The sequence below is a fragment of the Amblyomma americanum genome, chromosome 3, assembly GCF_052857255.1.
Source record: "Amblyomma americanum isolate KBUSLIRL-KWMA chromosome 3, ASM5285725v1, whole genome shotgun sequence".
NCBI classification, from domain to species: Eukaryota; Metazoa; Arthropoda; class Arachnida; order Ixodida; family Ixodidae; genus Amblyomma; species Amblyomma americanum.
The window spans coordinates 221,307,788-221,873,104 of record NC_135499.1 but is presented as its reverse complement, the minus strand read 5'-3'; the positions used below and the strand labels follow the sequence as shown (position 1 = coordinate 221,873,104).

The 565,317-nt window shown below is 49.2% G+C and overlaps 7 protein-coding genes, 1 non-coding gene and 1 pseudogene across 12 annotated transcripts; 4 read left to right on the top strand and 5 right to left on the bottom strand.

The window, feature by feature from the left end:
* Positions 1-7,487: 7,487 nt before the first annotated feature.
* Positions 7,488-11,170, bottom strand: LOC144124387 (uncharacterized). Its single transcript, XM_077657014.1, has 2 exons — positions 10,926-11,170; positions 7,488-9,331 (listed from the first exon to the last, which is right to left on the bottom strand). Exons 1-2 carry the CDS (start codon positions 11,168-11,170, stop codon positions 7,723-7,725), a joined length of 1,854 nt encoding a protein of 617 aa, XP_077513140.1. The 3' UTR covers positions 7,488-7,722.
* Positions 11,171-28,891: 17,721 nt separating this feature from the next.
* ash1 (histone-lysine N-methyltransferase ash1) lies at positions 28,892-96,219 on the top strand. Of its 2 annotated transcripts, XM_077660110.1 has the most exons (29): positions 28,892-29,119; positions 33,274-33,466; positions 36,096-36,527; positions 38,240-42,872; positions 43,617-44,061; positions 48,246-48,404; positions 50,096-50,173; positions 55,033-55,140; positions 56,965-57,127; positions 57,646-57,694; positions 58,388-58,496; positions 60,549-60,703; positions 63,683-63,881; positions 65,587-65,695; positions 68,099-68,266; positions 70,009-70,190; positions 72,274-72,557; positions 73,664-73,718; positions 77,740-77,872; positions 79,747-79,897; positions 83,773-83,864; positions 84,700-84,786; positions 85,025-85,109; positions 87,513-87,768; positions 89,107-89,191; positions 91,500-91,681; positions 93,947-94,019; positions 94,160-94,240; positions 94,480-96,219. In XM_077660110.1, exons 2-29 carry the CDS (start codon positions 33,347-33,349, stop codon positions 94,579-94,581), a joined length of 8,775 nt encoding a protein of 2,924 aa, XP_077516236.1. In that variant the 5' UTR covers positions 28,892-29,119; positions 33,274-33,346; the 3' UTR covers positions 94,582-96,219. The 2 variants fall into 2 exon arrangements, with proteins under 2 accessions (XP_077516236.1, XP_077516237.1); XM_077660111.1 differs by lacking the exon at positions 55,033-55,140.
* LOC144126144 (uncharacterized) lies at positions 96,151-109,335 on the bottom strand. The gene is made up of 9 exons (XM_077660112.1): positions 108,117-109,335; positions 106,508-106,675; positions 103,905-104,072; positions 102,499-102,711; positions 100,286-100,427; positions 100,174-100,208; positions 98,247-98,363; positions 97,535-97,657; positions 96,151-97,106 (listed from the first exon to the last, which is right to left on the bottom strand). Exons 1-9 carry the CDS (start codon positions 109,185-109,187, stop codon positions 96,951-96,953), a joined length of 2,193 nt encoding a protein of 730 aa, XP_077516238.1. The 5' UTR covers positions 109,188-109,335; the 3' UTR covers positions 96,151-96,950.
* A 395-nt stretch (positions 109,336-109,730) lies between these two features.
* On the top strand, positions 109,731-205,089 carry alpha-Catr (alpha-catenin related). Of its 2 annotated transcripts, XM_077660109.1 has the most exons (17): positions 109,731-109,810; positions 175,462-175,645; positions 175,717-175,877; positions 176,607-176,726; positions 179,061-179,150; positions 180,780-181,022; positions 181,560-181,763; positions 181,835-181,921; positions 182,885-183,043; positions 184,580-184,672; positions 185,076-185,282; positions 188,460-188,510; positions 189,122-189,304; positions 191,061-191,138; positions 192,356-192,478; positions 192,628-192,711; positions 195,301-205,089. In XM_077660109.1, the coding sequence occupies exons 2-17, from the start codon at positions 175,612-175,614 to the stop codon at positions 195,457-195,459; spliced, it is 2,076 nt and encodes a 691-aa protein (XP_077516235.1). In that variant the 5' UTR covers positions 109,731-109,810; positions 175,462-175,611; the 3' UTR covers positions 195,460-205,089. The 2 variants fall into 2 exon arrangements, with proteins under 2 accessions (XP_077516235.1, XP_077516234.1); XM_077660108.1 differs by lacking the exon at positions 109,731-109,810 and having other exon boundaries at positions 175,473-175,645; positions 204,927-205,089.
* Positions 205,090-207,713: 2,624 nt separating this feature from the next.
* cold (coiled) lies at positions 207,714-227,721 on the bottom strand. The gene is made up of 4 exons (XM_077660107.1): positions 227,583-227,721; positions 227,157-227,276; positions 224,071-224,249; positions 207,714-213,129 (listed from the first exon to the last, which is right to left on the bottom strand). Exons 1-4 carry the CDS (start codon positions 227,623-227,625, stop codon positions 213,043-213,045), a joined length of 429 nt encoding a protein of 142 aa, XP_077516233.1. The 5' UTR covers positions 227,626-227,721; the 3' UTR covers positions 207,714-213,042.
* An 11,059-nt stretch (positions 227,722-238,780) lies between these two features.
* On the top strand, positions 238,781-495,159 carry LOC144126140 (uncharacterized). Of its 2 annotated transcripts, none has more exons than XM_077660106.1 (3): positions 238,781-239,086; positions 419,842-420,019; positions 490,127-495,159. In XM_077660106.1, the coding sequence occupies exons 1-3, from the start codon at positions 239,050-239,052 to the stop codon at positions 490,356-490,358; spliced, it is 447 nt and encodes a 148-aa protein (XP_077516232.1). In that variant the 5' UTR covers positions 238,781-239,049; the 3' UTR covers positions 490,359-495,159. The 2 variants fall into 2 exon arrangements, with proteins under 2 accessions (XP_077516232.1, XP_077516231.1); XM_077660105.1 differs by lacking the exon at positions 238,781-239,086 and adding an exon at positions 243,804-243,883.
* TRNAT-GGU (transfer RNA threonine (anticodon GGU)) lies at positions 290,137-290,210 on the top strand. Its single transcript has one exon. It is a non-coding gene; the product is annotated as a tRNA-Thr (tRNA).
* A 21,755-nt stretch (positions 495,160-516,914) lies between the features above and the next one.
* LOC144126139 (uncharacterized) lies at positions 516,915-558,423 on the bottom strand. The gene is made up of 17 exons (XM_077660104.1): positions 558,153-558,423; positions 557,973-558,069; positions 557,719-557,860; positions 557,287-557,392; positions 554,295-554,477; positions 553,503-553,656; positions 551,176-551,305; positions 549,886-550,032; positions 548,358-548,421; positions 545,370-545,479; positions 543,202-543,348; positions 542,263-542,343; positions 538,688-538,823; positions 538,329-538,428; positions 534,958-535,058; positions 530,639-530,800; positions 516,915-518,579 (listed from the first exon to the last, which is right to left on the bottom strand). Exons 1-17 carry the CDS (start codon positions 558,166-558,168, stop codon positions 517,285-517,287), a joined length of 3,171 nt encoding a protein of 1,056 aa, XP_077516230.1. The 5' UTR covers positions 558,169-558,423; the 3' UTR covers positions 516,915-517,284.
* Positions 558,424-560,325: 1,902 nt separating this feature from the next.
* Positions 560,326-562,031, bottom strand: LOC144126138 (legumain pseudogene; annotated as a pseudogene). Its single transcript, XR_013313458.1, has one exon. The product of XR_013313458.1 is annotated as a legumain pseudogene (transcript).
* Positions 562,032-565,317: the final 3,286 nt, after the last annotated feature.

Genomic DNA, 565,317 nt, shown 5'->3' with positions numbered 1-565,317 from the left:
TTCTTTTATTCTTCTCTCAATCAAGCACCGTATATCGCCGCCGCATCACGCATATCTCACCGCTCCAGTCATCCCCTTCAAGTTGCCCGCCCACTATCACGCACTACTACGTTTACAGCTTCGTTATTTCTTCGAGCAGCCACGGACTGGAACGGCCTACCCCATGACATCGTCGCCATCGCTTCAACATCTGCTTTTCAAGAAAGCGTAACAGATCACCTTCAATGTTAAATTACCATCGCTGTTTGTTTTCCTCACTACAAATGTAATCCCACCCCTTATGTAACACCCCCTGAAATGGGGGCCTTTAAGGAATAAAACTGAACTGAACTGAATAGATGTTTTAAAGTTATATTTTTGTGCTTTGTCTTCTATCTACAGGTTCGCTTCTATAAACTTTCCTATTTAAACATTTACCACGTCGTAATACATCCCGCACAAAGCTGGCCGTTTCTATTGTCAAACTTTCACACAGATTCTGTCGCCAGCTGACTGAGTTTACGTCTGCTTCCAATCGCTATGCTGAACGTAAAAGCGCAAAAAACAAGGACGTAGAATAAGAGACACAACACGAGCGTTCTTATTCTACGCCCTTGTTTTTTGCGCTTTTACTTTCAGCATGGTAAACCAAATTGCCCAAACTCGGCCAGTCACTAACTGGGATGCTAATTTAGAAGAATAAGTTCGCCCGACTTAGCAACGTGCGTTGCTGGTCATAGGCGTAACGCATGCTCTGCACCCCGCAGGCAGAATGCAGTGAGGCATATATACGTCTCGAAGAAAGCCTCCGAAAATAAGAGCGTTCACAGCACTGTGTGTCTCTTGAAGCTAACGCAATTATTACATTCCTGCAGGCGGGCCCTGCGGACTATGCACCAGGCGCGGGCAATCTTGTAAAATTATTTTTTCTTAGGCACAACTGAGCTCTGTGAAATGTATACATAAGGGCTTTCCGTTTCGCCTTTCATTTTCTATGGAAATCGAAGGTAAAAATCGGGCGATATTTTCCGAGCAGAAATTGGCCACTAAAGGGTTATTCTGCAAAAAGTTCCATAATTCAGATTTTGTTCGGAACATATTTCGCAGGAAAGGTCATTTTACAGTAAGCGCTCGTTTTCTTGCTGGACATAAATTAACAGGTTGCACTAAGACTCTTTAACGAATCAAGTATTTCCTATTTTATCTCATTTATTAAAATAATTTCGCCGACTCATTACCATCTTCTGTGCAGCACATCCGTACTGCACTTCGAGCAGATCGCCGGTTGCGCTGGAAGCACTTAATACAACGAATCCTGTGAGATGTCTGCTCAGTGTTATAATGTTTTTGCCTCTCACTTCTAAAAAGTACTTTCCGAACTGATCTTCAAATTAAGCTGCGTCTTGAATAACAAGCATTAAAAGAGGTTTTTAAATCTTCAGTTAACTAAAAGCACCCCTCTGGAATAAGCGCAAAATATCCACTAGTTCTCGTACAATGTCTTCAGCAGTGTGCACGGGAAAAATACGTTCTTTAAAGGCTACTTTTCAAGTATAAATGGGGTTTGACCCAAATTTTACGGAATTTTATCGTATGCAAGAACCGGGTAAAATCGGGTTTTACCCAGAAACCAAGGGTCCTAAGTATACATACACCAGGTACAGACCATAGTCCCGAAGTTGTGGTACATTTACAACCATATTTACGCTGATGCTTGTATCTGCGTTAAAGTAATGATGAAATGCGCTTTTTCCCAGCTTGTGAAGCTCGTATATAAAATACGCTTTTGCATATGTTAGCTAGAGCTTTTGGAGGCACTAATTTATTTTTGATAAGATATCATCCCTGATTGTGCATGCGCTGTGAGAGGCATAACAAAAATTGCACGAACTCAGGATCAGCGTCATATGAAGATTTTTTTTTTATTGCGATAGTAGGCCTTTCGACGCAAAATAATCAACAAAAGTATGAACACTTTTTGAAGCAAATTGTTTGAATCTTGGTCGCGGCTGGCACCTTTACGTTCTGTGAATTGTCTAATGAAGTGACTTCAGCACTAGCTTCTTTTAGTAGAGGTTACCGGTAGATGTTCTTTGCGAGATCTGAACAACTATCAACTGTGAGTAGCAGCGCTGATTTCTCATATCATAAACAAAAACGTAGCATATTGACGGGACGAACAAGGTCGAAGACAGGACGGTCCCGTCCATATGCTACATTTTTGTTTATAATATGTCTGACCAACTGTCCCCTCAGTATACTCTGTTAAGCTGATTTCTCAGGCACCCCATATCTTGTGCTCTCGGATACACTATTCTATAAAGCGAAACTTTCGAATTAAGATATTTTGGGCGTTTCAGCCATTACACCGGTACAGAACGCCCACATCCCCTTTACTAAATACGTATCTATATGCACAGTTAACCGGGCGAGATGCGCCTGTTAGTGAAGTTTTGCGATGCTATAGTAGGCAGCTCTGCGCTCATAAGGGCGCCGGCTGTGTAGAGCAGCACAGTTGGGGTACTCACGTTCGGCTGCTGCGGCAAGAAGGGCTACCGCGACCAAGAAGCGGAGCCTCATCGTCTGAAAGAGAGAGAGGCGCATGCAGTCAGCGATAATCACCAGCCCTGCGTGGCTCGAAAAGGATGGGTGGATGAGTAGGGGGGGGGGGGGGGGGGGGAGCTGAATACGTTTCCGAAACGCCGCAAGTATAGGAGCACCGTACTATTCATGAACATCGAAGACGTCACTACTCTGATGTGTGCAGCGCTGACAGGTTCAACAGACTGCCAGCAGCCTGTCTCTGTACCGATGTCATCGTTGAACTAATGCGAGACTAAGCATACGCCCTTGTTGACAGTCAGTGATAGTAACAGAAGTTATCTTGTCCGAGAAAGAACATAGGATCACCCTGCGAAGTTTAGAAAGTTCTCATTCTCTCTGGCGGCCGATTGCCGCAACGTGACAAGCGAGGTAACGCGGGAAGACGGCTCTGACGCGCGCTACAATTCGAGGCGCGCGGAGAGGATGCGATAACTAGGCGGCCAGACCGCGGGAAAGCAGGACAGATGAACGTGCCGATCAGTGATCAAAGCTTCGATCGAGGTGTCGATCCAAGGAAGAGATGAAGAGTCGGTTTTTGCATGTTGTAAAAGGCAAAACTTGGCGCAGTTCAGAGGCTTAGTACTGGGATATATTACAAAGCTGCACATGACATGTCACGATGAGTAGGCGTTCGTGTGCATAAATGTTAACTTTACGTGCACAATGATCGCTCTACTAAACTTTTTGGGAGGTAGGAGCAAAGCGAAAAAAATGTTGACTGAACAAAGAGAGCCGGTTTCCTAATACACTGCGCCACGTACCAAACGAACAATTTTTAACTAAGGGATGTGCGTAACTTTTAACCAAGTACGAACCAAAATACTAATGGAATGTAAAAGATGGTGTGGACAGTTACACAAAGCACGCTCATGGGCCACGACTGTGCTATCAGCGGGGTCACCTTGGCAACGGGCAGGCGACGCGAGGGTCTATGCGCATGCAAGGCCCATTGGAGCTTTGCTTGCGGCGAACCGCCATGCAGTTGCTGTGGACAGGCGGCGATCCTCTCCCGAATATGTTTCCGACCTCGCTTATAAGTGGCGTATTCGTTACGCGCCCTGACACGTGCACCGCCACCTACGGCTCCACCTCTGCAGAATGCTGCCCCGCTACACAAAGTGTAGGCGCCCGCATGTTATTCGTTCGTTAAAGCTCACTCCGACCCGGTTCACTCCGGGTTGAGCTGCTGATGTGACGGCCGAAGCAACTGCAGATCATAGCTGAAAGCAAATATTCAGCAGAAACACAATGCGTGCTGGTCGGAGCAACATGAAACGGTGATCATTATATTAGACCAGTCAGCGGCCTCTCACCAAGTATGCGTGAGAAAATGTTTTTGTTAGTCGTTTTCTTCTACTACGCACGGAGTTTTTAATATGTTTAAAATTTTGATGCAAAACTGAAAATAGGTATGGATTTTGAGTGCTGAATGTTCGCTTCCATAGTGCTCGTACATTGGTGCATTTGGAAAGAAGCATCAGGAGTTAAATAGCAATCATGAGCTGTTGAGAGCGCGGACCATAATTGTGACACTGGATGCTGTCTTGTCTCTTTGCTAAGAAATGTCAATTCGAACGACGACGTTGCTGGAATCTGTGCCGAGTGCTATAGCGAAGCGTCCTCTGATCCTGCTTGCCATGGCGGATCCTAGCGAAAGAAGCAATGTGCACTCACCGGGCCGTTGGCTGGGCAGCGCTGCTGGTGCAAGAACGGCGACTTGTCTGCCTTTTTATACGCACGAGCACTCCGTTAAGCGCCCCTCAGTCCTGAGATCCGAGGCAGCTGCTGGCTGCGGTGATAAGTCTGGATCCGGGAATCACACAGGAAACCTGGCAGAGCTATCCCACACTTTCTCACGGTGAAAGGAGGCAGCGTTTGCGTTTGTGCTTGGCGTGCTCGTCCCAAGAACAGTGAAATGAGTGAAAATCCCCCGTAGCTTTATCTCAATTAGCTTTGAACGAGCGTTCTTAGCCTTCAGGTCTTCACAACAGGTAATGAGAAGGCTGAAAATAGGTAAAAATACAGTTAAACACATTTTCCAATGCGTCAAACCTACACGAAGTGTCAGATATGCTGCGCTCTGTATTTATTTCAACGTTCAGTATGGTGGAGAGCTGAGATGATTGATGAGAATGATGTGGCAGTGGAAAAAACAAGACGACAATATAGGCAAAAAAAAAAAAACGGGAACGATGCTGCACTAAATATCGCGGTGGCGCAGTGGTTACAGTGTTCGGCTGCTGACCCGAGAGACGCGGGTCCGAATCAGGACGCGGGGGTGGTATTTCGATGGAGGCGAAATGCTAGAGACCCGTGTACTGTACGATGTCAGTGCACGTTAAACAACCACAGTGGTCTAAATTATCCGAAGCCCTCCACTACGGCGTCCCTCACAGCCTGAGTCGCTTTGGGACGTTAAACCTCATAAAAGAAAACGAAATGATGTTCTGTTTTAAAAAAAGTTGTTTAATTTTAGCACAAGATGATGATGGATTTTTATGGCGCAATGGCATCTATGACCAAAGAGCGCCATTACACAAGGTATTTTCTTTTTCTCAAATGTGGGGTTAAAAACCCATTTCCCAAGCATTTCACCCTAAATAAGCCGAGCACCAGACCAGGGGAAAGCTTGCACCCATTGTATAACCGGTGGGTACCCGGTGGCACTGGGGATCGAACCCCGCACCTCCCGCATGCGAGGCGGATGCTCAACCACTTGGCCACCGGTGCGGTAACTTTAGAACAAGAGAAACTGAAAATCTGCAGACTATCTGCCTGTTGTAGCAAGCAAAAATACCACTTATCTGTCTGATTGGGCCTCTGAAGCTGTGCTGACACGCTATTCGCCGGACTCATGTAGGGCCGTAGCTTCCTAGACCTCCGCAGTCAGCCTGTCGTCCTCGTTCTTGACTAATTCTGGATCGTGAAAATTCTATGTACTCGTACTTTTTCTTGCTATGAATCACAAAGTGGCCGATTGGCGTTCTTTTAAGTGAATCCCCGTGCTGTATATAGTTCGATAATCGGTGCACCTTTCTGTCTGACTTGTTTAAAGGGACGCTGAGAAGAAATTTAAATTGGCCTGTATCGATGTATTACCGCCTTTAAACGCCAAAGACCTAGCTTTAATAAAAACGGGGATCTTATAAGCGAGAAAAGGCCATAAATGTATTACTGGTGTCGACTTCACCGGCCGATTTGGCAAGTAACTGCAAGTGTCGAAATCACACACACACAATTTCGGTGTAGATATCACGAGTTTGAATCGGCTGACGCGATAACATACAAGTCCAATTTGCTAAACAATAAATGCGTCTTTTTCTGCCGGCAAAACATCGGCATACCCAGAAAGAGCCGCAAAATCTATCCTTGCGCAGAACAAAAATTGCATAGAGGTGTCGTCAGTGCTCCTTTATGCATGCAATCTGAAATCGCTCGAGAGGTAGGGTGCCGTTTTTTGAGAACTCGGCTGCAACGTCCGTCGCTATCCTGGGGCCGTAATACGGAACGATCCCAAATCGGATCACAAGTTTGTGACAGTGACTTTAAAATGACGAAACGATGAGATGTCGACGCTGGACGCAGCGAGGAATTTGCCAATTAGAGCAGGGTGGTGGTGAAAACATTTATTATGTAATCATATATAGAGAGAGATGTGTGACCAGAAGGGTCACGCCCTTACAGGGTGGCGCCCCAGGAGCATTTATTTGCACGGCGAAAGGCCATCTGCTTTTTTTAGACAGATTTATCGAATAAAATGAGAAATGTTTTATTTCGCGAGGATCTGTGTTTGAAGCTGAAAAATACTAAGGAAAACAAGGAGCGTCAGCAGCTTTGAAATTAAACTTGCTCGTACGTAACATTTGTTGCTGCGAGGGTTCGCTGACGGCGGTGAAAGGGGAACACGGCGGCCTGCAATTACACGTCTGGTTATTGTTTTTCACGCCCAGTCTCCTTGTCGAGTCGAAACGGGCGCCGAAATAGCCCGTACGGCACGTCAAACGCGTCCTCATGCCGCATCCTTCGCCATTGCTTTTTCTGCTTAAACCAGAAAGTCCAACCTGTAGGTAGAGATCGCGAGTGCTTCTAACTGCATGTCTTATGTTGCGCCTTGCGCCTGGTGGTGGTGGTGGTGGCGGTGGTGGTGGTAGTAATAGTAGTAGTAGTAAACTATATCCCAAAGGGAAGGGTTGGGTGGCTCATCTAGTCCAAGGCTCCACTGGCTTCCGCTGACTCGCATACCGTCCGGACTAGCCACAGCTTCGTGTCCGGATCTCCGCTGCATGGTCAGAGCTGCCCCGCCTTCCCCACCCACTGTTTTTATGTGTAATCTGCCTTAGTGATTTGATTTGGTTTGTTTGTACAGCCTCAAGAGATGAGGAAGAGGTAGGACAAGCGCTACACCATGGGCACGTCGTATTGTATTGTGCTGATTTTATAGTGCTTTTTAGGTATAGGTTTGGAAATGCGTTTATCAGATGCCAATCCACGGCACCTGATGTGCATAATGATTTCTGTGGGCGGGGAGGAAATTTAGTCTAATATGAGGTGTTCCAATCGTTCCCCATACGGGGCTGGGAGTGCATGGGGTATACGGATGAATGTTGACAGGTAGTCCGACACGCTTTTCAGCAAAAAAAAAAAAACGTCCACGATGCAAAGCGCTTCCTTAACGCAATGCGAATCGGCATCAGGCGGCGAATCAATGCATCTCGGTACGCGCTTCCACGTTATGCGAAAATTTATCACCGGTAGCCCATAGGAGTCGCCACAAACCACATAGTGCAACCACGAAGCTTTTTTTTTTTCCAGGATTCAACAGATGTTTAATGCACACAGCACAATCCGATGCCGACAATAGTCGCCATTATCTGCAGAGACGCTATCGAGCTCGTGCGGCCGGTGGGATTTTCTTTTCCGTGGGAATCAAACGTTCTGTTTATTGAAGCGGTATGGATGTCGTTACACTCGCATCGCGTGAAGCCTCCTGAAAGCTTATGTCACTATAGGTTTGATAACGATAAGATTTTGCCACACTATTTAGGAGAACGTCCGGTTCTCACAGTGCATGACTTAAGAGATAAAAAAAAGTGCAAGGAAAAACATTTCTCGACTGTCGAAAAGTACCAAATGGGCGGGCTATAATGCGTTCGTATCGAAGCAGTACCTCGACTCAACGGCAATGGGAAAGCATTTGAAAGCCCTTTGGAAGTGAGCGACGTGCCTGAGCACATCTGCGTGGGCACGGACGTTATCTTCCGCCTCGAGGCCCTGCAGCGCCTTCTTGCAAAGCCCCTGGTTTAGGTATGCGATGTAGAATATCTGGCTGTTCGAGAGCCGTTTGAGGCTGCCGACCGACAGGAAAAGCCTGTCCCAGTCCACCGTCTTGCGAATCTTCAGCACCGAACGGACAGCCAGGAAAAGGGCCGCCTGGTCCATGGACCGGTGCCTAATGGTATTCTGCAGGCAGCTGAGGAAACGCGTGGCTTTGACGCTTCTCCGCCTTGTCACGTATTCTTCGAGCACAAACTGCCACACCTGCTTGGCCAGGTCGACCCCGACCAAGGCGTCGTTTACAAACACCATGTCTCCGGCATCGTCTCGCACGTCCGCGTAGACGTCGACACCCAGGAAGATCCTTTGTGCGGGGGTCGTCCCCTGCAGATCCTCTCTGCTAGGCGGCAGCACGGTGCCGGTCAGCCACTCGCTTACCATGAGCTTGTTCGCCCAGTACGAATCGCTCGCGTTCGGAGCGCTCCAGTCTTCTGGAAAACGTTGGGTAGGAAGCATGAAGCTGAGCTCGTTCACGACCGAGAGCGTAACGTCCTTGAAGAGGCGATCGATCTCGCTCTGCACGTGGTTGAGGAGCTCGTCGACGAACGAGGCTATGATGAGGTCGGTGGCGGCGGAGGACTTCTTGTAGGCCGCGGCCGCCGCCCACAGCTCAGAGTACTGCATCAGCTCACGGCTGCATGAGTCCTGCCAGGGTCCCGGGAAGGCTAGAGTGTACCGGTCGCCGATCGAGCTCCGCACCAGGTTCCAAGTGCTCAGGTGAAACACGTAAAAGACTGACATGTCCTGCCAGGACACCAGACACAGCTTCATGAGACGCTGAAGGACCAGAGGGTCGTCGCTGAAGATCGTCATGCGCGGATGCCACAAGCCCAATAGTTCCAGCGCCGCCCTCCACATCATCTGGCCGCCCACTGCCGTGTTGTCCTGGCCAACGTATCTGTGTTCCGACGCGAACTCGCTCCGTGCAGACGGCGCCTCGCTCATGGCGTACAGGACGTCTCGGTGGATGGGTGTCAGGTTCAGCGGCGTGTCTCTCAGGTCGAAAACACTCGCCGTGTAGTCTACGTGCGCGAGGACTTGCTGGTCGATGCTGCGAGCCTCGTCCCCCGAGACTTGCACTCTGTACCGGTGGGCGCCCTGCGCGTGCTCCAACCGCACACGCACGAAGAAATCGATGCGGAGCAGTGCGGTGATCTTGACGATGAGCGCCGGCACGTACAGCGCACTGGTGCTCCTTAGGTCGAGGGCCTCGCGAAGAGCTCTGCCGGCGTCCGCGAACGCGTGCTCCGGCTCGAAGTCGTTGCGGACGCAGCTCACGTACATTCCCCGCAGCAGTGCACTGGCGCCGTCTCTGGCCTCTCCCGTCAGCGCGGGAAGCCAGAGGTGGCTGTAGAACCAGCTCTTCTCGTAGTCTCGACGGCGTATCCTCTGTCCCGCGTCTCCGCAGGCGTACCTGCAGATTCGCGCATCCCGTATGATCACACGCACGTGACAGCAGAACAATGTTGCGGTTATTGTTCACTTCACCTGTCACATATTTTAACCTTTGTTGGGGACATAGCTGCATATACACAGAAGAAGGACGGAAAGCTGGGCAAATTGGTAACAGTTCATTGTGGATGGAACATAGCGAACACAAGGCGAACGAGAAAGGAAGAAGGCATACATATACAGCGCTTGTATGACTGCGCCTTCTTCCTTTGTCGTTCGCCTTGCTTTCGCGCTGTTCCATCCAGAGCTAGATGCGTTCTGCTCCACAACAACTTGAAGCGGCAGTGCGTCGTTAAAGATGGATTCAAATGTTTCGGGACTGCGTCAGTTTTTACCTCGGCTAAAATCATGCAGAACGTGGGTGGAGGGCGAAATTTCTGCCGGTAGAGAATGCGGGTGCACAGGAAGTGGCAGCTAGCGGCACGGTTTCCTCACTCCATTCCGCCCTCCGTTCTATTACGCCCAGTGCACATCGCTCAAGCTGTCTTTAGCCGCGACGCCTGCTCGCCAACGTCGATCCTCGAAAGGGTACTGACTCCGAGCCTAACTCACATTGTGAATACCTATATGTTTGGATTTGGCGCATACACTTGTAGTTCAATGTCCAAATAAACCAAGGATGTACAAAATAGCGCGTTCACTTTTCTCTTTTCCACACTGAATGACCCTATTGAGCACACAGCCACCCACGTACGCTTGAACACTGCTTGTTAGGTCGCTGCTTGGCCACTTCCACTGACAATGTAAAACGCTGCACGGGCGTAGCAATGCGTCAAAAAAGCAGGCTTTTCTTTCCTCTCTTTCTTTCTATTGCCAAGACATGTGCATTCAGTGGGCAGTTCTCAGAGTCTGGCTCCATTGAAAGGGGTATCTAGTGATTCGAGCACAGGTGTAGAGAGAAATCAAAAAGAAGAGAGAGAAAGCGGCTGACGGCCTGTTTTGCACATCGTTTTATACAAAGGGGAGGAATAAATTATAAAGGTCGTTTGCTCAATTTATGTCACAGGCCTGGAACAAACGATCCCCATGTTCTATTAGTGTGCTCGTTGTTGTGTAGCTTTGGAGCTGAGCGGCCAGCCCTGGGCTGACTCGTGGTTTGAGGGCACGGGTTTCCCTTTTTCTTCCACTATTTGTGTAGTGCTGCCAACTTTATCTTGCTGCGTCTCGTGTTCTAGAAGACATATTAATTATTTTTACTAAAAATCACTGCGAAATTTTTGAAATGATAGAAAAGAATTTTTCCGACCACCACTGAGAAAAGTATAAGAAGATGGCTTCGGATTCATGCAGTCCCTATATTCTAGTACGGGCGGTCTCAGTTCCCTTGTCAATATTGGTGGGGAGTCTGAGACCTCCTGAGACCCCCCTGACTTTAAGCATCCACTGTCAGAGATTAGATTGGGCAGAAAAAATAAAGAAAAATAAAGTGCCCGGCTCCCACCGAGCATGCACTGTCAGTGGGCATTCCATAGAACGCCCAACCGACTGCTCGTATACGGCTCGCTGTGTGAATGTGCATCTACTCTGGAGCCATCCATCTGGCACGAAGGCCGCACCGGAAGAAGTCGGTGCAGGGGTCGATGCTCTCGTTGACCGTGGCGGCCAGCTGGTCGAGCAGCTCGGGGCAGCAGCCGACCTCCGAAGCGGCCGAGACGGAGGCGCGAGGACCGAGCAACGATGAGCGGCTCGCCAGGAAGAGCAGCAGCAGCGCCGTGCCCAGAACCACCGAAAGGCCGTACGCGAACAGCACGAAGCACTGCTGGCCACTGGACGAGGCGGAGGCCTGCCTGGCGCCCGCCATGGCTTCTTCTTCGTCCTCTCACCACATATCCACGCGGGGGGATTGGCCAACGTGTAGTGGCATAAACAAGGAAATTTTTATAGGAGATTACGACAAAATTTTGACCCCAAGCGTGAATTTTGAAAAATGTATCAATAAAAACGAAAGAAGAATATTTTAAGTAAAATAACAGACAGCATTTTCGTGAAAAAAGATGAGCTCCAAGAATTTTAAAAGAATTAGCAAATCAACCCGTTATCATCTCGGCCTCTGCAGTGTAACAACTGCTGGCGCTATGGACATAGCGCCGGCGGTTGCAAATCCAACTTGAGGTGTTGCAATTGTGGGGATGGTCATTCAACGAGCACCTGCACTGAGAAGAATGAGAAGTGTTGCCTTTGCGGGGGTGCCCACTCTGAAAACTACTCAAATTGTCCCTCTCGAGCTCAGGAAATCCAAATTATGGAGATAATTGACAGAAAACGCTGTTCGCGCCGTGACGCTATTTCAGAGGTCAAAGAACGTGCCCACGGTTATGCCGGTTGTTGCATTTGGGTTGCAAGCCCCAAGGGTAGCGTTGGCCTGGCGGCCTGGGGCAAAGCAGGAAACATCCGAAGGTCCCGGCAAAGGAAGAGTCGACTGGCAACAGAACAACTTGTTTATTCTGGCATCTCAAAAGAGCAGCCGGTCAGGGCGACCACGTTACTCGAAGGAAGGAATCGAAGGCTCTCGTTGGCGTCCGGGGCAGCCCCCTTTATACCCACGGAGTCGAGGGCAAGAGGGAACGGCTTGGGAAGAGTCATCCGATACGGCGACGCTTGAACATGTTCAGGCGTGACGGGCGCGTCCGCCAGGCCGGCGCCGGTCAGACCTCCTCGCCTCCCAGTTGGGGAACTCCTCTCCCCGGCTGCCGCGCTTTGACAAGCGTGGGCAAAACATGCACACACACACACACGCACGCACGACGACACGTGGCACTGAAACCTGCCTGGACGCGCTTGGCGGGAGGCGTTGCGGCAGCGATGAACGAAGCCGCGGCGTCCGTGGCATCCGCGCCGGCTATACCGCGCGTCGTAGGTAGGCGAGACGTAACAGACCGCCCCGCCGGGAGAAGGAGATCCCGATGGTCAGGGGACTGCATCCGCTGTCCAGAGGGATGTCGCTCGATGATGCTCGTAAACGAATCCGGTCGTCCCTCGACGTTGCTTGAGCGCAGCGCACAGAGAAGGCCTCGTTCTCGGGTTCAGGATCACATAGGACACTGCAAAGTCACTTCGGGAGAGTTGCCATATTTGTGCTCGTTCCCAGCAAGCGTTAGAACTACGCCGAAACGCAACCGCTCAGTCAGCAAGCACGAGACAACCCTCACTAAGCTCTGCCAGGCTCTTTCCCCTTTTATACTACTGCCTAGTTCCTTACAGTAGTCAAGCAGCACTCAGAACGCGTCCACAAATTGGAAAATTGCACTAGAAAGCACATAATCACTTTGAAACACTAAACAAAAGCAATATGTTAAAAATCCTGCCTCAGGAAGAAAACATCAGTAACCAACAACTTTGAGGCGGATTCCTACGTTAGGGGCTTCGACTTAAGCCATCGGCGTTACCGTTGAGACTCCCCTTTTTGTAACGCACCTCAAAGGAATATTGTTGCAAAGCGAGGCTCCATCGCAGGAGGCGGCCATTTTTGGGAGAGATGTTCTGCAGCCATTGGAGAGGGCAGTGATCCGTCTCAATGATAAACCTCGAGCCGGCTAGGTAGCATGACAATTTCTGAACGGCCCACACGAGACACGCACACTCTTTCTCGGTGGCGCTGTACGCCTGCTCACGACAGGTCAGCTTACGACTAGCATACAGGACGGGGTGTTCCACTTCTCCATTGTCCCTTTGGCACAGTACAACGCCCATGCCTCGCTCACTAGCATCGCACTGAACAACGAACCCTTTGGTATAGTCTGGCGATCGTAGCACAGGCTGGCTTGTTAGGGCGCTCTTTAGGGCGCTAAAAGCTCTCTCCTTTGTCTCGCTCCAGACGACTGTTTGGGGCTCTGTTTTTCTTAGAGCATCCGTCAGGGGAGCCGCGATATCGGAGTACCTGGGGATGTACCTCTGATAGTAGCCGGCGACACCCAAGAACGACCGAATATCGGTCTTCGTGCGCGGTTGCGGGAAGTCTCGCACAGCGGCCACCTTTATTTCAGAGGGGCGGCGACGACCCTGTCCAATCACGTGACCGAGGTAGACAACCTCGGCCTGTGCTAATTGGCACTTGGGAGCCTTGACTGTCAAGCCCGCTTCGCGCAGGCGGGTTAGCACTGCCCGCAAGTGTGCCATATGCTCAGACCAGGATGCGGAGAATATCGCTACGTCGTCTAAATACGGTAAAGCGAATTCTTCCTGTCCCCGCAACACTTTGTCCATGAGGCTTGAAAAGCAGTATGGCGCGTTCTTCAAACCAAAACTCAAAACTTTAGGACGGAATGTTCCCATTGGTGAAATGAACGCCGCATACCTACTAGCCTCTTCTGTAAGTGGAACCTGCCAATAACCCCTGACAAGATCTAGGGTGGAAATAAACTGAGCGCTACTAACTTTCTCAAGGCGCTCCTCGATGTTAGGGATCGGATAAATTTGATCCTTAGTAATGGAATTAAGCCTGCGGTAGTCGACGCAAGGACGAGGTTCCTTGCCCGGTACCTCAACTAAAATCAAAGGGGAGGTATAATCACTCTCACCCGCCTCAATAACACCGAGCTGTAGCATTTTCTTTACCTCAGCCTCCATAATATCGCGCTGGCGGGGTGACACCCGGTACGCCTTGGATCGTACTGGCTCTGGCGAGGTAAGTTCTATATCATGAGTAAGGACAGAAGTCCTACCAGGCCTCTCAGAGAACTGACCTTGAAACTCTTGTAAGAGTTGGTGTAGTTCGGTTCTCTGCTCAGCTGACAGCGGTGCTTTAATGATTAAGTCACTAATGACCTGATCAGTGTCTTCCCTGTTCGTCACTGAGCCTAGTCCCGGAAGCTCGACCGGAAGCTCTTCTAACTTTCCCGTGTCGTGCATTTCATCTCCAGTACCTGGTGCCTTCAACGCTACAGGCTCAATTTTATCCAGTTCTGACGTGCTCGGAATATCAGCTTGCTGCGCCTCCGACCCTTTCTCATTGTTCGACAACGTCGGCCCCGCAACCACCGCCTTTGCAGCGAGCTCCCGAACTCTCGGTCTGGTTAAGGCCTGAACGCTAGCCTCACCAAACAAAAGCCCCTTCTCGCGCAGGAGGTGATCGGACCTGTTCGAAAATAGGTACGGGTACTGGGGGGGCAGCCTAGATGACACTACGGCCTCCGTCTCAAGTGCTCCGAAAGGTCCTTCAAGAAGCACTTTTGCTACGGGCAGACACACGCTATGAGCTTCCACTGCTTGCTTGATCCATGCGCACTCGCCCGTGAACATATCGGGTTCTACGTAAGAGGTGTGAACTACATCCATTGTAGCTGCGGAATCACGAAGCACTCGGCACTCTTTCCCGTTCACGAGGAAGTCTCGCATGTAAGGCTCGAGAAGCTTCATGTTCTCGTCAGTGCTACATAATGACAAACACACGACTTCTCTTTTTGTTTCTGGACACTGCGCCGAAAAGTGACCCGGCTTCTGGCACGTATAACACACGCGCGCTTGCCTCGCCTCGAACCGCTTTCTGCGTTCGGCTTCGGCTGCCGCCGTCTCCTTACGTTCGGTCGGACTGCTTTCACTCGCATCCGCACTACGCGTGTCCCCCCTTGCTCTCATGGGTGTGAACTTCGGCCTCTCAGACTTGGAGCCAAATTCACCCTTTTGACCGTCCTTAGCTCCGCGAGCCCGACGCGTCACAAACTCCTCGGCTAGCTCGGCGGCTTTAGCCACTGTACTAACGTCTGGCCTATCCAAGACCCAGTACCGCACGTTCTCAGGTAACCGACTATAAAACTGTTCCAGCCCGAAACACTGCAGAATTTTCTCGTGGTCACCAAACGCTTTCTCTTCTTTGAGCCACTCCTGCATGTTTGACATAAGCCTGTAGGCAAACTCTGTATATGACTCATTTCTGCCTTTTTCATTTTCCCGAAACTTCCGACGGAACGCCTCCGCTGACAGCCTGTACTTTTTTAGCAGACTTGATTTCACTTGGTCGAAATCCTCTGCCTCCTCTCTCTTCAAGCGAGCGACTACGTCGGCCGCCTCGGCGGGTAACAAAGTGAGCAAGCGCTGTGGCCACGTTTCCCGAGAGAACCCCTGCTTCTCGCACGTTCGCTCAAAGTTAACCAGGAACAAACCAATGTCCTCTCCAAGCTTAAACGGCCGCATCAGGTCAGTCATTTTGAACGATACCCGTTCTCCTGCACCGTGTGCCTGACTTCCATTACGAGCGCGTTCCATCTCTACCTCGAGACGCTTCATTTCCAAAGCGTGTTGACGGTCGCGCTCTTCTTTCTCTTTTTGTTCTTTACGTTCTCGCTCCTCTTTCTCTTTTTGTTCTTTACGTTCGCGCTCGTCTTTCTCTTTTTGTTCTTTACGTTCGCGCTCGTCTTTCTCTTTTTGTTCTTTACGTTCGCGCTCCTCTTTCTCTTTTTGTTCCCTCTCCTCAATGGTCTCAAGGCATTCCGACAGCTCGTCATCCTCAGCCTCCAACTCAAGAATCGCCCTTAGCAGTTCTGGTTTTCTGAGTTTGTCTGAGACATCAAGACCCAACTCTCTTGCAAGCTCCAGCAATTTCGGTTTGCGCAACGACTTCAAATCCATGGCTGCTCCGAATGCTGCTTTCTCTACTGCCTACTATTGTCTTGCCGCAAACTAACCCGGCAGCAACGACAACCACAATTACCAGCTCTGTTTCTGACACTAACAAAAGCCTGGCAAAACTCAGAAGAAGAAAGTCCCGCACTCACCAAACCTCGCAGCCACGAATTCAGCGCAGTCGTTCCGCTGCAGGCAACCAGTCATCACACAGGGCTCGTTGCACTGCTCCCGGATGGTCGTTGTGCTGTTCAGCATACAGTTGAACGCATATCTTCACTGCTGGCCTCCGTTGTCGGGATCTCACCGCTGGCAACCAGTTGTTGCATTTGGGTTGCAAGCCCCAAGGGTAGCGTTGGCCTGGCGGCCTGGGGCAAAGCAGGAAACATCCGAAGGTCCCGGCAAAGGAAGAGTCGACTGGCAACAGAACAACTTGTTTATTCTGGCATCTCAAAAGAGCAGCCGGTCAGGGCGACCACGTTACTCGAAGGAAGGAATCGAAGGCTCTCGTTGGCGTCCGGGGCAGCCCCCTTTATACCCACGGAGTCGAGGGCAAGAGGGAACGGCTTGGGAAGAGTCATCCGATACGGCGACGCTTGAACATGTTCAGGCGTGACGGGCGCGTCCGCCAGGCCGGCGCCGGTCAGACCTCCTCGCCTCCCAGTTGGGGAACTCCTCTCCCCGGCTGCCGCGCTTTGACAAGCGTGGGCAAAACATGCACACACACACGCACGCACGACGACACGTGGCACTGAAACCTGCCTGGACGCGCTTGGCGGGAGGCGTTGCGGCAGCGATGAACGAAGCCGCGGCGTCCGTGGCATCCGCGCCGGCTATACCGCGCGTCGTAGGTAGGCGAGACGTAACACGGTGTGACCGCTCGGCATGGTGTCATGTTTGACTCAACGCTGTCCCAGGCAATTGCGGCTGATGTGGAGGCTTCCATGTCTAAAATGGTAGAAAAGATTGTCGCTAGTGCGTCGGAGTGCCTTACAAACGTTCTAGCGACTCAGCTTACACATGCCGTGCAAGCCGGTTTGGCACCTCTTTCGACAGCAATTCCCTCTCCTCTTATCCGGTCTACAATTCCAGTAGCATCACAGCCCCAGGAACAAACTTCTGCCCCTTCCGCTGTACCTACCTTAGCTGCTGCTCCTGGTCCTGATGGTGTTACTACAAAGATGCTCAAGATTCTCTTTGAAGAGTCTCCCAACTCCTTATTGCACCTAATAAACTACTCTCTCAAACACGCTTGGATACCTTCTGAGTGGAAGCTGTCCAAGGTGATCCCTTTACTTAAAAATCAGGGTGGAGGCTATGAATTGGATAATATTAGGCCAATTTCTTTAACATCAAATGTGGTAAAGTTGATAGAAAGGGTGTTACTAATTCGGGTGTCAGCCATTGTGGACCGCAAAACTATACTCAGCCCGTGCCAACTCGGTTTCCGGCCACGGTGTTCGAAATGGAATGTACATGCTGATCTTGAGAGCAGAATTCTCCTTGCTCGTCGTCAACGCCTGGTCGCGGCTTTGGTTACGTTAGACGTCGCCAAAGCTTACAACAGTGTAGAACACTCCATCCTGATACACAGGCTACAGTCTCTTCAATTTCCAGATTATATAGTTGCATGGATATCTGCATTTCTTTATAACAGGGAATTCTTTTGCGTCCATAATGGTTTTCATTCAGAGAGGTGCAGACAAACACGAGGTGTACCGCAAGGAGCTGTTCTTTCTCCTGTGCTCTTTAATATTCTGTTGAGCCCAATTCCTCTCCACCGCCATGTACGCACTTACGTCTATGCGGACGACATTGCGTTTTTTGCTGCTGCGCCGGATATACATTCCCTGTATGGTCTCTTGCAGTCATATTTGAATACACTTGAGCACTGGTTGAGCGCATTACACCTGAAGATAAATGTTGGCAAGTGCGCCACCCTTGTTTTCCCTCTTTACACTCCTGTAGTGGTCTCTCTCACTTTCCAGTTAAAAATAATACCGCAGGTTCAACCCCTAAAATACCTAGGGGTCATTTATGACAACAAACTCACCTGGCGACCTCACATTGACCATGTCGCGGCGAAAGGGGCTTGTGCCGTGGGCATGTTACGGAGATTATGTCATCACCGGTACGGCATGCGCAGAGATTCGTTATTAATGATCTACATAATGTATGTCAGGCCAATTTTAGAATTTGGATTAGTGTTGTTTTCAGGCTCGGCTACATATAAACTTCGTCCTCTCGTCCTTTTAGAGAGGGAAGAACTTCGCATGTGCCTCGGCGTTCCAAAATTTGTGGCTACCAATGTGCTGTACCTTGAAGCCCGCATTCCGCCTCTCTTATCACGACTTCAATTTTTAACTGTGCAAACTTACCTCAGGATCTATGAAACCCATTTCCACCATTCCCAAAGCATTTTCTGTTGTCAGCCGACCTCCTTTTTTGGTGTCACCTGGTCTCGTTTCAATACCCCTCAGGTAGTGTTTGTGCAAAGATTACTTCAGCCTTTTGTAAACATTTATGATATCCTTCCTGAGCTTCGCAATGGGCCCGCTATCCACATTGTTTTCGACGACATATTCCGAAAAAATGCAAAACTTTGGCCACCGAGTATTCTAACTGGTCTACTAGAAGATCATCTGAGGACCCTACCTACAGATATAGCAATAGCCACTGACGCATCGCAATGCAATGAAAAAGCAGGTGTGGGAACATTTTGCTCGCATTTAGACTGGTCCTTTTCACTGCGCCTTCCAGATTTCACCCCTATTTTCAAGCAGTTTCTAGCAGTTGTACTTGCTCTACGCAAGCTAGACTCTTCTATTACAGCAGTTGCAGTAATTACTGATTCTTTGTCTTTGTGTTCGTCCCTCGCTGCACATGTTGACGGTCCCATTTTAACAACCTTATTATCCCTACTTCCTCCGCATTTGAGCCTTGTTCATTTAGTATGGGTTCCCGGTCACAGCAGTGTGACAGTAAATGAGATTGCTGACAATCTCTCAAAGGCTTCTCTCAGCGGCCCCGTGTTGCCAATCATCCCGGCTACAGCCTATATTACAGCATCTAGATTTCGGCGACGTGCGTTTTTAAGCACGCAAGGCACAACGCTTTTAACATTGACGGATTATGAGCACCTTAAATATTATTGGAACAGGAAAATTTGTTGCTCTCGGCAGCTTGAAGTATCACTGACGAGGCTGCGCTGCCGCATCCCCCCTCTAAATTTCTATTTACACAAGTCGGGTTTGGCGCTCTCTCCCCTTTGTGCATTTTGCCGTGAGCCTGAATCAATAGAACATTTTTGGCTGTATTGTCGCCGATTCAACTCTCTGAGAAAAAGGTTGCTGGAGGAGCCCTTGCGGCATCTTGGCCTTAGTTTGAGCAGCCCGCTCTTGCTATCATTTGGCGCCACCACATTTGGGTTCAGCCACAGATCTGTTTGTACCGCTGTTCTAAATTTCCTGATAGAATCTCACCGACTGCCTTGCTAAGTGTTCCAACCTTTACTTTTCTATCAATTATTACATTTTGACTAAACCATTATTATTTAATCCCTCTCTTTATTCTTATTCTTATAATTTTGAAATCAAAACTCTCATCCCTTTTCTGTTCATGAGGAACAATTCACCGGTGTTGCGCTCCCACGTGTTTTTCCTTTTTATTACCTGCGTTCAGGTGAACAGCCACCCGATTCTTGGCCGATCCCTCAGTGTGGGTATGTGCCATCTTTTGATAGGCTAACAACAACAACAACAACAACAAATCAACCTACCAGTTGCAATTACGTAATCGTGGAGAATCCCACAAATTGAACCCAACGCAAATCCTTTGGCTTTCGCACCGAACGATAATAACACTGGCAGAGTTAACGGGAGCCCTAACCTGGAGAGGGAGACCTCCAGGTAAATCTCTCTCTGAAGTGCGAGCTTTGGACAGAAGAGGAGAAAATGGTCTACAGATTCAACTTCCCCGCATGCGACACATAGGTTTGTCGGTGTCAACCCACACCTGCATAGATATAAATTCAAACTGGGAATCCTGCACCGCAACCGCGTCATTGATACCTCACACAGCCTGGTTTTACACGAACGGACGTTCCAATTGTATGCTAAGTGCTGGTAATCAGTGGTATTTAGTAAGGGATCACGTAGCCTGGCTGATACGGGTTGGAACCGCTGAAACCTGAAAATCGCCACGAGGCTGAAATTCAGGACGGGATGTGTCACCGACCCGTCAAGAAACGACCTTGCTAAGTAATCATCCACCTCATTTGAATGAATACCTGCATGGCCAGGGACCCAGAAAAAACGCACCTCCTTCAAACTGCATGGGACAAAAAATCGCAGGAAATGGTTCAGAAAATCTTTTTCCTCGTGGCCGCTGGTGCACTTGGGAGTCTTCTTCTTCGTCATCGCGAGCTTTCGCAGGGGCGGTCACGCACTGCGGCTGCTGAAACGCAGCGCTGGCCAGCGGAAGTTCATGTGAGGAGGGCGCCTCCTGCTCTGTGGACGGGGCTTCCAAGCGCGCTTCGCCGCACCTGAGGCGCCCACTGCGGCGAAGCACACCGGCGCTCTGAGGTGCACTGCAGAGAAGAGCGCCTACGCGCCCTTATCTTCCGGGTGTTGTAGTTGTTGGCCCTTCTGCGGCAGTGAATTCTGCACACAGAGAAATTGCCACCGTCACCATCAGAGACTGCGGACCTGCCGAGTCTGCAGAGGTCGCTGTGGCTCAAGCGGCGGCCATCGGCAACGCGCAGGGAGAGTCTCTGACCATACTGGAAACCTGGAATGAGGGTCTACCCAACTATCCTCGATTTATTCTGTGCATTAAATGATTTTCTCTCTCACTTACTCTGACCATAATCACCGATTCGCATCAAGCCTGCAGTGAGTGAATAAACTTTATTGCTCTATTAAAGAAGTCTTGCTGCTTGCCCGAAGATTGCCGACGTCTTCCAGGCTGAGTGTGGTTGGCGCCCCTAGTCCAAGGCACCACTGCCCCTGGCCATCCGGCATGCGTGGCTCACTAGGTCTCTTTGGGCCTTGAGCTGGCTGCTGGTTAACCGGTCCTCCCACTGCTCCGCATTTGGCTCTTTGTTACCTCGGAAAGCTACATTGTGTATGCATTCCCATGTGATATGATACAGCGTGGGGGTTGCCCCGCACCACGGACATGTACCCCTATACTGCTCCGGATACATCTTATGTAGAATGTGAAGGTTGTGGAAGGCTCCTGTTTGGAGTCTTCTCCAACATGTCGCTTCATATTGTGTTAGCAGAGGATGTGGCTGGGGATATTTGCGTCTTCTGCCTTTGATGAGGTTGAGGATAGCTGCGTACGTGAGCTCTACCGTTATCTCCGGGCCGTCCGAGGCGTTTGAAGCACCAGCTCGGATAGTAAGATCGCGAGCTAACTTGTCCGCTTTCAGATTGCCTTCGACTCCGGAGTGTCCTGGTACCCAGTAGATCCTATGTTGGATCTTTTCGTTGGTTCGCTGCGTTTTCAAGAGAATCCTTAGTGCTTTCTTGTTGATTCTTCCTACCATGTAGCGTCTGCACGCTTCTTGGGAATCTGTTATGATTGTGAGAGATTTGTTGGTGCGATAACCCTCGGCTGCCGCTAGAGCTACGGCGATCTCCTCTGCCTCAGTTATCGTCCCATCTCTCGTGGATGCGCCGCTGATGAGGCCACCCTCCTTTGTTGTGACAACCGATACCGTTTTCCTGATGCTTTGGCTACGAGTCCACGGGTACAGAGTGGCGTCAGTGTAGACTACCTGATCTTGTGTGGCTATCTTCGCCTCTACATATTCAGCCCTTGCCTGTCTTCTGGCTGCGTGTAGATTTGGATCCATATTCCTGGGTATAGGGCTAACCTGGTAGGTTCGACGTATTCCTGCAGCAAGCCTGCAGGAATTACTTCAACGGAAGACTAGGCAAGGCTACCATGCGACTCACTCATCAACGTACGGGCGCAAGCCCCGGAATCAAACATCAGACGTCATGGACGCCAGGACTCGCGGTACTTTGTCACCTGCCAACCGTCACCGTTGTCAGGGTCCGTATTCTGCGAGGAGGCAGAATGCAAAACTGCGCTACCCCGGTGAATCGGTGGTGCCGGGCTCGAACCCCGGACCAGGACGAATTTTTCTTTAACGACGAAGTTTGTGTGTAAGCTGCATGGCTTTCCTTCGTAGCCGTATGGCTGCGCTTGGGCGGATGCCAATTGGTAATTTGCCCCTTATATGAAAATTGTGTGCATTAATCACACTGATCACACTGGGACGACTAAATAATCGCACTTGTATCTCAGTACGGTGCATTATAGCCTTCCTTGAAATTGTTTCTTTTTAAATTGCCTCGCTCCTTCGCATTGCAAAAAATCATTACGGTGCTGGCAGGGCTCTTTTTTTCTCTTCTTTCTAGTCTGTCCTAACTTATGTGAAACAACTTTGCGGTACGGGATAGGACTTTTACGTCTTTTTGGGAGGCCAACCTAACATGTAAAACATAATTTACTGTGGCGAACTGACTGGGTAGTTTATACCAAAAGCACGGGAAATAAGTCCTCCTCGAGAGACGGACACGTATAAGAACGAAAAGTGGCTGAATTTATTCTTTGGAGGGAGTTGCCTGTGCGTAAAAAATCTAGCACGAGATGAAAGACCACGGAGCGCTTATCGTTGCTGCCACGACTGCGTGATGCAAATTGCACATTATACAAGATCCGCTTTTAGCTACATACGAGGCTTATCGCAGCGTTACGTCGAAGTGTCTCGACTTATCGTTCAGTGCATTCGAGGCGAAAACAACTACGTCGGCCATATCTGCAGGTTCGGTTTGGACCGACGTTGCTATCAATGAGCGCAAGGCTTGAAATGGCAAGGAAAAACGCGCAAGTGGTGAGAATGCTGTCAGCTGTCGCATATGCTGGCTTTGCACTGGATGTCTAGGAAAAAATCGGCAGTGGCTTAGCTCGGCTATGCCAGGATATAACGTTAACCTTGGTTAATCTTGATTGCAAGCCCAGGTTAGTCTGGTTGTCTGGCTAGTTGTTGTCACGTGGTGCGGTGCGACCACGGTGGGAATGCGAGCATGGTGGGAATGCGAGCATGGCGTAACTGCGAGTTCGTGGCTAATGTAGCGAAAAAAAAAATCGAAATCCAGCCACGTGTCTGTGCTTCAAGCAGAATGTCCTGCATGATGCTGATTTCACCGTACGACCGTATAACCGCAATTTGGTAAGCCGCGTCCAGCAATTCCCCTAACGCCGCTGCAGTTGCTCGTCCGGGCGTGAAGTATACGAGCAACTCGGAGGTTTTATATAAATGGATGCAACCGGCAAACAGCCATGCAAGCTTGTGCTGTAGCCGAGAGACCTGAACGGCGTGGCTTTACAGCAGCGAAAGGCGACGCGGCCGGCTGGAGAGGGATGCGTTGGGCTTGATATTCAACACTGAGCAGAGGGGAGCAGCTGTGTCCAGCTGCCCAGGAGCAGTGGCCAGGAGCAGCTGCCCACACGCGGAGCGCAGTTGAGAGACATGGAGAAGAGCACTTCACGGGCCGCGTCCTGAGGCCCGGGCTCGGCCCAGGTCCATGGCCTTTAGCCCGGATCCGACTCCGGACCACTGTATTATCATTCTATGCAGACCCTGGGCCCGGCCCACCAAGCTCGATGTGACGCCCGCCCCGAGCCCGTCCCGGGCCCATTCCTAAAGCAGCTCAAGTAGTATATTTCTATGTGCATGCAGTCTCCTGGCGCACGTATCGCAATAACATATGAAACGAGTGGTTTGGTGAACGCAAAAAGAAGATAAGGCGGATCGCGCGCTCGGCTACTTTAACAGTGTTCTTTGCAGTGAATAGCGCCGAAGTTCCGAGAGCCAAATGAAAAGGTTTGCATATATGCGCAATAAAGCCTGTACTTTCTCTAGATTTTTAATCACTCATATTTTGCGGCCCGCGATGTCTGAATATAAAAATTTCCTCGAAGCCGCAGCAAATCTATTTTCGTTTTAATAATCACGGTTTCGCGGTTTAATTCACGGCCACTGCGGCCGTGAATTAAATCTACTGAATTAAATGTAGAAAGCCTTTATTTCAAAAGAGGGATGGCTCTGAGACGGAAAGCAAACGCGCCTGCTTATGACAGACTGTGTTTGAGGACGCGAAGTGTCCTAAACCAATGTATGCTGTTCTCCATTGGCGCTTCTCGTAGCGTAGAGATGTGTTTTCACGAGGCAAAGGCAGACACCAAAATACTATATATCCGTTCAACGCGGTCAGGCGTGCTGTCTTGAGCTGTCTTTCCGTCAACGTCACCCCCCCCCCCCCCCCAAAAAAAAATAGTACTAATGGTTTATAATAAAACACTAGAAAGGTTTTTGCTCCGGCATGCCTTCATTCCTACCTGAGTCGTTCCAGGCGACAGTTTAAAAAAAAGATGAAGAAAATTCAACTATAGCAGACACCAAAAAAAAAGAAGTAAATAAGCGTTGAGTAGCTTTTCCCTCAGCCAACACAATGACCCTGCTTCGTCTGTTGTAACCGCTAGAACGCCACCAGTCTACTTCACCCAGCAAAAGTGAACCGTAAGCCGTACACACCCGACCGCGGTGGCTGCGTTTTTGTGGAGGTTAAACGCTAAAGCGCCCGTGTGCTGTGCGATGTCAGTGCACGTTAAAGATCCCCAGGTGGTCGAAATTATTCCGGGGTTCTCCACTACGGCACCTTTTTCTTCTCTCGCTCCCTCCTTTATCCCTTCTCTTACGGCGCGGTTTAGCTGTCCGCCGAGATGTTTTTGTGCAAAGAGCAAGAGGTTATCCGCATCTTCAAGATCTTAAAGCCTCTCTTGTAAAAAAAGAAAACGAAAGTTTTGTTTATGGTTTATAAGGGTTTAGCGTCCCAAAGCGACCCAGGCCACGAGGTACACCGCCGCGAACGGCCCCGGAAACCCCGACCACCCGGCGCTCCTCAACGTGCACTGACATCGCACAGCACACGGGGCCCCAGCATCCCGCCTCAGTCGAAATGCGACCGCCGCGGCTGGGTAGAACCCGGAAAACGAAGACTTCCACTCTTTCTAAAGGTGGCAGTAAACTGGTGAAATCTACTAGTTTTCAAATTTGCCGCGGTTAAATCTGTCGCCAATGGCGTGATAAGATTTTTATACAGGAAGAGCGCTGACTCAAAATGGTGGAAAAATAATTAGGAATTAAGCAGTAAGTATGCAGGACACAAGGACCTTTCTTCTTTCAATCCCTCCTTTATTCCCTCTTCACAGCGTGGTTCGGGTGTCCACCTTAGATGTGTGAGATATTTACTGCACCATTTTCTTTCCGCCGCACAAATCTCTCAACAGAGGAATCTGTCACTTGGAGACAATTACAGACAGGTTCTTACCCAAACCTACACGTACTAAACAAAATGCACCCTACGATATACGCCCACAAATGTCCCTGGTGCGACGAAAAAAACCACTCTATATCACATCACATGGGCCTATAAAAACATTGCCGTGGTCCCCAAAATACAAAACCGGAGTGTGGAGCAATGGTAGGCTCTGCTGTCCAGCGACTGCTGTGAAGACCAACGTGGTCTGGTATAGTGAGCTCACCGGTGGCAGTGGTGAGCCGAGCCCTGAACTGAGGGCAACCGACCATTGATTAAGATTGGACGAGCTCGACAAAGAAGACTCATGGAGATACAACTCTCTCGACCGAACGGTAACTCTGTCATGGATCCCTGGGCATGCCTCGATCCCCGGTAATGAGCGCGTACATGCGCTGACCCGAGAACTCTCCTACCGGGCCCCGGACGATCAGGCACCTAACCCTGTGCTAAAGGCCCCATCGGTCCTTTATACATATCATCAAATCACCACATTCTGCAAACTCAGCCGCATGACATTATCACCGATTCACCACCCCACAGTACCTTGTCGTCCTTATCCAGCGCCACACGGCGACAATTACAGACGGGCTGCCTTATTTCACCCTTCCGTCTCTTATGCTTTCATCCCACCTTTCCTCCTCATTGTAACAACTGTGGTGTACCCAGATCCACACTTTTAAGCCCTCTGGGAATGTCCTTCCCCTCAAGCAGTACCCCATATCCCCAATCCCACTCATTCTTCCTGGGAGGCTGCTTTACTGACCGCTCAGCCCGCCGGCCAGAAATGGCTGGTGGATCGGGCTTTATGTGAAGCACAAGCCCGTTGACTCCTGAACCAGTTGGGAACCACCCTGGAAGATTATTTTTCGTCTAATAAATGTGGTTTCCATCCATACATTCCTCCTCCTCCTCCTCCTCCTCAAAGCCAATTTGCAATTTTTCAACAAAAGAACCAATATAACTGCCTCACTTCTCAATACCCGCCGCGGTGGCTCAATGGTTAGGGCGCTCGGCTACTGATCCGAGGTACCCGGGTTCGAACCGGACCGCGGCGGCCGCGTTTCGATGGAGGCGAAATGCAAAGGCACCCGTGTGCTGTGCGATGTCAGTGCACGTTTGGTCTGGATGGTTGTCTTCCAGTCTTCCGGAAGGCCCTTCCCCAGAACATGACGCCGGGCAAGGACGACGAGAAGCGCACCACGCGGGCCAAAGCCATAGCCCGAAAGCTGGAAGAGAACCCCAGGGTCCTCTACGCGGACACCTCGCTCCGAAAACACAGTGACCGTGCAGCGGTGGTGGTTACGACAAAAAACGGGCTGATCGTCAGCGCGTCCCTGAAGACAATAGACCCCGCAGTTGCCGAAGAAGCGGCCGTGGCCCTCGCACTCGCAGAGCCGAGCGTGAACACCGTGGTCACCGACTCAAAGACAGCCTACGGAAGCTTCCGCAGGGGGGTAATCTCCGCGGCCCGAGCCATTCTATCCAAGTGCAAGCCTCCGGGAAGAGCCATAGAGCTCGTGTGGGTCCCAGCTCACTCGCAGGCAGCAGGCAACATCATCGCCGACTACCATGCCCGAGAAATGTCAATCCGGGCCGAGCACGAGCCGGAAGAGCTACCGCATCCGGTTACCAGCTTTCGGGACATTACCCGGATGTACCGAGAGGAAAGGTGCAGATTGCCAGAACCGCACCCCAAACTCACCAGGCAACAACAGACGACCCTGCGTCGAGCGCAGGCGGGGTTGCTTGCGCATCCCGTACTGATGAACCGCATGTTCTCTGCGGAGCACGACATGCTCTGTCCACTTTTCAAAAGAGAAAAGGACGCCCTGCCGCACGTCTTGGCAGAGTGCACAGAACTCAAGACCCCCCCTCCTCCTCCCCTTCCCGCCAACACCCCCATCCATAAGCCCTTGAGCGATGGGAGACCTTGCTATCCAGCCCCGCCCTACCGATTCAGCTCGCACTGACGGACAGGGGCCAGGAGCTGCTGGGAACATGTGGGCCCCATAACTAGGGAACCACCCCGTCCGGTGCCTGCGTGCACCACCGATTTATTTCGGGCCCAATAAATGTTGATTCACCATCATCAGTGCACGTTAAAGATCCCCACGTGGTCGAAATTATTTCGGAGCCCTCCACTACGGCACCTCTTTCTTCTTTCACTCCCTCCTTTATCCCTTCCCTTGTGGCGCGGTTCAGGTGTTGGCGATATGTGAGACAGATACTGCGCCATTTCCTTTCCCCCAAAACCAACTTTCATTTTCAATTTTTTGCCTCCATAAAAATGCAGCTGCCGCGGCCGGGTTCGAACCCGACCGCGGCGGCTGCGTTTTTATGGAGGCAAAACGCTAAGGTGCCCGTGTGCTGTGCGATGTCAGTGCACGTTAAAGATCCCCAGGTGGTCGAAATTATTCCGGAGCCCGCCACTACGGCACCTCTTTTTTCCTTTATTCTTTCACTCCCTCCTTTATCCCTTCCCTTACGGCGCGGTTCAGGTGTCCAACGATATATGAGACAGATACTGCACCATTTCCTTTCCCCAAAAACCAATTATTATTATTATTTTCAATTTTTCAACAAAAGCAATAAACTGCCTCACTTCTCAGTGGACACCTCAACTGCGCCACAAGGAGAAAGATGAAAGAGAGAATAAGAGTGGAGAGAGAGAGAGAGAGAGAAAGGGCACTGTAGTGGAGGGCTTTGGAAAAATTCTGAGGGCACTTAAGTCGCTTACGTGAAGGAATGAGAAAGCATGTGTTTTGAGGAAAGGAATTGTTTTTGACAAAAGGATATGGCGCAGTAGCTCTCAGACCTCGACATCTCGGCGGGCATCTCAACCCGGCGAAAGCATGTGTTTTGAGGAAATTTTTGGCCGAAAGAAAAGGGCGCAGTCAGATCTTGCTCGTGTTGCGACCCCTTAATTTTGTGCGCTATGGATCCTCATGTTGACTACCCACTAGCCCGAATCCTCACCATTCTGTCAGATCTCGACATCTTTTACATTTTGCTTCCACTTTTTGCAGACACCTTTTCGCCGACAGCTCGCTATAAAATTTCGATCACGTTTCGGTGGAGGCGAAACGCAAAGCAGGCCCGTGTGCTGTTGGCCGGGATTTAATCCGCGCCTTGAGGGAAGGGAGATAGTTGGGAGTGAAAGATGTTGTGTAATGTCGACCACCCTAGCACACGTGCGCCTTTTGCAATACGCCTCTATCGAAACGCATGTCAGAAATCAAGCCTTCGGAAGAGCGAACTAATATGTGGAGAGAGCATGCAATGGAGTGCGGGTATTGCTTTCGCTCTACATAATTCTATGGCTTCAGAGCACGACTCATTCGGGACACAAGTTTTATATGAAACTTGCCAGGTAGAAAACATGTAGTTGTAGTTTTCCAACCATCGTTTGTGCGATCGTCAAGAGTTATAAATGAAAACCAGCTGCCGCTTTCGAATCCAGAGCGATAAATTAAGAGCAGCTGCTGATTTCAAACCTGACCAAAAGTTGTCTGTGCTCTCCAACTGTACATGTTCGGCGTGGATCCCGTTTCCGGATTTCTCCCAACGGCGCCCGCGAGAATCTCCCGCCATGTTGATTGGCGGCCATAATGTGTTTATCCTGAAGGCAACGCTTTCGTCCTCAAAACAAGAAAAACACCATTTGTGAGGCTACCTGGGCGCTTGTCGTTTTTATTCAAAAATTTTGACGATGAGACTGGAGGAGCGCTTGTGCGTGTTCGCTGGTGCTGTGCACAGATATGGGCTTACTCGGTCTGCAATGGATGCGTGAAAAGGTGAGTTTCTAGCAATTTTAGTACCTAGTGAGACAAGACCCTACCCACCTCCGCTAGGCTGAGGCTTGATCTGCAGAGGTTAAGAAACGCCTGTTGTCTAATGGCTGCCGTACGCCGTACCTGATCTTAAGCAAAATTTAGTCGTGAGACACTCGGCGAGCCTATGCCCTGTGCTTAGCGGGTGATCGCCACGCGCGCTCCAAACTTCGCGAGAAAAGACGTGAAGTGCTAGAGCGGCGTGTGTTATGTTACAACCCCCTTAGCAGTTTCCATGCGGTGAACTTAGTGTGAATATTCTTTATGCTTGATCAGATCTGAACGCTTGTGTAGTTTCTGAATCATTCGTATTGTGGACGGTTTCAGAAGCTCGTTTTGAACGCGGCGCTGTGCCATTTCCTGACGGTTAGATAAGAGGGCTGGTGCGAAAAAAAAAAAAAAGAGGGGGGGGGGGGGGGGGGTTAGGTAGTTCCCATTCGGAGAACAACATTTGTTCGCCTTTGTGCATGGTGCGGAAACCGTCATGTTAAACATCTGAATCGCCTACCGTTCGGCGGTCCTACCACTGGATAGCTCGTCTGGCCTCGACGGGTCGAGTATGACGATGACCCAACACATCGCCTCGCCGAGCGTCAACCGCACCGCATGCGTCGACGAGCTAAAATGCCCCCTTATTTCATGTTCGTTTCGTGTGTCCCGTTCTCAGGTCACCTTTAGAATGTCCAAGTTGCTTGGCATGAACTTCACTCATTTGATGTTTGTTTGCAATAAATCGACTATATATTCCGATGGGGAATTTGCACTTCTGCATGCTGCTGCTGCTATCTCATTGCTAGCTGGTCCAATAAGCGCCTGAACCGCTCATGCTAGTGCATTGTTGAAGTCCAGGGTGTTGTATTTTGTAACGGAGGCTCGCAACATGAATTAAACGATGACCGCCAAGTAGGTCCGCGGTAGGCTTCCGCAACCGTTCGTCGAAAGATACAAGAGTTCGTTTCTGGTCTTCCAGTTAAATATCTTGCGAGCACTAACAATGTATGAGCGGTGTGAGCTAAAATCGCTGGGAATAGCTGGGGAGTTTTCAAGTGGTGACGTGCGCTCCGGTAGCAGCTGTATTTTCACTCGTCCTGTGCTCTTCGCGCAGTGTTAAAAGGCCGGACAGCGGTTGTCTATATCGTAGGACATGGGCGTTTTAACTGTCTTGTCAGAATGTGTGTTTGAATTGCGGATAGAGTAGGTCACATTCAAAATTTGTGTGCAGCCGCCGTAGCTCGCCACGTATGACTATTTAGAACTTGCGGCAATTAGCATCTGGAAACCTGTTACGAGTTCTTGTGAACATGGCTAATACAGATGGATTAGTGACTACTCTGGCTGTGAAGAGAACATCAAAGTGAGCGAAGAATCATTCGCTGTGCGACTGGTGAACAGCACAGACACATGCCTTTTAATAATGAAGATGTGAAATTTTACTTTTTTAGGTTTAGGTTTATGGGGATTTAACGTCCCAAAGCGACTCAGGCTATGAGGGAGGAAGTAGTGAAGGGCTCTGGAAATTTCAACCACCTGGGATTCTTTAACGCGCACTGACATCGCACAGTACACGGGCGTCTAGAATTTCGCCTCCATCGAAATTCGACCGCCGCGGCCGGGATCGAACCCGCGTCTTTCGAGGTCAATGTAATTCATAGGAGCACTATGTTAGGCACAAACATGTATGGCAGAAAACGTCTGCCTACTTGTTTTTGGATTTTTATTTCATCTTGCATCCTTTTCATATGAACAGGAAGGAATGGAACAGAATAGCTTATCACTATTCAGTGAACATTTATGAAGGGACATTTAAATTTGAAGCTTTCTTCGGTAACCTTTTTGCTATTATTGTATTTGAATTGGCAACTACTCATTAACCATATTTCAAAGCATGTGTCTGTGTGTGCTAATCCCAGATGATTTTCTAGCATTTCCATAGAGTGTACACCAGACTCCCCGTAAAACGAACATGATGGGTTGTAAATCTTGAGTTACTCACTAGTTGAGCTTAAGAAATTACTTAAATACTGAAGTATGAACATACAGGCACTACTAGTAAGCCAAGGAATTAGGCAAACTTAAATAAGAAGCAGCTTGAAAGGAAAAATTAAGCACTTTGAAGGAAAAGTGCTTTCAGAAATCTCATTCGGTACCTGCAGTAAACCGTTTAGTTGTGGATTTTACTCTCTTAGTGACAACTGCTCCATTGTCACATAGTAGGGAATGTGGCCAAAATTTTTCAACAGAGAGCTTGCAGCTCTTATTACCTTGAAAAAAAAAAAAAGAGAAAGTTCTGTTATTGTATTTAAAGAGCAGAATTAGCCTAATTACTTGGCACATGCAGAAATGTTCATTTCTCACTTTCCTTCCTGCCAGGCTGGAATGGCTGCATGTCTTTCCTGTTCGTTTGTTTCCTTCTGGTACAGCAAGGAATTGTGCTGATTGGTGTGCACAAGTTGTTTGGTTTATCCTGATCATATATCTTGTCTGTAGAAAAATAATCTCTAATTTACAGCTTATCAGAAAGTACAACTGCAAAGATTTTGCCCTTATGGGAAGTCCACTGTACAACAGAAAAGTTAATTCTATTTTTTTGCCTGATCGCTCGGGAGAATAGGAAAAATGGGCATTTGAATGCTTGTTTCATATTGTGTTAATTGAGAATTCAGCCTCATTGTTTACCATGTATGGCCGGGGACAAAAGTGTCTGGACCACGTGTTTCGCAAACAACGCCCGTAGCTCTATGAATAGCCAGTGGCTGGAGACCACATTTGTGGAGCTGAAAATCAAATGGCTGTCTTTTCACATCCGCAAGTGCGGTTGTTTCAGCTGGTGGCCATTAACAGAGCTGTCGGCTTCAATGACAGAACGCATGGTCCGGAGACTTGTTCCCTACTGTACAAAGCTGTAAACATACATGTATTAAAACAGCAGGGCGTTTCATACTCTGCTGAAGAGTAGAAGAAAAATTGTATTTTTACGGAGTCCTGCTTGCATTTTTTATTCACTTTTATGTGCTGGAATTCAGGGCTAGCATGACTTGGAACGCACTTATTCCATCTTTTGTTACACATGAAAGTTATGCTCATGCTTATCACTCAAACACACATCAAAGAATCGGATTTACAGTACGGACAAGACAGCTACCAATCCTCATATAAGTACTGGTCATACGATTGTGACCTTTAACAGTGAATGAAGTTTGTATTTGCTAATCATTTTATAGGGACAGAATGTATGAGGCCAAGCCTCTGTTCGTTTTCGAAAGCGTATCAGTACATCGCAACCACTGTGCAGGCAATTCTTGGCATGTGAATCTTGATTTCCGGGTCACAGTTTCAAAGTTGATGGATACAATCCAAATCATGGATGCAGAAAATCTTGAGTAAAAAATATGTTTGTTCATGGGTCCTGCGTGTACTGAAGTGCTAGTAGGTGCATCTGCTTTATGTATGGCTTTATCAGTGTGGATGCCCTGCTCTAAATTCATGATAAACAGTTTGGTTAAAGGGACTGACAGCTAAGCAATAGGAGTGCGATATCATCGTGGAAATAAAAGGTCTTGCCTCATATTGACGGAATCTGGCACTCGAATACTGATGAAACAAGGATTTATGACTTAATGTCACACTGAAAACTGCATGAAATAAGCTCAAGTGATGCTCTGGGGTGAAAGTTTGGTATTATCAGTGCATCCCACCACGTGATCACATATTCGTACAATACAACGTATATGTCGTTTTATGCATGTGCATTTTTTCCTTTCAAAAGTGTTAAATTTTCTTATGGTTTGTACACTCTCTTGAGGGTGTCTTTTGCTGTAAAAATGGAAGGCTAAAAAGCGGCGCTCCTTTAGCATCACAGAGCTGAAGTACTTCCAGTTGTCATTAGATGGTGTCGCCGGGTCCTGGATTTTTCAATTGAAGTGACAGCCATGGCCCACTAAAACTGTCATCAGTGAGGTGCATATGTTATGCTGCGCAAAAAGTTTTTGGTGGCTAAGGCCATATGAGTTCATGGTGCCTTGTAGTGTCCCCTTTTGGTGGCAGCTGTGACTGCTCATGTTCTTTTGGTGCTGAAGTGTGGCTCATGGCCTCCCAATTTATCTGCTCAATGCCTGCAGGAGGTGGAGGTAGCAGCCATGCTGGCACTGGAGGGTGGCAGAGAAAGCACGTAGCGGCTGCAGGGGACTGCCAATGGCTGACGCCAGGTGCCAGGCACCGCGGCTGGGCCCCAGTGGAGCTCACAGTGGCGTGCCTGGCACAGGAGCAACTTCTCTGCCTCAGCACTTGGATGAGCGAACATGTACCTCACATGTGAGTGCAATTGGATGGCAGTGCTTGGCTGCTTTGCTAGCAGTGTTGCCAGGAAAGTAATCTTGCTATAATGCACTCATTTTAGGTAGCTAAGATGATAGGGGTGCTGTGACCAACATGGTAAGCTATGCCATTGCACTAAAGGGACTAAGGACTCAACACCTCAGGCTTTTTTCCTTATAGCAATTGACCATTTGGTCCTTCTGCAATTATCAGGTGTGGAATACTTTTTTTAACTGAGGAGTTTACAATTCTAAAAATCATTTCCTTTTTTGTGCCGAGGGGCTAACTCTTGATGCCAAACATGATGCAACATGATCTCCAGTCAGGAAAAGAAAATAGAAGAGGGTCACGCAGCGCTGTGCAACGGGTGGCATGCTGGCAGCACACCACACCAACAGCTCACATTATATTGTTGCCCGAGTAATATTCTATCTCACGTTGCTTCATTTTGCCTGGCCATTAAGGAGAATAAACCGCAGAGCTCCATTAAAGAGAACGAGTTTCAAGGAGCTCAAAGAGCCTTTTGGCCCACACTGTTGCAGATAGTGCTTCATTTCTCCTTTTCCCTCATAGCATTGGGCCCATCCTGTTTTCACTAGGAGCTGTGGCTCCAAATGCTAGTAGTTGCTAGACCAGACAGCAGATATGAAACTTTTGCTTCCAATTCTACTACGTGTCATCAGCCATGGTCAGACTAAAATGTCTCATAATCCTGCTGGTCACCGGATAAACTATGTTCCATCGTGGTCAATATATGCTGCAATGCTAAAGCATGCTATAAGATCAGTTCATGCAGCAACGCAAATCTAATGGTGCTGGAATGTTATGCATTAGTGATCAGTGAAGAGAACTGTGTACTGTTCTGCCTCATTAATATGAAAACTTTGGTTCCCGGGCAAAGCTACGCATAAAGTGAACCATCCGAAATTGTTAATTGTGAAGAAAAAAAATACGTTATACATGAAAAAACACTTTGTGAATTGGGCCTGCTTCTGCGTATGGTGGCGGGCAGTAAAGTAGAAATTGCATGAAATCTTGGACCTCTCCAGGTGTATTATCGTGTCTCATGAGGTGTGCAGTGCAGTAGAAGACAGATTTTAAAACCTTTGGTGTCTGTTGGCTGTCATTGAGGCGGCAGTCACATCCGTTACGTAAATATCACTGAGTATGGAGGAAATACAGGACCCGTTACAAAGTCTTTTTTTTTTTTTATGGATAAAATGGCCAAGCTCTATTCAATGAATTTTGATTGAAGGAAAACAAAGTAAGTGCATGAAGATCCTGGCAGCATTTTGAAAGGCTTTTTGAAAGTTGTCCATGAGAGGCGCGATGCCGTCTCACGGTGTGTTGACGTATCTCCTACAGAATCCAGGTTTCAACGCAGCACAAACTGCATAGAGAGTTTTTTCTCAGTCATTCATGCAGTATGGTAAATTGGAACGAGTGTACACTGTTCACCTTTGCACTGTAAAGCATGAAACTGTGAAATGCCTTCACTCTGCAGTCATTTGAGCTTTTCACACTGGCTTTCGCTGGTAAACTGCATTGAAGATACAGAAAAGGAGGCATCTGGTTGGGATAGCTGATGTTTCGTCTGCATTGTTGTCCATATTAGTGCAACACAATTACACGGGCCCCAATAGGCTATTTGTATTTTCGCCCGGTTCATTGCCTGGGCAGAGAGTTTTCGTATTAATAAGGCAGGTTTGGTCCCCAGAAAATTAGTGCATAATTGTCATCATCCTTATTGATAGGGGTCTTATTAGTTTAACATGGCTGTGCTCTTAAACGTTAGTGCATGTTTGGGGCTCTCTATGAATGTTCATTAATTCACTGTAAAGCAGTAGCCTAGTTGGTTCATTTCGGACACGTTGCACGTCATATTGAGTGTGATAGTACTCAACAGAACTTGCCACTCTAGTGCAGGACAATCCTGCTGGTGCCTGTGATGAAATGATTGCATAGCGTAACCATTTTTGCCTGTCATAAGTACGTAAGGGTGGCCATGTTCTTGCAAAAAACATTTTTACGCAGAGTGGCATCCTTTGCTACTCAGGTTGGAGAGGTGCCAGCCTGTGTATGCTAGTCTTAGCATTCTTCCAAAGCCTTCTCTATCGACTTAGCCATAGATGTGCGCACAGTGCTAAGGGCCGTGTTGGCAATTGTGGTGAAAAAGACGTTGTTTGTGACTTGCTGGGGAGGTTTGGTACAGCTGCGGAGGCTCACAGTGGGCATGTGATAAGAGGCGCTGGCGAAGGGAAGCTTTCTAAAGACAGTACAGGGAGCTCTGTGTCAAATTTAGGCTCCTCTTTCCTTTCAGCAAGAAATTTCCTATGATAAAGCCATGAAAAACCTAATTCAAGAAATGCTTTGTGGAAATAGGACTCCCCCCTCCCAAACTGCATCCTTTAGTAGTCACCTACAACTCTTGAGGGAGCTTGAGGGTTTAATTCAAGGAAGGTTCATTCAAAGGGGCCTAGGTTGTTGAAGCTTTCAAAAGGCAATCGGACATGCACTACATTCCCTGATGCTTCTGGCATGTTTTTTTTGAACTGATGGTCTGTGCCATAGTGTCATGCCTTTGGAGGAGTGGATGTGCTGCACTAATGCATGCAACTCTCTGCAGCGTCACCTGAGGGCTCGGAGCAACAGCAGTGCCAGCAGCGAGGCAAGCAGTGATGCGTCGTCTTGTTCTTCTTCGTCTTCATCATCATCATCGTGTTCCTCCACATCCTCCAGCTCATGCTCATCAGCCAGCTGCTCAGATGAGGAGAGTAGCTCCCTTCCGGCCAATTGCGAGTTCGCTATTGTACGCCAGCCAGAGCAGACACATGACCCACTCAAGCTTCGGATTGCCGCCCGGCGAGTCTCCAAAGCTGAGGATTCAGCCTGTGCGGCAACGTCAGCTGGTGGCAGTGGCTCGGCTAGTGGCTCATCTGCGGTGCGACTCCGCATAAAACAGCGCAAGAGCCGGAGGCGGAGGCGTTCGCGGAGTCCTGCGGAGGGGGAAGGGCTGCGCCAACCGCGCTGTTCTTGCATGGAGAAGAGAAAAGGAAAGGTGAGCATCCACCAACGACTCCTCTGCTTGGAGTACTTCTTTTTGTTGTTGTAGTAACTGCTGTTGTTGCAAGCTTAAGGGGACACTGTAGCGTATTTGAGGCTGCTAATTCTATCTTTCCAGTAGGTTCTTTGTGTCGGGTGGATATCAGTTAATAGGCTGAAATTGATGCTGAGAAACCTGGGTTATTCAGTTCGTAGTATCCAAAATACAGGCAAACAAAAACATTGGATTTCAGACCTATTCCATTCCCTAGTGGCTTTGTTGGGTGCTTTGAATCGGAATAGTGCCTGCCGGTGATGTACAGGAAACTTGCACATCTTGATGGCTCCCCCCTCGACGTCTAGGATGCAGGTGAAATCTTTTGTGTTCTGTTGCAGCGTAGGGCCACAGATGGGCAGACAGATTTCATACACAGACATCCAAGAACCACTGGTACAAGGCTTTCTAAACTCCATCGTAAGCCGGCTTACAGGAGGCGACAGCCATCAGACGGACATTATCTCTGATGGCCGACTTATTTTTGAAGATGGTACTTGGCGTACTGCTCGGAATCTTGAAATGCTCTGCAGTGTCCTACTTTTTTTTTACCACGTTCGACGCAGCGAATAATTTAGAGTTTGTTGGGAAGCAGGAGGGCTTGCTGCTCTTTTGTCGTCATCTTGCAGGATGAAGCACCAGAAAGCAAGTGTGCAGCGACGCAGGCATAGCCAGTGTTGAGCGATCATAACAGCAGCCCAACTTAAGAACACGAACAAAGAAAGCATGGAGGACGATGTCTCTAGCATCCCTAGTAGGATATGAGGCTGCCTTCTTCCGAAGCAGCTCCTAGCACTTACTTGGTCACGTAGTAGGTGGCTGCCAAATAGGAGGTGCCTGCTCTTCTAGCATTTCACAGGTTTCGTTGTAGAGCTGCCAGGCAGTGTGGCCACCCAGAGACTCAGTGCAGCAGCATGTTGGTGACTGATTGAGGGCGCTCAGAGTTCGATATATCCAATGTGTAATTTGTTATAAAAAATACATTTTACATGCATATGCTAGAGGAACTTCGATATCAAGCATAATTTGCTTTATCAAAGTTAGTTATATTCGTATTTGACTGCACTTGATGCTTTCGTGTGGTGCTCTCAGTTTGAGCAGTGCCAAGAAACACATGGAAAGTTTTCTGCAGCGCAACATACATGCGGGATATTGTTGTTGGTTCTAATCATCATGAAAAATGCTGCAAAAGCCCTCGTCGAGGGCAAAATTAAGAGACCCCCGCCCCACACATGCCGAACCATGCCGCATTGCATTTGGGTGCCACCTGATGAAGCACTCCTGGTGCTGGCTCCTGACACCTGCATGCAGTGTGTCATGATTCGACATGCACTGTGCGGAGGGTCTCTTACTTTTGCTATGATATTAAATGATAATTTCAGGTGTAACCTTTTTATAGGCAGCTTTCTTGTACGGAGGCAAGGGTTGCTTTCTGGCTGTTCTGTGTAGTAATGGTTTGTTGTATACTCTGTCACAGTTATATTTTTAAACTGAAATTTTTCAATGGTAAGTGCACTTCTCATAATTTAATAGGTATGCAAAGCATAGCAAAAAATTTTTATTTTCAACAGTTCACATGCAAATTACAACTTTCAATAGTGACCAGTTCGCTCTTGCAGATGACGTTGACCCATGGCAGTTTGTTACACAAGGTCTGTGCTGCTTACATGCAGATGGCGGATCAAGATCCCTCCACATGCAGCTACACGTCTTCTTCCCGCAAGACCTCGCGCTCGTGCAGCAGCTCTCGCTCATCAAGCAGTGGTTCATCAAGTTCTGGATCAAGCTCAAGCTCCGGTTCTAATTCTGGTTCAGGTTCTGGCTCAAGCTCGGGGTCTAGTTCGAGCTCGGGCAGTTCTTCAAGCTCTTCGGACTCGGAAAGCTCGTGCAGTGTGTCAGATTATTCGTCCTGCCGCACGCCTGTCAAGTCCTCTGGATATCGTGCTTATCAGAGCAGTGACACTGGGATTTCATCTCCCTTTCGGTCCTGCACAAAGGCTGAAACAAGTTCTGCTGTCCCAGTCACGTCAGACATTACAGGAAATGTGGAGAAGCCAGCCTCAGCAGCAAGTGACTGTGCCACAGTAGTTGGGCAGCCCTTGCCTTACCTGAACATGGATGCACCAGCAAATGTTTCACCTGACAGTGGGATCCAGTCTTGTGGAGAGTCTCCACAACGCGTGAGCTGTCATGGTGATTCCCCACATCGTGGTAGCTGCCGTGAAGATTCACCTGCACACACAAGTTGCCATGACGAGGAAATTGACAAGAAACGTGCTATGCAGGAGGAGCTAACTCCTGCTGCCTGCAGTGGTCCAGTGGTCACTGATGCCCTTGACAAGTCGCCTGGGGTTCCTCGCCTGGAGCAGTGCAAATTGCCTGAAGTGAACAGAGTGCAAGACATGAAGCAGTGCGCACCTGGCAGTGAACAGGATCCTGTGGCTCACACTGCCGAGGCTATTGAGAGTCTTTGCAGAGCGCTGCATGTCACTGACACTTCTGAGAAGTCGCCGTGCGCAGGTTCAGGCCTCATAGAGACAGCAGTCTCATCACCTTTGCAGCATGTACCTAGATGCTTTCAAAATTCACGAGAGGCCGACATTTGCGGGAGTGAAACAAAAAGGTACCACTCTTGTGAATTGCCAGCTAAGTCTCTGGTGGAACAGGTGTCGCCATTGGATGAAGTCAGTGGAAAGACGGAAGTGTTCAAGGATCTGACACCGCCCCCACCACAGCTTACACCTCCACGCTTGGACTGTATTGTTCTGGAGCCAGTTCAAAGTTCTGGCAGTAGTCAAAGCAAAAGTGTCAGTATTGACAGTGAAAAAGAAGAGAGAGTTAAAAGCCAGTGTCCTCCTGTCCTGTCTTGTTCCTCGAGCAATGGGAAGCGTGACAGGAAGGTCAGCAGCCGGGAGAGAAAAATTGTAGAGGAGGTCAGTGCCGTGTCACCACCACGGCTCAGAAGAAGGAGACGAGATGGGGAGGAACCAGCCATTGTGAAGAGTGCACCAGCTAGAACAAGGGACCTGAGGCCATCTAGGGCAGAGAGGCCGCCAGTAAATGCTAGCACTAGGCCACTGCGGAGTGCTACTTTAAAAGCCAGTGCACGAAGCCGCGGAAAAGCGGAGAGTGGAGACAGCGAACTGCACCAGCTTGTGCAGAGGGTGCACGACTCAATTAGCACACAGTTTCATGACACAGCAGGGGCATCGAGCGACTTTGAAACGACAGCAGATGGTGAGGAAGCTACTGTGAAGAGGAAAGGTGCTGAACAAGAGATGGTAGAAGAGGGCCCCGGTGAAATAAAGACTGCCCTGTCGCCACATCCACTTGTGTCAGCACAGGAAGGCAAGGAGAATCCCGACGTGAATAACTCTGAGAATGCAGAACTTGCAGTTAAGAAGAGAAAAGAAAAGCTGGTACGTGGCCGCAGAAGGGGCCGACCGAAGCTGAATATTGCAAAGAAGTCAGCTGCTGTAAAAGGGGAGAAGCCAATTTTACGACAAACACGAAAGGAAAAAAATGAACAGGATGCCGGTGTGGACACTACTCCAGTGCCAGAGGTGAAGAGTGGTGTGCCAGATCTGAAACCATGCCTGAGCAGCTCGGTGAAACAGGAGGATACGTCTGATGCACGCAGGCCTTGCCTTGAGGGTGTACCAGTGAAGATGAGCAGTGATATCGTGGAGACGAGGAAGAATAGAGTAGCTGCGAAAAAGGAGGGCACCGATGTGTCTGTTGACATGGATGCTTTGCTTCGCGAATGCAACATTGAGGAGCAGACACATCTGCTCCACATGTACCAGCGGAAAATGAAGAAAAAGAGGTTTGTCCAGCAGCCGCTGCGTCATACCCGCCGCAGTAGTCTGCGGAAGTCTGCACGTTTAGCGGCCACTATGAGCTGCGAGTCGGTGGATGCTCTGATCGATGCACTGTCTTCCGTCTTCATCTCAAAGCAGGCTTCACTACATATTGCTAACATTGACGATGTCCCTGCAATTTTCAAGCCGGTGAAATACTTGCGCCCAAAGCGCACTTCTGAAAGGCCGCTGAGGCAGTTGAGTAGTGCTGGCAAGGCTGAGGTTCGAAAGTTAGACAAAGATGAAGTGAAGGCAGTGCCTGGGAAGAAAGGGAAAGTGAAAAAGCAGGTGCAACAACCTCCTTCAATAACATCAGAGCCCCTTCCAGATATGCTGACACCTCCATCAGGAGATCGTTGCCTACCCCTCAAAAAGCGGCATTGTCTTCTTAGTGAGGACAAAAGTCAAGAAACAGATAGTGACAAAGAGCCCAAACCTCTGGACACAGCGGATAAGAACCAAAGCAAGCATACAGTTACAGCTGTGATAACTGAAGATATGACCAAGAACACCAGCAGCCCACCTGAAACCATGCCAACTTTGCCACGATGTGAAATGCCTGTCCTTACTAAAGCAGCAAAAAAAGCTATGTACCCCATTGTATCATTAGAACCACTTGTTCAAGACATTCAAGACATCAGGGGGTCAAAGAAGAAATCTGCATCAAAGGGTAGGAAGCAGAAACCACATTCGATGGCAAGGAGAAGGGTTTGCAACCAGAACAACGCCACCATACTTCCTGCTGATGACACTATTGAGAGCTGCATTCAGAAGTTCAACGAGGCACTTGACTCAGCCAAGCTGAACGAAAAGTCGCGGTCCAGATCGAAGTCGCCAACTAAGCTGAGCCAGAGCCTTGATTCAAGCCATGAGATGCAGGCAGAAAGTGTGCCCAAATCACCACCCGAGACTCACTGCAAATCGCATTCTAAGTTGCAACCTAAGACAGGGCCTACTTCCCAGCCAGAATCCCAGCCTGAATCCCAGCCTGAATTGTCTACCGAGTCCCATGATGAATCCCAGATGGAATCAGCCACAGAATCCCACCTTGAATCTCAGGCTGAACCCCAGCTCGAAGTTCAGCCTGTGTGTTCACATGAGTCCCAGGTTGTATTCCAACTTGAATATCAAGCAGAGACACAGCCAGCTGCGCATCTGGGTGATGATGATGATGACATTCCACTGTCTGCATTGGTTGCCCAGCAAACGGATGGTTGCGACGATGGAGAAGCAGTCATGCTTGTTGAAGATGACAGTGATCCTGAAAACCCTTTGAAGAAAATATCCCTTTTGAAACAAAAGCAACAGAAACTGCTTAAAGCTGTTGAACGAGCGCGTCGATCAAAAGAACGTGTGAGCAGTAATTTTCCTGCAGAGGACGAACCAATGGGCATTGTCAAGAAGCATCGAAAGCGAAAGATGAGGAACAGGACTGGCTTCGTAAAGGTCAAGCGAAGAAGGGTCGCAGCGAAAAGTAGTCTTGTTGCCGCATCTGCCTGTGATGATACAGTAGACAGTGCTGCTGATGAAACTGAAGGATCGACAAAGGCTAAGGAGCTGCCGACAGACAATACCACGTCAATGGATGATTCCATTGTACAAGTCAGCCAAGAACTTGGTGATGCTTGTGAAGTGGACGATCAGTCTAAAGCATCAGATAAAAATGAAGCTGGCACCAGTGGTGAGGTGGAAGCAGTCAGCAAGAAGGGATTAGGAATGGTTGCTGACAGTGGCAGCAGGTCTGAGGAGACCAGTGGATGCACTACTGACAACAAAAGTGAGGCAAGCAGCCGCAGAGAGGAAGGTGAGAAGGCGGAAGCAAATGATGGGTCTAAGTTGGACGCCAATACTAAGGCAGAAAACAAACCAAGTGGAGAAAGTGATTCCAGTGTGCACGCAACCAAAAAACCTGTCGGCAGAGGCAGACAGGTAGGCAAGCCAAGGCCCGACATTGGAAAAGACAGTGATGACAAAGTGGACAAGCAAGGCATAACTGCTGCAGCTGATGATGGACTGAAAGCAGGGAAGGGGTCGACAACAGAGCAGGCTAAAGTCCCAGCCAAGGCAACAACTGCCAGGAAATTCAAAGGGAGAAAGAAAACCAGAGCAGTCAAGAACCTAAAAACCAATAAAAAAGAGGATCCTCCACTCACTGGTGGTAAAGAGATTGAAATGGAAGAAAGCAGTAAAAAGAATGATGGCAAAACTGGCAGCAAGGCAAAAGAAAGTGACAAAGACAGCGAAACAAAAGTGAGTGCTGAAGTCGACCAGATGAATCAAATAGCTGAGGAGGTTGAAAAAAACGTAAAAAATGTAAGGCTGCCTCAAAGACGGAAGAAAAGCGGACCAAAAAAGAAAATTTTGAAGTCCAACAAAGCCAAAAATAAAAAGCCAATCAAGCCAGAGCCCTGTGAGCCTACTACAAGTGCTGACGTGGATGAATTAGGTAAGTTTTATTTAATGTGATTTTTTTTTGTTAAGAAGATTGTGTCATGAAATTCTTGGCTTTTGCTCTAAAGCTAATCATGGAACAGAAATGGTATTCTTCTCATTTAATTTTAAGATTTCCTGAAGTGTTAGTCTCCTGTTTCAGCCACGCAAAATGGTAATAAGCACTGGTTAAAAACATTTAGTGGACTATACATACTTCATTACTTGTTTAGCAATTACTGCAAGCATGAGATGGAATACTTCAACTTGCTTTGCAGAAAAGTGGTGAATGATATGCTGCAAAGTATAAAAGACGTTGAGAGAGATCTTGGCACAAAACAGCACAAATAAAGACTAGTTCTCACAATGGTAGCATTTTTGTTTTGTTATAGTGGCAGCTCTTCCTTATTCAGAAGAATCTTAGAAGCTTTATGGGGCCCCCCTTTTTTTATCACGTTCATAAAATTCTTTGTTGTCGTGCTCCTTAGGGGCCTTTAAATGATATTTTCAGGACTATATTGTGCTGTGTGTTGTTTTGTTTCGTTGACACAATGCAGTGAGCATGATATTTATGATTGCAGGCTTAACTAGATTCACAGTCATGAAAAAACTTTTGACATAGAAACCTCACTGCTTCAGTATTGCATATTGTATCCACAGCATTAAGCGCTCGTCAGTTTAGTCACATGTTATCATTTTGTGCCTCTTGCAAGAAAGGCATATTGCCAGGGTGCTAATAGGTGTAGTCGTTTCTTTACAGAAATAACGGAGAACGAAGCTGCCGATGACAGTGCACAAGAAGCCCTTCAGGAGCCATTGCCAGTTGACACCATTGCCGAGGCGATCGAAGCAGTGGTTATAGCTGGTGCAAAAAGGAAGGTGGGAAGACCGGTGAAGGCCAAATCCAAGGCCAGAATGCTGGCTGCAGCAAAACGCAAGGCCAAAATGCTGAAAGAGGCTCCCAAAAGTAAAAAGTTTAAGCTGAAAAAGCAAGCTGTATCACTGTTGGCTCCGACTTCAGACAGCGAATTGTCATCGTGCACAATGCCATGTGTGGCTTCACCATCCTGTACATCAGCTGCATCGCTTTCCTCCACCCTTTGTGCCTCATCTGGTTTGGGAGCTACAAACGCATGTGGCAAGCCACCAAAAAAGAAGAGTAAGATGGATAGCAACTCGGAGAAGGCTTCATCTTCAATAAGCAGGTAATGGCTTTAACTAGGCATGTGGGAATATTCGATAATTTCGAGTGATTGATCGAGCAGTAAAGTATTCAAGATTTGATTTGATCCGAATGTTTGGTATTCAAAATTTCGAGGTATTCTTCTTGAGTGAATAATGTTTCAGGGCTGTTGCTGTGTGTGGTTTCGATACAATATACCTCCTCCAGGATGGCACCGTGGCACGTGTGCAACCAAAGCTCAGACTCCGTACCACATGCCTGCACTCCCATGCGAACACAACCCAGTTCACGAATGCACAAACGGGCAGAAACTATGTTAGTGCGAGGCAAGCTCTTCCCTCCCCCTCCAGCGAATGCAACGATGATTGCGCTTGGTGCCCAAGGCCATACGCAAAGCCACCTCACGGATTTCGCTACGCTGGTTGTTTGCGGCTTTCACCCCATTCGCTTCAAAATACTATTTTTTTTTAAAAATAAAACTTTCAGACATTTTATTGGTAAACACCTTCCATGCGGCCAGAATCCTATCGTAGCGATTATTTCGCCGATAATTTTATTATTGTATATGGTATATTTTTACATGGCTATGGGAGAATTAGTAAATTTAAAGAATTTGATCGCTATAAGCGACATCTTGTTATACCTGGTATCATTGTAAGTGGATTACTCTGTAATTACCTTATATGTTAAAAATATGTGATTTTGAAAATACTTGTTGTGCAGTTCAACCTTTCTTGTGTGCCAAAAGTATTTGAAATATTAGCTTTAGAATTATTTGAAAAAGATCACTATTCGATACAAATTCACTTCGAACAAAAGAAACACTATTTGCACATGCCTTCTTTGAACTTTCACTCCCTTGGTGTGTTAAATAAGAGTAGCGTAGCTTTCCATGTGCTACTTTCTCACTTGAGTTTGTGGAGCCTGACCCTGCTAGCTGTGACATTATGACAAAATGTGAGTAATCTGCGCCAAGCTTGCGTCAGAAGTCCGCACTTAAAAACTGGATTCCCAGAATCAAAACTGTATTATCAAGTGTCGTGTATAGTGTATAATAATCAGCAGTGTCGTGTCTTACATGTGCTCCAACGGCCGGTGTAATTACTTCTAGGTTCATTCATCCGGCCATTAGTTTACGGTCAGGTGTCACATTGACAGTGTTACCATCATGCAAAAAAAAGGAAAAGCGAAAGACATGTCAAGATCTTACTGTAGTCAGGAGCTTATTGGTTTACGTTTTTTTTTTTTATGGCAGCTCCACCATACTTTTTGTAGTCTTGCCCTCCACTGTGTGTGGATGGCAGGTCGGGAATTCGCATGGCACCAAAATTCGCAAATGGCTTCGGTGCTGTTCTTTTCTGCTTAACGCTGTGGTGCAATGAATTATGACCATCCCTGCGCACCAAACCAAAACTGTGTGCCCCTGGCACTCATGTATCCACACCCACCTCCAGGTGTCGCTCACGGTGCAAGTGCCACATGACCTTCTCTGCCCCACCCGTGCTGCTGTGCTCACTGCTGCAGCTTTCACTGCTGCAGCTCTACAGCCCGCTTAGGACTGAGTGTGGTAGTACAAACAACACAAAATACATGCACCACACTGGATTTGGTTTGACGCACCAACACGGCCACATTTCTTTGCGGCACAGCATCAAGCATAAAGCACTGTCAGAGTAAAAAAGTTAACATTGCTGTTGCTGTTACTAACAGCCAGATCATCATTATCATCAGCCTGACTGCACCCACTGCAGTGCAAAGGCCTCTCCCATGTCTCTCCAATTAACCCTGTCCTTTGCCAGCTCCGCCCACCCTGTGCCTGCAAACTTCTTTATCTCATCTGCCCACCTAACCTTCTGCCGCCCCCTGCTACGCTTGCCTTCTCTTGGAATCCACTCCGTTACCCTTAAAGACCAGAGGTTATCTTGCCTTCGCATTACATGCCTTGCCCAAGCCCATTTCTTCCTCTTGATTTCGACTAGGATGTCATTAACCCGCGTTAGTTTCCTTACCCACTCTGCCCCCTTCCGGTCTCTTAACGTTACACCTATCATTTTTCTTTCCATGGTTCACTGTGTTGTCCTTAACTTAAGCTGAACTCTTTTTGTTAGCCTCCACGTTTCTGCTCTGTAGGTGAGTACCGGCAAGATACAGCTGTTGTACACTATTCGCTTGAGGGATATTGGTAAACTGCCACTCATGATCTGAGAGCCAGATGCATCTCTCCAATTACAACCATGCAGGTGCTTAACGACACAGCTGAAAGTCAACTTTTACAATATAGATAACCAGCTTACAAGTTGGCAGAATTCAACTGTTGTCTAATATCAGCCTTCACTGGTACAATCGTGCCTGGTTCCTGAGCAAAACTTCATAAAACGAGTCATCCATATAACAAGTCGAGAAGAAAAATAAACAACCATTTATTGAGAAAAAAATTAAACCAAATTTAACTTGAGCCCATTCATTCCTTCACTGTTTGAATTGCCTGAGAGGGTTTTTGCTGCTTGTGTCAATAGATTTCCCGCCATGCCTGAAACCAGACTAGCGTTCAGTTTTAAAGGCACCGGATTCTTCTTTCATTTTGCCGTGCACTGTGTCTGTATGGTGGTACTTGTGGAGAGGATCGTTGAGCAGCCCCTCTCCGATGCCACTCGTATGGGTATCTTTGAAACATACACTGCAAGCTGACGACTGCAAGGAAACCAGTCCTTATGAAGGCTGCGTTTTTACTTCAAAGCAGACCTGGCTCATAGGCCTCTAGGGTTTGGAGGTGGGGTGTAATACGTAGCAGTTACTTGCAGCAAATTCCAGATGGCCCAGAGACGGGCTGTGAAGAGGGAAACACAACCATAATGCAGCGCGCAGTCCCAATTGCATCCTCATCTCCATTTTTTTTTTTTTGAAACGAGATTTATTGCCTCAGGGCATCAATGATGGGCAAAGGTGTGATGAAAGGTGTAGTAGTGATTAAATTAATGGAAAAAGGCTAACTGATTTGACTAAGTCCAGTAGAGAACGATGGTACGGTCCCTGCATCCAGGCAATATATGATGCAGGGTTTCTTGATGAAATGCCCGCTGCCTTCAGGTGCTGGATCCCATGTAGGCTTCAAAGCAGGGCAGTCCCACAGTAAGTGATGAATGTCGGCTTCAATGTCCTCGTGTTTACATATCGGACACCCAGGCCGAGGAAACAAATCTCGGTACTGAGGCCACTTCCGAGTGACGGCAGGTGTGAGGGAAACCCCAACCCGGATCCTCCTAATCGCAACCTCCTCTGCACGGGTAAGACCGCGGGGGAGTGTTACCGGACACGGAGGGATGAGAGCACGTGTTCAACGCCAGAGGAGCTCCTTTCTTGATGAAAGGAGGGTGAAGTTGTCCAAATAAAGGAGCCGAGGCAATGATGAGCCTGGAGTCGCGAGGCGGGTCGCTAAATCTGCCTGGCTTTGAGAGGTCAGCAGATCTCGTGGGACCCACTCAATATGTACTGGCTGCGGGATGCGTGCCACGAGCCGGTGGATGTCCTGACATATCGTTGGATAGCGGCTAACATATTGTAGCAACCGGACTACTTTAAGGGCGTCAGTGCAGATGACAATGCGGGCCTCAGGGAGCATAGTTGTGGCGGCCACGGAACAGAGTGCTTCTTGGAACTGCAACGAGCTCGGCACAAAAGGACGAAGGAGGTTCTGTAAGCTGAAACCTAGAGGTTTGATTCAGGGAAGGTCTGCACGGGCAGTAGATTGCTGTCGTTGCTTCGCAGGCGTTGTATGCTTGTGTCTACGTAGACAACAATGGACGTGGTGCTCGCGAGTTGAAGAAAGACGGCTGCAGTTCCCATTGTTTTGTGCGCTTTTCTTGTTTCCTGCTCTCATTTACTGTTCTTCAAGTATGCACACATGCACGCGCACACGGGTACACATATACGCACATGCACACACACACCCTCCTGCTCCAAAAGCTTGTTTTGCTACTCCAAAAAGTGCAGCAAAGCGACTTGATTCCATTTGTACTTACCGCTTGAGTCTAGCAGTCCTTACACTGCCAGTAACTTTCTGCTCAAATGGTGGGAATTTACCATATGATCAGTTTGAACAAAAGTTTGAATAGGTATGCACGAGGCTGCTGATGCAGCTTATACATGTAGTTGTATTGAACACACTGCTTATATCTCAAATGCTAATGAGAGATATGTTGTGTCCAGTGAACCACCAGAAGAAGAGACACCAGTGGTGACGGTGACAAAGCCATCGACAGGTGACGGTACCCATCGCACGCGGCGACGAAGGCGCCGTGAGCACCATCTCCCAAAAAAGAAGTACCTGAAGGCTGGCCTTTATTCTAGCTGTTTTAAGGAAGATGGGTGAGTTGTAGTGTGGCAACATATTGCAGTGCTTCAGCACTTGCACACATGCTGATCTGAGAGCGTAGCCGGCAGTACATATGGTGCCATATGGAGTTGTAATCTATCGCGGATGGAGTCATGATGTGGAGTTTTTTTTATGCCGCCTAAATGTATTGCACTTGCAGACACTTTTTAAAAGTGATTTGAGGTGATATAATTCTGGGTGCATTGCAGCACTTGCGTGTAAATGTAGTGGCAGTGAGGTGGCCCACTAGTTGGAACATGGATGTTGATGTAAAAAAAAGGGTGTGGTGCGGAACAGCACCAGTACTGTTTTTTCAGTGCTTAAAATATGGCATGCTAATTTCTTGCATACTAGTTTGATATCTGTGTCAATAAAAACCTAAAAAATAATATTTTCAATAAAAACAGCGAACATTATCAGACTTGAGCCTGCTTACTGTCGTCCATTTGGAATCATAGTTTCCTAGAGACGCTTTGGCGGTTCCTGTCATACGAACAGGTATTGATTATTGCATGCCTGCTGATTCAAACACAATCTGAGCATGTGGGGGTTGGGAGGGATTGGTTGGTTTTTCGTTTCTTCCCAGTCAGCTCCAACCATAGTGGTAGGAATGCTGCATCAGTTGCTACATGATGCTACAATTCCAGTATTTTAGGTGAAATTGCACTAAAGGTGCACCTATGTACTAGGAGGAGGAGGAGGGACTTTAATGGAACAGGAGAGGTCTGTCTGGTTGTCGGCCTGGCATGCTACTCCAGGTGAGGGTGAAAGAACAGAAGAGAAGACTTATGCCTCGAGGCAGAGGCCAATGCCTCATGCTTTGCGGAGCGTGCAGTGGTTTGCTTAGTGCGGTGAAACGGTGATGAGGGTGAACAACAGAAATCAGTCCACCTTGCTTTCGCGCACTTTTCCACCTGTTGTTAGTGCATGCAGTGGCGAGATGTGCATGCATTTCACTGTTATTTGTTGGCAGTGTATGCATTACTGCAGCCACTGTGCTGTCATTTGTACACACCGCAGGGTGAGGAGTGCATTCGGTGGGCAGTCAGGAATTTTGAGGCAACCATCAAAGATGCTGTGAGTTTAGTGCCACTTGAAACACTCTTTGGGCCACCCACCTCTGTCGCAGTGACTGTGGACAGCATGCTCACTGCCAGAAAGGAGAAACTTGGGAACACTATTTTGTCATTAGAAATCTATTAGCCAGTCGGGTGCTCAAGACTACCTTTGCTGATCATTTTAGTCATGTGCTTGTCATTAGGCTTTGTGGCACAATTGTGGAGTTGTGTAGAGTTGCTGGTATGCTCGTTGCTACATAATTTAGTTTTGTTGAGCAGTGCCAACCAAATAGGTATGCAAGAAGTAAAAAACAAAAGTTCATTTTGGCACAATTCAAATAACTACTGGCTGTAGCCAAGGAAAGTTGCTCTAGAAGGGCTGCTTTTGAGAACTACAAGATGTGCACAGTGCAAATTAAAAAAGTGAATATTATTCTGTTACCGTGCTCCTTATCACATGGCGGTAACTGGTTAACACTGCGAATTTTCGGCTAAGTCTTCAATTAATTCTTAGCAGTGATGTGGCAAGGAAGAATGGTGTGCAGATTTTTGACCCAGATTTTCTGAGCATCCGAGTGCATCTCTAAAAAATAAATTGTTCGTTTTGTTGCTTGCTTTATTTGCAGGGGTCCATCCAAAGATGCTGTGGAAGTGACAAATACAGAGACTTCACTGCCAGAACAGCTGAGTTCACTGAACATAAAGTAAGATGCCTTTAAAGCTTTGCTTGTTAATTTCTGTGTGCTCCAGAATGACGTTAGAAATTTTGTTGCTGAGTCTATTGACATCCGTTGCACAGTGTGCGCCTATTGATGTGGGAAAATTTGGTTGTGGTTTCCTAAATTCCAACGTTATACCTAATGGACCGCCGCAGTGGCTCAGTGGTTGTGGTGCTCGGCTGCTGACCCGAAAGATGCGGGTTCGATCCCGGCCGCGGCAGTCAAATTTCGATGGAGGCGAAATTCTAGAGGCTCGTGTACAGTGCGATGTCAGTGCACGTTAAAGAACCCCAGGTGGTCGAAATATCCGGCGCCCTTCTCTGCAGCATCCCTCATAGCCTGAGTTGCTTTTGGACGCAAAACCCCGTAAAACCAAAAAACATTATACCTAATACCTTCATGCTGCCTTGCGCTGTACACAAAAGACTAGTAATCTTTTGTATTAATAATGTCTTTGAACATAACAGGCTCTGTGATGGTCACCTTACACTCCACTATGGTGATTTTAGCTGCATTCTGGTGCTTATCACGTGTAGTATTGTTGGCAAAATGAAAGATAAAACTGAAAGAGAAGTTATAACGACCGAACAGGTCAGGTATACTGGCAAGAAACGTGTTGTTTCAGTAAGCTGCACGATAGTGAGCTAGCATTTTTGGCTGTGGTGGCATAAATTAAATATTAATGTTTTCTTTTTTTGCTGAGATTTCACGATTTAGTCTTTTGTTGTACATGTGAGCTGAGTGCCCTTCCCTTCTGTGTTCTGACCTTGCTGCAAGATACCTTACCTTGATTCAGTGCAGACCCTTGTGGTTTGCTTATTTGAGTTTTCTTTGTGGCAGTCTCCTCAAATTGGAGTGAGATCTTTGGCATTCAGTGAAGTGTGCTCCCTTCTTAAGTTAGGTTCTTCTGATTTGAACATCCCGCTTCTTTTGGTGTCATATTTCCTTGACCCTATTACTTGGCAGCCTGTGTGCCATCATATCGAGAGGATTAAGGACCTGATCTTTGAAGCATAACCATTTATGTGAGGTGCACTGCCCTGCGATGGTAGGTGCTGCCATGTGGCGGCTTGTGAGACCCAGGTTGCTCTTCCTGAGCAACCTCTTGTGACCAATCATTAATTGCACCTGCCATGGTGGGCAGTTTGCTCACAATCCGGTGGGCAGGTTATGATGACATCAGCCACACGACCTTGGTGGCCCACCGGCCTCCTAGGTTGCTGCTCGGGGAATTTTTATGGATTTTTCGTTCACGGCCAACGACACTGACGCAGACAAGGATGCTGACTTTTCTACGACGTAGGGCCCTTAATACTATCGTGTTAATAGATATGTGCAGCCTAATCCACCTTGTCTTTTTCTAGGTTATAAAAGCTCTGTTTTTCCTGTGAGTGGCCTTTTTGTGATTAGAAAGCGGTACCTATCGACACAGACCAATTTTTTGTCCTCACTGTCCTTTTAAATATTGAGCAGTACTGATTGTATGCAATGAAATTAATGCATTTTTGAGAGTTGCTTTTCAGAAACTTTTGACGCGACGCCATAGAGTTTCTCTACATTGCCTAGAGGGAAAGCTGGCACCACTGTCTATGTGAGTTTTTTAAAGAGCTCTTCATCCACCACGGGAATGCCGGAAAGACATGGTTTCTTTTTTAGCATGGCTAGTGGTGGGCCGAAAACGTGGATTCTGGCTTGGAAGCGGCAGCTGCGCAGCAGTGCTCCCCCTGCCCAGATGAAATTATTATAATACAGTAAAAGCTTGTTGATTTTACCCCCGTTAATTCGGAAATCGCGGCAGTCCGAACTGCCGGTTCGGTCCCGGCCAGCACCTATGCAAGTCTATGGTGTCGCACGCTCACTAATTTGGGCATTAAGGGTCTTGCACCGGTTAATTTAAACGGGCTTCCGAAGGGAGGCGGCGTCTAGATATGACCGGCACAGCAAGAGGTCATTGAAATAGCCCTACTCAAAACTTGGTATGCGCGGCGGCCTGTGTGACAACAAATGGACGACCCCATCTTTGAGAACAGTCCGACTGCTTAGTTTCAGCTTTGCTTTAGGTTTTCCCGAGCTTCGTGCCAGCCCGCATTGATGGTGGCTTAACCAGCCAGCACCAGCCACCGTGCCGAGGCCGTTTTGGACGCTGATTGGCACGTCACTGGTGTTTTATTCCCCCCCCCCTCCCCCTTTTTTTGCAACTTCGGCACCACTAAGCATTTCTTTAGCTTCTGTCCGCATAGTTCCATCCTTCCAGTGTGCCGAAACTGCACGCTCGTCACGTGCTGTCACGAGACGGCTTGGGAGGGGTTGGGACGTGATAGAGGTGGAGCTTCACTGTGTTGCACTGTGAAGGATGGCGGTGAGGCCCTTACGATTTTGGAGCAGCTCTGCTTTGACACTTGCAGTATGCACACAATAAAGCATTGATGGAAACGTGAAAGATAGTCATTGCCGCACAGTTCTTATCTCAAAAGCAAGTAACCATCGCCCAGTCTTTCGCCAAATAAGTTTATTGTGATGCAGTCGGTTCTTGAAAGTTTTTTGGGGGTCATTCAATAATTCTAGCTTTGAGATAATTCTAACATTTTTTCTGGTCCCTTGAAGATCGAATTAATGAGTATTTACTGTAGTGGGTTTTTCACTTTTTCAGTAAATTTAACACGAGTGTTAGGCTTGTATGGAAACTTTCACAGCATTTATTCGAGGTTTGCTGCGAGAAGAGCTGTATTGTTGTGGCTGAATCCAAGTTTCATGCCCAAGAATAGCCAAGCCAAATAAGAAACGTAATCTTCCTGGCATTCCTGTGCTCTTCCATAGTGGATGAACTGCAGTGTCGCCTACTTTCCCTTTGAGGTAATATTTAGAAACCTATGCCGAAAGTGGTTATAGGCGGCATGTTGGGTGAACAGTTGAGATGGCAGATGAGGGCAGGAAGCACATGCAACAGCTTGCCTGGGTGAGAGTGTGGGCAAAGGGAACTAGCAGAGTGGTGTCCCAGATGCACTGCACTTTTGTTGCATAAAGAGTTCCAAGCAAATGGACTTCGGGGCTGCTGGAGCTGGTGCTCCTGTTGTACTCTGTGCTGCGCTGGTTGTGTTGTACAGCTGGGTGCTGACGTTCGTGAAGCATAGCAACCGTGAAGGTTTAAATTTCTATTCAGTCTTGAAGTGAAAGCAGGACCAAGTTGGTTCCATGGACGGGCGCTGTCTGGCTGCACTGGTCACTGGTATGGTGTGTGACCTGTGTGCAGGGCAGCCCAGTTTTTCGAGTACGCACTTTTGCAGCAGCTGCATGGTGACCAGCTTGCTTGTCCATCATTTTTTGGCACTTCTCACCTGTTTCGTGCACGGTGCAGGCACGTCATGAACGCTGCAAACCTAATTACAGTTGCTGATCAGTTTTTCAGACTCCGATGGGCCCACAAATAAGGCCTGAATAATCGAACCGTCAAGAATATTTGTGAACTTCAAAAATATTATTTTTCTGAGAAAAGCGACTTGAAAAGACTCACCATTTCTCATGTTCTGCTAGCAAGCAACAATATTAGCTTGTATTTGAGGCAGAGTCATAGTTTTGTCATGTCCGCACTGCGGCTTATATGATTGGTACCAAAATGTGTGGTGCACTGCTGGATTGTCCCATGAACCATACCAAGGACCAATGGCGAGGACGGAGGGGACGGTGCCGGTTTCTCTGCAAAACAGCAGTCATGAAAACAAAGAAATTCGTCTGGAGAAGCAAGCCTCCCCCCCCCCCTTTTTAAGTGCAGGCATCCTCGCTTAAGCTATGCCTGAGCCATTTGAGACACTGCTGCTCTCCCGTTATCTACACAGTCATGTGCACACTCTTCTTTGTAGGCCACTTTGATGGGAACATGAAGTGTGTCCATAACTCAAGTGGCAACATTGAACAATGAGGAACAGAAATCTAAGCTAACCTGTCCGATTGAATCCATTTGAATTTAAGGTGCTGCCTTCCACAGAAGTAAAGATTTGGCTGGTTGTGGCAGCGATGCCCGCTTGCATCTATGTTATCTTGAAAAAATCAAATTGCAGACTCCACAGTGTTTTTGGCATCTATTTTAGAACATTCAAATCCAGTTTCGGATATACTGGTTGTGAATATGAGGTGCATGAAAGTTCCTCAGTTCTAAATATAGTACAAGTCTGAATTGTTGGAGTCTGAAAAATCTATCGGCTACTGTATTGGGATCAAGACACTGTTGATGTGGAATGCGTTTCGCTGTGCTCATTGCCACACACTGCATGCATAGCTGTAACACACTAACTTTGCATACTGCGGCACATTCACTTGGGGGACCTTTGTTCCACTAGAGAATTGGGCCACCTGCTGAATTCTGTAGTTGACTCCTGTGCAAGGAAGAACTGCAACCGAAACTACTTTTTTTCTCAAGTGATTCCTTTGAATTTGTTTCACTGTTGTGGCTGGAGAGGTCTTGCTGCTCCTGACTTTAAAACTAACGCCAGGATGTAGGCAATTCTGAAGGAAAATTGGTGTGACAGTTCCTTTCTTCTGAAATTTACTTGATTAGGGGGGGGGGCATTCAAAGCAGTGGTGCTGGAAGGCAGATTAGTGCTTTCCAGACGCTCCTCTTTTAGAGGTTTGTTATGGAAGCAAAGATGTGGTTTTTTAAGGAAGCTCTTTTGGCTGGAGTTGGAACATTGTGCAGCTTGGGCCATGTTTGAAAGTCCTGCCAATGGTCCACAGTGAGGCAGGAGGCTGTGCCTGCCCCTGTCACTGCGCTCTGCTTTCTTTTCCTCTTCCTGTCCTCCCTCTTTGTTGCTGTTGCTGCTGCTGCTGATGCTGCTGCTGTCTGCCCTCAGCGCTGTGCTGTGTTGGGCACCCTCACCTGACGGCTTCTACCTAACCACCACCTGCACTGTGCCCGCTGAGGAAATGGCAGCCCCACCCATCAAAGCAGAGCCTGCCTGGTACTGCATCTACAAAGCCATTCTTACTGCAAAACTTGCACTGCGCCCAGCCCAGGTAGTCTGTGGCTGGACGCAGTGCAAGTTTTCCCGTCTTTCTCTTGGGATAGAGGGTGGGGAGGACAGCCCATGGAAGCATTAGAATAGAGGGTAGTCAGTGCCAACAGGAGTTGTTTTCTTGGGAAGTGCTCTCCTCATGTGCCCCTGTTCTGTTCCTTTCGGATATGCTTTGGGGTAAAAATGTTTGGGCATTTGAGACCTTTTCTGTTTTTCTCGTTTATCTTATGCTGTGTAGAAAGAATGGAACAGGGTGTCTCACACAGCTGTAATCAAGTTTTAAAAAAAATGGAATGTCGCACATAAATGTAGTAAACGGCATATTATTGGCAGCTGTATTACACAAATCGTAGTATTTTCCATATTTTGCTACATTGATGGTTTACAATTTGTACAGTCTTAAGTTCCAATTTCAGAGTACTAGATGTATCTAAGAAGTTGTAGAAAGCATCCAGAAACATTCATCCCAGTTGTTTCGAGCAGGTTACAGGTACACCTCATTGATTTGGACCTAAAGGGACCAGGAAAAATGTCCAAATTACCCAAAGTTCGAATTATCATATGGCCCCGAAAAAATGGCCAGAAACTGCATCGCAGTAAATTTGTCTTTTATAATAAATTTTTTAAAAGTAAATTTATTTGGCGAGAACCTTGGTGGCAATGGTTGTCTGTTTTTGATATGAAAACTCTGCGGTAGCGATGATTTTTCGCAGTTCTACCAGATGCATTACGGAGTGCACACTCTCAGCACTGTTGAAGCAGAACTGCTCCAAATTAGTAAACATCACCATGGCCTTGACCATGACCGATAACATAAGGGCCTTCTCACAAGTGGCGTCATCACCACATGTAAAGAGGCTCCACCACGTCAGTTGTGAACAGTGCGTGATGAGCATGCAGCTTCGATGCACTGGAAAAATGGAAAAATCATGCAGATAGAATTGAAGGAAACATGTGTCAGCATCAGGACGACAAGACACCTTATAGAAAGAACAGGGAAAAAAAGGAAAGATCTGTCATGCATCACTCAGGGTGCGAAACAGTGGACAACTGTGCCAGGGTAGCTGGCTGATGCGCAAACTCTGTGTAGGCTGGCGCACTGCTCAGAAAAGTTAAGCCAAAACCATGTGGCCAGACAATTCTTTGGCAATGGGGTCCTCCAGCTATCGTTGTGCCTGCTGTTGCATGTGCATTGGAGGTGCATACGAGTGTGAGGAGGGCTATTTGAACAGTTGCTCTGCCGATCATACCGCGACATGGCCTCCGTTGGGAGCCCATCTGAATTACCACTGTGAGCCGAGCTGCATCCGAATAATGAATATCCAATCCCGCAGTCTTACTTGGGCATCGGCCAGGACTATGTCAACAGTCCGAATTACTCGAATTTTTTTTTTAACAAGGGTTTTGCTGTATACCTCTTTTATGGCTTTTTTTATTTGTTAAGTTCACAGGTCTTGAAAACAAAACAAAGAAGTGCGTGGTTTTGCAGTTGTGCTCTAAAATTGGAGTGTTGTCGTGCTTGTCTTTAACAAAGCCGACGCGTCAGCTGGGATCAAGCAACGGGCTGCTTCTTTCAGTGTCAGCTACACTATCTACACCAGAAACTTTGTCCAAAAGGTGGGAAGCGTGTGCAGATGCGTCTTGACTGTCGACCATCATGCTTCCGGGCATGAACGTTCGTTGGCAGTGGTTAGCTTGCCTACCCTTCATTCTGCTCGTCTGAGCTAGGGTTGTACCACAGCAGTGGTGTGCGTGCACCTCCGTGTGCAGTGAGCCAAGCACAGAGGAGGAGGAAGAGGGAAGCCAGCCCTTGGAGGAGGAGAGGTGCACCAGCCTGATGCCATCGCCCATCCATGCGGGCAAGTACCTGCGCCAAAAGCGGTCTGACTTTCAGCTCTCCTACGACATCTGGTGGCTGCACAAGAACAAGCAGGTGAGCCTCTGCTTTGATAGGTTCTTGCTGCCTCCCTTTTTGAGAACAGTTCTTGGCACGTTTGTTTTGCTGGAACAAAAACTCATGCATCATTGCATGTTACATGGGGCCTATACAGTATGTTGTGCCTGTTTGCATGTTATCATAAAAAAACCTGTCTGGGAGCAATGTGCACTAAGGCAAAAGCAGAGATAATCATCACTTTGGAGTTGAGAGTTTTGACTTATCAAGAAATTTTTTGTTCTCTGCTTTTTGAATGTGTTAACCGGGTTTGTGTTACAATTGTGTAATTGTGTCTGCTGCTAAAGTAAAACATTTATCTTTCTTTTTTTTTTTCTTAAAACTCTTTCTAAGAGTCTGAAAATGTTTTACTCGTTTAGAATGCGCTCTGAAATTACAGAAACAGCTTGTGGCTATCGCATCGCTGACAGTATCTTTGAGCTTGTTTAATTTGCAGGGGTGCTTCATGTTTTCTTCGCTTAAAGCTATATTTACATCTATTCTACTTTTCATTGCAGCTGCTGTACAGCTATGATCCTGTCAACAACTACAAACGGATCAAGTCAAGTGAGTGCTTTTGTGCACACGCTTTATGACTACAGAGTACATTCATAGCGCCAAAAAACAAGGACCAAGGTAGGAGAAAGACACAACACGAGCGCTATTTTACAACTAAAACTTCAATGGAAAAACACATGATATATACCCATCTCATGAAAGTAAATCACAAGAAACGTACATGATAACTCAGCATGCCCATCAGATGTATCGTGACCTATGCTTTTCGTGATGTTATCATGTATGTTTCTTGTGATTTACTTTCACGAGGTGGGTATATGTCGTGTGTTTTTCTATTAAAGTTTTAGTTGCGAACTAGCGCTCGTATTGTGTCTTTCTCCCACCTTGGTCCTCGTTTTTTTGTCGCTAACTACACCATGAATAAGATTCAACTGGCCTCGCTTTCCACCTTACTACTGCAGAGTAGTTCTGTAATTTTTTCTGTTGGCTGTCCATTCAGAGCTTGCTTTTGTATTGTTCGCTATATAAGTATTCTGTGCATTGTTTAATTCCTAACTTATTGCATGCAGAAAGTATATCTAGTACTGCATTGAATCAGTAGTACTTCATGCTGGGGTGTACTTGATTAAGAGTCTCCACCTTGTTTTTTAAAAACATTTTCAGCGGTGAGTTCATTAATAGCTGCTCAGAACAGAATGCTGTGGTACTCATTCACAACATTTTTGCTCTCCCCGTACACAGACGTATACGTCGATGTGAAGCCAGTGTCCAAATATGAGGTGCAGAGCTGCAATTGCATGCGACCAAAAGTGAAGGCTGACAAGGGCTGTGGGGCTGACTGCCTAAACAGGTGAGGATGACACTTGGGAAATATTTAGCTTGCACTTGACTTAAAGGTGCTGTGGTACACTTCTGAACAAGGTAAAGGACCTTGCCCAGTCATTAGATCATAATATAAGGTCAACAGTGTTGTGAAGATTGCTTGGATCACGAGAATCGTAAAACCATTTATTCCAGTGTGTGTGAAGAATCTCCCAGAGTGAATTGGGAAGGAAGATTTTAAAACATTTTTTATTTGGATGAAAATTTTTAAGTGGTCCTTCAAGGCTGTGGTCAGGTGTGTGTTAATTGTAATTGTTCCCTTCTTCATATTACAACAGCACATCCTGCCTTGCTGCAGTATTTCTCACCTTTACGGTCTACAGCCACTTTATCACCCTACAAGGCAGATTCAAAGGGGCACTAAAGGGGAGTACTAAGTCAGGCTAGACTGATAGGTTAGGGCCACCTGATAGCAAAAAACAATGCTTTATAAGCCAGAAAATTGCGTAATGGCGAGGTGCACTTGACACCGCCACTTGAAGATTCGTACAGTGGTGACAAGTGATGTATTCATGAGTGAACGATATTTCGGTGTCTCGGTGGGCAATTGCCATCAAAATACAAGGAAATCAGTGTGGCGAGCGTAGCCGACAATGCGAAGGGTCTCATGATTAAAATAGCACAAAACATACGAGCGCAGAAACTTTCGCCTCGCAGTGTGTGCACTCAAGCTGCGTGTAGCCTTTGTACATAGCAAGTTCAGAACCGCAAGCTCTAAACGACAGTCACAGTGTGCGTGTGCTCGCTACACGGCCAATGAAGCGGTTTCATTCTCACTTCAGTCATCGAATTGGCTACTTTGTGCAGGCTACAGGCATTGAATCGCAAAGTGTTTGTTTCTTTATATTTAGCACACTCGCTTGCGTGAACATCTTGGAACATGTGGAGCGCTATGCGAGCGTGTGGTCATTCGTGTTTTCTGCGCCGTGGGACGGCGAACATGCTTTTAGAGGTGCTGAAATATATCTGAGAAGTACCACATGTGCACCAATACCTCTCTTTTGGCTCATTAAAGAAAGTCTCCCAGTGCAGGCCATCATACACGAGGTGCTGGAACGCAAGGCAGAGTCTTCTGTGAGAAAAACATTTAACCACAGCTAATGCGTGTTCGTCAGTATTATGCACGCATCCGCTGTCTACAGCTATAGCCGACAGGCGGCAGAGTACAATTGGGTGGAACATATTTTTGTTCGTTTTCACCTACAATGCGCAGGAAGTAATTCCTGAACATAGAAATCCCAACGACCATAGCAGAGACAACCACAAGGGTTGTCTATGATCGTACTTACTGCATAGTTAGTCAACAAACATGCAATAATCGATGGCACAGTGCGCCTTACGATGAGAAATGCATGTGCAGTTTCCCTCTCAGTTGTGGTGTTGAATGATGTACGTCAGAGCTCGACTGCTGCTCGCATGCTTTTCAGGATCCTTCAAAGCTTATGTGTACACTTCATGACAGCGCACAATGCACCGAAGGCCACAAGCTTGTGTTATCGTCTCCAGTGTTTATATGTAGTATGTGTGAGCTCAATCAGCACTTTGTTCTGCAGTCTGTGGCTGCCCTGAGTAATTTCACATTTTTTTCGCACCCACAACGCCTATTTCTACCGTACGTGTGAGTTGCAATGAGACGCAGACGCATGTGATACAGTAAAGTGCCCCTATCGAAATAGCTGGGGCTGGAGGTGGCCTGCACTTTCACCTTGCCACCGTGACCACTGATGTAGATTTTCGGTTTTCTGTGTCCAGCTGCGTTTCCCGACCTTGGAAGTGGTGCCTCTTTTGGTCGGATTGCAAAGATGTCATAGAAATGACGTCGAAGTAGTTCATTTATCGCAGGCGTTTTGAATGCAGAAGAGTTCCAGACTATCATTTGCGGTTTTCGCAGCAGTGCAACTACATTTATGCGTAGAAAAAAACGTCTGTGGTGTTCCCCTAGTATAATCTATCAGTCGTGCTTAGTTTGATATTTCCCTTTAGTGTCCCTTTAATGTAGTGCTTTCATCCGCGGCTGCAGGATGATATATGTGGAGTGCTCGCCCACGCTGTGCCCCTGTGGCGAACAATGTGGAAACCAGAAGATTCAGAAGCACGAGTGGAGCCCAGGCCTGGAGCGCTTCATGACTCGTGACCGAGGCTGGGGAATACGCACGCGAGAACCTATCAAGGCTGGTAAGTGTGATCTTTAATGGTGCCATGCGCCATATAGCACACGCATGGCGCTCTCTGTGCACCACTTTCCGCACCAGCGCCACGTGTCAGTAATTGTTCATCGGCACCTGTGGCATGCGGATGATGCACCTTGAGGTTCCCTCCCCCCCCCCCCGCCCTGTTGCTTTGCCCTTTCTGCTTGCACTTGGCTCCCCTTCACACTCCCTTCCTGCTCCTCCTCATCTACCTGCCGCAATGGCTTAGTGGCTGTGATGTTCGGCTGCAATGACCACATTTCGATAGAAGCTAAATTCAGAAACACCTGTGTGCTGTACAGTGTCAAAGTGCATTGAAGAATCCCATGTTGTTGAAGTTAATTTGGAACCCTCCACTATGCCATCTCTCATGGGTCAATGTACAGCTCCAGGGTGTGACTGTTAGACGCAGCATATCATACATGCCTCTTGCCCCTCCTTTCCTGCTTCACACCTGTGATGGGGGCCACGGGGTGGTGGTCACGTGGTCGCAGGCACGTTGGTGCAAATGTGGACATTGACGTCATAAAACTAGGAGAGTTTGTGACTCAAAGCCAGCACTATAAAACTTGGAAAAGGCTGGTGCAAATGTGGACATTGACGTCATAAAACTAGGAGTGCTTGCAACTCAAAGCCATTACTATAAAAGTTGGAAAAGGCCTCTCTCTCTTTTTATAATGTATGTCACCTGAGTTGTCATCTCTGTACTAAGTTGCGCTCCACTTTCGTACATTTCTGATGAAATTTTATATTATGAATTTTAGCTATATCAAGCTCTTTCACGGTACTTGACCTGTTTGGTCACATAGCAAGGTTCAACTGCAATGGTTTCTGATGCTATTTTGCCTGCAAGGTGATATCTGAAGATGCTGAAGAGAACAGTGATCATGGCTCTCTCTCATTGTGCGCTCTCAATCTACCCACAGCTGACAACCAACACCTGACTTGATCCTGTCCATAGTGCCTTTGCACATAATATCATTCTGATAGGTGCCATGCATCCCTGCATGCATCCTGTGTCCTCTCTTTTTAACTTTGCTGTTTCAATACCAATGCGTAGAAGCAAGTGGTTTTGCTTCGTTTTCCTGCCTTGACATCTGTGTGAGGTGTGCGTTGTGTTATGCTTCCACTTTGTTTCCTTTTGTGTCGCAGCTCTATCGTGCTGCTGCCACACACTTGCCATTTATGAGCACAGCAACAGGCCCTTTTATACCCACTGCATATGTGTTACAACGCTCATCATAGCTGTGCCGTTAAGAAAACCAGGTTTTAGCGTTGGGTTATCAATGCTTTGCTCTTGGGAAAATTCACTCCAGAACACATGAAACTGAGTGCTCAGATGAAACATATGACATGCAGTGGAAGTGTTCTGCTTTTTTGTTGTGAGAAAAGGAGTAACACTTGTGGAGGGGAGTTGCCTGATGTGGGGGAGAGCCTGCCTTGGAAGGGTTTCACAACTGAGAAAAACTGAATGAGATTGCTCTATTATGTAAAATGACTGTTACTCGGGTATTAATAAGACCTCCAAAAAATTTTGCGGAAGCGAGTTCCTTGGACAGTGCTTCACAGCAACTGGAGTTCAAAAAATTTTGGACTAGAATTAGCCTGAAACCATTTTAAGGCCCCTAAGCGTACAAGAGTTTCGAATACTATGATGTCAGCCTCCATCCGTGCATCAAATAATATTAATGGCACTGACGCCAGTTGCATCTTTGAGGGTGCTAATAAACTGGATCAAGCAGCGGTGGCAGTGGAACTGATGAAGAGTTGTAACCATGGTTTAACTAAGGCATCTGCAACCAGATGCCACATACTGTATTTACTCGAATGTAACGCGACTATGAATGTAACGCGAGGGGTGACTTTACATGCTGCCCAATGGGAAAAAATAAAACCACGAATGTAACGCAAGGCTTAATGACTCCAAACAAAGTACCATTAATAGACATCGTGGCCAACATGTTTATTCATCTTCCCCGCTTTCGGAATCTTCCTTTTCGCTATCGAAGTCTCCCGGTAACTTCTGCCGTATCGATGTTGTTTGCCGCAGAGAGAATCCATTCCTCTTCATGAACGTTTGGGCCCACCCATGAGATGCTCAGAGCTTCCCATCTCCCGAGCAACTGCCGCAGAATTCCCAACCTCTTCAGCTAACAGGATTGCTTTTCTCTTAAAACGAGCGTCACCACAAGAACACGACGCGACGACGCGTTCAGCGCGAGGCTGCAACGAACACAAAAAAATTACAAAGAACAACGCACCAATGCTTTCACTTTGGATGGATGATGATTTGGCTTCCATGGTACCCATGTTGCCAGCATAAGATCGCAAAACTGCGGAAACTGAAACCAAGCTGATTGCTTTGAAATGGCTGCACCGCGGCACTGCTCTAGGCCAGTCGAAGTGTGGTATTCGATTATAATGCGAGGGTAGACTTTAAGGGGAAAAATACGCAAAAAAACTCGCGTTGCATTCGAGCAAATGTGGTACTACATACATCTTTCTGTTTGTTGTCAATAAAGTGGTGTTTGTTCTTGCGGTCAGAAAATTGAATGAAAACGTGACCCCTATGTAAAGGCTGTTGCCTATCAAAATTGTGAAAAAAAAAGTGGCCCCTGTACTATAAAAACTTGTTTGTTCATGGACCGCTGATCTTAGTGGGGTGCTTAGAATTAAGCAGCACTGTCATTCCTAGCTCCGAACAACTTTATTTCTCTTGTCTTTCTGAAATTGGTAGTCATAGGTCAAGTGTTCAAAATTGTAAGGTGCTTGGACCTGCTTTGATTTGGTGTTTCTGCTATGGTTGCTTGTTGCTTTTTTTTTTTTTTCCTTCTATGGCAGTGCAGGGGGCTTTTGGAGGTTTTTCTTTGCTGCAGTCGCTTTCCAAGCATTCATTTTGGGGTGGGTGTCTCATTCAAACACTGCCTCATGTGTATGCTCCCGTGCACATTGTGTCATCGCGCAGGTGAGTTCATCCTTGAGTATGTAGGAGAGATTGTAAGCGAGCAGGAGTTTCGGCACCGTATGGCTGAGCGCTACCGCAATGACGAGCATCACTACTGCCTCAACCTGGACTCTGGCATGGTCATTGACGGCTACCGCATGGCAGGGGAGGGACGCTTTGTCAACCATGCCTGCGACCCCAACTGTGAGATGCAGAAGTGGTGAGATATGGGTTTCGCTTTCCACCTTCCATGGGCTTTTTGAATGCAAATCTCCTGCCTTTGTAATCACTAGTCACAAAACGCCCACAAGCTTGGCAGACAATTGGGAGCTATAGAAGCACTCAACATATATGTCAGTAGTGCCAGCTGTTGCCTGTTTGAGCATATATACGTTATCAGTCGTGCTTAAATTGTGGGAGAGGGGAGGGGGGTGGGCAGCACCGATGAGATGCTTTTCATCAGATGTGTTCAAGCTGATGTGAGCCACATAGCATTCGGTGAGCATTGTACTCTTATTGGGTTAGGTCCAGGATGGGCTGTAAGATAATGAAACAAGAGTTGCCATGCATTCATTTTCCTCAAAGATGTTGCTGCAGCATGGTCAATGTACACAGCATGACCCACTGACATTGCATGCTGCTGTGAACATGCTAAAAGACCCCAAATGGCCAAGTTTAGTTCAGAGCCTTCCACTACAGCATTTTCCCAGACCCCTTGATGTGGCTTTGGAATGCAAGTACACTGCACATTAACTCTAATTTAATTTAATAGGCATTAGCTGTTTTATCTGGCAGTGCAGCAAGTGTTTCACTAGGCAAACACTGGTACAACTGAAGTAAACAGCGTGCATACCTTCAAAAGCAGGGCTTCTATCTTCAGGACAGCCAGGGAGGGTTTTTGTGTGGCAGCAGTAACCTTTTCAGTCTTGATTACATACTAGTCGGAATAAGAAAACCGGTTCATGCCACTGCATGTGTCAGGTAGCTTGCCAAGTTGCCTCGTGCTTTGTTGCACCAGCTGCTATGATGGGACGGTATTGAGGAGGGTCACTTCTGAACAGAGCACCTGTGGAAATGGAATATTGCGATTGGACAGCCTTTAGAGATGTGAGAGCATTTTAATCTCACTATAGAATTTGCACACAAGAGACAGTGAGTTAGTGAAGGTTAGAGGGTGTGGCTCTTGGGCCTAAAGGGAGAAGGAGGAAGGGAGAAGGTGGGTCACAGTAAACCTAATTGATTTGAAGTCGTACAAACAGAGAAAAGTTTCAAGAGAAACAGTTTTAATATAAAGAGAGCCCAAAGTTTTTCAATGCATTGTGAAAATTTAGGCCTTCTATCTAGCTATATTTTGTTATACAACCTTAAAAGGAGTCCTGTGTAGTGGCTGTGCAGTGGAGGAGATATAACTGACAAAGAAGAGCATGCAGTTGCATTGGGTATGTGATGGCATCAGTGAATGCCAGCTCAGACAGCGCCGCTGCTTGTTGGGTAAGGTGTGGGAGGGTCCTCAAGCACGCACTTCTTCCTGCAAGTCCCCTCTCTAAATCTGTTCAATAATTTCTGCCTCGCGAAAGGCCTGCTGTCCTTGCCTCACGTCTCTGCTGTGAATTATACAAGCTTTGTAGCCGACATCTGGCTCACATCGATGCTGAGATTGCGCCCAGTACCAATCAGTGACAAGGAGTGCTCTTTGTGGAGTGATAGAGCAGGCGTGCTCTTTGGATCACAGCTTTACCTGCAGGCTGCTCAAACCTCTGGCTTGTGGCTTTTTTTCTTTTTAGTTTTCACAGGCTAGATTTCAACATATTTGAATTTGGCATTGAATGGGTGGGCCTGATTTTTTAACCTATGTGAGATTATGAGATCTTTTTGAAGTTCTTCAATCAACCTGTACAAAATGTTACTTGTCCACTTTGTTGCAGGTCTGTGAATGGATACTATCGTGTTGGCCTGTTTGCTCTGAAGGACATTCCAAGCAACACTGAGATCTGCTATGACTACAACTTCCACAACTTCAACAATGAACGCCAGGTGAGAAAGAAAGTGGACTGTGCTGTAGTAGTTGCGCTTGCTGCATTAGATTCCATGAAGTTTATGTTGTACAGATGTTTGTGAAATGCCATCTCAAGTCTTTCAGTTTGTGAAATGTATGTTCTATCCCAAAAACAAACTTGCTTTCAGCTAAGCTTAACATGATACCTAGTGAACTGACAATGTGATTAATAAATACAGTAAAAGCTCGTTAATTTGATCTTCACGGGACCGTGAAAAAGTTCGAATTATCCGATGTTCGAATTATCGAATGGCCTAAAAAAAAACTGACAAGAACCATTTGCATTACGGTATATGTACTGTATTTAGGGCGACCCACATGGAGTGAACTTGCGCTGCGGATTTTGAGCGTCGCGGCGGAACGCCGAAAATGGGTGGCTGCCGCCAGACCGCTGCCGCCAGGATTTAGAAACGGCATGATTCCATATGCTTAGTAAAATGCTGAAAATAACAGCTGTGCATTTACAATTAAGCTATTGTTTATTCAATGATGACAAAGAGGACGAATTATTCTTTGTGACCCCTTTCTGAACCAAAATAGTTAACCTGTTTGAACCTCTCGCGCTTCCTCACGTCAACTGACGCGTAGTGGCTAAGCCTAGCAGCTTTCAAGATCCAGAAGCATTCTGAAAATCTGGCGCGTTTCATCGCTAAAATTGTGTGCTGCGGGCATCTTCAGACAAAGTGAAAGCTTTATGCGACTTTTGTTTGCCGTCAACATGAGGCACATTGCAGCGGCAACGACGAGTTCGTGGTGAAGTGAGAGGCCACTTCGGCAGGCGCGGCCATGTTGTAGAACCAGGCAGAAGTCAGAAGCTGTCGCACCCTGATTGGTCCACGCTGACAGCCCATGCTGTCAGCTGGCCGCTTCTGGCCAGCGGCTGACCGCCAGGCTACAGTGTTCTAGAAGGTTCTAGAACACTGTAGCCGGACGATGCTAAACGGCGGTGTCATGATCGCGGCTGACCACATGCTTCCGTTGGCGACTGTTGGGTGGAAGGATGGACGACACTCGCAAAGAAAAAAAAAAAAGTTTTTCGCACGTAATTTGTAGTGCCCGTCCGAAGTAATAGCCTTTCATTGGCGTTGGCTGCGACCGCGCCGACCGTACATATCCATATTTGTGAATTAATAGGGCTCGAATTAACGAGTATTTAGTTGCGAGTTTCGGAGGCTGCGCGGAAATGAGGGTACGCAGCCGCCAACCCGTACCCTCCGGCGCTGCCGGCTGCTGCACCGGTGATGGCGCCACTTAGGCTTTACCCACTCTTCCACGGTTTTATCTGGTTCCATCTTCTGTCCTCTTTTAGGACGTGCGCAGCCTCTAACTATGCGGAGGTGCTTTTTTTTTTTTTGGCCACGTGCTGTGTGCCAAGCCGCCCAGACGCGGCGGCGCGTAGTTCGAATTATCTGTAGCGGAACCGACTCGCTTTCGAATTAATGGGAATTTTTATACACAGATCTCTATGGAGCTTGGCCGGACCAAGTAGTGTAGTTCGAATTATCTGAAAATTCGAATTATCGGGGTTCGAATTAACGAGCTTTCACTGTATAAAATTTTAATGTGTGATTGCTGTTGTAGGTGTCCGAGCAAATCTTTCATCGAATTGTAGAAAGAATGGAGAAAACTGCTATGATAATTCTGGTTTGCTTTACCTGCTGCTTGCATTCATGAAAACTTTACCAGTGAATGAAGTTGTACTGCTATGCACCACATAGCAGTACTGTGACAATGCTGTCGGAGATGTGCCTTGGCTTCTGTTTCTATCTGCGGCATGTTGTGCATGTGCTTTGTGGGAGACAGCAATGGCCGGTGGATTGTGGGCTGTTACGGGTGGATATTTGTACACATGGTGGTCAGTCATTTCAGGTAACAAAGCTAAAATGGTACTTGCTATTCATTTCCTCAGGTTTGCAAACATATGCGTGCACAGTCTTATCATTTTACTTCTCGATCAGGAGACAAAATTAGCATTGCATCATGAACTTTGTTTAAGTTGAACACCATTTGAAGAATTATTCATTATGGTGAAAATGGTCATACATTGACTCTCTAGGGAACTGGTCTGGAATTGAAAATATTGTTCTGGCAGAAATTTTGTTGGAAGTGGGGTTCAGCTGTATTTATGCATGTTGATTACACCTTCTGTATTTGAGTGATTGTGTAAATTGTAAGGAGTGCGTGACAATTGGGGAAACATTATGTACCAGCTTGCTGTGCACTTGTGCCATGAGTTCCATTTTTGACGTACGACACATTTTTTACCTGAATGTCAAATGGCTTTGCGAAGAGTGAAGGGTTACTCATTACTTTGGGTTTGTGGTAGCGGGAAGTGCATTCTCTATAACCTAGCTAGCTCTATGATTTTTCTTGGTCAACAGCAAGAGTGCAAGTGTGGGAGTGACCAGTGTCGGGGCTTCATTGGAGGCAAGAGCCAGCGCCTCAACACACAAGCCAAGGACAAGACTAAGGAAGGCACCAAGGGCACATCAAGCCGCTCTGTTCGGAAGCAACAGCGTGAACGGCATCGGCTACGCCAGAAGCGAGAGGTGCATCTTTTGCTATTCTCTGTTTATTAGTGTCGCTGTCTTGCGCAGTGCTTTTCAGCCATGAATCTTTCATGTTCCCAATAAGCATCAAAGAAGGCAATTGAGGGTTTGAAAATAAGTGGGAGTAAAGTATTGTGACTTGAAAACGGATGAATCATGTAGCAGTTTATGAGACTGCTTTATGAATGTGCTGAAAAGAACAGTGAAGTATGGTTGCAACAGTTCATTTTTCTGGTTGATCCACGCATTGCGCTGCGGCATTGCCACGCAAGACTTCTAAAATAATTGGCCTTGAAACACAAGTTTGACATATGATCCGATTCATATGTTGGGCTGAGATGAGCACACACAGCCGCGTCTGGTCCTGTCATCCAGCTGAGGTATGTAGGAGGCTTTATGGAAAAGCCACAGATGGGGGACACTAGACGTGTCTTTAGGGATACCGGAAGGTCTGCAAACCTTAATTTTAGAGTGATTGCTGTAGCATGCTGCTTGTGTAAACTGGACAGTGTTGCATTTTGGCAAAGCTGGCAGTAACTAGGGTCTATCTGATTTCAGCAGAAATTTGCACATTGCTGCTTCAAGAATTACTATGCAGTTAAATTTCAGTATAGTGAACCTCCTTGTAAATTTCTTGATGTAACGGAAGTTTTTCAATTCTCACAACCCACACAAACTTGCGTGAATTCATGAACTTATTTGACGTACGCATTGCAGTGGTTTGCATTACAATAAAACTTGGAATAGCCATGAAAGGAATCTCTTCGATTGTTAACGAATGCTGCTTGCACAACCCTTGAGCAGTGTCACCCTGAGGTAAACTTAGCAGCCTCTGCAGCTTTCATGCTTGTAGCATGCCCCGTGGCACTACAGTAGTTTTCATTCAAAAGTAGTGCAAAACAGCAGGACATGCCAGCAAAGCCATGGAACAAGTGATGCATGCCCATCATCGGACTCCGGCACGTAACAGAAACAGAAATGGGGTAGACGCAAGGTAGGGTTAGAGTTGATTTCCAATGAAGTGCAGACCAAAGGAGGGAATGAGTGGGAAGGGGCGGGTCTTTCCACCTGCTGTTCCCCTCCGGTTTCCGCAGAATGCATAGCAGCGTCGTGCGAATTGCAGCACAGATGGCAGTGTGCACTGCCACAGTCGTCTTTTCTACGTGATCACATATTCTTTGTTGGCCTGTTTTCTGTACTTCTACATGGGACTCCTTTCAAGTAGTATAGTTTGCAGTGTAGAATTAAAGCTAATGGCAGAAGTCAAGTTTTTACAATGAATGATTAGTATACTGAAAATTTTGATACTTTGTTTACCTTTGAACTCGGCTGATCTTGAAATGTTTCTCTGTTTTTATGACTCCAAGTTAACATTTACTGTGAATGTTTGCTAGGCGAGTTTGCCTGCATTGATTTCTCATTTGGTTTCGTTTCTGCATTATCCAATGCATCTTCATGCAAAAACAGCATGTGATGAAAACTTCCATAATAAAAAATTGAAAGCTGTTGTGAATTTTCACTATATATTGGTTTAACTGTAAGTGTGCAATTAGACCCTGAAGATACTCTGATCTCAAGAGATATGAAGTGCATTGAACCTCACTGATGCTTACAGTAGACATCTGAATGTTTCTTTTATTTCGACAAGAATTTCGTTTTTCAGGGTTCAGCTGTGCTTTCATTTATGATGGCAACTGCTTAGTGGAAAAAAGTGAGCAGCACTAGTCTTTGTCCTCAAACAGGGAACCAAAACTGAAGGCGGTACGACAGTCACAGAGCCCACGGTAACAGCACGACTAAGCCAGGTGCAGCTGAAGCCACTCTCTCATCAGCAGCGGTGCTTTGTCCAAAAGCATCGCTGCTTCCTGCTGCGCAACTATGATCGTGCCAAGCGATCCTGTGCCAACCGACCATCACGTGACCGGTGAGTAACCCTGCATCATGCTTATACTTTTTAGTGCTTACACTTTGCTTGAGCTTCTTCAGACTCCAGCATGCCAGTTCTTTGTTCGCGTCTCATCTGGATGCTTTTTTAGCTAGAAGATGTGGTGGAGGCACTTCTTAGTGCTCACTGGAGGTGTCAGCCTGGTGATCTACTTGGCAGGCTACTTCAGATCGGGGTGATAAGAATAAAGTGAAAAACAAGGAGCCTTCATTAAAGCAAACCTCGTGGGACTACAAAAAAACTATGCGCAAAGCGACAGTATGCCCTAACTGAAGAAAGCCAAATATATGCTGACCTGGTTGAGGATGATACCTAAGGTGTTCCATGAAGGAAAACACATGCCAGAACTTCTGTTCACATTGCATCACAGAAATTCATTGTCTATGTCTGCCGCCTAGGCGACCTTGCAGCTACTTAAAGCAGGTCCCAACTGCTGTTTTGGACTCTGTATTTTTGGCAACCAGGCAAGACACGTCTAGTGCACACATACTTTCTCTAACTGTAGTACCTGGGCTGCCTTCAGCTTCCATGGTGGCATCTAGCATTGGACGACATTTCGCCAGTGATAGAGGCAACAATTTCATTATTGGACCACATTGGACAAGTCTCAACTGCCTTGTCTGTCTCTCTAAATATGCTGAGATGATAGTTTCTGCAGCATCTCCGCGCTGCAAAACTTCTGCGAAGAGCCCTTCACAGGTGTTATCGCTGGCAGTGATCAACACTCGAATCTTTGCCCCAACGCAAGACACTTTGGGGGCGTGGTGATGTCACATGGGAAGCACTGGACATGGGAAGTGTGCGATCCATGACAATACCAGTGACGTGACAATGCAACGAGATGGGACCAAGTCACAGCCATGCAGTGATGCAGGTCAACCTGCAACACAGCAATGACAGCTACTGCATGTAGAGAAAAACAAAAGTTTGCTGCGGCCTTCCTAAGCTGTGGAGCCACCGTGCTACCCATGTTGCGAAGAAGCCAACTCACGTGATAATGATAAGCAATGGCAATGGTGATGGGCCCAGACTGTGACTCAGTGACCACTGTGACACCAGTGCATGCAAACAAGGGGGTGGCAGGGGTACACTGGCATCCCCAGTGACGAGGTGGAAGAGTTAGCACCAGGCATATCAGCAGCTGCAAGCGTGCTTATCGCATGCCACACCGTGGCACCATGGTCTACCTGTTCCTTGCTGTTCATGACGCAATTCACGGGTGCTTCATGAGAAACCCCTCCAATCTCATATTCGATGGTAGGTGCATGCTGAGACGTTCGCGATAAGCTCCTACATTTGGAGTGGGCCCAAATGCACGAGGTTTAATGGAAGCCAAGTCGAGGATTTCATTCGGCTATGTCCTAACTGGAACTGCCATTCAAGTGAGTACACCTTAACGAGGTTGTACTATACTGTGCACCTGAGAAATATTGACAAGGCCTTTGTCACATGCAATGCTGTGGCTATATTACACCAGGGTCCAAGTACGTTTGAGGGTACTTGCACAGTTTAAGTGTTAGTTTGGGATAGCATTAGAGTAGAAATCATCATTGTTCATTATAGGAAGCTTTCAGTTGGTGGACAAACTAATTCTTTTGCAAACTTCTGCTCACAATACAAACTGAGCAGCAGTACAGTTGATGAGCAGTTGGTAGTTGAATTTCAGATGCTGCAAATTATGACCAGCCTGTACAATTTGGCACACTAGGAGGTAATAGTGATGCGGTGATTCCCAAGAATGCTTTGTGTTTCATGGTAAATGATTGGGAGAGAGGTGTTTACTAAAAAAAAGGGGGGGGGGGGGGTGGTGCTGACAAAAAAAAAAAAAAACCGAAGGGGGATATACAGGAATGATTGGCCAGTCTTGTTCACTCTTTTATTATCCCCTTTAAAGTAGGCGTAGTGATAGGGCACTAGAAAGGCAGAAGGGGAATGAACTGTCATTGCCCCTTGCTTTTTCCAAGTTCGCATATTTGAATTCTATTTCACATTCAATGTTCTGAAGCCTTCACTCCTTTTAGTGTGTCTTCAGTTTAAATACCCTGCCCTTTGGTGCGTGCAGGCAAGCGCATGGGGGAGCATCTGAGCTTGCTGTGGCAGGTGGTAAGAAGCATGCTGTGCACCCTGCCAGCGTGGGTGCACTCACAGCTGCATCGACCACTGGTGCCGAAGAGGAAGAAGAGCGGGAGGAAGAGGCCTTCCGGACGCAATTCACGGCACTCAACACGTCCAGGTCGGTGCGCACCCGGCAGCTGGCCCGGGCGCAGGAGAACACCCAGCTGGCACGCACTGCACGCTTGGCCCAGGTCTTCCGAGACATCTGCAGCTCTGTGCTGGCCTGCAAAGGTGCCTTCTTTGTTCTTTGTGTCTGAGCAGGCAAGGGGCTAAATCAAGGAAATGCTGGTCGGAGGGCAGTGTACAATCACTTGTTCAACTAAGAAGGGGGAGGGAGGGGTGGGGGTAAATTACCTGCGCTTTCCACAGTCGGTGTTCTGATCACTTGCTATGTCAGCTGCATACAAAAAGGGGTTGCGTACAACGATGTTAGCTCGTCTAAAGCAACAAGGGGTTGCTCGTTTGCAGTGAGCTCGAAGGCGTCTGTGGCTTCCTGTGATAGCTTTTGTTGTTATTTATGGGTGGCATGACCAGCGTCAAGATACAGTAAATCAGGTGCATCGCATTGTTGCAGGCAGTGGCGAAATGAATGAATAAGAGGTTTCACTGATGTTTACTGCATATTTGCTTCAGTCACATCTGATGAGCCACGCTACCTCGGTTTTTCTACTCCCTATGGGTCTTATGGGTCTCAATTCTCTGGGGTTGACTGCAGAGGTTGCTGCAAGTTGAGCTTAAGCGGTGCCCCAGGGTGCTGTGATATGGTTGCGATTTTGTGAAAACAGTTGCGTATGGGCTCAGTTACAAGTTTTGAACATAATACTTTTGTAACAAGATACCAGTCTACATTTTTAGCAAGTTTGTTTTATTGAAGTGTATATTTCAGGGAGACAACCGACCTTTCATCATGACTGCAAAGGCGTAGTGACTTGTTAGACATATTTTGCAAGCACCTTGATTTTTGTTCTTCTGTTGTGCACTGCTTTGTTGTGTACCATGTTTACTCACATAATTTGTGCACTTTGTTTCCTAAAATTAAGACTTGTGTGATTGTGCGGCAGGGAGCGCAAAAATATGCTATTAAAGTATTTTTATATATACATATATAAATTTGGGTAATTTATTTAGGGGGCGCAAATTATGGGAGTAAATACTGAAATACTGTAGTGCTATTTTCTTTGTGGGTGCAGTGCTGCACTCAGTACAGGTCCACTTCTTCGATAATTGGGCTTTGTGATTGATTGGGGCAGGTTTCCAAACAGAGAGAGCCAGTGCTGTTGGTTTTGCATCTGTCTGTCATCCTGTACTTACACCTGTTTTGCACCGTTTGTTTTCAGACGAGAATGGCAAAGTGCTGTCGACGCCATTTGTCAACTTGCCATCAAAGCGAAAGTAAGTTACATGATGCTTGTGATATTGTAAGTTAAGTAGGCTTGCATGCTTGTGAGCGTAGCCAGACAGGCCTGGTCGTACACTGGCAGATACTGGCTCTATCACAGAACTCCTACAATAAGTGGACTGTCAGAGTCCTTTATTATGTCATGGAATGTCATGTCAGACTCTTTTGGGCTAATTGTCAACACCGTGTTTGCGGATGCAACCACGCTGTGTGTAGTTTTTAGTGCGCTAGCACTGGATGACTAGTTGCCACCTGCCATGGTTGACAGGTGGAGTATGTTAGTACTAGGTGGTTCGCTAGTGGAAAAGCCGTTGTGTGCCCTGGTGAAGCCCACACCTATCAGCTGCCACGGTTGGCAGGTGGCCAAGTGGAGAAATGGAAATCCTCCTCTCCACTTTCAGAGGAAAGGGGAATTCAAGTGGGAGACTGAAAACGAAAGTGCAGCTGTTTTTATGTCTATACTCTATACCTAGCATGCAGTGCTGCCAAAGCTAGCATGCCTTTTCGTGCCGACGCCCAAAAAGTAGTTTGTCATGCGTCCAAAGTGCAGACAAGCATTTTTCAATGTGACAAAGCTTAAGTACCTTGATAGGCATTATCCTGCACTCAGTTTTGCCTCTTACCACGTTTTTATCCTGCCTCTCGTCGAGATCTTGAGAAGTAAGAGTAACACGTAGCTGAGTGATATGGTGGCTGGCACGCAGATTTGCTGACTGCATCCACATCCAAAAAATGGTTCACCATCAGTGAAAATAATAACCAAAGCGTTAAGTAACTTAATGCTGGACTGCCATGACCATGTTTTATAATGCCAAGCATGACGTCTTGTACTGCTCCATGTTTTTGTCCAAAACCTGCTCTGAGGCTTCTTCAAGAAATACGAGTGGGTACGCAGTGGAGTGGTATGTTTTCGTGGGCACACTACTTGTGCGGCCTCTACAATGCTGCGTGCTAGGTGTAAAACGGAGTGTCGACAAGGATGCTGTCTTCAGAGCAGCAGTCAGCTACAGTTTTAGGGAAAAATGCACTGAAGTAGCTCGTATGTATAGGAACAAATTTCCATGCTCGGAAAACATTCCAAGCCATCAGCTTTTAAAAAATCCCATTGCTTTTAAAAAAGCCATCGGCAAGCTAAATTTTGGACCCATTAAAAGGCACATTCATTTGGTGGGCTTGTACAGATGCAATGAGTGTTTCTAAGCTGAGAATTTCTTGGGCAGCAGTCGTGTAGGCAAAACTGGCTGTGGAGCACAGCCCTACATCTGCTCCAGGCCAAGGGGCATGCCAGAGTGCTTGTTTGGCTAAGCAGGCGAGCAAGGCGCTAACATAGACCATAAGGCCATCTCACTGTAATTAAATATCATTGTTCCCCCTTCCTGATTTGCATAACGTTCCATCTGCTTTCAAAAGAATTAGTGGTTATTGCTAACTGCACAGGTGATAACTGGTGTGGCTGATGAATGCATCCCTGGGCACAGCTAATTCTTGCTGTCTCTTGTACTCTGACTGGGGTGCAACGCGATCTGTACATTTATGACACGTCATAAAAACAAACACAAGGTCCTGCGCTTGGGAGAAGAACAATAGCATTGACCACTAGGGAGTGGCCAATACTGCGGGGTCTGAGACCTCTTGCCATATCCTTTGTATGTATCATGACGGTCACGGTTCAAATGGGCTTGACTGCAGTGCAATGATATTACTGTATTTAATCTCATATTGGTCCATGCTTTGTATAGGTCGGCACCCTAACTTTGGCGACTGAAAAAAAAAAAGAGAGAAAGCTTGAATGTTGTATGGTAGACCGATGGAAGCTCAAGCTGCCAACGTGCAGTTAAGGTGGTTGGCACAGCACACCACATATTGGAGCTGCAGCGGAGCTGTGAGAAACATACCACTGAAGACTGCTCACTTCACCGAGTGCAAAGATACTTTTTCTGAAGAAGGCTTAAGTGAAGACGCGAGATGTAAATGCCTTCATTTCATTCTTGTCAAGTTTGGCAGACACCTTCTACGTATGCAGCATGACTGATGTAGTACGGAAGCTGTGGTAGTCCTCCACAAGTGCATGGAAAACTCTGCATTGTTTTTGCACACGAAAAGGAGCTCTCTCACTCTGTTTTCCTCAGTGCCGTAAAAACCCACGTATAATACGAGGTTTTTTCCGAATTTTACCTTGTCAAATTTCCACCTCACATTATATGCAAATCCAAACAATTTTTTGCCAAAATCTACAGTTCTGGTTTCATTATTAACGATCGCCATTACCATCATGCTTCAAGCGAGAGGAGGCGCTATCTAGCGGTGGCATAGGTCGGTAGTTTCATTTTCAACGCCAGGTCACTATGCTGACCTGACCTCTCGATTCTCAGGACGATCGCACCTCCCATGGTATCAGGACCGCAAAAGCAGTCTTTGGCTGCTTTTAAAAGGAAAGTAATCATGCCTGCTTAAAGCATCGGTTGTGCATCATGGGCTGGTGCATGGCCTGGATGAGGTAGGGAGAGCCTGCTGTTACTACCGCCGCACACTGGCCTCTCTAGTTATGCTGTGCAGTTGGATGGCGGACGCTTGGGCTAACATTCCTGAGGAGCTGACCGGTTGTAATTTCAGGAAATGCGGGATATCAGACGCACTCGACAGTACCAAAGACGTGTTTCTGTGGATGGATATCTCTGACAAGGGCTTTTCGGAAGAGAGTAAACCTGACGACGATCACTAAAGCACTGACTAAAGACACCTCCTTAATGTGTGCTGCTGCACGCCCGCGCGTATGCTGGAACTGGTCTGCGCATGCTCACGGGGAGGATACGAGTAGGCGCAAGCGCGTCGCCCGATCTGTATCTGCTAGATATTTGGTGCCCGCGCTACACATGTCGTATCCGGCGCGCCGGCTTACACAAGTAATCGGAGGACGTTCAGCTTTTGTGACTTCCGGAGTGTCTTTGAGCTGTCTGCCTTCTCGTATTATATTCAAAAGAAAACTTTTTTTCTGTTTTTGCTAGTCCCAATTTACACCTCATATTATACATGAGTTTTTACGGTATCTGATGTACTTTCGATGACATCAAGCACTTACGATGTGCCACTATATTTTTCAACTCCTCTATGCATGAGATGACTCACTGAATTGCTGCTGAGAGTGGTTGACGATGTTTGGAAAACATGGCTCGCCACGTGACTGAGCAGTGGAGGATGTTCATTTTTACAGTGAGGCCTAAAAAATGCACAATTGGTGCAGTGATGGCACGGTGGCACCCGATGGCTATCCGAGTTTTGTTCTTGTTGGCCTTGTTTGAGAATTTTTGTGCAGCTCTCTCGAAAAAGGTGAAGCACAGGAAACGTTTGCACCGTAACGGTGGTAGCAAGCGCCATGGTTTGTGAAGGCTGGAGGGTGGCCAGAACACACTTTCTGTAGTCATGTCATCGACATCGTTCTCTCCCTTCCTTTTTTACATTTGTAGCCGCGCTTGTGCCCTTGGCCATGGTTCACATATTGTTTGGCTTTACATTCTGTGAGAGCAGTTTTGAAAAAAAACAGATCAGCAGGTACATGTCTTGCATCAAAATTTCATACATTGCACCAGATTGTGCTATGCTGCCCATTGCGAATAATATGTAATTGAATTTACTTTTGCCAAATGGCAGAAAACTTTTATTTTTATTATATTGTGATAGTGAAAGTTTACATTTATTATTATTAGCCTCAGGCAGCCAGAATTAAAAAAAAACATGCATGTTACGGTATGACTATATGAAAGCACAGTTTCATCATTGCGCTACTTATTTTATTTTCTGCTGTTCAGCTCTTAGGTGTAGTATGCATGTGTGAAAGAAGCTAAGCATCTGCAGAATATGAAGTTCGTCGGTACGTTTTTCATGCCTAAGTGTACAAATCCACTAATGTGCTAACTAAACGTATCACTCCATGCATTCAACAACATAGCCTGCATACTGTTTTTGTGGTAAAGATGCAAAGTTAGAGCAGTTTTGTTGCCAATAATTCCTCAACAGGTGCCCTGACTACTTTGAGAAGATTCACACACCAATCGACCTCAACAATATTGAGAAGAACATCATTACTGGGGAGTACAAGGACTTGGAGACTTTTGCAGCTGATTTCAACCTTCTTTTTGACAATGCTGAGGTTTGTAACTAATTTTGTCATTTACATTTAGCTTAGTGGCAGTTTTTGTTTATTATTATTTTTTAGAGAACACAAAAATGCATCGCAAACTTTTTTTCGCAAGGCACCAACTCGCCCCAAAGGCCATTATTTTACCACTTCACCTCCATGCTGGCCGTTTTCAAATGCCAGATAGCAATTTCTTCGTTGTTTCTCGTTTATTCCTTTACACCCTTGAGAAGGGAGACTGTTCGACTCCCACTATGTTGCTTCCATCGACAAACAAGCAGAATTCCACATTGGCTGACCTTAGTACCGTATCTACACGACTGTAAGTCGACCCCCCCAAATCACATTTCTGAGAAAAAAAACCTCAAAAAACTGAGGTCGTTTATGTTTGGCCTTTAATATTAGAACGCGAGAGTACTATCCTACAGTCACCGCTTATCGCCAGCTGCTATCGGCTGCTGCGTGTGGGAGCGCCCATGGGCACATTCCAAAACGAAATATATTAGTCACTGGAGTACTCCTCCACACTTGCGCCATCGTCCTCACTTGCGCTGCCGTTGTAATCACTGCTGCGGTCCCACAGCTCGTCGTTCTAACATCATCGCACAGCGAAATCCCGCACTTCACAAACAGCCACATCATGACATCGCGTGGAACAGCTGAAAATTTTGCCTCGCTGCAGCTGCAGCACCTGTATCACCTGTTGCGAATGTCGATCTTGCAGTCTGGAGCGCAGTTCGTTTCTTTGACATAAAGAATGACAGAAAGAATGACAGCCATCTTGAATGTAGCCGTGAACGAGCGCTGGCCACTTACCGGACCCGGATCACGAATGGCGAAGCACTACATTAAAAACTTGTGAAACGTGGCCGGCAGTAGTAAATGCATCAGAGCCAAAGAGAAACTACCCATCAGCGGCATCGGCTCTTCCGTTGGCTACCGACACTCCCCGGCGCCGCTACGGTTCCGAGTGGGGGTGCCGCCGCGGTTGGAACAGCTGCCCTTCCATCAACTGTCGACGCTCCCGTGAGCGCGAGTGCGCAGTTGAAAGTAAAAAGAAAGAGTAGAAAGGAATGCGTTATCAGGTCGCAGCTGCTTATCAGCAGGCACAATCTGTGGCCATGTGTGGGGAGTGGGCTGGTGCCGGTTTGCTGCTTATTGACAGCCACCATCGGTGGCCTTGCACGAAGTGGCCTTGCAGCTGCTCAAGGCCAGCACCAAGAGCGATGCAGTGGAGCCGCGCAGCAAAAATGCAAGCACACTGCAGCATGCCTGATATCTCGTTTGTCTCGCCTTTATTTATAGTGCAATGCTTTGGTTTCGATTTTAAGTCGACCACCCCCCAGTTCGGATTTTCAAATTTTGAAAAATAGGTTGACTTACAATCGTGTAAATACGGTAGTAGTCCTCCATAACGCCACTATATTTGATCAATTTAGGTGCCCCCTCAATGTCATGAAAATCGCCAGTAGATGCAGCGATGTTGACCCCTAACACTAAAGTAGAACCCCACGCAACATCTGCAAGCCCTCCACACAACAGTAGAATCCCACGTAAACTGAACATTTATTATGAAAGATGTCTCACCTGGGAGCACAAGAGCACAGAATACATGATTGACAAAATAGCGCAAAACATCTTCTTTATTCCTGTGCAAATATTTAGTAATTTCAAATATTTGGTCAAATAGTCAAGTATTCGATACCCGATTCGATCCAAATGTTTGGTATTTGTAATCTTGAAGTACAATTCATCTCAAGCGAATCACGTTTCTTTGATATATATGCTGCTAGAGTTATAAGGGGTCACAATTTCTTGTGTGTAACTCAATGTTCAGCAAAGCTTTTTCTCATTCACCGGCACTTTAATTGACATGAACTATGCAGCTGTATCACAAGGACAACACAGAACTGATGACGTCGGTGGGCAAGCTGAAACGTTGTTATGAAGAAGCCAAGTACCTGGTGGTGCCCATTCTGGAAGACATTCTTGGAGAGCCAGTGCCGTCGCACTTCAGCACTTACTCAGCCAATCACGGTGAGTTCCTCTTATTTTCTCCCGCATTGTTCTGCGCGCCATGTTCATAAGCCATTGCATACTTCTTGACTGACCGGAGCATGTCTCTTCACAAACTCTGTTGTTGCAGGAAAGTGCTCTCACATATTGGTTCCAGTGATTTCCGTGACCATATTTCCTTTTTTCTTGCTATGCTACCTGATCTTTGGTCACATATCTTTAATTCTGAGTTGTGTGTGGGTTGCAGTGGCACTATATCTTATAAAGGTCCAGCGTCCAAGGTTGTTTTAGTTGTAAGAAGTAAAGTAGTCTTTCTTTTAAAGCGAAAGCATTATGTGCCTCGTGCGAATGGAAAGCCGTCAGCAGAAGTTGTCCACAAACCGTGTCCGCAAAATGTGTCCACTGGAAGTGGTACCTCTCACGTGACCTTATACCTCAGAGTCCGATTTAACTGTATGATGATGGTGTAGTATGTAGTAATGCAAATTAATAAAGGAATAAATAAGGAGAAAAGGATTGAACGAAGGAAAATGCAGGGGCACGTGCAGAAAGAAGAGAGTTGAAAGAGATGTAAGGGGAATGATTTGAAAGAAAAGATGGTTTTCCGGGTGGTGTCACAGCATTTCTCTTTGCATATAGCCTACATGTTTCATTCAAGTTAGAGGCTGGCTTGCGACACTTCAACTGCATGCTTTCTGGGACTTTACCTTTTCCCTTAAAGTGCGGTTGAGGTGTCTACAGAGATGATGTTACTGTGCCCTTTCCGTTCCTCAAAAACCAATTTTCCTTTTAAAATTGTGAGGCAATGGTTCTTAATGTCCTGTACGTTGTAACCAAGAATCGGATATAACGAACAAGACCGGATATAACGAAGTGTCGTAGTATGTTGTAACCGGATATTGCCGAAGTGGTGTACAGTAAAAGCTCGTTAATTCGAACTTCACGGGACCAAGAAAAACGTTTGAATTATCCAATGTTCGATTTATAGAATGGCCTCAAAAAGCTGACAAGAACCATTCGCATTACAGTATATGTACTGTATTTACTCGTGTAACGAACCCACTCGCATAATTAACCCACCCACCCCCGATGTCTGCCTAAGAATTTGAAAAAAAAGCTTCACTCGTTAACACGTCATGGCCCACAACACACTTCTCGGCAGTGCACCAAGATGCTGCGCAGCGATAACATCAGAGTTTGCCTGGTTGTGCAAGCCTCGTTTTCAGTACGTTTGCCTTTTCGTGCCATGGGCGATTGGGGCGGACGCCGTCTACTGCCACTCAATCATTGGAACGCGCGATAGCAGCAAACGCGTTTTGCAGCGAACAATGTTAAAAGCCGGTGTCATGCTGGCCGCGTGCTTCCGTTGGCGACTGATGGGTGGAAGGATGGACGACATTCGCTAAGAAAAAGTTTTTTGCATGTACTTTGTAGTCCCCGTCCGACGTCCTAGCCTTTCATGGGCATTGGCTGGGACTGTGCCGACAGTACTTATCCGTAATTCCGAATTAACGAGTATTTAGTTGCGAGTTTCGGAGGCTGCGCGGAAAAGAGGGTAGGCAGCTGCCACCGCGGCCGCCAACCCCTACCCTCCGGCGCCGCCGGCCGTCGTGCCGGTGATGGCGCCATTTAGGCTTTGCCCACTCTTCCACCGTTATATCTGGTTCCATCTTCTGTCCCCGCTTAGGACGGGCGCAGCCTCTAACTGTGCGGAGGTGGTTTTTTTTTTTGGCCACATGCTGTGTGCCAAGCCGCCCAGACGCGGCGGCACGTAGTTCGAATTATCCGTAGCGGAACCGACTCGCTTTCGAATTAACGGGCTTTTATATACTCGGACCTCTATGGAGCTTGGCTGGACCAAGTAGTGTAGTTCGAATTATCCGAAAATTCGAATTATCGAGGTTTGAATTAACGAGCTTTCACTGTAGTAGTCAAACGCAGCAGCAGCAACATATGCAATGCTTTCGCATTAATCCACTGAAGCAGACTTCAGTGACCCCATAACTTCTTCTCTTCTTTTCCTTCTTCAGTGGATTGCGAGTATCAAATTCTAGGTTTCAAAGCAAATAATATAGAACTGACTGCTAATCCGATCTGTTAAATACAAATACTATTAGCTTGAATTATAAATTAGCTTGAAAATCAAATGAGCCCATCAATACCATTGCATTTGAATAAAGGTCAGTGCAGCGACTTTGCCAGGGATTTTTTCTTAGCACATTTCAAGGGCGATTCACTGATCTAAGCCATCACCTTTGGCATTTACTTAACATTCTGCTTGAAATATATTTATGTGCTGCTTTAAATGGTTTACAAGAGCAACAGGCATACTGAAGTCATTAGAAATGTGCTTTCACGGGAGTGACAGACAGTTTTAGTTTGAAGAACTTTCCGGAAAAGTGGCCTGCACTTGGGTAGGCACCTTGTAGCTGTTGATGTAACCAAAGGAAAGTGCACACAGATAATTTTCCTTTGCTGCAGCAGTGCAAATGCACTCAGTGTGAAAATGTATCCTTTTTTTATTTATTGAGGTACATACTGCAATCTGATCATAGGTCAAGCCAGTGAGGCGAATAAGTTGCAGTGTCATGAGTAGAGGCACTGCAATGGCAATATAAAGTGAGGGCAACACAAAGAAAAGAAAAAAATAATTAGTATTCTAATAGACAAGAATTTGTGGGTTTAAAGCAGTCACCATAAACATATAGCAAGACTGCATGCATCTGCATGTGCTACATAGGCTCTGGCCCATTCTGCTACCATACCTTGTGTGTCTTCAGCTGCTGTGGTTGAAGATGATATATGACTGCAATGGCAACGTGCCTGTTTCACATCCTGTTTTACAATCTGTTTCACACCAATTTCACTCGTTTCACAAACGTACTTGTTTCACATATTCACACCCAGTCACTGAGCAGTGTGACACTCGACTGGGTGACGTTCTGGATAGTACTGCAATTTGTTTCTGATCCACGGGCGTGGAGCGACTTCGCTTAAATTTGTGGAGCTCTGTGTCATCAGTGCAGTTGGTTTGGTGGGTTCATTCAGACTGACTAGGCACACCTGCAAGTGCAACACCTTCCACGTGTGCTATTTTGCCACGTGTTTGCAGTCAAATTTGATGAGGAAAGAGCAAACTTGATTAAGTGATAAACTCAACGTCATTTAAATTTCTTTCTTGTGCTGTTGACTCTGTGAGGCTGCCATGCTTTACATAGCCAGGATACTCAGTCAACATGTCTTCCGTCTACTGTACTGCATGAATACTTTAAGCTCTTTCAGGAATTTCTGCTACTTTGACAACCATATTCAACACCTCTCAGCTGCCTAGATATACTACCAGTTTGTAACACATGAACAACTCTATGAGGAGAGGCACCACCACAGGACCTATGACCCGTGAGGTGCTTCAGACGGCACTGTATTCAGTACAGTATAATGGCAATCAGGGTAATAGACTTTAGTTTGGGAAGAATTATCTCCAATTTCAGCTCCACTAGACCGCTCTGTGCACAGAAGCAAATCTTAATTGCGGGTTTTTGTTTTTTTTTTCCCGAATACTAAATTCTTCAATGTTTTTCTTCATCATTCATTGATTATAGACAACTCTTTCCATATTAATGATGTACGGCAGCACCGCAGCTTCATTGCAGCGTACAAATGTGGTGTGCTGTCCTGTTAAGACTGCATTCACAGTCATCGCAATTGAAATTAGGCGCATGTATAGAATGCGCCAGTTCTCTTGGTTTCGGTGGAGCAGCTGGAATGCCACAGTATGTTTAAGAGTTTCTCTCTCTCCCTCTCTTTTTTTTTTGGCCTTGGATGTAAGTGTGCTTTCATGGTTTTGCAAAACCTGAAATTGGCTCTATTCACTTTTTCTTTCTCGTGATGAAAAGAAAAACCAGCGGAGGAGGACGAGGAGGTGATCCGGTGCGTCTGCAACATCTTCAAGGATGAGGGCCTAATGATCCAGTGCGAAAAGTGCTTTGTGAGTGTGTGGTTTCTGACTTTGACAACAATGTTTTTATCTGTCCTAGCTCTAGTGTGACTTCAGGTCTGAAAAAAAATTAACTGTAGTTCGTAGTGCATTTTGTATTCTTAGGCCATTTCAAGGTACTGTCGTGACCAAACTATTATGGGATGCGAGTTCTGGGGAAAAGTTCGCAGCCAAACCTCTCTTCCCATTTGCATGATACTATTACCAGTAGATAGAGCATGTACGTCCCATCATAACTGGACACATTTCTGGTGACTGAGTTACGCGACTGTAGCAAAATAAAAAATTTTCTGCTCACTCACATACCGTAGCCTTAATCGCGATGGTAGTGTGAGATCACAATTCACACTTTAAGGGACCGGGAAAAAAAAAGATAATCCGAGCTATCCAAAGGTCACATCGGTTGGGCCCCCAAAACATGCCAAAAAGTAATTTGTATCATAGTAAAGTTATTTGGTGAAGGACTGGCCAGCAAGCTCTGATTTTGAGATGGAAACTATGCGAGATTTTCTTCAAATGCTTTACCGCATACCTGCTGTTAGCATTGTTGCTGTTCCAAAATGGTAAGGGCTTCCATGGCCTTCTTCATGGCGCAACGCAGTACCAGTGGAGCCTCGTTGCACAGGCTATCGTCACATGTGAGGAGACTTCACAGCACACATGGTGAACAGCATGTGATGAACACACATTTCTGCTGCACTAGAATGAAAGGAAGTGCACACAACTTGGCACGTGGCTCATGAATGGAGAATCATGACAGTGATGACAGTGTGTTTGAAACTGGATGTTCGTTGGGCATCTCATGTTGATCTTTCCTGTCATCTAGGTCTGGCAACATTGCGACTGCATGGGAGTGAATGGTGACATAGAGAACTACCTGTGCGAGTTGTGCAATCCACGAGAAGTCAACCTGGTAAGCTGCTGCATCTTATGCTGGCAAGATCTGAACAGTGCTTGGTAGTTTGTTCATGCTTGCATTTTTCATCAATGTATTCAGCTCACTTAGCCATCCATTTCACTGTGGAATAGTGTATTTAGCTGTGCAAACAATTAATTGTGTTCACTGCTTTAACTGTGCATTTTTTTTATATACAATGTAAGCATAGCTAGTTCACTTTTTGATTAGGCACATTTTGATGTGATCTTAACAGGAAATTCCTCTGGGACCTCCTGTGGCTGATGGTGATCCTCAGTCATACTTGACACTCCTCAAAGGGAGTCTGCAAGTTAAGCAAGGTGAGCGAGTGTTCATTTTAGCTCGAAGGCATAAAGCAGCGCAGAGGCATGCCCCTGCAGGTCCCTCTGCATGCTTAGCATTTCTGTAAGCTGTGCAGACCTATAATTAAAGGGCTAGGTTCAAAGGCTTACATGTACATATTTTTTCCTGTGTGACTGTTGATGCGGAGATGGCACTAGAAAGATCTCGTGCTACTGATGTTGAAATTTTGATCATGTTTGGTGCATATGTGATCATGGTGATAGAAAAACAATACAAATTTTAGGGTATCATGTAGGTTCCCTGTGTCAAGGGTATCTCAATGGATAAAATTGACTGCGGATAATGAACTACCAATAAATTATCCGTGAATTTAGTGTCGGTGCCATCACCGCTATCTGGTCTGTGCTAGGTACCTGTTAATTTATTTTTCATCCTCATTGACCGTGAAAATCCAGACGCCTTACCATATATGCTAGTGCACTGTACACTTTTCTGCAAAGTTAATTTAACTCTCTTATTGCATTGTGAAATCCCTCGGGTCGGTCATTTTTTCAGAAGTATTAAAGTGTAGAATGATAGCTAACATTTGAGCCGCCACGGTGGCTGAGTGGTTACGGTGCTCGGCTGCTGGCCCAAAAGACACAGGTTCGATCGCGGCCGCGGTGGTCGAATTTCGATGGAGGCGAAATTCTAGAGGCCCGTGTGCTGTGCGATGTCAGTGCACGCTAAGAATCCCAGGTGGTCGAAATTTCCGGAGACCTTCATTACTGCGTCCCTCATAGCCCGAGTCGCTTTGGGACGTTAAACCCCCCATAAACCAAACCAAATAGCTAGCATTTGCATGAAAGATGAAAGCCAAGAAACGCATTCTGTTTATGTTTTGTGAATGTTTGGCGGTGCTGTGCAAATGTCATTTCAATAAATGGAAATCTAATTGAATTTGCCAGTATCTTAATAATAATTTTCAGTAGACAGCACAGTTATTGACCAAAAGGCAATTTTGAGGAGAACATTTTACTGGACATCAAAAATCATAAGTCAGGAACAGTTGTTGTCGAAAGGTGGATATGAAGTACAGCTAGTTTCACTATAAAAGGGAACACTTAGTTTGCACTCGAGAACAAATTCTATCCTTACTTCTGCACTGAAGGTGAAAATGTCTTGTGGGAATTATCCATCCAGAGGAAAACTACTACCTATATATACGCGGGTAAGGACTGCACTTTTTTTTCACAATTTGGGTGGCGTGTGGCCCTTACCCGAAAGCCACATTTTTCAGGTCAGTTATCAAGCTGTATTATAGGGAAACGACATAATTGTGCCCTACAGTCTGTCACGACATGTGGTGCCTAGTTGCAGATAATTTTAAAGTCCTTCATCGCTATCGCTGTTGCCACTGCTTGGACCCGGCTTTTCAGCACTAGCAAATGAAATCGCCTTCTATTCATTCCATTCATTTCATTTGAAATGCCTGTAACTTCAAAGCTTTAACAACAATCTCTAGGGACACAACACGCCATGCATTAAGAATCCAAGAGTAGACGAGCTGAAGTGATGCTGTTTGTAGCCGTCCTCTTGGCGTCAGCTTATGGTCGACCATTGCCATCTACTCAGTGTAGAGGCATCTGAATTCTGCTTAATTGTCTGTTGATGGGCACATGAGGTGGCTGTAGCAATCGTGTCAGGTCACCAGGGATGACTGCCAGCTGTGTGCGTGCTTTGGCAAGAGCCTTCACGCAGTCAGTAAGGAGGTCACGGAAGCTGTCTGAAATCAACAGGGCCTTCGATCTGAGAAGGCCCCCCTGCCTGTTAGACCGCACACATTTCCCCCAGTCTGGAATTTATATATCGGATATACAGCCACTTTCTTGAACTCTCACAGTGATTCCCTCCAGAAATGTCTCTTTCATAAGTGTCTTTCATTTTTGAAGAGAACAGAAGGCGAGAGTTTCCTTCCATCCTCCGTCAAGCATAATATCATCATGCAGCATTCAATATCAACACCAGTTGTGTAGCGCAGGTGCTTTTAGCCGATATATATATATATTTTTCAGACTATCAGCTCCCAAGTTGGGGAGAGTGGCACATACACTTGTGGGCCTTACTCACATATATACGATAATCAGAATAGGGGAGGAAAATGTTTTTCACTAATAAAGTAATCATAGGTTGAATGTGGATAATAAGACCCTTTCCATTTTGGAGCTGTCTGTAATCTCGCATAGTTGCAGAGAACACTTTCTATTGGAAAGCAATCATAAATGTGAACTTTTGATTTTTATGCTCCACTTGTGTAATTGAGTCATGCAATGCCTCCTGTACAGAATGCCTGAATTTGTGATTATCTTTTTATCTTTTATTGAGCTAGGTTTGTGTTGGCTGTAAGTGGTGCAAGGCAAGCGTACTGCTTTAATCCTCAGGGGACTGTGTGTACTTGAGCAAGTTCAAAGACAAAAGCCCACTGAAGCCCGTGTCACAAGAGACACGTGGGGACAAGAAGTCTTCAAAAAAGGGTGAAGGTGCCGAAGGTGCTGACGGCACAGAGCCCGAAGAGATGGAAGAAGGTGGAGGAAAATCAACTCTCCTTCGGAACCTGCATGGCAGCAACAGCCCAATTTCGGATGAAGGCGGGAACCTCGACATCTTCCGTGTGGAACGACTCTGGAAAAATGAACGGTGCGTGATAGCGGGAAGGGTGCTCTTCTTGGTTATAAGAGCGCTTGCATATCACATGAAATGTTTTGGGATGATGATTATGGTGTCTAAAAATACCAAGTGGCTTTACCTCCCACTTCACCATCTGGATATGCATGTGCAGTGGGGGGGGGGGGAGTGAGTGGTGAAGGAGAAGACAATGTGGCTTTCAGGAATGTGGGCTGAATGTTTTTTATTTTTTTCTAGTTTTAGTGCCTGTTCATTAGAGTTGAACCTAATAATGTGCCTGTTTTGACTCATGCAGTGTTGAAATTCTGCTTAGAAAGTCCATTTAGTTGTCTGTTGTCTTGTTCAAATGAGAATTTCTTCTCTAGTTGAAATGTTCCGTGTGTTCCTTAGTTGTTTACAAATAGCGAAGTTTCAACTTGATTGGAGTTTGAATCCATTATTGTCAAATAGCAGTTAAGAAAATTTTTAGTTTAAATTGAATATCAATGAAAAGATTGGATTTGGAATACTGAGAAAAAAAAAAGGTGGGCTCTAGTCATTCACAAGAGCATCTGCTGGTTTGGCTTAGTGGTATGCTCGTTTGATTAATCACTGCAATGAAAAGTGCGTGGATTTTCGTTCATGCGTATGGCCCCTGTGCACATATTTCTGTGAGCATTCTTTTTTTTTTTTGTACCACTGTTCCCAAATGATACACAGAATTGACAGAATTGTGCAGGCTCAAAATATCGGTCATGGTAAAGCAAGCACAAGGGCATGCCCCTACAATTTATGTAACAGCCAGTTTCATGCTTCAGCTGCAGACTACCCAGGCTGGCATTCTGGAAGCATCCACTCAGTGGGCATGTTCAAATAGGCGTCTTGCATTCGACGATTTCTCTTAGTCAAAAACAAATGGCAAATGCCACCGCTACCATCTCGGATCATGTCAGTTAAGTAGAAATTTCTACCGCCTTTCACTGAAAGACCCTCCCTTTTCTGCTTTTGAGTGTTGTAATATATGTTGTGAGTATTTATAGCAAAAGTTTCAGCCGAGGGGACATAATGCTTAAAATGGCCCAGGCGTCATCACACAGCCTCTGCATATGGGGCTTCAACCAATCGGCAACCCTGCTCTGAAAGAAGTTGGTTTGCATAATATGTTGAGAGAATAGGGAAAACTTCATTCTAGGGGCATTCATCATGTCAGGTTTTGACTTTAGTTTGATTCAGATTTGTAGAATATTTGTGCGCCCCTAATACTCACCCAATGCTGCAGCTGTAAAATGAGAAAAAGTGCTGGTGGCTGTGTGGCAGGTCTTGCTATGTTCCTTTTTCTGACCTCTGCACTGCTTTTCTGATTGCTTGCAGGGGAGAGAAGTTCATTTATGGGCATCATTATCTGAGGCCGCACGAGACCTTCCATGAGCCAACCCGCAAGTTCTACCACAATGAGGTATGTAGGCTGGACAGTTTTGAATGCAGGAATATATTGGAAAGTGGCAAAGTGTAATTAGCAATGAAACGAGGAGTACACCACAGAGCATTTTCATGAGAGCTAGTGTGCACATACTTGATATGCGGAGAGCACTTTCATGGTGCTAGGATACCGCAACCTGACCACTGTGGCATTGTGAGAGCAGAAGGAAGTCAGCTCTACTGATTAATAAATAATAACAGTTAACATGCATTATTGATTATAAGTTGCACTACGTTTTTCCTGCTTCCTGCGCTGCGCACAACAAGAATTCAGCAGTGGCGGCCGTTCTATTTGCCACAACTAAACTGGAGATAAATCGACAATCGCTCGATTTGGAAATGTACACAGTGTGCCGAGGAGAACCCCTTTGCATATGAGTGCATGAATATCTACTCATTAGCAAAATAGAGAGAGACGTGAAGGTGGCAGCTTACTTTCTCAAATTTGCTTTGCTTCTTGTCGAAAGTAGCCGGTAAGGAGGTCTACATGGTTCTTCACAGCGCATAATGTCAAATCATGCTCAACTGCGGCCACGACTTTTTCTGGCACCCGAGTCCACATGTGCACACAGGCGATCGAAAGGATTTCACCACACCTACGTCGCACTGCAAAAAAGGATCCTTGTCAATTTTGAAACACTTTCAACGGCTGTAGTTGAGCAAATGAGCTCCTGAGACGGTGAAACTTAAGTCGCTGTCAGATGCAACTGTCAGGCCGGTACCAGCCATCCTGAACTAACCAGAAATCCCCAAGACATTTCCTTATGACAGGATAGCTCGCTAAGCGCCCGCTCCGCCCAGCCAGCCATGGAGCGGGCCATAAAACCGGTCGGATAAAACTGTTTAATGTGAAAACTTATGCGAGAACAAGTTTGCTTAATTCACAAGCCACTTCACATAGGCCATGAACCACAACTCTGTCAAAACAAGAAATAAGCAAAGATAGAATTAAAAAGGCTGCTGTGCACAGCAGTGCAAACCCAAAATCCATGAGCAGTTGAGTGGCATGCAATGCTGATTCAGATTCCTGCACCATGCACGCACCACCTGCCTTGTACCCCATGCAGCAGATAGAGAGGCATGTGATGTAAAGCCTTTGTAAAAAGTTGAGCACAGTGTCATTTGTAGTGCCTGTGGAAGTCCTAACCTTCAGGGGAGAGGGGAGGGGGGGGGGGGGGGGGGGGGGGCAGACTTTCTTTTGCCTTCAAGAGATAGGGAGGCTGGGGATGCATGATGAGCCACACAACATGGCTGAGTATCAACACCCCCCCTCCCTCCCTCCTGGGCTCTAAACTTTTGACAGAGGGTGTACCTGCTCGTGGAGTGGGCAACAGCTGCACTGTGATGTAGCAGCGCGGCAAGAGGGGGAAAAAAAGGGTTATGATCACATAGTATCGGAGCCTCTACTGTGTGTCTAGATAGCGGGCACACTCTCGGGACACTCAAAGGTGTTGAAGGGGCAAAAAATGAAGTGAAGGCAATGCAGTGGTAGCTACAAAAAGACGAAAAAGGTGACGAAAAAATTAAAGGGCGATTATGCAGCTGGTAATGCAGAAGGTCAGCGTTTGCTGGCGTGCAATATTGACTGTGCAGAGAAAGATGAAGCCCATGTGAGTCCCTGCCACCCTTTCCTTCAGTCACGCTCAGCTGTACGGACGCCAAATGACTACGAACACAAACATGCCTTTCCCCGGAACCTTTGCAGTTAGTTTTGGGTAAGTTAGCGCAAGAAGCAAGGCATGGGCTATGTGCACGAGATCGTCACGTGATCGTGCCCTCCACGGATCATCTTCCTCCTCCTAGTCATGCTTGGCTGCACAGATGCTTTTAGATCACGATTAACATACTTTGCCCGGAAACTTTTTCATCACCAGCTGGCGCTAGAAAATTGAAAACACTTTTTCCTGTTGGGGTCAGAGAGGGTGTGTCGTTATGGTGCTGTTGCCAACCACACCAACTTTTGGTCATGCATAGTGCAGTGAATTCTCTTTTTAGCATCTTTTTTTTGTAAAGCCATTTTATTATTATTATTCTTTTTCATGTAACTGATATTTGTAGACGACTGGCCTGTTCACCCAGTCTTTTCTTGGGCACTTCTGGTAAGATGAACAGGTTGTCATTGTCCTGCCAAATGCATCTTTAATGTAGCCTACATATTGAGGAATGGCCATCAACGTGGGTGGAAAAACTACTGCTAGCCATAATTGTGTTGTCACATGCCAGTGCCACAACCCAAAGAGGCTAGCAGTACAAGCAGCACCATGATGTGCATTGCTTGGGTGCAGGTTCTGCGTGTACCCCTGTACGAGATCCTGCCCCTAGAGTGCGTGGCCGGTGTCTGCTGGGTGCTGGACCTTGCCACCTATTGTCGGGGCCGGCCAAGGGGTGCATCCGAGAAAGATGTCTACATCTGCGAGTGCCGTGTCGATAAAAGTGCTCGGCTCTTCTACAAGATCAACAAGCCCCGGTACGCAATAATCCAGCTCAGTTATCCCCAGAATGCATTTTAGCAGACTGAGGCTCCCCCCTCAACCCTTTTTCACTTTTGTTTTGTGCCTCCACAAGTGTAGTTTGTGTGAAATGTTTAGTTCACTTTTGTTCTTGGTGCTGTCGAATTAAATGCTGTTAAGGATGCTGTTAAGGCTGACCTCCTTGGAGTGAACTCTAGCACGGAAGTTTGGTCAGCATAGTATGCTCAGTGCAACAGATCATCACGAGTTCATTGCACCAAACTCTATGTGAGCAGTGCCATGAAGGGGCCAGTGTGACCACGAGACACCACCATCTGGACAGGCAGAGTTTTTAGACCCTATGCATGCGACATCAATTGTGTGGTGCACATTGGCAAGCATGGTGCACACAAGCGAGATAATCCGGTTGCCTGGAAAATCCGATAATGACCCCCGCCCCAAGGCATGAGGGAGGGTCACCACAGCCAGAGAAGGCAGCAAATGGTGCGTCGCATGATTGTCGAGCATGAACAGGACCTTCCAAATTTTTTCAAGCCACTCTGCGAACAAGCTGCAAATTTATGTCTAGTGGCATACTCAGCGAACAAAATGTTGTGCATTGTCCCGTCCTGAGGGCTGTGCTCACAAGAATGCAGCTTCCTAAGCACTGCGCCTTGCTAGTCTTCCCGGGGATACATGATACACAGCAGCTGCTGATCGCCGCTTTCTATGCTTTGGCATTGAAGGATGGTAACTCGAAGCTTACTGCATTTTTCACCGGCTCCTTTCAAAGCATGCATTTTGGACGGCTACATCTGGCAAGAAGCTTCGTTGACACTCCATACAGCCCGTAATTTTGTTTGATAGTTTGCTGTTTGGAGGGTTGCGTTCTTTTTATGCAAAGGGGGGAGAAGGCAGTGTCATGGAGGTTTGGAGGTGCTCATCGCTCTCCGTTTCTGAGAGAAATGGGGGGTTTTCTACTCCACGGTCGAGTTCACAGCTCCTCCTCATTCGCTGTAACCAAGCTGTGCAGCCACACTTGTTTATTGTATCTGAGATGCATTGCCATTGCCGTAATACATATTTTGACGGTAGATCTGCCTTCGTTCGTAATAAGAGAGCGTTTGTTATAACTGCAGCCATTATAAGTTGGCTCGACTTTATACTGCATGTGTTCCCTCTGAATTAAAACGCAAGTTTCGAGTCAGTGCCTGTCCTTAGCATCTTCTTCTCTTTGTGTGCTTTTTTCATGGTGGTGCCTTACTCTGATGTAATCTGTTTATCCTATAATTGCACACCTAATACCATATCTACTTGCATAATGGATGCAGTCATATTATGAGTGCTCTTCCTATTTTGGCTGCAAAAATATAGTCATTTCTTTCTCTTTTGCGCATTTGTACCTCTTTTTTTTTTGTGCTGAAACTGCACTGCAAGAAGGCATCTCAGCATTGACGATATGCACATACACCAACTTCAGTGCATGTGAAGCACATTGAAATGGCCAGGAATATGGCTGGCGAAACCTGTTGAACGCATTTTATGACACTCAGCTGTCAATGTGCCATTCTGTTCAGGCTCTGCCCGACACTGCCGTCACATGGAGGCCATGCTGCTCTGCAGCGATACCTCAGCATTGCTCAGCCATCTCTGTGGACAGTTTGCACCAGAAAGGATAAAAGCATCAATACACTTGCCTGCTGTACAAGAGAAAAAATAGGGTGCACCTATGCTAGCGATGTAGAACAAAAGGCTGTTACTGGTCATTAGGAAGAAAGGATGTCGCCAGATTGCATGAGTTCTTAAATGTCATTTTGCTTCTACTATAGGCAACTTGCAATGGAGTTTCCCTTGTCATTTGCAGTGTCGTAACAGGGACGCAAGCATTTTTCAGGCGCGCCCGTAGTGCCTTACCACGCAACCTGCCTTTGCTTATAGGCGCGAGCAGCAGCGCTCTGTTGAAGCCACACATGGCTTGCATCAGATAACTGGGCCATGTCAAGAGCACCTAGGCAAGGAACGCTCAACAATGCGTGTACATCTCCAATTGAAAGTGGTCCCACGTTTGTCGCGGCCCATGTGGTTGACAGCAGCAGTTTTCAGGCATGCAGTGGAACAATTGTAGCATTGCCCGAGCACAGCAGATTGCCCGTATGACTGAAATGAATGTGTGTCATGCGACATCATGTGCAATCACTCGACTGGAGGGCTGCCCAGAATGCATAACATGGTAGCAGTGGGACACTTGACATTGCTATCCCTTTTTTGTTCCTAATTTGCAGGTTTCCTGTTTGTATGAAAAGCTACGCCTTTGATGCTTTTGATGCAAAGCTTACCCCGAAGAGGACATACTCGGTCAGTGTTCTGAAAAATTTTATTGTTTGTTTTTACAGCGTCTTGATCCTTCCACCGTTTTTTTACTGTACATCGCATTGACTTCACTGCAATGTGTCCTTATTTTCATTTTCCTTCTTTCTTTTATGGTGGCCGCTTAGCCTCGAAGTAATCCCATTGTGTACCAGAAACGCAGCAGGGCAAAGACAACGCATGGCTTTCCTGATGAACGGAGCGCTGATGTAAGTCTAAAACTCCTTGATGCCTAGCAAATAAAGTCAAGCTGCAGAGAGTTGCCTAAAAAAAAAAAAACGGAGGCCCTTTGCATTAGCGTTGCCATTCTGTTCTTGGGATCTTGCCAGTTTTGCAGAGCGCTGCAAAGCACTCAGATATGTCAATGGCTGAAGCCTCAAAAATCGAATGGCTTAAACCCACCAAAAACACTCTGGCTGATCCTCTCCCAACTTTCCACTGCATGCAGCGGGAGGTGAAGAAGGAGCGCCTGGCCAAGGTTGTACGTCGCTTGGTGGCATCTGCAGCGGCAGAGGAAGCTGCTGACATGCCTCCGTCGTCCGGGCGGTAGCCACCGCTTTCCCGGCATCCATGCTCCAACACACATGCTCATCACAGTGACGCCTACTCTGAAGCTGCCCCGTGGAGAAGGATAGAATGGAGGGCTCCCCCGTCACTGCCCTGCAAGCGCACAAGTCTCCTCAGGTGCAAGCAGACCAGAAGAAAAGCAGTATGCCGTCGCACCAGTGGTGCTGCTTGCAAGGTGTTCTCTTCTGTTGCACCCTGGGAGGCAGGACCTCTGGAGGCGTGCTGCGGGAAGTGTGCATCTCTTGTACAGCCATTGTTGTTCGGTCGCCTTCTTCACAAATGCCGCGACGGCGTTTATATGCATCGCATGGCCCATCATGCATTTCATCTGGGAGCCACTGTTCACCATCGCCTCTCCTTTCTTTTTCGAAATGTTGACCATTGAAGCAGCAGATTTCAATTGTCATGTTTCCCACAATGCTTTGCTCCTACCCCTTTTGATTTACGCACCACCGCACACTTTCTGCACTTGCCCACGTTTGCAGTGCGCATGCCATACCTGCCCCTGTGTTGCATTTCTGTCTTGCTTTTCATCTCGAAAAGAAAACAGTACAAAACTGACGTAAATTGAAGTGTATACAACAGCTTCTCCACAGCATTGCTGCTTGGGCGACCAGCTGTGTGTTTTACTGTTGTTTTAGTCAACTCGTGTGGCACAAATGTATTTCCTGGTTTTACAAGGCAGAACTTGTCTGCAGCCGGGTTGGGCAGCAATGCCAAATGACTTATCTGCTGCATCTGAGAAGCACATGCAGTGCTGTAGCCACATGGTATCTCTGATCAGTTCAGGTGTTGGCACAGCCTCCTTTGCCACAGTGAGTCTCTTTCTTTCGGGTTGTGGGTTATTTCTTTAACACGGGCTGTCTGTGTAGATCGACTACATTATCGCCGAGAATGAAAGCCAAAGCATGGATGCCGCATCATGCAAAGCATTGAGGGCTTCATGCCGAGGCTTCTGTTATTTATTTATATGTGACATGTTGCTTTTGTTACTCTATTTTGTTTTAGCATGTTGTGGCTGCACTTTACACAATGCCCTTCTTTGTGGTCCCAGCTCATCTGCACTCCCATGTCCCCGTCTACACCTTTTGTACTGTATGCATTTCCTAAACTGCCAATTTCTTTTTATCTTACTATACTGTGTTGTCAGGGGGGAATGAGGCTTTGCAGAAGCAAGAAATCATATTGTTCACTACAGGCCCCCTTAATAGACTTATCATGTTGCAACCGTTGTGAAAAAAAGAAAGCACCCATTACAGTTTTTTAAAGGCCTTTTTAATTGTGTTGCACCATACCTCGGATTTTAGCTTCTGAGAAAGTATATGCCATTTCGAGTCATTGTATATAAATACTCAGTGGTTTTAAAGAGGAGAAAGAGATAGCTTTGTGAAGCAGTTTTTTTTTTTCTTTTGTTAGCTGATACTTCAATGCAGCTTCACTGCACAGGTCATCACATTTGTGGGGAATACACCATTTCATTTTCAAACGGTTGCAAATCATTATCTGTACATAACAGAACCCTTGCTCTGTTCACATTTACATGATCAGCATGTTTCTTTTTTTTTTTTTCTGGTGTTAAGCCGTGTCTTCATGTATTAAACGTTATTTTTGACAAAAATGATTCCAGCATACATGCGTTATGCTCATTCTTGAAGCTTGCACTGGCACCAGCAGTGCACATTTTTGCTATCATACACATATTAGATTTGGTAAAGTGGGCACCTAAGGTACAGGGTAGTTCACTGAAGAGATACAGTGCCGTTTCCAAGCATCAATCATGAAAGTGAGTGAGTAGTTAACAAGCCCCTGGAATATAGCGCATGTCAGAGATGGAGGATGAACTCGTATGGGATATCCAACATTCAAATTTACCATTTCAACTTGCATATATAATTGATTAAATTGCCCAACAATTTTTTTCTGGTTGTCGCTAGAGGTCCCGATGTGTGCAAGTAATGTGTGAGGAGTCTTAAATTGGAACTGCAGTGAAATCTTGTTCCACTGAATTACAAAGAAATGCGTGATTTCTAATGGAACTAAGACTAGGAAATGAACTCGTGTAAGTCGCAACTCTGGTCAGTTTAGTTCTTGCTTTATTGAGGTTTAACAGCATTCCCACTCTTCTATATCTTCTTGAGCTGTAGCACTGCTCTGAGCTGCCGTGGAGAAAGTGCACAGACACAATAAATCTAACCTGTGAATGAATTTACCTGCTCCATTTAAATATGACATTGGTTTGGCCTGTATTCAGCTCCTGTGTAAAGCAATTAACTTGTTAGAACAGTGAAAGACGAAGCGAGCACAGGCAGATGGCTTTGGTTCAGTCTGTGTTAAGACTGGATAAGTACAGCTTTAAGTTACTGGGCAAAACTGGATGCACTGTCGTTCAAATGCTTCCAGTTGCTCTGGAGACAGTGATGGAAATATACTGCTTAGGGCGTACTCAAAATGACGCTGCTCCACGTGAAGCGCCTTAAATCCGAGTTCGTTCATGGCTTGCAGGCCAGCCTGTAAAAAGGGAAAAAGGAAAGTGGCACTGCAATTAAAAGTGAACTAAGCATAGCTTGCAGCATACCCCACAAGCAATGACAGACTGGACTCTAGGGGCGTTAAAAGGTGGGTGTTTCAAGGTTGGCAAAACGCAGAGGACCTGTATTGAACCACTGCAAAAAAAGATGGCAAGAACAAGGGGCAAGAAGTCTGCTTGAATGGGAGCACAAACATGACAGCGGCAAGAACAGCGGCACAAGTTACAAGCACCGCAAAGTTACTGCAAGCACTGAAACAGCTTCCTGGTTGTTTGACTGTCCTTATGGTGCAGTGAAACAAGCCCCTCAATATAATAACCCCTGGTAACATGGAATGCTAGACTGTGTGTGAGAGTAGAATTATATGCAATCATGAAATCTAAATGTAGTACAGTGCACTTCACTCACTGCTTGGCAAAGGTGCATGATGTCAGCTGCACTGAAGTGCTCCAATCTTTTTGCAAGAGATGCCAAGTCAACTTCTCCGAGAGACATTTTTGCACAACGAGCATTCAGGATCTCTTCTCGGGCCTGCACGTAAGAGCAGAACCTGATGTGAAGTTTCTCTACAGCCATGCATGAAGTTCAAGTATGAATAACGCAGGTAAGGAGTGACAATGCTGCAAGAGGCGCCACAAAAACAGCGCCAGCCATGAGCAGGGCAGCTGGCACCCTCTTTTTATTTCTCAAACAATCACCGCCACTCCACAAATGCAGTGCAAGAAGGGTTTTCATGCATTAATGAATTAAATTATGTACTAAGAGTAAAAAAGAAATAGCTGTTTTTGTGACATTTAATTCTTTCATGCTCCAGTGCCATAGCCCCAGTGTACACCGAGCCATTGCTCTATGCCTTTCACAAATGCTGTGAGACATGCAGTTGAGCACGACTTACGCAAATGTTAGCTGATATGCACTTGGAAAAGACGGAAAAGCACAGACACAGGAATTATTGCTGTTTAATTGCACCATTGGTGGTGCACCAGTGTGCATTATTTTATTTGCACCCAGTTTTCTGCCTGTGTTTTTATCCATGGTTTTTTACACTGCAAAAATGACTAAAATAGACATGGATGTTAAAAAAAAACAAAACAACTACAGTATATGGAAGCAGACTCGCCTTGGCATCTGGTGGGGGGATGTAGACTATCAGGTCAAATCTTCCAGGCCTCAGCAATGCATCATCAACTGCATCAGGCTTGCAGGTTGTAGCTATCATGACGACGTTTAGCCATCCCTGCCAACACAATCATGTCCTCAAGTGCTGTTATTACCCTGGTGCAGAAGCGACACCACACTATGACAGAGATTCTTTCCCAGTATTTTTTCCCACACAGCTACACTCTATCTGATGAATTCTGTGCTAAGATAGTGAGGGGGGGGGGCAAGATAGTGGCCCCCCAAACGAACCAAATTCCATTTGGGACGTATCTTGGGGGGGTGCAACTTGACAATGAGTAGATGTGCATCGTAATTTCTCTGATAGATGGCGCTAGGCGGCGTGCATGCACATGTAGCCAAGCATGGTGGCAATCCACCCCGTTTCAAAGGGTATTACATTCCATTTCTTCAGACGAGCAGCGCGTTCTTCGCTTTCTTCATCTAGTAAACCAAACAGCAAACGCTCGTTACTCCAACGTCTTCCAGATATTGGCGACCTTTTCTTTTTTGAGAAGCAGCAGGCCTCTTCCACCAGCTATGAATGGCAAGCCCACCGGAACTGTCAATTTCTTGCATTTCCAATGATCAAGGTTTATATGGGTTTATGGGAGTTTAACGTCTCAAAGCGACTCGGGCTATGAGGGACGCTGTAGTGAAGGGCTTCGGAAATTTCGACCATCTGGGGTTCTTAACGTGCACTGACATCGCACAGTACATGGGCCTTTAGAATTTTTCCTCCATTGAAATTCAACAACCATGGCCGGGATCGAACACGTGTCTTTCGGGTCAGTAGCCGAGTGCCATAACCACTGAGCCACCATGGCGGCCCTATGATCAAGGCAGGACGTTTTGATCATGGTGTCAAAACATGCACACCAGTACCAACTGAGAAGCTGGTGCTACATGTGGTGTTTTAAATCTGTGAACTCGCCACAGTGCCTGCGGCAGTAATATTTGGTCAAGATTATCATGACTGCATACCTCAAGCACAGCCCATTTTTTTTTATTCAGAGGTCATAAACTGTTTGAGTGTCCGCAAAAAGAAACAAAGACGCAAATTTATGCCACTGAATTTTCATCTTGTTCTTATGCACAGTTGTTTGCGATCATTTCATCCCACAAAAATGTGTGTAGTTCAAGCAAGCATATGCATTGAACAGAGTAATTACTCAATTATTGTAGAAGCAGACTTTTACAGCTGCAACTACTGTAATTTGCAGTATACAGTCGGCACCCTCTGTATAGTCCGCAGGGCTCAATTCTGGCTGAAAAGAAATTATTTTGCTAGACTGTCCACACCCGTGCATAGTTTGCAGGGGCCAGATGTACAATCCACATAAAGAATGTATGTACACGTACTGATTAGCAAGATCTGAGCTCATACAGCAAAAAAATGTGTCTTTTCTATTCCAAAAGAATACTCATGACTGTCTTTGGCATTCTGGATGTTAGAGAGCTTCAGCACACACGGACAGTGGTAGTCAATTGCTTTGCTTTGCTTTGCTTTAGTCAATTCAGTAACACATTGACACTGCTACCATTGCCGTGCTAGCCTAGCTGCATTTACCACACATGCTTGTAGTTATTATAATTAGTGTATCCAAAACAAAACATGCTAAACCTTTCTACTCTCTTCATTGGGAGCATATGCCCCCAAGCCGCCTTTAGCAAAGGTAATAACGGTAACACTAACACCTTTTTAACCTGGCAGGCAACTACAGGAACTGTGTTGTGTTGTGTTGTTCTCTGTGGGCGTGGGACAACTAACAGATATTTATCTGGGTTCTTTCCTTTTTCGTGTGCCATTATAACAGGCATTGAAAACTGAAAAAATGTTCTTCAAAGCACAGTGCACTGTGGCTGAAAAACATCCTTATGAAACTCACCTCACTACTGCCACCTCTTTGAAGCGCACCACTTCCTGCACACAATGCTTAAGTAAGTATCAAATTACAAAAGTTGAACAGAACACAAGAAGAAAATATAAGCCATACTAACCAATCCCATCAATCTCGCACAAAAGCGCAGAGAGAACACGGTCCTGTGCTCCTGAATGCTCGCCAGACCTGCGGCCAACTAGAGTGTCAATGTCATCCATAAAGATTGCACTTGGTGCTCTCAGCCTCGCTTGTCGAAAAACCTGCAAGATTTAAGGCACCATGAACAAGTTAACTGACACGATATTAGTAAATAACCTGAAGTAACCGGCAGCTGGACTATTCCAAAGCAGCATCTTCCTGTCTTAAATGCAAGGATGAGCGTTTTATTTTATTGAAGTGCAGCCAAGCTTTCAACCTTTACACATAAATGCACAGTTCCATGGCCATGTGCAGCCTGAAACGTGAAGTGCACATGCTCAACAACTAGTTCACCGCAGAAATTTTCACACTCCACTTAGTCATGAATATTGTTCTAATGGAGCCTCTACAGTGCAACAAAGGAAACACAGCACTGCCTCTTTGTCCATTAATTTTGATAATGGACATATCCGAGCAAAAGCTGAGCACATAATGACCTTTAATAGTAGTCATGAGAGTCTTCTGTAGTGATCATACCAGTATTATAATAGGCTCACAATGAAAATAAATTCCCTCTTTTTTTTTAGGATGCTTACTGTCAAAGTGTCATGCAATCACTCATGCATCAGTCACGCATAATGTTATGCTGAAATAAACTTTATATAACACCTGGAAGAAAGTGATGACATGTGCTTGATTATAATGTTCTGAGTGCAGCAAATGAAAACTTGCTGGTGAACAAAAGGGATCCAACCTACACTTGCAGAAAGATTTCAGGTGAAACTGCCTCACAAGTTTTGCCCAGAGACAAAGAAGGCTGCATTACAAGGAAAAGATAAAGTCGAGTGCTCGGATACTAGCTTTACCTCCACGGGCAGGACCCAAACTGTGTTCTCTCTGCGCCACTGGGCTATTCCTTCAAAGACGCACTACACGGAAATATCAACAGAAAAAAACGTTACACTAGACTGACAGACTACTCTTCAGGACACTACCGGTGCTGTTTTCTGCAGAAAAAGGTGACTGCATCGCTAAGAGAGTCACAAATGAGGTCCCCAATTTATTTCTCAATTGCAAACCCCCACAAAACAAAGGCAGTGTTATGTGATTTTTGAGACCTACATTCCTCCAAGCTTTTCAACAATTTAGAAAAAAGGAACAAAAACAAAACCAATCAGCTAACTGAGAAGATCACCCTTTGTTACAATATTTATCACAAAGGGCTCCACCATACTGTTCTGTGCAGCCCAGTTTGTTACCTTTCATGCTTAGAAGTCATGCTCTCAAGAGATTGTGGCCTCGCCATTTAAAAAGAGCACGATCGACCCTGAAAGCTTGTGCCTGGCTTGTGCTTCTGAAGTTGCTGCACACAATAGCTTTGGCATGCAAAATGAGCGACACTTCACATTCTTATATCTCGAGAGGACTTGCCACATCGCTTTCTTATTTTGACGGCACTCTTCAATGAAACTGTGCAGCCTGTGAAAAGAATGAACCAATCGTGGCCTGCGAAAAATTCACTAGACCGGGTGCACTTTTACTAATTTTCTGGTTTATCTAAGCTCTGTTCTCAGTAAAGATGACTTAGTTACGAACTTGGGACACTAATCTCTCAATGTAGATGGGCTAAGCATTCCTCTCCAGAGTCCCTTGAGGACAGTTATGATGGCAAGTGGTGCAATGTTACTAAGCAGAACAGAGAATTACCTTGGAATGTTTACATTCAGAAGAAATACAAAATGTACTGGGATCTCAGCAGCACACAGGGTGACTAAAGTTTCAACAAGCTTTCTTAAATATAACGTGTATGAGCAGAATAGAAAGAAATGTGGAAGTAGGTCAATATGTGAGCATGCCAGCATACATTTCAGTTTGCTGGTGCAGTGGCGCAATTTGGGTTTCAAGACAAAGTGGCACAGAGACAACATGCTAAGCTATTCTTTCACTACAACCTGGCAAAACAGAACACATTCTACTGCTCAGCACACATCACAGCGTCGTGATTGTACTTTGTTTTATAGTGATGACACCTGCTCCTTTACAAGGTTTTAGCACTAGGTCTCGCGCGTTCCTGAACTTTGAGTTTTTTACTTGACCTCCAGTGGTACTCATATGCTGCACAAAGCCTTAAAGCTACATCCTGCTCTTTTCTGTCATGGCTGGTTTCGTAAACAAACAGGAGATCAGACTCACCGCAGAGATCACTTTCTCGGAATCTCCGACAAAAGGAGAGTACACGTTGGCCGCTCCAAGGGAGAACAGCGTCAATCCTGGGCAGCTAGCAGCGAGTGCAAGAGCGATGGCAGTCTTACCACATCCCGGGGGCCCTACCAACAGCACACCTCTTGGCTGGGACACTCCAAGCCTCCCAAAGGCTGCTGGATTCAACAGAGGGCCCTTAACTGCCTGCATTCAAGCGCCAGAACCCCAATGTCACACAACATAAGCAAAAGGAGTTCCATCTCATAGGCAAAAGCAGAACTTAGCATGAAAAGGTTAAAAACTGCAGCAGTCATTGGCAATGTCTTTTTGACACTTTCCTTTGTCCACTGATTAATGGTATTACCTCCTTCTTCTAGCCCACACTCAAACTTCGGTGCAGCCTCATTATTAGTGACAAACCATTTCCAGGATTGACCGTGCAAGTGCTACAGGGATATTAAAGAACGGTAATATTCTGCGATGACCTGTGGAAACTCGAATGAAACCTAGCTAACGCCACTTGTAAGCATTTGATGCTTAGAAACATGTCCGCTTCATGCAGCAAGCTATGAAAATCTGTTACAGCTCTCGCACACCACCATGAGTACTGCACTTACTACCTTCCCAATTTACTTATGGTATAAACATTGTCCACTCAGTACCATTTGCACTGACAAGCTGGTAAGAGCAGAGGGATTGAACTGTTCAGCAAAGAGCCCCTGAGACGTTTTTGTTGAGCTGTTGCTGTGTTCCCTCCATTCTATGGCTTCTACTGCACTGCAGTGGCTTTCACTACATCACTAAAAATGAAGTGCCGCCAGTGGCCAGTTTCCCTCCGTGAGAAAAGAGCAGGGGAGAGACCAATCTGCTTTGAAGTCAAGAAAGAAGACTGAATGGTGCATTATGCCGACGTACAAGTACCTGAAGATCACTGGGCCTACCTCTCTAGAGCCACCGCACCCTAAGCACGCAGTACATTCGAAAGGATAATGAGAATTCCAAAAGGAAATAAATGGCACCTTCATCAAAGGCTGTCACTGGGTCCCTTCAATGAACAATCAAAAGACGGCAACAGCCATTAATTCCAAGATAACACAGTCATATATGAACATCAAAATTCACTTATGTTATTCTTCATGCTACTGGCTTACGGTCTGTTGTGAAGATGGAGATGTGGTAACATGTTTATTCCGGTGCTGCTTTTTGCAAACACAAACTTCATACACACACTGTAATGAAACAATTTCTTGACGCTGTTCCATTGATCAACACGGTCAGCCACATATAAGCAGGGCTAATATAAGAAAATAGGAACATGCTATGAAGTGCAAAAAACCATAGCCCGCAGATTTCAGGGATTATTTCATGAAAGCAGAATAAACGGGAGCAGCACTTACTGTTTGTAGTTTTTTCTGTATGTTTGCTATACCTCCAAGCTCTTTCCAAGAGAAGCGAGGAGCCATTTCAACAGCAAACTCAAGACGACTGCTCAAGTTTGATCGAACCGTTGCAAGAGCAGCTTGAAAGTCTTTGTCTGTGACAAATGTCTCAGTGTGGCCTGAAGACTGTAAAAAGAAGGAAATTGTACAAAATGAGACAGAACTCTACACCAGGTAGGGCTGTTCAGTTCTGCCATGTGCCAAGATTTGCTTTTAGCACAACCTGTCTTCACGCACTCTTGCATGGAGCAGCAACAGCAGCTTGAAATAGTCTAATAGACTTGGCACTTTCACTGGTGCCCACACTGCCATTTGAATGATTCTTCTCAATGTCTACGCCTGCCTCATATTTACCATGTCAAATAACTCAACATGCCAGACTAGCCACTACCAACAGTACACACGAACGTGAATACAGCAGGTTCCACTAGGATGAGAACGTTTTTTTTTTCCCCCAGGGAGACTAAATGCTATATAGTGCATCACATAGCTCTTTGTCTCTGCTGTACTGAAAATCATCAGCTTCTTAAAAACTGTTCTAGAGCATAAGAGGTTTGTATATAAAAAGACTACATTATCAGCCCACAGGCAATAAATTAAATGTGCAAAATTTTTTGTCCTATCAAGGCACATCGAAAAGCAGCTCACATTTGTAAAACAGTGACATGAAAGGTTAGGGTAAGGTTAGAGTAAAGTGACTGGCTTCTTTTAGGCAAGAAGTTTAATAGCAAAAATGTAAGGCTGAAACAGAACCATCTCACGGACTCTCTGGCACAAAAATGTCCCTTGGTAGCAATCACCCACAGATAGCTGAGGTTGTGAATGACAAAGAGCAATGGTCAGCACTGAGCTTTCGAAAAAATTAACAACCACTTTCATAGACTGCCTGCACAGAGCAAACTAAAGGAGTGCTGCACAGGCCTCTTTTCTGAGCCCCAGCCTGGCTCAAGCCCGGTTACTCTGAGCAGCTGGGTCAGGCAACAAAAGGCAATTGGCCTTTTAAAGGACGTAGCTACCACCACCCTGTCAGCTTTGGAGCAAACAGTGTAAAGAAGCATGTGGGAGTTCCCATTCAGCTTGCAAACACTGTGCAAGTAGGTTTTAACGCGACACGACAATGTTAAGGGTCCCGTGTCGCAGAAAAGCCAGTGCCGTCATCGGCGTTGGCATCGTTGGCCATGAGCGAAAAATCCATGAAAAACCCACAGAAAAACAACCTAGGTGGCAAGTGGGCCACCACTACACCAAGAGTGGTATGAGGATTCCCGGGGGTCTATGAATGTAAAGTAGAGTGTGACCAATTCCGCATATATGGGTACTAAGCCATTAACGCTATCACGTCATGCCTTTAAGTAGAGCTTAAGTGTCCCGTCCAGTTTTTATTCCAGTCAGTTCAGGGGTTTAACAAAACCAGTTGTTGGGCGAGTTGGTGCTGACGATGATCCATAACAGCGCGACAGACGGGACAAAGAAGAGGAGACACAACACACAGCGCTGTGTGTTGTGTCTCCTCTTCTTTGTCCCGTCTGTCGCGCTGTTATGGACCATCATCAGTTCAGGGGGCCACCAGAATACTAACTTCAACTTAATAGAACACTGAAAAACTACAGACTAGGCTGCTTGATCCTTATTTGACAAACCGCAAACATGATATGCGGTGTGATATGCTGAACGTCCTGAGGCTGCATGTGAGCTATGAGGGAGGCCACAGTGGAGTGTTCTAAACCAATTTCTACTGCCTGGTGTCCTTCAACGTTCACAGGCACCCCAATGTTGATAGATGAGAAGAAACACGTAGGAGACTAAGTATGTGCAGTGCATGCCCAATGCATAGCAAAAAAACACGCTACACTATTAAAGAACTTAAAGCCAATCTGCCCTTTACAAAAAAGTTTTCGGAAACTGACAGTCTGCACCACTGTTTTTGCTGAGACTAGGCTCAACCTCAACCCCGATGAAATCTGTGCTGCCAAGCCCATAGAGTGCTCTACAACACAATACAGGCTTATCACTGTCAGTGCTGTTCACAAAACAAAACACATTGAAGACCCACACATTTTAAAGACAAACTGTTGACTTTCTCCAAGCATAGCCAGAGTCACTTTGGGATGTTAAACCTCATATAACTAAACATAACCAAATGTCATCCCACAGGTTATTTAATATTGAATAACACAGTGTTCCGTCACAAACTAAGGATTTTTTTTAGATTATAAAAGGGCAAGAATCATGAACACCAATTCTGGTGCATGGATAAGCTGAAATCTGTCTGAGTTGTGGCTGACAATACTTGACAAATATTTTAGAGTTTCAAAATCTGGGAAGGAAACAGCTCACAGAGATCATCAGCACAATCAAGGATACACGGAAGTGTAAAACTGTTTATGCTACATCGCAAACAAGTCTGCTGATTTTCTGTTTCAAGAATCCAGGTAGTTGAAAACAGCTCGACAAGGATTATTCACATCAAGTTCTATAACACAATTTCCCAAACTCAACTCTAACAAATTTTAGCTATCCTAAGGCAATGTGACAAAACCAGTGCTGCAAAATCCACTCACAGTGCGCTTCACCGCAGCCATGAGAGATTCACGAAGGAGGACCATCATGTCTCCAAGCACAAATCCAGACGTGGGCAGCACAAGATGGCTCAAGTCCAAGCCCAGCTTGGTCCCAGCAGTCCGTAAGATGCAACTTCTCTCCTCAGTTGACAATGCCCCCATCAATAGCTGGAACATGGCAAAAAATATGGATATTCACATAGATCAAGATTTTAACAGCATACAAAACACAGCCTAGTAAATGCAGTTAGCAAAAGTACAAGTGCCATCAGAAGTAAAGGGAACCAAGTGCCGAAATCGAAGTGTATTGACACACGAGCAAGTGGAATTTAACAGTCTTACAGGTTCAGACGAGCCCAGTTCATCTTTGGCCATAACATTCATACTAGCTTTTGATGAACCCACCTTATCTAACATATGGCCATAATTCTGCAATATTCCTATTATCTTGTGGCTTTCCAACAAGGCAGCGTGGTGTTCATAGTGTGATCAATAACGGTTGTTTTGCTGTGGTATGACAGTCCTTTCTATGTTTTCTGAGCTTTGGGAGGAATGTGAAGGACTGCTTTGGCACAGTTTGGTCAGAACTGTTGGTTGTTAAGGGGTTAACAGGCACACTGTAACCAGGTGTGAATGCTTTAATGCTGCATTTATACACCATTGAATTTCCAATAACATGAACACCAGCCCAAATGGATCACAAAACTGTATTCCATTTACCTTTGACACAAACCACACATGCCAAAATATTCAGAACAGCCGATTTAGACAGATATTAAGATTTGGTCTGGTTTGGTTTATTGGGGTTTAACATCCCAAAGCGACTCAGACTATGAGGGACGCCGTAGTGAAAGTCTCCGGAAATTTCGACCACCTGGGGTTCTTTAACATGCACTGACACCGCTCAGTACACGGGCCTCTAGAATTTCGTCTCCATCGAAATTTGACAGCCGCGGCCGGGATCGAACCCAAGTTTTTTGGGACAGCAGCCGAGCGACATAACCACTGAGCCACTGTGGTGGCTTAAGATATTAAGACTATGTGCATTAGACACTAGTATTGAAATAAGAAACACAACTAAAAAAAGTAGACAATATACAGTCTGTAGCTTGTAAATATTGTTTGAAGGAAGGAAGGCAACAAGTCTCTGTGAACAAAGAGAACTAAAACTGAAGACGGTGTAGAAGGCACAATGCTGCATGTGTTTTGAGATCCCAAAAGAGGTTATCAAAACAGGTAAAAGAAGATGTCATGACAGCACCTGGGACCTGCCCCTGAAGCAACGCCTCTAACCCCAGACTCCTGACATCTGTTCATATTTATTTCATGCCTGTTGCATAAGCTTCTGATGCACTACGTTCTTGATCTTCGTCCACAATCAGTGCTTGGGTGTGCCATGCTAACAAGGAACAGCGTTGTCTAGGGCAGCTCATGCGCTGGTATTTTTTTTATCGGCTAGCAGAAAAGTGAAACGTTGGCGACAGACAGCATCAGAACAACGCAGTATTATAGTGACTTAGGGTAGCAATAGTGTTTCTTTGAGACACTTGGAAGCACCCTGCCGGAACCACAGTGCACATTTTGACTTGAGAAGCGAAATGCAGGTCACCTCCCTATCGAAGCGCCCCGGGCGACGCATGGCTGGGTCGATGTTATTCGGTCGGGTCGTTGTGGCGACAACGAAGACGCGCCGCCTGTCCACCGAGCCGTCCATGAGCGTCAGCAGCTGCGTGACGAGCCTGTTGGCGTGCTGCGACGATGAGGACCCTCTTCGGACGCACAGCAGGTCCACGTCGTCTATGAGCACGATACACGGCAGCACTCGGTTGAGCGCCGCGGCCTTCGCAAACACGGAGCGGAGCAGCGCCTCGCTGTCGCCGGGCGCCGAACGGCAAAGCTCTGGCCCTCGCACGCTCAGCAAGTGAGCTCCACATTTTTGGGCCACTCGACGAACGACGCTAGTTTTGCCGGTGCCTGGAGGCCCCGCCAGCAAGATTCCACTTTGAAGCCGCAGCCCGACACTTTTGAGCGTCTCGGGGTATTTGTGCGGATATGTGCACAGCTTAGCAAGCAACTCCGTCGGTTCTCCTAGTGCCTGTTCCCAGACGTTTGAGAACAGCACGCTGTCGTATACATCCGACTTATATGTGACGTTGGAAACTGTTATTTTAGTATTTCCTGTTATTCTACAGGCGTCCTCCTTGGGGTAGACTTGCTCGATGACGATCGCATGTATCGCGCATAGCCGCGCCAGGGGACGGTTGGACGGACAGAAAAATTTCGACCCCGTTGTCACGTAATAGTTTCGCAAAATCTTGGTCAGCCAGTGGGCAAGTCGTTCGCGGCGACCCTCATGCCACTTGATCAATTCATGGACAGACTTAAGCACGACTGCGACTTCAACACTGTCGGCAGGCTGGCATTGACCGAGAAGATCAATGCGCACGTCGTTCGTGTTGGCAGTAGTATTACTGCCATTGAGTTCCACAGTCCTGTCAATGTAGGCAACGTCGCTCTTATACCGATGTGGGTACACAACACACAAGTACGTTTTACCGAACACCGTCACTTTGACAAGCGACCGCGGCCGACAGTTTCTTGCAAGTAAGTATGTAGCTGGAACCTCACAGATCTGGGATCCTGCAAGACGATCATCACTGCCAGCGTACGCTAAAGTCATATTTTGTTCACGGCATAAAATTGGATGACAGTCAGAAGCTTTCGCACTACGGCTACAGTGAACTAGTACGGCTCCATGCTGCAGAACTTCACGATGGGGTTTGTGTTGAACGTAAACATGGACCACGTGCGCACTTGCGGATTTGCCGCTCAGCGGCTCAGTACTGGCCACTGATCTCCACTAGTGGTGCTGCCAGCACATTTCATTTTTCGCTTTAACTCTTTGCTTAAAACAATTTACAACACTCTGCAACAAATAACTAGCAGTATAATATTTTTTAACGTTATAAATGCGTGATTCTGAGGAACACATTTTTACAACATTTTATTTGTCGGAACATGAAATTATAATTTTAAAGATAACAAAGTTTGTTTCAGTGGTTCTTATTATTAGGTAAATGTAAGTAATAAATTAAGCAGGATAGCCGCGGTTGACAGCTCGTACTTATTATTTGTGGCTTGATGTTCGGCGCTCGTGATCGCAGCGCCACAGTGCCTTACCCGAGCGCTGCCCTGGCGTCTGTTTTTGCCAAAATGGCTGCGGCCTGTTGTGGGTCGGACTCTTGGAATTTGGACATCAAAATCAAGTCCATCGAAAAGACCATCGCCCCCCTGGTGCAACAGGTGAGACTCGCCGGGCAAGTATGCCTCGCATTACGTCCGTTGCGGTGCCCTCAGTTGTGCAGAGGGTGGCACAGTTGTGGAAACGTGGTCTCTCCGCCACTCGCGTGCCTGGACGAGCGCGTTTTCGTCTGCTATCGATGCTCGGACGCAGACGATCCGCTACTCTCCAATCGCCGGCAGATCGGGCGCGCTGGCTCTTTACTCGGGCAGCAGTGATTCGCGCGATTCGTTATGGTTTCAAATGGCCGGTTTGTACTATGTGTGAAAATATTCTTGCATAGAGCAGTTAAGAAAATTTCTTGGTCGGTGAAAGTTATTTCTGAAAACAATCGACGCAGCGGTTTAACGATTGACCTCGTCCTACGAAGCAGTGAAAGCGCGTGCGTGGATATAGCAGAGAACATTATGCTTTAATAAGCGACTTGGTACTATAGGTAATAAAAAGTTGGTTGACTAAAGCCTCGAAATCATTGTTTACGTCTGCACAAAACCTAGAGCCAGATGGAAACAAGGGCGCTGAAAAGAGAACGTATGGCCGGAACTAGTTTAACTGGTGATTCCTTCAAGCTGTGTGCTCGCCTTGCGTTCGTCGTTCTTGTTCCGCAGCCCACGAATGAGGATTGGTTAAACAAAACCTGTGTTTGTTTTTCGGCGAAGCAAAGTATACGATCTATTGCTGGAACTCGCTTATGAGTAGAACCTAAACCTGGATCCAGTCTGTAATTGAATTCGCCGTAAAGAGACAATCTGACAAAATTGTTTTCATTGCTTCTGTGCTTTGGTAGAATCGAACTGAGAGTGGGCTTTTTTCTTTTGTCGCCCGAAACTGGCACTCATTTGTAAGCTGCTCGTGCGCTTCAGATGGGGGAGGTTATGGAGCAAAGGGATTAAGGGAAAGGCGGAAAAGAGGCAGACAAGTGCATCTGCGCATTACGCATTCCTCGAACATGGGTTGGAACGTATATGCAGTGTGTTAGATAAGGAATCAAAATATTTTGAACGTGTGCTTAGACTTGTAAGGGTGGCTATTAAATTTTCTGTTGACAACATAATATCTTTTTTCTTTTTTTTTCCAAAATGACGGCTCGAGTTTTATTGCCGCAGTCGTTTTTTGAATGTATAACGTGATTTTGCTCTGAACGTTGATGGCAACAGGTAGAAAAATAAAGCACGGTTTCTGTGAGAAGTGTACGGCTGTAACAGGAAGGGAAGAAAGATGTCGGTGGAAATGTTGGATGAGGCTATGAGCTGTCTTCTTTCTTAGCAGCTTTAGATGACCACAAAAGAGGTGGCAATTTTACAGTGATACTATGGAACAGCGTACTAGAACATCCAGCTTTCTTTTTCATAATTTTCGCGAAGGACGTTACTGGATTTCACGCGCCGTGCCTTATAAATCGGGAGTTTGTAAATCGACCCTGTGCCATGCCTGAGTGCTATTTCACCTTCGAATCAGCTGGGTTTGCAGGTGTCGAACTTATAGAATGGCTCTCACACATCGCGTTGATCGCCTGTTTAACGCGATAGCATTAAAGGCCCTGTTCAATGGAAAAACCGGCGTCTTCGTCGTCGGCGATGGCGCCCGCGGCATGAACGAAAAATCTCCAGAGGTTGCTCGGGGAGGGCAACCTGGGTTTCACGAGCCCTACCGGTGGCTGTCTTTGAAACAGCCACCTGCTAGGGCAGTGGCGCGTCGCTTAATTAACCACTGCACCAGAAGTGGTATGTGGACTCCCAGTGGTCTATGCATGTAAAGTGCAGAATGACCAGTTCCACATATATGGGCACTAACCACTTAACGCTGTCGCGTCATACTCTTAAGGAGGAGCTTAAATGTCCCCTCCAGTCTCTTTGGTTTGTTTGTTTGATGCACCCCTAACAAACCGTGCAGACACTGCGTAACCAGGGCGCGGATGAAGCATATGTGAATGTGCTGGAGAATATCTGCAGGCACACACGCATCTGGTGTCGGTCTCTGCAAAAGCGAGGGATCCTATCGGAAAGGGTGTCAGGTAGACAGGGTTACACAACCTCCTCGCTCTTATTTGCGTAAATAAGAGTCCAAAGGTTGTGTAACCCCACGTGTACGAGAGGTATTGAGGGTTGGAGTGGGGAGAGCTGAGATTTGATGGGAAACGTTTCAGTTACCTAGTTCTGATTACTTGGGAGAGGAACTGCAGCGCATATGTTTGAGGACGAAACGCACGCAAAAACCACGTTCGGCTTATAATTAAGGTGAAGCAAATTTAGGCGGCGTTCACGAGTCTAGATGGAAAATGAAGAACACTACGACAAGCAAAGCAAAGTATTGGTAGTTGTGAAGGAATTCCGCACATATCTAGGTCAGTGACTGCAGAGGACCCTGCGAAATAGCGGCAAAAAATAAATAAATAAAGAAGGTCGGAGTGTATAATTGGCAGGCGTTGTCAGGTTATGAAGTGTAGCTAACGTACATCTCTCAAGAAGGAAGCGTGGTATATAACGGCTTTTAGGGCTTGTATGCGCGGCCGTAACACGCATATGGGTGCTAACGGAAAGGTTTCAATTGAAATTAAATTTAGGAGGCGCGACGCGAGGTGACATTGAGAAGCGGAAAAAGAAAAGAGCAGCATGGATAAGAGACAAGTGGAGTGTGGAGAACACGTGACCAGTGATCCGTTGTGTCAGCAGAGAGGATGCCGAGGGAAGAAAAATGTGGTAACGGGCGGCGAAAGCCAGGTGGGCGCTGGGCGGCGATGACTGCAAATCAACGGCAGTGGCCTTTGTCCTGCAATGCATTTAGCCGAGATATTATTGACGGTCATGTACGGCTAACAACGCTTCTATCTCTACCAATATATGAAAGAAGCTGATTCACTGAAACCAAGAAGAGTATAGAGGTATTCGTCATGTTGATAAATGGGAAATTAGTAGTGTAACCATTTTTTACCTGAAAGATGACTGATTAGAAAGCAGAAAAAAATAATCACATGCCGCCAGTGGGATCCGAACTTACGACCTCTGTATGTCGCGTACGGTACTCTACCAACTGAGCTATGACGGCGGCTATGACTTGTATACTTTAGGGGACATTTATGCTGTTTGTAAACTAACCTTGAGAGTGCTCACTAGCGCCACCCTCGTCCATAGCGACGGACACAGAACGTCCTGTATTACCGCAAGTGCCCTGCGGAACATTATCTAACGGTGAGGGCAACAGCAATGAGAGAACTCTCTTACGCATACCTATGGCATCAAGACTGCCATAATCGAAGTATCCTTAAGCTATATATTGATCAGACAAGGGTCGGGAAATGAGGGACTCGTTATGACACACGTCATTATGTATGTCATTCAGAGAGGGAGAGAGAGAGAGAGGGAGGGAGAGAGGGGGAGAGAGAGATACTATATGTCTACTATGTCCCAAAACTGCCACAGCATCAACTGCGGCTGGCGGTATGTTGTAAATGAAAGAAATAAATCAAAACAAAATCATTTACCACTAATTTTAGAGACCGAGCGCGCGTTGAAACGGGGCTAGCGGGGCGGCTGAAGCTGCGGTACGCACGCGCTGCAACGGCATTTTTGCGACGACCGCTTTCACCCCACAGTCTTCGCCTGTTAGAACCTGCAGATTCTATGGTCCATGGACATTGCGTATTTTGAGCCGTATTAAGTAAGAAAAGCGAATGACGGCAACAAAGGCCTCAGGGCCATCCCATGAAACAGCATCTTGTAGAGCAATACGCATGCGCTGTCTCGCGGCATAGTTTCGTTTTCGTATCTTTAATGGTTCAGTACGCTCATTTCATTGCGGCGATATATTTGTTTCATCATCTGCAACAAAATCCACAAGGCGCACAAGCACGCCTTGCATCATTTGGAAAATTTCCTGAAAGTTTTTCGAACTGAAGCTGGCTGCTGTTCTGAAAACGCGCTTAGAACGGCATCGGATACGACAGCCACTCTTGTGCACCATTTAAAACAGCACATAAAATTGTATGCGGAATTTTAACTGCCGAAGCTAAAGGCTCAACCCACTGAAGTGTTGTTGATGTAAGAAAAAATGGCTACGGAGAGACCACGCTGTTTCTCGTTTGACTGCAGCAACATTATGGGCCTGTAGTCGGGTTTGCAGTGCTACGGAGCTGGTTCCGAACTGCTAAGCGGGCTATATACGTCTCGTCGAGAGCGCCGCGTTTGGAGTCGCATTCCAGTGCGGCGCGAAGGAATGGTCTCGATCAGGTTGTAGCCTGAGCGGTAGTTGAGGCTGCAGGGCCATTTCGTTTTTCAGCCGCCGCTCGAATACAGACGCAGACCGGGAACAGTGTTGTTCCCCGTGGAGCATGTAGTCCGTCAGCCACGACAGCGGGGGGCTGGCGAAGCATCTTTACTGCGATTTCGGAAAGCAGATCTCAGTCCAACAAGAAGTTTGATTTGCGCGAACAGAGGAAAGCTGCTAACTCCGTGCAGCCTCAATACGGGCGTATAAAGCGCCGCTGTGATACAAAACGCTCATCTCTAGTCGCTCTGCGGCACGATGGACGCCGATGTTCGAAAGTGGTTGTTGCCCATAACGATCAAGGGGGGCTTTATCGGGGCTTTGCAGTAATCAATCACTTCGGTTTCTTCACGTTGCCGACGCCGCGTCGACACAGCACGGCGGTGTGCTTCCGAGGGACAAGCCGTCGTTTGCCGCAGGCTTCGTGGCAGTGCACCCAAGTAATTCACCCGCGAAATAAAAAAAGTAGAAAGAAACCGGCGGTCGTATTTCAGGGTGGACTTGACTCAAGACTCCCTGAGCTACTTGTTAGGCGCTCATCCGCCACCCTCCTTTCGCGAAGGGAATCAATTATGCCGCTCGTTCTGAGAAGGATGCAGGCTTCGTGGACTCTCCTCAAAAGAGGGAAATGAGAGGCCGTTCCGTCGCCTAGATATATGCTAATGAATACTCAAGGCTGATTAGCGGCCAGTGTGCGGCACTCGTTAGAAGCTCATTTGGGGCGCATCCAAGTCGTCCGATCATTGCGCGTTTTCCCCAAGGGCGAAAGATGGAGGCGGCGACGGCCCTAGAACTCCGGGGTCACCATTCCGGCACTGCGTGCACGCATATGTGTCGGTTTAAGAAATGACAATGACGTCATTCGTGCTGCAGAAACGCAGAACACTGCAGCTCTGTGGACACGCACGCACTGTAGGGCGGACTGAGCCGCTGCTGTTAGAGCAGATTAGGTTCCTGGTGAGGTGACGCTAATCATTTTCAGCGCCCGCGATGGCTCAGTGACTTTGGCGTTCGGCTGCTCATCCCAAGGTCGCGGGATCGAATCCTGGCAGTGGCGGCTGCGTTTTGATGCCGGCGAAATGCAAAAGCGCCCGTGTGTTGTGCGATATGTCAGCGCACATTAAAGAACTCCCGTGGTCTAAACCCGCGGAGCCCTCCACTACGGCGTACCCCATAGCCCACTTGTCGATTCGTAACATTAAACCTCACAATTTACTATTTATGGCTTCAATGAATCGTTGAAATTTGTTTGGCGACTTGTTTTGCACTTCTGAGCACGCTGGTCTTAAAAGCGGCGCATCGATGTTGTCTGTATGCTTCAGTTAGCCGCCGTCATTGTATCGGTCAGAATCACGTGTTGTATATAGGCTGTATCCACATGAAGTGGCTAGGCCGTCGGCTTGGCTGCTTGGCATGGCTTGGCTGCGCGCTCGCGCGAGGCTCGCGGCGGCTGGCACGCGTCTCGTGCTCGTTCCGGTATTCTCCCGGCTGGAATCAAGCTGTCCGGTTGGCGTCTCAACGGTCCTGCTTTCCTCAACACATCACGTGATCAAAAAATTGGCTTTAGTGGTTTAGCTCTGGTAAACCTGGAGTGACGCGATAGATACAGCTGGCCGAGTGGAAATTGTTCAGTTGAATTGCAGTCAGTCTTTCGCCGCTCCGTTTCGCTGGGCGTTCCTTCTTCATCTTCGTCCCTCTTGACACGGCGCATGCGAACAGCTGTGGCAGCTGGGTTTTGCAGCTAGGTTTCGCGAAGCGCCACCGGCTGCAGCAGCTGCTCCGCACCACGTGGCTCGTCACATGACCAACCAGGCGTCGAACCACGTGACCAGCCACGGCGCCGTCAGTTGCTCCGCACCACGTGACCAACCACGTGGCAGCGTGGCGGCGCAGCGACAGGGTGGCGGCGCCGCCACGCTGAAGGCTCGATATGCTACCGTAATGTAGCTATCGCTACAAAAATCGCTGTGTCCAGATTTATGCAGAATAACGCGAGGCTATCTAGAGGCATTACCGTAATGGCTGCCATAACGGTTCTCAGAAATGTGGAGAGGGTGTGCTCCAGGTATGTCGAAACTTCTCTATCGACTGTTGCAAACCGGTTCCGCCGCCACTTTCCACTGTGCTAGCGCCAAATGCACACAACTGTCCAGCGACGCCCAGGCGGGGCTTATTGGAAAGGTCTATTCTATACAGTCAGTATATGACGCTGTTCAGCTCGAGAGCATTGGCGCTGCCACCATTGGTCACGTGGTCACGCCGCCATTTCAGGCCTTCAGGTTTCGACTGCGGCCAGCGCTGTTCTGGCTTTTATAGGATAATGAGATAGCGGGCGCGCAGAGGATATGTGAGAGAGAAAGTGGTTTTGTGGTGAAAGGGATAAACGGTGCTCAATTTGCGGCGCTGTGCTAATAGCACTGCTCAACGCCCGCAAAAAGAAATAGAGTGCGTGAAGCAGTTTGAAAGAGAGGCGGGGGAGGGGGCGCTTGGTGTGCTGCGCCTTGAAATCCTTCGGCTCATGGAGCTTTCTGCACCTGAGACAGCGTGGAACGTTTACGCACGTTGCCTTCACGTGGTGGCATCCACCGGAGTGGTTAGGGGCTTCGTTCTCTGGAGGCGGAGTTTGTAGATGAAGACAAATTGGAGGCGGAGTGGGCGATAATGGTAGGACCGCTGCTTCTCACTCCCGGGATTTCCACATCTGCTTCTGTGTCTTCGGCAATGTTTGAGGGAAGACAGATTGGTTGACTTCCTATATGTTCCGTGGACGCCACGGGGTGTCTCGAAGGTTCGCACAGGAGTGAGAGAGGAGGGCCTTGAGGGAGTCTTCGCTGGTGACGCCATTCGCGATGATATTACGGCGACCCTTGATGCACACTTCTTGTATTCCTGGATGCGCATAGAGGTGAGCACGCCCCGGAGAAAGGCGAGGCGTTGGCGAGGTTTAAAGAAGACCGTTCCAACGACCCTGCAGCTGACGACGGGAGCTTCTGGGGCTTTCGGCCGACCAGAATGTAAGGTTTTTTTTCCCCTTGGAAAGGGGTTTAGCTTGCATCTGGGTATTATGAGGGCGGATGCTCGAAGACATGGTGCGCATAGGAGGGAGTCTCCGAAGTGATGTTAGTCGTCTGTGTGGCTGGGGTAGGCGTCGGTGCTGTTGACGAGGGATTTGGAGTGCAGGGCAAGGCCCCAATCGTCTGTGCGGCTGGGGAGGCAGAAGCCAGAGCTTGCAGGGCATTGGCTTCAGCCGTCTTAGTGACTGGCTCGATATCCACTGCTTCGTTAGGGGCAGTGTGTTGCAGGAGAAGGCCGTCGGCCGTCAGCACGGCTGAAGAGCTGTTTCCTAAAGGGGTAATGGATGAAGGGGGCTGTGCCTGTGCTCAGAGGGACAAAAGGGAGCTGCGGTGAGTGGACGGGAGCCGACAGCGCTGCTGTCTCTTGCGGCCTTTTTTTGACCTTTTCCTTTGCTCTTTGTTGTTGAAGCCTTGATAGCTGGATAGATTGATAGATTGTTGTTAATAGATTGTTGACGTGCCGGGGCGACACGACGTCGCCCTCCACGTGGCTGTGATAGCTGGATGTCTTCTGAAATAAATTGACCAATTCTCATTTATTACCGGACATGCGTAGACGCGCGAAGGAGGGCGCGAGATTGAAAAAGTCTCCGGAAAGGTCTCGCCAACTTTCGAGCGCGATTGGCGGTTCTCTGCTGCGTGCAGAAGTGCGTTATTTGGCCTGGATGTTCATGAGAATACAATCTAGCGATTGCGAGAGTTTATTACTTTGCTGGAAAGGTGGTGTTGCAGGGTCCCTTTAAAGCGACGAAGCGAGCCGCAGCAGCGCAGCGCTCGTCGCTCTTGCGCCGATGTCGATTGCGAGATGCGATTTGATTAAGGCTTGACCACGCGTTCGCGCTCGCTGAAGGCGTTCTGGCAGATGTGCACAGCATAGGGCACCGCGACGCGCGGGTTAAGCGGTGGGTGGCGACGTGCACTGCTACCCGAACATTGCCGGTCCGCAATAAACAATGGTCGTTACGGGCGCGAGATTGTTTTTCTTTCCGCGGCCGCTTTGAGAATGGGTTTCCTTTGCCCGCGGCCAGTGCCGGTGCATTCCTTGTCCACATAGCGGTTTTTCTGTTTCACCCAGAATAAACCCCCTGTTTCGTGTCCCGCCTCGGGCGAGTCCGGGCTCTCGACCCCACCTAACCAGCCTTCAATTGGCGCCCAAGCGTGGTTTAGCTTCGAAGCCTGGATCTTGCCCTCTCTTGCAAAACGCTGCGGCAGTGAGCGACAGTGCTTCACATAGGTCTGGCCGACGATGCGCTTCACGTGTTGTTGGGATTCCGGTAGCAGCATCCCACCGCTGCCACTAGTTATTGGGATTCAGGTAGCGTGACTAGGCCGGAGAGGAGACGAGGACGATCGGAGGAAGAAAACTTGGAAAACTTTATACAAAACTATTTACATAATGTACAAATAGGACAACTGAGAGTGCTTCTCAGTAAAGAGAGCTTCTTGGCGGTCGGGAATATCTCCCAGCAAAGGGTATCTCAAGAAGGGGGCTCTCCTCTGGTACCAAACCAGCAGCTCATTAAATACTATTCGTATTCCCCAGATCCCTAGCTGGGGAATACAGTTCGAAGAATGATGTCCAATCACACGATGGCACTGATGGTACCACCCACGGCAGGGCGGTCCTGATATTCTCTCAGCTCGGTCGAGGGAAAGGGAACAGGACCCCGTCACGTTGTCGTCCACGCGGCCTCCAGGTGGGCGCGCACGTGGGTCCGGACCGCGCCCACGTGGAACCGGAAGGCGCCTGCGTGACACAGGAATGCGGGCCGTCTCCCAGCAGGGGTTGAAAGATCTTGTGCTGATGACCGGAACGCGGGACCTCTGTCGAACGCGCAGCACTCAACCCCAGCGTGACTGTAGGGGACCACACTGATCTTGTACTTCGTCGTCTGATGACCTGTTCGAACACGTAGGGACGCTATTATCGTCGCTGCACCCGATGACCTGTTCGAACACGTGGGGACGCTATTATCGTCGCTGCTTCCGACATTCCTGCAGCCACGTTTCTTCCAGAGGGCTCATTTACCTTCGCGGTGGTTTTCAGGGAATCCTCCCCCATGTCCAAGTTCGCCCAACTCAACAGCAGGAAGGGAGCGCGAGCACAACAGTGTGTAGGTCGAATAGCGTTATTGTTGAATATGTGCATGCGCCTAGGGGCGATGTGGATACATAATGCTTGCATGAGGCAAGAACCGCTCGCACAATAAAATTAAAAACGAACGATAAATGGCAGCCACTCATGCCGTTACACGTCTAACAATAGAGCGCGAAACGACATCTCGGGCTAATGCTCCATATGTGCTTACGCCTAGACGTAAAACTTGAGAGCAGATAATAAGTTCTCTTGTCCACACTAGCTGCACCGAAATAGATTCTGCAATGCTTCTCTAAGTGCACGTTTTTTCAGCCACTGCTTTATTGGTCCCACCATAATGGTGAAGTATTAGTTATTACAGATAAATCGAGCTGCACGATTTTTTACTCGTTCAATCATGTCAGAAAGATTTTTAGTTTGTAGGGGTTCCAAACCACTCGGGCATGTTACGTTAGCAATATAAACCAGTTATCTTTTTTCAGGAGATTGTTATGAGAAAAAAAAAACGTTTGAGGAAGTTAAATATTCAAGTAACACTTGTTGCTGGGCTAGTTGGTGCATAGTTCTGTGTACAAACGTTAGCGGGAAGTAAGAGACAATCATAAGAAAGTACGTGGACAAGACAACGCGCTGTCTTGTCCACCTTTCTTGTGATTGTCTTTTATTTTGCGCTAACGTTTGTACACAGAACTAAGCATTCAACACGCTCTTGCCTATACACGTTCAACCTGCCTAGGTCAAATTAGGCTAGAGAAATAGGCATATAAACTCGGTCACCCGCTACAGCTGTAACAATGCTAATGTATATTGCAGCAGTTATGGATCACGTTTACGAGGGGAACAGGCAATTTGACATTCAGAAGGGTTCAGAGGCATCTCCAACATCCAAATTACGTTGTAGGTAATCGGAGTCAGAGAACACTTGATGCAGTGATAAACCGCGCAATCATCCGCATACACAGGTATTTTGCACGAGACATCCTGTGCAATATCATTGGTATACACCAGGAACAGCAAGGGTCTCAGAAAGGCCCTTGCGAGATGCCTTAATTAGCTGGGCCATAATCAGATTGTGAGCCACTGATTAAAGCACGTTGAATGTGTTCGTGAAGATAACATTGAAGCCAGTCAATTATAGTCGGATAAAAGTAAAAGTAAATCCATCAGTACGCTCAGTCTCGCGTTACACAGTGGTAACCGTCCAGTTGTCTTTTTTATTTATTTGTCTCGCACGTTAAAGTGCGTGAAGTTATTTTCGTGTGAACACGCGTCGTTTCCTGCAGGCCGGCTACCTCGTTCGCACGGTGCCGACCGCCGAAATCCTGCTTCGCTCCGAGGAGGTTGTTGGGCGATTATTTATCTCCGTCGTCGCGTCGCGCGGGGGCTCGGCCCGCGGTCATCCGGGCCCCGCGAACACGCTGCTCTTGCTCCGCGCACCGGACGGTTCCGCTGAATATTGCACGGCGCACTGACTGCGGAAGAGCCGGACGCGAAAGAACGCGAGTGGCCGCTCGCCGAGCCGCTTTCCTGACTGCGAAGCCGTGCCTGAATGGGCTTCATTCGCGTTCTGCACTGGTGCCAGCGGACAGCTAGGTTCCTAGGATTTGTCGCTCGATGCTCCATAAAGTGCTAACGATCCAAATTGAGCATTCTAAGTTATAAGTGTACTCATTCGGCGCACCTCTGCGGCACGAGCGAGCGTAGGCTGACCTCCCTCCCCGCCTTGCTTTAACTTGTGTATACCGGTGCAGCTGAAGTGTTGGTGGCCGCTTTTGTTCCGTGCCTGTTTTAGTTGTCTTCACACCTAAAGCGGAACAGATCAGTTAGCAGCTTTGTCATTTGAAGGAAGAATGCAATTTGAAACGCGAAGGGCTAGCGGGTGTAAAATCATGCGGTGGTTTTCAGGGCGTATACGCGGTCAGTTTCGATCCCGCGTGTGCTTGCAAGCGCAGTGGCAGCGTTCTGGCGCCGCGATGTCAAAGGAATTTGCTAACGCGAATCCGGGACGAATTGAAATTTAGATTCGTTTATTTGGGACTTAAAAAAAAGAATCGCACTGAAGAGCTGCAGGAAAGGCTGTCAGATACAGTTTGACAAAGCTGTATCTGAATGGCGCTGCTTTGTGTGCAAGCAATGATATAGGGTAGTAAAAGTTGGGATGTTTACAGAGCAACGACAGTAGGCTCGGATTTGTTCACCGCGCAGCTACGTCAAAAAAACTCAAATTTATTAACATTCAAACAGTATAGGTATACACTGAGTAAATACAGGAACTCGCAACAAAACACTCACATTGTAACTTGCAAAACACGCAGATGAATGTGATAAACTGAACAGATCAATACTGTTACATTGGTGCGTGTTTAATAGTGAACGAAGATCGTAATACAAAATTCTTTTTGTCTAAATCTAGACGAGGAGTGGGCACTGTCCAAGCTTCCGCGTGGACAGCCGCGACTGGCATCCGCGGCTTTTGAGACGCTTCTCTTTTCTCAGCCGGTCGCCTGCGCGGAGACCGCGGAGTGGCTCGATGCCGCCGGCCCCACGGTGTCTATTTTCGTTTGCGTAATCTGGCGCGACGATCGAGGTAACGGGCGACCCCACCGCTGGCTGTCGGAGCGGAGATCCGTGACGCGTCACCAGCAGCACAGGCCCCGACGATAGCGCTGCATGGTCGAGGTGCGCTCGTGTGGATGCCTCGGCCGCATTTTGAGCCTTACATTGCCCCCTCACCTTCTGCCGACGGAGGGAAATTTGCGGAGCACGTTCATAATTTTCCCTCTTTTTTTTTCCCACTCCACTTGCTCGACAACGAGGCCGCCTACGTCTCCGCTTTAGCCTCCAGCTGCGAACAAAAGGTTACTCGTGGACGAGGCGCGGTGTGAGAGGCAGCAGACGTGTGGACACCGAGAGGAGCTTGTTCTCCACTCGTCAGCTCCCGACGAGCGGTGCGCTTGTTGTGCTCCTCCCGGTGCGGTGACCGCAGTCTTTCCTGCTCCTGGTCCGAGTGCCTGGCACTGTGCCAAACGAACGGTGTTTACCTTAGCCTCTGCAGTAGGGCATTCCTGCGAGGTTTGTGTGCTGTTTCGGCTGCAGTCTCCGGCGGAGACAGGATGGGCGTCCTGTTCTTGCCGCATGCACGAGGGCGTGTTCGTGGAAACAGGCAAAGACGTGAGATATCTCGTGGCGTTCGTTCTCCGGAATCGGGCGCAAGAAAGTAGTGAACACTGATTACTACGTGTCGTTCGGCTGCGCCCGGTAAACAGTTTATAATTCAGTTTATTCTCAGTTGTATTAACGCAATAGCATTAGAAGCCTCACTTGGAAAAAATGTGTCGTCGGAAGTTAAGTTCGCTGATTGGCTAGAAGAAAGTGACATCACCAGACAGGAAGTGACGTCACTTCTGGTATATGCATCAACAGCTTCGAATGCTATCGCGTTTTCAACACATAATGTCTTTAGACATCCCTGTGAATATTTTTTTTCTGTTTCGTTTTCAGCCGCCAAACGGTGTTATGATGTCACAAGTAATTCGGGTTGAGGTCACGTGATGAGTACAAAAACTGTAGTATAATAGCTGTTTCCCACTATCTTTTCGGCTCTGGGAAAGCCTGGAACAAATTAAAACTACAAAAGCGGCGATTCTATAAAAATTTTTGTATGCCTTATGTAATCTCAGCCCTACTTGTGATGTCACAGCTACCGTTCGGCTGCTTATAAAGGAAAGGTGAAATGTTTTTTTTTAGAATTCGAGGTTAATAAAGAATTGGAATCTATGAAGCTTTCAGGTAAAGCATGCAAAATAGTTTTGCGCTAGCATTTAAAATGGTGACTTAATCGCCGATTAAAAGCGCGTCTATGTTCAGGCTTCTCCTCACTCCATTGGTGGAGTGCGGGCAAATTCGTGGTGACGTCATTGTTGCCGAAATATCAGATGTCCGTTGCCTTCGTCTGCATGCTGCCGTGCTTCTTCCGGTGTCGCCAAGCAATGCTGCCGCTGCTGCTGATGATGTACTCTGCCTGAATGGCACATACCCATGGCGGGGGATTCATGGCCAGGGTGCATTGCTGATACAAAATGCTTCGTGAGCTTCACCTTCGACGGCATTCGTTTTCTTCCTCGAAACAACCTCTTTTTCGCTGGAAACTTAGCTTCGCTGTACGTGATGCCATCATTGCGGCCTCTGCCTGTCACTGTGCACTGCAGAAAAGCCTCAACGCCGATGCCGCTTTAGTCGACGATTACGTCACCATTTCAAATGCTACCGCAAAAAGATTGCGCATGCTTTACCTGCAGCTTTCGCGCATTCGGCTCGTTTAAGCTCATTGAATTATAAAACCTCTTCAGTTGCCCTTTAAACAGAAAACGAAGCTGCATGACAGAAGAAATTCACGTATAATTTATTTCGGGATTTTTGACGAAATACGCATGGTGTTCCATTTCTACTCATGTCAGGCACATCATTCCAAAGAACAACAAAGTTTAGGTGTCTCTTCCCATTTAGATTAGGCGCGGCGTGCCTAATGGTAAAGGTACAGCACCCTCTATGATAAACTTTTTCGGTGGCCCACGGGGGGTGTCGGCTACTTGTGACTGCAGTGGTAGTAAAGTAGTGCGTTCCTTGTAAAGTACGTCGTTTCGTGCACAGCACAGTTGTGTACTGGTTTATGGGGGTTTAAAGGCTATGAGAGACGCCGTAGCGAAAGGCTCTGGAAAATTTGACCACCTGGGGTTCTTTCACGTGCACAGACATCGCACAGTACACGGGCCTCTAGAATTTCGCCTCCATCGAAATTCGACCGCCGCGGTTTCATTTAATGCCCTCACCTCTAAGCTTATAGTGCGGCTCAATCTGGTGTTCCTCAAGGCTCCGTGCTCGGACCGCTTCTTTTTCTCATGTACGTTAACGACGTACCTTCCTGCATTTCATCCAACATTCACTTGCTCGCCGGCGACTGCGTAATATATAGGGAAAAAACACGCCATAACGACATATTAACGCCTCAACCTGACCTCGATTTAATCTTAAGTCTTGTGCAAATCATGGAGTGCAAATTTATGCGTGTGTGCCGAGTGACTCACAATATGCACTCGTATCACCTTAATGACATCATTTTAAATTCCGTACCCTTATGGATATCTCAGTGTTTACATTACGAGCAACCTTACGTGGACTATTTATGTCACACTTGTCATTAACAGCGCGAACGGGATACCTGCGCCGTAACTTTTGCTAAATCACCTTCATCTCTTAAACTGCTACTGTACTTACATAACACTTATCTCACCCAAACTCGAGCACGCAGCATCATTATGGGACCTTTATCAGCAGAACTCAACGCACTGTCTAGAAATGGTTCAAAATTATCCCTATCGATTTATCCTCTCCAATTATAATAGAATTTTAAGGCGAACTACTATGAAAGCTGGCTTTGGTCTACCATTCTTTGCATCTGGTCGCAGAACACTTCGTCCTTGTCCTTTTCATAATATATTTTACCACACTTACCTGCGTGAGGAAGTTATTCCTCCCCCAGTTCGTGTCACCTCGGATTGGTCACGTTCACAAGGCTGAAACGCCATTTTTCAAAACCATAACTTACTTTCATTCCTTTTTACCGTGGACATCCGAAGACTGGAATCACCTTCCTGCACCACTGGCATTGATGGATGGTCACTGTTTATTCAAGAATGCATTAATTAACATTGTGTAACTAGCAAATTACTGTACCATTATGCTCATTTTGTTATGTTCCTTCTATAAACCCTCCCCTCTTCAATGTTCTTATTGGCCCGAGGGAATTTTTAAATAAATAAGTACGCCGCAGCAGCCTGGGTAATTGGCGACCTCCCAACTCGGCACGCTTGCACGCTTCGTATTTCCGGGAGAAAAGGGCCTGACCGGAAGCGGAACGCCGAATCGGAAGTGACGCCAGAAGGAAGGGGCCGGATGAAGTACGGTTGCCACGTGCTTCTGCTGGAGCTTTCACGATTCTCTCCTTATTGCATCCCTCACCGGCCACCTTGTCCGCGGCTAGCGACGAGCTGCGCATCGCTGGCATGACCTGCTCTTTCTTCCCGTGTCGGCGTGTGTCCCCTGCTCTTGGAAGAGCGCCAGGTGGATGGCTTCCTTCTCTCCGGCCCCCCGCTGATGAGCAGCGGCCGCCGCTCGACAATAAACATTCGTCAGAGGATTGACGTCTAGGGTATTGATTCACCATCCATGGCGGAGCGGCGTCTCGCGGGCCACCGGGGCGGTGTTCGGGAAGCGGCCCGTTCGTCGGAGTGGTGGCCCCGCCGCTGCAAACTGTTGTTTCTCCCAGTGAGCACATCTCGAGAGCATGCCTATCTTGCTTGCTCGTTTCCTCCTCCGGTGCAGTGGGCAAAGAGAGAAAACCTTGAAGAAACAGGTCGTAGGGAAGGTTTGGAAGGCAGCAAAACAGCAAAACAAACGCATTTTTTCATATAATGCAAGATTCCACTATAACAATCAATATATCCGCCGATAACACGACGGCAGTCTTGCATTCTTTTTTTTCTGTTAACGTCTTTGCTATCGTAAAAAGCGTTCCCCATTGGTTTTCTCCGGCAGTCTTGACTGTTCGATGCGATCGATGGAAATGCTTTTAAAAGAAAGATTTTGCTACATATCAGATCAATGCACAATTACCTTCAAAATTTCCATAAAACTATCTTACAACTTTCAAATTTCCAAAATTTTTGTCTGAGAACGTTGAACATGGAGAAAGAGGCGGCGTTCTGGAGAGCTTCGGTATTAATTTCGACCTCCCGGGGTTCTAAACGGGCATTTACATCGCACAGAACATGGGTGTCTTCTTTTGCATTGTTTTCATTGGTTTGATCCCACGTCCTCGGTGCACTCAGCAGCCGAACGCTGTAACCACAGAGCGACCGCGGCGAATGTGCATGAATCGCATGCAGGTCTACCTGGCTGGCCGGCGAGATGGCGCGAAACGTATCAACTCTCCAGCCTTTTCAGAAAGCCGCCTTAACATCCATCCGAGCACGTTCTCGGCGGACGGCGCGCGCAGCATGCGTGGTACGCGGGAAAGCGTCGCATAGAGTACGCTCTCTCTCTCGCCAAGAACTCCCGAGCCAAGTCCGAGGGTTCTCTGCTGAAAGGCAGCGGTCCGTCGTCGTCGCCGCTAAGTCAGCGCTTTCGCCGATCCTCACGGATTTTTCTGCGCTTATACGCCTGTGTCAACATCGGGAAGAAGCGCCTTTCCGCCAGCTATCCTCGATCCACGAGCGGCTGTTGGTGCTCCTCTAAGACGTCACATTTATTGCTCTTTGCGGTCTGCCCGTTTTCGTTTACCTAGAGAGAGAGAGGGCGAGAGGGCGAGGGAGAGCGGTGGAAGCGCAGAGAGCCTTCGCGAGCGAATGTCGGCGTCCAGCGATCATTCTTCTGCAGAGACTCTCAGGAAAATACAATCTTGATGGGGCGTTGGAGACTGGGCCTTCGTCGCGTCGATTTCGGATGACGTCGGTAACTTTTGTGTACCCTCATGAGTGCTCTTCCGTGCGTCAGCTGCAGTGCGCCTTGGATCGAAGGAAAGAGGTAAACAGGTGTCTGCTACAAGCGTCGGTATCGTTTATTGCAGTGTCAGCGCTGAGTTTATCGACCTGGAATTCAGCGAGCTCCGCGTGGCGCGTGTGTGTTCTTTCTGCTTGCACCAATTGCTCATGGTCAGACAACAAGCACTCCTTGACGGCCTTAGAACGAAGTGTGAAGGCGCCCATAGGCAGCCCTCTTGACGAAATTCTGTCCGTGCTGCTTCGCTTGTGTATGTGAGTGGCACAAGCGGAGTCCTTCTGTTTGCATCTGTCATAACTAATACTTTCGCCTTCTCTGCGCACTAGGTTAATAGAGCCACGCGACGAATATTCGTATTTCGAAGCAACAATCCGGTCCTCTTCTGACAGACGCGGTAACTACAAGCAGAGTCGCGAACAGAGGCAGTTATATAGGTGATGTACACGATTCGCCGCTGCGGGATCGCTTGTGGTGGTGCGTGGCAGCTGACTGGCCGTGAGGAACCTCGAATCGTGTAGTCGTTGTAGCGGTATTTTCCCTCTCTGGTAAATGGCGCCAAGGCGTGCCGGAACAGAAAACTGTATGGTCAGTACTGGTATACAGAGGTTAGATTGGGCTGAAGAAAAAACAACCGCCTTGCGACACAACTGGCTAGTACTGGTATACATTTGTTAGGTTGCGGCAACCTAAAAAGAATGAAAAATAATAAGCCCCTGTCTGCACCACTGACGTACAACAGGCTTAATCCAGTCTGAAAATAAATGAAAAGGCCCAAAAGCAATGGTATACTTTTGCCACCCGTAGGTGGGCAAAATGGGAAACAAATGAGGGGGGGGGGGGGGGGGGTAAAAAGCTACATAGCGACCCACCGCCGGAGGAGCGTGCCCGGGAAACTCCCCTGATCTCCCCGGGGACGTAGCGGAAGGGATTAGATGAACGGGTTATGGTAATTGGGATGGGAATGGGGACAGCGAGTTTTTGCTCTGATCCTTCATTATCTCGACTCCATTACTGGCCTGCCTGGCCAGGACAGGGAGAGCGTCAAGATTGCTCAAGGTTGCGGAATACTGGTATACAGGAGGATGCATGTGCGCTGCGTAGTGTGTGGAGGGCCGAGCAACAATCGGCGGCCCGAGAAACTGTGTTCATTTGCTGCCTCCGCCTTAAGGTCTCCAGGGCACGACGATGTGCAACAGTGCGCATACATCTGCACGAGTTTGCGGAGCAGGATAACAAATATAACAACGCGACGGGAGCAGAGGTTAGGTACACCGTGCGCAGCCACCCTCCTGCGGTTCGTGTGATTTTAATGCCGAGTGTTGGAGCAGTGAGTAGTGGATGTCGAGTGACTTAACTGCTGGTTTCTCACGCAATGTTCTGCGGCCTCCGTTCGAAGCATGCTTTGTGTTGGGTATGACTGATCCTGGAGCATCCTTGGTTTAAAAAACTAGAAAGTGTCCACGGCAACAATCCGGCCGTTCGTGATGCCCGCTGTTGAAAGAGGACCTGCGTCGATAGTAGTAAAGAAAGAAGCGGTGGAGAGATTTTTTTTACGCGTTAGCGGTACGTCCTAATCATTCCGCGCAAAGATGTGGCATGTGGTGCTTAAATTTCTGAAGTTACAGCAACGAGGGAGGGCGTAGTAGTGGACTCCATGTTGGTTTCGACCTCGTGGGGTTCTTCAACGTGCACTGACATCGCCCAGCACATGCGCGTTTTTCTGCATTTCTCCTCCATCGAAATGCGGCCGCCGTGGCCGTGATTACAACTCGCGACCTTGGGTTCAGCAGCCGAACTGAAAGCCACTGAGCCTCCGCGGCGAATGCACAAAGTAGTCTTGTAGCTGATGTTAGCTGGATCTGACGCTTTCAACTAGCGGTAAGACGTGATTGTACGAAGCCACTTAACGCAAGCAATACTGTGACGCCCACTCTCAGGGCAAGGGCCCCATTCAAATCGGAGCTTATACAAATAAGGCTGCATCGTCAGGTGACTTAGTTGTATTGGATGCAAGTACTCAAATCATTCACACAACTATTCATCTTTATTAACGAGACAAAGCGCGGGCAGGGCCTGCTTTCCTGTCGTTATTTTCGCTCGGATTATCAGTTTGCCGGTCTCAATGCATGACTCGCCTTTTTTTCTCATGAACACATGAGCAAAGACGGCAACACGAGGCTGACCTTCAACACCGCTGTACTCCGCTCAGTATAGCACACCGAGACAACCGACCGCACCTTTGCCGTTGCTGCGTTGGGTTCAATACGAAACTTGTTTAATGGAATGTTTAGGTAAATGAGATTTGTAGTAAGCATCCATTCGCATCCACCTAAGTGCAGCTAGCTATACGGCTACAAGGGAAGGCTACACGAGGAGCTTTAATGAATTTTGAGGAAATTAAATGGCGCAGTAGCGGTCTCACTTCCCGCTGAACACCTCAACCGCGCCGCGAGGGAGGAGAGCAAGGTGAGAGTGAAATAAGGAAAGATGGGAAAAGGTGCCGTATAGTGGAGGGGTCGAGAACAGTTGCGACCGCCTGGGGATCTTTAACGTGCACTGGCAGCGCACAGCGCACGGGCGCCTTTTGCGTTTCGCCTCCATCGAAACGCGGCCGCCGCGGTCGGGTTCCAGCCCTGGTATGTTCCGGCTCAGTAGCTGAGCGCCCTAACCACTGCACCACCGCGGCGTAGTTGAAAAATTCGCCCTGGCCTGGGGATCGCACTCGAGACCACCGCGTGTCTGGCGCAGTCGCTCTACGAACTAAGCAAACTGTGATGGCTAGCGGGTGGTAGGGCGGATTGGTGCAATGAGTGCATCTATCCACATTGGGAGATGCCCCCCCCCCCCCCCCCCCAAAAAAAAAAAAAATTGACTAACACCGTTCCCACTTCGAGTTATTGATTAATTCGCTCTCGCCCTACCATCTGGTAGACGTCCCGGTTAGCTTAGTTAGTAGAGCTGCTTTTTTTTCTTTCTGTGAAAGCTTTCCTTTATAACCGTATGGCTGCTCCTGGGCTAATGCTAATGAGTAAATGCTCCCGTTTTTATTTGCGACAGCCGCGGCTTCGGTAATGCCGTCGCCCTATTTATTTATTTGCACCGCTAGTTTCGTCTCGGCCTGACGCTGGGCGTAGTTCACAGACAATGAGCGTATACGAAGCGTTCAGATGCACTGCTTATGACAGCTCGAGATCTCATTTTTTACACTGTAGCCTTTATTTGCTGCTTGCGTGCAGCCAAGTTCATTCGTGCGGCCGGCCCCTTCTCGGAGGCGGGTTTGGCCCGCAGCTGCCGCGTAGACGGCCGTGGCGCTCGCGTCGTCTTTCGGGACGGTGACAGATGACCGCTGCCAGACCCGCCATTTGTCAGTAAGCGCCTCCGGCGGCAAAGCCAGCCGTCCGCGATCCGTCACAGTTGTCGCGCGAAGGATCCCGACAGCAATAATAATCGTGCGCGCGCCTCGCGTTTCTTGTTTTGTTTTCTCTCTCCTTTGTGAGGCTACACTTTTTAACCCGAGGTGCGTCTGCAGTCGATCTCTCTGCCTGCCACTTCAAGACAGCCCCGCACCAATCCTACAATATCGACATTATTCCGCAGAATGACGTCATCCGTGCAGCTCCACAGTATCAACGTTATGCTATACAAAACCTTTGGAGTAAACTATTTTTCAGCTTGGCTTCGAAGTTCAGGTTTGCATGGGATCTATAATCACGACTGGCGCTGCGCGAAATGAGGTATACACGCTGGGGTTCGAAACTTTTTTTCCTGTGTAGATGTGCTTATTTAAAGACGTGACGGACCTCGAAGAAACCGATGGTATTCAAAATATTCGTGGACCTTCATTGCGGAGACAGAGTGCGTTATAAATGGCGCCAGATATTTACCTCGGCTTTTGCGATTCGAAAAAAAAAAAATCGCACGAAAGCGCTTATCACCGTATTTCTGATTGTCTCTATTGATAGCTGCCCCACTCATTGCGCAGAAGCACGTCAAGGTCACAACCAGTTAAGGCAGAAACCTGGGCTAGTTGGTACACTTGGTACATCGCGTTGTGTCGCCTACTTCCGTCTGGTCGTGTGGTAAACAGGCCCGCTGTCCTTCTTAATAATGTAAGCTCGGCTCTGGCGTATACCGATAACGGACGGCAAACAAGTAATGCTGTCAGGCACGCTGGCAGCTTAAGACTTGCTTTTTGTCGTGGGTGAAAACTTTGGGCGTTGAACTGGGCGAGTTGGAGTAGCGTCATATGAGTTCGCCATTAGCGCGAACAGACGAGGGCGCTTGTGTAACGTCTTTTTTTGTCCTCGTCCCTTAGCGCTGAAGTCTAACTATTCGGTGGCATTGCTGGTGGTGCTTCAAAGGTCGATCCTTTCTGGGCAAGGGTTTTCGCTGCATAATGCCTGAGGTCTCTTGTCGGAATTCAGCAAGTTTTAGTCTTGTGGTGCGCAAGCTAGCTGCGCTTATTAACGTTACAGCATTAGAAGCCTCATTACGAAAAACATACGGTGTTGTGGTCTGTCATAAAATTCGCCGATTGGTCGAGAGAGCTATGACGTCGTGGTGACGCCGTCAGGTCACGTAACGTCCCACCTGCCATCTCAGCCCCCTCCCGCCTCTGTTCTTACTTCTCCCCCTCTCTCCACCTACATCGCCGCAAACACAAGTCTCATCGCGGAAAAAAAAAAAAAACCCGGCACTGTGGTCTCTCATAAAATTCCCTCATTCTAATGTTATCGCATTTCCCACACGTAAGGTAATTAAGTGTCCCCATTTCCTCTCTCTCTCTTTCTCCTCATAGTTTTTTTTCACGCCTTCGTTACAGCCATCTAGTGGAATCAGGGAGGTCCTGTGGAATTTACCGCATCGTGGTCGTAATCTTTGTCGTAAAAGAAAGCACCATTCCGAGGTCAATGTAGCATTGCTGCAGTCGCCTTCTAGCCCCCATCTGTTGCTTGAAATGATTAATGTAATGATTCTTCTAGTAATACTCTAGTTATTAATCCAATGATTAGAGAAGAAAAGGGCATTTGCTCTGGTTTTGTGCGCAAGAACAATAACGCAGGGAACCAGGTTACGGACAGAAAATTAGAATGCACCATACTAGGCGTGGTTAACAGTGTTGGTTGCACCGAGTAACGTAGATCGTCGGGCCAGCTGATAATGCACTGTGAGACACCGCTAACAAGAAGACTGAACACTTTAAAAGGACAGGACGAACAAGAACCGACTGACAACTGCAGCGAGATCGGAAGACCCCCCCTTCCCTCTCGGTGAGCATGCGCGCGTCAATTCAGCACGTATGAAAAACCTAATCGCTCTTATTCGTCCAGCCCTTTACTAATGCTCCGTCTTTTTATGTGAGGTGTTTCACAATGGTAGCACCCACTGTGGGATTGTGGGCCTTCCGTGAAGTGTACTGGCGCAGTTCGGCACGAGAACACAGATAACAACGCGCTTACTGGTTTTGAGGTAGGCTTTGAAGCTCACTTGTTCAAGACCCTTCGCAAGCATCTCAGTTACCCTTCGGGCCAGTTTCCCCGGTTCTAGAGTCGCGCAGCTGTTGACCGTGGTGAAGCGCGATAATCCCTCCAGTCTTTCGACGTAGCGCCCCGTGACGTCTGTGCTAATGTATTTCCCGTGCTACGTACAGATACGTTCGTGGTGAGCATCGAATTTGGTTCGTTCGGGAAACGTTTTATCTTTCGCTCCGGCCTTCCACTGATAGGCCAACTGGCGCACATCCTCCGTGCCTTGGGCGAACACTCCTTTCCCACCGGGCGAGCTCCTGTGGCGCCCCGGAGTCGACAAATTGTGCGCGCGGCGGGCGGGCGCCTCGTCGGAATGGAGTTGGCTCGTTTCGCCCTCGAGCGAGAGGAGGCGGAGGGGGAAACGGAGCCGGTGGCCAACTTTCCTCGCGCTCTCAGAGAACGACGACCCGTTCTGTCCAGAGAGGATGGATGGGAGGAGGGGCGATCCTCCTGTCGTGTCTCTCTCCCTCTCCCCATTTCTGTGCGGGAGTGGGTTTTTGTTGTCGATCGCGCGCGCGAAGAGGGAAAGTGGGGAAGCGCGTCCTGGCGAGGGCGCCAGTCAGCGAGTCGCACTGGTTCCACGTAAGTCGGCACCTAACGACGTTAAGCATCGCCTTGCTCGATGAAGCCGTGTTACGGAGGAGCAGAGTCACCGAAGAAAACGCGTTCCACCGTTCGTCCCCTCACGCTGTGGAAGTGGTAACTGGCTGCAGTGAGCGATGTGGGAAGGGGAGCTTCAAGCTGCGAGTACAACTTGGAGGAAACGAGGGCCGTTTCTGACCCGCGGGTGCGAAGGAAGAAGACCGTAGCGAACTTGGTGCGGAGCCCGGAGGAGGAGGGTGTCTCTTCGCTCAGATCGATGCGTGCGGAGGGGCAGGAACGCGCGCGCTCGGGACCTTTTCCCGGCCGTCGTTGGTTTGGCCCCCAGGGCGCCCTTTCCTTTTTCACGCCCCTCCTCGTCGCATGTCTGCCCGTCGCATCGAGCCGTGTCCCGGCTGGAGTAACGACCACTGGGCACGGCTGGGTCGGGTATCGTCGGAGGACGTACTACGCCGGCCCTGCGCCGCTCTTGAAGGACGGCCCGCTTCGGTGTAAACTGGACTGGACGAGAATGGACGCCGGCCGGAGCGCAACTACTTTAATGCGCTCCCGCGGCGCAGTGAGCGGGACATCCAGTTCGTTCGGCGGGGGACCCCGTGATCAATTAGCGCTAATGGAGTGGGTCACGAACGGCGGGCGCATCTTCCTTCAGTGGCGCTCTTCGTCAGCGCCCTTGGTATGGAACCGGGCAGAGCCCGTGGGCTGCGGGGAGCCACGTCATGCCACGGGGCACTTGTGCTTATGTTGAAGGAGCGTTTTTGTGATGTATTTCAAGACCGGCGTCTTGCGGTTTTTTTGACGTCGCACTGCGGAAAACTGTTACAGTGACTTCTTTTCCCCTTCTTCTTGAACCGGCTAGGTTCATGGTATCTAGCTTGCTTCGTTTATCCTTCGTGCCGTGCGCGTTTCTCTGCTGCGTTGTCTCCGGCGTGAAGCGCCAACATAGCCCGGAACTTCTATCCGACGTCTTCATGATCGGGGCATAAATTGGTCAGGTTAAGCGACGGGGAAGGGAAGCTCCCGGGCTAGCCGTTTTCTCGTGTTTGTCGGTGGTACGTCGTGTCGCGTTTTTTTTTCTCCCTCTCTCCTGTCTTTTTATCCGAGGTTAATCGCGCCATCCATTCATCGATCGCGAACGAATCGGGTCATAAGCGGCCGAAACGTGCCTCTCCAGGCTTCGCGCTATTTTTAGGCCGGAGGGAAAAGCCCGGCAAAGCGCGCGCGCCTGCGCTTTTGGCAAAAACGCCGCTTTCTTTTATGCATGAGCTCAGCTTGCGCCGCCCTGTCTTGACATTGTGAACGCCCAGCAGTCCGCTCCAAACCGGGCGTCCTGTAGTGACGCTTTTCGAATGTTTTCAGAAACGCTCTTATAAGTTGTTTGCTCGGTTTCGTGTCGTCGTCGGCGTTCAAAGGCAGGTGGCAAGGTCGAGAGAGGGAGTGCCTTTGGCATCCGCCTCGGCTTCGGGAGGTGGCTGGTTCGAAACCCACCGCCGGACAAGGATGGGTACAAACGCCCCCGGTCCGCGGCATCCAGATTTCTTTCGGGCGTGCGCCTAGAAGAGGCTCCGAAAACCCCGCTGCGCCCTTTCGAGGGCAGACCCAGTTTCGAACACCTCTGCCTGCAAAGGTAGTTCGTGTTGCCGTGTTCGCACGGATGTTCAAGTTCGTACACTCTAACCAGCGCGTCTAAACAGACGTAGATGTTAACCGTCACTGCCATAAGCCATCTTTCGAAAGAAGTTCGCTTGATATTCTGAAGTGAACTTCACTTCGAAGTTTACTTATCAGTATCACTTTCGTCCTGGGCAAGTTCGAATCCACATCCAGCTGTCTTACTTTTCCAGGGTAAAAAAAAAGACCATGTTTGTGAAAAATTATTTTGGTCACACCACAGCTAACGCTTAGGCATTCGCGTTGCACACTTGTCACCATCCTGCGGGCTTTTTTAAAAATTGTTTTCGATTTAACGTCACAGTGTATCGAAACGAAATACTTTTGCATCATTTCTCGGCATAGCCCTCCGATATGTACAGTGCAAGTATTCCGGCGCTTTGGAGGTTCGTGGATAATACTTGAAATAATTTGGTTTGCTTGCGAATGTAGCCCCGAGTGCAGCCTCTCATGGCCTCTCTCGACAGCCTGAACGCATGTAGATCGCTGGGAGCGGAGTGCGTTGAGAACGGCGGATGCGGCTGGCGCTCAGATTCTATATCCCGGATTGTGATATCAGCTGGACTACTGCAGGTGCTTGTGTGCATGATGACGCAGATTTGCTAGGTGACAGAGCTGTGCTGCAAGTTTCGTATGTAATATTAGTATTTAAGCTACTGAGACGCGATTTCTGCCAGAATAATCGCAAGAATAATTCCACCCGTGGCTCTCAACTCGCGCGAACCTCTACGTAGCCTTGTCACCCTCCACAGACGTGCGCATCGTTTACTCCTGATAACAGTGTGAATGAAGCTTTTCAGCAAATCTGCGCACGCTGTGCTGTTTATCCGCTCAGCCTGCATTGCTCCCGAGTTACCTCGTGCTTAACCCGAAAGGGAACGAACGATCGAAGCCATCCGACGCTTGCCCTAGCATTCTTCGGGCTGAGAGTCTAAGTACGGCGCGCCGTTATTTGACCGCTATCTTGATTTCTGATCGGTACAAGTGGACCAAGAGTTTATGCTCTGTGACTGTTTTGCCTAGAAATTCATCGCTTCAACACGGCATGGGAGTGTCGAGGAAATAAATAAATCTTTACAATGAGAATGGGATGAAGTGCTGACCACCTCGGGCCCAGAGAGCCTGAGGAAACTGGCCTGAAGGGGCAAGGAAGGCGGCAGAATTCAATAGGGTCCTTAGTCTAAGGGCTCCACCCATTGACCAAAGCACCTCAAGAACTATGGAGACACTTCTTAAGGGTGGAATGCGTTAGCTTTATATTTCACATTTGTCGCAGCTTTTGTTGCAACTTCGGTGTGCGTCTGCGTCAGTTTCTTTGCAATTGTTGATACCAACCACCATATTCGCACTGCTAGCTGCAGTAGCAGGTATCCGCTATGCTGTGATGGTGCCGAAATTTGCATATGACGCATTTGTGTTCTGATTTTTGGCTCCGATCTTTGTTGCTGTCTAGAAACTAGGTTGCTCGCAACCCGGTGGGCAGGTTGTAATGACGTCACAAGATCACGTGACCTTCCTCGACCAATCAGTGAATTTCGTCTCTGACATTGGCGGGTGTTTTCGCTGATGTGAACTTATGATATCGCATGAATCAAAGTTTCAAAGCCCCGAAAAAGAATTCTCGCAGGCATGACCGCATCGACTTTTCAGCGCTGCAGTCAACTGAAGTAGCGCGCATCTTACACGCACTTTGTTTTTTTTTTAAATATCGCATCTTTATGGACCGCTTGCGCCAAAGTTGCAATGGTTCATGTGAAGCATACGAAGCGTCAGGCGCATGCGTGCGCCTCGTGCTCGCTGACGCTATAGCCTGGGTATTCACGTGACATCACGGGCGCCATTTTGTTGCCCATGGTGCAGCTTCAGTAGTTCAGAGCGGGGTCATTAGACACGCGACGTGTATATCGTTTAGAGGGGTGCGCCTGACGTTCGCGCGCTGCGTCTTCATTGACGGGCGAACCTCGGGAGCGAACCACAGCAAGTGTTCTTCAGTGGTGCCACAGGGTGTGCCTAATTTAGGCGTTTGTCCTTCGGTTGGTCATGGACATCTACAACAGGCACTGGAATGTGAGTGGAAGTATTGGTGGGTCCTAACGTCGACACATATGTGCATCGCATTCTAGAGGCCCGTGTGCTGTGCGATGTCAGTGCACGTGAAAGAACACCAGGTGGTCGAAATTTCCGGAGTCCTCCACTACGGCGTCTCTCATAGCCTGAGTCGCGTTGGGACATTAAACCCCCCAAAAAAACCAAAAACCAAACCAAACATATGTGCATCGCGTGCGCCACCACCGGTAAAGCCACCTGCGTTCAAGCTGACCGCGATACAGTGAGACTCTGGGCTAAGCACCAGTGACCTAAACATATTTTGGTGAAAGAAGTCGCCTGTGTGACTTCAGTAGCAGCTAGCCAATGACCTGCACTGGAGTTGAACTTCGTTATAAAGAAGTCGAAGGGGCCCCGCGATTTCTTCGTTATAGCCGTTGCTTCGCCATAGCGGTACGCGGCCTTGGTTTCAGCTTTCACATGCCAGCTGGCTTATCTGCCACGTTGTTTAGCGACGATAACACAGCTGGAGTTTAGTGTGCCGCCGATGTGCGTTGTGGGAGCCTTCAACATGCGCATAGAGCGCCCACCACACGGCTGAATATACGTACAGTATGCGCCACCCTTGTGTAAAGTGCTCGAGAAGCGCATTGGACTCCAAATAACACCTCGCTGCATTTACTAAGTTTTTGAATCAACCTTTGCCGGAGGTGGAGCCGCATAGACCTAGAAACCAGGTGGGAACTAGCGCTTTACCCGAAAACCATCGGCTACTGTCTGATTTCAGTTTTCATTTATTGGTGCGCACTACTTGTCCGGTCTATACACAAGGGTGTCAGCAGACTATATACGCCAACGGGATATGTCAGCCTTGCCAACGCTCGCCCGTTTCTTCGGCTGCCAAATTGGCTTCAGTGCCTAGAAAGTGGATCTCGGAAGAATGAAATGTCTTAGAGGGGAGGGAGAAATCTATCCAGCATATTTAGCTCCTGTTTTCGGTGCTGAAGCGGGTACGGCCCGCCGTGAAAGAGAGCGTATATGGCGGCGGTCTCGTCGCGAGTGCGTGGTTCGGTTGGCTTTGCCGCGCAGCTAGTGAGCACGCGGGCCGCAGCACTTCACTGCATGGCAGAAGCGTCTTCTGGGAAGTGCGTTCGCCAGACTTAAGGCCTTCATGATGGCTGGTTTGTGGTCAGCGGAAATTGTTCGGCGTTTTCGTTTTCCTCCGCATAGCCCTGTGAAACAAGCGGGATGTCGATACCGTCAAGCATACCGTGCCAGTTAAATGGGCATCTATGAGGGTTTCTAAGGGGAACGGATATTCCTTCGGTATGTTCAATATTTCGTTATAAACCATTTCGTTATAGCAAGGTTTGACTGTACTGCGTCTATGATGAATGGAATGAATTCTACGGTATTACACAGAGACAGTGCAGTGGATTAAAATTGTTCGAGACCGTTCACTTAAAAACAAATGGGGCAGACTTTCTTATTAATTCGAGCGCGCACGACACCGCTGCCGGGCTGTAAGCAAGCGAATTAAGACGTGCCGGAGGCGTTGCGACCGGATCGTGGACTTTCTCTCGGCTGGCCTAGAGCGCCTTTGACCCGGCAAAGGCGCGCGAACGCTGGAGGTTTTAATGCTTGAGAAGCACCACTTGCGTATTCCATCTTCGTGGGCGGCGAAGGGCACGCAGCTGCCTGGCTGATTGCTCGGCGCCTGTTCGCAACCAATCACAGTCATCCCCGCGCCAACCTAATCAGCACCGAGACTGGGGAGCCCGCTTCCCGAACACTGCTGTGGCCGAGCCGAGGCGGCCTTGTACGCAATTATCTGACCGCCAGTAGGAGGCCAGTAATTCCGTGAGGGAGCGCAGCCCCGCGCAATGCAGCGCGTTGTGCTTCGGTGCTTCACGTTCGACGCGCGCCCTGGGACCTTTCCGGCGGCTGCGATTGAGGGTTTGTTCGTTGTATGGGCACGCGTCCTCCGAGCAGCGAGGCGCCATGCTGCTGCCCTCCTGCCCCTGTTTGCTTCCGTCGAAAACAGCAGAGCTCCGCTGTGCTCGCTCTTGTGGGGTATACCGTCCTTTGTGTTCGAGATACACCGTAGCAGCATTGAGCACGCTGGAAGGTGAATCAATTACGGCAACGAGCGTGACTCCACGAGACAGTTTTCCCCGAGGAACTCCCTCGCCGACTTCCTTTGGCGGCACGAAGGGAACGCGTATGCGGAAGGCGATGTTCGGTGCAAGTTAGGGACGCATCGATTCCCCAGCGTCCCCGAAATAGCGCCGTTCCTCGCCCATCGGGGGCTGCCGTGGCTGAGGCCGGCCAGCAGGTTCCCGTCAGAACGCTCGCAGCACGCGCGGTAACATCATTGGCGCCTTGAGCCTCGTCGAGCCGCGCCCTGTAGCTGGGTCGCGCTCGATCACTGCCTCCCGCTCAGCTTGAATGCAACGCACCCGAGAACGTGATCTGCGCCGCCTCTCTCCTACTCTCATTCGTCGCGTTTCGATTCAATCTGCCCAGAGGCGCAGCCTTGAGCCTTTCTGCGGCGGCAGCGTCCGTCCAGTACAGCGTGCTCGTTAGCACGCATTTCGAGCGTGTCCGAAGAAATTCCTGTGGGGAGCGCTCTGCGCATATCCCCCGCTTGTCATTTCCTTCTCGCTTCTTTTTACAGAGTGGTCTGCGCGCCTGGGCATGCGCGCGTCGGCTGTCTGCACGCGAATCCGTAGGTGACCATGGCGTGAGACAGTGAAGAGGAAGGAACTGGCCTATGCACTCTTGAGGCCCGCGCGTCTATACCGCGCCAGTTATCACAGCGGACGCGGCGCGAATCAGGGACAGAAGGAACACAGGGAGAGGTGAGCAATGGTGATAAGAATGCCTAGAAAGCGGGTCAACAGGCGGCGCCATTACGGGCAGACATCGTGCTTTATATAAACGTAAAAGGAAACGACCTGCTTTCATATACAAGACGAAAAAAAAAACTTTGTATGCCGAGCGGGATCCGAACCCATGCCGGTGCAGAGCCGCTAGCCTACTTGGTTTGGTTTATGGGTTTCTGGATAACCTGCCTTTTTTTACGTGCACTGTCATTGCACAGTCCACGGGCCTCTAGCTTTTCGCCTCCATCGAAATTCGATCGCCGTAGCCGGGATCGAACCCACCGCTGAGCCGCCGCAGCGGTCAGTGGCTTACTTGGTACCGACGTTAGGGACACTGGAGAAAACTCTATCCAAATATTGCTGTCAGGAAAAATGGATTCTCTGACTATTTCTGGATATAGTTTGACGTTTGTGTGGCAGCAAAAAACAGTTGTCGGCGAGAAAATTGGATTTAAAATCTTCCCCCAGTCCATTGACGTCTACGCCGAACACGACCCCGTGATCACCGTTTTGGAGTGAACGGCGGTTTAGCATAGCCTCTGGAATCCCCGATTAAAAATAGCTGTCCTCAGTGTTCTCTTAAAAGAATTAAAAGAATCACTGGATTCAATTTTTTGTTTTCGTAAAAAAACGATTAAATTGCTCTTTCTGGGTACGCTATCGGGCAGCAAAAGACGCATTTATTGCTAAGAAAATTTCATTCAACGCCTGTAGATCTAAACTCGTGACATCTACGCCGAACATGACTCTGTGATCACCGTTTTGAAGTGAATGGTGGTGTAGCCTATATAGCCTCTGGGATCCACGAAAAAAAGAATCCGTGTCTACGCATTGCAGTTTACTTGCCAAATCTGCGCGGTGATGCGACACCTATGGGTTGTTTTCTGGTGTTCTATAGCTTATAAAAGATCCGTTCTTGGTAAGGACGACGTTCGATCCTGGTTACAAGGACGCGGTATCCTTTCGATTCAAGGCCAACTTCAGTCTGTCCTCAAGTCTCCTTTGGCCATTGGGTCATTTACGCATTTCAGGGCGAAGGTTTGCTATACGGAGCGCTCCCGGACTGAGTCAGCATTCACAGCGTAAACCGTCAACATCCGGTTATGTGGCCAGTGCCAGGCACGTGAACGTGCGCTCGTTAAGATCGTTGTGATGGCCCAGGCTGCCACAAGGTCTCTGGGTCTTAGAGTTTACCGTAGTTATTAAGCGTTAGCAAAATACAAGCAGCACAGCCGCAGCTTTCGCCGACTTTAGCGCCTTATGCAGCAAAGCTTAAACACGTGGCAGTTTTTTTTTCGTGCATGATATTCAATTAACGCGTTTGTGTGCAATAATTAACAATAATCAGTGTGCAGAGGCTAGGAATATAGTGCGCATGGACAAGCCCCGGAAGAACCTCTTGCGCACCTGAAAGGTTGGCAAGGAGTGGGTAAATTGTTGCAGCTTTACCCATTCGGCCATCCCTGCGTGACTGCTGAAGGTGAATCTTCCATATCAAATTAGCTTGTTGAACTAGTTGGTTTTGTATAAAATAGCACGTCCATATGCTTGGCGGCAGTAGCGCTGCAAGTAGTTGGTGAGGCTGGACGAGTCAAGAGCGTCTTCAGAATCTGGTCGGCAACCTGGGCTTGAGGCCTGTGCAAAGAAGCTTTCAGGGTGAGCGTTATGAGATTTTACGCGATCGCGACAGAAGAACCGAACACGTCTCTAAGGCTTGAAGAAAAACGCTGCCCTGAACACCTGGACTAATTATTCAGTGAGTATTCGGCTGGCAGTATCTATGAACCGTCCTATATACTGTTAGGCGAACCGTCTTCGAAGGAATTCCCACAGCCATTGTTGCGAAGCATCCTACGTATCACGTGGCCACTTGGTCTCTTCATTCGCAGGCTGTCTTCGGGCGCATTGAAACATGGGAAGAGGCGTCGAGGCTATGTGACATGCTGCCCGCTGTGCTGTTGTCCGGCGCGAGTTTCTGTGATACACTTGTGCGTCTCGCGCCGCTTCGAATAAGCCGCCGCTGCTCTTATACAGCGCCGTTCTGGGCGCGGCGCAGAGCCCGCGGCCGCTTTCGGCGGGTTTTGTCTGGCTTGTTGGCGAGCGAGATTAAAGGAGCAACGGTGTTCTCCGCTGCGCCCAGTGAATTGCGCGCCCTCCTCGGCAGGCCCGTAATCTCCTCTGCTCGTTACGGGAACGACTCTTGCTCTACTCTGCTCCCATCTGGCCGCTGTGCGTTAAACTCAATTTGGCCAGCCTTTCGCAGGGCGCGCGAAGGAAAGCCGGCTTTGTCACGCTAGCGCGCTTTGTCCCAAATGGAAGGCCCGGTTTTTTGTCCTTCTTCGTTCAGCAGAAAGCGACAATGACTGCTGTTACTGCGGTCTTGATTGAACTGATTTTTTTTTCTTGCTGCCTCGACTGTCTACAGTAGCGCAGATGGCTAGCTTGTTTTCTCGTTCTCTTGCACGTTGTGATGCATGTCCGATGCGACGAAGTCCTAACTCGTGGCCTGTTGCCAACGACGCACAACTTCCAGGCTATGGAAGAAACCTGCTGCGCTGGCTCTTACGCTTGTTAAAAGAAACATACGCGCTCTTTTATCTACCTGCATGCAGTGGTTCCAGTATAGGCCGGCACGGCGCAACTCTTCCTTGAAGGAGGAGGAGGAGGAAAAAATGAATAAAAGGTTGCCCCCGAATTGGGCGAAGAAGTGGTGATGTCCTCTTCTTGGGCGGAGCCCCCCAGTCCAGGGCTCCGTAGGCGGCCATGATTCGGCAAGCACGCTCGATCAGCTGTCGCTGATCAACAGCTCAGTGCCGGACAGGGCCGAAGAGGGGGGTGCGGAGGAGAGATAATGTTGGGCGGGCCCCCTTCACGCCGCCACGTTTTCGGACAGCTGCCCTGCAGTCTGGAGGTGCGCGCAAGTGCACTTTCTGCGCGCCGTGTTGGGCCGGCCACTCTCCGCGGGCGCATCCGGCAGGACATCAGGGGACGGGTTAACTTCCTTACGCAGGCTGACTAGGTGGCTGCGCCTCAAATTGACGTCTCCTCGCTGAGCACGCTCTCCCCGCACACGGCGCGAGTTCACCTAGCCACGTGCGAAATAAGGGGTGTCCGCCGTCGTCCAGACGCTAAGGTGGGGCAAGCAAGCAAAGCCGTAGCAGGCGATGGGCGTGTTTGCTGATCGATAGCCTGCCGTTTGAGGGCTCAGGCAAGGACACGTGCGAGGACGCGAACGGAGCGTTTGCCGCCCCACGAGAAGCTGCTGGCTCTTTCTCGTGAGCATGGAACAAAAGCGAGTCAGGCCGGCAATGCAGACCCCGAGCGAGACAACGTTTCGCCACCAGTTCGCTGTGTGTCGCCTGTGCCACATCGGCGTCATACCTCGCTTTGCCAGTTCGATGTGAGGGAACGAGGAATAAACTAGGTCACTTTACTCGCGTAACATATTTACATGTGTGCTGTTCAAGAATGGGGTAATCAGGATCTAGGTTACGAGACAGACTGCAAGAAGCAGGCATTTATAGGCTTTTATTAACTGTAACTATTCGGGTGGCTTTTAAAATAAAGTTGTAGTGTATTTGCTATCGTTATGCTGACGCAGTCCAGTTCTATAACAAGCGCCAGTTATGCGAAACAAGAGTGCGAGAAGTGATCAATAAGTTTTCCGTCTCTGGCTGGTGTCTATTTTTTATATTTTTTTACGCCGGATAGAATTGAGTTACGTTGCATTATTAGGTAAGTTTGCCGTGTATCTCTCTGGAGCGCATAGATTTTGGATATAATCTCCGCCAGTGGCTCAGTAGCTTCCGCCTACCGTAGTAGAGGGATCGAGTTCCTGCCTCACTATACACCGAAGGCTAGACAGCGTTTTCTCAGGATGAATGAAACATCGTCAGTTCAGTGCACCGCAAACAGCCGCCCTATTCTGCGACAGTGTGCAGAAGCCGGCGGCGGCATCTGCCTATAGGAGAGGGGGAGTATACCGATGACAACGAGCTTCCGTTAAAGAGAACATTCAATACTTGATTTGATGGGACGTTTTTGATTAAATTTGGCAACCCAACAAAAAAGCTAAATATCTCTCATTCGTGAGTATCTCACTCCAAATTTTGCTTAATTGTGCCAGCCACCAAAAAACTTTCATGCAGGTGCAAGCATTTCCCTGCTGTAGTTCGTTTCGGTTGGGTGAAGTAGCGGTTTGCGAACGAGTAATTTCTGGCGTATTCAGCTGCGAACGGTCATCCGGTGTGGTGGCTTCCCCAGATTCGAAGAAGGGCTCAACTGTATCAAACTGTTGGCAAGAAAGCTCTCTTCACCGTTCGTCGCTGAAGAGCCCTCTCTTGAGAAGCCCCGACTGCGACTCGTGCCGGGAGAAAGAGTCCTCCGTCGTGGTGGTACTGGCCGTCGCTCGGCACGGGAGGCGCCGTCCTCCAAAGCAGCACGCGAGGCGAGAGGGCGATTCGACCTCGGCGTTGATTGAAACCCGCGGCTATCGCCCTTCCTTCGCGGGCAGCTTCCCTTGCAGAGTCCCCGTTATCACCCTGGCTTCCCGCGTGGTGTCCGCGCGAGGTGTGCCGCTGACAGGTGTGCTATTTTTCTCCGCGATTCGGGCGGCCCGGTGCACCGAGGCCAGCTCGCCGGCATTCGGGACTCCGTTAATAAGCCGGACCGAATCCCCGCCGCGTGCTGCCACCTGTGCGCTGCAGACCGCACCTTCTCCGTCGGCGCTTCTTTCCCGTCGCGCGTGCGCAGTGGAGCGCGCCTTCCCTCCGACACACGCGACGCGCACCGGCGGCTGCCCGTAACTGGGTTTGCATTCTTCGCGCCACCTGACCGGCCACGGCCGAGCTGTGCTTTCGCAGTGCCTCCTCGCGTTCGCCGCCGGGGTTCCCACGTGATCGGCCGGCGCCATATTTGGGACGCAGCGAGCGCCGCCCAGCGCTGTCGGCACCCTCGCCTCGGAACGAGTTCCTCCCGGTGCTCCCTATTCCCACCTACTTCTTTTTTTTTTTATCTTCCGTTGCCCGGCTGTTCCCCTGCGGGTCGGTGCGAACGACGGTCTTGGGGTCAAGCGAACGGGGCCGCGAGGCCTGGACCACGGCTGCCGCTGCTTCCTTGGAGAGCGCCGGGGCCTGCTCCGCGACTACGGGCAGCCTGCGGGAAGACCATGCGTGGGGACCGGGGCCGCGGCGTCGGGTCCGTCGTTCCGAGTCCGCGCTGGTCAGCGGCGTCGCCATGACTCAACGCTGCCTGCGCTCGCCGAGCGTCAACTTCGCCGACTGTGAATCGCCTCTGCCCGGAGTTACGTTCGAGCAGCCCTACGGCCGGAGGCGCTACACGCCGCGGCGAGTGAGTACGCGGTCGTGGACCCCTCGCACGCGGCGCCCGGGCGACCTTGCCCCCGATACGGAGCGCCGGCGAGTGACCGGTCCGCCAGCCGAGTGGCTCCGATCACCCCGCACGCTACGTAGCGAAAACCTGCTTCCCTGTGCGTGCTTGCTCCGAAGCTGAGCGGCGGAAAACGGCCGTCCATGTGTAGGACCACACTTGTTGGTTTTCAGGTCCGCCAGACAAGCGTGTGCGCACGAAAACAGTGAGACGAATCGTGTTCGTTGCTCCAACAACACACAATCGATAAGCTACCGAGCGCTGTTCAAACTTGCTTGCCGATAGTACCTCGGCCGGCAGTTTGGTTTGGGAAAGGCGCGACAGATGAGCTACACGCGTACTGGGACCACCTTGGAGTCGAGCGCGATGCGCAATGAGTAGTCATGTAAAAGTCTGGGCAGAATGCGGGGACATGCGAGCGGTGTGCGTCTGTGGTCATAAATGGCTTGGATGGCGTTCGCGGCCACGCTACTGCGCCACACGTTCCTAGGTTGGCCAGCCATTTCATTAAATGATTGACTGCTACAGTGTGCCCTGCGTCTTTGGTGTGTAGAACCCTTAACAAGGACTTTGTCAATACCGCGCGACATGCAGTTTCTAAACTTGATATCGTAAAGTACGGAACAGCAAAAGGCAACCGAGAAGTAGTGCAACAGAACACACTAGAAATTAAAGATACGTGTGAAGCGATACGGCGGGACTGAACGAAATTAGTTTTTAGGGCCAGCAAACGGACGCAGTACAGTGCAGTACATCTCTGGCCAGCATCTGTTTCTCGGCCAGCAGCCGAGGCAATCTGCTTGACGCCGTGAATGCCATTGTTTTTCATAGCAGCTGCATTTTAATGGGTAGAAAAAGCAAATGTGCGATATGCCGCTGTGCAGGTGCAGACTAAAGAAACGTCAAGTTATCGAAATATATTCAAAGCCTCCCCCGCCCCCCCCCCCTTTTCTTTCGGCATTTGTCGAAGCTTAAGGGTTTGTCACGCACATGAAGGCGACCCATATATTCGTTGCTGATACTTTTAACACTCACGTGCTTATGCTGTGTTCTCAAAAAGACGCGTGGGGCGCTGTGGTGTTTTGCGTCTCTGAACTTCTTCACACAATTTTTTTTTCTGCAAGTTATGTTGATTTACGCATGCCGAACTGTGGTTTTGGTGGCGTTTCTCGTATATAATCGAGTCCAGTGGCTGCCGCTCAGTAAATACCTAGTGAAAATCTAAATGGTGGTAGAAAACAGCAGACAGCGCGGCCTGGTTTAAAGGTGGCGTTGGCTTGCAGGAAGTGGCTACATATATGTACGCCAAGCGCAGAAGTGTTCTCTTTCGCTGCCAATCGGATGACATGCACTTCAAGCCGACGTGAAGGCGAATTTACAGTGTCCGCTCCCTCATGCCTACGCATCAGTCGTCCGTAAAGTTGTGATGACTAACACTGTCGTTATATTTCTGCTTATTTTATTTTTTGTGTTGTAGTTTAACAAACTCTGTGATGCTTCATATGCTCTTTGTGTGTGGCACTGATAACAGTACAACGGGCACGCGTTCCGTGTGGACCTTGGACAAGCTTTCTTGTCGATGGCGCGCGTGACTGACGTTGCAAATGAATTTGCCCCTCTTCCCCGTCCATTTGGGAGTCGTAAAAGATGACTACGTGCGTTGGCTGGTTGTTAACGCAGCAGAGCTATTCTGCTCCGGGAGACACGGGTCGTCGCTTACGCACATGTGAGACGGTGCAAGCGAGGGGGCAGCGCATTCCGTTTCCCCGCGTTTCATTTTTCTTTTCTATGCTCGTCATTCTTTTCGTCGTGTTCGGTCACTCGCTCGGACAGATATAGGGAGGACGAAAGAACAGGTGTACGCGTCCTGTAGTGCGACGGGGGCCGAAGCACTGGATAACAAAGACTCACTGTTCTTTGTGTTCGTTTGTTGCCGTGAGAGAATCCTTTCTACTCTGTTGGCCCCGTCAGAGAAAGAAGCCTGTAAAGCGTGCTTTGCCTGTCAAACTCAGGAGCGCTGCTGGACGACCGACCTCTCGGGAGGGCTAGGAAGCCGTGCCGACCCTTCTTACGAACGATGAGAGGATTCGCAGATGCGGCGATGCTTTCTTTCTCGATTGTTATTTTCTTTCTTTCCGTTTGTCATTCGCCGAGCTGCCTTTACCTGGCGCGCTTGTTATCCTGCGTTCCGCCGACGCCCGCTTAATCCCGGCAGAAACCCCGGACTGAAGATCAGAAATGGCCTTCAGTGACGCGTGCTGATTTTGGAAGAGTCCCGCGCGGCTCCCGGATAGCGCTGTCATGCGGGCGTAGGGGGCTTTCATTTGCTTAGTCCGTTCATTTTATTTGTTTGTTTAATCTGTGAAAAAATCAAATTATAAACGCCTTTAACATAGTGCGTCTGGTGCTCTTTCATTTAGTCGGCATGTCGAAAGGACATTTCGAGCGAGAAGTCATTCATAAACCAGTAGACGGGCTCCCAACTGTAAGAAAACGGTAGGCCTCATTGCCAGTTGTATTTGTTTCATATTTATATAAACAAAGGGGGAGGGGATACAAAAGGGCGCTAAAGTTTTCTTAAGAAGTCCAGTGTCCTGCAGATACTCTCTCTCCATTTTTATAAGGCTGTCATCGTTGACAGTAAAGTCATTTCCTTTAAAATTCTGAAGTGCCCATTCCCATTGACGAATTAATCAGCAAAATAGCTCGGTACAACCCAGACTTCACCAAAAGCGAGAACATGAGGAGTGTTAGAACGACGGCCCATGTATTTACGCTGCCGCCAGGATGCGCTGTACGACAAAATTAGCGTTTCTGTGCGTTTTATCGCCACCGCTGTCAGGTGAATGGGGAGACCTTCCGACTGTCGCGAGCGCAGCGCGGATTGGATTTTAGCGAGGCGCGAAAGGCCGCTGTGCCTCAAGCCCTTCCTCAGCACGGTGCGGGAGGGCGCCGTGCTGAGCGCCGCATAGCGCGCTTTCACGCCTTCCGAAAACATGTGCGATGCTGATGATGATGTAGTTCGTTTATACTTAAGGTGGTGTTCGATGACGCTGATTGCAATTAATTTACAATAGAGTAACGATCGGGCTTGTCTCTGCCATCTTTGTTTTCAGAGACTGGGCCTGCCAATCTAGCGAGCCAAGAGAGAGAGAGAGAGAGCCAATAGAGAGAGAAGAGAGTATGTACACATTCGTGCAGCAAAAAAAAAAACTGGAACGCAGAAAGCAATCCCAGTTGGTCATCAACAGCAATGACCTGTCACTGACAGCTCGATGAAACGAATGAACTGAAATAGGCATCGGTAGAACGAAGAGCAAAACACAGAACACTCAGATTGTGTGAAGCAGGCTTTTCAGTGTTTGATTGGAAGTTGCGGGAAAAAATGCCGCCTGGCAACTCACGATAAACTTTCGACACGTGCACACAGCGCCTTGCATCGCCATATCTGGTGACGCAGCTACCGAGGGAGCAAAAAAAAAACGAATCATAACAGAGTGTTCACGGTTGGGAGCCGGCTTGATACGTAAATCGGAACTCCAGAAGTATCCGAGAACAATGTTCTGAACGAAGAGCGAGTGGAAGGACGAAAATCCTAGCGCTTAACTTAATTAAATTTTTGAATGCTTCTGCTGGCTTTAATTTCAAGTATGTTTTTCAAAGTCGAATAAGCACGGTTCTGCCAAATACGCGGAGAGAAAGGAAAGATTGTAGTAGCATAACTTAACATTCAATAAACAACTGAATACAAGTCTTTTTTTTTTCACGGGAAAGGGCACTGCACTTCTAAAGTTTCAAAGCAACCAAGTAGCACTCCGAACTGTTTTACAAACATTGGCTAAACAAGTCACCCGAGGCATATTTTATTGAAGGTACGTATTCGCGCGTATTCACCTGCACCTTAACTTGGCGAACACCGACCGCAAAAATTGTGGCAGCAATCACTCTTGTCATCAAATGATTTCTAATGCACAGGATTTGTTTATTTACCCCGTGCTTTCGCGCATTTTATGACGCACCTCATCCATTTTCTCAGTCCTGAAAAGAAGGCTGAGGTCTGCATTCGATTTGATGGGCTCCTCGGAGTCCTTGTCCGGACAAGGACTTTCGCTGAGGACACCCAATTTTTTAAATAAATTACACCATGTGTTTGGCGCATGATAGCCTAAGTTGCTTATGCGCCGTAAAACCCAATACAATACAATATAAGCCAACGCATTGCTTTATGCACACTATTTTTGAATCACGGTGATTGCAGTTTTGTAGGTGAAATGATTTGCAAACAGGACAGTATCTTCAGCATATTGGAAAAAAAAATGTATTTAGACATAGCAGAAGCAAAGCCATTAAAGATATTGAAAAGCAAAAAAAGATGAAATACAATTGTCTTTAATGCCCATATTATGAAATAATCAAAGAAAAAGATCATTCAAGCCAATCTACCCACATTCAAAAGCTAAAATCAAAATTTCGCTAACATCGCTAAAATTTGAGAAATCTGAATGCCGCCAATTAGCAACAGTTCGCATTTTTTTTTTCGTTTTTTGCAACTAGTCCAAGTTTAGCGAGGTTCCAAATCGAGAGCTTCGAAACAATACGAAAGACGAGACAGTGAAAAACTTGTTCCCAATAAATTTATTGGGTACATGTTTTCCTCGCTACTGAGAACCTGTTGGAAAAAAAATTGTTTACGACCACCATGCAGCAATGAGTACACTGCGTGCAAACGGTTTGTCGTGCATTCGCGACACTGGGCGTTAAACGGCTAAAGAAACCCATTGTTGATGTCAAATCAGCCGGTTATATGTTCGTTGTTGTTTGATGCCACTACATGGGGTCAACCCGAGAGCTAGTTTTTGAATACATCGATGAACAGTCCGCGGAATGTTGGTCAGTGCAATTTATTTAACAGAATGTAGTGGTTGACATTACCAAAAGTTTCACTAATATCCAAGGACAAGGCAGCACTGAAGAGGTTATTTTCACCCTGATATATTCCTTCAAGAATCCTTCCAAAAGTACCGCTTCGGGCGACAAAGCCAGCTGATCATGAGACGGAATGGAAAATTTATTGGTAGAGAAGTCATGATTTCTGTAATATACTTTGCTGATATTTGAGATAGTATAGACAGAATCGTATTACCCTGTAGTTTTTACTGCGAATTCTTTGTCGTTCTTTGTGAAGAAAGTTGCACAACTGATGTCTTTAATTTTTATGGACTAGAACCACTGTCTCAGAAGGTGTTCACTGCGAAAAGAAAAAAAAGCTCCGAAGGCTCGTCTCAATTTATTTGCAGAAACCGAACCGATAGGCCGTAGATTCCAGCTGGCTGGCTCTCACGGAAGCTAAAAATGATTTTGCGCATATATCAGCTAAGGAAGCACCAAGTACAAATCGGCGTCCTCTCGGTGGAACTGTTTTCCGTAGCGCATGGAAAAGATTGATAAACGCTAGCTGCAATTGCTGTTGGGTTGCCTGTAAAGAAATCAGTAGCTTCTCTTATGCCTCAAAGCAGTTTTATTAAGGACCGCGTTTTTTTTTTTCGGGCTTTCCGCATACTGGTTGAAACTGTGACTGAAACACTGTCGCTTAGCAACTATGTTTAGTGCGAGATCCTTGTTTCTGCCGGCTCTATGTGATGTGCTTAATGTTTCATTTTTTGCACACATTTACGTCGCCTCCACAGTACCTCTTTTTCAGAAGACGCACGCATTATGTCTGTATTACGCCAGTTGCAGTTTTGCCGATGCAAAATGGTAAGACATAGTTCGAGGATCCGAGGAATGAGGAAAGCAATAGTTAGAAGCAGGTACCGCAATGTGGTCAGTGCAGGATTGCACTCAGTAGCCACTCAGTAGCCGTTTTTCCCTGGTCGGAAAATCTATTGTGTTTTGTATGCCATGTGAAGACTGCAAATTAAAATATTCCGCGACAGCACCCTTCGTCGGAGACAAATTCTGTTCAAATCACCCACCAGGCGCAGTTGGAAAGTAACGCGTTTTCGCGGGTGGTGGTAATAATAATAATAATAATAATAATAATAATAATAATAATAATAATAATAATAATAATAATAATAATAATAATAATAATAATAATAATAATAATAATAATAATAATAATAATAATAATAATAAAGAGTCAAAGTGTAAAAATTCGGCGAGTCGATGCGAGTTAGTGCAGTAAGAATCCAAGGGTGACCCTAATCATGCCGACTATAGTGTTTTTAAATATTGTAGTTTTTTTTCACCACTCTGAAAGACCTCCAACGATTATGGATAGATAAGTTAATCTGAAGCTTTAACAGGGGGTTACAACGTTCTGAACCTGAACTTTAATGTCATACACCCCTACCCCCCACTTCTGTTTTTTTTTCTTTGAAAGAAATTCCCCGCGATTGCCGCTACCGCTCTCTCTCACAATATTCCGTGGCGTCATTTTGTACCGCCCCTTGTACTGTTTTTCAAACGTGCAGTAGGCACTAGCCTTGCTTTTGTAAATGGCATCGAGTCAGGTGCAAACCTTGCTACAGGCAGCCTTGTAGGAGAAGCGTGCGTCATAACACTGCAAAGCCTCTGTGGGCCAAAGGCAAAAGGTGCGTCCCAGTCGTCCATTCGGCATGCGCGCGATGATTGGCTTAATTGGAGCGGCAGTCAGAGCGTACTTCCAACCGCGGAGCGCCCAGCGCAGTCACTGTGACCCCGCTGTGCCTGCCACATTGTCGCGCAGTGCGCCGAAAATTTACGGAGGCGTTTCCTGTTCTATTCAGCCTTCATTTTCGGCTTCACCGACGAATGGTCGTATTTGTAGTCAGGACGGTGCGCCTGTTTGTTGAGATGCGGCCTCATTTAATCGTTTCCTTGCCTCACGTTCTATGTGCCGTTGCAGATTTTATTGCATTATCTCGGGTTTGTGGCAACAGATTATATGCAATAAGCGAGGGCGTTAAGTGCGTGCCAACCTCACAATGTTAGGTCTTGTGCCCGGTAGTGGTAACTGCTTAACTTGTGAAGTATCATTACAATCACATGAATAGCACGAACCTTCGTCCTTTGTTGTTCTTCGTGCTGTGCGCAAGCCTTCAAAATGAATATCGAATCAGCCACCGCAGCCCTACAACGAATGCAGGAAAAGCGCCTCCTAATGCATTAGCCTCAATGAGAAGAGCACGGTTTGGAGTAGAGAGTCCTAACTTTCCTTCTTGAGCAGGTGGTGAATGCAGGAAACTCGGAAAGGACGTCGCAGCGTTAATACATTAAGGGCCACAGAGAAACGGACGGAGAGAGTTTATTCATATTTTGGTGTAAACTGCATGTTGCTTTTTACCAATACTTGAAAATTTTGAAAGATCGTTTGATTTGCTAAAAAAATCATTGATGTGTTTTTTGTGGCACTCTGGACCTCGGCTGTAGGCAGTTGCTACCCACGACTCGATGCTATGAGACAGATGAGTATGTAGGAAGACGGAGACTGGGACCCTACAAGCTAAACGGGGCCCGACGCGGACGAGCTGAGTATCATGTGTCACCTGCTGTATTCTCCCTGGCGCGCGGCTCCAGCGCGTTTCACGAGAAAGGCGGTGCAGCGCCGACGATGGCTATAGCGCCGCTACAAGTATGAACAAATGTAAAGTTATGATGCCCAGAATGTTAGTACCAAAATATTCATGTGTTTGCAGAAGAGCATTGCAACTGGATGCAATCTTCGCGCACGCGTAGTGAATCTGCTGTTGCCAAGGTAAATTCTCATGGTTTGTGCGACTTAAATACTAAACAATTCGTTTTCTTAGTATTAATGATTAATTTCTTTGCGATAAACCAGTCAGAGATATTTTGTTACTGTATGTTTTCAACTTCAGAGTAGTATGATGAGCAGCAACTGTAATGACAGTGTTCGTATATGAGAACGTCGGAGAAGGTTAGGGGGCCCTGAGATAGATCGTGACAAAAAGACTAACAATAGATCCCTAGCGATGCACCTGTGTGCACACGCTGTATGGCCAGTGGTGGGGCCGGTACTGCGGGCCCGCTGTTTTCTTCCTCGAATGCAAAAGTGCTAACCGACAAATACGCTTGGTCTCGAGAACCTTTGTGGCTAATGGCACGTTGTTGCTGTACTTTCATTTCATGCGTAAAGAGACGAATGAGGTAACTAATGTAAGCGGCTAAGGTCTTTAACGTTGCTGCTCCATGGGCCAGCGTTTCTGAGAGCAAACTCGAGCTTCATCATGTTCTTCCTTCGCCGTGTGCTGTGCGATGTCAGTGCACGTTAAAGAACCCCAGGTGGTAGAAATTTCCGGAGCCCTTCACTACGGCGTCTCTCATAGCCTGAGTCGCTTTGTGACGTTAGACCCCCATAAACCAAACCAAACCATGTTCTTCCTCTGTTGGTGCTGGCTGCTGATGCTTCAAGCATCAACTCTCTTTCTTGCACATGACATAATATACCCAAGTGCCTCTTGGCAGGTTCAAAACAGTGGCGTAATTGCCCCCTTTGTTGCCCTATTCAGTTATTTATCGGCGAAATGAGGATATCGCATGCCTCAGTTATCGCGGTACATGAATCGCGACCACATTTGCGGGATATACTATTGTAGAACGCTTATAAAGTCGGTGTAAATAAATAAACTGACCGCGCGTATGCCTGCTTCGGCATCGTGGAAAAAACAGCGGTCACCTCTACGACCACGGTGAGCAAACTTAACGGATTATTTCGAATGAAACTGCAACGATCTTCAAACTTGGCGGCCCTATTTATTATTTTTTTATTTACACACACTGCAGGCTGTTATCATGGCTCAAGCAGGAGGGGCAATATGTGAAAGCCTCAAGCAACTTCTCAGTTAGAATAAAGGTTACCAGGACGCAAATTCATAACGCAATATAAATCATAGCACGGCACTCATTAAACAATCAAATCTAGGCCAACAAGAACAGGCACTCTAATTGAGAAACAAAATTATGAGCATCAAAAACACTGGAAGGTAAAAGGTTTCACTCCGACACCGCGGGGGGAAAATGACTGTTTTTAAAAGCTTTAGTGCGAGCAAATATAGGTTTTAGAGAGCACTTATGGGTGTTCTTGTTGTTCTAGCTTGAAGTGAGGGGTTTCGCATGTCTTGGGACGAAGATTCCAGACATGCGCCAATTAGCTTGCCAGAAAGAACTGTTTTGCTGCGTTTCGCTAAACAACTGATAGCTGGAAGCTGTCTCCAAAGTTCTTTCGAATCAGACAATTGGCGCCTTGTCTTGGAAAATTCTTGTCGTTCACCACAGCAGGGGGCTTCAAATCAACACATTTCATTTGCAAGACTCTTCCGGATATTCGCAAAGGTCATAATTTCACATGTAGCTATTGATGCGCATCCACTGAAATGAAATACGCATTTGGGAGATAGAAATATCATACAGAATATCTTATAAGGTTACTCTAGGACAAAAAGGGACGTCATTTGAGGGCGAAAAGCAGACTCAAGGAAGTTGCTTCTAGTGGCTCTACAAAAACATAGGACCCTTCACAAAATGAGATTAAGTTGAAGGAACATGCTGGCTTTCGTTCGACAATCATTCGCAAAGACTCCACGAGACAAAACACGTTGTGGGGCTAGTTGGTGAAGGATAGTTTCTCGAAGTTCTTTATACGTCCTATGTACTTCTTCCTGTGTCCTTGTTTTTTTTTTTTGTAGCGCTATAAAGAACTTCGAGACTCCACGAGACAAGCGGTGGAGGGAGCTGCTGGTGGAATTGTAAGAAAAGGTATCATTCTCCCGGGTATAGACGCTCCAGTTTTCGCTTACGACGTGGGCCATTCTGGAGGCAGTCCTGCAAGTTAGGGGCCTCGATGGACGGGAGTGAGTGCGCACGTCGAGGCAGCCTACCCCATGTAGCCGTTCCTGCAAAAGTGAACAAAGCACTCGGCACGCGCAGCACCAAAGCAATTAAAGGCGACCTTGGGTCAGCTTCGCACGTTCACGGTTTGGGCATGCAGTGAGCTGTGTGCCAGGACTATCGGGCACGTGTTCAGGACAGAAATGTCTACTATAATTGGATGTGTTTATTTGTGACTACTTGGCTTTTTCTTCCATGAACACCCATGAAAACTGATGTTTTGTAGGGACGCGGAGACCGTGCGAGGAAACCCTTGCGTCGGAGCAAGGGGTCGTGGCGAAGCCGCAGTAAGAATTTAGGGCAGCGCTTGACGAGCGTCTTCGCAGTGCCTTTGCCCGTATCCATTCGCGGCTTCTCCAGCCGTGGTGTCATCAGCCTTTTCCTATCTGTGAATGTGGCGGTCTAACAGGGCTGAAAACTTTTCACCGTCCTTGTCCGGGGGGACGTGTCACGCTCTCTCTATCGAGCTAACTGGTCGAGGCGACCAGGTGACAGAACTGACAGGCACTTGCAACTTGGCTGCTCATGGTGGCGCCCGCCGCTGCGGTTCACTGGCTGGAGCTGGCGGCTACTGTGCGCGAATCCGCGGCGGCCGCATTCTGTCCGCGGCGAAGTGCAGAAAGCGAGATTTTAGGCGCACGTTGAAAAAAGGCCCACTGCAGTGTTGTTTCGACACAAACCTTCTCAGTATGGCGGCTATCAGGAACGCCTGGTGCATTGCTGTTTTTGCGCTTTACGCGGCGTTCACGGTGTACATACGTGCTATACTAGGTGGACGCTGTGACGAACTGTGCTGTTTAAAAAAAAAATGCATGCCACGCAGTGTAAAGCCGTTGTCACGTTTCCGGCTCTGATCAGGCTGGCGAATGTGAACGAACTGGTCATCTCGAGGTGCCCGGCGCACAAACTTTTCATTCTGCGCAAGGGAGAAGATTTTTCGTACGCGCCGCTGTTTTTTTTCTTTTTTTCTCAGGCTTTTGCTTTTGGTCACCGAAGCAGTACCGTGCATTGTGTTCTTGTGGTACGGCACCACTTGTGGTTTAGCTGCGACTGTAATTTTGTGCTTTGAACGGCTTTTATTTGTGTGTATGAACGGTGCATGATGTAGCTTCCTTCGACAACGTGGTCGGATGAGGTTACCACATTTAGACGCGCGGTAACCAGGTCGTGGGGCATGACTGCGTTTTTGTGCACCTGTTTTGATGCGCGAACGCTGTTGTTAAAACGTGGATAGCGGAAGCTTCGCGTAGTCAAGTCCGCATGTACGCAAGAAAAGGTTTCAGTCTTGGAGCACACATGCGCTTGTACATTTTTGTTTCGGGTAACGAGCACTGGCGGCAGGGACTCGTGCACGATTTGGCGCTGCTTTGCAAATTTCATGAGAATATTAAAAGTAAAATAGAACAAATGCAGAACCGATCTACTGAAAACGACATTCCTTCCGAAAAACATAACTGACTGGAATAGGTTGCCCCAGGATATAGTATCCACAACATCTAACTTCCAACAAACGTTTTGCTTCATCTTTGGGATGTTCATGTTCTGTTTTTCTTGTTTGTTTGTTTGTTTTGATCAGCCGGGTAGATTTAGGAATTTGCTAGTTGCTGTATTTGCTGTTCTCAATTGTGCCGCACTATTTATTGTTGAATATTTGCTACTTGCAATTATGTGGCACATTTTATGTTGCAATTTTTCTCCGCCTCTATGACTCCAAGCGAATGGCGCTATGCGTAGATAGATAGATAGATAGATAGATAAATAAATAAATAAATAAATAAACAAACAAATAAATAAATAAATAAAAGTTCTTTGTATTCAAAGATGTCCACGTCATAGCAATTACACCGTACGTACATTTCTTCTACTTTTAATGAGGACTGGGCGTGCGGACAAAAGCTGTGCTCAGATTTATTGCTCAAGAACTGTGAAATACCACCTTGTATCGGTCAGCCCGTCAAAGTACTGCAAGTGCAGTTAGTGTCTTAAAAATTACATATTTAGCTAGTGATGAGGCTGAACTGTGCGGAGATACTAATTACGATCGCCTATGTGGCATTTTTTATTGTTTTTGAAGGGGGTACCGCTGCGGCTGCGTTTTTATGGAGGCAAAGCGCTACGGCGCCCGTGTGCTGTGCGATGTCAGTGCACGTTAAAAATCCCCAGGTGGTCGAAATTATTCCGGAGGCCTCCACTACAGTACCACTTTCCTCTTTTCTTCTTTCACTCCTTCCTTTATCCCTTCCCCTACGGCGCACTTCAGGTGTCCAGCGATATATAAGACAGATACTGCGCCATTTTCTTTCCCCCAAAACCAATTGTTATTATTATTAAAATTGGTTTTTGGGGAAAGGACATGGCACAGTATCTGTCTCACATCTCGGCGGACACCTGAACCGCGCCGTAAAGGAAGGGATAAAGGAGGGAATAAGAGAAGAAAGAGGTGCCGTAGTGGAGGGCTCCGGAATAATTTCGACCACCTGGGGATCTTTAACGTGCACTGACATCGCGCAGCGCACGGGCGCCTTAGCGTGTCGCCCCCATCGAAACGCGGCCGCCGCGGTCTGAACCCAGGTACTTCGGATCAGTAGCCGAGCGCCCTAACCACTGAGCCACCGTGGCGGGTAATATAATTTTTATCTTTCTTCTTGGCACATATGCTCCCGGAACAGATGCATGCAGAGCTTAGCAGCGCGCGTTCGTGGACACGCGTTTCTTGACGAAGCAAGTATTCGTCGGTGCCGGGCGTTGAACGTGTCTCCTGCGGATAGCAGAGCTGTTCTGATATTCGCGTGACTGACGGCGTTCGGGAGGCGAGGAGAGGCAGTCGCCGCAGTGAGCCTGACTTGCCTACGTCCAGAATCTGGATCCCACATTGACGTTGACCGATACTCGACGCTTCTGCCGGGTTACGCACGCCTCATTTGTTTGCGCCTCCTTACCGTCACTGCTGCGTAACATGTGCGGCAACAATCAGGCCCGCCAGCGTGAATGATTCACGGACACACGGCTGCGCAGGTTGCGGCTCGCTCGAGCGTCCTCTCCATTAAGCTTTCAAGAGGCGCGGAAACCAGAGCGGACCAGGAGGGAGGGAGGGCAGGAGGCGCGAACACAAAGCATTGGTCGGGGGGAAACAAGACCGCAGGACCTCTCGCTATCTGGCGACGCGGTTGCTTTCGGTCGGGGAGCAGCGGCCGGTGGCGAAAGAGTGTGGCCGTGGCGCTTTCGGGGAGCACACACACTGACCGGAGGGGCGGACACGGGCAGCCAAGGGCGGCCTCCCAAGTGGGCGCAACTGAGAGGAAGGGGACGCCAGCGGCCGGGCTCGGGAATCCGGGAAGGAAAATAGGACGCGCCGCGTTTTTTCCGCGCCAAAGTGCGCCCCCCCCCCCCCCCCCGCCACTCTCCGACGCCAGAGCGCGAACGACGCTTGTGCGTGCGTGCGACACTTCGCGCGTCCTGCGCCGAAACAATGGAAACTTGACGGCGGCCTCCCTCTCTTCATCGGCCCGGAGGAACAATGAATCGATCGCAGCGCCATCGATTCAGCGAGGGGGTGGCGAACGGTGGCCAGGCCCAAGTGAGGCGAGATGTCCCCGTGTCACCCGCTCCCTTCCCCTCGGCCGCTCTTGCTTCGTATGGCCGGACATGATCACCGGGACGCTTGGCTCCGCGCCGGGCTCCTCTGTTGTTGCTGCAGCGATAGGGCGCTTTCTCACTGCTGCTGCTGCTGCTGCCCCGTATGATCCGTTTCAAATCAACCCTGCTATTTCTGTACACTGGTCCGCTTCACGTCGGCCACCGTGTACGTTAGGTACGCCAGGGTGTTTGCTGTTTTTTTTTTCCTTGAATCGTGAGTGTCCTCATTCCGTCAGTCGCGCGCGCTGGACTTAGACGGCCAAACTGTGTTGTGACCCTCTTCTTGTATGTGTATGTTTGTTTTTTCCCGAGGAGGAGGAAGCTCAGCGGCATTTCCTTCTTGACGAGCTTAAGTTCGCTCTCGGCGTCTTTCTGCTCTCCCTCTGAGCACGCCTTTAATCAGCTGCGTTGTCCTCACCGATGGTTGCCTCTCCCGACCTGCGCGCCACGGATGCTGGCACTCTGCCTCTCTTGTTACGGCACACTGTTGCCGGCCCCGCTCTTCCTGGGCGTCGCTGTTTCCCTCGCACCCACGAGAGGTGTCGTCGAACAGAGGCGCGGCTTCAGCGCCTTCGTGTACGCGGTTTTGGCCCTCCCTTCCCCTATTGATTGCGCTCTTTCGGCTCTTGTTTTCTGCTGAGGGAGAAACGTGCTCCAGTAACTGCCGCCGCTACTCTTACGGTGCTCTCATTATACGGCGCACACTTGGCGTGGCGGCCGGAAGTGGTCATTGCAGCAGCGGAACGTAAGCTCGGAAGGATAGCGCGCTATTACTGCTTTCTCCCCGTTCGATCGTTGGGGGTCGGCGCTGGAAGAAGAGAGAATCTTAAAATGCGAACACGTGCTATCATCCTCTTCATGGTAGTGTAAAGGCGGTCACGATTATCGCAGTGGTGCGCCATCAAAAGGATGCTTGCATCGTTAAGCTCTACTTGTTCCGCTCTGTTACTCGAGTGGCTGGGTAACTCATGTGGCTTGATGCGCACTAGCACGCGGGGAAAAATTGACTCTGTAGCCGTTGTTGACGAAATAATGAATGAAACTTTTTTGCGGAGCGAGAAATTGTGAGTGGAGTCTTCAGTCCAGGAGTCCATTGGAGACGGCTGCCTGTCTCGACCGTTTGGCCGGTGCTTTCTGATCCTTCAAGCATCAGCTGCTAAGCATCGCCTGAGTCGCTGCCGCACGCGAGGAATAATTGGCACTGTGACCATTCATGATTAAGAGCATGGTTAGACTGCAAGCAGCGCACCTGGCGCGCCCCCATTATCAGGCCGACGTCTTCGCCAAACGTCAGAGAGGGGCACGGACGTCAGGTTGCGTATCTACAAGCATACCCGCACGCTATGGCCCTGGGATGCGCATGTGCGAGGTGTGGTGCTCTCGATCGCGCACTTGGCCTTTAGTTTATACGGCTTTGCGAGCTATATCTCGCCATCGGTTCCCTGCGAGAGGCCTCTCTCAGATGCAGGGGAGGAATCAAACGGCGCAAGTATGGCTTGATGCCAGTACCGACCAAACCAGCGAAGTGCCGGCGTTGCAGGCAAATTCAAGTTTCTCTGCGCCCCACTCCCGACTACACCAGCTGCATTTCGTTTAGAGCCGGGAGGAGGGTGCTCTTGCTTCTGTCTACCACGCATAGTGTATTCACAAACGTCATCAAAAAATTAGGGCACATAGTGGAATATGCTTTGCCTGTATCGTCTACTTTGGTTTTGCGTCTCGTACAGAGACTCTTGAAAGAGCCGTGGTAAGCAGTTCACCTGTTACCGAGGAAGGTAGATTGCTCGCATTCATATCGGAATCGTGCCATATTGCCTTGCTGCTTGCGTACGGGAGCGTGTTTGGTCTATTGTTCAATGAGGCGCCCCATGAGTTCATGTCACGTCTCGAGCGTGGTCTTCGTTGTCTACTGCAACCTACTTCTGTTCGTGTTTCCAGCCAGCGTGCGGGAAAGCCCAAAAGGCTTCGGTAAGATAGCGCAGAACGCTCAACGCGGTTGGGCGCTTTGCTTGCGTGCATGTTGCGGACCGCCTCTTTCATGCCTCCACCACGCCGCAGCTCATTAATAACGTCCAGTCCTAGGAATCCTGCTCTCTGTATTCCTTTCGACGTTCCGTCTCACGCACCAGACCTCTGAAAGCAGTAGCTGCGCAACCGCCTTGGAGGAGCACAGGTGAAGGTGCAGCTCTCGCCGATTGCGCGTTCCAAATGGCGGATGTAACGATGTGTGCATAAATAGCGGGAAAAGCTAAAGGCAGAATACTGTAGTAAAGACGACAAAAGCGTGGCCACTGCGAAGCAAGCGGTGCTTAGAGAGAAGAAGTGTGCCGCTGTGTGCGGAACATTGCGAGCATCTCGCAGTGACGGAACGGCGTCGTAGATTCCTGCGCTTAAGGAATAACGAGAGGTGATGGGAAACGTCGGAGGCGCTGGCGAGTTTAACCGTCCATAACAGCCCTGATCCGAATCGCGCCTCCGAAGAATTTTTCAAGTTAGAGATTCTGAAAGCGGTGTCCTTTTATACACATTTGATTTTGAACCTTTAGTAAAAGTTTGGTTCGCTTTGAAAGAGCGCCCTTTTGATATCAGGACGCATCGCCAGAGCGAATTCTTCCCCGTCAGAAGGGGAGCATTGAAGAGAGGGGGAAACCTTTATTATCACAAGCGGGCTCCGAAGGCGCGGCCGAGAGAGCCTCCCCCATACAGTGTCGGAACAAGTGGGTACGCACGTCGCCTACAAATGGAGTGCGTTGCACGTCGAGGTTTCCGGCCCGGTGGCGTGTTTACAGCCGGCGCTTATCTGCTGCGGCGTTCGCGGGCAGGCGCCGCCCTCAAAGGGAGAGCGCGCGCGCGGGAAAACGGGCCGACGGGAGGAACCTGGTCTCCGGGAAAGGTCACGCGGTCGTGACCTCGTTCGCGCGAAACTCGGCCACGCGGCTGCCGCTGCCTCGCACTCCTCGCGCCAACTTTCGTCTCCTTCACCTGCGCTCCCTCTCGTCCGCCTTGTATTCCCTTAACTTTCTTTTTTCACGCGTTCCTGACCCAGGTTAGTTCTTTTTTGTCCCTGCCCGTGCGGAAAACGCATTGCGGGACGCTGCACCTTGGAGTGTGGCTCTTGCTGGGCTCAGCGGGCAGTTTCTCGTTCGGCCGCCTCGGTGCGGCCAATGCACCTCGGCGTGGGGGCCGGTCAAGGGGAAGGGGACCGTCGCGTTTCTTCGACTTTCGTCGATTAAAGCGACTGTGTTTCGCCAGGAAGCTTCTCAGTCTACAGCATGCCTTGAATCTCGCTCTAAATCATCCTTACGCGGCTGAGGAGCGAGGAATTTGCGCTTTCGGCGAGAAAAACGCCTGTGTCCAGTGAAGATCAGTGGTAGTGATACAAAGGATGACATCACAACGAATCCTGCTAACGATTTTTTTTGTCTTGAGATGACCGTTTTGTTCCAGCAGAAATCCTCACATGGAATAAATAATAATAATAATAATAATTGGTTTTGGGGGGAAAGGAAATGGCGCAGTATCTGTCTCATATATCGTTGAACACCTGAACCGGGCCGTAAGGGAAGGGATAAAGGAGGGAGTGAAAGAAGAAAGGAAGAAAGAGGTGCCGTAGTCCATGGAATAACTAGCGATGCCATATCTGTGGCGTCTTCGGCATGCTTGCAGAGAACCGCGATGGATTTGATATCATTCACGGCGCAGCGTCGAGAACGGAGCATCCATGCAAGTAACGCTCTTTGAGAGTTGAGCAGATATAAGCGACATTGGGCGAGGTCGTTACCCCCGAGATCAGTGGTCTTACCGTGCCCGTACCGCAGGAGGTCTGTAGTGCACATCTTTCGCTTCCCGCACTACCGCTTCCGACAGCAGCGATGCAGTCCAATTTACTCATCTTATTGGTCCTTTAAAAAAACGTCAATGAAGGAGAAAGGGAGCCCGTACCAGCAAGGCTTTGCCGCGCAACTCTCCCGTTTGTCAAGTTAAGGTGGCACCCTAAACCGCTGGGCAAACAGCGTTTCCGCTCAGTGTTCATTATTTTTGTTCTCACCCTGCCATCTGCTGGCTGTTCTGTTCAGTTTAGTTAGTGTAGCAAATGCGATGGTCCCGTGTTCGCACCCCGGACCAGAAATAATTTTTCTTCGGACCGAAAGGTTTGAGAAAGCTGCAAAGAGCCTCATCACATCGTTACTTCTGTATTCAAAGGGGGTTGCGATTATTCTAGTTTTCAGCCCGACTTAGAGCAGATTGTTTGCCGACGCCCGCAGAAGGAATCAGTGCTGCGGAATTCGCATGGTGCAAATATTTTACACCGTAATTTCGTCAAAAACGGGTAGCTTTTATTGTTGCTGCTGCTAAAAACCTCGCAGATTTTTTAACCCTTTGCCTATAGTGAAGGACGGCAGAAGCCACTGCCACTCACTTTACACCTGTATGTGACATGTAAATGTTACCGACTCAGGCGTATTTTCTGACATATTCAGCTATACACTATTAAAGGTAATGGTCGTTGATCCGAAGGTTGTAGGCTCGATGCCAGCCGCCAGAACCAACCAACTAATAACATCCAGAAGCGACACATGGGATATGAGCGACGCCGTAGTGGAGGGCTTAATTTAGACCACCCAGGGTTCTTTAACACGCGTTGACATCATCTAGTTCACGGGCCTTCAGTATCTCACCTCCATCGAATTGCGACCGCCGCGGCCGGGATCGAACCCGCTCGGGATGTTATTAAACCCCACAATTTACTATTCACCATTTTTACCATTAAAGGTAACGAACTCCAGCTATATTTTTGACGGGTAAACTCTTGTCCCATATTTCACGCATTTTTAAAAAGCTCTGGCGATTTCTTTTAAGTCAGAGGTGGCCGAAAGAGTACCGGGCATCCTTCAGAAGTGATTTTTAAAAAGAAGTCTTGATAGGAAAAAAAAAAGTCTGCGTGCAGGCGGACAATCGGACCGCGGAAGTGGTCACAAGCCGGACGCTTACCGTCAGTCTAGCACTGGATTGGTCTTTTTCTTCGTGCCTTATACAACAGGCTCCAGTTTGACTCTGAAGACTGAGTTTTGACTTTTGGTGGCTACATTTTTAGCAGTCCACTTATCGCACTTGGTCGCAGTTTGCAGATTGCAGCTTTGTTAGCTCGAGTTTGCGCAGCCTCGTAAAGAAGAACAAAAAAACACTCCAGGGAAGGGCTATCCGGTGCAGGAGAATGACGTTCAGAAACAAATCATGTTATATCCTATAGGTTTACCCCACATCAACCGAAAAGGCCGCCGTTCTGTTACATAATTCGTCGCCTAAAAAAAAAAAAGCAGTGCCGCTTCACTCCACGGGTATACGTCGAACGTTACCATTGGAATGACAGCGCAACGCGCATTTTTTCTAGGGACGTTTTGCGAAAAATTGTGGTGATATGCGAACACAGCGAAAGCGTTACACTTCAACCAAATCACCGCAGTCGTTTGTCCGAACTGCTGGACTGTTTAGTTCCACATGCTTCAATTGGCCACACTTGACCACAGCGTACAAAAAAATGAACACAGACCGATAGCAATAAGCCACAAAGCGCTGTTTCCATGTTCTGGAGACTTGTGTGGGCGCCTGTACATGCAGCAGTCACAGAGAAAGTACAACCACTGTTCGGTTCACGACATGTACACAGTGCATGCCATCACTAAGCGGAACTCGGTGGGTGTGTTGCTGACGCACATTTTTTTTTTTGCTCTTCCCTGCTGTTCTGAAGGTTTCGTTATTAACATGCAGCAGATTCAACGATCGGCGGAATATTTTTCTAGATGTGCATGTGACCGGAGACTTCAGCAATGGCGCATTATGCAGGTGGAGGGAGTAAGACTATGCATCGTCAAACCCCATTTGTGCGCCGGGGCAGTGCGCAAGCTGTTATACTCACTGCCAGATCAGGACTGAACACGACGTTTAATTTTGCATGTGATTTAGACGGTATGAATAGCTGATGGAGAAATCACAGCAGCCAGTTTACTCAGGCCGTGTTCCTTCTACTTTGCTTAATGCTAAAATGTTTCCATCTCATGTGTGCAGATTTGTTGTGTAATTTTGGCGAGGCTGACTCGGAACAATGTGCTCAGTAGCATCGCGCGACTGTTGATGAATTGGCAATGTTGAGCTGTACGACACGCCGTCACGCTGCTTTTTTCATCATCATCATCATCACCACCACCACCACCATCATCATCATCAGCCTAACTGCGCCCACTGCAGGGCAAATTCCTCTCCCATATCTCTCCGTTTAACCCTGTCCTGTGGCAGCAGCTGTCACCGTATCCCCGCAAACTTCTTAAATCTCATCCTCCCACCTAACTTTCTACTACGCCCTGCTACGCTTGCCTTCTCTTGGAATCCACTCCCTTACCCTTAATGATCATCGGTTATCTTGCCTTCGCATTACATGCCCTACTGAAGCCACTTTCTTCCTCTTGTTTTCGACTAGGATGTCATTAACCCGCATTTGTTTCCTGACCCACTTTGCCCGCTTCCGGTCTCTTAACGTTAAACCTACCATTTTCCTTACCATAGCTCGCTGAGCTGTCCTAAATTTAACTTCAACCTGTCCGTTCGCTTCCAAGTTTCCGCCCCGTGGGTGCGTGCTGGCCAGATACAACTGTTTTATGCTTTCTTCATGAGGGATACTGGTAAGATGTTATTTGCGACCTGAGAATGCCTGACAGATGATGCACTCCACCCCAATATTATTCTCCTCTAGTTATTTCACTCTCGTGGTCAGGATATGCGGTGGGTATGCCTGCCTTAAGTAGACGTATTCCCTTGCCAATTTCAAAGCTTCGCTATCCGTCGTAAACTGCTGCTTCCTTCCAAGGCTGTTGAACATTACTTTAGTTTTCTGCATATTATTTCACCTATTGTGTTCTGCTTTCGCTGTTTATGTCCTCGCTCACGCTTTGCAATTCATTCCCTGACTTTCCGTAAGAGTAAGGTGATTTCATCAGCCAATCAGAGATTGCTGAGGTATTCTCCATTAACTTTTATCCCCAACTCTTTCCAATCCAGTTCTCTGGATGCCTTCTGTAAACACGTGGTGGATAATACTGGGGAGATCATGTCCCCCTGCCTTACCCTTGCTGCTTTTGCTATGACAGCAAAAAATCTGTTCATGTGGAGGGGGAAATGGGGGTTCGCAGACGATACTGCGTAGCGACTCGAGCGCCTCTCTGGCAAGGCAGAATAAATTAAAAACGTCTGCTTTCACTAAGATTCACTAAACTTGTTTAAAAAATTTATCTGTAAAGCTTTACTCAATTAAATCGGATAATGATGATATTGGCCTTCAATTTTTTAATGTCACTTTTGACTTTTGAAAAAAGAAGTCACGCGTACAATCTGCATTTCACGGGTGAAGAGAGCTAGGCTTAGGCAAACGCTAAAAATATGCGTTATGCTTTAGTGCAAGGAATTTAGCGGCGTATTTCAGATACAGATACCTTTATTTCAACATCGAGGATGTTAGGAGTGTGCCCAAAAAGCTTATGACTGGCTTGACAGCATGGTACACCCCTACCTGCTGATAGAGCGGCAGAAACAGTGTACGGACGGAATGCCATCAACAACAAAAGGACTATTGTACATAGCCACAGACTTCCTTGCAAGTCGTAACAGGCTTTCCCTGGAAGATTTGCACATCTTTAGTTTTACTATTTCGAGGCACGCCGTTACATTTATTATCTCAACCCCTCTTAAACGGGATCGCAGAAATTTGTCTCCCGATTCCGTTGCAGATTTTCTAGGCTGTTGTGGGCAATATTTTATACTGCCACATAAGCAGCATACTTATCGACCGCATCAGCAAGTGGTTTATCCGTTTGTTCTAAATCATATATATTCAGTTTATGAATTAAATTCGATGGTGCGTTATAGCTCAGCACGGAAGGCAAACGTCTCCACGTGACATTCGGTCCTATGTAGAGTTCAACAAATTTGCAAAATAATGACGTTTTGCTGTTTCGAAGTTTCTGATCGAGCGATTTCTATAAATCTTGATGCCTTTCATTTTGGGATCGTTATTTGCAATAAAAAAGGTTGAATTAGAAACATGATTGCACTCTTGTGTTCAGCTCAGTTGTGATTGTGATTGTTTATATTTCTCCCCTAACACGTAGTTTACGAAATCTAGCTTCATATTCCAGATGCGGGCTTAGTCGGGTTGGTTGGTGCATGTTGATGGAGACCGATTGAACAACGCTAACAGACAAGACGGAAGAGACACAAGCGCAATATAGCTTCATATATTGGCTTCATCTTTTTTTAAACTCTAATCTAGGCGCTGTTTATCTCAACAGTTTAAAAGGCGCTGGACCAAACGGTTTGTTCAAAATTTTACGAAGTGTTAAGAAGTCATAGTGTGTTATGCGTTGCACTCTTTGTATCTGCTTTACTTGGCGCATGCCCTTTGGATCCTAGAGATATTTGCAAGTGCTCGCTCAGATGAACTGAAATTACTCGTGATTTAAAAATTTCGGGCTTACGTTGGCAAGAAACTTGTTCAGAAATTGTGAATTAGCAGTTATTCTTTTACGAATAATTACATTTTAAGCACACGGGCGTTTAAAAAAACCTTTACCGTAGATTTTATTGCATCATTTTTCATCACGTCAACATTTTTTTTCTACCGTGGTTGAGGCTTAAATGATTATCTAATTTTTGTTTTCAATTAAAATTGATTGCATGACTGTATGACTGTTTCTGCCTATGCTGATGTTTGTTCGGCACCAAAATATGCATTTCTCGCTGATAGAATTGGGTTTAACAAATTGTATCGAGAATTGGGTTAGAAAAATTAATCTGGATTTTCTAATTTGGAAAAATTGGATTCTAAAATTGATTTTAAAATTGAATTCAAACTCGTCGCGTCAAGAGCGAAAAAGAGTCCGTGATAACCGTGAGAAAATGAATAGAGGTTTAGCCTTGCCTCAGAGCTCCGCGATGACACGCACAAAAAAAAACCCCAGTTTACTGGCCAAAACGGCGAAAATCATACTTTTATTCATGGGAATAATTTTCTGTACAGCAACTTTTGAGCCGCTACTTCTTGCATATGGTAAAGCTTGACACATTTGTCATCGACTTTCATGTCACATTTCTCATCACGCGTGTCGGTTTTCTCATGGCAATGTGCAGGTCTTGTTTGCTTTTCTTGTGAAAACACAATGTATTCGCTGCGGTCGAATCTGCTGCGTGCTGCAAGAGGAGGCTGGCGGCTCTTTCTGAACGCACACAACGCAACGCTTGCATGGGAAAAGTTTAAAGCCTCTTGAACCTATGCTAGCTGGCGCACGATTTGATGCAATAAACATTTAGAGTCACTGCAATAAGTATAGTGGTGTCCTATATGTTGGACACTAGGCACAGACGCGTTAACCAGGCAATGCCTGTTTGGCTGCCCTACTCGTGGGGGATGGGATAAAAGGGAAAGGTTTTTTCAAATGGGAGGAAAAAAATGAAAAGTAGTTTTGAGGAAAGAAAATGGCGCAGTAACTGTCTCACACATCTCGTTGGACACCCCAACCGCGTCGTAATGGAAATGATAAAGGAGGGACTGGGGGAAGAAATAGGTGTTGTAGTGGAGGGTTCCGGCATAATTTCGACCACCCGGGAATCCTTAACGTGCACTGACATCGCACAGCACATGGGCGCCTTAGCGTTTCGCCTCCATCGAGACGCGGCCGCCGCGGTGGAGTTCGAACCCACTGAGCCACCGCGGCGGCTGCGCGCCTGTGGCCGCTTCGTCGTTTTGGCGGCTGAGCGCAGGCCGAGGCGCGCGGCGCAAGGCAGTATTAGGCATAGAGTGGTTTTAGTGCGAAATCACCACTTCACGAAGTCGAACCAACTCACCGGTTTGTGTGAAGCTTGACCTTGACGGTGACCTTGGGCAAACCCTAAGTGAGTAAATAAAATAAATATTGGCCCGACTGAGATTCGAACCCGCGGCGGCGCGAACAGATCAGCTTCGCTGACCACTGCGCGAAAACACTAGACTATCGCCGCAGCCGATTACGCCTGGTGCTAAACTGCAACACGTGCACTTTCGCGCTTTACATTGTATGCCGTCTGCTTCAACAACTAATGCTACTGTCAAACTAATATTCGCGCTTGGAGCTATGTGGCAGTAGTGACAGAGAGATGTGCGCGGCATGCGTTGGCGTGGACAGCGTTGTGGCAGAAGTACGGCACTAGAGCAATGCGCATTGACTTTGACAACACTGCTGCAGAAACGCGGCACTGGAGTACAGGCGGTCGGAGTACATTGGATAAACTGGTATTGACTATGAAAAAGTTGAATAGACGCACATAACTGGCTCCCTGTGTCAGTGGGCACCCCAATCGGGCCCACAGGTACGTGGCGGTTGTGTGCATTTGAAAAAAAAAACTGCTTTTGCACAATGTTTCGTCCTTAGCAATGATAATCCGCCAGCCATTTTTTTTAAATAGCGCATAGTTAATGAAAAAAAATTATGAGCGCGACAACACGTAAAAGGGCGCAGATGCTTTATCAATTAAAGCTCAGGCTGCAGTCGCTGGCAAACTTTACTAGCTTGTTTTCCGCGAAGCAGCATCACAAATTGACAATCGCTGGTTCTTGATTTCCTGTAGTGTTGAATACAAAAAAAAATGCGCCTCTAGATTCGTCACTCACCCGTTGTACAAGAGTCTTCATCGTCGATATTATTGATTTTGAATTCTCTCCAATGCGCGCGTCGACTTTCTGCATCTCCGCTTTCACGCCTTGCGATCGAACGCCAAACAACTATTTCTTCCTTGTCTCTCGCCTATTATTTACGCCATAAGGAAACGAAAGGTTGGTCCTCACGGGGTTGCCGCCATCGGCGAACAGGCGCTAGTAAATGGTGAAAGTTTAAAACGAGCGCGATCCTACGTGCACGCTCAACCCGGAAGCAGCACTTGGATCGCTCGAGGCGCACCCTCTGTAGGTCGATAAAATCGCCAGTAGTTGGCAGGACATTTCTAGCGCAGACAAGCGTAGCGACAAAGGGCATAGACTAGACAAACGATGACTCTGAACTAAAGCTTTATTTGAAGGAACACGAAATGTGTACATATCCAAGGCCAATGTACGCTTGTGCGCCTGGTGCATACAGCTTTACTTTCACATGCGAAAACATTTATTATTAAGCAAACAGGAAGGTGTGTGAGCGCCTGCTTGCGTGAGCGCTACGATGCGACGTCTACGCACTTGGGATCGCTGTGCAAGAAATGCCGTCACACTCCTGCTTGAGCTCCCCGTTTCAATGAATCAAAGGTTCTGTGCAGACACAGTGATCCAGATGACAAGAGAAATCACTGAGGCCTTTGAAATCCACAATAACACAGAGACTCGTGCGTAAGCAGTCAGGCAAGGCAATTATCATGATGAGCCTGGTTATAGTATTTATTCTGTGTTGATATTTGTTTTAGCAAAAGGGCACTCTGGTCGTGAATATGAATATATGTCATGTTCTTTCGAATAAACCTAAAGGTGAGAATCAGCGCCTGTCTTGTATACTCCGTTCCTCCCTTGTAGGGGCTCTGTTTCTTTGGCGGTTATCGTGTTTACTGCGAAGCTTATAATCAAGAATCCCGACGAGCAGCTCGTCAAGTGCCTCGGCACTGCAAATTTCGACCGGGGCGCTGTGTGCGTCAGGTTAATGCGGATGTCGTGTTCCGGCGGACCTGTAATCGCGGCTCTTGCTCGCGTCAACACGGACGTCCCAGTCTTCGATGCCGGCCTGTCGCTGCGCGCGCTCCTCAGAACGGTTTTACGAACCGTTCTGTGGAGTGGGGCAGAGTCGCGAAGACTCGAACGTTGGCGCTGGCCTGACATCGCCGCTGTTGTGTACGCTGAAGGGAGCCGCGGCATCTGCCAAGATGAGTCGCCGTTTGGTGTGTCTCGTATTTTCATAATTTGCTCGACGTCGCAGGGTATGCCGCGGACGAAGCCCCTGTGCATTCCTAGCGAAGCTCGCACTATGACGCGACCCTCGGAAAGGCAGCGCGCTGAAGCGCCTTTCTACCGGTTGACTATACCTGCAGCCCCGAGCTTGTGCAGTCGCGCTGCTTCTGCGACGTTGTACGTCGCCGGTACATGCGAAGAATCTCGATCGACACTCGTTATAGGCCCACTTCTGAGTTACACACGAGCAAGGTGCTGGCCGTGAACTCGCACGTGGTTACTGAGGGGTCAGACGGTTTCGAGTCAACGTGTTGTAATGAAGGAGGCGGTTACAACATAAAACAAAAAGAAGTTTCCACGCTGTACCTTTGCCATCAGTCATGCCGCAGCTGAGCGCCAAGGAACGATTTCAACCACCCGGGATTGCGTTTCGTTCACCGAAATATCTGCACACGATTGTTTTTGCATTCTGCCTGCATCGAAATGCGGCTGCCGGAAATTGAACCAGCAGACTCGTGATCGACAGCGGAACGCCGCACCTACGATACTCTGTACGCGCGTGCCTGAGTGTGGGTGGGCGTAAAAGGAAACGGTGAGTTTCTTTCGACGCCCCCCTCCCCCCTTAATTTTGCGCGGCCGACCGCTCGGCCCAGCGAGCGCACGCCGGTATTCGCGCGCACACTGACGTTCTCATCTGGTCGATGGACGCATTAACGCGAATCCTCGGTGTACCAACGAGACAGCATGCAGAGAACGGGACCGCTCCCCGACGGCCACGATTGGTATTCCCTGCGGCGGCGCTGGTCGCCTCGTCGTCGGCGCGCGAGGTGGGCGGACTACCGTGCCGGGCGCCGAATCCGTAATCAGCCGAAATCGGGCAAGGCCGCCCAGCAGCAGCAGCAGCGACGGCACCGGGACCGACCGCGCCTATTTGATTTCCGCCGCAGCTGGTGGTATTATTGAGTTTTCCCGTGCGCGACCGTGCGGGCATCGATCTGCCGGTGAATAGGCGAGGCCCACCCTGTACTACCGGGTGTGCGCGCGTGCTCCTGGGCGGTGACGCTCATCAATCAACGCGTCGCCGCGACTCCGTCGGTGCGCCTCCTGTTGGCGCTGCTGCGCGTAACTACGCGGCTGCGCGGTCCGAATGACACGAGCGCCGTGCGAGCTCCCCGTTCGGCTCGCGATCACACGCTGCGCAGGTGGGAGGGCGTTTTGTCCGCCGTTTTCGCAGTCGGGGGCACTCAATAGGTGCGAGGAAGAAACTGAGGAACTGCGTCTTATGTGCTGTCAGTGTCACTCGGAGGAAAAACATGCAGCAATGCCTATGACCACGCTTCGGCCTTAATGCCGAAAATCACTGGCGCGCCACCTTCTTCTTGGATCATTGCACATAAACGAAATATGCTGCTGGTGTAATCGGTGAAGGTCACTACGAAGCATGTGAAAGGGAGAATGTGACGCTTATGCATACAGTCTGTGTGTGCGTCGTATTTTTTGCGCTAGCATGCTCCACAATATCTGTCGCTTATTCGATCAACCGGACACAAGGAGATCTACCTGACACTTTATAATGAACACCATTAGCACCGGTTACGTGCGCTGAGGGGCGGAGGCATCTTTTAACGATCACCTGTTAGCCTTCACTGAGACAGCCGTGACCACCGTACCCGAACTAATATTCTTATCTCACGTGCCCGCCTTACTCTCTGTGCCCCCGTCGGCTACAATTACCTGCCCTTGAAATCCGTTGTCCTTTATCTGCGCTACATACCGCGCCAAACTCCGTTTCTTCCTCCTTATTAATAATAGCATTAGAAGCCCCATGGGGCAAAATTGCGTTGTCGGTCATAAAATTCGCTCATTCATCATCATCATCATCAAGACTTTTATTTCCACCGCAATGAAATTCCAACATACCGGAAGTGATGGTCAAAGACCGGAAGTGGCGACACTTCCGGTAAAGGCATCACCAGCTGATAAGGCTGTCGCATTGCCAACACATAATGAAGTTAGTCGTCCCTGTGAATTCTTCCCCCTCGAAACGTCATTTTTGTATTTCTTTATTATTTTGTTAACGAAGAGCCTTAGCTTTACTTCACATGGGCTAGGCAAAGACGAATGAGCGTTTATTGTAAAATTCTGTTCAAGCAAATACAAAGCTATAATGAAAAAAGCCCAGAATGTATCAGCGGATGCCATGGCGCACGCGGCGCCCCAGAAAGACCAATCGTCCCTGATACCACCGTAACGCGCGAAACACTACGCGTTGCGTTCTAACCGAATTGTGTGCGGAGATAGAGAAAAAAACATTGTTCGGGCTTCTAGGCTTCAGACCCACCTGGAAATTCTCTCCGCCGTAACGGTCACGCTCTGCTGCCCTGTATAAACAGCAGTGCATCTTTTTCGTCTCAAAAAGGCGTGCGCGGATCGCACCAAGTCCGATCAACCGGAAGCGCGTAAATTGTTGCAAGCAGTGCGCAAAATACACTGAGCACTTTCTTCAGCACAGCCAGAAACACTCTGCTCATCGTAAGACAAGGGTTGTCTTTAAGAAAAAGTGTTGCAGTCCCATTCTCTTTCTTTGAATCAGCCTGCTGAAGAATACTGTATATAGCTGAGGCTAAATCACATATAACGCACCTGATGCACAACGCGTGTTCATATTAAATGTTAACTACAGTGGTTTCATAATTCGACGAGCTTAAGAGGGTCGAATGTGTGAAACTTGCAGGGAATGCATGCGAAATCTTTTGGGGTACCATTTGAAATGGCGACGCGTAATTCCCGCTTAAAACCTTGACGACCTTCAAGCTTCTCCGCAGCACACAGCACCAAGTGTGGAGTGCATGATGACGTCATCCTCGGTACCGGTACATTTCCGATGCGTAAACGCTTACTTTGAAGGAAGGAAACCAACGCCACTGTAGAAAAACCCTGCCGAGCGTTGTTTGCCAGCATCCGACGGAGCACAGTAAGGTGTGGTTGACGGCGCGGAAATTTTATATCTTACCGTCCATGACGTCACACCGAGCTCCTCTGCACTCCTCCAGTGCTGTCAAGAGAGCCATGAAGTTTTGCCGTCGATTACATCACTATTTTAAGTGCTAGCGCAATAAAACATGGCATGCTTTACATACAGCCTATATAGGTTTGAATCCTTGAATCTCGCAGAATTCTCAAAAAGTGATGCAGTCTCCCTTTAAGCGGTCGCTCCGCGAACAACCGAGCGAGGAGAGGAGGAGAAGAGGATAGTAGGAGGACAGAAAGAGGAGGAAGAGGAAGCGAGCCCGCCGTGACGCGTCGGCTGTGGTTCCCGTTACGCGTGGCAGGGAAGTGTTCTTGACGAGCTGTCAGCGACTGACGATGACGATGATGGATGAGCCACTGTCTGAACGGGTTGGAATCGGGCATTTTTGCTATTTCCACATCGATCATCTTCGTCTACCCATGAAAGTAATGTTAAGTGTAATTAACGACCTACATTTGCTTCTATGGATATCGCTGAACTCTTCGATACGGTACCATTTACTACTCTCCAGGTGCGTCTCTGCCGTTTGCTATAAGAAGAGTTCTAAGTCTGGAAACTTTTGAAATGTCTGATATTTCCGCCTAAAGCTTGCCGACAGAATTAAATTCTCGTGTGAGTAAAAGAGTAGGCTTTTGTTTCCTTGTTGGAGCGCTGCACTACACTCAGGGGATTATTGTACTTGCCTTCTGTTCTTCCATCCTTGGTTAGGTGACTTTTTATTTATTTTTTTTTTACTGTGACAGCAGTAATAGGCTCGTTTCTCCAAACTGCGGCGCCGGCCCGTAAGACCAAAGGCGTGAAGCCTCCATCTTCCAGATCTCGATCCTCCACCCATCTCCTGCTACCAAAAGCTCACGAACCAGCGGAACTAAAAAGTGACGGTGTGATCAAATTCAAGGACGCAGTGGAAAGGCGACCAATGTAAAGCCAAAGAAAGCCCCATGCTGTCGCATCTTCGCCGCATCAGTTCGTGTGAGGGTTTGTAACTTTTTTGCCACGTGAGGGCTATGTAAAAACAACTTGTTAAGTGTGCTTTGTTATGTTACTTGAGCAGAGTGTAGTTATGCAAATCGGTATTGTTTTATCTGCAACTGCGCGTCAAAAGCTATGCTAAGCCATAAGAAGTAGCCACTGCTCCTAAGAGCGCCGAAGTGTCTCGTGACGTTTTTGATCAAACAGGTAGCCAGCGCGATATCGTTCTGCTGCAATAGCATTTCGTGGAACGCTCGCACTCCGCCTTCACAGGGTCAGAGGCAGGGCTTGGTTCAGTTTTTGCTTAGCGGTGGAAACGACGGGCCGATAGAGACGGAGACTCGAACAAAATCTGCGTCGACCGCTGTTTTCGAAACGCTCCAGTGTGCCGCTGCAATCGGCCGACTTTGGACTCGACTCTCGTCCTTGCGCAATTATGTGGCGCTTTCTGAAGTGAGTAGTTATTGGGATTTTTTTGCAGTGCACAAAAAGAAGAAACAAAGAAAATCATTGAAACTTGGACTCAGCGCTGCCTTAAAATCGAGAGGGAAGGTGGAGGCTGCAACCGAGAAACGAAAAGAAAAATTACCTTATGATTAGACATCTGATACTACAATTCTATGAAAGCAGTTGGGTTTACACTCGACGATTACTTCGATGTTGTTCCTCTAATGAATGGTTTTACTGTAGGCCGATGCTTCTCACACGGTACAGAATTTTTCTGTACTGTGAAGATGAGCGGGGATGGGTGGAGGGTGCGGAGGCGGCTGGCGGGTGGTGCTTCTTCATTTTCCGAGGCTACAGACAGACGCTGGATTTTTCGCATTTCGACGCTGGTACGGGTTTTGCAGTAAAACGCACTGAGTTACACCCAAGAGGTTATGCGCGTCCTCAGCTATTTACATGAACACCTGCATCACTGATCATTTGTTGGTCACACAGTTCGAGTACTCTGCTCGAGGACTAAACAGAGGAGAGTCGAACAGCAGCCGTCGGGCGCGCTGCGCCGTCTCTGTATATCTCGGATTTACAAACAACAGCGAAAGAAGTCTGTCGTGCCTCGTCGCAGATCAGCACGCTGGTGAGCGCCAAGGACCGGGCGGTGCGCAGCGAGCAGGCGGTCCGGGCTCGCGTGGGCCAGGCCGTCAACCTGGCGGTGGAGCGCTTCGTCTCTGTCGGCGAGGCCCTGGCCGACGACAACGTCGAGATCAAGCTGGACATGTACGACGCGTGCCGAAGTGCACGCGCCGCCGGTAAGGCTGCACTACACTGCGCTGCCACTGGCAGTGGCCAGTGCTTGTCCTCACGCACCACTACTCCGCAGGCGCCAGCATCGAGCAGCTGTGCGACGTGCGGATGGACGAGGCGGCCGAGGACCGGGGTGCGCTGGCGCGGGCCGCCCGCGCCCTCCTCGCGTCCGTCACGCGGGTGCTCCTCCTGGCAGACACCGTCGTGGTGAAGCAGCTTCTCAGCGCAAAGGACAGGGTGGGTCGTCGTCTGGCCACTTTGCGTCGCTGCGTGATCAGCGCATGGGACAGACCTGCGTCCGTTTGTGCGATCGTGGACAGATGAAAGGCGAATAAGAATCTGACAACGACCGCTCTATTTCTCAGTCTTATCGCCGGATGTTGAAGATACGCCGCCACAAACTTAACCCGCATCCTTTAGGTCCTCCCTGTTTTTGCATTGTAGTTTGTAGTGTTCCCCTTCGCGTGTCCACTGTGACTTATCCGTAATTCCGCACATTTGATTTGTCCTATAATTTTCGGTATGCCACAGTTCGTAATTTGACGAAGGGCACTCTTAAAATATTTGCTTCTTTTGCGTGTTCCTATTTTCAACTTTTCCCGATTTGTTGCTTGTAAAAGTGACAGTGTAGCAAAGCAACAGGAAAGAGATTCAGTGCTCGTGAGTTCAGTTCTTTATTCTCGTCAATCTTGTTTACGAACGTGCGTGAAGAAAGGGTGCCTAGCCCGGAAATAGATATCTTGTTACGAAAGTACGCAGTGTGAACAAACAGGTGCAGAAAGCGTTAGTGTGCGAATGCCGCTAGTTTCCGTTTTAACTGCTCGCTATGCTGGAACACGAGCTCGGAACACGTGTAATTTCAGTGTGCATCGGCGAGTGTGCGCAGCAGGTGGCAGGCAGTAGGCAAGCGTGTTTCTCTCCCTTCTATACTGCGTTCATTCTGTAATGTGTGTAATTTGTGCGCAGGTATCCATAAGCTTGAATCGCCTTGAGAATGTCGCTAACTTCACGGAGTTTGTGAAAGCATTCAGCCAGTTCGGCACCGAAATGGTTGAGCTGGCCCATCTCACCGGGGACAGGCAAAACGTGAGTACACTCTTGTATAGTGAGCGCCCGTTTGGTGCAGCTGTCTCTACAGTGTTCTATATTTTCTGCTGTCCTGCGTTAAAGGTGCTCGGATGGTGTCAGCGCGCGAGACAGCCCGACGCTCGCACATATCTCGTCTTACTTTATAGCAGCTTGCCAGGAGGTTGCACTATAATAGGCGGTAATGCGTCTTGCACTGTATTGTAAAGCAGCAGCAATACTGGTTGTTGCCGCTTTTTGGTTGTTGTTGCGTTTGTTTCCTTACGTCCTGCACCTGCTTAGTGTATTTGCTGCCGCTATGCGCTGTGTTCTGCGTGACGGTAGTTGTTTCGCGGAAGTCTGTAGTCGTCTAATTTCTCCCACGGAAGCTTTCCGGTTTGGTATACACATGTGAACAGTAGCAAACTGAGCGCATTCTGCTGGCTTAACTGCATTCCCAGCCGTCTTTACAGGAATTAGGAGGCATGGAGTTCTCGTCCGCTATAATGCCACCGGTACTGTCGAAAATTAACAAACCACATCCTGCCGATTGTCTCAAGGTGGAACATCAGTGGGCTGAGAACGCCTTGGCATTTCAACTCTGTTAGGATATAGGGCGCCCACACAGCCTCTTCACAACTTTGCACTTTTTTTTTTGCTCTGCGTGGGATAAAAGCGGGTGTCAAACAATTTAGTGAGATCAAAGTGTCAAGTTCGTTTACAAAACCTCTGTACAGGCGCAACGTTTTTGCGCGTAACACTTATAGGCGGCGATCCATCGTCAACAGTGCGCGCTGCAGCATGTCCTGATGAGCCCCCAGTGTCTGGTCCCACACCTACGTCTCAGATCCTTCGCATACCACAAAATGAAGTGCGTGGATGTGCCGTCTCGGAAAACGTAATAGAAATTGTGCAACGACTCGGTTGTGCATGGCTGCCAACGCCACCGGTTCACCTCAAGACTGTCTCTGTGGAGTTTCGTAAAAGTCTTCAAACGTTAAAATACTGCTCGAGGGGATGCTTGTAGCGCGACAAAAAAACACAAGAGACAGAGACGAACGGGACAAGCGCTTGTCCCGTTCGTCTCTGTCTCTTGTGTTTTTTTGTCGCGCTACAAGCATCCCCTCGAGCAATATGAACCAACTCGCCCAGCAAAATGTTTTATTGAAGTTAAAATACTGACGTTCAGTCCACATTAGCGTCATTAGTTACGGACAGCTTCGTCCGCCCCTTAAAACAGACGTGTAAAAATGCGACATCTTCACCGAGTACAGCCAGAACCGTGAGCGCGAATCCTCTTCGTCGCGGGGCACAATCGGACACCTGAATTTTTCATGCATATTAAAGTAAACGCGAAAGCAGTGCGTTTCGTGCAGCGCCGCGCGGATGGCAGTTATAAGACTGAGCTTCTTCCAGTTGAATGGAAACGAATGACGAAAACTCTCGGTACGCGTCTGCATTCCATGTTCGTGGGACGTCACTTTGATACTGATTCAATACGAATTCAATTGCGATGTATTCCTGGCGCCATTTATGCACGAGAACAGCGGGGTCTTTGTAGGCGTCATTGCGTTTATTAATGAGACTTTGCTTCTGTGGCCCAAGCTGCGCATTAAGCTTCTTTTATAAACACCACGTTTTCGCGCAGCAAAGCCAACTGCGCCAGTGGTGCACGACAAAATAAAAACGGTCATTTCAATTTAAACTAAAATATCCTCAGGTCGTTGCACAACATACACCACAAACTTGCATAATTTGAGGCACATGTGCAAAGTTGTAATAGTCTTTGTTGAAATCTTGTAAACAGTGACCTCAAAGGGAGAGCGCTTCACAAAGTGCCACGAAGATCTGCCACGAATGTCGAAATAAAACACCAGCTATGAGAATTGTTTGCGATTCTTGTGTGCTGCTTAAACCGCACTTGAGGCTTCTTCAGCCTCCGCCACCCTTTCAAAATATTTGTCCGTATCATGGCGCTCTCACAGTTCGCCTCGTGATTGCGCCGGCACTAAGTCGCAACCGCTCTGTTTGCTTACATGCACTTTCTCGTTAAAGTAATCCCCGCGTCTCTTCCCCACTCGCCATGGCTTTAGTTATCGGATTGCAAAATGCAGTTTTTGATAGAGACGAACATGTGGAGGTTAAAGGAAAAATCCCAACAGTTTGTTTTTTCCTCTCTTCACATCATCATCTCGCTTTTAGTTATCAGCGGAGGCGTCTGCTATAGCCTCAGCTGTAGCAAGGCGCGCCGGTGATGTTCGCCCCATAACAAGCCTGCTTTCTTTCTCACAGCGTAATGACCTCGGTCTGCAGACAAGCAAGGGCTGAATCTGATGTTCAGGTCGTTCTCTGCAGGACATGAAGGACGAGAAACGGAGAGCCCAGATGGCCTCGGCAAGGATGATCCTCGAGAGGTCCACCATGCTGCTGCTGACGGCATCAAAAGTACGTAGCGTGTTCTTCGCTAAATAACACATTAGCGCCTTCGTGCACAAAGACGCGTGTTTACATTTGTACAGCCTGCGTGGCATTTTTATAGACTGCGCTGCTACCATAGTCCTTCATAAAGTCAGCAATAAAATTCCAATAAGGAATGATGTCAGGCAGGGAGACACGATCTCGCCAATGCTATTCATCGCCTGTTTACAGGAGGTGTTCCGAGGCCTAGATTGGGAACACTTGGAGATAAGAGTTCATGGAGAATACCTAAGTAATTTGCGATTCGCTGTTGACAGTGCCTTGCTAAGTCAGTCAGGAGATGAGCTGCAAAACATGATAGACGGGCAGAGCAGAACGGTAGGCCTTAAAATTAACATGCAAAAAGCGAAGTATTCTTCAACAGTCTAGCAAGAGAACAGCAGTTCACAATTGGTAACGAGGTGCTGGAAGTGTTAAGGGAATACGTCTACTTAGGGAAGGTAATGACCCCGGATCATGAGAAGGAAATAACTAGAAGAATAAGAATTGGGTGGAGCGCATATGGCAGGTTCTCTGAGATCATGAATGGCAGTTTATAAATATCCCTCAAGAGAAAAGTATACAACAGCTGTATCTTACCGGCACTCACCTAGGGGGTAGAAACGTGAAGGCTAACGAGAAGAGTTCAGCTTAATAGTTAAGGACAACGCAGCGAGCTATGGGAAGAAAAATTATAGGTGTAAGTTTAAGAGACCGGAAGCGGGCAGAGTGGGTGAGGGAACAAATGCGAGTTAATAACATCCTAGTTGAAATCAAGAGGAAGAAATGGGCTTGGGCAGGGCATGTAATGTGAAGGCAAGATAACCGCTCGTCGTTAATGGTAACGGAGTGGATTCCAAAAGAAGGCAAGCGTAGCAGGGGGCGGCAGAAAGTCAGGTGGGCGGATGAGATTGGTTTGTGGGCATGCGGTGGGCACAGCTGGCAAAGGACAGGGTTAATTGGAGAGACATGGGAGAGGCCTTTGCCCTGCATTGGGCATAGTCAAGCTGATGATGATGTTGATGAGATGGTGTTCTTGCTTTATTTATTTTCAAAAATTTAGTTATGTAAAGTTTTTGGCGTGTTGCAGCTGTCCGTACAAAGTTTTAGTATCCTGAATTTCAAGTGAATGTGATTGTAAATGCTATCAGGTACAGTGTAGCGGGCTTCAGGTACAACAATTGCTTGGGAAATATTATACAGCGCCATATTTACAACTTTTTTCTGCTTTCGTGCAGTTGAGCAAAATGCGAGGACATCACTTGTGAACACACGTGTTCCTTGCCGTTTCTATTTTTGTTTGCCCCTTTCTTCTTGACTGCCTAGTGCGCTGGGTTCGAATAAAAGAGCAGTTAAATCTACCTTATAAATCCGCCCTGTATATCTATTCTGTAAATCTACCCTTTGAATCTACCCTGTAAATCTACCCTGTAAATCTACTCGGTAAACCTACCCTGTAAATCTGCCTCGAGTCCGATTACGTGTTCGAGCACAAGCTTGCTCCGTCGGGGGGAGCAGCGGGCGGTGAGGCCATGATGACGGCGATGGGCACGGGGTGCGCTTTTACATCCGGGATGTGGGGGATTGAGTACCTGGTCGTGGTGTCCCTGTGCGCAGGCCTGCCTGAGGCACCCGGAGTGCGAGACGGCGCGGGAGAACCGGGACACGGTGTTCCTGCAAATGCGCCGCGCCATGGACCTGGTGCACTTCGTGGTCAAGGACGGCGTGATTCCCGAGCTGGCCTCCTGCGCTGCCTCCTCCTCCTCCGAGTGCCGCCGCAAGGGCGCCCGACGGGGCTCCTGGCGCCTCGACGAGTTTGACCGCTGCGCCACCGTCCACAACGCCGTCAAGATGTTCGAGGTGCGAGCGAGCTGAACATAAAATCAGTGTTTTTTGCATTTGCGCACCCTGCGCTGTTTTACGCTGCGGAGCGTCTGTGGAGATGGAAAATTTTCCGAGATAGTGGTTGCCTTGCCGACGCAGGACAGGACTAACTGGGCTTTGCCCAAGTGATTGCAGGGATGGTGAGAGGGTAGCATAGGGACTGAAGGTGGAGGACGACGCGGAGCGGTGGCACGTTCGAATGGATGCTTACACGGAAGGGTAACCAATTCCGGACCTCGTTCCCTCTGTCATGTGGGATAGGCGGTGCGGGCAGGCAGTATTATTTTTATTTCTCTTTAAGTGTCCAGTCTAAATTATGTCGTGCGGGAGCAGGTCCGTTGTGCCAATCGACGATGCGGGTAGAGCGCCACTATTTGTGTTTTCTTTTTCCTAGCCCTTTCCAAAGTGTGTCAAGTGAGAACAGGTTGCCCGATGCTGAATGATCATTTAAGTGAGCGAACAAATTTGCGAGTTCTCTCTAGTGAGGGCGCTTAGGTGAGCGACAAAGCGCAGGACCTGGTGGAGACGATGCGCATGACGCTGGTGGGGCCCAGCTGCCGGGAGCGGCTCTCGAGTGCCTTAGACGCGGTGGTGGAGCGCACGCAGGACTTCACCGACTCGGCCTACACGTCGCACGAGCACCGCGAGAAGATTCTCCTGCTCTGCGACAGGGCCAAGCTCGAGCTCAACCAGCTCCTCAGGATCGGCGTCAGCCTGGTACGCGCCGCCGCCGCCCTGAATCCCGCTTGCTGGGCTGCAGTGTTGTTTCATTCCCCTCTTCCCCGCAGGACCAAGCAGGTTGCACGTCTCCCAACGAGGACCTCGAAAACGCAATTGAGCAGACGCTCAGGGCCACGGCAGACCTCAAGCAACAGGTGCTCTATCTCCTTCTGCCTCTTTCCCGCTGAAATTGGGATTTATTGCCTTTTCTGGGCATGTTTTTTTTCTTCCCGGACTTCTAAATTGGGGAGCCGCAATAGCCTGGCGAACAGCTCTGCCGTATCCAGATACGCAGGAAGATGCTTTAGTCAACGCAGATGTACACTCTGTCACACAACGTGTTGCATTGACGGTGTGGCAGAAGCTATGAGTGCGACACGACGGCTTATAGACATGCATAGGGCTCGCTCACAGCCGCCGGAGAACAGCGCACTTGTGACAGCCGTCGCCTCGCGCTCGCATTTCCCGCTCTCCGACTAGCAAGCTGTGAAGCAGAGTAGGGCGGGAAGCTAGTGCTGATACCCGAATCTCGTCTCTGTAGCTGTATTGTTTAGCTGGAGGAACGTTCAGTGCGTGGGTAGTGTTACAAGAGTTGTCGCTAATAACCTAAAATGCAATGAATAAATTTCGAATGAGCAATTATAGAACATTTCGGACGGTTGCGTTTACAGTAACCATCGAAGGCGAACACATTTTATAAGGTTGTCTAATGATACGCGAGGTTTGAGACGTCCGTGGTCAAAACTGACCGCATAGCAACAACAGTTCGTGGGATCCGGTACAGCACCGTATCTTCACTGCGCCATGTATTCTACACTTAATTAGGCGGCTGCACTCGGTTCATTTGACTGCGACGAAAGAACCCATATGGGTTCCGAAAAGTCAATCCCATCGATTTGCACTTGATCCCTGACCGCCATTTTTCGCTTCCACTGACGCCTGACCAGAATAAACTTCGTCTAACTCTCGTCCACGTTACAACATCATCGAGCCGTAAGACTGCCCCTGCATTCATATTAGCGCACTCGCTTTCAGTGTTTGTGGTGAGGTGAGGCGTTTGAGTAGAGGGCGCGACATGTTGCGAGAAGGGGCGCCAATCATGGCTTTGCCCTTCGCAGCTTCGCGACACGGCGCTGGACCACGCGGACGAGCTGTTCAAGACGATGGACGAGGGCGAGCTGCTCAACCGGCTGAAGAACGCCTCGCTCGCCGGCGACCATGCCAGGCTGGAGGAGTACGCGGACAAGTTCGCCGAGCACGCCGAACATGTCCAGGAGGTGCGTACTGTGCACCCCTTTAGCCGCCGCCAGAGGGGACTGTGAACTCAGCCTTGAATGCTTCCACTGACTTGTGTCTACAGTTAGCTGAAGCAACTGTTCACAAATAGACGACGGTCCTGTGAGCCTCTTGGCGTTCCTCTACGCCATCGCTCTGGGGAAGGAAAGGCGCAGCCCACTGAGCGCCGCCCCGAAGGGAAAGACGAAGAAGCAGGCGCCTCGTACGAACCAATGGGCAGCACCTTCCCACCACCTCGCCCCTTGCTCCCTGTCCCCCCCGTCGCCTTCCCGTTCCCTCTCCTCCTCTCGCTCCTTCGCTCTGCGGACGACGGACGACGCGATCTCTGGGAAACGAGGCATTAACAGCTATCGCTGTAAAACAAGGGGCGAGCTCTTCTACGGATCTTTAGCTCGGAGAATTAACATTTTAGGAACGAAACAAGAAAGAGGGAAACAAGCTCGGCTAGGATATAACGAAGTTTTTACATTCAATATTGTAATAAAAACATTGCTGAAATGGGTTATTGTGCTCAAAATGTGGCATGTTGTAAATAAAAAAAAAATCATTGCATAAAGCACGCTCCAATATATCAAAGCTAGTAAAGATGTTTCATGGGGGAAACTGTGTAACGGTTTTAACTGACCTTTTTTAACATTAGAAGCTTATAGTTCGCCGATTTCTGCTTATTCTGAAACCGAAGTAGTCCTAACTTTATATAAGTGCTATTTTTCATAAATTTTTCTCATGTTCATAAAACTGTTGCCATAATAAACGTTCTTAACTAATTCGTCCTGTGGTTTTGATGGTAATAATGTAGCACCAAAAAGAGCATTTTCCAAGCATACCTAGTTCGTCACATTATTGGTTCAGTATTATTTATTGGGATAATTTTTTTATCAAATATTCTCCGCGCCTCTGGCGCGCAGCCTCTTTTATTTATTTCTTTTTAGCCGAAAAGCTTCCAAAATAACGAGAAAGTTTATATGTTTCGTCAGAACGACCGAACTTGTGACTGCGAACTGAACGTCAAAAAACGCGCGCCGCGTCTGGGCCGCCCGCATATGGCGACACCTTCACGGCATGCTCTTTTTGTTGTTTTGATGATTTTGTTTCTGTTTGTTTTTCCTTCGTACGCAGTTATTCGTTCACTGCTCTGAAGAGACCTCTCCATGAGTGAAAGTATCACATTTCCTGAACTCCCTCTGATTTGCTGTTATTTCCAAGAGACAATTTATGGCGCGCAGCCAATAAACCTGCTCGTCGTAAAGTTAAAGCAGTGCGGAAAAGCGCACGATGAGCCGGCGTTAGTAATACCATGTATTTGATGAAATCTGAATGTCACATGTTCCTTGAAAGTCAAAGTGTGGACTTGGGCGCTTTATTGGAAATTGTAGTCCCTTTCAAGGAAGCAGGACGCGGCGGCGGTGCGGTAGAGTGCAACCTTGCTTTTATCCAAGCACTTGTCGCGTCGGAGCTTTTGACCATCCTAGTGACTTTCTTGTGGACTGATGAGCTGGGCCAATGCGATTCGACAGGTGTGCCGACTGCTGTACCACGTGGCGAGCACGGAGGCCCTCCAGGTGACCGCCAAGAATACGGATGCCTGCCTCAAGGTCTACGGCTCCCAGGTGAGCCCTGCGCCGCCGCCTTCGCGAGCCGCGTGCCGAGCTCGCGTAGCTGACAGCAGGGTCGTCGAAAGGATCAACATTCCATGCGTCTCGCAGCCTGCAACTCAAGCCCCGCGAATCGCGCGATGGGTGCGTGCTTGTTCGAAGTGCCCGCCTTTATAGCGAATCTTTGCCTATGGCTTCCCAGCATTGTCAGTAAGGCTAAAAATTATGTGCTTAGCACTAGGGGTCTCTTATTTTCAACGTAGGACAGGCCTCTGCACTCGAAGCATTGGATGCTATGCGCGTGCTTCATTTAGCAGCGGCGCTACAGTCCTCGACTCTCGTTGGCGACGAGGGAATAGTTGAACACGCGCGAAAGGCTGGTGTTGGCCGCTTACCTGGCGCGTCGTCGTGGCCGCAGGTGGTGAGCGCGTGCCAGACCCTGAGCACGCACCCGGTGAGCAAGATCGCCAAGGAGAACCTGGAAGTGTTCATGGAGGTGTGGCAGTCGCTGGTCAACGACGTGGCCTCCATATCGCGTGAGGCCAGCCAGCAGTGCCGGCCGCCCCCGCCGACCCAGGGCCCTGACGGCGCGCGATCCGTCTACATGTCGCTGCCAAGGCCCGGGGTGAGGCCTGGAATACAGAATGCTTCTTTTTTTCTTTTCAGGCTCAGTGGGAAAATCCGCTGCCATCCAGCGGCTGCGTCGAGTAGCAGTAGTAACCACAGTGGGTCCAGTCGACACATAGTAGCGAGGTCTTACTGACACTCTCACACGACACAGTACATGATGTATTGACTCTCTGTCACCACTGCTGCTGCGAATGACCTATCGGCCATAGATCTTTCAGTGGTGCGTGGAAGACCCCCTGGCGGATTTGATGATTCGGCGCGCAGAGAGAATGCTTAGACGGACCGCGAAACTGCTTTTCAACCTGCGACAGAATTTTTCGGCTAGCTGTTTGTCGCCGCTTTCCGGGCTTCGAGCTAGTGCTCTTCTCAACTCATTTCTTGGCGATGTTTTCAGTGCGCTGAACCAAGCACGTCCACATTCACGAGAACTGAGCAAATCGCTGATCCATTGCGGTTTACATAATAAGTGCTGCAAGAGAGTGACTTCTGTTGCACTTTTATAACTTTCAAAAACTGAAAACGAGTAGCAGGAAAGGCAACGCACCGACTGCGGCTTGGAAAGATCGTTTGTAAGGCACACATTACGACTTTTTGTTTTTTTTGCTTTTTCGCCATTCTTTAGACAGTCTAAAAAACTGGGTGCCATGTCAGTTAGGATACGCTTTTTAGCTACGTTTTTGCAAAGCACTGAAATCGCCGTGCAGTATCTGTTTGCAATGACTGTTGGCTGTTTTGTGTCTATCCTTAATGAGTGAACAGTGTAGTTTTGGTGTGCTTCTCCGCAAGAAGGGTGTCCTTGTGGCAGAGTGTCCTTTACAGGGTCCCACAAGTAGGTTCGGGTAATCTGAAGGCTGCCGGCACGCGCGTCGCTCTTCGTGGTGCTCGTGGGACACACACAAAAAAAAATGTTTATGAACGTTCACGCCTCCTTCATTCTCCAAGCATACGGACATCTTAAAGAATACAGATGGAATTAATTATTGGTTACCCGCCACTGTTGTACAGTGGCTATGGCGTCCGGCAGCTGGAAACGAGGCTGTGGGATAGAATCCTGGCCGCAGCGGACACGTTTTTATCTATTTTTGTGAAGCACTGCAATCGCTGTGCAGTATTCGTTTTGCAATGATTTGACTTTTTTTGTGTCTATCCATGATGAGCGAGCGGTGTAGTTTTGGTGTGCTTCTCCGCAAGAACGGTACGCTTGTGGCAGAGTATCTTTTACAAGGTCCCCACAAGTAGCTTTGGTAATCTGAAGGCTGCCGGCATGCGCGTCCATCTTAACTTAAAGAATACACATGGAATTAATAACTGGTTACTCGCCGCGGTTGTACAGTGGCTATGGCGTCCGGCAGCTGGAAACGATGCCGTGGGATAGAATCCTGGCCGCGGCGGACACGTTTTTATCTATTTTTGTGAAGCACTGCAATCTCTGTGCAGTATTCGTTTTGCAATGACTTGGCTTTTTTTTGTGTCTATCCATGATGAGCGAGCGGTGTAGTTTTGGTGTGCTTCTCCGCAAGAATGGTACGCTTGTGGCAGAGTATCCTTTACAGGGTCCCCACAAGTAGTTTTGGAAATCTGAAGGCTGCCGGCATGCGCGTCGCTCTTCGTGGTGCTCGTGGGACACAAAAAAAAATTATGAATGTTCACGCCTATTTCATTCTCCAAGCATACGGACATCTTAGCTTAAAGAATACACATGGAATTAATAACTGGTTACCCGCCGCGGTTGTACAGTGGCTATGGCGTCCGGCAACTGGAAACGAGGCCGTGGGATAGAATCCTGGCCGCGGCGGACACGTTTTGATGTATTTTTGTGAAGCACTGCAATCGCTGTGCAGTGTTTGTTTTGCAATGACTGTTGGCTGTTTTGTGTCTATCCTTAATGGGTGAGCAGTGTAGTTTTGGTGTGCTTCTCCGCAAGATGGGTATGCTTGTGGCAGAGTATTCTTTACAGGGTCCCCACATGTAGGTTTGGGTAATCTGAAGGCTGCCGGCCCGCGCGTCGCTCTTCGTGGTGCTCGTGAGACACACACACACAAAAAATGCTTATGAATGTTCTCACCTCCTTCATTCTCCAAGCATACGGACATCTTAACTTAAGGAATACACATGGAATTAATAACTGGTTACCCGCCGCGGTTGTACAGTGGCTGTGGCGTCCGGCTACTGGAAACGAGGCCATGGGATAGAATCCTGGCCGCGGCGGACACGTTTTTATGTAGGCGAGATGCACAAGACGCTCGTGTGTGATGTGCAATGTCAGTGCATGGTGGTCAAAAGCGATCAGTAGCCCTTCTGTGCGGCACTTCTTTCTCAGCCTCCTTTGGCTCCCCTTCCAACCGTTCCCTCGACAATTACTGTGTCTTACCTTTCCTCATGAAACGTCTTCATTTGTTAAGGTTAGCGCGGCGGTACATACTACGAGCGATAAAAAACAAGAGCGAAAAGCGAGAGGCGGACACCACGAACGCTGGACATCACATCAGCTACGTGTTTCCCTGTACTTGATGCGTACGCTAGCACGTGTTTGCACTGCCATACCTATTATGCTGTAGGAGCACTTTGCCTTCCGAGACCGCATATGCAGAGGCGAACTATTTTCCTCAAGCGTAAATTTTACGTGAAGGCTAAGTTATTAGCTGTAATACACTCTTCTCTGTTATCTCTCTATCTCTCTTCTGTTATCGGTATCCTAAGATCATGTTATCGTATCAGTAGGCGTCCTTGTGTGAACGTGTGTCAGCCAAGGAAGCTCAATCAGGTTTCGTTTTTTGCTTAGGACACATCTGATGTCGAAGGAAACAAAATCCAAGGTTAAATTAAAAGAGGACCTGAAATATTAGCTTGTAATAGTGCTTTTTTACTTTAGACACGCATATAAAAGTCGCCCACAGTTCGCTAAGCGCGCGCACGCTGAAAATTATCTGCTGGGGTTGGAGAAACGGCTCTCAGTTGGTGTCTGTTCCTCTATTCCCTCGCCACCAGTGTACGGCCATTCTTTCGTCTCAAATCAAAAAAGCCTTGAAAGTTTCCACAGTCCGTATGGTTCGCTTGAACGGATTTATTGTATTCTCGTTGTGCCTCATCTACGATACTGCGACGTGCATGGCTCTCATACCTTGCCCCTCTCTTTTTGTTCCCCCTTTCTCCTTCCCTCGTAATCCTCCAGCGCCACGGCACAACAAGCAAGCCACTCAAGCCCATGAAGCTTGACACTGAGGTACTTTGCATCCTTTGCGGCAGTTTGGACTGTGTCGCGGAACTCTCACAGTTCTCGTAATTCAGTGCCTCGGTGTGTGACCGGCCCTTGCATGTCTGTCCGTGGCAGTAGCACACCCATGTGGTAGATGTCGCGTTTGGCAACCACACCTGGCAGCCACAAAAGGTGCGGGATACCTTGACTATTCCCTTAACTGTTCCCCGATGTCTTTCATGTGCTGTACTCGTTTGTACATATCCAGCAAGCTGTCTTGTGTATTTGCATGCCCCCACCTTCTTACGATAGTGCCCTGGTGGCCGCGTAGGTATCATGTAAATAAATAAAAAACTGGGCTGTAGCCTGATAGCCTGAACATGAAGTTTAACACAGTTTAGATTAAATGAAGAACCCGGTTGCATACTTAGCCTTACGAGCTGTCTGTGCAGGCGCACCCGTCCTTTTAAACAGTGTTCTGAAATAGCCTCATTTTGGACCTGGCCCGATGTAATCAGCATAAAGGAGTAAAGGCAACACCGTGTGCTCACAATCCCACTTCTTGATTTCGATCGCGTGTCTGCAAACGGCGTACGCACGGCTTTGCGAGAATTGTAGAGCAGCGCGTGGTCTCACAGGAGCAAGCCAAGATCGCCAAGCTGGGCCTCGAGATGAAGCTGCTGACGTCGGAGATGGACGCCGAGACGGAGAAGTGGCCCGCCGCCGAGAACGACATCGTAGGCCGGGCACGCGCCATGTCTCAGATGGCCTTCTCCATGTACCAGTTCACTCGAGGAGAGGGCGACCTCAAGACCACACAGGCACGTCCTCTCGACGAGAGACTCGCTCGTTTCGCTCAGCCGACAGCCAGAAACGAAAATGGTCGAACGAGGCAGCTATCTGCGCACGCTTCGGCCAGAGCACAGAAGTACCGGACTAACACTGGGCTTGCTTTAGAACGTCCTCTGTGCTTTAACCAGTGGGGGGTGGCTGGCAGACTACATAAATGCTGTACTCTAGAAACTCGCCAGAACTGCTAAAAAGCCATGCGGAACTCTTGAGGCGCGCGGAATTCCTATTTAAGACTTCTGTGACAGTAAAATGGTGTACAATCTCAGGCGGGTCTGTAATGTTGGATAATTTACTGCAGCGGTGGTCAGTGTGCTACAGTAGTTTGTTCAATTGAAATATCCTGGAAAGAGTGTTAGTAACGCGCGGTACGCGCGCCTTTAGCTAGAAAAGGGGCTGGAAGGAGGGGGATGGGGTTGCTCTCTCTGAATTTTTCTTCAGACAGGTTTATATGACTGTAATGCCTTTCGGCTAGAATTTTAGTTAAAATTAAAGCGGGCTGGATGTTAAAAAATCCGTGCAGCATGCTTGAATATATAAATTCGGAAACTAACTGTTGAGAGACAAAAATAATCTAGGATACGAGGGACATCAATAAGTTAAAAAAGTAATGAGGCCAACACTCATCGACGTAAAGAGAGCTTGGCATTGAAGACTTCGTCTATCTTGGTAATTCAGGGTAAGCGTATGTTCTCAAGTAAGGAAAGAAATATTCACTGGTGCCATCAATCGCTCCTATCAAAATCCTTAATCTAAGATAGAGGAATGATAGTACAGCATATGGTCCACTCCCAGCATAAAACCAGCCTTCCAAGTATTTATTTCTGAGCTTCTGAGCATAACCAGATTTAGAATTCCAGGGAGAGTCAGGTCAATAGATGAGATTATAAAGTGCGGGAATGGGGTATCCACAGCTGGTGCAACACAGGATTAGTTGAAGATCAGTAGGAGAGGCCTTTGTCCTGAAGTGGACGTATCTGGCATGATAACAACGACGAGGCACTGATTTGTAATGCAGTTGCCTCTCAGGTGCACTAGCAGAAAGCAGTGTGTCAATACCAGTTTTTTGCATGAATCCAAGAACAGTCAAAGGGACTTCTGGCAGAGAAAGTAGCTGTGCTTCTTAATTGCATTTATTGTTACAGCATTTAAGACACTGTGTGCAGAGGTTTGGAAAGTATTAACCATGTAGTAATGCCCCGCAAATTGCATACAATATGGAATGTAAAATTGTGAGTAGTTCTTATATACTGCAAAAGTATATCAGTTCCTTACAGTCTTGTGGAATCCGGTTTTCTCAGCATATTTATTAAAGCAATGTTGGTGCCGGATTCCCGAGATACAGAAGGACTTCAATAAATTACCGCTAAAGCCAACTCTGCTGGCAAAACAGCCTAAAATTTCAATTGGTAAACTGCTATATTGGCATGTGGTGTCATGCTTTTGTATTTTGCTATTTGTTTCATTTGCCTGAGCAGGAGAAAGCTGCCAGCTTTTACTTTTCAGCAACATAGGGAGCAGCTATAAGAAAATGCGGGAAACTCATTTTTTTTGTTATCCAATGGAGGCATTACTTTGGCATTACAGGGTTAAGACAGCAAACATCAGCTGCAATGATGAGTTATGTCAAATATCAGCAATATATTCTACTGGCATTTTTGTGTGTGTGCCCCTTCTTTAGACTTCTTGCCTTTAATTTTAAGGAACATATTTGTTTCTCTTTTATAGGACCTATTTACACAAGCTGAATTCTTTGCGGAAGAAGCCAACAAGCTCTATAAGGTTGTACGACAGTTTTCTTACCAGGTAAGTTCAGTAGCAGCCTGGTAACTCGACTTGTGTGGCGTTTTTTAGGGAAAATGCTGAAGATAGAATAGGTTTTTAATAAGGTAGTAATAATCATTAGCATCCATCCAAGTGCAGCCATACAGCTATGAGGGGCAGCTATATAGCTTTCACAGTAACTTCGTAGTTGAAGAAAAATTCATGTTGGTCTGGATTTCGAACCTGGGACCACCGCCTCTCCGAGGCAGTTGCTCTACCAACAAAGCTAACCAGGATGGTTAGCAGATGGTAGGGAAAGAGTGAATTGATCATTTACTCATTGTCTTCCACCCATGCACAGCCATGTGGCTACAAAAAAAAAGCTATACAAAATGACATAGTTACATTTGCATAGAGCCACATCATGTCTGAAAGAATGCACTTTACTGAGGAGAATCATTGCATCGCTTATTCGCCCACATCAGGTGTGTGACCTTTTGGATTCAGTGATATGAAAATAAGAATGATAGGGATGACTGTTTATCACTTAGTGTTCATAACATGCACCAACATAACAACATAAAATGTGTCAAGAGTGCCTGCATGAGCACCGTTGCAACCCCTACTTTCGACATTTTACATGGATCACAAAGCCGCCATTGTCATCACCAAATGATACAAAGTAACACATCAGTATTTCTCAAGAAAGCATTTTCTATAACAGTATCCCACACAACCAAGTCTCAGTATCATCTCTCAAATCCTCCTCTACAAACCAACTCTCAAGAGTGAACCTCAACCGCATCGTTCAGTAGCATCCCTCTAAACTACATGTCTAGGCACAGCTACCCCTGTTGTTTCCAGCACACTTAGAGTGATTGTCCTGTGCATTTTTTTTTGCTCACCAAAGTAGCATGTCTTGTCATTCTGAACCTAATACCTGCCATTATTGTTGACTCAGTGTTTGGTTTTACTGTTACTCTATTTTCTTTTAAATGTGAACTTATCCTGCAGGGTACCTGCATCTTTATTGATCTGAAACTACATTAATATCACTTATGACTGAGAAAATCGAAATCTTATTTGCAAATGGTGTAATAGAATTGAAGGCCTAAACAGTTGTGTTTAGTATGATATATAGATTCCTGCAAATTTTTATTTTCTGAGAAGCATAAGCAAAATAAAGCAAATAGGCCTTCATTTGTTTGTTCTTGTATGCTAAGGTGCACGGTTCATACATTCTTGTAACCTTCTGACAGGTTCCCACGGGACAGCACAAGAAAGAGCTGCTTGAGTTTCTGGATAAGGTACCCACATTTGTCCAGCAGCTGCAGTTCACGGTGAAGAACCCAACAGTGGGAAAGGCAGCCACTTTCACTAAGGTGATTTGCCCTGGCCTTCATTTCCTGCCCGCATACTCAACCCTTGGATGTTGTGTGAATGCCACTCATGATGGCCAGCTCCAGTGAAGTAATATTTATTGCTTTGTTGTCCATGTAAATGTTACATCTTCCTTCCATATATCTCTCAGGTTGACAATGTCATCCAGGAAACAAAAAACCTGATGAATGTCATATCCAAAGTGGTCACAACCTGTTTAGTCTGTGCTACAAAGGTAAGTAAAAAAAGAAAAAAAAATCATTGAGCAATTCCACATGTCGCTCGTATGAGTACAGTTCTGGCTCTTGTGAATGTTCTGTGGATGTTCCTGTATAACTAAAATGCATGCATTCCCCATTTCTCTTTGTAACCCGTAAAAACGAAACAGGTTGCTAATTATGCTGAAAGCAAGATCTAATACATAACTAACACTAACCCAGGAATTAAGTGTGCTCCATGCATCCATGTTTTTATCTTGAGTGCCTTTGTTACGAGTACAATCTAACTACAGTACTGGAGAAGTACTACATTGCACAGGTTTTTCTTCTGCCGGACAGATAAAGTTGCCTTCTTTGGAAACTTTCTTGGAATATTTCTTGCTTACATGCATATCATTTCAGTTCATATCATAGCGGCCAAACCTATAAGTACCTGATCCTTATTCTTGGGCACCATTTTCAGCAACCACTGAACATAATGTTGCTTACACTTTGCATTCTTAGTGCAGTATATTTTAAAGAACTACTCCCAAGTTTTTTGGACGCTCATGCATTTTACTGAAACATTTGCGATAGGTTCTTCTCAGTCTTCTGGTCCCTTGTGCCAGATTTCGCTGCAGTCTGAAGTTTTGTTTCAGCACGAATTAATTTTAAAATTTCCAGCTTAATGGCTCAATCTAGGCGATTTTCACAGGCAACGTTGCGTGTGTGACGTCACGGGCAGCAGGCACACCAATATTCTATTCACGTTTGGAGGAAGAAAAAAAATCAAGCTGCTTTTTGGTCATTTCAGGCAAATAATGATTATAGCCATCAATTGCTGTCACCAATTTAGCCATACGACGCGCACAAGAGAGGTTTTGTGGAAGCATCTGTGACGTCATTTGTGGTCTCCCATGACATCATGTGTTGGTTGAAACTCAGTTTAGGTTTCCATTTTTCTACTCTCTTCTATCTGTTTTGTTCATTATTCCAAAAACCTTTTCATCGCATCTGAGCGAGGGACATCAATGAAATATAAACCGATCGACTAAATATATTTGAAAATTCTCTGGTGTTGCCCCCTGAGGTGAAATATCAGAAACGGGATGTGTATGTTTAAGTGGCCCGGCCGAGTTTGAACATTTCAAATAAACTAGCCCAGTGTGTAGATCGGGCCGTTATGATCATCTCTGCAAAATATTAGAGCCACACATGCCCTGAAAGGCACTGAAAATTCGCATCAAAGCCCGTTCACACTCTCTTTGACAAAGCCAACCTCCTCATCCTCTGCGCTATAACCCAAGGCACAGTGTGTAAAAATATTATCTAAGGCTTTGATCATTTCTTCCTATTTTACCTCGAACACGGGTGGCATGTCTCCACAGATAGCTGCTCGTGCATTTCCGTGCCCCGCTCCAATAAAGATACCTAATTGTGTTTCACGCATAGCATCGCCCGCCATGAGACGTTGTTTCAAGACAACAGGTTCACACCAGGCAGTGCATGCAGTGTCGCTGAGAATGCGCCGGAATGCGAAAAGAGAGAAAAAAAACCTAGCAAGGCGGGTCCACGACGTAGGCTCCTGACATATCCCGCGCCTCCCCCCTATAATAAAAGCACAGGAGAAAGAGAAATTTCACTTGAGAAGGCTTGTCACCTGGACGGTTGAGAGAAACTTACTTCCAGAGGGCACGGCACAGAGAAGTATGATGAAATCGCTTGATTGCGGCGGGGGCAACTCTGCTGTTAACGATTCTCTCCAAAATTATTTTATTGATGCGTTTCCCAGAGACTATGCCTAACAATGCCAGATTATAGCAAATTTTCGACCAGAGGATGGCCAGGGGCCCTTTAAGGAAAGAGGAAAAGAGATCATGTGGTGCACTCTACTTCCTGTGTTAACAGTAGTGTTCCTTGGATTGTAATATTAGAATTCAAATTTGTCGGATGCAGGGTGAGTGTGACTCAGGTTCAGTGGTGCTTCAATGAACATTGAGATTGTAGTGCAGTTGTAAAAACCTTTGTGCTGCTAGTATCATATTTTTCTGATAGCAGACCAACCCCAAAACGGTCCCTTTATTTTAATTTCTTTTTCTATCATGGCCACCGTCATTCATTACTGTACTCGAGTGTTTCAAAAATCTTAGCAACACCGTTGTGAATGATTAACTATGTTGAAATATGTCTCCTGGCAAAGCGGTAGTGGGTGAAATGCAAAAATGCCTGTATAGTGAGCGTTAATTTTATGACAAAGAACCCCAAATGGTTGAAGTTAATTTGGAACTTTCCGCTACACTGATATTTCCAGTGTTGCTTTGGTATGTAAAGTTCACTAACCATTAAACAAAAATCAGCACTGCAGCACTGAGGAAAGGCTCATAGCAAGCATACAAATGGCACTCAAGATAAAATGGCTGATGCCCTTTTTGCTCGGGCTGCTATGGAAACTTGGCACTTGCAAAAAGGTCGTCGGCGAGGAACTTTGCTAGGCATTGTTTCTGGAGCTACTGCATGCAAGGACTTTGAAAGCTTTTCCAGTTGCTGCAGCCAAAGCCACCATGGCTTTGGCGGCAGTCTGTTGTTTGCATGCGCGCACACCAACCGTGGCGCGCCTCTGGGCCCAGTACAACCTGGACTTCCGCGGCTCGGAAGTTGGCCGGGCGCACTCTCAGTGCGGCTACCAGGACGAGGAGTACAGCTACAGCGACGGAGGCGGTGGCGGCGCAGGATTTGGGTCTAAGGGCGGCCCTGGCGCAGTCAGCTCGTCAGACCCGGGCATCTGACAGTTCGGGATGGGCCCCCGGAGGCCCAAGCAAGACGCCCGCCGTACCAGGGTGTCTTTTTTACTCTTTTAGGGTCAAAATCCAAGCGGGACTAAGGGGCCGTGGTCACGGGCCGTCAGTGAGCGACGCCCACGGCTGCCGACGCTCGCCGCGCGCCTAGCGCGGCCTCGGCGGTAGCTGCAGTGCGCTCAACCGGCGGCCTAGCCGTGGCTCGGTGGTTCTGCTCTGATCATCGACCCGCGCAACGGCAGTGTCTAGTTGTTGTGTATGCCCACTAATTCTGAGGGAGGTGCATGCTCTTGCGGCGTACCGTCCTCCGTTATGTCTGCTTTTTTGTCAGTATAACCAACTCATCTATAACCTACGGCTGGAAACACTGCACGGCCAGAACAGTGTCCTGTGATGTGACAGACCCCGGCCTTCGTTCAAAATTCCAGGTTTCGTTATTTTGCGTCCCAGAAGATGCCACGTTGCACACGCATAGTGCGCTACTACCGGTCGGTGGTCAGAGCAGATGTGGTCCTGTCTGCCCCACTCTTGACGTGCGCTGCCCAGTCGCCGGAACTGAACCAGCCTTGAGCTCAAAATCATGCCTCAACTTCGCCTATCTGCCTGACACACTGAGTGCTAAGCACCCACCAAAAGAAGAAGCCTTTGCACACTAGGCCCAAGTGCGCGCGAAGCCCAGTTTGCTTTCGCCGCCGAGGCTCTGAACATTCCAAACCGGGCCGCTGGCCTCAACTTCCCTGCACATGACCAGGGCACTCTGGCGTTTTCCTGAAAGAGTGTGCGATCTGCTTGCGCTACATTCGACCACAGAGCTGATGAACTTTTCCAAAGCAAGCCTAGTCACGTGTCGATACCGCAACCTTGCCGACCGGTTATCAAGACTGCGCGCTTGCACGTCAAGTCGTGGGTGGGTTTTGACCCTGAAGCGGTTTTTTCCCCCGTTTTCATCGCACTCCTACCCCGTTCAGGGAGTGCGACATTACAAATCCTCTCTTAAGTTACTCATGTGCCAAGGTGCCATTCCGACGGAGCGGGCGACTTTGCGCGTTGAAATCATTTAAACGTGTACCCTTACTCACGCTGCTTCTTGAGCAAGTAGATTGGCTGCTAATGCCAGCCTGCTGTGCGTCTTTCCGAAGCAACCCTAATGCACTCGATGATGCCAACCTGCCTGGAGAACGTGAGGAGTGACGAACCAGCACTGACAATGGGGCGGATTTACATTGCAAGGAGCACTGTGTGCGCAGCTGAGAAAACGAAAGCCTTCTTTTCTTTGTGGAGTTAAAACGGTCGCCGCCACTCGGTGGCACTGTCTTTCGTTGGCCGCTGTTCCGGACTTGGGTAGTTAACGTTGATGCGACTTCTTGTCGCCGTCTCTATAGGCTGCGCGTGCGGTCGGCCGGTACAGAGCGACAGTTGTAGATGTGTGACAAAACGTGTAGTGCGAAACACTTGCCCCGTAAGGGGGACCGAGTGAGTCAAGGCGCTCCAAAATCATCCATAGACGTCGCTAACCGCTCAGCACAGCCTACGGTCACTTGGGCCGCCGTGGAGGCGCCCTTCTGTGCTTGATCACGTGTCCTTGGGCGCCGGACGGAGCTCTCGGACACCGCAGGAAGGCGAGATCCTCTTCCCCGTGGTCCTCGTTCGTTTACGTCGTGCCGCGGCTTCGCCTTCCGAGTGCCGAGGCCGACCTCATCTCCATGCTGCCATTTTCTACACGCCAGTGCGTTGTATAGTCGCCCCAGCCTCCACTGTTTCCCGTAGTGAGAAACGTACAAATTTTCCCGGAGCATCCGCGTTCTCGAACGTTCCCCGTCTTAAAAGTCTTCCGAATAGCCAGCCCCCTCCGCGTGCGGTATCCGAAGACGTCTTCCTCCGGGACGAGACGTCATCGCTCCCCGTTCCCATTTCCGCCTCGTCTTCCCTGACGTTTCCCCGCGGGTGAAAGAAGCCAAAGACGAAAGCAATATTGCCTCCGCGCGTTTCCTCGTCTCGCAACTGCGCGTGCATTTTGTGCGCCCGGGCCCGTCGGCCGGCGCACAGTTGCACAAAACAATCCGGGTGCGCCTCGTTTTATCCTCCTCTCCAGCCCCGCGTCGACCGGAGCTGCATGACAGCCGACAGGGCCCTCCGGTTTCACTACCGGCACCCCGCAGGAGGCGCAGATGACCTGCACGCTCGCCTCGGGCAAAATCTGTTTCGTGCTCGGGAGCATACATCAGCAGGAGGTCGTCACGAGCTGTTCTTCAGGTGTCATTTATTTCATTCAGACGCGCCTAACAGCCGCCTGCCCGCGGAATCAAGCACCGCTCGCGAGCCTTCCATTTCGTCCCAATCATCACATGTTGAATGAGCTGCCCTGCTTCCGGTAGGAGTCGATGAGCCCGGAAGCGATGGTGCGGCTGTGGTGGCGACCCCACCAAGCGTGAGTGAGTGTGTGTGCGAGCACAAATCTGTGCGCGCTGACGAAGAACGCGTCGCGTGGGCCCCTCGGCCGGCCGCGGCTCACCTCGGCGGCTGCGCGCGACTGCGGGGACTCCCCGGGCTGCTGCTGACGTCATCCAAATTTGCGGCGCCTCCAGCCGTCGTCTCACCCGATTTCCTTTTTATTGTGCCTTATGACAAGCGCGAGCTCAATTTATGCGCCTCAATACTGTCGTGAACGTTTTCCCTTCGAGAATACAATAAATCTGGTGGGCACGCTTCACCGGCGAGCTGCGCTTTATTAGAGCCGCCGGAAATTTTCCTCAGAGTACCGCATTTCTCCTCTCCACGCTACCATATTTGGAATGAATATGGCTGTCGCTGCCTAAAGTTCCGTGCGCAACAATCGGCACTGTGGTGCCTTGTGTATCGTCATCATTGTAAGCGACAATGCCCTGCTTAGTTGGCACATCCAACTCCGACGATGTCGTCAACTAACACTCGGAGGAAATTGGAATAATTTTCGTAACTCGTTTATGCGGCGTCTTCTGCATTTGTGCAGGCCATAGAAGACAGTCTGTGGGCATTGGAAGGGCGCCGGTCGTAAGCAAATTCTCTGCGAAAGCTGGTGCTCGCCGTTCTGACAACGCTGGGCTGCGGCAGCCATTTACGTTCCACGAAGCCCGGCGGCGCGAGGAAAGGGAATGCGGTACTTTGAAATCTTCTCTGGTAGTTCTACACAGTGGCGGTCCGCCCGCGTTGCTTGCTTTCTCCCGCGAGTGCACAAGCCAGCTGCAGCTTCTCACTGCTGCGGGGAATCCCCGCAGGTGGCGCGTCGCGAGACGGGGAAGCCAGGGGAACGCCGCGGGTCGCTCGGGTCCCCACGAGGGCGCAGTCTCAAGTATACATCAAAGTCAACGTCGAATCTCCCGAGAACGCTGCTTTTCTCTCGAGGACTCCGATTTCATTACCTCCGGACTGGAGTGTTCTCCTGTCAACCTTCCTCCTATATATATATATAATGTATACACACACACACAGACACACACACACATGCGCATATATAAATATATATATATTATATATGTAAGTACTTACATGTAGTGCTCACACCGTTCTATAGGCAGAGAGGAAGTTTAAGAACCGTCGGCCATACACTGTGATCGTGTCTGATGTACGGCGTTCTTTAATAGATTACCGTTTCCCTATTTCTTATTTTTATTTTTCTTCCCAAGAATCCTGTCCTTTATGCACGGAGCGACAGGCCAGGCGAAGGCATGCACCTAAAAGGCGACGCGCCACATCTGCACACGACTTCGCGCAGAAGCACCCCTGTTTTGTTTCTGCCTCCATAGCATACGTTCAAATGTCGGCGGCAGCCCAAAATTCACTTTTAATCCGCGTCCGAGGCAAGCGCCCCCTTCGAGTGCTCAGGAAAGGCAACAGCGTTGGCTGCGCACCCGCAAAATCTGCGCGCTACTGAGGCGCTACAGCCTATAGCCGCCGGTCGGTGTAGCGGCGTGTGAGCTTTTCTGTGTCGGTGTGACGTAATATTCATCCGTCGCATTTATGCACATCGCACAGATGTAAAGCTGGTGTTTGGCGCGTCCAGAAAGTCTAGAAGTGCAGAAATAAATTGCCCGACACGCAAACGTAACGAGCGATACAATTGGTTTCTCAACGGAGTCACCGCAAGCGCAGGCTCGAGTGCGGCTAGCGCTGAAGCAGCTTGCTGGTGGTACCCGCAATCCGACTGCAATAATGCGCTTTGAACGGGAAAGAAAAAGGAATCTCAGTAAAGGTCCGTGCAAAGTAGTACGCGCACCGCTACGGCGAGAACAGCATGGCTATTTCCGATGAGAAGGCGACATAAACAATATTGTTTTACGTGTCTGACCGTCTGTGTTAGCTCTGAAAGGTTGGAAAAATTTACACCTTAAGCATTAATACGCCTAAATGAGAGTAAAAAGAGAGTAAGCTCTCCGTCTTGTGAAAGAGTGTGCGCTAGAGAACACCTTACTCCCCTTTTCACTCCTTTCTGTTTAGAGTGTACCACAACCAGAGAAGAAAGGTTACGACTTCTAAGCGAGAACGTTCTCAACGCGATAACCATGCGATAGGACGGAGGCAATCGCTGTCACTACCCGTACTATAGCTTGTTACGTTCATCAAGTGGGTGATAAAGATTGATCTGAAAACAAATCGTTCGCGGACGGAAAGCGGAAGGTATTTTTTGAGACTCAGCTATATGTAGCCGCCTGCTGTGACCTTTGTAGCCAGATCGCAGGATATAGAAATATTCGCAGATCGATATTCGGAACTTTACGGTATTGGTCTCAAAAAGCGACGTAGCCTAGTGAGTGCCGCAGTATGATGCAATAAAAGCGCTGGTCTGAAAGCATCCTCTGGAGCAAACGTATAGGCTCCCTCATCTTTTATTATTATTTTTTTAGTGTGTGTGTGGGTGATAATGACATTCTGCCGCACGGTTGTGTGCACACTCAAGCTATATACGTCGCCCCCAAGGGTGTTCAGTGCCAAATAGAGACCAACGAGTCGCACACAACGCGTGATCGCGAGCACATATTGCTTTCGAGGCCAATGGTACTTTACAGGCCGTTGTATGCAACACTTTAGAAGCGCCTAATGATAAGGGCATTCGCACGTGTGAACACCGGGCCTCTCACACAACCGGATTAGGGAGATGTAGGTTCGAGTCGAGTTTCTTTGACGCGTGCGACCGAGCTGTGCAGCACGCGTGACTCGATGGCTTTTTCGGCATTCCCGTTTCTTTCTCGAGGAAGGCACCCGGCATGGGCATGTTCCGAGCGCTGCCGGTATCACAGAGGATGAAGTGACCATTCGCAGATGTGGCCGAGCCGTGACACTTGGGAAGGACGCCATTTTCTTTTTTCGGAAAGCACTGCAGCATGTTTCGTGCATGGACGTCCGCCAGTCGAAAGGATAGTGCACCCCCGAGGTAGCACGCTCCAGGCTGGCCGCTCCTCGCGCCGAGAGGGAAGCGGAGAGCTTGTGCCTGTCGCCCTTATCTCCCCCCCTCTAGGTGTAGTCCTCTCACTGCCACATGTTTTTGATAGGCATTTACGGAGATCCGGTCCGGTCATCGCGCGCAGCCCCCTAGCAGCAACAGCAGCAGGCGGCCTTTCCCTTCGTGGCGCTCTCTTGTAACATATCCCCACGTCGTGTAATGGCACAGGGCGGCGAGGGACCGGTCGTTCGCGCATGCGCCCACCGCGGAGGCAAAATGGTTCCGGATACGGGCAGCGCTTTTCCTGCAAGGTTTCCCTGGACGCATGTGACCGAGCGAGAATGTGACGCCGCGTTCAGGAAGTCACAAATTGTGCGGTTCCGCCACGTTAACGCATTTTACCTTCGTGACCCCACGCTCGTCGAATAGCGGACCGCTGCGCGCCGCACCTGCGCGTTCTTTTGAGTTTTTTCTCTCGTATCAACTATGTTCGCCAACGATCGTACAGTCGTAGCGTTCCGCAGCTACAGCAGAGTGACAATGCTGGGGTTGCCACCTGGCCGGTATTTGCCTGTTCGTCCCCATGAACGGCACGCATATTTGTCCCTTTTCTAGCTGTCCCTGGGCGAACGGCTGAAGAACTTGGGCTCCTGTGACGGAAATTGACGCAGGCCGAGCGCATCTTCGGGCACTCAGTTAGCCCAGGTGCCAGAGTGAATTGTAACGTTAGATACCTTTAGCATAGCTCGTACCGCTACCGCGAGCAGCGAGGCGCCACTGCGCATGCGCAGATCGCCCTTAGGGCGCCACGTTCCCGTCAGCTCTCCTGTTCCGTCAGCTTCTGTAAAGGGCTTCACCCTACAGTGGAAAGCAGCGGGGCTGATTTATCCAAAGCATTGGGGTTTAAGGACAGTGAAGGGAAAGTAGATTTTAAGCGGGTAGAAGTAACCAAGCGAAGGTTATCTGACTGGCGGCTAAAATCAAGACAAGAGTAAAATTTCACAAGTCATGGCTAGGTGGCTTGAACCACCGCCCGATTTAAAGGGCTCAGCCTTATCCATCCATGCACATCCATCCTAGGGACCAATCAGCGCATGCGCAGTGGCGGGGCGTGGTACGTGCTATGATAAAAGTAAAGTAAACTAGAATATTCTAAAAGTATCTTATCGAGCCCATTTCATCTTCAAGCCGTCAAACGAGACCACTTCTATGGACGCTCCTCACATCAGCTCGCACTGCTGAGCAGACAAACGATACAACGGGCGCCGTCTCCAACATCACGGCTGTCCCGCAAACAACTTTGGCCCTTGCCTGTAGGAAGTAACACCTAGCGAGCTGCCCACTGAATTCATTCGCCGCCCACGTCTTCGGTTACAGCTTCCCCGCTATTCGAAGAAATTTCTTCCGAGTCCTCCTATTTCAGTCTTGCAAGAGAGCATTTCCCAACTATTGATTAAAACAGGCATGCTGTCAGTTGCTGGAGGTTCATGCAAAGACCTCAAAACCCGTAGAATTATCCTCTCAATTTAAAAAAAAAAATGAAAAATTTCCTTTCTTTTCTTTTTCTATTTTCTGAGGCGGCAACCCTAAGCACGGTATAGCTACAGCCAATAGACGGAAAGCGTTCTCCCCGCTATCACGTGCAGATGCCAGTGCGATTGAACCCACTGGAACGCGCCCAACGTGGCAAGCGCATAGTCGCATAATCGTCCGAGAGCCGATCATGAGCTTGTCCACGCTTCACACATGCATTCAGGGAGAAGAGTGGAACATTCGGGCGTGTTCCTGTAAGGATCTCGCGCCGAGCGCACGTTGCTTCGTGCCGGACTGTACGACGAGCATGCGGCACGATCCGTAATACAAAGCTGGCCGTGCGTGAAAGGCCATCGCCAGCCTTCTTCGCCCAGCAGAAGCGACGACGCGGTTCCTTGCAACATGTGCGCCAGCCTTTCTCGGTGGGAAGGAGCGCTTGCCAAGTTTCGATGGGAGACGAACGAGCCGGGGCGTCATGCGCGAAACCCAAGTGGAAAACTGCGCAGAGCCCCGCTGGCCAAAACGATACAAGAGCGGTGATAATAAACACAGGGGAAAGGTGTACAAGTAATGCATGTCGTAATCACGTTTTATAGTTGTTTTTCACCAGCACACTGCTTGCTTTTCGCTGTAAGTATATAAATACATTAAAATATATATTACGACGGTTTCAGTTTTCTTCGTGTACATAGTAGGACTGAACTATTTCTCCCATCCTATTAACAGACAAAGGTTGTTTCTATAGATGTACATATATAAGTGTCAGTGTTGATGTGAAAGAGAACGGTTTAAATAAATGAATAAATAAATATATATTATATATAAGAATATGAAAAAAAAAATCATTGTCTGCGCATTTCTGGTCGCTATATGGTCGTGAGACTAAGATGTTTGCCGAACACGTAGGGCTAGCGGTTTGAGGCGCATCCTTCGGTTTGTCTGTTTCACGGCCGCTTGCGTTGTTGACAAATGCGTTAAGACTAAAGCCACGACTGTGCTGACGCTTTGGTTGGGACAGGGGAGAGGGTGTAGGAAGAAGAGTCCGCGTTCTCTTCATCCGCGGTGCCCAGTCCCCTCGGATTTCGGTTGTGCACGAACCTGGCTCTACAGCGAGGCGATTTCACGGCGTGCCGCGCCACGCGGCCCTCTGGAAGCATCAAGATGGCGATGCGCCCCTTTCGGCCATAGGGCTTGTGGAGGTTCCTTCTTTTTTTCACTGCTGCGGTTTGGTTCGTATCAATGTCACGGTAACGGAGCTCTGCAACATCACCCCGCTACGCCTATAGGCAGCGCGTTCGGTTGTCCTCACAGAATCACCCTCTGGGGGGAAATGAGCTCCTTGTGCAGCACCCCCGAGTTCGGACGGGCATGCCTGGCGAAGTTCTTGGCGATCACGGACAGAACGCGCTTCACGCAAGCAGCACATATCTCCGAACGTCCGAGATTAGGGGGGGCTGCGTTGCATACGGCTGCATCACGACAGCTCTCTTGCAGCGTCTACAGATTCGCGTACCAAGTCGCGGCTATCCAAGTATGTGCGGTTGAGCTTGCTTTTGAAGAAATCTAGTAACGAAGGGGTGTGGCCGGGTGAGGAGTGGGCAAAAGGGCGTGGCCATCCTCGCAGCAGCCTCACAAGGCACGCTGCAGGGTCCACAATCCCAGTGAGAGAACAGCACTTCAAGCTGTGGAGCCCCAAAGATTGGTGGCGAAGCACGTGGTACCCCCGGTAATCAGCGTTGTGTTTTCACAGATCTACTAGGCTAGGTATGATTGACGTGTTTTAGAGTTTCAGCCATCTAGCATACAACGAAATGTGAGCAATATAGGTATCTCAAGATGTTTTTTAACTTCGTATGATCTGTTGGGAGCTGTTGTAGTCAAGCGATTGCGAAAAGAATCCACTGAAAGTTTTTGACTGCAGATACATTTTGCGTTCAGAGTGCAAACTGCACATTTCTCCCCTACATGTGTTGTTGCATTTGCGATATCCTTGCTTTGTAGGGAATGAACAATGTGCTGCTTAAGTCACGTGGCATGCACTTGGTGGTGAGATGCAATGACGTTCAGAAGAAAACAGAGAATAATAGCCCACCTCCTTGTTGTCCTGGGAAGAATGTAATATAGCTAGTTACAGAGTCTCCAAGCGTGTTCTCGTGTACAGATTGAATTCTTTGCAAACAAGCTTCACCAAATACTAGGCCTACAAATACTGGCAGGTTGATGGCATGCACTTTTGTTCTACCCCAGTTTGAAAGAAGCATAATCAAATACTCGGCATTATGTGCAGATGAGCTGAACAGGAAAGCAAAGACATAAAAGTATTTTTATGATGTCTTTTCTTTTTGCCACTACTAATGTCCTGCTATACTCGCATTTCAAGAAGCTTTCTTTTGTGATGTTCATCTGTCAATGCACTTATCTTTTTAGTGCTCACTCAGATCATTCTTCATGCCAAATAGAGGCTTGCACGTTGTTATCTCGAGCACAATCGTTTCCTCCACTGTTGCAGTGTCCGCCTCCAATTCAAGGGCAGAACTCCTAAGATGATGTAATGCGACGCCCAAGCAATGTGAAAAAAAAATCAGGTATGCTGCGTTTTGGGCAAATGTTATGTTCTTCCACATGTTCTCCTTCCAATGTCTATACATTTGTGTCCTTCAGAATAAAATCGTTTTACATTAACACAACCTCCTGTCTGCTGTGCCTTAACATGCATGCTGCTTGCATTTGGTACCCGAGCAAGGACGAGCACAATGTGATTGCAGCACTGCATTATTTACCTGTGCAGTGCTTTGTGATTCGAATATGGCATATGCTTTCAGCAAGATCTACCCCATGCATGAGGCCCATAGTTCTCCGTGATTCCACACAAAACCACGGACATGAGCATTTTTCACAGAATTGCGTATCAGCAGTGACATTCTTTTCTAAAATTTTTGTTGCAGACAGTAGAAATGACAGAACGATTTGAGTATGATAAATTTTCCGTATTTCCAAGACTACTACATGAGTGAGGAGGTTGAGTCTCTATGAAAATGAAAAAATACTACAACTATAACGCGAGCTCAAACTGCTCAGGCTGTGCTTCACCCCGATGGCCCACGGTCATCACGAAGTTGGCTTCTCCTCATCACTCGCAAGCCTGACTGGTGGTTGAACTTGCTGTATGTATCTCGAAGAGCAGCGGAAAAAAGTTTGCTCTATATTTGTTGTACATTTGTCTAAATATAACGTGAGGTACGTTCTGAAGATTATTTGAGGGAAAAAATGCGTTGTATTCGTGTAAATATGCAGTCATCTAAATTCTCTCCAGTGCTAAAATCTGACAACAATAAACTAAAGCTCTGCTGATATGCTTCCAGCAAGCTAGCATACATGTGTAGTGGCTCACGTGACATGTTCACACCCTTCTATGGGAAAAGTTACGATGCTGGTGCCTTTTAAAAGCATATTAATAGCAGTGGCAAGAAAAATTATTAGTTTTGAGTAATGTACACCCGGGATGGTTTCCTGTCGCTCTGGTATCACATCCAGGAAAGAAGGTGAACAGCAGGCGAGTGCCACGTTTGTGGGGCTGCATCCCTCTAGCAGGTAGAGTCAGTGCAGCAAGTGAGGGATTGTGCACTGGAGCATCATCAGAGAGATCGTTAGCTCACTGAGGAGGGGCACCATGTCAGACAAGCGCCCTCCTTAAAGGGCCCCTGAAAGCGGTGTTTGAGCTTGGCTTTAAAATGCTTGCACTATATAGAGTACAGACCATCGAGCCTCCATGCCACGTACGGGCCCTCAAAAGCGAACGGGAAATTTACAATACATTTTAAAAAATTCCCGCTTTCGCACCTCCTGGCGACGCGCTTTCGCGCGAAAACCTGGCAGACGACGTCACGTCTTGCAAATGACGTCAGCAGCCGGGGGTTATCATTGGTTCACAGCGCCAAATTATTTCAGACGTCATGCGCTACCGCGGCCACTCCGCGCGCGCCGCAGCCGGCGGAGATAGGGGAGGGGCCGAGTAGGTTGGGCCGGCGGAGGAGCGCCGCCGTTTTAGCGTGCGAGAGGAGAGGGAAAGGCATGAAGACGCGGAAGTTCAAATTTTGTCTGCATATAACTCAGCTTCCACAAAACGCATTAAAATAATTCTTGCTGGGGGATAATTATGAACCGTCGTCTTTTAACATTCCAGACATATCGCACCTTTATTGACACGTCCTTTCTGGGTCCCTTTAAAGGAATTCTTCGCGCCGAATTCCAACAGACACTTTTGATTTTAATAAAGGCCGATTTGGAGCATGCCGGGCATGTTTCTAAAATAACATCTTTATATTTTATGCCTGTTATGCTCTCACGGAATATTGCAGATTCCTTGTTTTGAATTTGCAGAATCTAAAATTTTCTACCACAGAAAATTCGGGGCCGTAACCATGCAGCATGATGTTTGTTTATGGAGCAAACAGCATGCAACAAGAGTCCACAGTGCTCTATCTCACAATCTCTCTGCAGAGTATCTAACCAGATTTGAACATCTTAAAAGTGTGACCTAGCTCGCATTTTATTCGGCTATCTGCCAAAAAAGCCCCATTGCTAATGCAATGTTTGCACATGCATGCATTCTTATCTACTCGAGCAGAAATGAACTGGCACTAAATGCGATAGAGCAGTGTCAATGTCACATTTAGAATGATGACTTACAATGTGCATCAGTGTGCTCACACTAAGTTCTGCTTCCCCCTTTAACAGTTTTAAAAACTCTTTAGTTGGTTTTCAAAGCTTTTGGAGACTATTCCACATGTGCAATACAGATAAAATTACATAATGTCAGTTCAGGAATGGCCATGGCAGTGCTTTTGCAGTTGTGCTGATCAAGTTGCTCCACTCATCTCAATGCAACACCAGCACGGCACACCACGTTATTTGACAGCATCCGATTTCCAATCGAGCAGATGAAAATGAGTGAAATGGCTCATCCATGCACAGTAGAGATCCCGTGCAGCAGGCAGCCATATGACGTGTAAACCGAGCCATGGGTTTCCAAGTTTTTTAAAATCTAGTAGGATTCTTTCCAAGCAGGCCTCATGCAGTAAGGATGCTCATAACAAAGTGTTTAGAGCTGTGCACATATTGGAGTTGCCTCACACTGTTCACCAGTGTTCCAGGACCAGGCCAGCTTTTTCCTTTCTGCTTGAACAAAGGTGAGAAATAAATTACCACTCACCGATAGTGCAGCAAAGAGCATTATTTGGCTCACACTAAGGCTGAACAACAGTGATTCTGATAGATAAGCACGACAGAGCAACATCAACCCTCACTAGTCTTTAGTTCCTATGCATTAACAGCAGTTCAATGAGGAAACAGCGGCATGTCCAGTAGTAAGCAAAGCCATGTTTGTAAACAGGCACCTTGATTTATTTATTGTACATTTGGTAAATGTATACAAAACTTTAGACACAAAAATACATCACACAATATACTGTACAAACCACGTTGTGTATAAAACAGCCATCTCTACAAGATAAAATGTATTGAAATGTGAACAATGCGATGGCTTATGACAACCTCTCTCGAACTGCAGGTTACAGACCCAATCACATTTGTCTGAAGTGGTCAAGCAGCCAGAGCTGTGTGTGCAACACCTGGCAGTAGCCTTTGGGCTCGAAATCTGTTGGCTAAAAGCGCCTTAAGTGGGGATTCTGCATGCGTTCGTGGTTGAATGAGGCAGGCGCCTGTGAGGTTTGTGGGTTGCAAGCTGCAGAGCTGAATCACTGCATGGACACTGCTACACCTCCGCGAACAATCTAAATGCTTTGTCATGCAGGGTTGAAAAATGATCAAGATGGCCACAAACACTGAGGCTATGTATACACATTGCACGATTCAATCAAAGCGTGTGACTCTTGCAGTCCACAGGCCTGCATCTTGATCAAGCATGAATGCAATCTGCGTCCATGCTCTTGGCCAACTGATGTCAACACCAGTGGCTGTCAGCAGCATCATATGCACAGTTTTGCAGGGGCCACTCAATCACTCTATGCAAGTGTGATAGGGACTGTACATGTCCATTGCAAAGTAGTACCAACTACTAACCAGATTCGTGTAAATGCTTCATAGCATGTAATAAAAATGTAAGGTTGCTTTTTAGAACGCATTGAAATGCTAACAAGATCCTCCCTAATAATAGTGTATATATATATACATCACAACACATGCATTAGACAGCACTTTATGTACACAAAATGGACGGATATCAACACGGTTGCCAACTGGATGCTGGCCTATTAAACACCAGATCATAATAAATGTCTAATATGAGTCAGCAGTGCATAGCCTCCATACACACTAAACGCTGTGAGTGCAAGTCATGAATGCTATAACATGTGATAAAACACAGCCATCTTATATTGACAAAAAGGTACAGCTCTGCAGTAGCTGCTGATCCCTGAAGTTATGAACCTTTAATGTGCCAGCAGAAATGACCAAAACGATATTAATATTATTATTATTATTAGCACTAGTTTTTATCCAATCGTAGAGGAGTTCCTTTCTTTACTTTCTCTAGATAATACTCGCAGCTTTCCTCAAACTTGGAAGCTGGCTTTGCTACTAAAAGAACAGATTATGGTAGTACAGCTTTTCCACATGACATGACAGCTTTCTGGCAATTATATCAATGGTCTCCTCACTGAACAAATGTTCAGACCACTCCACATCACTGTCAGCTGTTGGAGGTTCGTTTATTCCTACACTGTGACGAAATAGGAAACAGTCATTAATGCAGGGCTACTCTTGGGGTGGCATCAAGTGCCAATACATTTAGAGTCTTAAATTGAAACAATATCAACCTCAGTTTGTGAACAAAGATCTGCACTGCTTTCCTTAAAAAAAAGTTTAAATATTTCATTTATGCATATTTTTGCTCACTTATGTGGTCAGCAGCTTTCCTTGCACCTTCTCACCGTGGCCAACAAAATACAGCCAAAATATTACAACAGTCTCACAGAGCAGAACACCTTTCACCATCAAAAGTAAGAACTTTAACTAGACTCAAACAAAAACCAGCTTAGCTCACACCAGCTCCCATGATATGGATGCAAACCCATGATGAACCAAGCTTGTCACCGGCTATTTTGATACAACTTGTCACGGTTCACACCTCACCTCAAAAAATGCAAGAAAAAAAAAGACATTCAAGCTCACACGTGGTGCAGTAGTAGTCATGGACATGCTATGCTGAAATGGTGAAGTGACAACTATGAACTACAGGTGGCTCCATACCGCCGCAAGGATATGAACCAGTACCACAGTGATAACACTTTTGAAATCGCATTTGCGAAACTGACCAACAGAAGCAAAACATAATAAACATTTTTATGATAGTAGAAAGTGCCCAGGGACAGATCGTAGGAATGATACCAATAGGCACAACTAAGGCATGCCTAATATTGATTATGGTGATCCAGGAGTGCTTGTCTACACTCTCGTGCTGCTGTTTATCACATATTCGCTTCATGTTCTCATAGGTGCACAGCATCACCAGTAGTTTATGGTCGTTGCTCCGTGACTTCAGGATACATTGTCCATGATTGTACAAGCCCATATGGCAAGCCAACAGGCAATAGTATTGAAGGTGAAAATAAAGACTTGGCTTCATTTGATTTTTGCCCTAAACCATAATTAAGAGAGCACCACAACAGTGCATTCATCATGTGTCTTTCTAAGCAAGATTCACTTATGCCAGTGAGCTACACACTGCACAAATTTAATAGTCCCATATTCCTTGTCATAGTACAGAGACCTGTGACAATTTCAAATCTATGCTCCGTAATAGTTGCAGTCATCAAAAATTAGGTTCACAAAGCTGCTCACAGGAGTTAAGTTCATCACAGCAGTTCCACAGTGTACAAATAGGTGGTAAGTAATACACATAGAGCAGTAACTTCAACAAAAGTGAACACGGTCGCACGTTACAGGCTGCCCATGCCTGTCACCATCTCCACCACTTTAACCTCATTACCGAGCGACAGCCACCAACTATATGCACTTCCACACATACTCGATGACAAAGAAAATGTTAACATGGGCTATAGATAGACACACATGCGCACTATGAAACTACAGCTCTATTTTTGGGGAGTCGATAGTGCTGCAATTTTCACAACTCATCAGCTTAAATCTGGCAAACAGGATATATGCAGGCAAACACAAGAAGTTAACAACCAAAAAAATCTGGCCTTGCGATGCCTTTGCATTGCTGATTACTGTCACCACTGAGAGGCTGGTAAGCATTGCCAAATATGAGCAGGCTGAATTTTCCACGCATGAAATCCTACCAGTCTCATTTTCATAAATTTTGAAGAGGGAACAATAGGGGCACTTCCAGTCTAATAAGGCACATAAATGCTTTTCACAGAGGCAAAGTGGCTGCTAAAAATTTTTCAGTTGAATCATCGTCACCGTCGTCGTCACAATTTTCATCATCAATTTCATTTGATGATAATGGTGAAATGGTTGCTGCTCAAAACTGACAAAACTTTGAAAAATCAATAAACAATCCTGTAGCACCCATACAGCCACAATACACCGAAAAAAACACTTTGTGACAGCTTAATCTACATAACTCTGAATTTTCATAGCTCACTAAATTACTGAAAGTGAACTATTCACCACTGCAGTAAAGTTAATGTTAGGATTAGTAAAGTTACCGTGTGCATGCAAGTCCATGTGCACACAAAAAAAGTGGACATTTAGCTGCAGATTTTGTTGACGCACAACTGCTCAATGATGCTAGCAGTGCACACAGTACAGCTGATAAATGCGCATTACAAATCAAATCAGTTTCCACAATGCAATGCACGCAAGTCTGTGCAGCGATTATAGCATACACAACAAGACTGCCAGTAGGCAGCGAGATTCTCTGATCTCCAAGCACTGCTGCTACCTCCCACGTAAAAATTAAGTGCATGGGAGGCGTAAGAACATATCAAGCTCTCTGAAATAAGCATAAGGCATTCTGCACACTGCCTGCACATAAAATGGAAGTATACCACCTTTTGCAAATGTTCCCAGGCCGGGGCATTTGGAACCGTAGTGATCACTACCACTCTCACCAGTTTTTCTATTGAATATGTATGTGCAGGAGGAATCCCACTATTCTTCATGAGCCTGTGCAACCGATTAACGAGTGGTTTCACCAAGATACATGTGTGATCACCCTCCTGCCATGGATGCATTGGCCTGGGTACTTCTACAACAGACTGTACAGTATCTCGTGACATCTGCCCATAGTCTGCACTTAAGATAACGGAACTCCCACTGTAGATACAGCCGTGCACTGTCAACATGCACTGTAAAGCATAGTCGACATTGACTTAACATGAGCAGGCCATTATGCAAATCAAAGTGCGGCTTCCACTACGGCTATGATGCATTGTGATTCCAGGACAGATCTACCCAGGCACTGCACACACAGACAGCTAGACATTTTCATCCACTTGTCCACGCAAGTGGCAGACAGTGTGGCTGGAATATGTTGGGTTGTCAGTGCAAGCTCCACTACTTAAAAAAAATTCTTCCCTTAATGTCCTTCACAGAATCACTAAGTTGCATAATCTACTTGTCATTGATTTATATCTAATCCAGATCATCCAACAAGTTCAAAATAGTGGTCTTATTCCCCTAAAGGAAAGCATGAGTGCTTGACCTAGTGATAAGGCACTTATACACAACATGACGACGCAAGTTTGTACATAACCAAAGCTTTGCTGTTGTTTACACCCTTGAAGATGGCTGCTACAGGTAACAGAGTTATAGCAAGGTGCAAATCTGTGATATGCTACCTTGAACTGTTTATGTGGGGGCCCAGCTGTGCCTGTGCAGTCCACACCTTGTCACTGGGGGCCACCTGCACATATGCAGCTGGTCCTCACGGAAGGGTGTGTGTGCAGGTGGCAGTCGCAGAAGCCAACTGAACTATGCTAAGGCTTTAATATGTCAGCTACTTCATAAAGCACCATAAGGATTCCTTAGCTTATCACCAATTTACCTGAAAAACAACTGATATTAATGTGAAGAATCAACGATAACTCCCAATTGGTAAAAATTTACACTCACCAAATGCATGTCAGCTGAACACATGAGCTTTTACAGTAACTTCAGGTGTCAAATCAAAGCTTTGGTCTGGGCTTCAATAGTGTTGATGACCTTAAAATGACTTCAGAAAATGCAACCATGCTGGAAACTGACAAGCTTCTGGCAATAATAGTGAGCATGGCTGCAAGATGTGTTTCAGGCGAAGAGTTTAAGCTTATATTGACGTTATTAGCTAGGGCACCCAAGAGCTTTGACACACGCTGACATTAAGGTGCACTGCCAGCCAAATAATTTGAGATTCCTCCCTCTCACCTTCCCCTGAACTCTAGCGCAACACTGCTGAATTATTGCATGAGAAGAGTGCATAATGATTGGCCCCAAAAAGCCCAGGAGGACCATGAGAACCACTCCTGATGAAGCAACACGTCTACAAGTGTGGGACCATACCAAGCAGATCCATGCATAAGATGTCTTGCATGCGAGGGCCCAAGTGCTGCAATTCACGGAGACCATGACAACAGAGGATGGGAGGACCCACTGCATCATGAAACCCTGACGCAGGCTAGCAGTCCAACAGCAAGTGCAGCTATGCAGGTCCACGCTGATGGCCTCAAGAGCCCTGCACCAAGCTACAAGCAGACAAAAAGAAATGGTGACCATGCGCAACTATTGCAGTAAGAACTTGAGAGCATATGCAACACATCACACTGTAACAGAGACCCTGCTTCAGAGGCTGAGATATTTCATCAGTCATAATACCAAACTTCAAACAAAGCGACAATCACACAAAGGTTTTATCACATTTTACCCCACTGCTCACTGTGAACATGAAGCTTGGTGATAAAGCTGCAGACAATGATTGCTCTGCAGCCATTTAATGTCTCCTTCCTTGGCACGATGTATGCTGAAAAAACACCTAAAAAAACAGGATGCCATGCAGGTTCAAATGGCACTCTAAATCGCACCCAACTTTCACTGCCGCCATCCAATAAACTGCCGTAATCCGCATGACATCCAACTTATACCCCTGTCACATGGACACTGTAAAGGTACTTTGAACTAATGCTCCATTACTCTAAGGACGAACGCGCGCTGCCACACGGACGCGCCAAAGGACACCTAGCTCAAAGGAGCTTCGAAACAAGGCAGCTCGAGTTCGTCCTTTGAGGCTTCAAGGGAGTACTCTCTCTCCCAGCGAGTTAACAGCATAATTGAATTGAGAACAGAAACGTTCAATTTTCATTTTATAAATTCACTTCATAAGACTAGTGGTTCATAAGATTAAGGGAAAAACCGAAGAACGAAGCTGAGCCTGAGCCAGACTGAGCGAGTTGGGCTCAGTGTGGCCAGCACTGTGATGTTATGCTCTGTACTTGGAAAATCATGTCATTATTGCAGTTAAAATTGCATTGCTTTAACATAATACGGCTATGAAACTAATTTACTAAAAAAAATTGACATTTCTGTATTTACATGTGCAGTGAGGTTTGCAATTTTAATAACGCTTTTCGCCGATGAGGTAGCTAAAAACTTCTTGCGAAGGTCGTTGCGCGACCGTGTAGCACGGACGAACTCCCTTGAATTAGTGCTCTTTTGGGAGCGTAAAGGAGCATTAGTTCAAAGTGCCTTTAGAGTGCCCGTGTGACAGGGGTATTAGTCCCAAACTTACTTTTTTTTAAAGGGACACTAAGGACAGGTTGAAGCTGGCCGGTATCAATAGATTGCCACATTCTAACAACATATATGCTAGTAACAAGGGAGTAATTACTCATTGGCATCTACCCAAGCGCAGTCAGCCATAGGGCTACAAAGGAAAGCTTTGGACCCCGGACCAGGATGAATTTTTCTTTAACTACGAAGTTTCAGAGAAAGCTGTATAGCTTTCCTTTGTAGCTGAATGGCTGCGCCCAGATGGATGCCAATGAGTAATTACTCCCTTATTACAAATTTACACCACCTTGGGGGATTCCCCTAAAACATATGGCCAACAAATATGCTTCTTTCATTGCAAATGGAGCTTTCATAAGCAATAAAAAATTAGGCCAACAAATATGCTACTTTCACTGCAAATGGAGCTTTCATAAGAAATAAAAAATTAAATTGTACAGGTGTTGCCACCATTGACCATTTTCGCAAGCAAACTTCGGTAAATCGAGACAGATCGTTTAGTTGCAGATCCTTGAGGCCAGGCTACACTGGCATCCCATTTCAAAAAGTGATCAGAGTTCTTTCCGGTCTTGAAGTCATGAGTTTGAACAGATTCTTTAGTCGCAGATCCCCGAGGCCTGGCTACATAGGCATCCCATTTCAAAAAGTGGTCAGAGTTCTTTCCGGTATTGAAGTCATGAGTTTGAACAAATTCTTTAGTCGCAGATCCCCGAGGCTAGGCTACATTGGCGTCCCATTTCAGAAAGTGATCAGAGTTCTTTCTGGTCTTGAGGTAATGAGTTTGAACAAATTATTTTGTTGGAGGTACCTAAGACTTTTTCTACACTGGCATCCCATTTCAAAAAGTGATCAGAGTTTTTTCCGGTCTTGAAGTCATGAGTTTGAACAAATTCTTTAGTCGCAGATCCCCGAGGCCTGGCTACATTGGCGTCCCATTTCAGAAAGTGATCAGAGTTCTTTCCGGTCTTGAAGTCATGAGTTCGAACAAATTCTTTAGTCGCAGATCCCCGAGGCTAGGCTACATTGGCGTCCCATTTCAGAAAGTAATCAGAGTTCTTTCCGGTCTTGAGGTAATGAGTTTGAACAAATTATTTTGTTGGAGATACCTAAGGCTTTTTCTAGACTGGCATCCCATTTCAAAAAGTGATCAGAGTTCTTTCCGGTCTTGAAGTCATGAGTTTGAACAAATTCTTTAGTCGCAGATCCCCGAGGCCTGGCTACATTGGCATCCCATTTCAAAAAGTGATCAGAGTTCTTTCCGGTCTTGAAGTCATGAGTTTGAACAAATTCTTTTAGTCGCAGATCCCCGAGGCTAGGCTACATTGGCATCCCATTTCAAAAAGTGATCAGAGTTCTTTCCGGTCTTGAAGTCATGAGTTTGAACAAATTCTTTTAGTCGCAGATCCCCGAGGCTAGGCTACATTGGCATCCCATTTCAAAAAGTGATCAGAGTTCTTTCCGGTCCTGAAGTCATGAGTTTGAACAAATTCTTTAGTCGCAGATCCCCGAGGCCTGGCTACATTGGCGTCCCATTTCAGAAAGTGATCAGAGTTCTTTCCGGTCTTGAAGTCATGAGTTTGAACGAATTCTTTAGTCGCAGATCCCCGAGGCTAGGCTACATTGGCATCCCATTTCAAAAAGTGATCAGAGTTCTTTCCGGTCTTGAAGTCATGAGTTTGAACAAATTCCTTAGTCGCAGATCCCCGAGGCTAGGCTACATTGGCATCCCATTTCAAAAAGTGATCAGAGTTCTTTCCGGTCTTGAAGTCATGAGTTTGAACAAATTCTCTAGTCGCAGATCCCCGAGGCTAGGCTACATTGGCATCCCATTTCAAAAAGTGATCAGAGTTCTTTCCGGTCTTGAAGTCATGAGTTTGAACAAATTCTCTAGTCGCAGATCCCCGAGGCTAGGCTACATTGGCATCCCATTTCAAAAAGTGATCAGAGTTCTTTCCGGTCTTGAAGTCATGAGTTTGAACAAATTCTCTAGTCGCAGATCCCCGAGGCTAGGCTACATTGGCATCCCATTTCAAAAAGTGATCAGAGTTCTTTCCGGTCTTGAAGTCATGAGTTTGAACAAATTCTCTAGTCGCAGATCCCCGAGGCTAGGCTACATTGGCATCCCATTTCAAAAAGTGATCAGAGTTCTTTCCGGTCTTGAAGTCATGAGTTTGAACAAATTCTCTAGTCGCAGATCCCCGAGGCTAGGCTACATTGGCATCCCATTTCAAAAAGTGATCAGAGTTCTTTCCGGTCTTGAAGTCATGAGTTTGAACAAATTCTCTAGTCGCAGATCCCCGAGGCTAGGCTACATTGGCATCCCATTTCAAAAAGTGATCAGAGTTCTTTCCGGTCTTGAAGTCATGAGTTTGAACAAATTCTCTAGTCGCAGATCCCCGAGGCTAGGCTACATTGGCATTCCATTTCAAAAAGTGATCAGAGTTCTTTCCGGTCTTGAAGTCATGAGTTTGAACAAATTCTCTAGTCGCAGATCCCCGAGGCTAGGCTACATTGGCATCCCATTTCAAAAAGTGATCAGAGTTCTTTCCGGTCTTGAAGTCATGAGTTTGAACAAATTCTCTAGTCGCAGATCCCCGAGGCTAGGCTACATTGGCATCCCATTTCAAAAAGTGATCAGAGTTCTTTCCGGTCTTGAAGTCATGAGTTTGAACAAATTCTCTAGTCGCAGATCCCCGAGGCTAGGCTACATTGGCGTCCCATTTCAAAAAGTGATCAGAGTTCTTTCCGGTCTTGAAGTCATGAGTTTGAACAAATTCTCTAGTCGCAGATCCCCGAGGCTAGGCTACATTGGCATCCCATTTCAAAAAGTGATCAGAGTTCTTTCCGGTCTTGAAGTCATGAGTTTGAACAAATTCTCTAGTCGCAGATCCCCGAGGCTAGGCTACATTGGCATCCCATTTCAAAAAGTGATCAGAGTTCTTTCCGGTCTTGAAGTCATGAGTTTGAACAAATTCTCTAGTCGCAGATCCCCGAGGCTAGGCTACATTGGCATCCCATTTCAAAAAGTGATCAGAGTTCTTTCCGGTCTTGAAGTCATGAGTTTGAACAAATTCTCTAGTCGCAGATCCCCGAGGCTAGGCTACATTGGCATCCCATTTCAAAAAGTGATCAGAGTTCTTTCCGGTCTTGAAGTCATGAGTTTGAACAAATTCTCTAGTCGCAGATCCCCGAGGCTAGGCTACATTGGCATCCCATTTCAAAAAGTGATCAGAGTTCTTTCCGGTCTTGAAGTCATGAGTTTGAACAAATTCTCTAGTCGCAGATCCCCGAGGCTAGGCTACATTGGCATTCCATTTCAAAAAGTGATCAGAGTTCTTTCCTGTCTTGAAGTCATGAGTTCGAACAAATTCTTTAGTCGCAGATCCCCGAGGCTAGGCTACATTGGCATCCCATTTCAAAAAGTGACCAGAGTTCTTTCCGGCCTTGAAGTCATGAGTTTGAACAAATTCTCTAGTCGCAGATCCCCGAGGCTAGGCTACATTGGCGTCCCATTTCAGAAAGTGATCAGAGTTCTTTCCGGTCTTGAAGTAATTGAACAAATTATTTTGTTGGAGATATTTAAGGCTTTTTCTACACTGGCATCCCATTTCAAAAAGTGATCAGAGTTTTTTCCGGCCTTGAAGTCATGAGTTTGAACAAATTCTTTAGTCGCAGATCCCCGAGGCTAGGCTACATTGGTGTCCCATTTCAAAAAGTGATCAGAGTTCTTTCCGGTCTTGAAGTAATGAGTTTGAACAAATTATTTTGTTGGTGATACCTAAGGCTTTTTCTACACTGGCATCCCATTTCAAAAAGTGATCAGAGTTATTTCCGGTGCTGACGTCATGAGTTTGAACAAATTTTTTAGGTGCACATCCCTGGGGATAGGCTACCCTGGCATCCCATTTAAGAAGTGATCACAGAGTTGGTAGATGGTTGAAGTGGCAGAGTTGGTTGAAGCAGTGAAGAAGGCGGGTGCACGCCAGGCAGGAGACCGCGACACATGGCTAACTTCCGTTCTCTCCTCTGTTGTCTAGCCTTGTTGGGGGAGCGAGCGGCAAAAAAAAAAAAACTTAACCAAGCTGGATTGGCTGGACGACACTTTCATGGGTGGAGTGCAGTCCCAGTCTGTAATCTTTTCTTTTTGTCTCGCTCTCTCTGGTGCACAAGCTGAGAGGAAAAAAACGTGAAGCACCGTTTTAATCACCGATACCTTTGGTGCTATATAAGCAAAATCAAAAATCTTTCTGGGAGGATGCCAGGCGATGCAATATCAGTATTCCAGCTTTTCTTACCCTTGGTGAACACTGTCACAGTGCAAAATTTGCAGTGCAAAAAAATAGCTAACACAAGCAAAGAAGCACATAGAGAATTGACACTGTCTTAAGAGTGTCAGTTCTCAAGCTTTATTGAAAACTGACACTCTCAAAAGAATAAAGCTCTCAAGTGAGCTTTATTCCAAGTGCGAGCCTCCTTTTGTACTGGCCAGTCGGAAATCAGTGCCAGTTCTGTGTCTTTGTGCTCCCTCACCTGACTCCTTTGTTTCTTTTTTTTGTGACACCAAGTTTCTTTAATCATGAACCAACAAGCCCAAATAAAGATTCTATCCAAAAATTCATGTTAACTGCCAGAAACTAATTTGCAAACACTACATAAGGAGAGAAACGTTTTCAGAGACAGCTTCTTCAAGAAGGCAGCCAGGATGATTCTGAAGAGTGTCAAAGAAAAAACTGCTTTTCGTGAGATGCCACAGACAGCCTGTGTAACCAAGCCAAACACGCATGGTCGTGATGAAAAGGAGCTGTGGCACAAAGGAGCATGCTACAGGGGGCAGCTCTTTTCATACTCACCATCATGTTTCATACAGAGTAGACATGCCACCCACTATAGTCAGGTATAGCTCAAGAATGTAGCGGAAAATGCCTCTCAGAGGAGGCCGTCCAGCCAGTGGTGGTTGTCATGATGTCGCAGTTAATCCCTTAGCGCGAAATCACAGATGAGTGGCAAGTGCCTCTGTGAAATGAGTTTAACCACAATGTCATGGCAATCAGCCAATGCCATTGGCTGGAGGGCTTCCTCTGAAGTGTAGTTGCTGCTGCATTCTTTTTTATCTGAATATAGTGGGAAACAGTCAAAATGGCATGCTCAAGTAGTGATGACCACATTACGAATCGCACTGTGATTTTCTGCCTGCTTCTGAAGGGGATAACAGCCCTGCTACAGCATCCCTGAAAAAGTTTTCCTCTAACCTCATATTTAATTTAATTCAGTGTACTCGTATTTATACCCTTCCGCGGGAGTGCAGTCACAAGGAGCATCGACTGATGTTTTGCTTATGTGGCTTTTGATACGACACTACAGTTCTACACTTTTACATAGACATGCATCACAAAGCAACAGCCAGGCTGATGCCACCTGGTTCGTTGGTGCCTTAGTCGCATCAGCAGGGAAGTCCTGTGTTGCTGGCTGGCTGAATGTCTTGTGCTGGACATCTTGACGGCCATTTCATTCATTACAGGTGTCTTCCAAACGGTATACTAAGAGGTGTCTTTGTTCGGTGAGTTGTGCCTGAATCATAAGCTTACACTTCACCCCCAGGTGGTACAGAGGCTACTGTATCACCTGGCTAGCTTTTCAGAGCCTCAGTTGGTCTTGATGTTGGCGATTTTGCTACCCTGCATTGTAGCCATCTGTGACCCGCCAGGCTCTTGTATTACACTTGGTCTCCAGCTATACCCTGCACCATAGCTCTTTAACCACATGTCTCGGCCTGTCTGCCGCCTGTTGACGCAACCTGCAGAAGTTTACAGACTTGATAACATGTTATCAGGTAACGAATGTGGCTCAAAACTAAGCAGCACGGAAGCAAACATTTTTTCGTTCCTCATCAGGTTGTGGTGACAGCGGAGCAGAATGCAGTCCAACCTTTACTGCTTAGTGCTCCATGTGTTTCTATGAAAGCCGCTCTTCAAAGTTATCACAGCCCTCTCAGTCAAGCAGTTCAACTGAGGACCTAACAGGGCTGTGCACAAACAGTGCCTGCCAGAATCCTTTCTGAAATATCATAACTGGTGACTTGAAAATTGTGGTCCATTGTCCAAATCACGTGATCCAAAACAGTAGATTGAACCAACATTGTCTAAGGCTCGAATAATGTTTGCATGGCTAGCATTTTTCAATAGAATTGCCTCTAGCCATTTAGTAGGTGTGTCCACAGCAACTAACAGCATATTTATACTATAGCATAATATACTCAAGTGCCCGGCAAAATCCACATGAATACTTGACCGTTCTTCTTCAGTTTTGGGCCAAGGCACAGGCTATTTTTACTTTGCTCACTGCTGATTCCACATCTTCAAATAAGCTTTCGTAGATCTAGTCACCATGGCTGGGTGCAGGTGCGTAGGCATGCACCACCTTCAGTTTGCACCTCTTGTTAAGCCTAACTACAGTAACTGCCACCCTCTCGTTAATACTATAGAATTCCTCTATAGTGCCAGCTATATCCTGATTGATGAGGAATCCCACACCTAGTTCTCATCTGTCCACTAATCCTCAATCACACAGTATGTGCCCGCCCATTAGTACTGTATAACCCTCAGTAAGCCCTATCCCATTTAATGCTTGCTAGTTCCTCGAAGAGCACTGCTAGACTAGCCTCACTGGATAAGGTTCTAGCATTAAACATTGCCACTTTCAGTTTGTAATGGCGGCTTGTCCAGAGCCAGAGATTCTTGGCACTCTCCACTGCGTCAGAGGTCTGAATGCCGCCTTGGTCAGTTGCTCCGCAGCCGCTGGGGACTGAGGGCTGAGGGCTAATTGGTTTGTTCACATAGGAGGTTGTGGCCAAGTACAACGCCAGGGTGGCCAAATCCTGTTCTGGCGAAAAAATGCGTTGTTGGTTTTGGTCACCGAGATCAGGCCACACCTCAGGCCTGGTTATGCAATTGCATCGATAGTTTTTTTTTTCATCCATCAGTACAGTACACTGTACTGATGTACACTGTACAGTAACCTGTACTGATGGGTGGCTTCAATGCAAAGGTACACAAGAAGCAGGGTGGAGATCAGACGTTAGGAGACTATGGCAGAGGCTCTAGGAATGGCATGGGGGAGTTATTAGTAGCATACGCAGAGAGAAACAATTATACAGATCATGAATACCTCCTTCCGCAAACGAGAGAACAGGAAGTGGACATAGAAAAGCCCCAATGGCGAGACTAAAAATGAAATAGACATCATACTATGCATTCATCCTGGCATCGTGCAGAATGTGGATGTCCTCGGAAAGGTGCGTTGTAGCGGCCACAGGATGGTAAGGTCTCAAATTAACCTAGACTTGAGGAGGGAACGGAAAAAACTAATGAAATGGCAGCCCATTAACGAGTTAGCAGTAAGAGGGAAGGTAGAAGAATTCAGGATATCGCTGCAGAACAGATATTCAGCTTTAACCGAGGACAGTGACCTTAATGTTCAAGTAATGAATGATAATCTCATAGCTATCATTACTGAGTGCGCAGTAGAAGCAGGCGGTAGGACGGTTCAACAGGGCACTGGCAACCTCTCTCAGGAGATGAAAGACCTGATTAAGAAACACCAAAGCACGAAAGCATCTAACTCCACCCACAAACAGAATACATCTGACAGAGCTATCAAAGTTAATCAATAGGCACAAGGTAAGCGACATTAGGAAGTTTAATATGGAGAGAATCGAGCATGCTCTAAAGGATGGAGGTAACCTTAAAGCAGTGAGGTGGAAACTAGGCATAGCCAAAATCAAGTGTATGCATTAAGGGACAAAGAGGGCAAAGTCATTAGCAATTGGGATACGATAGTTAAAATAGCTGAAGAGTTCTACACAAATCTGTACAGTGGCCAATGTAATCAGGACGCAAATGAGAAAGGCACTCACAGCAATGGGACATGCCGCCAGTAACAAAGGAGGACGTAAAGAAAAAAGGGGGAAAGCAGCTGGTGAGGATCAGGCAACAGCAGATCTGTTGAAGAATGGAAGGGAGCTTGGGCTAGAAAAACTAGCCACCACTTATACGCATTGCCTTATGACCTCAAACGTACCAGAAGCTTGAAAGAAAGCTAACATCATCTTAATCCGTAAGGAAGGAGACGTCAAGGACTTGGAAAATTACAGGCCGATCAGCTTACTGTCCGTTGCTTATAAGGTATTTACTAAGGTAATCGCTAATAGTCAGGACAACCTTAGCCTTCAGTCAGCCAAATGACCAGGTAGGCTTTCATAAACAATACTCAACAATAGACCATATTCATACTACCAATCAGGTGATAAGAGAAATGCACAGAATATAACCAACCCCTATATACAGCCTTCACAGATTACGAGAAAGCATTCTGACTCAGTCGAAATCTCAGCAGTCATGCAGACATTGCGGAATCAGGGTGTAGAAGAGTCTTAAGTAAAAATACTGGAAGATATCTATAATGAATGCACAGGAATGAATGTTTACAGGAGGTACTCCCGAGACCTGGATTGGGAACAGCTGCGGATGAGCGCTAATGGAGAATACCTCAGTAATGTGCGAGTCGCTGATGACATTGCCCAGCTAAGTCACTCAGGAGATGAGCTGCAAAGCATGCCCAATGAGTTACACAGGCAGAGCATAACGGTGGATCTAAAAATTAATATGCATAAAACCAAAGTAATGTTTCAACTGTCTTGGAAAAGGACTGCAGTTTACAATTGGCAGCGAAGTGCTGGAAGTGGCATGGAAATACGTCTACTTAGGGTAGGTAATGACTGCAGATCTGGATCATGAGAGGAAAATAATTAGAAGAATAAGAATGGGGTGGAGTGCAACTGGCAGGTTCTCTCGGATCATGAATGGCAGTTTACCAATGTCCTTCAAGAGAAAAGTATCCAACAGCTGCATTCTACCGGTACTCACTAATGGAGCAGAAACGTGGAGGCTAATGAAAAGGTTTTAGCTTGAGTTAAAGACAATACAGTCAACTACGGAAAGAAAAATGATAGGTGTAACTTTAAGAGACAGGAAGAAGGCAGAGTGGGTGAGGGAACATACGCAGGTTAATGACATCCTAGCCAAAATCAAGAGGAAGAAATGGGCTTGGGCAGGGCATGTAATGCGAAGGCAAGATAACCAATGGTCTTTATGGGTAACGGAGTGAACTCCAAAAGAAGGCAAGTGCAGCAAGTGGGTGGCAGAAAGTTAAGTGGGCAGATGAGATTAAGAAGTTTGCAGGGATACGGTGGCTGCAGCTGGCACAGAACAGAGTCAATTGGAAACATGGGAGAGGCCTTTGCCCTGCAGTAGGCGTAGTCAGGCTGATGATGATGATGACGATGACAGGCTATTTGGATGGTGCCATGCTGCTCTACTGAATGCATACAGGGCATGAACTCACCATTCACTTAATGTCCACAGAAAAGCAAGTGAGCTAACTTCATTGCCATGATTCCTTGATGTCTCATTCAAAGGGTCTAACATAAGGTTGCTGCTGCCGCAGTGGCTCAGCGGTTGTGTCGCTCGGCTGCTGACCCGAAAAACGCAGGTTCGATCCCGGCTGCCGCAGTCGAATTTCAATGATGCTTAGACAACTTCTATGGGCATTACAACGATCGTTTCGCACAGAAAATAATGGTAGAGTTTCCAAGCCGTAATCTGCCAGTCGAGCATAACTTCTTGCTTCCGTCATCATTCCCCTTCACTGCGCCTTTAAGCGAAAGAAGCTGCACATAATAAAAGTTGAAACCTTAACATCATATGCTTTGCTGCCAACGAGAGCATTCACAGCTGCAGAATGCTCCGGCTGCACATTCTTATTTTGCTACCTCATGCACTCGTAAACAACTATTACATGGCATATTTCATCAAGCGACGCGGCATTTGATAACAAAGCACACATACCGTCACATAGTAGTTGCAGCGGTCGCCAGTGCAGCATTCGACGCACTCCCAGTCATTGTACCAGATACGATCACAGCGATCTTCATAGCGCAAGGTCTGGTTGAGGCAGTTCTCCTCTGTGGAGCAGTGCTTGCTGATGTAGTATTGTTTTTCTCCAGAAGCAGCCCAATATGGCGTACCTGCAATTGATTAATTTAGCAGCCATCAAGGACCCTGACTTGATGCAAATTTTAACCAACAACTCCTGTAACAGTAAAAGCATAAAATGCTTTAATAGATAGACGAGAATGCAAGTGAGAGGCGACGACAAGGGCAAAAATTCTAGAAAGAGTGACAACATAAACAGCAACAACAATCAATTAAGTTTCAGGGCTATCTGAACAGTGACACTATCTGTTCATAAATATTGTTACAACGGTTTATAAGAGGAGTGGGAAAAGCAGTTTTGCTTTTAATCATTTCCTGCGATTAGCCAGGATAATCACCATTTTATTTCATTTGCAGGAGGTATGGTGTGGAAAATATGATATAAGAGTGCTGCCAACTTTGTTGGAAATTTTCTGGGCAACATTTGCCCTTCCGTGCAGAGAAACAGCTGGTAGAGTTCCTGAAGGCTGATCTGCTAGTCTTGCACACCTTCTTGTTTCCACTGATTTTTCCTTTAGCGCCCCTATGAGTAATGGAGAGCATTTGTCTGAGCACTACAAGGCATGTGGACATTTGCCCATTCTTAATCACACCCAGGTTATCAAGTATACCGGACTAAATTGTCCAGGGGAACATTAGATGCAGATGCAATACAGAAATGCAGTGGCAAAACAAACTATTCATCTGCTTGCTGGAAAAAAAGACCAACATTTTTTTAACAATGCTTGAGGTGACATGGCAACCAGCTTTTCTACAACCTCGCACATTGATATTGTCATAAGGTTTGGCAAATTTCACCTTCCCATTTGACATAACTTATCATGTTTTGTTTTTCTTTTACCTTTTATGTTTACGCATGTTGTGTTTATAGCTCATGGATACAAATCCTTAGATTTATTCCATCATTAGTGAAGCACTGATACTGTCCTCGTCCCCTCTTTATGTCATTTCTATTACTATATGCACTTTTCAAGTATGTATGAACAACCGGCACCCTTAATCTACTTTGTTAACACACATACCAACACAAATTAGCAGTGGAAAAAGGTAAGTGCAGATGCCACAATATCAAATTACAATGTTTGGTCTGCTTTTTACAGCCACAGCCATTATAGGCGAGAAAACCCAGTGGACATGTGCATGTTTGTGACAACATACGTGACTTGGGAAGGGGAAAGCATGAAGAGGAAAGGCTTAAGAAGGCGTAGCCAAGGCAATGAGGAGAAGGCAGAAAAGGGTCTGAAAAGGAAAAAAAGACACAAGCAACAGAAGCTGCCACAGAGATGGCACAGGGAATAGAGAAAAATTCTGTTAATTTGGCTGCAATCTCGGAACCATGGGGTGAGGCCTGCAGACTGAAAAGAAAAGCAGCAAATGATGCCGCGGGTAAAACAACAATAGCAAAGAGCAGCTAAAACAACAATAGCAAAGAGCAGCGAAGGGTGAGTGCAGAGTGCTTGGCTGTGTTGACTTTGACCAGCCTTGCCCTCTGCAAATAGCACGTGGGTGGCCATCGCGTTTCTTGTAGCATGTGTATGTGTGTGCAATCAGGACAGTACTAAGCCGCAGTCGGGATGCAGCCATCGTGCTGCCAATATGAATGTCGAATACCGAGGAAAAAGTCCCTCGAAAGGGCAAGCGGGCTGGAGGTAGTCATCTGTGGCAAGCCCAGCAAAGAGAACAGCAGAAGGCGGTAAATCTATGCGTGCAGCAAACTGACAGATGGTGATCTGCAATGGCTAAGAAGATGAGAGTGCAACAGGCCAACCAAACTCAGGCACAACGGCAAGTAGCTAGACAGCACAATGTTGCAACTGTGTGTCACGTGCTACAGCACTAAATTTCAAATAGTACTGGAGGATATGTTCTGGATGTGTGGCTTTGTGTAATTGTGAGCAGCAGAGCCTCCAATCCATCACCTGTTGCTGCTGTTCCTTTGTAGGATGCGGCAAGGAACAGGAAATTTTTTTTTTTTACCTTGGTGCTATAGACCTTGCCATCGAGCAAGGGAGATTTCAAAATTCCTCCTCTCTGGACTGTTGCAAACCAGTTCCACTGCCGCTACCACCGTGGTAGTGCAAAGTGCACCCAGTAGTCCAGCTAGCAATACAGCGATGCCCACGGAGCCCTTATTGGAAAGGTCTGCAAGCAGATTATGGGCTAAACAGCAGGTACGGAAGAGGTAGCTGAACTCTGCAGTGAGGCACTTAACTTTTTGGCAGTGCATCTCCTCCTCCTAATTTCATTGCTGGTGCCAAACTTCAGCAAACGTCACCACATTTGAGCATACTAGCAGACCAATGGCCCTTCTCCCCCCATCCCATTCTTATGCACACATGTAGCGATTTCGATTGATGAGTGGTTATCCCTCATTTTGCCACTATGATTTCACGCCTCCTGCCAGGTTCACCCAGTCTAATGTTGTAAAGATGTATGTGGGCTATGAGAGGGGTGCCATTGCAGAGAGCCCCAGATTAATTTCAACAGTCACCTAGCTCACCTTGCAAAGTCAAAAGCTTTCTTTATGGAAAACTATATGGCGCTACGGTCACCACACAGGGAGCAGAATTTACCATGAAGGTTAAGAAAGTTTTTACTCTGGTTTCTGTATTGAACAAACTCATATGGCATGGAACCTCCACATGGTTCTCCCTCTTCGGTCGCTAGAACAGACGTAAATACCGTTATTCCATCACAAAAGGAATATGCGAATGCATTAAACAGCGCAAATGCAGGGAGAGCACAGTACGTCCAAAGACAGAAGTTTGTACACACCGGTACCTGTTGCAAAACATCTAAAAAACGTTTACTTTTACTTGAGAAACGGTAACAGCACCAAGAAAACTGCCGCTCTACCTTGCTACCTCAACTGGGACAACACGAAAGAAGCAGAGGTAAAAGCGAACCACTTGTTGCAAATGCGCAATTAACAGACTTACTTCCCCAACGAACTTCGGTAAGGCAGCGCGTCTCAGAGGGATCACATGTTTTGATGGTCTCTGTGCATTTCTCGTTGTTCTTGTCTTGGCTCGTGCAAACGTAGCATTCCAGGGCAAAGCCTGCAAAGACAGCAGCGCATATGTCATATCACCCAAGCATCTTCAGAGCTGCCGCTTTGGAGCCGCATCAGTGACTGACATATTTCTTTCATGACGGGGATTACAACACAGGTGCGTATCATACCCGCGTAGAAATAACTTCTGAGCAAATCCACGCAACATCGGTATTTAATCGTTGGTAGCGGAAGTTACAGAACTTCAGCGGAATGTCGACTGAGCGCAGACAGCCGCACCCTGCCGCTAGTTCCCGCGGCAATCATCACTTACTAAATTAGCAATCGCCGTAGCAGAAGCTACCGTACTTACAGGTCGGTGCGAATGACAAAATCAGCAGTAACCAGGGAAACATTTTGCACAGAGGTAATTTGAAGAAAATGCGGCCACAGCTTGACACCACATGAACGACAACAACCGTTGCCGTGAGTTGCAGAGTGAATCACAGGAAACGAGAGAGCATCGTCAACTTGAGCAGACAATTTTGTAAAAGTGACGTCATAAAACGTAGCTTTGGCTGCCATGTTTGTGCTTTTAACTTCTGATGGCTGCGCTTGGTTGCGCTACTTGCGCTGTTTCCATTTGCTTGCCCATACGGGACATGCATTGCCTTTAAATTGCCTTTTCAGCTGAGGGGATTTCATTTCACTGTTTGTTTCACTTTTACCCTAGGGAATTCAGATAAATGTGATGCGCGCAGAAACTACTTCAGCGGCAGCTACGTCTGTTCCTTTGCTCTTTCCTTGTTTTGAGTATCAGGTTACGCATAAACATATCTTCCAAAGGTACTTTAACATTTGTTGAATTTTCCTCACCCATTATGGTGTAAAGCGCCGAAAAGGCAACACCACATCGCATCCGCCGCGTTTGTTGGGCCTGTGTATTTGGCACCACAGACGTCTTTCAAATCAGTTGAATACGGGCCAGGGTTTGAACAAACACGAAATTTTTGCTCGCGTGTTTTCTTACCTGCAATACATAGAGCACCATTAGAAATTCGCCTACGTCCGGTAAATATTTTACTGCGAATTTTGTTCTCATAGTGTTTTGGTTTCGGTTTCATAGGGGCGTCAAATTTGAATTGTCGTTCGTCGTCAAATTTTTTTTCTGGAACTCTTACATTCAGGCATTTTTGTTACCGCATCTGTTACACAGCTTTTGTTGGTGCGAGCCAACATGGTTAGCTATGTCAGCTTGTAATTTGTACACAGTTTATTTTACTGGCCATAGGCATCGCGACGTCATATAGCAAGCACCGTTCAGCTGTTGAAACCGAAAAAGAAGCCTAGGTGAATTCAGCGTGGCAATTTACGTTTTTCATGTGTTGCGTATCATTAAAAAGAGCGAACACACAGCAGATATTTGGTATTTGTGCTGCTTTAAACATTTGCTCGCACCTTATTGAGCGTTCTTCGCCGTCTTTTTCTTCTGGTTTGCTTCGTGCTGTAATGCACAGAAGAAGACGGCATGTTCCATCCGCATCCAAAATCACTTTGAGGCCACCACCAGCCACAAGGTCAGTGATTATGGCCGCATTTTTAAGTCCCAGTCCGCCAACCAATTAGACAATCTATTCAGTGTATATCGCGCAGTCCACGCCTTGACTTGCTCTTCAAGTTGGCAGGCGCCGACAAGAACTGTATCCCCAATGTGGGACTGCTTCACGCTGTCACTACTCGTGGCCTTGTGCGCAGCCTGCCTTTCCCATGAAGCCCGCACGACGGGCGGAGTCGAAGACTTGCGCGAAGACCTTTTCTTGCCTGGCATCAAAGCGCAACATTTTAGACGGCATGGCCAGTTGCGAGAGCCCTTCGACGATAACGTAAAAGGAGAGCAAACGCCGCAAGAAAGGCAGGACCTGTCTGCGACAGCCCCCGAGGTGGACGAGAAAGTCCCCGGCCCTGGCTTCTCAGGACTGCTGAAATCCAGCGGTGATGGAAAGTTTGAGCCACGCCACGAGGCCTGGACCTATTGTGCAGCCTTCGGAGTCGCCGGCCTTCTTGTGCTCCTTCTGGTCGCGTACAACGTACGTCGAGGACGGTCGCGATCCAGCGACAATGAGGAAGAAGTGTGCCTCTACAGCCGGCTGCAGGGGAACGGAAGCAACGGCCGCGACTCGTCTCCCAGAAGGGACGACTCCAGTGATCTAGACGCCGAAAGGCTCGTGCTACAGCCTCTGCTCGAGCAGGCCGTCCTGGGGACAGCGCGGAATGGTCGCGAGTGCGCCCGTTCGATGCGCAGGGGAACCTGCACGGATAGCGGCAACCGGCCTGCGCTCAAGTCGCTCTGGTCCAGGATAGTGCGATCGTCCCGCGAGCTCTTCGTGCCGGAGCAGTTCGCGAGCGGCTCGACGCTGAAAGCAGCGGGCGTACAACTGGCAGCAGCGAACCATGCGACTACTGTTTCCACCTTACCTACCGTTACTTCAAGGGTGGAATCCCTCCAAGAGATGACGGAGGTGGAGAAAACTCTTTGGTGGAGAACTATGTGACTGATACAGAACTGCGTTGGATGCGCAATCGTTCGGAGAAGATCTTACTCTGATTAAATTGACTGGCGAAACTACGTACGTGTTCCATAAGTTATTATCCATGCGTAAGGACATACCCCTAGAAAAGAGCAGTTCGACGCAAGGTGTACTTAAGCATCCTTTCTGGGCACTAATTTGCAAATGACAGCATCACATACAAGAATGAACTGTATTGGGGGAAGTTTTCTTGACAGTGAGGGGAGGAGCAAAAAACTTTATTAGCTCCGGAAAAAAAAAACATCTTCAGGTCGATACTAGGTGACCAGAAGACTTATTTGTGATGACCTCGGTGTCTCGTTCGAGGGCTCGGCGTTGGACATCCATCCGAGCTGAGCAGCGACGCCTCCATTGCTCAAAGTACGTAGTTGCAGATCTGGATTAGGGAGATCAGTAGAGTAAGCCCACACGATGTGGGCACTATCGGCGCGTTGTCCGCAGAGGGCGCAGTCGGGGCTATGGCTACCGGGAAACATAGTGGCATGCTACCTCGCCTTTGGCAAAGCTACGTTCTGCAGACGGAGAGTCGCTGTTAATAGCAGCACATGATGTGGAGGCTATGGCCATGCCAATCTCACCTTCCTCTGCCTCTGACGAAGTGCAGTACGAACCGTCGCGGACTCAAGAAGGGAGCCAGTAGGGGATACAGCTGCAGTAGCAAAATCTACCTGCTAAGTATATTCAGAGGCGTCGACGTGCGTAGTGTGTTCGCGATCCTAGAATTTTTGTGGAGAGCCTTGGCGCGCGCCTCTCGCTGGACAATGTAATGAATCAAACGCATCCTCTTGGGTATCGGAGGGATAGATAGCCTTCTTTTAATGTGCGTGGAAAGTGAATCCTTGTCTGTGAAAGGCGATTCGTACGTGATGTGTAGTGTGAAAATAATGTGACGTTTGATGGGTTTATGCAAAGCGTTCGTACTGTGCTGTCAGATGCGCTTCGACTAAGTCATCTGGAGTAAGTCCCAACGCGAGGAGACGTCCTGTTGGCGTTCGGGTATGGAGACCTCCGGTCTGCAGGTTGAGCGGATGAGGATATTAACTTTATTTCTTTCTGCCTGTGAAAGGCGGGGGTATGGGAGACATTATCCTTCTGAAGCGTGATCCTTCTGATCACGCTTGGACGATGCGTATGAGATCAGCTTCTTTGATCCCTTTATGATGGTTTGCGATACGTTTAATGAGGCGAAATGTTTGTGAGACGGTGCTGCTGAGTTTAGCTAACGTTGTGTAATTCTTTCCAATACACTGCATGAAGAGACCCAGAGTCGAATGTCGAGGGGTGGTTCAGTATTTGGGATGTTGCGCCTAATGAAGAGAAGTTCCAGCTTTTGTGGGGAGCAGGCGTGATCCTCAGTAATGTCTATCGCTTGATGTTCGATGTCTTCGTCGCTACCCACTGTAGTTCAGAGGGTGACATCATCTGCATAGGATGTGTGGTGTAGCTTAGGGATGCGATTTAGTTTCTCTGGAAGCGATAGTATAGTGCCAAATTGAAAAGGAGGGGCGACAACACGGACCCCTGCGGCGTCCCAGCGTTCCCTAGGGGTATCGGAGGAGATTTAAGAATATCTATTTGGAGCTCGACGGTGCAGTCGGGCAGAAAGACTTTAATGTAGTCGTATGTGCGTTCTGGAAGCTGACGGCTTACCAGTGAGGAGAAAGCTGCAAGCGTGAGCCATCAGCTTTCATACCTGTTTTATTTGTTCCCGAGCGCCCGAGAACACCGGTATTGCGGAATCTACATTCTTCACGAAAAGTAGTATGGCGAAGAAGGTGACGGATGACAGAACAGCTGAGGCCGCAGCGATATAGAGCTATTGTGCAAGCCACTCGCGTTTTCATTTCGAGGGTCCTTCAGACACTGCATCTTGAGTGATGGTACGCCAAAGTAGTGATGGTACGTGTCGGTATCTCAGAGTCATCAAGGTGAGTGTGCGACACATGAGCCCACTGAGCAACACCAGTACCCCGCGCCTTCCACAAGCGTTATGTTCTTAAAGGGCGACTGCACCACTTTTTGAGAATTCGGCGATATTCAAGGATGCAAATCTATATCGGCTGTAGGTAAAGCGTGCCAAGCATTTTTGCGCTAGCATTTAAAATAATGCCACAATCGACGATTGAATTTCAGGCTTCTCCTCAAAGCATTGGAGGAGTACGGGCAAGTTTGGTTTGAGGTCACGGAGAGTATGTTTTGAAATTACCGCTGCCGTCAATCACACCCTGTCGGGCCTCGTTTGATGCTCCCAAACAACTCTCGGCGGGCTTTGCCTTTGGCAGCGTTGGTTTCTTTCCTTCGAAAAAAGCGTTTATGCGTCGGAAATGCACCGGCACGTTCGATGACGTCATCGTGCGCTCCCCACTTGGCGCTGTGCGCTGAGGAGAAGCTTGAAGGCCATCGCGATATTGATCGGCGATTGCATCACCATTTCAAATGCTAGCTCAAAAGAACTTCGCATACTTTACCTGCAGTTTCCCACATACGACCCCTTTAATTCCAATACACTGTAGCGCAGCAAAAGACGAGGACACAAGAGACGAGAGACGAACACCACGAGCGCTATTAGTATAGCGCTCGTGGTGTTCGCCTCTCGTCTCTTGTGTCCTCGTCTTTTGCTGCGCTACAGTTTATTGGAACTATGTACCAACAAGCCCAAAAAGCCACGCTACTGACCCCTTTGAGCTCGTCGATTTAAAGTGCTCGCAATTAAGCTAGATACAGAAATCTAGAAAGCATTACCTCTCACTCGTAGCTGCAGGCCATATTCTAACCGAGCACCTGCACATGCAGTTAAGGTAGATTGCCGTTTAGATTCAACGCGTGCAAAAGCTTATAGGCTATAGCGACATCGTCATCGTGCTCTCAAAAGCACCCAAATTACAAACGGAAGCCGGTCTTCCTTCTTTCAAGAGACATTGTTCGACCCATCAACAGCCGTGCGTGCTGGTTCAGCCCGCCTATTTCAGGCAGTCGAACTCGGACATCTGGAAACGCAGTACCATTGCAGTGAGTGGTCATGCTTGCTGTGTATAATTACAATCCCTACCTGAGAGCAAAGTTATACTGCCTGTACTCGAGCCCACTCAGATTTGGCACTGAACAAAGGCCAAGGCTTTGTCTGATACCATGTTTCATAACATATCCTGCTTGAGTGCCCTGCGTATGCTAACGAGCGTGCGTACTATGAACATTGCATGCAGAAGCTCTGCCCAGTGCCCCTAACAATGGACCAAGTTTTAGGCCCCTCAGCCTGCTTCAGGCAACAGAGACTTGCAATGAACTTTCTTTTTACATATTTAAAAGACATTGGACATCTCGATAAGCTCTAAATTCACTTGCAGGTTACCTTCATGCATTCTTCTTGCAGTGAACTTCGTCAGCCCATTCGTCGGACTATGCACTCCATCATTCCATAGGTTACATCAATACTCGCCACTGCATCCTTAGTACCCATTTCATGGCTGCATTTTATCTTCGTTTTTTTTTCCACCTCTTCACGCTGCTCTCCTTCAGCCTTTATCTCCCAAATTCCCCTCCCTGCGCAGAGTAGCATGCCAGCGATATTGAAACGCCGGCTAAATTCTCTGTTTTTTCATTAAAGAGTCTCTCTCTCTCTCTACCATGTTTCATTTTCATGTAATATTCTGGCATCTGAAATGACGGCATCTCCCGATTCCTTAGAGCATGTAGCATTTTCTTTCCTCCATGTCATGTAGGAATACTCGCTGATATGCTCTCTGCATGATGATTATGGCTGTGACGACGTCGCTATAGCCTATATATAAGCTTTTCCACGCGTTGAATCTAAATGGCATTCTACTTTAATTACATGTGTCCGTGCTCGGTTAGAGTGTAATGCGTGTATATTTAGTCCTACTATATAGCCACCTCTTTATTTCCTTTTTGACTTAGTGTAACAACTCGCGTGTCGTTTATCTTTTGTATATCAGAATATGTATTCGTTACTGACCTAGCATTGTCGTCCGTCTCATTCACAGCGTTGAACATAAACAGCCTAACGCTGGGTGTCAGGCACCATCCCCTTTGCCTCAGTTTGGGAGGGGGCCTTGTATATATATATTTTTTTTGTGTCATGGCGCATGTCTCACCATCTCTCGTTTCTGCGCTGTCATCGGTGGAGCTTTCAGTCTTCCCATATTCAGTTGCTTCTATGGCTGCAGCAAGCGATGCGCATCAAAACGGAAGTCCAGCAAGCCACCAGAGACTTAATTAAACGGTCCACCACTCCAAGTAAAGGCCCGCAGACCTGTAATTTTATTCCATATTGCTCTCTCTCTCTCTCTCGAAGACTCTCACTGTTGAAACGGTGGTGCAGAAAAAAAAAACAATTCGGTCTATCTCAAAAGTAGGTGGCAGTATGAAATTCTTTGCAGGAGCAGCGTAGCACATGGAACAGATGGTAGAGGCTGTTAGCCGCGAACTTTGAATCGGTCTCCGCCAGGTTTTGCATACGCGTATAGGTGGAGCGGCATTCGTCCGTTCTCCTTATTTGTAGTCAGCGACGCGTTCGGCTGCACTTCTTAAAAAAATGTTTGCTGCCTCAGGACTTAAGAAGGGATCGTTATGTAAACGGAAAAAAGTTTTTTCATATAACGCAAACCAGAAGGTACCGATGGCGGGGTCCCCGTTTCCAAGCAGCACAGGACGCATATCACTGTCAGCGTGAGGCCCGCGGTTGCAGTATTCTCGTTGGCCTCAATGCTGGCAGACACACAGCAGACGGTGGATGTCGGCTTCGACATCTCGTGAAACGCACACAGGGAGGCGGGGAAATAACCATAGGTAGTGGGGCCAGTCCCGAATGACGGCTGGAGTTCGGGTGACCACCTATAGAGAGCAGTACGGGGCGGTAGCCAGCGTGATTGATTAGCAGCTGAGGGAAAGCAGCTGCGCCTCTATCATCTGTTACCACATCCTCAAGGCTGAGGAAGCGGCAATCGCTCTTGCCGTCATCCACCAGGGCTAGGAGACAAACTACATAAATAATTACAGACTCTCGCAGGAATAGGGCTAAAATTATAGGGGACATTTAAGCTCCGCCTTAAAAGTATGGCGCCATAGCCTTAATGGGTTAATGCCTATATATGCAGAATTGGTCACTCCTTCTACCTTAAATTCGTAGATCGCTGGGAGTCCTGATACCACTCCTAGAACAGGGGTGCAGTGGTTAAGCGATGCGCCATTGCTTTGCGATGGCAGGAGCTGCCACCGGTGAAACATGCCCGATCAAGGTTGCTCTTCTCGAGCAAACTCTCGCTACCACTCACTAGTTTAACTGCCACCTGCCACGGTGAGAAGTTTGCTCACAATCCGGTGGGCAGGTTGTGATGACACCACAATGCTACGTGACCAAGGTGACCTATCAGCCTCGTAGGTTGCTTCTCTGGGGATTTTTTCGTGGATTATTCGCTCACGATAGCTACGCCGACGACGCCGCCGGATTTTCTGTGGCACGAGCTCCTTAACGCTGTCGCGTTAAAACGAACAGCAGCGGACGCATATCCACTGCGGCCCTCCATATAATCAAGGCGAGAAAAATCTACTCGCGATGCTCCATCACATGGCCACCAGGCTACTGTCAAAGGGAACCAACGTTCCAATGCCAACGCCCGTGCTTTCGTCAACCAGGAGGCGCACAACAACGGGGAAATGGATATAGCCACTAGACGATATGGCGCCATCTTAGGACACCAAAGAGCACTAAGGAGGACCTACTTCCCTCTCCACAAAGACCTTAGCACAGAACAGCCTGTTGCCTGGAGACAGCTGCATGACTAACACATCCCATTCTGAGTCTCCTCAGCAAAATCCACCCGACATATGAGAGTAAATCAGCGCTATGCGGGGAACCCCCAACACTTCACGGTACATGGGCCTGTAAAAGAACAGTAGTAGCGCCAATAAACAACACACCGGCACCGGAACATTGGGAGGCTGCGCTGTCCTGCTCGAAGCCTGAAGAACAGCTCAAGCTGATCGACAGGGCTCGAGAGACTGCAGAGACCACTGGGGCCCTGGACTGAGGGTCCCATCTACGCTGAATGAAGTGTTTTTGCCACAATAAAGTTTTCCATTCAATTATTCGTCTCCGAAGCTCAACCTCCTCTCCACAGGTAACAACCTACCAGGTAACAGCGAAACATTATAACAATGTAACTTTTAACACGCAAAAGGCGCCCGTGTGCTGTGCGATGTCAGTGCACATTAAAGATTCTCTGGTGGACGAAATTATTGTTGTGGCTGTTGTCCTCGAAATATAATGGCGCATACCCACAAGGGGTATAATGACCAGGCGGTGACTACCAGTTTTGTGGATTGAATGCAGCCGAAATTACATGAGATTAGTAAAAGGAGAAACTCAGATACCAGCCGCGGTCGCTCAGTGGTTGGGGCGCTCGGCTACTGAGCTGGAGTACCCGGGTTCGAACCCGACCGCGGCGGCCGCGTTTCGATGGAGGCGAAACGCAAAAGGCGCCCGTGTGCTTTGCAATGTGAGTGCATGCTAAAGACCCCAGGCGGTCGAAATTATTCCGCAGCCCTCCACTACGGCACCTCTTTCTTCCTTTCTTCTCTCACTCCCTCATTTATCCCTTCCCCTAAGGCGCGGTTCGGGTGACCACCGATAGAGGACGTCCAACCGAAGAGGATGTGAAGGCCCGTCGTGTGACTGGTCATACCATTTGAGTTTACGAAAGTGCATCTGCAACCCGGACATTTCAAGCGGACATACAGTGCCAACAACAAACATACAGTGCCAACAACAAGCTTAGCCAGAGAAACGTACCTCCCGCTACGTATATCCTGGTATCGCGGAGCTAAGCCATTGGCAATTTTTCTCTCTGTCTATCTACCCAAGAGCAATTTACACTTAAGATATAGCAGCGGAGAGTTGTAAAGCTGAACAAGTCGGCACTGAATCAATGAAAATGGCAAGGGGAAGGACACTATATTTCAAGGACCATAAACCAAAGCACAAAATTCAGCAAATATTTACTAGCGAATGCAACTTTTCGTAAGCCGACTCAACTCAATAAAACGGGCAGAGATGAGATTAAGAACGAGGAAACGTTTTCGACGATCTCAAGGTAAGCGCTCTACTTTTCCGTCACAAGGCTGGCTGCTTGAAAACGGAATTCTGCTGGCAAAAATTTTAACTCCATGGGCGACATTCGTTGCTGCCGGACGCAAGACGGGGAGAGCTTGTCCACGTGCAGTGCCAGACCCTCCGGCCGTCAGGAAACGAGGCCATCACAGAAATCCGAGTCGCCTTGATATTTAGAGGAAGCCAACGTGCAATCGGTTATCAAAAAATATTACTACGTGACGGCAAGCCGATGAAGATAGGACTACACGACAGCTGACGATGTAATGATTTAATGGCGGTAGGCATAGCGGGAGCGCTCCGTGCCGCGCCACTGCCCACTTTGTCGTCTCCTAGTCGGTGACAATAAAAATAAAAGGAGGTTAGAGGATTGGTCGAGGAAAGCGAGATAAATATTTAGGCAGGGTATTATCGGTCTGTCTGTCTGTCTGTCTGTCTGTCTGTCTGTCTGTCTGTCTGTCTGTCTGTCTGTCTGTCTGTCTGTCTGTCTGTCTGTCTGTCTGTCTGTCTGTCTGTCTGTCTGTCTGTCTGTCTGTCTGTCTCTGTCTGTCTCTGTCTGTCTGTCTGTCTGTCTGTGTCTGTCTGTCTGTCTGTCTGTCTGTCTGTCTGTCTGTCTGTCTGTCTGTCTGTCTGTCTGTCTGTCTGTCTGTCTGTCTGTCTGTCTGTCTGTCCGTCCGTCCGTCCGTCCGTCCGTCCGTCCGTCCGTCCGTCTGTCTGTCTGTCTGTCTGTCTGTCTGTCTGTCTGTCTGTCTGTCTGTCTGTCTGTCTGTCTGTCTGTCTGTCTGTCTGTCTGTCTGTCTGTCTGTCTGTCTGTCTGTCTGTCTGTCTGTCTGTCTGTCTGTCTGTCTGCATAATCCAAGCGCAAACTGGCAATCATGCGTATCATTTACAAACAATATTTTCAGAAATCTTGTACTTTTTGTTCAATGCTATATATAATTATATATGTTATTTTAGAGAAGGGAAATAGGACATAATAGCGGCGCCACAGTTTTGTGCAACAAAAAAATGACATTTTTTATGCTGCGGTGATCCATTCTCTCCTCATTGGTGCTGATTTTTGCTCGACGTTAATAGAAACAATTGAGAACAAACATCGCTATAACGTCAGTCCTGCTGTATATTACTTGATGACCGATATATTCAGTACATTGCGCCTTTAAGGCCAAAACTGAATTTGTCCAGTGCTCATAACTGGGCTGAGGATGAACTGTTGATATCAGACGACGGCCAAATACTTCCACGCAGTTAAGGGCGTGGCATGTGTGCTATTTTTTAGTCTGCTGTAACTAAAAAAATACTACAGAGACCTATTTACGAGTTCATTTTTGTTCACTGTAGGTAAACTGCCAAAGCTGAAAAAACATAAATAAAAAGCGGATGCTCGAATTCGACGCATTATTTTACACCACCTTTGCGCAATTTTTGCTTTACTAAAACTGAATCTGCCTGCAATTAATCACGAATGTCTTGTGCAGTCTTTTCATCTTCCGCCCGATAAGCTGGCCTCATTTTTCAAGAGACTGCGCTCGAGTTCGTAGAAATCTAGCGCCGCCGCGAAATTTGATCGGAGTAGCTTTTCTGTAATCTCTGTGCGCTAGGAAATACGATGCCCGTGGCCGAACAAAACCAAACTAGCGAAAACTCAAAAAGAACAATTCGAAACCGCGAAGCAGCAGAGAAGCGGCGAGCGCGTCATGCCGCCGGAACGCTAGTCGAAGCGCGAGCAGACGACGGAGGAGGACTAAAAAAAAAAAGCGCTCCTCTGTCGTAGCTTCCGTTTCATGACGTCACTTAAACGTGACCTCACTTCCGGCAGGAGAGATTTTTGTTGATGCTTTGTTTTGGTGGCGAGCGTCGCTGGCTGGTTCGCTGGCTTCTGGCGAGCAGCGCGCATTTCGTGCTGGGTTGTGCGTTGTGAGGGCACGTAAGCCTCGCGTCGGTCCGCGCGGCGCGATGATTTGTGTGCTCGTCGTTGGTGGCTCGTCGTTTGGTCTGCAAGGCAGCAGTGTAGCGTCGTTGCGGTGAATAACCGACGCCCTATTTGGAATACGCAAACCACTGAAGTGCACTCCGCTCAAACTTCCATTGCACCAGAGTGTTGTGAAGGCGAGCGTGGCGGAAGCATGGGTCCGGCCCGTCATCTGCTACTGTGTACGATCGGTGAGTTTTGGTCGCGCCAGTCGGCGCCTCGTAGCCTACGCTTTGGCAGAACTTGCGCGCGAACGCAGCTTGTTGTACTACAATTGTCCCGTTCGTTTTGGTGAGCGCGTCAGAGCGATTACTAAAAAAAAAAAAATTGAAAGCGCTTTTTTCCCGCTTCGCGTATTTAGTTCGCTGGTAGTAGTATTGCATGTAGTATGATCTCGACGGCTTATCGCATGGCTCCTTTTTGCCGTATTTTGCTTGAAATACGAGTGTAAATATTACTTTCTAGTGGCGCTGTTTACCAGAGGCGATATTTACCAGACCTGATTAAGTCTCTTATTTTGGACGGCGGTTTTGCTCTACACTGGTACACGAAAACTGTTTTGCACGAACCGCCGTTGGTTGGATTAATCAGGCAGTACGGTTCTGAACATGCATTGACGTCTGGAACTGCAAAATGCCGGGAACCAGGAACTACCGGTAAATTTCTGCGGAAATTTTGGCTTCGACGCATATCCTCTGCGAGAGTTTCTGTGACCCGAAGTCACAGGCGTGTTGCTCGCTCCTGTTGCTGGTGCTTTCGCTTCGGGGAAACGGATAGGAGCGAGTCCGCTTGCACCCTTCCCTCACAAGCCCGCAAGAATTTCGCCCCTTTTTTACTTATCGTCACGTGGAGGAAACAGTTGTGCTATCGCGACGAAATGGCTGCCGAAAAAGGAGGCGTTGGTGCCAGCCGATCTTTCTGACCACTCAAGGCTGGGCATTTATTTTCCAGCTTGTGAGATCTGGGCGGTATCCGAATTGAAATCGGGTTTCTCAGAATCACTCAGGGGCCTGGATTGCTTCGTAGGGATCATTTCGCTATTAAAAAAAAATGATGAAGCGTCAACAACGCAAGCTCATCCACGTGGTTGTTACGACGCAAACCAAAGTTTCTTAGCTCCGCGGTAAGGCTTAGTTTCTACGTTACTTTCATTTAATTTCGTTTTCTGTTTGCCTAATTTATCGCATCCTCAGTGATTCGCAGCTTCCATTCGCAGTGAGCGTTTTCCGCACAGCATGTTCCTGGATGCCGCTCGTCTCTCGGTGGGAATAAAACTTATTCTCCTCTCTCGGGGAGCTCAACGGTGTTGCCACGTGCAGGAGAGCGGCTTCATCTCGCGACAGATCTCTTGTAATACGAGGGAAGTAAGTTGCTCATGGGGCAGTAAGGAGAAGTCGCGCGCCACGGGCGGTTCAGTCAGATTTCATCCTTTGTAATTATTAGCGCAGGTGTCGGAGGTGAACAAGTTTCTTGCGCAAGGCAGTCCGCGGTTGCATTCAATCCGGAGAACTCCACTCGTTGGGCACCGCCTTTCACCTTTTCCGTCACCGTGCGGTTCGGATGTCCACGCTGAGTGAAACGCCATGCTACATATTATAGACGGAAAAGTGAGGTATTTGTTATGCTACCAGCACTTTAGAAAGAAATTCGGCCATTAAAATAAAAGGCGCGAAGCTTAAGTTTTACTGCTCGTTAGAAGAAAAGGGTAATAAAATGTTAGGTGTTATGAAACAGTGTTATAGTTTCATTTCGCGCTTGCTGCACGACCTAGGTTATATTATTAACGACGTTGATAAAGATAATTTATTTGAAAAGTACTGTCGGTCCGTGCTTACTACTTTGTGGCTATTTAGGCTGACTGAGCTATTTACCCGCTTTTCCCGACATTTCGGTAACTTACGTAGGAGTGTTGGACCCAAACTCTGCCGTTGGCCGAGACCTCACGCAACGCCCCTTATAAAGACTTTTGCAGGGAGCCACGTCTAGTCTTGTGTTGTTTAATAAGCGCTTAGTAGGAAGTGAGCTGCCCTCAGAGTGAAAAATGGCGACGTTATCATCATCATCATCATCATCCTGCTAAATACGTCCACTACCTGTTCAATACCCCTGCAATTAACCCTGACCTCATCCGCCCACCTGACTTTCTGCCGTCCCCTGTTGCGCTTGCCTTCTCTTGATGTCCATTCCGTTAACCTTAGGGCCCATCGGTTATCTTGCCTTCGCATTAGATGCCCTGCCCAAGGCCATTTCTTCCTCTTGATTTCGGCTAGATATAATTAACTCGCGGTTGTACTACGCTCACACGACGGACACGGCCAAGCTCACGGAAAAGCGGAGTCTGCTTCGCTCACGGTATATAGCATATCGTGTTAGTTCGAACCGTGAACCAGGCATCATCTTCGAGACATATCGAGAAGCTCAGGCGCCGCAACGCCCCGTGCCAGCTCATCCCTATCATTATATTGCACCGACACCATAATACCGGCACGCTGTTGGCTAGCCAAAATTAAGGCCTCGCTGCCGTAAACGAGCTCCGGAAGGGTTTTCAATAACCTTGCTAAGAGCTCTTATGTCGGGTGGGAAGTTGGGGTGTTGAAATCGCGTACTGCAGGTATAAATAAAGATGTTTTTACTACTTTTACTACTGTATACATGGAGGGACAATCAGCTGTCGCTCTCGGGCTGAAAGCCGCACCTGGCACAGCTGCAAGCAACGGCCGGCCGAGGAGCGAGTGTGCAGTGATCTTTGTCCGCGTCTCAGTTATACCAAGCACGGTGCGATGCTTCTACGAACTACACGCGCGGTTTATTTATTTTCGCAACCGCGCCTGTCAGCAGATAGTTCTCAGGCAGCATCCGAGCGCGCCACACCGCTGCCTTGACTCACCGTAGATTCAGTTCAGTGCCTCCTTGCCGGCGCCTGCTGCGTGTATTGCAGTGAAGAGCTCCCGCGTAGCCGCGCAGGATATATAAATGGTCAACATAAAAAAAAGTTGTATTGCTTAAAAAAAACGAAAAAAAAACTGCAGATTCAATTGCCTTAAATGGATTCCATTGAATAGTCTTATGCTATGTAACGTGCAGTCTTTCATGTTTTTACTAGTACCACATCACTGTGCAATGCGCGGCTAAATATGCGGCAAGGCACTTCTTTCCAAAGTGTGCGGCCCGTCAACATTGCGCAGAGAAAGCGGAGCACGTTTTTTTTATTTCTTTATTGGCCTGGTGCATGCGCCCTTCTGCCAGCACCCGATGCGCAGTTCTGCTTTGCGGAGGCTAGTCTCTCATTAGCCCCGTGCACAAACAGAAGCGTTGCGAGTGCGCATGTTGTGCCGAGGTGTATCCTGCAGACTGCTTGTGTTGCACATCGCCATTCGTGAGGCGTTAAAACGCGGGAGGTATAGTTAAGGGCCAGAGCCAAATCCTGCTTCTCGCTAACGAGCAGAACCAAATCCAAGCAATTTCGTGTTCGTATTCCTTCTGTTCTTTTTTTTTTTTTCTAGTCATCTGCGCGTGCTCATGAATTTTTTTAGCTTTGTGGGACAGGCAAGCATGCCGTCATTTCTCGTGTTTTAGAAAGTGAGGGGTCCCCGCCTTCTTTACGGCATAAAATGGCAAGTGCGTTTCGGGCGTGTGTATGGACGTGGGATCAGATTATGATAAGGGTGGATGCATGGACGTTAAGAGCGTCGTCCCCTCCGAAAAACAAGAAAAGTGGAGGGCGGGGGGGGGGAGGCATGTTCGCTATATTTCTCTAACTAGTATATCATAGGCTATAAAACACGCACACGCACGCACGCACACACGCACACGCGCACACGCGCGCGCAGACACGCACACGCGCTCGCAGACACACACGCACACACGCGCGCAGACACACACACTCTCTCTCGCTCACTCATTCTCTCTCTCTCTCTCTGTACGCTATACCGATTTTACGCTAAACCTGAACTTATATCTCTAGGTCACTGCCACAATTCCTCCGACTGTTTCTTGCTGACGTCTACCGCATATGCGTTCACATTACCTTGCGGGCCTCGGGGACAATAATTGTGCCTGCGTCGACATCTACGCCACGTACTAACAAATATACTCATTTGTTTCTTCGCGTTTACGACACATGCCACATGCGTCATCAGCACGGTCACTTTTTTTGTAGCTTCGCGTAAAAACTTAGACACCCTGATATCGCTTCAATCAGTCGGGCGCTGCCTGTTCAATTACTATAGAACGGTTACTCCTTAATTTCCACTTTCCATTTTATGCACGTCCGTGATTCCGCTTTCTTGTTTTCATTGAATTATTCCAATTCATACCCTCTGCCTGTTTCCCTCCCATTGTCAGTCAACGCTTTTTCTGTACATGTACTTTGATACCTTGGCTGCCCATCTGTTTTCGTCCAGCTTCCCCAGCCGCTTTTCATGCAGTATTTTACTCTCGGCTTCCCGCACATAAAACAAAGTCCACCCCATGCTCCCAATGCGTGTTCGTATGGGGTTTTGCATTGAGTACCTGATGCTCATCTCCCAACAGCTGTCTCGTTCTATAGCCCCGACTGAACTTCAGCATTTGGGCACAAAACCGCATTCCCAAAACTAGCAAAAGTGGACGGAGCGGCGCCGTGTAATAAGTGGGAAGTTTGTGTGTGATTCTGTGGGCACCCTTGAATGAATGATAGGCCGACAGTATTAAAAAAAATCGTCGTCAGATAATTGTCGCGAGTTGTTTATAATTAGTACTAGCAGTGTAGTGGTAACGTGGCCATCTCGAGCCGCCTTTGATCTAAAACTTTGACAGTGGTAAGCCGGCGGAAAACACAAACGTAACAAAGGCTGTATAGTAACCAGCTATAGTTTTCTATCCCGGTACTTATCTCGTGCGCAGGCCTCCACCACTGCATTGAAACCGTCCCAAGATTATGCTCTGTGCTTTTCCACGCTGGAAGACCATGCAAGCTGCTTGGACAAACGCCGAAAAAACGCATTTACGTACCTGCGCGTGGTTTCCTGTGGAACACACGCCTTGTTTTGCTTGCGACTCGTTTTGTAATCCGCAAACCTTGTTGACCGTCCGCTCCTCCTGAAAACAAAGCGCAAGAACGAAAATTATGTTGGCAAATACGTATTCACTGCTGGCATGGAATGGCCATGGTCAGGAATCGCATTCGGCAGTGAACGCTGTATGTTTTTGATAGTGGTTACGATATTGATATCTATAGCGCCCGGGTCGTCTGCGTCTTCCTCTCCTTGGGCCACGTGACTGTAACAATAAATTGTCTTGCGCGTAGTCCGAGTTCAAGCACAAGTCTTCCGGTTCAAAGTCTGGCACTTAGAGTTCAGGCGAACTTGATAATCAATGCTCAAGAAATTTTTCAGTCCAGCCGCGCGAAACTGAAGCAGGAAGCCTTGCGCTGGCCATTGGAAAGAATCTCCTCGTGCGAACTGTTGAAGGTCCAGGACACACAGCAGGGTCCTGACTATCGGACACTTACTCGAGCAGTGATGGCCCTTTCATGTGGACGAATTTCGCCAGCGGAAGCCTGCGGAGAACAGAAGGCCATTGCGAAACTCAGAGAAAAAAAGGAAGAAAAGTAATGAAATAAGTACAACGTACGGAGTTGCGGCCTCTGCATTTTCTTTGCCTTTCATCTCGAAAGGGAGGCGCTCAGTGCTTGTGCTCAGTAGAAGCAGCTTGACCCTCTGAAGGTAATGCATATTAACAGGCCATATCAAGACTGAGGCTTTCTGTTCCGTTACCGTCAAACGAAACGCGAACAGCACAACGAGAACTTAGTTGATGGAGACTGAATATCAGCGCAGTTGATTTTCACTTCGAAAGAGGGAAGACCGCTTTTTAGAAGTAGTAATGAACCCTGCCAGTATTCCCTTTCGAGCGGCTAATATTTTTTTGTGTACGATTATTCAGTTGCCCCATTTCGCGTTACATTTCACGCTGACGGTACTTTGCTGTCGTGAGGTACTTAAAACAAGTCTCAGCCACGCTGGGAAGGATGGCAAGTGCTTCGAACATGTATTCGATTTCTTTGTCTTCGTGCTCCACAGCGCTTATGTCCGCCGGGCTATGTGTGAACGGTGCGCATTGTTATGGGTCGCCAAATAGCCCAAAAAGTCAGCTCTGTTAAGCTTCTCTCTCAAAAAAAGTAATAGATCAGTGGTTAACACATTACGAGACTAGCTTAGCGCAGATAACCCGTACAGACAAAAAACACAGGCCACAAGCAGTTACATAACTCGTAGCAACTCGTGTAACAAACGGTCTTGCCGCCAGGGGTGGATTTATGGGAGGGGGGGGGGGGACCTCTCTTCAACAGGCGAGAAATTTTACATAGGAAAACAATACCGAACCTAATGTTATTGACAATAAAGTCGACGAAATACATGGTTCAAATGGTACGCCCCCGCCCCTCTCCAAAACCGATCCCTCCAAGAGTGCCTGTGTCCACACTGTTCCTTTGTCATGTTGAACCAACCAGCCCCCAACAGTACACTTGGGACCCATAATTCCGCCGCTGCTGCCAACTTTCGCACTTCATTATCTTGCAGAGTCTTTTCCGTTGTTCCACAGTGGTTCCAAGAATGCCAAGCAGGGAAGCAATATCACGAGATTGCTGACCTTTTCGTAGGCAGAAAGCGAGATACACAGCCCTGCATGTTGTAAGTGTGACAGGAGTGCGCACGTGCTGCCAAACTGGCCCCGACTTGGTGTTAGCTCCGACTGTGTTACGTGCTTAATTCTCATGTTTTCCGTGGCAGCCGGGTCACAATGATGGCGGCTCCAGCAGACGGCAGCTCCAGGTTTCCCTCTAGCACAGCAGTATGAAACTTTTGTTCGGACGTCCGAGGTGCTGTGTTCGAAGGAACTCTATTGGAGGCAATAAATGGGAATGGGGAGGGCAGCCACTTGTATGAGGATTTGCAGAGGAGAGTGCGAGATCTCCGGGACGTGGACATCTGGTCGACTCGGCGATTGCCGCGATCTGTTTCGAAACGACAGCGGACGCAGTACGCCGGACGGAATCACAGATACTCTGAGGCTTTCGTGCACAAACATGGGCATAGCAGGGTCGGCGCTTTTGAAAGCCTGTCTTGCCGGGCCTATGAAGCCTCGGCGGTGTATTGCTCTCTTTTGCATTCCGTACCTTCCCGGCCACGTGGCTCGGTTTCGGTCGCCACCGCTCGACTTTGGCCCCGTACCGCGGTGATGCCGACAGCTAAGCTTTGTCCAGAGTTGCGTCGCCGATATATCTTGGCTGAAGGGAAAAAGGGAGCGGACAGAGGGTTGTCGCATTAACTGTCTCATTCAAGAGGCACGCCTGGTCCTTACTACGCCCGTGGTAAAAAGGAGAGCGTCAAAGGTTGGTGGGAAAAAGAGTCGTCGACTCGCCGTAGTTTGGGGGCTTCAGATTAATTTCGACCACCTTGAGTTCTTTAACGTGCTCCGAAATCGCACAGCTCCCGAGCCTCATTTTCACTTTTCCTCCATAGCAATGCTGCCGCCGCGGCAGAGATTGATACCGCGACCTCGAGCCGCTGATCACCCGAACGCCATAACCGCAGCCACTACAGAGAGTCAGCCGAAAAGTTCGAAGCGAAGAGAAGGCGGCTACAGAACCACCGGCGGATACTCTTTCCGCGACTGATCCTATATCCCTCCGAAGAAATGAAGGGAGGGGGGTTGTTCAGGTGCGCGAGTGGATGTGGCATCGCACAGCGGCAGTGTTGCTTGTTCCAACGCTTCTTGAGCGTCTTTCCTTTTTTTTGTAGTTGCTGGAGGAGTTTTTGTGCTTCGACGCGTTAACGGGAAGACAGAATGTGTGACGTCAAGTGGGGCCCTCTGAATCAGCGCCCTGGCGCGGATTCATCTGCCGGTAGCGAACTGCTCGCCGTTCCGTAATGAACCATGACGTCGCGAGTGCAGTGGACCGGCGGCGCACATTTACTCGCCGCTGCTCCGTTTCTGACATCGTCCGCGCGCGACTGGGCGCGTGTATTCTGCGGCACCAGATTTATGTGCGCCCCCGTCGGACGTTGTTGTTATTATTATTGTTTTGCTTTCAATTCTCCTCCTCCCCCTGCGCACTTATCTCTTCAATCTCTGCCCCCCTCCCAGCTCAGGTCGGGTTGCGCTACGGTTCGCTTGAAGCTCCGCTCGCCGATGGCGGACCGGCGCGAAACGTGGTCCGATAACGAACGCCGCTCGCGTGACGCGACGTCGGAGGCGCCAGCGCTTGCGTCCGGGTCGTTCGGCTTTCGTTGTCGCCTTTTGTCTCGCGAAACGCCGGGGAGGACCGGAGGATGGGCGCTGGGAACAAAAGCGGGGCAGCGACGACGCTTTATGCCCGAGCCCCGTGTTTCGGCGAGCTCGGGCTCACTTGAGGGCGAACTCGCAAGCGTCGAAGCAGCCGCGCGTTGGGCTTCGGCCGCGAGTTCTTTGACGCATCGCGCTACGAACAGGCGCTATTCGCATTTTCATTCGACTTTCACTCTGCCTCACTTGTTCGCAATGGGGTTACACGAGCTCGATGCGACGCCTTCTCGTACTGGGAAACGGAGATATCTGTTCGCCCCGCCGCGGTGGCTCAGTGGCTAGGGCGCTCGACTACTGATCCGGAGTTCCCGGGTTCGAACCCGACCGCGGCGGCTGCGTTTTTATGGAGGAAAAACGCTAAGGCGCCCGTGTGCTGTGCGATGTCAGTGCACGTTAAAGATCCCCAGGTGGTCGAAATTATTCCGGAGCCCTCCACTACGGCACCTCCTTCTTCCTTTCTTCTTTCACTCCCTCCTTTATCCCTTCCCTTACGGCGCGGTTCAGGTGTCCAACGATATATGAGACAGATACTGCGCCATTTCCTTTCCCCCCAAAACCAATTATTATTATTATGCCGCATCCCCAACACGCTGGCGTACGCTCGACAGCGGACATTGTTTCAAGTCCTGGCGAGTGAGCTTGCATTGATAACGTGCTTTTGGCTCATAGCATCTACCAAAATTGTAGCCGAGACTCGGATCCTGCGCACCGATCTGTCATTTGGGCTCCAGGTCACCAAGGCCTCCACGGAAACGAAGCAGCCGACGCCGCCGCCCGCGCGCTCTCTCTCCGGACATCATTTGAGTTTGAGTTTATTTCCACAAACAAGGAGATGCAATGGTTGTGGGGGATACAAGGGGTAAAAGCTGCTCAGGGACAGCTTGACTGGCCCCAAGTACCTCGGGACCCGACGTTGACCAGGACTCCGATTTCAATCCGGTTTACACTTTTAAGGAAATATGCGATTACTACAAATCCACCCACCAAACTCTTCCCACTCCTTGCAAAGGGCTGGGGAAGGCCAACGAGCGGGTACTCCTGCGCCTGCTCACTAACACGATGCTGTGCCCGGCAACTCTAAAGCATTTCAATCCTCAATTCGACGGGCGGTGCTCACACTGTGGGGAGGTGTCGGACACCTACCACATGGTGTGGGCCTGCCAGCAGAACCCATCCCTACCCCCTATCCCAAACCCCACCCGAGAGGACTGGGAGGCGACCCTGTCCGGCTGCTGCACCCTCGAGGCCCAAAAGGCCTTAACGCAACGCGCTTGGGCCGCGGCAACAGCCAATGGGGTGCCTGACTAGGCCTGAAGGGCGTGACCCTTCAGGTCGCGACCCCCAACACCTCTCTCTATAATTAATAAATGGTTTCACCACCACCACCACCACCTTCAACAGACGCCTCTAAATTGGCGTCTCGTACTCAGGAACCCGGCGTTGCCTAAGCTAGCTTGCCTATTCGCTGTGGCGCCCAAAATGTAGTTCGCCCGCGGTGAAAGTCAGAGAGGTTAAGGTCGGTTTTAAGTACCTTGCCTTCCAGTGTCTAGTACTGCGATTTATACCTCGTCCCACCGAAGCCTCGAGATGTGCGGAGTAATTGAAGGGCGAGTGCGTGCGCACGGCTTGCCCGGCTAGCGTGGTACGCCAATAGTGAAAAGGGGACCCACGTGGACAGGCTCTCTCCTAGTCGAGACTGGCTGGGTTTCTGCATCATGCTGTCAGCTGTTGTTTGCCCTCGGCTCGTGCTTTGTGGTCTGATTGGCGGTACTTTCTTTTTCCCGAGGAAAAGAAAATGGCGCAATAACTATCTGGCATCTCGGTAGACACCTCAACCGCGCCCTAAAAGAAGGGACAAAGGAGGGAGTGAAAGAAGAAAGGAAGAAAGAGGTGCCATAGTGGAGGCCTCCGGAATAATTTCGACCACCTGGGGACCTTTAACGTGCACTGACATCGCACAGCGCACGGGCGCTTTAGCGTTTCGCCTCCATCGAAACGCTGCAGGGTTCGAACGCGGGTACTCCTGCAGTGTATCACAGCCGCCTGGGCAGATGCCACCGTTGGTGCAGCAGCCTGGTTTGGAAGCCATTCTTTTCAAGTGTCCACGCTCTTCAGGCTCCGTCTCGCTCTCACCCCCCCTGCATCCGCCTCGGGGGCCAGTTGCACGACTTCGCGCCGCGTGTGGCAGCCCCTGGTCGTCATTTCGCGCAGCTGGCGATACTCCCGAACAGTTGACTCTCGCGAGGCGCCGTCTGCAGCGCCCTGCTGAGTTGTTTACAAAAATGGAAGCGGTGTATCCGAACACGCGTGTGCGCGCGTCGCATGGCGCCGTGAATACACCGGTTACCGGCGCGGTGCCGCGCTATTGAACAGCGATTTTTATTGAGCCTAGCTCCACACTCTGCCGCATGTTGCTGACCTCGTGATGATCAAATTTATAAGCCCTCTGGTGCAGAGCTAAGCGCGCGAAGCCTGCCACAGCAAGGGACAAGCTGCGTGGCCGTCTTGTGGCCCATTAGCTTCACTTGACTGTTTGCTGACCACAGGCCGCGGACATCGATCCGGGTTCCAGCGGCGAGGGACCAACGGCTACGGGAGACAGCGCACTACCCGAGGGAGACTTAGCCGCTTACGGGACGTCGGCACCGTGAACGCACGCGGCGCTCTTCTGACGCTCTGACCGAGAAGAAATGACGTGGCCGAAAAACTGAGCACGCCCAAATCTGTGCCTTGAGTGCCACCGTTGTGGTTCGTTTCTGTATACGCGTGGGCGGGCTGTTGGCCTTGCTGGAATAGGTGCCCTTCTGGAACCAGTTGTTTAGTCAGCCTGTTATTGCGCATCCCCCCCCCCCCCCCCAATTTTTTTTGTCGCGTTTCCTGTGCGTAGGTGTAACTGTACGCCCTAGTACTCAGCAGTGCCTGCTATGTCATCGCGTGGTATACAGCAAATAATGACTGAAAAAAATGGCGGAGTGAGGTGGATAGAAGAGGAGCGGAGAGGCAGAAAGTCGCGTCGTCTCGAACGAGCTCGGAAGGACGCGGCGCCCGCGTTGTTGGTGAATCCGTTTCGCGTGGTTGCGCAGGATGGTTGATGCTTGCGCCGGCGCGCTCACGGAGTTTCGCATCGTCGCTGCCGAGCATTTTAATTATACACCGGTGCTTTATTGAAGTATGCCGAGTATGAGATTTGATTTCGTGTTTTAAGGCATCCAGTTTATTCTTGAAAAAAAAAAAAACGTGCCTCGCGAAGCCTGCGACTGCCTTCATTTTTCAGTACCTTGCAGAATCACACATTCCTCACAGTGATAACGCTGTGATTGAATGGCCATTGCAAACTCTTCTTTTTTTGGCGTCTGTTCCTCCCACCGGAAAATCTGATCAAGGAGCGAAATGGTTCGCAAATGTATGACCGGAGGGAGTCCTTAAGCGTGAGGGGAAAAAACCCCCCAAAAAATCGATAATGTGAAGTCAGGTAAGCACAGAGCACGAGAAAGCAATTCAAAATTGCCGTCACGAAGAAACATTTGAACACGGTTCTTTCCATGAGCGGCAACGCTATTTGATGTAAACGCAGTCCTTTCTGTTCGTTTTTCCCTGAAGGCTGGCAGAAACTTCCGCTGAACGCCTTCGTGTGTTTTTAAGCCGTTATGCTTGTGGTTTTCGGAATGCAGAAAGAATAACGCTTTGATTTTCCGAAAAAAAAAAGAACAACAGCAAGCATCAGTTAGTTTCTCAGCATCGGCTGTAAGTAATCCAGCATTTCTTCGGATGGTGGCGAATACAGCGCGACATCGCCGAGCCGGCAGCCACTTGGTTTCAGCATTTATAAACGGAACTCACGTCTCATCCATTGCGACAAACTGATGGATAGAAAGCACTCTTCATTACGCCGTCGCGTGCTAATAATTGCTTCACGCACTGGGGGGCATGAAGCCTTGTTCATCGGTCGGGATTCGCGGAGCCCGTCTGGAGAAAACTTCCGCACTTTCAGGTCTTCATGCGGGATGGTGCGCCGAGATCCCTCCGGCTTGATAATGCCCGAGGCTACTCTTTATTTTTTGCTCTCACATGACGCTCGGCCTTCTTTGAACCGTTGCGCATTTTTCACCACCATGACCCTGTCGCCACGGGCCACACTCAGGTGGTGATAGATGCAGATTGGTGTCATTCCACGAAAGTGAAGAATAAAGAAAGATGAACGCGCACGCATTATTCTTGGAGCGCGAATACCGTTTTCAAACTCTAGAACGCTTCTGGCGCGAGTCAGGCTCTGTCATTTCATTTGACACCATGCGCGCCGCAGGCAGGAAAGCAGCCATGTGCGAGCAGCTTTGAATAGTATGCATGATACATCTGCTGACTCCCGCTGCGGTTTTCTTCTCGCCGCTACACCTCAGTGAACCAAGTCTCGTGTGCTCTGTACGTAACGTGCTGTCTTCGGTGTTTCGTTTCCTTTCTTTTTCCGCGCTGTTTCCCTTTCACCAGGGAGGCACCAAATGACAAACAAGAGCAGGGAACTTCCAAGCTTGTCGCCTTATCCATCCTCATGGGTTCACCGCCCACGGCTGTCCCTGGGCAACATTCTCAACACCGAAGACGGCAGTGTTCGGTTACAGCGTACAGCGACGCCGACGGCGGAGCTGCAGGCTCACGTAGCGGTTGTTGTAAAGCCTATGCGAAGACCAGTGCGGCGTGCTCGCTGTGCCACTACTCTGCCCTGCTGGCACCGTCGCGATGTCCGACTGGAGTTTCGCAACCCTCACCGCCTCCTCGCCCTAATATTCCGGTCGCACTAGCCGGCCGAGCAGAGAAGGGGGGTCTACAGCAGCAGCAGCGTGGCCGTCCGCCTTGAAGAGAAGCGGCGGCGAGTTTCAAGTCGCTCGTTTCTCGCCGCGCTGGCAGCTCGGACTGGTTCTGGCGAGGCGGGCGGCGGCGAAGTTGTCGGCCTTTTCTCACACGCACGCACGCACGACGGCGGCGAGCAGCGCGTCCTTGAGCCGTAATAGGGCCCCCCGAGAGCCGCCGCGGCACATGCTGCTTGCGGTGTCGGAGAGGGGGGGGACTGCGACACCAAAGAGGTCGGAGCGATGCCGCTTACCCCGCCGGTCAACAAGGAGAAAAACAGCTCGCGCTCTAATTATATTGGTCTTTAGTTTGATTTATATATGCGCTGCCAGCTGTCGCGTCACTCGGTGGTGATCACGAGGGAGTTGTAGTCACTGGCTGTGGCGCCGGCCGATGGCCGCTTAGCGGCGAGCGCAGGCAATCTGGCGGGAGTCACCTCGCGGTGACGAAAGCCTGAGGGAAACCTCCGTGGCAGAGGTTACCTTCGTGTTTATTTTATCACCCGTTCCCCTTCGCATTAACTGGACTGGCCAAAAGTGGTCAGGCCACAGTCTGCTTCCGAGCCTTCTCGTTTAAACCATATATTTATTGGCCTATTTTCGTCGAAAAAAAAAGGGGGGGTTCGCCGTAGCTTTCCCGTGTAAAATTTCTCGCTTGGTTGGAGGATGGCGAGGGGGTGGGCTGCTCTCTCCCTCCATCTATAAGTTCACGTTTGGGATGGAAGAGGGGAACGTTCCAATTTGCTGCACTGCACCGAGGGAAAGGGAAGAGAAAATATAATGTAAACTGTGGGCAGAGTCCTATAGCTAGCCCATCGCTCAGACACGACGCCCGCATATAAATGAGGGAGCGGTGCCCGGCAGGCCTTCATAGCTGACGACCGCTGTGGCTACCGTTCGATGATGTTCACCTCCGTCAACGGGCGAGTATCGTGTAAGGCGGTCCAATGCACCACACACGATTTGTTCCAGTTTGGAACAGACGCGAGCGGTATGTAGACTGTGAGCGCTGGGTGGCGTGCTTTGCTTCCTGCATGAGCTAATTATGCGTCTTTTGTGGTGGCGAACGATTGGGCCTGGTGGTCCAGTGAGCTAGTGGCGGAGCAGCATGTGCCCCCTTTGCCAAAAGTAACCAGACTGCCCTGTTTGCTTCTCAGTTGTATAGCAGAAGACTTATCGGTAAAAAGAAGCCTTTTACTCACCTTTCTAAACCTTTTTTTGGTTTGTTAATCCATAGGGGTTCCGCTATGTGAGGGAGGAGCAAACAATGTAGCCTGGTTACTTTTGCCAAAGACTGTACGTTAGAAGTCCAACTGAGCCAAGTGGTGTAGCCGTGGGCTGCGGGGCCTTCTGCGTGATTTGTAGCGCACTTCATGTGCCTGAGGTCAGCGAGATATACAACGCGTATTGTACACATGTATCACTGTCCTGTCCCTCCTCTTTTCTCCTGGAGTGTTTGGTTCCACTATGGATATAGGTATATAACTTTTACTTAACAGCTAAGCCTCGGCGGACCACCAACGAGTACTAGCGGCGCAAACGCCCCTTTTCCCAGGCCGTAGCTCTGGCTTCAAATTTAGGAGTGCATAGACAGGCTGATGTAATGTACCTCACCGGCGCCACTTTTTCCGACCGCAACCCCAGTTCATTCGGAAGGGTAGCGTCTCGGTCGCGAGTTCGGACCTCGTATTGAACGAAGCAAACTCCACCATGGCTTTTGAAGCGGTAGCTTCACTACTAGAGGTAACGGGCTGAGATCGCCGTGTACTTCCCATGACCTTCAAGGCTCAGCCACGGTCAAGCCTTCAGTTTATAAGTTTGGAGAACCAGTGAATGGTCAGTAATCAAGCCATTGCAAAGTTCAAAGGTCCAGGTCAAAGTCATTTCATGGTTAGGTCAGCTCAAGGTCGTCATGGTCGTCAAGGGCAACCAAAATCTGGGCACGTGGTCGACTCTTGGCTCGCCGAGCAGCCGAAACGCGACCTTTACGTGGTAGGGCGTGACGTCGCGCCCTTCTTAACCGAGTACATAACAGGAGGAGCGCCGGCGCGTTTAGAAACGAAGTCCAAATGTTTTCACGTGCTAGGCCGTGTCGTCACGCCTTCAGGCGAGCATAAAATTAACGGTGGTTTAGCTTTGGTTAAACCGAAGGAGAAGCGCTAGCTTCAAGATGGTTTAGCCTGGCAAAGAACGAATAAACGACCAAACCATAGCATAAGTCATGAAGCTACCGCTTCTCCCTGGAGAGCCGTGCTGCGCATGCGCGAGGAGCAGTGACGACACACGGCGCATTTCTCTCTCTCGCTCCCTAATCACAACTGCGCATGTGCCACTAGTAGCACCGAGCCACAGGTGTTCCGCCGCTGCGCAGCGCCGCGTCTTTCCTCAAAATGCAACTTTCAATTTTCAGTTTGCCCCGCCGCGGTGGCTCATTGGTTAGGGCGCTCGACTACTGATCCGGAGTTCCCGGGTTCGAACCCGACCGCGGCGGCTGCGTTTTTATGGAGGAATAACGCTAAGGCGCCCGTGTGCTGTGCGATGTCAGTGCACGTTAAAGATCCCCAGGTGGTCGAAATTATTCCGGAGCCCTCCACTACGGCACCTCTTCTTCCTTTCTTCTTTCACTCCCTCCTTTATCCCTTCCCTTACGGCGCGGTTCAGGTGTCCAACGATATATGAGATAGATACTGCGCCATTTCCTTTCCCCTAAAAAAACCAATTATAATTTTCAGTTTCCTCTTTCTTTCCCTCCCTCCTCTATCCCTTCCTTTACGGCGCGTTTACGACGCCGTTCGGGTGTCCACCGAGATATGCGAGACGGTTACTGTGCTCTGCGCGCTCGCCGCGCCATCTGGCATGGCGTCACACCGCGCGGCTCGCCGCCCTTTGGTACGACGTCACACCGCGTTCCTCGTCGTTGCGCTCGCCTCCGCTAGCTTCGCCAGCTGCGTCGCATGCCTGATAACATGTCGGATTGAAAAGGAAAGCTGGCGTGCACCTCAACCACAGTTGTGTCGTCTTTAATGCGACAACACCATAGCTAGACAACCAGACTAACCTGGACTTGCAATCAAGATTAACCAAGGCTAACCATGCTGTGAATTAGCTTTCGCTACGTATATCCTGGCATAGCCGAGCTAAGCCACTGCCAATTTTCTCTCTCTCTCTCTCGCTCTCTAGTCACTACTGCGCATGCGCCACTAGTAGCACCGAGCCACAGGTGTTCCGCCGCTGCGCAGCGCCGCGCCTTCCCTCAAAATCCAACTTTCAATTTTCAGTGTTACCCGCCGCGGTGGCTCAGTGGTTAGGGCGCTCGACTACTGATCCGGAGTTCCCGGGTTCGAACCCGACCGCGGCGGCTGCGTTTTTATGGAGGAAAAACGCTAAGGCGCCCGTGTGCTGTGCGATGTCAGTGCACGTTAAAGATCCCCCAGATGGTCGAAATTATTCCGGAGCCCTCCACTACGGCTCCTCCTTCTTCCTTTCTTCTTTCACTCCTCTCTTATCCCTTCCCTAACGGCGCGGTTCAGGTGTCCAACGATATATGAGACAGATACTGCGCCATTTCCTTTCCCCTCAAAACCAATTATTATTATTATATCCCGGATTCGAACCCGACCGCGGCGGCTGCGTTTTTATGGAGGAAAAACGCTAAGGCGCCCGTGTGCTGTACGATGTCAGTGCACGTTAAAGATCCCCAGGTGGTCGAAATTATTCCGGAGCCCTCCACTACGGCTCATCCTTCTTCCTTTCTTCTTTCACTCCCTCCCTTATCCCTTCCCTAACGGCGCGGTTCAGGTGTCCAACGATATATGAGACAGATACTGCGCCATTTCCTTTCCCCAAAAAAACAGTTATAATTATTATTAATTTTCAGTGTTCTCTTTCCGTCTCTCCTTTATCCCTTCCTTTACGGCGCGGTTCGGGTGTCCACCGAGATATGTGAGATGGTTACGGTGTCATTTCCTTTCCTCAAAAACCAAACAAAACTAGTGAGCCGACGGCGTTCATAGAGTTCTCTGGCGTTGACAACTTTGCAAAGACCGTTCATTTTCACCGGCTTCGTGGGTCAGTGGAGACCTCAATCTCGCTTTCGCTTAGTATATCGTGGATTAGCCGGGCTAATCCACGTTATTTTTTTTTTGGGGGGGGGGGGGGGGTTCACTTCATCAAAAATGCGACCGGTGTGGCTAACACTACTCTGTGAAAACCACGGCCTCGAAATACCATGTATGGAAATGCTCAATGTAGTACCACCATTAAAACACACTTCATTTTTCGTTCGCGACTACTGTTAGAGACGACTGGTAGACCGACGGCTCTCGTTGTCATGTTTTAAAACGCTCCGATAGGCGCTCATGCAGAGTGTGCAATTTATGGTTGCCCAGTTCACGTATATTCTCTCAGAGTCGGCGTAGACACTCTCCTTACGTTTTACTCCTCACACTGCGCGCATCTGTTATCGAAAATAGTATGCATTCAGTAGGCAAAGAGAGTTTTAAAGCGAAAAGACCTGAAGAAAATAGAAAAATGAAAATGAATAATTTGTTGTTTGGGAAAGGAAACGGCGCAGTATCTCACATCTCGGCTGTCACCTGAATGGCGACGTAAGGGATGGGATAAAGGAGGGACTGAGAGAAGAAAGGAAGAAATAGGCGCCGTAGAAAATTGAGTAACGAAGATTTTTTAATTTAGTGATTTTTGAGGAAAGGAAATTCGTTGGACAGTTCAAGCGCGCCTTGGAGGAAGAATAGATGGATGGAAACAACTTTTAATAGAAGAAAAACAGAAAAAGGAAAGAAAAAAAATCTTCCAGAGTGGTCTCCTATTGGTTCAGGAGTCCACTGGCTTTTGTCTCACATAAGGCCCGATCCACCAGCCATTTGTGGCCGGCGGGCTGAGCGGTCCGTAAAGCAGCCTCCCAGGAAGAATGAGTGGGATTGGGGATGGGGGGTACTTACTGCCTGTGGGGAAAGACATTCCCAAAGGTAGTGGAAAAGTGTGGATCTGGGCACGCCACTGGTGTTACAATGAGGAGGAAAGGTTGGTTGAAAGCATGAGAGACGGTAGGGCGAAATAAAGCATCCCCTCTGTAATTGTCGGCATGTGGCAAGAAGGCAGGCGGGCAGACGTCTCCTTTAGGGAACGCCGAGTCAAGTGCATAATCAAATGACCACATCTGGCAAACCGGCGGTCGGAGCAGCAGCGCGGCGAGTCACGTGGTCTGACGTCACGGCCACACCTTCGGCACTCCGCCCATATCGAATGGCCTTAATTGCAAAAGGTGAAGTTAATCCTATTTGCCAAATTGGTGACAAAAAGCTTACCGCCGATGATGACCATATTCCCTGGAGATGCGATTGAAATCCACCCCCAGAAAGCTCCTGCCATATCCCTCAGCTGACAGCTGGGAAAAGATTATACGCAATGAGGACAAACAAGTGCAAGCCAACATCGCAGATTGGATCCTCGAGGTCGCCCCTTCATGGAGGCCACCTGGGGAGAAAGTGGGCGAACGACGAGAGAGAAGCCTAATAAAATGTATTCCTCCTCCTCCTGCTGAAGGTCAAACACCCGGTGACCTTGACGAAAGAGGACGCAGTGCAGCACTCGCTCCAAAAGGCGCCCGTGTGCTGTGCGATGTCAGTGCAGATCCCTAGTTGGGTTAAATTATTCCGGTGTCTTCCACTATACGGCACCTCTCCCTTTCTTCTTTCCCTCTCTCCTTTATCCCTTCCTTTACGGCGCGGTTCGGGTGTCCACCGAGATATGTGAGACGGTTACTGTGCCATTTCCTTTCCTCAAAAATTAAACAAAACAAGTGAGCCGACGGCGTTCATAGAGTTCATTGGCGTTGACAACTTTGCGAAGACCGTTCATTTTCACGAAAGGAAAGGCGCACAACCGGCTTCGTGGGTCAGTGAAGACCTCAATCTCGCTTTCGCTTTGTATATCCTGTGTTAGCCGGGCTAATCCACGTTAATTTTTTTTACCCGTGTGCCAAGCCCGCTTTCGCGAAATCAAAGCGCGTCCCGACTCCACGCGCTCGTCTCTCTGCGCGCTTTGTCCAGGCTGTTGTCAGTTCGCCGCGTCTGCTTTACGCAGGCAGAGTCGTGCAGACTTGGGCCGAGCCGCCGGCCCGGGGTCGACGTCCGGTCCGGTCGGCGTTGGTCGCGATGCGCCCAGGAGCGCGTCTCCATCTCGCTCACCTGCGCCGGCCGCGGGACGAGAGGCGGGGGAGCATCTCGTTCGGCGGCCCATCCATCATGCTCCGGCAATCCCGGCGAGGCGCTCCGTCTTCCTTCGGACGTCACGGGCCGCCTCTGATCTCGTTATTCGATTTTCCTCCGCGAGCTTCCCGGTCGCAAAATGTTTATTCGCGAAACGAGTCCCTCGCCTTTATCTCGCGCACGCGCGCCTATTTGTGTTTTTCACCTGCCTTGTCCTTTGATTTTGTCGGACGATAGGCGCTGTACACTTCAGACGCTGAGTAGAGCTGCAGTGTTCACTGGATAATTTTTCCTGTAAGCTCTGAGTCGATAATGTTTATATACAAGGATTGTATTTGAGCTTAATTATGCTCGCGAACGGGATTGGTTCGACTCGCGGGCCGAAGCGACGACGGCTTTTCTGCGACGCAGAGCCCTTAATGTTCGCACGTCAATACAGACTGTCGAGCTGCGCTTTCTGTTCATTGTCATTGTTCACCACGGATGTAGCGAATGTTAAAGCAGCACTTAGACCATCAGAACCAGCTGATGGTCTAAAGTGCTGCTTTAACATTCGCTACATCCGTGGTGAACAATGACAATGAACAGAAAGCGCAGCTCGACAGTCTGTATTGACGTGCGAACATTAAGGGCTCTGCGTCGCAGAAAAGCCGGCGTCGTTGGCCGCGAGTGAAAAATCCCGATGGGAGAAAATAACTAATACAATTGAGGTTGAAAGAAAAATTGTTTTTGGGTGGGAATCGAACCCTGAACTTCCGACACGCTACCCATAGGCCACGAAGGCTTTTTTTTAACATGGTATTTATTACAGTGATGCAAGGTTTTCGTCGGCTCGAGCTGAATAAAGGTTGACCCGTAGTGAATGCGTTGTGGTCATTAATTTATAGTGAACTGTCTTAGAGACATGTACAGATGCGAGCATAAGTAATCATGAGCATGCTAATTATGAATTATGTCGTTGTATGTGTTTCGAGTAGGCAATGCGGACTGCATCGCTAACGCTATCGCGTTCTACTTTAATGGAGAAGCTGAAATACATCCCATATTTTTTAAGGGGCATAGACACAGAGTTCTTGGGTGTCCGTTTTTTGGCCTTGAAAGAGGCCTGCGGGCGTTCTAATCATTAATAATTAATTATTAACGATTTTTGACCGGCAGTTTCGGTCTCGGTCGGCGACAGTGCTAGAGTGGTGGACCTCGCCTGTCGGCCGGCCAACCTGTACTACCACATTCCTGATGACGTCGGCGTCGCTTGCAAGAATTAGTTGTTCTGTGCCGTCATAATAATTGGGGCAAGTGAACGTCGACGCCACTCGATGCGGGTGGAAATACCGAGCGGCTCAATGGTTTATGGGGTTTTAACATCCAAAACGACGTAGGCTATGAGCGACGCCGTAGTGAAGGGCTCCGGAAATTTCGACCACCTGTCGGACAGCGTTCAAAATCAAATTAAATTATGTTCCACTCAATGACAGCGACTGAAACTTGATAGAAGGTATTTTCTTACGGCCATGAAAAAAAAATCTCGTCGTTCAGAATTTTGTGCCTGAAACGCGGGTCTGAAACTCGGTGGGCCCGAGATAATGTCTGATGGCCCACGTAAACTCGTCCTTACGCTTATAGTTTGCGAGTGAGTCTCAGTGAATTTGACTGGGAGTTGGTCTTTATGGGTCTGAGCACATGTGACGCGGTATGAATTTGAGTACGAGCGAATCGATTAGGATCCTTTGGGCTAAAAATGCGATCAGAGCCGACGCGTCGCCACTTGCGGTCGCACTGATTAAAAAGCGAACCGCGTCTTGTAAGTGTTCGGAAGGTAATTAGTGGAAGCTGCCGAGGCAGGTGCTTTCGGTGTCTCCATCCGCGCTCACGAAAAACCGTTTAGAACCTTGTCGTATCCAGTATACTGCTGCATGCTTCTTTTCCTAGAGGGCGCGAGAGTCACTCACGGGAAGGATTGGGCGGGTGCGTCACTGCAAAATCGCTAGCGCGGGTCCTCTATGCGTTGCTTTGCATCCACCTCGCCCCGGAGTCGCCATTGGAAGTTGAAATCGCGTGAATGGCGAGCGTTGTTGCGCGCTCCGTAAAGGCGCGAACTCCTTCGGGCTCGCACCCACGCCGCGTGTGCGTGCTTCCTTATCGCCGTTTCGCGCAGTTCGAGGCAGGGAAAGCGAGCGTTTTTCCAACTCGCGACTGCAGCGCCGTACTGTCGTGACGGTGTCCTATAGAAATGCATGCACTAATGCGTGAAGAACGCCAGCCCCCGTGAGAAGTTTCTTGCGTGCTTTGCACTCTTGGCATTTACGTCTTTCGCTTCGCACGCTTACGTTACGCTTGGAGTATGAAAAAGCAAAGCGTCCACGATAGCGGGAAACTGCAAGTACAGTTTTGTGTGTATCTGCGGCGCTTGCGTCCTTTTTACTTTTCGCCCCGAGAAAGGAACCCAAGAGGAGAACGGATGGCGCATATTCCCCTCGCGCAGTCGGCGAGATACGACCACCAGACGCCGCGCCGAGTGGACCGAAAATGGGAAACCGCTGTCTCGCTTTGCGGCCCTTTGCCATTTTGGAGCTGCGGTTTTTCATATTGCTGGATGGTCGTCGTTGTTTCGTTGCTGGCTCCGCCTCGGGTTTTCACTCGGCTGGGCGCCATTCGTCGTCTGCCAGCGAGCAGTGCCGCGTCGTCTGCTGCGGCGCTGCTCCCCGAGATCTCTTTCCCGCCGCCCCGCTCTGTAACGTAATTTGTTTCTCGCAAAAGCGAGCGCGCTGGCGGAAAGATTGCATTTGAAATGCTTAGCGGCCTGTGTGTCTGTCGTGCCGTGTTGACGTAATCTCCGCTCCCTTTCTTCTTGTTGCGAGATGTATTTTTTGCCGCGCGAGCACCGCCGCGCCGCGGTTAGTCTGCTCCTTCAGTGACTTCGAAACGAAGTCGTAGGCGCCGCTGCACGCTTCGATTTATTCGTGACGTAACTGAGTGCAGACGTGAACTCAAGCTGTGCACTGTGGCTGGCCCTCCTTTGTGTGAATTCTCGAAGGAAGAGTGGGCAGCACGTCGCGGGTTGCCTGCACGCCCGGCATCGATGAACGCCTTCATGATGATGGTGTAACCGCCGCGCGGTGTGATTTTTTTTTCCGCCTCTTGCCTGAGGCTCTGCGTAGTCTGCGCAGCCGCGATATTCACGATGTTACAGATCGAATGATGATGATGCGGAACAAAAACATTGACTGCATGTATGTTATTTCCGGGGACAGCGCGCTTGTGCAACCTCACGACGCGCGCCAGCGACGAAACAAGCGACTTGAAACACGGCTGCGCTTGCGTTCCAGGAAGGTTTTCGGCGTCAGTTAGCTAGTGCCATTCGCAGCTGTACGGCTCGCTTCCAACCTGCCCGAGATCCGTATCATTTTTTAATTGGCAGTATATGTGTACATAGGTCCAGCCTTAGCACTTTTTCCAATGTTTCTGTGTAGCCTGGGTAGTGCTATACAAGCTCGCCCATAGAATCAGAAGAAATAACCTCGGCAGAGTGGGTGAAACCCCGTCGAGCACTTTAAATTTAAACCATTTAGAACGTCATCGGGACGTCCCCATGAGAAAGAAAACCATTATTTCGTCGCTGCGGATTTTGTTAAAGTTATGTCCGAAGTTCCGGAATGAATGTGATGCACTCGTTGGGGCCGAGAGCGAGCTTCGGCGCAGCTTCCTGCACGACTGGCATATTCCAGAGTGCTCTTGCAACGTTCGCAGTTGGCTCGGGGCTCTAAACAACTTCCCGCCAGATGCGTGGTGGCTTTCCAAGAAGGCAAGCACCGTCAAAGCGCGCGCCGTTGGAGACGCTGAGCCGCTCGATGTGTCTCGAGGACGGCGCAAAGTTTCCGAGCAACATCGCCGCTGCCGAGAATCCGCGTCACATCCGCACGGGCTTGCTCGCACGCCGCTGACTTGCCGCAGCTTCCTGTAGTCTTTCGCGAGGCTGCTACTGCGCTTTGTTTCATGCAGCCATTCACAGCGCGCTGCTTGTCAATCCACTTATTAGCTGCTGTTTGTTAAATTTGTCTCAGCGAGTTTTGTATACAGTCTAACCTCGTTATAACGAAATAGCGGCTATAACGGAGGAATGACGATTCCCCTTGGAAGCTCGGTCAGCACTGGCTGTAACGAAGATTCGTCTATAACGAAGTAATAGCCGGGCCCCTTAAGCTTCGTTGTGTCGAGGTTCAACTGTATTTGCGCGCTAAATGCTAAATACATTGATATTGGCGATCCCGAAGGCAGTCAAAGGGCGTGGTGCTTGCACGCCGCCAACGGCTCGTGCAAGGATGCGCGGGAGAGGCTAGCCGTTACGTTCGGCCTGGCTTCGCCTACCGGGAAAAGGTCGCGGCGCGCGTAGCCGTGAGAAGGTCGCACGGACTGTCGGCGAGCGGGGTCTGCCGGCTGCAAAACAGCCGGAGCGGCGTGCGGGAAGTCCTCGGTGTTGTCGCGTATAGTAAAACTGCCATTAGCGAGGAGATCCGCCCGCTTCGGTTTTCCGGGGAAGCGCGTTTCGCGTGGCAAACTGCCGAGTGGCCGCCGCAGCGGTTCGCAGTGGGGATGCCAGTGTTCACCGAGTGAGATGGTGGAGGGGTTCGCGCGTGCGCAGTCTTCTATGCAGTACCACAGGGAGGTCTGTGCCTAATGCTGTGTACAACTGCACTTTAAATCACTTTTTGCGCCCTTAAGGTTGGTTTACGGTGTCTATAACACCCCCTCAAAAAGGGGGCAATTATCGACAATCACACACTCGTAAAATACGCGCTTTGTGTATAGCTGCACCCATTCTTAAACGGGTGTCTGAATGCATCACAACCGTTCAAAAGGGTGCAGCAAGTATACCATTGCACGAGTATACGTCTAACGTGCTTCCGCTATTGCAGCTGCAGGCGCACACGGCAATGAATTGACCTACCGCGGTGTCTCAGTAGCTTTGGCGATCGGTTGGTGATCCCAAGGTCGCGGGTTCGATCCCGGCCACTGATGGCCATATTTCGATGCAGGCGAAATACAAAAAACGGCCACGTGCTGTACGCTGTCAGCGCACGTTAAAGACGTGGTCTAAATTAATCCGGAGCCCTCCACTACGGCGCTTCTCATAGGTCATGTGTCGCTCAGGGACGTTTAATCCTACAATTTACCACTTATACGGCCGAGAATTGCTGACCACGCTCACCGTGCATGCTTTGTATCCTCACTGTGACCTGCGTTGCCACATGGGTGTAGGGTATAGTGTAGTGGGCTTCGCCTTTGCTTCGCGCGCTCTGAGAGCAATGTTCACATGAATGTCTGCAGAATTTGCTTAAAGCACGTGGCTCCTTTGCCGCGGTGCTCCTTATTCCAGTCACGGCGAAAGAACAAAGCTCCGTTGTATACATTTGCCGAACAGTATCGACACGGGCGAAGCTGTTTCGATAAGTTAGACTTTATCCTTTCGCATTTCGATACGAACACACTCTGTGGACGGGTGCGTGCGAGTCTCTCCCCGGAGCGTGTGCGGCCCTGCGACCGCGTCCTATCGCGGCGGCATTCGCCCGTGCCTTGCTCATCGCTCCCTTGCTATCGGCCCCGCTGTTCGCGGAGGCGACCTTCGGAGCGCTGCTTTTTCCCATGCCCGGAACTGGGCGGTTTCTTCTCCTTTATTGCGTGGATCCGAAACGAGCGGATTTCATTTATTGTGTGCTTAACACAGGGCCTGCCGTCGACGCTCGCGATGGTAAAGCGTCGGTGACTGACGAAAGGAAGTACTGTACTCTGAACTTCGTGTTTGCAGCTTTTCTTGTCAAAACCTGTAGACCTATCTTCACGCTTCCCGAATAGTTATTCGATACAGCCCGTTGAAAAACAGGGCGGTCGGCGTTGAGCGCACGGGCTGACCGTGCATCTGCTGCACATCATTCGTCGCTTTTACGGGGACAGCTGCATCAGGGAAGGCTGTTATAGCCGTGATGACCAACGAATTCTCTCCGTACTCTCCGTATCGGCCACCACCACGGTGGTGGCCGATCGCAACACATGCGGAATGTACGCAGTATGCGGGCTTTCGCTTGCACAGCTTCGCCCCGGGGGAGATATGTCCCGGAACTGTATTTGTGGTCGCAGTTTGACAACGTGCTCTACGGTGGTCTTCAAACTGCACTGCACTGTATGGCGGTCTCGTGGATGGGTGCGGGCCGGTAAAACCCGTCGACTCCAGCGATAGCCCTGCTCCGTGGTTGGCCTCCGTCTGGCCGGCGCGCCAATCTTGTTTTTGTTCTGCGCCGGGGCCTCTTTCATCGCTCGGGGTTTTTTGATAAACACGTGGAGCGGCCGTCGCGTCCACTCGCGGATGACCTCTGGACGGACCGTGGACACTGTGAAGCCGCGTGGTTCTCCAAGCGTTCTCGCCCCTGTGAATTTTTATTTCGCCTCCTCTCGATTGCGGATTTGTGGGCAAGTTTTGGAGGGGCGGTGCCACCACTTCGCGCACTTTTGCGTGCGCTCCCAGACGCCCTTAGAGCGTGTGGGGGTAGCGGTGTCGGTCACAAAGGAGATTCCCTCGACTCAGCGTGGCAAGCTCAGCCGGAGGCCAGCTACCAAGTGACAAGGGGGTTGGTCGTTTGGTGCCCAGCTTTCGCCGGTCGCAAGCCAGAGAATGGGTCGGAGCCAAAGGTTCACAAAACAAAACAAAGTTTATGTAGCAAAGAGGCTATACAGAGGATTTGACAATCACTTCTACGAGCAGATACGAAGTGATTTACAAATACAACGCACTCGTGCAAAGTAACAATCGAGAGAGATAACAATTCAGCAGAATCTTTGCACCTAAAGTGCACTAACAGAGAGAGAGAGAGAGACAAACAAAACACAATTTGTTCACCGGGCACTGCGACAGTCCGACGACCTGAGGAGCACGACGGGGCCGATCCGCAGACTGGTGGCGCACGTTGCCTCGCTGGTCCTTGGCTGGTCGAGTGGTGTACTCCCTTTAGGCTACGGCTTAGTTAAAACATCCGGCGGTAGCTGTGATGGTGGCCCACGCAACTAACCGCGCTTTATTCCGTTCATGAAATGTTTCGAAACGAAAGCTTCAGTACGCTAGGTGAAGCTGATTCCGCCGTGCGTTGCCGGTTGACCTTCAAGTAAGCCAGTGGTCAAGTGTGGCTATAGGCCTTACCATATGTAGTCCATCATGGTGGCGCAACACTTAACCTTTGACCTTTCGATTCGTCGGTAGAGTGTGGTAGAATAGTCACTTGACAGTCGCGTGATGTCGCGCGATGCAAACTGCCGTTGATACGTCAGTCTCGGGGGGATATATAAGCCACAGCGTTCGTTGGGTGACCAACCTTTCGTGATGAACCGTTAATTTAACTGCTACCTGCCAGGGTGGCAGTGTGGGCGTGCTGCCTATCCAGTGTGCAGAACGCGCTCAACGTTACAGATGCCAAGCCGCGTCTACTTGCCCGATACACCACAGCTTTCGCTCTCTAACAGGTTCCGGGGTAGATAAACCGCAGCTAAGTTTTCACACACGCACACACACGCACGCACACACACACACACGCACGCACGCACACACACACGCACACACACACGCACACGCACACTCGCGCACACACACGCACACCTATATTCCCCCTCTCCTTTCCGTTGTATTCTTTCTATTCATGTGCTCTCTCCCTCTCTCATTTTGTCTTCTCTTCTTTCTCCTCGCCTTGACCATCTGCTTTCATCTCATCTTTCCCTCTCTTCTGTCTTCTCCTTTCGTCTCTTCTTCTTAATCTCCTGCTCTCTATCTCTCGGCTTGACACTTGGTTTAGCGTATACCTCTGCTTGGCGCCGATCCGCTCGGGATGGAAGCCAAGCCCAGCGAAATCTTCCTTTTTTTTGCTTGTCTTCTCTTGGCTTGCGGATTTCTACGACAGCTGCAACTACAAGTGGCTTCATTCAGTTGCTCGACTACTTGGTGTGCTGTCCCATATAAACTGCTGTCGCCGTAAAAGCATGCTTCTCAGCTGTATACCTGAGGCGCTACCATTGGTGACATGACAGTGAGACGTTCTCCCTCTTAATGCTTGTGCCTCTAGGCCCGTACCTGCACCGCTTGCGATGAGCGCGTTTGATGCGCGGCTCAGGAAACTTCAAGGCGCTGTCTTCCCGTGTCGACGCTGCTGCGTTTCTGTCGGCCGCGCTCCTATCGTCCCGGAAACGAGCATCCGCTGCGCGCGTGCTATCGTCTTCGACCTCCTGCAAGGCGGTTGAAATCAACGAAAAAAAATTAGAAAGTCGTGTATGCTTTTGCAGTGGCCCCAAAGTTCCGACGTTGTCGGGAAAACATCCTCCGCTGATGACTGCCGCTAGGCACCCCATCCGGAACACAGCTGCTTTGCTCGCTGTCATGCTCTTTCTATACGTAGTGCTTGCTCTCTTGGAAATCCGCTTTGAGTTTCTTAGATAAAGAGATTCCAGTTTTATCGGTATGTTTTTCGTAGGCGAGCTCACGTCAGCCAGTGCCTTTGGTGGCAACTGACCAGAGCAAAACTGCATGGTGTTCTGTAGCCCACAGTCTAGTTGCGTGGTTACCCAGACTGCGCTCGACCACCTCAGATTTCCTTACAAAAATCATAGTCTTTGGTGTCACTGTGGCAAAAAACAAACAAAAACTACCTAAAACGTTGTGAAAAATTGTTTAATATCGGCATGAAATTTTTTTTAACAATTGAAAGATATTTCTCTTCTACACATACCCTCATGCGACTTTTGTTAACTTTTACATCATTTATAAATGCTGAGAAAAAATACAAATTTTTAGGATTTTAATATTTTTAGAAATATTTATTCTTTCTATAGACATTTCGTCTATTTCCACATTTTGACCAGAAGGTGAAGAAACCAATAAAAATGTTTCGGTATTCAAAGTTCGTAAACTTTGTCACAAATAAAATTCTAAACTTGGAATAAACTCCTTTTCGCCGCATATTTAGCCGCAGATTGCTTAGTGAGGTGGTGGCTCAGTTGCTTCGGTGTTCGGCTGCTGATATCAATGTTGCGGGTTCGATCATGGCCTCGGCAGCCATATCTCGGTGAAGGTGAAATACGAAAGCGACCTTTGAAAGCGCATGTTAAATAACCACAGATGGTTTAAATTATTCCGGAGCCTTCCTCTACGGCGACCCTCAGCCATGTGTCAGGGCCGGGCACGATACTTTAAAAAAGTATCTTCGATACAGATAACCGATACCATAAAAAATCTATTTCCGATGCAGATATGCGATACTCTATCGTCGATACTTCGATACACCACTGAAATCGCCAATATTAATAAAGCTGGTAATATGATGTGAAAAACTCCCCTGCCGGCGTAGCTGGTTTTGTTAAAATCTTTATCTTTGGAATGCTGAAGCCATGCTGACTTTGCAACGATCACTTTAATAAGAAGCCTAGCAATATATATATATATATATATATATATATATATATATATATATATATATATATATATATATATATTCTTAAAGCTAGCGTTCTTCTTGCAACCGATCGCTGAGCACTTGACTACATACGAATAAACTTGAAGCTGTTTCTGATGTTCTCCGTTTGTTACTGCAGTATTTACCGGTTGCCTTTGCCCTGTGGTGCAAGCTCCGTGCGCTTGGAAAAGCCGAACAGGGATGGCCGAGGCGCGTAAAGGGCGCTTGTCCCGTCATGCGTGCGTCCCGTCCCGTTTCATGCTGCGCTTTCTCTTTCTTTAGGTGTTAAAAGCTTTCTAAATCAAGATTTTTGCCATGCGCCTAAGCGCCTTCTACTTTCTGCTGGGAACACTCGTATGGTATGGCCGATAGTCATTAGTATTGAACGACTCGGCTTTGCTGCGGAGCCCGTCATTATGCACGAAAACGGCTGAAGAATGAGCTCTTGCGTTATACATCCATTATTGATGTTTAGTCATTGAATAGGAGCAGAGCTTATCACTAATCAGTTGATTAGCATATATTTCGTGGTATTAACTCCATTGTAACGTGTTCGTCTATTTATAACAGCCCTGCCCCTCCTCCCCATTTTTCCCCTGATTCTTTTTTTCTCTTTTATTCGGGGCCACAACTAGTATAAGATCCCCGCTGCCTACCGCGCGCGGTCTCCTTCCTTCCTTTCTCCCTCTCCTCTCGAATGTGCCCGCGCACCCTGCTTCGTCATCGCGATCCGTGGCCATACTTGAGGCACTGTTGAGTTTTTAGGCGCTGCGGTTCGTCTGAACGCGGGACATGCGATTCTTTTCCCGTGCGCGATTCGTGTCTTTTTCTCGACCCGAGGTGCCCTCTTGTGCGTCGTGTCGCTCGACCTGCCCCGTTCGCGGCACTGACCCCTCGTGTGGCTTGTCGGAGCACGCGGACACGCTCAACGAATAATAATAATAATAATTGGTTTTTTGGGGGAAAGGAAATGGCGCAGTATCTGTCTCGTATATCGTTGGACACCTGAACCGCGCCGTAAGGGAAGGGATAAAGGAGGGAGTTAAAGAAGAAAGGAAGAACCGATCGGTTTGAAATCCGAGACCATCTTGAATACTGGAAATTGGTTTTGAGGGAAGGAAATGGCGCAGTAACTGTCTCACGTATCTCGGTGGACACCCGAACCGCGCCGTAAGGAAGGGACAAAGGAGGAAATGAACTCCTCCACTTTTATGTTTTCTGCTTGTCGACAAAGCAGGGTTTGTGCACTGCGGTGCCCGCTCATTTACTTCCTGTCTAGGGCACCGCACGCCAGCGATGCTGTGCACTAGTAGGCTGGGGTGGATGTTCGTCGACACACTGGGCTTGGCTCCGCTTCGTGGTCCTCTCGGGAATGTAGCCTTGCTTATGTTTCTCCGCAGCTGTTTTGCAGCCTGGTCACCCGTGCCCGCATTTCACCTGACCCGCATGTGCGCAGCACTTCATCGAGATGAAAGTTACGACCCTCGGCTGCCAAGCAGCGGCGCTGGAACAGAGAGAGAGAGAGAGCTGTTTGCCTGTCGAGTGCGCTTATGTCTGGACGAGCACTGAAAGAATATTCAGCGAGTGAAGGCCTGGGAGGTTAAAAAGCTGGGCCAACACCCTCTAAAGAACTCAAATTCTGTAGAGGGTTTTGGCTGGGCGCGGATAGGGAGGTTAGGAGAGGGGGAAAATACGAAGCTGCCCAGAGGAACACAATTAGCAGCTGCTGTTTTCTAACCTTCCATAATTTTTTTTTTTTGGGGGGGGGGCGGAAGGAAATGGCGCAGTATCTGTCTCATACATCGTTGGACACCTGAACCGCGCCGTAAGGGAAGGGATAAGGTTGGGAGTGAAAGAAGAAAGGAAGAGAGAGGTGCCGTAGTGGAGGGCTCCGGAATAATTTCGACCACCTGGGGATCTTTAACGTGCACTGGCATCGCACAGCACACGGGCGCCTTAGCGTTTTGCATCCATAAAAACGCAGCCGCCGCGGTCGGGTTCGAGCCCGGGAACTCCGGATCAGTAGTCGAGCGCCCTAACCACTGAGCCACCGCGGCGGGTCTAACCTGCCAGTCATGACGCGAGTCTTGGAGAAAGCAATCCTCGGACGCGCATGGACCTGGACGCGGGAGAGCGGAGCCGTCTTGAGCGTTGGCACCCGAGAGGTCCCCTCTGCGCTAATTAACCCGTCCTCCGTGTCCCTGGCCGTGCCTTTGGCGACCCTATTTTGTTGTATCATGCTCGCGCTGTGGCTGCGGAGCGCCGCGCAGCCGTGTGAACTCCGTGCGTTCTTGCTCATTTTTTCGGGGTGTCTTTCGTGCTCACTCCCATGCTGTTTCCTGTTCCTTATCTAATCCTGTTCCTTACTATTTTTTTCTTTTTTCACCGATGCAATGACAGCACTTTCCAGTCGTTCACCCTGGAGGTTTCCCTGTCGCCGTTCGTGTACCCGCCGCTGTTTCCGTGGAGACGACACGCAGCTTACGCTGTCAAGTTAGCGTTACACAAGATGGCCTGGACTCTTCTTTTTGTTTTCTTGTTTCGTCTCGGAACACTTTTTATGCTGCCGATGCAACAGCATACGTTTAGTCACGGAAGCTACGAGTAATTTCGTGTAGCCGGGTTTCGGTCACCTTTGCTATTGTGTGGCGAGATGTTGTAGGGGTTTCAGTTGTGAACTGGAATTACTCGCGTTCGCAGATGTTATCTCCGATCAGCTGTGGGCGTCCGGTTTTGGGAGGAGGCTACGCTTACTGAAACCCGAGATTTTATTAGCTAGGAAGAGTAAGAAAGGTTCCCTGCGTATACCGCTATCGCCACCACTGGCTGTTTCCGCAACAAAACTGCGGCGCACGTGAAGGCCATTTCTTTACATCGCTGATCACTGAGGCTATGCTACGCCGCCATTTACTTCCCCCGGGAGCCGGGAGTCACGGAATCCTTCTCAGCCTTGACTTCACGAGTTTGAATGGAGTGAGGGTGAAAAAAGAAATGTCCCAGTTTTAGACCCCATTTTTCTCAGCAATAAATGCGTCCTTTGCCGCCTAAGAAACAACATAGCGAGAAAGAGCCACAAAATAAATTTTTACACGGAACAAAAAATTCATAGTGTCCCTCTGTGTCCCTCTATAACGGGCCAGAGTAACTGCGCAGTGATGAAGGTGCGAATGGAGGCGTTGCAGCGGCCGGTTGCGAAACGAAGAGAGGAGAGAAAGAGCAATAGAGAGAGGGGACGTGCTGTTGATGACAGTGGCGCCCCCAGGAAGCTGTTCTGCACGTACTGCTCCCTTATTTGCCGAACAAGGCGCCCGTGTGCTGTGCGATGTCAGTGCACGTTAAAGATCCCAAGGTGGTCGAAATTATTCCGGAGCCCTCCACTACGGCACCTCCTTCTTCCTTTCTTCTTTCACTCCCTCCCTTTTCCCTTCCCTTACGGCGCGGTTCAGGTGTCCAACGATATATGAGACAGATACTGCGCCATTTCCTTTCCCCCCAAAACCAATTATTATTATTATTGTACACGTCTTTTATCATGAGAGGCCAGAGTTTTGTGATTATTATAACGTAGCTGTGCTTAATTAGCAATATTATGATTCATACGCTAGAATTTTACTTGGTTGTAGTTCTCTTTAACCATATTTATTTCTCTATTTTTTTCATTTCCTTTATTATTTTTCAGCTACGTCACCTGGCAAAGCTGAGCGCAGGTACGGAATGCTGTAGTTCTCTCCAGCTTAACTGCATTTCTGGAAGGCCGAAAGGTGCGAAAAGCTTCGACATTATATATATGTAAGTGCTCCCCGGGGGCGGCTCAAAGGGCGTCCTCGCTTCAGGGGCCGAACGGGCTCGCACGCGGAACGATGCAGTTCGCTGGCTGCGTCGGTCCGGCACCTGACAGCCTGTAAGGAGGTTTGAGCAAAAGAGGAAGGCTTGAAATTCGAAAATACAGCTCCGATGCCTTGGGGCGGAAGCAAGTTAATCTGGGCAGGAAGTCCACTTGGAGCTGAGATCGTTTGCGCCACTGGTCCCCTGTTCCCTGCAGTTGCAGGTAACGTCGCGTTACTATACGAAGGCCCGGAAATAAATGTGGCAGAAAAGAAGGCAGTCCGAAGCCTCCGAGGCAGGCACGCTTGAAGGCCACTCATCTTCGCATTCCCCGGATCAATTCCGAAGGCGTTTATCGGGGCTCGAGAGTGGTGCCGACCTCGGGGCGTCCCGCTGAGTCTTTAGGAGGTTCCGTCGTATACGGTTCTTGGGTCGCGGCACTACAGGGCGCTCAACCCGGCCTCTTGCTTGGTACGAGGCTCGCGTTACGGCCTGGGTGTTTGCGCCTTTGTGTGCTGTCTTTGTTGGTTTGGGGGTGTGGCGTCGATCTTTGCAAAAACGAATTCGTTTGAGCGCTGGTTTTTTGATGCACGCGAGATGCCTTTGGGATGCGAAACAGTGTTTGTGCGGCTGATAGAGGTTTTCTGTGCACGCCGCCTGGTTCAACTGCATGCGAGATCAGACAGTCTATCCTGAGAGGAGTCGAAGTAACTTTTAAGAGAGGGAAATTCAGACAGGCTGGCATTTCTAGAAAGAGACCCGCGCACGCTCTGACTGCCGCTGAAGTCGGCCCCGGTCCTTTCGCCGCTCAGCGTCGCCCTCATAGCAGCACGTGTAATAAAGCCGTGGTCTTGAACGGGAGGCGGCGCCACGATGTTGTGGGATTATACGGACCCTGGCGTTCCGCAGCCGCAGCTTTTTCGGGCGACATCGAGACATCAGCGACCCATGCGAATGCTTGCCTGGAGCTGGCGCTGGCCCCAATGGGCATCGTGAAGAGGCTTTTGCCTCACTGGTCGCCGGTCTTCGCCTCTTGTTGGAACACAGTAAGGCTACCGAGATGAAAACAACCTTGCCGTGTTTGTCTTGAGGCTTCCTCTCAGTAGTAAACGAGTGATGATGTTTTCATTATACTATTTCTGCATTGTCGTAAAAAGGCAATCTTTTACCAAGTGCACTTGGAAACTGCTAATAACGTCGGCTTTGCGCTTTCCATGAGCACCGGGAATGGAGCGCGACTGTCCCCGAGCGCTATAGCCTCGCGCAGTGGCCAATGCTTCGCCCTTGGATCTTCCGACTGCTGCGCCGTGCCAGCAAAGTAGCCGGGATTTGCAGCCGGATCAGACCGCGCATCTTATTGCGTCCGCGAAGGCGTGTCCTCGAGGAGGAGGAGGGCGGAGGATTACCAGTTTCCGAAAAAAAAAAGAAGGGATAAGAGAATCGACGGCCGACCACTCAGCGACGCTGGGATGCCGGAGATACCGTGCGCCGAGCCTAGGCATAGGCTTAGGCCGAAGGTATAGTCCGAAGCACAGCGCCTCTATTGTGCTCGGAGCGAGATGACGGATTTTCTGCGAGCGGGCCCGTTCGCGACATAGCGCCAAGACGTGGACGTTCTGGGGCGCTGTTCTCTCTAGTGTGGTACCTAAAAGGATAGCCCCTTTTTTGTTAGCAGTTGTAAAGATATAAGGCGCACGTATAATTTTAATTTCTAATGTAAGCTATCGGGGGTTTTGTGTTCACTTGCTGTGTACATGTCCAGACAATACCTCTGCACAGTGGAACTTCCCAAACTTCGCATAAACGTTGGGAACATCGCCCTGCTGGCGGCTTAGTTTAGAGCATGGTGTAAGGATGCACCGTGGTTTAGAGCGAAGGGATCGGGGCACGCGTTGTGTGTACAAAGAAAACTCTACGCCATGCGCACGATCCTTTTCGAGCGCGCGTTCTCCCTGATCAATCGGCGTTGATTGAGAGACTGCGCGGTCGTCTAGCTCGCATTCGGCCGTCTTGTGGCGCTTCAAAACAGGCGTTTCGGTGTTTCGTATCGCTACCTGCGAACTCTGTACAGGCGGGGAGTCTCTTTTCTGACTGCGTTAATCACCCCGCGTCTCATGATCTTATATTTTCCGAGCGGCGTCGCTCGTCACTGTGTCACACTAATGTTGTAAAACGAACGCAACGCAACATTCGAGTTATTTCTTTTGAGATGTTCTATAGTGCGTCGTTTTAAAAGAACCCGTTCCTTCCATCGCTGCTTCGAAATTGAATCTTGGGAGAGTTTGCTTGACTGCCCGCTTTCCTGTCGTCATTTTCCTCAGGCAGCCGTTTATATTTGTGTGTGTGTGTGTGCGTGTGTCGTACAGTGACAAAGGCGGGCCGCGGGGCCGTATATAAGCGCTTCACTGACGTGCATGCGCGGCGAACGCTGCAAACTGTCGAGGGGAGCAAACACAATCGGGTCCCGGGGCCTCCGGGAAACGTTTCTCCTCTTATTTCTTTTTTTGCTCGAAGCATGTAATACCTTTTAAACGCGCCTCTCGTCGTCTTCCTCCCGCCGGAACGGGGAACTTTCCGTTCTCTCTAGAGTCCCCGCACTCTCCGGGCCACTTTGAAGAGTCTGCAGCGTCCCGTTTGATTTCTGCTTTTCGCGTGTTTGTTCTGTGCATTCGTTGAGTCAACATTTGTTCGCCTTTTCTTCCCCCACCGCTGCCTTTCTTCGGAGTCGTCGGCAAATGACGGCAGTTGGGCGCCTCCACTGTGTCGCGCGGTGTGCATACGTGCGCCCCGTTTTCTTTACTCGACTTGTCTATAGTTTTTCTTTCGGCCCCGCTGTGTTTCGTCTTTTTGCTTATTCGGGGAAAATGGGAATAAGGTGAAGGGCGAGCCTATGTAGGTGGAGTGAAGAACGAAGTTTGACGGGGCATACCTGCGCTTGATCGAACTCGCCTCCACTTGCACGAAGGATGAGAAATTTCTAGACGCGGCTATAGCATAAAGGTGATGGCTGCAGCATTTTCCCTTTCCTTTTTCATTGTTTCCGTATGCGGTGCTTGGAAAATGAACAGCGAATCTCATGCGGATGTCGTTTGCAGGTTCTAGTGGTAGGGTCGCTTCATTCGCGCACTGAGCAAGTGCCGCTTTGAATCCCGCTGGGCTCGTGCCGTTGAACGAATTGACGCGCGAGGAGGCGGAACCGCCCTGGCGAAGTTTCGGAGGATATAGGACATTGCAAGTAGCCTGTTATCACTGGTGGACTATTTTTTTTGCGTCCTTTTGTTTGCGGTTTGGTGGGCCTGCTTTTGTTTAACCCGCGCTATGAGCCGCACGCAAGAAGGGCCTAGGTACTCTCCCGTGTCTGCTTCCGTTGTCTTCGGCACGTTTTCCGCGCCATGTGAAGGATCAACACCTTTCGTTGCTGGCGGGTCGACATATGTGTGACGGAACGTTGTTCTCAATGTGCAGTATTTACGCCTCTAGTGGATTGAGAACGAAAGAACCATGCAAGATTTGCATTTTGTCGAGCCATGGTAGTTTTTTGTAGGATTTTGCGTCTTCTGAGTTTTTTTTTTTTGGCAAATTGGGTGGATATTTTCGAAGGTAATTTGATTTAGAGAAATTTGCAGGTTAGCGCAGTTTTCATAGTTGGTGCACACCACACACTGCACTGGACCGCACCGCACCGCATGATCCACACCACACCGCACTGCACCGCACCGCACCGCACCGCACCGCACCGCACCGCACCGCACCGCACCGTACTACCACACCACACCACACACCGCACCGCACCGTACAATCACACCACACCACACATCGCGCCGCACTGCACTGCACCGCACCGCGCCTCTTGCAAAGGCACGCGATATCTTCTATAGCTTCTGTTACTTCCTCCAAATCTGTGACCGACCTCATCGCGTGCAGGTCAAGTGCACGGCCGCCTGTCAGTCTTCTGTCGCATCAGGGGCCGCAGCAGCGTGCAATTCAGGCTCAAAGCTGGCTCTGCTGCCCGACTGTCGGACTCCATGCTACGTACAAAGAAGGCCTAAGCTACTTCGGTGCAGCCGGTGCAGCGGCCTTCGGCATCGCATGGCTCACTGGCACACTGGCGTTTCCATGTCTTGCTCGCACGCGACTCTAGAATTTCGTTTTTTTATGTGTTGATGGCAAGTCCTTGATGTTCGTTGGACTGTGCTTTTTAATAGCGTACTTTTCCCGCTGTTCTCATTTCGCATGTTTCTTTTCTTTGCAGGTAAGTGAGCGACCTTGATCATTGCGGCCCGGAAACGTGGCTTCGTTCTTCCGCTCTGGGTGCGTTGTTCCGACGTCCTGTCGCCTCTGTGCGTATCTCGGAGCATGGAAATTACCCTGTTTTGCGCCCGGAGTTTTTTTTTTTATTATTGTGCATCTAATGTGGGCGACCAGACTTGCCCTGTGGAATTTCACCGTCAGCACGTAATAAATGGGGATGTTCTTGTCAGTCAAAGCGGCTGGTTATACTCCACCGTGGTTCCTTTGCTTTTTTTTTTCTTGCCGGCTTTGTTGATGCCATTTGTGGCAGCCCTTTCCCGTTGGTCTCAATGTTTCCAATGCTTGTAGCTAGAGGGAGGAGAAAATGGGAGAAAGGTCATGATAGAGAGGCTGTAATCGAAGAGCGCACCATTAGGGCTTCATGTGGAAAATCGCCTGATTGCTGGCAGAGGCTGGTGGGTCACACTTCGTTGGTGTAACTCGGCCTGCCGTCTGTGTGCTTCAACTTTAAGCTGAATACATACCTCAAGGGCAGTACAGTGCCTGTGGCGAACTATTATTGTATTGACCTTTATTTAACGGGGTATGCTGCGACGAAGGCATATTTTCGGGCCTCGTATAGTGTAACTGTCTGCTTTGTTCCAGTGAAAAGTCGCGCAGAACGTCTGAACAAAGTTTCTTCTGCGAACCATTTTTATTCTGCGGCAGCGCTGGATACAGCGCTTTCTTGGAAGTGGTGTACACTCGCACGAGTCGCCGGTGCGGGCAGTGTGTCTGTGACGTCAATGATGACCCTGTTTCAGCCGTGAGGCCGCGCCATCTATATAGCGCGACTGTATGCGTGCCTCCCAAAGACGCCACGGAGTCGCCCAACACAAGAAAAGCTCGGGTTTGTGCCCAATCAGCGTGGGCGCCGCTTATATGTTTACGACGACGTACCGTTCTGTTGTGGCTTCGAGGGCTTTTGGGTCGTTTCTTTCTCGCGCATAGTGTTTCTCTCTGTCCATTCCAGCTCTCGGAACGTCTCCCGGGAAACCTTGGCATTCGCGTGCGCTGGATGGGCAGACGGGGGCGAACCTGCTCCCTAGTTTTGCGCCTCTTTATTCGCCTCTAACCCCGCGCGCTGTCGGTGCCTTTAGCTTCTCTATGCCAACACGGGAAAGAGGAGCGCAGTCGTGTCCGTGGTGGAAGAGAAGCGAGAATTAAGTGAAAAAAAAAAATAGGAGACCGATTGCCGTGGGCGCGTTGGATTGCGCCGCGGAACGCGCGAATAGCCGACTCCATTTAGGGAATTGGACAGCGCGCTGACGCTCCGAATGGGGAATGGGGAGGGCGCCTTCTTTCCTCAGCTCCCCCCCCCCCCCTCTTCCTCCGCGTTCGTGGGCTGCATTTCTCGCTGTTCGCGCGTAGCGTTGTTTCCTGCTCTTCCAAGCCTGCATCGGCAGCCGCTGCTGGCCGTTTTCTCCTCGAGCTGTTGTCCGCCGCCTCAGGTCTCGCCGCTGTTTTTGGCTTGCGTGGACTTCAGAGCGAATGAACGATGCGGCGCGTCCACTAGCGGCTGTCACTTTCTGCGCTCCGCCCCTTGGCGCCGGTCCTGCCGACAGGCGCAGAGAGGAGAACGTAAAAGGGAGGGGGGAGGTTTGCGAGAAACCTTTTATGCGAGCACGGCTTGTCGGACCGCTCATTGCGGCCAAAAAGAAAGCGAGGATTAAGAGAAAGAGGGACGACTGGAAAAGCTACCTAAAGAACTCTCTCTTATGCCTTTGTTTTCAGTCATTTTGCATGGAACTGCTGACTTCGCACGAATTCAAAGTTGCTCATGTCGCATTTTGTTAGATTTGAACGTTTCAGCATGCAGTTTCGCGTCGCGGTCACACTGTTGAGAGTAGTCGCGTGACATTGTAAGAAAAATTATGGGAGGGGGGAAGGGGGTAGTTCCGGCAGTTACGGCAATTGAGAGTTGTTCTGTAGCTTAACGCTGTTGGCCACGCGTTCGTCCTTGAGCTGCCACGGTGGGAAGCCGACAGCCATCGTTCAGTGCACGTACAGCGAGTCTTCATAACTCTCCTAGGCACGACCGGCCGTTTTGTTTCTGTTGCTTATAAAATGGCTGTGGTTTAGCTCTGCTTAAACCTGGAGTGACGCGATAGCTACAGCTGGCCGAATGGAACTCGCTCAGTCGAATTGCAAAGTCAGTCTTTCGCCACTGCCACTGAGTTTCGCTGGGCGTTCCTTCTTCACTTTCGTCCCTGTTCACTCCCCCCCCCCCCCCCCCTTCCAAGGGGAATCGTCATTCCTTCGTTATATCCATTATTCCGCTATGAACAGTTTTGTTATAACGAGGTTCGACTCAGGAGGTCAGTTTCGGTCAGTTCGCGGCCACCGAACGCTGCCCAAATGGGTGGTGTGCGTGGCCATCGTAAAGCTGGCTCGCGTGGCCACCGCGCTGCTGCGCGGCAAAGCAAGCGGTGCGCAGCGCAGCGCGGATTCCCACCAACGCTGGCGGGCGCTGCCTCGTCGACATATTTATGCGCCTCGCGTGTCTCGAAGTTTATTCTTGCTGCTTTCTTGCGCCCCTCCTCGCATTGATTGGAGTAGCCTGAAAAGGGGGCGACCATAATAAGGGCGCCGTGCGCTTTAATCAGATCCACTTCTCTTCTTCTCCTTATTCTTCCAGGCCTCGCGGCGCGGTTCTTTTTCTTCGCCGTCCCGGAATTATTCCGATGAGTTGCTCACTCACGTCACTGCCCACGCGACAACCGAAGCTCATATGCATAGCTCTTGTAATCTTGTGGCCGATAACTTCAGTGTGCGGCTGCGCATAGTGTTTTCGGACATTTTTCACGAACGCTATATTTTGGGAAAGTTTTTTTTCTTGCTCGAAGCGTCGGCCTTGCGCATTGAATTTTTTTTTTCGTAACGCAGCCCCTTGCACTTTGGCAGAATGCGTGATCATCCTTTATTTCGTAGCCGCGGTTTCTTCCTTTACTTTTTTTTTTTATGGTGGGCCCGCGCGGTTCGCCTATCTGTACATTGTGCTACCCTAAAGGCTGCCTTCCGCTGCTCCGGTTCTCGGCCCAATTTGCATATTCGACAACCACTGCCACTCGTGGTTTAGTCGTCGGCCTCGTCTTCTTTCTCAGCGCCTTTCTCTCCCGCGCCGCCTTCGTCGCTTCTTCGCCTCTGTAGACTCCTCGACTCAAATGAGCGCCGGTGTAACGTCATAAATTTCGGTCTTCAAGAATTCCTCGCTCTGTCGATACGGCTACTTCTCCGCATTTTCGTTTTCTTTTTTCCGGGAAGCTTTTCGTCATGAATTGCCTGTTTATCGGCTGCATGTCGCATTGATTTTAGCTTGATCACTTTACTACCGTGTGTGATTTCTTTCCGGCCCCTCCTCGGGTTTTGCCAACTCCTAAGGAAGTTCTGAATGCTCGGGGAAGAAAAGCTGCGGGGCTTGTCCACGAGCCAAGAAGTATGCAATGCGTGCACGCAAGAGGTTTGTCATGAAGCAAGGCTTCGCAAGCTACCGTATTGCTCGTCCTGTAGTCATCCCGTGCGTACATTTTCTGGCGGTGGTGTTAAAGTAGCGTGCTAAGCTCCGCTTTGCTTTGCACAGCGAGAGCTTTCACTATTAGTGTATACAGTACAGCTAGTTTGTGGCGACTGACTGCTCGTGTGAGGAGCGAAACTTACCCCTCCCCTCTCCTGGTGTTCACACGCGGTGTTCCGGCATTGCTCTGTAAGTACGCACACGTTCACGAGCAAGTTAATGCTGTCAGCTACACATTTACCCTGTTTGACTGCGCATCACGCGGACGCGTAGCGGTCCGAGGTACTTACTTAACTGCGCACAATCACGCGATCACGTGGCTTCAGCCGAGGCGCTGAAGCCAAGCGCATAGCCGACCCCTCTGCTGAGCGTCACGAAACGTAGTTATACCAGAGACGATCCAGTGGGAAGCAGCTTTAAGCAGCGAAATTAAGTCTAGTCACTGCGGTAGCCCCGCAGCAACGCACTCCCCGTTGACCGATGCACGGTGTTCTGCTGCGGCGCAGCCAATCCATTTGAGATCAGTCTAAATGAAACAAAAGCCAGGAGCCGAGTCGTGCGCGAGGGGCCAGCCAGTCCAGACCAGATTGCGAAACTAATGGGAGGGACAATGGTGGGCGAGGGGCACCTGCAACTGCGCCGAGGGCTGGCCGCGTCCGGTCGCTTACGGCGCAGATCGTGACCGAACACGGTAGCGCGTGGCCTTTGGGGCCTCACGATTCGGACGTAAAGTCCGGTGGCGCTCTCCTGCGCTGCGTTCGGAGACCTCGGGCGGGCAGAAGGTCAGAACGGGGTGAGAGGGAAAACGCTTTGTTTGCAGCTTTTGTGTGAACCGTTAATTTGTTGCGGGCTTGCCGCACTATAGGACCAGCTGGTCTTGCAGCTGGTCCGGGACGAGCCAAGCGCTCCATGAACTGAGGGGCGGTTAGGGGTAAGGTGGTGATTGTGTGGCTGATGGGCATTCAAAGAAAATGGGAGAGGTTGTCTGGTATTCTGGACAGTTATGACATGGAGGTGTAGTCCGATGACGAAACAGATATGCACTAGACGGTGTATAAAAGACGTTAAGCTGAATTCTGCCTAGGAGGATGCGGTAGAAAGTGCGGGGTGGGCTGATGAAATGGTTTTTTTTTTCTCGAAGATTGTCGTATATACAGTGCATGTTGAATTGCTTCCGATATTGAAGCGCCCAGGTATCGCCAGGGGATCACAGGTACCCGGTGTAAAGTTTCGCTTGCGAGCTTAGCTGTCAACTCGTTACGTGCAATCCAGGCATGTCCGGTAAGTCAGCTCTTTGCGAAGGCAGTTAAGTCAGCTCTTTACGAAGATGAGATGGAAGGTTGCCAGTTTGGCTCTGATAGCTGCTTGAGAACCGGAGTAGTGCACAGTGCATCCGCGTGTGGCTGGGGTCAACTTTATGGCATCCTGCAGGTCAGCCACAATTCGGAGGATTTCTATGACGGGGGGGGGGGGGGGGACAGAACGGCCACCAAAGTTTGCGAGGATCGTTGGAGAGAAGGTGACATTTGTATATGGCACTGCGCAGGTAAAAGGAACGAGGCGCGTTCGTGCTCTTTTAATCTACAAACGATAGGCCCGAATCACTGTGTTTCACTTCTTGCTTGGCGAAAGGAAACTCCAAAATATGCTAGCCAGAGTTATTTCTTCGTACCTGAGGTTTCATCTGAAACCCTTCGACGAAGGGTTTGAATTGCAATCGTTTCGATCTTATATGGAAGTTGCGTAGCGCGTAACGCATTTTATAACAGCGCTTTCCTATAGTGTACAGCAGGTATGCGCTGAAATGAGGTAAGTAGGGGGCTCTCCCTGCTGCCAAGGATGTGAACCTAACTCTGCACTCTGGTAGCTATCTATACTCTTGCCCCAAACTGCTTTCTGATGGTATATTCCATTGGGCGATGGAGCATCGATCTCAATCTCCGAGCAAGCACAAAATCGGCCGCCGTGTCGAAAAATCCAAATCGGCGATTGCAACAAAAGACTCGCATGTGGCCGCCGCGGTGCAGACTGCTCAGTCCACTATTGGAACGCTGTCGCCCCAATGAAACACGAGTTCCGGTTCCCGGAGCAAGAAAATGTACTCCAGATCACCGATTGGAATACGCTCTTTGTCATTCAATGGAATACAAGAAATACTGGTCCTAAATACGCGACTTTTCGCTCACATTTTAATTGCACTTTATATATATATATATATATATATATATATATATATATATATATATATATATATATATATATATATATATATATATATATATATATATATAGTATATTCAAGATACACCTATATGCGCTCCGTATAAAGTGGGCATTACGTATTGCTGAAATGGGATGAAAACTGTGCGAGGCGTAATTTGCGTCGTGGGGATGAATAGCGACGCCGGAAACGATTCTATCCCGCACTGCACCTGTGGTGCACGTCATGCTGCTGCTGGCATTGTGATGTACTGTATGGTACATTGGGCCCTATTCTGCATGCCTTCGATTTTGCGCCGCATTCCATAGATCGCTGTTATCAACCTTATTGCGGTCACGATGCGGAGCAAAGATGTTCAACAAACAAAGAGATTATCGCATGTGCAGCACACTGCGTTGGCGCATGTTTATTCTGGTTCTGTAGTCCGTCTTTTGCAATTCTATTCCTTCGTCTCTCAAGAGCGCCAATAAATATACATCCATTCAGCGAACTCCAACTAGCCCGACCTTCCATCGCAACTTGCTGGTGCCGCCGGTAAAGCGTCGAGCCGGTGTACCTGCAGCAGACCGATGAGGCGTTTTTCGCAAATGTCGCTGAGAGCAGCAGCACTCGCTCCCAACCGAGTCACCCACGCAGCAAAACTGACATCGATTCCGAGAGCTTTAAAACGAGAGCTGGAAGAAAAAAAAATAGTGCGAAAAGAAGAAGTTTTCGAGGCGAAAAGGAGCGGCAGAAACGGGAAGAGGAACAAAAAAAAAAGGGAAGGAGTGCGAGGGCGGAGACAAGAAACGTGTAACAAGATCTAACTGCCTGGCGCACTCGCGTCTCACCGGGGTCACGAGTCGGGGATGCAAAGTCATGCATTTCAATCGCGGCCGCCGGCGAGGCAGATGGGAGCCCTCGGAACGCTTCTCTTCCTTCGCTTCCTTTGCTCCGGGAGGAGCCCCTTTTCCCCACTCTGTCCCACCACCCGCGGGACAAAGGGCGAGCGCGCGAAGAGGAATAAAAACGGGCCCGGCAGCTCGAGTGCCGGCTGTAAAAGTCGCTTCTACGCAACTGCGCGCAGCGGCTCGGTCGAGGCGGCCGTCACAATTGCGTAGCAGTGGCATGCAACGCGAGTGGGGGGTGGAAATGGGATAAGACGAAGGGAGAGAGGGGCGCTCGGCGGGGAAGGAAGGAGGCTGGATAGCGGCGCCCATGGCGTTGGCTATAGCTGTGACGGCCATAGATTATGCATGCAGTGGAGTTCGCGAAACGTCGACCCTTCCTCTGGCTTGCTCGTGAGCCGACGTGCCGCCGGTGTGAGTATTATAGGGAGAGCGCGCTCGCAGCCGCGGGGCATCGAAGCAGCTTCAACGCGTGAGATAGCTCGTGGATTCGTGGCGGAGGGAGAGTACGCAACGCGTTGGCGAGACCCGCACCGAACGGTCCGAGAACCGTAGTGCGCTCGTCCGTACTAGGGACGAGCCGCGCTCGGGGGTCGCCGGGGCCGCCAAGTGTGAAGCGGGGGTGTCCCTCCCCAGCTTCCGATATTGGCTCTTCGGGCACGGTTGTAGAAAGTTTTGCTGACACGAAACACGGGACATAGCCATCTAATGTTCGTGCATTTTTTGCGTTTTATTAATTACCTAACTGCAGCGAATCGACGAAATTTTTCCCACAGCAAGATCTCATCACACATTATCTAAGACAACCAAACTTTTGCACATATTTATTTATGGAACGACACAATCGTGCGAAGAAGCTTTTGCTGACGCGACATAGTCATCTAATGCTTTCGCATTAAAAGGCGAGAAAGGAAAAAAAAAGCTGGTGAGAATGAATTGAAACGAGCGGCTGCGTTCACTTTACCATAGAAAGTGATGTGCGCCTGGGTCTCAATACCTTTCGGTATGTCATGGAAATCATGAAGCACCTAAAAAAAAACTCCCACAGATCACTGCGTCAGTAGTAAGCGAGCCCACTCCTGCGGAGGCCCTCGGCTTAGCACCATTCCTACGGCTAAGGAAACGACGGCGTTGTCGATTTGACCCACGACCACCGAACGAACAATCAGTGGGCAAGTACTGTGGGTGTATTGTTGCTCGTACGTGCATTAAAAAAAATTGCCACTGCAATTATGCTTTTTCGTTAATGTATTTGACTAGCGCAGCTGCCCGTGTTTTTGCGATTAAATGAGGAGGCACTACCAGCACCTGTGCGGAGCGCTCTGGGACCGGTCCTCGTTGCCGGTGACGTCACGGTCACGTGAGCCGAGCATTGCCACGTGTCACGCCGACGCTCACGCCAGAAGTGAGCCACTAACACCATCGCTTCCGAATTAGGAAGATGGTAAACATATTTCTATTAAATAAAACCCCTCGAAAACAGTTACGTTTCGTACCGTGGCTCCGAAAAACCTCGCCTACCTCGGTGCGGTATCGCCGGGGCGCAGTAATTTGAGATGACTCAAAACAGCGTGCTTGATTTACCGGTGACTTTTCCCAAAAGTAATCACATCTTTAATGTGCAATACACTGCATGCGAGATACAAATACATTATTCTGTTTTCATATATCGTAAATTCCGATGTACAGTCCGCGGACCAATCATGTTTAAAAGTCGAAATTCTGAGCTTTGCGGTCTATCCATGGATGTAGACTGTAGAGTATTTTCTTTCAATATCATCCAATGTAGCTTGAAGTTTCCAGTGAGATTCTATGCACCGTATTCGAGCTGTACGCCGGGTGTGAGCTGTATATCGGATACTGCGGTATGTTTCAGTGAATGACGTAATCGTCAGCTAAAATGGGAAAGTGATAAGTCTTTGTTGTATGTTGTGCCGCTATATTCATTACCAAAAAAATATTGCTGGGTTCAATGCGACTTGAACCAGTTATACGAGCGAAACCTCTGTTCAGCATGGTCTCCACTGTCTCAAATCAAATGCCAAGGTCAAGGTTAAAGGTCAAGGTCAGGTACCCAATGCTCATATGATCACGTGGTCATATTACGTACCAAAGCTTGGCCCATACCACCACGCAGTTAAGTTCGGTTTGACCTTGTGAGTCTTGAAGTTCATTGTCGATGTGGTGCACGCTGTCTCAAATCAAACGTCAAGATCAAGGTCAAAGGTCAGGTACCCAGTAGTCAGTCATATGACCACGTGGTCATGCTACCGTAGCTTGGGCCATACTACCACGCAGTAAAGTTCGATTTGACATTGTGAGGCATTGAAGGTCATTGTCTCATCCACATCGAAATAGGAAGTTGTACCCCGAGGAGTGGAGCTTTCGCTCTAAAAAAAAAAGAAGAGGTGTCAGTTGGTGCTTGAGCACAATTTATCAAAAGTTGAGCAGCAAAATGCACAACCCCATGCCGTCAGCGTATCCAAGAAGAGGTCGATGTGCCAAGGAGATGCTAAGCTTCGAGCAGGCTGAACCAAAATAATGGTGCCTTCAGAATCTGGGAAGGTGCACGACCGTGGGTGCGTTACCTTGTATAACCACATTCACGTGTTCTATGGCCACCGCCACACCTCTCGCCAGCTGGGCTCAATTTCGCTAGTATTCTTTGTATTTATTTGTACTCTTTTTGCTTTCGTGTTGGCGCGTCCAAAGCGTAACGGCGACGTCATCCTCAGCCTTCCGTCGCGAACGGTTCCCGTCCGCGCTCGGTAGCCGCGGAGGAGCGGGAGCGTGGCGAGCCCGCGGCGGTGGTCTGCATTGGGCCACGAGTGCTGCGGGAAGGGCGCCCCAACTTCGGGACGTTTTCCCGGGAATGACGGCTATATTCGCGCACGCTGGGGGAGAGCAAGGGAGAGGGGGTGCTCTGGATGATCGCTCTTTGTCGCGCGCACACACACAAACAGCACACGCACGCACACAGGCGATCCGGGCGCTCCATTAGGAACGGCCATGCATCACGGCGGCCGTGACAAATGACGGACGGCGTGCCGGGCGGCCAACAGGCCCGCCCCGGGCCCGCCGCGAGCCCCGTCCACGCATTTTCTGATCCGGCTACGTTCCCCTCCCTCTCCTCCCCTTCCAGGCCTCTCCCGTTTTATTATTATACGTTCGGGAGCCACACGCTTTCGTTCCTTACTTCGCGAAGCTCGCGCATGCGCGTGGGTAGCGCGGTGCCCCCGATTCGCTGAGCAACCGTCGATGGAATTAAAGCAGACCTCCCCTTTCTGGCCGAGTCCCTCTGCGGCTGGAGGAGAGGAGTGCACTTCTTCGGGATGGAGGGTCACAGTTCAGCGCCATCAATCTCGGCCTCATCCCTAGCGCCGTTCATTGGCGCAATATCGGCTTGTCGGGACGGAGGCATGAGGGTCCTCTGCGTAAGGGACGCACGATTGATGCGCACCGACGGGTCGAATTGGAGCGCGACCCCGGTGGCTTTGTCGCCGTCCACGCGAGTTGAGAGTTGGAAACGACGAATACGTTCTGGCGAGGGAAGGGGGGGGGGGGAAGCAACGCAGGCAGGCACATATCGCCGCTGCCCCCCCACTCTCCCCAGAATGCAAAAAATTGAAATGAAGCCCTCCTGAAAATAATATAAATTAAAACTGGCTGCTTGATTGTACGGTGGTCAGGATTAAATGGGCAGTATGATATCTAATAGGCTTGCAACATTACATCATTATGAATGCCTCATAAGTTCAACGGCCGGCGAGGAACGATCGCTCGCGTCTGTATTCGAGGCAGGCGAAGTCAGGCTTCGCCTGCTGGTTGAGGCGCTGAAGGGGGCGTGAAGCAAGGATTCTTCCCCTCGTCGCTATGTGTTGTATAGGGCCCGCGTCTCGCGGACTTAAAAGCGCGCCCCCTCGTTTCCCACTCGTCCGCCACGATCCCTTCCTTCCTGCTTATGTAATGCCTCAATGGATGATGATGATGATGATGATGGCGATGGCACTCGGGCTGACATCCCGCCCTTAGACAGCCGCGGATGCCTGACGACGACAGTGTCAGCAATAAAACCCCTTGTTTTATTACGTTGCCGTCAGCTTGCTCTTGCGTGCTATAGCTCGGGCACGAAAACCGCCCACAGTGTTCACTATAATCGTCTGTTGCGATGCACAGGATTTACCGCGCCTCCTCACCTGTGTGCGTACACAGTGATGGTCTGGTGATGTGAACCATTTCGTTTCAGCGTGCACCTCGTTTTTGTGCCGAGCGTGAGACATTCCTGGAAAATCTGAGGAGTCTGAACGTTCCCTTGGATGACGTCTCTCGCGTCGTGCACCATGAGGGCTCGCGACCTGAGCGGCGATTAGTGTCATGGCCACCCTTGGAGTTTTCAGAGGACACTGGCTTTGTGAAACAGTGGTAGAGACGCAGTCATGTAAATCAGGGATTCAGGCGGAGCAATTGATGGCAGGCCATGCACTGTAAGGCTAATCCCGTCTTTGTATTTACACCACCACCACCCCATGTCGGCAGTGACTTCGGTTAAGTGCTCATTGAACCATTTAGTCTGCATATGAAAACAAGTGGTCCTCCGAAGCCAACCGGTGCCTTCGGAATTCTTAATCCTTTTTTTTTCTACCTCGTGTTATCACTGCGTTTAGCCGCCGCGTTTCCTGCTGGACGGACTGACGGGTGGAATGTGCCTAGCCTTGAAAAGGTGCGATGGCGGCCTCCGCCTGGCTGAGGATTCATTAGTGCTAAAGCGTTATTCCGTTACGTAAACCCCGAACAAGATCTTGGAATGTTTGTGGGTGGAAGTGAAAGGAAGAAACAAGTATTAAGGATCGCCTTCTTCATCAATTAATGCTGCTATCAAACTAATATTCCCGCTTTGAGCTATGTGACAGAGAGATGCGCGCTGCATGCGTTGGCATGGGCAACGTTGTGGCAGAAGCACGGCACTTGGCATAGGCCGCCGGCGTACATTGGGTAATTTGGCATTGGCGATGAAAAAGTTGAAGAAGCGCATAACTGGCTCCCTGGGCCAGTGGAAACCTCAATAGCGCTTTCAGGCACGTGGCGGTGGTGTCCACCTGCAAAAAGCTGTGCTTTCGCGCAATATTTCGTGCTTAGCAATGCTAAAACGCCAACCATTTATAAAAGCCTTTTCGTAACCTAGCTAAATCACTGTATAGTTGAATTAACCCTTCTTTTAACACAACTTTCAGTTGCTTTCGATGGTCGAAGGTATCGATGGTCACAAACGATATTCCGCGCTTCTCTCAGCCATTCGAAAGTGCGGTTGGTTTTCTCGTGACTCTCCGACAAGCAACACGAATAAGAAAAACGACGATTTATGGCTTGCCAACAAACTAGGCTTTATAACAGCTTCAGTCTGGTGGCCGGTCAGTGCGTTTCGTCGCTCGTCCTAGCGAATCTGCCGAGGCAACTCTGGGACGCAAGTGTCTCTCTCTCGGTGAAGTTGCTACGAAGCAGCAGCTGCACGGGACTCTCCTGATACGCCGACTTCGTTCCGCGGTCGATGCGCGCGGGCGGACACGATGGACTGACCACAGCAGCCGACTGCAACGGGCGTAAGCGGAAAACTGCGGCCCGTGGCGTCCACGCGAGCATGCCAGCGGCCGTCGGATGCGGAGCGGCACGCCATGACGGCGACGCCTCAGTGTGCATCGCTGGGCTTCCGACCGACGCAGATAATCGCGCGGCCGTAGGCCCATTTACTGTCACTGCACTCGAACCCCGAGCATTTCCTGGTCTGTACTCGGCAGCGAAAAAGTACAGGGTGTTCTTCTCCGCAGTGGCACGGGTGCCCCTCGTTTCGAGGTTGACTGCATGCTCTGGGCTCGGATATATACCACCTGATTGGCTCGCAACGTCTCACATTCTCACATGGGAGCCCTCGGCTGCATGCTGACCCGAAAGACACGGGTTCGGTCCCGGCCGCGCCGGTCGAATTTCGATAGAGGCGGAATGCTAGAGGCCCGTCATTGTGCGATGTCAGTGCACGGTAAGGAACCCCAGGTGGTTGAAATTATCCGGAGCCCTCCACTACGGCGTCCCTCATTGCCTGAGGCGCGTCGGGATGTTAAAGCCCCACAAACTAAAACCAGATCACAGCGGAGGCTCGGGCCGAGGCCATGTGATGCGTTGCGCCTGCACTGAGGTGCGCGGCTGCTTGGCCGAGTCTCAACATGGGGGAATTTTCGTGACTGGTCGCGCTCTGCGGCCAAAGTTAAAACCGCTTGTCATTCATGCAGACTCGTATATTAGCAGAGCATTGCGCTGCCCTTGCGTATAGCTGCCTGGTGCTTGCTGTGGCGCGGGTAACAGGCCTATAGAGCCTACATGTTGTGCTATGTAGTCTCTCTATAGGTACGCTCCCTATAGACAGGCCCAGTCATTGGCGTCTTTTGTGACATTACGTCCGCTTCAGGCCCTTCACGGTGCGCAGCCTCGGGGCGGCCTCAGAAGGGCCTCTCGTGCCGGAGCCTGCTTCGATGCACGCAGATATAGGTTTTAGAAAGGGCTCTTTGTAGGAGTTAGAGCGGTCAGATCGGAGCCTATAGCTTGCAGACTCTCCACTTTATCCCACCCACGACGGATGAGTGCGATCCAGCTCCGCGGTCTGTTCACCTAGCATGTTGTTCATTGAGAACACGGCGTCTGTGGTAATGCGGTCCGCGTGGGATCAGGCAGCGTTGACTGCGCGGCCATTCGATTGGGGCGTCTCGTTGACCGGGAGGGAGCCGGTGCAGTCGTCCCTCCCTCCCGGAGAATGTCACTATTGGCCTTGGAGCCTTTATTCTTTGCGGGAGATGCGGACACGCGCAGGATGAGCCTAGTAATCTGCCCTGTATGTATCGGAATAGACGCTCGGAAAGCACGCTGACTTCGCACGCGACAGACACCGCAAAAGCCTACCAGAGTCGCGAGACAGCGAAGTGCATCCGAGTCGTGAAGCTTGAATGCGTGAATCGCGAGTTTCGCCGAAAACGAGCCACTCACGGTCACTGCCTCGGCCACAGCGTGGTGCGCGTGCTTTGCTGCACGGAACAACGCGGAGTAGGACGCGCGTACCGAAGTCGCCTTGCTGACAGGGCGACACGTAACGACCGGCGGGCGGGCAGCGTCGATCTGTTCGGCAGCCGTGCGCGGCCGAAGCGAGTGACAAATGACGTCGGGACGCGCGGAAACGCCGAGGAAACTTTCGCCTCGCCTCCCGCGTCTTTTTCCTTTCCACCCCGCGTCGAGGAAACTGAAAACGGAGGCGCCACTCGGCAGTCAGGCTCCATTGCCGCCGGCGCCGAGACTCGGGGCATTCGGGCCGAGCGGAAGCGCGGTGCTTTCCAAAGCGGCTTTAACAAACCGTGGACACGTGTCTGCGAGAAAGATGTAGCAGATTTCTCTTCTGTCAAGGGTCTCCAATGAGATTCTACTGTACTTCTGTAATCCGCTGTTCCGACGATGTTCGGTTCTGCCATGGAGCAACTAAACAGAAAATGTGCGATGTTCATTTCGCTCGTTGTAAAGGTCATCTCATTTTGAAAAGCCCACGGTTACGGATCAATTCACTCTCGCCGTACCGTAAGCTTGCCGTCCCGGTTAGCTCAGTTGGTAGAACGACTGCTCCGGTGAAGCGGTGGTCCCGGGTTCGAACCCCGGATCAGGAGGAATTTTTCTTTAACTGCGAAGTTTCTGTGGAAGCTTTACAGCTTTCCTTAATAGTCGTATGGCTGCGCTTCAGTGGATGCCAATGAGTAATTACTCCCATATTACTCACGGGGATGTTGTTGCCAGGCAGGGAACTGTAAGCCGTTCTATAGTCGCGGCGAAAACCCAACAGCAGAGTCGGGGCTGCTCCGTGGTGAAGAAATGCTAACTACGGTTCGAGCGCAGGGAAGGAAAGCATTGGAACGCCAAATTTACGTCGTCCATTTGTGTAATTTTTGCCGCATTTCCTCCTGGCTGTCAGTGCGCATGTGTATATATGGTGTACGTGTTTTCGCCTTCCAGCAGAATCACTACTGCCATGCACTGCACCCCCCCCCCCCCTCCCCTCTTTCTGCGCCCACTGAGTCCACCTTATTCACAGAGGTCGTTTCAGGTTTCACGCTTGTGTTCGCCAGTCAGTTAGTTCGCACTCCCGTAGCTTCGTGTGTTTGTTCCAGGCGCTCAAACGTGACTTCCATTCGAGGTGCTTAGCTATGTTAAACCACACAATTGCTCCCTCACCGGTGAGCTGTCACTCCGATCGGCTTGATGAAGTTTTCTGTACCAGACTCTCACCGTTCGCGAGCTATCCCGCTCCCTGCTTGGGTACCCGACCGCAGTGGCAGCAAACCGGAAGCAGAGAAAGCTGCTCTGAGGTGCTGCTTTCGCAGGTCACCACGTTTTTTTTTTTTTGGCGCAGCACGTCACCGCTGAACGTGCGATCGGAGGCGAGGTGACTCTTCTCGGGCCTTCTTTCTTTCACGCTGAGGCTAACTAAGCGGGGCCCAGGGCGGGCGCTGCTGGCGATGCATTGCCTTTCTCTTTCACTGTGCGCCGGCTGAGCTCATTTCACTGCGCTCGGCACTTTGACTTGATTAATGCGCTGTGGCGAGTGGAAACGCAACCTCCGAATTCCCTGCACAAGAGAAACCACGGCAACAGCTTATGCACGGGCGCTGGCTGTGCCCCGCGGTCGCCTTTGATATGCAGATGAGGCGGCGCGCGGAACGCGTGCATTCCTGCGTGGAGTTTTAATGGGGGGCATCTACTTTTTCTGTCACGCGTCTTTCAGCGCGCTGACGTAGCTAGGTCGTGTGATTCTACGTGACTCCCTAACTAATGAAGACGCCGGTTGTATAGCGCCTCCGCTATTCCTTTCTTCTTCTTTTTTTTCCCTTCACACCGACGCGGCTATTAACCCTGCAGTTTTTCGTTCGTCACACGGCACGCTGTCGCGAACACTCGTTTTTTTTTTTTTGTCCTATGTATGAGCGGACAAATGCGGTGAATTAAACGAGCTCACGAGGAAATGTTGACAAACTCCGGTATTAGCTTAGCGGCGCTGTTAATGGGGACGCGGTAATTATAACAGTTTTCGGTATTTATGCATGTAATGTAACCAAATTTGGTACAGATGTGTGCCTTTTATGCATATTTCATGACATCTAATTTTAAGGTTGCGGTAATATATTATGAGTAATGACAACACCCTCGTTAAGTCATTCCAGGGTTATTAAATAATTTTCGTGAGAAATATCTTGATACCTACTTGTTCACAAAGCTCTGTTCTGTGCAGTAGAGCTGTTAATTACTCTTAGATGATTATTTTATTTGTAAAGATAAAGGTTGAATTAACTTTAAAATTCAGGTTGCCATGAAAACATTTACAGAAATAATTGTCAAAAACCATAGCGCGTATATATATATATATACAACATTCCTCCTCAACGTTCCTGCGAATAATTCTGCTGTCAGTCGTTACGAACTACCGATGGGTACGATGATGGCAACTGCAGAAACAGTGCATGCTGATAAAATCAACCCGCTTCGGTGGCTCAGTGGTTACGGTGCTCGGCTACTGAACCGGAGTTCCCCGATTCGAACCTGCGACCGCGGCGGTCGCATTTTGTTGGAGGCAGAAAGTTAGAGGCCCGTATACTGTGCGACGTCGGTGCAGGTTAGGAAACGCCAGGTGGTCGAAATTTCCGGAGCCCTGCACTCCGGCGTCCCTCATAGCCTGAGTCGCTTTGGGACGTTAAAGCCGATTAAACCAAAATAAGCAACATTTTTATTTGCAGGTTTTTAACACAGAATTACTGAACAAGTGGCTGAGCGCAAAGTGACTGTCATTGTATCAAATTGATTCGAGGCACCAATTCGTTCATTCCGTTCCGAGACCCAGCACCACGGCAGTGTTCAAATCTATAATGCCATGCTGGGAAGTTTTACACCTGGAAAACGCCAATACGTGGAGGTTCCGAGTTCTTTACGGCGACGATCGGATCGAGTATTCGTACTTTCTCTATAATCTCGTGATACACAGGACTACATGCGTACATGCATTTTCTAACGCGCCGCGGTCAGCAAAGAAGTCAAAAGCGCCGTTGAGACTAAACGAGCTCATGTTGGGAGCTCGTCTTACGCTGGCAAAAAGAAGAAAAAAAATTCTTTCACTGCGAAGACAAAGTAAGATATATGCATAAGGATTGCCGCAGTAACACGCCTATCAGCACAATCGGGACGTTTGCTTAACAAACTGGTCCCGTGCACCAAACAGCGGTATTTCTAAGACGATTTGACGCTGTTCAAGCTTGTGCGCTCGACTGATGCACGGCTAGCGCTACGTGCATATCATTCTGAGTTGAGATTACTGGAATATGTACGCTCATGCCTCAACAGGATGCAAACAAAATACCAGTCGACAACGTTACAGAGGACACGAGCCTTCAGTAAGCGCCACGTACCGTTCGAAACGTTCCGAACACAGCGCTTGAGTAGTTGTTTACAAGCCGCATAGCAGGAAAGGATTTTTTTTTTGCAAGACGCGAACGCCCAGTCACGTGACAAAACATGTACAAGATGGCCGCGAGCTCATTCGTTACCCACTGGAACGCATGGCGTGAATGCGCAGCTTTCCCTCTTGAGTCAGTGTATTAACTCTATCCTTCATACGTTTTGAGTCATACGCGGATACGGATGTGCAGGTGGGCGCCACAAGTGACGCGCAGCAGCGCGGCGGTGCGTTGTGCATTCGGCGCAGCACGGGACGGGCGTTCCGTGCATTCTTTTGCAGCTGCACTCTTTGTTTCTTTCTTTCTTTTCCTTTTTTGTTTCTTTAGTATGTATAGTGACAGCGTGCACGACGCGCTTTTTTTTCCCCGGATATTAGTTTGTGACGTCGCTGCTCTGAGGAAAGTGTATACGCTCTAAACAAAAAGGAGTAGAAAGGAAGTATGCTGTCCTTTAGCGCACTGGACAAGAAGACTGCTTACTCCCCTTTTTACTCTCATATAGGCGTATCTGTGTTTAGAGCGTAGTGGTTCTTCGTTTGCAGCTGTCTGTAGGGTTAGGATGAGTTTTTTTATTTCCCCGTTGATATTGATATTCCTGTTATGCGCGTGCTTTGCAGGCGACCATCTGGTATTATCCGTTTTAAGTTTCCTTAGCAGGGGTGTGCGATTCGTACCTTTACGAAACCGAATCGAAGACGAATAGGCTAGCTTTGCCAGCGTATCGAATACGAATCGACTGGCGAAAGTGCCGAATCGAATACGAGTGGAACATTTATGTGATTATGCGCTTCTTTTGCGAATTTTCGTACAGAACGAACATTCATGCTAAACAGGGAAATAATAGCGGCTGCGCTGTAAGCTGTAGCTATTGAAGACGCAAAGACTCATTCACAGCTTATAAGTAGTCTTAATCCGTAAGTTTTTAGCAAACTATTGGAAAATTTGAGGACTGATTCGATTCTCTTCGTATAATTTCGATCATGGAATGTTCGATTCGCTATTCGAAAGTTACCAATGTTCGCACACCCCTATTCCTTATAGTCTTCTTATGGTTACAGGCTGCTTTCCAGCATCCCTCACCCGTGTTTACTGAACTCTGTGGCCAGACTTCTGTCTCGTCTCCGAGTGATTAAACTGAAGGTGGGGTGCTGAAAACCTTGAGACACGCTGCTTGTCTGCCGCCTGTCCCATGGGGACGCATGCTAAAGTGCCCTCGGCTGCTGTGTTCGTTAGGAATGTGCATACGGTGCATCAGCTGACTTGGAACCGGGGGAGGCTTATCTTCACGCTGGAGCTGGCGCTTCGAAAGTGGCACCCTGGCGGCGCGCCTTATCTTGCGCAGCCCCCCCTCCCGCACTCGGGTGGCGGATCGTGTATCCCGTCCTTGTCGCCGTGCTTTTTACGCGCGCCGAATCTGCAGCCGCGTGATGTTGCTCGGATGACAGGCGGCTCGCTTGATTCATGGCCACTTCACGCTGGCGCCCACATTCCGACGGGACTCTGAGCAGAGCCGCCATTGCGAGGTTGCGAGACAGCATTCACAGCGAGGGAACGAGCGGAAGGGCAGAGACAGCTGGGCGAGTTGGTACGGTGTCATACTGAACAAACGAGTAGTGCCCACACACAAGGACAAGAAACGACACGACTGGCGCGGAGCTTCTGAGATGAACTTTATTTGGGTGGACAGAGAAAATAAGTAGCTCTGCCAAGCGGCAACAAAAACAGACATCCTAGAAGTAAACAAACAAGAGTATTACAGCGAGAATCCACATGGTGGTGCGAAGACTGCTTACTACAACTCTGATTAATGGCGAATCCCAGTGGCTGATCCGGAACAGCTTGCTCCGCGGCGGCGGCGAATGCGTGCTCCACTGGTCTTTTCCGAGCAATTCGTTCCGCGGCGATGCGCTGTCTGTTGATCCGCCCAGCGGAGGCGGGGTTTATTTAGCCGTAACTCAGAGGGGGCGGTGACTTCACTTCCGGAATGGCTGTACCGAGTTCGCTCATTTTTAGCGAGGTTTGGGATAGCGCTGTTCAGCGTTCGTTTACATTTCTGGCGGCGCTGTCGTGCGCCGTCAGATCGAGTAGTCACGCGTCTCGCACCGTCAACGACGGCGAAACTCATGTCCCTTAAGAGGTTTATAGTAAAAGAATACTCCTGAATCGCCTGATAAACGGACGAAAATTATTGCCAGCTACATCGACGCCGCAACGCACAACTACCGTATTTGCACGAGTCCAACGTGCCCCCGATTGTAACGCGCAGCTATAGTTTGCGCCCAACACATCGGAAAAATACCGTGTTTTTAAATCGGGTTCTAAATGTCATGAAAATTTGAACGCTTCTTTATTTGAAAAAGCCGAACGTTAGAAACGTGCAAGTACGGTATTCGGACGACGAGATAGATATACATTGCCACGCTGCTCACATTACGGGCGCCGCCATGCGGCCGAGCGGCATGACTTGGCTCGCGACGGACCGAGGAGGACGACGCTTCCGCTAGAGTGCGTGTTGCGGGTCTACTTGGCCGTTCGATTGAAAAGCCCCTTTTTGAGTCGCCCTACGTTTCTCGGCGACATTTTGGTGGAGGTGCTGGGTGAGGGTGGATGTGGTGACAGCGCCGAGAAAAGCAGAATATTCTTCGGGAAAAGCCTCTGATATGGTTACCAGCGTCACTCCCGGCCAGGCGCTCGGCTTCCTGAGGGGGTGTGAGACGCTTGGAGAAGGAGCCCGCGCCTACAAATCCCGTCACCATTTGTGAGCAGTGTGGCGACATAGATACATGCGGGGCATGCACGCGTGCTTCCCAATGGGCATTGCACGAGGCGGTGCACCCCACAAGCTAACTGGAGGATATGACGTGTCGTCATCGCAGGCCATCGCGAAGTGCTGCTGAAAACTGCTATAACGGATATAAACGGAAGAAACCCCGATACTTTTACATTAAAGGTCCCGTTCGGCGGACAACCCAGCGTCGGCGAGACTGGAAAAACCTGATTGGTTGAGAGTGTAGTGACTTAGGAAAGCAGTTTCGCTGAGAAGAAAGAAGGTAATCAAGCGGTATCAAACCGCTGCCTTTTGGGCCGGTGGCCGGGCACGTTACCTCTACAGCACACAGGAACTTTCGATCAGTGGGTTAAATAGAGGTCTTGTACGAGCTCCTCACGCCGCACTTTAGGCGAATTACATTGCAGGAACAATTTGTTAATTGGGGTCACTAATTAGCGTCGTCAATTAATATGAACGATGATGTGTAATAAAGCAGTATGTGATGACAATAAGCGTGTCGATGTCTGTGAAAGGGCGCGCCATTGGCTCCCAAGCGATCGCAGGGATGTTTTAAAGCTGTCGCGTCGTACTCCTAAAGTGAACTTGCCCCCATTTTCTTTTTTTTTTTTTGCTGCGGAATGTGTGGGAAAATTTCAAAAGCAGAAGCGTGCTGCTGTCTGCGCATTCTGAACAGAAGCAGGGGCATGCACTTGTCTTCCGACAGGGTCGCCATCCTTGTGGCCATCTTTAACGTGCACTGACATCGCACAGCACACGGGCGCCTTAGCGTTTTTCCTCCATAAAAACGCAGCCGCCGCGGTCGGGTTTGAACCCGGGAACTCCGGATCAGTAGGGCGCTCGACTACTGATCCGGAGTTCCCGGGTTCGAACCCGACCGCGGCGGCTGCGTTTTTGGGCGCCCGTGTGCTGTGCGATGTCAGTGCACGTTAAAGATCCCCAGGTGGTCGAAATTATTCCGGAGCCCTCCACTACGGCATCTATTCTTCCTTTCTTCTTTCACTCCCTCCTTTATCCCTTCCCTTACGGCGCGGTTCAGGTGTCCAAAGATATGAGACAGATACTGCGCCATTTCCTTTCCCCCAAAACCAATTATTATTATTATTATTATTATTATTATTATTATTATTATTATTATTATTATTATTATTATTATTATTATTATTATTATTATTATTATTATTATTGTGGCCAGCTGCGCTCATGTCTACAGGAGACAATGGAGGGATCACTAGCATATCTTGGCTTCTTTATCGAGCACAGCTAGGAACGTCTTCGGTACAATTGTTTGTACCCCAGCACGAAGGTCTCACCAGCGGCTCTTTCTGTCCTCTTCGCCAAACGTAGTGACGGCGCCGAGGGGAGGTCAGGGCTGGTGGAAGCTTCGCCAAAAATCTACCGGGTGCTTCCTTAAATCCCCGACGCGATTACTTTATTCGCTAGCAAATACCTTCACAATCTTAGTTCGTGCATTCAGTACTGGCCAGTAAAAGATTGGGCGAAGCTATCGCCGATCCTCATGAGAATCGATGCCGCGAAGGTATATCATGCCGGCCAATAATTTTACTCCCCCCTCTTCGCCACCCCACACGAATTCCAAGCGCCGTTCATGGCCAACGTGCGTGGCCTGGTGTTCGCCCCGATGAATTCCGTACAGCGCTCTGCAGCCCTGCTCCATGGCCGAAATAAGCATGGTTGCTTGTTGTCATCCACTCTAATCCTCCCTATACGGTTCTTTTCTTCGTGATGCTACTGTCATATCGTTGCCGTTGGCTTCTCCAATGAGCAAGGCGAACACGTTGTTCTGTTTCAACAAGTTGCTCTGTTTCAAGTAGCGTGGCGAGCTGGTTACGTTTATTTACAAGGGTATACCCATGTACAAGGAACGGGAGGTTAAGTACAAGTAGCGAAGATGAGGCGAGTGCGTGCTACTGCTGCAATGCCTCCGTCCGGAATCCCCATCACCATTCCGTCGCGAAGCGTCCTTCCTTCCCTCGCAGAGGAGGTGGGAGAGAGGCTTCAGATGCGTCCCCTTCACGGCTTCCACCCTGGGCTCTCCGCTGAGCATCGCCGCTGTCCGCGGCGGTACGCGGTGTCAAATTTGCTCTTTCTGGAGGGCGCGGTCGCCAGGCGTCTGTAGTACGTCGCTTGGGAGGGCTGACGTTTTCTTTCTCCCATGCAGTGCCTCCTCTATTAAAAAAAAAAAATAGAGGAGGCGCTGTCCCATGCATCTGATTGGTGCTGCGAGCTGGATGTGTCCTCCCGGCCAAGAAGCCCGAGCTCGTTTCCCACTGGGAGAAGTCTATGTTGATGGCTGCTTGTTTCTGGCGTAAACACACGTGCGCTGTCCTCTACACGGTGGCGGCTAGCTGCGCACCTCGTGCGTCACATATCGAATTCAGTCCAGGGGTTCAACTCGAAAAAGGTTCGCTTCAAAGCTGGGCAGGATCTCGGTGCCTCGTAAGGCGCAGGTTGCCGTCGATGCGTGTCTCGAAGTGTGCACTGCCACCCTTCCCTCCCGCAGACCTTTGGTGAGGAAGAGCAGCGGCAGCGAGTGTGCCTTAATGAACCCAACAGCGAAAGCCTGCGGCCTCGGTCGAGAGGCCCAAGGGTCAAGCGTGGCGCCTGAGCCTCGTCGGCGTCGCGGAGAAACTTTTTCTCGCCGAGATTGCGCGTGCAGCGCCTTGTGTCGCCACGCCAGCCAATTAAGCGGCGCTCTCGAGAGCTGTCGGACGTGTACCGCCGAAAAGAGGCGTCCGCGCTCCCTTCCTCCGAGGGCGGTACCGCGCAGCTTTCCTTTTTCGCGCATCTTCTTCTTCTCTGCTTGCCTGTGTGGGGGGTGCTCCTTTGGAACTGCTTTATTTGGCCCGCGTGTCCTTCGTTTTTGTCCCAGCTTTCTCTGGCTGTCCTCTCCCGCGTGTCAGCTGCGCGCAGGGGATATTGGACGTCACGACAGCAGCGTCTTCCCGGCGATAGAAGACACGCTACGGCGTCGAGAACGCTGGCGCGCCTCTTTTTGTCTCGTCGTTTACCCCGGCTTCCCTATTTATGGCCTTCGTCCTTCTTTTTCCCCCTCTTCCTGTCTCCCGGGGGGCCTCTTTGGCGCGTTCCTTTCTCGCAGAGTCCGGAGCACGCCGTGGCAACACTGAGCTGCTGCTGCCGCCGCCGCTGGTTGCGCCCCCTCCCGCCGGCTTTCTTCGTAAGTAATAGGACACTGCCTCTCTCCTTTTCGCCTTCTTCTCCCCGTCGCTGCCTGCCTGCCCTATCGGCGGGTCGTCGATGCCGAACGCAGGCACACCCGCTCCGTTCCATCCCGCGGGGGGACGAATATTTGCAGTCGTCTAGTTTTACCCGTTCGGCGGCGCCCCTGTCGTCTTGGCCAGAAGGGTTTCGAGACTCGCCGCGCCTGTCAGCGACACCGCATCGCGCTGGCTGGGCGATGCCGCCTCGTCCCGTGCATCGGTGCCGAAAATTGATACGCCCCGAAGGCTCGCGCGACTTTCGCGCGGCTTTTGCGGGCGCGCCGGGGGGAGAAGGGCGCCCCCGCACTTTCTGCCCCCCTCCCCGCGCGGTGTGCAGCTCGCCGTTCTCGCATTTCATCGCCGCGGGCAAACGCCTTTTGAAGCTTGGCTTTCTTCACTTTGCGCCAATGTCTCTTCTCTTTTATGAATTTGGCTGCGGTAAAGAAGGAAGTGCTGACTGGGCATCTGGCCCACTGTGCTCTTCCACGCTCCCTACTGTATTGTACGTCTGTGCTTTCTCGCAGCTTTGGGCGATGCGCGGTTGAAGGCATCCCACTGTGTGCCGATGTGCTAGATGGCGGCGAGATGCGACGTTTACGTGTGCTTTGGTCGTCTGTTGCCTGAGAAGAAAGCGCAATGAGCTTTAGTGTTAATTTGGAGGGTCCAGAGTTAAAAAAGGTAACTTGTTTTAGATCCATTTTATTCCTGGGCGTTTTATTGGGAGGCTATGGTGCGTGCTATCAAAGAGGCGGAATACCTTAATTAATTAGCTAATTAGTTGGAAAAGTTAATTGTTTTCTATTTTTATGTGAGCGGCATCTTGTATTTGCAGAATTGGAGCTCGTCCCCAGAAGAGTCTAGCCGCTAAAAAATAATAATAATATTGTGTAATGCGCGTTACGAGGCGAGAAAAAATAATACTCACCCTGGTAGGTGGCTTCAACCCGTAACACGGAAGCTGCGGGCGTCTCTGACGTAGGTCGTTGCGCCATGACACCTGACCGTGACGTCAGCAGCGTGGCGCGAACCTCAGCCCTTTCCCCAATGCGCCCCTTTCCTCGTACTTTTCTCCTGTCTGTGGACATCGACGGGGAAACTACGATATCTTGGCAGCTGAGTCCCCAACAGTCGTCGCTGTAAACCAGCCGCCCTCGCATATTTCTTTACGACGGCTTGCAGACACCGTGGCTTTCCTCACGCACTTTCCTAGCGGGACGGCACCCAAAACATTACAGATAAGGTTTCACTCTGGTCCTTCGTAGGATCGGCCTTTGCCAATGTATATTCAACATCGGGCCAATTACCTGTGCTACTGGGCACTTAGTTCAGCGCGGCAGTGCCGGGGAGCTGACGTTTGGTATTTGTCTTGGCCAGTGTTCGGCCTAGAACGTGGATTCACTCGCAACAGTACGACTGTTCTTGACGCAGACCTCAAAGAAATGGGTTGGTAATTATGATATTAGCCTGATGTCAAACATTCGCTTACATTAAGTTTGTTGAAGAACTGAACAAACGTTGCATTAAAGGTACTTTATTGTGCACATAGTGGAGAGCACCGTGGCACAGATTCGGGGCAGCTGTGGTTCCGCGGCAGAATCCACCTTTTCGGTCCGACACTTGCCGAGCCAAATACGAGGTGGCCACTTCCTTCGGTGGAGTTCTCTTTAACAAACTCGCATCGACGATTGCGCCTCTTTTTCATCCAGGTTATTTTGAGAAACTAACCGCCGCCGTGGCTTAGTGGTTACGGTGCTCGGCTGCTCACTCGAAAGACACGGGTTTGGTCCCGGCCGCGGCAATCGCATTTCGATGGAGGCGAACTGTTTGAGGCCCGTTTACTGTACGATGTCAGTGTACGTTAAAAAACCCCAGGTGGTCGAAATTATCCGGAGCCATCCACTGCGGCATCTCTCATAGCCCGGGTCGGTTTGGGACGTTAAACCCCCACTAAACTGTTGTCTATATGACCACAGTTTATTTTTATACTTTCTTTTAAAACATTTTTCTGTGCCTCATCTTCACTCGCCTTTCTTTGCTCAAACTCGCCCGCTACGCTAAGTAGCGTGTAGGCCTTTTTAGAAGCGCTGGCAAAAACCTCTGCTTTTCCGTTGAAAATCTTTCTCTTTTTTCTCCAGAGTAGTCTGTTCGAGGCGTGCCTTTTAACTGTTAGCATACTGCGCCTGGCCGATGTGGAGGAGGGGCCGGAGTGGCGCCGGACGCCCGACATCCGGTTCTCGCCCAAGGCCACGTCGTGGCGCCTCTCTTCGACCGACAGCCTGCTCCGACACCGTGGATCGCCGACGCCTCGCGCGTCACGTGCTTGCATCCACGCATGCTTGACCGGCGATGTGACTGCGATGGGCCGCGGCGTGTTTGGTCGTGCGGCTCAGGACACTCTAAAGAACACGCAGTAATGGCATCCTTGCGGTTTCGAGGCGACAGTTCAAAAAGGCATTAGCTTCTCTTTACTTCCGTTAGATGATGGGAAGCCAAGAGGACAAAATAAAACAAAAATTGCCCTGTCCGCACCGCCTATGGCACAGCGGGCAGCTTCTCTTTACTGCCGTTTCTTTTTTTCTCTAGAGCTGGATTAAAGCAAAGCTTTTGTTGTACAGGTAAGTTTATCCGTTGTTCCATGATTTCTGCTCGTCGCTCCGTTCCGGGTATTCCGCGTCAAATTTTGAGATATAAATAATTTCTGGGCTTTTTTTTTATTTGTGCTGATATCAGGTGTCCACGTCTGTTTACCGCACAGAGGAAAGGCGACAGTGAAATGCTCGAGTTTCTCGCTGCTTCGAAAAAGAGAAATGCGTCGCGCTGTGCTGCGTGAGAAAGAAGCGAGTGACGCCTACGTATACTCCAAACATAGGAGGTAATTCGGCAGAATGCACAGCTGACGCTGGTTCTTCGATCGGCAGGCGCCCGTTCCGATCCGATGGCCCCAATCCCACAGCATGGCACGCGCAGCTCGTCGTGTGAAGCGCGTCGCGTCGTCTCCGTACGGGCACGCCTACACCCACTACACACCTTGCCGCCCGGTGTTCGGCCAATGCGGCGGAAACCTCGCCTCGGCATTTCGCGGCAAGCTTTGATCGCTAACCGTGAAGCCCGTGGACCCAACGGTGTCGGAGCGCGTGATGGGCGCAGAACGAGGCCGCTGCTGCCATGTACGCGAACCGGCGACGCATGCAAAATTCAAAGCCCGTTCTACGCGTGTGCCTCTCATTGCATCTCTCTTCTCTCGAAAAGCCGCCGTGTTCTATCGGACGAGGGAAGGAACGCGCCTCTTAATGGGCCCGGGCTCGTCGCGTGTGTGCGAACCCTGGGCGCGCTCCGCGCCATGAGTGCGTCGGCGGCTTCTCGGCGGCTGATGAGTCTCCTCTCGGCCGAGCAGCAGTCGTCAAGTGCGGATGAATGAAGGCGCTCAGCGCGCCCTTTCGCGGCCTCTTCTCTGGGAGCCCCCTTTTGTCGGCGTGTGTACACAAAGGGGAGCCGCGCGTGGTCGAGTGATCGCGAGCCCCGTGCATCTGGACGGAGAGCCGTCGCTCGCTGTGTGGCGCCGCGATGAGGAGCACGTGTCGGGCAGTAACGTGCCGTCTATTTGCCCCCGCCGTTGAACGCGCTGTCTCGCGCAATGCTCATTTTTTCCGAGACGCGCACCCTCGTGGGCTCATGGCTGCGATGAGGCGCTCGTCGGGATAATGCTTCCCTGCTACGCGGACGCGTAAACGCGCGGAAACTGCAGCCAGCAAAGTGCCTGATGCATTGGCCGTTTCTCGTACCGAGGAAGTGCAGCTGTGCGCGCTGACTTCCGGCACCGCTGGCGTGCTGCGGGTGCGCGAACAGGCGCACCTGAGAGAAGAGTAACGGCGCCAGTCTGAGTTGCTCCTCCCGTGGCCACACTGGATGGGGCGCATCAATGTGGGATCGCTGCTTTGAGGATAGGCCATCGGAGGAGGTCAGAGAGGGCGTTGCCTCATTGAGGGGAGTCGTCACAGCGGTGGTGCGGAAGGGACGTGCATTAGGACGTGCTTTCCTTTTTGACTTGGAAGTGCGTTCCCAGCGGCGACACACCTGCGGTCCAATGACTTGGAACGCGGGGCCTTCACCATTTTGGCAGACATTTTGGCGTGTGAGATGGGGTGTGTTTTTGTTTCGTGTTTGCACTCTTTGTTGTTTTATTCAGACGCGTATAAAGGACGTGTTGGCATATTAATGAGGGGCGATTTATGTTCTCTGTCTGTTTGTGTGGTATGTTCGCGCGATTTATTTTAGTTTAGTCATTAACGCGCTAGTCACTTTCCTGTTCCCTCACGAGTCGAGTCTGCTGATATCGAGAGCACGCAAATTGATAGCGTGCAGGCGTGGAGGAAAGCTGGCGCACTGAACGAAGTAGAGATCTGCTTCCTGCTCGGATATCCGCTTGTGTCGCCGTGTGTAGCATTTTCCAGTAATGTATACATGCCACCGGGTATGCTCCTGGGCGGCCCATTCTGACCAGTTTTGTATGGCCAGCATTTTAAATATCTCGAGTGTGGCGGCACCTGGCGCTCTCTCAAGCGCCGCACTACGCGGCCTAGTGGTGGTGGTAGTGGTTTTATTAAAAATAATAGTAAAAAGGAAGGAAAAGATTTTTGCTAGCCCCGGCAGCTGCCATCGATACTGAAGCACCTGAGCTGGGGCAGCGGAAATAAAGGATAGCAGGCAGAATGGAGAAATGAAACGAAAGAGGTGAGGGGACAGGAAGAGAGGATAGGGGGAGAAGTAATATATGTACAAACTATTTACACAATAAGAAATGTGTCCAGGTTGTGTGCGTGATTAGCGGCGCAGTGCCAAACCCAGCGGACTGTGCATTTTTGGCAAAGGACGCGCCTGCCTAGTGACTCGAAAGCAGAGAAGGGCGCTGAGGACGCTAGCCCCGTTTGCCTGTGCTTTTTTTTTTTGTTTTGAGCGAAGCCTTCATATTCTCAGCAAGCTGCGTGTTGGTTAGTGTTTGATTTTTTTTTGGTATTTCAAGGCTGCAGGAGGGACCTGAGTCATTAGAAATAGGACTTCACGACACTTAAATTGCCTCTACCCGTGTACGCTGCCTGTGTACTTATAGACCAGTTTTTGGCACAGGTAATAGATGTATATTAAGCGCACATGTGCTCTCGCTGGAGGCACTGTCTTCTTCAAAGGCGGTCGCCGGTTCGGGATGTCCCTCTAATGCTCGATCTCCTTGAGCCTAACTAATAAACTACGAAGAAGACCGTTTATAACGAATGCATCACCGCTGATGAAGGGGCTGCGATGACCATAGGGGCAGCTAGTAGCCCAAGTCGTTCTTTCGCTCCCAGGTTCACCGTGAAGCCAGGGTGCAAGGAGACGTGGCCCCCTCTGCATGACCATGAGTCTCGTACACTTGATAAATTCTGTTCGGTTCAAATCGCGTGCCGGTGAGACGGGAACAGTGCGCACTTTGTATTTCATGCTGTACCTTCCGCTGTTCCTCTCGTTGTCGTTCCTCGAAAATGCGTTTGGCGGAGGAGGGTTGCTAATTCGTCCACTTTTTTGTTTTTTTCTTTGCCTCTTTTGAGGCGGCTGCGTATGTGGTAATTGTCGGGAATTCGTAATGCACGAAAAGCGCAAAAATAGTCGAGGACCAACGGGAGTGAGACAAGCGATCTCAGCGCTTGTTTCATTTTGTTCCCCCCCCCCCCCCCCCCCCCCCCCATGGTTTTTGCTTTGCTCGTTTGCCGCTATCCCTTATCACTTGTGTCCTTTGTACCAGATGAAATGACTCTCTCAACACTGCAGATGGTCACCTAGCAACTGTCGGTGACCTGAACGGCGCGAGACTGTTAGATGAGACCACTACACACTGTGCACATGTGTGTCCGTGACGCCTGACACTCGTTTGCAAAATTCATTCGTCCGAAAGCCATGATTATCCTGCCCGAACCCGGGGGCAGAGACGGGCTAATTTTGAGCTCCCTTGTTCTGAGCTTTAATTAATCTGGCACGGAAAAGTGACAGCCCGACCCCTATCCCCCCGACCTCTCTCTGAGCATTGTCGCCGTTCAATTTATCCCCGGTGGCGCATTCGTGGCAGCTTCTTGCCTTGTTCCTCGGAGCTTGTTAGCAACGAGCGGCTCGGCCCGGCCGGTCACCGTCGCGCTCGGTGTCTCTGCGCGAGGCCAGCACAGCGTGAAAAAGGGCCACCGAAGGCTCGTCCCTCTTTCGCGGTGGATGCTCTTTGGTTGGAGTCGCGCTCTGCGTTGAGAAGTTTACCTGGAAGGAAAGTGTGATGAGAAGTTCTGTCCTATTTGGTGCTATCGATCGCATAGCGATGCCAATCTCAATCATCGATAACGCAAGAAAAGTCAAGCGCCTGTGAGGACCTCTAATATTGTCGAAGCAGCAACCTTTCGAGCCCAGCCTCGATGCCGAACAATGACAGAATATTATGCGTGCTTCACACCGCGCAGTCGCATTGAGTTTTGCCCGGTTAACGCGCTCTATATTATAGGTTGATGCATCTCATAAACGCAAACGGTGCAGCTATAGCATAGAGCTGTATGCGCCTCAGCTTGACAGCGAGTGCCTTATCATGGAACATCTCTACGGTAAGGGCTCCAGACTATATTGTGATCTGCATAATCACTGCAGCGCTGAGTGCAAGTGAACGCCGACGTCAACGTGAGTGCGGCTCACACCCTACACATGCGGTGCGGGGGAAATAATAGTGAGAAGCGCTTCATGGGGGGGCCTGAGTCTTTGCATGCATCGCCAGGTGCACGTACTGCGTGACACCCGAGGAGGATCTTGAAAATCTGGGTGGTGTGTCTGCGTAAGGCATTTCATTTCATTTTTCATTTCATTTTGCATTTATTTCAGTCATGTACAATGGCTGAGGAGAAAGGAAAAAAAGCCGTGCACGCGGCTTGACAAAGCTCCCATCTCCCGTAGCGGCTTGGCACGGCGATGACAGGCAGCAGTAAAACAGTAACAAGAGAATGCATGAAATAACAAATATGTACAATATCTTCATAACAGATCACCAGAATAGTCTCGGTACTGTTACACACACGCAAATGATAGTTTAATCACAGCACATGGATACTTAGTTTATTTTACAGTTGGATATGATTCATTGTTTTGTAATAACATATTTCTGACAGCGTTATATGAAACGGAAAGAATGGATTGATTAGTGAAAGCATTTCTATTAAGGCTCAGGGAGCATCTCTCTTTCTTGGGAGGCAGGCCGTGCGTGCACCTCCTGATGTATCGCATTTATTGAGGCTGTGAAGTGTTTTTCACAGTCATCGATATTATTTGCAAGCATTCTTCCCAGAGAGGGTGGTGATTGGGTTAGGCGAGCCGCACCTTCAAGGGAACAGCCGGGTCGCATTGCCCATCCTTCCCTGCTGGTACAGAAAGGGATCAGCCCACCTGTCCGGCGGTCGCAGCTCGTGAGGTTGTTGTCATTGCGCAGAGTATCGGTGCAGTGGCATGGAGGAGAACTCGGATATTTCTGTTGGCACTTGCCGGTGCGAATGCCTTGGAATGTGAGCCGTGTTTCTCGCGCGTCTGCCCATTTGTCTTCCGTTTTCCCCTGTCTGACTTTCCCTCCCGTCCTGTCTCTGGTACCCTGCTGTCTGCTTCAACCTCAATTTATTTTGTGCGCATTGTGTCACTTTTTTAAACCCACATTTCGTGGGATAGGGTGAGATCGCTCCACACACCCGTTTGTGAACGATGTGTTCCTTTTACATGGCTCCTGGTAGTTTTTTCTGCAAGTGTTGTTGGCGTAAAAGTTGTGCTTTCTAAGCTTTATTTTTTTAATATGTCAAGCTCTGCGTTTCTTTATTCATCCAACCCTGTCAGGCAACGATGGCGTCATCACCGGGCCTCATTTGCGGTTTGCCAGGTAGTAGCGTTGTTTGAAATTACACTCAAGGTCGTGAAGAAGTCACCAGTTCTAAAGTCGCACTGCACTGTTTCGTTGCTGCTGGCATAGTGTCGCGTGTAAGAAATTGTGCGGCACCAGCCCCCCCTTTTTTTTATCTAGATTCGCAGATTCGCGGCCTTGTCACGCTAAAATTTCTGATCTCTGTTTCCACGCGCTTTTGTCAGCCATTTGTCCTCACCCGGAGAGTACAGAAGTAATTTTTCATCCGTTCCTTTTCCTTAACTTCATCGCGATGCAACACATGCACCTTATAAGTTGAACCTAGCCTTCTCGGCCACCTGTCGTTCATTTTCAGAACGCTTTTCAACCGGCCAGATCAGAAAAATTCAGCTCGCTTACTCCGCAGAATGATTCGCACTGGTCGGCAGCATTTCTTAGTGGCACATACCCGTGTGTAGCTGATATTACGTCTCCTTGGAACTGCCGCGCAGAAATAGCTCGCGTGCAGTGACTGCGAGGCGCAGGGAGCATAAAATCCGGCTGTGGAAAGAAACAGCCAGCAAGCGCGCGCGCGGGGGGGATACTTGCAGGTGTATGTCAGAGCTATGAAAAAACGAACGCGTCGACAGAAAACCCAGCCTTTATTATTAGCCGCCCCCCTTTCCCGGTGAGGCCGGTTCTTTGATATTGTTCCGCACCTCGCTACAAGTCGGGTCGAGGCGTTCCCCAAATGCCAGCGGGCGCGGTGGTGGCGCTTCCAACCGCGCGCGATTTTGGCCTTTCCTTCGGAGTGCACTGTCGTTGCCGACTTGAAAGCCGGTAACGGGGCGCAGCGGTGAATTTAGCCCTCCGCTCCGTTTCCTTGAGCAGCCGTTTGGGGAACAAAAGAGCGGGCGGCGTGTGTCGCTGGGCGTCCAATTTCCTGCGAGTTGATGCCACTGAGGCCGAGGGGGAAGCTTCTGCAAGCTCTCTCGGTTCACTCAGTTGTTGCGAGCTGGGAGCTTTCTTGTGTTCCTCCCTGTCTCCCCCTGTTTTCGTCTTCTTTGGGCGCAGCCCGTGCTTGAAGGCTGACGCCTAGTCTGACAGCAGTGATGACCGGTGTCGCATCATTTGATGTTATAAGGCATTATTTATTGGCCGGACGTTTGCCGCAAGCGCCCTGTTCCGCTTGGCTACTGCAGTACAGCGGCAAAACTGTGTTTCTTCCCATTTCGCTCTCTCTGGTTTTCGTGTCTGCAAACTGTGTGTGTGTATGGGGAATTGGGGGAAGGGAGGAGGAGGTGGAGGTGGTTGACCATTTCCCGCTAGTGGTAATACAGAGGAACCATGTCTTGCTCTGTCGCTGCAAAGTCGATAACCGTTGGCGAGCACGTTGCGCACCTGTCGAGATCCATGGGCTGATGGGTGACCAACACGTGAGCAATTTGCGGCCAGCGATGTCGATCTTCGATCTAGCATCCTCGCTTGTGCGCTCAAAATTCTTCCCCGAATTTCCAGCTACGGCAATCATTCGACCCATCACAGAAAGCTCACAGCGAATAGTTCGAACCCCGTTGGAAGCGCGGAAACGTGCTCTGAACCAGAACTGAATGAAAATTGGTTTTGGGGAAAGGAAAGGAGCCGCCGCGGTGGCTCAGTGGTTAGGGCGCTCGGCTACTGATCCGGAGTTCCCGGATTGGAACCCGACCGCGGCGGCTGCGTTTTTATGGAGGCGAAACGCTAAGGCGCCCGTGTGCTGTGCGATGTAAGTGCACGTTATAGATCCCCAGGTGGTCGAAATTATTCCGGAGCCCTCCACTACGGCACCTCTTCCTTTCGCTCCAACCTTTATCCCTTCCCTTACGGCGCGGTTCAGGTGTCCAACGATATACGAGACAGATACTGCGCCATTTCCTTTCCCAAAAAACCAATCATTATTATTATTTTAAAGGATAGGCGCATCTCGCTTCTCGCTGTACACCTCAACTGCGCCGTGAGGGAAGGAATAAGGGAGAAAGTGAGAGAAGGTAGAGAGAAAGAGGCACCGTAGTGGAGGGCTCCGGATAAATTTCGACCGCCTGGGGTCCGTTAAGGTGCAATGGCACCGCACAGTACACGGGTGCCTTGCATTTCGCCTCAATCGAAACGCGGCTACCGCGGCCCGAATTGAGCCCGCCTACTCGGGCTCAGCAGCCGAGCGCTCTTAAACCACTGAGCCCAAAGTTCCAATTCAGTTACGCGGGATAAAAGCGTCTCGTTATGACGTCTCGATCACGATCCGATTTTCGCCGGTGAGGTTGCGCAACCTTGGGTCGACCGCCAGGGGAGTCTCCGTCGGCAGCGAGGGGCGAACAGCCGGCTCTGTCTTCGCGGCACCCAGCGGTAGAGTGATGCGGCGAGCGCCACTTTGTCTTCCGCGGGAGTGGGGCCTCCTAATAAGTGCGGACTCTGCCCAGCTCTCGGGCTGTCCGCGCAGTCCACTCGTGCCTCCTCCTTCCTTTCTTCCCCCCTCCGGACGAAAGCCGCCGACGGTTCGTCCTCCTTTGTGGCCCTCCTCGACTGCACGCTCGGCTGGTCGCGTGACAGCGGCCGGCTCCGTCGCTGCCCTTGTCTCTTCTTCTTCCACCCCGCGGGGATTGATGCGCCGATTGGAGCGGCCGGAGGGAAGCGGAAGCTTACGCAACCGGAAAACGGAGCCTGGTATCTCTCCCGGGGCTGACCTGCGTCCGCTGCCTGCATCGCAGCTAGTCCTTTCGCTTCGCCCTCGACCGCGGTGCGCGAAAGTGCTCTCTGTCCATGCTTGGACCGGAAGCGCGGTGTGGCGTCCTCTTCTGTCCACTTCTTTCTGTCCCCAATGATTTCGTGGTTCAGACCTTTTCAAGCTGCTTTTCTTGTTTCCAGCCTCCGGTTCGGATGTGTCCTTGCCCGTGCTCTCATGAAGGTTCTCGTCATTTCGCTTCGGCTCTCGCAGCATTCAGTGACGCTGTGCAGCGTGTGTTGTTGGCCGTGGCGTATCCTTCGAGTGTGCATTGCGCTGCGCATACTTCGCGCACTTTTTATTGGGTTTCACACTACGTTGCGTTTTTCTTTTTAGCATCTTTGTTCTGTTGCGATTCATAATTATCACTCGTGTTCCGCCTTATCTTGCAGTCGTCTTTCCCACTTATCCGTACCCAGACTACTTATGCCTCGAAGAAAAAAAAAAGCAAGGCCCGGGGCTAGTGGGGGCGTGCATGTGCAGGGACGCTCACGGACGTTCATGGCAGTGAGCGCAAGGAGCATGCGCAGAAATTTTGGCAGTCTTTACTTTGCCGCCTCTTATATACCGCTTTCTAAGCTTCTTTTGCTGTGCTTAACCTACACATGTGACTCTGCCGGGCGCCGAGCAGACGGTGGTTGGTTGACCTTCGGCCTTCTAACACGTAATTTAGCGCATTTCCTCCCTTTCACTTTCTCCTCGCGCGAGAAAGTGACAGGGAGGAATTGAATGCCACGAAGGAGGCGCCGCGGGGCTGTCCGCGCGCTCCGCATGGCGGACGACCAAAGTTGTCGCCTTGTTGCCGCCAGTTTAGCTCGCACCTATTTCTTCCTCTCGGAGACTGCACATTGCTTTTCCATTGCATCTTCCGTGCAGCATAGTTCTGGCATGCGGATGCCAGCTCGTCCCGGCCGCACTGTCTGCTACCTTGTCTTGCGTTTGGCGCTTAATTCTTCCAGCGGCAGCGCTTTGCTGTGTGGCGCCTGTGTCTTTATCGCGTTGTTATCACGTGTTGGCCAGTGATCTAGCTGGCTCCGAGCAGCGCTGTGGAAGGTATATGCAGCAATGGCAGACGCAGCTGGTATGGTCAGTGGTACACGCGAAGCCACGTCCTACACATACATCGCCCGACTAGGCGGTGCATCGTTTTTTGTTGCCATTTTCACTACTTCTAAGAAGCTCGCTTTGAACGAAAAGAAGAGGTAGAAGGCGGTATCCTTTTTGTAGCGATAGCTACATTACGGTAGCATTTCGAGCATTCAGCGTGGCTGCGCCGCCACGCTGTCACGTGGTTGGTCACGTGGTTGGCCACGTGGTGCGGAGCAGCTTCCTGCTGCGCGGCGCCGTGGCTGATCACGTGGTTCGTCACGCGGTTGGTCACGTTACCAAATTCCACTCGGCTGCAGCTGTAGCTATCGCGTTACTCCAGGTTTAAGCAAAGCTAAACCACCGCCAATTTTTTTCAACGCCAAGATTCTGATTTCAAGCTGGACGGTCGTCCTCGTGTCACGGGACTGTAAGAGCCTTATCGCGCGCAAGAACCAGACGCTTCCTCTCATTTCATGACACCTGGTTTTTTACTGGCGCAAGGAAGTAACAACGCGGAACGTAGCTTTTTTTATGCTTGATATTTGCGGTACGACGCTACACCGCAACTGCCTGACGCGCACTGTAGCCTCCCTTATGTTCCCTTCGTGGGAGCCGAGTATAGCGCGTTTATGGTTGCCTCCGCAGTCCTCATGTCCCTGGGAGTCCTCACGCCTCCTCGGTTGTGGTCAGTGACGCCCTTAAGAAAGACTGTCGGCAGTAACGCGGGTTCGTTATCTCCCGTCGGCGCTGCTGTTCCCGTTGCGTCCGTACAGGTGTGTGCCCATCACGCGACCGTAACGGCCATTTTGCTCGGGTTCGTTGTTACTATCGCCTCTGCGTTCTAATGCCGCGTGCAAGGAGAAGGCCTTTTACCTTCCTTCTTCCTTCGCTCTTCTCTACGTGTTTCTTACTGCCTTCTGGGGATGGTGACAATGGGAAGAAAATGGGTGGCTGAAAGGGAGTAAAAAAGTTGCTGTAACGTTTATTTTATTATCACGGCTTGACGACCTGGCCGCTTTGCAAAATTACGAGGGCATGAACGGCCAACGGGAAAGGATAGAAGAAAGAATAGAAAAGAAAGATGGCTGCCGAGCTTCGTGGTCAAGACGGGTGCTACCAGGCGGAAACGGGGCATAAACTATCACTTCACACAGCCCCTCCTCCGCTGTCGCGCAGTTTAGTATATGGTTGTTTGCGTTCTAAGCTGGCGTTATCGGCCGCCTCGTCCGCTCGGTTGTTCCGTGTCGTCGAGATTATTTGCAAGCACTGCGGCTTGTGCGCGCGTGCTTTGGTCTTGTTGAGAGGCGGACGTGTTCCTCATCCGGACCGAGGAGATGCGAGGACCATTGCTCTTCTCTCTTGTCATTCTCCTCCTCGCCCTTTTCTCTGGGGCCGGCGGCGACTTTCCCGCGCTGCCCCAATCGACGGGCGAAGGGAGCGCGCGGTCCACCCTCGGAGAGGCGCCGAACGACGGGAGACTTTTAAAGCGGCAGCCGTAAGAATTTTTCGCAGCGAGAGAGAAAAACGAAAGAAGAGGAAAACGGTCGGCGCGAAAGAGAGTAAACTCTTGGGCAGACGTTTCGATATCGAGTATTTATGGCCCCTGTATCTGCTTCCCGTCCGAGGAGGGAGCCTTTGTCGCCGTTCGGCCGACGCCTTTCCCTGCCTATCCTGGCCTTGCGCTCTGCAGCGGCCTGCTTTCGGCCTGACCAGCGCTTTGCTTTGCTTTACGACGCCTGGCAGATCGCTTCCGCCCGTTGTCCTGCTGCGAAGGAACCGAGCGTTGCCTTGCTGGCCTGTTTTTAGTCCTTGTATTTTACTTCTGTGCGTTGTCTTGCGCTGTTCCTAGGCTACCTATAAGCCGCCCGCGAACGGTGTGAATTTATGGACGAGCTTTAGCGATGGCTAAAGCGACGGTTTGTTGTTGGCTGCCGGGGAAAAAAAAAGTGAAATGCCTGCCTCGTTACCGGCGAGCCGTTGTTTTTGTCAAACCTGGCTGTGGCATGATAGTACTGGCGTCCAGTCCGCCGTCACCGTGAAGTCGGTTCTGATGTTGGCGAACGATGCAGCCCGGACACTCACGAGGCCATCAACGCAGTGCGTCCTCGACTTGAGCTAACGACGTTGCTCGGCGGCAGTTCATGCGGGGCTGCATCGTTTTTTTGCTGCAGCACTTGTGTTCGCCTTCTTTTGAAGGGCGAAAAATCCGGGGCCCTGGATTTTTAATTTTTGCCCACTCAGTGTCGTTGGTAGCTTTTTGGCAATGCCGATTTTCGCTCGTCGCTGTGCGGCGCAATTGCATATCGCGCAGGACATGTTGCAGTTTTTTGTGACTGTGACAGGAGAAAAAAATCAGTGACCATACGAATGCTTAATACTGGCACAGGATTTGAAGGCTTACTTTTCAGTGTCTTCGATTTGTACTCTCCTGTATAATAATAATAATAATAATAATAATAATAATAATAATAATAATAATAATAATAATAATAATAATAATAATAATAATAATAATAATAATAATAATAATAATAATAATAATAATAATAATAATAATAATAATAATAGTTGGCTAACTTGCTACGAGACGTTAACCTCCTCATCTCGTCTCTCGCGCGATGCAAGCGTGTCTTCACTGCACGACAACGGAGTATTGAGGCAGAGTATACACAGACTGTAAGGGGGGGGGTGGGGGGGGGGGGGGGGCCTTGCGTGCTTCCATGAACCAAAACCAATTGATAAAAAGCCCCATCTTGTTGGCTAGCGTCAGTGTTCCCGTGGCGCGCAGCTTCAATCAGCGCATTGTTCCTTTTAATTAAGCCGCGTGCGCTGGGCCTGTCAGCTTCGCTTTCAATAGAGAACGCGGTGAATCCGCGCCGGTGGGGTCAGTGCGAATAATTTGCGCGAACCGCTCTCACTGCGCGTGCGCTCAGTTTCGCCGGAAACGACGAGCGCTTTAACATACGTAAAGCCCAGAGCACTTCCCTCATCGCCATTGTTTAATGAGCCACTGCAGCTCCTGCAACAATACGCGCTTCGCTCTCCCCGTGCCTCGTATGCAGCTCGCTTAATTCAAGATGTTCCTGAATTCTCAATGACCGCGCTGCGTTTTTCTGTGATGCAGCGGTCCCAAAGAACAAAGCGCTGCCGTGATTGGCCGATATCGGAGTGCAGTGTACACTACGTTCGTGTGTCGTACGGCATTCTATTTCTCTCATAGTTGTGCCCTATATTTAGGCGCTTTAAATTAAACGCCGGGATTTAGTGAACTTTACACCCTTATTTAAGACGGTTAGTGTTAAGTACTTCTCATATTTTTGATAGGCCGCCGCGGTGGCTCAGTGGTCATGGCTCTCGGCTGCTGAGCCGAAAAACGTGGCTTCGATCCCGTCCGCTGCGGTCGAATTTTGATGGAGGCGAAAGTCTAGAGGCCGCGTACTTTGCGATGTCAGTGCACGTTAAAGAACCCCAGGTGGTCGAAATTATCCGGAGCCCTACACTACGGTGTCCATCATAGCCCGAGTCGCTTTGGGATGTTAAACCGCAATAAAACCATAAAACCAATAATGAGTGAGTCCGCCGACCTATGCCAGCCCTAGCTGCTTGAGGCGCCTCCATCGAAAATGCGACCGCCGCGGCCGGGATCGAACCCGGGTCTTTCGGGTCAACAGCCGAGCACCATAGCCACTGAATCACCGCGACGGCACTGGTGCTGGAAGGGTTAAAAGTCCTTTTGGCGCCTATTTTTTTCGTTCCTGGCATTATACGTGTCCCGCGCTCCGGACAGTGACGTAAACTCGCGAAGAGAGAGGCGGACCCTCTGCATTCGTGTAACCGCCTTTTTGGACAGCGTTTTTCGATGCCACAGTTTTAGTAGGGAATAATGCGAGTCTTTGTTGTTTTCAAAATGCGGTGTCGACCACGAGTGGATGTTATTCTTATTGGAAATAAGAGACAGTAGCCGGTAGACACGTCCCGAAAGGTTTCGCGGGAGAGTGCGCGCGTTATTCGACATGCCCATACTCGTGTTCCTAACTGCGTATTTGAACCATTTTGCACTGTATACTTTTGCGTAAAAAGAGGCATCGGAATTAGTCCCGAGGTTGACTCTACTCTGGAGGCGTAGTCTAGAGCCATGTAGAGACATGCACGCTGCTCGGTGGACATTGGGGGCGTTTCTATTCGCCTGTGCGCACAACGCGTCTCGCTTCACTCTAGACCGACACATAGCGCGCAGAGCTAACGAAGTGCCGAGGTGACGGTCGGAGTTGCGCCCAGCGAAGGTGTGCAGCGCCCTTCGCCGTCAGCGGCGCTGCGTACGCAAGGCCCTTCTTATTTCGCGCGCGCGAGGGAGGGCAAACAAAGCGGCGCTAATCGGATTTCGCTGCTCGATGAAAGCTTGCCCCGCCAGCGCCTCCGGCCCTCAGTGCGCGAATCGGGGCCAGGGGCTGGTTTATTACGGCGGCAGCAGCGCCACCTGCATACAGGGTGCGAAGCTCGCGTTAAAATTCCTTGCGTAACTCACACTGCGGATGTGCGCATTTTGCGGGTGCTGCGAGGTCTGGCTGTTATTAATCTTTTTTTTCTTCCGCCTCCGTTCTCTCTTGGTCACGCTTTCTTCTTGCGCAGTTTTTTTTTTCTCGATTATTTTGTTCGTCGGTTCGTGCGCGCAGGTGTTTGACTCGCGCTCGACCGCCGCCGTCACTCGCTCAGGCGTGCTTCGCGGAGCTGCTTTTTTAAAGTCTTCGTACCCGTGCACCCGCGTTATATTTTGTGCCTCCCCGTCCCTCTTGCGCATGGTTTTAGCGGCGAAAACTCTTTTTTGATGGGGGAATGGTTTAACCAGGGATGAGAGGACGCGTGGCGTCGCTCCGATCCGGTAACGGGTAACGCGATATCCGGGAGAGAATGCGATGACTGCAAGCGCATAAAAAAAAAGGGGGGGGAGGGAGAAAGTAAGTTTATAGAGAGGGCGAAGAGGGAGGAGGGCGGCAGGCTTTTACGGCCCGCTCTGTCTGCATGAAGCTAATCACCTCACGTCGCCGCGGCGCGCGCAGTTCGCGCGCCTCGGGAGTTTGCTCCCGCGCGCTGTTCATTATTTCCTCTGGTTGAAGTTAATGAGCCCTATCGAAGTCGACAGCGGCGGCTGGCTTTTTAGCGTGATGGCGGCGGACGCCTCTTCGCCGTCCTCGGATCGTCGCTTTTGCTGCTGGCGCAGCATCGCTGACGCAGTGTGTCTCGCGTGCCCCGCTCGCCGCCGGTGCTGCTCTGCAAATTGGAAGCGCTTCCCCTAAGCGTGCGTTATTTAATTTGTAGGCCCCTGAAGGAGCAGAGTGCTGGCGCGCGTTTCGGAGTGCAGAACACCTGCCCTCGCGGCGGCCTTTCGGTGAGAATCTGTTGCGAACACGCCTCACAGAGAAGCTGAGAAAGCTCCACGAGATGTTATATATGAATCGGGATTGGAACTCGCTATTCGGCGGTCTTGGGTTGTTTGCCGGGTTGGTGGGTTATTGACTGCACCACGTGGTCTGATGCGAGAACAGCGAACGTTGAATCAATAGTTAAACCTCGTTATAACGAAGTTGAAGGGGCCCGGCGATTACCTCGTTATAGCGGTAGCTTCGTTATAGCCTGTGTTGATCGAGCTTCCAAGGGGAATCGTCATTTATTCGTTATATCCATTATTTCGGCTTAACCCGTTTTGTTATAACGAGGTTCGACTGTGAGCTGGAAATGTTTCATCGACGTTGTTTGTTGCGGCGGCTCATTGGTTCTTGATAATTGAGGAGTAATTACTCATTCGCATCCACCCAAGCGCGGCCGTATAGCTACGAAGGAAAGCTATACAGCTCCCAGAGAAACTTCCAGTTCAAGGAAAATTCGTCCTGGTCCAGAATTGTGTGCAAGCTGTGTATATTTCCTTTGGCGCCGTATGGCTGCGCTGCGGTGGATGCTAATGAGTAATTACTCCCTTATTACAAATCTACTCCACCTTGGGGGACTTCTCTAAATATTTGAACAGCATCTTTCGTTCTTGTCTCCATGTACGCGCTGTTCCCTTCATTGTTGATGATTTTCATTCGCTACAAAGCTTTTGCTAACGAAGTAAAGGGCACGTAGCATCCGAGTGCGCGAAAAACTTCTTCATAAAGATGTATGCTTAAAGAGCAACTCCGTAATTAATCTTCAGAAGATTGGCTTTGCTTTAAAAATAACGGACAGTTTTTTACGTCAAGTATAGCTCAGGATGCCCGAATTTTTCTATTTAGTTTTATTTCAGCTCTTTTTTAGACTCCTTTTTTTGAAAGTGATCAGATATTCGCTCAATGAAAAGTTGCTGTATAAATTTTCTGTCTAGCCCGAACATTTTTAAGTCTGTTGTGGTGCACTGGAACTCTTTTTGTCATTTCAGTGTGGCGGAAAATAAGCACGGAACAATATGCAGTTTAAAAAGTAGAGCAAGAAGCAAGTTTATATGGAGGCTTCTCTACCCATCTGACGACATCATCCGTGCGGGGAAGGGTGAGATAAATTTTCACGTCACAGCGTCGTAGGTGGTAACTGTGGGAAACATGTACCCCGCACTGGGTTCTTTTATAACACTGGTAATGTGGGAGGACAAGTTCAGTGCAACGAAAGAGGGCATAGCAAAGTCTATTGTTGTGGGAGTACCCACCGACATTGTATTAAATCATTGTCGCTGCGCGGAGTCGGGCCGCACGTCCGGTTGAGGTGGTGATTGTGTTCCGGCGTCTGCAGGTCCGCGTCTGTCTAGCCTCACTTTCGGAGCCTGCCTGTGTGCGTCTCCGCTTATCGTGTCGCTCCTCTACTCCCTTTTTGCGGACCACGTATTCAGGGAGAAGGCGTTTTCCTTTTCCTCCCAATTTGTTTTTTTGTCGATGAGCTTTCGGAGTGGATTCACAAAGTCGTCCAAGCACTCTTCGGGGAGACAGACCCGAGCGCAACGGGCCGCTCGGAGCGCCGCCTATCGGTCGCCAGGTGTGCGAAGGGCCTTGCGGCGGAGGGTTGTTGATTGGTGACAAGGCGCTGTGGGACGGTTAGGATCTAAACGACTGAGGAGTGACTGGATTTTTTTTTGTCTCCTGAGCTTGCATACCGCCATCACACATCGCGGAGTTGTCATGTCCGAGTAGGTATATCTATATGGACAGCCGGCATAATCAGCTTGGTGGCTCGCAAATCAAGCTTAACATCCGGAGTCTGGCAAACTCGTATTGTTCATGCTTCATCACGAGCCACTATGCGCCGTTTGGTGTCCGCTTTTAAACGTGCCGCCGCCAGATCACAGATGCGCGAATCGTTGAAACGCCTGAGAGAGATAGCGGCAATAAGCGAGAGATGTGACTCAGGCTGGCCCTTGGCCGGCACACTGCTGGCCTCCTGGGCGCCGGACTCGGCGATGGGTTTGGTGGAGGTGGTATCTACTGAAGTGAGTTCTAGTGACGCGACCCTATTCGCGCACGTACTTTGCGCGTACATATACGCTGTGTACTTATGGAGCCACAGACCTTGCAGTAAACCCCTAAAGGTGATGGTCCAAGAATAGCAGTGAACGGCTTAGGAACGGAAGGGCCCACGCACCCGCTCTAGAAACTTGGTTCCCGAACCGATGAACAACTTTAACAAATAAACATGTTCACCGCCACCACCCAGCAGGACACGCCAAAGCATCGACAGCTGCACCCAGAAGACAGCTCTGGACGGACCATGTATTCGTGCTGCTCAAACATTCTCACTCCCTGTACAACGTGCCTAACACCACTTCATGAATCGACCGCGGGCAGCTTCGTTGTCTGCTCTGTGATGCTTGCCCTGACGCAAAGCGCGCAGACTGCCTGACTCTGCTGTGTGGCTGTATTGAGTTTGTCAGGTTCAGCGGCATTGAAGACTACATGCCAGTAGGCCGGTGATCTGACGCTTTTGGTGACGTCGGATGTTTGTGCGTCTATCACCTGTTGAATATCACGAGAAATTGTAGCCGAGGATCCACTGCATCACTTCCTCCCGCGTCGAGCTTGCTGTCTGGGCAGGCACGCTCACCGCCTATGATTCAGGCCCTGTCTCGTCGGCCAAAGGGGCGTTGCTTCGGCACACGGATGGACACATCCATAGCTTTTCCTCTTTAAAGATGCTAAATAGTTAAATAGTATACGTGGCAATTTGACTCAGTAATACATTTATACTTAACGTCTGATGACTGCATTACGGTATAATGCGAAGATACGTCGTCGTGTGCGTTTGATGTGTCTCGCATTAATTCAAAAGTAAAGGCTGGTTATTTACTGCGCCTCTGTTACTGGACTGCTTAGAGGGCTTTTTGTTTTGCATCCATCGGTAAATAGGGCAGGCAGTGATGACGATTGCGAAGGAAGATGGCTCGCGCTAAGCCTGGCAGTCTAGGGACAGCGGCCGTTCGGGTCCCCGTGCATTACGCCCAGCCGAGCGTGAGGAGCAAGACGAGACGGGGGCGCGCAGTTGCCGTTGGAGGATACAGGCCCCGGCTGTAATCTGGTAACGGTATCGACGCTCGCGTCTGGATGGATCGTGTACTTTCATACCGCGGACATGTCATTTATGTCCTTGGAAAATCGGCGGGACATTCACGATCCGTGCTCCGTTCGCTTGGTGTCAGCCTGCCTCCCCGTTTCTCCCTCTCCTCCCTCGGTGTATGTTCCTTTTGGGGCGCCGAAGCATCCGCACGGTCCATATAACCTTGATCGCTTCCCCGAGAGCCATCAGGGTGTTTCTTTCTGCGCTCTTCGCTTTCATTCTGGGCTCCCGGCTGGCGTGCGACATTCATTACCGAGCCTTTACCGCCGCGTCTGCTTCGGACGGCCTTGATCATTGCGCACCCCCCCCCCCCCCCCCCCCCGGGTTTTGTCGCCGGTCGGTTGAAAAGCGGCTGCAAATGTTTGGCATTTACCCCCGATGCCACCGAAGGGGATAGGTCAGAGGGCGACGCTCTGCTATGCGCCTAGCATTTGCAAGCGCTGTTTGCCTGCTGCCCCCTTTTTATGTCCCCCAAGCAAGAACATATATCTTTGCCTGAAGCAATATTTCGTCTCCGGGAAGCGTCCGTTGATGCTGCTTCTAAGTTCGGCAGCGCTAAATTACTCTTATTTTATAATTTTTGTTGTTTAGTGTTTCTTTATCCGGATTTCTTCACTACCAGCCTTTACTTCAGTGTAGGTGCAGATGCGTGCTTGGTTCAGCTTTTATGGTCGCGCATTTGCTTCATTTAACCGCATGCGTGGCGAAGCTGCTTGAGGCCGCATTTCGCGCTAATTTTAGTAAAAAAAAAGTTTTGTGCAGTTCGCACTGGCTTACACGTTTTGAAGGGGGCGTAGTGTGGTCGAAAATGCTACGCTTGCTGCTCGTCATACACCGCGCGCTCGTATGTATGTCACCCGATGGGGAGCAGTAAAGGCACGGGTATACATTTTAACCGAAAACATGATGCGGAACGGTTCCAAATCGAAAATACTGACACTGCAAAAAAAAAAGTCAAGGAAACTGAGGTCAGTTCTCTTTGTCAGAAGGCTCCGCTGAATATAGCCTATCCCAACATCGCAGGCGCCGTTTGAAGGCACCGTGCCCCGGCATATTTATGTCCGATGACCAGTGTGTTTACCTTCACATACCGGCACGTATGCAGGAATATTTTTCGGGAGCCCAAGGTAATTTTCGAGCTGGAGAGAAAGGGGGGGGGGGGTGCTGGCAGTTGTTTGAGCACTGTCAAGAGAACAAGGGGCGGTGGGAGTGAAAAAAAATTGTTGCGTTGCACGTGTTGTTTTGCTTCGCATATTTATTCGTCTTCTCCTGGTGCAACAGGCTCGAAGGAACTGAAAGTACCGTGTTGATTTTCATAATTTCCTTTCTCTGTAGGCAGGAGACGTGAAGCACTAGACGGGACAACGATCTGCATGACGTAGGTACTGTCACGGTAATGTAGGCACAGCGAAATGTCCCCTGCCGTCGTGGGCAGCGGAATATGAACAAAGTGGCAGCTTGTCATCGCTGCGCAGCATTCTTCATCTAGAACACATGCAAGGGCAACAAAGCAGTCGACTCAGCCTCCGCCGGAACTACGCCAAATGCTGTGGTTTCGAGCGAAAACGCCACCTGAAAAATCAGAAGTGCAAGCCACCAAATTCTTTATCACCGGTCATGTATTTCGTTTCTGCGTCACTTAGGAAAGTCGATCATTGAGGTTCCAGCCCTCTCCTTCTTTTTGGTTTTCGTCTGCTAAATCTTTCGCTGGTTATACACGTGCTTCCTGCCAGTTGCCTTTATAGTTAATGGACAGCCTTGTACCCCTCACATTATTGCGCTCGAAGCAGCGGCGAACAGCGATAATTGACTTCGCCGAAGCGTAAGGTAATTATATCTCCGAGTGTGCACTTTTGTGTACTCTGCAGCCTGTAACGAAAATCGCCGTGAGCACCTTTGTTCGTGGTGAGTAGATGAAGTATCTCTCGCCAAATGGACCGCGGCGTTTGGTGGAGCCCGGCATGCGGAGCACCGGTTAGAGATGTTGGGTGGGAGGGGCTCTGTGGGTTCAGGTCATTTGCGCGCGGTGTGCGCAGGGCGCTCTTGGCGGAGGCGCGTTCCATCGAACGCGGCTTCTGCGGTGGCCAGCCTTGCGGTCGTGGTCAGAGCTCATTAGCGGGCAGACAAGACGGAAGAGAATTTGAGAGGGAGGAGGAGATTGAGGGAGCGTCGCAAGCTGCAGGGTTAGCGGCGATTTCCGCTTTCATTTATACTGATCGTTCCCCGGATTGTTCCTTTTTCTTGCGATCGTTCTCGCGTCGTGAACGAGAGCGATTTTTTTTTCCGCCCGTCGTACACGCGAGGCGTGCAATGATTTCGCGCAATGTTTCTCTCGTTTTACGGCCAGCTTGATCACTGCCGCGCCTCGTCTGTTTCGTAAAATTCTCTCTGCAAGACTTCTACGAATTTTGAGCAAGTCTAGCGCTCAACTTTCAGTTTCAATTTGAATTGTTCCGCGTCTGTGTGATTACGGCAAGGACATGTATCAATATAAAAAAAAACGTTTTATCATAGTTCGTCACTAGTCGCGACAACGGTGCGGTTGGTGCTCGAAAGTGAAGTGAAGTGAATTAGTCACACGAGGGAAAAAGCGAGAAAAAATTTATTTTGCATCCCAGGTACGGGTGCAGCCCCACAAGGCACGTACTACTACCGGTTGCTGTGGGACGTATTTTTCACTCTACGCAAAACATTCACAGCTTGAAAATATCTTGCTTCACGAGTTGTGAGTGCTTAGCTCTTTCCATAGGGCACTTTGCTATCCGTTGGACTGCAGCAGAGACAGCTGAGCTGGCAGATCGGGGTGTCGGACAGTAGCATGGACTATTGATTCACCAATGGCGGTCGGGCACCGATTTTGACCAGTCTATAACTCATGCACGGTTGTATACTCGCGTGGATGTGTGCGCGCATGTAATTGTGTGGCGCTTAGTGGAGCGTGCGGCAGCTGCAGAATTTGCGGCATGTAGCGCGGAATGTCAACTTCGCCTGGCATTGTGTACTGAAAGGAGCACTCCTATCTATCTCCGTTTGAGGCGAACCTGTACTTCGCTCTCTCTCACACCCCTCCCCTTTTTTTTTGGCTCTGTACGAGCTATTTTTTTTGTGAAAGTTGTAGTCGGCTTATATATATATATATATATATATATATATATATATATATATATATATATATATATATATATATATATATATATATATATATATATATATATATATATATATATATATATACACACGCGCCTCCGTCATGCACGAGTGGCGCGCACTTACGCCTGATTCCTCCTCTCCCCTTTAGTTTTGTTTTTGCTAACCTGGCTTCTTGCTTGCGGAGAAAGTGCCGCTCCGCTTCACGCCAACGCGAGCTCAGCTTCGGCTCCCTTGGCCGTCATTCCAGGCGGAGGAGAGGCAAAGAAAGAAGAGGAAGACCCTCCCATCAAACTTAAAATGCGGGAAGTGAAGCGGTGTACCAGAGACACCTAAAGCGCGCTCGAGATGCGGCCGCCGATGTTACACGCCCCTGCTGTTGTATATTTCTTTTCCTCTGCTAATGCCTTAGTGCGCAGGCGTGGTTTGCTGTTTGTTTCTCCGCCGGAGGGCGCAGCGCCTGGGTTCCTGCTCACTTGCGCATTTTCGCCGACACAAGACGAACGGACGAAAAGCAGCGCGCAAATAAAAAGGAGGTGGGTAAAAGGGAAAGTTGTCGCCTCCTCTCGAAGAGTCGTGGGAGGGCGCGAAAGCTTCTCCGTAATTCGAGCGTGAAACGGCCTCCCAACAGCCGTGCGAGTACGCCGAACAAAGAGTGTAAAAGCGCGAGCTCTGCGGAAGCTTCAGTTTTCTCTTCGCCCTGGAAGTTTTCACCTCCCCCGTTTTGTCCGTGTTTCCCTTCGCTGGTTGCGTGACTGCTCGTCATCCTGACAGCGCTAGCTCCCGTGTCACCACCGCATTCTCGTGAGCGTTGCTCGAAAAAAAGGGCGCGGAAGGAAGAAAGCGTCGCGGGCGGAAGGGTTTAACGCCTGCTCGACTGGAACCCGAAGAGTTCTCTGACGTCGCGAGCCTCGGCATGCAGCACGCCCTTGAGTTCGGCTGAAGTTGCGGATGGGAAGTCACGTCAGGGTGTATATTTCATTCTATCTGACGAATATAGGCACGGAAGCGCAGCCGCAGGCTGCAGGTTGTGCTAGAGAAAACAGTGCATCGGATTGCGTAATGGTTTAGTTTGGCACCGGTTGCCGAGTTCTGTCAATCAGCCAGTCGGTTGATCAATCAATCGGTCGGGCGGTCGATCAATCAATCAATCACCCAATTAATTGATTAATAAATTAATAAATAATCAATCAATCAATCAATCAAATACTTCGAGGGCACGGATTACCGTTAGCTATGAAAATCTGATAGCATAAGAACATCCTTCTGAGCTGCCATGCACGACCACACCCACTATAGAAGTAGAGATGGGGATTTCCTTCTCTCTAGTTTGCCAGTTGCCAACCGTGGTAGGTCTTTTGTCATTGGCTAAGTCGCATAATAAATAAAAAAATAGCTTATTTTAGTGCATACGAAGAGCGAGAGGCTTAGTGCTGGAGCATTTTGAGAAGAAAAAAGTGCACAGACAGCCGTACGATGTGATGCGGCAAATCTGCGTCAACACACATAAGTGCTTACATTTCGCGTTACATCAATCGCCTTCCCAATGCATTTGTTGCTTTTGCCGCCGGCATCTGGAGGGTGCACGTGGGTGGAGGCTTGTAGGTGGGAGGTGCATTTTCCGGGCACCCACCCACCGGAGGGTGCTCTGGAGGGTTTGATCCGCTAGGGGCGCTGGGGTATGAAGACTTGGGATGCACACACGCAGGCACGCTGAGAGAGAGGAAACGACAGCATGTTGGTGGTTTTAAAAAAGCCCTGATTGATTGTTGAGACTATTGATAGAAGTATGTAGGAGCCCTAAAAAAAAAAATCTGCACTTCCGTTAGGCGCTTTTCCTTTGCTCTGTCTTCTCCACTCTTCATGGCCTTTATTTCCACTCATATTTACGCCGCAGCTCAAGTTTGAAGGAATTTCATAGGCCAGTGGACTCGTTACGTAAACCGCGTTCCGCCTTTCGTTTATTTGCGCAGCATTAATTTCGAACGGCGCGAACGGAAACTGCGTGGTGTTTGTGCGTTTTTCGCCGGCTTCGTTTCATATTGGAGCAGCTGCTTACCGCCGCCGAGTGTCCTCGCGCGCAGCCTTCGTCCCTTGCTTGCATTGCGGGAGACGGCGGGAAGTGCACTTACGTGTTCCTCGTTACCCGACCCTGTCGAGCTTGAGTAGGCGGCACATTGCCGTGGAACATGGCTCGCCCGACTGATGGGCATGATTGCACAATGGCCACCGTCGGCGACCGAGTGCAAGGGAGGGAAGAAAAGGCAAGGCAGGCCTAGCTGGGCGGCCTTTTTTTTTTGGTCGCCTCGCCCTTTGTCAGCGACCGAGGGGCTTCCCGGTTTGGCATGCATGTTTGCGGTGAAATTAGTGCGGCATGAACGGGTTCTTGCGCTTCAGCGATCCCCGCTAGTTGTTGCAGAATGATTGAAATTCAACAGTTCGACACAGCAGGTTTGTTTTAAACATAGATTTTGTCATATATGTCCATTTTATTTTAGTCACCAGGAAACAAGCGTTAAAGTTTCGTGTTGTTGCTACACGCGGTTTCGGTTGTACGGTGCTGTCACATATTGCCAGCCGTTTACAGAATTCACTTGTCGTGCCTTGTGTGGCCCTAGGAAAACAGGCATAGTTTCATTCGCTTCATCAGATGCGTCTCCGTGGCTGGGGCTCTAGCGGCCGGAATTACCTCTCCTCTCTCGGCAGCCCTGCCTGGGTTGAGCGCGTGCTATTCTGCAGTCGTTTGCTGACCTATAGTGAAGTCATGAGAACTGTGCGGTGGAAGCATTGCTCACAGACTGCGTCTTTAAATAATTCATTTTAGGTGACGTTATCTGAGCTGAGACGAGGCGGAAGCCGGAGAATAGCTGCTACTCTCATGGGAAAACAAAACACGATACGATGCCATCGGTCAAGGCGGGAGGTTGATGGAGGTGGTTCGTGTTATAAATACGTTCTGCCAAGCGCAATACTTTTTTTGAATTCTACCTTTAGTCTTAGCCTTTGGCTGGAATTAAGTCTCGCCACGTGCTAATTTGGCTCACCCATTATCAACGCCGTTAAAAATGGATCTGTAGACTTTATATAGACTTCCTATAGACTCTGTTGCCTTCCTAGAGATATTTCCTTTCGTCTATTCATAGTCTATAGACTGCCTGTAAACCAGAGTCTACTAAAATTGTATGGACATAAATGTATGATTGCCTATAGCATCTGTATTAGCTATAGACTAGTCTATAGGATTTGTCAGTAGAGAAGGTATAGACTTCATAGACAATTTTTTAGGACAGTCTGTAGACTGTCTAAAAAAATATTTGCAAGGGTGCATTTCGTTTTTCTGGCGCAAATATCGGGAGAATAATTGGAAACCGTATTAATGCGCTTTCACCTTCTGGCGGGATAGCATGGGGAGAAAAAGCGTTTGCATTGGAGCTGGTTGGTGGAGACGACCCTCCGCAATGTACGCGCCTGAATACGCAGCGGCGCAGATGGAAAGTGAGACGGGGCAAAACTGCGGGACTGCGCTTAAGAACGCGGTTCATCAGGCGCTTTTCCCGGTCATCTCGATTTTCCCTGTGAACAGTGTCTGATCTCCAAGGCAGCACCATCATCGCAAAGAACAAGGACGCGAACTTCCTTCGCCATCGGAGACAGCCTGGAGAAAACACCGCAAATACACGACGGAATTAAAAAGAACAGCCGCCGCGAGCGTTGTTTTGTGCATACATTTTTTCGGGGTATGTGTACTTATGTTGAGTTTTGTGAATAAACTTTCAGTTGCGAGTGAGCGCTTGTGGTGTCTGCTCTTTCTAAGTGTGTCGTCTTTTTGCGCCGTTTTTTTTCGTAGGTGCTGTACCAGCCAGCTCAAAGTAGGCATTACATTAGCGACAGCGCCGAACCGTGCGTGAGCAGGCGTTCGGTCGCACTACGTGGCTGGGCAAAACACCTGTGGCACGAAATTTGGTAAAGTAAGGCGCAAGCGAGAATACGACTAGCCACTTGTCGCGCGCTTTTGGGGCTTTATCAACACTGTGAAAGCCACATAATTTCTGCGTGCTAAGCTTTCATCGAGAGTGCAGCCATGTTCCTCGTTTGTTCTATTTACAAGTATCCTTTTCATTCATCCATTTATTTATTGAACCCTTAATTGAGTTGTGTGTTCGGCTGCAAAGTTCTGAAGGGTTTGATTAGTTTAAGTTATCGTGGACTGTAAAAAGGAGTGTGCGAGCACTTTTGATCGCTCTTTTTTCATCCAGGCAGCTTACACGGGCGTTGGGGAAAGGGACATTAGAGCCGAAAACGATATCAACTGAGACGGAAATCAACACGGAGAATGTCTGCATGTCTTGTTCTTTGTGCATCTTTTTGTTCTTCTCTTCCCATCTCTGTAGTTCTCTCAGAAACCACTTATAGTCTAGACGAATTTTATCATCTCCAAGTGCTCTCTCTCGGCTTTCAATCCACGGGCGTGTTGTTGCGTTGTGGTTGGAACTTGGTGTTAGATAGTTTTAGCATAGTGGAGAGACGTACAGCTTAGACTTGTATACCGGATGACCGGACGCCTCCTCAGGGACGGTGCCAGGTAGGGCCATTGCGCGTGCGCAGCCGGAGTCTGGCAATCCGGTATAGTTATGCGCTCATACGTCTCCGCTGTGCTAAAACTCTCAATTCACACATGCGCCGCCGCGGTGGCTGAGTGATTATGGCTCTCGGCTGCCGGCCCGAAAGACGCGGGTTCGATCCTGGCCGCGGCGGTCGAATTTCGATGGAGGCGAAATTCTAGGGGCCCGTGTGCTGTGCGATGGCAGTGCACGTTAAAGAACTCCAGGTGGTAGAAATTTCCGGAGCCCTTCACTACGGCGTCCCTCATAGCCGGAGTCGCTTTGGGACGTTAAACCCCCATAAACCAAATTAATCAATTCACACATACGTCTCATCCACAACCTCCAGCGAGCACGCAACCCCCAAGGAGGAGAACGGCATCAGATACTTCTTCGGCGGGGCGGGTTGATCTTTTTTGGTGTCCTTATATGTATCAGCGTGATTTCGTAATGTGAGGCCACTTTCCTGACTAGTTTTTAACCCCACACAGGCTTCAGGGAGCGCCCACACGTCGTGATCCGACGGCAGCACGTGCCACCATTAGAGCAGCAAATTCTGGCGTTCTTGTAATCATCGTGATGGTCTCAGAATCGGCGCATCGGTCAACGGGAACAACTCTGCGGGATGGGAGAGCGACATAACTGCGGACGGGGTCACAGACGCGGGGGCGAGGAGGTCATGCTTGCAGAAACAGCTCCGCGCCGCAGTCATTACGGTAACAGCAGCGGGGTCTTCTCGGTGGCAGGCCCGTTGACGGCCAAGCGGCCCGCGGGGCTTTAGCCGTTCGGGTCCAGTTGCGGCGCGTCCCCGGGGTGTTCCGCCCGCGGCGATGGTCCAGGGGCGCGGGAAGATGAAAGGAGCCGCGGCGCTCCCTCTCCTTCCTCTCCGCTGGGCCACGGCGCTGGCCAGGGCTGGGTCTGCGGTTCGCCTTTATGGCCCGATGGGCGGGGTGGAGTTGCTCGAGGCGAGCGATAGCTTCCGCAGACGCTGGGCCAATCGATGGAGCCCCGCGTCGATTGGGCGCAGATGAGCGGACGCCTTGTGCCCCCGTAGATAGCAGATATGCGGACACCGGGAAGCGCTGTTGCGTCTGACCGCGAAAAAAATAAGACCAGTTAACTGTACACCACTGATATGTGTCGTGGCCTCTGACCATGAAAGCAATGAAAATGAGCTCTAAAGAGAGTCTTAAAGACAGCCGGGTAAAGAAAGCAGGCTGGTACTTGGCTCAAACGTGGAAGCAACGCGAAAGAGGGAACAGAGAAGTCACACGCATGCAGTTCCTATAATAATCGTGAATTCAGAGAATGTATGCAGCCTAAAACGAGAGGATGCGTACGAAAGAAGCCAGCAGTGACTGAAACTGAGGCAAGCATGAATGCTAGTTTTTTCTTGTTGTGGTGGTCTTGGTTACAGTGAGATTTCTTGCGCAGTTATTCTATATATGTGATAATTTCGCACAAAGTAGAAGATAATACAACAATATGCTGCCCTGGCAACCCGAACACACGACCTCCGCATGCCGTGTTCAGTGCTGTATACAAACTGAGCTACGGCGGCGGCGGCGGCGGCGGTGGTGTGTGTGTGTGTGTGTGTGTGTGTGTGTGTGTGTGTGTGTGTGTGTGTGTGTGTGTGTGTGTGTGTGTGTGTGTGTGTGTGTGTGTGTGTGTGTGTGCGTGTGCGTGTGCGCGCGCGCGCGTGTGTGTGTGTCTGGTATGTAGTGTATTTGGTGTGGTGTGTGTGGTATGGTATTGTGGTGTCATGTGGTGTGGTATGGTGTACTATGGTTTGGTGGTGTGCCTTGGTATGGTACGGACTGTATGCGATGGTATGGAACGTTCCCTTTGAAACCGCATGGTAGCGGGTGCAGCCATGCTCGGCATCTTTTTCATCTATATTTATTAAGACTGTTTACCAGCACCCGACCCGACCATAGTGGCTAACGTCATAGTCATGGCACAGTATAGTCATGGACAAAGTTTGCGGTATACGGGTTCACGATTTTTTTCGCTCAGTCGGGCAAATGAGGTCAATGAAAAGCATACGAGTGGACATGCGTGCCCCATTCGTTGAACGTATGTCGACTTATTGGCTAGCAGTGCAACGCAGGAATAAATTCGTTAAAAATATAGCCATCGAAATTTTGAAAGAGCAATCAGCCAACGACTTGGCGCGGTCCGCAAGACACGCTGCGCACCACGCCACGAACAATTTGTTGTGCTCGCGCGCCGCCGCATAGCATGCCGCACGCCGCCTCTGTGTACTACTCGGTACATTCTGGCTAACTCGCTCGACATACAGTACTGGCTGCAAAGCCAGGCAACGACAAAATGCTTTTTTCAGGACTACGGCGGCCCAGTCGAGCGAGAGGGTAGACGTGCATAAAGTAGCGAGTGCCTCTGACTTGTAAGACTCAGCTTTATTCTTCAAAAATGAGAGTGTAGGGGTGTATATATCATGAGATGTCTGGCTGCAAAGCGAATACGAGTACGAAAATTGGTCACGAATTGAATCGGATGGTTTCGGATATTAACGCAAGTGGCATAAAGTAAAGAATAAACGCTCTTCAGAAAACACATTCATGAAAAGATGCAGTTGTATTGTACACGAGTTTCATTTCACTCATCATCATGATTATGACATTGTCGTGAAGTTTTGTTAAGGCCACCAGCTACCTCCTTACCGGCCGAGTGAATTCAGACGTGGCTTTCGGAGCACCGCACTGCTGGAAGAACTCGAGACGAATCGGGAAGCATGGTGGTCGCTCGACGAGAACACTTTTTCAACGATGTGGAATGTGGAATGCCCCTTAAACGCGCGCCGTTCTCGGCAGAAAGTGAACCGCCTATAGCCCTCGGGTATCGGTTTCGCCGCACTGCATGCCACGAGACGCCGTCGCCTACCGAGGGCGCGAAAAAGAAACTACGCCGCGAGACGCAGGACGCGAGTCGCGCTGCGCAAATTTCGATTGCTTTCGTTTCCGCCGTCCGCTTTTTGTAGCGAGAGCTACACTGAGCTACCAGTCGAGCATTTCGCGGTGGCCGGCAGAGGAAAGTTGTGCGCATGCGCCATTACCATGGCAACAGGAGAGGAGCAAGGCGCTGCGTGCGCTTCGCCGTCGCCGCGGCCGCGTGCCCGCTCCACCGTCAGAGCCGAGCGTGACGTCTCGCGGATGAGCAGTTGTGCGCATGCGCCGATACCATGGTAACCAGACAGACACCACAGCTGCGCCGCGTTCTTCGTCGCCGCCTCGCCGCACGTCGCTCTATCACCCGAACCGCGCGTCGCATGCGCAGGATTGCGTATAAAAGGCGGACATGTAGTGGGCGTCTGTATCACAACGTCTGACATGCATGCAGAGAAGGAGAGTCCAGCCGCTGCTAAACAGCGGTATAGACAAGAGAAGATTAACTCTTTCGATCCTGAGGTTGTCCCCTGGCAGTCAGCTACTTAACAAAGAGCGATTGAGCGGCAGAAGGCGAAGAGAGGAGCGGAAACGCCCAAACAGAGAGAGGAACGGCTTGCCAAACGAAGATGCCAGACTGCCGAGCGTAGCAGACGCCGCATAGCCGCCGAGATGGAGCCTATGAAAGGCTCAGTCAAAGGGAACCAACCGAAGAGGATGTGAAGGCCCGTCGTGTGACTGATCACACCATTCGAGTTTCCGGAAAACAAGCTCAGCCAGGGAAACGTACCTCTCGCTACGTATACCCTGGCGTAGCCGAGCTATGGGCCACTGTCAATTTTAATCATTAGAAACCACATGGGGCCAAAATGCGTCGTCGGTCATAAAATTCGTCCATTGACAGGAGAAATGTGACGTTACCAGATCGGAAATGACGTCACTTCTGATTACGGCATTGCAAACACACATTGAAATTAAGCGTCCTTGTTAATTTTTTTTCTTCTACGCTCTAAACAGCAAGGAGGAAAAAGGCAGAGAACTGTCCTCCGGCGCAAACCCTTCTAAAAGGATGAGCGTTAGAGTGCAGTTTACTCCGTTTTTATTCCCATATCGGCGTGTTCGTCTTTAGAGTGTAATTGTGTCGGCTGAGATAGTGCTGTCCTGGAAGTGGCGGCAGGAGAGCACGCGTGCCGGAACTTCGCCCATTCCGCTGTCCTGCTGCTAATTAAGGCCCGTTTCCATGAGCGCCGCCGTGTCTCTCTATGGTAGCGACCGAAAGCGATAGAAGCAGCGCCTTCTGCCGTGCCCTGCGTGGTGCCGCACCTGGTGCTCTGACCCGCTAGCCTGCATTGGTTCTGCGCAAAGCTTAGCATTACGGCGCGCGTGCTTTTGCCGCGTGCTGGCTGTCCCTACTACGAGGCAAGAGCAAGTTGACCGATGTGACAAGTGCAAGGTGCCGGGACTATAATGAGCGCCGTTTGGAAGCGCCGCGTCTGGTGGCTGCGAGTTCCGAATTTCTGAATATTCAGGAGCGTGAGATACTTGTGGCGAATTCCACTGGTGGATCCGAAGCGAGGCGCTCGAATCGCAAAAGGGCGCCCCAAACCGCCTCGGAGCTCAGCGACCGTTGTCGACCAGCGCTCCGTATGGGACGGAGTTGCTCCAAACGACCAGCGGAATTCGCGCGGTTGGTCCAGGTCGACCAGTGGAACTGGAATTCGTCGTCGCGGAGCAAGAAAAGCTGCTCCAGCACGACCAGTGGAAATCGCCATTACTAAAATGCAGCGCGAATCGAATGGCAAGTGCTAGTAGAAAACTTTTCGAAATTTCGAATATTCGCGCATCTCTATATAAGCACTAGAAAGGCGTAATGTAGTGAGCGAAAATCGCGTCAGGCTTGCCTGGCCTTTGGGCACAGGTTAAAACAGTTTCAGCCAGTTTATTTGTATTGGCTCAGCAAAGCGTAGGAAATCGTGTTTGTTTCAAAATGGCGCCACGACTGTACGTGTAACGTTCTGCTGCATATTCTATGTGGTGGCGGCGCGTTAGCCTTCACGTGTCGGGATTCCGTCTGCAGCAGCTTGTCTTCGCGGGTCTTCTAGGGCTTGCGGATGGTGAGTATCCGAACTCTGGGTCCAAAGGGCACCAGGGAGGGTCTCTCTCAAGGAGTGCAGTCTTTCGAGAAACAAGCATTTTTCGGCTACCAGAGTGCGCGCATTCGTTGTTCATTCTCTCCCAGGAGCCGCGCAGCTGGCTCGCCGCCCTTTGGGGGAGGGGCGCGGAGGGCTGCCCGGGAAATGATAGCCATACCGCGACCGTCCCGTTTCTCGGCGGGCCCACAAGGGCAGGCGCACGGCGGCGGCAGTTCCAGGAACGGCACCCCCGTGTATTTGCGCCTCCTGGAAGAAATAAAGACGGCGCTCCTCTCAGCAGCGGCGGCTGCGGTGCGCAGTAGATCGTCCGCACGACACATTCCCATATGTCTCCGGCTATACGACCTGGCCGACGGCTGCTCGGCTTCATCCGCGAGCTCCCTTCCTCCTTTCCTGGAAGGAAGGCACGCCTCCCGGCCGAGGTCTAAAAACGGTCACAAGAAGCGGTGTCGGCGCATTGCTCGCCCCCCTCCTTCGTGCTGCGTTTGACCTTACGCTGTCCCGCCCGGTCCATACCCGCCCCGCGACCTCCACGAGAGCGTTTCCGGCCTTCGCTTGCGATCTGCGACGATTCTTTTTGTGCCGAGGTGCCACCAATCTCCACGGAGTGGGCCGTTACCGCGGTTTCCCCTTCTGGTGCTTGGCGGAGGCTCTTCTGTTCCCTTGTATGTGTGTGTTTACGGAGTCCCGTCTTTGTTCCCGCGATTCCCCCATTTCTTGTGGCGTGTGCGTTACTGATGAGCTGCGCACCGCTTTGTTGTCGATGCCTGGATGAACCCGACCTCGTAGTGAAGCGATAGGGTCGGAGGGGACTCACATGTGTGGAATGGGCGAGACATCCGCCAGACAGACCGCCACGCGATGGCCATTTTGCTGCATCGACTCTCGAGGGAACAGGGAAGTCAAGAGCGGCCTTCGCGTTGAGTTTTTGGTGTGTTGAAACTGCGTCCGTGGTCATCTTTGAGCAGCGCTGAGGACGGGACAAGGCCTTCGCAAATCAGCAAGCCTAACTTCGCGTAGTCGTCTTGCGTACGAGTGATATTAGAGCGTTTCGCACAGCCCTACTGCTAACCACTAGGAGGATCCAAGGGGCTAAGTGTGGAGGCACCTGCCCGTGAACAACTATGTATTAAAAACATCTGCGCATGCGCTGCTGGTACCGCTGTGCTAAATGCCCCACTGACTGATGGATTTTCACGCGCCTAAGCAATGCATTGGGCTGTGTGTGGAATGGTGAAAGGTCCCGATTTAACCCTTTACCTCCCGAACTGCTTTGCCGAAAAAAGATATAAAATATAGATTTTTTGTTGCTCCATTCGATGAAAGTAACATAAAGGACAGAAACGGCAAAAAACAACTTTATTCATGCACAAAACACTCAAATAAATTATTGAAAAATGCAACAAAACGTTCGGCTTCATTGCAATGATTGGCCGGCAGGCCGGCTTCACCGCACATCTTTTCCGAGAGATCGTGGTTGTGCATCAAGTGTTCGCCCGAAAAGTTTATTTTCTCACGTTGTTGTCGTCAAGAAAACTGGTTGTAACTTGGAAGTAATTACTTCTATGAAAGAGCCTGTCTGGCAGCTAAAAGAAGGGTTACATTGATAGGTACTCTGAAAGCAGGGATGTAGTCTTCGCACCACGTCTGGGTTTAGTTTCGGTAACGAAAGGGTTAATTTCCACGAGCTGCGGTTTTGTAACGCGTGCCAATATCTTGGTACACGGGGTTCACCTAGAGCAAATGAGTAATTACATGTACGTTGTTCTTGTGCCCAAATAATAAGGGCGAGCTTAATTTTTTGGCGGATGCAGTCTGAAATCGCGCGCTGCCTCGGAGGCAGAGATCGCGCGCCGCCGTCGCTGTGCTGGGATTCAGCACGCGCTCTGTCAAGCAGAGACGTCCCACTGCTCCTGCCTTTGGGTGGGCGATGGGATTAAGTTGGGTGGGCGGATGAGATTAAGACGTTTGCGGGGATACGGTGGCCGCTGCTGGCAGAGAACAGGGATGGAGAGACATGGGAGAGGCCTTTGCCCTGCAGTGGGCGTAGTCAGGCTGATGGTGATGATGATGATTGTTTACTATTGTTTTATGGCTCAGGCGCCGACACGGTGCCCACCCGACACAAAGGAAATAGTAAATCATCATCGTCCCGCCGCTGCTTGCGTTTGCAGTGCGTAGCTAAAGTAGGCGAAGTTATCGCACTCGGGCTCATATGACGCAATCAGAGGGCGGCCGCTTATTATTCTTTTTCGCCTGCAGAGCCATGAGCCAGACTCTAGCTCTGACAACGTCGGATGAGTAAAGTGAACGTCCTTTTCTTGCGCAATAGCTGCTGCTACGGAGCGTGCACAGCGGCGGGTTCAGTGCGCCCAGACCACGGTGTCAGGAGTATTCCCCTGACAGCGTGGCTGCCTCAGCGATGAACGGCGGCGATGCGGACGCGCCGGCTATTCCGAGCGGCGGTTCCCCGTCGCCGGCAGCGTCGCGTGCACGTCACGTGAAAAGGGTCCGCGGGTGCCCCCGGGCGGAGCGTGCGCCGTGATCCGGGTTCGCGGCTGAAGGGCGGGTCGGGGATTCTGCCGAGACAAAGGCGAGGTGCGCGTGGCAGCGAACGACGGCCTCCTGTGACGCGCGAAGTTCGGGCGCGGGCTCTTGCCGAGCCCCCGGGCAGCGCTGTGGCGCGGGAGCTCTTGGGCCTGTTACTCGCATTTCTTTAGCCGCCTGATAAGGGAAAAGGGGACCATTGTGGTTCTGGAACTGACTGGCAGACTCCGTTAACTCTTTCATTCAAATTTTTTGTGCAAAAAAAGTATTGTTTATCGTTCTGCGAAGGAAAATTTTGTGATGTCTTGTGCCGATATTTTGTAGGGGTATACTGTAAGGGAAGCGAGTAAACTTGATGCGAAAATTGCTGTTGAGGAAAGTAAAGGGCGCAGTATCTATCAGTTTCGGTGGACACCCGAAACGCGCTGCAGTGGAAGGAAGGGATGAAGGAAGGGTCAAATGAAAGAAAGAAGAGAGAAAGCAGTGACGTAGTGGAGGGTTCCGGGATAACTTTGACCGCCTGGGGATCCTTAAAGTGTACCGTTACCGTCCTGCTGCTGCGAAAAAAAAAGGGGGGGGGGAGGAGGTGAGAGTTGCAGCGATAAAAAAATTAAAATCCTTTACACTTCGTGCCTTTTTTTTTCTGGCCACCTTTATGAAGGCAGAACCCTAAATGCCGCTCAAAGGATGTCCTCCGCACGCAATGAAGTCGACCGATTTTCATGACGTTGCGGTTAATCCGTGGTTAATCCTCTGTCATGCTACCGTGACAGGGGATTAAGCGCGATGTCATGACAAACGGTGCACCCTGTTGGGTTGAGTCGTGTCCGACTATATAGCCAGCTTGCGCGTCATAGTCCGTTGCATGAAACTGGCCTTCTGGGCGTATGCCTTTCTCCGCGATGAATAGTTGGAGCGAGAGTTAGGTAATGATGAAAAGGCACACTGACTCGAGAAAACTGAAGTGCGAGCTGGATTTCGACCTTTAAACTTGGCTGACTGATAGGCCAGTCCGTGGTCTGTCGAACAGCCGAGTTTCCTTGGACCAGTTGGTATGACAGCTCGCGAACAGCCAGTGGGGTTCGGCTCCGGTCTGGAGCAGCTGCCAGCCGTGCTCCTCCGTGGCCACCCGAGACTCGGGGCGGCGCCACGCTCCGCAGGGCACCGCGCTGTGCAAGCGACGGAGGCGTGCGCTCATCGGACGCCCAGGCACGTCGGCGCCGCATTCCTGCGGGGCCTGGGCGCCTGACGGCCGGGATGGGAACTGACGTGTGAGCGAGTCCGCTAGACCCCTCTTTTGTTTTGTGCAGTTCGTTTGGCTCCTTTCGCGGTTACCTTCACCCCGCGCGCGGTGTTCGAATTCTCTGGCGGATATAGCCTCGGATGCCATTGCTGGAGTGCCGCAATGACGCTGCTCCGGCCGACGCGTCCGTCAGCACGTCTGTGCCGTGGGGGCTTTGTTTCTTGGCGGCTGTCAAAGTGCCGGCCGCGTGGGAGTGGCATAAGAGGCCGTACGGCAGGGGAGTGGGGGGGGGGGGGGGGGGTGGTGCAGGACAGCGGTAAATGAGCACTCGTACGCACAGCCATTTTCCTCTGTCCTGATCAGTGTAGCGGCTTTGTGGCGTACGCTCCAAGTAGCAGCTTCATTAGCATTATTAATATCACAATAGCGGATATTCAAAATTTCGCAAGTGCGCTTTCTCACATAACTATGTAGCCAAGTAACTATGTAGCCAAGATGGCCGGCTTCTCTATAAAAAAAAAAAAACAGCGTGTGTGTGCTACACGATAGGCGCTAAGGGTGTAGATAGAATGTAAGAAACGTGTTTTAAAAGAATCAAACAAAAAACTAGTCCTTGCTTTGTTTCAGCTAGAAACGCATGGTCAGCCATCTTGCCTTGGGCAACATTGTTGTGCGGGAAAGCGCTCTTGAGGAATTTTGATTATCCCCTATTGCAGCATTGGAAGCGAAGTGTGACTACAGGCAATCATTTATCGGCCTACAAAGCACTCAGTGATAACGAAGCATCCTGGGACCCCCAACTTTGTAATTTTTATACAACGATGTCACAAGTGCAACCCGTGGGTTTGAAAGCTTAAGATAAGTTGATGACAGTGCCTTGCTATTTCATAGACATACGAACTCTTTATAAACAACAAAAAAAGTCGAATCCGTTAACAGAATATTAACAGGAGTCTGTATGGCTTGAATGCACGGAGTGTGATGAATTTTTGCAAATAAAGAGTAAAAAAAAAGCCGCTATCTTCACACCTAGTCAGTCAACATTTACAAGTGTTTACCTAATTCTTAACTACACAGTAGCAGCTGATGTCCTAAATTTTTTTTATGTGTGTGGATGTTTTTGCAAACATGGTATCTGGGATTCCCACGTTAATTATACCATTTCCCGCATTTCCAGGACTGTAGTTATACTAGCAGAATTCAGTATTTTTGCAGCCTGCAGTTAAGTTGCGTTCGAGATATTTTTGTCGCACTACTTTCTTGCTTGGGGAAAAACCACATACAGTTAAACCTCGTTATAACGAAGTTGAAGTGGCCCGGCGATTACTTCGTTGCAGCCGTAGCTTCATTACAGCCGGTGTTGACCGAGCTTCAAAGGGAATCGTCATTTCTTCGTTACATCCATTACTTCGTTATAAAACGTTTCGCTATAACGAGTTTCGACTGTATACAAATTTGCAATGGATTTATACCCTACAAAATAAAAGCCATTCATCATATCCTTGGGGTCGATAGGACAAAATGTACAGACCGTAAAGGTAGCCTTTTCATGTGGTTTCAAACAATTTACATACATAGCTTTTATTAGACACAAACAAGATCCTCAAAATGATGAGGCCGTCAATCGATCTACATTGCAAACGTATGTTTCAGATAAGTAGATTTACCTCGTCGTCATCAGAAAATTGGAAAGCTCCTTTCTGCGTACAACCTTCAACAATTGTCGTTATTAGTAAAAAAAGAACACTTGTTTAAGTTTTTCTGGCGGTGTTCATGCTTGCTCAGCAGCAAAATACGCATTTATTGCCGATAAAATTAGATTTGATCCGGAGCATTTATTTTCCGCCTCTTGCTTCGAACCCGTGACGTCAAGACCGATGAGGACACGTCATCACCGTTCTGAAGTGGATGGTGGTATAGCCTAACCTCGTAGGTCCGCGTATTCAAAGACCCCCCTCCCCGGTCTCATTTGCTCCATAATTCGGTCCCTATTTCTGACTGCCGACCTCATCATTTCGCAGTTCTGTGCCAGCTGTAACCGAATTTTACATTACATCGCCGTGAGTACGGTGTCAATTTTTAATACACTCCGTGTTGACTGGAACAAAGCTTCAGTTAGAGTGAAGCGAGCTCGAATTAAAGATATTCGGCTGTGCATGCATATTGGAAGTCCGTGTTTTGCCGAAATTGTGCCTATGAAGCATGCATGTAGACAGGGAAGCTGGCTTTGTATTGCGTCGAACTCACGCCCAAGGCCATGCGGTAGTAGGTTTCTTGGATAGGCGCTTGCTAATGCTTGTACTCGCTGCTAGACCAGCTAAAGTACTCCCGGTTCGTGTTGCAACCTGCGCAAAAGCTCCCGATTTTTTGCGCCGCGATCGATCCTGTTCTGTCTCGCCGCAAGCGTTGCAATATTCATCAAGTGGTCGTCTATGAGGGATAAAAAAATATTTAATGGGACCCCGCGAGGTAAAGTACCGCGAGCTGATTCCTCGCGGTACAGGCAGTACCGCGCTTCAAGAAATGCGAAGCACCCTTCCGTGGGACTCTTTGCCTTGCTTCTTTCTACGGCTCCCAAGGCGCTGCACGCAAAAAAAAAGAAAGCCTGTAATAATAATTCGGGTCGTGTTGATCGAAGGAGCTCTCTAATCCTCTAGTTGCTTCCCTCTCTTCTACTAATCTCATCGCGAGCTAAATACAAGTGCAATCCCTCTTCATAGTCTTTCCTTCCGGATTGGCGAGCAACGAGAAAGTGCATGCGCCACCTTTCAGTCTTCGCGACGGGTGCCGGCGCTTTTGAGCCCTTGAGAGAGAGAGAGCGAGAGAGAGAGAGAGAGCGAGTAGGTTTTATTGAACTGTTACTCCCTTCTCCGGGGCTTTTTGAGCCCCGCGAGGCGCAACGCGCGCAGACTGCACGAGCAGCGGCGGCGGCTCGGTTCTTCGCGTAACGAGCTCCGCGGTCGACCCTCTCGGCCCCCTCCGCCCTGCTCTCGGCGCACGTGCGCTGGCAGCTCGCAGCGAAATCTCGGCCCGTGTTTCTCCCCCATCCGGACCCCCGCGGAGCGCGCGCGACAGAACAAACACGCTTCCGTGGTTCGCCCTGACAAGTGTTTCCACACTTCGTTCGCGCGGGGCGGCTATCGATACATCGCCACCGCATCGCCCTGTCGTCACCGGTTTTGCGTTGCTGGCCGGCGTGGAGGAGGGTGAGTTGAATTAATAGGAAAGAGACACGCGGTGGGGTAAAAGGGAAGGGGGGAAGACGAGCAAAGGGGGGGGGGGGGTGCTCTAGGTGCTCTGCTCTTGGCGCGCGCCGCTCGTGTGGAGGGATAGGCGAAGAAAGAACCGCCGCGATGGAAGAAAGACGGAGCGGCGTCGCGCCAGGGATATGGCGGAAGATGGATGGATCGTCGCTCGCCGATTTCCCGTTTGTCAGCCCCGGCACTGCGCTGCCAGAGAGAGAGAGGGGGAGAGAGGTAGAGAAAAAGTGCATTCTATGCCTTCGCCGCCTCTCGTCTCGCTTGCGCGACAGCTTCGAAGGCTGGCAGCGTTCGGCGGAGCAGGGATGAGGCGACGCCCGGAAGCGGTCGGCACGCGCCGTTGCCTCGCAATTAAAAGTTTCGGGCGGGCCGAAAAAAAAAAGAAATGACGAAAGAGTTGTATTTTTATTCTCGCACTCTACTTCCGCCTAGCGCAGTTCCCCCGAAAAGGGCGCGTAAACCAGCTCTGCGCTGTTCTGGGTTGGTTCAAAGCTCCTGGGCAGCGCGCGCACGCGAGCTCGCCCCCACTCCGGTCCGGTGCCCACGAGAAAGCGCACTACGCCGTGAACTGCGAATCTGGAGCTGGGCAACACGCGACGGTGAGGCCGACCAGCAGCCGCTGCAGGTGAGGGAACGCATCGCGCGTTCACGCAACACTCCGTGCAAAGCCGCAGCGAGACGAGGCGCGTTCTGGCCGCTCGGTTCCTGCAGAGCTCGGGATGCACGGCGCCCGCGCTGTCTTGACCCCTGAAAGCATTGCGCGCGAAAACGTGTCCCTGTTTCTTTTTTACCGCTTTCTCCATAGTTTCCCACTTTCCCCTTTGCCGTCCCTTCCGATATGGCGGTAGTCTTGTAGCCTGTGCGAGGGGTTTGTCCGTTTTTCTAGCTTTTTTGGGTAGCTCTTGTCGGGGAACTTGCACAGTTGGCTGCCGCAGAGCTTGCTGATGCTTGGCGCTCCCTGGAAGCTCGCTCAGCATGGGAGGAAGTAACGTACGCTCTGCTTATAGATTTCTTTGCGCATTGCGTCTTTTTAGCCGTAGATACGAAGGTACTGTTTCCGCTCTTTGTATTCGCAGACACCTAGTACCGAGTTTTTCACGTAATATGTGTCCCCATTGCTTGTCGAATATTATGATTTTTATTTTTGCGATTTTCGACACGGCATTTCAGCAATAAAGGAATATTTTGGGTGGGAACTACTCAGTAGTATAGGCGCCTGCACACTAGAGCAGAAATGTTTCACCTCGTCTATTTCAACAAAGCCGGCATTGATAAAGCTCTGTATGTTTAGCTTCCACACACACACCTGCGCATTGCGATCACATTATTTCAGTTGCGTGAAATCACATGTCAAAGTAATTCGAATTAGAGCTCTTTCTTTCCGCATTTCATGTCTGTGTGGAAAAAACTGCCGGGAAACATGGTGCACTGCACATCTGCGGAAACGCTTCGTGCATTTATTCTTAAATTGATTTTACGTTAACATTGCCTTATTCTACGTACGCGAGTGTGTGCATGGGTTTACCTTGTGTTCTAAATGGCTATTCCATGTTTTCCCCGAATGTCGCATGGTCTTACTATGGCACTTACAATATTCGAATTGGTTATACGTCCCTCCTGTAATGATACCTTCGTAGCGCTGTAAATACATTAGAATAAATAAATCTACAAATAAATGAAGGAAGCTGTCAGCATGTTGCCGCCTTGGGAGGAGGTCACTAATCTGCTCAGTCTGACGTTCTTTCATCCCCCCCTAGTATGTTACAGCCGAAGCGAGAGTTGAGGCGTTGTTTGCAAAGGCCGCCATGCGACTATGCGGTGACTAGGCGCAGTGCCCCGAGCCTCATTCCTCGCTCTGTCCACTCTGCTGTCGTGTACGCTGCCCTGAGATTAAACTTTAACGAACCCAGCGTGCCGCGAAGAGGCGTAAGCAACGCCAGGTCGGCGGGCATCAGCCACACCTGCTGGGCTTATAGTCGTCTCTGCCGCCGTTCTACAAATCGGGTCTGCAGCGTGGCGCATTTCTTCGCGCTTCTCTTTTCCTCGCGGACGACGCTGCCGCTCGGTGCTTCACCTCCGGTGTCTTCCTCACGCGAGCTCTCCTCATTAGGCGGCGGCGTCCCTTTCTCCCTCCCTCGGGAGGTGTTTGCATCCAGCTGGAGTTCACCGGGCATCCCGGAAAGTGACTCTCTCTCTCTCTCTTTTATGTTTCTCCTTCGCCTTTGGTGGCGGATGCATAATTGACCTGGGCGGACCCCTTCGCCTCCGGCTCTGTTCTGTGTAACTCGAGTACCCGCGACTCGTGCAGCGGTGGCGGATTGGAGGCGCACCGATTGTTCCCCGGCTCTCCCCCGAGGCGTTCCTTCTTCGCCTTTGGCACGCCTGTGTGTCCCTGACAGCGGGGTCGATTGCTGGTAATCAAGTGACCGTAGAGCTCCGAAAGAAGGGGGAAAATCTACGCGTACGTATGAAGACGGAGCAAGTGACAAACGTTGGTCGTTAGCCTAGTGAGAACTCTGAGGAGTTTTAATGAAAGCTCTCTTTGTGCTTTCATTATCTGTTGGCTTATTGTCGCCTGATTTCCACATATTCGGCGTCACGACGCTGTTAACGGGTTTTCGTGTGGTAGAATAGGTAATCGTGTACACATATGGCGGATCAAATGGCGAAGGCTTGCGCCTCCTGTGGCCATATTTGTCTTTGAATTTTCGAGGTACCGATACCGCGAGGGACTCGAAGCGGTCACCGGTCGGCTGAAGCGCTGGCAGCGGCTGTGGCTCTATGATGCAACGAAAGGTGTCGCGGTACAGTTGCTTCATCGGAGTCCACGAAATGGTGTGCCTGAATCTCGCCTCAGTTGCGTAAACTGCCTTCTCAAACCAAAAACAGTGTAATAATTACTCTATGAACAAAAATTACAACGCATTAAAACCCGAATTTCATGCTATAATAAAATCATATCATCGTCGTCGTTATAAGATACTACTGATGGCGTAATTTAGCTCATTAGTAAAAAGGAGAAATTTTTTTTTGTGGCTGGTTTCTTGACGTAGCTAGCTCGTACGCTACACTGCATTGACGTCCAAATTGCTTGCACTTAGTAAGCCATTGTTTCAGAAAAGGCGCGCTTCCAAGACTGTCGATGCTTTCAGGCAGTCCGGGGCGTCGGATGCCATATATAATGAAATATAGAGCCGCCGAATCGAGCGTGTTCTGCCAGCGACGCGCAGCTCGCTATCAGCGTGGCTGGCTCAACAACGCTTTATGGTGCATCTGAGTGAGCTCCACATCCGCTTTCAGAGCTTTTGAAGGAAATATCCGCTTTGTCGTGACACCTTCTTAAGCTGGGCCCGGGAGAACGAATGCAAGGACTGCGTTCCCACCAACAGTTCAGGCCAAGTAAAGAAAAGAAGGCAGCTGCATCTGTTTCGGCTCCTTCTTTTACCTGCACAGAGCGGTGAAATCGGCCTCTTTTGTGCGAGTCTATAGAGGCCCCTGCACTGTTCTCCTCATTATTTTACAGCCACATCTTCGACTGCATGCATGCAGCTTTCGGGTGAAGGAGGAAGCAAAAAGAACTGAAGATAAAGCGCTATGACAGACTTGTCTTCGTAGAACTGCAGCGAAAAAAATTGTAAAAGAAATGGTTGGGGCAACTGTCCGCACGCGGAAAGATGTTCAGGTTAAAGTTTTTACATAATGTTAACGGCAACAGGGAAATGGACAAAAGCGTATATTTAAAACAGCCCATTATCAGTCCAATAAGTATTAAATAAATAGTCTGAACGTCGTCGTTTTGAAAATATTAGGGTTGAAATTTTTCTCCGTGCTGTTTTTTTTTAAATTGTAGCTGTTGTTATTATGACGATGGACTCGGCGAAAACCATTGCACAGTGAGCCGCCGCGGTGGCTCAGTGGTTATGGTGCTTGGCTGCTTACCCGAAAGACGCGGGTTTGATCTTGGAAGCGGCGTGCGCATTTCGGAATGCTATGCGAAATGCCTGAGGTCCGCGTACTGTGCAATCTCAGCGCACGTTAAAGAACCCCAGGTGGTTGAAATTATCCGGAGCCGTCCACTACGGCGTCTTTCATAGCTTGAGCCTCTTTGGGACGCTATTCCCCCCTCCAAAAAAAAGAAAAAAAGAAAAAAGGAAACTAAACCATCGCACAGAAATTGTATGCACTAGTGCAGTAAGGCTTGTAACACCGAAATGGAAACTGATGTAGAGTGCGCAATAACGCAGGCCTTCGGCACGGAGACATGACAACCCTCCCTCATGACAGCAGCGGCTGCGAGCGGCTGCGAGCGGCTGCGTGGCAGCGAGTGGCCCGTGGCCGTCTCCTGCGCACTCGCGAGAAACAAGAGGAAGGAAGGGTGGGGGGGCTTCGCCGTCGGGCAGCCGGGTGGTGTGGGAGAAGTGTTTGCGCAGGGCGCCTCAGTTCCGCCGAGTCAACACATGGCAAGAGCCAGGCGCGCGCGCCTCGGGCCCTGGCCGAGCCGACCCTCGGCCCCGGTCCTGCCCCGTACGCGCCGGGGAGGGGGATTGCGATGGGGCTTTCTCTTCCGCCCCGACAGCGGCGTGATGGAAGGCGGCTGGCTGCGCCGGATGCCAGAGGTCGGACCGGTCGCGGCGCTCTCTTACGGCACCGGAATTGACCCGGCCTCATAACTTGAAAAGAGCGATGGCTTCTTCGGCCCGCGAAAACTCGGACTTTTAGATGTCTTGACGAGGCAGTTGGCAGCCGCCTTAGTGAAGCCACACAGCTGTAAAGGAAAGGTGCGTAGGAAATGGCACGCTAGCGCCTGTCGATCCTAAGCGGGCAGCAATACGTTGAGGGCGAGCGACGGCGGGATGTTGAGGAGATGAGCAGGGAGCACTTTCATTGCTTAAGACGCCTGCTGGTCGGCTACTGCGTCACCCTTTTTTAACGAAATCCTTGCGGGACAACGCCTCAGAGCAGGCAGTTTTTTTTTTGTTCTCTTTCCAGGGTAGGTTTATGAATCCCTGAAGTCCAGCGAACATAAATTCGTTGCTGAAAAAAAAAAGAATTTCAAGGCTGCTGCCCAGTGGCTTACATGCCGCTTTTTCCACCCTAGGGGTAACGCTTTTGATTGTCTACAAATTTTTTGTCTGTTCACAGGTGCGGGCAAAGCTTCGCGAATTTGTAACAAAGCATTTGAGTCGCCTTCCCTGTACCAGGACGAATTTGGCGTCAAGTACGAACGTCTCTAAGAAAGCTGTATAGCATTTTTTGTGGCCGTTTCGCGGCGCTTGGGTGGATGCTACTGAATAATTACTCCGCTGATAAAGCAGTTCGCACCTTTTGTGTGTTACAAAGTGACGGAGTACAGTTGGTGGTTCAGCAACTGGAGGTAATATCCTTTAGTATGCGTTTTTTTTAAATAGCTGGTGCCACAGTAAAACTGTCCCGGCTTTTGTCGACATCTGACGTCGTTTCCGGCTTTTTGGTCAACGAACCCTGTGCGCTGTCCCCGTAGAGAGTGTGTTGTACTATCAAGGTCAGAAGTCTTCAGCGATCTGGGCGGGTTGTAGTGATGTTTTCCAGTGATCGCCCGATTTCACTGGCACGCTTTAGGGAAGCCAAGTCGAACGTTTATCTTCACAGTTGTGGTTTCGAGCTTTGGTTATATATGAGCTTTGGTTTCCGCTCCCGCGTCCTGGAGACTTATCTTCCCGACCGTACATGTGCATACAAAGACGACGTGCGATTGCATCGAGGTGGCAGTTCGAGACTGACGGGCCTCATCGAGCGGATGACGAGGACCGAGGCTGGGGCGGCGGGGTGAGGCGTGTAGGCAAATTGTAGGGCTGATGCGAAGCTGTTCAGAATTCTCGAGGAAAATAGAAATAGAAATGAATAGGGAATATAAATAAATAGAAGTAGATAGAAGGGCAGATAGTAGAGACTGTATCGAAGCGGATTAGAGACATAAGGGAGTTTTAAGGTATGGGGACCGTATCGATTATTGGAATAGGGGAATAGCGGGGTGCCAGTGCGAATGCACGGAACAATAACGCCCTGCCCACTGGCTCCTCTCTATTCCCCTATTCCCCTATCCCTCGAATCGACAGGGTCCTGCTGTTCTAGAACTTCCTATGTTCGTGGTATTTAGTGCAACGTGCCGATGTGCTAACTGTGTTTTTCTCCTTTCTCCTCGCAGGTAAGTGCGAGCGTTGCGCTGCATCTCCCAGTGCCCGCCATGCGAGCGTGCCGTGGAGTGCCAGGTCTGTGTTTGTGCCATCTTGCCTCGCGGTTGTGCCATGCGGTGTCGATCAATATTTCGGAGCAACTGTATTACTTCCATGCTGCTCTTGTTCGCCCACATCTCAATGTCATAATCGCATTTTCAGGTTTGGAAGCGGCGCCATGTGGTGTGGTCTTAGTGGCGGTCGGTTTCTTTGAGGTTGTCGTGCTGTATCTTCTCCTTGCGGATGAGGTTTCCTTTCCGTCTAGATAACGCGACTGACTTATCCGCCAAGCTTTCCTAATCGGAAGTTGCTGTTGGCGAGCTGTTTTGAACTATATCCTAGTTTCATTTTGCGTAAGTGCATTTCTAGCTGATCTTTTTTTTTTTACAGCTTGTGCTATAAATCGGACACTTGCCAATGCGCGGCAACTGGAAGAGAAGCTCGAGATGCTATTTTCCAAAAGCTGTCTCGTTGTCGTTTGACTGTATTGTTCGAATAAGCGCATGCTATACTGTGCAGGAGTCATGCAAACTTTGCAGAAACGCGTGAGGGCCGGGGGGACCACTCACTCCGTGGGGCGTTACTTTCTTCGCGTTAAAGGAGAAAACAGCGCAATGCCACGAGGCTCGAGAAAGGGGGCGCTGCGTTTCTTTGTTCGTCTCCTGGAAGTCTCGGTGTCGTCGCCCCTTTTTCGAGCCTCGCAGGCCTGCCGTGTGTGTGTTTTTATTGGCGTCTGGACAGGAGAGCTAAGAACCGAGGGAGGGAGGGGGGGGGGGGGGCGAGATTTCGGGATGGGTTGACCCGGTGAAACGCGCAAGTTGGGAAAATAAGGGAAGCAAAGAAAGGGCGCGCCGCCATCCCGGCAGTGGTGGGACGCGCGAATGACGGACGCCACTTAGGGAATTGAACCCGGGCTGCCGGCGGGGTTCAATTCCCTACCCGGCCTTCCTGCGCTTCCGCATAGCTCTTCTCTGGGCCTGTCCGCTTTTCCCCGTGTTCTCGCGGGCCGGATATATGTTCTGGCGCTATCTGTGGGAGTTGCATCGAAAGTTGCTTTCCCGGCGTGAATTCTTCTTGCCGGGTCAAGCAAACACCGTCGCTTTGAGAAAACTTGTTTCATGTGTGGGAGAGGAAACGTGATCGTTGGTATACCAAACCACTCGGGCTGTTTTTTTGTGTGTGTGTGCTTATTGAGTTGGCGGCGATGTCTGCGCGCGCGCATGTTGGTGAGCAGTGCAATTCACACTGGTCACGAGCGTCGACTGCCGACTACTGTTGATGTCCTGTGTGGCAGTGTTGCCTCGCAATACCACTCTGCGTCGACGGCACAGTCGTGAAGGGAAACCAAGAATGGGCAAGGATGAGAGTACTTTAAAGGAAACGGACAATATTTCCTGCGAACATGTCGCCGCAATAGTAGTGAATGTTAGAATTATTTTAATGCCCGTATACGCTCGGACGTATGAAGCGGGCTACACAATCTGCATTTGGAAAAATAGAAGCGAAACGAGGAATTCGGACTGTGACGGAGTGAAATCGAAAGAAGGGCAAGCACGATTACGATATGTAGTTATCCCGAAAAGGTGTGGCGCGCTGCCTATAGAGGACGCATTTTGAAAAGAGCGTGAAGAAACGGTATATGACCGTGCCTCGTGCTTATTATTAGCGTCTTAACGAACTGTTGGACTAGTACGAGAGATGTCTTTGTCATGACCTGACAACTGATTCGGAGATGTCTCTCTAAGATCAGTTCTCACAATTTATCTTGGCATCTTCTCGACGTCCAATCGCGGATGTTCATGGCACCTTCCGCGCACAGCGCCAGCGCGAGAGCATAGGTAAAATCGTCCCCGAGCTGCGGCTAAAGAAGCCAGAAAGGCCAAGTTGTTTTGACGCAGTAGCAGCAGTGTGCTAGCTTTGTAAACACGCTCTCCGCACTCGCACACTGCATAACTTGTCGCACTCGGCGCAGGCGCAATAGGTATGGACGGGTTGTGGACAAAAGATCTCTTAAATTTACGCTGTGGTGCTCCGTTCCGACGAATGCTGTGTCTTTTTTTTTTTGGACTTAGTGTTCTAGGCAGTAGAATGGCTTAAAAGTCGGCGTTGAAGAAGACGATGCCTTATCTTACTCATCTTTAGCCGTAGCGGTCCTCGCAGCTTAAGTGGGCGCGGAGGGAATTGATGCTGTTGGAGACGTAGAGCGAGCTATGCACACGAAAATGGCATCACGAAACCTGGATTCGACGCCGACGTGCAGACGCTGCAAGAGCTATTTGTGATTAGGAAATGAGCGCATTTGTCGTATCGGATATACTGCTGCAGCTATGACGCCCAAGTCTACCATTCGCTTCGCAACCTACGGCGGCCCCAGGTTTGATCTAATGCACTCGTTCTCTGTGTGCGCGTTAGCATGGGTGCGCGAGCGAGGGAGAGGCGCCTGCATGCTCTCAGGAAATGACAACGCGGTGCCATAGCGCTGAGACCCGCAAGTGATTGCGCGTGATGAAGCAGCTTATGTGGTCACAGACTGAGAACAAATCGGCAGCGAGCGACGTTTACCAGAGTGCGTAAAGACGAAACATGTTCTCTTTTTCTCGTGCTAGCTGTTCTTGTGGGACACGTACGAATTGCGCGTATTGTTTTACAACCGCCCGCACTTTCGTCAGAACGCTGAGGAAGAATAAAGGCCTTGACTTAGTCGTGGCGGTGTCCTATCTCGGTTTCCGTGCGTCCTCTGATGTCGAGTCCCGCATCCGGCGTAGCTTTTATAAACTAAGGCCGTTATCCCCGAGACGCAGCACGTCTTTATCCAGGGGCGATTCCTTTGTCTTGTCCCGCATTAGAAATCTTACACTTGAAGTTTTTTTTAAGACTTGGTCTTTTTTAATTTGGTTTTGTGTTCTTGGTTTCTTTTAAATGTCAGAAGCACATTGATTGGCGCGCACTAGTTAAAGGTGTAGTTAAAGATGCTTTCTTTCGCATCGCCTTGCCTGAAAGCTCTTCACACCTGCTGCACTCACATCAAGTCCAACTTTCATATGCGTTTACTTCTCTCAGTATAGCGTATACGCTTTAAAATTTATCTTCGCTTCTGTCCATGTAGAATTCCTTCATTTCTCAAGCCGCAGTTCGATCACTTCCATGTACGCTTGTGTTACCGTAGCTTGCGCATAATAAGAATGGCACCATACTCATTTTCAGAGCGAGTATATTAGGTTGAGAAAATTGCAGTTGTTACCGATTTCCTTTTTATTTTCTCAAGATTCGGGCTGTATTGCGCTTCCGTGTGTTATAGTCAGCGTCTGGTATTTCGCTCCAGAGTTCTTCTGCGTTAATGGGCTGTGATAGCAAAAAGCGAATTTCTTGCCGATTCCCAGTTCTCGGCTCGTGTTTTCACGTGGTTTCTTTGCATTGCGTTTATAAATGCGTGCCTTATTGTCTTCCTTCTCTACTGCGCGCACGGCGCGGGCTCTCTAAGCATCACCTTCCGACCGCCGATGTTCGCGGACACCGGGGCATCGGCCAGCGCGGATCGGAAAGGCTGCGTATTTCCGTCCGTCTCTTCGCCCGGTGAATGCGGTCAGCTCGCGCACGGCCCAACATTCGATACCGTAGCCGATCGACGCATAGCCGAGAAGGCGGCTCAGGAAGGTCAGGGACGTTGCCTTTTAGATGGCATAGACTGTCTGGCGAAGAACGTTAAACTGACTATACAAGACAAGGCCAAAAAAATGTTTGGATGGCGAAGTGAAGTTTTTTTTACCGATAACGAACTTTGTCGTTTGCAGGCACATAAAGTCACTTGCTTTGTGGTCATGCCTACAGTCTTGCTTAATGAAAAAGCGTCGCAAGCAGCAAGGAAGAATTTCTTACGAGCAGATTAAGTTCTACAATACCAACTACAGCTCAACAGCTAACTCTACTGAAGTGATTGACAGCGACCGTTTCGTTACCCGCTTCTCGCTCCTCACTGACGTTACCCGCACGTGACGGTGTCCATTAGGCATTTTTAGCGTAGCAGGACAGCCGTACGGGAAATATGGTAACGCGTTGCCACCGTTGCCAGGCTTGCCTAGCTACATTAGCCGCATACGGTAGCAGTTGCCGTATAGTTACCGTGTTTACCGTTCGTGCATTCTCGTGCCTCGGTGGCCGTGTGAACCGGTTTGCTCACGGAAGTACAACCGCTCTATGTCAGCGTATTGCCACGAGTTCCTTAAAAACGTGCATATCGCTGAAAGGAATTTCGGGGGACGGGAGGGGGTGGGTCTTTCTTGTTGCGGCCATTGTTTCGTTCCTCGTGAGTCGTGACACGGCGTTCTGAGACGGTCGCGGCGTACAAAACCGCGATCTCTCCGTCGCGCTTGCTTCTCGCCGGGGTTAATTGATTTCGCCCCGCGGCGCCCGCTGCTTTCTCCGGCAAGAGAGAATGCGCGGCGCCCCGCGTAACTTGTTTCCTGCGCTCTCGGCGGCGGCGGCCGATGTCATTTGTCACCACTTGGCTCGCCCGCCGCCACCCGGGCCGTGGCTGCGGAACAAATCGGGTTTTGGGCTGTGCTCGGCGGTGATCGTTACGAGCTGTTCCTGTCAGCGCCAATTTCATAACCTTCGATTCGTGCGTGTCTCTATGCTGCTGCGGGGGGAACAGTTCCGAGTGAGCGGCGCCGTATCGCTGGGAGGCTGCGCGGTGTCGCGTGCGAGCCGCGTAGATGGCGTAATGAAATCCCTCACGTGTGAGCGGGCGCCGACAAAGGGCGCGGTATACACTGCTGCCCTGTCGCTGAAATGCGACCGCGCTGTTTTATTTTGTTTTGATCGATAGCCTTTTCGGTGAAATTTGGTGCATGAAACTGCTGGCGCACCGTCTGGTCTGGCGATACTCTATACTTGCTGCGCTTTTGGTTGTGCCTTTCTGAATATACTTTCGTCAGCGTGACCGCTCGCCTGGAGTCCTGCCAACGGGGTGTAGCAATATCCTCACCGCGAATGTCAACCAGTCGCGACTCGCGTCCGTTGTATTTGCTGCGAAATACTAGCTTTAAGCCCGCCTGCCGGATTGCAGTCCATAGGCGTCGTTCACTCGAACCGCGCGTTAAGGGTGTTTTGAAGCTGTGCGCGATCGTAGCATTTTGGCAAACTTATTCCCTACGAAAGGCTTGTGTGGATACTGCAACTTTTGTTGATTAGCTAGTCGTATTGAGTATGCACATATTCAATAATGAGCATAACTATTACAGGCCTAAGAAAAGTGACTAAATTAAATTTCGTAGCTAAGGGGAACGAATACTATTAACACTGACCAGCGCGTAGCCACGCGGCCACAAAGAAAAGCTGTAAAGCTTTTTAAATATGCGTACTTGTCCCGGAAATATTCGTTCCGGTGTGTGACTCGAATCCGTGGCCACCACTTGTCCGACGCCGTCGCTGTTTAAGCAGTCCAGGTCGGCTATCAGTCGCGAAGGCGGGACCGGATTTGCGTTTAAGCGGCAGTTCTGTGGCGCCTAAAATGCGTACACGCCCGGCACGGGGGAAACGCTGCTTGGATGGGCTGATGCACTGTTTGCCTGCTTCTCGTCCCTCGCCTTCCTTCTTGCATTCCCATTTCTCATCTCTTGATGCAGGTTAAGGGAGCTTTCCTGCGCTTGTTCTCCTCTTTCCTGCTTGCTGCAATGGCGGTTGTTCAGAAAGAGGTTTTCGAAGAAAAGTAAAAACCAAAAATACAAAGGTGATGGTTGGTTATTTTCCGTCGGGTGGCTACAGGTAAAGCCTTTTCGCCAGAAGTCTATTATAGCGCGCCGCAGTCGTCGTGCTTTTCCGCGGCTGTTTCGAGGAGTCGTTTCCTTCCGGACGCATCCGGAGCGCTGCTTTGGCTCTTTGCGAGTATTGTTTGCTGCGCGTCATTAGCCGCACGAAAGCTGTCGGGATCCCCACGCGGTAATCCTGCGCGGGCGTCGCGGAGGAGCTATAGAGTATAGGGTGCCTTTACGGCTCCAAAAAAAAAGGAGGAAGGGGTAGAAAGGCCAAAACAGGATGTAAAAGCGTGGAATGGGGCTCAAATGATCCGGCGAAATGTCCCGGCAAGGGCTGTACGAGCACGGGGGGAAGATGCCTCGCGGTAATAAAGAGGAGCCAGCGACAACGAACGGCGGCAGCGGTGCAGAAAAGGAGACTTGTCCGTGGGGTCCACACCGAGGCTCCCGCGACTGAGCTTGTCTCGCTCCGACTGGTGGCGATTGGAATGCATCACTTCTTTTAATTCTAGTCGGTATTGCTGCGGTGATGCGGGGCACTGAGGCCGTTTCGAACCTTACGCTGTCTGCTAGTGATTGATTCTTGCGTCCGCTCTTAGGCATCTTTATGTCTAGCTGTAGTATATATGGACTTGTGTGGTGCAGCAGAACACGAGAGTTTGTCGCCTGTTTTGGCAACGGCGCAAGGTACACTCTAAACACGAATACGCCTACATCGGAGTAAAAAGAGAGTAAGCTCTCCTGTAGCAAGCCTCTTTTTTAGGAAATGGAGTGCGCTTGAGGACAGCTTACTCTTTTTTTTGCGACTTTGTGTTTGGAGTGCAGTTGTTATTGTGTACACCTGTCCTGGTAGTTTCGTTGTTCTGTCCTGTTTGTACTGTTCTGCGATTTCCGGAATAGTTCGCTTGTGGAGCACGAAACACGGTACCCTATAAGTCTTGTGGTAACCCGTACGTATGTACAGTCTTTGTCAAAAATATACATTCCATAGGATTTGCTTTCAAGCTGTGTTGCGGGGCTCTTTGCGCATTTGACAGTCATAGGCTTTGGAGGGTTGAGGACCCAACCTCCCTTTGTCCCTCCGTCGTGATATTAGGGTCCCTGAGTACGCAAGAGGGGCCGCGCTGCAGGGCTCAGAAGCAGACTCCTTGGACTGTGTACTTTTGACAAAGACTGTACACGTACTGTACAGATGCTGTGGAGGTATGCACGACTTAATCGCGATGGGGAGCTAACGAATATTGTGCGATACACCGACAGTCGCGGAGACTTAGATGTCTGGGGGATCTCCCACGGTGGAAGATTTGAAATCAGGGAGTAAGTACTTAGAATTCACTACGCGCGGGCCGCCGCGGTGGCTCAACATTTATGGTGTGTTCGTCTGCTGACTTGAGAGGCGTGGGTTCGGTTCCGGCCGCGGCGGTCGCATTTTTATCGAGGCGAAATGCCAGAGGCCCGTGTGCTGTGCGATGTCAGTGCACGTTAAAAAAATTCCAGGTGGTCGAAATTATTCCGGAGCCCTTAACTACCGCATCCCTCATAGCCTGAGTCGCTTTAGGACGTTAAACAAAAGCAAAAACAATCACCAAAGCGCAGCAAAACAGATATGAAAAAAAGCTACGCAGCTTTCGTAGAAACTTTGTTGCTGAAGAAAATAAATTCGGGTACTTTAGCGCCACACAAAGCGGTCTTCCTTGGCCAAACTCACATACTCCTGTGCTCCTAGGATCAGTATGCCATGGAGCGGTGGATCTCGCAAGCTTACTACTTCGCTGCACTAGGGAGGTGCTCGTTTTTTTTTTTTGCTTTGTTTGTCATGGTGTGCGTTTTATAGTGACGCCGCATGCTGGAATCTGGTGGAACCTGCGTTGCTAGCGATCTCCCGATCAATTTGTCGTTAAAGGGAACTGAACATCCGCAATGCGTGGGTGAAACGCGGTAGCTGTTAAACACCTTTGCAATGAAACCCGCATCCGTCAGACGCCTATATAGTTGACACTCCAAATACTCTTTTTTTTTCTTCCCGTTTCTCTCACGATCGCTCTCGCCGTTTCTCGTCGCAGCGTTTCCATCTATCTGTCTCATAATGCGCCGACAGTCCAGAGACTTGGCCGCGCAGCCACCTTTTTTTCCTTTTCGCGCGGCCAACTTGCGGGCGACTGCGCAGCTTGCTTCGTTGCTGTCGGGTCTCCCGAACGGTGCCCGTAGCGAGGAGGTGAGAAGAGCAAGTCGTTTATGGGCAACGCCTGAGCGGCTCTCCGCTGATATGCAAATTAGCGCGGCGTTCCCGACGCGCAGCCGTCGCGATTGCTGCCGCCTCGCTTCCCGCGCTTTTATTTTTTCCTTTTCGTTACCTCGCATCGCTTCGGAGCTCCCGCGGTGGTGCTCACCCTGTTCGCTTCTTCCCACGCGCTGTCGTTTTGCCGCCATTGTTGTGCGGCGTGTCGCGCTTGATCTCGTTCCTTGCAGCGCTTCTCCGTGCAGAGCTGCTGCACGCCGGGGGCGTAAAAAAGCTCGGAAACTTCCATCACTCCGCCGTATTTCGACTCTTGGCCGCTGCTGAACGACGCGAAAAATGCAGAGACACTGTGCGCTGGTAACGCCTGTACGAGCTGCGAAAATCTTTGCTTTCTTCCCCCTTGATTTTCTTTTTTTTCTCGCGCGTTTTTTTTATCCTTTCGACCGTCGTTCGAGCTTTGCAGGGACATAACTCTCGCGCGAATGGCGTTTAAGCCACTGTGCAGTGGCCATGAACACTAGCCTTGGGAAGCAAAACGCGTTTGCATTGTTTTCGTTTGTCCTTTATGCTGATAACTCGTGGGTTGTGTTAGCTTTCAGTCGCCAAGCGCACCCGAGACCCCAGGCTGTGCATATAGTTTGCCGTTTTGTATAATATATACGGAGCAAAGAACCCCCTTTCTACAGCGAGTGAGGAGAGACGCAGACAACGTTCGGGTATCCAGAAATCTTGGAATCTGGTTCGGAACACGCGCGGTGACCGCCTGCTTGTTTTTCTTGGGCGGACATGCGTATTTGCTGTGTATGTTGCGCGGGTTCAGGCTCTTTCTCAGAAGGCACGACTGTTCTGAGCAGAAGTGGTACTTCTAACGAGTACTGGCAAGTATGGCTGCTTCCTTGACGGCATTGTAATATTAATTTATGTACCATTAATCTGGTAGCATGGGGAACCTGTCCCTAATGACTGCGTTTTTTTCTTTATTATTACAAATCGGGACCATCAGTTAGGATCGTTATCATATACATATTTACCAGAGATGAAAAACGCTTGTATTCTTATAGGAGGCTGCTTTCTTCATCAGCGTTGCTCAGTGATATTTAGTAATTCCTTGCTGTAAGGACATTTTCACTGAGTGGTTTGCTGTGTAAAATTAAGCGCGTTTTCATATGAAGGAGCTGTGAGTTCGGCATGAAAAGGCTTTGGAACACGCGGCATTTATGCTGAGTATTAAAAGAACGTCTTGCTGGGCAAGTTGGTACATCTTTGGATTAGAGGCGCGAAAACAGACAGACCACAAGGTAGATAAACGGGCGCTCCGTCCCGTTTATCTACCTTGTGGTCTGTCTGTTTTCGCGCCTGTAATCCAATTATGCTGAGTAGTTGATAATTTTGACTCAGTGCATTTTCTTTTGTCCTGGGGAGACTGAACGCAGTCACGAATAAAGAAAGGGATGCGCAGCACGGTCACATTATTTTTGTCCCTGTGAACCCACGCAGTGTTTCCGCTGTGCCGTCGGTGCGACGAGCTGTGCGCCAGCCCTTGTGCTCCGTAACCAGTTATTGGCTGGGGACTCGCAGATTGAGAGCGCCCAGAAAGCTTATCAACAAAATTCGCTTCTTTTGTTCTTGTGGCCATTTCTTCAATCGGTCCCGAAGCCCATCACTTTATTCTTCACGAAGCCTGTAATGGGAAACGCATTAGCTGATTGAGCTCCCCATAAACGCCGCAGCTACGATTTCGGATTGGCGTGCTGGAAGATTATTGCGGCAGCTGAGAATGAATTCGCTTCAGGTTTGCCTTGGTGGTAGTCCTTCCTTTCTGCGCATTATTTATTTTTTTTAGTGATGGCGACGGGCAGTCATGTCTCCGAAAATTCGCACCGAAATTCCCTCGAGGATGTCGGCGTAAGGCTACCGTCAGAGGGCTGCAACTCAACCGATGCGGTACTCAGTCAGAAAAACTTTATTTCCCACCGATATAGGAGGCACGCCTACCTTCCCAGCTCAGGTACGCAGACCCGGGAGGGAGTAGGGGGCTCCGCGACTAGAGGGTGAACCTCTTGGTTCTTCGAGGTCTCGGTCGCCAGGCGGATGGCTTCGAGTTGGTCTTCGAATTTTGAGCTTCGAAGGAGAGACTCCCAAGCTTCCTCATTAGGAATGTTTACGGCAGCCCCATGTGAGTAGGGGCATTGCCAGATTATGTGGTTTAGTGTCCCTCTCTGGTCGCATTGTTTACATCTGTCGTGTTCTCTTGCGTCTATGTTAAGGAGGTATAGCCAGTGTGGGTTCGGATAGTTGCCCGCCTGGAGTCTTCTCAGACACCTGGCTTGTTCGTTGTCCAGTTGTGTGTGCGGTGTGGCGTAGGATCTTCTACCAAGTTTATAGTAGTCGCAAATGGCTCTGAAGGTGGTCAGCCGCACCTCGTGTACTGGGTCGTCGAGCCGCTCTGCGCTCGCCCGGTAGTAGACGTCTCGAGCGAGCGCGTGTGCGGCTTCATTCCCCGGTGACGATTCGTGGCCAGGAGTCCAAATAATTCTGACCTTACGGGAAATCTCCCTGGATTCAAGTATTTTCTTCGTTTCTGCCGCCACCCTTCCTTTGGCGAGGTTCCAGATGGCCGTCTTGCTGTCACTAATTATGGTGTTGGCTTGCGTCCCGACACAAGCGAGTGCAATAGCCACTTCCTCTGCGATGTCAGCATTTCTTGTTTATGCTGTAATTAACGGGATGCCTGCCCCATCTACCACCGCCGCGACCGCGGCGGTACTCTGACCCTTCCCTCTTGCTCCGACACGGTGCGCTTTCTGGAGGGCAGCCCAGATGAGCGGCGCGTTGGTGTGTTTGCGTCTTGACGTACATGGCGACAGACACGACGGAAGTCAGAAGTCGAGGTTCGGAAGTATGGAGACATGTTCAGAGTGAAACGTTCTCGGTACCCGTGCTGAAAAAAACTGCGCTGGTTATCGTGATAACTGTCGTGCAGTTGAGGATTTACTTGAATTTAGTGCCTTTCTTAGATGCATTGAAATTAAAAGGATAAAACAATTGAAGGGTACACTTAAGCTCCGCCTCAAGGGTACGACGCTATACCGTAATGGGCTAATTCTCATATATACAGAAGGTAATTCTCTACTTCACATTCACACATCCCTGGGAGTCCTCATACACCTCCAGGCGCAGTGATGCAGCGTTTAAGCGATGCGCCATTGCCCTGTGATGGCAGGTGCTCCCAGCGGTGGGCCTTGTGCGGCCCAGGTTGCTCTTCCCGAGCGACCAATCATTAATTTCACTGCCGTCAGCCACGGTGGGCAGTTTGCTCACTATCCGGCGGGCAGGTTGGGATCACGCCGCAAGGTCACCTGACCTATAGGTGGCCCACCTGCCTCCTAAGTAGTTTTCTTGGCACCACCTGCCAGAGTCACGCTCGTGACTTTTCGCGCACAACGCTGACGCCGGGTTTTCTCTGGTAACGGGGCATTTAACGCTATCCCGTTAATAATCTATGTCACGGCCGCTTCACCCGAGTACCGCAGGCTGCCCAGCCGAAAAAATGAAGACAGGTGTCCGATCTTGTTTCTTTTTTTTGTTATAAAGGAATAAAATCAGCCTATCTCATAAAGTCTACATATAACGATGAAGGTAACGGATATCCGACGTTTAAGTCCGATGCTTTCCGGAATGGCTCGTTTTGTATCTTGCCGAGAAATTTATCCTGTCAATCTGAGTTTTGGGGTGCGTTTTTCTTTCTCGGTTCACTCGAATCTGTATAGAAACCTCGGAAAAGCCGTTATGATTTGTTCGTTCATTCAGAATTGTTGAAATATCGGGGTCGTGAGTTCGGCGTTGAATTTCTGTTTCTTCATTAAAACGATTGGTGTAGTTTTCGCATTTCCGTGCTTAATGGTTAACTCTTGCCTTTAATCATAGCTAGATGCGCTGCTGCAAGCTGCAGTTTTATTTCTTTTATTTTTTGACCACTGATTCTAATCTATAGAGGAATTATGCGCTGCGAATAAATTCAGGTAGCTTCCATTTCGATTATGTGATATCTGAACACAGTGCTTACGTAGAATGCTTTATATATTACAATGGTTTATTATGTACGAATTATTTTTGTCAAGGATTCAAGGACATTACGCAGGTATTTTTGCCGTAAAGGCTCGAACGATGTTTTTTTGTTGTATTTCTCGATCATTAATGTGCACGTCTTCATGTTCGCCAGGCAGAATAGGTTATTTTGTACTTTTTTCTTTCTACGGCAATTACTTCCCCTTCGCCTCAGCCTTCGTGTTAGTGCTCCGAAGTCCTGCGGTTTAAAACTTTGTTGTTCTGCGGGCTGGTGATTTCGAAAAAAAAAAATCGCTTATTCGGCCATCTCGGAATTCTGCATGGAATATATCTGGGTTCCGAAATAGAGATAAAGAAGTGAAAAAACGCGTCTATCATGCTCCTTCTTTCATCCAACACATCTGCTTTCAGACGCTTCATGGGCGCCAGCGCAGCCTGCGACGACGCTCCAACGTCCGAGCGCCACCGCGCCCCATTTGTACTCTTCATTTTCGACCCAGCGTTGCTAACGTAAGCCGCAGCCTCCCCCCCACTCCTCCCTCTTCTGTGCCCCTCCTCTCCCATCGCGGCTTTCTGTTCCGCATGGCCAATGAGCTTCCTCACGAGATTGGTTTTATTCCGGCGGCTGTGCGGCGCGGAAGCCGTGCTCAGTTGCTTGGTTTTTATTCGAATCGCCGGTCCACCGCCACAAAAGCCTGCACTCTACCGGGGACACGGAAATTACCTCTTCGTGCGTTCTTGGCGAACTTCATTCCGTCCCTGTGCGCGCCTCTGTTTGCCCCCCCCCCCCCCCCCCCCCCCCCTTCCCGAGCTTGAGAGCGGGACGCTTGTCCCTGCAAATATTGCCTTTGTCTTCTCATCGTGCCGCGAGCAGCGCGCACCGGGAGATCTTAAGGGAGCGCCGCTGAGCCGGACGGCTCTTCCATCTATTATGCATGCGGCTGGCCGGCTGCGCACTTACCTGCGCGCTGGGCGGGAAAAAGAGCGGCTCCTTCGGAATGTATGGAGTGCTGCTGCCCATTGTAACGCGCGAATGAGTGCGCGCACCGACCGGTTTATCTATCTTAATTACTTCCCGGTGGATGGGGCCTCCCTTTTCGCGTTTTATCGAATTAAAAGGTGAGCTGAGCGCCGACTACATTACACGTTTCTTGGCCTCGAGAAGAGCGCTGCTTTCTCGTCGGAGACGGTCTGCCTTCAAAGGCGGGAGGAGGAGGGGGGGGGGGAGGCACTCTTCAATCGCTACGCACAGTGGCTGCGCGGCATTTTCTCCGCATTAAGGATCGCTGGGGCTTTTTCTGCCTTTTGTGTGAAGCCCGTGCTACGCACATGCGCGTCGGCAGCGTGTTATTGGACGACTGCAGATGACAGGAGGTGCTTCATTGCGCAGTAGACCCGTTTGAAACGTGCATCATTCACGCGTTCTGCAGCGAGAGCTGTACAGTCCACGTTTCCCGTTTTGTGGCGTCGATGTCGTTGACATAATAACGCACCAGGTGCAACACGTCACGCTGATTGGTAGGAATGGAGTGACGGCATACATGACGTCATGACAATGCGCCACTCTATTTTGTCAGAATGCCTATCATTAACTAATCATGCTCTAGAGCTTTTCCGCGGCTCTAATGCAAGTGTAGCGACACGAACGCAACAGACATTTTGCTGTATCCCGTACCCAGAGTTGCTAAACACTCCTTACTGTCATCGGCACTTCCCACGACCGCGCAGCTGTCCCTGTTTTTCGCGCTAACACAACGGTCAACGTCGGGCCATTTTTTTCGCGTATTGTTTGGTTTATGGTGCTGAGGTCCGTAACTGTGAGGCGGAACCTTCGTTCGCGCGGCTGTTTATGTAAGTTTGTTGGACGTCAGCCAACCGCGCCTCAAATGCACGCCCTCTGCCCCGAATTTCTCACCTGCTTGCCTGATGCATGTTTATACGATGACATTTTCTGTTCCCCCAGTACACTTATATCGATGAGGCTGCAATTTTGTCTCAACATCGATTGCACAGTCGTCGGAATTCGTACAGCGGCGGATCGGCTGGCGGCCTTTAACGAGGCCGTCACTTCGCATTAAGCCTCGTTTCCTCGTTCCCAATAAGCGTCGTCTTAAGTAGCTGAAAACGAAACGAGCAGCGGCGGAGTCCCCGACAGCGCGGGGCACGCGGATGTCCCCCCCTCTCCGCGTGCCGCTCGGCGCATTCCTTCGCTCGCTAACGCGCCGGCAGCCGAAACAACTGCACCTCGGCCGGACGGGTGCAACTGGCGTGCTCTGCCGACGGTATCGTCGTCGCTGCCGACACCGAACGGAGCGACGCACGCGAGCCCAGGAGTGTAGGAGGAGGAGGAGGGCAGCCGAACCGCGCCGCTGTCGTTCCGGCTGCGTTCTGCGCCGTATTTATTGTCGTTATGGGAACAAAGGGGCCGCGGAATGCTGTCCCTCTCGCCCCCGTTTCTTTCCCTCCTCCGATCGTCGTCGTCTCCTCGGGAGAAAGGAATTGCGGGAGCGCGTTTGTTTCTTTCTGGGCCGCTATTGTCTGCCCGCCGACGTGTGCCGATTGCTGCGTGCTCTCTCTGTTCTTCTTCTTCCCCTCTCTCCCTCCCGGCTTGTTTTGGGGACTGCCGCGGTCGGTTTCGCCTTGGCGGACTCTGAGATCGCGTGATAGGCGCAGGCGTTTGATTGTGCTTCTTCCTTCGTGCGCTGCGGCTGCGCTCACGTCTCGGCGAACGATTTGCTGCATTTAGGCGTCCCTCCTTTTCCCGGCCCTGTATCCCTGCTTCGCAGCTGCCGATTTGCCACCGTTGTCTGCTTTTGTTCTCTTCCGGGGCTGCTGCGCTGATCGCGGCTGGCGGGTCACGTTCTCCTCCGGCATTTGCCGTTTTTCTTTATCTTCTTCTTTTTCTCCCGAGTATATATACTGCCGCGACGTACCGCCTTCGCGTTTACGGCTACAGATACGAGGTAGCGGAGCGGTGCTTTGTGCGGTGCACTTTTACGCTGCGCTGCTTAGAAGGCCGTGCCGAGAAGCGGGCTTTCCCACCGCGCTTCTCCGATGCGCCGCTTGAGCTTCAGTTCATTGCAGAAAGAGCGTTGTTTCGATGTTGAGTGCTTCCAAAGCGCTAACCAGGTTACGGTAACGCGCAGCGTCCGCTCTAGAACGGCACTGTTCGTTGCCGGTGTGCTTTTGATTTGCTTAACTGTTTACTGGCTGAAAGGCGCAGCCAGTTTGTTAGGTACTGCTGCTTCTTTTGCTGGCCTTTCCGAGCAACTGGCGAGGGTGGGCGTTTTCGTTCGCTTACCCTCGCATTACTGTTTCGTACTGTGGGCACCGCAGTGCCGATGAAATAGCAGTGCCCCTGCATTTTCCTGTGCTACGCATAAATAAATCCTTGTCATGGTCTCGTATTCTTAACGACAGTGTCTGTACAACCTCCTATTGGCCCAGCCTCAAAAATCCGGATAGAGTGGTTGCATGCGAGTTTGAATTCGTTGTAGTTGTTTTACTCTTGAAATTGTCAAGTAACGTACTGTACAAAAAATGACATTAGGGGAGAACTTCGGCAGTCATGGTTTTTCCCGGTTCAGTGTCAACCCATCCAAAAGCGAAATCTCAAGACCTGCTGATTCATTAACTCTCCTTGGCATCGTAGTGATCTAGAGGCCTTACTGTCCCTGCCTTACTTTCTCAGCTAGAGTCGTAGCCGTAAGTATTGTTTGCTCGTCTAATAACTTTCTACCCCTCACCGCGTTTCGGTAATGGAGGCCAGTACTATTATGCCCCACGGATCTTATGCAAAAGAAATATTCATGATTGCCAAAATGTTTCTGGTATACAGTGCCTGGTTTCACTGTGTCCACATACGTGTACAACGTGTACACATACGTGTACAACGAAATGAACAGAGGATGGAAGGAAGAGGCAAAAATACTGGGCATTCAGAGCAAGGGGCGGAATATGAAAGCAGCGTAGAACCATCTCGCTGCGTCCCCTGGCCCTGGGTGAGAAGCGGGACCAATCGGTTCGACAGCGCTACTTCAAATCGCCAAACAGGTCGAGGACCCGAGGAATCGCGCTAGCTCAGGCGATTACCGGACATGGTCTGCCTAGCTGCTCGCTTATTCCACACGCTTCACGTGCACCCTAGCGCGTCTGAAGTGCCTCTCCAGTCAGTCGCTTCTAGCGCCAAATGCTTTCACCGTGGGGAACCGCGTAGCCCGTATCTCCCTTCCTGGCAGCAGGTGACGGGGGCGTCGAGGATCCCCTTCCGTCCCTCAGCGTCGAATCTAAAGCGTCCCCGAGCCGGTCAGGCGCTTTGCGCCGCTGCGTTGTCTCGAAGGACGTTCGGGAGGGTGTGCGAGAAAAATCCGGCGCGGCAGCTTGAGTCGGGGGCTGTCCGATATCGAGTATTTATGGCCGGCCGTATATATATCCGGGCTTTTGTCGTCGGCCCGTCGCTGTTCAATGGTGGCCGTTATTTATTTACTGCCCTTTCCTTGTCTCGTGCCTGCCTTCACTGCCTTCCCGGTCCTCCCATTTCGCGTCCATTTTTTTCTTTGTTGTTGTTGTTGTGTGTCCGACGTGTGTCCCAGGCGGACACACGTCGAGCTGACGCCCTCCTGGCGTCACTTCTTTTGTCGTCGTTTCTCGGCGGCAGTCGGAAGGGTCACAGTTGTGAAGCGATTAAATCTCTGTTTTCCTCCATTTTCCTCTACATCCGTATAGCTCTTTTTGGAAATACAAGTTCGCGTATATGTCTTGCGAGGACGTCGGCGTGCTTAAACGCGCAGAACAACCTCAGGTCCAGACTTTAAACTGGCCTGTGCCGCTTGTTCTGCATTGTTGAGTCTGGATAGATCGTGTGTGATTAGTTTATCTCTTTGAGGCTCCGATTATTATCCACTGGGAGAAAATTTTAAATTTCAAATCTTTGTATGGAACATGCGAAGATTTCACAGAAAAAAATAAGCTATCTTCTCCGATGATTGATTATGCAATGTATGTGGGCTCCTCATGTGTAGGTGCACGTCGTGAGTTAACATTGATGTCAAGGTCTCATTAATATTTCTCTGGACTCATCCCTCTCATACCAGATCTTTGTGTATTAGCAAACCAGCACATTCTTGGCACTTTAAAGTCTTCAAGCTTGCAAAAGAAGCAAATAAAAAAAAACTTCAGCACGATCGGACACCTGACGCTATAATTCTGCGAAAAGTGTTGGATTTGCTCTCGATGATTACTTTGACCACGCCGACTGGTGGCATCGTAGTGCACCACTCGCTCCACAAACGCTACAGGAGTGTAGGTTTAACTTGCCGCGTAGCTGGTTTGTAGCCCTCGCATTCAGCCTTTTCATTCCCGTCTACTTCTGCCTTTATTTCCGCATGCTCGCGGAATAGATTTCCGAAATTCGTGCTTGCATCATTTACAGTGATTTGTTTTTGTATGAAACAGGCCGTAGGTGCGCCAGCGGGCATGAGGCACCTCCGTACAAGCAGATGGACTATTCATGTACATCGACGTCTTGTTTCGTCCGGAAATGTGCATCGGGCTGGCGAGTCACAGCTTGCGTGTCTCGCTTGCTTTTAACTCGCGTTGTTTGTTTTTTCAGTCCAAATATATGTTTACCTTTGTTTGCACTGGTGTGTGCAGTACAACACCGTTGTAACACGAGTGTAAACAGTGTGCGACACGGATTCGTTCCTAACAGTTCTTCCGCCTGCACCGTTCTCTATATTCGCTTACGTTTTGAAAACAAACTGGATATGCGGTTTCATATTTGCTGGGAGAAAAATACCGTGTGTTATACTTCGTGTTATATTTTGTGTTTACCCTAGTACAGCGTAATCTCATGATCATCATACGGATGCTTCTGCGTAGTTTCTTTGTAGCCCTCTGAAGGATATATCCTTTGTTATTCTCAGACTGACGAACTAAGAGCGCTACGCCATGATTAACGTTTTGAGGCGGCGAAGGAGAGGGGAGATGGAGCGAGGAGGAGAGGATGTCCTCTGAATGGGCGCAGCTCGTTTCGCGCGCGCCCTTTCTCCTTTCGCGAATGATAGCAATTCCAGCAATGGGCCTCTCTTTCTTGCGAGGTATTCCGAAACACGTACCAAAAGCGAGTCGAAAGAGGATTACGCGAGGGCTGCTTTAATTAAATTTTCCCCTGTATGCCTGGAGAGGTTCTCGTGACGCAGCGCGAAATTGCTTGCGCAAGCTTTCTCTCTATTGAATTCAGCTCCGCCGCCCCGAAGGAGGTTTGCTTGCGAGCTGTGTCACTGCGTAGCTGTGGGGATATCACGCGTTGTACTATAGTTCCGGAATAGGAAACTGATTTTGCACATGAGACGCCTTGGACGTCATCACGTGGCACTGTGATCGCTTCAACTTTTCAGCTGATCATAAGCGAACGAGCTGAGTAAACGGCCAGCTTTGTGGTTAGCGTTTGTTGCTCGAGCGTGGCGACCCTGACGACGTCAGTCAAGGCCGCCTGTGCTATCGGGAGCAAAAAATAGGGGGCACTTCTTATTCTTAAAGGGCAACTGCATACGTTTCAGAAATCGACGAGCTTAACGCATGTATGAAACCGCAGGTAAAGCGTGCGAAGTCCTTTCGGCCTAGCATCTGAAGTGCTGAAGTAATCGCGGATTTAAATCGAAGCGGCCATCAATCGTCTCCGCTGCGCACAGCCTGAAGTGGGGGGCGCATCCTGACGTCATCGAAGGTACCAGTACATTTCCAGCGCATAAACTGTTACTCTCAAGGTAAAAAACCAACGCCAGCGAAGGCAAATGTCACCGAGCGTTGATTGGCGCATTCAACTAGGCACGGTAGGGTATGACTGGTGGCATCGCAAATTTAAAATCTAACCTTCCTTCCGTGCCGTCGCATCGAACTTCTCCGCACTGCTCCGATGGTGTGTAAGGAGAAGCGGAAATTTAATCCTCGATTTTGTCACTATTTTAAATGCTAGCGCGAAAGCACTTTGCATACTTTACCTGCAGCCTATATAGATTCGAATCCTTGAAATAGCGCGGAATTCTCAAAAAGTGGTGCAGTTGCCCTTTAAGCTCCGCCTTTAGTGTATGACGCGATAGCTAACGGGTTGATGCTCATATATGCAGAATTGGCCATTCTCTACGTAACGTTCGTAGATCCCTGGGTGTCCTCATGCCACTCTTGGCGCAGTGGTGCAGCGGTTAAGCGATTCGCCACTGCCCTCCGATGGCAGGTGCTGCCACCGATGGGACTTGTGCGATCCAGGTTGCCCTTCCTGAGCGACCTCTCGCGAACAGCCATTAATTTAACTGCCACCTGCCACGGGGGGCTACTTGTTCACAATCCGGTGGTCGGATCATGATGACGCCAAGATGTCACGTGACCAAGGTGGCCCACCTACCTCCTAGGTTGCTTCTCTAGGGATTTTTTGAAGATTTTTTGCTCAAGGTCAACGACGCTGACCGCGACACCGGACTTACTGCGACACGAGCTCTCTAACGCTATCGAGTTAAAAGGAAGAGACCCGAGCCAGCGAGTGCGGGCGTCACCTGACCAAGCATGTCTGGTGTCGAAACCGGCGCGCTGGCGTGCGTGTATCTCAAGCAGAGCGACGCTGCGCCGGCCTCGACAACAGGAGCGCTTAGTCAGGTGGCGCCCGCTTGCAGTTTGGCCCGGTTCGGCACTCGCTGACTCGGGTCTCTTCCTTCTGCATGCATGGCACGTATGTTGTAGTGGTTATCTCGTGTAGAAAGGGGTTAGTTTCCAAAAGGAGTACCCAATTTAAAACCTTGCAAGCAAGAAAATGTGCCGAAAGTGAATTAAATGATTTACAGTTGATTTCATGCGTTATTCTGGCAGTTGGCTTCACAAAGCTTGGTATGGGAAGTCCTGAGCTTTCAAACCAACTAGTATAAAGAATAACATGCAAGATTAGGCGAAATGTGCGCCTAATCCTGTGCAAAGGGGAGGCCACATGAAAAGGCAAAGTTTACATGGGAATATATGAATCAAACGAGTGAACTGTCGCAGTTCACTGCGAGCTATGTTAGTCGCAAATAGAGGAGTGATGGACATGTGAAGGCGGGGCGACAGTTCTTCGATTACGACGGCGACAGAGGGATGGGAGGGAGTGGCAGCGGGCTGTCATGCCGAGGAGCGGACGCAGCGTCGGCGACGGCTTGACTCTGGAGATGACTCGGCGTCAGACCCCCAGGGAGCAGACCGGTGGAGGCGACCTCTTGCTCTCGTTTTCAGCACTTCTCGGGTGCGGTCCTCCGACATGCAGCGTAAACAAGCGTGCACTGTGCTCGCAGTGCAGTGCTGGTAGAAAGTTGCATTTCGCGCGCGCAAAAAAAAAAACTGATCCGTACCTAAAGGACACGCAAAACAGCACACACGTACGCCCGCACATCTGCGTTGCCGGGACGTAACGCTAATGCACAATAAATAAAGCACTAGGAAGACAACGGGCTTTCTTTCGCGCGTTCAATCACGCGTATAGCGAATGGCCGTTGCGATATGCAGGTTGTTAACAGGTCTTGGTAGTTTTTTTTTGTATAAATGCTACAAATTTTACAGCGACAAGTCCTCATGTAACACACGGTGGGGCTTGTTCTTTCGTGACACCAACACTTTTCAGTTCACTTAATGAGCGCGAGCCCCGCAGCGTTGCCAGATAGTAGCGGTTGGACTTTTCGGCTTAAACGGAGGAAAACGGGAAAAAAGTGCGCCTAATTCAATTTTAGAAATTGGAAATTGGATTGGTTGAAAATTGCCTTTTGAGGAAATGAACTGAACTCCCGAAATGCTCCGTGAGGGAAGGGAAGGGATTGAAGGAAGGGAAGGGATTGAAAGAAGAAAGGAAGAAAGAGGTGTCGTAGTGAAGGCCTCCGGAATAATTTCGACCACCTGGGGATCTTTAACGTGCACTGACATCGCACAGCACACGGGCGCCTTTTTGCGTTTCGCCTGCAGGACTACCACACTTTATCACCGGAAAAAAATAACATCAAAAAAGCAAGCAAACAAACATACAAACAAACAGTATTCATCCGTAGTAAATAGTATTCGCAAAAAAAAAAACAGATATTCGTTCTTAAATAAACACCGAAGAAAGTCCGCTGAATTTTCAAAAAATAAAAGCCGATAACTCCAATCCCTATATAAACGTACCTCGCGGCGTGGTTGGGCTTCCGGGCCTCCACCGCCGGCGCCCGGACGTCACTGGACTGCTTGCGAGAACGATTACGCTATCCGCTATAGGGACGCAGTGGGCTGAGGCGTGCAAAGAAAACGCGCACTCGGATTCTTGAGGAATACGAGATTGGCGAGAAGTTTGGCTTCTACTAGTGTAGTTGGATTCTTGTTCAATGCCGTGTCTCAAAACTTTTTTAGGCGTCAGACAACCATGATATTAGACAATAAGAAGCGTTTTTACCTGTGCTAACAGTGTCTTGTGTCCAGTAATGGGTATTCAAAGCCCTGTTATTCGTAATGACAACAGCTCATGAGCACGTGATGTGTACTGCAGTAGTGGGCTCTCGCAAAGGGACCTCGTGTGAAAGGTGGAGTTTTTGCTCGTTACGACCTTTGCTTTTCCTTTAGCTCGTTCTTTTGCTCGTTCTTGTGCTGTTCATGAGGCCCAGCTTTGTCTCAGCGTAGTTTCTGATAGACCCGAAGCAACGACGAGTAGTTAGCGCGCCGTGTGATCGCAGGCATCTCGGCATCTACTATTCGGAGAGTTCTCGGCTTTCCATCGCTAAACGTACGCTTTGTTTTTCCGACTACATACTGATTCTGGGCGCTTATGCTCGAGGCGAGTGATGTTTGTCGAAACATAAGCCAAAGAATTGCAGATTTAACTTCCCACTCTCGCAAGACCGTCTAAAATACTGAGATTCAGTCTCTTCTTGACGCTTCAAGGCCGGCTTGACTGCACAGACCTGCTTTTACTGACCTTTCGGAATTTTCATAGGCGCTCTGTGACGATCTGCAGCGATGTGACAGCCCATTAGCGCCACTTGAACTTTTTCTTCGCTCTTTTTTTTTTCTGTGGGGGGGGGGGGGGGGGGGAGGTGAGTTGAGGTGAGGGGCAGTCAGGAAGTGACCTCATCAAGAGAGACATTTTCCTTTTCTCATTCGCCGCCGTTTTTTCTGTTTCAGTTCGTCTCTTTTTCGGCCTAACGATTGCAGCGTCGTTTAGTCGCCGAGCTACAAAACCGCAGCGCCAATCGATGGACAGAATACAAGGAGGCCCGAAGGGGAGGAGGAGGAGGAGGAAAGATCACCGCCGGTGTAAGAGAGGAAGGGAAGGAGGACACCGGGGTGAATTGCGGAAGGAAAAGATGCGATCTCGGTCGGCTGTTTTGTGGGGTGCTGCTAGGATGCTGGGCTTGTTCCGCCCCGGGTCGCGGTCTGAGCTCATTAGGCGAGGGCAGAGGGGGAGCTCTTTCTTGATTTTCCCGCTCGTCGTATCACCTTACCGTTCCTCTTCTCTCCCTACGTGTGTTTTTTTTTCTTTTGCCCTGCCCCGCGAATCGGTTATCCCCGGCAGTGCGCTAACGATTTTCGGAAAAAGGTAATTTCCCCGGTGCTCGCTACAATACCTCGTTGTCAAGCCGTCGATGATACTTGCGGTGTTTATCGGGCTCCGAGGTCTTTGTGTGCATTCCCTTCTGCGAGCACGTCTATCGGTTTTGATGATTGCCACTGCATTAGGGGCCGTCGGGAACGCTGCTGAGATTGTGCCGGGAACTGTTGGAATAATGTTGACTTGAAAATGCAGTTGAAACACATTTAATTGCTCTCCTTGCGTGTGGTCAAAATCGATAGCCATCAGTTAGGGGTCACTAAATGCAAACGTGACTACCGTAGTGACCTTTACGTTAGCGTCACGTCGCGAGATAGTACCCTAGCTCCCTGGTTGATGGTAGCTGTCATCAGCGGGTCTACACTTTGAGATACGGACTTGCAACATTTTTACTCGCGAAAGTAGACACAGATGACGCAAGGAACCTATGGGCCGAACTGTTCATATATTCATCATTATCCGAGTTTTGTCCACTGCGTGATAAACCCTCTTCTCCATACTGCATGCCAAGGCGGTATAGGCAGTGCTACGAGTAGAAGAGATCGCGCTGGAAGACTGAAATGTTCACTGCGAACACTTCTGTAGTGCCAGTCCGGTTAAATCGTCGCGCGCTCCTGATGGGGCAGAAACTGCTTTTGTCGTTTCTTTTTTGCCGACGCAACGAGAAGGGTCGCAATTCCATGTGATGATTCGAAACCTTGTTCCGATCTCGTCATACCGCCGCCTCCCAGTGTTTGCCTGTCGCTAAAAACGACACTATGCTTCAGTCACTGTTCGGGTAATTTTGTGTGACATGCTGGCAAGGCATAAATAAAGACAACATAGATAACCTCGTTTGTGCCGCTTAGCACGGGTGTTTTTTTTTTTATTCAATCACGTGCTGGCAAGACATTGGTTTGGAACCGGCTGATAAATGTACCCTTCGAAAGACTTTTCACGTGGAAGCAAATGAATGACTGAATGAATGTAATTTATTTTGCGATAGAAAGGCCTGGAGTCATTCTTTGGGGATGGAAGGCGTAGGATTCTTGGGGATACTGCTCTGGATGTTTTTTTCTTTCTTTTATTGCGGGTGTTGGGGAGTCAGGGTCATGAGGTAAAGTTCGAATACCGCAGGATGCTCACTGTATTGTAGCTGAACGTGAAAAATATACAGGGTGAAATTTTTTACTTTTACAGATTTTTATTTTAAAACTTGCGAGAGATACGTCGATGAGGTCTGTGCATGTGGCTTGTACTGAAAGGTGGACATCATGTGCGTGATAGAGCATAATGGTTAGACGAATAGTTAATTAAAATTACTACATAACTATTATTTGCGATTTCAAGGGCCAATATTATTTTGCATAACTGAAGGCCGTCAACATCGAACTTGAGCCTAGTTTTTAAATTTTCCGAAGCGGCAATGTAATTTGTAATATCGAACGCCAAAAATAGGCATTTGAAAGCTCGTTGAGTGGACTTTCCCGCATTGCATATTTATAAAATGGCTTCGCTGCGCGTGGTATTGTCGACACAATCGTGCTGACTTCTTCTCTTTCACGAAATACACGAAGAACATCTGTATTTGATACATAAGAAGTGCGAGCGAGCCCATTTTATAAATATGCACTGCGGAGAAGCCAATCCAACGAACTTTCAAATGCGTGTTTTTGACGTTCGATACTTCGAACTGGATTGCGGGTTAAGAAAATTTAAAAAAGGGGACGCTCCTTTGGTGGCCTTCAATTTCGGAGGATGAAAAAGCCTCTTAAAGTAATAAATGAATAGTTTATTAGGTAAGTGTAGTTAATTGTCTAATTATTAAGCCCTATCACTCACATGGTGCCCGCCTTGCTTTACAACCAACCTGCACAGACCGCGCAGACGTATTACTGCAAGATTTTACACAGAAATTTGTAAACGTTGAAAGAAATTACCCCGCATGTATTCTATATCACGCTCTGTTCACAAGCGCTGTTCGCTTTTGATTCCGTCCAGATAGATGGTGACATTCCTTCTCTCGTACTTTCGGTTACGCGCTGGAGCTAACCAGATCGTAACCTTTAGGCATGATATGCTTTCAGCTGCAATTCTGGGTAAAATTGGGCGAACATCATTCGAAAACTGCTGGGAACTTATCCGAAAACAAAACCTTTGTGCTAAAACGGTAGTCAACAGAAAAAAAAAATTGGCAGTGGCTTAGCTCGGCTATGCCAGGATATACGTAGCGAGAGGTACGTTTCCCTGGCTGAGCTTGTTCTGGTCACTGTATGTTTATCAATGAGAGACATTGGGTAAACACATCTTTTATTCATTTTGCTTGACAGAGACGGATACAGCCCGATGATCTGTGAAGTAGCATGTAGGGGTATCAGTTTTGTCGACACAGTATTTCGATTTGGTAGAGCCTCTTTAGTATACAAGCTCTATAGTAGTTCCCCATTAAGTAGTCTGGTCGTGAGGGTCCGAAGATAAATTAAGGTCGAACTTTTCTTTCATACCCTGACTAAGAGAGTCCTGTTTCCTGTTGAAATCACCCAAAGTCACACAAAACTGTGAAATTATGCTGTAGGCTGGTATACACGTGGTAACCACATCAATTGCCTGCTTGACAGATGTTGCCGGTGCCACGTAGGCTCTTTGGATGATAATGTGCCGCTTTCCAGAAGCCGAACACAGCAGGCTTCACCGTTATTCACCGCGATCGAAGGGAAATGTTTGACAGCTGTGATACCTTGTTTCACGCACACACACTGACTCCAGCATTCTTATTTGGTCCAAGCCAACTGCCAGGCGACAACCTCAGGATCGGAAGAGTTAATCTTCTCTTGTCTATACCTCCGTTTAGCAGCGGCTGGACTCTCCTTCTCTGCATGCATGTCAAACATTGTGATACAGACGCCCACTACATCTCCGCTTTTTATACGCAATGCTGCGCATGCGATGCGCAGTTCGGGTGATAAGCGGCGTGCGGAGAGGCGGCGATGAAGAACGCGGCGCAGCTGTGGGGTCTATCTGGTTAACATGGTATCGGCGCATGCGCACAAGTGCTCATCCACGTGACTTCACGCTTGGCTTTGACGATGGTAGTTTATGCGCCATTTCATACCTGCCCATGTCGTTGTGCGGAGCAGGCGGAATGTTTTCTTTTTATTATGACATTAGCTACCGCGCGGGCGCATTAACGCGGAGGAAGACGCGAACCGAGGCATACGTCAGGAGTCGGTGCCGGTGCCAGGGAGAGAAACGCTGACGAGTGGCGGCCGCTTTCGACACGCTGTCTGGGCCGGAGGGGGCCAACGACTGACGGCGCAGTGTCAACAGCACGCGCGGCACCACCCGGCTCACTTCGCTGCGATGACAGTTCGCCAGGCGGGTGTCGCTCTTGGCTCGGGGACTTATTTTTGCGCCGATACACACCACTCTCCCTCCCCACCCCTCTTCTCCCATTGCATAATCGCGGTCCGGAACGCCGACGGCATGTGCGACCAACAGGGTGTCTGATGGGCGCTCTGTGGCGCGCCCGTAGCAGGGCGTTATTTGAAGCGCGCAGGGCTGTTGCCACCTTGTACAAAGAGTGCGTTATGACCTCAAGCATACCGGAAGCATGGAAGAATGCTAACGTTACATTAATTCATACGAAAGAGGATGGTAAAGGTATTAAAAAAATGATGGATCGATTAGCTCACTGTCCGCTGCTTGCAAGTGTTTTGCTAAGGTATCACTAATGGAATAAGAGAAACCTTAGACCTCAGTCATCCGACGTAGAAGGCTGGTTTTCGGGAATTGCACTCAACAACACAGACTGCGAAAGGTACAACAATTTACAATAGATAGGGAGGTATTGCAACATTAAAGGAATGCGAGCATTGACAGGAAGAAATCAGAGTGGGTTAAGGAATAAATAGGAGTTAGTGATCCTGTAGTAGACGTGGGCGGCTGACGACGTCAGCGGCGTTGACTTGCTGCAGAAAGCGGAGGGTTCAGCATGACACAGCATATGACACAACCTTCAGGCAGGGAAGTTCAAAGTGATTGCTGGTTAGGGGTACTGGAGCGCTGTTGCGGAACTGCGAGCCTGATTACATTCCCAACAGCTTACGCTTTTTGGTCCTCATGGAATACTTGTGCTTAGTTAACTTACTGTGCCATTTGATTTGGCTTACTGCCATTTATTGTGCGCGTCAGCTTCGACTTTTCATTTTCCTCTTGTGAACGCGTTCAGAGCTCACTGAGCGTAGAATTCCTGACGATCATCCACGTAGCTGTGCTTGAGAACGAATAATTGAATTCACTCGAAATCTGGAGCATGTACTCCTTCGGGGCGATAGTATTTTCGGAGATGAGGAGGAGGTCCAAGTCTCAGGCTGAGTTAGAATTAAAACTTGCTTTAATGTTCTCAGGTAATAAAATTTCACTTGTCAAATCATCACTGGCGATTCGTTCAAAGCGAGCACGGCGTGTAGTCTCCCGGGAAATTATATATTTTTCTTCCTTTTTAGTTTTTTTTTATTTGCGTCGTCGAACAGGCTCAGTGCCTCCGATATGCAGCAGAGGTCCCCCTAGCTGCTTCCGTTGCGCACATCAAATGCGAGCAGACAAGACAGCTTGTAAAGCTTGCCACCCGTGCGTCGGGCGAACGAGGTGACATTGCAAATCCTTTGGCCCACGGTATGAATTATGCATCCGCCTCTCTCTCGCTCTCTTTTCCTTTTTCTCTCTACGGTTGCGTCCACGCGCTCGAGCCCGCCGCCGCTGCCAGCTCAGAGCCGCTCCTCGGCAGCTGCTTCCTGCGGGGAGGCACTCCGCCGGCTGGGGCAACGCTCGCAGCCGGGGTGACTCTGTGAGAGGGCTCCTTTGATGTTGCCAGAAGAAGGGAGTTCGTTGCCTGCGCCTTCTTCCTCGCTGCGTCGCATTGGCCTCGAGTATTTTTAGCGGTACATGGGAGACGCCCCGCGGGTATCACGCGGCCAGCACCTGTCACCGTGAACTTGAGTTTCGCTCGTGGCTCGGCTCCAAGCGCGCTGCGTGACATCGCCGCGGGTGGCCGACGCGTGACCGTCGAGACCCGACTCACCGTGTCGGTCGTCGTGCAAGGAAGGCTGCTTCCTCAGGTTTTAGAGCCCTTGACCGAACGCGGCCTCGCGGCTTCCCAAGAACTCGGGTGACGTAACGGAAGGGAAAAGCGGCGCCGGGCTTTGTCGGTGCGCAGGCGCAGCATCGGATTCCTGGTGCGCTTAATTTTGTGCTCCCAGATTTTGTCTTAGTTTTGGATCCATACCTGTAAAAATGAGCATGACGAGGTCTTCGCACAGGGAGACAGAGTTAAGAATGAGTAATGAGCCAACGGCAGGATTCCAGTTTTCAGCTTTTTAACCCGGGTAATGGGCCGTGCCATGGCTTAGCGGCGGGGAAGGGTTGCAGGGCATACTTCAGGGGGCGTCCGAGATGTACTTCATTTTTGAAGTCCACGTGCTTTTTGAGGTACTTTTCATTTCACGTGCCCGAATACTGGCGAGTTTGTGCAAGAATATTTGGTGATGTTCATCCAGAATCCTGAAAGAGCTGCGTGGTGCTAATCACAAGGATCACGACAGAGAAGACGGTGATAAACTCAAAATAATGTGTTCAGGTGAAGGAAAAGAAATAATTCGTTTAACCTGGAAGCATGTTGCAGTGTCCAGAGTATTCTGACCGCGCTGCTAAGTACTACCAGCCTCACAACGCTGAGACCTTCGTGCAAAGGGCACCCCACGCCAAGGAGAAGAGCATTATTCCATTCGAACTTTTTTATTCGTGCGCATATTCGGAGCCGCCGCCACAATAAACCAATACGGATAACTCGGGTTTGTTATTCGCTTCCAGCGTCGCAGGCGACCGAGTCTCCCATGCTACGGTTTCCGTGGCCCCCACCGTTCACTCGAGACGGGGCGTTTATTTACCCGAGCGAGAAATGAACTCTGTATCCCTTCTCTTCTGCGGCCCCGATTATGCCGTCCGGCAAAGCGATCTATCCTCCCGTATCTAGCGTCCGCTATAGAAAGGAGCGTACTTCGGAGGCTCGATTTTAAAGGAAGGAAGAGCGCGTCATAAAAGATGCATCCGGGCCGCTGCTCGGGTGGAGGAAGACGAGACTCGCGCCGCCGAAAAGATGAATGGCTCGCGTACGCCGCCGCCGTTTGTCACGCACCCCATCGAGGAGGGCCGCGCCATCCGCAGGAAGAAGGGCGCCCGGAGACAAGTGGATGGCCAAGGAGACGGGGGTGAGCTGCACTGCGCGCTTTGTAATTAAAATCCGCGGGGAATCTGTCTTAATGCGGCTTCCGGAGTGAGGAGTGTCGCCCGCGAGGCATGATCCGGCATATCCTTATATATGGACCTTATCTCCCGAAAGTCACTGCCGGCCGCGCACCTGACGGCAGCGCAGCTGTGCGGGAGGGGGACGAGTCATTAATCTTCCGCGCAACAATGGGCCCTGCGCGAGCATCCCCCCCCCCCCCCCCCCGATCCACACCGCGTCTCTCGGAGGCTGCCTTGCCCCGTAACGCAATTACAAAGCACGACGACGTAGTAGACCGCGTTCTGGGTTTGTCTAGACAGCAGATCTGTTGCCTTCCTGTAAATAACCGCTGCCTCTAAAGGGCGCGCGCTGACTCCGCCAGCCCTAGCGACGAGTGAGAGCAAGTGTAATTTCTCGCCCTCTTTCATTTCGACAGCGGCAGCTGTTATGGGCATGTCTCCGGGTTTTCGGATGTTGGCGTAGCGCGAGGAGAGAGTCAACGTCACACATGACGTCAGTGCAACGTGCAACATTGAGTTGTGTGCTCCGGACACAGTGACGTCACCTAAACTTTTCAGAAAGAAGAAAATAAACAGTGCCGTATTCACCACCGCGAACAGCTCTCATTGAAATCTCGCGTTACGCAGATGGTAACCGTATTGCTAGTTTTTTTTTCTTTTTCTTCAGCTTCGAAAGCTGTGCTAAATTCAATGTCCGAGAGAGCCCATTGCCGAGAGGAGACATTATTTCTCTTGCAGCGTTCCTGTCTTGTGTATGCACTCTGGCTCGCTGAATGGCGCTTCAGGAGTGGACGCCAGAGCACACCTCGCGTGTCGTCATTAGGCGCCCGCTGAAGACGGCCTCGTCCAAAGCTCCTCTTCGTTCTCCCAGAGCAGCGTGTTCCGCGCAGCTTACCGGCGCGCCTCTCGGCGTTTAGGCTGCACTCCGAGGAATGCGCGAAGGATAGAGGAAAGAAGTGCGAAGGAAGAAGGGAAGTGAAAGGAGCACGCTCTGGCGGCGTTGCCCTCGTTTCAGCGCAATCATCGACCTCTCCGGGATTGCTTGCAGGAGCAATAATTACAGCTGTGGCCGCCTTGGAGTCGTTGTTTACAACGCGGCAGTTATCAGCGGCGCTGGTGGTTCCTTTCTTTCCTCGAAAGCGCCTCAGGCAGAGGCGACGACGTTTAGCGCTCCTTAATAATGGACAGTCTCGCTTTGAGGTCCGCGTGAATTATTCCGCTACGCGCTTTACCCTTCTCCCGACTCCATCCTTCGGCCCAACCCCGTTCCTTCGAGTCTTTCTTTTCCGGGCCCGTTTTCGCAATAGTATTTGTGCTGTGCTCGTCATTCTCATTGTGCTTGGCCACTGGCGCAGCTTTAATACTGATTTTAATATTTTTTGCATTCGTTCCTCTTTTAGACTTATCCGCTTCCTGCCTAGTTGTCCGTCAGCCGTGCTGTCGCTCAGCTCTTGCGGGATTGACTTGATTGCGCCTTTCCTGCTGCTTTCCGTACGTGTGCCTCTATGTCGGTTTGCTGCGTCTGTGGGCTTTCATGCAGTCCGCTGGGATCCTTTGACCCGTCAGCCCATTTGTCGGTTTCATGCGCGTTATCGCCGCAATTTTCGTCTGCATGACACTTGTCCACACCATCTCTTTGCGATTCCTTCGCTTTAAAATTTCATCGTCTCGCGAGTTACAGTTTTGTCGGCAAGAACCTGCATGTGAGCCTCACAGCGTTTCTCACGGCTGTACTTCAAGCTTGCGTACCTAGCTGTTCTTACAAAATGACTTCGTTCTAGTATAAGACTCGCTGATGTACACAGACTGTGAAGCCCGATATTAGTTTAGTTTTTAATACGTATTAAAATTCTGAGGTTATTTTTGTGTTCCGTTCACACGATGCTCTGCCGTGACCGACATGCTTATCTGAGCCGTTCATTTCGTTCGTTTAATGAAGAGAGCAAACAGAGTGGACAAACCCCGTAGACACGGGAACAACAGCGTAAGAGAAACAGAAAGGCAACTTGCAACTCAGTTATCGCTAGATTGGGGAAACAGATGAGTTATTCCACAGGACAAGCAATACCATCTTGCCTGCATCACAGCATGCCTTGCCATTGTTCTTGAGTATGTTTTACGGGGCCTCCGTGCCTCTCATTGTTTCCTGCTTAATTTATTTTATTTCGACGCTAGGAAGCTCAAGTGTGATCCTACGTGCCCGAAATGATTATCCTAACCATTCGAAGGAATAACTCACGCGAGCTGAGCTTATTTTACACCATAACAACCGTTATTGCTGCGGAACTGTAAGAATTTGGGTGAGTAAGGCCGTATCGTCTTCTGGCTGAATGACTGTTTGGTAAAAGTAATGGGTGTCCTCATTGGCCGGCTCCTAGCTCACTCGCCTTGTCTCCGCCGCTACGTGCCGTCCCCAGGTGGCCGGACGCGCGCCCGCCGATTTTGGCGCGGGGTCTCGGCTTCGCGGGATGCATAATTGACGCGGGCGGCACCCCGTACTTGGGGGCCGTGTGCAAGCGCCACGTGTCGCCTCCTTCCTTCCCCCTTGCCTCTCCCGCTGGCCTGTCACGTATCTACTCCGCGCACTTCTCCGGACGCGCCCAGCAGCCGCTTTCGCGGGGCCGCCTTGGATGCGATCGCGTTGCGCTCCCCCTGTGCCTGGCTCCAGCAGCCTCGCTTGACGCGCGAGGTCGCCCGAGCTTTTCAGGCAGCGGCGGTGTTTAAGTCGTGCGCTGAATGTCCAGTCGTTGTCGTCACAAGGCATTTGTCCTGGCTTCCGCTACTTTGCGCCTGCTAGCAGCGTAGCAGCGAGGAAGCCCACCTGGAGGTTTCGGTGCGCGAAAATGCTGGACCATCCAGAAGCTTCGATGGCTTCGCCGAAACAATGCGTGGCGACCCTTCCATGCCGCGAATAGGCTGCTTCGCCTGGTCGTATGTCGGAAGCTCTGATGGAGAGCAAGCAGGTGTACGGGCTATAGCGCCATCGGCTGTTCAAGCCGTGCTGGTATCCCATCGGGAGCAGCGAAAAAGTGACGTCGACGATTGGTAGGGGCATGGCTCCGCTGGGCTTTCTCTCCCGTTTTCTTTTTTCCTGCACCATCTCTCCTCAAGGCCGCTGGCGCGCACGCGGACGCCCGGCGCTCACACGCTCGAAGGCAGGAAGGGGCTGCTGCAGAAAGTCGTAGCTTTTTTGGGCAACCGGAGGTGGAATCAACCGCGAAATGACTAGAGGCTTTCGAACGATCATAAATGGCTTCCCGCCACTGCGGTGAGCTTCGGCACTTGCTTTTGTCTTGTTGGCTTTTCCCCGCTCTTTGCATGGTACACCCTGGAGGACTAGGCTCACGCAGAGGGGAGCCTCGCAAGTCGACACCTGCCCGTCCTATCGTCTGCCTTTCATCGCTATCGCCTTCCTGCTTCGGAGTCCGGGAATTTTCTTCTTTCGGTCACGTGTAGTGCGGTCGCTGTCCGCAGCATTAGTTCTTTAGGAGACAGCCAGCCAGAAGTGGATTCCGTTTGACATATGCAGGGCAAAAGAGCAGCTGGAAGAACATATAGGAGGTACGCGAGACTGCGGGTGCTGGCTCTGATTGCCTCACGGATCAGTCGACAGCGCTCCGTCCCGGCAGTGTGATAGATATTATGCGAAGGAATGCGCTAAAAGCGGCACAAGAAGGCAACACACACACACGCGACACAAGCGCAAAATAGAGCGGAGAATGGTCCGATTCCGTGCTGGACCGTCAGTGCATTGTCTCCTTTGCATTCTCTCACAGGAGTGATCTGTGCGGCTCCGAGAGAACGACAAGCATGTGTGGAGCAGCTCTGCTGGAGCTTGGCTGTCGCCCGGTATATAGGCTCACCTGTGAATCGTGCCATGTTTAAAAATTGTCGAGTGTTCGCCAGTCAGCCGGAGTTGCTTCATCACGAAGGCGACGTGTGCTGTGCATGATCATTTTCAAAGGGTTGTTTACATTTTCAAGCGGAGTCGGACATTCACGGAAATCGCATCTGTCCACTTGCGCGTTGTCACGAAGAGGCACTCAAGAAAACTGGCTGCATGTAATGTTCTCAGTAAAAAGGCATTCCCTGGCTCCTTTGAGATTGGCGCATGACGGCCTTAGCTGCCTATGTGTCACACAACACGCATTCCCTGGCTCCTTCTCGGTATGTTCACGTACATCCGGTAGCAAAAGACGCATTTATACGGGAGGGCATTGAATTCTGGAACTACGCCGTTAAGGACCGGTTGGTTCCGTTTTGGAGTTAATGGCAGTGAAGCCTAGTCTCTTGGATCCGCGCTAAAAATTAGGGTCGACGCGCGCAGCTTACTTGCGGAATAGGCTGGTGATGGCAACGCCTGTATTTAGTTTTTTGTTTTTTGTCTTTTCCAGCTTATAAAAGTTTTGTTTTTGATGAGAATAGTCTCTCTGTGATGAGAACTCGGTACCCTATCGATACGTGTCAACTCCAATTTTTTCTCAGTGTCCCTTTAACATCCCCCCCCCCCCCCCCCTTCCGCCGCGGCAACTGCGTCTTTCGGAGCGCCCTGCTCCCGCTGATTCGACGTCTCCGACGAGCGTCGGACTCCCGGTTGACGATGACTCCGGAGTCAGGCGGCGCAGTCGTCGGCCGCCTCTGTCCGCCCTCGTTCACTGTCGCCTCTCTCACTCCTCCTCGCGAACGCGATTTTGTCGCTGCATACGTGCACGTTTACTCCGGGGAAAAAAAAATGAACCGCGATGCGCATTTCCGCGCCGCTGGCTTCCTTCCTTTTGTGTTTCCAGCGGCGGGCGCGCGGTTCTCGCTCGCGCTGCCCCGCCCCGCACTGCCGAGGGAAAGAAAAACAAGCAAAAACACGATGCCTTTCGGCGACCCTCGCGGCAGATGCACCGAGAACGGCAAAACTGTTATCTCGCTCTGGCCTCGCGGTCTGTTTGGTTTGCATGTGCTGCCGCGGCTGTCGCCGCGCTTTCGGCGTCCCGCTCCGGGCGACCGCCTTGGCAGTCGGTTTTCTCTGCACGACGCTGCCAGCGGACGGTCTTCATCGTCGCTCGTCCGGTGCGCACCTAACCCGGTGCGGTGTTTGTTTCTGGAAGGGGGCCGGAGGAGAGCATCTTTCAGCGTCGACGACTTCTTTACTCCGGGGTGCCGTCTCTCGCTCTGGTAGCGAGCGGAATACGAGGCACGTGCCGCATATTGCTCGTCGGGGCATAGTGTTTTTTTTTATATATATGCTTCTTTTCTAACGGCACACTTGCACCTCTGACGACATTAGTCGCGAAGTAGTTGTTTGAGGTCTAATTTCAGGAACGTTTTGCGTTTTGTTTGCGTTCATAGATCGCCTCCACTTCGTTCACAATTTGAAATAATGCTATTCATTTATTCAAGAAGAGGGGTTATTTGGGCCGGTTGGTGCATGTTGATGGAAACGACTGAACGGCGCTAACAGACGGGACGGAAGAGAAGACAGCGCGTGTGTCTGTTTTCTTGTCTTCCGTCCCGTCTGTTAGTGCTGTTCAGTCGTTTCCATCTGTTTATTCATCCACCGGTGGAACCAATGGCCAAAGTTGGTGGTAGTCGGCAGCCGGTTGAAGCCGTCCAGGAAAGTGTCCCAATATACCTGGATGCAAAACTCGTGTGTGTTGAAATCATGACTTATATGCTGTATATAAGCAACAACACGTAGAGTCAGCGAAAATATATTGGGCGCAAATGACACAGAAAACGAGCCAAAGAAGTTGCAGATGGAGCGATGTCACGCAGAAGAAATAACATTACCTGTTGTGCCAGTGAGAGCATACATTACGAGCCCCTCATTCCAGCTATTCTCGTCTGCTTGCATATAATAAACGAAGTTTTGCACTCAAGGTTTATCTCTTGCAAACAAAGTTCGCGATTAATTTAATTGTTCATTGCACTGCTATGTAAAGTACACGGCATTACATATGTACCGGGACAAGCAGGGGTAGAACTCGTATACCAGTTGCTTGCTCAGGAAAGGCCGAGATAGTGGCATTAATCGTTGATCATTAGGAATTTACTTTTGTCACGATCTCCCATTAAAGTGGTGTTGTGTGAGGTAAAAAGTCGTTGTGTACGTGAATAATGTTTCGTTCGTTCGTACAACCATTAATAATAATAATAATAATAATAATAATAATAATTGGTTTTGGAGGGAAAGAAAATGGCGCAGTATCTGTCTCATATATCGTTGGACACCTGAACCGCGCCGTAAGGGAAAGGTAAAGGAGGGAGTGAAAAAAGAAAAGAAGAGAGAGGTGCCGTACTGGAGGGCTCCGGAATAATTTCGACCACCTGGGGATCTTTAGCGTGCACTGACATCGCACAGCACACGGCCGCCGCGGTCGGGTTCGAACCCGGGTACTCCGGATCAGTAGTCGAGCGCCCTAACCACTGAGCCACCGCGGCGGGTGTACAACCATTGCTAAATTGAACGGTACAAATGTGAGCATTAGACGTGTTGCACGTTGGCAGATACTTTGAGGCAGGAAACCTCGGGGCCATTTCGGTCACAAAGCCCAAGTTTGTTACTGAAAATGGTGCGACCTGCGCTTTCGTTTTCTTTTTTCTTTTTCCGGGGCTTAGTCCTTCTTTGGAGTCGATCCCTCGTAACTTCGTATATAAAATTGAGAGCCATTTGAAAAATTGGTCCCACGGTAACTTCCGAGATACCTTGTAATCGTAAAATGTAATCCCGCTTTCCCAGCAAAGTGTGGCATGGCCATTGGCGTAGAATCATCGGGATCGGAAAGACAAGATAATACTGGGTATAAAAGGGGTAAAAAAAAAAAGAGGGAAAGGTAGAAGGGCGGGGCAGTAATCGGTCGGTGGTGGAAGAAAGAAGAGATTTGCGGCTTTTCGAACCTCAGGCAAAGCACACTCGGAATAAGGAGGCACTTTCTCGGCCCTGCTCGTGCTTTCTTTACTTTTTCTCCGACTGGGTGCGCTTTCGATAAAAGCCCGGGAATTGGCCTCGAAGTCGGTTCTCAACATCGAAAAGAAAGCGCCAAAAAATACCCCGGCCCGCTGCTGCTGCGCCGGCATTTCTGCGATTTGGGAAAGTCCGTCGAGGCGTTGTTCTTTTGTTGGGCCGTGTTTCGCTGTCTTGTTCTGGCTGCAGTCCCTCCATGAAGCGCCAACTTCAAGTGGCGCCGCCTCTCGGGCGATCGAGTGGCCGGGTGCTGCTGCTAGCTTTATGGGCTTTGGGGGCCGTGTGTGCTTCGTTTCCTTGCGTTGTGCATTTATTCCGCGGTATTATTATTAAAAAAAAGTACCAACTCTGTCTTGGCCTCTCGGCAGGGGCGCTTCAGCAGTGCGGTGTGCAAGTTAGGGGGAGGAAAGCTAGATTAGCGCGTCGGGGATGCGGTCCCTGTGCTGCGCCGTGCTATAGTGCGCATGCGCTAGGCCCGCAATTGTGTCTATGCGTGGTATCTTTGGAGCATGTTATCGCCGGTGGTGGTTTCTTTAACGAGAGATGCGTAGCATTGCGATAAGTTTGTTCTCCGAAATCTAACTCGGGCAGCCAACGCGAATCATTTCCGTAAAGCCGTACACGATGGCTACAGGGGTGTGCGCATTGTCATTTTTTAAAAATCGAATACGGATCGAATGTCGTTGCAAATATTCGCTACCTGTGCGAATATTAGTACGAAACGAATTACGAATAGTGCGAAACATCGAAGCGCAAGCGATGGCGTTGTGGTACGGCGCTGTGACCTATGTACTTATAACTGTAGCTGTCAAAAGACACGACATTGATTGCCGCTGCGCTTACGCAACGCAGTCATTGTATTCTATATGACTGTCGTGTCACGCTTATAGGGCAGTTGCCATTCAGTTCTGATATGTGTACGCATGAACCATGACCTTCGAGATCGGGCCCGGACACCACAGCGTCGCCGGATTGTTCAGGTCCAAGCGTTATGAACGTTGCCACATGAATGGAACGCGTCGCGGAGCTGAACCCTCCCTCCATACAGCGCAGACCGACCGCGGCAGCATGGTGTGCGCCGTCGGAGTGAACCCTGTTTTTGCAGTAGTGATCGAAAAAAAAAATACTACGACGTACCTTATTCAAACTTCTCGCTAATTGTTTGAAAACTATTTGAGAATTTGAAAGTATATTTGATTCGTTAAGAATAATTTTGAACTCGTGCTGTTTGATTCATTCAGCGAATCGAATACCGCGGTATGCAAAGTCGAGTCAAAGTATTTTTATTCAGACAACAACGGTCGCGTAGGCAACAAACATAAAGGCAGTAAATGTCTGAATCAGTGTCGGCCCCTTCCTGTCCCTCGGATTCGCTATTCTAAATTTTGAATATTCGCGCACCCCTACAGTAAGGGGGCGGTAGCGCGACCCTCAGTGAACCAGTGTTCAAAGGGGTCACGAAGATAAACGCAACATGCATTTAGTAAAGTGGGCCACAAAAATAACTAAAAATAATAGTGTCCAGACAGAAACCTGCTTAGAGCTGTACCGCATTTAACTAATTGTTAGAATGCTGCCACTGAAGCCAGTAAGGGACAGCTTGCAGATCTCTGCACTTGCACCTGCTACGGCGGTCGTGTTGTGTTCTTATGCACTGCAAGCAAGTAAAATGCTTCTCAAAACAAGATGACGGTATCCGAAGCGACGATGACACTAACTCGCAACGGGCTGATTAGAATGGGCGTATCAATTTGGCTCTATACAGGCCGTGCTAATCGCACACTGGTTGTTATCACGAACTCCGCTTAGCACTTTTATCAAATTCCGTCTTCTTCGCTTCGCGCTTCTGCGGCGCGGATGCCGTGAACCCGTTACTTGCAGCGCTCGAACGAAACTGTCCCTCGCTCGCGCGTTGCCCAAATCGCCCGTCGCGACCCATAAAAGCCCAGACCGCCGCCTTTGCTCGCGCCACGACTGGGGCCCCATTAGTGTCCGGTGCCGCGTGGCGTCGCCGTCACTGCTCCGACCAGTCGATGACGCGGAGCCGATCTGCGCTTCGATCTTTCGATCGCCGTGCGTGACTGCCGTCTCCAAGTTTGCTCCTCCTCGGGGCATGCCCTGCATCCGCCCAGCGATCGCAGCAGCCCGCTTATTTTTTTTTTTCTCCGCCGCGGCGGCGACTCCTCCGTGGGTTTCTTTTGTTCCTCGCTGGCTGCCGCGTTGTGTGCGGCCCAGTGCTTCTTCTTGCTCTGCCTGGAAGCGGTGTTCCGTTTCCTCCGTCATCGCTGGCGGCGTCTACTTTGTCTCGCCGAGTCAATGGACGCCTCAGTGGCGAGACGCGATGACCCTCCCGCGTCGATGCAGCTCCTTCGATTACCGTTTCCGGCCGCTTTCCGGCTCGGGACCGTCCGCGGAGAAAGCGTGCGGCTCGTTAGCGGCTTTCGGCGACGACGCTGCAGCTCATACGGCCGACTCGACAGTGGCGCCCCAAATGGACGACGCCGCTCGGCGCGTGACATTGAGGAGCGTTAGACAACGCGGGTATCCAGTGCGGGACCAGTGCTGGTGACTACGTTCTGGGAGGGGGCGTTTTTCTTTCTTTCAGCATGAAGGCAACATTTGTCACGCGGAACAAGAACAGTAGATTGCCGCAGTCGTAAAGTGGAGTTCCATCTTTGCAGCGGCTGTTTGGCTAATCAGACGTTCAGTGAGAAGACAGTGACGCACTGTTGCACTGCATCAGTGCTGTCTATAAGTGATAAGTATGGATCGCGGTGTTGAGGGTAGGAATTTTTGTGCACAGGGGTTCGTGTTATATTTAGTGGTGGTGGTGTGAACACGAGCCTCGTGATACCCGCTTCTTCACCGGTTTATTTTATCAGTCACCCGCATATTCTCGAAATATCCACTTTGTGTCACCCGCGCGTTCACGGTGACCTAGCCGAGCTACGATGTAGGAATCAACAGGCTAGTATCCGAACACCGGGACTTATTGTGATCTGCTGCTAGATCTTCCGAAAAAAAAAAGTCTGAGTAATCGGCGCATTTGCTGGTGATGCTATTAAAATCGACGAATGACATTGCGGAGGGCGTTGTGCATTCAAACACATGATGAGGGTGATCACGGCAGAAGCAGTATGGTGTGTTCTGCACAAGTTAGTTGAGATAATTCTACTAACTGGGTTAGTTCTTGGTAGTAATCGTTCGCAACTGAAGAACGCAAAAACGTGATCTAATTCCGGTAACAAAGTGCATGCAAGGGGCTCTACATGAGTTTAGCTAATGAGCCACATTTTCTGGAATTTTAACTCTGCACAGAATGCTTTCCGAAAAAAAAAAACACACCTAAGCTTGTGTTATGAAATTCGCGTGGTGTCCGTAGTTTTTTCGTGAACGTCTGTACCGTCTAACGATCCCCTTCCATGTCAGCGCTAACCTTCAGCCAAAAATATAACTAAAAACCGGTAGCACTGTTTGTGGACGGCACTATTTTTTCGCGATACTTGTTTGCTGTAGAGACGCGTACTCGCTACAAGGAGCCTATTGCGCATACCTAATAATAACACTCATGTTATTCTGTCTCGTTACCACTTTTTCCTATTTCAGGTGGCGCTAGACCATTTTATGGTCAGGGGAGCTCTCTTAACCTTTTTATCGTGCTTCTGATTTGAAAGAAATTTTTTTTGTGTAAAGGATGCTCTGAATTTGCGTGACGAGTTACCACTTTTACTTGAGCAGAGCACTTGCTGTGCTGATCCCTCGCGGACTCGTTCTCTCAATACATTGTTCCCGCCGCCGCGGTGGCTGAGTGGTTACGGCGCTCGGCTGCCGGCCCGAAAGACGCGGGTTCGATCCCGGCCGCGGCGGTCGAATTTCGATGGAGGCGAAATTCTAGAGGCCCGTGTACTGTGCGATGTCAGTGCACGTTAAAGAACCCCAGGTGGTCGAAATTTCCGGAGCCCTTCACTACGGCGTCCATCATAGCCTGAGTCGCTTTGGGACGTTAAACCCCCATAAACCAAACCAATACATTGTTCCCGGCTCGGCGATTTGATCTTTTGACATTTTTCCTCGCCCCTGAGGCAACTTAAAATTTCTCTCGTGTGAGAAAAATTTTGGTTTATGCCTTAAAAGGTTCGAGGAAGGTGATGTCTCGCAGGTGTCGATGAGCGTAAGTAATGTGGTGTCTCACTGGTGATCGTCGAAGGCGGCTTTGCCGTGTGCTCGGCTGCTCTGTGGGAAAAATGTTTTGCAAGGCGGTTTTTCGGACTTAAAAAATGAGTTAACGCGTGTTTCGAAGTGTTGGCAAGAACTGTTGCTGATCTCCAGCAGGCTTTTTGACGGCTTCCGGTTCCTTATGTCGTGGTGCACATGAATTAGCATTTTAGCTCGGAGTATGGACGCCTGTGATGGTTGTGAGAACGCAAGCGGAGCAGGGGGTGGCGGAAGGTTAGGTGGGAGGATGAGAATAAGAAGTTTGTGGAGATAAGGTGGCTGCGGCTGGCACGGGACATGTTAATTGGGGAGATAAAGGATAGACCTTTGTCCTGCAGTGGGTGTAGTCAGGCTGATGATGATGATGGTTGTCGGGCTAAGCTTAGTGTTTCCGCGCTGTGCAGTGCGTGGTCAAAGAGAGCAGGAGAATTGTATCTGGCCCTGGAAACAAGCAAATCGCTTCAGTGACGCATTGGGGCGCTTCTTTTGCTTCTCCGTTGCCAGAATGGGATGTTACCCTGGCCGGTGCTCATGTCTGGGGCGTTCTGCTGGCGTCAAGAAGGGGGCAGGCAAAGTGGCACGCAGTGACCCCTTAGTAAAGTAGCCGATGTCATTGCCTCATTCCAATGTGTTCGTATTGAAATGTTCAGAAAAAAATTAATAAACATGCTATATAACTTTCTCTCTCTCTCTCTCTCTCTCTCCCTTTGCAGGTAAGTCTGACTGGCACCATCTGGGAGGTTCCTGGGAGTTGCTGTATGCCTGCCCGATATCTGCGGCGGTGATGAGGTTTCCGCGCACGTATACGGGCCGTTTCTTTTTTAACGAAGTGTTTATTTGTGGTAGTTTCCAACCACAAATTCGGAATCATAGGCACAGGCGCACGCAATCTGTCGTCGAGTTTATAATCATCAGCATCGTGCCTTACTGTCGCGTAGGTTGTGCACGGTGCGCTCGCATGAACTGTGGTATTGGTACTCATGATAGGAATTCACTTCGCGTTTTGAGCGCGGGTTGGCTACCCTGTCGCTCTTAGTCGCAGCTGGAAAGAAGTCCGACGACTGTTTGGCTGCGCGGTTTGCAAGAATCTTGGCTTTCGTCATTCTTAGCTGTCTGAGCCGCCGGAATAAGCTGAAACGTCTGCTGATGAGTGATCCGGCTATGTTCACCCGGATATGTTCACTCGGTTGTGTGTGCCCGGCTATGTTCATCCGGTTATGTTCATCCGGTTATGTTCACCCGGCTATGATCACCCGGCTATGTTCACCCGGCTATGTTCACCCGGCTATGTTCACCCGGCTATGTGTGCCCGGCTATATTCACCGTCGCGCACCTTGTGCGCGATATTCAGAAGACAGCAATCGAAGCGTGACGCCTGTGACCAACGCAGTGGCTCGTTTTCGAGCAGTGGGAACCAACCACTGCAGGACGATGTACGCACGGTATTTGATTGCGTACAACGTGGTGAAGCGCTCGTGCGGGAAAGAGAGTTCGAGAGAAGAATAAAGGGTGAGAGAGACTACAACAACTGGCACAGAAGAGACAAAAGTAAAAGCTGTAGAGACACGCTTGTGTGGCGGCGAAAGCGACGGCAGGCAATCCTCCGTTCCTCTACGGTATGTGTGCATTCCAGATTCCATTTGGGGAATTGGCACTGCAGGCAGCCGCTGACAGTAGTCGGGGACACTTGCGAGTGTGTTTTATTCGGTGCCTCGTCTGTCGTGTTTATTGTTTGATTTCTGCCCTTCTTTCTGGCACTACAAAAAAAAAACATATTACAAAAAAAGCGCACCCATAGGCGTCGAACTGGGGTTTTGGCAACGTCAGCTGCACTTTGCTTGGAATCCGAAATTTCCACCCTGGGGATTGCGCACTCAAATGGACGCAGGCGCGCTGTCGGCATATCCTAAACCCGGGCGCCATGGCATGTCTGGTTGAGGACAGTTTTGCTGGTGGCCACTATTTCTGCTGGTCGGTTTTACAACGTCATGTGCTGAATGTCGACGCATACGCGCGTGAAAAGATTAAATAAAAAAACGCGAAGAGTACAAATGTTACTTATTTTACTTTATGGTGGTCTGTAGGAATTCTTTTCGGCGGCTTTCAAAATTTCATATATTATTCTCTCCAGACTATCATGATTTAAAAGCATACTGTTAAACCTAGTAACAAACCTTACCTAAATCACTAATATTCATTCGCTCGCAAAAAAAAGAATACTTCATGTAAGCCATCTACGTTTTAAAAGAAAGTCAGTCTATAACCTGCGAAAGCGTGCGAAAGTCGGATTGTGCTGGGGCATTTGGTTTATTTTAGTGGGCATCGCCCTGCCCGAGCGAGAAATTTTACAGAAGAAAACCATGCTGAAACTCCTTTCTTTTTTTTACTAACCGCCGCACTCTGCATTTTCAGAATTGATAATCTATCTCCTTATGACGATTTTCGTAGCATCTGGCGTTCGCCGCAGCTGACAGATTGTTCCTGAAAAAATTTTGTTTCTATTTCGAACTTTATACGTAATTTGGAAAGTGTTCGCCGAGACGTCTAGCATGATTTGCTGCTTGTTTATCGCAGCTGGCGTGGGCTATACTATCAAGAAGTGATGTGCTGCTGGCTGCTGGGAAGTAAGACGTTTCAAACTGAAACGAATCTAACGTCTTTCGATTCAACCGCTTAATAAAAAGAAAATTACCTTGGAGGAAGCAAAGATTAAAGCCCGGAGAGTGCTCGCTAGTGTTTTCGCAGGCTTCAGCGCGTTCGCCCCTCTCCTCCGCCCGCCCTCCCTCCTGTCTTTCCGCTCTCTTCTCATGGCACAGCAGCGGTGCAGTTCCTGCACGCTGAGCTCAGGGAGAGAGTGCTGTTAATCCCCCCTTTCTACCGCGCTCGCTGTTCTCGCGAACAAGGGCCGCCCTCCTCCGGCGTGGCTGGGCGCCGATTAAGGAATTGGGCCGAGTTAACCGGTGGGACTCTCCCGCCTCAGATAAGCCGCGTGCACGGCTCACGCCCGAGCTGGAGTGGGGCGACGAGCGTAGCGGCCAAAGCCGTACTGCAAATAAGGCGCTGATAAGGTGCACGGATGACGGGTGCTTCTTCCCTTCGCTCTTTCCTTCCTCCTGCACTCTTCTCTCTTCTCTGTGTGTCGGCTCCGGTGCTCTCAGCTTCCGGGCATGAGGCACACTATACCAGGTGTTTCAGGGAAGACTTTCAAAAATTTTCAAAAATAGACTTGTTTAGTTAAAGATATGGCTTTTGCGGAAAAGTATTACCAGTGTTGGCAGACACCGGGAAACCGGTGAATCGTCTAAAGTAATAAGGTGGTTAAGTAATTTCTGATAATTAACTCTTTAACTATCACAGTTAGGCAACATGTTGCAATTAGAGATTTTTAGCCGTTCGTTAGTATTATCATATCAGTTTTTAGAATTTCGAAAACGCGGTTGTCCTCGACGCTGTGAACCAGCAAATTTTGGCTACATCGTGCCTAAATACACTCGCTTTCGAAAAGAATGTAGGCAAAGCAACCTTTCCAGTGCACCTAACTAGTCAAAAAAGCCAAATTTTGTCGAGCCACAGCGCCAAGCGTAATCGCGTTCTCTAAATTATAAAAACTGATATGGCTATTATTAACCACCGGCTGCAAATCTCTTGCTGCAACTAGGCGCCTAATCTAATAGTTAAACAGTTAATTATTAAATAGTAGTTAACCAGCTTACTACTTAAGACGATTCACCGGTTTTCAGGTGTCCGCCAGCACAGGTAACAAATACTATGACGCCAAAGCCATATGTTTAGCTCAAAAAAATTATTTTTGACAATAACTTAATTGTCCTTGAAACCTCGGCTGTATAACTTTCTGACATCGAGACACATAGCTACCTGTGGCAGTGGGACGATCGGAGAGAACTAAACCATTCAACTAAGTCATTCACCGTTGCGGGCGTGGCTCATGACGTTACAGTAACCTAATTTCTACTGTACCGCATATTCGTCAACCCGTCACGGTTTCCCGTTTCGTTGTTCAGCGTTCCCATTTCTCGTCCTTGCCGGCGTCAGCGCGAACGATTCGCGACTGCTTCGTTGTGCAAGCTACGAATCGCTTCATCGAGGTTGGTTTGCGTCGCATACCCCCGGCATGGTTGGCCCTGTGGGGCTAGCGTTCGTGCGAGGATGAAAAAGGACTACGTGCTCCCGATCTGTGGCCGGTTATCCTGTGCTGTGCAGCAGAGATCGGGACCTCCTTTACTTCACTGCTGAGATGGGCCACTGCGCGTCGTATCTGTTTTGCCTTCTGCGTTTAGCACCAGTGCGTGCTCTTAATTATGCCAGTGAGTCATCAGGAGACTGCGCAAACCGCGCCTCCGCCCAGCAGCAGTCGGAGAGAAATTGAGAACCGCGAGCACATTTTTATGCGCCTCATTGTTCCTTCCCCGCACGGCTGCTCGTCGCAACTCGGGAACCTTGATTGGAGTGGCCACGAAAAGAAAGGAAACGGCGTTCGCACAGCGGGGTGCACGCGCGCTTTAATCAGGGCGGCGACGTTCTTGTGCTGGCTGCTGCCGCTGGACGTTATTTTATGCACTTCGGTCAACTCGCTTCTCTGCGCAGGTCTCATTCGACGCTTCCTCTTGTTTCAGTGTTTGCTTCGCCCGTTCTGCGACGACGGCGTTGTTCCTGGTATAAGGTTCTCGTCTCTGCGAAATTTTGTTAGCCCTCCTTCCCTTCCCCGCGCCGGCTCTTAATATTTGGCGGCTTATATTATATATATATATATATATATATATATATATATATATATATATATATATATATATATATATATATATATATATATATATATAATAAGCACGCGTGAATGCCATAACGTTGTCTCTTTCTCCGCCGCGGCGCCCATCTTTGGTCCCGTCGGCCTGCAAGGCGGCCCACGTTCGTTGATTCTGTTCTGCGGAGACGACGGAGAGCGGCTTCCGATTCGCCCTCACGACGTTAATTTGCATATTGGAAAGCTGGCGGGACGCGGACCTTTCTGATGTCCCGCTCCTCCCGGGACCCTTTGTCTTTCTTTGGACCGCATACGCACGTTCTCGCGATCTGCTGTCTCATCCCCCGTTCCCTGCTTTCCGAGTGTTTCTCAAATTTACGCCGTTTCGAGATCACCTTTCTGCTCTCCAGCCAGAATTAGCTCGCATTTCGGTGTGACAGCTTTGTTTCCTCCTTCTGCATCGCTTCCTCGCTGCTACTTTTTTTTTCTGGAGGGGGGGGGGGGGGGGGGGCATGCGCGGACGAAGTCGCTATCCCCTGTGAGGGCGCCGCTGTCATCTGTGTTTAGCGAAAATTTTTATTGTTTTTTTTCGATCTTTAGGCAGTGTCTTTTAGCGCAGCGTTTGGTTTCGTTTTTCCCCGTGTCATGGATGCTGGCATGGATGCTGTTAACGCCCAGATGATTGAATAGGTGAGACATTGAGTTAGAGACTGGGCTCCCTGGATCCCGGACCCTTGGCGTTGTCGTTTCTTACTAGTGTGATCGAAGCCCATTTGTGGGCGCTTCGCTTTCGGTGAGAACACGCCTGTCATTTCTCCTCATATAAAGAGCGAAAGCCGAAAGCGTCATTGATACGATAAGGAACAGAAGCGAGAAGAGGAAGTTAGAGCTGGAAAAGCTGGCAGTTCCGTCTGCTGAGGTAGGAGGTAACAACTAATGCAGTAGCCACTTTGCGGACTTTTATGACCGCAGCTGGCGACGCGCCGCCTGACCAGCCGAAGATCTCAAAGTGCGGTGCGTCGCTGAGAAGGAACCTGCAGTATCTTCCCACGCTTCGCTGGGCGAGAATGACCTTCCCAGAGAACGACGCCTGGGAACAGTGACGGAAGAAAGGGTGGCCGTTCGGGGGAACAACGGGACGGGTCCGTCAAGCCATTCTTCGTATCCGTCAGGAGTCGGCTCAGCACTAGACAGCTCGTCGTTGGTTTGTGTTGACGCCCGCGGCCTCGTACGGGCCACATGTGTTTTCAAGGAGTGAAAACATCCTGCACCACCGTTGCTTCACTACAGAATTTTGAAGCGGAATTGCTACCTCTTCCCCCGTTCCCGCGGTCTATCTGAAACAACGAGTGGCTCCGCCTACTGGAACTTTGCTGTGCCAGTCCGTGCAATATTTCTTCTGCCGCATTGCTGTGCTGTATTGACTGGCCAGATACCTGAGGGATGGTCTGGGCCTGAGGGGTTTTAAGGTCGGCTTCGAATGAAGGAGGAGGCTCCGGGCCCTGGAAAAAAAGCTCATCCTGTTGTTCTTCGCTCTGAGCTCTCGACTCTGGACCCTTTGCCCTTCAAACGTTTCAGCATGTAAATAAATTCGTAAAAGCGTCATTAAATGGCCTTGTTTTCGTTTTCTCAGCCCCAAAGCTTCAGTCCTTCCTCAGCCTGAAGTCAGATACGCCACCAAATGGAGCCCGGGTTCGAGCGATCCTGAGCGCTACGATAGGAGCGGTGGCGTGGAATTGTTGCGTCACGTGATCGTTGCAGCAATCATCGACACTTTGCTTCTTGCGCTTTGCACGAAGGAAGGGCAATCTCACTTGCGAGCTGTCCTACCGAAAGTTCTCCTACATATGACCTAGCGCCAGGTATCGTGTAGTCTAATCAGCTCTGAAGGTTCCAGGCTCTTGTAAACCTTTGTAACGAGGCTAGCCAGAATGGCTGCGGAAAGGCGAATTCGGCGGACTCGACTATAGCGGCGTCATTTGCAGGAGCCTATGGGAACTATAGGCACGGAGAATAAGTACCCTGTACGCGCGGATAGACATCACAGCGCACTAGTGGGGAAATTAAGAAGCTAGCGATGCAGAAATCCGGTATTGACGGGCGGGATATTTTTACCGGACTTGGGGCTGTATTAGAATGCATACTGCACTAAAAAGCAGAAGGGAGGCTGAAAGGGGAAAGGGGGGTTGTTAAGGTCTGGTATGAAAAATTTCATGAAAAATCAATTAGTGAAACAATATTCCGCGACTGTAGAATCCAGGAGAGCGCGTGGGAAGCTCTCAGTGACGAGCGGCAGCAGCGCCATTGCAGCCGGTTCTAGATTCTCCACACGAATCCTGCACTGCGCCGGCAAGGAAATAATACTGAGCCTGTGTGCCGGCCTCGCGAGCACCGGCGTGAAAACCGCGTGGATGATCCATCGTGTGCTCTTGGTTTCGTGCACCAGTGCTGAAGGGGAAGCGTTCTAGGAAAGCACGTTACCAACAGTGGTAATAGACTGTTCTATTGCTGCTGTACTGTGGCTCACTGCGCGCATCGAGGGCAGTTGTCGCCAGCGACACGGAGCGGCAGTGCTTGCTGCGCCAGTGTTGTGTTTCCCATTCCCGCGTGTGCGTGCGTGCCTTCGTTGCTCGCTCGTTCGGGCTCTCGGCCCATGGAGGCTGCGCCTGCAGCCGAGGGAGCGTCAGCCTGCAGTTGCCGAATACACAGAGCCGCGAAAGAGCGCCGCCACGGCCGAGTTGCACTGGCGCCGCGCTCGGACTTTCTCGTTGAGCGCGTGCCGTGTACGCAGCAGCAAGCGGTGTGCCCTGGTGTACGCAAGTAATGAGGCGGAGCGCGGCTCCGCTGCCCCCGTCGGCGACGTCCGTCATTTGTCACGACGTTGTGATGCATGGCCGGTCCTAATGGAGCCGCGCGCGCTTTGCCGGCAGATACACCCCCGGCGTCCAGCGACGCGAGGAGGCAGTGCGCAAACAGGGCCGGATTTCGCATTTCCACTCTCCTCCGCATCGCGTCCGTGACGCCACCGCTGCTGCTGCCCCGTGCATTTTTACGCACCCAAATCCGGGCGTGCTGCGCGTGAATGTTTGCGCGCGGCGCAGGCCCTGGATGCGCGGCCGCTTCCCTCGGGTCCGCATCCCCCGCGGCGGTGCGCCGTCCTGAGCCGCGTTATCAACGCCCACTTGGCTCGCTTCTTCGTCGATGGAATAAGGTCGTTAGGGTTAGGCGGATTGTAGGCCCCGGCGTGTGCCCCCTTGCCCGGGATGCCTACGCGATTTTGAGGATGCGCCGGTCCGCTCTGACAGGCGGCCTCTAGCGGGTGCGCTTTTTTGCGTCGCCGAAAAAAGGAAAATGGCCTTTCAGTCGGCCACCGCGCCGTTGGGCCCCAGCACGGCCCAGGTGACGGTCTTCGGTATGCCTGTGACTGCGCTCACGTTGCATGTGTCTTTAGAGAAAACGCACTTCGCGGAGAATTCGCCCGTGGAGATTGCGTCGGTGTATACTCCGTGGTGAGTGGAGACAACGGGTAGTGATGCGCTCAGGCAAGCGCCCTCTGATGTATGCACATGGAAGCAAATGTTTGCGCGGTTCGAGCGCGCAGGTATTAAAATGCTGCTGGGGCGTGCGCGGCGAATGCCGGCGTCGTCACACTTCCGGCCCACATTGTCAATGCTTCTCGTCTATTACTGCAATCGAGAAAGAATCGTCCGTTTCATTCCGTTCCACTGACGTTCTGTACAGCAGCATCTTCTCTGGAAACGTAGATTTGTTGCTGTATGAATTTTCTATCCTGTGGCGGTGGTCGGTGGTTGTGAGGAATGGGAAATGCGCAGTAACTTGCTCACTCACGGGCGTCGCAGACTACACTTGGACCACGCCGTGACGGAAGCTGTGGAGGAGGGGATGATAGGATGGGAGAGAAGAACAATGACCGCACTGGAGGGCTCCAGTTTCGACCAACTGCGGTTTGTACCGTAGACTGATGTCGGAAAGCACATGGGCATGTTGTGCGTTGTCAGTACACTTTACAGACCTCCAGGTGGTCGGAGTGGAGCTCGGTCTTTGCATAAACTACCACTTTGTTCCGTAGACTGGGGCGTTACTGGCAGCAGTACGCGCCAGGTGCGTGGTTACCAGCTCAGGCACAGAGGTTACTATCTCTGGCAGTTCTATATCCACGGCTATCAGGTATACCATAACCCTACGCATCAAGCTCGTCTTGAGGTATCCCATTGTTCGCCTCTGTGGCACAGAGGAATGACAGCCGCTTTCGGACGCCTGATTTTTTTTGGCTCGATCCCCAGGTTCCTTCCCGTTATGCAGCTTCGGCCTTTTATTTTTACACGTGAAAGAGTTTACCCATTTATGCACATTTCCACGCTTTCCAGGGTGCGTGGTAGCCATCGCGGCAGATGGCCTGGTTGTTGGTGTCAAAAGGCATTCGAGAATGACAATTTGCACGTCTGTGCTTCGGTATTTTTGGTAGATACGTGCCCCAGCCTCGAGCAGTATGCATCAATGGGAAGCACGTCCTTGCTTACACACTGCTTCGTAGACTTTCTTCGATTTTGGCGCTTGCGAATCACGTTAACGGTGACCTGTTTTATTATGCGCCAGGAGCTGGCCGGAAGGGGTGCGCCGCAAGTATACGGCAGGGCGTCCGTAAGTTAAAAGTCATTGCATTGATCAGCGCGTGCGTTATTCGCGGGTGCCGCGGTTTTTTCTCGTGTTGCCCGGACTCGTGCGCTACAGTCCTGGGAGCTCCGCGCCTCCTTCTCCTCCTCCGTGCGCCGTTCAACCTAGGCGGCTATGAGGAGGCATCACGCTGCTGCTTGCTGTACGCGAAGGGAAGTTCAGCGGAAGGAATTTTGGCTGCTTCGGCGCTTTTCGCCGCGTTTTGCCCGGCTGACGCTTGGCCGTCGCTGTGCGTTGCGGCGTGTCGCTGCGCGCGTGAGCGACAGAGTCTGTCCATGCGGACAAGTTCTCTGGTAAATAAAAAAAATACCACTGCAGCACGGAATAAGCTTGTTCGGTGCCTTTCGCGAGCGAGCTAAATACGCTCAGAGCGCGCTGCGTGCGGCTGTCAGTAGCTGGAGCGGCTTTTCTTGCGTCTGTGCGAGGCGAGTGCCGTGTGCGCGTCCCGCGTCGAACAGCGGGCTAGTGCGCGCGCGCCGTCGGCTCTCCGGGCCCGCTCTTTCGGGCGGAAATTTCGGAGCTGATGTGGCGGCAAAAGCGTCACGGCGGACGCTTGCGCGTCGCTGTCTTTGGCTTTCCTGCTGGTGGATAAAATGCGAGAGCCGCCGCGTCTTTAGCGCGGAACAAAATAAAGAAAAATTGCAATTTGACTCGCTCCCGACGAACCTGTCTGACGCAGAATGAATATCGCTAGGGGAAACTATAGGTTCATATTCACATGCAGAAGTTTTTTTTCTTTGCTCTGCATAATCATGGATCATCAACCACTCGCCATGTCCTTTTTTTCTTCGAGTCTGTAGATGCTCGATGCACTCCCATAGAGAGGAGAGACGGAGAGGAGGAAGATTAAGAAAGCACGCAACGACGCATCGGCTTTGGTTCACGTTACGCGATGCCGGGAACAGTGTCCCTGACGAGATCCGCCCTGCGGCGATGACGAGGATGATTAACAAAGCTTGTTCTAAAAGGGACGCCAAAGGCGCATCCTCGCTAATACTTCACTCTCCGGTCAAAATGATTTTGGTCTAATTAGCGGCTTGCAAATTAAATGTTTTAATAGTTGGATGAGTGAACTTTATGGAAATGCTGATTACCTCCCAATGCATTTCTTTCATTTACTTATTTAGTTACTATTAGGCTCTGTGTGCAGACGCCTTTCTGGGACAATTTCTATCAGTACCTGCGGACAGGCAACCTTGGCAAGCCGCCCATTTTGCGTTAAAACAGTGAGCAGAAATATAGGGGGATAGAGGCCCGATTGACGGTAGCGTATCTCAGTCGCTCATACTTGCGTCCTGTTGCCTTGCTCGATACGCAGTGTGTTGCTCCCAGGATGAATGGCTCGCGGTAGTGCATGTTAGCACTGCGCAGTCAAACAGTTAAACATTTGCAGTTGGTGCGTTTGCATGCCCATGGCGAAATCCTCATGCCACAGAGCGTCCAAAGCGTTGTGTATGTGCCGACCTCCGCAGGCTTTTCTTGATGGCTTGGTCGGTTTGTCATACATTTATAAGCTTTTCTTTGCAAATGCTAGCACGTTTTAGCGCTGAGCTTACCGTGGACTCGTGCGGGAAAAAAATTGTAAGATCACGCGGGCTGAAAGGCGCTGGTGATTTGGAGCTTAATTCTCTGCGACACTCCTGTTTTAAGTCTGCTCGAGAGGAGGAGCACGTTATGATGATGTCTTGGGGGCAAACGCATAATCGAGGTTCAAGTATAGTGTCCCACACCGGCTGCAGAGGTGGATGTTCGCCACCTGCTGTGGTCTTGTGTAGGGACAAGGGCTTCAGGGACACGCATTTTACAGGAAGTGGACTAACGGCGACAAGGGAGGAGGATTTCTCTAAGTGGCTGACCGGCAACAAGAGCAGGGGCTTTCTCCGGTTCCTGCATGAAAACAGCTTACGTGATTTCCTTAATCAGTATACAGCGAACCCAAATTATGCTTTTATGGCAAGCGTGCGAAATGAAAAAGTATAGTGTTAAGCATGCAATGCACACGCCCGCCGGTTAAACGCTATTAGTGTCTTAAGAACGAACAAGTTTCGGGAGTGAAAACTCACTTCACTACTCACGATCCTTGTTCATTTTTGTGTTGGTCGTGGCCTGCATGTTGTGCTGGGTGACATTTTTTTATTTCTACACGAATCTGACTCTTACGACCACAAAGCAATAATAATAATAATAATAATAATAATAATAATAATAATAATAATAATAATAATAATTGGTTTTTGGGGAAAGGAAATGACGCAGTATCTGTCTCATATATCGTTGGACACCTGAACCGCGCCGTAAGGGAAGGGATAAAGGAGGCAGTGAAAGAAGAAATAGGTGCCGTAGTGGAGGGCTCCGGAATAATTTCGACCACCTGGGGATCTTTAACGTGCGCTGACAACGCACAGCACACGGGCGCCTTAGCGTTTTTCCTCCATAAAAACACAGCCGCCGCGGTCGGGTTCGAACCCGGGAACTCCGGATCAGTAGTCGAGCGTCCTAACCACTGAACCACCGCGGCGGGTACGACCACAAAGCAACTTTCCCGAATTTGAGAACCATGCAATGTGCCACGCGTATTCCTCTGAGCACGTGCAGTTACTTCTACTGCGTTTGGTATCCTTCTCGCGCGCCGGTGAGGGCTGTAGTTTCTTCGGGGCGAACCAGTTGGGACACGGAAAGTTTTCCCGCTACTGACTCTTAACGACTTCTCCCTTTTTTTTCTTGTAACTTTCGCGTCTCTTCTCTTGCTCCGTCTTTCGGAAAACGGTTCGCGAGTACCGTGTGTCGGCGCTATTTTTTCTTTATTTCTGTGTGCTTGTTTTGTTCCCGTTGTCGCGCGAAGGTGCTGCACAGGTGTCTCCTCCTCGGGTGGTCCCGTGGCTTCCGATTTGAGAAGGTACGATAGCGCCCAAAGGGAAGTGATTTCGACGTTAAAAATAACGTGCTATGGTAAAAAAAAGCCAGCACGAAAAACTCACTACGTATACTGAAAAAAAAAACGAAAGAAGACGCTGAGTAGTACAGAAAGGCGGCAAGGATGAATTCTGATAGCAGCGGCGGTTCGCCTGAGGTGAGCAGCCTTGCGGCTCGGACAAGTGCGAAGCTTCGTTCCGGTCTAGCTTTCCGTTCCAGCTCCTATGCTTTTCTTTTTTTTACTTCCAGTGAGCCTCGTCTGGGGCAACTTCCGACTTTCGGGGAAGGCTCGCACGAAATCTGTCGAAAACCTGGAGGCGCTAAGGATTGTTATCGCGGAGCTGTGGTAAAGCGTGGTGCACACCGCACGCCTTCCTCGCCATATCGACGGAGGTGCAACCGGCCGGCAGCCGTTCACACGTTGTTTTTCCCTCGTTCGTGATCTGCGTTGCGGGATCTGCAGATTCTTCATCTTTGTGATGCTTTGTATTTTAATTTTATTTTGTTCCTGTATTTCGCGTAGTTGTTGGAATTTGCTGCTGTTATGAGAATATTACGCATCTCCTTTTTTTTTTGGCTTCACCTCTTTTCAGCTGCTCGCCAGACTCGATTTCTGATGGCCTTTTTTTTATTGTCATTCGACCTTTGCTTAGAGACGACCGCCCAATAGACGTGCTGCTCGAAGCCCACGTCCGAGGTTGGAGTCATAGCGTTTTCACTTGCAGTGTAGTGTACTCAGAACATCCGTTGAGTGGACCAGCCAGTTTACCAAAACTTATAGATGGGCGAGATCCTGGCGCGTGTCCTTTGTCTTTCTGGGCGTTTCGTGAGTGTGTCTTTCTGCGCTATTATTTCTTCCAAAAAAGTACTAGCTAGAACCAAGGATTACGGCTGACATTCGGAATTGAATTAGCGAGCATGCTCCCACTGGCATACTCGCAGGAGATCGCTAGCCAGTGTGCATTGTCTGACGCGGTTTCTGCACGATTATCGCACGGTTGCTTCACTGGCTTCAGTGGCACTCGAGTCAGTCTCGTCTGGTCGAGGACACTCAGTCGCTGGACGTTCCGCAGGGGGATCCGCTGAGCAAAGCGCGGTTTCTGGCCGCACTGGGCAGGAACTGAGTGGTTCCCGTAAGAGGGGAAGCACGCTGTCGGCACAGGGCGCAGTCTTTCCGTGCAACGGGGTTTTGCGCTCCAGAGGATCCCCTCGCTGCGGCAGGTTGCCAGTGAGGGCGAGCCCGGCGAACTGGGGTCATGCTGGTGTGGCGACGAGCTCGGCATTAAAACGACGTGTGCCGTCCCCTTACGCAATAAACGAAGCACCGCAGCGGCGAAGGAGCGCAGGAAAGGAAACACAGACGAGAGAGCGAAAGAAAGCGCACAAGCGAGAGATGTCAGTACCTGTGTGTACAAAGGAAACTCAACGGTGGACGAACACGGGGCCCGGAAGCTCGGGTCGCTCTATTCAAGCGTGGCCCCTCGCGGGCCCTGTGATTGCCCTCCCGCACCGCATTATTCGGTAGGCGGCGTTCGTAATATCTTCCCATTGTGGCGGCTGTTCATATGGCTTCGCCGCGGCGCTCCCTTTCGCGGCCCTTTCTTCGTATCGGCACTGGGCCCAGGAATAACAGGGTAGACTGCCCTGCTCCCTTTCTTTGTTCTTTCCTCCCGTCGCTGTGGACTATCTGTGGCTCGTGGAGAAGATTCCGCCAGTTAGCGCTGTTTTTTTCGATTCCAGTGGATGGACAGATTTAGCAGGCAAGAGATGCTCCATTTCAAGGATTTAGGCTCAAGAAATGGAGACGTTTTGAGCTAAAAGTATATTAGGGAGTTATAGATTAGGAGGGCCCTATCGATTAGTGGGATGCATGGGAGAATAGCGGAGTGTCATGTGCGCATCCGCAGGACAGTTATACACCCCGGGTTACTGTCCTGCGCATGAGCTGTGGCGCCCCGCTATTCCCTTACGCCCTTAATCGATATGGTCCCCCTATTCTATAACTCCCTATTATCCTCAGGGGTCCCTACTCGCGCTATACTCTGTAAGAGAGGCATCATCATTCGCAACTGCGGCTTAATGATCGCAACCGTAAGACTGCAGCTGCTTGTTGAAAGCTTGTTAGCGATTTCAGATATCTGACCGCATGGAATCACTGCGTAGTAGTACGCCTTCGTTGCAACGTCCAGGGCCGTTACAGGGTGTAGCCGCCAACGCAGGAATTTCCTCTGCTCGTTAATACCGCCGCACAACTGTCACACCAGCGACGCTGTCCGGCCAATCTCGGCGCTTCCCGTCTTTCTCCGTTTCCGACGCCCCGCGAGGTTTTTACGCGGCCAATCTTATTCGCTTCCCTGTTTTCTTGTCCCGGGACTTATCGATCGCCGTCCGACCGCGTACACCGTCCTGATACAAAGCGTCTCGTGCAAGCAGTGCGAACGCAGCGTGATGGCTTCGGCCTTTCCTCCTCGCCGTGTCCTTAAATTAACGCCGCTTCTCCGCCGCTTAATACGCGCAGGCGCCGTTCCTCCGTCCAAGGACATGCCATTGGAAATAATCCGGCACCCCCCCTTCCCCCCCCCCCACCCCCCCCCCCCACCCCCCCCCCCCACCCCCTCCCGAGCGCGTCGTCTCCCTTTGTGAATGGCCTGTCCCGGCTGCAGCGCGGTCGTCAGCGTGCGTAATGGCGGCCTGTGCAGCACAGGCTTCGGAAGCCGCTCTTTTATTTCTGGGCCCAGCGCAGGGTGCGGAGGAAGCGGCCTTAATCAACGGAGTCCTGCCCCCGGGTTTTAATTAATTGACGGCTGCGAGCGAGAGGAACGAAATTGTAGGAGAAAGAGCCCCGCCGCACCTCTACGTGCGCCGGAGGCCCAGCTGTGTAGCTGTGTTTCGTTGGATTCCGATTCCTTTGCCCCGGGCCCCGTCTTTTTTGTGTGCGGGGCCAAATGTGTGCCCCTGTCTGTGTGCGTGTGTGTGCCTTCGCGGCGCTGTTTCTTCGCGGGCAACTCTCGTCGGTTTGTCGCCTTCTCCCGGGCGCTCTCGCCCTCGTTCCCGCAGAGTTCACTCGCGCGGCTGCTGCGGGAAAGGTCAGAGGCGAGCAGCGCTACAGCTTCTCTTCGACCCGCACGACTCGGCCCATGGGTTCTAGATGCGCGCCGAACGCCAACGCGAGTTCACACCTGCGCGACACCTCAGGTTGCTGTGTTTCGTTTGCGCAAAGGATGAACGGGAAAGTGTGCCCCAACGACTGTTTTCCGAGGCGTCGAGGCGTTATACGAGCGTCGTGCTGGCTGCTGGCTTTCACAAATATTTTTTTCGGTTCACCGCTCGTATGCGGCGTTTTCCAGCTGTCGCTGGTATAAACAGACTCAGTCTGGACAACAGCTTTCCCTTCGCGCCTCGTGTGTCGCCACTTTTTGCTCCCCAACGGCTCACTTCCCCGTCCTGGCCAGCCAGCATCACATTCTTGCAGCATCTAACGCGGGCATGTAATAAACGAAAAATAAGAGAAGGAAGAGCGCTGCCCGAAACGGCGCAGGGCTTCTAAATTGTTTCACGGCTTGAGCCGTGATACTGGATACTCTCCGAGACGTCGCGTGGTTGAAGCCCGTCCAAGGTCACCGATTGAAGCAGCCAGGAGAGAAAGATGAGATAACGAACGGAAGGGTGGCGAACTAAGTGAAGAAGTCGGGGAGAAATTATAGGGACGCTGTTGCCGACAGAGACATTGAAAGAAGAAGCAAGAAAATGCTGGCCAGGAGAGAAAGAAACAAGAAAACGAGAAGGACGGCCTTTGGAAAGAAGAGACAAGAAGGTGGAGAAAATGAAGCAATGCTGTTGCTGAGAGAAACAGAAATATCTGAATCTCAAGCGCGCGCAGCGATGCCGCCCGCCGCTCGCTATCAGAGCCGCGAAGTTCGTCGGCCACTTGCGCCGGTCTGATCGGTTCCGTGTTTCTCTCTACCCTCCGAGCAGCTGCAGCTCGTAAGTGAAGTGCTCAGTGAGGGGGAGCTGAGTCAAGAATTCCTCTCATAGGTACCGAGGAAACAGAATAACAAAGCGAAAAATCAGCGCGCGCGGATGGGGCAGCATCTGCCGTGTAGCACTGCTATGGGTGACGCGAGCTGCGATCTTGGCGCTCGCGGAGCCCCCCGTCGGCAAGACCCAGCTGTGCGTGCCGCCGAGCTAAAGGCTGATTGGCGGCGTAGCCAGACCGGTGGAACGGTGGGCGACGAAGACCTCATAGGAGCGAGAGCGGCGCTGGCGACAACGCGTAGGTGGCGAGGCTTCAAACTTCCCGAACAGCCATCTCAGACGAGGTTCGTGCCGGGAGTGTCGCGCTGGAACGAGAGCGTAGGAAGCGTCAGCGCGAAGAAGCCGGTGCACGCCGATTGTTTATATGGGCCACTGCTTAGTTTAGACAACCTTTTGTTGCTGTTGCTGGGAGGGCCGCCGTGTGTTTGGTATCTAGTGCCGTAGACTTTTAAAATGTCCATACAGTAGTGTCTCTACTAGCTCATTGGAGCAAGTACGAGTTGTTAGGTGATTTTAGCGAGGTCTTTTTTAAGGTTTTGTCAGAGCCTTACTCAGTTGGAGTGCATGCATTCCGAGCTTTCTGGCCGATTGATTAGTACTTGTGAGGAATGCAGATTGATGGACCAGTTGAAGATACATTTCGAGGAAAACTTTTTTTCGACGCAGAACGGGACAAAGGGGAGAAAAGAGACAGACGACTTGCAACTGAACTCAAGGAAAACAGAATCCACCCAAGGAACTAAATAGCGCAGGCGCAGAGTTTTCGGTGCACAACACGTTTAAAAACAGAAGCAAGGTTGGGATGTAGACCTTGTTAGTGTTTTTTACGTTTTACACCGATAAATCTGCGCATGCGCTATTTAGTTCCTCGGATGGACTCTGTTTTCCTTGAATTCAGTTACAAGTTTGAGCTCGTCTGTGTCTTTTCTCCCCTTTGTCCCGTTTTGTTTGGCAAAAAAGATTTTCTTGAAATAATTAGTAGTACTTACCTGGTTTCTGATAGCCACGCATAAACCTCGCGAGGACATATTGCTCTCCTAAACACTAGCTTCAATCGACTTATCGCATTTGCTCCTTCCTTCAGTTGTATCATGTGTGATAATTTCCTAACATGCGTTGCAATTTGTTGCTGCTCCTGCTGGTTCACCATTTGCAATGGTTTCAGGAAATCGTATAGGAGGAGTGAACAAACTACCGTGCCTGTAAATGTTGCCTGTGGGTGTGAACCAGTATTACCCAATTAGTTTTTCTTCCCTGAGCAAACGCTGACCTAAGTTTAATTCTTTGAGGGGGATCCCCTGCTCCGCATTCAACAATGTTATTCATGAGATAAGCAAAAGTGTATGTATCCTATACATACCGGCGCTCATGCAAGCTTTATCAGAGGTTGTGTGCTACTGAATCCGAGTCCAGGAAAGTTGTAGCCGGATTTGTGCGAAGCATTACTGGCATGACACAGACGGGGAGATATTTAGCTCCAAACAATCGAATCCGAACTGCGTCCGCGTAAACAGCCGAAATACAGGGATTTCGTAAAATCGCTTGCAGTCCTCGCTTCCATTACAGTACGCCGCGTTATTTTTCTTCTTTCGATGTTTCTAATGAGGTGTGCCATCCTTCCAATATTCGATATAATGCAAATTCTGGGCACGTGGCGAGAAACAGAGGCCCCTCAACCACTAATGACAGCTGTGGCCATCTCTGGCGCGCAAGTTACGGCGTCGTGAGCGCAGAACAATCCTGCGAAACGGGGCGGCACGCGACGCAGCTCTTATCCGTTCGTGCATGAAGAATGAGCGCTGGAAGTGGTTTTATTACGCACCCCCCCCCGCCGGCCTTTGTCTTCTTTACGGCTCCCAGCCACTGCGCTTCGCCTGCCGCTCATTCCGGGAGCGCCGAATTGCTCTCGGCTGCCCTTCTCTTTGTTCGGCAGTTCCTTGGCTTCAGCTGCGGGGGGCCACGACGGCTATTTATTTATGCATGCGATTCAGCTGGCTCGTTCGTATGCGCGCATCGGGGGCAGACCTGCGTGGCCCGGACTTTTGGAGCGAATTATCCGTTCTCCTACTTCGCTCAAAGCTTTTGCGGCAGCAGACCGCGATCCGCACCAAAATGCGCAAACTCCGTTGTTTCCGGTTTGAATTTTTGTTTATGTCGACGCTTTTGTTCTCTCGCAAGAAACCAAGGCTCGTGCGCTTTTTGTCTGTATCCACACACAAACAAGCATAACGGCTGTGGAGTGCGAGGTTCCTGTTAAAGATGTTGAATGGCAGTGACGCCATTGTTATAGATGGACTCTTACCCAATGAAGCTCTTTAGGCTGTGTGTGGGGCGTCGGCTCCGAAGCGGCGTCAACTATGCATGCTTACAGCTGCTGCAGCTCGCAGTCTTTCCTCTCATTGAAAGCGCCTCTATGCGCATAGCTAAATATGTTCTGCCTGATTTTAGCACCGCGGGATGACGGATTCAGAACAGAAGGTGCGTTAGTGCACTTATTGCATTAGTTGCATTAGTGCACTTATTGTTGCAGCATGCGTGGTGACAAACTGGACAACTGGTAGGAAGAATGACGAGGAATGCAGCGCCTCCACATTTTGAAGCGTTCACTCATCTCTGACATGTGGGACGTTTCATGAGCATGCTTCTCTTACTTGTTTGCTTATTGCAAATGCCAGAATCTTCGACCGCCGCGGAGCTGCGCATCAACACTTCCCTGCGGCGTAGACAGTTTAGAAGCCAGCTCGCGATTGAAGTAGGATACATCGTCGAGGGATTTGCAGGTTCCAGATGTCTCCTCAGAGTTGCACGGCGAGCAGAGCGGTTCCCACCCCGCCTATGCTGTGTATGCATTGCGCAGGGGGAGCCGAAGTTCATCGAGCTGAGCTGCGCGCCTGTGGGTTAGCCGAGCCCGGCCTCTGCAGCGGCGACGCTCGGCTGACCGCAGCGCTGGCGGAATCTCGCCTCTCCTCACCCGAACCGCGGTCAGTGACGCCGCGCCGCCCGCTCGTTAGCTGCAGCAGTCTTTTCGCAGCGGCGGCGGCGGCGGTAGTCGACCGCGCAGGTACCCGTTAAATTGGATCCGCGTTCGACCCTCCGGGGGTCGCGGTCTCTGCCTTTTCGATTATACGCGGTGGACGCTCAGCAGTTGCCCCTGAGCACCTCGCCTATGCTGGCCTAGTAATGAGTGTGCGGGGCTGGATTTGACGAGACCCTCAGCGCAGTGTAGGCACCGTTTAGGCAGAGAACGTTACCCGCTCGAGCTCGGGCTGTATATAGAGTCTTTGTTACGAAGGGACACAGACTGACCGCTAGCTCTGCCAGTGCGGTGAAGAACAGCTCATTCTTCTTGGGAGGCAGCTTTACGGACCGCTCAGCCCGCCGGCCAGAAATGGCTAGTGGATCGGGCCGTATGTGAGGCACATGCCCGTGGACTCCTGGACCAGTTGGAGACCACCCTGGAAGATTTTTTCTTTCTTTTTTTTCTAATAAAAGTTGTTTCCATCCACTCATCCTTCCTCCAAAGCGCGCTTGAGGTGTCCAACGAATTTCCTTTCCTCGGAAATCACTAAAAAAAAATCTTCGTTACTCAATTTTCTACGGCGCCTATTTCTTCCTTTCTTCTCTCAGTCCCTCCTTTATCCTTTCCCTTAAGGCGCGGTTCAGGTGACAGCCGAGATGTGAGATACTTTGCCGTTTCCTTTCCCAAACAACCAATTATTCATTTTCAGTTTTGTATTTTCTTCAGGTCTTTTCGCTTTAAAACTCTCTTTGCCTACTGAATGCATTCTATTTTCGATAACAGATGCGCGCAGTGTGAGGAGTAAAACGTAAGGAGAGTGTCTACGCCGACTCTGAGAGAATATACGTGAACTGGGCAACCATAAATTGCACACTCTGCCTGAGCGCCTATCGGAGCGTTTTAAAACATGACAACGAGAACCGTCGGCCTACCAGTCGGCTCTAGCTGTAGTCACAAATGTAAAACGAAGTCCGTTTTAATGGTACTATATTGAGAATTTGCATGCATGGTATTTCGAGGCCGTGGTTTTCACAGAGTAGTGTTAGCCACACCGGTCGCATTTTTGATTGAGTGACCCCCCCCCCCCCCCCCACCAAGAAAAAAATAAATAACGTGGATTAGCCTGGCTAATCCAGGATATACTTAGCGAAAGCGAGATTGAGGTCTCCACTGGCCCACGAAGCCGATTGGGCGCTTTTCCTTTCGTGAAAATGAACGGTCTTTGCAAAGTTGTCAACGTCAGTGAACTCTATGAACGCCGTCGGCTCACTTGTTTTGTTTGGTTTTTGAGGAAAGGAAATGACACAGTAACCGTCTCACATATCTCAATGGACACCCGAACTGCGCCGTAAAGGAAAGGATAAGGGAGGAAGGGAAAGAAGAAAGGAAGAAAGAGGGGTCGTAGTGGAAGGAACCGGAATAATTTAACCCAACTAGGGATCTGCACTGACATCGCACAGCTCACAGGCGCCTTTTGGAGCGAGTGCTGCACTGCGTCCTGTTTCGTCAAGGTCACCGGGTGTTTCACCTTCAGCAGGAGGAGGAGGAATAAATTTTATTAGGCTTTTCTGTCGTCGTTAGCCCACTTTCGCCCCAGGTGGCCTCCATAAAGGGGCGACCTCGAGGATCCAATCTGCGATGTTGGCTTGCACTTGTTTGTCCTCATTGCGTATATTTTCCCAGCTGTCAGCTGAGGGATATGGCAGGAGCTTTCTGGGAGTGGATTTCAATCGCATCTCCAGGGAATATGGTCATCATCGGCGGTAAGCTTTTTGTCACAAATTTGGCAAATAGGATTAACTTCACCTTTTGTAATTAAGGCCATTCGATATGGGCGGAGTGCCGAAGGTGTGGCCGTGACGTCAGACCACGTGACTCGCCGCGCTGCTGCTCCGACCGCCGGTTTGCCAGATGTGGTCATTTGATTATGCACTTGACTCGGCGTTCGCTAAAGAAGACGCCTGCCCGCCTGCCTTCTTGCCACATGCCGACAATTACAGACGGGATGCTTTATTTCACCCTACCGTCTCTCATGCTTTCACCCAACCTTTCCTCCTCATTGTAACACCTGTGGCGTGCCCAGATCCACACTTTTCCACTACCTTTGGGAATGTCCTTCCCCACAGGCAGTAAGTACCCCCATCCCCAATCCCACTCATTCTTCCTGGGAGGCTGCTTTACGGACCGCTCAGCCCGCCGGCCAGAAATAGCTGGTGGATCGGGCCTTGTGTGAGGCACAAGCCCGTGGACTCGTGGACCAGTAGGAGACCACCCTTGAAGATTTTTTGTTTCCTTTTTTTCTAATAAAATTTGTTTCCATCCATCCATCCAACAGCGACCGCACATTGCAAGATGTCCCTGCCACGAGCCACGCTATACGGAGTAGTGTCGACGCGTTCCTGTGGAACTGCGCGTGGCCACGACGTGAAGGCTGCGCGTACAGGCAGCGGAAAGAGTACAGCTGTCTGTGGCGAGCGCTTCCTGGACCACTGAATGGCGTTCTTCCGAAGGAGACATTCGGGCCGCGTTCCATGGACAGCACTATCTGAAGGGCTGCACGTAGCGTTGGAAGCGGGACACAGTGACCGGACGAAAGGAATAAGGTGTATCGAAGACGGTAGCAGAAACTTGCTTTTGAGGTGCTCCTTTCGTATCCCCCGTGAGAACGCGATCGTTATGTCTTCTTAAGTCGCGCAACCTGTTTTTTTTTAATCCTCCTATAGCGCGGACTCAGCGCGGCGGTAGCCAACCAGTGTGACCATAGCGTTCGCTAAACGGAGCATGTTCTGCAAGGCACGTTTCGTGCTCTGTGCCTGCTCCGTGTGACTATGAACAGAGCTGCGGTATTCCTTCTCCATCCTGTTGTGGGCACGTTTCCGGGTTCTGCAGCTTTGGCGTTGGCCCTAACACGCCACGCTGACTGGCCAGCGTGCTGGGACGTCACGAGTGACAGCATACTGATGCCACTCTCTTGTTATAGTTAATTAATAAAGTAGACTACGTTCACCACTGCAAATGGCTGTCGCTGAATGTCTCTTTGCACATACGGTAATCACAGTGCGAGTGTTTTACTGGCACTCCTGCCCCTGCTTTGCGATCCCTTCTCGCAGATGCAGGTGGGGCAGAGCAGGCCACGGTGTCGTCGTCGGCCGGCTTTGCGCGGCTCCCTGTGCGAAACGTTCGCAGCCGACACCGTGCGATACCCGCGCTCCTTCTTCGAGTTCGTGTGTGTGGCCGCCATAAGTACGCCGGACGGAAGCTTGCAGCGAACTCTTAAGAATATCGGATATTCTCGGTCCCGGCCTCGTCTATATACCGTTGCCTCATCGCGCGTGGCTGTTCGCTTCTCCCTGCCCCAGCCGCTAGGTACGTGCTTGGCAGCCACACAGTTCAATAGCTGCGACCTTTCGATTCCCATGACACCGCTCAAGAAAGCGAGTTGTTTTTTGTTTCCGCTAACGCTATCTGTTCCATTGTGGGCAGTGTTATCTACGCGGTGTAGCCAGCTCGTGTACCCCACTTGCTGCACTGCACGCGAGCAGAACTGTATACGTCAAGGGAGTCACTTGGCAGATTTTTTCACCTTGCCACTCACCAAAAGGGCTCTCGGGAACCACAGGTATCGCCTCTTCGTGCGTGCATTGCGCTACGCCGGATATGCACGTCCGCCGCGGATGGTTAGTATGCGGCCAGCCCATCGCAAATAGTCGAAATGGTAGCAATAGCTATTACCCGCGAAACTATTTTAGGTATACTATTAGCATCGCATGGGAAGTTTACATCGAAACATCTGCAAAAGTATAGATGATCCTATTTGTGCTCCGATTATTTAGCAGTGGTATATTCGGCCGCTTGGCAGAACGAATGAGAGGCGTCACCTGCTGGAGCTGCTTGATAAGCTGCTTGTGTACAGCGCCTAAGTACTTTCAGGAAGAGTGCTTACCTCTACCCGGCCGCGTTAGGCGTTTGGTCAATCACGCTTTCTCGGCTTGATTATCCTGCGCCTTTTGAACAGCACGGCATGGGAGTGGAGACAACTCACTGGAGACCTTGAGTGCACTACTAAAATGGCGCACCTTGTATTCGTTGCAGAGACAAATGGAGGCGTCGAGATGCACGAGGCCGTTTTATGCACAACACTGAAATCTGCAGTTGTGCGTGCATTACAGACAAAATAGCTGGCATGCGTAATTCAGTGCTAGTTTTGGGGCGTGGGCCCTGACGACAAAGCCTCGGATGCCAGATGTATTTCAGTGATGTTTACGCGGCGTCTGTAGCACTTTGGTCGAGAGAACAAAATTTATTATGGTCTTACCAAATAGAATTGTTACTGGCGATAGAAGTAATGATGAAGCTTTAATCCGCAAGGTCGGTTGAAAATAAGAAAGCGGGAAATACTTAGATTAGTTTCGCCTCTGTTTGATTACAGAACGAGCATTGAGCTTTGGTGCTCAAGAGAAGTAAAAAAAATAAAGAAACGCGTTATCCGCTGTTGCTCTTCAGCAAAGCGCCAAAAAGTGCGCCTGAAACGTCGTATAGACGCATCGGTCCCTGCGATGTCATGCGATGCCCTTTAATTTGTCCGTCAAGAATAACCGCAGTTAAGTCTTTTCGGGCTGTACTTCGTCGCTGTAAGACTGCTTAAAAATAATCACCGTAACCACTTATCAGGTACGTTGGCAGAGTCGCTCATTTCCTGAACGCAAGCAAGCGCTGCAGCCCGTGTGTGGGCGCTGGGATCTGCGCATTCACTGAGCTCCGAAGCCCCGCGCAGATGGCAACTCCTTCTCGCTCAAGCTGCGGCTGCCAGCAGAGCAAAAGCATGGTGACCTTTTAAGACCCGCGCAGTTTCAACATGAAATGCTTTGCTTCGTTGGCTCGCTTCCGTCGTGCGTGCGTATTTTCGGTGACTGTGCGCTTCTGTATACATTACTGCTTGGACGAAGCGTTTCTTAATGGGTGCTCCTGTGGCGCGATCAGAACGTCGTCATAGGCGCGCGCTTTTTTTTACCGTATCCAACGTCTGTCGTGACATAAACGCTTGCGCGTGCCGACGTCGAAGAACTGAAGCATGTGCGCGAGCGCTCCCTTCCTCCTCGCTGGCGCGTGGCTGATGAGGTGCGCGCACGCTGCCTGCTTGAGCGGCCACGCGGTGCCGGAAACTGTCGCAGTTTGCCGAGTTAAAGCAAGAAACAACGAGAGCGCAACTTTCTCCCGTGTGAGGCGCGCCATGCAGGGCGCGGGCGGCGAGAAGAAGGCTCGGGCTTCAAAAAGTGCTCCTGCGCGCGCGGTCGATCGCCAAGGCGCGCGATGCTTGGAAGCGGGTGCCAGGCTTCGCAGATTGCGGGGTGCTTCATCAAGAGCGCCCCGAAATCGACGGACAGCGACCATAAGCGCCCCGCGCGCAGTAATGCGCGCTGAGGACTACCGTATATCAAATTATGTCCTCATCGCCCCACCGCTCTCTCGCCTTTCCTCATCTGTTGCTCTTCCCCCTCATCATCCACGTGGGCGGTCAAACCAAACAGCTCCTCGGCGTTCGCCGTGCCTATCTTTTTCGCATTAAGCGGAGGCAATCATCATTTCGCCAGTCCGCGTGTTCACACTAAGCGGTTTTAATCGACGTTTTTAGTCGATTTTAATTAAGGCGCCCTCGCGTCTTTTCCATCCCTGTCGCAGCGTTTTTGTCCCCTCCGCCCCTCCCTAACCTTTTTTTTTCTGCCCACGCCCATATGGACGACGAATGGGTGCCGACCTGCGTGCTGGCCACTTGCTCGCTCGGGCACTGCAGCTTCCCGCGTGGACCTGTTGGTGCCCCCTTCGCGATGCGCTTATATATTGCCGCGTTTCGAAGTTGCTGTTCGGGCAGTAATAATAATAAGAATTGGTTTTGGGGGGGAAAGGAAATGACGCAGTATCTGTCTCATATATCGTTGGACACCTGAACCGCGCCGTAAGGGAAGGGATAAAGGAGAGAGTGAAAGAAGAAAGGAAGAAGAGGTGCCGTAGTGGAGGGCTCCGGAATAATTTCGACCACCTGGGGATCTTTAACGTGCACTGACATCGCACAGCACACGGGCGCCTTAGCGTTTTTCCTCCATAAAAACGCAGCCGCCGCGGTCGGGTTCGAACCCGGGAACTCCGGATCAGTAGTCGAGCGCCCTAACCACTGAGCCACAGCGGCGGGGCCTGTTCGGGCAGTCGGCTCGCTTTTTGCTCGTGCGTTCGCCAACGGCTGGTGGTACCTTCACAAGTTTAGTTGTGAAACCGTCTGACCTCTCTTCGAAGGCACTAAAGCGGCTGGAAGGACACCTCACTCGTTGAAGGATTTGGTTTGGTCTAACGTCTTCGCTTGCCCCAAAAGTAGAGAGAAGAAAGTTGTTTGTAGTTTGAACGGCCACTAATCTAACTACTGCTGAACCTGGTGGCTAGAGAGGGAAAGCTGTGCTGTGTCGGGCAAGTAGACGCGGCTTGTTCATTGACCGCAGTTGCATCTTACCTGCACTGTGTGTGTGTGTGTGTGTGTGTGTGTGTGTGTGTGTGCGTGCGTGCGTGCGTGCGTGCGTGCGTGTGTGCGTGTGTGTGTGTGTGTGTGTGTGTGTGTGTGTGTGCGTGTGCGTGTGCGTGTGTGTGTGTGTGTTTCGTTGTGCACTGGTTATAGCTGATTTTATCAGCGTCAATATCATCAAGACATCAATATCAATGTTTCGTGTGTCTTGAACCACTGTGTGTCGTTTAGCTTCGGCCTGCACTTTTTATTCCGTGTACACCTCGCAGTCCTGTAGGCCTCTTCTCATCCAAAGCAAGCAGAGTGACTCTGGGCAGAGTAAATTCATCTAGGATGAAAGCCACCCTTTTCGGTGTGTCCCGCTTCTATAGCTCTATCGGGCTTTCCTCTGTTGGGTGCAGCCTAGCTGGCGCCCATCCGTTTTTCGCTCGCTTCCAGTTTTGTTCGCGTTGCCCCGATTCCTTATGAATCAAGTTCCCCATCACAGCTCGGTCTCTCCAGTCTATCGACGCCTCTGTCAAGCAGCTGCAAGGATCACGTCCCCGAATGCTGCTCACACTTCGAGAAAAAGCGAAGATGTCCTTTCGGCGGGTCATCAGAAATCTGCTTTTCGTTATGCGTCGCACTTTGTTCAAGTTTGCCCTTGGCTGTTTTGGTGTCCGAATGATGCTATAACAACCTGCACAGATTCCAGCAGCTTCACGAATATGCTGCTGGGGACGGCGGGACTATTGCTTCGCGGGACGGGTCTCCTCTTGCATTTCTCGCACGATTGCTACCGACGTCGCCATGCGATGTGCATTTTCTTTCCTGCTCACTTTCGCACTCGCCACTCTCACTCTTAAAGTTTCCCGCGTTTTTTTTCGCGCTTTGCATGTACTCTATGCTGTTTGATGGAGTGTGTAATATTACTTATGCGCTCATGTAGCGAAAGCTCTTGGCAATTTTGGATGCGCAGGAATCGGGATGATGTGGTCGTGCTGTGTTAGAACTACACTCCAAACAGAAAGGAGTAACAAGGGAGTAAAGTCGTCCTCTAGCACTCTACATTTCATAAAAGGCAGGGTGCTAGAGGACGACTTACTTCCTTTTTACTCCCATATAGGCGTATTCCTCTTTAAAGTTTAGGATTGGGATCTTTGTAACTGTCGCTAACGAAATTCCGGTCTGCCTGCGCTGGCGCCCATGACCTGCAGCCTGCCATTAATTTAATTACTGTCTTTTTTTTTACTCGTTCATCAGCATCTATTAGTGTTTGTCCGTCCTTTTTTTTCTCGTTTTCCTTTGCGTTTTGAGAGCAAGAATATCTTTTAAAAAACGCGATTCTTTGGGTCCCTGTAACTTGGCTGAAGAGGTGACATCTGTCGCTACGAAATCAGGTTGCCATCTCGAAAGTTTGGGCCTCGAGCTTAGCATTGTTTCGGTCACTGGAAGAGTGAATCTCATTGACCTGCTGGCGTCACTTTCGCCGCTTCTTTTGTTTTTATTTGTCAGAAGTAGGCGTGTGTCAACGGCGCCGAGCATGGAGTTGCTCCCCATTTACGGAACATACGACGTAACAGCGAAGCGCGTGTTTCGCCTGCGAAGAAAGAGCCGACGCTTAAGGAACGCGGCAGGAAAGAAGACGTCGCCGTACTCGGGAGCAGGCATGATGTACGCGCTGTGTGGAGCAAGCATTATACAGGGTGATCTTTTTTCAATCCTTACAGATTTTTATTTTAAAAACTGTGAGAGATATTTCGGGGCGGTCTGTTGAGCTGGATTTTACAGCAAGGTGGACATTATGTACTCAACGTGTATCGGTAAGTAGTCAATTCATTTTAACATGAATTAACTAATAAACTACTTTATTTTTTATTTTAGAGTGCAAGTTTAAATTGCAAAATTGATGGCCGTCATTGTCGAAGGTGATCAGAGTTTTTAAACGTTCTTTATCGACAATGTGATTTGAAATATTAAACGTCAAAAACGCGCAATTGAAAACTTGTTGAGTTGGCTTTCCAGCATTAATTATAAAATGGCGCCGCTGCGCGTGGTATCGTCGCCCAAATCAAACTAACTTCTTCTACATTATCAAATACAAAATCAAATGATACATAATAAGTGCGAGAGACACCATTTTATACACATGAATTGCGGGAAAGGTAACTCAACGAGCTTTCAAATGGGTATTTTTCACTTTCGATATCTCGGAACACAATGCCAATTAAGAAAATTTAAAAGCACAGCTCACCTGCAATGTTGACGGCCACTAATTTCTCAGTATAACCTTGCCCTTAAAATAAAAAAACTAAGTGTTGGTTAATTTTAGTTAATTAATCGTTTAATTATTAATCCTTATGAGGTACATAATGTATGCCTCACTGTGCAGTCCAGCTCAGCAGACCGTACCGACGTATTTATCACTGTTTTTAAATTACAAACATTTAATGGTTAAAAAAGTCACCCTGTTTACTTCCTTACGATCGTTTAAGTTCGGTCAGCTCTTTTAAAGAAGCAGCGATTCTGCTTGCCTAAGGCAGCTGGTCGAATCCTAGCGATGCTGCCACTTCTGTGCACCGGAGTAGCTTCCCGGTGCACAGCTTCCCGGATGAGTTAGTGCGGCAAGATTACTCGTGAGCAGTGCATTGAAAAGTAGCTAGCCAGAACAATGCATGCGGGCTGTTAGATGCTACCACTACTGTGTTATTTGGTGCAGATTCAATTTCGCTGGCATGATTTTACGAGAGGAGAACGAGGGCACAAAAATTATACCACCGTCACAAGGCACCGACAGCGCAAACTTCAGCGAAAGAAACCCGCAACATGAAGAACGGCGAAAATTCTGCGGAACCTTGTGGTTAGTCAGTTTATTGCAGTCATTTATCAGTCCTAGGAAAACTTCTTGTGTAAACAGTGTTGTGACGGGCGAAGCGTGGTTGTTATTGTCTGTTATTTCATCCCTACAAACTAAAAAAAAACTAAATTTTTAAGTGGCAGCCTGTACAAAGAAGACCAGCTTACTGCGAAGTGCGCATACTTAATTGCGTTCCTCGTCAGTTTGAATTTCAGTCGCTCGAAACACAGCGCAGAGGCGCAGGGTCTGGTTCGCTTAAAGAAAGGCAATACGGGCGCCACCATTAGTCCGTTAGCGCGTCCTTTTCGCGACTCGAAGTGCAGAGCGGCGCATCCTTTAGGATGAATGCGCACGCCCTCGCTGCGGCGGCCTCGGCGTACATCTGGCCGGCACTCCGGGGAATGAGAGCGGGAAAGGGGGCCGGAGAGGACGATCGGCATCCGGCGGCGTCCTCTCATGCGGCCATTCCGAGAACGGCACCCCAGTGCATTTGAGCGGGACTCCGCGCGTGCGATGGGGGCGGGAGCTTACGGAGGCGTCCGGCGCACGAGCGGACCATATGTCTTGCACCCCCTTAACTTTGCTTGCTCCGCGCTCCGTTTGCTCCTCTCGGAGCATGGGATGATAACAAAGGCGCCTCCTCTGCCACGTCTCCGTTGTTCGGACGCAGGCGTTGCGGGGAGGAACAGCTGGAACTATAGGGAATTGCAGCGACACCTATTGAGAGAAGGAGAAGTTATAATCACGAACTAAAGCTGTTCCGTAACGCAGAAGTTTCTTCGCTCTAGAAAAATGTCAAAAAGAGGGCGTTCAGTTCAGGTGGACTTTCTTCTCCGGCACTCTACATCCGTTCTTTGGCAGCATGTTGCATCTGAAACGTACGATCGGTAACGAGGAGCCTTTCTATGGGTCTACTAAGCCGCGGTGGCTCAGTGGTTATGGCGCTCGGCATCTGACCCGAAATACGCGGATTCGATCCCGGCCGCGGTGGTCGAATTTTGATGGAGGCGAAATTCTAGAGGCCCGTGTACTGTGCGATGCCAGTGCACGTTAAAGAACCCCAGGTGGCCGACATTTCCGGAGCCCTTCACTACGGCGTCCCTCATAATGGCCTGAGTCGCTTCGGGACGTTAAATCCCCATAAACCTAAACCAAACCTTTCTATTGGCCTGATGTTTCCTTGTAGCAGTTGAATTTTTGGGTTCTTTACGATAGCTCGGTGGAAGGCAGGTTGCAGATAAAGAGCTTTTCCTTTCATTAGGACTCGGAGGCTTTGGCAAGTCTCACAAACTCGTGTCGTCGCTGGCTGCAGGATGCGCTCTTGCAAGTGTGCAGTGACTCTTGATGGAGCCCGTAGTCTGGCGCGTAGCCCCGCTGTATCATCTTGAGACTTCTCTTTGCTGAGCCGGCGAATGCATGGAGCGCAGTTTTCACTGACGGTGACACTAGCGCTCAATGCAGTCTTCAGGGTTCCCTAATGGCGACACGCAAGAATTCATCGCGTTATTATTTTGCATACTTTGCGCAACTCCCCTCACCTGTTCCTCTGACGGAGCATCTAAAGGCGAGCATAGCGTTATCTAATCGCGGCCGCAAGTAATACAGCCTCACCTTATGCCTTATTTTATTTACCCTTTTTGTACCGATAGCTACATTACGTTAGCATTTCGAGCCTTCAGCGTGGCGGCGCCGTGGCTGGTGACGTGGTTGGTCACGTGGTTGGTGACGTGTGCGGAGCAGCCGCTGGTACGAAACCGAGTGGGTGGGAGTGGAAAGGGGGAGAGACTGAATCTATGTCCGGGAACAAAGGTGAAGAAGGAACGCCCAGCGAAACGGAGCGGCGAAAGACTGACTTTCCACTCGGCCAGACGTTCCACTCGGCCAGCTGTGCTATCGCGTCACTCCAGGTTTCACTAAAGCTAAACCACAGCCATTTTTCTTTCTAACGGCATGAATTTCGGCTTTAAATATAGGCGTTAAATTGTGCAGTGTCCAGTGCGGCCTTGAAGGAACACCAGGGCTGCGATGCGCGTTCTTTCGAAAACCCTCAGCTGTGGTTCAGGAGCTGGCGTCACAAAGATCAGCGATGTTTCCTTGAAATTTTCATTTCATCCGCTCCACTGAGAGCGCACGCTGCTTTAGGCTGCAAGGCTGAGTATGCGTCGATCTCGGCCATGCTGGTTATTTTCGGCTGAGCTTCGTGTTTGCTGCGCTGGACAGCAGTGCTCTAGTTTTCGAACTCATCGAGCGGCTTCGTCGTCTCGCAGTCAAAGCAAAAAGGCAAAGTGGGCGGGGGGCGAAAAGAAGTTAGTTGTAACTAAGTAACAGGCTTTCTTTAAAGCTGTGCTCTGTTTTTGCAGTGCGGGTTAATGACCATACTTTCAAAGTCGTTAGGGTCATCTGGTTAATACGAGTGGTACTTGTATACGTTCCTTCCGGCGTTGTCTCGTGTCGTTTCCGACAGTAAGGTTGAAGTAGGTCATGAGGTCGTGCGCGGTACTTTTCATACGGAAACGCGTACTATAGTTTGACATCTGGCCTCTTAGGACGAAGTGCGTATTCGGGCCATCGATTGTCCGACGAACGTGCTCGAGTATTTGTTCCTTTCTTTGAAGCTATGGCACTTGCTAGTGTTTCCTTTCTCTTTCCCCGCTTAGTCACGGCATGAGTCCGGCCTATTTGACGACACGCAGCGACCCGGAATAGCGCAGGTAATCGGGCGTGTTCCGACTGTGTTTGCAGTTACTTGGAACCATCGAAAGTATTCGCCAGCCGTCTTCGTAACCAGGGAGGGGCGTCTGCGAGAATGGGGTGGGTAGCCTGGACAGTAGCTGTGGCGATCGTGCTATCCGCTCATTTCACGCTGTGTTAGTTGTCATCCTTATTCTGAAGTTATTTGCATCATATGTGCAGCACTGACGGTGATGTCTACAGCTGGCTTGCGCCCGGTCACCTTTGACTCAGACCGATGAGGGTTAGGAGAACATAGATCTTGTTAGTGCAGATGATTTGGCTGGTTGGTGGAGCACGGCGCCTGGAAACAGCGCGGCACACGGGAGTAAGAACCAAGACGAGACACAAGGCGGTGATGCAGTCGTAATCCTCGAAGGTAAACGATTGAGGCCAGCTGGTTACTAGAGGTTGCTGTTAACTAGAGGGAAAGCTGGCGGCCCTACACTTCATCCACCAAGTACGCCCGAGGCATTCCGGGAAGGTAGAGGCTTCGGATTGACATCAGGTGCCTTGTTGACTATGCTACGGATTGGATATCCGGGTTCTTCAGTTTTGTTGTCATTGATCTTTTGCGCGCTTTGTGGTCGTCGTGTAGTTATCCAGCTACGCACGCAGTTCATTTGAGATCCGAAGTATCCGAAGGCGCTTGAGCTTATAACACAGTGTTTGATGTTTGCTAGGCCTGAAGTCTGTTTTCCCCATCGCTTGCAGCCATTTACGCAGCAAGCTCGGTTTGCTCGGCGGGAACCTGTGCTACCTCCGCGTTGAAACGTGAAAGAAGTGAACAAAGCTTTTGTTAAGTTAAAGCTCAACAGTCAGCTACTCTGGCCACTCTGCACAGTTCTCGTGGCAGTCTCCGATACTATTCTCTTTTAAAAGCGGAAAGTATACAAGCGCAAATTATGTTAACCGTGGTCGTCGAGGAGAGCATTTGCTTCATTTAGAAGTCCGGCGGTAGCCACGCATTGCATGCAGGAACCACTTACACTTCATGAATTAAGTCACGCAAATATACCCGCATGTAGCACTTGTCTGCGTGAACACGGCCGTCGCTTAGTGTAGGACAGGTTTCCGCTTCCTAATTCGTCATTTTCTTCGCAAGATCTCTAAGCGCAGCGCCAGGACACGGTGAGAGCAGGCACTTAGCACGTGCAGACTAGTTTCTCATAGAAAATTGAGGGTTCGGGCAAATTTCTCCTGGCACGAACCATAGCCTATGCACGGACATAGGGCGCTAACCCTATGCGATAGCAGACGGCCTTAGTGAAACTTTTCTAATTTTTTTTTACAATGCAAAAACGGAAGCTTCTATGGTGTTCTGTTTTAAGCGCTAACAATTTTCTCGAAAGAACATTTGCTCTGGAAATAGTCTTTTACAGGCATAAACAAAATTGTTTTCGGCGTATAAGCTATATTTGGCGACGTGATGAGAAAGCCCTCTCTCTCCTTGGGGAAATTCGGTGGTCGATCGTTTACGACTATCTGCTTTTCTGCTCATTTATTGCACTGTACAATGAGCATATTTTATTTCAAGGCATAGTGATATTAAAACAACGTTTTCTTACAGTATTGTTTGCGAAAATTTGCATTTCTGCAGACGTAGTTATGTTTTAGAACTAACACTAGTCAAGCCAAGTAAGATACCTCCGTCTCCCTGGCATTCTCATGGTGGACGAAGTGCCCTTTTAAGAAACTCGCGTAGTCGGTGGGGCGAGCTTTTCTTTTATGTAGTATTTAAAAACTCTATGGTTACAAAACGCCGTGCACATTTCGGGGCAGGCTTCAGAGCGGTTCAACCGCATTTTATCGTTTTCGGTTTACACACGGGCAATACTGTGCGTGTTATGTTATGTGTTATGTTCGCGTGCCACTGTGGCATGAGCCTGCCCGCCACACTGGGGCTGTGCGGCCGTCATCGCGTTATCGTTTTCGCCCCAGTTCTTATATCGGGTCGCACATGCTGTTCTCAGTTGCCCTTCGTCGGAAGAAATCTTACGCCCTTGGCCGGACCCATTATTGGTCGTGGTGCGCTTTTCACTTGCGAGCCATCTTGACGCGTGCCTCAGAGAGCGTCGTTGCTCGTGATGCAGTCCATGTGCACATCTCATCTTCGTCGTCATCATCATCATCATCAGCCTTACTACACCCACTGCAGGGCAAAGGCCTCTCCCATGTCTCTCCAATTAACCCTATCCTTTGCCAGCTGCATCCACCCTTTGCCTGCAAACTTCTTAATCTCATCCGCCCACCTCACCTTCTGCCGCCCCCTGCTAGGGGGCGTATCATCTTCGTATCTGATCTCATCTTCGTATCTCATCTTCGTATCAGTTGTCAAACTAACCATCCGACTTTTGTCTTTACTTCGCCTTTTATTGTCCTGAACACAAACCAGGCTTCAGTTGATCAAACCGACCTCCTTGCTTTTTTTTTGTAGTATGTCTGTATCTCTTCTGTTCTCAGTCTAATTATCGTGCTGTATTCATCGACCGACCACCCGTCTAAACGAAGTAAGCCTTGCAGTCCGTTCGGTGTCTATGTCGCCCAGCAGTTCAGCCTTGCCAAGTCTGCTGTTTTCATTTATGCACAGGTTGCTTTGCGACGGTCTTAACAAAAACATTGGCGTGCAGAGCCTTGCGTTTAGAAAAGCCGTAGAGAAGCCCAGCTCAGCATTTGAGCAGCCCACTGTGGCCGTCGTAAAGATTTGCGTGTTCCTGAAACTCATGATCGTGCCATCGCATAAATCGCCTGTACATTGTCGAGCTTGTTCCGCATATTCATCCTGTGTGTCTGGTTCCCTTACAGCGTCGTCGCTAGCGACCCTGGTGCAGGATGCCAAGCTGGCGCCCACGGCCACGACGCACACGTGCTTCGTGGAAACGGCCATCCAGGAGACCAGCCTGTGCAACAACGTCTTCAAGAAGCACGTCAACGATAAGGCGTTCAATGCCTCCGACCCGAAGGACGTCAAGGAGGCCTGCTGGTGAGTGCGCGTCACTCGAGGAAGCGTTATTCGGGCCTCTTCCTTCGGAGCTGTCCGTGTGATCCGGCCGCTGTTCACAGCGGCACGTTTGAAAGCCACGTATCTCCTTTACGCGGCGTCGCTGTCGTTCGCGTATTACGCTAGGTGCAACACGTCGCGTTGATTTGTCATGGTGGAGTGACCTCACGCGTGGCATCATCACGGCACGCCACGGTGATTGACCAGAACGCCAGGCATTGATTGGTCCGAACACACTGACGTCGCTCGCGACGTCTCGAGCAGCATAACCGTAGCGCTAATGCTTGTCTAGCGGCATAAACGCAACAGACTTCCTATACTGAACCCATACCCAGAGTTGCTAAACACTCCTACTGACATCGGCATTTACCAGCAGCCGAGCTGTCGCCGATGTTTGCGTTGTGCCGCAGTGGGAAACACGCTGTCAGTTATTTTGGGGACAACTCGTTGTTTCCCTGCACAAGGGTGTTGCAAAAGGGTTGCAAGCCCCAAGGGTAGCGTTGGCCTGGCGGCCTGGGGCAAAGCTGGAAACATCCGAAGGTCCCGGCAAAGGATGAGTCGACTGGCAACAGAACAACTTGTTTATTCTGGCATCGCAAAAGAGCAGCCGGTCAGGGCGACCACGTTACTCGCAGGAAGAAATCGAAGTCTCTCTCGGCGTCCGGGGCAGCGGCGTTTTATACCCTCGGAGTCGAGGGCAAGAGGGAACGGCTTGGGAAGAGGCGCCCGATACGGCGACGCTTCGACATGTCCAGACGTGACGTGTGCGTCCGCCGGGCCGGCGCCGGTCAGACCTCCTCGCCTCCCAGTTGGGGAGCTCCTCTCCCCGGCTGCCGCGCTTTGACAAGCGTGGGCACCAACATGCACACACACACACACGCACGCACGACGACACGTGGCACTGAAACCTGCCTGGACGCGCTTGGCGGGAGGCGTTGCGGCAGCGCTGAACGGGTCCAAATGACCGCCGCTTTGAACGAAGCCCCGGCGTCCGTTGCATCCGCGCCGGCTATACCGCGCGTCGTAGGCGAGACGTAACAGACCGCCCCGCCGGGAGAAGGAGATCCCGATGGTCAGGGGACTGCATCCGCTGTCCAGAGGGATGTCGCTCGATGATGCTCATAATCGAAACCGGTCGTCCCTCGACGTTGCTTGAGCGCAGCGCACAGAGAAGGCCTCGTTCTCATGTTCAGGATCACACAGGACACTGCAAAGTCACTTCGGGAGAGTTGCCATTTTTGTGCTCGTTCCCAGCAAGCGTTAGAACTACGCCGAAACGCAACCGCTCAGTCAGCAAGCACGAGACAACCCTCACTAAGCTCTGCCAGGCTCTTTCCCCTTTTATACTACTGCCTAGTTCCTTACAGTAGTCAAGCAGCACTCAGAACGCGTCCACAAATTGGAAAATTGCACTAGAAAGCACATAATCACTTTGAAACACTAAACAAAAGCAATATGTTAAAAATCCTGCCTCAGGAAGAAAACATCAGTAACCAACAACTTTGAGGCGGATTCCTACGTTAGGGGCTTCGACTTAAGCCATCGGCGTTACCGTTGAGACTCCCCTTTTTGTAACGCACCTCAAAGGAATATTGTTGCAAAGCGAGGCTCCAGCGCAGGAGGCGGCCATTTTAGGGAGAGATGGTCTGCAGCCATTGGAGAGGGCAGTGATCCGTCTCAATGATAAACCTCGAGCCGGCTAGGTAGCATGACAATTTCTGAACGGCCCACACGAGACACGCACACTCTTTCTCGGTGGCGCTGTACGCCTGCTCACGACAGGTCAGCTTACGACTAGCATACAGGACGGGGTGTTCCACTTCTCCATTGTCCCTTTGGCACAGTACAACGCCCATGCCTCGCTCACTAGCATCGCACTGAACAACGAACCCTTTTGTGTAGTCTGGCGATCGTAGCACAGGCTGGCTTGTTAGGGCGCTCTTTAAGGCGCTAAAAGCTCTTTCCTTTGTCTCGCTCCAGACGACTGTTTGGGGCTCTTTTTCTTAGAGCATCCGTCAGGGGAGCCGCGATATCGGAGTACCTGGGGATGTACCTCTGATAGTAGCCGGCGACACCTAAGAACGACCGAATATCGGTCTTCGTGCGCGGTTGCGGGAAGTCTCGCACAGCGGCCACCTTTATTTCAGAGGGGCGGCGACGACCCTGTCCAATCACGTGACCGAGGTAGACAACCTCGGCCTGTGCTAATTGGCACTTGGGAGCCTTGACTGTCAAGCCCGCTTCGCGCAGGCGGGTTAGCACTGCCCGCAAGTGTGCCATATGCTCAGACCAGGATGCAGAGAATATCGCTACGTCGTCTAAATACGGTAAAGCGAATTCTTCCTGTCCCCGCAACACTTTGTCCATGAGGCTTGAAAAGCAGTATGGCGCGTTCTTCAAACCAAAACTCAAAACTTTAGGACGGAATGTTCCCATTGATGAAATGAACGCCGCATACCTACTAGCCTCTTCTGTAAGTGGAACCTGCCAATAACCCCTGACAAGATCTAGGGTGGAAATAAACTGAGCGCTACTAACTTTCTCAAGGCGCTCCTCGATGTTAGGGATCGGATAAATTTGATTCTTAGTGATGGAATTAAGCCTGCGGTAGTCGACGCAAGGACGAGGTTCCTTGCCCGGTACCTCAACTAAAATCAAAGGGGAGGTATAATCACTCTCACCCGCCTCAATAACACCGAGCTGTAGCATTTTCTTTACCTCAGCCTCCATAATATCGCGCTGGCGGGGTGACACCCGGTACGCCTTGGATCGTACTGGCTCTGGGGAGGTAAGTTCTATATTATGAGTAAGGACAGAAGTCCTACCAGGCCTCTCAGAGAACTGACCTTGAAACTCTTGTAAGAGTTGGTGTAGTTCGGTTTTCTGCTCAGGCGACAGCGGTGCTTTAATGATTAAGTCACTAATGACCTGATCAGTGTCTTCCCTGTTCGTCACTGAGCTTAGTCCCGGAAGCTCGACCGGAAGCTCTTCTAACTTTCCCGTGTCGGGCATTTCCTCTCCAGTACCTGGTGCCTTCAACGCTACAGGCTCAATTTTATTCAGTTCGGACGTGCTCTGAATATCAGCTTGCTGCGCCTCCGACCCTTTCTCATTGTTCGACAACGTCGGCCCCGCAACTACCGCCTTTGCAGCGAGCTCCCTAACTCTCGATCTGGTTAAGGCCTGAACGCTAGCCTCACCAAACAAAAGCCCCTTCTCGCGCAGGAGGTGATCGGACCTGTTCGAAAATAGGTACGGGTACTGGGGGGGCAGCATAGATGACACTACGGCCTCCGTCTCAAGTGCTCCGAAAGGTCCTTCAATAAGCACTTTTGCTACGGGCAGACACACGCTATGAGCTTCCACGGCTTGCTTGATCCATGCGCACTCGCCCGTGAACATATCGGGTTCTACGTAAGAGGGGTGAACTACATCCATTGTAGCTGCGGAATCACGAAGCACTCGGCACTCTTTCCCGTTCACGAGGAAGTCTCGCATGTAAGGCTCGAGAAGCTTGATGTTCTCGTCAGTGCTACATAATGACAAACACACGACTTCTCTTTTTGTTTCTGGACACTGCGCCGAAAAGTGACCCGGCTTCTGGCACGTATAACACACGCGCGCTTGCCTCCTCTCGAACCGCTTTCTGCGTTCGGCTTCGGCTGCCGCCGTCTCCTTACATTCGGTCGGACTGCTTTCACTCGCATCCGCACTACGTGTGTCCCCCCTTGCTCTCATGGGTGTGAACTTCGGCCTCTCAGACTTGGAGCCAAATTCACCCTTTTGATCGTCCTTAGCTCCGCGAGCCCGACGCGTCACAAACTCCTCGGCTAGCTCGGCGGCTTTAGCCACTGTACTAACGTCTGGCCTATCCAAGACCCAGTACCGCACGTTCTCAGGTAACCGACTATAAAACTGTTCCAGCCCGAAACACTGCAGAATTTTCTCGTGGTCACCAAACGCTTTCTCTTCTTTGAGCCACTCCTGCATGTTTGACATAAGCCTGTAGGCAAACTCTGTATATGACTCGCTTCTGCCTTTTTCATTTTCCCGAAACTTCCGACGGAACGCCTCCGCTGACAGCCTGTACTTTTTTAGCAGACTCGATTTCACTTGGTCGAAATCCTCTGCCTCCTCTCTCTTCAAGCGAGCGACTACGTCGGCCGCTTCGCCGGGTAACAAAGTGAGCAAGCGCTGTGGCCACGTTTCCCGAGAGAACCCCTGCTTCTCGCACGTTTGCTCAAAGTTAACCAGGAACAAACCAATGTCCTCTCCAAGCTTAAACGGCCGCATCAGGTCAGTCATTTTGAACGATACCCGCTCTCCTGCACCGTGTGCCTGACTTCCATTACGAGCGCGTTCCATCTCTACCTCGAGACGCTTCATTTCCAAAGCGTGTTGACGGTCGCGCTCTTTCTCTTCTTGCTCTTTACGTTCGCGCTCCTCTTTTTGCTCTTTACGTTCGCGCTCCTCTTTTTGCTCTTTACGTTCGCGCTCGTCTTTCTCTTTTGCTCCCTCTCCTCAATGGTCTCAAGGCATTCCGACAGCTCGTCATCCTCAGCCTCTAACTCAAGAATAGCCCTTAGCAGTTCTGGTTTTCTGAGTTTGTCTGAGACCTCCAGACCCAACTCTCTTGCAAGCTCCAGCAATTTCGGTTTGCGCAACGACTTCAAATCCATGGCTGCTCCGAATGCTGCTTTCTCTACTGCCTACTATTGTCTTGCCGCAAACTAACCCGGCAGCAACGACAACACAATTACCAGCTCTGTTTCTGACACTAACAAAAGCCTGGCAAAACTCAGAAGAAGAAAGTCCCGCACTCACCAAACCTCGCAGCCAAGAATTCAGCGCAGTCGTTCCGCTGCAGGCAACCAGTCATCACACAGGGCTCGTTGCACTGCTCCCGGATGGTCGTTGAGCTGCTCAGCATACAGTTGACCGCATATCTTCGCTGCTGGCCTCCGTTGTCGCGATCCCACCGCTGGCAACCAGTTGTTGCATTTGGGTTGCAAGCCCCAAGGGTAGCGTTGGCCTGGCGGCCTGGGGCAAAGCTGGAAACATCCGAAGGTCCCGGCAAAGGATGAGTCGACTGGCAACAGAACAACTTGTTTATTCTGGCATCGCAAAAGAGCAGCCGGTCAGGGCGACCACGTTACTCGCAGGAAGAAATCGAAGTCTCTCTCGGCGTCCGGGGCAGCGGCGTTTTATACCCTCGGAGTCGAGGGCAAGACGGAACGGCTTGGGAAGAGGCGCCCGATACGGCGACGCTTCGACATGTCCAGACGTGACGTGTGCGTCCGCCGGGCCGGCGCCGGTCAGACCTCCTCGCCTCCCAGTTGGGGAGCTCCCCTCCCCGCCTGCCGCGCTTTGACAAGCGTGGGCACCAACATGCACACACACACACACGCACGCACGACGACACGTGGCACTGAAACCTGCCTGGACGCGCTTGGCGGGAGGCGTTGCGGCAGCGCTGAACGGGTCCAAATGACCGCCGCTTTGAACGAAGCCCCGGCGTCCGTTGCATCCGCGCCGGCTATACCGCGCGTCGTAGCCGAAACGTAACAAGGGCTATTAAAGCTCGTGCTTCTCCTTATAGCGGCAGAAAATTGCGGAGAAGCTCGGTGAGAACGTCACGGACGGTAAGAGTCGCATTTTCTCTGCTTTCGCCCACCCTGCCACGCGTCATCGGATGCCGCCAAACAACACTCCAGGGGCTTTGCCTTCGGTGGCTATGTTTGTTTTTTCTTCAAAGCAAGTGCTTCTGCTTTGGAAATGCACTGACCGCGTAGGTGACGCCGTCATGCATCCCCAACTCGGTTCTGTGCGCGTCGGAGAAGCCTGAAAGTCGTCATGGTTTCAGTGGCGATTACTTCACCATTTTAAATGCTAGCCCGAAAAGACTTAGTGTGTTTTACCTCCAAGGGACACATTCGAATTGCAAAACCTATGCAGCTGCCCTTTAAATCCTTGCTTAGTTAACTTTCTGGAATGAGTGATGGTGCATTGAAAATACACAATGGGTACATGGCTAGACGCGGCCGCTTAATTCGATCTAAATTCGATTGACGTAATTTCTAAACAATCCAATCCACTGCATGTGTAAAATTATTCGTGTTTTCGGCACCACATACCTCGTTGCTGATAACAAGCAAAGCCTAAAGAAGACCTCTCTGACAACGAATGTGTTATCGAGTGTGCTCAGAAAATTATGAACTGGGCCAATCGAGTTGCCTTAAAAACCCCTTCCTGAGGTCGTGCTGCAAATTAGTTAGCTTGCCTTTTTCATTGAGAAGCTCTGTCGTCTGAATTGCATCCAGCGATATATATATATATATATTTCTCGATCATCGCCATAATAACTGAGCGAAGGCAATTGGTTGAGCCGGCGATAGGGATGCATTGCCGATGGCGAATACTAATTTTGAAAGCGTCATCATTTCAGCACTTCAGCGAAAAAATCGTTATCAATCTTACGAGATTAAGAAGGCGCCTACGTTTTAAATTGAATACAATTTCTGGGGAGGTTTTTATAACAGTTAGCATAGAAATAACGACGGGCAGAGACCAAATATGGCGACAGACTTGTGGCTATACCAGACTGTTCGTGTTCGCCTGAGCTGGAGGAAGAAAACTCTTGAATCTTAACTACGAAGTTTCAAAATTTCAATTCATCTGCACCGCAAACAGGCTGTATATGGTGGATCGTATGAATCCTGTAGAGAGCCAGACAGTGCGGGTTAACGTTTTATCTGCCTTTCATTCCTTCGGTTTCTTTCTATTAGTCTGGGGCGCAGTTCGCCTTTTGGTAGTGAATCTAAATGGTCAGGAAGGCACTGTAAAGTATGTAAATCGCTGTGGAGTCGTTTCCGAAAGGGCCGGCGCGGTGGCTGAGTGGTTATGGCGCTCGGCTGCTGACCCGAAAGACGCGGGTTCTATTCCGGCCGTGGCGGTCGAATTTCGATTGAGGCGAAATTCTAGAGGCCCGTGTGCTGTGCGATGTCAGTGCACGTTAAAGAACCCCAGGTGGTCGAAATTTCGGGAGCCCTTCACTAGGGCCTCTCATAGCCTTAGTCGCTTTGGGACGTTTAACCCCCATAAACGAAACCAAACCAACCGTTCACGAGTGAGAAAAAAGTGGATAGCCTTACGCTCCGTGCTCTGCCTGTATAGACTCTCCGAAAAAGCCCTGGCTTGAGGTGGGACTCCACACCTCATTGGAGGTGTCCTTTCTGTCCCCAATAAGCGTCCCCTTCTCATTTTTCCTCCCGCTTAGTCTTCGAAACTATAGGCGCGCGCATACCGCTTTTTTTTTTACTTTTTCGCCTATCGCAAGTTCGCAACCATTCAGAGCTTGTTGCCCGTGCTTCGGCGCGTTCAGCGCAACCGGCGGACTGTTCCTCTGGCCTAGCGCTGCGGCGGGTCAAGGGCTCCGGCGCGAGTGCTGCGCGCACCCCGTGTCAAGCGCTCATCTGTTTCCGCGCCGAATTCGGCCCGAGTGGCCGCGGCCATCGCAGTGGCCCCGATTAAAGGCACGCGAGGGAGAGAGTGGCGGACATCGCTCTACGAGCGGAGGACCAAGAAAAGCGCCTGCGTACGATAGCGGCGGAAGGAACAAGGAATCCTTGCATATCACCCCGAGCGATCAATAAGGGCTTGTACGCCGGGCGTGTATTAGGAGGGAGGAGTTGGCGAGTTGCCAGCGGCGCTGGGAAATAATGGATTAGAGGAAGAGGGCCCCTCCCCCACTCCCTTTCGGCCCCGTCCATGTCTGTCTATAGCGTCTGCGGATCCCAGCCGTAATAGCTCTCAGACGTCCGAAGCAGGCGAGTTTACGATGGCGCAGTTCTTTCCTCCCGACTCTGGCTTAAGAAAATGGCGGCCGGGTCTTTACTTTCTTTACGCGACACTTTTCTTCGCGCACAGTTGCTGCGGGCGCCTCCTTCCCTTCTTCCCACTCCGCGGCGGACGTAGGCATGTCGTCGTCCGGGCGTGCGTGGCCCAGTCATGAAGAGAGCGGCGGCGCTGGCCATCGATTGACCAGCGGCCCGGCCGTAAAACGAGGAACCGCAAACGACGCGGATTCATCTCCGGGGCGCGCATCAACGCCGCCGCGATGCGTTTCCTCTCTCTCTCTCTCTCCTCCCCGCAGCACAGCAGCGCCTCTGCCAAGGAGGGGGAGGCGCCCGTCGACAGCCGCTTCGGGATACGCCGCGCGTGGCCGGTTCTTCGCGTTGCGGATTTTTTCACGCGACTGCATGACGTGTTCCTGTCGCATCCCCCCATCCTCTCTCTCTCTCTCTCTCTTGGCCATGTTGCGTCCTCTATCTGGTCCATGAGTGCGCGATTGTTTCGCGACGCATTTTTTGGACGGTTCGGGTGTTGTGCCGGAAACTGTTTACAAAAGCAGTGACGTAGATGAGCGAGCTCATCGGTTATGACCTAGTAATACAATAACGCGCCATACTCCTCATATCGATCTCAATGTCAACGTAATCGCTGTACTATGTCGTCAACTGAATTGAGTCACGGCTGCTCTGAAAGTGGAGGGCCAACACCGGGCGTCAGGAATAGTGTCTAGCACGGAGGCACCGCGGCGAAGTCGCATTTCGTCTTCCGCGCGTGCGTTCTTCGTCGCGCCTTGCCACCGCGCTCCGGGCATTCTTTTCTCGCCTATACGCCGTCCCTACGCGGCGCCGTGGTCGATTTATATTTGATTTATTTCTCGCCTTTTTTTTCTTTGTTTCTTCAGCCGCTCGCAGCCGTCACGGGCTCAATATTGGCCGCATTTTCGGCGTTTAACTCCCTCCCTTTTCCGCGGATGCGCTTCGGGGCCCCTCCGCCTCTTCCTGCTCCCTGCCGTTGGCACCCTATACCTCCCTCTTTCCTGCCGCCCTCGCTTCTCCGCAGATGCCGAGGCAAGCAGCCAGGCAGGCGGCCGGGCATCGAATAATATAGCGCGAATGGAAATCATTGTCGGGTGACGGCAGCGAAACGTCCCAGACACCGAAACTGCTTTGGGGCAAGAGATAAAAACGGGCGCCTACGACGACGAGTCGCGCAAACACATACGCCGCGTAGAAAGTCTACCAGGGATGACGAGGAAAAACAGCCCAGAGAGACGCGAAAAGTGACGAACGTATATAATGTGAGGAACCAACTCCCCCCCCCCCCCCCCCTCCCTCATCCCACACACACAGAAAAAACACGAGAACAAACGACGAAACAAAGAAAAGTCTCGGCTCTCTTTTCTTCCGTTGTCGTTCCGGTCGCCGTTCGACGACAGTTTTACGCTTGGATTCCCACCAAGCTTTCCGCTCGAGTTGGCCGCTGAGAGGCGCGGTGAAGTTTCTCCTTCCGTTCTCTTCTTCGACTCTTCTCCTGCTGCGCAGATTTGCTCGCGCTTTTTCCCCCTCTCCGCGCTTCGAGCCCGAGGGGGAACATCAGCCGCAGCAGCGGTGGCAGCCAGCGCAGAAAAGCATTGGCCAGGCATGCAAGGACAGCCTGCGTGTTATTTGCTGCGAACGCCTGATGTGCGCGGGCGGGCATCTCTCTCTGTTCTGTTCGTTTTCTCACGCAATATTGGGTATTTGCACCTTTTACCCTCCAAATCGCATACCCTGTAGTGACTTGTTTTCTACGTTTTTTTTTCGCAGTAGCAGGCTGCGCAGCTAACGTAAATAAGAACTGTCTGGCAGCAGAGGCCTCGAGCTTTACAGAGCCAGGTTCGTGACCCATCACTTACGCTAATAAACGCGGTTAAAAGCGAACGGGCTGTCGCGACCATATGCATGTTATGCCAACGGCCTTTTTGTTGGTTGTGGTGGCAAAAAAAAAGGGAAATAAGTATTGTGCAGTGGTAGTTGAAATTACTTGGACAAACTTGAGGGGCGGTCGCATGATTTTTTTCTTCCTTCCGTTTATACGATCGATTTCAGCTTTGACGGCAATTTTTTTCGCATTCGTTCTTTTTCTTTAAAGCCTCATCATTGCTTTAGGCGGAGTGTTTGATTGATAGTGGCGACGTCGAAACAGTTTAGCTATAGCCGCTGGGAAATCGGCGGTCTTCGATAGTCGTATACCAACCCCGCTGAGAAACTTCATTGATCACATGTGGAGAGTAAACAGGAGCGAATCGCAGTGAAAAGCTATCATAAGCAGAGCAGTTTTGAAGAAGCTCGTTTTTATCGCGAGCGCTTATGATCGTTTCCCTCCTTGGGCCTCTCGACGGCCAGGCTTTAATCAATTAATTGTAAGGCTCCCGTTCTGCTGAAAATCCGGCGGCGTCGCCGTTGTGAGCGAAACATTCTCGGAGAAGCGACCTAGCTAGGTCACCTAGGTCACGTGACCTTGTGGCGTCATCACAACCTGCCCACCGGATTGTGAGCAAACTGGCCACCGTGGCAGATGGTAGTTAATGGCCGGTCGTGAGAGGTTATTCGGGAATAGCAACCTGGGTCGCACAGGCCCCACCGGTGGCAGCACCTGCCATCGCAGGGCAGTGTCACATCGCTTAGTAGCTGCACCCCTGTTCTAGGAGTGGTACGAAGACCCCCAGGAATCTATGAACGCAAAGTCCAGAATGACCAGTTACGCATGTATGCGCTTTAACCCATTAAAGCTATCACGGCATACCTTTAAGGCGACGCTTAAGTGTCCCCGCAGTGCCGTGGTACATGCAACATTGCGGGGTGCAGTTGATCTTTGCCGCACATACGTCTTTCCTGGTTAACGATGTGAAGGCCTCGCTTTAGAGGCCACGCAAATAATAACAAAAATAGTTGAGGTGGGTACGTCACCGTCCAGTCTACTGGTTGCCTGGCGTGCGTTTTCCCTTTAAATGAGCGCTACACTAGCCACTGTTATGCAAATGATATGTCGAGTATTGGTGCCAACGATTCCGAAAATTATTAACGAGCTGGCGTTAGAGGCCTCGCCGCGTAGAAAAGGCGGCGTGCAGCATTGTAGTGTTGCGTACACTACCTGCCACGACTGGCAGGTGGAAAGTGGAGAGGAGGGGAGAGGCCTCAAGGTGGCTACCACGGGAGGAACCCAGAGCTAGGGTGGCCGCCATGGACGGAGAAGTTTCTAACGCAGGCGTAGGATTGCGCAAACTCAGGGTGGTTGCCACGGTAACGACCCGTGAGTGGCTACTGTGAAAGGTTGAAAGCCAATCGGCCAATGCCAATCAGCTTTCGCTGAATAATGCGCCAAGCCGGCAACCTTACAGGTCTTCTAGCAAGGAGAACACCCGCCTGATAACAACTTAACTGCCCCGGATATTTCTTCACGGCTGATATCTGGTCATTTTTAGTGGCCCCCAAGGAGACGTTCATTTCATTTCATTTTATTCCTAGTCTTGCCGTACAAATTATCAAAACACTGACTGAACCCATAGCCAGAGGCTAGTGTGGGGTTAAGAAACAATATACATGATGGCAATGACACGGCACTTGTGTAAAATGAAAAGCATGAAATCACGGCGATATACCAAAATACAGCATACAATGACGAGAAAATAAAATAATGCGCATTTTACAGCAGATTGAATAAAGATCTGTCATGAACAACACGGTACTACAAACCTCAAAGGTCAAATAAGGCTCATAAATTATGTTCTTAATGTTTTATTTGTTTCACGGAACTGTTTTATTTCTGGGGGTAAAGCATTCCAAACCTTGGCTCCTGAAAACTACACCAATCTTTCTCTGTAGATGTTATTATTCGGTGGCAGACTTTATTGCCCAAAGCTGTGGCGTCTTCTGTAACTGTGAATCCGTCAATGTTGCTCGGTAAAGTTTTGTGTTCTTTAGGTGCTCAGCTTTACTGCGACCGGCCCTCAGCACTGGCCTCAAGCATGTTTCTCGTCTGATGTAGCCGCGGAAAAAGAAATAGCGCCCGAACAAGCCCAACCGCCGAACAGCTGGTTCGGAGCCGAACCGTTTGGCATTTCTGCGGTATTTCTGGCCATGTTCTTTTGCGCACTGCACGCGTCTCGTAGAAGGTGTGAAACGCATGTCTCTAAATGTCTGCCCTGCGCAGCCTACTTTTTACGTACGGCTCCGGGGGGCTCTGTAAGCATTTTATTACGCCGACTGTGCGTGGCGCGCTAAAGGGACAGCCAGTTTCTTTTCTTTCCAACTCCCCGCGCTATGCGAAGTCCACCGGATAGTGCAGCGTTACAGCAGTACCTGGCGTTAGTGGCTGCGACACCGGCGGCCGTGTGATTTGTGTAGAGGTGAGACTCGAACGTCGTCGCGCAGTTTGTTGCAGCGTCTTGTTTTATCTGAGCATGGCTGTTAGAACCCTCCCACCGTTGCGGAACTCTGGCGCTACTGTGTTGTACAACTGGCGTGAGAGCTGCACTTTGCCTGGATCACGGTGCGAGTGCAGTTATTTTCGTGTACTTTTTAGTGTTTTTACGTTAGCCCATAATAAACGGTGTTGTCTGTGCTTTTGGCGCCTCACTTGCCGAGCGATACCCTGGCTCGCGAACCCCCCTCAAGAGGGAGGTGCCCTCAACGTATAACATTATTATCCAGCACTTAGCCGCACTGCTTATCTCAGTGCCCCGCGGACGGTTAATTTTTATCTTATTTACCTTTTGAAGCGAAAAGCTTCGCTACCCTAGGTAAAGCAGTCTTCGGGTAGGCAGCAAAGCGACGTTCAGCCCAAACAAGGATAGCCGTGTATGACCACTTGTGGTACAGCTATGGTGTCGAAACCTTGACCCATGACCTTTAGTTGACTTTTGACATTAGGTGACCTTCGGGTTGACCTTTGACCTTAAGAGCATCCGATGGGCTGATGTGAAGCCACGTGATAACATCCGATGGGGACGTCGTAAGACCATGCGATACATCTTCATCGCCACGTGGTCGTGTGGGTATATGTATAGAACAGCGCCGGTCCTGTCGTCTTCTTCTTTCTTTGTCCCTCGTCTACGCGCTGTTATTCCCAGCAGTATGTACCAACTCGCTCAACTCTCCGTTTTATTGAAGTATAGAACGGCTGTCGCGAGCGTGTATCGGAGCTGCCATGAACGAGCCCCAGACGCTTAGCAAGCGTTCCTGCTCTTCGCTGAATTCCAGGGCTAGCCAAGTTAAGCCACTACTTAATTTTATTAGAGAATCTAACGGATGTTTTCTATTTGATCGGATATGGTGAAACGGTGGTGGTGGTAAACATTTACTGACTATTATGTACAAGGAGCTGTTTGGGCCAGGACCTCTTGGCCCAGGTCCCACAAATCTAGGTGGAGCTCCTATTCCGGAGCCCCAATGACGTCTAGCGCCGCTCGCGCCCTGGCGACCAAGGTCCGTTGGGACTGTAAGTCATGGCAGCTGAGCAGCGCCGGCTCCCAGGCCTCCCTAGAAGGGCGGGAGATGAAGGTTTGGGAAAGGTGGCGCCGCAGCGAGCTTTAGGTTGCTCTTGACTGCATGCTTGGTCGGCGGCCAGTCGTGCTGCATCAACATCACCACGTCGCTCGCTACCTCCACATGATGTGGAGTGTGCATGTGGAGGTTGCGTAATTAGTTGAAACCGTGCCCATATCCGTTCTGTATGCGCAAGGGAGCGTGAGGATGGTGGGCATGTCTGCAGCATCGTCTATCAAGGCGCGTCGGACCTAGCTAACGGAAGAGCGAAACAGCGTGCAAACAGACAAGTACACTGTCCTGTTACTGCACGCAAAATAAATAAAAAGGGAAGCGAAAGGAACGGAAAGGAAGTAAGCCCAACGCCTGCAGCGCTCTATGGGCACGGCGGCTTCCGGTCGTTGGGCCCCGTTTGCTTTTCGGCCTCTCCTCGGTCCCCCGTACCGCGCGTAAACACGAGGCCGAACTGTCTGCTGCTGTGGTCTGTGTGTTCTTTTCTTCTTTTTATATTAACGGCATTTCCCGATTCAGTTGCAGGCGGTACGGAAGCCGGACAAGGAGAGGGAGAGGAATCAGTGTTTGCGTGTGGTGGAAAACAAAAGCACAGCTCAGGCTTCGAGCAGCGTGGATGGGAAACAGGCACGAGAAATAAAACAGAATCGGGGTGGGGGTCAGGAGGGGAGGAACCTGCGTGGCCCGTGTTCTTCTTTCTCCCCGCTCTCCGTCGGAGCATGCGCCGGCGGCTTAAGCGCGGTAATGAATATCGGAGCTTATCTATAGGCAGGAAAGGAGCGGTGCGCTTCGGAAGCGGTAAAGGTTATGTAGGCGTCCCGTTGATCCCGCCTGCGAAGGGGAAAAAAGGGAAACGAAGGAGGGTGAGAGCGGTGGCCCGCACTATTGCGGCAGTTACATCAATCCTGCGCCCCCCCCCCCTTCCCTCCCTATCCTTCCTGAATCCGCGCGCGCGCGCTGCGGGGCACTTTTACGTAGCGCCCAAATATCCAGCCGGCGTTGTACGTCTTCGACCTGTGCGGCGGCGTGATTAGGGAAAAGGGAAAAAAGGCAATAAGCGAAACGTGAAACAACGGAAGCATCGCTGTTCGCCTGGAACAGCGGGCAGCGGCGTCGTCGCTCGGGGGATAAATCGGCCATCGAAGGAGCTCGCCAGCGAAAGAGGGAGAATCCTGTGGCGAGTGCGAGGGTCTGATCGTAATTCCCTCCTTGGAGCCGTTATCATAAGGCCGAGCTTCGTGCGGCGAAATAAGGAGGCACGGCGAAGAAATGGGCTGCGCGAGAAGGATGAGGTATGTGGGACTTTGAGACTGCAGCGCTCATGGCGGCCGCTGCACCCGTGGATCCCGGCAGGTAGCAGCTGCAAGCTGCAGGGAGCTGCAACGGCGCGCCTGGAACGGGGCCATTGAGGAAGCCGTCGTCGCTGATATGGTTTTATGGCTGTGCGCGCGCGAAAAATGCCATCGCCTATTTACTCGTGGCTGCACTTGGATTTTTTTCTTCTTTTTTTTCACTCGGTGCTGAAACCTTGCCCTCTATTGTGTTGTTTATGTAAAAGCATGGTCAAGCATTAGGTTATCCACCTGGCGCCTATACGCTTACGCAATCTCGGGAAAGCGATAACAAAAAGGCGCTACTCATGACGGGCTCTCGGCTGGATCAAACCTCTTAACAGCGAGCTTTTCATCACCACTTATCGTGGCTTTCCTAGTCAACTCCTTGGGAAAGTCCTAGGAACTTTTACAACCCATCGCCCCTGCTCCCTTTATTTAAGATAAATAGTCGAAATACTGTGACCGTCAAAAGAATCTTCACTTAGACATTTCATTTTCTTTTTTCGCTTTTATGTAATCAGGGGCGAGCCGCTGAATTAAAAAGGAAATGTATTAAATTTTAAGCTTATTTTTGCAGTGTAACCTAACAGGATATAGAAACTAACTACACGAGTTTGAGGGCTTAAGAATGACGACATTGAGACCTTAAGCTGAACTGTGCTTTACGCTGCCTCGTCAGTTACTTGAAATAGATAAAAACTTTACTTTTGCGACAACGACGCGACATTAAATAAAATTTAAGATGTTCATCTTTAGTGACATTCTTCGCCTCAGCATTTGCAGGGCGACAGCTAGGTACCTATGTACCTAACAGGCGTACTTAGAAACACCTGTCTTCGTTACATATTTGTAGGTATCTAAAATAATATGTTGAATTTCTTCCATTCTCAGCAAAAATTTAATTCAGGTTGGGAACGTAAATTCGTAGCCTGCAATTCTTTAGTCGCCAGGTTCTAGCTTGATCCTTGGGATGCAGCAAAATATCCACATACATGCTGTGCGGCTATGGAGCGGAGTGATCTTTCGTTCCACGGGATTCCGAGGATGCGAAGTTGTCCCCTTTTTGCATGGCATGCGCTGAAGCAACCATCTAGAAAGGAGCTGTATGCGCCTTAACGCGGGGATTGTTTCTACCTTGCCCCTTTTATGTTTCTCGGGCCTCATTCGGTGCTCCTATTTTTCGCGACCTGTCTACCCCCGTCTTTTTTACCGATCGGCTTCCCTGCTTACAGCGCACTCCGCTCGTGCTTCGCGGTATAATCGCTGTGCACGCCGCTTTGACCATACTGCGAGGCCTATACTAGAGCATCCAGGCACTCCAATAGCGATTTGCTCGTCGCTATACAGCTCGCTGCCACAGGTACTGGGCTGCTCCACTATGTGCAAGTTAAACGCTGCACGATTCGACTGATGGGGAAAGGGGGCACTCGAGCGAGGCGGGCTGCTGTGGGTATATATAGGAAACTCACAAACAGCTTCATTTCGGGTCCGACAGAGGAGCGGCGCACGGGGCCTCGAGGTCTGCGCTAAGGGAGACAAACGAGTGGCCGACGTGCTTTTCATGCGGGATAAACAAGGGGGGAGCCGAGAGCGGAGGAGGAGAAGAGCCGCCGAGTTTGATGCAGGTCATTCTGGGCTCCTTCTTCCGCGGACGACGAGAGAGGAAGCGATGCGTTGCGCCGTTGTTAACCTCCGTTCCCTGGTGTATGCGTACTACCTGCAAAGCCCGACTGAGTCCAGCTGCGAAAGCCCCGCGAAGGAAACATCGTGGAGAGGCCTTCGACTACGGCGCCTAGACGGCTTGGACGTTTCCCGGGGAGCACATATCTGACGGCGCTTTACCGAAGCGGACGGGCCTCGTCGGCGTACTTATGTGATTCCTAAAAGGGGATGGACGGACACGCGGTGCGCGTACTTTGCTTTTGCCGCCGGTTGCTCAGGCGGTGCCTTTGTTACGTGAGCGGAAGCCAGGCGTGTTAGACACACAGCACGTCGGTTGGATAAGAAGCTGTCGGGCAGCAGCTGTTCCAGCGCCGGGCGTTGAAGAGGAGTTTGACGTCAAACGGAAGAGAGACCGGGATCTTGAGAAATCTCCTACAGACACCTTCACTGCTGTCACGGCTCGCCTGTTGTCTCTGCAGTTGGTCTGTGAAAACACTTCACGAAAAATTCAATGTTCCAACTGCCGCTGTTGTGACAATAGAGTCGAAATGTTGGCGCATTTTTCTTTCTTATCGATCTGTTGAGAGTAAGTTAGAGCGAAACTGCGGTCAAGCAAAATGTACGAGGGTGCGCACAGTCCAGTGGTAGTGTTGTCTCTGCTGTAGTCAGAAGTATGCTGGTCTTTCGGTTTATAATTTCCGTACTGTATGCCTTCACGATAAAATGAATCCAATCGCGCCTACGTCAGAAGCTGGGCAGACTCGGGCTGGAATCGACAGTATACGGTACTCTGAGATCACTTGGCGGGAAGGCGGATTGACCGGAGTGAGACCACAGATTTCAATCCAGCACTGTATCTTCGAGGTCACCAAGTAATACGTTTTCTCCTTCATTCCTTTGTTTGCTTGTAAATCAGTGGCTGTGTTCTGCACGACGTCTTTTGCTGCTGTCGACAGGTAATCAGTCTTGGCTTCAGTCTATGGCAGTCTTCCACCGTTACCTCGTGTTTTCAGCCACCAAGCGGCACTTGTCTTTCCACCCCTTCAATTTTTTTGTGACGAAGAATAAATAGACTGCCTGTCTTTTGTGTCTATCTTTTTTCCCTGCACCTCGTTTAATTAAGCGGCATGGTGTGACATTGTTTTCAATCTCCTAACTAAGCGTCGTCACAGCAGCCCGCGAGCTGAAACTCTGAGACGGCCTCTTTGAAAAGGTAAAGAAAAAAGTGCCGTTTCGCTGGGCTCTTTCATTTTTCTGTCGCTTTTGACTTTGCGCTTCCAAATAAAAAAAAAATACCGTTTCACCTTAGAATATGTCCGCTACCTCCCCTCCCCGCCTACTTTTTGCCTCATCTTTTTCGGTTTCCGCGTGGTCGTGCCTGTGGTTGTGACACGTGTCTGCACTCGAGTCCTGAGCCGCAGCCCAAGCCCGGGGGCTTTCAGTGGCCGTCGCGACGCCGAGAAGAAAAGGGATAAAATGGAGCAACGCGAGTTCTACACGTCGGTCTGTCTTTCGAGGACGGCCGCTATAACACGCAGCGCAGCCTGGTGTTGTCCTCGCGCATAGGGTTCGTCCGCATTTCACGTTACCCCCTGCAACGGCCGCTCTGTGTGTGCGGTGTGTACTCGCCGCCATTCGTGCATGCATACCGTCGGTCAGCGTCAAACTAAACGCGAACAAGACAATGGACAAAACAGGACGACTTTAACATGGTAAATATAGAATACTAGCGCACTTGAATTTTCAGCTCCATGGCGCGAAGACAGCTCCGTGGAAGTGTTAATGTACCGTGCCTGTATTTGTTCTCTGTTGGCTAGTATTTTTTGTTCGTTGCGTTCGCGTTTCAGTTGCCGCTGGTATATAGTACGCCTTCATGTATGGGCGCGTGCCTACGAAGCTCTACGGCATCCTGATGCGCCTCTCAGCAGAAGTCGACCACACAGTGCTATAGGCGCGCAGGCCAGCAAGGGAGACGTCGCATGCGAAAAACGAAACGGCAGGCCTATGACCATGCGAGGCAGGCGTTGGCGGCGGTGGAGCAGGAGCCAACGCGACCCCGACTCACGCTTGTGTAGCCTGGAACTACTGCATGCGCGAAAGAGTGGTGAACAAAATTTGGAAATGGAGCTCAGAGGGCAAGAGACAATACCGGAGCGTAGTAATGTACTGCGGAGTAATGTGCCGCTGCTATTGATATATAATGCAAATGTCATGTCAAAAGTAAACGAAATATGGCTGCCGTGATATAAACGTCCTGTTGGCATTTAAGCATGACACTGAAACGATCGCATAGGGGCGCAGTATGCTTGCTGAATTCCACACGGCCATGCGTCAGTAGTACACTTTCGTCTGGGCCGTTTTTTGTAGTTCCCCAAACACTGGCTGCAGCGACGCAGTTTTCTTGCATATGTGTGTTTCATGTGCGAAACCTCTCAGTGAGACTACAGGCGATGCAGACTGGAAAAAAATAAAGGAGAATGAATAGGTAGGACCTTGTTAAATCGGGCTGCGCTACATTTGTCGAATTTGGACGAAGGACAGATTCTTAAACGTCGGAGACTCTGGACACTCTGTTACGACACTGAAAGGTGGTAGACAAGCCTGTACAGTTGGAAAGCTCTAGAAAACTGCGCTGCGGACAAGGACCGAATTGTTTCGGCCCAAACCCGCACGCGCACAGACGCAGGCACTGAGGCCTAAATGTGCGCGCACGCACGCGCACTTACTAAGGAAAAAGGAAAGAAAACAACCGTGGTGCCCTACTGCTGTTATTGTAAGATGACAATAGAATAGCAGTATATCCAGCGTTTGGAAAATGTAAGCCTAGAAACCTACAATGCCCGAGGCGATTACTGTGGAGAACGTTAGAAGTGGACTTTTGCTGCATGGTGTGAGCAAGAAAGGTTGCCGATTTTTTTTCTGCTTCCCCCCTTTTTTATACTAGCCACAGCTAGGAAGACACTGCGAGAGCTCTCGGTTTGTTGCTTGGCCTGGATCCACCGTTGTTATTGAAGTGCTGAGAAAAATGGCCATTGAAAAATCTCGCAAAATGCGATTCGAGTGGCCCCGTCAACGTGAACGCTGCTCCGAGAAGAGGGATAGCCTTTGCTTAGGAAAACCGGACGGCGCTGCGCTCAGACTCAAGCGTACGGGGGACAAAACGAACCGAACCTTTGAGGCAGTGTTGTACAGAATGTGTCGGTGTTTATAGCGCATATAGCGAGGTTCATCGCTCGGTGGCCTGTACGGCTCTTCTAGGGGTCAGCTTAAAACAAGCCCTAATGCGTAGCGATGATGTCGGCAGAACGTCTAAATCTGACGAGCCAACGGCGTACTAACGCGACAGCGTTAGAGCGGATGTTCGGAGAAAAAGCCATGCTCGTTGTCAGATTAATTCAGGAATGGTCGGCAGACGTCGTGACGTAACGCCACAATTAACCAATGAGAGAGACACGCCGCTCACTAGATGTCAAGGCGGGTGACGGATGGTGGGTTGGCGCGGCGCCAACTGCGCAGCAGTCAGAACGTCTCGAAAGTTTCCACTGTTCTGCAGTTGGCGCGTCGAGTCATGTGACAGGGTACGTGACGTAGCTGTGGGGGTAAAGGAGCGGCTAAGGAGCGCTTCTGAATCGTGTCAACAGTCCATTTGTGTAAAAATAAAGACTCCAAGTTATAAGATGCGTGCGTAGCGTCATGGTGCTTATGGAGTTGCGAAGGAAGTGACTTCTAACGCTATTGCGTTTGGCTTCCTAAGGGTTCGTTAGGAGTTTGCAAATGTTTGTAACCTTTTCGAAAAGCGTCTTTCGGGACAGGGTCGTCTTTACATTCGTCGTGTTTTTTTTTTTTAAATCTTGGGACAGAAAGCGAAACGAATCAGGAAGTCAGGCGTCGTTATAATCTCTTTTGTGTTGTAGTCGTCAAGTTCAGCAATTCCTTGGCCTGGCTGTGCTGTCTTATACGCAGCTGCCCCTTTTGATCACCAGTAGAGGGCTTGTAGTGATCTTTACTTTCTGCGCGATCTTCGCTTTAGATTCGAATGGAAATGCAAAAGGCGGATCCTTGACGCACACTTGCCACTCGATCCACTGGATGTCTTTAAAGAAGAAAGTGCAAACATTTTGCAGTCTCATGAGCGTTGCTACGAACACTTCGAACAGTATTAGAACAGCGTACGGAATGCGATGAGAACACGGCATGCGGTAGTGACTCAGACGAACCTTCTAGGAAATTTCGATGAAAAGGGGTGAGCGCAGTTCAGTTCCTTTTCTTTTCTGGTGCGTTGTGTTCTTGTATCGGAATGAGTCTCCACTTTAATCTCCTTTCTTTCGCACGAAAATCAGCGCATTCAAGCTGGTTCGTGGAGAGCTGCGAGGCACATTTAATGCCGTTTGTTTTTCCACGGGACTGCTCTTCTGCGTTCTGGCAATCTCTTTGTTGGTATTTTTTTTACTTGATCGTGCGCAGTAGTTCCGTCTAATTACTTCGGGACATGGTTTCGTGTTCGTTTATACACGCGAGCTTATTCACTCGCGCAGCCATTGCACAGGAATAGTGCGCAGCTTGCACACATCGGCTCACACCACGTGGATTTCGAAGCAAGTGCGTCGAAAGCTGTCATTCAGAGCGGTGAATTCTTGGTGCGCCTTAGTGGCTGCGCTGTCTCCGGTATCGCCCAAACATCGACTAAGCTGCCATTCCGGTGCCGCTATTATACCGAGGGCGCTAACACTTTTTTTTTTATTCGAGAAGTGTGCCATGAGGCATAAGTACACCGGCAGAGAAGTGATCCCGCGGAGCTCGCGCGGTGTAGTTGGTAGCCTGATTAGGGAAGTGCGCAAATTCACCACTGGCAGCGACGGGCAACAAGCCTTAAGAACATTTTTGGTCATGTGCTGTGCACTCGGAAAATACGTGCATCCGCAATATCATTGTTGTTTCAGATTGCTTCAAGGGCCATGTTTAATTGTGATCCTTGAAAAGGCGGCGCCAGAGAATCAATAATTGAATGGAATGAAACGTTTGCAAACTCTTAACCAGCCCTTAGGAAGCCGGACGCGATAGCGTTAGAAGTCACTTAGCCCTCCTCCGCAACTCCACAAACACCATTACGCTACGCGCGCATTTTGTCTTGGAGCCTAGCTCTTGCTTTTTACACAGACGGACTGTTGACATGACTGAGAAGCGCTCCTTCGTATGGTAGCTCTATGTCTTCGCCGCTCCTTTACCCCCACAGTCACGTCCCGTACCCAGTCACATGACTTGACGCGCCAACCACAGAACAGTGAAAACTCCCCACGCGCTCTGACTGCTGCGCAGCTGGCACCGCGCCAACACTTCATCAGTAGTGATCCGTCACCCGCCCTGACGTCTGGTGAGCGGAGTCTCCCTCACACTGGGTCATTGTGGTGTGACGTCATGACGTCTGCCGACCAATCACGAATTAGTGTGAGAACGCGCACAGCCTCTCCTCCGAACGTCCGCTCAAACGCTGTAGCATTAAAACGATAAGTGAAAACTGTGCCGCGGCAAGCTATTCCGTTGCTTCGCCTTTGCCCATTGCGCGTTGCGCGTTGGGAGCGTAGCGAAACGAGCGTCTAAGGACAGAAAGTTTAAAATATTCTTAAGAAGTACTGCAACAGACTTATGTACCGTTCTCAGAAACGATTACACGAAATGAAACATCAACCGTCATTGGCGCACAGCCGTTTCTAGCAGCACGATACCGACCGCGTATGAAAATCGCTGTCGACACCGCACGATGCTCATTCTCCGTGTGCTGGGAGAGAAAAGCATGCGCGCATTGTGAGGAACAACGCGCAAGGGTGCCTAACGAAACACGAGCTTCGACCAGGCATACTCAAAGGTAATGCGAACTGTGTGTACGAAGACGCGTAAAGAGGCCCCGATAGCCTATAGCATCCACGCGAAGTGCGGGCTAAAAGAGCGGTCCGCAGCAAGGTATGCGCATATTGATACGCATAGCGTGCTTCAGATTTTTAAGCACGCCGTCAGCTCGTCGGTGCCCTGATTCTTCCTTTTTTTTTTCAACGTTACTGTGAATTTTGGCCCGACGAACGCATTTCGTGCTCATACTTTCTTCGCTGGTGCCGTCTCCGTGCCTCCTGATTTCATTGTGTTCATTTCATCGTTGCGTGCTTCGCATGCCCCCCTCTCTTCAGAGTGCTGGAGTAAAAGGGGATGGCGGTTAACGCAGCGATGTTCTCGAGCGCTCGGCAAATGGGCTGCGAGAGATTTAGCTTCGTTGCTTGTGTATCAGCGCGGTGGCTGCGCCACAGTGTTTCCTTCCTTGCAGCCTCGAGAGCTGCGCTCCTTCGCCGTTTCTCCCCTTATACCTTAACCGCACCGCCGGTCCTGCCCGCCGAGGTTGCGCGCTGAAATTTGTTTGGGGCGCACGACGTGACTGCGTGAAGGGCAACGTAAAAGGGTGAAAAAACGCGCTGGTGGTCTTTTTCCTTTCTTCAGGTTGGCGTTTCCTTATTTTACTTGTTTGTGCCGCCCTTCCCATTTTCCTGTCGTCTTTCTCTTTCCGCGCTTTTCGACTCCTCAGTGACGTTCGCTGTTTCCCCGTTATACCTCTCTCTGCCTGCACATTCGTTTCAAGCGAAAACGAGGGAATGATGCCGCGGCGTTAACAAATTTCAGCGTGGAGCAAGCAAGAAGGTGGAGAAAGAAAGAAGAAAGAAGACCGAGAGGAGCAAGGACCAGTGGACTGAGGGCGAGGAGGTTTACAACAAATGAGTCGTCTGAAAACTGCCGCTTGAGTTGCGCCACATCGTAAAGAAGCAACTCGGAAAATAACGACCGCGCCAAGCGGGCCATCGCGCGCACGTCGCCGCTTTGGCGCTGCTTCTGTTGACTTGTTTTTCCTTTTGCCTCTGTGTGTTCGGCGCAAGCGATGTTGTCTCTTTTTATCAATCTTCTCTGGCCCGGGCTGCAATGGCCCGCTCTGTCGTTAGTCGTTGTCATGCTGCCGTGGAAACGTCTAGATTTCCTCGTGGCGGCGCCCCTATGAATATGTATTTCAGTCACGATGAAGTTCCGATGCCTGCGTAATGAGATTCTTCTCTTTTTTTTGCGCGTGCTTGTGTGTGAATGAGCGCGTTTTTCGAGTATTTCGCTCCTTCACCCTCGCATTCATAAGCACTGAGAGGCACGCTGGAATTATGCAAGAGTGGGGGGTCGCGCTTTTAAAGAAGGAAGCGTGGTGCGTAAGCGCGAAGCAGTGCGCGAATCCTGCACCAGCGCTGTGGCGCTGGCCTGGCTGTTGTTGTCGGGCGCACATGGAAGTGCTCCACGCGTGATACGAAAGCGGCTTTGACCGGTTGTCGACGAGCGGTTCGGCAATGGCTGCGCGACGTCCATACTGTGCTCAAGAACGAAGTTCTCTAACGTTGAGCGTGCTCACAGACATGCCACTCAATGTTATCGCCGGCAAATTTCTCCTCGTTTTGCGTGGCCTTCACGCCTTGACATCTGCCGTCGTATCTTATGGTCTAATTCGCCATCTCATCGACCGTGCTCAAGCGGATTGGTTTACAGACGCCCTCATATCGTCGAAAAATGTTAACCTGCCAAGGCAGGATAGGTTGTCGTCTGTCAGTATACTACGTCCGTGGAGCGCTCGGCGCATTCTAGAGTCTTCAGTAGACCACTTATCAACATGCCAGTTATATCCCCTGTCACGCGTTGCTCATGGTATATTTGAAACCCAGACGAGCGCTTTGGCAGTGCGGGCGCGGCCTTCTTTGTCGACTGACGTCATCTCTACGTCGCTTAGCCACCGTTGACAGCCCTATTCTGTGTATTACAGCGTCCTATCAACAGCATCAGGGAAAGCTTAGACGCGGGACAGTGTCGGACAGGACAGCCTTTGTCAGAAGTTTGGAGCCTAAAGTGTTTGCCTAAAAGCTTTATAGTGGGGCTGTTGTATATAGCAGCCGTGAAAGCCCCATTTGGCGGAGGAGTTAGTACGCGAGTTTCAGAGACTTGGAAATGCATAGCAGGGCTCACAGCATGGTCCAGAGTGAAAATCTTGTGTCTCTGCCATTATCCAGAGACGTCTTCTATTACGGGCCTCACGCCCGGGTAGACAGGAACACGGTAAATTAGGGGTTCTTGAGAGTATATACAAGGCTAGCCAAAGCCAAGGAAAGCGCTGGGATGGTGTTTTTTTATTTAGTAAATTAATGCAGATTTAATTCAGGTATAAGATAATCTCACGGAAACTAAAAGGTAAAATCTATGTGCACTGAAAGGAACTGAACCCACTACCTCCGTATGTTTCCCGCCGTTCTCTGCCAGCATATATTCCGGGTGTAACTTTATGCATTGGAATATTTTTAGGGATAATTCCTGACCAGTGCAGTTTCTTTCAGCTGCAATATAGGTGGCCGGCTACAGTCTTCCGAAATATAGACACTTCAGATGCCATTTGCTCTTTACCGTGCGTGCGTGCGTGCGTGTGTGATACACACACACGCAGTCAAGCACACAGGAAGTGCACGGAAAGTTTGCTGTGCGTTTTCTAAAGCACTGACGCGCTCTTCAGGAGGTGAGGCCTGTCTAGGTTATCGGCGGACGCTCGCCTCGCAGCGTAAACATAAAACCAGGCAGACAACCAGCAGACAGGAGGAAGCCTAACAGCGCGCGGGTCGGTGGGCGAAAGCCGAAAAGGGCAGCTCATGGAAGACCCCAAGCAGTACAGCGAGGGCGAAAGTTGAGACAAGGCAGCCCTGCGCCGCCGCCGGGGCCTGTCCCCCGGGGGACGTCGTCGGTTCCGCTCGCTGTCCGGTGTTTCCAATCGGCCCGCATCGGATCTCCCGGGGGAAACCGTGCGCCAAGTGGGCCCCGAGCGCGGCCGCTGTTGTCGTCGCGGCGTCGGCCCTCGAGGAGAAAGGAGGCCAGAAACAAACACGGCCTCAAGAGCGGCGGGCGGGACGGAGGCCGCCTGGGACTGGCCGCTTCCGGAGACGCGTGCGGACAGGGCCTTTTCTCCTTTTTGCGTCGATGGCCGGACGTCATTGCGGCAGAGCCGGTCGAAACGAAGTGCAACGGGAGAAGGGCGACAAGGGCCGCCTGCGGTGCTATCGCTATCGGACGCCATCGCCGCTGTAGGATGAGGTTGCAAATTCAACGGAAACCTGCACCTGAGCGCACTGTGCGAGAGCCTTTGCGTTGCTCGTTGGCGGCGTTGTCCTTTGAGGCAAAGCAAGATGTGCGCATGCAGCTAGAGAAAGAGAGGGAAGGAGAGAGAGAGATATAAAATATAGAAATCGAGGCTAATGCGTGTTCACATCTTGCCAAAATTTTTCAGGCACCTCGCGGTTACAGCGCCGCTCTCAGTGCCCAACTGTGACGACGGACTGCGAGAAAGTCAAAAGTGAAGGTTTGTCTCCGCATTGGCTTCAGGCCTGTCGTGTGTTTTCGTGCCAGTGTGTGCAGTCTACTGCTTTAAGTGTGCTGAAGGAGTCATCGATATGAACGATTCCTCGGGTATTTATTATTTTATTTTTGCTTTACCTCATTTAACAAACCCTTCTCCCGTCAAACGCTGTCTCAACCGGCGGCGTGTCGTTCACTCCGCGCGGTGGCTAAACGAGCCGTGAAGACGCGGCGCACTCGTCTATAGCTGCGCTTCGTCATGGCTTGCCAAAGTAATGGACCTTCGCGTGGCTCGCGACAACCGCTGGAATGTGTTCCCGCGTGATAGCGAAGAGTGATGGCCGGTAATTGCATAGCTTAAGAGCCAGCGTCTCCTCAGGCGACGTCCTCCAGTGCTTCATTTGCGGGAAGCATGTCAAGACCGTTACGAAGTAATAATACTGCTCGCTTTGGGGCCCGCATGCTTCTAAGCCTCTTTCTTCTTCTTTCACGTACTCAGCTCGTGCTAGGTCCACATGCATTAAGCTTTGCGCTAACGACCTCCTGCACCCCAGGAAGAAAGGGGAAACGTCTACTAGAGAGTCGTGGAGGCATGCAAAGCACCCTGAGCCTAACCGTAACTGACCGCGGCTGCGCAGCTGCTCTGCCTGCCCAATTGCAGCGCTCGTATGCAGCTTTTTAGCACGGTCCTTCTGCACCATATATGACGCAGAGAAGAGGAGAGGCGGCCTACAACCGGCGCGCACTTCGTGCACGCGTATTCTTCACCTTATCGCAGCTCATATCCGTCATGGACGCTGGACGACCGCTTTCTCGGTGCTTCCAAATTGTTGCTCACGTAGGATGACAGGCAACTCTGGAACTTCTCAGGTATAGTATAGTGGCGCTTGTCCCGTTCGTCTCTGTCCCTTGGGTTTTTTTGTCGCGCTACAAGCATCCCCTCGAGCAAAATAGTATAGTGTAATGGTGCGTTTTTTTATACAACATATCTGTAACCAACAATGGAGAAAATGATTCATCTCCGTATATAATGGTGTTTATAGCGTTGTCTGCAGGAAGCGAATTTTTTTTTTTTTAATGGAAGAGAACGGGTATTCGTTGAGCTGCTATGGAAAGATTTGCCGCGAAATGCGCGCACTCACAGCTCCCGTCCTCGGCGGCCGCATTTCGAAGCTGCAGGCGGGCTAAGAGAAATGTGTGGATGTCGGGGTAGGGGGTGTAGGGGGGTACACCTGGGAGTTCGTCACGCGTGCATTAAGCGCGCATACGTGACTGTGCACGGGTCGCGGTACGGCGCTGACAGTTTTTGAGCGGCGGGTGCTATAGCAGGTCATTGGGTGAGATGGGGCGTGCGCGGACGACGACACCGCCGCCGTTCATGAAGACGGTGACGGCATGACCTCTCGTTCGGAATACAGCTATCGCCGTAAAGTGTAGCTGTTCGTTACTCGGCGCGTCATGCGCACCGTGTGCTGAGCATCACGGGTGGTCGAGCGAACCAGTTGGAACTTGGCACTCATGGCTTCGAGCTATTTGCCTCGCAGTGGGCTGAAGACCTGTAGTCTGTCTCCCGCGCTTCGCCTGCGTTGCCGCCCATGTTCAGCAGTGGCGCCGCCTCTCGGAGTCGTGGGCGACACGCGGCGCATTCCGCGCGCGCGTGCACGCCGATCTACGTGATCGCTAACGAGCAACGAGGCAAACAGTATAGCAGCAGCGGTGCCGCCAAGCGTCAATCGGCCCCGAAGCCGGCTCCGGCAACGTGGAGCTCATTAGGAGGGCCGGCGCTGCTCAAACCCGCTCGGTCTTTGGACCGCGGGCGCCGAGGCGAGAATTCGGAACGAGCCTGCAGTCATCAGAGGCCGTAATGGATGGCCGCAGAGAAGCGGCCGCTTCTCGAGGCTGGCCGAAAGGGCTCTGCACGCGCGCGCCTCGTTTAGGCGTCTCTTTCGTTTTCCTTCCTTGCCACGAGTCGGCGGTCGCTTTTTGTGCCGGCGGCAATAAAGCGTTGGCCTCGTAGATATTGACGGGGATAACAGATAAGCCGCGAACGCGTGCGGGGGAACGTGATGACGAACTGCGAGTGCGCTGTCGGGTAGCCGCCTCTTTCCAGCGACGTTGCCGGTAACTGCGGCGGAGATGGAGCACGCGAGTGCCTCGTGCAGAGTGAGAGGACATCCGTAAAATGTCCGGGCCCTCCTCATTGGTGAGTTGCAGTTTGTGGGAAGACTAGCCGAACTCACACTTTACGGCTGAAGAAACTCGTTTTAGCGTGGCTGTGCTTGTCGCCTATACCGCACTCCGGGCGGCGAAAGTGACCTCCTCCCGGATTCGATCCCCCTTGTCGGGTTCGTGAGCACCGTGATAAGTGAAATCAAAAAGCAGCCTTCCTACGGCTCCGTATTTAATCAGAGACAGATAGAGAGCTTATGGCTGGTGGCATGAGGTGGGGACCGCTTTGCCACAGTGAGTAGCCCACACGTCGGAACAAACGTGGGGATCGGATATGGCATTCGTGCACTGCCCCGCATTCTCGTGAGAGTGCTGTCCGTGCTGTCGAGGAGGAAAAGGGTTTGGCGTGCGCAAGGGCAACTAGAATTTGTCTTCCCATTGTCTCGCCGCCCGCGACTGACTGCGTGCTACGAACGCTTCTGAGGACATGGATGAGGAGGAAGAACATTTATTGAGAGCTTAAAAGTTGGGTGCTCAGAGTCCGTGAGCGCAGTGGCCTGAAGCGCTGCTCATCCCCTTATCGCCATGTTCTTCTCGACAACGGGGCCCTCGCTGCGCTAACCGCCTCCCAATTAACGGCCATAGGTTGTGTCAAATGCTTCGTCTGAGTTTTAGGGGCCAGTGCTTTCCTGGCGCCATCGTTCAGTCGCAGAGAACTCCTCAGAGGCTCTAAGCAGGTACTGTACGCTCTCTTGCACCCCCCCCCCTTTTTTTTTTCTTCTCCCACGCGCTGACTTGCATGCGCTACCCAAACGATTTTGCGCTGAATGATTTGCGAGGTAGGACATATTTGTGACCGAATTAAGGCGCTCTTAAGCAGGCACATACTCTGAGGCAGAAGAAAATGCCGAGTCGCTGCCGTACTCGCGGGCTGTTTGGAGAGAGAATTGGAAAATAAAATTAATATATGGATAGAAATGTCGCGTACACCCCCCACCCCCCTCTATACGTGTCAGATTTTTCATCGTGCCCCTCAGCGGTTTCGAGAATTTGATTCCGCCTAGTGTTATGGTTTCACTCGGGCACTGCTTGCGCAGCTTTGCCTGCGGAGAGTGTAACAGTCCATAGACGCCCCCAAAATATGCCGTCGAAGTAATGAACAGCGACGTTGTGTAGTGCAGCGCCTTGTTCGCAATTTAGCCCTTCACCAAGGCGGCTTCTGCATGTCGTGTCTGCGGCTGACAAAGGCGCTGAAGCAGCCAGGGGGAGCCTTTCTCTGCCGCCACACTTGGCGACCCCCTCCGTCAGCATCGGCTCCTCGAAGAAGGCGACGGAACATAACGGCGTTCCGCCCTCGCAATTTCGGCGATCTGCTGGCGCGTTTGCGGGGCCCCCGCGCTGCAGCCGAGGCCAGCTGTCTTGCATGCATAATACATACAGGCTCGCCCGTCTCCGGAGCTCCGCAAAGGGGGTCTCGCAACTGCAACGGCGCCGTAAACGCGTGCGGTGCGGATTGCAGCGAAGGAGGGCGCGAGAGTTTTGGGAAATGGGTATCGCGGGAGTGAATTCAGCAGTGCTTGTGGCCATTGCCGAAGCTTGGAAGTTAAGAATATGGGGAAAATGAAGTAGCACAGCTCTCAGCAGCAGGTAAAAAAGGCGGCGGCGGTGATCCCGTATCTTCAGAAAGAAAAAAAGTAGTTAAACTAAACTGAGTGTCCTACTGCGCACCGTGTCCTACGCAAGTATTAGATCGCTTGAGATGCGTGGAAAGCGCCGAAAGTAGGCACAGACTGTGTAGCTGACTAAAAGAAAAAAATGCCCATCTGAACATACGCCGGCAGGCTGGATTGTTTCGCCGTCTTATTATTCAGGCTATAGTTTTGTATTTGTGATTAACTTGTTCTTTCACATTGTCAGAAGGGCAGTAGAGCGCACCCACACTGCGTCCAGTCACGAAAAACGCCTTGGTGTGCGTGGACGTGTCCTTAATTCAGCTTAAGATGCTGTGAGCAGTCTCAACGATTAACAACAGTGTGATTAGAGGTTGCACAGGAGTCTGTATGCGTTCTACTCTAGGTGTCGTATTCACAGAATCGCCAGTGCGCCGTGGGATTCTCCCTGCAGGAGCGCATGCCAATCACGGTTGCCGGAGGGATGGTGGCCCAAACGAGGAGGCAGGTGGCTCAGCACGAGGTGCATTTGTCGAAGCTCTCACGATACGACGGCTCCGGAAGAGAGTACGTCCATAAAGGAACAGCGCCGTGCGCACAACTTACGTCTTAAGGGGGGTCGAACTGCGTTCAGTGTCGCAGCTGATGTTGTCAACTAATACCTAGCTACCGCATGGAAGTGCTTCGATGAAAATATTTTTCAAGGAGAGTTGACACCCTTCGCATGCCCGTTTATTTTTTGTTTTGTTGTAAGTTGCCTCATTTCGCCGCTTCTGGACTCTTCGTCTGCAGTGCCGGATTCGGGGTCTCTGAATAAATATTCGATTCTTTTCCTCCCCTCTTTTTGGTGCACTAGCTTTGCTTGCTTAGCACCCGCCGTGAACCACATCGTTACCAAGCGCAGCTCCGAGAAGGGAAGGTTAATGGAGGGTGCAGTGTTATGGCTGGCGACCGTCGCGGTCGCTGGGCGATGTGTACGGACCCTGTCGTGCTGCGCGTTCCTTAGCACTGCCGGAAGGAGAGGGAACAAATTAGAGGCAACTGAGGCGTTGTAAAGCTTCTTTGCTGAACGGGAACGGAGTGAGACAAACTGTAATATGCCACTCAGCGTGCACGCATGCTGCAGGGGCACGAGGACGCGGAGGAGGAATGCGCTGCAATAGTAGAAACAACTGGGTGAGCGGGCCATGGTGACGTTTTAAGCGAGATACACGCACTAGCAGGAAACAACAGAGAAGGGGGATTGTGGGGTGGAATAAGGTGAATTAGTGGGAATTAGTCCCTGGATTTGTGGGATTAGTTGGGCTTCTTGGGTGAATAAAGTGGGTTAGTTGGTGGATTAAGATGGAACAGTTGGCGAAAAAATAGCGCCAAACCATGCAAAACCACAAGAAAGAACGAAGACGAGACACAGGCGAGACACATAGCGCCAATTCAAGTGTGACCAACTAGCCCAAAAAGAGCTGTTAATGCAAGAGTGGGTCAGGTTAGTATAATCCCATTTCATAATCCAATGGGAGGTACTTGAATTTGAACCGGAACATCTTCGACGGAAGTCCGCCTGGTTGAGTTTTTGAAGCAAAAGTGGAGAAATACTGACACCAACCAGTAATTTATTTTCAGCCGAACATTCTAGTCCTCAGATTTTCAAATTTGGCGGTTCTGACGCCTTCACGCCCCTCTCGACCAATCAGTAAATTTCATTACGGAGAAACCTGCTGGTTTTTGCAAGACAACAGCCTTTTAAACTATGCCATACCTAGCTGCCACGCGTATCCAGGTTGCGTTGTCGTGAGGTACGTGAATAACTAGCCCCTGGATATGTCAGGGTAACAGATGTGTGTCTGATACATTTGCTCCTAGGAGTATATCCCTGTTCCGGTGAGCGTATAAGCCGTCTTTAGGGACCGATAATGAATTCCATTTTGTATGATTCTTAATCAGCATCTTCGGACACCGCCATTTAGGCATGCTTAACGACCAAATCAAGGCAGCTTTTCATATACGCAACGGATGGAAATGCGTCAGCCGGCCTTCTATTATCTTGACATGTCGTCAAGTTAGTTGCCTCAAGCAGAGCTGCTGCTCATAGTTTGGACAACGCCTGATTCCTTAATTTGCTTTGGCTTTGCGGTGTTCTCAATTCTTGTGTTCTTGTTACTGACTGGCGAAAGTGTATATTACACGTCCATTCGAATAAAGTTCAGTTGCGAGCTCACCTCCCGTCTCTCCGCTAGTCCGCGTCTTTCGCGCTGTGCATTCCTTAAAGGTGTATAGACGCCAAATTTCGGTCGCATGTTTTTACTCTACATGGATTATTACGTGGTAGTCGCCTGCGGCATTTAAATAACGAATAATCGAATTCCTTTTCTCACTTGTTTCGGTTTCAACAGCCGAGCGATGGCTATGACGTCAAAGGTCAATATAGGCCATGTGAAACGAGAAAAACTGCGAAACAATCGTTGCTTCATCGTTTTAATGCACTAGAACGCTAAATCCAGCCTGTCTCAACAGCCGGAACACAACAAATGAAGAGGCAGCGATTGTATTGCAAATTATGTTGCAGTTTGCAACATGGGCTGATCATTGTTGACTTATGTCTCTCCCATCATTGACGTTTCTCACGCGTCATGCATCATTTTATTTCTTCAGTGCGTGAGCCACGAGTGAAGTGTAATGCGTCCGTCACTGATATTAGACTAGCAAGAGTGAACCAGAATGTAAGTAAACGAAGCAAAGATATTTTTCTCTGCTGTACGGTGATGTTGCCTGTTGAGGCCGGCTGCGGTGTCGTCCACTCGTGAGCTCCGAAATGCCTTCTCCGTGCGGCAGACACTCGCGCAGTGCTTGTAATGCATCTCGTCCGCATTCGAGTGATACAGAGTATAGCCGCGGCCGGCAAAATGCAAGTATATATGGGCGCAAACACGGGTGGCCGGAAATAGAAAAGGAGCGCTTCCTGATGTCATTTGTCAAGAAGAGTATTATGTACGGCTCCTCGGCAGGCATCAATTCAGTGCAGTATATATAAAGGGCTTTACTCGAAGCCGCACGAATGAAATGGAAGAGGATCTAGCGGGAAGAGCGCACGCACAAGCAAGGGGAAGGAAGAAGGAGGCCAGTGAGCTGCTCCGCGAATTTCTGTGGCGGCGAAACGGAAAAAAGCAAAAAAAAAAAACAACAACGAAGTAGCTGTTGCCGGCGAACAAAGAATGCGATAAAATCTTACACGTACACAAATGGCTGGTTCCGAAGGATTGTAGGAGAGAAATCACGTGTGTGCGTCGAGAAAGGGGACTGCGCCGACGCTGCTCCCGCCCAACCGTCATCCTTCTGTACGCCGCGCTTTTCGTGTTCCTCGCATTCTTTCTTTAAATGCTTTTTACCTCCTTGTCTGCCCAAAATCCCTACCCGGAAGAAAGGCAAAAAAAAAGAAACTGAGGGAATGGAAGTATGGAAAAGCGTGGCTCCAAAAGGAATAATCTTTTTTTTTCGCGGCGACTTTAGTTTCATTCTTTTTGGCCTTGTGCCTGTGTGGTGACGCTCCGTGCGCCCCCCCCCTCCCCCCTCCTCTTCTTCTGCCCCGTCCTGCTCCTCCTGGTGCGCGTAAAAAATTCTCACTTGGCGCCGAGCTCTTTTGCTCCTCGCTGCTTCGCAAATCGAGGATTTCAACGAGGGGAAGGAGAGGAACCTGCCGGCGGCAACGACCGCAAATAAACGAAAATTCGAAGGAAGCCGCCGCCTGAACGCGCGCGCCTCCAGCGGGGGCACAGAACGGAAGAGAGTCTTTCACGGTGGAAAGGAAGTTGTGCTCTCGCGTCAAAAGAAAGAAGCGCGCCTCGCCGGAGGCTGCCTCCGCTTCTTCGCTGCTGCTGCTCTGTCCGCCTGTCGTGTACCGCAGCCGCCTACCCACCCAGCTTATGTCTCGTCGTTTGTCCCTGCCCGCACTCGGTGGGCCGCTCTGTGCCCCTGCAGAACACGGGGAGATCAGAGGGCCCTGCGAGAGCCGAAACAGCGCGCCTTTTCAGAGCGCCGCTTCCTCGTCTCACGGTGCGGTGCTTTTGGACGGCCTCGTTGTGTAGGTCGACCGCGGCGACGTCTCCGTAATCCCCGGCGCGCCCGGCCTGTCAAATTAGCGCGAGTCTCGACCAGCGTGGTGCCGTTTTGCTCGCTGGCTGTCGTTCGGGCTTTGGAGTTGAGGCGTTGCGACTCTTGTAGAAAGTTGTGCGCATATATTCTCCCAGACCGTCTTTTGCCTCCAAATGCTGAGCACATTGTTGAAGCCAAAATAACTCGACGAAGAACATGATGAACACACGTGGAGTGTCGAGGCCTTTGACGAGATTTGTGCGCTCTTACAGACAGGGTCGCGGATCGTCGAGTGCTCGCGGGCTGCTGCTGGCCTAAAGCCGCTATGGTTTCTTGGATTTGTGCCTCGTTGAAGCTTCTTTCTAAGGGCGAACGATCATTCGTCACGCTTTGGCTAGTAACTTCGTCAGTCTTGTAACTGCATGGAAGGGATGTGATTGCGTTTTCAATGCGCGCAATGTGTACGATGTTGTGGTGGTTGTTTTGGGGTGAATTGTATAGGCCGCTCTCAGCGAGCCATTAGCCTTGGATGTTCTCTCCTTCCTATTTTTTTGTGCGCCAGATAGCATAACGCGACTATTCTGCTGCGTGCTTTCCGTGTAAGCGCGTCCTTTCTCACCGCCTTCAGCCGGTACGCGCCCAAGTCCGAAGCGATTTCCTCGGAGCAGCTGTGCAGACTATAGTCGCCACCGGCGAGACAATTTCGGGCGCTGGCCATTAGTGCCATCATTAAACCAGTTCTCACATTCGCAAATAACAGAGTGGTAAACAACCGAACGTGATCATCGCCTCAAACTGACCTTTTCGAAACGCAGATGGTCTGCTCCAAGCTCAGACAAGTGTTCGCTCAAGAGCCCACGAGCTAGCTCGGAGTCTGTCTGCCACACCGTCGCGTGCACGCGGCGGACTGGCCGACCCTGTACGCTGAACTGGCGTTGAGGGAAGTCCGGGTTACAGCTGCACCTTTTCGCTGGCTGAGTGCGCGAATGAAAGAAGAAGAACGAACAAGTCTGTGAAATTGTTCTCACAACGCGCACCGTCGAGCGCCTTAACGGGGTCGTGGCGTCTGCTTTGATCTTGGCGAGTTGTCAGTTTCGACGGGCCAAGTGCTCTGCCGTGGACATCTCAGCCAAGCTGCGCGGTCTTCCGCGACGCGTAGCGGTCAGATACGGAGCGCGAATATTGCGATTCTCGCAGCTACTTTTTTCTTTCCAGCAAGGGAAAGGGAGGAGTAAATTTGTTTCGAGGATACAGCCAAAGCTAAGTACTCTACAGACATGGACAAAAGTTTGTGGGATGCGGATTCACGAAAAAAATATATTTGGCGTGGTTAGGCGCAGCAGGCCATTGAAATACAGAAAAAGCGTGACATGCGTACTCCATCTCTTAGAATACGATCGGTGACTGGCTAGCGGGGCAACACTGATTTTTTTTTTTCCGCGAATACGCATCCGCAATTTTTTTTTTCATGGCTGTACATCCCGCTGAAGTATCTCCTCTCCAGCCTGACGTTCAGAAAAAAAAATTATTTCGGAATGGCATATCTTGTCATTGCCCTGCAGTCTCCAAGGCGTTTCTCGTGATCGACAAATGGCTCGTTCAGGGCGCGCACTTGACAGAAGCAGAGCGTGCACTGCGCAAGGCAGCCGGCCGAGGCATGGTGCGCCTGATCTGTTCGGACCTCATCGGCGCCTTTACTGAGCTCGGGTCCCGGTTACACCTCCTACGCGTGGTCCGCACTGTACGGTCGGCCGGATCGCCAACCGAGGCGCACTGGAGCGGTGAGCGCCGGGGGCGGGGGACTCAGCTGCTTGGTTTCGTCCAATTTATTTCCGGTCAACTCGTTTCCCCCGACGAACGCACGGCCCATCGACCAGCTGCTGCGGCCGGCGAGAAAATGACCTCGGCGATACGCAAGCACTCGTCCTTGTTGGCGCCGGCGGTTTTGCTGAAGCATTTAAAGACGGAGCGATTTCTTTGACTGCACTGTGCAGGCGTATCGGCGTGCAGTCCTAATGTCTTGGTCCTACGTTTGCTATCATTTTCTCTTCTCACAGGGAGGAATGTTTCCTATTACTACGGCAGGGTCTTTTGCAGTCAAGTCCCCCAGTTTTGTCAGAGGCCGCGAAGATTAAGCTAAGTGCTACTCAAGACAGTTAATTTTGGACAAAAAGTGACAGACGATCAATGCGACTTGAGGAGGAGAATGCGTCATAGTGTGGGCTCCGATTGCGTGTGCGATTTTTGTTGGAGTGAATTCATTCCCACCAATGTCAGTTTGAGTAGTTTCGGTTGACAAATTATTGTTCTACGTTTTCCAGTTCTTTGAAATCGTTTGGGGTAGCGTGCAATTTGTTCAAGTGAGATGTCCAGTGGTCATCAAGCGTGGGCTTCCAACCGGCCACGCGTCCGGACTTTGGCTCGCGCTACCAAGGAGTCCGCGTGCTCTTGCATTTGTAAGAGGTCGCATATACGACTGGCCACGCGTTTCAACTTGGGTTCGCTCGTGCATCTGGCCGCGTGCTCTAGCGTTTGGACCGTCTCGCGCATGAATGAAAGTTGATGAAGACGACGATAACCAAAGCAAAGCGCGAGAAGCTGGCAGTTCAACACGCGGGGAGAAAAGCTGCAGCGATGGCCATATGACATGATTTTCCTGATTTGACTGCGCAGCCTGTGAAAAACGCGCATGTTGGACCGCAACGTTGAACCTGTTGTTTCACAGCGAAGCCATTTTAGCCAAAGGATGCTTCAGCTGAAGAACATCTGTAAGGAAAGTGACTTTGCACCGCACTAGTTTCCACTGCTGATGCGTTGCCTGTGCTTGCCGCCCTTTTATTTGTCTTCTGTCGAGGTAGTTCAGCGCAGCGTAGGGGCATGCTTTAGAATTAGTGGCTCTGATTGTGTGAGTGATTTGTGTCGAGGGAGCCTCTCGACGTTTGCGTCTCATGAACTCAACGGCAGTTGTTGTCGACGCTGCGTTTCTTCTTCACTTCCCGCATGCCGCTTCCGACGCATTTCCTCCGCCGCGGCGTACCTGATGCGCTAAGCGGTGGGGTCCCCAGTGAGCCGTTGCCGCTCCCTTCTACGTCGTTGTCGCTCAGCCTGCCGAGCACGGCGGGCTTCTGCATAGCTGACCGAAGGGGCAGAATCCGTCGGTTGTCACCTTCCGTGTCGGCACAGATTTAAACTGCTAGTGAACAGTGGACACAAGTCCAAGCTCTTCAGAGACAGGAGGAGGACTTTCGGCACAGGTCCGACCACTTCAGAGATCGGAGGGGAACTGGAGGAGCGGGCGCCGCTGCTCCTTCAGAAGAGAGGGTCCTCAGAAGTGAAGAAAAAGAATGTCAGGGGCCTCCTAACACCTCTGTTAAATGTCATGGTGAATGTTCGCATCTCTGGTACCTTTTATGGCATAACGAGCGCTGAAATCAACGAAGTTGCAACGCGCATTATATAACCCACGAAGATTTTTTCGCTGGTGTAGAAAAGATCTCACTTGAAACAACGATAAGTACCGGCTGCACAGCCACGGTAGTCCTCCATAGAGAAAGCAATAAAATCCGAATAGGGAAGGGTGTTAGGCAGGAAGACATGATTTCTTCAGTGCTATTCGCGCTTGATTGCAGGAGGTGTTGGGAACAGTTGGGGATAAAAGTTAATGCAGAATTCCTTGGGGATCCGCCGTTCGCTGACGACATTGTCTTGCTAAGTAACTCGGGGGAGGAATCGCAAAGCATGATAAGTGACTTAGACATTCAAAGCAAAAATGTGTAGGTCTAAAGACTAATATGCAGAAAACCAAAGTGACGTTCAACAGTCTCGGAACGGAGCAGCAGTTTACGATAGGTAGCGGAGCGCTGGAAGTGATCAAGGAAAACATCGACGTAAGGCAGGTAGTGGCCGCATATCCGAACTGTGGGGTTCTTATAACTAGAAGAATAAGAATAGGGCGGGGCGCAATTGGCAGGTTCTCTCAGATCTTGAATGGCAGTTTACCAACATCCCTCAAGAGAAAAGTATACAAAAGTTGTATCTTGCCGGTGCTCACCTGTGGTGCAGAAACGTGGAGGCTAACGAAAAGGGTTCAGCTTAAGTTAAGGACAACGCAGCGAGCTGTGGAAAAAAAAATGATAGGCGTAACGTTAAGAGACGAGAAGAAAGCAGAGTGGGCCAGGAAACAAACGCGAGTTAATGATACTCTATTCGAAATCAAAAAGAAAAAATGGGCATGGCGGGCAGGGCATGCAATGCGAAGGCAAGATAAGCAGATATCTTTAGGGATAATGAACTGGATACCAAGAGAAGGTAAGCGTAGCAGGGGGCGGCAGAAAGTTAGGTGGATGGATGAGATTAAAAAGTTTTCGGGGATAAGGCGGCCGCAGCTGGATCACCACCGGGCTAATTGGAGAGATATGGGAGAGGCCTTTAGTCTGCTGTGGGCATAGTCAGGCTGATGATGGTGATGATGACGACTGTGTATTCTTATCGTAATACTTTTATGTAGTAATGCCTGTTATATTCATTCACAGCGTTGTATGCAAGGGAAAAAGTAGGAACATCACACACTGTCAGCTTCCCTCTAAACCCAAGTCTTGCTCCGGTCAGAGGCTCGCAGGCGGCGAAGCACCCCGAGGAGACGAGCCCGAAACGACCGGAAGGTTCGCGCAACCTCTCTGCGCGTTGATGGAAAGGCGGGCAAGGGTGAAGCGAGGGCAGCGTGCGCAGCAGGGCGGGGAAACAGAGCCCAACACAAAAGAAGAAAAGAAAAAACAACGACCAGAGACAAGCGTTCGATCGGCGGCCGTCGCCGCTGAAAGTTTCGACAGGTCCTGAGGAATGCTCATACGCGTCGAGGTATGTAGTCCGCGGCATGTCTCGCACGCCCAGCGCAGCGATAGAAAAGAATACGACCGTATAACACTATACGAGACGACGACGTCGAATAGAGGGGAGAGGGGGGGGTGAGGTGGCAGCGTGTAAGAGGAGGAGGCCTCGTGCATCCTTCGCTTTCCTTTTGCTAGCTGCCTGGCGCTGTTTTTTATTTTCCCAAGCCGGGGAGACGGCATTGGTTTATCCGCACGCCAAGTCCACTGACGTATCGATGTCTTGGGCATCGATCTGGCCGGAGTGAGCCCTTACAGTGCGGGGCCGAGGAGGGGGAAGTAACGTGGTAACTTCTCTATGGGGCGCTGCTGGGACGTGCCGAAAATGTAGGAGCACAGAGCACAAAAAAAAGGAAACGACGGTGTAGCGAGTGAGAGTGAATAGCCCCCCCCCCCCCCCTATTTTTTTCTTGTTCTTTGGTGGCATAGAAACAAGGATGGAGCGCGACGAAATAGGGCGCTCGGGAGACGAAAGCAGCAGCTACATCGAAACAAACAGAACCAGAGGACAGAGAAGAATGGAAGGGGGGGTAAGTGAGAGTGGAGGCGGGCGGACGGAGACCGAGCGCGCGCGCAAGGAGAGAAGCCGAGGAAGGCCGTCACAGTCGGAGAGCGATGATCAGAATTTCGCACTCGGCGCGGAAGAAAAGCGCATACGAAAGGAAAGCAGTGGTGGTGCGCAGGGAAGCCGCTCTCCGTAGCGCCGGACGACGTTTTGGGAAATAAAGGAAACGCGAGCGCTAAAATGGCGCTAGAAACGGGGGGCGGGGGGACGAAACGTTTCGCCCCCTTAAAAACTGGTGCGTCATCAACTGAGACAAACTGGGACGAAGAGCCCGTGACAAGTAAACGATGAAAACATTCGTGAGCGCGGAAATTAACTGAGCCTCGTGTTTGGTAAATAAATAGCCGCGCCAGGAGACTGGAAACACTGGGGAGGCGTATTCTTATTGTGCTGGATTGAAGAAAGCGCAGCAGTTGATGAACTGAAGGGTTGAACAAAAGCCGTGGCAGTAATGAAAGAGGAAGAAAAAGAAGTTACCTACAAGAGATTTAAGAGTCGCTCGGCACTAAGGAAGGAAAGGAAAAGTGAGAGCGGCGCCAAGATGCAGCGAGCTTTAGAAGTTAAATTCAAAGAGTGTAAGAAAAAAGGAGCGGATGGCGAGCGAGGGGCATTGTAATGGCGACTCTATCCGTTTTGTCTCAGTCGCTTTGAAGAGAGGGGATAAAAACTAAAACGCGCGGCCAGGAAGCAAGGACGATTCGGAGACGGAGCAGCGAGGGGAAGCTGGGAAGAAAATGGCGGCCGAATAGAGGGCAAATCGGAAATCTATAAAACCCCGCGAAACAGCGACGTGCGGCTGCCCTCAGAGGGCCACCGCCTTCCCCACCCCCGATGGCTCCCCAAGGGCCTCTCCACGGCAGCGGGGTCTAATGCCGCCAAAGCAGGGTCGGAAAAATGGGAAGCCAGGGAGCAAGGAATTCGGCGAGAAGGAGCCGCTGTAATAAGAATAAGACAGAGCCGAACGCAGTGAGGAACGAACGCTGAGAAGAGACGGAAACAAACTCCGCATTATAAGTCGATTTCTGAGAAGCTTCGTACATATTGAGGAAGCTAGGGGTTGCCTGCGTGTTTCCAGTCTATAGCTTGCGAGAGTTGTCCTGTTAAGTACGTTCATTTTATTTTACTTTTGTAACTAGAACTGTGAGCATTTTTTATCTCTCTCTCTCTCTCTAACGTAAGTACGTGAGGTGTAACGGTATAGGGAAGGGTGCCATGAGCCCAGTGGCGCAGTATGGGACACGAACTGTGGGGGAGAGAAGGTAACAACGAGCGCGGAGAAAGAATTGAGGCAGGAAGCAAACTGGGAATGAGCAGTATATTCGGCCCCCCGTGTGGCGCTTACACATCTCTTCAAGCCGACTGTACTCAGTATTCTGTGAGCGCGCCTCGCCTTGGGAAAGTTGAGGCCTGGCGAACCGAGAGAAAATTTTGACGCGTCAATGTGTGCGTGCTCGGAGACAGAATGAGGGGGCACTTTTCGCCCCGTTATAAGCGCTTCGAATCAATTGACGTAGCTTCGAAAAGCTCGGCGACAGTAAGGTTAACTTGCTTGTTGTCCGTCTTTTTTTTTTTGCTTTAAAAGAAGAAAGTGCCGAGAATCTTAACCCGATTCTTTCCCCGTTCGCTTAGATGGAGTTTCTCTTTCCTGTTGGGAAAAGCCTTGGCTTCGGGTATCCCCATGGCGAAGCCTGAAGCTCGTTAAAAATTCGTTCAGTGTGGCAGTCTCCGAAGAGCGTCTGGAGTGCAAGTAGAGATGTTGCTAACCAGGATGGCAGCAGAAGAATGGAAATACAATAGGAAAAAATGAACCGGACGTGTATCCCTGTGGTAATGCGAATTTCAATGACTGCTTGGATGGTGTGAAGATCCGATTCCATTTGGTGTGTTTGGGAAGTTTTGCTGGGAATTCCTTTTGCTGATAGTGTTGGGATGACCTGGTTCACTAACTAGGGTTCACGAACTCGCTCATCCGTCCATACCCATCCATATAAGGCGAGATGGCATGACAAACGCAGCGAGGATTATGGGTGGCAGGGGGTCATGGGAAGCTTGTGACGTCACGAGTGTCAACATTGTGTTCGCACTGGCATTCACCAGTGCGGAGCGTGTCATGACGTCATGCGTGACGTCACTTCATTCTGGCCAGTCAGTGAGACGTGCTGTCTTGGAGCTATGCGTGACGTCACCCGGTGCTTTACGACGACACCGCCGCCGCATAAGCGGGCAACGCGAACTTTTACAGCTGTCGCTGTAAAAGAAAGGAATAGGCGCGAGTGTATGATCGCAATTGGGTGTACCTCCGCGGGCTTCGCCTGTTTCTTGGTTGACCTGAAGTGCGCGTATACACAGCCGATCCCGCGTTCACGCCTCCTGTTCAATAGCCGGTGCAGATTCCGTGGACGCTCATGGGGGGTGCGACGGCGGCAGGAGTGACGTTCGATACCGGGTCGCTGATCGGGATCGGAGGTCGCGATTTTAACGTCACGCTCGCAGTCAGGCGCGACCCAGTCCCGGCAGCGAAGAGGACGGAGAACTTGACTGGTTCTGACGCGTTCCATTAAGTTGTGTATGCATCGCTGTACGAAATGCTAGAATGGCACGGCTTTTCAGCGCGTGAAAGTTGAATAAGATTGGAGTTTCTTCTTTCTCGTGCTCTTGGGCAGAGCTAGCTGGCAAGAAGAGGGGGAAAGGAAAGTCGATTTTGGTCGTGGGGGTAAACGGGGCAGAATGTTTTCAGGGATTTCCTCGAAGCGGAGTAGAATTACAATAATAGTGTTTACTTACTAGCACTTAGCACTCACCAAAACGCTGCAATACAGCTAGAAAGCAAAGTTAAATAGCTTTCTCAGAAACTTCACAGTGGGAGAAAAATCCGTCCTGGCGCGGCAGTCGAACCAGGGAGCATTCACCGCCTGCCTGGCCCGTGCCTCTACCAACTGAGGTAACTATGAAGACTATGAGGCAGCAGGGCGAGTGCGAATTGATTAACAACTCGAAGTGAGGGCGGTCCTGGTTACCTTAGTTGAACTGCTGCCCCGGACAGTCGGTGCATGCATGGTCCTTGGTTTGAGCCCGCACCAGGGGGAATTTTTCTTGAACTGTGAAGTTTTTGAGCAGGCTATAGTTGTTTAGCTTTCCTTTGTAGACGTATGGCGGCGCTCGAGTGAATGCTAGTGAGTAAACGCGGCAAACTGCACTGAGGTTGGAGCGATCCCGAGCATGTGCTTGCGCAGTAAACGTGGTCCAGGGCAACTGGGCGGAGCTCCTACTTCTGCCCAGAGGAGGGCAGGAGTATTTCTCCCTTTCTCTTTTCATTCTTGTCGTAACGTTACCCGCTGCTTCAAGCGCAGCTCAATTTTCGCTAGGCGTAGGTTCTTAGAGCATTTTCGTGCATGGAAGTGCGCTAATAGAAGCCCGCATTGAGCGTACACGGTAGGGCTGATGATGGCGACTGCCAGACTGTGACAGGAAAGCAGCGAGGTCTGTGGGCGCACTCTTCACACGGATGGTTTCCGACGCGCGCCGCCGTGCGCTGTCGTTTAATTAATTCGCTCGTCGCCGCTCCCCCCCCCCCCCCCCCCCTCGCCATCGTTTGCGAGTGGTCTTCCGTCGCTCGGAATGCGTCTCCATTCGCGGGATGCGCGCGAGACGGCGCGCAAAAGAAAACACGCAACGAAACCGCGTTCTTCTAGCTCGCGCCGGCCGCGGGAAAGAAACGTCATTCCGTTTACCCTCGGCAGCGCATTGGTGTAGGCAAACAAAGTCAAGATGGAGGTTATATTGCGCACCGTCGGTTTGCGACCGGAGACGCGGGGGGCGTGTCAAGGGACGCGCTGTTGCACTGTATACGTTTGCGCAGACTCGGCAGCCCCAGCAAACTGCCGGCGCGCGGTCCGCTCGCCGAGGGGTAATTTCCCACCGGAAATGGAAGGCGCGTGCGAAGAAAACATTCGCCTCTGTAGCCGCCGCTCCCGGAGGCCGTCTCGCTGTCGCGGCATGACGACATCGGGACCTCAGGTGCGTGCGCTGCGCGGAAGTGAGCGCCGCTTTCTTTCCTTTCTTCTTTCTCTTTTCTTCATGTGCGCGGTCGCGAATGTTTGGGCGAGGGCCGCGGGAGGCCGGTGTGCGTGGAACCGAATGCTGCGGGACTTCTAGTTCGTTGTAGCCCGCTCTGACAGTTGGTATGGTTGGAAGAATCGTCACAGATGGCCCAAAATGTTGCCATTTTGCCTTTGTTCTGGAATTGAGACTGAATGTGACGTTACGAAACGTATATTAAATGATTTGTCCACTGTGCCCTCTACTCCCTGAATGGTTACGTGTGCTTTTCTCAGATGCTCTTGTAGCGTTTTTGGAAGCCGTCGTTAACGATACTTCATCCTTCTCACTGATTGGTTGAACGTGAATAATCTAGCGCAAGTGCTATCTCTGAACCTCGGTGCCTACTTTAAAATTTTACCTTCCTACCCTCTGCAGAGCATTGTTCTAGCGCTCTATACGAATGTGCTCGCTCGCCTTTGTACAATTTTCGTGAAGTGGAAAGCGTGAACAGAGTGGATCACTAAGGCAGCCGCTGTTTTTCACTGTCCATATCACAAATTGTACAAAAAAATTGCAGATTATTGAACACTGACAAACTGTTAAATCATGCAGTCTGTCTTCACACAGCTTATTAATTAAACATTCAATGCTTCCACCCTGTCAGATATTCAGTAAACCTCGTTATAGCGAAGTCTTTATAACGAATAATGAATATAACGAACAAAGGGCTATTCTTGAAAGTTCCCATAGAAGCCCATATATCTGGTCTTTTGTTTTTACGAAGTAAATTGTTCCTGCCAAGTGATATAACGAACCCTAAGCGAACCCCACTGGCCATTTCGTGCAGAGTATATCGATTCGTAACGGCGCACAACACACCCGTACTCATTCCACGCGGCAAAATGAAATTACCGCGCATGACCCACTTTGACGATCACCGGGCAAGACGGGCACGCGGCCCGCTGGACTGTGTTCCACAAAGGGGGTACGCGTTGCCCGCTGTGATGTGCTGCGCCTCGAAGGGTGCCAAAGTCGTTGGAGTTCCTCAGTTCTCCAGTCTTATCGCTGCACACAGCCCGCTGCGAGCCCGCTGTGTTACTCAGGTGCTATGTGCAGTGTAGTTTCCGTTTTTCTGGCGTGGTCGCACGGTTTGACCGTTTCGCAGTGCGTATGGTGCGCTTGACGGTACCGACGTCCGGGTAAGTCATCAAGGTCAAGGTTAGTGGCAGCGGTGAAAAACGAAGGCGCGGCACAAATTCTGGTGACCAGGAAGCGGCCATAGTCAAAGCAGTTGCATCGGGTGCGAGCAAGTGTGAGATAGCGAAGGACCTTGACGTAGTTATGAGCACGTTGTCTACAGCCCTCGGCAACAAAAGAGCAATCAGTTACGCTATCGCCCGCAACCCACGATGGAAAAGCAGTAGAAGGAAGCTGAGATCCCTTGCCCAGGATTCCACCATTTGAGGAGCCTTTTCAAATTGTTTTTCGTTAAGCTTGCGGTGTGGCGTACCCATTCTCCACAAGACACTTCTCTGGTGCAGTGAAGTGTTCTCGCCAGTGTTCTCGTGCGTCATGCGGGAAAGCCTACCAAAACGGGTACTCACGTCTAAATCGTTTCCGCGTGCTCTCTTTCAGAGCTGCCCGTATCGGCTTGAGCTAGTAGTAAACGGGGCTGAATATCTTCCTGCCCTCTGCGATATTATTCCCCCAAGACCCGTTTTCTAGGGGCTGGTCCCCATGCCGGCCGCGGAAAATACGGGCGCGTTGGCGAAGGTGACTTATCCTGTTTGCGTATCGATATTAGCCCGCGTCGGGGTCGCTCTATGTGCGTGCTGAAGGCGCGATCAACACATGCTGGCGTCATACGAAACACCACATAAGTTGGCCTCTCTCTCCACGGTGGCATGTAAGCCTATTCATATGCCACAGTTGCGGCCAGGGTCACTCACTGTTGTAACGAATAACGGATAGATCGTGGGCTGCCTTCGTTTTATCCGCATTCAAATGTATTGCTACGATTAGTGCAGCACTTGAATAACAATAAACTGCATATCACTAATATATGTGATACTGCACCGCACTACTGTCTGCGCTGAGAGCATGAGACAGACAGAGGGAGAGAGCTACTTTGACAGCGCATCACTCAAGTGCCGATGGTGATGCATTGGACCTCGTTCAACGGGGTGGTACCAAGACATTAAAGAATCCTGTCAGAAAATGTTGCCGTCAGCGTCTAAATTTTCAGATCCGTCAATTTCTCACTGTTAGAGGGGGAATACAGACTTTCAGTGACGCGGATTCTCTCGATATATTTTGAATGAATGGCCGCATTTCCTTCCTTTGATTTCTGATCAGCTGCCATGGGCGGTGTCAGTATACTAGATACGCGTGAGTGTGAATGCATTCAGTGCGTGCGGTATAAATGAAGGCGCATAACATAAAAACAAACTGAACAAAGGTCGTGGGGGGGGGGGGGGGGGGCGTTATTCCGCTAGCCAGTGTTTCGACTAGAGGACTTTTCTTCGCAGAGGAAGGCAGGTCCTCTCGCTCAACTTGATTTATTTTGTCACGAATCCCACCTTTCTGCCTATCCTGTAAGCAGTATACTTATACATGTGTGTTAATTCTTTACGTTCATATATGCAAGCCTGTATTGCAGTATTTATTCCGATTCCGGTTATTATGCCAATACAGATCAACACACCACAGCCGCTAACCGACATCCAATCATGTGCCAGCTACAGCCCAGCTCGACGCCTTCGTTCTGATTATGCTCTCTGGGACAGGAGCCTTTGACAGACATCGCCAGCCTTAAAAAAGAAGATAAACAAAAAAAAGAGAAAGGGAGAGAGATGGGGAGAAGAAAGGAGGAAACGAACATTACACGGTGTGCCTCCTGTGCACGAGATATTTGGACTCATACGATCGCTGCGCTTGTAGAGGAAATGAATGGCTAACTTGTGCCCAGCCTAGTTGTTAACCTTCTGTTGTGTTCTACAGTGACAAGTGGCTCACTTCGCCGGATCATGGATGACGCCGAGACAGAACAATCTTTGTCGTTCATGTAAAGAACAGAAAAAGCCTAAGCCGCAAGTCTAAGTGGGGCGTGCGTCTTACGAATGCTGTCGAAATAAGTGGCCGACATGCATTCTGTGGCACATCCAGATGTCAGCAATACACCACTCCGCCCCCTGGCTACGAGTCCCCACCGTCACACGCAATGACGCTTTGAGTTTACGGCGCAGGGCAGTACAACCGTATCCAGCTGGGGGACTCGTACCACTTGGTTGCTGCAACTAATCAAAATTACTTGAGCCAGTTTACCCGGAATGAGTGAAGCGTGTGTCGTCGGTAAGTTGGAGGGACAGTGAACACCTGCCTCTTATTCAAAATCGGATGTCCCCTGTCAAAAACGCGATGAAAAATGAATTTAAAGATATAACGCCCACAATGACCGTGCCTGCCATCCCTCTTAAGCATTGGCCTCGTTCCTCAACTCGCTTCAAGATTAGAGTCGGCGGCTGCCAATTCGGGTTGACGTTCGGCTGTTCGTGACATTCAGTTTATGCTGAAACTTGGGAGCGCGCGCGCGGCGGGGAGGGGGGAAGGGGGGGGGGGGGGGGCGACGAACTCTACTCAATACAGCGAGTACCTCAAAGTCACCGTACACCTTGCCTCTTAACATTTTGTCACCGTGGGTGGTGACTGAGTCTTTCCCAGCAGGAATTAACAAAGGAATGAGAAGTGGCAAGTCTTCAGCGCGGGCATTTCTTATTCATGCACTGCAGTTGAAGCATAGAGTTGGTTTTGCAAGACTGCTTTGCAGAGCTGAATAATTAGTTCGTTGCGCCATCCTTATAACGCGGGCATCATTCGTGCACAGCGGTCTGTGTGCCCTGGGCGGTTCGCTGACGACAAACTGTTTCGAAATTTCGCCCATCCCGGGCGCCGAGAAACGCTTCGCCTAACGCAAGCATGGCAGCTATGAGATAGGCGGCTAACTCCTGCATTGACTAAATCATTACCGCCTGGGTCGTTTGGGTCGTGCACCGCCGCTTGGCCCCGGCGCAGTGTCTCACCTTTACTCAAGCCGGGTTACATGCACATAATTTGTCCATGTACGTTGTACTGGTCATTTGCGTGTTAGGTGGAAAGGCGTAATTTCTGCTGGCGGAATTAACAGTCGTGCGCGTTTGAGCTAAAATTTCACGTAACCTGAAGACTGCAAGAGAGGTCACTAGTGCAGGTTGAGCGCATTGTTAGGCGGCGTTTGTCGTTTATTTTACTTAGCATCGCATAATATGATTTTTTTTTCGCGCAGTACTTCTGCTTGCTAAAAGCTGCCGTTCCTGCTTTTTTTTTTCGTTTCGGGGTCCCCGCCCAGTGGCGGGTGCGAGCGGTCTGATAACGGCCCACCTTCGGGAAACGGCGATTTCGATCATTGCCGGAGAGCTACGATGTGCCGAGAAACGCTTGATTTCCTCACAAATGGGTTTTCGCGCGGACTCGACTAGATGATTCCATTGATTTTCCGCAGAATGTTCTGCAGGGATCAGTGATCGTGTGAAAAATTGTCACTTTTTTCAGGGACATTCTCCGCACGCATGTCTTTTGCCATTTGGTACGTGGCTCGAAAAGAGAAAAAAAAAGCGGCGCATAGAAACGGTCAACTTCAAAAAACGGCCGGAGATGAGCGCAGGATACGGCCTTCCCAACCGTCCCAGCAATGGGGACGCTAGTTGTTGGAAAGAAAAGGAGATGCACCAGGGTTGTATACCAGGTTGTCGTGGCACCGCTGGCGTGTGTCCTATAGGAGGGAGGCGCAGTTACTGCAGTGGTACTGCATGCGTCTGCGTCTGGTGTTGCGACTACGTGCTGCGGTGCGCCATGCGGACAATTAAACTCGCCAGTTTTTCATGGTATACCAGAGGCTGTTCTTCTTTTTTTGCTGACAATATGGCGTCTGCCAATGTTTACAGTAACGAAATTTGTGAGCGGGAACACTGGAGCGCGTGGCAGATAGTCTCGCACGCTACTTGTGGCGACACGCGGCGACTGCTGTTCGCACATAGTGGAAAGGATTTGGTGCGTTGCCTGCTTCTGAGAAACTGAAAAACGCACATCCATTTCTGCTTTGTTTCTGAAAGCGGCTGCCGCGCATCGCTACAAGTAGGGTTCGATGCTAACTGCCACGCGCTCCTATGTTCACGCTCGTAAATTTCATGACTGTACATATCCTGTTAAAGCTTACACATTGGGGCATCAAAATATTGCGAGCTGACCTGAGTGTCGTTCATCTGTAAGGGCAAATGAGACGTCAAGGGAACGGAGCCGACAAAGTTTCGGAATCTTTGTTCGCTTGCCTTTTTTTTCCCGCTTGGTGTTCAGACCCGGTGTTCAGAAGAGCACACCGAGGAGCCGGGTGCCTCAGACGCGGCCCTGAAACTTTCCTCTTCGGATCAGTGGTGGCCGCGCTTGTAGGGTCAGCGTTCTCTACAGCTTCTGCGCGACAGAAGGGGAGGAGGTTTCTGTGGCACCAATGGCGCCTAACGATCGGCGAGCCTGCGAAAAAATGCGACAGTAAGTGTGATTTGTTGTGCCGGCGTGCGCGGCGTTCGTTCGGGCTGCAAGGTAACGGTCCGGCGCGGTGATAAATGACAGCTCGCGGGACGTTGTGACAGTCTAGCCAAGCAGCAGGTGCGCGGGAAACCATCGTCGCGCAGATCGTACGCGCCTAATGAAAGCGCGGGACGCGCGCATGCCGCCGACTGCGATCGGCGCTGCTCAATGCCCAGCGTATATTGGTTGCGTTGGGGCGAATTAATGTAGCCTCATTGAAGGGTGGCCGGATCGCGGCTGTCGGCAGAGTAAGTTGCTTATAACTAGGCGAACGTAGTCTCATTAAGATGAGCAGCTATGGGATAGGTAGTTAGCCGGCTGGGACGTTAATTCGTGCTTACTCAAGTGATCAGTAGAGTTATTGGTGCCACAGAAGATGACGGACTTCCTTGGTCGCTGAGCTTACGTGCATTTGACGATGTCGCACCTAAACAGAAACTCCTCCACGGAGGCCATAGTTCTTGCGGAATATGTTTCATTCCTTGCTTTACCGTCAGGTGCGAATGCTTTAAAGACGGCGCTCACGCCGGAGACGTTTTGGTTGTCACGGCTCTCCTTCGGAGCCCTAAATATATCGGGTGTTTCAGATTATTCAGTGCAGATCTTTCTTCTAAAAGCCGTGAAAGATATTCGGTGCGGTCTCCGTAGTTTTATTTTACGTTCAGCCGGACGTTATTTACGCGATAGAGTGCAATGAAATCACTAATAATTAACGAAAATGAACGGATTAGCTTTTGTTATTTTCAATGTTAGGACGCAAGGTTATATTGCGAAATTGAGGGCAGTAAAAATTGAAGACCAGCACAGTATTAAAAATTTCAGAATAATAACGCAGCTCTGTGATCAGAAATTTCCACCTAACTTCAGTGGGTAAAAATTAAGCTAAAACTTGTTTCTAAAGCATCGAGAAACAAAAATTACTCGCCGAGTGCGGCAGCTGACTGCAAGCAATATTGGTTCACCGTTATGCTTGTGGCGTAGCCCCACGTTTCTGCACATCTTCGGTTCAGTTAATGAGAAACGCGTTTATTTTCTTTTTTTTTAGCGCGATGTCTTACCGAACGTGAGGATTTAAAAAGAAGCTAGTGCGTGTTGCAGAAATGCAGCTAAAGCAGCACTTGGCGGCCTCCTAATGCAAGTCTTCTCCGTTATTGAACTGATTGCATGAATTTACTAACTTTAACACCGCTAGTATGGTTTAGAATGAGAGCATTTGACAACGCTTTGTTGTTTACCCTTATGGAAGAGGTCCTCTTGAAGAGCAATGTTTGTTAGCTACTAACATGTACATATGCAAACTGGTACAAAGCCCATGATGAAAAATAACGGAAAGGGAGCATGAAAGACGGACAGGACGACACAGACAAGTGTTGCATTGGAAATTTCCTGTCCTGTTGTGTCTGTCCTCCGCGTTGCGTTCCTTTTGCGCTATTTTTCATCCAACTCGCCCAACTTTCGGTTTTGCTTCGACAAAGCTGCATACATAAATCCCAAAAGAATCTCAATTAAATTTTAATCGTTGCTCACGTTGTTGGAATACCTAGCATTTGTACGCATAGATATAGATGTTCACGCAAGAACTCTGGCATGGAAATAATTAAGCATATATTGTCAAATTTAGCTGTCTCGATCAACATGGTATTGAACTTCAAGCACCAGCAAGCGCTTTTGCTACGGAGCTCTATTAACGCTGTTGGTAGGTCAGCCTGTCCTCCACACTGCCATTTGCTGTGATCTATTCTTCTGTTCTTCTTTAACCTGTCTGCTGCCCTATCTCCCGCGGGCGCTGCACGGCGCATCCACACCGTTGAAGCTGGCTGCCCTGTTTCAGAGTATCTATTTTAAACATCGCCTACGAGTTTTTGTGCAGCTGTGTCTTGCTTGGAAACAAAATACATTTGCATCTGCAAAAAAGGTCAATGTCTAGCTCGGTTCCTCACAGCGCTGAGTCAGCGAAAATGTCCCGCCTCCGCTGGCAATCCATCTCTCGCTCCGCGCCTTCCCCTGTAAAGGTGCTTTTCTTGCCTCGTCTCGAGGCGCGCGGCGAAGCCATCGCGTTTTGGGAAGGCGCTCCAGCAACCGTGCGTAAGACGCGCCACCCTATCTTTCCTTTCTTCTTGGCGGCAAACGTGGCGAGCGCGCATAATCGCACTTTGTGGGAGATGGGAGGCACAGCGCGAAGACGGGACTAGACTCGGTAACGCGGCCGTTGTAATGGATGGGCTTTAACAACCGTGTTCTGTAGATTTGAAAGCGTGGGTGTTCCTAGGCCCATTGGGGGCTGTGCAGGGAAAAAGTAAAAAATAATAAATAAATAATTTAAAGGAAGGTGCTGTGAAAATTTCGTAGTAAATAAAAATAATAGTCCTATTTGCTTTGCAATTATGCAGCAATCAGCCAATGCGTGATAATTTAAACGTATTGATATTTGCGTTTAATGCACTCGCGAAAACATAACGCCTAAGTAAGAAGCACATCACGATTCAGGTAATTACTTCCCGTTTATGTCCTGAGGCAATAAACACCGCTAACCAGAAAAGTATGACGCAGAGAACTGAAGTTTATGACCTCAATATTTTGCTCCTAAACGCACGTAGTGCCATGCCCAGTACGTGTTCTATGTATAGGAGAAGGAAACGGTAAACGCAACACATCCAGAAAACTCAAGTGCTCGTTTTATTTTATACGATAAGAATAAGAGCAGGAAACGGATGTATCGCGAATGACCTCGACATTAGTCCTCCACCCGGCGAATCTATTCAGCGCGCTTGCTACTTGCGCTTGCATCGCTTTCTCTCTAGGCTGCTTGTTGAATCGCAGCTTTACTGTGTCGCCATGCGGATGTGTGCTCGTGGCCCGGATGATAGAAAGAGGAGGGCACGAACCTGAGAGAACCCGCCTGCTTAAAATATCCAACGGCAACGACGTACTGACCAACTGCAGAGAACTGAGTCGAGCGAAGCGACAGTGCCGGAAGAGGGGAGCAAACGAGACACGACGAGCGCCAAGCGAGAGAAAGGTTTCACATGGAGAAGAGAACAGACACATCCGAGTGAACAGGGGGGAAGGAAAGAAAAAATGATGTCTCTGAAATAAAGGCGCGGGACAAACGCGAAAGCGAGCGCGAGGATTCTCCTCCGCCCGCGCACTTCCAAATGGGAATGTGAGGAGTCCGCAGTTCTCGTCCGCGCAGAAGCGGCGGGGCCAAATGTTTTACATCCGTCCGCGGAGTGCGCCGAGCGATCTCGGAAAAAGGTCGCGGGGCCACTTCGCCTCCCTCCCGGCAGTGCTCCCTCGCGTTGGCGTATCGGAGGACGCGGCCGCATTGTGCCGATGCACCGTGCCTCCTCCGGCTTTTCCCATGTTGTTTCTCCTCCGTTTCTGGATTGCCTTTTTGCGCTACTCGCGGTAGAGTTCTTTCAAGGAAACGCGCGCGCCTGCCTTGAGCGGCGAGTGCTGCGACTTTGGGTTTTGTTTGGGAGTCGGAGCTGCACTGAAAGAGTGCACGGAGCCTTGAAGAGCCACTTCTGTGTCCGCCAGCAGACGCGGTAACCGGCGAGCTTCTCGGATCGCTGTGGGCACTCTCCGTCGGCTGACACGAAAGGGATGGCCAAACGATGGACGCGACTTGTAGGGCGCCGGGCACCTTGATGCTGCTTGCCTTGTAGCTTTTCCCTCGAGTCCCTTTCACTCTGTTGAATGAAAAGGAAAGTTTGGCGTTCCTTGAGTCGGTGAAAAAAAAAACAGAGACAGCGCCAGACACTCTCCACTAAGGGCTACAGGTGTCTGAGCAGTGCACTGAAAACAAGCGTTCATTGAATGTAGGCTTAATTCGCTGGGGCATTAGAGCATGTTGTTGATATCTGATGACGAGAGGCATACGTGAGTAGTCCGCTTCAGACCGTGGAAATAGAATGTGAAGGCGCCGTATCCCACAGGCTATTGGCTTAAAGTTTTCTCTCGACGTAGCTAAAACCTTTTCTCTAGAAGTTGTCTGAAATTCAAACCGATATTTACTACCCACACGAAGCACACTACGCATTCGGGTTCTTAATATTCGTACGTCACTCCGTCCTCACAAACTGTGCAGCCCTATTCGATGCGCAGAAAGGTGTGGCGATGTCGTTCGCCCCGTTGAAAGTGGTCGAATTTCTTTGCATAGCGGCGTTAAGAGCGGTCTGGTGTTCCGCCACGCTTCCTGAGCTGCGAAGTGGCGCTTAGTGCAGGCAGCACGTCCAGACCGTGTAGCCGCCGTCTGAGCAAGTGCCCGTTATGAATAGGTAAAAATATAAAAAACGAGGCAAATATTCATGCGAAAAAATAGGGACATATTATGCCAGAGACGGCCGCAACATGAACAAGTAAATGTAGATAGAAGTAGACTAAAAGCCGGATTCTTTAGGGACAAGAAACGGAGCTATAGAAAAGTTGACGCAAACTCCCGACACTGATGGCAAATTCAAAAGCAGCGCGTAGGAACATCAGAGACGAAAAGGAAGCCGAAGAGAAAGCTGCGGAGACGCTTGCGCGCACAACGCCGCGCGGCTAAATGATGGAGCCAGCGGAGCGGGAGCGGGCTCGACGAAAGCAACGAGGAAAGGCGCGCTTCTCTCCTTCGCGCCGGGGCCTTACACAAATTGGCTCGTCGCGCCTGTACTGCGCCCGCCGCTCGAAATTAAAGCCCTGTCCCGGGGCTCTCCGAAACGAGGCGGAATGAAGGAGAACGCGAGCGAGGAGGGCGGACGGGAAACGAGGCTCGAGGGGATTAAACGGCGACGATACGCGCCGCCGCCCAGAGCCCCGCTTGTTTCTCCGAGGAAAAGAACACTCCGCGGGAGATGGGCCCCTCGCGAAAAAGGTGAAAATGAAACTCGCTGCGGCCGTTCCCGCGGTGCATCGGAGCGCCCGGGAGGACACGTGACGACGCGGCGGAAGACGAATGCGAGCAGCTTATTAATTGTCGGCCCCGCACGCTTGACTGGTTAACAAGATTCGGGCCGGCGCTAGTTTGTTCTGGTTCCGTTTGGCGTGCGTCCACCGCTCCCGTGCGAGTGTTGGATGCAAACGAGCAAACACTGTGCTTCTCTAACTCGAGGAAAGCAGGCAGAAAGCGGTGAAGAATTTCTCTTAGTGGCAGCTTTTGTTTTTCGGAATGCCTCCGCTTTGTAAACTTTATTACTCCTGATTGATTTGGTTGAGGTCGCGACAACCCTGGTTAGCCGGTTGTCGAGCGCATGGCCATGAATCGGGTTGCTATGTAGGCCTATAGAGTTTTGAGTCTAGTTTTCTAAATTAATTGGCATCAAATTTTGCCGCAGACCCGAAGCAGATTTCGATGCTTTTGTGAGTGCTTCGGTGTGAATTCCACTCCAGCCAATCTTCATGCGTGTTAAAGGCAGGCTTCACCTCGTGGCGTTTTACCTAAGTATTTGACAAGAGAGAAATGGTCTTGCTTGGTAGCCGCTGTTGGGAGCCGAATTTAAATCTACGGGCTCATTTTATGTTAAAATTACCAAAACTCAGAAAGCGTTGTATTTCTTCTATGTACAAACGTTAGCGCAAAATAAGCGACAATCACAAGAAAGGTGGACAAGACAACGGAGTAAACGAAAAAGCGTGCCGTGCAGTTGAGAAAAACTTTAAACGGTCCGAACTCAAGCCCGTGAAGGCTAAGAGCCATCGCCCTCTGCAACGAATTGGAGCTGCAAAAAAAAAAAAGCGCGTTGTCTTGTCCACGTTTCTTGTGATTGTATTTAATTTTGGGCTAACGTTTGTACATAGAACTATGCACCAACTAGCCCAGCAACAAGTGTTACTTGAGCGTTGCATATTGTTTGTGCGTTCATGTTACGTATCATGTACACCCCCCGTCAAAAGTATACACAGCCAAAGGGGTTTGCTTGTGAGGCCTGCAGCCTGGCTCTTTATGTATCCTCGGCGACAGTAATCTCTCTAAAGAGGAATTATTTCGCGTCCTTAATTTTTGCAAGCTTTGGACTGCTAAATATGCTAGGGAGCCCTGCTAAACAGCTTAGAAGCAGCAAACCCGTTGGGCTGTATACTGTGACGTTGGCTGTGCGTTCCTCGTTTATTATAAGTTCCTGATCTTTAATTAGAACTTCTGAAACGAAAAGCAAAACCCCTCATGTAATGTCCCAATACACTGTGTAGCGCAGCAAAAGACGAGGACACAAGAGACGAGAGACGAACACCACGAGCGCTAACTTCCAACAAATTTTATTCTCCTGAAGCATCACATTTTTACACCAGAAAACAGTAATCACACGTGCGAACAGTATCGATTTCTTAGAAAAACGAGCTCTTTATCTGAGAGGAGAATGGAAGGTGTGCTAACACACGAGCATCCTGACCTATTTATCTTTTCGGCTTCAATGATTTCGCGCGTTAACCTTTCTCTACTTTTTCCTATCACAAGACTTTTATCAAAGAAAGGCTTACAGGATTTTGACTTGCATGCGAGAATGTGGTCAACTAGCGATCCGCCTTGCCCGTTTCTGACGTTGCGAGCGTGTTCCATTAGGCGCTCGTTCAGACATCTCCCCGTCTGGCCGATATAGTGTTTCCCGCATGACAAGGGAATTTGATATACAACACCTTCATCGCACGTGACGTAGGGCTTCTGGTGCCTAGTTGCGCATCCGCGCGCTTTGTTGGTGTTGGTTTTTCCCAGTTTGCACAACGTTGCAAGTTTTTTCGGCGCCGAGAACACGACGGTCGCATTCGCTCGTTGACCAATTCTTTTTAAATTGTGGGAAATCTTGTGTAGATACGGTAATACAACAAGGTTTTTTCGTTCATGAGGAACTGGGTTTGGAGAACATTGATTGTATTGTGACGTTGTTTTCTTTTTTAAGCCAGATTTATTGCCTCAGGGCATCAATGATGGGCGAAGGTGTGATGAAAGGTGTAGTAATGATTAAATTAAGGAAAAAGGCTACCTGATTTTAGGAAGTCCAGTAGTGAGCGATGGTACGGTCCCTGCGTCCAGGCAATATATGAAGCAGGGTTTCTTGGTGAAAGACCCGCTACCTTCAGGTGCCGGATCCTTGTAGGCTTGAGAGCTGGGCAGACCCACAGTAAGTGGTGAATGTCGGCTTCAATGTCCTCGCGTTTACGTATCGGACACCCTGACCGAGGAAAGAAATCTCTGTACTGAGGCTACTTCCGAGTGACGGCAGGTGTGAGGGCAACCCCGACCCGGATCCTCCTAAGCGCAACCTCCTCTGCACGGGTAAGACCGCGGGGGAGGGTTACCGCACACGGAGGGATGAGAGCACGTGTGCGGCGTCGGAGGAGTTCCTTTCTTGATGAAAGGAGGGTGAAGTTGTCCAAATGAAGGAGCCGAGACGGTGATGAGTTTGTATTCGCGAGGCGGGTCGCTAAATCTGCCTGGCTTTGAGAGGTCAGCAGATCTCGTGGCACCCACTCAATACGTACTGGCTGCGGGATGCGTGCCGCGAGCCGGTGGATGACCTGACATATCGTGGGACAGCAGCTAACACGTCGTAGCAAACGGACAACTTGAAGGGCGTCAGTGCGGGTGACAACGCGGGCCGCAGGGAGCATAGCTGTGGCGGCCACGGAGCAGAGTGCTTCTTGAACTGCAACGAGCTCAGCACAAAAGGACGAAGGGAGTTCCGTAAGGTGAAATCTAGAGGTTTGATTCAGGGCAGGTCTGCACGGGAAGTAGATTGCGGTTGTTACTTCGCAGGCTTGGATGCTTTCGTCTACGTAGACAGCAATGGATCCTTCAGGCAGGCAAATATCTTGTTCTTCTGGCGAAGCAACGATTCCGTTGTTTCATGAATACCCTTTTTTCACAACTCACATAACTGACGAAACTATTTGAAATTGACGCACAACATTTTTGTCTGCTTCAAATCCACTAAAAATATGCTCTTTTCTGCCTATTTATGCCTATTTTTGCAAGGCACCAAACCAGCGCAATTGTTCAAATGACAGTTTAATGCTTGAATTTTTTTTACATATTGTAATGCTTTGTAATGAATCTAGAGTCTAAATCTAGAGCCCGTTTCCAAAAGACTTTGGCATCCAGCTATTGTCTTTTTACTTTTCAATCTGCCTCGATGGACCAATTCCAAATAGGCGCAGCGTAGTTGCTTCATCAGATCGTTTTTACATTCCCGTTATGCTTAAATCAATGGTCAAACGCGTTAGACATAAGTCACATAAATGTTTAAATCATAAACAAACGGGTTAGACGTAACATACAGAGCTTCTTCTTTAGCATTCCCTGCTTAATGCGACTGAAAGACTAACTGCACGGCGTCACGAGCTTATGGGCTACTGCGCGCACTCCGCCTTATAACTATGGCCCTGTGTATCGAAGGTCTATTGGGGTCAGGTTGTTCAGACACACTTAATGAACGAAAGAAATGCTGGTGTAAAAATACCGGTTCAGAACGAAAAAATTCCAAACGTCCTTTGTTTCCTTTGGGCGTTTTTTTTTTTTTGTTCGTTAGGTTTACAGGTGGTCACGACGAGTCGTATACACGCGGCTTCCGGCATGTTGCAGCACAGAAAGCGTGAAATAACACAACGCTCACGACCTTTGCCGGAATGCAAGACTACTCCGTTGGCGTAATTTCGCAACGGCTACGCATTTATTTCAATCATCGCCATTTGATGCTCATCAGAAGCCGGTTCGTTCGTACCATCGCCGCGCTGTTTCACTATGCCATGCATGAGTCAGACGGTGCCTCATTGAGGCGCAGAAGGGTGCCATAGTAGCGTGCCTGTGCAGAGGCGACAAACCGTTACAGGAACGCGGCGTGCGGCTCCTGGGCCTCTGCTCACATGCAGTGCATCATGTGAAGCTTACTGATTCATTTTTTTTTCGTCCCGCGTATCTTTTCAGGAACGCGAGAAATTGATTTTTGAGGTGTAGTCTAACAATGTTGAAAAGGTTGCGGCAATTCGTTGACCAGTGCTGTTAACTCATAATGATTTCACATTTCCAACCGTAAGCGTAGTGCTAGGGGTCCAGTAAAATGTTATTTTATATCTGTAGTGGTTCTGTAACCAGGAAGACAAGCGGAAGAGCGGTGGAAGACCCGCATTTATTTTGGGGAATCTCTGCTGTACATAGTTTTTTTTTCATGAATCCTTCTGGCCTGACTCGCTGAAACTACAGACCCGCTGGTCGTAACTTTTTATGTATTACTTTGACGTCATGAATATGCTTGTCCGATCTAGCATGCGGCCGATATCAGCGCGAATGCGTATCCGACTTGCTGTCGATAGTGTTGCCGTTCGTCGCATAATTCGGAAAGAATTTCCTGCGCAGCTAGATAAGCGGCTGCGGCTGGGACACCACACGGGCTACAGCGAGATGAGCAGAGAAAAAAAGGGGGAAGTGATGCGAAGGACGGGGAGGCACCGAGTCGGTTGCGAGTAACGAAGAGCTTAGTGTTGCATGTTGTGAACGAAATTCAAAGCAGGCGCTTTTGTTCCGATCGTGGCAAGAAAATGTACAGCCTGCTTCGATTCGCCATCGTGTCTGGCTGTACATTTGCCTCTTGTACCGGTTATATGCGTCACTCTAGGTTGTAATTGTTAGTTGTGGAGGGAAATGTGCTTTCTTTCGTGTTCTTCTTTCTCCTGGTCTGTCTTTCCTTGGCTTTTATGCCGTGGCCCAGAATAGCGTGCGATTTTCGATTCGAACAATGCCTCCTCGGAAGCGCCTTATCTGCCTCGGGCGCCGTATTGAATAAAACAAGATTTTTTTTTTTTTTTTTTGGGGGGGGGGGGGGGAGCAAGGGTGCACATCGCGACTCAGTGTAGCCTGGTCTCAGAGCAAATTGAATGCTTCGAAAACGTCCGCATAAGCAGAAAAGAAACTAAAATTAATACTGCATTAAAACACGAGGAAGTCAGCGCAGACCATCGTTCACTCGATTCTTCCCACGAAGTGCGGATGAGAAATGTAGTGTTGTCTTCCTTAGGGGCGCTTTTTATAGCTAAAACTTTTTGCGAGTGCCAAAGTTCCTGGATGGATATTTACGCTACGCTGTTTGTAACAGCGTCTCATAGAACGTGGGTGCGAACATTACGAATGCGAATATGGCACTGTGTTCTCGCGTTCGCCCAGGGAGAAAGAAATTTATTTCGACTCAGCATTGCGTGTCCAGGATAATCTGTACCGGGGTCCTCAAAGCCACAAACTTGTCTGTCAGCTCTTCCGCTTCCGAAGCTTGCCGTACCGGCCGCGTTGGCATGAGAGGGCTATGGATAATTTGTTTCATAATTGGGAGCTTTATATATCTGCTCATTTGCCGGTGCAAACCGCCTGGTGAACTTTTTTCTCAACCACAGAGAGTGCCTGGCACGTTCGGTCGGCACGCAATGAATGGCTGGTTCGGAGTCGCGATCGGCTTGAAAAGCCAAAGCTGCCTACTGCGGCAACCTGGGTGACAGCCCGCAATCCATTTGTACGTCCAGCACTTCTCTCTTTCGATAAAGATCTTGCACGTTCTTTCCTAAGCAGCCAGGCTTCCCAAAGAACCTTCGCGCATTTCCATTCGCATCCATTACCGAAGCATGTTTCATCTCTGCATGCTAGGCGAGTGCCCTTCCGCTCGTATGCGTGTCTGCAACGGATCAGTTGCAATTCAAGCTGAAAGAAACAGTTCCTTATTGTACCTGCATTCGGCTCCTGGTGATTCGCTTTCGCCTACATTCAAGGCTGTACATAAAAACGGCGGCTAGGTGTTTTCTCGGTAAAATTCGCGAGATTCTGTGATAGAGGGTGCGCGCTAGAACGAAAGAGCGGCGCAGCCCTGCATGCTGCGGCGCTTAAGGATTCTGGACTCCGGGTCGTGAAAAACCGACCCAATTGATGCTTCCGAGGACGCTTTGTTCGGGAAGACGAATGGTGGCCGTCTTTTCGGGAACCGAGTGTTTTATTGGCTTCGTGTTGCGGAAAGGCTTGCGATAAGAACTATGCACGACGGCTCAAGCCGGCTGGTCTTGTGCTGCCCAAAAAACTACCTCGTGAAGATCATCGCTCTGGAAGCTGTTTTCGAGAGAGTACTTTCTTCCTTTCTTTTTACAGCGCTAGCTGTTGATGCTAAGGTTCCCGAGCAAAGCATCGTCGTCGTCGTAATGGTGTCGTAAAAGAGCTGTCCGTGCAACCGAGTGTGGCCGGAAGGCAGGGCGGGTGTTGGGAACACTCCTCAAGAAGTGCCCCGAAGGTTCCCGGGAGAAGCATTCCTGTGTTCGTAGTCATTTCGCGTTCGTGCAGCGCAGCATGGTCGGAGTGAAGGGGGCATCCCACACGGGCTACATCTTTCTGTGTATAATACGATAATAATCGCATGCCAGCTAGCGCTGATTTTCTTCGTTAGTAGTTGTGTAAGCCATTTAATTCCTTTTTTGCTCCACTATAGGCACTCTGTGGCTCCAGATGCTAACAAGAAGGGAAAGAAATGCTGTTCGATCACGCTTAAAGTCACTTTGCTGCTTAACCATTTAACGTGCTTAATCCTTAACCCTTTAACATGCTTTGAAAGGCACGAAAAAACATTGAGAAAATCATCCCGAAAACATCGGTTCATCTCGTCATGCTTAAGTGCGCGCTGACGTTGGCTTCACTGCACAGCACCATGCCGAGGGGGAGCAAACCTTGGCCACTTAATATAGACATAGAGCAAATAACGGTAATAATACTGCCAGCATCTCTATTGCATCCGAGGTGGCAAAAAAAAATCAGTAAATCAGCCGCAGGCAGAAAAAAAGGCTTCCCGATGGGCAGTGTAGGTGATATTTTGGGCTGGTTTCTTGAATTATTTGTCGTCCCAATTAAAACCAGCGTGTCTGTCATCATTCTGAGGCTCACTGGTACTGCTAATATTAAAAACAATTATCTCGACGCCTTAAAACACACGACACCGAGGAGGTTTGCAAGAGGGCCCGGCTATCCGGGAGCTTGGCATGAGAAGTGGCGCACCGCACTATTCAATCCCGCACCTAAATTCGCCGCTTCTATAGTAGTTGAGACGTTACACTATATAACTGATGGCCTAAATAGTCGGGAGGTGCCGTGGTAACATCTATGGGTCACAGGCAAGCTATGCTCAGTGGGCAAGATAAGGAAAGAGTAACTTTCCTTAAGGATAATTTAAGGAGTAACTTTCCTTTCGGTAAGGATAGTTAACTTTGCTGGCGGACGCTTTGCAGCGCTGAATATTATTGTCGTTTCGAGCGTTACCTAAATTTATCAACAGGGAAAAGACTAACCTGTGCCTGTGTCACTTAACCTAATAATAATAATTATGCGTTGAGAGCAACGTTTCGAGCTTAGCGGCGTGAGGGCACTGGGCTCGAAAATTTCAAGTAATTTTACTCGTCTGTAAAGCTTGTGGAAAGCCCGTGTAAAGCTTCCAGAAAAGCCGATTCCGGGCGGTAGCTTTCCCCAGCGGCTTGTACGGAGCACATTTAACTGTGCTGTTCCTAGTCGCATCTGTTTAGTTACATTGAGTAGGGAGAAACGGTTTTGATCGGTAGCCACGGAATTAATATGCATTATTGTAGCTGTTGCACTCGAAAGAGCAAGTTAAAATCCGGTTTTTGAGTTCCTCTGTTTCGTTATAAACCCTGTACAAAACGCACGTAGTCGACGTAACAACTTAAGGCACGCATGTAATTTATCGTTTGATTTTATCCACTTTAAAAGCTCCAACAGGCGCAGCTCCCAGAATATTGACATTTGTATTTCTTTTATCAAGGTGTAGAATTGCTAAAATTAATTTTTTAATCACATTCCGTGGCGATGAGGAATTTTTAACGAAAAATTGCAGGCATAAAATTAGATTCAATTCCCAGCACCTGCATGATGGTATGTTTTTTTTTTTTTAATTCAGTCATTTTCGCCAAAATCACTGCACCGGTTGCCGATCGAAAGTATTTTTGCGTTACCTGCGCGCCTGAATAACAAACCGCAATCGGGCGCGAACTAAGCCTTCTTCACTCTCAGTTCGGCGTCGGCAAACATTCCCCCCCCCCCCCCCCCGCGTAATTTTTTTAGGCTGATAGGATTTAGGGCTTCGTTGGCATTCCCCGTGCTCCATCGTATAGCCGTCGTCGTCCGGAAAAACACGGAAACGCAAACACGGTTCGAGAAAGCGCTCCGAGCAGTCTATCAGACGCCGCTGTTAATTTTATACATGGCATCCGGAGGGGTGCTGGCCGATGGGGGTGAGCGCCCCGCGCGCACCCGAACTAGGGAGCGGTAGCGACAGCGCGATTCGCCTCCAACGTAAGCAAAGAAGCCCAACGCCGGGTGTCGCGCTTCACTCTCCTGTAAACACAGCCAACGCGTGCAGCCGAGTAGTGTTGCTTTCGAGGTGCGACTTTTGCCCCTCCCCCCCCCCCCCCCCCCCCACCTCTCGGCTACTCCTCGCGCAGACAGTGAAGCATTGGTGGCCGGGAATGTACGTGCGCCATTTCCCCTTAAAATAACCCCCTTAAGTTTGCGAGCGCATTATGTTCTGCGTTTGCAGTGATGTACGCGTTATCACTATAACTCGTAGGCTCCGCCTGAGCCTTTGATTTCAACGCCAGCCGCGTAATGTTTGTGGCCTCCCTACCGCTGTTTAGAGATTGAAGCGAAAGAGCTAGGAAGGCATAGCTTCTCTTGTCTGGCTTGCGGCGAGCTTCCGCGGCGCCCTAAATCGATGCGTCCTAGGAGTGCGGGCGCCCTGCTGCCAGTCCCTCGTGGGAGAAGACCCTCAGCGTTCGAAACGGGCGCGCCTATATGAAATGTGGGCGGGCGGTCACGCGGAAGTCTGCAGAGCTCTGGCGTGCCGCAGTGCATGCCTCCATAAAAGGATCCGCTCATTGTTCGGAAATGCATCTCCGTCCGGAAGAAGCCCGACGCCGGCTGACCGCTGAGCGGCGCAGATTAATTAGTGGCGACGATCGCTCGACGCACGCCTGCGGAGAGCGCGGCAGCAGGCTACGCCTATTCTCTGCGGAAGCCGGGGATGAATGAGCGAGTATTCGGACAGAGCGCTTAAGAAATAATGAGGCGGTTTAGAATGCCCTCCGATGAAAATACTTTCGGTGGCCAGAGGTCTGTCTCCGTGCGGTTTTCCTTTTGTTTGAGCGTGTCTCTCTCTCTATACGACTTCACATTCTCATCAAAGGAGGAAAACTTACAGCCCGTAAATTTAAACACTAGATGGCTAAGCTAGCAATCGTGAAGCGACTATTCGACTGCGCGCAAACGTCAGGAAAAGAAAACAGAAAACCGTCCATCAGTTATCGCATGGATAGGAAATTTCCGCTTTTTGCAGACAGTCACTTGCATACGTTCTGCCTTCATTGTGTACAATGAAGGCTTCCAAGATTTTACTTATTTTTGCCTATGCCACCATTTTCCTGGGCCAGTGTGTGTTTTAATAGCCGATTACGATCGCTTTACGAACATTGTTGACTTCACGAAGTCGCCTAAACGAATAACGTTGTCAGCCTCCGAACTTTGCGGCCAAAGACTGTTGTCTTTTTGTAGTCTCTTGTTGTTTCACCTTATTCTTACTGTTCCTTGGAGTACTAGTTTCCTGTGTACGCACCGGTATCCTTCGTGGAGGCGTAAGAAGTCGTATTCATGGCGTGAAGCTGCAGAACGTCTTCCTACTAGCGTTTGCGGCCTGCGTGCATGCGAGGCCAAGGTCGCTGGAAGAAAACCGGGCGCTGGCCCCACGCACGCGCCGCACTCCGTTAGCGCGGTGTCGCGACACGGACCGACAGAAGGCGGTCTCGCTCGAGACGAGGAACTTCTCGAGAGTCGCCCTGTTTGTCGTTCCGCGCGGTCGCGCTTCTCCGGTCTCACCTCCCGACCGCGCCACGCCCAGCCGGCCGGGCGAGTCACGGCGCATTCCGGCGCGGTCGAGCGTGCGGCTCGATCTCAAGTTCAAGGCAGCAGACGGCTGCAGCCTCCTCCTCGATTCCGCTCCTTGTCTCCTTCTTTGTGCTGTCCCAAAAATAACGCCTCGTATGAAGCGCGCCGGTGCAGCGACGCGCGCGCACACACACACATCATTCCTCCCTTCTGCCAAGAGGTCTGACGGCTGGCGCCGGCCGTGCATTTTCCACCGCCGAGAGCCCTGTGCGCGCGCGCTCACCGATGCGGGCGCCGGAATCGGCAAACCGCGCGGAACGCCGTCGCGACAGCTGCGATCGCAGGGCAACCGCCGCAGGAGGGGGCGAACGAGTCCTCGCGCATTGAAGCCCCCCCTCCATTCTGGAACCCCGACCTGCGCAGTCTAAGCCGCAGCGTTCATTACTCGGCCGTCTTCTTTTCGCTCGCTCTCCCCGTGAGTCTCCTTCAAACTTTTCCTTGCCAGGGAGCGAAGCGCAATCATTTCTCGGTACCCGGGGTCGTGCCAACCGCGGCTGCAGAAACCGCAAGCGAGCCATTCAGCCTCCGGGTCGTCATCTCCTCCCCAACGAGTCTCAGAATAGCGCTCGCGCATGACACCCCCCCGCTGAGGAGGACGGCGCGGCCGTCTCTTTGCGCTGTCGCGAGCATGTTTTACTCTGCGGCCACTGGTCTTTGCGGGGACGAGAGCTGCCCGATGAGTCGCGCGTGCCGGCGGCGGGCGCTTGTCGTTGTGACACGCCGTCGTCACTCGTCGCGAGGAGCGCGTCCCTGTCACGCGCCAGCCGACGGGGCGATGCTTTTGCTCGCTTTATTGGGAAACCTGCGTGTAGCTTCAATGAACCCTGCCTTGTCGCCTCGATTACTTCTTGCAACAAATATTTCTGGGTACTCAGCCATGCGGTAGGAAGCCTCGCAGATGTAGTAATCGTATATGTTTTTTCGGTATTTTTTCCGGTATCGCCTTACATTTAACGGCCCATTGTCCAGTCCAGCGAATGCAGCTTGTGGTGCTGCACATTCTTGGCTCTTATTCAGAGCACCTGTCTTTTTGTGCAGTGCCGTTCTCTTCGTGTATTTCTTTCGGCCTGTGCAGTTATTCACTGTAGCAGATATATTTCGGTCGCACTGCACTATTGTGGCATCATAAAAGCCGTGAAGGCTGCCTGCCGCAGTCGGCCAGTTGTGCATGGCGCACAGGTCGCAGATTAGCTGGAGCGCAACGCAGAAAAAAAAATCAGGTGCGGCCGAAATGAGGAAAAGGTGCTGTAAGGGAAGAAAATGAGTGGTAACTATCTCACTGGAAACGCAGGCCTGAACCGCGCCGAGAAAGATGGAATAATTTAAAGGATTGGCAGAAGGGAACGAGAAGAAGCAGCTTAGGGTGCGAGTGTAGGTTGCCCCAACCCACTTGTGCTGAGGTTTTAAGAGTTGGAAACGCCGTATTTGTGAGCACCGCAGACACCTCTGCGCCAGCACCCTTCACCGGCGGACGGATAGACGCGCAGGTGTCTTTGCTAGTACAGTACTGCCGAGCGAGGACGTTTATGACTGCGGCAATGACACAGGCTTCTCGGGCCAGTATCCCGCTTGCAGCCTATGTCTGTTGGCGGACTTTTCTCTCTTTTTCCTTCTGCTGTTTAAATGGACGCTCAGGGCGCCTCCGTCCAATTTACTTTCTCGGTGAAAATCGATTCTGTTACTCTTTCTGGCTCTTTTTATGTTTGTTAAGCAGCAAAAGACGGATTTATCGCTGAGTTAATTGGATTTGAGGTGGAACGCTTTCTCCCCGTCATGTGCGGCATCTTGACTGGCGCAGAAAGACACGGGGAGAAGGACACGACACGCGCCTGTCCTGTCCCGTCTTTCTCCCCCACATCCGTGTCTTTTTGCGCCAGTCAAGATGCCGCACATGACTAATGACCAGCGAGCCCAAATAAGCACTTTGGCTGATACTTCTTCCCGCCGCTTGATCGAGCTCGTGACGTCATGACCTGGAAGGACTCCATGATCACTCTTTGGAGGTGAATGGAAGCTGCAGCCTAACTTTGGGGGTCCGCAGAAAATAATATGCCGTTTTGACGTCACAGCATTTACGCAGCTTTCGAAAACGGCCGGGGGTGTTTATATCTATATTTCATTTTTTTTAACCTTTCAGCTTACAAAGACTTCGCTTGCAGGGAAAGTAGCCCGTTTTTCATTAGAACGCGGTAGTCAATCGATACATGCAGACTCCAGTTTCTCCTCAGCTTCGTAAATACATTCATAAATGTTTGGTCTAGGTTTAAGGACCTTAACGTCCCAAAGCGACTCAGGCTATGAGAGATGCCGTGGTGGAGGACTCCAGATAATTTCGACCCCCTGAGGTTCTTTAACGTGCACTGACATCGCACAGTAGACGGGTCTCTAGAATTTCGCCTCCATTGAAATGCGACCTCCGCAGCCGGAATCGAACCCGCTTCTTTCGGGCCAGCAGCCGAGCTTAGCTCGGAGCATCGGCTCCATTCGTAACTGTGGCCACTCCCCTGTGGATCACAGTTGGCTCATTTGTGCTTCGTCACCACAGGTAGTGGGCTTTACTGCAGAGCTTGATCAAAAGGGCAGCAAGTCACACGCTTGTGACCTTCAGCTGCAACTAGTTGTAAGGCACGAGATCCGAACCAACCAGATAAGGAGAGCGAAAGGGAGGGAATGCAGGGAGCTTGAGCGGGCAATTGTCTGTGGCCTGCCCTACTCGTGATGCCCTTCGGTCGCAGTAAGGTGCTCGCAGTGCAGAATCTGCATGCTTATCTTCTTCTGATTCTTGCTATCAGGTCTTGTCAAGGTTGTCCATTTATTTTTTTCATCTCGCAATTTTCTTTCTGTACCCAACGCAGCGCAGTGGTTGCGATTGTTGATCGCCAAAGTAATGCGAACGCTTCTAATTTGTTTGGATGCTTTCAATTCGTGTTTTTATTGCGATTTTCGCGCATGGCGGCGTTTGTCACCGAAACAAAAGGCATGCAAAGGGGAGGCACCTAACGAACCGTGACGGGCTTGATCCCCGCGGCGGACGTTTCAGGGTCGAACAGGGCGCAGCAGTGGCGGCGCGAAAATGGCACGGAAGGATGCGCGTCCTTTTTTCCGCTTGCCTGGGGAAGTTCCCCTTTCCTGTCGGCGTCTCTCGCTTATTCTTTTCTAAACTTGGCGTTTCGTGTTTGTGCCTTTTTATTGGCGCCATTTAACGTACACCGCGGGCGCAGTTAGTGCTTGGCTTGCTGTGTGCCCGAAAGGAAACCGTCCAGGATAAGTGCGCTTTGTTCTCCAGCGCGGCTGTTTGCCTTTTAGATTTCTTCTTTCTTTGTATTCGCTCCGCCCCGCTGCCTTCGTTCGCCTAACAGCGCGTGACGCGTGCGGCGCGCGCAGTTGCGTTTTGCCTTTCTCCTCCCCCCAGGCCGCAGACAGATTGCGAAGTGATTACAACGCCCGTCACTTTGTGCCACTTACGCGTTCAACCGTATTTTAAAAGCGCGCTCGAAGGTTGAGGAAAAGGGCTTGGAAGGCGAGTGTTCAGTGTGCCGCTAGTTCCTCCTCCCCTGCCTCTCTCTCTTTCAAGCACACGCGCTCTGCGTTGCGGCAGATTCCGCCTACTGTATGAGTGTTTTTTTTTTATCGTGGCGTCAGTCTATGTGAATTCCTGAGTTGCGCCATCGCAGGTTATGCCTGCAAAGGGTGCTGTGCGCAGAAGGGTGGACCACACAGAGCGTCAATTTTCCGCCCAGCTGTATGCTTGCGAGCTGGCCAAACGACGCGCTGTGGCCGGGGAGTCGGTGCAGAATGCTTCTCACGATCATGTCGCGTTGTAATGCAGAGTGCACGAGCGCTTTGTGCTTGTTGTAGTGCAGGAAATACTCGCATTTAAACGGATAAGTTCTAAACACAATGCACAACATTCTACCGTGTACGTTAAACGACGTTACTTAGTTTAGTGGGTATGTGAAAGAAAAAAGTACCATCCGTCGGAAACATACTAGTGCAGGCGTATACCAGATTACCGGACTCTGGCGGTGCACGCACCTGTCCCCGCCCCTGCCGCTGTGCGTGCGTAGAAGGCGACCGATATTACGGTATACGTCCCACTGTGTTAAAGCTCTCGGTGACGAACGGTCGCTGCAGTTAGAGTAGCTGGTTGTGCCATTGCGTCGCTCTGATCCTCTTCGAGTGCTGCCGGTCGAGTCTCGGCAGTGTTTTCTGGTCGTGATATTACATTTTCTTGCTCTCTTGCATTTTGAACTGTCCATTATGAGCTCGACGTAGATGCATTAGTAGTTGATAAGGAAGGAATTGTTTAGCCGTGAATAAAATGTAATGGGTAATTACGTCTCGAGCAAACGGCAAAAACGAGAAAGCTTCCTCTTTTATTCATCTCCTCGCTTCGTAATTGTACAGGCCCTAGCGCGATACTAAACAGCTACTTATTCCTGCAGCAAACCGCTGTCGCCTTGGCAGCGGTTGCAGCAGCAGAGCACAGGGATCTCGTCTTTGTATGCACCGGGCAGCTACTATTGCTGCTGCTGATGACTTGTTTTCTTATCGGTAACGAGAAGCAGTTCGCGACCACGCATTTCTCGTAGTTTACGGCTTCATACACAGCCGCTCTCATTCCATCGTGGTCTTATAGCAACTCGTCCCTGCATGGTTAGCTGTAGGCACATACCACCGTCAGCGTCCGTGTTATCTACATTTATTTATTTTTTATTTATTTATTAATTCAAGGTACCTACAGCGCCCTGAGGGGTATTATTGTAGGGGGTTAAGCACGTTAACGGTAAGCATAGAAAGAATTCAATACAGCAAGAAAGAACAAAACAAAAATAACAGAAAAATGCTAAGAACTTCCAATAAAGACAGCAGCATTCGAAATAGACCTGAGACGCAGAACCAACACTGAGAACAGCAAGTATTAGAGTATCACATTTTCAGTGGCGGCCTGGAAATTCCCACTCTCAAATATTTCATTAGGCAGGAGGTTCCAGTCATTTGTTGTGTTGGGGAAAAAGGAACATTTAAGTGTATTAACCCGGCAGTTATGCCCTCTGATTTTCATCGTATTGTCCCTTCTAATCGAAACGTTGTGACGCTTCCTTAAGTAGACACTTTTATTTTTTCCGGTTTTATTATTGTAGATGTCATGCAGAAACTTTATTCTCAGTACCTTTATTCGGTGGGATAATAATTTCCAACCAAGAGCTTCCCCAAGTTCAGTGCTTCTAACCTTAAAGCTTAAAGCTTGGTAGTAATGTTGATGAGCCCTGTATTGAGGTGTATCTTTTGTATACCACTTTAGAAGGCTGCTTACTTTGTAACCCCCCTTACACAATGCCCCCATGGGGCCTGTAAGGTATTTTAAATAAATAAATAAATATATCCCAGTTACGAACCTTGCTGCCCGCTTCTGAACTCGCTCTAGTTGTCTTTTAAAATATTTATGAACGGATCCCAACCTACGCATTCATATTCAAGAATTGGTCTGGCATTCGTAATGTACAATGTTTTTTTTTTTTCCGGCGTGGAGTTGTATGTTTAAAGTTCCTTTGAAAAAAGTTGAGAAAGCGGGGAGCTTTTTGGCAGTTATCGTGTCGACATGTGCAGTCCAATCCAACTCCGCTGTAAATGTGATACCGAGATACTTTACGCTGTCCTTTGTCTGTACAACGGAATGATTTAGATTATAGTTGCACCATATATTCTTTTTTTGTGGACTGCATGAGGTAGCATTTGCTTGTGTTGAGAGTCATTTTCCATTTGTCACACCACGCACATACCTTGTCAAGGTCAGGCTGCAACAGAATGGTGTCATTTGTGGTCGTGACAGGACGGTGAACAGCACAGTCATCGGCGTACAGCCTAACACGGAAGCACAGTGCGCTCGGCAAATCATTTCCAAAAACAAGAAATATAACAAAGGCCCAAGAACCGAGCCTTGCGGCACGCCCGATAAAACCTCAACAGTCTGCGAAGTGATACCGTTTATGAGTACCCTTTGTTGCCGTGCATATAAATAATCTTGAATACATCCAAGAAGTCTAGAGGGTCTGCCTAAATATGATAACTTAGCTAAGAGCAGAGATTGCGAAACCACGTCAAAAGCCTTGCGAAAGTAAAGAAAAATCGCGTCCATTTGCACGCCCCTATCTATACCTTCTGCAACATCATGGATGAACTCAGTGAGCTGAGTTGTAGGTATAAGTGTTAGTTTGGTCGTCGTCAGTAAGACGGACGGTCAGCCGGTGAGTATTACTACGAGGGCTGTGACACCCACATTCGTCGCAGTGCGTAATTAAGTCACGTGCTCCCTTTCGCAGCTCGCTGGACCGACTGGAGCGGTGCCTGCAGGCGGCGTCCAGCAACGCGGGCTGCAAGGAGGAAGTGAGCTCACTGGTGTCCACGCTGCTTCGCGTGGCGCGGAACCTGCTGGCGGACGTGTACAAGACCCGCTGCCGGTTCAAGTGCAGCTCCGCCTGGTCGGCCTCGGCGCCGCGGCTCGCGCTGCTGCTGCTCGCGGCGGCGGCCGTCGCGGTCCTGGGACGTTCGTAGGCACCGGAGGTCCCCTAGCCGCCTCCTTCGCATCACTGCCCGGACAGCCCGAGGGTGCGAGCGACAGAAACCGTGGCGTCCTGCGTGGTACACTTCGATACGACGTGCTTCACTGGGCGCCCTCTGTAAACCCATGGGTGCAAAGCGACGTTACGGCACGCGCCCCCATCGCAGCGACTGCGACGAGCATTCGCCTCCTTCACCGACCAAACGTCAACAGTGACGTCAGCGCCTGACCACGGGGCAGGTGCGACAGCTTCCTTGGTCGAGTTCAATCTGCAGCCGTCTCGAGCGTTCCGATGGCATCGCACCGCAATGTTCACGTCGCGCGGACGTATAGCTCTCTTCTCAGGCCTCGGAGACTGTGTGCCGGCTTGAGGGACACCGGCTGTCGTGGAAACGGTGACTCGGGATATGAGTGTCAGAAGAGGCGGCGCCTCTTCGAGTGCTTGTGGACGCAACACGGGGAACCCTCCTCTGCATTGCTGTGCTCAATCTATACACCGGAAATGGCAACGCAACTGCTTTGCGGCGACAGTGCGCGGAGTGTGTGGCAACACCGTAGCCGGCGGTGTTCTCGTTTCGTTAGCCACCGATTTCCTCCTCGCGTTGTCTTCTGGGCAGTGCAGTGCACCGCGGACGAGTAGTAAAAACTGTGCCGGAACATGGCAGGTGCTGCGTCTACCCTTCTCTTTCCTTTGCTGATGCCACCTTTGACCGAAAAGTGTTTTGCAACAGACAAGGTGTCCTGCCGTGTGGCTCGATAGTGAACGTGGTGGTAGATGTGTTTTGCGAGCTCGCTTTCTTATTTGTGTTTCTACTCACTGGCTATAAAATGGCGCTTACTCGGGCTGAAAGGGCTTCGTCGTGACCATAGGGTTACGCGACTAAATTCGCCATAAATGCATCATCAGGTCACAGTGCAGAAACAGGCACTGGTTTAAGCAATACGAAAAGTAAAATGACCAAGAAGCACGTACGCGACACATACGTACAAGGAAATAAGACAAAAGCTCAAAGTGCAAACTTTTTGTGATCGTTTAACTGACTTGCTTGGGTTAAACGTTGAGTTTGATCGTTTGTCTCTCGGCTGGTTTTAGCTTGAGTGGTTTTGGTGGCAAAACAAGAGCGGGAAACGAAGTCGCACTTCTTCAAAAAGACAGCCTGCTTGATGCTTGTTCCAGTTGTTGTATTTAACGGTTGCTTCTTTCGTACTTAAGCGTGCAGGTGGCTAAGCCATCACGCATTCTGCAGTTTTCTCGCAAACGCATGTTATCGCCACGCCGATGCGGCACTTTTCCCGGCGTTGCCTGTTTTTGAGTCTTTGTGTTCTTTACTGACGTGGGCCAGCACAGCCTATCTTTTGTTTTCTATTTTGCGGGTGACTACTGCGTAATACCTCCGTCGTCCCACCTGACTCAACGACTTTTAAGCCACTCCTTGCAAGCAACGTCCCACCTTCCGCCATCTTTTCCTGCATCGGCATGGAGTATGTCACGTGCTTGCGTGTGTGTGTGCGCGAGAGCCTGTCGGAGGCTATGGGGGCTTGGTGATTGTGTTTTGATCGGCTCAGCTACTGCGGCGTCACCACTCCAGCCGTCGTCGGTGCATGGACTGCGCACCTCAGATCCTTCGAGCGGCTGGATGTGCCAGAGTGGTGCTGACTGCGCGGACTGGCTATCGCAGTGAGACGACACAAGCTGTGTGACGCAGCTAAGTGCATGAACGACGGACCCTGTTCGTGCGAAGAAACCTGCGCAGGCGCTACCACTGCTTTTGTAGGGTTTTGCGCATGAAAAGACGGGCTGCCAAAATTCTTTTTTTTTTTCAGAAAATTTGGCGCGTACATTTCGACATTTACGCTTGTTGGTACTTTCCCAAGTTATGAATGAGCCAGAAAACGCTAGAAAGTAAGCCGGGTCTGGATGTGCGCCGAGTCCGCTAGTTAAGACTTAGTGGGAGCTTGCGGTCGAAGCACGCAAACGATCAGTCTATAGATAGCACATGGGTTTTTGTGCGAGCTGAAGTGTCCTAGTGTACTTATTTTGATTTCATGGTTCGAAAATGCATGATTTGGGGGTTCCACCTGTACAAGGGGTTCACTAGAATGTAATGAACGAGTCAGGTGCAATTTTGTTTGTTTTCTCCGTTTTCGATTTGCGTCCTCTGCTTAGATCGTCACAAGCCGTCGATTAACCACAACGTTGGATTAATTTGTCACTTTCAGAGTACACTTTAGCTTCCTTTCCACACTTGCACTAGTTGTTGTCCTTCCGAAACTCAACCCGGAATTTTACACAGTATATAATATGCGTGCAGTGCTCGTAGGCGGCAAGACATAATGTGAGGAGTTAGCTAGACACTCCTTCGGTCTTAGACATTGATCTACGTTCCAAATGGACTACTTCGCAATAAACCGCGGCGCTCTCGAGTCTGCTTTGGGCGTGCATAGTGGCGGGTGCGTGCGTGTACATGACGATGTAGCAGGAGTGACGCTGCGCGTAGCTGTAATGCTCAAACAGATGCAAAGTCCTGGCATGCCAGTTTGACTGGAGGGACTTGCTGCCGGCTCAGGCCTCACTTAGTTTTTCGTTGTGTTGTTTCAGCCAGGGTGTGCACCTCTGATCTGAGTATACTGTGACGGAGTGAATGTGTAGGGCCCCGGAGAACTCATGAGCTTCGACTCTGCTGGACTTGGTTCTCGGTGGAAAGCCATGTATACATTAAACCTGCAATATGGGATGTAACTGCGTTACTGGGATATAGCACTGCGAGACGAAATGTAGATACTGATTTTTATCGGTGCATTGTTTTTTTCCTGCGGTGTTCGTTTTGCATTACGCGACGGATACTGCAGGTGTGCAAGATGTGAAGGAAACTCATCCCGCTTAATCCTCGATGTCACCACAGTGTCCACACACCGTGTTTCAGTGGGAGCTCCGGCACAAAAAGAAATGTTTTTACAATTATTCCGAATGCTGCTTCTCTATTTTTTTCTTTTTTCTGTGCTCATGAGTGCTTTGTGCATGAATGATGTGCGCTAGTGTCTCGAAGCTGTCTCCACAGCAGTCAGTTTTGTAGTCAATTAACGACTGCCTAGGAGTACGAGACCTGGGCGCAAACGAAAAGTGTCATTTTTGTGGTCGATGGAAGTTCCGTCTGCAACAGCTGTTCCGGGGAGCAGGGATAGCTGCCCACCGCCCTGAGGCAAGTTTTTAAGAAAACCAAAGACTCAGAAGTTATTACCAGAGTTATAACTTATTGCTACGCAACATTTTCCAGCACTGTTCGCCGTCACTTCTCCGATTCTGTTTGACGGCTTACTCTTTCCTGCCTATGGAGCGGTTTGTAACTTGTGCGTGGAGTCAGGGTTGGCCGAAGTGATTGACAAACAAATTGTTAGAGCATCGGCAACTCGTTGCAATGATTACACGCAATATGTGTACGGTATTTCAGTTCCACCGACACTGACGTAAACGTACGCTGATTGGCGTGGGCGTTTGAAGAAATTTCGACGCAGTCCGCGTTTTCATGTAGTCACACGCCAGACTCATGAAGGAGGCGTTGCATCTATAGGTATAGAGGCACGCGCGTGTGAATAAACTGCGAGGTATTGTTTTTCTGAGAAGGCACACGATATCTGACTCGTGACCTCTGAAACAGAGGAGTCGCCATGCGTGATACATACTGTCAGCTACAAATGAAACGCGAACAAGAAAACTGAAACAAAAGCGCACATATTGCCTCGTGCAGAGAAAATACAAGCAAAGTTGATTACCGATTTTAAAGGAGAGTCTTCGCTCCTCTGAAGTGAAATAACCTGCGCTAGTATCGAGCTTTCCCCGGCTGAGATCTTCTGATTTTGCTGTTTGTGTTTCAGGTGACCTTTTCGCGTTTCATTTGTTGCTTATAGTGTACTTCGGACCCCAGTTGGAAATTAACATAGTGATAAATTCATTGTCCACATGCGATGTCGCCAATTCTCTGACGTATTTTTCAGTGAAGTGAGGAAGTTGCCTAAAAGGAGTGCAGCTTGATTTTTTCAACGTTACTGGGACACATGTCCACTTGTGTATGCTCTACTGTGCTTGATGTTTCACTTTCCTGCGTATTTTTTGAGCGAGACTAAATGCCATTTTCTGTTCAAGCGAGTGTGGCGCCCTCATTTTGATTTCCGCACAATGATCGACTGGTATAACAGGCAAAGTACATACTCTGTGCGGTACCTGTAATTCGCGGTACAAAGCTTTTTGAAACATTTCTCTTTCCGGCCTACGCAAGACCGCTTTTGCTGCTTGTTTATTTCCATGTTGATGAAATTTGAGCGCTGCTTTCATTCCTTTATTTAGCGGTAGAGGCCTCTCGACGGCAGTTTTTTCTGGTTTCACTTGAAGATCAGATGCCACAATCAATGCCTGCAACGTGTGACCTTGCATAAAGCATTTACTTGCAGGGCTAAAAGCGCATTCTTTGGTTTGTGTGCACTTACCTGCCATTAACAAAGTACTACTTGCACAAACGGACGATTGTTTCTTTACTTCAGCTTCGCTCTGACGGTCAGATAAGACGCGCTTAAAGGCGTCTGTACAGAGGCACTTTTGTTTCCTTGTCGGAAGCATTCAGCTCTCTTAGTTCATGCCTGTTTCCTGCGAATGAAATGAAAAACTGCCCATCGAGATGCCTCTGCTGAAGAAGACCTTTCATTCTTGAATTTACTTACATAAGAGGAAAAGTGCTGATATATTGAAGTTGTTGATCCTGTTGTAGTTACGATTAAAAACTGAGCTCATTTTTTTCATCATTCACTGTTCCCGTGTCTGCTTTGTTTCGGGTCTGCCGAAAGGGAAGTGCCCCCTCATATGTGCTGCTGTTGCGGAAGAGAAAACTCGTGTTAATTGTTCTACGCCACTTACGCTTCTCTCTGCGGCCTTGCACATAATTTGGAGCACCGAGATGTGCCGCCCCTTGTTTCAAGTGGGTGGAGCTCTGGATGTTCGCGAAACGCTGAAGAATGAGCCCGCGAGGCCAAATAAAGCCCTGACCTCTAGTCAGTTTCGCTATAGTGGTATACAACTCAAGAACGAAGCGGCGAAGGCCACGTACTAAAAGGAAGCCCTCCAGCCAAAGGCGTCCACGATTTTCATGTCGCAGCAGCAGCATAGCAAGGGGCGGCAGAAAGTTAGGTGGGCGGATGAGATTGTAGGGAGTTTGCGGGGGGGGGGGGGGGGGGGGGGGGGGGGGGGTACGGTAGGCGCAGCTGGCGAAGGACTGGATTAATTGGAGAGACATGGGATAGGCCTTTGTTCTGCAATGGAGGTAGTCAGGCTGATGATGAGTTAATCCCCTTGCACCTGCTGGCATAACATCGCATGGAGTAATGCCAATCGGAAAATTGGCATTACGCATGCACGGCAATCGCTACATATGAGTGAATTAAGCAGCATGGCTCGGCATCTCCTGGTGGCTCAGAGCAAAACATAAATCGAAGAGCGCATGAGAAATACGAACGAAGGGATATAGTCAGCTAAGGTTCTTTCAGTACATATTTTATTCGAGCTTCTGTTTGCAGTTTTATCGCGGATAACATGATTTACAATGGAGAAAAAGTTAGGACTAGGAAATTGACCACTAATGACATGAGACAGAACGAGACTGAACAGTTAATTGAAACGTGTTGGCAAGGTGCAGCCACCATATCCATAACGAGTAAATATGATCACAGCCTGCCTGAGAGACCTTGGGCAATAAATAATATATCAACGCATCCAGGGCGGATGACATGGAGGGTTAGTGGCGTAAAAGTGAGGCAGGGGGGGAGGCGCAATGAAAGGTAGGTCAGATGCAGAGAAGCACCACCCCACTGCACCTCCCTAGCTATGAAATGGATTCCTACCCAACCCACCCACTGACATCCTCAATCCTCCTCCCCACGGCACCTCCACCAGTTTAACCCTCCAAAAGTGCCACCCATCACCACCACTTCACTCACCGCAAGCAGAAAAAAGCGGCGGCGACGTGGTGGGAAAGTCAGCTGCCTTCCAGAAGCATCACACTCCAGTCACCTCACCACTCCCATAGATAGGGGGCTGCCCCACACGCACCCTTTATCCACCTCCGTCCAACTTCACCCTCCAGAAAAATTGTCGTGGTGTAATGCCTCGGCTTTAAGTAATAGCATTCATTAGCAGAAGCTGTTTCAACATGACCACAAGGCAGCAGCCACCAATGAACCCCTGAAATAAGGAGCCCATCGACAGCAATGTTGCTTTGTATAAAATAAAGATATTTCTATCACCGTCAACTGCTTTCGCAGAATTGTCGCATTAGATGTCTGATCGTCCTGTAATTTTTTTTTTCCTTTGCAAGTAGGCCGGTCTGGGATGGATCAGTCGTATGTATAACGCTAACGATGGGCCTGATATCCCCGTGCTAGTACGATGCCTGTTGTTTTTGTTGCGAATGAATGAAAACGAAAACGAAAGTGCACGGGCCTGCCCACTGGCTCAAACTGAGTCACAATCGCTACCACGGGCAGACAGTACAAGATTTAAAAGAGATATGAGAGGAAAGGTTGGAAGACAAGACGCCTGTCGTAACAACGACGTCGTCAGAAGCGACGACGACGGTTTATCAACAGATACCCTCGGTGACAAGGAGCCCTCGCCACATTGGTAGAGAGCTCGTAGATCCCAGCCCCCGTATAGGGCCAAGAAGCTATCCCCTCCCATCGCCTACGGTGCCTCGATTCCAGCACCGTAATTATGCGTGCTCCTGACGGGTGAGACGGCAGTGGCGTCATCTATCGCCTAGAGCGGCAAACTCCCATCAAAGCCCACGGCCTGGCTCGAGTAGCGGCCGCGGCGCGCGCTTTGTACGGCCTGCGCGCTGGGGGTGTTTCCTGTCTGCTCCGCTGCGCGATCGTTCAAGCAGATGTTCAAGCAAGGTTAGAAATCAAACAACGCGGCGTAGGGAGGCTAGCTTTGGAAGCACATGGCAATACACCAAATCAGGGGGTGCAGGGGGATATGGGATGGACGTCGTTCGAGAGCAGAGAAGCTAGCAGTAAGATAGCATTTGAGGAGCGATTGAGAAAAATGGGGGAAAAGCAGTAGGCTAGGAAAGTTTTCAGATACCTGTATATAAAGAATGTTGACACGAAATAGAGAAAGCGAACTAGAAAATTGACAAGCAAATATCTGGACAGCAGTAGGGGGGCAAAACAGCAATTATCGGTTAAGAAAAAGGTTAAAGAAACAGAGAGAGCTCGGTGGAAAACAGGGATGCTGACGAAATTGGCACTGGGAACATACAGGATCTTTAAGCAGGAGATTGCCAAAGAAAATATCTATGATAATTGTAGGAGAAGCTCTGTTGTTTCAGGCCAGGACGGGAGTTTTGCGGACTAAGACTTTTAGAGTCAGGTACCACGAGATAGACACGTTGTGCGTTGCGTGCGGAGAGGAGGAGGAGGGAACGGCTGAACACTTGATATTTTTCTGTAAAGGGCTTCATCCTACAGTGGAAAGCAGCGGGGCTGATTTATCCAAAGCATTGGGGTCTAAGGACAGTGAAGGGAAAGTAGATTTTAAGCGGGTAGAAGTAACCAAGCGAAGGTTATCTGACTGGCGGCTAAAATCAAGACAAGAGTAAAATTTCACAAGTCATGGCTAGGTGGCTTGAGCCACCGCCCGATTTAAAGGGTTCAGCCTTATCCACCCATCCTTAGCGTGCCTCGATGGCAGCGCCACCGTTCAGAGTGGTGCCACCGTTGGACCGCACCCACGCTAGGGTCCCTAGAAATACTTGCTAGTCTGCCGTCCGCCGGCTGCGGCGGGGGCTGCTGATGAATGACCGCCGCGGTGGCGCTGCGAGCAACCGGTGTGCCATGCCAGCCACGGCATCTGCGGTAGACGCGCGCGTTTCGCCCCGCGAAACGAATTCCCTGCGCGTTTTCAGGTGACTTACGCATGCGATTGCACTGATTTTTTTTTTTATTTAAGCTTAGCCGCGGTTTTTCAATGCGCAGTTCAGTCATCGGCGTAGCGACGCAAACGATTTTTTTTTCTTGCCAACAAATTTTGTGCGTGTACTCCAGAGTCGAAGGCGAAACGAGCCCACTTATTTTTACACCCTATTCTCCTTTCCCAATACTGCTGCCATGCCGTATCATATACTGTCTTCTGAGGAATTTAAATAAAAATATCCTTGCATCAAGAACATTACCGACGATTCTAAACCACATGACCGTGTGTGCGCGCAACAGAGCGCTATTGATAGCGGCATTTTCATTCATGCTATTGATCCGATCTCAACTTCTACGGACTCTGAAGCTATAAAGACTAAACACTGAGAACTTCTAGATGCACACACAATTAAAACATGTAAGATGAGAACCTGAGTCCTGTAAATCATGTGCTTTAGGGAAACTGTAGGAACGCATTCCTTATAGTGCTTAGGCAACCGAGTTACAGAAGTAATGAACACAAGCATGCATTGTAAGTAGTTCTTCGAATCCCGTGCTTGGTAAAATGGCATATTGTTAGCCCATGCTATGTAGGTCACACGTAATGTCAGGGAAAAGATACCCAAGGATCAGTATAATGTATAGCACAAAATAAAACCATTGTTAAACACATTTATTTCCATCACTTTGCCCTCAGTCTGCCCACATTTTTGTTTGCACCACATACTGGTATCTTCTCATCTTTAACAGCTTCGACTGCTCTTTCTTGCAAGCCCTCTCAACATTGATTTACTTCATGCAGAAGCGCAGGCGAAGCAGAATATAGAAATTGATTATGCCATCTACAATTTCACGTTTATGTTTCACACAGGCCAGAGGCGGAAAATATACGTGTTAAAATATCAGCGAAGTCAACAATTAATGCTCTTCTAGCGCAACTTATTCAGACTAAAATAAGTGGTGAAGTTGTCTTCACGACGGTGATAATAATGTTCTTCAAGGGGTCAGACGGATACAGTAAGCCAGCATTATCAAATCTTGCATTGTGGCCTTTGCATGAATTTCCCACTTTGCGAAGTGTTCAAGAAACACGTTTAAAAAAAGTTTGGTGACTGCGGGTATAACGCTGCTTTTGGCACACGCGCAGTCATTATACTAATAAGCTTATTCATTCTTTTTACAAAAGATTCAGTGCCTTCCACGAAGTCATAAGAGCGTCCTAACTGGGTGCGATAAATAAAAAGATCTCTAATCATATCATCACCAAATAGCTGGAATGCTGGAGCAACACCCATTTTCTCAAAAGAATTGTGATTCAGGTGCATGCTGGTGATCTTCGGCATGGATTTTAGCGAAACACTCTGGCTGTCCATTTTCCTAGCTTCTCGTATAGGTTTGAGCGTGCACCCGACCCTCAGGTGCGTTAAACCATTTGCCTACAAATGCTCAATGCATGGAGCATTGAGCTGGCAAGATGTGGCGCTTGTCACGTTGTCTAGACATGACGCGATGACACGTCCTTATGAACACACACGCCAATCAGCGTTCATGGATTTGGCAAAAAAACACCAGTATTATGGGCTCGCGACCAAGAAGCAGCGCGCATCGCTTCCGCAGCCACGGCACGACCGCCCCTGCAGGCACGACGTTCCGAATGTGTGCAGCGCCCCCTGCGCATTCATCCGAGGCGCGGCCAACCGGTTCCGTAGAGAGCTCCGCACGAACGACAGACTAGCAAGTATTTTTAGGGACCCTACCCACGCCGCCTTTTTTCGCTGCGACGCCATTTTGAATCGCAGCGGACGGGCGCAGTTGCTCGGTGCTTGCGTTGTTCCAGGCACAGTGGCTGCGGATTACTCGCTGGTGGTTCTACTTGTTTGAGTGTTCGACCGCACGACTGACGAGCTTGTCAAGTCCAACGAGCCATCATGAGTTCATGACGGGTTGTTGTCTGCCAATGTGCTCCTGGTCAATGCTTAAAGGGCTGCGTTGTTTTTCGCTTCCCCGGGACTCGGAGCAGTAATGAAGCTCAATTTTTAGGTAGCAGTTATTTTTCCAAAAGCGTAACCCATCGCCATCCAATTTTTCAAGCAAAATAAGAATTGCACGCATAGGCATCGTTAAAAATTGCAGTTTTTTTAAACTAATCCGTTTCTGGTTTATTCTTTTTCACAAAGCGTGAATTTTCAAAGTCGATCACAGTCGTCCCTCGTTAAAGGGGCCCCGAAACACATTTTCAGTGCATTGGTTTGCCTGTTGGTTGCATAGAATGAGTTATAGTGATGCTATTAGCATCGGTCGTACCGCGTGTACTGTGGTTTTTAATATTTTAATTAGCTCGCAAAAACAAATTCGTGGCGCTGACGGTGTCACCATACAGTGGCGGTTTTTAGCAGCGGATATGACATCCCCTCGCACTAGCTTGATGATTGGACAAAGAGTAAATATACTGCGAATTTGGTTAATAACTAGAGATACGTTTTGTCAAGTTTTTTGTCTTTTACATTACATTAACAAAACCAGCTTGTTTGCCCTAGATAAAAGCACTGTAAATCAAGTAAAACAAAAACACGCCACCAGAGGCACTGGCTACTGTTTTGCGTCGAAGAAGTTTGCGCCTCTCTGTAAACATCCTACGACCTAGGACTCAACACTTATGGCTACTCTCTATGTATCTGAGAGCGGCTTTGCGCAATCGATGCGATCGAGCCATTGCACTCTACAAGCGTTCGTTTCGGTCCCATGGAAGGATCCGTTCGTTTCACATTTAGCAGGCAGTGCGCATCGTCAGTTTGTGGAGAATCACCGGGCGGTAGCGCCAGATGGCGCCACGTTCCCGTCAACAGCGCGCGCTCGTTGCTCACCGCGGCCAAGCGACGGGCGATGGTTGGCGGTAAGCAGTAGCGGTACGCGCTATGCTAAATGTGTCTGATATCTTGCGCAGGCTGCCACACCGTCGCAGTATCTCGCGCTCGAGTTCGGATCCATAAGTACGGGAACGTCACTGATCAGTGTTCCCTTCTGCGCCGTCGACGTGACGGTGAAGCATCGCTGGGTCAGCTGGGCGTTCACATGGTAGTTGTAACCATGCAAACGGCGCTGCCAGCCTTGGCATGAACGAGTTACAGAGAACAGGCAACCATGGAGTGGAAACTTCCGCCACGTGCTAAGATATGCTGTTTTGATTGGTCGACCTCGGTGTCGTCATTGGGAGAGTGAAATGGGAATGGGAAGCTGCGCGAAAATCGAGTTGAGGGCAGCATTTTGTTTGCTTGTATTTTGGAATTTCTTCATTGAATAATTCCCGTTCCTATGCATCGATTCTCGTAATTCTTTTTGAGTCAGCATCTGTGTTACATAAAGAATCCATCTAAAGCGTAACCGGCATCCGTTCAATCAGTGTTTCGCAGCCCCTTTAATATGGACACTTTGGTTCCCGAGCAAAACTGTTCATAAAGCGAGCTGCCCGTGATCAGGAATCACGAAGAAAAAAACACACAAAATATGTTGTGATTAAGGCCTGCAACTGCATGTGCATATTGGTGTCCAGCGAAGTTGAACTTAGACACGATTTTCGGAGCTGCAGACCCACTATCCTGTTCACTATTGTGCTTGAAATAATGTGCAGCTTTACGCTCCTAGTGGTGTGTGATATGCTTGAAGGAGTCTCGTGGCTAAATGACCCAACTGCTACTACGACTGCTGACATCTCATGAACCGCTACTATACGTATCTCAGTACACAGTCGGTCGCCCACTGCTGAATGCAGCTTTCTGCATGGCACAAGCCCGAGCGAGTTTTCATCACAGTCGTTCGTGCAATAAGGAAAATAGTGAAGCGCGTCAATTGGGCAAATGTAGAGTATGAAACCACCAAAGAAAAGGGTCATCACTCAGCCATTCGCACTTTTTCATTGCATTCCTCTGATGCCATACGCTCAGAATGCAGAAATCTAAGCATCTCGTCGGGGCAGTATAGAGATTTTTTTTTCATCTCCGTCCATATTACCGAGACAAAAATGCATGGGCCCTCTTGGGCACTGCGCATTTTCCCCCTGTCCATTGTCCGGACAGCGAGTTTCTATGTTAACAAGTCGGAAATACATTGAAAAAGATTGGTCCCCAGAAAAACTACATAATTCGAGTCGTCCATATTAACGGGGGTCGCATTAACGAGACGCGACTGTACTTTCATTTCGGATTTAAAATTTTAAGGAAAGATTCCTGCAGTTATTCAATGACCTCAAATTCACCCTTTTTGTGTAGGTTTATATGGAAGGCTTATAATGAGTACAAATGGGCTTGAATAAAATAGGTACAATGAAAAATATATGCAGAAATGGGTTTCGCAAACTGAGGAATCGCAGCAGAGCAACCGGTGCGCATGCTCATGGCGCAAGCGGCGCCTGCATAAGAGCGCCCGCAAGAGCACTAGCTCGGTGTTTGTGCATGACCTGTCAGAAAAATGAAACGAGTGAAAAACTCGCAGTAATCCTTTGCCCTATCGCCAACGAGGGGCAATCAGTTTTCGTCGGCTCGACAAAGAAAACGCAGGCGGAGTGGCAACGTTGGTATACGGTGGCATCGTTTTTATATACCAGCGCCCGCCTGTAAATAAATGTAATTGCACCCCGGTGAGCAATAAACAGGCGAGCAACTCGCAATAACACTTTCAAAGATTAAAAAGCAGACAGGCAACAGTCTTTGCGAGCACAACAAACGGAAACAGCCCGCACGATGAAAGCGAAACCAACCGCAGCGCGCGAGCGGCTGATGACGCGCGGCTGTTATCAAAGCGCAGGACTTGAAAAACCAAAAACTATGTAGAAAAAGAAAGGAAATTTCGTCCACTCGCACGGAGCGAAAGCACCTGCTGGGCAGCGGATCTATAAAATGATAGCCTGTTTTTCAAACCAACAGACGGAACACTAATTGTTCAACCTCGACCACTCGAGGCCCTAAAATTAATTCGTACAATTACGTCTTTGACCCTCGGATGTTAAAGTGGGTATTATGAGTAAAAAGATGCCCAGTGCGATACTGACGTAAAAATTGGCTGCGGTTTAGCTATGGTTAACCCTAGCTGAATTGCGAAAGCTTCGTTCCCTCGGCACGTCGTCTACGCAGAGTCTCGTTCCGACGCTCTCGAGAACTCAAACCGGTCTCTTCCGCAATTGAAGAGTCACTCCGGGACGTGGCACGACTTCTTTTAGCCGCATCTTCGTTACGACGCTTCTCGAGTCGTGCGGCGCTCTCAACTGGCGTCTCTTGAGCGCGTTGTCTCATCCTCGCCAGCCTTTTTCGAGTTTGTACGAAAAAGGCTGGTCCTCCAGTCGAGACGTCGTGAATTAAATCCTGTTATGTTTTTCAATTTTTGGTGATTTTATATTATATTGACCAAATCAGCTGCCAGAAATCACTTTGGTATATATATATATATATATATATATATATATATATATATATATATATATATATATATATATATATATATATATATATATATAGTGGTGGAAGCAGTCGGGGTTGCTCAACGGGCCAGTGAAAACTTGTACAGTGAAAAGGTCACAACTGGTTCGATTATCTAGGTTTATTCACCAACGGTTTCAGATTTCAGACGGTGGACCGTCCTTCATCAGGGTTATAAGTCGAATGAATACACAGATGTGCGCATTTACGGTCCTAAATGCAGAGGGAGAGGAGGCACTTTCTCTCTCTCTTTCTCTCTCTGTGTCGGCGTCCACTAAGGGGAAAGGAGAATGGTTGTGAAACAAGTTAAAAAAAGCTAGTTAAAATACAGAGGTGACAGACATGTAGCAGAGCTGGGAGGGTTGGATTTTCGCCGAGAAGACTTAAGCAAGAAAGGTTTCCTTCTGCGGAAGCGAGAAGTTCGAGCACAAGGGAAAAATAATGAAAACACGGAAAACAAGAAAATAACAAAAGGAAAACTCCAGAATACACTGAAACAACTGAAACAGCGGCGTTGCTGGCAACGGCGGCTCATGGTAAGTTTTTCGGAGTGACCCCGCAGACGGATTGGGGTCCAAACCCAAACTTGATCGCCAGGGTGGTAAAGCACCGCCCGGTGATGAAGGTTGTAACGTTGAGCGTCGCTTTCCTGCTGGGTACGGGTTTGCTGTCTAGCTAGCTGGCGGGCGGCTTCTGCGTGCCGAACGAACTCTTCAGCGCCAGTGACGGAGGGAGGTGAAACGCCTGGCAGTACATTGCGTCCAGCATAGTTGTGGCTTCGCGACCGTGCACCAAACGGAACGGCGTGAAGCGCGTCGTCTCTTGAAAAGCAGTGTTATATGCGAACGTGACGTAAGGCAAGATCTGGTCCCAGTTCTTATGGTCGGTGTCGAGGTACATGGAAAGCATGTCGGCAATGGTCTTACTGAGTCACTCAGTCAGTCCATTTGTTTGAGGATTGTAGGCAGTGGTTCCACAGTGACTGGTGCCACTGAGACGCATAACTTCCTTAGTAAGGGCTGATGTAAAAGCCGTGCCTCGATCAGTTAAAACGACTGCAGGGGCACCGTGACGGAGGACAATGTTAAAGATGAAAAAGTTCGCAATTTCGGCAGCGGTGCCGCAGGGAAGGGCTTTCGTCTCACAATACCGGGTGAGGTAGTCGGTGGCAACTATAATGTACCTGTTGCCCAATGATGATGTCGGAAATGGTCCCAGCAAGTCCATGCCGACCTTGTGGAAAGAGATTCGAGATGGATCAATGGGTTTCAATAGGCCGGCCGGCTTAACAGGTGGTGTCTTCCGACTTTGGCACTCGCGGCAAGACTTAACGTAGTGCTGGACAACTGTAGCAAGCCGGGGCCAGTAATACTGCCGTATCCGCGCCAACGTGCGAGAAAAGCCGAGGTGGCCGGAAGAAAGGTCGTCGTGACATATGCGTGCAGAACTTCGTCTCGTAGCACCATTGGGACCACGAGCAGGTACGGAGTGTCCGTGGGACCATAGTTTCTCTTGTAGAGGATGCCACCGCGCAAGCAGAACGACGATAGCCCGCGTGTGAAGAAGCGGGGCGGCGACGAGGTGCGACCTTCGAGGTACTCTACGAGGGGTCGTAGCTCGGCATCATCTCGCTGTTGTTGAGCAAGGACGGACGTGGTTAAAGCGCCAAGAAAAGCGGGATCGTCTTCCGTGTCATCAATGGTGTACGGGAGAGGAGCACGGGACAGGCAGTCTGCGTCGCTGTGTTTGTTGCCAGACTTGTACACGATGGTAACATCGAATTCTTGCAAGCGGAGACTCCAACGCGCCAGCCTCCCCGATGGGTCTTTAAGGTTCGCGAGTTAACAAAGCGAGTGGTGATCGCTCACGACTCGAAATGGGCGACCATACAAGTATGGGCGAAATTTCGTTACCGCCCAAACGACAGCAAGGCACTCCTTTTCCGTGGTAGAATAATTCGCTTCAGATCGCGACAGAGTGCGGCCCTGCAAAAACAATCACGCGCTCAACACCATCTTGCCACTGAACGAGGATGGCGCCCAGACCAACGTTGCTGGCATCGGTGTGTAGTTCCGTGTCCGCCTCCTCATCGAAGTGGCCAAGAATGGGCGTAGTTTGGAGGCAGTTCTTGAGGCAGAAGTGGCTTAGAGCTCAGATGTGTAAGGCATTTTGTTTGGTGTGCTCTATCCTTTCAAACGGTAATAAGGAGGAAATTAATGTTCCCGTGCAATTTTATTCTCTACCTATGGCACCAGTCACGCATTATACATAGCAATTAAACCTTTGTAAATGTTTCCTTACTCACCCATGGGGAGAATTCAGGTAAACTTCTTCACACAAGCTGCCTTGAGCTGCCTAGAAATTGGGAAAAAATTTATTTGTAAATTGTGTGGTTTAATTTCCCTCAGCGACACATGACCTATGAGGAATGCCGTAGTGGAGGACACCGGATTAATACTGGCCACCTGGGGTTCTTTAGCGTGCACGAGCAACTCATAGCAAATGGGTATTTCTGAATTAATTTCTTAATTAATCCACTGAAGTCTTGCCGGCATGGTCGGGAGCAGAACGGCATGGCCGCTGGCGCAACGCAGCGACTCAAATTAGAAAAGTGGATATAAGAGCAACAGAAAAATAAAATGTTGAGTAAAGTATTCGAAGAAGAGGAAAACTTGCGAAGACACAGATAAGAAAACATGGTACATAGCCTTTTCTCGTTAATGTCCTAGAAAACCTGCTTGAGCATTTCGAAAAGCAGAACCGAAAACTACATTCACCCAGTCCGAGCATTTCACTTCAGTGCATGCATCCTTCTATGGGCAACCAAGACATGTATTTGGTTCATTTGGCTGAACGCACCATTTCCGACTGTGGTTGTCACTTTATCAGATAAGAAACAATGATGTAATTGCTGCACAAGTAGACAAAAACAGTTCATATTCGGGGATGTGCAAAGGATTAGTCTGAGCTTGCCTTCGTTTGAGAAATAAGTCGGAGATAGACAAGAGCCTGTGGCTTTTATTGCAAGTCACACTGCTGGAGAACTTATTTTCAAAAACATGCGCAGATATGCACGTCGCTTTATGTGACAGTAACCGATGAAAGCCAGATAAACGGCCCGGAACTTTTCATTGTTTTGACAAGCTTGAAGTGTCATAGTGCCATCGAGTCCTAGTGTGCCACCGAAGCCCTGTGTGCCGTAACAAATCACACTCTATGAAATTGCTAGGTGCGTCCGAACCTTCCGAGATGTTGTGAAAAGACATTTTTTTCCTCTGTGGTACAATGGAGAGTTGGCCCAGCTGAGATAGTCTGCTAGTTCCACTAGCCGTGCGCAGCAAAAAGAGGAAGATGATGACTATGGCCTTGCCCTTTGAATGAGGTGGGTGTCGTCGGTACGGTGCCCAACCACAGTACGCAAAGGACATGCACAAGACACATACAAATAATCACTCCCTACACAGAATGCATACACACACATGAACACATACACATTAATATGTATAACTGGAACAGAAATGACAGCAGTACATCACGAGCTCAGTGAGCACTCCAGTGGCTGCTGCCAACTTACACCCCCAACCAGTGTTTTTAGGTGCTCCTAGAATCATCCAAGCAAAGCACCCCACCGCTCAGCAAGGCGATTCTTGATGGCCTCCACTGGGGCTCGATGTCATGTTTGCTGCTTTGACTGCGATCCAATTCCCCTGGCTGGGTGGGCAATGAAGAAGACTCAAGTGACTCTAGAATGTGAGATTCATGTTGCACTAGAGTTGCCTTGGCAGCAGAGCGCCAAGCGTTGCGTGGTTTCGTCTTTTTCCCCCACATTTTGAGCATAGCGTACTTTGTCCACTGTCTGATGAAATCAGTGCCAGTACTGTAGGGTCTGCAGAGCCCCCCACTCTTGCCTCAAACAGGAGGCTGCTGCAACACTCATCGTAGAGCACTCTAAGCTGGGCTGCCTATTTCTGGAGGCTGATCTAGCCTCGTGAAGGCTGTACACGGATTTTCAGCACATATCTCCACTCCCAGCCACCAAAACTCTGAACTCGGACAACCACCATCTTCTTGGAATTGAGCCCCGGGTACAGACAAGTAATATCGTTCTGGCAGCGGCCCGCGAACGGTTAGAGTCACTGAAAAAATTTAAGAACGGTAGAGTTTTAGCTGAGCGTTTTTACGGCCAGCGGAGCGCATGCCCATATCGCTGGGCCGACCAGCGTTTTTACGGAGCGAAGCTTACGCCCGCTGGGAAGCCCTCTCCAGCGGAGCGATGGGCAGCGCACGGGTATAGTGCATATTCCAGGCACTATAGCACGGGCGTGTATGGGTATTCAAGATGGCAGCCGTCAACACAAGCTCCGGTGCTGCTGCGTTGCCGACGGCGACCACAGCTCAAGCCCGTTTACAAGCTAAGAAAGCCCGGAGATGTTTCACAGCTGAAGAAGACTTGTCTTTTGCGTGAGGTGGCAGCTACCAGGCCGTTTGGAGATTACCATAAGTGGATCGAAGTTGTGCGCATCGTGAAACACGCGGTGGGCCGCGAACTTACGCTGCGTGGAGCAAAAGACCGCGTGGATTTACTAATCGGATACTGGCGACAGCAGGGCGCCAAGAACCTTAAAAGGTGAGTTTTATTTCCGCACAACTAAAACGCCGGGCACACTGATAGGCAGTCGTTGACGTGCATGCCCTTTTCACATTATTCAGGTCTTGCATTGAAGAGCAATACGCGGAGAAAGAGCAAATAGTTCAAGACCTCTCCGACTACTATCGGACAAGCATTATGAGCCGAGGATAACCCCAAGAAGCGGGGGAATTATGAACAGAAAACGACCCACAACACCTGAGTGTTGAACTTCCGTGTCCCTAACGAGTCCACGGGAAGGTGTGACTTTGGTGCAGGAAGCGACTGGCTGCAGCAGTAATCCTAGCGTGGCTGCCGACCGAAGCTGCGAAATAACGCATGGTAAGTCTTACCATGTGTGCGTCTAACCTTGCGTGTTCTAGGTTTTGATTTTCTCTGCTGAAATATAAAAGCGCTTATGAGTGGTAATTGTAGCGGGTATTCTATGCACTGTAAATAAGTTCGAAGAGTCAGAGCAGTCGAGTGCCTGAGCTTTTCATACTGAAAGTCTTGAGCTCACTTCACTCATCATAACTGTGAACGTCCTTACTGTTTTGTTGCTTTGGCTGTGAGCCTCCAAGCATAACCCGCGCGAAAATTGGCAGATCAAACTGCGTTGAATTTTTCAGTTCACTTGCTGTCTAGAATGGCTCGTAAATAAAACAGCACAAACATCAAAATGCAATTGACGCGAAATGAGAGAAAGCTTATGCAGTCTTTCTAAACCGAGTCGATCACCGTCAGTACCGCGCGGCCGGCCTCGGATTAATGATAAAAAAAAAATTTCTCGATGATGCGGCAGCAGGAATGAAAAGCCGTACTCACGTGTTATAAAGCACGAAACACGAATGCGGGCTGCCGTACTGTGGTGTGGAAGGTGCCTTCGCTTACTTTAGAACAAAGCAACTCTCGTCTGAGCTGTTTCACCGGCAGGCCCACCGCCTAACAAAAGGCGCTGCGCATCTGTTGGGTTTGCGGTTACCGCAGGAGTTGTATGGTGACTCCTAAGGACTTAAGCCTCATAAGTAATTTAGTTCCGTGGGTCCCTTTGAAGGGAACTTAGCTTGCTTGATAACTGAAGGTAAACCACAACGCAGGAGTTCGCAAAGCGAAGGATGACATTTGCCAACCGTAATAACGCTGATTTTAATGTGGGCTCACTTAATTATGCAAATGCTGAGGTTTGTAAGAATTAACAGACCATATACATTGCTTATCCGTGCCAATGAAAAGCAGCTCCTAGGAAGACTGCTACATTTTTGTGTTGTAGGGTTTGACTTGGGGAGATAAGTACGTTCTCCCCACTCAATCGCGGCTGACACGGTTCAAAGCCGCCCGGACCCCACCCCGTGATCGCGTACGCTACCGAGCGCTCGCCGACCACGGTGGGCCTTGCTCTGAGGGAACAAAGGAACGACACATTGGCTGACACAAACAGGCATTTATTGCTACAGAAACAATAACGCCAGCTAGCAACAAGGTACGCTAATGAATCAAGGTCGTCCGACTCACCAGCAAGGTTCCGAGCGAATGTTCGCCCGCGCTAGGGCAAGGGATATATACTCCGAAGGCCGGACGGGACGAGTACGGGAGCCTGTCTCCCCGTCGCTTCCTCGTCCCGCCGGCGAAGAGCGGAGCCGCGAGCGGCACGTCCGGTCGCGCCGACGATCCCAGCCGAAGCCCCCTCTCCCGCGCGCGGGCTTTGGCAGTCTCCCGCGCAGCGATGCTGGCGCCCTCTCTTGCCAGTTAATGTAACTGACAATGGAATGCGTTCATCCTCGAGGTGAGACTGCCGCTGCACGGTGCCTCGCGGGAAAGCAAGCATAGGGGGCTGCAGGGCAGGTCCCCACAGTGTCTACCTTTCTTTACATGTTAGAACCACAATCCCCGGCTGCTCCTCAATATGTACGAGCCGGATCCTCCAGAGGCCTCGGCTACTGTAGCTGCTGCCATGATTTGGGCCAGCATGAACTTTGGGACACAAACGAAGAGAGACACATGGAACATGGACACATACCAACTGGCCCAGAATAATGCCATTTTGTAGCTGCTGGTGGTGGTGGCGACCGTTATAAGCAACATGTGCAGGGACAAGTGCATAACCAGCACTCTGCAAATGTTAGTCCAGAGCAGCAACACATCCCCGCCGGGCAAACGCAGCCCCAGCCCACAAATGGAACGGACCAAGAAGGAGAGCGCCAGCCTGCAGCTAAGCAACAAGTTCTTCCCGTCGCCACTAGAGGTAGTATATGAAGGAATATTTTAAATGTGCAAACACTAAGGATTCGCCGAGTTGAAACGCCGCTGTATGATTGTTTGATGTGCGGTTGTACCAGAGCTTGACAAGTGTACATCACCTAGGCAGGCGACAGCAGAATTATTGATTGGTCGCAATGCACCACTGTACCAGGAGTTGTATGATGACTTCTATGCAGCGCTTCATTAATGTGTAATATAACATATAATTATTATATAATTAATAAAGATTTAATTATATCTGCTAAATAGGCTACTAAAATGACTATCAAGGCTACTTCTGTATTTCCATGGCAGCTGCGACCTAGCATGTCTTACGATGGTATCGTAGGATATATGTAATGATAATTAAACACCACCCGTAAATTTTTCATTCAGTGCGTCATTGCCACAAAAATTTTGTTCCGCTCAGATTGAACATATTCACTGTACCTTTTTAGAAGACACATTACTCTAACATACCGCTGATCGCCGAACGCGCTTTTGTTTTCCTGCCCCTTTGTGGTCTTGACATGCAGGTTGGATAAAAAAAAAGCAATCGCCATTGTCTTTTACATGGTCAAGAAACTTCTCTTTCTACCTGTACTTTGCAATCTGGCGTGCATAGGACCCCAAAAACTTACCGAAAGAAATGATGTCTTCATTAATATTCTGCCAATTAGTACACAGGCTACACTGCAAGAGGAACTCTGTTAGACATAACAAAAGTGGCACACAAGCAGAAACACAGCGGTCATAAACTGTTTACTGTCCTCGCAACAGTCTTTTATTTTTTATACGTGTATTGTGGTACCCGTTCTGTATACAAAGTCCCGGTTACCCTCGAATGTCACATGTCACCTGACTACGTCTGGTAGAAACATGTATTTGTGACTATTTTGCTCCAGTGGAGAAGCTCAACAGAATTTAAGGTTGATAAAAAACTGCTTGGCTCTTTTTGCAGGAACCCGGGGGTTACAGAGCATTGGGCTTCAGCTGATCACTATGCGAGAAAGAAACGACTATGAGCTACGCATAAAAGCGCAAGAAATTGAAAAACAAAAAGTTGAAAATGAAGCACGGCGTCTCGCTCTAGAGGAGCGCAGGTTGGACTTGGAGGAGAGAAAGCATGAGCTTGAAGTGAGACGTTATAACAGAGAACACGAGAAGCTGCTTGAGAACGTACAGAGGATGTTCAACGAACAGACTCAAGCAATCTTTGATTTCTTCAGCGCAAAGCGCGCATGACATGAATACCTAGAAAACTGTCCTGGTAAAGTGTTGTACACCTTGTGCTTGAATAAAACACATTTCAGAAAGATGTGTGAATGGCAAAACTACCGAGGAGTAAGGTAAGTTTCTAGATCTGGTGGATCAAGGCTGAAGTAATGCGATATCTGGGCACCATACAAACATGTATGACAGTTTGCCAAAAGCGCACTAGTTTTATAGATACGCGGCACGTTCTGGCGGTACAGATTTTGATTCTTCTTAAAGTCAACAAAGGCGAACAGTCCTGCAATTTTTCCGATTCCCCACTCCACGGCTTGTCTTGCGCTGCTCATAGCTTTGTCGAACGTGCACTGTTCCGGTGTGAGGGACACACCACCATATGGCTTCAGCAAAAGAGGTCGCAGTGGGTAGGCGTGGTCACCATAAATGCAGAAGTTACGCCCTTGAATGAGCCTTTCTAGCTTCGAATATACGTTGCTGATCCCGAAGTTACCTGAAAGGAGAAGTGAATAATAAATGACCAGCACCCGTTTTGAAGCAGCTGGTAAGGGAGCAGAAAACAATGTGCAACATCGCATTATTGCACTTAACACGCTTCCTTGATTTCAACTGTTCGTTATTGCCCACCAGCGTCATGCTTGCTGCCCGGGTATGATTTATCCAACTGGCAAATGATTCTATTGGGGCACATTATGGATTGGTATTTCAAGGCATGAAACCACTTGTGCCCACTAAAGTAAAGTTTCTGATTCCTTGATGGCCGGCATATTGCCCTTGCTGTACCGTCGATGAAACCCCAGCAGTTTGTCAGTGGGGCACCTTTGGCATGAACGGCCTAAAATTTTAAGTGTAAATTTGTAACTGCAAATTTTGACAACCTTGACATTGATTCTGCTGTAATTGCGACTTACCTGCGAGAATTTCTCCAGCGTGTCGAGATTGAGCCAAGAATGGTTATTTACATCGTTCAGTAAGTGAAAAAACCGCTCGTCGATGTGGTGCAGAGCTTCGTTCGTCAGTGATGATATCGTTGAACTGTGCCGCCCGAAAAGATCTTCAAGATCACACAGCCGGTTGAGATATGCCAGCCGTCGTAGGGTAATGCAGAGGGCTTCATCTCCAGGAACCGCAACCCTTTGCGCAGTTACAACCTTACTGGGTATGCGCAAGGCCTGCTGAAGTCTGTCTATAAAAGGCTAGCTGATTTTATGAAGTCCAGTAGAGAGCGATGGTATGGTCCCTGCGTCCAGGCAATATATGAACCAGGGTTACTTGGTGAAAGATCCGCTACCTTCAGGTGCCGGATCCTTGTAGGCTGGAGAGCAGGGCAGTCCCACAGTAAGTTGTGAATGTCGGCTTCAATGTCCTCGCGTTTTGAACGGGGTGGTGGCAGTTACCTACATACATTTTTATGCGTTGCATATTGCAATCACTCAGTTCAGCCCTTGGGCGCGGCCGGGCAGCCACCAAACCACGTGACGTGACGTCACGACAGCCGGAGAAAAAGCTGGGCCCCAACTCGCGCGGTCGCGCGCGGCCGCAGTCACCACCTGACTCCCGCTCCTCCCGCTAGGGGCGCTGCGCCGGCGCGTGACGTCACGGAGGAAAAGCTGGGCCCCAACTCGCGCGGTCGCAGCCACCACCCGACTCCCGCTCCTCCCGCTAGGGGCGCTGCGCTGGCGCGTGACGTCACGGAGGAAAAGCTGGGCCCCAACTGGCGCGGTCGCAGCCACCACCTGACTCCCGCTCCTCCCGCTAGGGGCGCTGCGCTATGATTGACGTCACGGCATATGTATAAAAGAGCTGCGCTCCTTCGCCGGGACAGTCTTATACCCCTGTCACACGGGCATTTCGAGGGCCCTCGAACCGATAGTCTATCGACTCAAAGGCGATCGAGCGCTGCTGCACGTGCAGTTTCAATGGCGATCGAGTCAATAGCCTATCGAGTCAACAGAGCAGCACGGAACTCTATCGAGATATGCAACGCATTCTTGGCTTAACCAAGCTAAGCCTGGCCATTTTTTTTATTCCAGATGGCGGCGCCATCTGGAAGCGGCAAGTAAAAGCTGTTGCCATATACCGTCATCGTCTTCTGCAAAACGTTTTTTGCTTCTTGTTTTGTGCACCATGAGCCGCACAGACGTGAGCACTAAAACGTACGGACGCCAATACATTAGGGACTGACCAGACTGACTCGGAGAGCTAAAAACCGAGGGAGGGAACCGCTTCACAAGCACTTGGCTTGCGAAGGCTGGCCGCGTGACATCACGCTCTATCCAGAGTTTTCTTTTTCTCCTCCATTTCCTCAAAGGTCAACTGCAGCGAAATCTGACGGCCTGTAAAAAGACTGTCCTCTAGTAGCATGTCAAGAGAGAGTGTACCCAAAACAAAAGATGTGATTTTAACAGGAGTGCGCCAGGAGCCTCTTGAAAAATCTGCCGTTTTTCAAACCGAAACTAAAAAAGGAGCGGCCATTATAATGTGCTGGAAATGATGCAAAAACAGAAGCCGGCAGAAACCACAACGAGCGGGCACTCGTTACAGTCATGCACTGCGAGCGATCCGAACGCCGGTCGCACCAGTTTGCAGCACTGCGAACGAGTGCCCGCGAACAGGGACCATCATGGAGGAAGGAAAAACTCGGGAGAGGTCCTCGCATCCGAGCTGCAGATCAGGAAGTGTGCCGGAGGTCGTGTTTTCGCAAAGACTACTGGGAGTCTTTGGCCGACAGCGCAGCCAATAGTAACACTGGGTGTGGCAGCGTCGTCTGCTACACTGTACGCTGCGCATGCGCAAGCGCGCTAATGGCGGCCAAGTAATACCCCTGTCACACGGACACTGTAAAGGTACTTTGAACTAATGCTCCATTACTCTAAGGATGAACGCGCGCTGCCACACGGACGCGCCAAAGGACACCTAGCTCAAAGGAGCTTCGAAACAAGGCAGCTCGAGTTCGTCCTTTGAGGCTTCAAGGGAGTACTCTCTCTCCCAGCGAGTTAACAGCATAAATAAATTGAGAAAAGAAACGTTAAATTTTCGTTTTATAAATTCACTTCATAAGATTAGTGGTGTTTTAAAATATAAGATCATTTGTTTTGTGGCAGTCTCACCACGCCATACTCTCGTTCCAGATATACGAGCCATTTGGGCTCAGTGTGGCCAGCACTGTGACGTTATGCTCTGTACTTGGAAAATCGTGTCATTATTGCAGTTAAAATTGCATTGCTTTAACTAGAGTCACTAAATAAAGACTTAGAGTACCGGCACTCTTTTCTCCTATTGTTCTGTGCCGCCGCCACGATCATTGGTCAGTTTGCATCACGTGATATTTGTTTACACTGCGACGGTTCACGGGGGCTGCCATTTTGTGGCTTATGCGTTTTCAGTCGGGCAACTGTGGTAGTCCTAGTGCTGCGAGTGCTGCCGGTGACCGACTCAGTGACCAGGGATTCCGCGCCTCGCAGCATATGAGCTGCACAAGAGCATACGAGGATGCCGTTTTGCTGCGTTGTTGGCTGTTTCAACTCGCAGAATGATGGAAAACGCTTCATGCGCTTTCCGCTTTCCATGCCGTACGGCTACGATCCCCGCCGCAGCGCAGGGTGGCTAACAGCGTTGTTTACAAAATGGCCGGGCCAAAGTTAGCGGCGAGGTCGCCGAAGCGGCAATCTGGCAACAATGATAAACAACAAAATGGCCGCCCCTGCTTACCGCCGTGCTGCAGTGACGGTACTCTAAGTCTTTATTTAGTGACACTAGCTTTAACATAATACGGTTATAAAACTAATTTACTAAAAAAATGTGACATTTATGTATTTATATGTGCAGTGAGGTTTGCAATTTAAATAACGCTTTTCGCCGATGAGGGCGCTAAAAAGTTCTTGCGAAGGTCGTTCCGCGACCGTGTAGCACGGACGAACTCCCTTGAAGTAGTGCTCCTTTGGGAGCGTAAAGGAGCATTAGTTCAAAGTGCCTTTAGAGTGCCCGTGTGACAGGGGTATAAGATTGGGGGCAGCAGGGGGAGCAAGCTTCAAAAAATGCGACGTAACCGCCTCTTTTCTTTCCTTCCTCCATGGGAACAACTTAGTTTTGCGGCGTCTGCTTCCGTCCTTTCGTCACCGACGACAGATAGCGCTGCTGCTGCAGCTTTTGCGGAAAGTCCGTTTTTTGGTCAGAGTAGCCACAGTCGATGAGGGCTTTCAACTCATTCTGACTAAACCAGGCAAGGTCTCCCATCAGAACGCCACATGAAAGATAGCCTGCCGCATGCCGCCCAATGCTCGCCGTTTATTGTACTAAGAAAAGGCGTGCTACGTGCGGGTTCTAACCGGCGTGCGTTAAACAGTAATCGGACCTGAATTTTCTAATAACTTTACCACAGTAACAAACCTAGGACTGCCAAGTCTCATTTCAGCCTAGAGCTGTTGACTTGATGCCATCCCTAATCCGTTAATTCCCTATGGGCCTGGCTTAAGGATGGCTCTCCACTCCAGTTCCTATATTCCTGCACCATATCAGGCAAGTAACCCAACTAAGCAACACGCCATCAGGTGTACACATCGTCTGCTACCGAATTTTTAAATACTTGTAAAAACAGCAGGTTTTCCAACAAGTGTGGAACTTTGCCATGGTTATGTTTATGAATTTGCCTGCACATTGAGGAATCCTAGCCAAAGTAAAATTTCATTTCAGTTGGCCTTTAATGGTCAATGAGTCTGTTACATAAATCATTAGCTGGCTATTCACAAAACCAAAAGAAGTCCTCCTTGTATGAGGTTGCATTCATCTATTGATACCAGGTCAGCCTCGCGTATTAACACATTAGTTTTTCTCCTAGCTCAGTTCCACTTAGACAGTATGCATTGTTTTGCACACTGAATACAAGAAGCAAAGATGTAATATGTGGAGTCCTGCTATAGTTTCTCACGAGGCAGTACAGAGCACTTAATATGTTTAACACACAATTAAGTGACCCCCATGTTCAGTAATGTATTAACATATATATTGATATGACAAACTAATTCACTCTCTTGCTTCTGGATTTGCTGACTTTTATTCAGTCATATCAGAAACAATTAATAAAAAGTTTCAGCATATGTTACCTTTTACCACTATTGCCAGCCACCTACTGTGTACGAGTAGATATCGTCAAAAGGCCTAATTCAGGTCAGGTGCAAGCACAACTTGCTCCACTGCGCACGCACTATTGGCTGGGCAGTAGTAATATATAGAAACCTATGTAGAAGCTTTCTAATGTAACTGTACTCTGAGGCATGGGAATAAACAAGGAAAAAGCCTGCACCCCACATGCCAGAGACGCACCTCATGAATGTTTCTAAAAAGGGCACACTGAACATCATATCAGAAAAACAACAGTTCAGTGATCAACATATACAGTGGTCATTCATTATTTCTTTTCTGCCGCTTTTCATTAGGCAAATGATCAAACATCCAGTCATCATCACTCAATCCAAGTTCATTATCATCAATAATTCCCAGGGTATGCTTTCTGGTTGTGTCCTGAACTGCTGGCTTACTCTGGTTCAAGATTGAAGATGTGTCACTTGTACAACTGCTGCCACTTTCAAAAGAGAGACTAGTGTCCACTGAACAGCTACTTGCCTGCAGTGCTCCATTTGTCACAGCTTTCACTGATGCGCTAAGTGATGCGTTCGCAGCAGCCTTCCCAAACGCAAACTTTTTCAGGTTCGCTTGCGCATTACTGAATGCAAAGTCTGTTCCTCGTTTCTGTGCTTTTACTGCTGCATTACTTTCATTTCTTTGCTCCTTTAAAGCACTCACACCGGCAGAGGTTTGCCGTTGTGTGTCGATCAAGAGGCCTTGTTGGAGCTTGTCAGGCTGGTTACAGTCTCCATGGCAGGATGCTGACCTCTCTACTTCATCTTCATTGCCTGGTGATGAGGTGTGGCACCTAATGACTTGTTCTGGCTGTTGTCTTGCTGTGTCCAGTTTATCAGGAACAGGAGAGTTTCCAAGAGAATTCCTATTGCATGCAGAGGTCGGCTGTCTTGGCTTGCGAACAAAAGTTTTGAGAAACTCTGCAATGTCGACACCTTGGCGAACATCAGATTTGGGTGAGATTTCACTCCTCTTCTTTACAGATGATGCACATTCTTCTGGTGGCTCACTGCTTCGGGATGTCTTTGAAGCAACTGAAGCAGCAGACTTTGTTTTCTTTGCGGTAACGTCTTTAAAGTTTTGTCTGGAGTTGCTCGCAGAGTCTTCCAAGTTTTCTTTATTTATATTAGTTTCCTTGCACTGCACTGACGTAGCACCTATGTCTTTTCTTGAGCCATTTATGTATTTCCCTTTAGCATTTTTCGAGGCCTTCTGATTACTGATCGATCCTGTGGACATGGCCTGTCTGGGCTCTTCAAAACTTTCTTCTTTATTTTCACGCATACCAGGATTTTGTGACCTTTCACGCACTGTGCAGCTGCTCTGTGACATAGAAACAGAAGCTTGTCCTCTGTTAGTGCACTGAATTTGAGCATCGTTACATGCCAGTTGCAAATTTTGGGCTATAGCCACACTGCTGCTGCAGATCCTGGCTTGTAGTGATGACACTGAGGGGGAAGTGCCTCTTCGAAGCAAATCGCAGCTCTTTCCACTGGGGCGCCTTAGTTCCTCTTTGAGAATTTCATGAAGACCAAGTCGAGTTAGGATAATTTTTGCTGAAAGAGAAACAGAAAGCGTCGCAAATATGAGCACACTGTAGCCTCTCATGCATGACCCAATCACAAGACACAATGGTTTACTCAAAGTTCAGAGGGCCATACACATTTGCAACAATAAAGGTCCAGATGAGAATTTTTGTTGAGGTCTATGCCCAAGCCCGAGTACAGCCAAACATTGCCAAATAGCCGGTGCTTGACCAGCATTAGTCTGTTCCTAATTTTTTTTTAACTGCCGTGGTTCAGCGGAAGTAACAACAAAAACATTAGGCTTCTGAACCTTGCAATGTACTGCTGAAACACAAAAATTATTCCGAAGTGCAACTGAATAAAACTGACAGCCATTGAAAGCAAGGATAAATAATACAGGTGCATGGCCACCCTGCAGTGGTGCTGGCATGCGCTTTGTATGGCCTGTGCACTAGAGATTTTTTTCTGTCTGCCACCACTGCATGGTTGTGGCACTGTCACCCACCCCTCCTCCGCGGGCGGACGTGCAGCTCATGTGGGACATGCCTTGGTGCTTTTGCTAAGTGATCGCTTGTTTGGCACACTGCATATTAGCTTGAAAATATGAAGGCTGGTATGTCAGAGGCCACAAGCCTGCACATTTTTTGTGCATAACTCAGTTTCGTGGGCAGCGAACGCTTTGCTGTACGATCGCGTTTTGCCACACTCATAATTAGTTTGAAAATATGAAGCCTGGTATGCCAGAGGCCGCAGGCCCGCACATATTTTGTGAATTCGCTAAGTTGCATGGGGAGTGCCTTGGCACCTACACTGTGTCATTCCATTTTTGGGTGCTGCAGATTAGCTTGAAAACATTAAGGCTGGTATGCCTGAGGCTGTAGGCCTGCACGTTTTACGCATACACTTCGTGATTTTTTAATCATTGGCAAGCAGGGATATGATGACAGTTAGGTTTACGCTTGCCAATAAGATGCATCAAACTTGAGGAGCGCATGGTGCACCCCATGATCATTTCTGCCGCTACTCGTATATTAGGGTCCCAGAAGTTAATGTGAATGTGTCGTGAGGCACCCTGGCAGCATTGGCCTTTGTTGTTTCTTGCTGAACAGCGAAAAACCAGAAAAAAACTGCGGCACAAAGTGAAGGTAATTGGCACAGAGGAACGTTGTATATGACAGGTTTTCAGAACCAAATACTCTGTACCAGTAAGTGAACTCGGAGCCTAAATTTTTCTGGCACGCCAACAAGTAAGCAAGCTATGCTTCACACTGTCACGGAAAAGAAATCTTCACAGGTTGACTGTAAAAATTACCACGGCACTTAAAGTCTGCTTACGTGGAGAAGTGCGAAAGCATAGAACTTTCTAGAACGTGGGTTTTTTCCGCAATGCCAGAACGCGTTCTATTTTATTATTTTATTATTTATCATTATCTAATATTATTTTAGTTTCGACGCCCAGGTGCCATGTCGACGTCCGTGGCCATTGTGATGTCCAAGGGTAATTTTCGTGTTTAATTAATTAATCACAATTCATTAACCAAATTTTTTCCACACCAAGATTTCAGTAGTGTTGACTGGTTTTACTCCTGACCAAGATTTCGTCACGCACTATCTAACACAATCAAAGTTTTGCACCTTTATCTTCACAAAATGATGTAATTGCATGGAGAAAGTTTTGCTGACACGAAACATGAGGCTATTGTGATGTCAAAGTGTAATTTTTGCATTTAATTAGTTCACAAATAAAAATTCATCCACCAAATTTTTCCCACGGCAAGGTCTCATCACGCACTATGTAACACAATCAAATTTTTTCACATTTATCTTTATGGGACGACACAATCGTGTGGAGGTTTTGTTGACGTGACATAGTCAAAGTGTAATTTTTGCGCTTAATTAACTAATAATAATTTATCAACCAAATTTTTCTCACAGCAAGACCTTATCACGCACTATTTAACACAATCAAACTTTTTCACATTTATCTTTATTGGATGACAGAATCGTGCGGAGAAGGTTTTGCTGACGTGACGTAGCCATCTGATGCTTTCCCATTAAAAAACGTTTATTTACATGGCCACTATTTCAAGCAGTAGCCTGCGCACTTTATTGCACATGTCCCCATTTAATACCATGCAACCTCTTGATTATATAACATCTACCTCTGTTCTTTGCCGCTGCCAGTTCAAATTTAAGACAGTGTTTTCTGCAAAGTGAAAACCGCTCACAAGTTGTACTCTGTTCTTCCTTTCTGCAGTCTCATCATTGCTTTTTGATGAAACAGAACACATTGCTAACATCATGTCCAAAAACAACTGGTCCCCCCCCCCCCACCCACCCCACAATAAAAAAGTAGTAGTTTTTCTGCGATCTAAAACAGCTCCAGTCAACCTTACAGATATGCTACTACCTAATTATGCTTACGGAGTGCATAAAAAGAAGATAAGGCACCACAATAATTATATCGGAACACTAGCCATGCAGTTCAACAAAGAAATGAAAATATACAGGATAACTCAACTGAATCTCTTTAAAATAAATACATAAGAGGGATACTTCACTCATTCGGGGAAGAACTGTGCTCACGCTGCTTTTACAGCAAGCAACAGTATCTGCTCTATGGGAAGCGCAAACTGCAATTTCATTGCAAATCCACTGATATTCAAGCTGGGGAGTACAACATTTTTATGGCTTCTGATGTTAGTATGTACAAGCGCAGCAAGTGTTAAGCAACGTAACCCATCCCGTTCTGAACTGGAAGGTGACAATGTGCAAGTTAACAGTGGAGCTAGAAGCAGAGATGCAGGTACTGCATTGATCACTCTTCATGCTGCTATAGCAAGCCTTGTCAGGAAGGTTTAACTTCTCACTGCTGAAGTCAAGTTGCTGCACATGGACAATGCTGAACTATGCTTGGAAGTGTCTGACCTTCGTCGTATGGTATTGCCTGCTTCCGAGTTCCCTCCACTCTGTCACAAAGAAGTGACCAAGCCTACACCATCGGAGCCTTTCTCCACAGTTGCTAATATGCCAGCTGCCTCTAGGAATTACCAACATGCAAGAGATGCAGACTTGCTCACTGCCCTTACTAATGATAACCAAAGTACCATCTTTGTCAGTCACCATCAACCACATGCCAACACAGTCACGGTCGGCAGTGCACGAGCTGCAAAGCGTCCACATCTGGAGGCCTCTGCTATGCCCAGGACGACATCTCAAGTTGAATTTGTTGTTTAGATCTGGCAATGAGTGAAAGTGACGTCCCAAGTTAGTGTCAAAACATCGGATAGCAAGCATGTGGTTTATATATATCTCAAGATGAAACATTATTTCTATAATTATCTCCATGCTGCTGTGGACCATAAAAGTTTGATAGATCCGACTGAATAAATGTGATGTTTGGCCTGTGAATTCTGTCTTCTGCTCATATTTTGGCAAGCTGCTATCTAATGAGATACACTCTTAAAATGAGTAACATAACTCACAAACTCTGCTTGTATTATCAGAGCACACAGAGGACTTCACACAAAGTCCGATGTGATTGTTGCTAATGTGGCTGACTGTGAACACGGTGTCATCTGTCTGTTTGAAACTTCTCTCAATGAATGTACAAACAGTAATGGCTACTTTCCTCCCTGCTGTGATGCGTTTTGGGCTGACAGGGACTATAGTGGCTTTGTTAAAAATGGCAGTGGTGGTCTGGTTACTTGTAGGTTGGCCCTCAATCCTTTCAGGTGGCATGATCTTGAAGTCTGCAGGGAATGTGTTTGGGTTGAAACGGTGACGCAACACAACTGTGATTATCCTGTGGACTGTTTTTATTTTCCGCCCTTAAGTTTGATTCTGCTATTTTTTTCATGCATCTTCACTGGTCTTAAACAGCTTCTTGACAGAAGCAGGCACAAAGTTCAGTTCAGTTCAGTTTATTTACCTTAAAGGCCCCCTTGTATTGGGGGTATTACATAAGGGGTGGGATTTTAATGAAATGAGCAAACAAAACAGCGAATATTATTTAGCACTGAAGGTGATCGGTTACATGTTCTTGAAAAGTAGAGGATGAAGCGATGTTGACGATGTCACGGGGTAGGCCGTTCCAGTCCGTTGCTGCTCGAAAGAAAAATGAAGCAGAAAAAGTGGCAGTATGCGATGGCAGCCGGGCAACTTGTAGGGGATGACTGGTGCGGTGAGATATGCGTGCGGCAGCTGTGATATACGATGACCGATTGAGGGAAGAATGAAATAATTTGTGATAAAGGGTGAGACTTGAAATGCGACGACGGAACGAAAGGGGTGGTAGTCCTGATAATGCTTTCAATGAAGAAATGCTGACGTCATATGAGTATGAAGAGTGGATGAATCGAGTGGCACGGTTTTGGACAGCTTCTAATGCATTAATTAAATAAGTTTGGTGCGGGCTCCATATGGCAGAGGCATCTTCTAATTTTGGTCTGATGAGCGATTTATATGCGAGTAATTTTACGTGTTGAGGGGCAAGGCGGAGATGGCGCTTGAGAAAACCAAGTGTTTTATTCGATGCTGAAATGATGTTGCCAATATGGGTGCGCCAAGATAAATCATAAGACAAGGTGACTCCTAGATACTTATAAGATGATACTGAATCAATCGAGGTGTTAGAAATGGAATATTGGAAGCGATGCGGGCTATGGCGACGAGAGAAGGATAAGAGTTTGCATTTATTAGGATTTAGGGACATGAGCCAGTTGTTACACCAATTAAGTACGCTGTTAAGATCGGTTTGAAGACTAAGTTGATCACGAGAGTTATTAATAGTGCGGTAAATAACACAGTCGTCAGCAAACATTCGAATACTACAGGAAACGTGGTCAGGTAAATCATTAATATATATTAAAAAGAGTAATGGACCGAGTACAGATCCTTGCGGAACGCCCGAAGTAACCGGGAGGCTGTTAGACAGGTGGGCGTTAGCAAACATTGATTGAGAACGATTAGTGAGAAACTGCTCAATCCACTGTAGTATGTTAGGATGTAAGTTCAGCTGTGCAAGTTTTACTAGTAAACGACGGTGGGGAATTTTATCAAAAGCTTTCGCAAAATCTAGAAATATGGCATCAGTCTGTTTGTTACGGTCAAGATTAGTGTGTAAGTCGTGAAGGAACAACGCTAATTGTGTTTCACAAGAGAGGCCCTTACGAAACCCATGTTGTGAAGAATGGAAGAAATCATTTGAGTCTAAGAAATTTATAATTTGAGAGTAGATGACATGTTCCATGATTTTGCAGGGTACGCTAGTTAGTGAAATGGGGCGATAATTCATGGGGGAGTGTCTGTTACCTGATTTGTGGACTGGAACGACGACATCATCTCATTATACCAATCTTCTTAAGGCCCACTGGGCAACTTCTGTTTCAACCAGTGATTGGGCGTGTACACAGGAGAAAGCGGTTTTCATCTGAACATGCTGCTTTCAATTATTTTTATCAGTTTAATTTCATGGTCAACATTAGAGTAACACACTCAATCTTGTGTTATCTATTCCTGTGAAATTAAGTTCATGGTCAACATTGGAGTACCACATTATCTTGTGTTATCGATTCCTGTAAATGATCGTGAGCACAGTCATGATGCCGTTGTACGCGAAGATGCGAATCACACCTGTTGTTTTACTCTATTTTCAATCTTCATGCAAGATTAGGCAAAGCAGATATATAGTGGAACATGTTTTCAGTGAGGAAAACTGCGACATATGCATGACATGATGTGTGAGGTGACAGTATTGCAGTAAGACCTGGTGCTACACAGGTGAGCTGCTGCTCATGGTGATACCATCGGAGAGAAAACGAAAAGCGCAGGGGACGATCCAGCAGCCGGCGATCAGATCTCAACGAGCGAGGTGTTCTCAAAAATAAACAACTCTTTATCTCCTTCAGTCCAAAGTTGTCAAGGTGATGACGAGGATAAAGAATGTCACTTTAGTAGCTGGAGCGTGCCACCCGGCAACTCAACAGGCAGGATCAGGATGCTGAATTTAAAAACTAATTACTGGAGAGGGCGGCCAGGATTCAGACAAATATGTCAAAAGGCTGGAGCAGGAATTCATTGCTAATGAGGAACTTCAAGACAGAAAGAGAGTTGTGTTCCTGAGAAAATGTGAACGACCTACACACATGCTCTTGTAGACTGCTGGCTCACAAGGCCATTGGAGATAAGGCTAAGCAGATGTCTTGAAATTTTGACCAAGCCCTGTTCGCTCAGGCCGTGCCATCATCCAAAGGTACCATTTCTATTGGAAAACGCAGAAGCCTGGGGAATCCATAAAAGAATTTGTAGCAGCACTGCGTCAGCTCGCCAACAGCTGCAATTTAAGCAGTGAACTAAACAATACCTTGCGTTACCGGCAGGTTCAGGGCATCAACAATGATGCAATGCACAGAAGGCTGCTAGAAAAGCCAGACTTGATGCGGAAAAAGCTGTGATTACAGTGACAAGCATGGAAGTGGCAGGATGAGGAGTGGAAGAGATAATGGACACAGCAAGCGATGCAGCAGTGAACCACTTGGGTGGTGAATGATGTGGTGGCCACGCTGTTGTTTTCGTTGTTGGCAAGGCAATGGCCACTGCCACTTTTCTGAACAAGACTGCGCAATAGCCATTTGTGGTGGAATGGGGACAAAGAGCTCTCCTTAGCAGAAATTGGATAACAAAGTTCAGCATGCCTCTGGAGCAGCTCGTTGATGTCCACCAGATGAGCAGTACTGACATTTTGGTTGACAAGTTTCAGGCGGTGTTTACAGAAGAACTTGGAAAAATGGGGGTTGTAATGGTGTATCAGTACAGACTGGTGTATCGACTTGCAGAGGAGTTGGAAAAAGCAAACGGGCTCACCGACCGCCTCTAGCAGCATGGTCTGGCATAGGTCAACAGACTCACTCATGAGTTGATTCACTCGGGCTCACATACAGATCATGATCTTTAAGCCGCTGCGGTGGCTTAGTGGTTATGGCGCTTGCCTGCTGACCCGAAAGACGCAGGTTTGATCCCGGCCATGGCGGCCGAATTTTCATGTAGGTGAAATTCTAGAGACCAGTGTACTATGCGATGTCAGTGCACGCTAAAGAACCGCAAGTGGTAGAAATTTCCAGAGACCTTCACTACGGCGTCCCTCATAGCCTGAGTCACTTTAGGACGTTAAACCACCATGAACCAAACCAGATCATGATCTAAGCTGCGAGTGAGCTCGGACTGATATTCAGATTATGATTTGAATCATGAGTGATTCAGACTCATATTCAGATCGTGATATGAGTGGTGAGTCCGGGACCAGGCTCATATTATGATCTTTGTTTTTGTGATGATGGTTTGAGCTTAGTGTTTTTATTTTTCCTCCTTGTTTGCTGAGTGCGGAGAGGAGGAAAGATTACTGTTGCGACCAAGGACATTTGAGGGAAAGGCGGCTTGGCGATGCCTGTGGGCAACTGAAGAAGAGGATGCTGTGGAAGCAAGGAAGGTGGCATTTTCTCGCTTTGGTTCATGCAAATGTGGCAATGAGTCGCTAGGGATGTGTTGGAAGCTCTGACTGACTTTCACTGCGTCTCTGTGTGGGAGGTGGGGATTCCTTGTCACATGTCTTTTAAATGTGTTGAGCCCATATTATGCAGTGCGTTCCCATGCTGATATGATCATGAGTCAAGCGGCAATGAGTCGCGTGGGATGTTGGAAGCTCTGACTGAATTTCACTGCGCCTCTGCGTGGGAGGTGGGGATCCCTTGTCACATGTATTTTAAACGTGTTGAGCCCATATTATGCAGTGCGTTCCCATGCTGATATGATCATGAGTCATGCAGCAATGAGTCGCGTGGGATGTTGGAAGCTCTGACTGAATTTCACTGCGTCTCTGCGTGGGAGGTGGGGATTCCTTGTCACATGTCTTTTAAATGTGTTGAGCCCATATTATGCAGTGCGTTCCCATGCTGATATTGCCGCGAATCTCTCCGGAATGCAGTCACCACTTCGTGACAATATGATCATGAGTCGAAGAAATGAGCGAGTGAGCTCAAAAGAGTTGTGAGTCGATATGTGTGAGTGAGCCCAGGTGAGTCGTCAGTCGTAATGAGTGGTGAGCTCTAGTGAATTGTAAGCCTAAATGAGTTTGAGTTCTTGGGTTCAAGTGAGCCCGGACCTCTGTGAGCGCGAGTCTGAGTAAGTCTGTAGGTCAATCAAACCTTTGTGAGCGAGCCTGACTGAGCACTCATGATGCTCAGGTATGTAGGAAATAGTAGCCGCTGAGGTATTTATGCTGGAAAAGTCTTATCCAGCCTTGCTGTTGGCCACGGCAGCGGCAAGCACCAAAGACTGAGACCCTATCCTTTCTGTAGTGATGGAGGCATTGCCAGAGACACAAGAATAGGGTCCACTTGAATGGCGCCTGCTCAGGAGCTCAGTGCAATATGAGTGTGTACAGTCGAGCCCGCTCATAACGAACATGAGCGTCACGTGGCGTCCATTCGTTATATCCCGAAGTTCGTAGTAAGTGGACCACCGCTTTAAAGACAGTTGCTTGTCAAAAACACAAAATTTTTTCTTTGCGAAAAAGGCCGTAGGTGGACGTCTGTTTCCGCAGCGCAGATCCAATGAGGGAGGTCTCCAGTTTATTTAAAGCAGAAGCGTGCTATCGCGGAGGCCCTTGGCATAGACAAGCTGTCTGAGGCTCTCTATGTAGCTAATTGCTGCAGGCACGCTTATGGGTGCTCGCTCCGAAGTTTCATCCTCATCTGATACCTCCACGTCACTCCCTTCCCGAACTTCAGAAGCGATGCCCTCGTTTGTGCACAGCTCTGCGGCGTCGGCGTCGTCATCGACAGAAATAAAATCATTCCAACCCATGTCATGACCCCCCAAGTCGGTGTCGCCGCTGGGCTGGTCACCTTCCGAAGCATCAGGCTCGGCATCAGACACTGTGTCGACGAAAGCAGTCCCGCTCGCCAGTGGCCGTCACCTCCGCCCAGGCCGCTTTCATCATCTCTACCACTGAATACAATGGAAATGGGCACAGTGTTCCTGTCCGCCATCTCGAATTACAACCAGGGCCTGAGATTTGAACGAAGCCATCGAAACGTCCGCACCGTAACAAGAGTGACAAAAGCACGCGATGGGGTAGACGTGCAACGTGCACAGGCGGCAATCAAGCCAATCAAGCTAAAGATACAGACGCATAGCGCCAGCGGTGAGATCAATGAGGGGCGTCCGTGAACGTCAGTGCAGCCACCTCTTGGCTCCCACGGAAGGCCTGCTTCACGAAGCGTGGCCTCCGCGATCGGCACTGGCGGCGCAGCGGTTGATCGCGGAGGCCATGTGCGGATTTGCAAGAGAATAAGGAGAGGGGAGCGGAGTTGTGAGGAGGGGCGAGAGGGCGAAGTTGGAAGGTGTGTTGGCGGGGAAGGGTAGCTTGCTCGAGAGCGGCGCGAAACGGGGCGGGCAGTTATCCTGCGATGAGTCTCGGGTAAACATGCTGTGCGCCGGACGCACAAACGGGTCGGAGGCAGGTTATCTTGCATCGCGGCACCGGGTTTACGCCATCCGTTCGCTGTAACCGATCAGCAGGGCTTAATGACATTCATTATACGTGTGATTTCGTGCCATTGAAACAATGTATATTTTGACGGTCGCATAGGTCTCGTTCGTTATAAGCGAAAGTTCGTCTTAAGTGGGGCCATTATATGTGGGCTCGACTGTACTATGGGGAGGCAGGGTTGTCATATCAGTATCGCTTGGGAGTGAAGTTCTGAACGTGTTTCATGAAATACATTTGGGAATGAATGAAATGAAGATCGTCACGAGAAGCCATGAGTGGTGGCCTTGATTAGAGCGAGAGGTTGAAGCCAAAGTGGCTAGTTGTGATACCAGCCAAGCGTGGTGCCAGACCCCAAAGGCTATCCAACAAACGCCTTGGCCATTCTCTCAAAATGCCTGGTCGTGGCTGCACATTGACTTGATAGTGCATCAACTGTGGAAGACTGCAATTATGCATTGTGTTTGCATCCAGAAGTCGAGTGATCTTCATGACATAAACAGGGGTTGGACTTTTTCGGTTTCAACCGAACAAGACAAATAAAAGTATGCTGAATTTAGTTTTTGAAATTTGGTTTTAACCAAAAAAGGTCAGTATTCTTGGCATACAAGGCATAGCTAGCTGGCTGTTGAGTACGAGATACACTCATTCAAAGTTGAAATTTAATTATGTAGGGAAGCCAAGGGCATGATGAGATGGTAGCATTGATGGATACGCCGCAAAGATGTGCAATTTGAGACATTTTTCTAGTTTATACTATTCTGCAGACCGGGAAGAACCACCTTCCCACCACCTGCAAGCTAAGCTCTGTTTGTTCACTATCATCCCCTGCTTAGAGCAGTTAGTCGGCTATAGGTAGGCTTATCAATTACATGTAGGGCACCACATGTAGGACAATTACAAGTAGGACACGAAACCGTGCACTGTCATCAAGAAAACTATCATGTTTGCGCTACCGCAATGATTGAGCCGCAGTTCCATCGCTGCCATCAACATGCAGACAGTGTGATGACCCGCCCTGTCGCTCAACCAAGTGCGACAGAAGTAAATTCCAGCTGTGTTCTTGGCTGCCCACTGTTTCATTAAACTTGGGTTTTGTTTCAATTACTTAAGCAATTTCTTCTACAAGCACACCTCCAAGTGCAAAATTACTGCTAAATTATTTTAAATACTGGTAAACAAACCGCTCACGCTGACGAAAATGCCGAAAATGCGGAGATGGACTTGCAGAGGTGCCGTAGTGGAGGGCTCCGGAATAATTTCAACCACCTGGGGATCTTTAATGTGCACTGACATCGCGCAGCACATGGGCGCCTTAGCGTTTCACCTCCATCGAAACACAGCCGCCACGGTCGGGTTCCAAGGTTGGGTTCGAACCCGGCTGCCGCGGCTGTGTTTCCATGGAGGCGAAACGCTAAGGCGCCCATGTGCTGTGCGATGTCAGTGCACATTAAACAGCCCCAGCTGGTCGAAATTATTCAGGAGCCCTCCACGGCACCTCTTTCTTCCTTTCTTCTTTCACTCCCTCTTTTATCCCTTCCCTTAGGGCAGGGTTCTGGTGTCCCCCGATATGTGAGACATATACTGCGCCATTTTTTTCCCCCAAGAACCATTTTCATTTTTCATTTCAAAGTGACCTTTCACCACACAGGATTACCATATTAAATCACCGAAAAAAGTCAGTAATTCATTATTCGAAAAAAATATTTTCTGAAAAAGAAAAAAAAATTTAACTTGCATTTTGAAATAAACATAAAAAAGTTTGCTGATTTTCAAAAAATAAAAACCGAAAAGTCCAGCCCATTTGTTCTTTGTTCTTTTAAGTTCCTTTTCCAAAGTTTTGGAATGGTTATATGTGAATAGTTCTGCTTCTACTTTAAAAACAAGCTTACTCCAGTGCAACATGGTTTCTTTAAGGGAAGGTCAAAATAGATAAACCTGTGCTGTTCTTTGTAATTCTGCCAATGTGTCTCAGATGATCAAGATCAAGCACATGTCATTTATTTGGATGTGATGAAAAGTTCTGATTGAGTTGATCATGATCTGTTGTTGCTTAAACAGCAAGCGTATGACATTTGTAACAAGTACTGTGAGTGGTTTGAGACCTACCTTCACGGTTGTACGTACAAACATAGTTTGCATCAAGGGCAGAGTATCTGAGCCATACATAGTTCCCCAGGGCTCTAACCTTGGACCCCTGCTATTGTTTTCTTCATTAATTCATTTATGTTGCTTAGCAGTTCGGTTGCTCTAATGTACACCGACAACCTAAAGGTGTTTCGGCAGATCAGCAGTGATGCTTAATGTCTGCTTTTGCAAGAACATATCTGTGCTATTGACAAATGGTGCAAAATCAACTGCCTTGAACTTAATTAGTATTAACTTTCTATTTCTATACCTCTTTTATCTAGATACTAGGTCCAGTTAGTCAGGTTCCCATATGCATGGTGTTCTCTTTTTGTGGCATACACCGTCTCTGCAGGCTGCAAAGCCATTGGCAGGTACGTGAAAAAAAGAAAAATAAATAAAACTGCGGCCTTACCTTGGTTTCTGTACTCTTCTTCTGGGTCCTTGGCAAATCCCGTATGCAAGGCATCAACATTTTCCACAAGAGCTGAGCTCTGCATAGACACTTCCATAAGAGCCACAGCAACTACTGCATCCTGGACACCAACTTCCTCCCGAAACATGAGCCTCGCATGGCCTGTTGTAAGAACATAACATATCAGGAGAGTAAAAGGACTCTACCTTCCACTTTCCACAAAAGGATCCCGAGCTCTGTTAATGAAAAACATCCGACTGAATTTAAAATTGTGCAACTAAAATAACTACATAATCTGCATGGTGCCAGTTTATTGCATTTTAAACTTGATGGTGACCTCCACAGTATGTAGCTGAATGCCACTTTTCAATAGATAGTTACAGGAGCATAACCTACATATGCACCAGGCGACAACGGGTATTTCCCATCAAAAGCAGTTGGCGGATACAGTAATGTAAATCTGTAAGGCTTGCAAAGTTATGGTTTAACAATATTTATTACTCAACACTAGTGAACAGTAAACTATCTTCCTTATTACTCCCTCATTATTATACTTCCGTAAACTCCCTTATCACAAACTATCTCTCGCTTGAGATTCCTCAACTAAGAATCTAATCGGTTTAAGATGGTACCATGTTGCATCAGACAGTTCAAATCAGCAATCTGTTGGTCCAAATTTAAAGCTAAGTAGCATCAGATGATTTGCAATGAACGGCAGTGAGTCCCAGTTGCATCTGCCACCAAAAAGCACATGATCCTGGCACGGTACCAAGCAGAACCTGAATTCAGGTGACTTAAAAGCAGCTGTGAATATTGCTTCCATTTGGAGGCAAACTAGGAGCTACATGGTTCCACCTGTTCCACCTGGCATCAGTTGAAGGCTAACTGAGCACTGTACCAGTAACATACATAATGGGCCCTTGCAATTCAACAGGAACAAAATATGCATTCTAACCTGGGATATAGCTAAGAATGAACCGTGGACCTGGAACCATGCAGCTAAAATGAGCTGAAATACCGTATTTACTCGCATAATGCTCGCACTCACGTAATGCTCGCACCCCCCACATTGGCTATCAAAAATTGGAAAAATTTTTTTTCCCCGCATAATCATCGCACACCCAAATTACTGCCGCGAGCCGTCTGCTTGTCGTAGCGATCGCCATCTATTGACTGCGGCCACAACTAACTGCCATGGTTGGGCGCGCGTGCTACTAGGCGGCGGTACTGTGCTATCATCCGCTGCCACCGCCGCTACCGCTCATCCATTCACCACCGCTACGCCATTTTGCGAAGGTGTCTCCAGCTCTCCGGTGTCTCGTAGGCCTCGTTTGCCTTGTTTGCGTGTTGCACCGTGCTCTTTGTGCCGCTTCACAATGGGACGCTACGCAAGCTACACAGCTGCTTTTAAGCTAAAAGCTATTGAGTATGCGTTGGAACATGGCAACCGCGCCGCCAGCAGACACTTCGGCGTCAACGAGTTTTGCGCCCGGTATTGGAGACGGCAGCACGATGAACTCAAGACGACTGGTAAGACGCGCCAGGCCTTCCGTGGACCGAAGACTGGGAAATTTCCTGCCGTCGAATCCTCTTTACTGGAATATATCAAGGCTCGACGAGTGGATGGGTGTGCTGTGTCGATTGATTTGATACCGAACCAGGCGCTCGTAATCGCAAGAAAGGAGGGCATCTCGGTGCAAGACTTCCGCGCTAGTAACGGGTGGGACACACGATTTATGCGGCGCAATGGACTCTCGCTCAGGAGGCGAACGACGTTTTGCCAGCGCCTGCCTGCAGCCTATGAAGAGAAAATAGTGGACTTCCATCGATTCGTTATCAGGATCCGGCAGGAGAAAAACTTCTTGCTCTCCCAGATAGGGAACGCGGACCAAACTCCGCTGAATTTCGATATGCCCAGCAGCAGGACAGTCGAACAGACAGGCGCTCGGACTGTGCACGTCAGGACTACAGGTGCCGAAAAACAGAGGTGCATGGTCATGCTAGGCGTGATGGCGGACGGGCGGAAGCTCCCACCGTACGTCATTTTCAAACGGAAGACCCTCCCGAAAGGAAAGCTCCCTCCTGGTATACACGTGCGCGTCCAAAAAAAGGGGTGGATGACCACGGACCTTATGGTGGACTGGGTGAAGACTGTGTGGGGGCGGCGACCGGGAGCGCTTCTTTTTCCGTCGCTCCTCGTGCTTGATGGCTTTCGGGGCCATCTTCAAGAGTCGGTTCGGGTGAAGTTCAAGGAACTGCTCACGGACCTGGCTGTTATACCCAGCGGCCTCACATCAATGCTACAGCCTCTTGACGTATCTTTGAACAAGCCATTTAAAGATAACGTCCGGAGGCTGTACGCAGAATGGATGGCCGAAGGTGAACATGCAAGATCAAAAGACCGTCCGTGGAGCTGCTGTGCAGCTGGGTATCAGAGGCATGGGGGATGATTGATGTAAACATGGTGGCCAGAAACTTCAAGAAAACAGGAATTTCGAACGCCCTGGATGCGACCGAGGACCACCTGGTGTGGGACGACGAAGAAGCATTGGAAGATGAAGAAACCATCGATTCCAGTGTCGACACGGACTCTGATGAAGAGTAGAATTTCCTGCAGGACGTACGCAACGCGAGTAGTGACGGGGAGGTTGCGCGCAGCAAATATAGTGCTTTAGCAGCTTGAGCTTACGTTCACCTTGTACTTTCATAACGAAGGTAAGTTACGCCTGAAAGTAATGTTTTCGTTATATTTACAATTGCGGGCCTGACAATCCTGATCTTGCACCCATTCATCTTTGCATTTAACACTCCGAAACATTTGCTTGAAAATTTTCCCCGCATGATTATCGCACCCCCAAACTTCACGTTGATTTTCAGGGAAAAAAAGTGCGAGGATTACGCGAGTAAATACGGTATCTCCGCTTTGATTGACTAGATATTCTCCTATATAGCTTTTCTCCTAAAAGGACTAGCTGGACTCCCACTAAGAATCATCCTGATGAATTGTAGTTAAAATTAAACTACACACAACATGTAAAATATGTTTCTCAGATGAAACCATTCAAATTAAGATCTATGCTGACTGGGGTCAGCTTGAGCAGTGCAATCCAAATTGGGAGTAATGCAACAAGTTGTTTTACCTGAGGCCAACTAATCTTTCAAAAAACACATTTTTGAGCATGAGGTCACTGCATCGTGAATCCGTGGTGCAGCAGTACAAGGCAATAACACTCAAAATGCTATGCTGTATGTGCCAACGTCTCGCCTTTGTCTCTTGTTTACTGATCTACATGGCTTCACAACCAATGAACCAACGACTCCAAATTTCAATGTAACATGTTGAATCAAGCATACCACAGTTGTACTGAAAAACAGAAGTGAGCAGATTCACTGAAAGCAATGATGGTTATTTGTGAACCAAACTTCACTTTATAATGGGAAAGTAATGTCAAGCATTACATAAGTGCACCAGGCAAGCAGTGAGCATTGCATGCAGTCCGGGTTTTCATCTGTACATAGAAGTGGTGACATCAGTATTGCTAAATAAAAGGAGCGTTATGCCGAAAACATACAAGCTGGAAATTTATTTTTTCACCTCGAATTAACTCCAACGTCACCTCTTAATAAGACCTACTCGGCTGGAGCCATTCAATGAAATCATGCCATAAACCAGTTTAACAACGAGCATTAAATTTACATTTTAATATTTTTCGACTGAGGTTACATGTGAACAAAATCCTCATATTTGACAAAGTTTAGTTCCCAGGAACACTTAATGCTATTCTTAAGACTATAAAAACCTTCATGGGGAACTCTATGATCAGCTGGCTGTAGTACAACCGTATCAAGTCACCCATCTATATGGTTTGCCTGGCCTATCAATCGGTATTCACTGACTGCTGCAAAGGAGAAGCTCAGAAGCATAACTGAAAATGCATTTATGGCAACAAGAAGTCAATAGTCAACTAATGAGCTTATAAGCTCAGTAGTTACGTTCCTTCTCTCATCAACACTTTACTATCCAGTAGTGCTGATCAGCTACTGACTCAATGCAACATTGATAACTACTAGTTTATGAATGACTAGCCTGGACAGATGCAAACTATTTGCTGAGGCTTAGCAGGCTATCATCACCATCCCAACTGCCATCATTTACTTATACTCCACATTTACTTATAACTCCACTGTTCATTTCCTTTGAACCCAACCAAACTGCTTCACTTTACGAGAATTTCAGAAATTAGAAATCACTGAAAATTTTACTTTTCTAGATCCTTTTTATCAGAAGACACATATATAAAAAAATGAGAGATCTGCACCTTGCGAGAGACGAACAAGGCTCTCCAGAAGTCGTAATGTCGTCCTGGCAGCATCACGCTGAGCGACCTTCCTCTGACACTGGTAGTACTCCTGCAGGACTCTGCAACGCCAATCAGCAGATGTCAATTAGCATCAAGTGTGGTTAATATTTGTAGGGCAGCTTGGGTTGGTGAAGCCTCAAACTGAACGGCCACAGTGAGATCAAAGGTTTGGAAATGCATCAGTTACCGGCAAAAAGTGCAAATAAGAAAAAAAGGCCTTAGGTGTCCGGATCTGAGGGCAGAACCAGGGTCATACAGATCATAAAACGGGCACTATAAAGACTGAACCACAGGTGGGACAAAAAAACAGTTGAACAAATCTTCGACAAGTCCTGCTTCCTGCTTTGAAGACTACAAGTCTTTCCCTCTCACTTGGTGCACCTGGCCTCAGAGGGTTAAGTGCGTTTCCAGAATCAACGCAAAGGATCATGGGAAAATCGTCTGCGACCACTACATCCAGTTTCAACTTGCACAAATGCAAACAAAATAATGAAAATGGTGTGAAGGTTTCTGTGAGTGTGCAGTGCAATGCGTAAACTCCTATGAGTGTGCAATGCAATTTGTTGAGACATGCTGTATGTACAGTGGCATGTATATGGGTAATTTGCTAGGCCACTGGCAGCCTTTATACATGCTGCAGAACTTTGCAGTACTACAGCGAAAAATCAAACAGGTAATAACAGATGCGCTAAACTAGGTCAAACGCATGTGTATCTGACTGCAGCACATGCACAGAACTAAGCCGGCATATTAAAGGGACTATGACGTTGCTAGGCCACCACACGCTCTCATTCGCTGGAGCCACGGCAGCCACGACGTCACGGGCACACTTCCGGTAGCCGTGAAAATCGTCTGCTCGTGTCAACGCGCGACCCTCTCGGGCAAGCGCGAGCCAGGGCATTGCCTTCGTGCATATGGTTTCAATTTTCCTCTGCCGCCTCCTTCTGTCGGTTCCGGAGCCACTCGCACGGCACTTCATTGGCACGCATAGGACTCGATGCTCATCGCGGCTGTAAAAGCAAGCAGTCGCACCTCGAGGTCCGGATTTATTACTGGTAATTACCACAGATGACAAGCAAAGAAACCCGACGCACACCGCAATCCAGGAAGGCGAAGAGTCCGGAGAGATGCCGCCACGCCGCCGACGCTGCTGCTGGGGGGCTAGGACCGATTACTTGAAGTTGCAAAATAAACGTCAGCGGATGACGTATTCATGGGCGGGGCCCAGTCCCAGAGCTGTTTTTTTAATTTTTTTTCGGGTGCTCCTCGTGTACGAGTTGAGAGGGGAGAGGAGGAGCGTAATTTTTAATCGTCTATATCTTCTCTGTACTTCAGAATAACGGCATGAGGGGCGAGTTGGTGCATGATGAAATGAACGACAGCGCAAATCAGGACACATGTGGTGTCTCTTTCTTGTCTGCGTCCCGATTTGCGCAGCCGTTCATTTCATCTTCGCTGCTGTTGATGCTAGCTCAAAAATTCTTGCACTGGGGTGACGGGTGATCGAATGCCTATCTCTCGTCTGCTTTATGTAATCTCAATTAATTTATTGCATAGTCCCCTTAACTATGATAGAACATGCTTACCTTTCGGGATCGTTTTCTACGCTCAGGACATGCACATATGCAGCATGTGCTGATCTTACAATGATGCTGTACAATGAGCAATGTCGCAGCACAAATAAATTAGTGGATAAACGATGCTGGTATGCACAGCAACAACACTGCAACAGGCGTGTAGAGAACTGGAACCGGAAGTAGCTGACAGACGATTTTCCCATGATTCTTTGCGTTGACTTCGGAAATGCACCGCACCCATTGCAGCCCTTCCCACCTGCTCTGGATGTGCTATCTAGTGTCTTTAGGTAATCAACAGGGTCACGTAGGGCCACCATACCCTGAATAAAAAGAAAAAATACTACATGGTCATCTGTCCCCTTGTTCACCAAGGCACAGTGCTCGATGAGCCAAAGTACAGCATCATTAGTTTGGTTTAAAGGGGTTTAACGTCCCAAAAGTGAATTAGGCTATGAAGAATGCTGCAGTGGAGGGCTCTGAATAATTTCGACCACCTGGGGTTCTTTAACATGCACTGACATCGTACAGTACATGGGCCTCTAGCATGTCACCTCCATCAAAATGTGACTGCTGCGACCGAGATTGAACCCGCATCTTTCGGGTCAGCAGCTGAGCACCGTAACCACTGAGTCACCGCGGCAGCTTAGCATCATTAGGGAACATCTAGCAATGCAGCACCTTTGGTAGGTTACAACTAAAAAACACAGCAGTTGTTAACACTGGGCCACCGGCGTACTGCATTACTCCACTAGCCAGTCACAAAAGTAAACGAAATCATCATTTTAACGTTTGACTTTACTAAACAAGCCAGGTAAGAAAATTCTAGAGCTTATAGCAGTTTTTCCGTGATTAGCTTATCGTTTAGGTGACAAGAAAAGTTTTAACAACGGCCTGTGTTTTTGTCGTGGAGGAATTCTGTGCATCGGTTCTAAATGTGGGCGGAGCTTCACTGCAGACTTAAGTTGTATCCGACTATAGTATTTGGTGTAAACTACATGGACATGTAAAATGTGCAAGCAACAATCTAGAACTTATTTTTAACATTCAGGATGAAAACAGTAAGATTCATGTCGTCAAAAGATATATGTATCATTTTTTTTTTATTTAGAACAGTGGTCTGCCAACCCTAGAAGGCCCTTGAAAGAGTTCGTGTGGGTTCATGAAAGCATGAATAAGATATTATTATGCTTGTGTTTACATTACAATGTACTTGATCTATTTCAAGAAAGCCTGAACATGGATATCCCAGTACAGTAAAGCCTTTTTAATTTGGCCTCTGCTAATTCACAAATCCGGATAATTTGGACTGCTGGCATGGTCGCTACCAATGGCCGTGTAAGTCTAAGGCATCTGCTAATTTGGCACTGGTTAATTCAGATGGACTCCCAAAGGGAGGCCGTGTCAAGGCATGACCGGCATATCAAGAAATCGCACGAATAGCCCTCCTCAAACCTGAATAGCATGGTGCAGTGTTACCCGCACACCTCTGATGTGTGTACAACCATTAGTGGAAGGTAGCATCCCTGACAGCATCACTGGTGGGTGGCATTACTGGAAGCTAAACTAGCAGCTCCAAGGTAAGGCAAAACAGACGGTATGCCGATATGTAATTGAAGCGATCAAAGGTTGAACCTTAAAGTACTGTATTACTGCAGCTGAACAACCACTTCCTGCCTATGGTTTCACTGATACTTGAAAGTCAAGGTTGCTCTCTCCTCATCAAATCTGAATGGACAAAAGAATAATTAATACCTTTGGGCATCGCCAGTCAACCTGGGACTGAGTGCTCTGATGGTCAAGAAGTAGGAGCGCATTCGACTAATGGACCAGAAACCTGTGTCTTCTCGTTCCTCTGAAAATGAAAACGCATGAGACGCAAGCCTCATCAGGAATCCCAACAGCTCACATATTACATAACTAAGACCTGCAGCATGCTAGCAAAACAGTTTTGAACACTCTTTGAACAGGCAATCATTTTGCTTGATAGATAAGATGACTTCAGTTCACCTTTCAAGCTTCATGCTAAACAAGCTTGGCATAATAACCACCCCACATACATTCTCTGCACTTTTTGACATAGATGTCAGCTCAGTGAGGTTGGTTTTACTCACCAACGGGGTTTTGGCCTTGGAGAATAAACTTGGAGACCAGTCGATCCCAGTCTTGATTGTGGGAGTCCTTCAGCACAAGAACTAAGTCAAATCGGCTGAGCAGAGGGCTTGCAATGCCAGTGTTCACATCCAGTTCCTAAGAAGACACGTGGTTGCACGATGCTCTTTCACAATGTTGAGCAAAGCATGATGGAGCACCCACCCTCACTGCCAAATTTCACATACCTACAATGGCATAGTAAGCTTATTATGCACAGAGGTGTCATAGACTTACTAGTTGCCAGGGTTGTTACCACATGGTACAAAACGAATGGGTAAGACGATAGGCATCGCTCAAGAAATATTCTCCACTGCCAGTAAGTTGCTGCTCTCAAGTTTTGTAAAGTAAAAGATAAATTTTTAATGAGTTGAATGTTGCAACACAGCTCATGCCATATGTAGTTTATTTATAGCTTTTCTTGCACCGAACTAGACAAAGCTAGTTGTTCACCTGCTCCAACTGCTTTAGAAGGAAGATGTAATAATATGTTGGGAGCAAGTCAGGTTTGTTTATGTAGTTATAGACATGACATTGTGGCTAAGTAGATGTCTTATTGGAGTAACAATGTACAGAATGGTGCTCATCATTATCCAGGATTTATTCTGACAGAGCCAATCAAGGCAGTGGCAGAAAGACTGAAAGTGGGGATGATGCCAATGTAATACAAAATTCATTGAAATTAAATAAATGCATTTAATTCGGGATTTAGTAAATGTTTGTGCCAATTTCTTTTAGTGTGAAAGCATTCATATGCTCACCAACACCGACAATCTTGTCACTGTATGTACATATGATCTTGTGCCGTTGCCTAGCAACCCGAGTTACTACCCAAGCTTACCCAAGTTACTTGGGTAAGTTTAGAGGAGCGTCGCGCCAGCTGTGTGAGAGGTTGCTCGGGAAGAGCAACATGGGTCGCACAGTCCCTACAGGTGGCTGTGATGGAAAGTCACCTACCAGTGCACTGGCGCATCTCTTAACTGTTGCGCCTCTACGCTGGTAGTGGTATGAGGACTCGCCGCCGTCTATGAATGCTAAGTAAAGAATGACCAATTCTGCATATATGGGCATTAAGAAAGATATCATGTTATACCCTTAAGGCAGAGCTTAAGTGCCCCCTCCAATTGAAGAATGAACACCTGCTTTCGCATGTCTACTCAGTTTAACTGCGTTAAAACCCTACCATTTTTTTTTGCAGAAATGCTTAGAACAGATTAAATACAATTTGTTAAGACTACTGCAATGGTGTCCCTTCAAGTTGCCACCTATGGCAGCTTGGTGGAAAAAGCTACAAGGCAGCCAGTTAGAAAGAGGAAACTACAAGTACTGACTTTAAGGAGCATAAAGGACAGATAGAAGTTGGCCTGTACCGATACGGTACCGCATTTTAATCCCAGAGACCACTCTTATCAAAACCAGAGCTTTTATGAGCTAGAAGAGATAAGAAAACAAAATACAGCTGTTGGCATTACTGGCTGCTTTCTCAATCAAAATGCGTGCGTCGACACAGATTTTTGGGAGCAGATCCCAGAGGCTATGCTATAAAGCAATTTACTTCAAAACAGTGGCAACCTGTAATTTCCAGTAAGGATGACATGAGTTTGAATCAACTGGTAAGAAGTTTCTGGCTGATAACGCGTCTTTCGGTGCTAGACAATTGTCAACATAGCCAGAAAGAGCCAAAGGACCAATTTCTATGGAGAGCAACAACTGGACGGAGTCCTCAGTGGCCCTTTAAAACGAAGAGAAATGAAGCCTAGAATCACTTGCAGCTGTGAAGCTTTCAAAGGTTTCCTACAAGTTGACGCTTCTTGAACGGCTGTAAAATATGTGCCCTGTTGCTCATTCTTGAGCCCCAATCAAACCTTTCTTTTTGCAATACTAGTAAATTCAGCACTGCTGTAAAGCCAGAAGTAATCAGCACCGAGTTGTCTTAGAAGAAAATTGGGAACTGAATAATATAGTGTGTTTATGAAAAACAGCCTGTGTGTCATGCAGAGTGAGCAAGCATCGCGCAACTTGAGTGATGACTCACCCATGCAAGTAAGTCCCGACGAAGATACGGCCAAATGAAACAGAAGACAAGTTTCAGGCGAGAGATACTAAATTTTATCAGATATTTTCTAGATAGGGCTACCTAGTTACATAAGATGCTATCACAGCAACATAACAAACACTGAATTTCAAAGTGCTATAAAATCGTTAAAACTATTAAAGATACTTAAAGGTACTATTAACTGTAAGTTTAAGCTTTTCCCACTCTAAACATGTGAAGAGGAATCCTTTATGTTTTTTTTTTTGGGGGGGGGGGGGAATGTTTTTCTTGTATGTACTGCTTATGCAAAAAATAAAAAATTAGGTAGTTTTAATAATCCTTATACCTGTCTGAATTTTAAAAAATAACAGCATATTTTACATCACTGCAAGAAACCTGTGTTAGGGTGGTAAGGTTTGGTATATCTGGCAAAGAACACAGAAAATGACTATAAGACTAAAGTTCCTTTTGAATTTTCTACAGCAGTGTTAGCTCTTCAATTACCACAACTGTTCTGCCACAGCTATACGTTGGCACTGCTTTGAAGGAAAACTTCACTGTCTTCAATGCGTCCATTATTGCATCCATTAGTATTTCATCATACCCCTATTTTGCCAGACTAACACAGCACAGTAGTCAAAATAGCTAAATCCATTCAAAGCATGAAAATTGGAGGGGACACTTAAGCTCTACCTTGAGGGTATGATGCGATAGCGTAGTGGGTTAATTCCCATATATGCAGAATTCCATTCTCTACTTTGCATTCATAGATTTCTACGAGTCTTCATAACACTCCTGGTGCAGAGGTGCAGCAGTTAAGTGACGCGCCACTGCCCTGCGATGGCAGGTGCTTCCAGCGGTGGGCCTTGTATGACCCAGGCTGATCTTCCCGAGCGACCAATCATTAATTTAATTAACTTAAAAGCCATCTGCTACGGTAGGCAGATTGTGGTGGCACCGCAAAGTCAGGTGACTTAGGCGGCCCGTCTGCCTCCTAGGTTGCTCTCTGGGCACCACCTGCCGGAGTCATGCCCGTGATTTGTCGCTCACAACGCTGATCCCGACAACACTGAGACCAGATTTTCTCGACAGTGAGGCTTTTAAAGCTTATCGCATTAAAAAAATACGTGCAAACCCAATTTGTACTGCACAAGAGTTAGTTTGCAAAACATTTAAGCTAATGGTCCCTCTCTGTTTTTGAAAACCTAAGGCTTCTCAGCACAAGCTAGCTGCATTTCGCTTTCAGAGCCACATCCAGCTCCTGATAGCTAACATCGAAAAAGCTAAATTAATGTAACCTAAAAGAGGCACGCTGTTCACACATTGCTAACTGCACAGCCAAAAGGAGGGCAGTTTTGCTTAGAAAGTTTTGCACTGGGTGGGCAACACAAGCTCTGCAGTGAAGTACATTCGAACAAGGCATTTCACAGACGGCTCTAGCACGACCAGTCCTTCTCACCTTTGCTCTGAGCCTATGCAAAGAAGAAATGACTGCCTTCTTACCCCATCTGCTGAACAGGAACCCTTAGGATTTGTGGCTGCCAACACAGAGCATCGTGTGCTCAGCTTGGTCACCAACCCTGCCTGAAATGGGCATGAAAAATGAAACACAAATTCAGCTTCAACAAATGCAGCACATCAGTTCCCAACACATCACAGATCCAAACATATTATTGAGACATTGTGCTCCTCGCATGTTGCCGGTGGCTGCATTTAGGTTAATGCCAGTTAGGTTAGCTCCCCAAACAAAACATGCCAGCATGCCATGGTGGCAGGCCAAACACTGGCTAGGGTGACTGCCTCGTATTAGAGATGCACCATGTGAAAAATGCTCCGCCAAAACAAAAGCTATTGCTGCTTTCATCGCCTCCATAACAGCTGACGTGAGTGCAGGGTAGTAGTTGCAGCAATGCTACCATCGTGCGCACTGCTGCTTCCTGGGCGCTGTTGACAGGTGCCCTCCATTACACTATATCTTCCATGGCACTGTGGAGAGTTTGAGATAAAGGCATGAACCATGGCGCAAACGCTTGCTGCACCACCATCAGTCACTTGCGAAGTGCAGCAAAGCATGATGGCTGCCATTCAAGCGGGCACGCTTGACGCTGGGAGGTTCTATATACCCACATCAACCACGTTCAGTATATGAAGTAAAAACTGCGCAAGTTTGATAAAAATATTTAGGATGAGTTCAATATAGGCAATAATACTACCTGTGTTTGTTATATCGAAGTTCAATTTATACATATTAAGCATGACAAAAACTTCATAAAGGTGCGCCGATTGGAAATACTTGTGAGCTCTTCAAAAACCGTGACCAGATTTTTAATTTCCCTGAGCAAGTTGTAGGCAGCAACTTTTAGCCCTGGAGACTGTCCAGTATTCTGGTAAATAAAGATATGCATGCACAGTGTATGATGAGAACAAATACAGGCACAACACCTTTGCAACACTGATAGTCTGCTGCTCCATGGCTTCATGGATGCTACCCCGGTCATGCTCACGAATGCTGTTGAACTCATCAATACAACAGATACCTCCGTCTGCTAGTACCAAGGCCCCAGCCTCCAGCTGCCACTCTCCACCGTCCTGCAGAATTCAAGCACATATTTCAATGGCACGAAGTTCAGTGGCTCCTCAGTGCAAAAACATTTCTCCCAGCATGTTCAGTGTAAACAGACAGAAGCACATATTCCATATATACCACCTCGTTAGCAGCAAGCAAGCATGAATAACTTTCAGGATGATACGAATTCGTAAAAAAGCTGCAACCATGCCCTTGAGCACTAAGCGCTGACCGTACATTGCCGATACTGCGATCATTATTCGTGTGGTACCCACCATGAGAAGTGAGTGGCAGCGCACGACACACATGTCACCAAAACCACACAATTCCTGCAGACCTTCGCGACAACCTCACTGAAGCCCTTCATACTCTTTCCCTCTCCACGGGCACAGTTAGGGGGACCCCTGGCTAGGCTAGGATTGCAGGCAATGAGCTGGCTCACAAGTTCGCTCACGAAACTCTTATCCTGGCACCTGTGATCCCTTTATCAAGCCCCCTGACCTGTGACGACGCTTTGTGCTACAAACGCACCATTAAGGAACACTACATACAGCTCCCTAACTTCTTTCAGACACTCCCCAAACCCCACCATCAACTCAGCGTCACCCAGACTCATATTCTTTGTAAGCTTCAGACCAACGCCCATCTTACCCTAGCATGCCTGCACCTCATTCACATGCGGTCTGACCCCTCCTGCCCAAACTGCACCTCACCTTGTGCCAATTTGGAGCACTGTCTCTTTCAGTGCCCAGTAGCCCTTCGAAATCCTTTCTTCCTCACCTCCCTACTACCTGGAGTATCTGGATGGTGTCAGACCAACTGGATGACCAGCGTGCCCTGGTGCTCCAGGCCCAGGATCTTTTGAGCACTTAAAATGTGGCTCTTTAATAAAGTGCTTTTTTCCCTCTCTCTCTTGCTGACGTCGCGATCGCCAGTCGTGCTGTATGCACTGTGAGTAGCGAGCTGTGGCCGTACGACCATAAATAAATCACACCAGTGGTAAACATAGCTGTGTAGCTGCATTTCTCATGCTTGTATGTACAAATGCTGTTTGTTTTGGATAGCGTGAACTTTTTCATGACTCCGTGAGTTTAGCAGCATCGAGATTCTACTGCTCATCGATAAATGTATGTTTTGCTACCAATAAAATGTCGACGTAGCCATAAAGAGCCAGAGAATCAATCTTTAATGATAAAAATAACTGGATGAAGTTGTCCTCAGTGCCTCTTAAACCTGACAAGTGTTCTACCAAGATAGCATTAAGTTTCATTTCTAAGCTCCAAACATAGTTAGATTTGCTACCAAGGAAAAATGTTGGTATTTAATATTAAATCCACTTTTTAACCTTTGCTTCCTCAATCTGTGTGTACAAGATGGAGCAAAATAAACTGAAAAAAAAAGAGAGAGTAACGGCTTTGAGCTGCATAGCTGCAATGCTCAACATCAATTTGTTAGACACTGGCTGGATGATCAAAATTTTTTGCCATGACTCAGAACTACGCTTCAATTGACTTTTTATTTGATCTCAGATTTTATTAGTTGCACGTCAACTAAACGACACCAGTAACAGTACTTCCTCAGTAATTCTCTTATATTAATCGACACAAAGACAAGAAGTGTGTAGTACTGTACAAGTGTACCTATTGCCAAGTGCTAGCTAGACTGATTCAGCACTCACATAAAGAGATGCCGAAAAGTATTGCAAAAAGCATGTGGTATGTGGATGGCTCTGGATTAATTTAGACCGTGTGTGGCTCTTTAGCGTATACTGACATTGGACAGCACATGGGCAATTATGGCAATGCCACTGAATGGCAATGCCACTGAACCACTGCAGGAATGTCATTTCAAAAAGAAGTTCACACGCAAGATTGAGAAGGGTCTATTGCCTTCTTATGGAAGCAATGCGAGGTTCCGCTGCTTGACAAAGCCAGGAATTCCTCGCACCATAAAGCGAATCTCTGTTTTAGTGTTTGCACACTATCTGGCAGAGCTAGCAAAACGCTCATGGATGAACTACCAACAGGCATGGGTGTTCAATTACCTTGACTGCAGCTGCAGTGAGTCCAGCACTGGTGCTTCCAATCCCTGTTGTCAAGACTGAACGGGCACTCATCTTTGCTGCATATTTCAAGAACTGAGATTTGGCTGTTCCTGTCAACACAGATAGAAAACGATTTTGTGAGAACAGGAAAAAGACAACACAAAGAGTGCATACAACACAAAATCAAGGTAGAGACAAAGCCTGATGCCACAATGATGCCTGAAAAGAAAATCATGGGAGCATTCTGAACACATTTTAGCTGATTAATGGGGAGTGCATGAGGGTCTTTTGTGGAAGGAAAGTGCTACGCATTGAACTAATGCTTCCTGCTCATAGTTCCAAATAGCCAGTGTTCCCCTAGCTCTCACGTCATGCAAAATGATTCTGCTTCTGGGCATCTAGGATCCAATTGGACACACAACTGAGGTTAAAGGGGCTGTGAAGGGGGCTGTAATAAAGTTGCGGCATGCCTGGGATATTGAAGCACGCCGCTTCACGAATAGTGTCCAGCAAAAATTTTTAAATGCGCTTTGTAGAAGCTGAGTTATCTGTGGTTAAAATTTGAATTTCAGCGTCTTCGCGCCTTTCCCTCTCCTCTCGTCCCTTTTTGCACGCTAAAAGGTAGGCGCTCCATCTCCGACTTCCCCCCCCCCCCCCCCCCCTTCCCCCTCCCTCTGGGAACGGAGCTTCCCGACCCACCGGAGCTAAGCGGCTTATTGGCCGCGGCCACAGTAGCTGCCTGACGTCTGAAAGAATCTAGCCAATGGCCACCTCTAACCTTATCTATGCAGACAGGGGGACGGAGGAGTGCGCGAGCATGAAAATGTCGCCGGGAAGGGCTTGTCAACTTTGACGCGTGATTGTAGGTCGTCTGCTTAGTGTAGAAGAGTATTATTTGGCTCTGGTTTTCATGACAACACAGTGCAGTGATTAAATGAGTTAATGTGATCTCCTTGGAAGGCGTTTCAGAGCCCCTTTAAGAATGCTTTTATTGACCCAAGATACTTTCCAAAACAGACGTATGTTGCCAGCTGCACACAGTGCCAACATTACAAACGTCCTGCGGTGCTCCACTTTGGCCCATTTCCCAAATTCTTCAACACCAGCCCAACTATCGCCGTTTGTATGCACCACTGATTCGGTACTGTAAGACAGTGGTGCTACCAATGGCCACCGCACAAGAAGTGTTCATTTTTATACTACATTTCATTGCTGTGTGCCGTAAGCCTGCACGATTCATCACTAGCTAAAGTAGCGACTGCAAGCAGTAGTCCTGTTTATGAAATGAATGACCAAAAAAGCCTTTCATGCAGCAGTGGCCGCCGTACCACTGCTTCTTGCTTTGCTGGTTCGTGTTCCGTTCGCCCTTTTTTTCCTTCCCTGCTTCTCACGGCTCTTTCACTGCCTTCTTTCTCAATGGACCGCGCCGCTTTCTTTCCATGTTTCCAGCAACTCTTTCCCACTAGTGTATGCCGTGCGCTTCAGCCCAAGGACTTTAAGAAGTTGGCTTTTCCTGACAGCTCACGAGCCTGATGGGCGAGCTCGCTGTGGGCATCTCTTAGAAAAGTGAAAACAATTTGTGATATTTGTAGCTTCGTAGAAAAGTGATATTCGTAGAAAGCCCCTCAAAGGTCTTTCTAAAGCAGATGACTCAAGGAAAAAAACTCGTGTTATATAAATACGGTAATAATGCCTTCTACAGGCGCCAGTATCTTGATTCTTCACAGGAGTCTGAGCATGTTGCTGCCAGAGTCGCAGCCCTTTAACACGCTATCCTGCATGAGTGGATGGGGGGAGCAAGCATGTCAAGGTACCGGCTGAACTTCGCTCATTACCAAGTTCTACTTTTCAAGAGAATTCAGACAAGTAAAATAATAAAACTCTCATCATTCTATTCCTACCGATGTTCACAAACACAACAGTATCATAAAAAAAGAAAATGTGGCCACTAAAACACAATTCTGCGAAAAATGTAAAGTACTGCAGAAAAGTAGGGGCCTCAAGCATGAAGTAGGTATTAATAGCACAAGTTGGACAGACGGAGACAAGGATGCAGTGCCTTGTCCCTGTCTATCTGTCCGGCGCTTTGTTTCAAAAAGTAATGCACCAATTTGCCCACCACTAACACTAGCAAATGTAGCAAAGTCAGGGATCTTATACTGAATTAATGATTAGGACAACTTAAAAAATCAATTAGAGCCAAACCAAAGCACCACACAGCTACAAAATTTGGCATAAATTTTGCATCTTTGCTCAACCTTTTGCTATGTTTCTTTGGTGCATTTGCTGGAACATCTGCTGAGCTCAGAATTGGAACATTCATTGCCAAATGTTTGGAAGCGTATAGGATTGGGCAAGTTGGTCAGACATGCTAAAGGGACATGTGCTTGTGCGTGCTCTCCTGCTGTCCTTTTTACTTGATGCTGCGCCAATCTTCCCTTTAAAGGTTTCGGTTTTGGTGAACCAAGGCTGAAATCAAGGAGCTTGAAGCTGTTTTCATGTTAGCAGTCATCTTTAGCAGAGACTATGCTGTTGCCATCATCTCAAATCTTTATGATTTCCTAGACATCACCATCGTATGGAAAGCCTCCAGTTTTTAATTATCCACTGAGCTGTTAGCTCACACTTGCTCAGTAGCTGTGAGCACAAGCCTCAATGTACAGCACAAACACCAGAGCTCTTTTTTAATGCAAGTTACAAAACTCTGCTTCAAAATTAAGATATCAAGCTGAGAGAAGTTTCTGAAGGCTAGCAGACATGTTGGTACCTGCTGCTCTCTCGGCGTTTCCAGCTTTTGGCAGCTTCCTGCAATGTGTAACGCAAAATTAGGTTGATCCCCCAATACTGAACCAGTAGTCTGCCATACTTGTAAACATGGAGCCTGTGGGGAGTCTTGAAATTGGTGTAACTAAGGGCTTTGAGCAAGACGTGAAATTTTGAAGCAAAACTGATGATCCATACTATGCTTGAATTGGCTGCAGCACTTACCTGGATCCCCAACAAGAAGCAAATGAGACTCGCCACGAATTCGAGTTCCACTTGTGTCGCAGTGCTGAAAAATAAAAGTGTTCATGCAGTTTATATTTCTCACAAAGGAACGGCATAGTGATACAAACAAAGCAAAGCAGCTTCTTTATGTATCCAAGCGTGTGCTTAAATGCTTTGAAATGCAATTTAATAACCATAATAGCTATTCAAAAGTGATGCCATAGCCAAACACGTGTCACAAGGTACATCAGCTGTGACTGTAACAAGAGTACGCAATGTTTTTCTTGGGCCTCGATGACAGATAACACCTAACTATTGAAGTCCTCACAAGGCTGTGGTAGCCAACCTTATGTAGAATTGTGAATAAACGATTTTCGTTATGCCCATTGTTAAAGAACTACCGGCACTAAATTTTTCGTAGCGTGTTTTCCTCTGTAAAATTACGTATTAGTAATTATAATACATGGATGATCCCATGATATTCGCTTACAACCTCTAAATAATTTATAATTGGATTTATTCTCTCATGTTGTTTCAGTTTCATCGACCAAATGATGGCTGTGACATCCAGTTCGCCTTTACGTCATGTGAGGCACAAAATAAACAGCAATATAACTGCTGATACGTCGTTTGTAATCTTTCCAGCTCTTGAAGCAGGCTGGTTTAATTGTTGTAGTGAATTAAAAGTCCGTACGAGTGTTTATACTGCAGTTTTTTGCGTGAGTCACATTACTTAAAGGCCAACTACACATCACAGCTGTCGTTCAGTTGATGAAACCGAAACAGCGTGACAGAAGAAATTTAATTATAAATTATTTTGCGGCCTTGGGAGAATGTCGCAAGGTGATTCATGTACATATTCTAATGTCCAACACATAAGTTGAAAGAAGAAAACACGAAACTAAAATTTGGCATCTATAGTCCTTTAAGGTTATCAGCGCATAAAAGTAGATTAGCCTAGAACCCACAGAAACAAAGCTGACTACAGGTGACATCTTTGCTATGTAAATAAGATCAATTGGAAAAGAACACCTGCTTCACCAAGGAGTTCATTTATGCACAGTGGACGAAATTATTGAACCGTCACTTCATTTCTATTTTTCTTAGTATGGCATCAATAGCACTTTGTGTAACACTTGTGCTTGATGTGAAAAAGTGCAGACATTCAGTAGTCATCTACAGAGAAGTTAATTGCAAAGGATTTGCTGAAGCTATCAGCATTTACCTACTTGTCTGCTGTATATTAGAATAGACTTTCCGGGTCTGTATTGCCTCAAGAAGTTTTAATGTGGCTCAAGGAGAAAATTCAGCAGGGTAACATCATAGAAATTTATGATTCAGCTCTTTGACAAACTTTAAGCTTAGGGCTAATGTTGAGAGATGTTCCCAACATGATAGATAAACGGTTTTTCAGATCACTTAGAAACAACAGTTCTGCAAAACGAAATATAAGACCGTAGCAGTTTAAGGGAAGGAGGGAAATGCTGCCACAACAAATCACTCCGAATAAGCAACAAACAGTACTCACCCGAACGCCACCAGCCAGAATCAGGGCCACTGCCAGCTTAACCAGGTATAGGCCATAAACTTGGGGGCACACACTTGCCAGGATCAGGTCTCTTCCCACAAGTGGACAGTCTTTGTGTTCGTCCCAGAACTCTCTGAACTCCTTTTTCTGCATGAAATGAGTGGTGGGATGCAAAAACAACTGAAGCAGTAAGGCAACCGTCTTATTGATTTATGCTTATCGGTCAAGAAACCAGAAAGCATCAAGGTCCTCATTTCACTAATGCTACTGCTATTAATCTACTAAGACAGGCTACAGCCAACATAAATATGTTTATTCTGATTTTATTCACACTTACCAGACAGCAGCGGCCAAACTAAGGCAGTGGAAATTTTCTTGGAAAGATTCACATTGTTTCACATACATAAAAAAGCCCTGCAGCACGTCATCATTCCTATATTTCTATTGAAATGCCAATATCAGAATGTTGTGGTCAAAAACTGTTCAGAAACGAGCAGCAGCCATGAGCAGGAATGGTGGTTTGATAATTTAGAAAGGATTACATGTTCCTGACAACAGACAAGCTTTGATTAAGTGTCTTTGGAATCAAAACACAGTTACAGACCTTCAATGCATAGTAAAGGCTCTTAAATTTCACTGCTACATTCTGATCTGTACCGTCGCTTATATCAACCATCCTCGACATAAACCACTCCTAGACAGTATGATCACGAACTCTGAGCTTGTTATGAAATCAAATCAGCTCCACCACTAGGTTAAGGATATCAATTTTCTCACCTCAGTGTTTTAACTGAGTTTCCGTACAAGGATATGTAAGCTCTTCTAAGAGGACATTTAGTAAGCATGGACAGATGTCAGTGTGGCCAAATGAAAGAATGGAACCACAAGCATTTGTGGTGCATGTTTTTGGGCAGTAAGAGTGAAAATGCAGAAAGAAATAAAACATCTATAACATAGTGCTACATCTTGCGCTGCATGCGGTGTCCTGTCTGCACACACCTCTCGCTCGCAAAATCGATATGCTGCCTAGTGCCTATAAAAAGTAAATGCACACATGCATGACAATAAGATGTTTTACTAACATGAGCATTAAAATGAAGGTGCAAGCCTTTTGGCATAGGTAGTTAGATTAGCTATTAAACTACAGTCGCATACAGAGAACAAATCTGATAAGATGAGAAAGCATTAACTGACTGCAGCACTGCAATGTCCTGTTGACTGTTTTGCCAGGGGAAACAATGTCAAAAAGAAAGGAAACAAAGTGCCATGCCCTTACACAGGTGGACTTACTACTTCTGCAGTGATGTCCAGAGAGGCAGACTGCTCTTCAGCAACTTCGATATTGTGTGCATGAAAGACAAAGTTGACATCGGGGCGCTGTCCACGGACGAACTTATGTTGACGTGAGGACAGAATGCCGCTGTAAAGTAAATATGTACTCTCATTATGCACTCACTGCTGCAGCTGCTGTCATGAAAAGCAATGGAAGAGAGAAAACATGGATATAGCAAAATTGAGAAAATTCTGCAATTTCTTGTAACGCATGTAGGTATTGATTACATGCAGTATCCATGCAAAGACTCAAAAGGGCAATGTATAATGGAAACTAAATAAAAAAAATGTCCATGAAATCACCTAGCAAACGTTTAGTCATGAACACCCCCCCTACTCGAATTCGTAAATACTGAGAAACATTTCATGAGTGTGTTGATAATGCTGCCACAGCTAGCAAGAGAGAGAGAAAAAGTAATTTAATGAAAGGAAAAGAGGAGAGGTTGCCTGTGGTAAGGTGACCCTGGCCTGCTAGTCCACAGAGGGGAAGGAAAAAAAGGGAAAGTAAAAGGATAGTTCCGGTGCAAATGGAGGGTGATGATGTCATAATACAATGAATTGTCTGGGTGGTCTGGGTTACAGAGGAGACAACACACACACAGGGTGACATTCATCTCGCGCAGACGATGTGTAGCATGACACTGCAACACTGCTACAGTGTCTTGCTACACGTAGAGTGGAAAGAGTGCGGGAGGTGCGAGAGTGGGGGAGTTGAAGTGTCGGAAGCCCATGAGACTTCTTGTGCATCCCCTTTCTCAGGCTGCCTGGCCACCATTGACCTAGAAAACAGACTTTTCTTTGCCTCGCGTTGCTAGTGCTCTCGGCTGTTCTTGCTCACGATACGCGGCAGCTGTCACGCAAACAACCAAGTGGCAGCAATGGGTGTGCACTACTCTTCCTGTGCTTTCTTTGCTGTATCCTGTTCTTTTGAGCAGCATTTAAACGTCAACCATTGTAGTGTCCTTTGATGCTATAGCACAAAAGCAAAAGCTGCGAAGACTCCTGCACTTGCCACAGAAAGGCGCCAACATGCTGCAGCACAGAGCGTTGTGCCAACTGCGTCCATTCACTGCGATCATACAAATTCCTCTCATGCAAGCTTTTTTATGTTCATGTCTTGTTGTCATGAAACTTTCTTGTGGTTCGGCTAAATTTTAAATAATGTAGCACTAGCTGTAACCGAGGTGTAACCGAGAGAACGAGAGTACTGCCGCTCGCTCATAGATGGCGCCAGAGTGATGTGCTGTTGTTCATCGCCACTGAATGACAGGAGGTTGCGTGGCTAGGGAAGGAGAGGTCTGTCTGCCTGCGACGGCACACGCCTAAGTGCACCCACACACTGCCTCCTCGCAGTTGCACCACGCTTCGCTCTGTTGACGGGTGGTGGTGCGAAATGTGCTGCATGCAATAGACTGTCCATGTAGGCGATGCCACTCAAGCTTTGTCTTCCTGGTATAAACTGTCTGCTTATATAATACAATAAAAATTAGTATCAGCCAGTGCTTTTCGAAGAATGAACGACACAAACGATGGAAATGCTTCGTCTAGTGCTGCTGCTAAAAGAGCTGCCCGATCAAGGGCTCAGCGCCGCTGACGCCAGAATCCAAGAAGCGTGCCACCGAAGCACAAGCTCATCGCCACTGCTGAGAGGACCCAGGAGTTCATGATGCCGAAGTAGAGGCTAGGCGGCAACCCTTGAGAGGAGCCTGCCATTCGCACTGCCGAAGCAGACAAAGCTGCGCTCAAATTTCGCATTAGGGAATATCGTAATCATCCTTAAAATTTTTTATGGCAAGAACTTCCAGTGCAGACAAAATGAGACACAGGAAAAGCCTGACGCATCCCTCATTTCTGCCAACACAAAATGAAGATGAATTTAACTGAAGTGAGTCGATGAAAGTACTAACCACATTCCCCCGCTTTGAAAAGGAATACCTGGAGATGTTTACAGGGAGAATCATGGCCTATGTTCTCATTTTACTGAAGACTAAATTTATTCTCCAAGCAAAATCGTTCCAGGAAGCAGGTGCTTAACACGGGACCAAATGGCTAACATTGCTGTAAACTGACTATCCCTTTTCCGAGTGACGTTAAAAAACAAAATAACGGTAGTGACAGCAGCATTTCGTACGTGTACAAGTTTTGAAAGGTATATTCAAAATTACTAATGGTCAGTTCCTCTGTTTGCAGGAGAAAATCATAATAGACCTACATATCTTCTTCACACAGTTTAGATGTTGTGAAGGAATCGTATAAAGGACCAAGACTGTGCTGCAGGAGTCTACCTGACAACCACTTCTTGCCCAGGCTTGCAAGAGTCGACCAGGTCATCTTCAAGGACAACCCACATGCTTCCAGGAACATTGCGAAGCACAAGGTTATTGGCCTTCTCCTGGATTAATACTTCCTGGTAGTCTCTGCACTTGGACAAGTCTGTTTCTGTAAGAAGTGAGAAAAAATGAAAAGCAAAACTCTGTTATTTCCAGCAAGGAAAGAAAAGTAGGATTTGATTCTTACAACTTTATTTCCCAACAATTCATAAAATATTGCTCCCATGAAGAATATATGCAAATGCTATAGAGCAGAGCATGGCACACTTTCCTTTGACATCACTGCCATCAATCATTACAAGTGGCTCTGGGCACTGTCGAAGGCATTAAAAGGTCATGCATGGCCACCAGCTGGTTTGGTAACAATAGATGATCAAAGACGAATTCAAGCCATGCAAATGAGCCAGCTCGCATCCATGAAAAAATACATGACAATATCATTCATTTAGCAAAAGGACATTGGGTCATTTGGTATATGACAATAAAGAAAAACAACATGAAATAAGAAAAACAAGACAAGATCAGTGTCGGCCAGTGCTATTCTTCATCTCTGATTTATGTGATTTCTACTCATCCTGCACAATCGTGTATATGGCCTAACTCACTACTTGGATGTAAAAATAGACAGCTACTAAACTGGAAGGAAACAACTGCTATACTAATATCCATTCATGCTGGCTGAATTATACAAGCAACCAAAGTAACACAAATTGATCCAACTGGTCAGTAGTAAATAAACAACAGTACCCTTTGAAGAAGGCACAAACTTGGTGCTGCGACAACCAATGGGGTTAGGGCACGACGTAGGCTTTGTCAGGACGCAGAACATGGCCAAATCGGCCTTGACAGTGAATGAGTAGCCGCATGAGGAGCAGAGGTAGTCCCTTGAGTGCTCCAGCACTTTCATTCCTTTCATTCTCAAAACTGTTCCTATGAGGAAGAAAATGAAAAATACAACATAGCAGAATTAAAGCTGAATTTTATTTGTGCAGTGGATGATTATTTCTCACGGCCCAATGAGGGTGTCGAAGCATAACCAGAAATTAGCCAAAAACAAGAACCTAACCCATATTTTGCTTGCAACCGAACTGAACCTACTTTGCTTTGCCATATTGAAACTGAGCCTCAACTGAAAATAACAGATGAAACTGTTCCAAACTAGTTTAAGGCTTGGTTAAGCTGCAGGTCTGGTTCGAACATTACATTATGGCAGCACAAAGACAAATACATGGACACAACTCGTAACCTTTTCAGGCTGCTGTTCGAAACAGGATGGGTGCTCTCACAAACGCATCAGGATATACGGACATAACTTCACCAGCGAAAGCATGAGACACCAGGAGAAGAAGAAGCATTGTCCTGTGTTCTTCTTCTCCTGGTGTCCCGTGCTTTCACTGGTGAAGTTATGTCTGAAATACACCAACTAGCCCACATAGTTACCTTGTTACAGGATATACGGAGCCTCTCCCAGGACTGCTCCCCACGAACGAACCATCATTATGTCGGGGTGCGCCTGTACCCAACCTGTGGGTACTCGGCGGTGGGTTTTGAACCAGCCAACTCCCGCAGCCGAGGTAGACAACCAAACTGCTAGGCTACGGCTGCGGTTGCTGCGGAAATGCACTCTACATTTCCTTTTTTTTCTCAGACATAATGAGAAGTCTTACTGAAGAGATTTAGGCATGAAAAGCTAACTCCTATCTTACACTATTAATAATTACCTGATACCTATCTCATCCTGACTGAGGGTAGGCAGTTGGTTCTTGACAATCACAAAGTGAACAAGAGGGGGGGAAGCCTCAGGGTGCTTGCCAACACTTCAACAAGAAGACTTGTCTTTGTCTAGACAAAGTGTTCTTTGCCGAGACGAAGACAAGCCCTCTTGTTGAAATGTTGGCAAGCACCCTGAGGCTTTCCCCTCCCTTGTTCAATTTGTGATCATCCTGACTGAGGCATCTCTGAAAGCCATTTTAACATGAAGTAATACTGTAGGAGCCAATCAAACTGAATAAACAAAAATGCTGTTTAGATTTTAAATGGATAAAAAGCATAGCATGCTAACAATCACAGCTATGGTTGTCATTTATTTGGTCTAAACACTTTGCTGCAGATTTTACATTCAACTGGGCCAAGTCGTGACATCTAGAAAAAGATATAACTTCGTCTTTCTTGGGTAGCATACTGACGTCACACAGAAAATGAAACAAGGCCAAACCCATTTGAGCCCCAAAATTCTAATTCAACACCTTGGACCTTACTGAACTGACTCAAGCAATAAAAAGGGCCAGATTACAGTTACAGCAAAGATTAGAAGAGCTACTGTGTCCAGGTTCTCTCCAGGCATTAACAAAGAAGTACTAAACAAATTTTGCTATGCAGAACAAATAAATTATTCCATAGACTCAAAAAGAACAGAGCTCATGTGTCTTTCTTCTGCCAGTGACCTTCCTTCCTTCTGAGTATTATCTATCTATGAGGACCATCTAAAAACGGTTTGCTTAAATTAGGCTGGACAAACTGGTACCACTGACTGAGCCCCACAAAAGATGGCCCACGATGGCAACTTCGGCTGACACTGTTGCTCATGCCAAAAGATTACGAAAGACTACACTCAAATCAGCCCAAAAATCCTTGAAGAAGGCACAAACATTCCAAAGACCAAACCCTCAGTGGTAAACTTTCCTTCACAAAAATATCTGCTTGTTCGGTTTCTTGGCTTTTGAAGAAGGGAATCAGGCTGCTGTGGACTTCGCAAAGACTTTTTTCAGTAAATTCTAGAAAAGAAAAGCACCAAACTTCAGAAAATTACCAAGCAACCATTTTGGAAAATCCGAATCTCATTGTCAGCTGGACCCCTCCTCACTACAATGTTACTGATGAATGAGGCCATTACACAGCAGAAATAGGTGTATTATAGTTGGTGCTGCTGTGGCGCTAGATCAGGAGAGTGTGAGAAGTGAGAGGGGCTCCAAGATCAATCTACCTGTGCTCTGCACCAATGCCAAAGCTGAATGTCATGAAAATGGAGCGTCCATTATACAAGTAGCACTGTAATAAACTGTCACTGGCAACAAAGAATGGTTTTTCAAGTTGAGCCCTGAACCGAAACAGCAGAGAATGGTCCGTTCTCAAAACTGAGCCCCACTACCAAGAAAACAATGAATGAAATTCAACAGTCATATTCATGACTTTTTTCATGCAGGAAAAAATTGTGGCTGCCATTTCACTTGAAGAAGACCAGCTGGCCACAGCCGAGACGTACTCAGTGAAATACCTCAATAAAGTTTTCAAGCATCTGAGAACATGCCATCCTTAGTCTACGTAGGATGAGGAAATGGTTCCTTCGCCTCCTGCCTATTGTGCAACGAGAACTCCACTCTTCAATGGCATTTCTGGCATTTAGTGCTTTCTAGGCTCCAACTAGCTCACCTGATCCAATGCTATGTGATTTTTGGCTATTTGGGCCCAGAATCAAGGCCAAGATGCCTGGGAGAGGCTACATGAATTGAAAAGACATTTCTGTGCTATGGTGGACAAGTTTTCAAAGCTAATGAAAGCAGACTTTCAGGAGTGCTTTCGAAAGTGAATCCACTATTTCCAAAAGTGCACTGATATACTGTAGAAAAATGATGTAGTAAAATGCTCTCATGGCAAGAAGAAGCTCACTGTAGTACATCAAAATTTCCACATCTGGAATATCTGGAATATATTCCAGATGTTGGAAAACACAGGACATTACCAGTTATGGCCAGAAACCTTGACACGTGCTTGCATTTTGGCAGTGTAGCTCTCTGGATGAACTGAGGAAGGTTTACAAGTCGAAGGTGGACATTGTCTTTCAAGCACTGGAAATAAAGATGCAAATTTATGCGGCGAAAATGAAGCGACATAATGGGCGCTGCACATCTTTTCACAGCAGATGCCAGGTTGGGCATATGTATCACAGCTGCCTGCTACTACAGAAATGTTACTAGACAACACATCTCTACTAGACCGGTAATAATGCCTACATGATGCAGCATGCTGAGCTTATACTAGAGTCACAGGCCACACTGAGAAAACTGAGGCTAAAGAACATGCCGCTCCTGCGCGACGTGCGTCATCATCGTGAATAACAAACACAATTAAACAGCACCCAGAGCGATAGCACCTCCTGCAAAGAATATCTCACGTATTTGTCTTGAAGTGAGCATTCATCCAAGGTTTCCCTCAATGCCAGAGCTACGGATACGTTCATAGAATCGAGAGTTTTCACAGGGTCATAGAGGAGGGACTCTCCAAACTCCACGCTAGCATCGAAGAGGGTTGTTCCGCTGCCAAACAAAAGAGAAAGTCAAGTGTCAGATCTCGCGGTAGCACCGGGTGGTGCGGAGCTTTAGCATTCTTTCTAAGGTATCAACGTGCGAAACAATTCATGCTCCTTACTTGACTCGAAGGCAGTAATGACGTCTCTCATCGTCAGACGCGAGAATAGCTTCCAGATCATGCTTGTGGGTTTCTAGTAAGAAGGCCTTCAAGAAAGCTGCATTACAAACATCCGATCGTATAACTGTACAGTGAACCACCAAAGCGCGTGCCTAAAAACTTCAGCTGTGAATATCTTACCTTGAATGCGGTTCATGTATGACAAAGGTGACAAGGTTTTAAACCAGAGAAATCGCCAACTTCAAAGCTTCCGCGGAAGTGCCGGACACATGCCTGACGTCTGCTTTCTGTGTAGGCGGCTTCTGCAACTCGAACTGCAGCAGAAAATCCAAAGCCAAAAGTTCTGCTCATCCGTATTTGATAAAAGCCCTGATTAACGACTAAATCACTAAATATTGCTCCACCTGGAAGTATAATAAGTCCGATTTGCGAATGTCTGTCGCATGTGCTTGTTTTTGTTATTTTGTAAACAACAAAAATAGGTGGCGTAATTTTATTTGTAAGACTTTAAGTGTTAATTTATCACTGTCTGGTCCTATTTTTAATCATAAATAAATAAGAGAAGTTCTATAATAAACCTATGGCAATGATGATAAACAACAATTTACTAGCACAGAGGGCGCTCGCGGATAAAACGGCAGCTCAGCGCCGTCGTCTGCTACAATTTGGTGCGATATAGTGCATGTTCAGATGTTAAGTTTTGTTGGTTTTGTGCTCTGTAAAACACAGGAGTGGGGGATAAGTAGCCCATCTAGAGCTGCAATTATGAATCCCTTTTACTACTTTTACCGTCTTTACAGCAGGATTAAAAACATAAAAACTGCTCTGGGGACACAGATGAAAACAGGGCGAGCGCAGAGCTGTTGGCGCAGGAACGAAATGGGGCAGCGATGCGGTTGGAACCATTTTTGTTGGACTAGACAAGCACGAACCACCATAGCTAAGCGCAGGCAAGGAGTGTGCGAAGGTGTTTTGCTATTAGTTCCAGGAGCGCTGGTACAGAATGCAGCCGGCCGCAGCGCTGAAACACGAACACTGACTTTCAACTTTTAGTCATAGTTCGCGTTTTTCTCTGCTCACGGCGCGGTTGTGGTGTCCGCCAACGATGTGAGCCAGTTACTGCGTCTTTCTTTTCTTCAAAACCAATGGAGATGTATATATATGCAGCGACAACACCAGGTTCCAAGGATATCCGGAACGAATCAAATATCCTAACTTTGAGCACCTGCGAGGGATGTTCATGGCAAGTCCTTGTTTTAGATGTCCTTACACGTTATCCGGTGGATATCCCGTTCAGGTGATATTACGGACACTAACTTGATGCATATTCTTTCTGTAGAGATATGGCCTGACATGCTATCCGGAGGATACACCGTTCAGGTGATATTATGGACATTTTCTTGAATCACGTCTCATTATGTCAGCATAATGCTCGCGAAAAAGGTGGCAGAATGAAAAGTTAATTATGTTCTTTTTAATAGAAGATATCTGCAACGTGGTCCGCTCATCTTCATTTCTTCTTGTTTGTGTGATCACTGATTCATAATTCAATGAAATAATTTGCTTAACATGCTACAGCAACTGGATCTAAAAGGAGGGCCTTAGCTAATGGAAATAAATCGTTGTGTGGATGATTATATGCCCAATATATGTTTGTGTGGTGCTGCATGTCCTCTGGTTCGTACCGTTTCTGTAGCCTGATCTGTGGGTCGCATATATGCTTGTATTTAGACATATTCGCTGTGGCAGCGTGTGATGCTATGCAGATTTTACCAGTAAAAATGTCAGCACTAGGCCAAGCAACTGCACCACTGTAATCAGCTGTAGTCATTTCTTCACCTACAAATCGCACAGAATGTTAATCTTCGCGAATATATATATATATATATATATATATATATATATATATATATATATATATATATATATATATATACCCTATATATATATATTTATATATATATATATATATATATATATATATATATATATATATATATATATATATATATATATATATATATATATATATATATATATATATATATATATATATATATATATACTTTTCGGGAGGAAAACTTCAAGGATTTCATATGTATACTTTCACTATTGCCACAATTTCCCTCAGGGTAGCCCGAGTGAATTTCACACTTCAATGAACTTCATTGAAAGCGTTTTCGTAAACATATTTTGCAGTTTCCACTGACAAAGCGCGGCACTCACTCACCGCCATGTGTTCTACGGGCCACTTTAGTATCGCGCCTTTGGTGGTCCTCCGAAGCACAATGGATGCTGCTTTGAAATATATCACGTGCCCTAAATGGCGCGTAATTGCGAAGACGTACACGTCTGATGGTAAGGATGTACTTGCATTTTCTTAAGAAAGAACAAAAAGAGAAAACAAAACACGCTACAGTTCGTAACACAGGCCTCCGTTATCCGAAAGCTTCTGTCACTGCACTCGCTTGCAGCTCATGACAAGCAGTAAATGTGTAGTTGCCGGCGCAAGGTGGGGACCGCTGGCGCCACTGTAGTCGCTGGCTGGGCTTGAGATGATTGTCGCTGTTCACGGAAGAATTATATGACACGTAGATAACTTGCAGCAGTCAATTTCAGTTCATTATTGCCACGATTTCTAGTAAAGCGAGAGGCCTGGTCGTCTGTGTTACACGATGCCTTTGACTGCCGGAAACCTGCATATGGCGCTTATGGCCGCTTTGATCTCACCGACGTCAAATTCTTTGCACGCATTCACAAAAAACTGCAGGTGGCTCAGTGCGTATGGACTTTCCGAGAGCGCGAAACATTTCTTGCTGAAATTTTCCACTGCTTCCTCGTAGCAGTCGAAGTCCGTAACCGGCTGCTTCACAGTTAGCAAAATATTCGCTTCTTCTGTGCTTCCGTACCGTAGCAAGAGGGCCATTTCCCGGACTTTTTCTTGAACGAAGAGCCTATTGTTCAAGACATTTTTCAGCTCTCCCAGTAAGACCCGCTTTGTATCCAGATCAGTAGCTGCCTCGATCTTTTTTTCCAAAATGGCTACAGGCACGTCCCGACTGTCGACCGCATCCATTGGTGCGCTCGGTAAGACGATCGGTTCCGCCTCTTTTCTGCCCTGAAACTGACTGACGGTCATGGCGCCAATACTGAGATCTCCGTATTCCATGACGTGGCTCGTGTTCGTTTCCGCCCGGACGATCTTGAACTGGTCAATGAGGGTCTCCCACCTCAGGTTTTCTTTGTCGGAGTCTTCCAACCAGTTCACGCTGTACACGTCCCCCAGGTATGCCTCACGAACAGGGTCCCAGTAGCAAGCGTACGAAGACTCGTAAGGATTGGCCGCGGTCGTGGCGTAGACGCTGACGTTATCCGGAAGCAGGCCGCCGTCAAACATGGAGCCTGATTCGCACGCTTCCAAGTAGATAACCATCTTGCCGAACTGGCCATTCTCGTGCATAGATGTGATGACATTGCTCAGGTTCCGAGCGTACAGTACGTCGCTGGGGAACGCGATCATGCCAGGAGCGCCGTGATCGGAGAAGTAGACGAACACGTGGTCTCGCGGTCCGCTAGCGATCACCTTGCCCGTGCCTCCGCCTGGCGGTCTCCGACCCTGGAGAACGTCGAGGAAGTTGGACGGGGTGACTAAGTTGCCCGTGTAGTCCTTGACCACACCCGGATACAGGTTGGAACCATTGACATGATTCACGATGACGCCGGGCGTCGGGTTGTTCCTGGCGTAAGCGATGTCGTCGTACATCATTACCACGATCCGATTGTCTGGGATTCCGTGGTTGCGCAGCACGTGATAAGCGTGGCACACGTCGGCCTGGTGCCTGTAGTTCTCGTATCCGCTCGAGCCAGCCACGAGTAGCGCCCACAACTTGACGCCATTCTCGCCGCGGTCATCTTCGGTGAGTGCTTCGTCTTGGTACAGGTGACCGAAACTCCTCGCTGCACAAAGGAGTGCAAAGACCGCGAACAAGACAACTGCCGACGGCGACATGATCGCGCCTGAAATGCGTGTGCGAGGTCGCTGAAGCCAAGAGGCGCAGTTCTCTTTATTCGCTCGGACAGTTGACACGGCCACAATCAAGGCGGGTGTCGCGTTAAGATTTCGCTAGCAGAGCGAGGCTTGAAACTGACTCAGCGACTGGACCCAATCTGACACCCGCGAAGGGCATCGCAGCTTTACGGTTTCAGATAGCACGTTTTCCTACTGACAACATTCCCTCCCATTAGGCAAACGCCTAGCAACAGAAGCGTGACGAACACGTGTGCTGAGAACCAAGCTCAATTTTTATCTGGAAGAAACGACTTATGCCAGTTTCTCGGCTTATCAAAACCAACAGACACTATAAAAAAAAGGAAAGATAAACCCACCCGGAAAAACCCAGACACGTGCTTTGTTTTTCGCTGATTGACATGACCATGTTTACACAGTTAAGGTCATAATGATATCCCCTCCCTTCTTTGACATGTTAAACGTCGGCTGCTTCACTGATGCTACGCGAATATACTTTTTGCGCTTATGTTCTGATACCATTTTGTTTCCACATCTCCCTGAATGACCATGGTAAGAGGGTCATCCAACCAAAGCATGCCCTCGAGGAACATATATCGCGATATCTGCAGTGGGATTCCAAACCCGCTCCTCCCTTTTTCTCGCACACGTGCTATACTTTATCGCGAAAAAAAGCGCTGCAGCTGGCTTCTTGCATAAAAAAAAAACAAACCCTCTGTGCGCTTTTAGAATTGCAACACTAAGTTTCATATCGCGCCATAGAATGAACACGCAAACTTCCCGAGAGATCCGAATATTCGCGTATAAGAAACCTTTGTAAAGGTAGTGACTAAAGCTCTGGGTTATAAGATGCAAAGAAAAATAATTTAAATGCACAAGGAAACAGCTGTTTTAGGGCCTCATAACTGTTCCGATAGAGAAATATTCAACCTCTTTTTTTTTTCGATTGATGCGATGTAACGGAGAAGAAAGCCTGGCAGTACCTCTTCGACATGTTTTGTCCTTAGCTGCTGTCTCCGCACAGCCGCTGGAAATGCTTATTCTGGCGCCCCGTTTGCAGCAACCGTGCTTCGATGGAGGTGAAATGTAAAACCGCTTGAATAATGAGATTCTGATGTAACCAGAAACCCAAGCAGTTAAAATTAACTAAGAGCTCTCTTCTACGGCTGGCTCCATAGCCTACAGTCTTTATTTGACAAGTTAAAAAAACCCAAGTTTTGTTCGGCTGCCGAGCCTATGAAAAACGCTACCGTCTATCAGAAGGCAGCGAGGTATCGCTCTCGAATGGAACACTTACTTGCTGCTCTTTATCGCCCATTCAATAAACAGCCCTCACGTTGCACCATTTTCGTTGCTTGGATGTGACAATGACCTCCACGCCGAGAGAGGCATGAAGTGCGCGCAGATTACTAATTTTCAGGAGACGGGTTGGTCACAGTGCTCCAAGACGCACGACCGTACCGTGCCCTGCATGTGGTCACCGCGTGCTTTTGGAGCGGAAGCTCTGCTTCTCCCATGCGAAAGCTCAAGGTCATGTCGCTCCGAGTAATGACCTTCAAGCGGCAGCGGGGGTGTGGCTGTGACGTCATACCATGTGACTCGCCGCGCCTCGGCGCAGCTGCGGCGCGCGGAGCCCACTTAGTCCTCTTATTTTGCTAGTTGCTCGCGCTAAACTTGAAAGGATATCGGGGCAGGTATTAAGCTATTATTAGGGTTTTTTTTTTCTTCTCACGGGAGCCCTGCGTCACAACAGGCATTTCTGCGTAACTCTTTCCTTCAGCTGTCGCAGTCTCCGCCACCGGACAGCGCCGTGATTCAACGCTCACCTCTCAGTTGCGCTGAACCACGTGACTCGCCGTTCATCTGATCAGATAAGAAGCGCGAAGCGTTGCATGACGTTCGCTGAACTACTTCACAGACCACAAGACGTCTTCTCTTTAATCAAGCAACAACCAAGTCAAGTCACTGATATGCAATAAAGTTAAACCACAGCAAACCGTCTCTGACCATGCTTAATCGAGGTTCCGCTCTGTAAACTAGGTTCAGTCGGGTTGAACCCCAGCCAATTTTTTTCGCACTGTTTTTATTCAACCGGTGTTCGAATGAACGCATCCGTGCCCTCCAATCGACGCGGAGCCGAGGTGCTTTCAATTCACGTTCCAACTACTACAAAAATTATTGTGGGACGATAAAAAGAACGAAAAATAAAGTGTCCCTGCGCGTACTACAGTGGCCAGTATGACAACAACGGCGGTTTTATGACGCCGCATCGTGCACGAGGAATAGAGGGAGTAAAACAAGCGCTGTTTCTTCCGCCTCTTCTCGGCTCTGTCCGTGCGTGCTTTGCAGCATTATTGCCACGTCCATACTCGCCCAGCATAGCGGATCAAAAAGGCGGTTTCGCCATTTGGGAAGAAAGTGCGACACAGCGCGCGCGATGGACGGTGTGTGGGATGGATTTCGCTTTCCTCTGGAGGGCACGTCCACCGTACGTTACGAGCGCATCTTGTCATATGACTGAGTGCTATAGCGAGACTCTCTGACTTCCTGCTTTCTGTATATGTAAGAGAAAAAGAAAGGGCCCAAGTAACGGCAGTTGTGCACGAAAAGGTCATGCCCCGCAAAAACACGGCATTGGCATGCTTTGCGCATAGGTATAGGACCATTTGCGTGTGTGGCTCACGCCCAGTCGTTGCAAGCTACATGCTTCTGAGCAGTTCGATCGCTCTCTCTCGCTCTCCGAGGTCTGCTGTGGTAGCTTTTCGGAGGAACTCAAAGCAGGGTCAGTACAGGCAGCTGCAATATGAAGGGGAACACAAAAGCCGCATTTCGCCAATGATGTTTTCCGTGAATTGAAGTGTAAAGCACGCGTTTCTCTTTCTTCAAAAAAAAAAAATTGCTTGGAGCGCACAATGTTTATAAGAGCATTCCAATTTCAATGCAGGAAACACTGCAGAATTCGTTTTTGTGCGCAAACTAACTGGATTCTCTTTCATACTGCAACGACATTTACGTTGGCTCGCAATATATGGATATAGTAAGACCCGATCACTGCACCTCTTGGTATCGTTTTATTCTCCGATAAAGCATAATCGTGTAAACATATGGTAAAATACTCAGTCAACACAACACTTGACAATGCTCGCCCGGTCCGAAAAATCGGTAGATACTTCGGTTTATCGCCCACTGTTATGACAACCTTTCATTCTTTCTTTATCAAAACCAGAAAAGCCCAGTTAGGAAGTATATTTCTTTAGCAGCATCTGCTCTAAGTGTCGGTGCGTGGCGTGGCAAGCCTCGGCGGTCCGCTTAGCGGAG

Coding starts and splice junctions, on each gene's coding strand:
- LOC144124387 (XM_077657014.1), bottom strand. CDS start 11,170: ATGGCGGGCGCCAGGCAGGCCTCCGCCTCGTCCAGTGGCCAGCAGTGC. Junction 9,332..10,925: donor CCCTGCACCGACTTCTTCCG/GTGCGGCCTTCG, acceptor GCGAATCTGCAG/GTACGCCTGCGGAGACGCGG.
- ash1 (XM_077660110.1), top strand. CDS start 33,347: ATGGCTGACGCCAGGTGCCAGGCACCGCGGCTGGGCCCCAGTGGAGCT. Junction 73,719..77,739: donor AACTTGCCATCAAAGCGAAA/GTAAGTTACATG, acceptor ATTCCTCAACAG/GTGCCCTGACTACTTTGAGA. Junction 87,769..89,106: donor CGACTCTGGAAAAATGAACG/GTGCGTGATAGC, acceptor GATTGCTTGCAG/GGGAGAGAAGTTCATTTATG.
- LOC144126144 (XM_077660112.1), bottom strand. CDS start 109,187: ATGACTTTAGCGTACGCTGGCAGTGATGATCGTCTTGCAGGATCCCAG. Junction 102,712..103,904: donor TACAGAAAAAACTACAAACA/GTAAGTGCTGCT, acceptor GCTTGAATGCAG/GCAGTTAAGGGCCCTCTGTT. Junction 98,364..100,173: donor AAAGAGGTGGCAGTAGTGAG/GTGAGTTTCATA, acceptor TTGTGTTGGCAG/GGATGGCTAAACGTCGTCAT.
- alpha-Catr (XM_077660109.1), top strand. CDS start 175,612: ATGTACGACGCGTGCCGAAGTGCACGCGCCGCCG. Junction 176,727..179,060: donor TCACCGGGGACAGGCAAAAC/GTGAGTACACTC, acceptor CGTTCTCTGCAG/GACATGAAGGACGAGAAACG. Junction 184,673..185,075: donor TCAAGGTCTACGGCTCCCAG/GTGAGCCCTGCG, acceptor TCGTGGCCGCAG/GTGGTGAGCGCGTGCCAGAC.
- cold (XM_077660107.1), bottom strand. CDS start 227,625: ATGTTTCCCTGGTTACTGCTGATTTTGTCATTCGCACCGACCT. Junction 227,277..227,582: donor TTTGTCATTCGCACCGACCT/GTAAGTACGGTA, acceptor CTGTCTTTGCAG/GCTTTGCCCTGGAATGCTAC. Junction 213,130..224,070: donor GCTGCAACTACTATGTGACG/GTATGTGTGCTT, acceptor GTCTGCTTGTAG/CTTGGTGCAGGGCTCTTGAG.
- LOC144126140 (XM_077660105.1), top strand. CDS start 243,814: ATGCTCTGTGCTTTTCCACGCTGGAAGACCATGCAAGCTGCTTGGACA. Junction 243,884..419,841: donor CGCCGAAAAAACGCATTTAC/GTACCTGCGCGT, acceptor GTTCCCTTACAG/CGTCGTCGCTAGCGACCCTG. Junction 420,020..490,126: donor GACGTCAAGGAGGCCTGCTG/GTGAGTGCGCGT, acceptor TCCCTTTCGCAG/CTCGCTGGACCGACTGGAGC.
- LOC144126139 (XM_077660104.1), bottom strand. Junction 551,306..553,502: donor GGGCAAGAAGTGGTTGTCAG/GTAGACTCCTGC, acceptor TTTACTTTACAG/CGGCATTCTGTCCTCACGTC. Junction 538,824..542,262: donor GTTCCTGTTCAGCAGATGGG/GTAAGAAGGCAG, acceptor GTGTCTTCTTAG/GAACTGGATGTGAACACTGG.